This window comes from Tenrec ecaudatus, chromosome 12 (assembly GCF_050624435.1).
Source record: "Tenrec ecaudatus isolate mTenEca1 chromosome 12, mTenEca1.hap1, whole genome shotgun sequence".
Lineage (NCBI taxonomy): Eukaryota > Metazoa > Chordata > Mammalia > Afrosoricida > Tenrecidae > Tenrec > Tenrec ecaudatus.
The window spans coordinates 23,781,233-24,286,548 of NC_134541.1; the positions used below are offsets into that span (position 1 = coordinate 23,781,233).

Sequence of the window (505,316 nt, forward strand, 5' to 3'; positions counted from 1 at the left end):
GGCCCTGGGGCCTGGAGTGCCCATAGGCCCCCACATTTCCTGGGAGCTGTGGGGTCAGTGGCCAATGGCTGAGCAGGCAGTCACGCTTGGCTCCAGCCCCTAACTGCCAGGTGAGATACGAGCCCAGTACTGCCAGACGCTCAGGTTTTCACCGTGGGTCAGAACCTTCGGATTTGTTTGGCGTTCTCCAGCTTTTTGATGGTCCAAACATCGGTGGCTCACAGGGTTTCAGGCTGTGACCTGGGCTGTTTGGAGCATCCCTGGGCCTGTTTGGAGCACGGGCTCAGGTTAGTGGGGGAGCTGAGCCATCTGCACCATCTGGGGTGTGACTGTCGGGTCAGTGGTGACCCGTGCTGACCCCACGTCTGGCCACGTAGCAGCGTGATGCTCCCCAGGGTTCTCCGAAGGTGTTTTTCAAAGACACCAGTCCTCCCGTAACTACAAAACCGGGGTGAAGACTGGCCCCAGGAAAGAGCACCCACTTGGGAGTCCAGCCCAGTCCAACCAAAAGCACACACGAGATTGTTAGATAAGAATCTCCTTAAAATTTAATTGACTAAATGTATTACATTCAATATTCCATGGGTTTCTTCTGGACAAAGAATCGGCATAAATACAAACAAGCCTCTGGGCCTTCTCCCCTTACATAAAGGTCGAACACAGGAGGCGAGGGGACACGGGGACACCTTCATATCTTCATATTTACAGTTCACCTTAACTTTACAGTTCAGTGCCAGAAATATTTACAGAAAATACAATAAGAAAAAGATTATGTCTTGGCAACATACTGAAATTCATACAAATTGTATATATGATTTCAAGCAAATAACGATACTGCCTTTTTTTTTAAAGCCACACTGCCAAGCCCTTCAGAGGAAAGATGTTCTTGGTCACCATGAGACGAGGACTTGGGAAACCTGGGTTTGATTCAACAACTACTTACTGGGCGCCTATTATATACAAGGCACTGTGGGATCCCAAATGACACCTTTTCCCTCACCGTTACAAAAAGAGGAGCCTCTGAACAGGCGTTGATGTTCTGAGAAAAACACTACAGAGTACGTGGCTTCTTAGCCACGGAGAAACCCAGTTAGACTCCACACTGGACAGAGGGGTGACTGCCTGCCAGACTCCCCGTGGCAGGACAGCAGGCCGTGACGGAAAGCTTTGAAAAAGATGACTGAAGTGGCCATTTCATGTAAATCAACGAGTGAACTCTCATTTTAAGGAAACTAGACCACCTGGGCTTTAATATGCTGAATGGAGAACTACCGCCAGGGGGAGTGCCAGACATTCCCCACCAGTCACACACGAGCGCCTCCGGGAGGGGAAGGGGAGGGGAGGGGAGACTCCCAGTGCCAGCGAGGTTTCCTCGAAGCCTGAGCCTCTAACCTTCATGCTGCCTGGTGTATAGGAAGCAACCACACACACACCGCCTGAAGGCAACTGACATTACAAGCCAAACATGGATAGATCTTGTTATTTATAAATGAGTCCAAGGAAAATGGGCTTGCCCTGATAGGAGGAGTTCCAAATGGAGGACAGGATGTGTATGTATGTATATATGTATGTATGTATGTGTGTGAGAGAGAGCGCGCAGTACTAGTAGGGGGTGGGGGGGAGCAGGAATGGGATTGGTCAAGCCATGTGTGTGTGTGTGTGTGTGTGTGTGTTAGCAGTACTAGTAGGGGGTGGGGGGGGAGCAGGAATGGGATTGGTCAAGCCGTCACACAACAGTTCCTTTGAAAGGGCTGAAGGAGAAAGGGTTCTTTGGAGGAAGCAATGGCTGAAAAGGAAAGGGTGAAAGAGGAAAGAGCCCCCCTCGCTGTCCTCAGCACTCTGAACCAGAGAGGAAGACTCCATCCACTGTCCCCTGGGTTGGCCTTCCTCCTTCCTGCATGCCCCCACTTCACGCAGGAACAGTTGTGCAACCCTCGCCCCAAGGTGTGATGAACACAGGCTATTACATTTGTCAGGCAGACTACTCAAGATAACAAACGACTAAGAACGAAGCATCTTCCTCTGGCATCATTCTACTCAAAGTGGTTCTTCACAAAGTCAGCTGGGTGAACTTTGTGACCATAAACTCAAATCCACTAGGGAAGATCCAAGAGCCAGCCCTTTTTAGTAGGTGCCATTGTGAGAGGAGACCAACCCTCGACTAGGGAAGGACACCCCACTTTCTGCTGCTGCTGCCCACATTGGGGGCTCTCAGGCTATTGAGAGCTGCCTATGACAGAACCTACCCCTCCTCTGGGAGACCACAGTCTTCCCGGTCACACATCCCACTACACATGGCTGTCCACTTAACAAAGCAATTAGAATTACACAAGGTTGCCAGACTGGGGCTAATTACAGGATCAGCAAACCAACCTCCAACACCCTCCCCCACCCCACCCCATTACATTTTCTGACCTTAAAACGATGCCAAAGGTAAAGGTTTCATCAGAAGAATCATACCGAGGACGGACATCTACATCAGTTCTTTGTAACCTCTGGAATGTTCTAAGTTGCACATCAGCTTACAGCCTTTTGTTCACTTCAATAGAACAAGGGCACACTTTCACTTGAAACGCTCACTCTGGAACTATGCTTTTTAATTATGGAAACATATTTTAGGGTGGGACTGGCCAATCTTATTCTGGACCCTCCCCCATGTTACCATCTGGGAGCATCGCTTTATTTCTCAGCTTAAAAAGGAAGCTAACTGTTGAATGACAGGATACCCTGAATGGAAAGTGGAGTCATAAGAGGAGGAAGTTTTCTTTACCTGAGCTTAAAACAAGCAGGAAAACAAGGGTATGGCAAACAGAAAACCAAGAGCTGCTCTGCCCATAGTTCTGGAATAGAACTGCACAGGGAACTAGGTCCTACCCTACCCCCCTCTCCCCCAGTGAAACCACTAAAACACCAGAGCAAAAGCAGTAACTTAACCGCACCATAGGAGGTCTGATGTACACAACCCTCTGACACCAGTTTCGGGGGGACAGGGACACACACGACACCCCTTATACACCTGTGATCACGCCTCTTTGGAATTCAAATATCACTTGTGTTCATAATACAAAATCACCCTAACTCAGAAAGCAGAAAGCAACAGGACGGGAGAGAGGGGCAGTGCCTCCTCTAGTGCTGTAGCAAGCATCGCCCAAGGATGTGCCATCAGGCCCCTCACCATGTCCATCCCTGGCAGAAGAGTAGCAGCAAGGTAACACAGTAGTTCCAAACCCTGACAGGGACTGGTGGTGCCATCAGCTGGCAAAGTTCAGAAAACAACAGTCACCGTTTCTTAGACCAGCCACCCGGGGGGTGGCCACCCATGCTTGTCGATGATGATGGAATCCAGTAGCTTTCTGAGAGAGACTGGAATCACTAATTCCAGGAAGCTAGTTCCTAAGCCTCAAATTAGAATCCTTCATGAACCAGTGCAGTTTCCTGCTTGGTCCTGAAGTAAGAAACGACGCAGGAAACCAAGTCATCGTCAGTACTTGTTGTGAATGTACACCTCTTGATCTTTAACCAAGGGACACAAGTGTGTCACCTGTCGTCCTGCCACTGTGCCGGCCCACTGTGGAGCGTGCAGGATCACTGCTGCCATCCAGCTCCTAGCGCTACAGATCTCCTGCGTCCCCATGTGAGTACAGGGCACTGTACTCCGTGAGGGAGCGGGTCCTGGCTGCCCAGGAACTGGGACCTTCACACAGAGCCTCTGTGCGGTGACGAGACTGGCAACTTTGGGAAGGGTAGAGAGAAAATAGGACATTTTAAATGTCAGATTTCTGATCTGAGCAAAAACCATCTTCTTTTCGTCAGTCTGTCAGCGGGACAGAAAATGGGCCTACGAGAGAGCAGAAGGTTGAGCTCTTCTCCTCCAGGCGATCAGCATCTGTTGAGTTCCTAATGTTCTGGAAGATTCTGGGCAGATTTTAATCACAACCTCCTAAAGTGAGGTATAAAACCATCTTCAACTTCTAATTTGCAAACTTGTTGATACTACCAATGCACACACTTAACTGAGATGCATACAAGCCTTTCTCCCGCAAAGGCTTACATTTAACTAAAATTGTCACTTTTAAAAGAAAGTTTATGGCTAAAATGTATAATGTCATTACCAGCAGGAATCTGATTGTGTCTGGGAGCCCATTTCACTAAGAAGCCGGAAGTCTTCTAATCAAATGGGTTCACAATGCGCTTCTTCTAGTCTGGTGATTAAACAGTAAGCTCTTAAGGAGTGATTTGCTTTTATTTGTACAGTGATCACCTGTCAAGTAGTTGGCTTTGATATCACAGCCCAGTAATTGGAGTTAGACCACTGCAGACACACAGTGGTCTAAGAACTGCAGCTCTTGAGTCCAACCTCCTGGAACAGTGACGTATAAAACTCTGGCTCCAACTGCTTATTGCGGTACTTGTTGACAATGTCGGCGATCTTCTGTTTCCGGCGCACATGGGGTGGACTGTAGGAGTCACTCTCCAGTCTCTTTCTTCTACAAATATTAATGACAGTCTGCCTCACCAGGAACCCTGTTACAGAAATGTCAGCAGCCAGTTAGCGAGGTGACAGCCACTGCATCACCAAGGAAAAACATCCAAAGAGAACAAATTAATATGTGATCTGCCAACCACTTCCTGACTGCCATTAGCCCGTCGTCTTCATTCTCCGGTACTGGAAGCTTATAAAGTATAGCTCTACTCACACTTGCTCTACTCTGACATTTTAAACAGAAAAAGCATGTGCCCTTAATGACAAGAGCCATAACAGTCCATACATGCCGCCGACGGAGTTCCACGGCACTTCCTCACTCTTCCTGCTATGGCTTCTAAAACCGTGAAAGAACAAGCGCCCACGACCCTTCAGCCCCACCGCAGCCCTTACCAAGTGCTCGCCTGCTGACTATCATCCCGTCCACGAGAGGGATGACCATGTTGAACTTTCCAGTGGCTCCTTGAATTTTTATCCGGAATAATCCAGTGTTTAAAGGGTGGATGAAGATGACAGGAACTTCTTTTTCAAGAGTGGTTGATCTTAAGAAAAGACAAGATTCTTTTTACCCCTGACATGTAAAAGTCTCCATTTCCAGGAACAACACAGAAAGACCAGGGGGACCTCTTAAAGGCAGTACTTTGGAAAGAGGCAAGGGATCAGTGTGCTCAGACTCCTCTTCCTGGGAGACTGGGGTGCTGACCCCTATTGTCTAGTGACACCTGGCCCTAGGTTTCCAAGACCAGGTCAGGCTTCTTAAGCTGACAAAAGAGGTCTAGGAAATGTGCTTAGAAACGGATGGGGGCATGGGATGGATGGAAAAGCAAGAAACATCTAGACTGAGGAGGAATGAACCTAGGGACCAGACATGGGACTTTTATTGTTCTTCCCTCCTGGAGGAAAGAGAGGTGGGAATACAGCTTCGTTTCACTCTGGGAATTCCTGATAAGATTAATTGTCCTTGTCCTCCTGGAGGAGGGTGGTAACTGCCATGTATGGGCAGGGGCAAAAGCACTCAAACCCGCACAATGGTAGCAAGTGCTAAGGTTAGCAAAGGTGCCGGTGGAAAAGAGTGAGTTAACACAGTCCATGCCAGGAATCTGTCCAAAGGCACTCACAATGCTGTGACAATGCCCATTAGCTTTGTTTCCAACACAGTGACCTTTACTGGCATAGGCAAAGCAAACTGACCAAAGCAACAACGATCCAGTCTTTCAAGGTGTAAATAAACCACACATAAAAAGCAAATTCTATAGTATTGCAGAACCCAAGACAAATGCTAATAAACTTTGCTAGTCTCCTCTAATATTTTATAATCTAACTGCATTATACCTTTTCACCTAAGTACAATGCAGTTAGCTTTCTTCTAAACTAGTTTAGGGAAAAATCTACCTCATGACAGCTCTTTTACTCTAGCAAGTCAGTGTCATGAATGGGAAAAAAAAAAAAAGAGAGAGAAAAGGCCCTAGATTAAGAGACACAAGTCAGTCAATACCTCACGCACTGTCCTGACGTAGGTTCTGATTTGAACTGGCTGTGAGTATTCTAGGGCAAAGTATAGAAATTTAACTCTGTTGCCTATCAAAAAACTCAAGCTTACTGCCACTGAGTTGATTCAGACTCAGAGGAAGGTAGAATTGCTCCTTTAGATTCCAAGACGGTAACACTGTTTCTGAAGTAGAAAACCTCACTCTTCTCTTGTAGAGTAGCTGGTGGTTTCGAACTGCTGACTTTGTGGTTTACAATCCACTGTGTAACCCACTATGCCACTAGGGTTTTCTCAACTAGCTATTAGATGATATTAAAGAATTATTACTTTAGCTATTTGAAAAGCATTCTTTTAAAAGATGAATACTTTAGTTATTTAGAAGAAGACTGTCAGGGTATCTGTAAACTACTTAAAAGGACTTTAGCATAAAAACCAGATAATTAAAATAAATTATTTCCTAGAAGTTAAACAAAAGTATTAAAAACAAACCACTTTTACTGACATTATTTCATCAATAATAAGTAGCATGGGACGACATCTGTTTCCAAGGTAACTGGGAGCAGATCATGCAAAGAGCAGGAGCTCTAGCCGTTCACTGGCAGTGAGAAGCGCTGCACCGTGTGAGGGGTCAGCACTTTGGCTCACAGCCTGGGTTCCGCTCACTCTCCCCTCATTGACTGAGGAATATGAGCTTATTTCAGCCCACCTCTGGGAATGACTTAAAAATATTTGTTTTAACAAAACATAAATGAACAAAAAGTCTTGAAAACTGTAAAACCGATGTAAATGTTATAACACCCCTTCTACTCACTTATCAATGACCTCATTACTCAATATTTTGCATTTATAACTGGCTTAAAAATCTACTTTCTGACTTTTTTATACATTAACAATGCATCCCTGGAAGTACACAAATACCGAGGTACACACTAGGAGGAACATGGGCTGTAATTTTTTAAGGTTCTGCGTCAACTTTAGTGGGTCATGAATCTCAGTGGTTTGGCAGTTATGCAACGATGTAACCATCCTCCTTTTGTGATCTGATCATCTCCACTTTTGCACAATGATGACTTTTTCATTACATGCCTATCTTTGGAACCTAAACCATGACAGGAGTGAGTGTACAGATTTTCTCCTTTTCATATACAGAGATTTAACATTATAGAAAGTATGAACTACAGGTTCTTCTTATAATATATATTATATATATGCATACATACACACACACGCACACACACACAAAGAACCTGTAGCTCACACTTTCTATAATGTTAAAATTATATTCTATAATGTTAAATTACATTATATATTATATCTTATAAAGGACAAAGATGACACAAAGACAGACATTTTCTGGATGAGGAAGGCCAGTAGCACAAGGTCAAAATGGCATCTAGAACTACAGGTTCTTTAGAAATATTTTTTCCATGAAAAAGTTCATATGATTAAAATATTTTAATTCTATCTTGAATGTTTTTACCAATTTAATTATATTATTTTGATCTAATACTGTAAACCTATTACTATAAGCCCCACTAATAATAGCTACAACTTTTCCATTTTCTTTTTGCTGTAGCTAGATAAAGAAGAGCAATTCATCACACACTATTTAAAAGTTTTTGATAACATCATTACCTTCTCTACTTATCTGTAAACTTTCTGGGATTTCCCCCCTCTAATTAGGTTGTTTTTATTGCTTCCCTACTCATTACAATAATTTAAAAAACTAAGCTTTATTGAGATAGTTTCTAGACCACACCTTTACTCTTTGAAAGTACATAATTCAGTAATTTTTTGAATATTTACAGAGGTGTGCAACTATCTATTGTGCTAATTTTAGCAGATTTCCAGCCACTCCGTAAGAAACCCTTTGTGAATGCGCAGTCATCCCCGGGTCTGTTTCTGTAAGTGGAATCACTCAGCACCACGCTGTAGCGCCCGTCAGACTTGTACTCGTCACAGCTGAAGAGCACCCACTGCAGGGTCCAGCACATGTGCTTATTCACCATCAGCTAGTTCCCAGCTGCAATGCTCACAAACACTTGAAAGTAAGTCTTTGAGTGGAGCCATGTCTCATTTATCTTGGGTAGTACCTTGGAGTGGAACTGCTGAGTTATATAATATATCTGTGTTTTACTTTTTGAAACAAACAAACAAACAAACAAACAAACAAAAAAACCCAAAAAACTTCTAAGTTGCTTTGTTGTTGTCCATTTTACATTCCACCAGGGAGGGATTACATCTTCAACACTTTTTTGTCCTTTTTCCCCTTAAGTCATTGAATGGTTGTGAAATGGTTTTGATTTGCATTTCCCTAAAATAATTAATGTCATTGACCATCCATTGATCTTTCTTCTTTGGAGGAATGTCTATTTAAATCTTTTGTCTATTTTAAAATTGGGTGGTTTGTGCTTTTCCCGTACGGTTCATGATCAGATATATGATCTGTAAATACATCTGAGTCAGTGGCTTACTTTTTTGATTTCTTAAAAAGGAAAAAAGTAATTTTTATTCCTTCATTCAACTGAGCTGAACATCTTATATAAATAAACAGGTGTGCTGGTGTTTACAAAGAGTCACGTGCTGATACATCACTTCAAACCAAGACAAACATAGTACCTGAGAGAAGTGCTACTATTTGCAGTAGTTTCCACACCCGTACTGATCTCTGTCATCAGGTCTGAAAGGGGAAAATTTTCTGGAAGAAAGTGATAATGTTACAATTAACAGCTCCTTCATATATATATCTGCAGGCAGAGTTGAATACCAGATGTATGGTGGCAAAAGTTCCTTTTCGCGTGGGAAAGGGGAGGAAACGGAAACATCACCTTCAGAAGTGGACAGACCTAGATGGAGGATATGATGGCGACAATAGCTTTGCATCTAGAAGCCTTGCTTAATAAAAGCTCCTATGGTAGCAGCAATAGTTTCTGACTCATTTTTGCATATAAGTATTTCCCCCCCACACCAAACAATTTTTCCTCAAGAAATATTTTGGCTAAGTTCATCTAAAGCAGAGGGTTTTAGAAAACATGACGAGCAGTCAGTGGGAGTCTAGAAGACATATTACCATGTGCTCCCAGGAACTCTGAGTTACGTGAGCCACAGTCTAAGTATGCATCTTTTAAATGATGACGGGGAGATATGTAAAGCCAGGGGGTGGGAATCCCCCATTCAGAGATTTTTCACTATTTTTTAATATTAACAAACACACACAACATTGGTTTCTCTTGTTAGTATTTTACAATTTTTAAAAAGATAATCAGTTACTGTTTTGTTGCGGTTTTTATATTTTCTGTTTGTGTTTTTAGTTTGTTTTTATTTTTTACCTCTTTTGTATAAGTAGGGAATTTATAGGGAAATATGTACTTTATGGAATAAAACAAACCCATGAGAAACTCAGCCATAGCAGAGTTGTTCTTTTTATTTATATATATCATTTTATTGGGGCTCATACAACTCTTATCACAATCCATACACACATCCATCGTGTCAAGCACATTCATACATTTGTTGCCATCATCATTTTCAAAACACTTGTTTTCTACTTGAGCCCTTGGTATCAGCTCATTTCCCCTCCTTCCTTCTCCCATGATAATTTATAAATTATTATTATTTTGTCATTTCACCCACTTTTCTGTGGTCCGTCTCCCAGGGAGGGGGGTTATATGTAGATCCTTGTGATTGGTTCCCCTTTCCCTCTACCCTCCCGGTATCACTCTCATCACTGGTTCTGAGGGGTTCATCTGTCCTGGATTCCCTGTGTTTCCAGTTCCTAGCTGCACCAGTGTACATCCTCTGGTCTAGCTGGATTTGTGAGGGATCATGATAGTGGAGGGGTGCCGGGGCGGAAGCATTTAAGAACCAGAGGAAAGTTTTGTTTCATCGTTGCATAGCAGAATTCTTAAAGACAAATTAGTCCTTACTTTGAAAGTAGACAGTGAGTGGACTGGACTCATCAAGAGATCTGCCGTGGAAGACAGGTGTATGAAACACTCCCCTTCCCTTTTCCAAAAGCCTTCTGGGGGCTGGGAGAACATGCAGTAAACCATATACTGTGACACCAAATATTTCATTCACCAATTTCTAAAATCTTCACAACCATGCACTACGTTTCATGGCTGGCCCCATGTAACAGAGGAGTATTCTAAAGCTAAGAGCCCCAGCTAAGTACTGAGCAGCTAACAAAGGGGGACCGTTCCAACGCGGCAATGGCTCTGTGGGAGCTTGCCGCTGAGAAAACCCTCCGTGGACGTTCTCTGCCCTTTAGTGTAGGGGTCCCTCTAAAGCTCAACCAACGTGACAGTCCACAACCACAACAGTCTAAGGTTGAAACACTGAGTGGTGTAGTTAGGATGCAAGCCCCTTTGCTAGCCTCCAGGTCCCAGCCCTTGGCCACCACACCACTCCTCTCATTGGACATTTAGCAAGTCATGCTCATTCTATTAAAATGTTAGCTATGAAACAAGTCCTTATACAGTACCGATATCGTCATAGCGTTCCACCCAGACTACGGACACTCTGGTCTCAGGTCCTAGGGGAGGCACAGGGCGACCCTGAGGCAGCTTCTTCGTTCTGGAACTGGGACTGAGCTGCATGAGGAAGAGATAAGCAGAAGGGCGGGGAGAAGGAAACGAGTAAAAAGCTCGGCCGTAACAGAACTACTCAGTCATGCAGCTATCAAGATACCCGGTGACGGGGAGTCACTTCAGGAACACAGGCGGTACATCTTTAAAGAAGCTCTTCTGGCTGTTATTCATCTAAGCTAAACCAAGGAGATGGACGGCTGTTCGAGGAAACAACGTGAGAAACAGGCTATACCAATGCTCTGGCACACAATGCAATGTGGCCTCTTTAGAATCCATGTCTATTTCTATGGCTAGAAAGCAGAATGCTTTCCCAATTGTGGCAACATCACTGTTTGCTCTGAGTCGTTTTTAAAATGTCCTCAGTTATTCCTAGAATGGACACCAACAGCTTCTAACTGTCGCCTATGTCCAATCCCTCTTTCCTGTCAGTGGGAAGACAAAGAATTGCTTGGAGTCTCCCTATCATGGTTGGCGGGGCTTCCCTGCCCACCGTCAGCTGTAACATTTCTTCCCCAGGCCGACAGGGCAATGCGGCACTTTAGCACGCTGAAGCGACTTCAGTGGATACAGAATTGGGTATGCAGGGCAGCCCTAACAAAGCTGCTGTCTACAGTGCAGAGAATCTCAACTTATTGAATTTAAAAAATAAAAACTGATTAGCATAGAAATAAATGTCTTGTAACCAATCAGCAATCATGGCAAGGCCTCTAGATTCTTTCTCTATTCTAGTGTGTTCACAGAAAATTACTTTGTCCAAGAAACTCCCCGTGTACTGAAAGAGCTATAATGAGAAAGTCCAACAATACTAGCAGTTGGCGAGAATATGAACAACCAGAACTTTCAAACGCTGCTGTCATGAGATCCACTTGGCAAGCTCTTTAAGAGGCATACATACTTCTAGCCTAGGACCCAACCATGCCACTCCTGGGGAGCTACCCCGGAAGAAGGAAAACCTATTTCCATATAAAACCTTGCCCATGAATATTCCTATCAGCAGGCTCTTGTATAAACATTGGCAAGGTGAGTTGTATGGGGATGTAGAAGAGCCTAACAAGCTTAAAAGAGAAAAAGCTGTTGGATTTAAATATCATGTTTGTAAGAGTCCTTTAAGGTTACAATAATCAAGGCAATATGGGATTGGCATAAGGATCAGCATGCATTATCAGTGAACACAAGAGTTCAGGGAAAAAACCAAAAAACACGTATGTAGAGCCACGTGAGGCTTTTGACAAAGGTGCCAGGGTTGCCTGATGGGGAAAACAGAATTTTCAACAAATTCATGGCTGGCCAGAGAGCCACATTTAGAGACAATTTTTTTAGTAGCATGGCTCCTGACTGGTTTTTAAGATACTTACCATATCCCCAAAGACCCATTTCTGATTCATGCATTTTCTTATCCAAGTAACAATTGCAAATATAAAAGCGGCTATGATTCAGATAGTCTGCTCTGTGCCACACACTGTGCTGAACATTTTGACGACAGTTTTTCACTTAAACTTACAGTTACCTGGGGGCTTAGGTTTTCATTTGGATTTCTGTGCTACTGAAGTGGTGCATTTTTTTAATGCACTTACTGGCCATTAGCATATATTCTTTTTTAACATACCTGTTCAAATCTTTTGCACATGTTCGAAATTGGAGTGCTGACCTTGTCATTCTGAGTTGCAGGACATAATTTAGATGTAAGTCTTTTGTCAAGTATATGTAATATAAATATTTTCTCCATGCTATCACTTGACTTTTCATTTTCTTTTTTTTAAACTTGTGATCTTTTTCTCTTTCTCTCTCTTTTTTTTGAAATTGTTTTATTGGGGGGGGATCATACAATCTTATCACAATCCATGCATACATCAATTGTATAAAGCACATTTGTACATTCGTTACCCTCATCATTCTCAAAATATCTGCTCTCCATGTAAGCCCCTGGCATCATCTCATTTTTTTTTTATTCCACTGCTTTTCTTTTTTAAAAAATAATTTTATTGGGGGCTCATACAACTCTTATCACAATCCATCCATACATCAATCGTGTAAAGCACATTTGTACCTTTCATTTTCATTTCTTCAGGGCAAAATTTTGGTAAAGCTCAACTTTTCTATTTTCCCTCTAGTGGCTCATGCTTGGTGCATTCTCTCTACGAAACCTTTGCCTACATCACTGTCCCTACGACTTTTCCCTCCAATGTTTTCTACGGGAAGTTTTGCTAAGTTTTATATTTGGGTCTATACTTTGAGTTAATTTTTGTGTATGTAAAAGAGATGAGGTTATTTCCTCAAATGAAAATCCAGTTATTCCAGCACCATCTGTCAACAAAAGTCCTTTCTCCATTAAAGTGCCTTGGCACATTTGTCAAAACTCCTTTGTGCAGTGTCTCCATTCAAGTCTATCTAACTGTAGTCGATCTTACACCAACACCACACACTCTACATTATTAGGGCTCTGTAACAAACCTTGCAATCATACAAATTCTCTACCTTTGTTTTCTAAATCAAAACTAATTTGGTTATTCTAAGGTGTTTTCTTTTCCATATAGAGGATCACCTTGTAATTTCTTTTAAAAATGCATCAAGAATTTGACTGGCATTGCATTAACTCTGCAGATTAACTCAAGAACTGACATCATAATAATACTGAACCCTTCATTCCACAAATATGGCACAGCTGAATACTGGAGATTTGCCTAAGACCCTCCATTACAACTACCAGCGACTTGTTGAACTCCAAACTATGAAAACTTTTAGAACAATTCCTGATTTTCAAAGTCAACCTTATGTCAGAAAGTGTTACACAACTTGATTTTGTTCCCTCTAAATCAATTTAAGGTGAAAAATTTCTCCTATCATCTCTTTTAAGCCAATATCGAGTACAAATAATTTCCACTATAGAAGAAATCAAATTAAGTTCCTGTACAGTAGAATATCTCCAGTCAAGTTCAGATTTTATTTTTGTTCTAAACAGTCTTTTTTTTTTTTTTTAACTCAGTCTCCTTACACTTTGAATTATCCTATATTCTTGCCATTTAGTTTCTTGGTCACTTCCCAGGAAGGATTAAGAAGAGGAAGAATGCAGAAACAGTATCTGCTGACAAGGTAAGAGAAAATATAAATAAAAGCGAAAGCCTTCTTCCCTCAAGGCACTCGTTCACACACTAGACTACTCTCTGAGACCCCACTACCTGTATCAGTCCCCACTTGTTCAAGCGGAGCACGCATGCATAAACGATGGTGTGGGGTCCCTGGGCAATGCTGCAACTTCACTGCATACCTCAAGGTTCTAATAAGAACCCTGGTCTGGACAGGAAAGGGACGGGTAGAGAATAAGCTGGTACCAATGGCTAAGTCAAAGGAAACAGTAAAGGCTGTCTTATTATGAAGCTATTTATTGTAGACTGAAAAAAGAAAACATTGACAATTTGTTTTTAAAAATTAAATTACTAATGAACGAGTACTCTATTACAATTATTCTCTAGGTTAAAGTTGTAAGCTCTTCAGCATACTCAACTTCTGGACCTATGGCAAAATAGTGACTTACCCTCTGTGAGGAATTAAGATTGTCTGTATGATTGGGGAAAAGCTCAAGTGTCAGGGATGGCTGTTTTAGAATTCCTGGCATAAGATCCATATTTGAATCACTATCTTGGTCCGAGATGTTGCTTTCTAATGAATCAGCTATGGGATAAAGAAAAAAAACTCAATTATAATACTTACTACTTCCTTGCAGTAAAGATGTTTAAACCAACTACATGTGAACTAGTCTAACCTAAGCCATTTAAACAAAGCACCGTCACCCAAACAAGGGCTGGTAAACTTGTTCTGTAAAGGATCAGGTAATAAATACATTTTAGGGATTTTTGTCATACAAGTCTTTGGTGTGTGCACACACACAGTATTTTACAATCCTTTGAAAGTTGTAAATAGTCATTCTTAGGGGATTGAATTTGGTCTGTGGTTTCTTAGCTCTTGTGCTATAGCAGCGATTCTCAACCTGGGGGTCACGACCCCTTTGACTATCTGAAAACACAGATTTCCGATGGTCTTAGGAATTGAGGCACCGCTCCTCTATCCATCTCCATGCGGGTCCACCCACATGCAGATACGCCCACATACAAGTACCCGGTGTGAAGACTGTTACCCATGCTACACCATGCTTCAAGACAAAATTTCATTTATTTGTCATTAGAAATAAATATTTCACAATGTATAATTACATTGTTTTTGTGATTCATCACTATGTTTTAATGATGTTCAATTTATAACAATGAAATATACCCTGCATATCAGATATTTACATTATGATTCATAACAGTAGAAAAATGACAATTATGAAGTAGCAACGAAAATAATTGTATGGTTGGGGGGTCACCACAACATAAGGAGCTATATTAAAGGGTCTAGGCATTAGGAAGGTTGAGAACCACTGCTCTATAGGATAATTCAAATAAGACTGGAAACTAACTTCTTAGAGGTAGAATATGGTAAGAGCCATCTGTTTTTCTGAGGTTTTTTTCCCCTCTGAGGTTTTTGATGATAAAGTCAATAAGGCAGCCCTGTAGCAAGCAAGCACGGGAGCACTCAAAAGGTACAGAGGACCACGTCTCTGTGATTAAGCAGCAATCAGGTTTGAGACAAGCAAAGAGAAAAAAATAAAACAAAAACACATTCAGAAACAGGAAGAAGTTGAGCTGCAATAGGGGTGTCTTAAGGGGTAAGGTTTAATTTTCCAACAGCAAGGGTTCTCAGCAAAGCAAGGCCGTAAGCTCAGACTGAGAAGAACATTCTTGACTGCTGTCTTTCTAGGACTGATAAGGTTTCTCCTGCTCAGATCCTTACCAGTTAGATTCTATGGGGTATCATATAATGCTTCCACGTAGACGTCCATGTGAACTCACTCATAATCAAACAAAGAAATGAGCTAATCGAAACATGGAACTTTAACTTACCAGGCAAGCTTAGGAGCCCTGTGATGCAGTAAGTTAAACACTGGGCTGATAGCCTATCTATCAGCTCTGCAGAATAAAGATGGGGCTGTCTGCATCTCTAAAGATTGACAGTCTTGGAGCTCCTCAGGACAGTGCCACCTTGTTCTACAGGATTGCTATGAGTCATACTCAACCTGATGGCAGTGGGTTTGATTTAGTGTTCTGTATTTGTTTAATTAAGTTAAAGAAATGCCAAACTTGCGTTAAAGGAGGACTGTTTCATTACTTAAAAAATAGTTATAACTTAATTCTCATAAGAAAGTTAAAAGGAACTAACATCTCATACCTTTGCATAATCTATTAGCAAGCCTTAAAAGCGGAAGAATGACTTTTTCAAAAACTCTTCCAATGCAATGATATTGTAGAAACCAGTAAACACAAAAATAGATCTTAAAATAATACCATACAAAAATGCTCTTACTTAAAGATTCCACAGGAGAAGGAACCACAAAAGCTATTTCTGTCAGGGCATCAGCATAATACAGCACCTTCTTCTGTCCATTGAAAATGCTAGCCCCAACATCTTCAGAGGAAATTACTTCATCTAGGAACAAGAAGCATGATATTATTTCTTTAAAAAATGTGAAAACCCAGTATTTCCCAAACATTCTGCTTCATGAAATCTTAATTGGTTAATAAAATAATAAAAAGTAAAAGGTATGCTTCCAATTAGAACCAATTAGTGTGTGTGACGAGCTTTAAATCATAAAGTCTAACTTCAGGTTCTGAAATTAAATCAAACTACACTGTTGAATTTGCAAGGCCTTTGGCTCCCTTGCGAGGCAGGTGAAGAGAAAAGGACTTTCAGACTGGGTACAGCCCCACGGAAGAAGACATGTGAAGGCGTTGGGTGGGTGTCTGTGCACCCTTTACTTTCAAGGCATTTCTGTCTCTCTCTCTCCAGCTTCTCGCTGCTCCTGCCCCGCCCCGCCTTTCCCAGTGGTCAGGACATGCACACAGGCACAGGCACTGTTGTAACAGTCTCTCTTCTAAGCCAGCCTGACAAAAACGAAATTAATAAAACTCCTAAAAGCTATGACAGTGTCTAGTTAAAATGAACAAATTGTTATACCAATAAGGTATAAAACACCAACAACCTGACAAAAGATTGGGTGGAAAATATCAACAAGCTGTCTCAGGAGAGAGACAACAATCTTTTAAAATGCTCAAACTCATAGTTAAAAATAAAAAATTTCTGTAGTAAACAGAAACATTGAGATGAACGATCAGCAAACTTTTTGTAGAGGGACCAGATAGTACATATTTAGGATTTATGTAAACATAAAAAAATACTGATCCATTGTCCTTGTGCCAACTTACCTCTGTTGTAGTGAGAAAACAGCCAAAGACAACATGCCGGTCAGAGTCTGGCTAAGTTCCAACAAAACTTTCTTGACAAATACAGGCCTGGGCTGCAGTTTGCTAGCTCTGGGCAGGTACTTGGTATCCACTGTAACACACTGCGATTATTGCCCAGTACCCACTCCACCCTGCCCCACTCTACACAGCAGCCATGGAGTTGACAGGCCCGACTCTTCATAACTGCTATACCTTCTCCATTTCTAACAGGGTCATTTCACCATTCTTGTTCTGAGACAGGTTTGCGTAGTTCAGGTCTTTGGGGTGGAGGAGGTTACTACCTGGCTCATCAGTCCCCTTCAGGACAGAGTGGCTGGGGACAAAGCCGGAATATAGAGGACAGAGCTAGAGGAAAACTGCAGAGAAGCAGAAGAACTGACCACTCGACAGACATCTCAATGGAATTTTCAGTGACATGACGCAATAAATGACCTTCACAATTAAATGGGCCAGGTTTTCTGTTATTTGTAACCATGGGGGCTTCTAATAATTAGTGGGAAAATGCCATTTTTCCACGAAACTTTTAAAGTCCCTTCATGTTGGCATAATTAAATAATGTCTGTACTGCTTGCTATATGAACTTTTTCTTTTCTTTTTTGGTGAACTTTTTCTTTATGATGAGAATTTATGAGAATTAAGCTACAGATACAGTCAAACATATACGCAAAAACATGGAAATACAAATTACAGTAGTATATTCCCAAACGTTTGGTTCTGCCTTGGTTGAAATAAATGAACTACAGGTCACAAATCACAATGGTATTTAATAGGCAATGTTGAAATACATCAGCACTCTGAACATTTAAAGCAAAGGTGTGATAGGTAGGTTGATCGTGCCAACCTGGCCAATAAATCCATGTGGGATTAATAAGGTTGCAGTTTGATTGAAAGGCAAAGAAATAAATGGCTCGGTGAGCTTCACCTTTCTGTCTCTTGCTCTCTGATGATCGGACCAATGGGCAGCTGCCTTAGTTCTCTGCCTCAACTTGTGAGCTATACTACCTGTGGGAACACCCAACCCGTGGTCCGTGTGGCTATAGTTTGAGGTTCCTTTGAGACCTGTTTTGGAACACTGCTGGTGTATACCTCACTTGAGCTGGGGACTGTCAGACCCTGTCATCTGACTGACTGTTGGTGACCTGCCCTGCTGTTTGCTGCCTGTGGCCAGACTGTCTGTATTGCTCTACAGAAGACTCAGCTTCCTTGCCTTGCACACAGCAGCCCTCGTGAGTTGAAGGTCTGCCAGTACATTAGCTGGCTCACGGAAGTGAGTTGAACTGAGCCCTCTGTACTGCTCTGTGGACTAATTAGCTGTTTACTTCGTCGTGTTGTATATATCTATACACACACACTCACTCTATATACTTGAGTATAAGCTGAGTTTTTCCAGCACATTTTTAATGCAGTTTTTGTGATAAAATTAGGTGCCTGATACTCGGGTCGGCTTATACTCGAGTAAATACAGTATATATAAAGTCACAAGTGTCCTGGTTTTGTTTCTCTAGGGAACCCTGTCTAACACAGGTGGAGGCAAGCACTACCCTCCTTATAGCGAGAGTATGAACTTTTCCGTGACCCCAGGAGTAAGACCATGGGCACAGGTTTACACGGACATCGGTTCTGATACTTGTTATCCTGATAAGAGTTCCTCAGGAGGACTCAGCGGAACGGGCAAGACTCTCTCAGAGACGGTCAGATAGTTACTGCAGCGGTTTTAAATGCAATCCCAAGAACAAAGCCTCTTAACTGTGAATCATTGATGGCTGCAAAGTCGGTAAAACATACCTGTTATAGAAAGCTATCCTTGCTAAGACAAATTGTGCTTCTAGGGAAACTGTATTGCTTGTTCTAAATTACCGATATTAGAATATTTTTATAGGAAAGTGAATTTTTTCACTCTTAATATAAAAAGGAACTTTTCAAAGTTATGATAATTAAGCCATTATTTTTTATTAATTAACCTCATCATTTCCTATATATTATCTACAAAGAAAATGTCTGGATGAACGTAAAGCTATCTATTAGTAGCTTCCTCGACGATAACAAGGAGGAGGAGAGGGAAAGTTCTCATTTACATACCTCGGTTTGGTTTCACTTTTTAATAAGACTAACGTTGACAGTGCAGTGAAGGGGGAAAAGAATCAAGAGAAACACAAACACAAATGAACAACTAATCATGATGATATTTACCTTGTTCAGAGCCTTCACCATCATCACAAATATTGATAGACCAACTGGTGGAGACATGTCCTGTCCAACCAGGATGTTTTCCCACATCTACTGACCAGCCAAGGGAGAGCAAAAACTCTAGGAAATGTGGCTGAACACTTCTGGAAGACTCCACATTCTTTAAAATCTGAAATGAATATTAAACATCAGTGACAATAAAGGAAACAAGAGTACATCCAAATAAATGTTCACTGGTTATCTCCGAAGCTTTGACGAAACAAGTCCAACCAAGTTTATAACACACATGAGAACAAAGCACCGAAGATTTAAGAATTCTAACTTTGAAGTTGGACAAATTTGGGTTCTATTCCGTAAGCCTTGACTCAAGTTTCTGAACCTTACTTAGTTTCTTCATATATTAAAATGGGGACAATAATGGTTGTGAAGATTAATTAAGATCGTACAAGCAAAATCTTTTCCTTGCAAAACAATTGTTGAACCAGAGACAATTAAAAACAAAAGCAACCCCCACCCCCCAAACTAGTTGCTGTTGAGTTGACTTCCATCCATAACACTTCATTTGTGTCAGAGTTGAACTGAACTTCATAGGATTTTCAAAGGCGGAATTCTGGAAGCATATCGGCAGGTCTTTTTTCGGAGGCACCTCTGGGTGAACTGGGGCACAAATGTTTGAACTATTCAGGGACTCTAGACACCATACTCAGCAGCAACTAAAAGGCGCCAAGGCCTGTCTTCACAGTTCACTAACTGCTTAATGAGAATCACTGCGTAGACATGGGATTCATTACAAATCTTGACAGATGCCATCAAAGTACACGCCTATTAAAATTCAATAAGGGTTAGTTATCATTATAAATGAATCTTAAAATAGTCCACCCTTGGTCTAAAGAGGAAAACAGATGAGTGTTGATTCTGTACTTCCAACAGAACTGAAAGGACCACAGGCTCTCCTTTCCTTACTGGGAGCAGCACCGACCTCGCTGGCCTTCAGTGAGAGCAGCCCTCCATTCTGCAACAGCTCTGGAGCCTTGTGCCTTCTGAAAACTTTGGTTGTCACATCTGGTGGGGTGCTAGTGGCATCTAGTGGGCAGAAGCCAGCACTACTGCCAATATTCTACGACACACTCTGCACCTCTCCTGACAAATACCTAGTCCACGCTGCCAACAGGGATGCTATTTAAAAAAAAAAAAAATTCTAAAGGAAGACAAAATAAAAGGGTTTTGTCCTTAATAGAATTCTCTACATTCATTCGCATCTGTCTACATAAGAATGACCTGAGCCTGGAATCATCCTTTGGAAAAGCTCCTCCAAATGACCATGATGCAGGTAGTCCACAGAGCACTCTTTGGAGCGCTGGCGTAGTTGAGGCAATGCTCGTCGAGGGTGTCAGGCTGCAGACTGGGGGTGGGGGCGGGAGCCAACCCCAGCATGCTGCTCTCACTGCACCAGGCATCCTCACTGACTCTCACAGAGCCAGTCTCTCTAGACTATGCCTAGCTCGTGCCCTTGGATCCTGTCTTACTCTTCTAAGTGCCAGCAAACTGATTAGTAAGCTGGTTCTAATCTTTCCAATCGTAACATTCATTTAGAAGTGAAACTTAAAAATAATCCAAAAGTTTAGTCAAGAATAAATAGGTCAAATTCAACTCACATGCTATTTGCTTACAGCCAGAAATGCATCTAAATCTACTTTGTATAGAAAAAGGGGCATTTGAGAGCATACCCCGTGTTCTTGTGGAGTCTATACACAAGGCAAGAGACAATCACTTGAACAGAACATGGGGGTTCTGTGTGCTTTCAAGATCAACAAAGGGTGTGTCGGGGTTCGATCCATTTACCATACTACTGTAATCTACATGTAAAGCAAATAGTCCGAGAAACAGAACTACAGGGAGGAGGAGGCGGTATCAGGATTGGGGAAAGACTCACTGACAACCTGCCGAGTATACAGATGACACAACTTTGTTTGCTGAAAGTAAAGAGGGCAGAGAATATCTGTCACTGGCTCCAGGATGGATTATACCTTAGTATAAAGAAAGAAAACTCCTTCTCAGTGGATCAATAAGCAACGTCATGATGAATGGAGAAAACACTGAAGTTGCCAAGGACTTCAGTTTCCTTGGATCCATAATCAGGACTCCTAGAAACAGGAGTCAAGAAACCAAATGGAAAATGTGCTGCGTAAGACCTTTTTTAAGTGTTAAAGGGGAAAGATGTCACTTTGAGGACTAAGGTGCACCTGCCAAAGCCAAGGTATTTTCAATCCTCTCATATATGCGTGAAAGCTGGACAAAAAATAAGACTGAAGAATTATTTATACATTGGAATTCTGGTTTGGGGGGGGGGGGGAGAATATACAGCCAGAAGAAGAAACACAGCTATCTTAAAGGAAGTGCTCTTAAAAAGAAAACATAATGAGACTTCACCTCCCTTACTTTGGCTGTATCATCAAAAAAGCAAGAGACCCACGATGAAATGGACGGGCTCAAGCACAGCAATGACTGTAAGGATCGTGCAGGGCCAGGCAGTGTTCTGCCCTGTTTGCACAGGGTGGCCCTGAATCAGAACCTGTGACACCTCCTAACAAATGCCTCCAAGGGAATAATGTTCACGTTGTCTCAAAGGTTAGTGCCTTCTCCTTTTACAGGGAGAACGTGGCTCCTTCTCTTAATTTGAACCCAGGTACTAGACTTGCCCCAACCTCCTCACCTGACCCAAATGTTCTGAGGTTCCTTTAAAAAAAAATGTTAGGAATCCATCAGTCTCATTCCTGGATGCCCAGAGAACCATCTTCCTCCAAGCTCCAAGCACACTGGTCTCCATAAGAAATGCCTCTCAAAAAGTCCACAGGAAAGCAGCACACCAGCCTGTGTGATCACGAGGTGTCGATGGGATCAGGTACCAGGCATCAAAGACCCAGAAGAAAAAGTCATTATCAGTGTGACTGATAGGGAGTGTGGAATGGAGACCCAAAGCCCATCTGCAGGTGACTGGACATCCCCTTCCAGCAGGATCACAAGGCAGGGACGGACCAGTCAGGGTGCGGTATAGCACTGATGAAACACACAACTTTCCTCTAGCTCTTTAATGTTTCTCCTCCCCTCCCCTCCCCTCCCACTATCAGGCCACCAATTCTACCTTACAAATCCGGCTAGACCAGAGAATGCACACGGACACAGAAAAGAGCTGAAATCACAGGAAATCTAGGACAGATAAACCCCTCAAGACCAATAATGAGAGTAGAGATACCAGGAGGGTGGGGGGAAGGTGGGGAGGAGAAAGGATAATAACTGATCACAAGGATCTACATATAATCTCCTCTTTGGGGGATAGACAACAGAGAAGTGGGTGAAGGGAGACATTGGTCAGTGTAAGGCATGAAAAAATAATAATAATTTATAAATTATCAAGGGTTCATGAGGGAGGGAAAGTAGGGGAGGGAGAGGGAAAAATGAAAAGCTAATACCAAGGGCTCTAGTAGAAAGAAAATGTTTTGAAAAGGATGATGGAAACAAATGTTCAAATATGCTTGACACAATGGATATATGTATGTATTGTGATTAAGAGCTGTATGGGCCCCCAAGGAAATGACTTAAAAATAAATAAATGCCCCTCAATTTCATGAAGTTGCAATTCCTGTTACTTCTGAGACCTTTGCACACATTGATAACTTCGTCAGTAACCATCTTCAATGCACACTTTAAACATCAACTTAAATGTTCCTATTATGGCTTCTATAACATGTAGTAAACCTATTTTATCACAATACTCCATGGTTACTTATTTAATCATGTCTTCCCCTCTAGCTAGATCTAAAAGACAAGAAACTATGTATCTTGTTTACCACTGTAGCGCGGGTGCCTAACAGAGAGCAGATACTTATTATTTATGGAATTAGTAATATGAAACGAGAGAAGCTTCCTCATCCATCAACCCCTTTTCTTAGTACCTCATGAATAATTTATAGTGCATTTATATAATCAAACATTTTCTAATTTTGGTAAACTTAAGGAGCGTTCAATAATGTTCTTAGAATGCTTACTGTACAATTTCAAGATCATACAGGGTGCTAGTCCTGGTGCCTAAACATCTGAATGCTATGTTATTTTTATAAATTTTCCTTTTGTTCTTTTTTTTTAACCATTCAATAATGTCTTTTATTACATATGGCTCCCCCCCCCAGTATTCCCTTAATCTCTCCATACACAGGCAAATTTAAGGGTACTGTTGAATACATTTTAACTTGCTGACCTGATCATTGCCTAGAGAAGGGATACGTTTCCCTGAAAGCATGCTTAACCTGGAGGCCAACTCATCTGCCGACCACCAAGAACATGCAGATGGACGTGATAGACAGACTGTCCCCCATCCGAACCTTCTTTCACCACCATTCGATATCCCTTGTTCAGGCCCAGGTCAGCTGCACATTTCTTGCCAACAATCATTAAATGTCCAAGGAGACTTTCATCATCATCTTCTGCGACAGAAATCTGGGAAATGTATTTCTTCGGTATCACCAGAAAATGTGTTGGTGCTTGTGGGGAAATGGCATGAAAAGCAAGGCACCGGTCGTCCTCAAAAATGATCTTGGCTGGGATTTCTTTGCGGATGATCTTCCCGAAGATTGTGTCGCCGCCAGGCCGGGCCACCTGAGCCTTGGCGATCTCCTCGGCCATCTCGACCTCCGGGCGCGGCTGGGGAGGGAGGAGGCCCCTTTTGTTCTTTCATAGATATAATTGGTAACTGCTTCCCCATTCCATATTATATTAGAAACTTCAATATCCCTGCTATTTCCTCACAGTTTTCTACTCTTGTATCTTACATTTTTCTTCTTCTTTCGCCGGTCTCTTTATTACATCTGTTTAATTGTGTTTTCCTTGGTCTTTTGCTTTAATTCTTTATCACAGTTGTTAGTTCCTCCACTGCACACTGTACACACCCCAGATGGAACTACCTCCTTGTGAAGGTACCTAAAAGGTGAGCTCCAGAGTAAAGACTTGCAACTTACTCCTATATTCAGGCACACTGAGGCACAGGGGAGAGGCTCAGTAAGTTAGTAGCTGGTGGTGGTATTAATACTCTTCTTGGGCAATCAGGCCTAACTTTAGTTTTTTGGTTACTAACTTTGGACATTTGAGTTTCTTTTGTTGGAGGTGCTTGAATTCCTTCAGGGGAAGAGAATCATGCTGAGCCTACTCTCTAAAACACATCTTTGAGGGTAAAAAGAACCACGACTCTCGGCACCACAGTTCATGAACTGTTCTTAGACTGGCTCATAAGAAGCAATTAAGCACCAAAATAAAAAATACGTAGACCATACAGGAGGCAAACACAAACCATGTAAACCTTTTTATAGTGTATAAAAAAATTACCAAAAAGGTCTAAGGATTCTTACCTCTTGGTTTGTCTTCTGGCCTGGCTTCATGTAGAAAACAAAAACTGTGTCAAAGGGACGACATGGCAAGAGGTCCAGATACCCAAGGTCATCAAAAAATCCAGGTATCGTGGGGTCAAGTGCAATAAGGTGAGGAGGTAGACGACTATTCGCAGGTTCCTGCCGTCAGAAGAAAGGATTACGTAATTATTATATCTTCATTATTCTAATGATAATAAACTTGCATTTATAGTTTATAAGAATTAAGTAAAAAAAATTATAAAACTGCAGGAAGAAGCACAACCATATCCCCGAACTAAAGAAACTAACATTCCTGTGTATTTCGGTGACTTCACTTGCCTTTTTTGTTGCTAAAAAAAGTGGGGCATAGTGTGTGTGTGTGTGTGTGTGTGTGGGCTCCTTTTCCCTCTATCATGCTTCCTTGAACTCTTACAAGCCGCCTGGGTTTTAGCTCACTTTTTGTGCTGTTTTGTTTTGTTTTCCCCCAGCCCTTTATCTTCCTTGAGATCTTGACCTTGTCAAACAAGGTTCTGCGGATGGTATTATTTTTCTGGGACGCAGCCCGTGGAGATGGCAAGAATCACTCTTTTCTATGTTGGCAACGATTGTGGGCCTGGTTGTCTAGTGTATTACATAATGTTCCTAGCAGGAGCTGGGGCAACAGCCACGTATCTGCGGTTAAACAAAGGAGTATTCACACGGAGTGAAGAAAGACTACAAACAGCCTCATGTCCGTTCATATCAGATTTTACTGATAAACCAATCTGCCACAAACTAATAATAATTAAAAAATCTAGTTGTAAATGTTTTCCCTGGATAGTATGGTTAAGGAATGGTTAAGGTCTGCAGCATCTTATAAAATACCTTGAAGGGCAAGGCTTCCTCATCCTTCTTATTTTTAGAACAAAGTTTCTTCCATTGGATCTTGCACAGTTTCTTAAGGTAACTTTTGTCAAGACTATGCTGTACGGTGCAATTTTAAACTGAATCTTGCAAATATTGTCTATTAATTTGTGTTTGTGCAAAGAACTTCAATTCTCTACTTTCAATATTTTACTGAGCTCATTGTTTTTAACTAGTAGTATTACCTAACTTCCTTCCCAGTAGTTCTTCTATTTATTTCTTCTAATATTTTATTGACTTTTCAATGTATTAGTCATATAAGCCATTACCTTTGGGAAAAGCTGGGTGAAATGTACATAAAATCTCCCTGCTCTTGACTTGGACAGCTTCCTATGATTATTTCAAAACAGAAAGTTTTGAAAGTTTCACTGACCAAAAATGTGTGTCAAACAGTGGTCAATGTAAACATCCTTTGATTCGGGTTTTCATCAGAGGTGCCTCTGGTTTGCCCACAAGCTGCCATTTAGAGCCGTAATCTTTAAAGTGAGGGTCTACATACAAGGGGCCTTCATAAAGTTCATGGAAAAAGAGAATTAAAGGATAATGGGATTTTTCCACAAAATTTTTGAAGTCCTCTTGCAGAAATCGCTAGTCTTGGCTGAGTACTTCTTTAATTTTAAAATCAGAATTAGTATCATTTGATTGTACTGTTATATTATTAAATAATAATACAATTGTATTATTAAATTGTTTGCTTTAGCCATCTACTAAATTATTTCTCTAATAGCTTTCCTAATACTTTCCAGTAATGAACTTCCCTTAGATCCCTTAAATTTTATTTGTTTGTGAACAATAATTTGTCTAATATGCTAATGAAGAGTTTTCTTAACATTCTCTTTAATACTCTATAGATGTATTCATAAGTAAGATTCGTTTTTTTTATATGCATGCTGTCAGGTATGAGTTTATTAGTTATGCTAAGATTCATAAAATAAATCAGCTAACTTTTTGATATTTCTATTTCCTGAAACAGATGAGAAGGTGCTCATTTTTCATGAGAATTTAAAAATCTCAACAACAATAGATTATGAGAGGAAAATTACAGTCTTAAAGATAGGCTCCCGTCTCCCTATAGTGACGGGATGTAATAATTTTCTTCTAGTGTATTTTTATTTACTACTTTCATTGTTTTAATTTTTTCACTAGAATACTATTGACCATTTGTAGATTACATCTGTTTCTTATCTCCCACATCTGTTACATTTCTTATTATTTTCCTCTTTGATCTTTTGCATTTAAAGAGAGTTATGTTCACACCTCCTATCACCAGCTCATTTTCTACAATGTAAAAATACATTTCCCTCTGCATGGTAGAATCCAAATCAAACAGCAATGCTCTCCTCACTCTTAGATATTCTATGATCAGGTAGATGCTGGGGAGTTAGGGCAGATAACAACTCATACAATAAGCAACATTTGCCTGGCAATCTTCAGCTGTGCTTTTCAAAACCAATAGGACTTAGTCTAAAACCCAAATCCAGCTTCAGGCAAGTCATTACACATTTGTGAGCCTCTGTGGTTCCACATATGTAAAACAAGGATAGTATCACGCTCCTTGTGAACGTGTTTTAAAGATAATGGAATTAAGAATAATGGCAATGTTTGTCTTAAGACTAGTTTACTCTGTATTAGTACTATATAAAGTTCCTTCCATTTATTAACTCAATCCTCACATGACCTACGAGATGATATTTTGATCATCTCCATTTCATTGATGAGGAACTATGACTCACAAAAGTCAAGTAACTTGCCCAAGACCACACACCTGGCCAGGAGGCCAGGACATAAACTTAGACAATTTGACTTTAGAAACAGCACAATATAGGTGATGCCTGGCTCAAAACTACTATTGTAGTACTGTATTAACTCTGCCGCTTTAAAAAAGTGGTATGAAAAGGCAAAGTCAGTTGCAGCCCACACTTTCAATAATAAAGTCTACTAGGGATAGCTATTTTTAACAATCTTTTTCTTCTTGTGTACTAAAGGAAATGAGTAGGTTTCATTTGTGTGTGTGACACGGGTCCTGCATTACCAAGGAAAATTCAGAGTTGGCTGTATTATTTCAACACTTCCCTTAGCAAGAGCTCTGAATGCATTAATGGGATGAAGCTAGTACCCCCTGGAGCTAGTACTGTAACCTAAAAAACCAAACGCACTGCCATCAAGTCAATGCTGACTCATAGCGACCTCATGTGGGTTTCTAAGACTGTAACTGTTTACCGGCATAGAGAGGCCAGTCAGTCTTTCTCCTTCAGAGCTACTGGTGGTTTTAAACTGCTGACCATGAGGATCGCAGCCCAACACTAACCACTAGACCACCAGAGCTCTTACACTGCAATCTCGCAGTCCCAACTTTCAGATCACTGGCAAGCAGCCCAAGATTGTTAACACATTTAAGTTCCTATCACATAAAAATGCTTTGTCATCATCAGTTGAATATTAATCTATAAATATACTTACTCATGAAAGTTTATGAAAATTACCTTCAATGCTTCTAATGATAAAAATCCAAAGTGTGAAAGGAAAAGGCGTGCTGTCTGGAATTCCTGTGCAGGAGGTGGTGGCTTACAATCCGTAACTGGATCAGGAAAGCTTTTCTTCCGTAATTCCTCCTCACTTTGTTGTTCAAGGTGCATCTCATATGCAATCTGCTGAGCCATGCCAGTCCTTAATTTTTCATGTCTCTCTTCTAACTAAAAGAAACCACCCGTTTTAATTTCTGGAGTGATTATAAAATAGTGTCCATCTTAAACATCTACATGAGAACAATGTTACAAGTAGCAGCATAAGTATAATTCTCAGTGATCAAAACTAGATTTCAGCTCATTATAGAGAATGCAACTAAAATACATTCACGCTAAAACATACTCCGTGCATTACATGACACGGGAGTTGTCTCTTGCTCCCTACCACACTTCCAGACTACTGTACATCTTCATTAGGCAGTGACTTCCTCAGGGTTTTGAATCCATGTGGACTACTGGACCAGGTTCTTGGTCAATTCTCCCTCTGTCCTCTTGTTCCCATATCATCAGTTTTAATTTTAAAGTACGAGCCTCTTTGTTGAATATTTCCAACAACCTGGCTTACATTTCTACAACCCCCACAATCTCCCAACTTTGTCCATTCACGAGCACCCCGATGGGCTCTCCTTTCAAGAGCTACAATTCTGTAGCCCCTCCTACAGCTCTCCCACGTCTCCAGTCCGAGCCCATGCTTTGCCACCACTGCACCTGGAGCCACTCAAGTGCTCCCTCTTGATTTCTCCAGGTAGCACTTTTCAGGCTTGTCTCCACCCCAACCAAGCCTAAACCCCAAGTCTTCCATCTGAGTACCCTCATCTCAGAACATTAGATAACTGTGCTGCCTGTCCTTCCTCCTTCCCTAACTTCACCCCGTCAATTTCCAGACCATTCAAACTTTGTTATGCTTCCAGGTTTTCAACAAAGTCAGATTATGCACCTCAGTGCCGTATGGCAGTTTTAAGAAACATCTTTAACTGAGTGCCCAGGAGCACTAGGCACGGTTCTAAGGCACCCAACGGCTAGCCAACGTGTCTGCGGCTGGAATCTACCAGCTGCTCGATGGGAGAAAGATATGGCCATCTGCTTCCGTAAGACTTCAGCCTTGGAAAATCTAGGAGTTCTACTCTGTCCCGTAGGTTGCTATGAGTTAGATCAACAGTAAAAGATTCATTACACTACTAAGATTAATGTTTCCATAAACTCCCTTAATTTTCCTTCTGAGCCTTCACCTACTCTCACACTTCCCCAACTCACTTGGGATATACTGGTTCCTAATCACTTGAGCTCTTGACCGCACTGCCACTTGGGCCTTCTCTATCACTTATAATTTCCCCAAACCCTCTGTTAGCAGAAGCTCTCTACTGCTTCCCGCCTCTCAACTATGAATGTGTTTATATTCCTCCCATCAAGAGAAGCAGCCTTGTCTTTTCTTAACTAGGCGACCGCCCTATGCTACCGACCACCCTTTACTGCTCACAGTAGTTTGTATTCACTGCCTCTCCTTTATTAACCATTCACTCCCCAGCTTTTTAAACTCTGCCTTCAAAGGTTATTACTTACAACTCATCCTACAGTCCAGGGGGATTACTTTGGTCCTCATCCTCCCCAAGTTCTTCAGCATTTGACAGTGTAAGCCTTCTCTGCATCGATCATGGCGGGACACGGCTCTATCCCCGCGTCTTAAAACTGTACTCAAATGCCAACTCTCAAGTTCTCTGGCTCTTTTTCTTCCCTCTTCAAGCCAAGACTACTAAGTCCATCCTCAATAAATTCCCTGTTCTTCAGCTCCCCTCAAGATGAAGCAGTCCTCTCTCTTTTCCATCTAGATTGCCAGAGTAAGTCCCTGAATTGATCCCGCTTCTTCTTCGCATCTCCTTCACAAGAGAGTTTGGCCATGTCAACACACTATTTAAAACCCTCTAGGAACCAGACCAGGCAGCCAAGTGACACCTCTCAGAGACATGTGTTTCCAGTTACTCTCAATCTATAGGGATTTAACAACATGATAACCTTGTGGATGACAAGAGACTCAGGTCATCTTGTGAATCACCTCCAGTGACAACATTAAAAACAGTGTTTTGATCATAGAAGTCAGTTAAAACCTGCTGTAGTGAAGTCACTCTGAACTCACAGCAACCCTACAGGACAGATCAGAGCTGCCCAGGACTTCCTACACTGTAATCTTCATGGGAGCAGAAGTCACCGCTTTCTCTCAGAGCTGCTGGTGGGTTCCAGCCACCGAACTTTCCGTTGGCAGCCAAGTGCTTCACCACTGCATCACAATGGCTCCATGTGAAGTCATTACAGAAGGTTCATCTCCATCTCATTAATGGCTACAAAAACAACTCATCTTACTTCTTCAGTGACGATTTCGTGCAAATCTGGAATGCTCAGATCTGCTTTCACGAAAGGAATCTTGTCTACCTCTTCAGGAAATGGTCGGTGCTTCACAGTGTATTTAAACCCAACATCATTTTTAGGAACAGGACGAGGTTCAGGAACAAAAAGCTGTTACAACAAAACAAACATCTTTATTATATATGGCCCCAACACCTATCTGCCTTAGCTTGCATATCCCTGGTCTCAAAGGTGCCCATTTCCCTAGGGCAGAGGTCATGAGACCCGAGAACGCAGTAAAAACCTGCATGTGTCTCTCTCCCAGGCAAGGTAGCAACCTGTGAACCTGGAAGGCAGGCTGCGCTGAAATCAAACTGTACGATGGGCCATGTTTGTTTCTGATCCTCTTCTTTCTTAATCAGCGCTCTCCCTACTCAGCATTCTCCCACTTCCCAAAGGTTCAAATTCTAAGATACTTCTGTGACATGTTCTGCAACATTTCAGTTTACTGAATATGCTGACACATTAAAACAAGGTCTACGGAATACATATCAAACACTCTTTAAGACGGTGGTTTTCAAATTTTCTCTTATCAGAGTGCTCCACTTTGATGTTTACTGTTTTCTTTTTTTTAAAAAGTCATTTTATTGAGGGCTCTTACAGCCTTTTTTTAAAAATCATTCTATTGGGGGCTTGTACATCTCTTACCACAATCCATCTATCCATCCATTGTGTGTCAAGCACATATGTTGCCCTCATCATTCTCAAAACATTTGCTTTCTACTTGAACCCTTAGTATTAGCTCCTCATTTTTTCCCCTCCCTCCCCGCTCCGCACTGTTTTGTTTTAAAGTTCACTCAATCGTATCTTATTTTTAGGAAAATGTTCACCCACTTATTATAGATTACATGACAGCTAAGCAGGCTAGGGATCTCTACTGTCCCGAGCCTGAATCTCCCAGTGCTCAGTGGAAGCCACGAAGGTATCTTGAGGCTTAGGGTCAAACTTCTTTCTCAAGGGCTCTCAAATCATTCTATAAGTCACACAAGGGTAGGCCACTGAGCAGCTCTGGAAAGTGAGTTCAAGCAGGAGGTTAACCGGGCACAACCGAAAGCATAGGCCCTGGAGTCAGGTCTGCACTGCCCCGAATCCCTGCTTTACTCTCTATGTGCTGTACGGTTTAAGTCTCACATCTGAAAAGTAGAAACAACTCACCACAAGGTTGCTATGAGGATTTTTAAAAATGCACACAGCACATATGAAACTATCAACACATTTCAGGTCCGTTCCACATTCCCTACTGTCTCAGTTTCTAAGGCTAATTTAGAAGCTTAGGAATAATGCTGGCAGAATGCGATCTACACAATGTCAGCAAAGAAAAATGGGCATGCCTCTCCTAGGTTAAAACACATCAGTTCTAACAAGCACATGCTCAAATTTTGTAAATTTTGCTTTATCTTTTGTTAAGTTTAAAATAATTCATGACTAAAAGTATTTTGGGTAACAACTTAAAGTTTACAATGTACTAAGTAAAAAGAGCAGTACACACGTGGCTCATATGCTATTCAAGTGTTACTGTATGTATGTATATATATATATATATATATATATATATATATATATATGAAAAAGATGGAAAGGAAATATACCGCTATATTAACAGTATTTACCTTCCTCTGGAAAGTGAATGTACAAGTGATTCAAAACTTGGTTCGCTACCTACATCTTTCAACTTTTCTTTCAATAATTATAACTTAAATGAGTTATGTGGCATCTCAAGATTCCCTGGTGAAAAAAGAGGAGCTGATACCGAGGGCTAAAATAGGAAGTAAATGTTAGAACATAACGATGGCAACATATGTATGTACAGATATGCTTGATACAATTGATGTATGGATTGTTATAACAGCTGTAAGAGTCCCCAATAAAATGATCTTAGAAAATAATTCCCTTGTATCTTACCTATACAAAAATAAATTATGAAAAAATAAACTTCAAACTGTTGCCACAGGCATCACAAGCCTGGCTGAAGCTCTGTCAGACAGTGTGTCCTTGCCTCTTACTGGTCACAGAAATGAGAGAAACTAGGCCACTGCTCATAACACTAGCCCCTAGTTATACATGGTCCTAAGAGTCACCTTGAACACTCTGTGGACATGCATCTGCCTCAAAGATGTCTTTCTTTTTTTTATTACTAAATCATTTTATTGGGGGCACTTACAACTCTTATCACAATCTATCGTGTCAAGCACATTTATACTTAGGTTGCAATCATCATTTTCAAAGATGTCTTTCAAGGGTCACTGAGAAGGCCTGGAATGCTGGCCTCCTAGTTTTGACATAAACCCATTGCCTTAGAACCTGACTAGGTATCTAAAGTATTTTGTTTATCTGTCTGCCTTTTGTTGGAATGTCATTTATCCTGTAATGACACACACACACACACACACACACACACACACACCCTCCCCCCCCTCCAGCCCCCAGTTCCTTCCCTGCAACCTCTGATGGATACCTTCTGGTTTGCTTTTGCTCCTCTGGGTAAAAGGCAGAGCTGTTGTGCCCAAGCAAGTCTTCCAGACGTTCCCCGGATCAGCACAGTGACAGAAGGGAAAAAATCATCTAGAATAAAATGTCACGAAAGAGTATTTATTTAAGACCCCTGTGTAAAGCCATTATTAAGTGCAGTCTTGAAATAATCAGAGTCCTAGCAAAGTATTTCCCTAACTTTGTTTAACCTTTGCAAAGGTAAGATAAAAAAATAAACAAATAATCCAAACCACCAAACTCAGTGCCATCAAGTGGATATTGACTCATAATGACTCTATAGGACAAGGTGAAATTGCCCCTGTGAATTTCTGTAGTTGTAACTCGTTCTGGGAATAGAAAGCTCCCTCTCTCCCGAGGAACAGCTGGTTTTGAAGTGCTGAACTTGCAGTAAGCAGCCCACTCTGTGCCACTATGCCACCAGGGCTCCTAAAGGTAAGATGGCAAGTATTCAGTCACTGAGCAAATCCCATCACCGGGTGGCAATCATACCATCCTCCAACCACACGGAGTCCTAACCATACCCCGTATCATAAACTTCACAAGTAAGCCTAGCCAAGCCACAAGTCCTGAGCACATGTAGTTTCTACCCGGCAAGGCTATGGGACCCAGACCAGGCAGGAGGCAACTGTTAACTATCTAGACAAGAAATAACAAAGTCCTGATTTTGGGTCTGCTGGCAGACATGCAGGGGAATCAGATTAAAAAGGCCATTGGGAAATCAATTACATAGGGAAGCTACCAGAAGGAGCAGGTAAAAATTCCCATATTTGCAGTCTGTTTGGGCGGCACCCTAACTGAAACAGACACTTGAGGATGAGTAGAGTAGGGGCCAACATTTAAAGGGAAAGAGTGCCAATTTTTTTTTTTTTTGTTAAACACGTTACATTAAGACTTTTTCGAAAACTATAGGGACCCTTTTTTTCTGATATTTTCAGATGTGTATCAATGACCTTTGAAAGATTCTATTTAATACATTTATTCTCTTTTTCGATCCTCTATTTTTCACATGCTACTGTACTATAGTTAGGAAGTCTTTTTGCTCAGTGCAAAATTACTTAGAACCTGCCATCTCTCTTTGCCAGTGTCTGGGAACAGATTGTCAGTACTGACTGATGAATACGATGATTTAGCAGTGGCGAAGGCGCAAAGGGCGAAAACTTACTCTGTTCATTTCCAAGAGGCTGCTCCAGCATTGCCAGGATGACACTGTTATCCAAGACAAAGTATCGGAAACTATGCTTGTTTATGGTTGGCAGTCTGGAGTATTTAATCAACGTGGTCTCATTCACCAGACTACAAGGAGAGGCAGGACCACTGGGTGAAGGAAATGCACCAAGCAATTGCATGATACTATGGATAATGGAAAAGGTAACAGTTAATTCCCAAAGCACAGCCTTAAGTTTACCTCAAGCATCAAGGTGTCTTTCTGTTCTTTTGAATTTAAATTAAGCAAAGTCCTGCTGCTTCTTTACAGGTACGTTTTGCTCCTTGCGGAGCATTTCTGATGCAAGGCATGGCCAAGCACTTTACACACATTATTTCATTCAGTTATAGCTAACAACCCTCTGAGGAGGGTAATGTTTTTATTTGCATTTTATGATGAGAAAACGCGCACAAAAAGTATCTTGAATTAAAGCAAAAAGATTTTGCCTGGTGGTCCTAATATCATCTAACCCTTCATAAACATTTCATTTGGAAAATAAAATATTTCCTAGACGCCACTTCTATCATCTCAATCCTCCCCTTCCCCTTCCATTTCTACACTTACACCCAAATGTCTCTGATTATGGCGGGCAGCGCTTCTCAATAAATACTTCCCTTCCATTTTCCCCATTCCTGCAGGCCAGTAAAACTAAGGGTCTGTGGAAAATAGGACTTCAGCAGACCAAGACGATGTGGCTCTGCTTTTCTCAAGGTGGACAGCGAGGGATGCAAGAAGGCAAACAGACTAAGTGATCTTGTCCATGAAGGTTTCTAAACAATGCTGATGGGTCCCCGGAAAGGGAACAAGTCACTGAAATAAAATCATACCAACCTATCACATGTCCTCTTTTTGATAGTAACTAGACTGGAAAGGCAGACACATACGTTTCAGATCACAACATACAAACATTTCACAGCGTTTTATGAGAAACTTTAGAAATCACTGTGACTGAAAAGGTGGGCTCCCTGAACCTATCTGTCCTGGGGCTCTCCTCTCAGTACCTTTTCTCAGCGTCTGTGATTAGAACTCAGAAGGTAGCACAGCAAATCTGAAAATGACCAACAGTTGAGCTGCATGCAAATAACATGCCAGAGTAACAGTTGGGGTCCAAAGGACTATTAGGTGACTAAAAATAATGTGAGTTAAATCGAAGACACTGCCCCATTTAAGAAGTACAAGTTAAGAAAGACATGAAAGGTAAAAATGAGGACCTGATGCTGGGGCTTAAGTGGAGAGCAAATGTTTTGAGAATGATGAAGGCAGTGAATGTACAGATGTGCTTTACACAATTGATGTATGTATGGATTGTGAAAAGAGTTGTATGAGCCCCTAATAAAACATTTTAAAAAAAGAAAGGTAAACATGAAAAAGATTTAAGGATTTTTATTGACTTAGGCCAAACCATCAGGTTCTCAAAAATCCACTGCAGTCTCCGAGAACATCCTAGTGAAAGTATAATGTTCTACAGAGTTTCCAGGTTACCAGACACTATCTAGACTAGTGCACTTAGCAAGCCCTTGAAGAGAGACAGAGTAAACTCCACACCAAAGGGAAAATGATCAGGATGATAAAGAGGTTTGGATCATGAAAGATGAAAATTAGCTGAAGGTATTGACAGTGGAAAGGTATAAATCAGCGAGAACAAGATGCCAATCAAAATCAAACTCACTGCCACCAAGTTAATTCTGACTCACAGAAACCCTATAGGACAGGGCAGAACTGCTCCGGGGAGCTTTTGAGACTGCAACGCTTTACAGAAGTAGAAGCTCCCCTAGAGCAGCTGGTGGCTTCCAATTGCTGACCACCGTGCCACCACGGCTGCTTTCAGGTGTCTCTCCAAAACGTACCACCATTCAGTCGATTCTCAGGAGGACCCTATAAGACAGGGAAGCACTACCCCTGCTGATTTCTGAGGGGAGTAGAAAAACCTCATTTTTTTTTTCCTGTGGAGCCTCTGGTGGTTTTGAATTCCTCACTTGGTTAGAAGCCCAACACGTAACCACTATACCACCGGGCTCTTTCTAGATGGCACTACTGCCTGGAAAAAAAGGATTCTACTACCAAAAACCTGGAGTAGAGGTAGTGAGTAAACATTACAGTGGGAGAGGGGCTTTAGTTTAATGTAAACACTTAGCTATGAGCAATTCAAATGAAATGGGCTACCTTGCAGGTTTAAATGCCTCCAAATTAATGGCTACATAACTTTGTACATGTCTTATTTATCCAGTGCTGCTGTGATTGAAATACCGCAAGTAGGTGACAAAATAAACCTCTGATGTGCAGATGGCAGAGAATGTAGACCACTGAACTGGAAAGGAGGAGAGCCAACAGAGTGAGATGACAGCCATCACGGTGAGGAGGTGAAGTTAGGTGCTGCAAGACTGTCTCCTGCTCTAATCTGGCATGACTTGAGTTAATGCATTAAGCACCAGATTCTAAGTGCCAGATCCTCCCTACTCCTTACGCCCAAACAAACAGACATGTGTTTCCTTTGCATTTTATATCTGAGAAGAAAGTATTCTAAAGAAGTTGAGTCACTAACACTGAAAATCAGAAAGGAGCTGGATCACAGCGAATCCGCTCTAATTCCTGGTCACAATCCTTGTGTGGTAACTTTCATACCATGTGAGGGTGGCTTCAGCAGCATCCTTTACCCTCATAGATGCAGGGTTTGGCTCCTTGTCTCCTTTGTACTTGACCTCTTGCTCACTATTCTTAGACTTACTTCCTGAGATACCCAGTTCCACAATCTCAAGCACTTCCTTAAGGCAGTCCTAAAAGCAAGAGCAGTAGATGAATTTTTGTAATGCTCTATGAGAAGACACAGAATACATCAACATGCTAATAGTGGTTATGTTTTAGTGGTGGTAGTGTTTGTCTCTTTCTAGCTTTCTTTAATAAAAATGCTATTTTCAGAACAATACAATAAATCTATCCACACACATACATTCCTCCTTAAAAAAACTGAATTGGATTGCTTGAAGAGTTAGACAATAACTGATAATTAATTCAATTTGATTTTATCAGTCACAGTTCTTTTTAAATTACCTGAATTAAAAAAATTTAGGACTGAAAAATCATCAGAGCTCAGGCTCATAACTTTAGAAAGAATAAGAAAAATAACTAATGTTTAATCAACAGTACTATTTTTAAAACCACGTAACGTTTCCTATAGATTTTCAATGAGCCAGTATCTTTTATTTATACTGTGAATTTGTGATCCCACTCTGATTTCCTTGCAGGCAGGCATTCCATGGACCAACAGCAGAGAACAGATTAGATAGCTGTGTCCACCTGAAAGCGGACACCCGCATATGAAATGGCATGAAGCAAAACTTTCAAAAACAAGTATCTTTGCAGCCTGGACACCAACTGCTTTTGTTGGTTTGGTGATAGGAGACCAAAGTACCTACTAACCACCTCAGGGCTACTGTCCTTTCTAAAGAGAAAATTCTTGATAGGTCACATAAGTTAACCAAGTCCCATCTTCCAAAGAATTTCTCTATGGGTTACCTTGCAATCAAAATAACAACAACAAAACAAAACCCAGATTCCCTGCCACTGAATTGATTCTGACTCACGACAACCTTATAGGACAGCGTAGAACTGGTTCTGTGGGGTTCGGAGACCTTAGCATCTTCGTGGGGGCATATGGCCTTCTCTTTCTTCAGGCAAAGCACCTGGGAGGTTCACGCCGCTGAACTTGAAGTTAGCAGTTTGGTGAACAACCCACTACGCCACCAAGACTCCCGACTCAAAGACGAGGGTCCTTCAAAAAGCTCATGGAAAAGTGGATGCAAAAGATGAAAGCATTTGTCCACACACTTTCTGAAGCCTCCTCGTATGAATAGGTTTAGTTTGGGCAAGTTGTAATCCAAAGGACAAGTGCCCACTGGAATCTCTCTAGTATGTTCAATTCAAAATGTGCAATGTTGTATTTGAATTTAGATAATCTCTTCTCAAAAGCACGTCCCCCACCTACAGTTTGGTTCTACTTCATCTTTTCAGATGTAGTATAAACATACCTTCTCATCAAGCATATCAGGGTGCTCCGTCAGCCAGACACAGAGACACTGAAAAGCTGCCACAATCATGGAGTGCAGATCCCGGGAGTGCAGAGGAGCCGGCCGACTACACTGGTACACGATATAGCTGCACACGGAACTGATGGCTCGCTTCCGGTCTCCGGAGTCAACCAGCACCTTCACCTGAGCATATTTATTTAGGGAACAAATGTCAGCCAGCAGCCATATTGCCAATTCCACAGCATCTGCACCAGGGCCTGGCCTATTTGAGAATGTGATATTATCACAGGAAGCCTTACTTCATTTCTGCTTTATTCATAGACATGTAGAGTATTTAGGTGAGCTATTAAATATTATTTTATAAAAACAATGGACTTTTAAGGTGCACGTTTTTATGCCCCCTAATCCAACCCTGCAGTGACATCTGATGGCGAGAAAGTTCTGTGCTCAAAGGTATAAAAAAACTGCACACATTTCATGTGGCCAATTTGAGAAGTTTTCACTTCTACATAGACATCTGTGATGCCATCCTCACACTTGGAAAGACCTCCAGGTACATTTGGTAATTTCCCTCCACTTCTCTTCACTCACCTCCTCAAACAACCACCGATCAGTTTTCTGACTAAGCTTGAATCTACTAGAATGTTATGCAGATGAAATATAGTATGTACTCTTTTCTGCTCTGGCTCCTTCTTCTCGACATCATTATTTTGAGATTCATTCTACATTAGTACGTATTTTTCAGAGGCAATAGCACTTCACTGTATGTACATACCACAATTCATTTATCCACTCATCTGTTAGTGAACATTTAGATTGCTTCTAGCTTCCGGATGTTACAAAGTTGCTATGAACATTCACATACAAGTTTTTGGGTGGCCTTGTACTCTCTTAGCTCTCTAGCTAGACAATATGATAGGCATGCGCTTAACTTTTCAAGGAACTGCCAAGCTACTGTAACATCTTACACTGTCACCCAGCGGTGCATGGTATCTGTCCTTCCTCCAACCGTTGAGATGGTCTTTTAAATATTATCCACTTTAATAAGTATGTATGTAAACAAGGCCCAAGTGGCTGAGGAAGTTAAGTATTGGGTTACTAACTACAAGGCCAGTGGTTCAAATCCCCAGCCAAATTCAAGGGAGACTGATAAGGCAAGTCTGCTTCCCCTAAAGATTTATAGCCTCAGAAACTCTATGGAGTAGTTGTGTTCCGTCCTTTAAGGTGAGTCAGAATTGACTTGATGGCAGTGATTTTGGGTTTTTTTTGAATGGGTATGTAGTGATATCTGATTATAGTTTTAATTGCATTTCCCTAATGAATAATGAAGAGCCTTGGTGGCATAATGGCTTATGCCTTGGGCTGCCAATCACAAGGTCAGCAGGTTCAAACTACGAGTGGCTCTGAGGGTGAAGGCGTAAGCTTCCTAGTCCCACAAAGATTCAGTCTAAGAAATTGACAGAGGCAGTTTTTTTCTGTCCTATAGGGTGACTGTGAGTCAGAATCACTGAAAAAAGAATGGGTATAAAATGCCCAGGAAACAGCACCCTGCTTTTGAAAGCAGTATTTACAAGTGTCTGCTCTCACTTTCTGTGATCAGAAACTGCTCCTCACATCATGCGAGCCCACTCCTATCCTTGGGGTTGCTGAGGGAAGCTCTCCACAGTGGTGGGACCAGCCTGGGTTTGCTTGCCTTTTATTCTGTGACTTAGTAAGTCATGGCCGTGGATCACTTGTTACCATGTTTGTAAAATACGGGCTTGAACACTGAACTCTTTAGAACAGTGGTTCTCAATCTGGAGGTCGCTACCCCTTTGGGGTCAAGTGACCCTTTCACAGGGGTCGTCTAATACATCCTGCATATCAGATATTTACATGACGATTCATAACAGTAGCAAAATGACAGTGATGAAGTAGCTACGAAAATAATGTTATGGTTGGGGGGTCACCACAACATGAGGAACTTTGTTAAAGGGTCGCGGCATCAGGAAGGTTGAGAACCAACCACTGCTCTACACAGTACCACCACCTTATGTGTTTCACCTTCCAGTTCACAGTGTTTAAGAACGTTTATCTCACTTGATCCTCATAAAAACCAGGTGTCAGAAGCAAAGTAATCTACACCTTTTACAGATAGGAAAACACTTGTGAGAGGAACAAATGGCTAACTAGCTCTAAACTCCACAAAACTGATAGAATAACTACAGAAGAAATCTGAAAGTCTAACCAATTTTCACTCATCCCTGATAATGGAAGGGGCACAGATAATCCCAGATGATATGTTCTAGGAACCATTCTTTTCAAAACAAGCTCCCTGAATTAAATCTGTAGTTATTTGCAGTATTTTCACATTTATAATAATTTTTAATATTGCACATTAAAATTAAATAACCCTGCAATGGCAGAAAAGGCCACACTGAAAATGCTAATGTACTATAAGCAAATTCAAGATCAATTATGTACAAAGAGCAAACAGCAAAAAATATCTTACTACTCTGAATCTATTTTCAAAAATAAAGTTCATATAACAAAATTTCATTTGGATGCTCAATTTGGCAGACTTTGGACGATAAACCTGTGTTAAAGTATGACTCAACGAAGGGGTTAGGAAGTATGGGAAGAAAGAGTCAAGGCCCCAGGCTGCTGGGCTGTAGTGAAGGACTGACTGCCCTCCTCACCTTTGCCAGACCAGAGAGGAGCTCGAGAGCTGCCAGTGAGATGCTCATGTCCTGCCGCCACTGGGAGTTGAGTCTCTGAGTGACCAGGTGAATGCTGCGAATCAGGAGCCCAGCAGCTGAATCTGTATTAAGAGCTAGGATATAACCCCAATGCCACATCCCACAGGGAGGGAAAACAACTAAGCATTAGTAACAAGAAGCACAGCATTCCACCAGGCACAGACCACAGCAGCCACAGTGAGCACGACAAGCACCCACACAGTGCTGTTTCCCGCCCCACTGGCCTGAGCGCCCCGCCTGACTGAACAGTGCACAGGGCACACAGGCAAGACCGGGTAGTACCTAGCACCCAGGTTAGGTGCTCTTAAGACAGCCAGCTACTGGGATTTGGCAGTTTTAGCACCATTTTTAGACCAATGTAAATCTTAAATGTCAAAGTTAACAACTCAGAGAGTGTTACATTTTCAAAATAGAATGAAAATGCTGTCAATTCCTTTCTTGGAATTTTAAAAGAAGAGAATATTAAAAACCGAGAGCCTCTGTAGATGCTTGAAATTATCCTTAAGCATCTGTTGAATTGTTTTCAGGGTTTTAAGTATCAAAAATTGCATGCAAGGCCTTTTCAAATATATTTTAACATTTAACTTTAAATTTAAGACTACATTACCACTACTTAAATTAAACCAAGCCATTGTGTTTTATTTGGCTTTTGATTCTACATTTAAAAGAAATTTCTACTTAGCTAGTAATAAATTAGGACAAATTAAATTGAATTTACAAAGGAAGCTTTATAGGGACATTATACCTGTCGATCCTATCAGAAAGAGGGCAGTGACAACAGAAAAAGGAATGATCATTAAAGAGAGACATTCATGCGACACTAACACAAATCTGGACTTCTTAGTAAAACAGTGTTTACGACATTACAAGCAGAACTCTTTAAGACTAGATCAAAATGCTGCAACAAACAATAATCACTCCAAACATTTATATTAGAACACATGCAGCAATGCAAACATATTCACATGTTTTAGAAAACATGAAAACTAAACAGCATTTTTTTTTTTTACCTGAGAAGGTACTTAAACCCACATAGAATAAAGTGACGGTTTAGATACCTTCTTTAGGGAGGCCAGACTTAGGTGTACTCACTAGCCACATGGCGGCTTTATGCCTGGCATACTCGGGGGTAATTAGTATACACTTCAACCACAGACACATGTCTGGGACTCTCGGCACAGGAAGCTTCCCGATGATTAAAACATTAAACTCACATCCAAGGAGCAAGAGATTCCATGCCATTTCACTGGGCTAACACACAGATTCACTATACCAGTGCTTGTGTGTGCAAAAGTAAACGGGCACACATAAACTCACAGAACTCATAAAGTAATTGTGCAGGGAAAAGAACACCATTGAATTGGATGGTTGGCTGTTGAATTTATTTGACAGGGTGGAAAATCAAAATGTCTCCTTACTCTTGCTGAAGATTTACAATGACAGAACCCAGCAACATATGGTTGAAAATTTGGTTTTAAAAGTACAGAGACTCTCCTCTGGGTTCTCATGTATTGTGTGTCCACCCAGCAATAACTGACTGCAATCTTTGCCTTTGGACGGGGCTCTGAAGAAGAGACTACGTCTGATCTGACCCCGTGTCACTAGTTCCTGGCACAGAATGCAAAATGCTTCCTGACCACCTACTACAATCCTTTAAAAACCCCAATAAACGACTCAAAATCGAACTCCTAAAAGCTATGCAGCCACACTGAAAAGATCAGTGGTGGGGGATGTCCAGTCTGCAAAATCATAAATACCAGCTAGCATCACACACTAGAGAGAAGTAGTTGAAGTCATCTCGTTAGGGGCAAGTTAATTCAATGCCTGACCAGTAGGGCCCTCAAACGAAGTTATAAATATCCAAGTGGCCCTTGGTAGAAAAAGGTTCCCCATCCCTGGAAAAGATACTCCCTTCTACCACACCCCCAATTCTAGCCTTTTGACCTAACATACTCTGGATGATACCAAAAAAACCACAAACACTACAATTTTGTTTATTTTTGCTGTTTGGCAAGTCTGCGCATTACATTTGTTCTATCAGACTTTGGACTCAAAGACAAACTTGGCTTACCATAATCCCTCAGGAGCGCCTGAGCAGGTCTTTCACTGTCGGGAGTTGTGGGCTCTGTGCTTCCACCACTTGCTGAACTAATACCACTATTAGTTCGACTGTGACTCTTCAAGTTGTTTTCTCCAGCACCCTAGTGCAAAGATAAGGAATCCCATGATTGAGACTACATGCACATTTTCCAAGTATAGACGAAGGCCAATCATTGAAGGTTACATGACATAATGGAGTATGCTGACAGGCCTAAACTGGCACAGAGAAAGACTGACTAGAGATTTTGAAATGCTGTGGTATTTGGAGGCGCCCTGGTGGTGCTGTTGGGTAAATATTGGACGGCTAACCACAAGGTTGGCGGTTCAAATCTACCAGCCGCTCCAAAGGAGAAAGCTCTGACTCTCTGGTCCTGTGAAGGTTTACAGCCTCAGAAACCCGCTACAGGACCACTGTGAGTCGGAACGGACTAGATGGTTGGGTGTGGTTCAGGTGCTATCTGGGTAGTGATATCGTCTCGCGAAGGATGCGGAAGATTTCATGACTACAATTGTCCTGGACTTGTCCATCTTTACTAGAGAATGAATCTGGAACCTTAAAGAAAAGACCCTAGTGCCTTCCAAGCAAAACTTCACAACAGGGGTATGGTCTTAAGAAATATTAACAACAAAAAATAAATTTCAAATGTAGTTATATCATAAAATAAAAATAACGACGTACCAACCATGGTCATTATAAGGAACCTTGGTGGAGTAGCACAATGAATAAGCATGTGGTGCTAATTAAAAGGTTGGCAGTTCAAACTCGCCCAGTAGCTTTGTGGCAGAAGACCCAGTAATCTGTTCTCTGAAAGATTACAGCCTAGACAACTACATGAGGCCCTTCTATCCTGTTGCATGGTTTGCCGCTGGCCAAGGTTTTGTCTCGCTCGTTTCCACCTCTCCTCTGAATGTAATTCATTACATTCAGAAAAGTTCATTACTCTTAGCTTGCGCATCCATCGTCTATCTACACAGCATACCCAGTACACTCTCTTAATTCCCTTGCTCCCAGCCTCTATTCCAGCGACAGGGATCACATATCTCGAAGACAAAAGCAAGGGACACCGAGAGTCTCAGGAAAGCTTTTTAAAGAGCTTTGAGGCACCTTTGCATTTTGATCTAAAGGAGCTATAAAAGGATATTGAGATGAGAACAGATAACATTGCTTCTTCCTCACAGCTAGCTCTAGACCAACCTGGGAGGGAGGAATTCTTGAGTAGGGGTTGTTCTGTGGCTACTCAGGCCAGTTAACCCACATTACAAAATAGGACTTTTGAGAAGATGCTGTCCAGGAAAAAGACTTGCATTCAGCTATACAATCCTCAGGAATCTGATATACAGCTGATGAATAAAGAAACTTCAATTATATTTTAAAGTAGAATTCGTTTAAGTCAACGAGTTGAATTTACAATGAAAATGTCTTTTAGAAATCAGACGGACAATCTTTTTGGATCTAATTTACATAAAACCAGAAGTTGAAATTCTCTTGACAATTACAGCTGGAACTGAGATATTAATGGCATGCTTACCATCTCCATTTGGCAACCAATGGCTTCTAAAAGTGCTGAGTCTTGAACAATATTTAACATTGCCCCTGCAACAGCAAAATCAAATAATTTTCAGTATTTGTTTGGTTCGGAGCGGTGGGGCACTGGGGGCACAGTGGGTTACATGCGAGGCTGCTCACTGAGAGCCGGGAAGGCTTTCCACCACTGTAGTCTTAAGAACCCCATGGGGGCAGTTCTACTCGGTCCTATAGGGTAGGAGTCGGAATCGAGTGGATGGCAGTGAGGCTTTTTTTGGAGGAGTGGGAAAGAAGGAGAAAGCGTCTTAGTTCTGTTACTGGTGGTGGTTTATGCTTGTGTAACATGATGAGTTTAACCAATGTTACGGAATTGTACACATAAAAAAAAACCAAATTGGTAAATATATTTTTAAAACAAATGATTGGAGAAAAAAAGACCAACAAAGACCATTCTGGTGAGATGTATCTACATATAAACCTCTCCCCTGGGGGACAGACAACAGAAAAGTGGGTGAAGGGAGACGTCGGACAGTGTAAGATATGACAAAATAGTAATTCATTTATCAAGTGTTCATGAGGGAGGAGGGAGCAAAAATGAGGAGCTGATGCCAGGGGCTTAAGTGGAGAGCAAATGTTTAGAGAATGATGAGGGCAATGAATGCTTTATATAATCGATGTATGTATGGATTGTGCGAAGAGTTGTATGAGCCCCTAACAAAATGATTTTTTTTTAAAAAAGACCTATCTCATAAGAAAAACAAAACAACTATTCTGGTATTCTGAAGATTAAGAGAGTGGAAAATGGAGGAGAATGCCAAGTCACATGAAAGAGTTCCCTGCTTCCCTTCCTTTGCAGGAGGCTCTTGTGATACAGCAGTTAAGCGCTCAGCTATTATCCAAAAAGGCTGGCGGTTTGAACCCACCAACTGCTCCATGAGACAAACTGTGGCAGTGTTTCAATACAGCTTGATCGCCTGGGGAACTCTATGGGGCAGTTCTTCTCTGGCTTCTAAGGTTGCTAGGGGTTAGAGTTGGCCCAACAGCAGCAGGGTTTAAGCTTTTCCTTCCTTCATCTCTTCACACTTTTTTCTCCTTATAAAAAGCAAACTCTGCCCCTGATTCAGAAAAGTAGAGCTTGCATTGAGCAGAGGCCCATATGATTGAGTCTCCTCAGCTTGCCTCAAGGTGAACATTATTTGGATTTCCATTTACAAATACACAGGTGAACACGAACCTAGTATCATTTGAGTGTTGTTGGGGTCTGTTTCTGTTTGCAAGGCACCTATTAGTATATTCACAAGTCTCAACTTCAGGGACAGAAAAGTTATCGGTTTATCATATGAAGAGTTGTCATCGTTACTAAACTTTCCTTCCAGGACCACCTAAGGAAGAAAACAAAAACGTGCAGCGTCAATTACTGTAGACCACTGTGCCTCTGCAGGCACTGTCTGAGTGACCAGGAGAAGGGCAGTCTGTGCGTAAGCACTCACTCTACACACAGTGCGAGCCACTGGCTACGTCTGACACTCACTCACTCACACCTTCTAAGGGTTCCAGCATTAACAGGCCTCGGCAGGCTGGCAGACTGACAGAATACCACAACAATCAAGCAACGAAAGAACTTTGTTTTCAAGTAAATAAACAACATTTGAAAAAAAACCAAAACCAGAGTGTAGACAACAAAGGCATCAATAAAACATTACCTCTGATTTGACTGTGCCAAAATGATGAGGAAGGGGCAACAAAGAAAGGAGGATATTAATGGAAGATCTTCTCAGTTCTGTCGGGTTTACATAGCTTTTAAATTTTGAGAGTTCTCTGCCAAAAACAAAACCAAAAAAATAGCTATTAGTATCTCTGAACTAAAGTGTTTTTCTGTTACTGCTGAATATATATTATTGCTAATTTTTCACAACACAAGCATCAGTTTCTGAAAGATGCAATAACTATTTTCTACTGAGTTTATAGTCTGCATTTGTATTATGTGAAGTTCTATGTTAACCTGTTATTGAATCAAACTGGAACTTTATTTATTTTAAGCTTGTCTTATTTAAGCTTAAGCCCCATTTATTTTAAACTTAAGAAGCGCTGGGCTAGTTGATCTTATCCTTCTATATAAGTCTAAAAATGATTCAACAAAGATTCGAAACTAATATGGAGGTGCTCAGGAACGAGGTGGGCTAAACTAATATGGAGGTGCTCAGGAACGAGGTGGGCTAAACTAATATGGAGGTGCTCAGGAACGAGGTGGGCCTGGGTGTTCTATGCACATCTAATGTCCCCCAGGTCCCCTGAGGTTATGGCGAGCGCTGAGCAGGATGAATGAGGACATTGGGGAGAAAGCGCAAAAACAGATCAAGTCAAAGCAGACCACTGATGAAACTGAACAGAAATGACAGCTTACCTGTCAGGCAAAATGGTTTCAAGAGCTGAAATAAAGTAAGGAACCACAACATCAATCCCTTTCAAGTCACAGCAGAACAAAGGGGGAGAGTTGAGAATAACGCTGGCCAAGACAGGATGGCACATGAAATCATTTATCTGCAAACCTTGAATTAAAAGCATGTAAAATCTAGGAAAGCAAGAAAAACATTTTAAACAAACTGATTGATTGCTTATACAATTAATAATTTTCTACACAGTCATCTAATAGTCTCTTTGTACTTTTCATTCTTTCTATCCTTTAAAATATACTTTAATCGCTCTCACTCACCCACTCACCACTCTCACTCACTAATTCACTCTCACTTACTCCCTCACTAATTCACTCACTCACTCTCTCACTCACCCACTCACTCTCTCACTCACTAATTCACTCACTCTCTCACTAATTCACTCACTCTCACTCACTAACTCACTATCTCACTCACTCTCTCACTAATTCACTCACTCACTCACTCACCCTCTCACTTACTCATTCTCACAAAAAAATAAAACATACTTTAATCATATTAAAACTGCAAATCAGCATCATAAACAGTAAAAATCCATTTTTTCTAAAAATAAAAAAGATTCACACCTAGGTCACTTTCTTGAAGTTTTAGGTAGGCCTTGAAGTTCAAATTTTAAGACATCCAAAACACAAAATACTTGCAGTGATCAATAAAATGGAGCAATAACCAAGTAAAAAATTAGCATCCCCTAATGCTTGAAAAAAGTGAAAATGTCTTGTGTCTTTTTTCCTCTCCCCCATTATTTGGGGTGGGCTAGGATGGGGAGAGACAAAGAAAGAAAGAAAGAAAAATCATGGAACCCTGCAGTTCTCCTTGTCTGAAAGCTAGTCAGAATAAGAATGCCTTTCAGATATAGCTAAATATACCTTATTCTTAACCCCTACTTCCAACTCTCACTCAACTCACTAAGTAGTCAGTTTTTTATCACTTAGGAGCAACTGCACCAGCACATCCACCTACTTCTGCAAGGCATTTTTTCCCTTTCCACAAGGCTCTGCAGAAACTACTTCCTCACCACCGGTCACTCCTCAAAACTCCTTAAGTCAATCTTCTCTTCCTAGATTTTGTTCTCAATCAAAATCATAGCAGCAAATACCAATGACCTTTTAATCGTCAAATCCAGGAATCATGTGCAAATCGCAGCTTACTCTGCCACTTTAACGACACATTCACCTCTCTGACTCCTCTGGCTAGTTCCTTTAACAGATCCCTTACCCTATCTGCCCCCTAAAGAATGCTCTGCAGCTTGCACCCCTAGTTCTCTAATCCCTCTCCCTCTCCTACCCTGGATCTGCAAACGGCACACACCACTGTTCCACTCCTGTTTCATCACAGAGAATACAGAAGGTTCTGAATGTAATCAAATCCAACTCCAGATCACATCTAACAACGAAGTTTGATTCTTTAGCCAATTTAATGAGTAGAACATAGCTACCCATTACTGCAGTACATCCAATGCACAGGATCTGGCACAAAGGAGGCACTTTATAAATATCTGTTGGCAAGCATCCAATAAGCACCTCAAAGACAATAGTCTCAAAGCTAAGTTCATTTGCCCACTCTCAATTTCGCTCGTTTGATTGGTTGCTGCACCCTTCTCTGCAGATCATCTTTTTCAAAGTTCCTTGTTTCCACATCCTTGGTCTGGATGACTAATAGGGCCAATTAGTCTAATTTCAGATTCTTGGAAAAGAGGATCTGATTGGTCAGCTCTACTCTACCTGTGGTCTATTCAGCTACACTTGTGAAAGCAGGGAACTAAATAAATAAATGTTTATTTAGCCCTATTGGTCACCTAGGCCACTGAGGTTCCAAAGGTCACAGAAACTGGGAACTTAAGAGCTAGATGAGGATGTGCAGAGAAGAGAATGAACCAGGGGGAGGCTGTGCATACAAAGAAAGAGGAAGAGGAAAGTGCTCTGAATCTGGAACATTTGCGTCTGTGGCTCCTGTTCCTCAGCAGCTCCTACACTTCCAGACCTTAAAGTGTCTTAAACAGCACTGACTTCTCAGACGCATTCCTTCTGCTTATATCACACTGAGAGTTCCTGTTACCGAAAGCCAGAAGTCTACAGGTTAAAATGCTCCTGGATTAACTCACTGCATAGACCATTCTGTTTCACATCTACCTGCTTTTGTACTTGACTCCTCTAACAAATGCCAGTTTAATCCTTAGTCCTGCTAACTTAGCAAAAACACAGATCCCAGGTGTCTTTTCCGGTATTAGCATTATTTGAACAGTTATGCGCATGATCAACCGGGAGGGCTTTACAGAATCATGGAAAATAAGAGGCTACTACAGCTAATTTAGGAGAAAAAAATGACAAGGTATAATGGGGAAAGAATGATAAAGACAGATTAGGAGAATCTGAATGGTGAAATCGAAGAGAAATGAATGGTGGAAAGGTCAGAATTGATTGACTTACTGAAAATAAAGAGTTTAAAATGACTCCTAGTCTCTGTTCTTGACAACTGAGTGGATGGCAGAGCCATTCATAAAGATGTCTGAAGTCATAGATTTGAAATAAAATGACACTACCCAGATTCCTAGGAACCCTGGTGGCACAGTGGTTACAGGCTGGGCTGCTAACCAGAGGGTCAGCAGTTCGAAAACACCAGCTGAACTATGGAAGAAAGAGAAGGCTTTCTACTTCTGTAAAAAGTTAGTCTCAGAAATCTACAAAGGCAGTTAGTTCTACACTGTCCTGTAGGGTCACTATGAGTTGGCATCACGTCAATGGCAGGGAGTTTGGTTTTTGGTTTGAGACCCACTTCCTAACATAAACTAAATATTATTCGTCTTTCACAAATTTTGCACAGTCATTCAAATCTCTGGAACCCTTTCCGAACCAAGCTCTGGGGTAAGTGCTAGCTGCTGCTTCATCGTCATTCCCATAGCGCATGATTTGTGCATCTCTCCTGAACCTCGGGTTTGCTCATATCCAGAAAATGAACTTCTTGGAAGCAGGATTTACAGTTGACTTATTTCTAGACCTCTTACCCTACCAAATATTGTCCTAAAAGAAAAAAGTTAACAAATTAGTGTGATCCCTCCAAATCTCTATAATTCATATAAGTAAAATTTCACTTCTACAAGAAGAAGCCTTTACCAAATCTGAAGAAGCATATGACATGGAAGAATTCAAACAAAGATGTCACTCACTCACAGACATTTGTAGGTATCGCAGAGCATCAGTTACTATCAATTCAGCCTACCAAGCCGTGACAATAGTTTCACCACAAAACGATTTAAACAGAAACATAGGCAACAACAGAAAATTTTCTAAGACCTGGATAAATAAGCTGGCAGAATCTCTTCTCCAGTCTTCTTGCTACAAAAAATCCTACACAGTGTCCCACAAGCCTCAGCTCGTCCTGCTTCATAGTTCTCAGGAAAGTCACTTGCGTCAAACATCGGATTGGAAACCATGGTGTCTGTGGACATTTGAGACCCTTTCCGTCGAAACTCCATGCTAGCTTGTGTCGGAATGGCTGGGGAGAGAAAAGGAAGGTTTTATTATATTTGGCACTATGTCAAACAGGCTCATGGGACCCTGGACACAAAGATCAAATATTGGTGTCATTAAATAACTACTTGAATAGAATCCAATAATGCTTTTGTGTAGCAACTGTGTTAATTTTTTTAAGGGCTCTCTGAAACCTTTGAAAATAGGTAACAATTCACAGTGGTACTGTCAGTTTAGCAGATTATACAAGAAAATTTTTCAACTGAATTTTTGGTCATCAGAGTACATCTGTATGTATCTGTCTTGACATACAGATAAATATACTACAGAATGTGGCTTTTATATTATTTATTTTATTATAAAATGATGCTTAAACATTAAGAAAAATAGCTATTGCAATTTACATGTTACTCTAGACAAACGTAAGTGAATGGGCAATCTCATGCCAGTTTGTATACTTTAAGGCGAAGGCAAGGTAAGGATAAGGAATGGGTTGGGAGGAAGAGAGAGCATTCCCACCACCCCACCGAACTCCACACACATATCAAAGAATTACCCAACCAAGCAAAATGAGAATGGATTTTAACAATCACAGACAGCAGCTAACTTGAGGTTGTTAAATAAGAAAATTGGATTGGTAAAAAAAGATTACCAAAGTCATTTGTTGTCATTGAAAACAGAAGCCCTTCGAAAGTTGCTTTTACTTTTAATAAAAGATTTCAGTGTACTGAAAATCACTCTGAAATCTTTCATCACTCTACATGAAAATGCTTACATTATTTTGTATAAGAGGTTTAATAGAATGCAGCCAGGTATAAATCTTTATGCAACTTCCCATGAGCCATTTTTATCCTGAATAAACTATCCAGCAATAATACATTTGAAAAACACTACATGCAGAATGCATACAAATCAAACACTAAATCTGTATAAAAATAAGCTTAAAGCTTAAAGGAAAAAAAGCCAAAACAAAGTTAGTGCAAAGTCCTGGGATTCATGACATGACCAGACTAGTGTACAGAAATAATGGGACTGATTCAGGCAGATTAATTTGCTTTGCCAACAATCTTCCCCATTCAAAACACAGAAAATTATTTTCCTTCCCATGTGCAAAAACTACAAGAAGACAATGACAATCAAATTTTTAATGAAATTATGAAAAAAATAAAACATGACTGCAATTAAGGAGAAGCTCTGGTTCCTACTTACAAGATTTATAAGAAAGAAGAATTTGGATAAAAGATGCTGCAAGATAATAGAAATAAATGGAAACAAATCAAAGGACAGCAGTAATTATAAAATACTTTAAAGATGGTGAAATTTTACAATAAGTTAAGCAGCTTTTTAGTTTTTTTTAAGTTAAATTTAAAAACTTTATATTGCAAGCTAGTTCAAAAACACAGGAAATTCTGGTCCAAAATTATTATTTTTGTACCATGCAAAACAATGAACAAAGAAAATTATACAACTACAAAGAATTGAGGTTTTGAACTGCCATATCGTGCATTAAATTTTTAGTTCATTAACCCTTCCCAGCTCAATGTTATTTTTACAAAGCACAGGTTAGTGTCATATAAAACTAGAGCTAACCAGTTCAAAAGAAGCACGCATTTTAAGCTAGAGGTGAACTATATGGCAGAATTCCTTGATGACAGCCAGTGCTTAGAAAACAGACCGAGAGTGTTAATATTCCCAGACCTCCCGCCCACCCAAGACTTCCCAATTGGCATCCAACAATACTCTAATAACCTCTTTTCACCTATTGTGACCCTAGCTCCTCCTGGGTATTGTAACAGCTTCATCATCTCTAAACATAATGGGGAAAAGGGAACCTTCTATCCTTTTCCCACCAAGAAATAACTATCTTTAAAAAGTAAGAGCCTGTGGCCCACATGTCATCTGAGTTCTGGTTTCGTGACCAAAGCTGTTACAACTCCCAAGGGGGTAGAAAGACCCATAAGTTCCCAACAAGCGAGCTTACTAACAAAGCAGCAGGTTGGATCATTCTGGATTCAGGGATTTTAGTGTTAACAGCGAGAAGTTACAAGGTAAGAATGACATCTTAATAAAAGTATGATGAACTCACGCTAAAAAAATGCAATATAAATTAATAAACATAAACATGGTTCTGAAAACTCAAAATACAAAGGACATGAACATAAAGAAAATATAATTCAAAAAGTTTTTGAAAGTTTTCATTTAATCATCATGAGTAATCACAATTACTTATCCATAGCAAGTATTACTTTCACAATTGAAAATAAAATTAATGTTAAAATGATATAATAAAAAGTATCTGAATTTGGACAAAATAAAGTAAACAAAAGACTTTAAACTCAACCATTCAACCTCAAATTATAATTAAAAATGCCTATAGCTGTAACTTTTCTTTATTATTTTAAGTGCTATAAAATCACCCAAATAACTCTATGTTTCTTACATTTAAATAGATATACCCTAGTTCTGAGGTGATATTAACACTAGACCCAAGAGAAAGAAGAGATCCTTAGGGCCAGCAAATCAGTGATGATTTGCTCTTGGAATTATTAGTCTCCCTGGAGATGCAAAAACTAATGAATCCCTTTATTTTAATCCATTTCCAAGCCAGTGGGGAAAAGCTTTCTTACAAAAACAAGCAGTACACTCATTAATGCATGTAAAGTGTGGCATATAGTGCCAGGCACACATTAACTGCAGTTCAACAAATGCCAACCACTACCATGAGGATCCAGCTCTGTAAGGCATACAGGGTCGCTAGGAGAGGAGGCATGGCCGCGATGGCAGTGACTTTGTGGCTTGGTTTAAGACATGTAAGAAATTTTCAATAAATTCTGCACTACCCTCACCCTTACAATCTGCACCCTATGTTACTACCTCTAAGTCTAATGGTTAGAGGGCAAAACTAAATTGGGTCTATTTACAGAGTTGTATTTCTGCAATAAAATCTAAATGAAGGCATGAAGGTTGAAGTATTACTTAAACTTTTTATTGATTTAAGTTACAGAGCAAACTATATTTTAACAATATATCCTTGAAATAAACTCAATTTGTGAGAACAGGTTTTAGACAAAAACCTGAGGTTAAAATCTTTTTGTGAAGCAGAACTTTACTTATATTTACACATATTAATGAGTGGATAACTGTCAAAATCTATGGAAAATATTTGTTGTAAATAAACATCCGATCAAAATCTTTTAATTCTGCCTATTACTATAGTTACCCTGGCTGACATGAAGGGAACTTCCAGGTCACCTGCTGAAAGGAATTTGATTCAACAAAAAGTGGCTAACCTGAAGTGTGTCTAATAAAACCAGACCAATTTGGTCAAACCTCATAAAAAAACACACATAAAAAGACAGGGAAGTCCAAAGTTCTGTGACTTCAGCTGGAAGGGGTTAAGCAGACACTGCTTGGTCAGAGACAGAGAACTTTTAAAGAAACATATTAATCTTGCAGGTAGGAAATATTAAAAAGGAAAAGGAAAAGGAAAAAAAATGGTAACATTATTTTTTGAGCAATATTTACCAGTCATGCTGCTGTCTCTGTTTATCCCATTATGAAGTTTACAGTGTACAAATGCTGCATCGAATAACCACGATCCGAAGAGATTCAAGATGCTGTTAACCTTTGGTCTCCGAGGTGCAGGTAATGGCCGGGGTTCTGAACTGGTCTGGTTTGGACTTGACAGAGGAGAGGTGGAGGATGTCTGGTGCTGAACTTTTGAGGCATGAGCTGTACTCACCTATCAGAAGAACACAAGAATCCCCACACATCCATGAAGAGCTTGAGAAAGTGGCAGGGCCTTATCAAAAGGATGGCAGATGTACAAGCCAACCTTAAGCAGCATTAACAATGGTGATGAAAACTCTTACTGTGCTCGTCTTCATGGTGGCCTTATTCACAGTCACAGCCCGGTGCCTCCGGTTATGGGGCGGGGTGGTACTGACAGCAGTGCTTTGAGGCATACTTAATCTATTCACGGGTGTTGGGGGAGCACTGTCTGATCGGGGTCTAGAAATGCCTTTAAAAAAAGACAAACCAAGTTATTCTTCACAGTTCAAAATATGTGGTCAGAAAATCTTCCCCAAGCAACACCAGTGAAGACTCAATACAAATAACTTTAAACAGAGACTGCTAGCTGCCTCCCAATATCCATTAGCCCTTCCTTCCTGAGCAACACAACAGAAATTTTAGCTGGTCATGGCTGTCTAGAGTAAGTCACTACAGCTCAAACTTCCTCTGCAGTTCAGATACTTCAGCCGGAGGAAGTACAGACTGCAGGGTGGGTCTTTCAAGAAATCTGCTTACAGGAATCAGACTCGAAGCAGACTCTCCCTCCTTCCTAGTCTCTGGAAAGGATAGTTGAGACTCATTCAGTCATCTTGGCCCATGAGGCAATACATAAAAGATGGGGTGCTGTATGAAGCAAATGGACTATGAATCTTTAATGAGGGTGAAACTGCTCAACCGAACTCTACTACCTAGCCCTGGGTCCAGTATGTGTGAAAATAAATGCATATACTCGTGTATAAGCCAACTTTTCCAGCACATTTTTAATGCAGTTTTTGTGGTAAAATTAGGAGCCTCGGCGGATATTCGGGTTGGCTTATACTCAAGTATATACGGCATCTTGTTTAAGCCACTAGTATTTAGGTTTTTCTGTTTATGTGCCAGCCATACTTAATTCTAACAAGTATATTAACTGTGTAATGTATTAATGAATTCATGTAAAAATGGTTTGGAAAAGAGCAGATACTCAATAATTCCACTTTATAATGGGTTAAAAATTCTGATTTCTCATATTTCTAAAATGTGATAAACTGTTTAAGAGTGGTCTAACAAGTGTTATAATTTGCTTTCTGATACAGTGATATAGATGAGAAAGTTACTTAAAGCATTTAATCAGTGCGAATGAACACTCTTCTCTCTCTTGTATATCATTTATTCATATCCCTTATGTCTTAGGTTTTAATGTTTTTCGCAAGTCTGTTGGATTTACTTCTATAAAGGTAACAAAACTCTATAGCTATCGTACTTGCTGCAAGTACTTTTCCTACTTTATTGTTATATCAAATCAAAACCTTTCATGGTATCTATAAACATTTCTATGATTGGGCTCTAGAGCTACCTAAACATAACTCTTGAAACATACACAAAATTCACCTAAGAATGCATCTACTAGACAGCTGATTCCACGCATGGCACGAAAAAAGATTTGCGGCAGATGTTGAAGGCAGGGATACTGATTCAATTCCTGTGGCATTCCGCTCACATTCAAGAACTGTTCCTGAAATTTGGGAGTAGAGCTTATAATGGCTGGGTGACTCAAATCCACAGGATTACTATCAAAAGAAAGAAAAGAATGCATTATATATTTTGAAATTTCCTTAGCAATTAAATACATGCAATTTCATTTAAAAACAAAGCTATCTGTACCTATTTCTCTCCGAAGACCTAGTTATGAGGGATTCAAACCTTGATAACTCTTTACATAAGCTCTGTAGTATGCTTAAATCTACTTAGATAATAAGAAATGAAAACTAAACATTTTTAATTTTTAAGAGCACCCATGTGTTTTTTCTAATATATTTGCAACTGAGGAATGAGATGATAAAGATATAAGTAAATCAATGTAAAAACCGAAGAAGCTTTTACATTTACACACACACACTCTGTTTGAAAGTCATCATTTACTGCTAGTTTACTTTGTGTTTATGTGTATGTATTAGAGCACATATTCCTAAACAATGTCTTTGAGCTTTAGTATTATTTTATGTACAGATACTTTTAATTATTTCCATTAAAACCACTTAGATTTCCACTCAAAATGGAATCTGCTTAGTTGTCCACTAATCAGCCTCTGCAACCCCAAGTAGCACTGATATTGAACCTATAGCCAATATGTGAAAGGAACATACATGTGCTACAAGCCAACAGCACTGCCCTAAGGAATATGCATCAGTTCTTTATACATTGCCCAGCACCTGAAACCTCTTTTTTCTGTCTATTCAAAGACTCATCTTTTCAAATAATTGTAAGCGGGGGAAAGGAAAACATAAAAAATGGACTTGTACTACTGAGATAGTATCCAGAGACTCGTAGAACATGGTGTCCACAATTGGTCGGGTGGGGAAAAGGATATAAAAAGGTTAGTAGTAGTGCATCTTTCCAGAAAAGAGAAAGCCAGGCAAAAAGTTAGAAACAGACTACACATCAATCCATCAGGGCTTAGGTACTACAAACTATACCTAGTAGTCTATACCCCTGCTCCTCCAGAAATAAACCTGACATGATTTTACTGCAATTCAAGTACTCAGCAAATAAATAAAACTTGAAATGAGAATAGGTAACAAGCGATGACACAGGTAACAGACAACAAAACTGCATTTCTGCAACTTTCAAAGTTCTTTGCATCAGACACACTCGAGGAGCCTTTTAAAAATTGAAGGTCCACCTGCATGTACTGAAATATAATATATGGGTGGGGCTTCAAGGGAAGATATCACCAATCTTTCTAGCAATCCTTATGCAGTTGGCCATGAGCAAACAAGTTCACTGGCAAGCATTTGAGAACAGTAGTGTTAAAATCAACAAAAAGGTTTTGTTTTTTCCTGGAAAAGATGAAGCATTACCTTACTAGACAAAATTTTGGTTCCCGTCTCCCCATCATATTCAGCCCTCTTCCCAAGAAACCTGCCAGTGGCTGTAGGATGGACGCACTGCTCTGTAACACTCGTGGACCAGGATTCAACCCACTTAGAACTTATTTGGGTTGTAAAACTGCCCAAAAGGAGACTATTCATCCAGATGTCTGCTGGTGACCTATAATTAATATGACTTCAAACAGCAATTTGACCCATCTTGAGAATCTGAGCAAAGAGAAAGTCCCAGCTCACTGGAATGGCCTGACTGATTCTGTTCCACTGCCCCACAGCTATTTGCATCACTGGGCAATCGTCATAGGGCTGCATGCACACCAAAGGCTGGCGGAAACATGGACCCAATGAGCATAAGAAAGAGCTCAGCATGAGTGCCTGACAAAAGCCCCAGAGACAGAAGACAGACTGCATGCCGTAAGGTTGCGTTAATCCCTCCACATCAAGAGGTCTGGTTGTTCAACGCTTCTTGAAGTATACTGAGACTAGTGCTATAAGAACCTCTCTCTCTCTCTCTCTCTGTGTGTGTGTGTGTGTGAGAGAGAGAGAGAGTAGTTACATAGGTTTCTCTTCCTTACATCCAAAGGAAACCTGAGTAAAATACCTTGACCAATCTCAGCTCAAGAAGAAAGATAACGTCTGAAAAAACTCAATTAATATTGAAAAAATTAGGCAAGGTTGTCCAAGAACTACCTCCCAAAGTAATTTCTTCTAAATTTTTAAGAAACACAACTTTAATGCTATAAAAACTGCAATACAGCATAGAAAAGTACTCCTGTTTGACAGTGGTTTGGTTTTTTAAAAAGTTCTCAAAGCATAAACTAGCCAAAAAACGGAGTTAGTTCAGAAACATATTAGAAGACGAATATTCCATAACCCAGGAGTACTGGTGACATAATGGTCATTATATGCATGGCAGCTAACGCCAAGGTTAGCAGTCATGCTGTGGGAGAGATGAGGCTGTCTGCTCATAATAAATTTCAGGCTGGGGAACCCTACACACACAGCGTCTCTGTGAGTCAGAATCAACTTGATGGCAGAGGGCTGGAATGTTTCATAAAGAGCCCTGCTGGTGCTGTAGGGGTAAGCACTGGGCTGCTAACCACAAAGGGAGTGGTTCAAACTGACCAGCCATTCCACAGAAATTTGAGGCTCGCCACGTCCATAAAGATTTGTAGCCTCAGAAACCCTATATAAGGTCCCTACGAATCAGAAACGACCTCATGATAGTAGTTTTGGTGTTTTTCTGGTTTATAACTAACTGGCAAAACATTTTTGCCAAAATAGTTATGTAAAATAATGTTTTTTAAAAAAACCCAAAGTATTCTTAAATGAAAAGAAGTAAATTATGCTCAGAATAAGATTTTCAAAACAATGGAAGAAAAGAAGGCTTACTTAACAAATGGTAATGCAGAGCAGAGCAAGCAACAGAAGACAAGTGTCTCTGGGTATCTGAAGCAGAGGGGAAAGCTTTCAGTAAGGGCTACAAATAGCCGAGGTCCAAGTATTAGAATAGTCTGTCAAGTGCAGGCTAGAGGCCCCAGGACGGGCCCAAAAGAACGCAAGCCAGGGGCTAGGCTCCTCAAAGGGAGCTAGTGTCACTAGAAAAGACAGCAGCAGTAAGAGGGTGAAAGGTCATCCTGAGACTGACGAGTGGTCATTACAGGAATTGTGAACTGAAAGTTTCCTAGCTCTAGAAAAGGCAAAATGGCCTTGAACCAGTAGAAGACAACAAGAATTCCAATCCCAGGAGTCAAGAGGAATGAATGCTCATTGAAAAGGTAGCAAGGAAAGCGGTATTCTTAGGGGTGAGAAGATCAAGCTAAGATTGTCTAAGGAGTTTAAGAATCAAAGCTTATTTCACAACAAAACAAAAAGATCCACAGAGCACATGGGTGGGCCAGTAAGAGTCAGGAAGTGATGGAACTGAACTGTACAGAATCATTATAAGGAGCAACACAGCAGGAAGGAAGGAGGTGTGTACTACTTTGTGAAATTTAAATAGCAAGGCTACTGAAGAAAAGACCCAAGACACTGATGATCAACCACCTAACCATCCTCTAATTCTTTAAGATTTCCTCCCCTTATTTGGTCGTTATATAATCGTGTGTCAATGTGATAATTAGGAGTGAAGGGATAGAGTCTGGCCTGTCAATCAGGTCGTAGTCAATGAGGCCTCTGTGTGGGTATGGCCTTCTCCTGAGGATTCTGGGAACTCCAGTTTTCCTCCTAGGAGGCGGGAGATATTCATTCTCTCTCTCTGTTCACTCACTGGGAGACGTTGCAGTTGACAAGACACATGTAACTATGCTAGTGCCGTGAGCTGGAGAAACCATGTGGCGATCCCTGCCTGTGCTGAGATGCTTACAAAGCCACTGGATCCACAAGACTTTCCTCCCACTGGCCTGTAATGTTCCTGCATTCAGTGTCATTGAATGTGTTTTGTGAGTCTGAAGAGGATTTTATAGATTGATATTGGACACATGGGCTAATACTGGAAATATGGACCTGATTTGGACTGGGCTAGGATATTTTCTCAATATTCAATTGTTCTTTCTTATACACACGAGTGTCTATGGATTGTTTCTCTAGTCTATCCAGACTAACACACTTTACTATTAAAGTCTTCATGTGTTATACCTATTAATCATGTTATATTTGCGTATGCTCATTTGTATATTTAAGATGGCTCGGTATATGGCAGTCAAGATAGATGATGGTTCCTTGAAGGCATGGGAAGTGCGGGGTGAGGTGGGGTGGGGAAGGGAAGTTGATAGCATTGATGATTGTATAACACACCCGATAGGATTGAACAACATTATTGTATGTGAATGGATCTATTGGAATATATAAGAAATGTCAATAAAACTACTTTAAAAATTTTATTTTAAAAAGAAAAGACCCAAGAGGCAGGCTGCCAAGTCAGTGTTAGCCACACAGAGATGCAGGGCAGTCTGCAATCTCCAAAGGACGGCAGCGTTTGGGAGACAGACCCAGGCTGCAGCAACGGGCAAGAGGACAAGCACTGCATTCACTCAGTGAGAAAGCTCCTCGGGTACCAGCTGAGAGCAGCTGAGGGTCCGTAAGCTGCTGGGTGAGGACAACAGAAGGCACAAAATACACATGTGCCTGCTACCGATGTGGCTCCATTTGACAGATCATCTCCGTAGATACATGTTCAACTCTAGATGGCAGGTTCAACAGGACATTCACTGAGTAAGCAACACCTGAAACCCTACAGTTACAGTACCTTAACATATGCAAAAATCGAAACCAAGTCTGTGCAACACATTCATTATCCATTTCAGGAGGAATCAGACTGGCATCCTCATCGGGAACTTTAAATGGAGGGAATGAAGGACCATATGTAAAGCGTAGCAATCTAGAAAATAAAGTAATGCACACCATTAAGTTATGAATGACACACTCAAGCACCAAAATTTGATGAGAAAATACGATGAGAAATGTGTACCTCATTGAAGTGAATAAGATATATGCAGGGGTTTTCACAAAATTTGTGGGGAAATTCCATTACCTTTCACTTCTATTTTTCCATTGATTTTTTGAGAACTGCCCCCCCCCATATATAAAAACCTAGCCTATGAACTTGACAAACCGAAAAACAGTACTTCTTTACTTATTCTTGTATTTATACTGATGTACCATGGTGCAATTTAATATTATTAACTTATCTTCAAATAAGATATGCTTTCTATTTTGATTATAAAAGCAATATATGCTTACACAGGGAAACTTGTGAGAGCTAGAACTCAATGGGATGGTCTTGTATTTCTGGGTCTCTTTAACAGGGTACAGCCACCACATTTCCATCACTCTCTATCCTAGCTTTCCAAAGGATCTTTGGTTAACAAAGGTCAGCTGTTTGAACTCACCAGCCACTCACGAGGAGAGAGAGGAAGACAGATCTTAGAAACAAATGCTCAGGGGCAGTTCTACTCTGTGCTACAGGTCACCACGCGTCAGAATGGACTCCACAGCAGAGGAGTACATAAATGCACAGGCTTATTCTACACAAAATGTGTTTGAACACGTCTCTGTGTCAGGGGATGACATTTTGATATTCTTGTTTAATAAAATTTTGTTTTGTAGCAATACTTTTGACTTACTCTCATATAATATTCCAAAGCATCATTCTTCAGTTTAAATAATGACAAAGACAAATATTTAATTTTAATTGACTGAAATATAAAAACAATCTACCTTGAGACACAATACCACCTAAAACAAAAGATATAAAATATTCATGCCCTCCCAGTCACACACCCCACCACCACTACCGACTCAAACCTGTGTCACAGCAAGAAGCCTTGGTGGCATAATGGGTTATGCATTAGGCTGGTAACTATAAGGTCAGCAGTTTGAAATCACCAGCCACTCTGAAGAGAAAGGTGAGGCTCTCTGCTCCTGTAAAGATTCACTGACTCAGAAACCCAAAGGGGAAGTTCTACTCTGCCCATAGGATCATCTAATAGATTTCACTATCGGTTGACAAAGAACAGAGGAACATGAAAGAACATAATCAGAAAAATACAGGATACAGAAGACTTACTCCTGGGACAAATATCCCTGCTTCTTCAACACAAAAATGCAAACAGATTTGAGAATGGGAGCTTATTGATTAAAATAGACTTAAGTGTAATTAAATATAATGTATGAATTTTTCTGCATTCTGATTCAGTGGTATCAACTGTAATTTTTTTCTTTTAGCTTTTAATCATTTTATTGGGGAGTCATACAACTCGTATCACAATCCATACATACATCAATTGTATAAAGCACATTTGTACATTTGTTATCCTCATCATTCTCAAAACATTTGCTCTTCATGTAAGCCCCTGGCATCAGCTCCTCATTTCCCCCCCTCCCTCCCCGCTCTCCCTGTAATTTTTTCTTTTAATCTGAGATATTTGGGAAAAGCTGAGCATGGTGAGATAATTAATACTAAGGAACTGTCACCTTTGTTTTAGATTTGGTAATAATATTGCAATTATATTTAAGAGAAAATCCTCTCACTGACCCATAGCCCTACAGGAGACAACACCAGAGACACAGTGTGGGACTTGCACCCGATCTGATCCCGCCACACCTAGGCAAAACACTAATGGGGTGCAACAGAACAGCAAGGGAACAGAGCGGCGAGGTCTCCAGGGAATGCTGAAGGTGGACTTTGGGGCCAGGGTGCGGTGCCCCAATAGACTGGACTGGAAAACACTCCTAAAGGCCAACAACCAATCCTTGAACTAACTAACTACAAGCTTTTCTTTCTTGTTGTGTTTTGTTTTTTTGTCATTGGTTTGTTGTTGTTGGTTTGTTATATATTGTTATTTGGTTTTGCACTGTCTTATTTTTGTGCATGTTATTTTTTCCACAGGTCTGTCTAAATAAGATAGGCTGGATGAACAATCTGGAGGAGAAAACAACGGACTGACAGTTCTGGGGTAACATGGGAGACGGAGAGGTGGGGGAAAGGTAGAGGTGTTAACAAACCCAGGGACAAGGGAACAAGTGATCCAAATTGGTGGTGAGGGTGTGGGAGGCCTGGTAGGGCATGATCAAGGGTAATGTAACCAAGAGGAATTGCTGAAACCTGGTGGGGACTGAGCATGATAGTGGGACAGGAGGGAAGTCAAAGGAAATAGAGGAAAGAGCTGGGAGGCAAAGGGCATTTATAGGTCTAGATAAAGACATGTATATATGCATATACATTTATATATGTGGCTCGGGAAATAGATTTATGTGCACATATTGATAGGTTTATTATTAAGGTAGCAGAAGGACATTGGGCCTCAATTCAAGCACTCCTTCAACGCAAGAATACGTTCTTCTTTTACACTGGCATTCTATGATACTCACCTTCCTGACACAACCGCTGAACACCAAACTGGTGAATAAACAAATGTGGTGAAGAAAGCTGATGGTGGCCGGCTATCAAAAGATATAGCATCTGGGGTCTTAAAGACTTGAAGGTAAACAAGCGGCCATCTAGCTCAGAAGCAACAAAGCCCACATGGAAGAAGCACAGCAGCTGTGTGATCACAAGATGCCAAAGGGATCAGTTATCAGGCATCAAAGAACAAAAAATCATATTACTGTGTGCTCACCTCCATGATACTATCGCTGAAGACAAATGGGTGCTTAAGCAAATGTGGCGAAGAAAGCTGATGGAGTCCGGCTATCAAAAGATATAGATAGCGTCTGGGGTCTTAAAGGCTTGAAGGTAAACAAGTGGCCATCTAGCTGGGCAGCAACAAAGCCCACATAGAAGCAGCACACCAGCCTGTGCGATCACGAGGTGTCGAAGGGATCAGGTATCAGGCCTCATCAGAACAAATAAATCTTACCATAGTTAATGAGGGGAGGGGGAGTGTGGAGTGGAGACCCAAAGCCCATTTGTAGGCCATTGGACATCCCCTTACAGAAGGGCCTTGGGGAGATGAGCCAGTCGGGGTACGATGTAGCAATGATGAAAAATACAACTTTCCTCTAGTTACTAAATGCTCTCCCCCACCCCCACCTCCACCAACTATCATGATCCCAATTCTAACTTGCAAGTCTGGCTAGACCAGAGGATGTACACTGGTACAGATAGGAAATGGAAATACAGGGAATCCAGGGCGGATGATCCCTTCAGGACCAGTGGTGGGAGTGGTGATATCAGGAGGGTGGGATGGAAAGGGGGAACCGAGTACAAGGATCTACATGTGACCTCCTCTCTGGGGGATGGACAACAGAAAAGAGGGTGAAGGGAGATGTTGGACAGGGCAAGATATGACAAAATAATAATTTATAAATTATCAAGGGTTCATGAGGGAGTGCGGAACGGGGAGGGAGGGGAAAAAATGAGAACCTGATGCCAGGGGCTTAGGTGGAGAGCAAATGTTTTGAGAGTGATGAGGGCAATGAATGTATAGATGTGCTTTACATAATTGATGTATGTGTGGATTGTGATAAGAGTTTTATGTGCCCCTAATAAAATGATTAAAAAAGCAATAGTAAAAACCTACACTGAAAAATAAAAACAAAAGGTGAATAAACAGTTATATTTCCAGAAAAAAGAAAAGCTTCATGTTTTATTGCTATATATATATACATATTGAAATATTTAGTATCAAAGTGGAATAAAAATAAAAACTAACAGTTTATTTGCAATGTGTATTGGTGATATTACATATAAATGGTTTTAAAAAGTACAATTACTATAAAAACTGCCTAATTTGATTATAAAGTAGCATATACAGTTTGGTTCCACTTTTTAAAAAATTTATCTGAAAATATGTTGGAATTTCTGTATATATCTTTCTGTGCTGCTAGTTGGTTTTGATTTGCTTTTAAATAATAAACATGTGTATTTTAATAATCAGAGTAAGAGGAGGATTTGGGGTGGGAAGGATACAGGATATAGAATTTACCTGCTTCTCAAAAGACATTCTGAGCAGTTTTGGATTAGACAGGCACTGGCCAAACTGCTGTAAAACAGTGTTCCAACTCTGATCTTTAACTACGAAACCAAACTCACTATCACCATCGAGTCAATGGTGACTCCTAGTGATACTCTGTGGGTTTCCGAGAAAATAACTGTTTATGGGAGTAGAAAGTCCAGGCTTTTCCCCTCAGAGTTGCTAGTGGTTTTGAACTGCTGACCACATGGATCACAGCCCAACGCATACCCATTACACCACCAGGGTTCCGTATCTGATATCTAAAGTACAGCAGTAACAGACCCTAGCTTTTTCAATGTATTCCACGAATCCTAGCAAGGCACAGAACAAGGGGAAACCTACCACAGTGAGAAAGTCAAGGATGATAACTGACCTTGAAGTGAGCGCACAGATGACCTTGCTCCACTGCTCCACCACCGCCGGATGATGCCTCCAGTTAGCCACCATTTCCTTGGCTGTTTTCCAGTAAGGCGGTGTTGGGAAGCACCGAGTACAAGCTAGTAACCAAACCTCAAAGAGAACCCCAATCAACTTCTCTGCTAGATTCTCAGCAATGCCACCTTACCAAATGAAGAGAAAACATATCTTTGGCATACTTATATTAAAAACTGAACCTTAATTAACTTGAGAGAATTGGTCAAAACAGGAAAACAACTCTTAAAAATTTTGTTTTAAGAAAACAACTTTAACTTAAGTTTTAATTTTCAAATAACCATTTAATTGTAAAAATGAGTGGAAGGAATTATGGTATAATATGATACCTGGTCAGATGACCTCCCTCTTGACCCATCCTGAATTTGTCCTAGGTTTAGAGATTTCTCATTTGTTCCATGACAGAAATTCTCTCTCTGGTTTATTTTAATAATGCTGGTGGTCTCTCTTTACTTTTTTTCTCTTTCTGCGCTGTATTGTTTCTTTTATGTTTTCCAGTTTAGAAGGAGTAGATGCACAGACAAAAACTGATGCAACCGCTTATTCAGAAAGGGGTTGGGGTTGAGGGCAATTAGGGGACAAATAATGAATACGGGAGAGGGGAGAGTACACTAGCATTGATTGCGATGATGTATATAATTATGATGTATATATAATTCTTTTTAAAAGTGACTTAACTATGGAAATGTGAATTTTATATTAATAAAATGATTGGAAAAACTGTAAAAATGAAAAACTGTGCTAACAGCTCTTATAAAGAAAACTATGGATACATAATCAAATTATTACTACTTTTAAGTGTTAAGTTAGGCTGTTTCACTGTGAAAATGTTAACACCTTCCAGAGCGAGGGTGGAGAATGGAAGAATGAGTGACTCCAATTAGTGCCAACTAGGAGTCCGTGTTTAGGCTGATAGTTCATACCCAGGATCTCACATCATCCTCACACTGATCTGCAAGGAGCGATACTGATAATACTACCAAGTATCTATTATGCCCATTCTGAAGAGGATAAAACCGAATCAACATGCTTGAGTAAGGTGTCCAAGTTCATGCAGCCAGTAAGTGAAAGAATCAGAATAGTAGAACCTAGGTCTTTCTACCTCTAAAATTTGCTACAAAAATGTTTCAGGTGTTTGAAAGCCGCTCCTTCCGGGGGAGAAGTAAAGAGGGGAGCAAAAGGACATGCTAGGCAAGAACCTCAACCATGAAAATGGGCTGTTGAGGTTTTGAGCCCCGGAACTAGGGAGAACAGCAGTCATCTTACTCCACCTCTCCCCAAGGCAGAGCTAGGACTGGTAGGTAGCAATCAGGATGCATCTTTCAGAGGAGTGAAAACAAAGTTTCAACAAAAGCCCAATACAAGGAAGAAGTGCCTGCCTAGGAAGTATGCAGGAGAGAGCTGATGCATCAATACTGACAGCTCTTCGCAATACCAGACAGGGTGTTTCTATTCTGGGGGCTCTTCCGACACTAGAATGCCAAGGAATCTTTTAAGTATTTCCCTGGACACTACATCAGTCTGAAACAATAAGCACATTCACCTACATTTGTGCAGAGGAGACATAAATGAATCAGCAACAAGGGAACCTGGAACCAGAACATCGAGCTGCATCTTGTGCACACTTGCTAAAATAATCCAAACCAGGACTTGTGAAATCCCTCTACAGGTTCATAAAGCTGGAGGCTTCTACAGCGAGCTAATACATGGCACTTCGTCACACTTTTCAAGAAGACATTTTAAGGCTTTGGAGGGTTCATTTGCTGAGTAAAACAAGTCTGTTGCTATCAAGTTTTTAGATTCTACTTTGATAACTATTCTGTAATCAGGTACATTATCTACAGGTTCTAATTTAATTGTTGCACAGGCTCCAACCTAACACACAAAATATTGTACTGCTTCTGTAATTATCATATGTGCACTGATTTACTGAGTCTCTCCCTATGTTAAAAAAAATCACCACAGAAGGTACAGTAATTTCATCAGTGCTAAAGGCATATTGTACCTCTGAGGATTTCCATTCTAGAACAGCTAATCTTGGTTTGTCAACTGTCACATCAAAATTTAAATCCTCAATAAGTCTACCAGTCACTGAGTTGAAAAGTGCACTGTGTTGAGCTCAGAAGTAAATGAGAACAAAAGTAAACAAACCTTGAATAGTGGGTGGGGCCAGAAGAATGTCATTAATCTGCAGAAGAAACAAGAGTAAGACTTCCCAGGTCTCTCGGGCCATCAGGGATGACTCACGGGCTAGTTTCTGGATGGCTCGCAGGACTTGTAAGCATAGACGGATTTGATTGGAGCCCTGTTCCTGCCTGAAGCAGACAGACACACATCACTGACAAGGCTGGAGCAAAGATGGCAACAGCTTAAAAACAAGCAACCTAGGGATGCAGTGAGCAGTGGTCCCAGTGAAACTCCCTAAGAGTGTCAGGAGACAGCACCAGGGACATTGTCTTCAGTTTAAAGCTACTTCTTCCCACTGTACAGTCAGAACTCTGGGACCTCAATCTACCACTCTTAAGAGAGGCCAACAAGAGACTGGGAAAGCAGGAATGCTGGACTGCAGGCTTCACCTCTAGGTTTTGTCTAGGAGGTGAAAGCAATGGCTTTCTGCTGATGGGATGAGCTCTCCTGCTGCTCACATGGAAGCAGAATGGCCCTTTTATTCATCGATCATGTTTAAAAGCACACTTTGAGAAGATTCTGCATGTTGATTTCATGGTGCTCACAAGACCCTGTCATGTCTGCTGAAGACATGAGCCCATCGGGCTAGACTATCTACAAGCCCCATGGATACACTGTCAGCATTTCTTCCCAGAAGACTGCCCAGGCATCAGCTCTTGCTGCTGCTGCTGCTCTAATGAGAAAGGCAACTGACCCCAAAACAGCAGATCCTAAGTTCCCAAAATGTCCCAGACCATCAGTTTTCAAACCCTCTCTAGTCTATAAGACCATTTCTCCCACCCCTAGGAAAGCTTATCAACAAAATCCATTTTCAAATTATATATCTATTGTGTTGAGTGTGAACAGCAGCTTGCAATTATCAGGTGGTCCACGTGGAAAGTGGGAATAAGGGCTAGGAGCATCACAAGCTGCTGCATTTAATTCGTAACTAAGCTACTACCAGATGGAACCTTAAGGTACTACAGCACTGCAGGTACTGGGGAAACCCAAATTCCACGCTCTAAGAGCCCCCAATAAAATGATATAAATGGAAAAAAGAAGTATTAGAGGCAAAAGTATGTTTCTGTTTCTTTGAGCTTCCTAAGTGGAAAGGGGAAAGGTCATGGCTATCAGATCTTAAAAGCAAAGCCAAAAACTATTAAAATGAATACACAATTTAACTATCAGTTTTATCCATTAACACCCACAGCCAACCCCACCCCCTGCTAATAAAGTGTAAAATAAGCATATACCTGATACAAATTCCTTGTCAGGGAAATATTATATAAACCCATCTCTCTTATCTCTTACTAATATACTGCTTCATTGGATGAGTAAAGAAAAGTCACTGTTTCAAAAACTGAAAATGAAATGAGCTCCAAACCTACACAAAAGGTCCATAACTACTGTGTGATGATCCTAACAACAGGCCAGGTATTCTGGTGTAGCTCACCTTGGTACAAAAAGATTTTGCAGGTGTTTCAGTATACTTTGGACATAAAGATTAGGCTCTTTAACAACCGGCAACGGAATTGACTCTTTCGGCAACACTAAAGCCATAATCCATTCTGTATACACATCAACACAATATTTTACAGTTTCTCCATCCAATGGAAGGGTCAGTCCATAACAAATTACTTCCATGGTCCATTTTACCTAAATAAAAGAAAACATACAGAATTATCATATATCTCTTTCTATATTCTAGATTGCCTTAAAATACTAACCTCTTATTCCTAAAAATCTCAAATTGACATTTTGATCTCCACATATAAGACATCATTAATTTTAGTGAATGCACTTTCCATGTTATCAGAGATGTTCAAATAAGATTTTTCAAGTACAAGGTTTAAGGGAAAAAATCATCTATTCTAAAATATCAAGCCCATATTGACTTTTATGCTTTACAGATTGTTTATTCTGTGAAACAAGAAGTAAATACAAGGCAACGTGATCTTTTAGGTTAGCAGTTCAAAATCACCAGCCATTCCTCAGGAGAAAGATGAGGCTTTCTAAGACTCTAGGAAACCCACAGGGGCAGTTCTACCCTGTCCTATGGGGTTGGAAAGAGTCAGAATTGATTCAGGGCAGTGAAGTGAAAGTTTTTTAGGACAGAAACAGAAAATCTTATAATGTAAAAATGTTCAGAGCTCCTCCCCACTTAATTTGCATATTGATGTGTCAATAAGAAATCATATACACAAATTCAATCCAATCCCATCACCAGATTATATGGAATTGACAAATAATAAAGAGAAAATTGAACCACTCAACTCTCAGTCTTTGCCAAGGGAAATAATATTCAGAGTGGAAAGAAGGGAAGAGTACAGCGGAGAAGGGACTAAAGCTGGACATGATCTTAAACAAGGTGCTTAGTTGCACAACATGAGTGCCAGCCTTTTGATCCGTCTGAATCACATCCTAACGGCTGAGAGAAGTTGTCTGAGAGAAGCTGTCTGAAGAGTCTGCTGAGCCACAGCCTATCGTCAATGAAAGATGGGTAAGAGGCTATGAGAGAGGAGAAATACTCCAAATTTGCAGTAAAGTATGAAAATATATTCCCAGACACTGTAGAGTGGAAAGGCGTCCTGGTGGTGTAGTGGTTAGGCATTGGGCTAACCTTGAGGTCAGCAGTTCGAAACCACCACCCACTCCTGAAGAGAAAGACAAGGCTTTCTGCTCACGTAAAGAGTTACAGTCTCAGAAACTTGCAGGGCCAATTCTACCCTGGCCCTATAGGGTCACTCTGAGACAAATCAACTTGATGGCAATGAGTTTGGTTTTTGAATATAGATTCCTAGTTATCTGATATTTTAAAAACAAGAGAGATGTTTAGTGGTGCCTGCATAGGGTAACTGAAGTGTATAATTACTTAGGATACCGAATTCATGGACTGTTTTGGTAAATCCTTTTGAGAGAGAAAGGAGAACAAACCAAGGGTGCACTAGAGCACCTCTCTCTTCAAGTGCCATCTCTTCCCACTCGGATAGAGAAACATGTGCCCGGTCCTGGTGGGCCCCAGAGAAAGCACTCAGCTCAAGTACTCTGAAGAGAGGAGACCACTCCTCAGAACGAGAAGCTTCGCCCTTCGGCAGCCCAGAGCCTAGGGAATGTAAACAAACTGCCTCGCCAGCAACCAACCTGTTTTACAAGAAGGTAAGTAAAAAAATATTGCTACTTTTAAGTATTTGCATGATTTACTCCAAACAAAATGTATTTAAAATGAATTTAAACATGACTCTGTGGTCAGTGGATGGCTGCAGACAAGTTCTTTCAGTAATGCATTTACCATAGTCTCATTAGGGTTCCTTAAAAAAAAAAAAGAACAATCCAAACAGTGGCCGCTGACTGAGGGACTGCGCTGGGCCAATTAAATTGCAGGCTGGAGGTGGCTCAGAGGTCACAGTGACTGCTCTGGCATTGCAAAGGGAGCTCGGCACATCTCCTCAAAGAACCCAGGGTGACAGCAGGGCTCATTTGGAAGACGTTTTAGGAAAAGTGAAAACTGCATTACTTACAAAAAGGCCATGGAAGTTATGGCAAGGCCTTTTTTTTTTCCCCAGCAAAAAATGCACCTGTTCATTCCTTGAGGGTAGCATGGGCTGTCCTACAGGAATTTCATGGACAATCTTAATCTATCCATCCTGTAAGTCCCGATCTTGCCCCTTCAGACTTCTTTTTCCCCTCCAAACTCAAATACACAATTTGAGTGCCTCGAGGATGCCAAAATACTATTCTGATGAGATTGAATCAAAGGGTGCAGAGTTCTTCAGAAAAAGGCTAGACATAGGAACACTGCCTACAGAGATAAGAACAAGAGGAGAGTAAGGTATGAACTGAGTAAGAATGAAGACCTTCCAAACATATGTCTGAATGGAAATCATAACAATGAATATAGTAGAGCCCCACCTTAGGGGAAAGTGCTTGACACCTAAGCTCCTGGTAACAGAGTTCAAGTTAGAGAAATGAATCTGATTAGACGTCCCAGGAACAAAATGGTACAACCTAGCCACCATTATCTCCACATCCTCTGAGCCCCAACCTTTGAGTTTACAGAGGATAAAAAAAAAGGGATCATCTTGTATTGAGGGAAAAAAAATATTCCTACCAAAAAGTAATCATTAAATAAATTCTTCAGCGACAAATTTATATTTTTGTGTAATAGAATTAAGTGAAGAAACACTTACTTCTTTGTCGGTCTTTAGCAAACACTCACTGCCAGCCACTGAAGGGGTCCCTAGGGCCTGCCCAAGGGGACGGACCACTGCGTTTGCCACCTCTCGCCCAACACTCTCAGGATAGCTGTGCAGCACACTGGTGTGGCCCTGGTCATTCTGAATCACCAAATGGAGCGACCTCCACTCAGAGTACATTGTGCCACTAAAGTACAACCCAAATGGCACCTGAGAAGACAAAACATTAACACAGTCACATGTCGAATGATTCTGTTAACAAAAGTATAATGTATTTCCACTTCACGTGGCAAGTTAAGACATCTTAGCTAGTATTGCCTTCAAATATATATTCGTTTTGTCTTCAAAATAACCCTATGAGCAGTTTACATTATCCCTATTCCATATTTTTATCTGAAGTTCAGCACTCTAATGGAGTATCTGTGTTTTGAACCCTGGACTGTTTTTTTTCCTTAAATACTTTTATTGGGGGCTCTTACATCTCTCATCATAATCCATACATTCATCCAGCATGTCAAGCACATTTGTACATATGCTGCCATCATCATTTTCAAAGCATTCTCTTCCCTCTTGAGCTCCTGATATCAGCTCCCCATTTCCTCCCCCTTCCTCCCCTGCCCGCCCTTCCTCACGAACCCTTGATAAGCCACAGACTACTACTTTCATATCTTACATCATCCTCCATCGCCCATCACCCACTTTTCTGTTGTTCGTCCCCAGGAAAAGTTGTTCTAGGTTAATCCTTGTGATCAATTCCCCCTTTCTCCTCCCACCCTCTTCTAATCCTCCTGGTTTCTCTCCTCTCATTGTTGGCCCTGGGGTAGGGAGGGGGGTGGTAATCTGTCCTGGATTCCCTGTGCTTCAGGCTCTTATCTGTAGCAGTGTGCACGTTCTGATCTAATCTGATTTGTCAGGTAGAATTGAGTTGATAGTGGGGGTAAGAAAGCACCAAAGAACTATAGAAAAGTTGTGTGTTTCATCGGTGCTATACTGCACCCTGACTGGCTCATTTCTTCCCTGTGATCCCTATGTAGAGGGATGTCCAATTGTCCACAGAAGGGCATTGGTTCTCTACTCCTCTACTCCATGACCCTTCCCTGCCATTCACCTTGGGTATGATTTTATTCTGGGTCTTTGATGCCTGTTACCTGATCCCATCAACACCTCATGATCACACAGGCTGGTGTGCTTCTTCCATGTGGGCTTTGTTGCTTCTCAGCTATTTGGCCACTTGTTTATCTTCATGCTTTTAAGACTCCAGGCACTATATCTTTTGATAGCCGGGCACCATCAGCTTTCTTCACCACATTTGCTTATGCCCCCATTTTGTCTTCAGCGATCTTGTCGGGAAGGTGAGCATCACAGAGTGCCAAATTATTAGAACAAGTGTTCTTATGTTGAGGGAGTACCTGAGTCAAGACCCATTGTCAATCTGCAACCTAATTCTTAACATATAGACATGAACACATAGTTCCATTCCCTTCTTGTTATATATTTATTTACATTCATACATGCCTATATTTAGACCTCCATAAATATCCTTTGCCTCCTGGTTCTTTCCTCTTAGGGACTGTGCTCTCAACCATGGCATGTACTACCCCCTAACCTCTTCCTAAGCTATACATTCTCCAGGAAAATCTAAATCTGCCATACCAATAAAGAGTTTTAGCTGCATAAAACTTATCTCTAGGACTGTAAAACAAATATGTACAGTTACAAAAATACAAATATCCTTAGATTCAAGAACGATTATTTCCTTCCAATTCTGCTAACTTCCATTTTCTAGTTGTTCTTTGGTACTGAAATCTGTTTGCCCAGTAAGCAAAGTTTCAGTAGAATACAAATGTATAATTCATCTTACTAGTAAGAAAGTTCTATCAAGTTAATTTTCCCTCACACTGGAAAGAGATTACATCTGTTTAACATTATCCTGGCACACCTTTCTGTACTCACCAAACACCACTATAGTTTAAACAGATGGTGTTTGAGAATAACAGGCCTGGAGAATGAGAATACAACTTCTTAATATGAAAAGTCAAGACGTGCTCTTGCGTTGGCAGCACATATACTGAAAAGTCAAGTCATTAACTGCCTGGTCTCAGAGTGCCTGTTTTTCTCCCCCTCCTCTTTCCATCGTGTCCTGACTGCATTCAATTTTCACAGTACTCTGGACTCTGAAATGGAATTTCCTGTTCTCTTTTCCCTCTGCTCAAGAAGGAAATGGGAACTTAGGGGGTATGGATCAGCAGTAAGCCAAAGGGCAGAACCTAATAAGACAGCTAAAATTCAAAGGGCAAGTGCATAAGAACAACAAAGTTCCCTCAGCATTTATAAGGAATTACCCTAAATATGTACTGGTGCTCCTCTGAAATAAGCACTTTCAAACATGGAAGGGGCGAAAAAATAAAACTCTGACAGAGCCATCTTCATCTGAAGACAACTTTTCACACTATGATTTTCCGTTGGTCTTTGTATTAGACATCATCATATATAGTACAGAAACAATACGTGTACACACGACATATAGGCACACCAAGAAGATATTACAGGTTCAGCTCCAGACCACCTCAATAAAGTGATTATCACGCTAAGTCACACAAAGCTTTTGGTTTCCTAGTACAGATTAAAGTTATGTTTATATTTTACTATAGTCTATTAACTTTGTAATAAAACTGTGAAAAAGTCTGCAATATTAGAATGATCAAAATTTGACAGAGACACAAAGCAAGCGTATGTTGCTGGAGAAAAATGATTCCAAAAGACTTGTTTAACACAGGGTTGCCACCACTTTCCATCTGTACAGCAGCACAGTATCATGAATCAAATGAGGTATGTCTACACAATCTTCTAGAAATGCATAAGAACACCAGATTACACGGTGTTTTCTTCTTTAATGTAGTTTTTCACCCGTTTTCTTATGTGCTTTTATACTTTACCCACATTTACTCACTTCCCTGTACAGATGGTCCATGTTAACAACCTAATGATTCCTCCTATATTTTGCTCCGTCCTAATTCAATTATACTAATATACATGCATAACAAAGAATGCTCTTTTTAAAGCAATGAGATACTGTGCATACTTTCTTCTATCTTGCTTTCCCCATTCAACAATACCTCATGCATACCCTTCTAAGATGTGCATTATTTATTTAACCATCTCCTAATGATGGCATTTACCGTATATACTCGAGTATAAGACGACCCAACTATCAGTCAAGACACCTAATTTTACCACAAAAACTGCATTAAAAATGTGCTGCAAAACTCGACTTATAAACGAATGCGAACGGTACTTTATTCCCCATTTTTTGTCACGCAAAATATAAAATCGAAAAAAATGAAATCAGTATTTTTGTTCATCTATCCTTCAACGGAGGCCCTTTCCTTTCTATGGATAAGTTCACAAGAGTGAAACGACTGGATCAAAGGATATGTTTGTTTTTCATCAGTCTAGTGATTAGAATGCAAACTTTGGCAAACAAAGAAGGATCAGTCGTGGGACATTTTGGCCTCCGTAGTATAAAGGATGCTGGAGATCTACACAAGAATTCTGCGAGAATGATAATTTCAGGGCAGTGGTTCTCAACTTTCCTCATGCCTCGACCCTGTCATACAGCAGTTCCTCAAGTTGTGGTGACCTCCCAATCATAAAATGATTTTTGTTGCTACTTCCTGTCATTTAGCTACTGTTAGGAATCAGGCAACTCCTGTGAAAGGGTTGTTCAACGTCCAAAGGGGTGGCGAGCCACAGGCTGAGGGTTGCTGCCATTAGGGGAAGGGGGTTATGGGAGAAAGGGGGAGTTGCTCACAAGGTTGGATACATAACCCTCATTCCCACCCCGAGAGGGACAGAAAATAACAATGTGGGTGAATGGAGACAATGGACGGTCTAAGATATGAAATAATGATAATAATATGTAATTAATCAAGGATTCACGAGGGTGGCAGGGTTGGGGGGGGGGAATAAGCTGATACCAAGGGCTCAAGTAGAAAGAAAATGTTTTGGAAATGGACATTTGCACAAGTGTGCTTGATACAGCTGAATTATGATTGTTGTTAAGATCTGTAAGAGCCCCCAATAAATGATTAAAAAAAAAAAAGAATGATGACTTATTTGAGGTAAACAGTTTCAACACAAAATAACCCCTCTAGTCTTCTGTGGTCAGTCTCTGAGCTTCACAGATCCTCCAACAGTGCTATGTTGGGACAGAGCATCTGAAGGTTTACCACCTGTGGTCCAAAGGAGCTTTGAAGAAGGTCCAGGGAAGAATTTGCCGTTTTCTGAGGAAACCAGTGCCAGTTACTGATTATAATGACTGCACTCTCGGGGTCTGGATTTGCTTCCCTTTCTTTTATACTAAGACACAAACTGCTTAAGAAACAAGGATGTCTAAGTTTATCCATGAAACAGATGCTAGGAGCATTTTAAGAAGCTCAATCTCTGAAAAATGGATCTTACTCTGTTGAACTAATAGAGCATATAGGTTATCTTGGAAAAAAAAACAATACATGAAGAAAAAAATACATTCTTTTCCAACGGAACTGAAATACTAACTCTGTCACATAGCCTCAAATCTCCTCTGCAAAACTTTTCTTGACTTTACAAACTACTCTTTCTTCCTAGCTCTGAGCACCTATTGTAAACTTTGTATATCAAACTGGGGTAGTTAGATAATTTCGTGTCAACTTGAAGATACATAAATGCGCATGGGTGGTATTCAACCTGCCCATCAGATCAGACTGATGGTGCCTCCTTAGTGGTGTGGTCTTCTCATAGGAGTGCCCTGGGAACCTCTCCTTCACCTTCCTGCTGGCTTGCCAGAACTCTGGAGATTTGTCTACCACCATTGGATCCACAAGGCTTGCACTCACCGGCCTGTGATTTTCATGCATTCTGCATCATTGCAGGTGGCTGCATGAGCCTGAAGAGGTACTTACAGACTAGTGTCGGACTCATGGACTTGAGTAGAACGGGGCTGGAATGGTTTATTGATATATAAGTACTTCTTCAAATAAAGCTCTTTCTTACACATATATGAGTATCACTGGATTTATTTCTCCAGTCAACCCGGCCTAACACACCAGCCTAATATTCAATTTGTTAGTTGTATAGATACCTGCCCTTCAAGAGTCAGTCTTTTTTGAGTGGGAACTTCCTGTCCTGAATCTCTAGTCACTAACCCATGGTGTATGTTAAATAAATGTTTCAAAATTCAAGGGTTAAACTTCTAGAGGTTAGAATGTGGTTGTTGGCAGGAGTTCCCTTTAATCCGTTGAAGTATATTCAAAATGTTCTTTTTTAAAAAAACAAACACTGACTATTGTTTTAGGCTAGTTATTAGAGAAGGCACTTTTTTGGTTGTCTGGTGCAGTCATGAAGCACTTGGCTGTGAACCAAAGGCTAGCAGTTGGAGCCCACCAGCAGCTCCATGGAAGGAGCGATCTGGCAATGTGCTCCTGTAGAGATCGCAGTCTAGGAAACGCTACCAGGCAGCTCTCCTTCGTCAGGCTGCTATGATGAGTTGGAACAGACACAATAGCACACACCATTAGCAAATGCAGTTGGATGGTTTCCAAATATATAAGAAAAAAAAGCATCTGTATTTCTGGGCAACATATTGGAGTGGGGGGAGGTGCTTTCAGAAGGCAAAAACACCATACTAAGCTAGCTCTCAAACACCATTATATACTAAGAATCAGGTAGGGGCTCTGGCAGAAAATGCAAATTCCTAAGTCTCATCCCCAGAAATCTTAATTCTGTAGGTCCGGGAACTTACATTTAAAAAAAAAAAAAAGCAGATGCCACCCTTCCCAATTCCGAAGACTGGAATATGATTCCTTAAAAACATACTATGCAGCAATGATGAAAGATATAACTTTCCTCTAGTTCTTGAATGCTTCCTCCCCCCCACTATCATGATCCCAATTCTACCTTACAAATCTGGCTGGACCGGAGGATGTACATAGGCACAGATAGCAACTGGAAACACAGGGAATCCAGATGACTCCTCCAGGACCAGTGGTGAGAGTGGCGATGTCTGGAGGGTGGAGAGAATGTGGGGTATAAAGGGGTAACTGATTACAAGAATCTACATATAGCCTCCTCCCTGGTAGAGGGACAGCAGAGAGGAGGGTGGGGGGAGACGGCGGACAGTGTAATATATGACAAAATAATGATTTATGAATGATGAAGGGTTCATGAGGTTGGGGGGAGTGGGGAGGGAGGGGGAAGATGAGCGGCGGATGTTAGGGGCTCAAGTGGAGGGCAGGTGTTTTGAGAATGATGATGGCAACAAATGTACATATGTTCTTGACACAATGGATGTATGTATGGATTGTGATAAGAATTGTACGAGCCCCCAATAAAATGATTAAAAAAATACTATGAAAGGCTAATCAAAACAGGTTAAACAACTCTCAAACCCTACTTTACAACTTTTCTAAATGAAAAGGAAAAAGGTGTAGTAAGGGTACAACTAAAAGCTGAACTAAAATATTAAAACATATATAATAGAAAAACAGAAATGCATTACAAATTTTAGGCATAATAAACAAAACAAAAAAGACAAGTGAAAAATGCTGGACACACAAAAACTCAAACACAAAACAAGGTAAATGAGGCACTAACTTGAACCTATTGAACTAGCAAAACAATTCCTGCAAGTCAACTCTGATCAGGATGGAAGACCAAGGTGACACAATCATGAGCCTCTGATAATGATTTTTAGTAGGAAAGGACTGCCTCCTAGGGGACATTTTGGAAACAGTGTGTGCTGCTAACACAATGATTTGGATGGGCTACCTGTCAGGAATTTCAGGCGTACTGCAATGCAAAAGACAGTCCTGCACAATGAACAATTTAGCTACATTTCACATGGCTTTCATGTATCTACCACCACACACACACAAAAACCATTCTGTTGTAAGCCTAGAAACAGAACTCTAACTTACAGGAAAATACATAACATTTTGTGCTGTTTTAATATATAGGATTTTCCAGTAATGCAATTACATGTAAATTCTAATTATCATTAAAACTGGGGACGACAATGCACTGTATTTTTTTCATGCACTGTATTTTGTTGAGACCTTCAAGTGAAAAAGTGTTATTTTGAAAAAACATCGCCAATGGGCATGCCACTGTGGTATCGGAGCTGCTAATACAGTAGTTTCAAGAGCATAATTACAGGGACTTTACTTAAGCTCATTTCACAATGCCAAATACAAGTACACAAAGTGTGGTATACTATCGCACCTTACTTCTCAACTTGAAAGTAGACGCAACATCTGACTATCATATCCTCGAATACAGTTGTGGCTGAGGACTTTTTACTGGAAGAATAATTTGTTTTTTTTATTTGATATGGTTAGTGTTTCGTTAACTTTCAATTCTGAGGACTATTTGGTTATATAACTTATTAATTAAGTTCATTCAAGAATAATGGGGTTGTTACTAAGTATTTGTTATTTAAAAATGGGAAGAATCACTGTGGGAATCAAATTGGAAACAAGGAGTGAAGGAGGTAGGGCGGACCTTGTGGCACCCTACACAGGGCAGTTCACTCAACTCTAGCTAGCACCTTGAGGAAATGCAGGTCTAGTGTGGCCAGGTAATTTTTTTTTTATTATTATGATTATTTTTTTCAAGAAAAGGCTATTTCAGGGACATCTCTTAGTCTTTAATTGTTGCTAATTAATTCAAGCTGATGCTTATAAAACAAAGAAAAAACCCTCAACAGATAGAAACTACAAAAACTCCATCTGTGGGCCAATTTATGCCTGTGGTGAAAGATAGAGCATTTGCTGGGTTTGCTCCAACCCTCTGGAAAGGAGCCCTGTGGCATAGTAGATAAGTGCTGGGCTTCTGTTTTGCAAGGTTAGCAGTTCAAAACTCCAAACTGCTCCAAGGATGAGGCTTTCTACCCTAGAAAAGGCTTATAGTCTCGGGGACCCACAGGGGCAGCTCCACCCTGATATACATCATGGAGATGGAGGGAGTGTGGTGTGACAGGAGGTAGGATGGGTCCTTTAACTCCAGTTTTGCCAGAGACCAGACTACTCTTAAGCATACAAATTAGAGCCTCTTGGCATGGTAATTCAGGCTGTCTAATACAACAAATGTGGAGATCTCAGAAAACATCACTGTTTTCAGAAGCCAGAACTGCTGCCTAGGGCCGCCTGGGCCAGGATGTCTGTATTTGCAGCAACGTCTCAGTACAGCCCTTTCCATGGCTGGGCCTCGACTGTCTAGCATCCCATTTGCCTTGGAGCAGTTTGCAGCTCCATTCTATCAATAAACTGGCACACTTGAAAAGTACTTTAGGATGACACGCCATTTCTCTAACTACTCACTCAAGAACAGACTGGATATTGTCGCAACACACTGTAGGAAACACAGTAAATATAGGGCAACTTGACCCAGAAATACAAATTAAACCTTATAATTCAATAGAAAATGGCAGTAAATGTACTGTAGTACTGTACATAAGATATGGAGGTGGGAATGAATTGGAATTGTCAATCAATTAATGGAGTAACTTCAATAATTAAGAGTTATTAACTCTGTGTACAATAGTGCACATGCCACTGAACACTGAGATTATATAAAAGCATAAAAACAGGTATGAGTGTCCAGGCGTCTCAAACTAGAGTTTCAGCATTCAAATCCTAGCTTCACCATCTGCAAGCTATGTGACCTTGTAAGCATTAGCATTTGTAAAATGGGGATACTTTAGTGTTGTTGCGATAAAGAATCAATATATGTAAGATGAATGGAGCATACCCTAGTTCATAGTATAGTAAGCAATTAATAAATGAGAGCTACTCAACTTTTAATCACCTCACATGCATGTGAAAGTAGGACAATGAATTACAGAAAGTGGAAAAGAATTGGTGCATTTTAATTATGAGGTTAGTAAGGAATATTGAAAGTACCACGGATTGCCTAATGATTGAACAAAGTTGTGTTGGCGCAAATACAGCCAGAATGCTCCTTAGAAGCGAAGATGGCAAGCCTTTGTCTCATGTACTTCTGACATTGCTGTGTGGACCAGCCTCTAGAAAAGGACATTATGCTCGGCAGAGGATGATCAAATAAGAGACGCTCAAGGAGACGGACTGGCAGAGACTGCAACGAGGAGGTCAAACATAACCACAATCGTGAGGACAGTGCACGACCCAGTAGTACTTTATTGTTATAGTCATTGGTGAGTCAGAACCAGTTTGAGAACGCCAAACCACCACCTATTAAATAGACGTTGAAAACATACTTCATTACAACTAGATAAACACCTACCGGTGGCTAAAGATTTGTCAGCATTCTGACCACCAGGAACTACCAAGTTGATTTACTCGCTAGTTAATAAGCACATACCGTCTGCCATGCACTCAGGAGTCACAATTGACCTGATGGCAGGGAGCGCGAGATGTACTATGCATGGATGGCCAACTGCAAGGTTCCACCCGTCCCTCTGTGGGAGAAAGGTGAGGCTAGCTGCTCCCTGAAGGCTTAGTCTCAGAAACCCTGTTGAGGATCACTGAGTCAGAGTGGACTCGAAGACAGTGAGTTTGGTTTGGTTTATGCACTGTGCATGGGATTAAGCCCACAAAGGAGAAAGATTAATAGGGTACTGCTTTCCATGAGTTTACAGTTTAATTTGGGATGTGACACTTGTGCATAAATAGCTGTAACCTAATATAGAACATTACATTGCTAAACACTACAAAAGAGTTACAGGCAAGATGTCATGGACGTTCAGAGAGGGTTACTTTTTTTGAAAGATGGTTTAAGGAATAAACAATACAGTAAGATCGGGGAAGATTTTAAGCCATGGAGCATATGATTTGGGCATAGAAGGTGAGAATCTTAGCAGGCACGATACAACTGAAGAGTTAAGCACAACAGGAAGACAATAACAACAGAAAAAAGGGGGCGCTAGAAATCCAGAGTGGCAGGCGGGAGGCTCTATGTAGAAGGTAATAAGCCTTCAAAGTTAAGCAGTGAAGGTCTTTGAATGCTAAGATAGGAGATTGGTAACTAACTCAGTGAAAACTGAGGGCAAGGAATGAGACAAAGCTCAAGTACTGCAAGAAGGATACAAGTGGAACTGAATTTCTGCTGGAAGTGTCTCAGGCAGGCTGAAAGGACAGAACAGCAAACTCCAGTGGGTTGTGTGTGGTAGGTGGTACTGCAGGGAACTATGAAGACATAAGGGGGCTTCAGGTTTGTTGGAAAATTCCATTCTCTTTTCATTCTATTTTTCCATGAACCTTTTGCAACACTGACAGATAACTGAGGTCAAATGACTAACACAGCAGGCATGCTATGTCAAGGATCCTGTGTATCTCCAACCCGATCTTCAGCCACTGCCACCACCCTCTGTAACAGCGTAGGACTGCCTCACAGTAACTCTGGGGCTCTCAATCTTCACCAAAACTGATAGCTTCATCTTTCTCTTGAGGAGCAGTTGGTGGTAGCCAAAGCCACCTGTAACTACTAAAGTAGTTCCATTCCTCAGTTATACTAGTCATATTTAAAGTGCTCAAGAGCCACATGTGGCTCCCACACTGGAAAGCTGAAGCCCCACTTCAGCACTTCAGAAGTATGATGGGAGACAAAAAGAGGGCAGTGCTCCTTTGCAAGTACCTGACTTTCTTTCCCAAAATTCCTCATTTTCTAGGTATCTCTTTCAGAGGTTCCGACTACCATTTGATGGTGTGATGACCGACAGTTTGGACCTTGAAAGGCACTATTGCAAAGTAACATGCAGGCTGGGCATAACTGACTACCCAAATGACTAGTACAGTGGTGGATGCTACAGCCTTCAGACTGCAACTTGACACTATTTACATCTATTGGTTCTATCAGTATTTATTACATGCCTTCTATGCACCAAACACAGGGAACAGAGAATAAAACATCATCCTTGTTCCAAAGAAGCTGAAAATCTAATACAATTTTGATAAACATCATAGAGTACAACCAGACATTAGTTATTTTCTTCCACAAACATTTATTAAACACTTACTATGTGTCAGGCATTGTCATAAAATGTAGCTATGCAGCTAGAAGCGGGATACAGTGGCTTCCCAAGAGAAGGTTACACCATGAGGAAGACAAGAGGAACCAATTATGGCCCCACGGCACAGGAGGATCCAACATGCTAATGAACAAGATGCGTTAGGAAGGCAGCAAAATCCAACACAAATTCACTGGGGATTTAATTTAGTAACAATATGCCTTTACCTAACTGACTAGCTTTCAAAGTGCTCTCACTTATGAACTCACTTTGCTCCATTAACAAGCCTGGAAAGTTGACGGATGTCACTAAGCACATATTCCATGAGGGCAAACAAAGAAAGGCTATGACTTGCTCAGGGTCACATCAGGCTAACAGGAAAGCTGGGACAAGATACTCCTCTTCTTGCCTCGAAGTTCAATGTTCCTTCCTTTTCTCCTGATTCAATAACTCACCAGTGACCCTGGACAGGTCGCCTGGCATTTCTTTGTTAGCGTTTCCTCGTCTGGAAGGAGGATACCTGTAGCGCTTCATCTAAAGCGATCTGGGAAGAGGATCAAATACAGCAACGTAAGTCAACATACTTTGAGCCCTACAACTGTAAAGTACCCATTATAAAACTCAGGACCTTTCTATTTGACAATCACGTACACGGTGCCAAAACACTGAGTAAATGACCCGTGCTGAATTCTAAGGCACACAAGTGTACTCAAGGTCAGCCATAAAACTTTATACTAATAAAGGCAAAAGGATTACAGTTGATATTTCTCTTGTAATCAGTATGCTGACCTAAAAGGCAAATACCAACCAAGTTCGGAAAAAAATCCCAAAAAATGAATGTATTTGTATCCTAGCTATTTGGGATCCAATCTTCCTGGATTACTGTAAAGACAGACAGGTTCAGCCTGCAGGCTCCCCCTAAAAGTGGGAATATGTGGTTTTTGTTAGCCAACCCCAAACCAAGCCTAATGCCTCAGAGTCAACTATGACTTACACGACACTACAGAACAGAGCAGAACTGCCCGCAGAGCCATCTCCAGCACCAAAACGCTTCACAGAAACAGGCTGCCATGTCCTGCTCACATGGAGTGCCGAGTGGGTTCGAACTGCTGACCTTTTGGTTTGTGGTTGGTGCTTTAACAACTGTGAGACTAGGGCCCTTTAATCTACCCAAAGATATTTAAATACTCTGCTTCCTACCAGAACTACCACAGTTCTCAGTTTTTACACCTTGGGATTTTCAGCCACTGCCACCAAGTCATTCTGACTCAGAGCAACCCTCTGCAACAGCAGAACTGCCCCACAGGAATTCTGAGGCTCTCAATCTTCAACAACTGATGGCTTCATCTTCCTCTCGAGGAGTAGTTGGTGGTAGCCAGAGCCACTTGCAACTACTAAAGTTCCATTCCCCAGTTAAACTAGTCATATTTCAAGGGCTCAAGAGCCACATATGGCTCCCACATTGCAGAAATTCTATTGGACAGAGCTACTTGACTCTGTATTTTTATTATAACCCTGACTTGAATTTGAACCCCTGGAGGGTAGAGGTTATATCTATTTATGGTCATATCCCCAGTTTATATAATAAAATGCATGTCACTTTCCAAGCACTCACTACATTTCTGACTCTCTTAAACATAGCTGACTACCATGTGTGTCCACTTCCTCCCCAACTCCAACACACGTACACAAAATAAACATGACACCCTCTGACCTGAAGGGGGTGTAGAGGATTGGGACACTGCATCCAATGGACCAATAAGGATGCCTACTTTCTAGTCCTGGATATGCTAGAAGCTGGCCTTTCAGCCTTAGGCAAATCACCCATGTTCTCCACTTCTACTGTAGCTTTTACTCCAAAAGAAATCATGTACTGTCTGAAGTCTTTTGTGAGCGCGCACACACACACGCACACACAGAACACATCTGTTAACACTGACCGGTACCTCAAATTGAACTGATTCCATTTCTAGGTGTTAGGTTATCATGATCAGAGGCATTCTGGGTCTTTAAGCATGTATCATTTTCACCTTTACTTTGGGAGTTCTCTGCAGACTTAAACCTCTAGTTTACAGATTGAGTTTCTTCCATGTACCCAGGCCAGAACCAGAGACTCTGTCCATATCTGATCAGAGAAACAAAAGCAAGTTTCTTGAGTACCTAAATTTAACATGCTCCTTCAGTTTCTATATTAGCCTCAACCTAAAAATCGACCAAACGGTACAAAACTGAACTAAGAAATCATTTGTATAACAATCCTTACACTGTAAAAAATTTCATTATATGAAGTTCTTCAAAAAGTTCATGGAAACCTTTCGATATCTTTTCATTCTATTTGTCCATGAACTTTTTGAAGCCCCTCAGTTATATTTTATACAGTGCACACCCTCCTATTTAACTACTATATAAAAACCATTATCTACAAACTATTTCATAATGACCTTCACATACATACATACATACATACACCTCACATAATTTTCAGCCTACTCAAAAACATTTACCAATTTACCATCAGAATTATTAGTATGTATTCCTTTAAAACTTGTATCGGCTATGCCAATTGAGATATTCTGCAATTAAGTCCATAATGTTTATCAATTCTTTTGACATCAAGATCTTAATCTCCATTAAGTACTATTTTGGTGAATAGAGATTAACTTTGCCAAAGCAATTGCCATCTGCTAGAATTTATAAGTGCAACAAGGCCATAGCACGGAATGGATGACAACTAAGTGCTTGTTTGACAAGGCGGTAGAGAACACAAGCAGAGCCATGAGGGCAGAAGTCTAAACACAAGTCTCTCACAGAGCACACTAGCCACAATAGGGATCCCATGGGCACTCATTCGTAAGTCAGTGCCAGCAGTCTCTTATATTGATTCTATCATTAAATAATAATCAAACAGCAGTGCTAGCAAACAACACAGGAAAAAGCACTAAAAGAATGCAAACTGTGATGATAAGATTGCACGCGAAAAATCAAGCAGCATCGACTGCACTTGGTTAGACTTATACAGGGCCAAAAAAACGCGGTGTCTGTTCAGCTGCCGGATGGATAAATTAATGGGTCTAACTAGAGTATTCCTGAGCAAAAAAAAGCAAAACTCTACAAGAACTACCAGAAAGCTTTCCCAAAAATGGAAAGAGAGAGAGGTCTGTTAGCAATATACAGTCTACCTACTCCAAAGACTCAACATAGTAATCCTTGGGTCTGTATGGCAGAGCCCTGTGAGGAATACAGAGATGAGTGAGACGTGGTCCCTGCCCTCATAGAGCTCACAATCTAGTGGAATGGATAGAAAGACAACACACAAAAATCACATAAGCCCCACTATGATGGTACTACAGAGCAGCTAGGCAAGACCCAAGATGGGTGAGGTCAGAGGAACCTTGAAGGGCATTTTGGTAAAGCTGTAGAAGAACCTGTATTTGCATAGGCCAGAGAAGGGAGAAAGTGTGGCAGATGGTGCAAGTAGTGAAACAGCAAGGCAAAGAAACTCCCAAGGTCAGCAACGCTCTATCCACTGATTGTACACTCAGGGAAACTGCACCCCGATGGTTCTGCAAAGAAGGCCCAGTGGTCTCAGATATCCTGCAGAGAAAGCTGGTCCATCCTGGGCCTAATGTAAAGATCTCTTCCGGTGGAACCAGTATTTTTCACAAGCGCACTGCTCCGGAGAGGTGTTGAAAAGGTTTTCTGCGATGGAGAATTACCTACTGTGGTGGTCCTTCAACATGGCTGCATACTGTGGGCTGAGTGGACTGCTAACCTTAAGGTCCGTGGTTCAAAACCACTAGCAGCTCCTTTGAAGATGCAGCTGTCAGCTCCTGTCATGATGTACAGCCTAGGAGACCCTCAGGAGCAGTTCTACTCTAACCCCTGGGAGGCTATGAGTCACAGGAAGTAGATTTGGGATTTTGTCTGTTTGGTTTTGGTGAGAACCACGTGAGGTTTATACTGCTGTCTAGCCTCCACTCAAGAGACCCGGTTGAAATGGTACGGTGTCTGACCTGGGCAATTAATCTGTTTAACTCTCCACCCCACAAGCCCGTGGCGTGGTGGGGTGGTAGTGCTGATTCCAATGGTTAGAAGTTTGGACCATGGAGGTTGGACTCAAATCCCCTGCTCTGTGACCTTAGGCAGGTAAACCACCTACCCATTCAAGGCCTCAACTGTCTTTTCCGTAGACTGGAGGGAAGAATCCGAGCTCGCCTGGCATTTAGAGTAGCAAGCGCTGTACTGAGGGCTAGCTGTTTACTCTCTCATCGTTAACTCCTCCCCGTCCGAGTGTCGCCGTGCAATGGGCAGCAGCGTCCCCGCCCGGCGGCAACAACCCGCCCACCCCTCCGGGACCACAATTCGCCGGGAGTTTCTCGCGGCGCCCCAGGCCCGCCCCCCTCCCCCAGGTGGTCGGGCCGCGGCAACTCCCGGGGGTGGGTCCCGCTTTGCCCGAGACCCGACCGAAGCGGCCAAGTCCATGGCCAAGTCCTCCGCCCCCTGCGGATCCTGAAGGGGAAGGGGGGGCTAGCGCTTCCGAAGGCCGGGCCCCGGGAGCCCCCAGGGCGGGGCAACGGACGTCGGCAGTCCCAGTGCCGCCGGGAGGAGCCCAGAGGGAAGGGTCCGGCCGCGGCGGGGCTGGCCCCCAGCACCCCGCCCCGGTTACCTGAGGCCACGAGCGGGGCCCGCATCGCTGGGGCGGGAGCCGCCGCCGCCGGCCGCACTCGGCCTGAGAGCCTCACGCGACCCGCGCCATGGGGCGGGCGCTCTCGCCTCCCCTGCCGTGCGTCCGCGGGCGGTCGGTCAGTCCACCAGTCGGCAAGTCTCGGCGGTCGCCGAGGGACGACGAAGGCCGGTCAGGCCGGCAGGCTGGGCTCTCCGCTCCGGCAACTTCCGACTGCCAGAGGCGGCGGCGGCGTCAAATAACTCCCCGAGCCGAGTCGGCCTCTGCGCGTGCGCGGCGCGCCGGCTTCACGGATCTAAGTGGCGGCGTCAAATAGTTCCCGAGACCCGAGCCGGAAGCTATCCCAGCGCGCCGCGCGGGGCTCCTTCCCTCCTTCCTTTCCGGATCCAGGGGACCGGGAGCAGTGCGGTGACGGAGGCTCCTACCTCATCGCAATACGTCCAGCCGGGGAGGTGCTTCCACCTGCGTCCTCGTGACTTTTAAGCCAACCCTGATGCCACCCGCTTTCAGCGCGGGCGGGGTAAAGGGCTTCGCTCGCAAGACTTGCAGTTGCCACCCGATGAAGGGCACGTCGTACAGCGATGTTACGCTGTGCTCGCCGCCCCCTTATTACACGGAGACGGCATTAATTATGAGCAATGTCCTAGGCCAAACCGGTTGTGAGCTACGAAGATGAATCACGGATCCTCTCGTTAAAGCCCTCGGTTTGATACTGGAGATAAGACATTGAAAATAATAACAGCAAGAGATACTGGTTTGAGCACCCGCGAGGTGCTAGACATTGTGCAAACTGTACCACTTTCAAGAGTTTGGTTTCGACTTCAAGAGAGAACATAGTAACATTTGAGAGGTCAGCACAAATGTCTTGCGAGGGTAAAGGAAGAAACAAGGTGGGAGGAGAGCATGGCTAGTGGAAGTCTTGGATGACCTGGTCTTGAAACTGACCTTGGACGTTTGGCTATGAAGGATATAGAGCAGTGGTTCTCAACCTCCCTAATACATACAGTCCCTTATGTTGTGGTGACCCTCAACTATACAATGATTTTCGTTGCTACTTTATAACTGTCATTTTGCTACAGTTATGAATCGGTGACCCCTGTGAAAGGGTCATTCGGCCTCCAAAGGGCTCGTGACCCACAGGTTGAGAACCGCTGATATAGAGGGTTGAGTAGGGCTGAGAACACTGTTGCATTGGGCGGGGAGGAAATGGGGAGCAGTAGCGAAGAGGATACTAGCTACTCTTCACCCCTAGAAGTGATCAGGGAAAATGATGCTAGTATGAAGGATCAAGCCGACATCTTTCCTCAAGACCACCCCTTCATCCCCTAGGAAAGTAGCTAGAAAAGAGAGAAAAGGTGTTGAAGTTGAGTGCATCCCTCTGGAGATCTACGCAATACACTTCAATTCAACTCAGCATGACAAATACTGTACTGTAGGAAGCTCACTAAAAACGTGACCAACCAACTCTCCCTGGTCTTTCTGAGCTGCAGCAACTGGAGAGCACAGCACACACTCGCCAGTCTCTCTCGAAGCTAGGGGTAGCAACGAGGCAACACTCTGGACAATGTTGTGTAGGCCAAAGTTCCCAGGGAGAACTTACCCTTCCAGAATAACAAGGAAATCTCTGGAGAAGTTTCTGCACACTACCTTTCCTATATTTCATGCCTAGAACTGAGACATAGCCAAGCTGAGACTATGAGGAGGGATATGCTAAGGAAGGAAGGTGGAGTGAAAAGGCAAAAGGAGACTGGTTCTTTTGTGTGGGGGTGCTTATTTTTTATCATTTTATTGAGGGCTTGTACAACTCATCACCATACATACATCCATTGTATAAAGCACATTTGTACATTAGTTGCCCTCATCATTCCCAAAACATTTGCTCTCCACTTAGGCCCCTGGCATCAGTTCCTCATTTTTCCCCTCCCTCCCCACGCCCCCTCCCTCATGAACCCTTGATAGTTTATAAATTATTTTTCATATCTTACACTACCCCACGTACCCCAGGGAGGAGGTTATATATAGATCCTTATAATTGGTTCTCCCTTTCTATCCCACCCTCCAGGTATCGCCCCTCTCACCACTGGTCCTGAAGGGATCATTCGTCCTGGATTCCCTGTGTTTCCAGTTCCTATCTGTACCAATGTGCATCCTCTGGTCTAGCCAGATTTGTAAGGTAGAATTGGGATCATGATATTGGGTAGGGAGGAAGCTTTTAGGAACTAGAGGAAAGTTGTATGTTTCATCCTTGCTACACTGCACCCTGACTGGCTCGTCTCCTCCCTATGACCCCTCTGTGAGGGGTTGTCCAATTGCCTACAGATGGGCTTTGAGTCTCCACTCCACATTCCCCCTCATTCACAAGGATATGATTTTTTGTTCTTTGATGTCTGATACCTCATCCCTTCAACACCTCGTGATCACACAGGCTGGTGTGCTACTTCCATGTGGGCTTTGTTGCTTCTGCGCTAGATGGCTGTTTGTTTGTCTTCAAGCCTTCAAGACCCTAGATACTATCTTTTGGTAGCCGGGCACCATCAGCTTTCTTCACCACATTTGCTTATGCACCCTTTGAGGAGACTGGTTCTTTAGGATGCCCTAAAGCAGCTACACAAACCCTGTGCTACCTTGATGTTTGGGTTTTTGGGTGTTTTTAGGTGTAGGGTCTTATATAGAAGATATTTTACTGAGTTTTCTGTTACCCATAATCTGACGCTTTCCAAACAGTACTATCAAGCAGGTGTAAGATAGGAGGCACATAAGGGGCTGATAAAGGTGGGTGGTGGTGGTGGTGACAAATTGGAATAATGCTGATGGCATTAGATGAGTGATAGATGCAAAGGACTGAGAAACTAGCTTAAAGTCCTTGGGGAAATGATGAGAATATATCTCTCCCCATCTGGTGATTTTAATTAATTCCTAAAAACTCTGCCTGTAATGGAAAAGCTGTTAAATAAAACAAATATATATATATTTCCATTAAGATGTCAAAGTCTCGTGGTGCATTTTTAAAAATTGCCATTTGTAACCTCTTCCAGGGTATAGGTCAGTGATGTTGATTACAGCCACCATGTTCTGTAACCATCACTGACAACCATGGGCATTTCCAGACGTTTTTCATCACCCCCAACAGGAACTCAACCACGAACAGTCAGGCTCCAGTCGTTGCTGTTAGCTGCCATCAAGTTGAGCCCCATTTCACAGCTCACAGTGACGCCCTGCGTCCTAAGATTAGACCGTGTGATCTGTAAAGCAGTCATTGGATGTTTTTCAGAAGTTTTCCAGCTGGTTTTTTTTCTTTTTCCTATCAGTCTTAATCTGGATGCTTCACAGAAACCTGTTCAGCAGTTGGACAACACTTGATCCTCCACCTACAGATGAGGGTGTGTGTGGACAAAGGGCATTGATCAGGAATCACCCCTGGGCCTCCCTTTGGGAAGGCGACCTTCAGACCATTGGCCCACCATATTCCCAGCCTTGTTATTATTGTTGTTCATTGTCACATAACGCCTAATAAATGTGTTGAATAGGCGCACGAGCCGTCATCTGGTCCAGCTCTCTAGTCTCTTGGCTCTTGGTCCTGCTTGGCAATCTCCCGTCAGTTGCTCACCTCTGGTTCCAGGATGTTTTTCGCTGGGATCAATAGCTCTTCTTGAACTTAATCCTGGCTCTTGTGCCACCTATGTTTATACCTGTCTCAGGTTTCCTCAAGCTCTGAAGGACTGGGCCACCTTCTCCTTCAGGCACAACAGTAAGGCGAGAGACACTTGATATTTTTGTTTGGCTGTAGCACACCTGGATGTGCCTGGATGTGTCAAGTTCACAAGTTCAGTCCTCGAGATGGTGGATGGGAAATATGTTAGGAAGGCTGGATAACAGGCGACTATTTGTAGCAGATGGAGAGAATAGTAAAACATCCCAATTTCCAGTTTCCCAACACAAACAGGCATAGGACAGCTTGACGTGCAGGCTTGTGCTATTTATGAAACCAGCCTGCAACATATTTCACCACGTGGGACACCAGGAAGAGGAAAAGCAGCTGAGCCGTTTGTTAGGTGTGAGACAGGTCTCTTCCTTTCCTCATTTGTAAACTGGGGACAATGAAATCTCCTGCAGTGAGTTGTTGTGAAGATTAAATGAGGTAATTACACACACGGCCTTCTTCACCGTGCCTGGCATTTAGGAGAAGTTCAATCAATGGAGTGATGATTAATACCAGCCCCATTGGGGTGTCCTCACCAAAGCAAATTCGCAAAGAAACAAGCATTCATGGTGTCATGTTAACAGACGAGTCTGTCAGAATGGCATTTTTGTTCTTCATTGTAACGATCAACAAGCTATACATGCTCATCAGACAAAAATAGCTTGCCTTTGTCGAGCACTCTGGATGAGGCAGGGACTGTCATGCATTGAACATGCTTCATCTTGACTAGTGGAGGGTTGCTATGAGTCAGAGTCAACTTAATGGCAGTGAGGTTGGGTTTTATTCGAGGTAGGAAGGAACCCTACCTGGGTGGGTAGCTGCTTCCCTAAGGATTTACGGCCCTGGCAACCCTATAGGTAGGGTCACGGCGAGTCAGACTGGACTTGATGGCAGAGAGTGTGGCAGTGAGTAGGAAGGTTCCCTGGTGGAGTAGTGGATTAAGCCTTGGTTGCTAACTACAAGGTTAGTGGTTGAAACCCAGCAGCTTCTCTGAGGGGGAACACTGAGGCTGTCTGTTCCTATAATGATGAAGTTCTCAGAAATCCTAAGGAACAATTCTGCTTTGTCCTCCTGGGCCACTATGGATTGGAATCATTTCAAGAGCGATGAGTTTGGGGTTTGGAGTAGAAGCTTTCCTGTCTAAGCCCCCTTTCGTTTGTGGGCTGTACAACAGATAAAGAACCTCATAGTCAAACCAGGGACAGCATCTCAGTCAACTCTGGCCCCATGGCCCTGTATGATTCTTTCTTCCGATTCCTTTTCCTACACTCTCTTCTTACCTTCCTGCCCCTTCCCTGCCCTGCAGCCCTCTCTGCTTCTACCCTGGCCTTGTCTTAGTCTTCAGTCTTTTTCTTTGACGTGGAAATGTTTTCCCTTGTCCTAATGGTGTCATGAAATATTTGAGAATAACAAACTTTGATAAGCATCAAACCAAACCCACTGCCATCGGGTTGATCCTGGCTCTTAAGGACCCTGTATGACAGAGAATTGTCCTTGAGCATTTCCCAGAGGGTATCTCTTCACAGGATTAGAAAACCTCATCTTTCCCCCAAGGAGCGGCTGGTGAATTCAAACAGCTGACCTCTGGTTAGCAGCCCAATGCGTAATCCACACTACTCAAGGCTCCTCTTACTAAGCACGATGTCCTCCAATTTTGTCCATGTAGTGAGGTGATTTGACAGACTGGTAATTGTTTTAAGAATGTAGAACACGTGCATGTACCAGAGTTGGCTTTTCCATTCCTCTTCAGACGGGGGTTTTTGTTCGTGCCCATCTTTTTGCTATTATAGAAATGACTGTGATAAATATGGGTGTGCATGTTTCGTTCTTTGTTTCTACGGGGTATATAACGAGACTGCAGGATCTTCAGCTAGTTGCCTTTACTTAAGTAGACGCCATAGTGATGTCCGTAGTTTGTACAATTCTGCAATTCCACTGGCAGTGTATGAGGATTCCAATCACCCCACATCCTCTCAGTATTTCTTTTCTGTTTTCTTGAATATTGCTGAGAGTGTGAGTGTGAGGTGGTATCTCATTGTTTTAATGTGAATTTCTTTTATGGCTAATGGACGTGATCACTTCTTCATGATTGTTGGCTGCCGGGGTATCCTCTTTAGTCACTTGTCTATTCATGTCTAGTGCCCATTTTCTGATTGGGTTATTTGTATTTTTCTTATGAAGGTGCTGTAGTTGCCTATAGATTATTGGAATAACCTCTTTATCTGATATATCATTGCCAAATAACCATTATAGGAGTAGACAGGTTCCTCTTTCTCCGTCGGAGCCACTGGTGGACTTGAACCACTGATCTTGTAATCAGCAGCCCAACACCCAACCCACAGCGCCACTACAGCTCCTTCTTATAAAAGTGGAGACAGAAATCTTGGTCTCATGGCCACACCTTTTAAACATCTAGAAACCCCCGCCCAGCTGCATGTCACCTCCATGGTCAGTTGCAGGTGGAATCGTTGTGATCCACAAGGTGTTCACTGGCCTTGAAAAATTTTTTCTTGTGAATTGGGTGAAAGTTTACACCATGGATCATCAATTTTATATTTAACACATTTTGTTTCATCTCATCCATTGCAAATACCTCCATGTAGCACCATTTATCCCACTGCCTCCCAGTTCCTTCCTTCCTCCCAACCCCTCTGAACCCAGAATGACTACAGGACCCAGCCATTTCACTTCTAGGTACATACACAAAAGAACTCAAAGCAGGAGCTCAAACCAATACTTGAAAAGCCATGTTCTGAGCAGCATTATTCAAAACAACTGGTGGCCTCAATGGATCAAAACGTGGTCTATCTATCCAATGAAATACCATTCTGCCATAAAAAGGAATGAGCTTCTTATCGCTCGCTACATGAAGCGATCTTGAAAATGCTATGCCAAATAAGTCAGACACAAACGGTGAAACTGGTAACGTTTATATTACATTTTATCACAAACCAAACAAAACTTGATGCAGCTCTAAATAGAGAGATAAGGTTGGCCACTGGAAGGACTCCCAGGCCTACACTTCCCAGGGCAGGGGCCCGTGGCCCTGCTTCGAAAGGGCAGCTGAAGAAGCACCAATTCTGGGCTCCCAGGCCTTCCTCTCTGCCCTTCTCCTGCAGAGCGAACAGGTGTTCCATGTTGGGCTGAGGTGACGGGGTAAGGGCCTTGTGATGCTGCACGGTGGCAACAATCCCACTTTCCACGCTTGCTTGTCCCAGTGCCCAGGATCAACTCCAAATAACCTGGAAGAGAAATTCAAAGGCTTGGGATTACGTCTGCAGAAACACTGACCAGCTTAGCTTCTTGACGCTGACGATGAGGAGGCCCCTCCAGGGGGACAGGACACCACAGGGCATCACCCTGAGAGCATCCATTGTCCATGCTTCTATCTCGGGGAGTCTGCTTCAGAGATCCACTGCTCAGGAGGAGGTGCTGCAGCAGAGACTACAGCGCAGGTCAGATAGGTGTCTGCCCCCCACCTGTGGCCCTGTTCTTCCCAGGCTGACATTCGTGAGAGGGGCCCCAAGTCATCGGGTATGAGCAGACGGCTCATTCACACCAAACTTGTCTTGAAAAGGAAACTGTGTCTCTAGGAGAATCAAAATGCAAACACTCATAAAGAGCTAAAACAGCCCGTTTCAGAGCAACCAAGCAGATGCAAAAATGGACAGAGGGACAGCTCAGGAGCTCCCTCCCAGGGGCACCTCACACTGAGGCACCATCACACCTGGCTGGACGTCAAGGGCCACCTTCTCAGCAGGCCCACTGGTAGCGCTTGTCTGCACATCTGTTTTTCCAGAGACGATACACTCCCCGAGCAGGTGCCTGCCTCACGCCAGCCCCCAAGTGCCCTGTGTCACTCCCTGTTCCTGGAATATTTTCCTGTCTCCCCACCACTCTGCCAAGCCCGCCCGGGTTCTCTCCCTCCAAAAAGTTTCCTCTCTTGGAAAGGCTTCCGCCCGTCGCCATCCGCCACCCAAGAGGGCACTTATTTGTTACACAGAATTTTCTCGGCTCCTGAAATAGATATTACATCTGATCAGTAGGACAAATGCTCTATAGTCCTCAGCACCCGCCTCCTGGCCCCCAAGTACCTAAACCTGATACACACAAAGCTGACTAAGCTGTAAAGCACCCACCGCTGCCTCTCACCCAGGGCCCGAGGCCCCCAGAGAGAAGCAGCACTGTGTGAAAGCACCAGCATTTTCAGGGAGAGTTACGGTCCTCCAAACACGGGAAATGGCTTTCCGCACTCGCTCTCCCTGCCTGGGTGATGACCAGGAAGGGCAGTCTGAGGTCACTTTTGAATGCAGGTCCCCACTGGGCAGAGAGACCCAGGAGGGAAGCAGACGCCAGGGGCTGTATGTAGAACAGGGTGACTAGGAAGAACACAGCTACGCCCCATTCTTTCCCCAGGGAGCCTGTAGGACCTCCACACCCAGGGGACTATTCCAAGGAGTTACTTTGGGCAAAAAGTACTGGGAAGCACAGGAATCCAGGGGATCTAAGGACACCAGGAGTCACCTCCACGGGTGCTGCCTCCTGGAGACGTTGGAGGGCAGTGGGCTGAGTGCTGTCAGCCAGGCCGCCACGCAAGGACAAGTTCACTTCTATACAAACCGAAAACATAGTGAACAGAGACGGCCAAACACTACTGGCAGTTACCAGGGCCAGGGGGATGGATGATAACGGAGAAAATCACACAGTACGTTGTACACCTGAAAAAAGGTTAACTGGCAAAAGTTGTGTGATAGCTACAAGGGGGTAACAACAAACAAACAAACAAACAACAAAAACCACTCAATGCTCATTTGTTTTTTTGATGGAGGGGGGGGTAGTGCATTTGGAGTTCCTTCCACCAGGTCAGACTGCTAATCAAGCTTTCTATTGAGAAGCTCTGAAAAGATTGCGTGACAGTGTGCAATAGAAAAACACCTGGTTTGTGGCAGACAGGGGACTGGTTTTGCCACCAGACAATGCACCTGCTCACACAGCCATCTCAGTGCACCGGTTTTTGGTAAAAAACATCATGTCTCTCTTGCCCCATGCATCAGACTCACCAGACCTCACTCCGTGTGACTTCTTTTTGTTTCCGCAAATGAAGATATGAAAGGACAGCAATTTGACAATGTAGAAGAGGTGAAGAAAAAATGAGGAAGGTGCTGTCAGCCATCCAAACAGATGAGTTTGAAAAAGCGTTTCCAAGAATGGAATCGCAGATTTGACAAATGTATGGAGGGTAATGGAGAGGCTGTGTATAAAAAATTGTAAATACATAGCTTTGGGGAAAAATAATTCTGTTTTGGGGGGTACCCTCAGATATATTTTAAAGCACCATCATCAAGAGCAGCTGCCGATGCACATCTGAAATCTTCTGGGATTGGGAGGTTCAGGGCCACGGTTTCATGGGACACCCAGTTTATTGGCCTCATAACCTGTTTAGGGCTAGTTTTACCTCCTGGGTGGGTGCATGGTGCCTGGGGGCTTGCAAGCTTACAAGCTGCCATCCAGGACACCATCACTGGTCTCTGTTTGCCTAGAACAACAAAGGAAGAGGGAGAGTCAGGCAGAGGGAGAGGCCATAGGACGTGTGGCTAATTGCCTCCACGAATAACTGCCTCCTGTGCCATGAGACCAGGAGAATTGGCTGAGGTCTGGCACCATTACTGAACATTCCGACCAAAGATTCTATAGAAAATTCTGGTCAAAGTGTGGGAAATGTAGAACAGAATTTCAAATCGTCATGGACGTCGAGGTTTTTGGAGCCAAGGGGATTGAATGAATCCTTGAGATAATCTTTAAACCAAAAATAGCGCCGAAGTCTTCTTAAAACCAAACAATAGCTTAGCTTTGAGAAGACGGCAGGTGTTTTGCTAGTAACATGTCTGCTTTAAGCATTATGCTCTTTTAAAGACTAACTATAGGGGATCACAGGAGTCCTGGTGGCACTATTGGGTAAGCACTGGACTGCTAACCGCAAGGCTGGCAGTTCCAACCCAGCAACTGCTCTCCGGGAGAAAGATGAAGCTCCGTGTCCCTGTAAAGATCAACAGTCTCAGAAACCCTGGACAGTATCCCCCTGGGTAGGAAGTGATTTGATGGCAGTGGGTTTGGGTTATATAGGAGCAAAGGGACAAGAGCAATTTGAAAGATCAAACTGGAGCTTCAGGGAGCAGGCAGTGAACTTATGCTAATAGGGAGGAACACCTCAAAGGTGTTGAAAATGAAGCAGAAAATGTCTACACCCTCAAAGAATGTAAACCGCGCCAGTGAATTATAACACATGGAGCAATGGGCGACTTGGTGAGTGTTGTGCTGTGTGCATTCTCAACAGCAAGAACATAGAGCCAGCTCCGTCATAGCTCTGTTCCTCACATGGAGTCAACAAAGTCCTCTACAGCTCACTGGCAGAGGGAAAGTTCAGACCCAGGGGTGCCCAGGTCCACCTATTTCCTATGAGACCTCCAGCACAAGGAAGGGAAATCAGCGGCCCCAGGTTCTCTCATGAGGATCCAGATGTAATTGAGGCCGCCTAGGGGTGGGATGGGGGCAGATCTGGGGGCTCCATGGATGCCAACTTCATCTTCTCAGTTTCCTAACATCGCCACCCAAAGCCCAGGGCACATGCACATGACCATCAGATGCAAGGGCCCAACCGCCCCGAAAGCAAACCCGAGCTCTGACCTCAGGACACCCTGGTGGAGAATGCCCTTGACCTCCTGACACCTCCCGAGGAGCCTCTGCACCCCACAGGCTCACCTGCAACAGACAAGAAGCTGTGAGTGAGCAGCCAACCTGTTCCTGCTCAGGACAGAGCATGATCGGCACAGGGAAGAGTTTAGCATAGGATCCACTGGATCCAAATGCTGGCTGTCATGATGACTTACACTACTTTCTTATGCAAAAATAAGTAAAGGGAGAGGTGGCAGATGGCCTGAAGAGGAGGCCCAGGCTGCAGCTTTTGTGGGTGCATCATGACTGACCCGCAGAGACCAGCACAGGCCAGGGGGATGTCGGGGACTGGAGAGTCTCAGGTCGGCTACCGTGATAATGACCTGCCTGGCTCACCTCTTTGCTGCCCAGGTCTCTGCCATCCTAAATGAAGGCCAGAGAGGGCAACCCTCCCGCCTCCACTGGAACCCGAGAAAGGCTTCAGGCAAGATGCAGAGAAACCTCTATGCACCAGTGGTGCTCTGTATCACCTGGGCTCGCCAGGAGCTGGGGCTGACTAAATGGCCATGGGTAGGGGACTTTTGGGGCGCATACATCTTTAAAGGGCCTCCTTGTGGTTGTTATTGGGTGCTGTTGAGGTGGTTCAACTCACAGTGATCCTACGTACAACACGACTGGCCTAGCACGGCCTGATCCTGCACCATCCTCACCATTGTCGGGGCAACCATGTGTCAGTCTGTGCCATCGAAGGCCCTCCTGTTTGTCTCTGCCCCTCAGCTTTACCAAGCACGATGTCCTTCTCCAGGGACTGGTCTCTCCTGACCACATATCCAAAGTACGCAAGGCGAAGTCTCGCCATCCTCACTTCTAAGGAGCATGCTGGCTGTACTTCTTCTAAGATTTGTCTGTTCTCCTAGCAGTCCGCAGTCCCTTCAGCACGACTTCTTTACGGAAGCACATTTAGCTTGTTTCTGGACGACTGCTGTTACGAACATGGAGACCACCAAGTAGCAGAGTTAAAGCTGAAGATCTGAAACATGTGACTGACTAGTTGCAATACCGCCCCCCCTGCACCCCCGGGGTGGCGAGACCAGCTTCCTCCCCCCTTGGGAGGGAACAGAGATACACAATGTTTCCAACATCTCATTTTCAAGAGAAAAATGAAAAAAATAATTTTTTTCACTTTTGCCAAAAGGATGGACAAAATGCTATTTTAGTTGGGGGTGAGCTTTAGCTCATTTGGACCTTGACCCCTTTTGGTTTATTTTTCTGTAAATTGCCTATATTTGAATCATGTTATTCTTGCATCAGCTTGAATGAGCTCTTTGGATATTACTGACCTTGATCTTCCATCTTCTATATATGTATCAAATATCTCACTGCCACTGAGTCAACTCCAGCTTGGAGTGACCCTATAGGACTACTATTTCCCCTGTGGGGTTCTCAGACTGTCGCTCTTTACATGAGTAGAAAGCCTCATCTTTCTTTCTTGGAGCGGCTGGTGGTTTCAAACTGCTGACCTTGCAGTCAACCGCCCAACATGGAACCTATTATGCCACCAGGGTGCCTCAAACTCACTGCATCGAGTTGATTCTGATGCACAGTATCCAATACAGTAAGTACGTTTTCTCCCCAAGGGGAAAAAAGGGGAAACCAAGGATCTGCTGGAATAATCTGTCCCACGAAGCCCAGGACCCAGCAGCTGCTGTTCATGCTGTGTTACTCCCTCAGCTTAGCCCAGCCCAGGCCAGAGAGGCCAGGGAAGACCTCTCCGACAGAGAACTCAGGGTCCTAGGTAGTGGAAGTTAGGGGTATGTGCTCCCAAGAAAAACAGACTCCCCACATTCTGGATTTCTAGCTGATGAAAAAGGACCCGAAGCTGAAAGGCTGCAGAAGAGTGATTGAGACTTGGGTGCAGTTGGATTTGATGCTAAACTTTATCTGTTCTCAACTCGCTCCTTCCCTTTCCAACATACCCATTTGAGGACAGGTTCCCTGAGGGCGTCTGGAACCAAGAGGCACACAGAGGGTCAGATGCTCTGTCAGGACCCCCAAGAGGGTGAAGCCAGAGACAGAGGAAGCTGGCTCTGCTAGCCAGACTCCATCACACCCAGGAGCCTGTGTACGCTCTCTGGATGCAAAGCCCCAGGGCCCCAGTCAAGAGGCATTACCATGGAGACACCCTGTCCATGCCACTTCCTAACCAGTGTGGACACTTCTCTTGGGCTTCCCTGTGCCCAGCTGCCTCCTCTGGAATGAACAATAGACCCTGGATGAGCGACCTCGGTGCCACCTGGTCACCATGCATCCTGGTTGTGGAGAGAATCTGGCACAGAAGTAACTCACTAAACTCACAGACATCAGGTCGATGCCAGCTCATGGCCACCCTACAAGAGGGGGTAGAACTGTTCCATGAGGTTCTGAGACTGCAACTGTTTACAGGAGTCAAGAGCCTGATCTTTCTCCTATGGAGTAGCTGGTGGTTCCGAACTGCTGACCATCTGGATTGCAGCCTGACTTGTAACCACTACGCTATTAACCCTCAATAATAAATGCTCGACAAAAGTGGGCTCTTGGTATTAACCCATGAGCGACACGAGTTTCTCCCGAACCGAACAAGGGACGATTTTGACAACTCCAGAGGGGTCGCAGAGGGGGCTTGTGTCTTTCATGCAAACGCTGATTAAACTGTAGAAGCTCTAGAAGTTGTATCCTGAGCGGGCTGTGGAACTCAGGGCCAGTCAGGGAATGTGCACACCTGCCTGGAGCAGACCAGGATCTGGGATAGACTAGGATGGTAGATGGGCAGGAGGGCTGCGGGCCTGTCCTGGAAAGACAAGGCTCAGTCTCTGTGTAGGCCTACGTTGTCCAATATCCTTACAACTCTGGCTCCTGCCACCATAACCACAGGCCTTAAGCAAACCCTCCCCGTGTGGACCAGGCAGGTTCTCTGATGGAAAAACAGGCAAGGGGTGAAGAGCAATTCCTAGAGTAGGGAACTCAGATAAAGGCGTGCCCTTACCTCTCACCAGCTGGCCTGCCCACAGCAGCCTGCAAAACGAGGGACTCAGCTTCTCCTGTTCTCCATTCACTCTGCAGCTGCTGGACAAGGAACAGTTGTCAGGCGTTGAACCAAGGGGCAGCTGAGGCCCAGATGCTGTCCAAGACCAGTGTAGAGAGAAGCCAAGACACAAGACAACCATCAATTTCACAAGGTCCAACTGACATCCTTATCTTCAGTCACTCCACCCCCAGGACCCTGCATTACTAAGGTCCAGGAAGGGAGGTGGAGCCGACTTCCTGCGGAGGAATAACTGACACAGCGGCTGCACAGACAACCCCTAAGGCCCCTGAGACGGAGCCCAGGCTTTTCTTTTCCTAAAGTCACACTGAAAGCAGCCTGGCACCACACACGAAGTCTCCAGGACCCAGCTGCCCCTGGCACCAGGAAGCTCGTAAAGGGGGTGGGGGATGAGAAAATTCTAGGGCCTAGAAGGAGTTGCGGTGGACTCTCCAGGTACAAGAAACACTTTAGCAATTCCTGTTCCTGTACCCTTCTGGACCAGGATCAGTCAGTCAGGAAGGGAGGCAGATGGGCAAACAGGCAGAGGGGAGACTGGCAGAGAGGGCCAAGACGGCAGCCCTGAGAGCTCTCACTGTTCAGTTTCCAACACCTACTGCCCGAGAGTCCACAACCAGGGTTAACTTCTGAGAAGAGTGCTTAATCGTTCGTTCGTTCCCACAAATACTTGTGTACCGACTGTGTGCCAGGAGCACTGGTGGCCAAATGCTCAAGCACATGGCTGCTAACAGAGAGCTGGGCAGTTTGAACCCACCAGTGGCTCCAGGAAGGCTTGTTGACCTGCTCCCGGGAAGATTTACAGCCTTGGAAACCTATGGGGCCGTTCGACCCTGCCCCATCAGGCAACTGTGAGCCAGAACCAACTTGGCAGTAGCCAACGGCAAACACTACGTGTCAGCCCTGTGGATCCAGAAACCAGAACACACACACACACACACACACACACACACACACACACACACGATCTATGCCCACACCGAGCCCTTGCAGAAGCCAATGCTGCAGAGGAAGAAGCCACTTGCCCAGGGGACATGGCTAAGGAGTAGCTGAACCAGGACAGGAATGTAGGTCTTTCCAACCCCCAAATCCAGGGCCCATTTACAGGTTCCTGTCTATGAAGTTACATAGGGGCTTTGTCAGGCACTACTACCCCGCACCCCACCCCCCACCTTAATCTGCCTGTGCCTGACAGGAGATAGAGAGCACTTACCCAGAGAGCACCCTGTGGTCTGGGCAAAGGAATGGCTTTAGTACAAAACCCGGGGCAGAAATCCAGACTCTTGTGCTGCTGAGACCCTGGGGGGCCCTGGACTTAAATTTCGGCCAACTGGTCTGGAAAATGGCAGTTTTAACAACTCGCAGTAAGGAAGCGGTTCTCAAACTGTGGGTCGAGATCCCTTTGGGGGTTGAATGACCTTTTCACAGGGGCCGCCTAAGACCATCAGAAAACACATATTTCCCAGGGTCTTAGGAACCGAGACACAGCTCCTCTATCCGTCTCCAGGGGTCCGCCCACATGCAGACATGCCCACATAGGAGTACCTAGCGTCAAGACCTTTACCCATGCTACACCATGCTTCAAGATAAAATTTAATTTATTTGTCATTAGAAATAAATATTTCACAATACATAATTACCAATTATTTTGTTGTTAATTATTATGCTTTAATGATGTTCAATTTGTTTTTTTTAAACGTTTTATTAGGGGCTCCTACAACTCTTATCACAGTCCATACATACATCAATCGTGTAAAGCACATGTGAACATACATCAATTTCAAAGCATTTGGTCTCCACTTAAGCCCTTGGCATCAGGTCCTCCTTTTTTTCCCCTCCCTCCCTGTTACCCCCTCACTCATGAGCCCTTGATAATTTATAAACTATTATTTTGTCATATCTTGCCCTGTCCGACATCTCCCCTCATCTTCTCTGTTGTCCTTCCCCCAGGGAGGAGGGCACATGTAGATCCTTGTAATTGGTTCCCTCTTTCCAACCCACTCTTCTTCTACCCTCCCTGGTCCTGAAGGTATCATTTGCCCTGGATTCCCTGTGCCTCCAGCTCCTATATCTGTACTAGTGTACATCCTCTGGTCTAGTCAGACTTGCAAGGTAGAATTCAGATCATGATAGTGGGGTTGGGGGTGGGGGAGGAAGCATTTAGGAACTAGAGGAAAGGTGTATTCTTCATCAGTGCCACATCGCACCCTGACTGACTCATCTCCTCCCCTAGGCCCCTCTGCAAGGGGAACTCCAGTGGCCGACAAATGGGCTTGGGGTCTCCATTCTACACTACCACCCTCATTCACTATGATAAGATTTTTTTTGTTCTGCTGATGCCTTATACCTGATCCCTTCGGCACCTTGGGATCACACAGGCAGGTGTGCTTCGTCCATGTGGGCTTTGTTGCTTCTGAGCTAGATGGCCTCTTGTTTACCTTTAAGCCTTTAAGACCCCATATGCTATACCTTTTGATAGCCGGGCACCCTCAGCTTCCTTCACCACATTTGCTTATGCACCCGTTTGTCCTCAGCAATCGTATCATGGAGGTGTGTACCCAATGATATAATTTTTTGTTCTTTGATGATGTTCAATTAGTAACAATGAAAATACATCCTGCCTATCAGATATTTACAGGACGATTCATAACAGTAGCAATATTACAGTTATGAGGTAGCAATGGAAATAATTTTATGGACACGGAACTGTATGAAAGGGTCACGCAGCATTAGGAAGGTTAAGAACCACTGACTTAGGGGAAATGAGTTTGGGGGATAGAATGCCAAACCGCTGGGTTCCACGGTAGTATTTCCCCTTTTCATCAGATCTGGGTTCCACGCTCCATGAGGTCAAAGCACTATCCTGTTCGTTGCCATCATGCCGAACAGAATTTCTGGAAGCTTTCCAGAGACTGCGTGAGCCCGACCAGCTGACCTACGTTCCCAAATCAGAAAACCCGCAGGATTGGCAGCTTTGGGTTCAGCCGGGCAGCAAGGGACTCCACAGCACATCAACGGTGTCCCCGAAGGCTGGGTTCAAACTTGGGGCCCCGCCACTAGCTGTGCGTCCCCGTTTTGCATCATTAATGGAAAGCTACGCCAACAATGTGCTCACAGCACCGACTTGGGGCAACGTTTGGACGTTTCGTTCTGCTATACATACGTACAGTATTGTGCACGGGGTGCTTATGAAGCCGACTCAACGGCAGCGAACAAGAGGGGCTGGCGCTGCGCATCCAAGGAGCCCCTACTCAAGGCACCCCGAGTACTGCGGGTAGCGGGGGTCTGAGCACTGGGCAGGGAGCAGGGCCCGGGCTCCGGCCGGCCCTCCCCTCCTCCACGCTCTCGCCCTCAGTTTCCCCCACGCAGGAGGTGCAGATGGGCCACCTCGCAGCGCACTCACCAGAGCAGCCCAGGCCCCAGCGCCCGGGCGGGAAGATACTAGAAAGGGCGGCATGTCAGAAGGCGGGGGTGGGGGGTGGGGGGGGGGTGCACAAGGACGTGCAGACGGCGGCCGGCCCGCGCTCAGACCGCTCCCCGCCCCTGCGTAGGGGGAACGGCAGCCGCGAGCGGCGGCCAGGGCCTAGAGCGGCTGCTCGGCGGGGAGCCGTCCTGCAGCGCCCCCTGATGGAGAGGAGCGGGCATCCTGACGACTTTCTCACTGCCGTCCAGTCAATTGGGACTCACAGCGACCCTACTGAGGGATTGAGCCTGTAACTCTTTACCGGCGTATAAAGCCTCCTCTTTTTCCAGCGGAGCGGCTGCTTTCGAACTGCTGACTCTGCAGTTAGCAGCCCAACAAGCAACCCACTACCTCATATTCCCTCCTCTTAGAAGGAGCCTGCGGGTGCTTTGGGGTAAGCGTTGGCCCGTCAACGGCAACGTGGGCGGTTCAAACCCACCAGCAGCTCCGCTGGAGAACGATCAAGCTTATCTGGCTGCTCCTGTCAAGACTGACAGCATCAAAACGCTATCAACTCAGTGGCAGTGGGTCTTGGAATACATATAGCCAGAGTGCTCCTTAGGAGCTAGGATAGCAACGCTCTCTTACCTACCTGGGACAGCCCTTAGAGAAGGACATCATGCACGCAAAAGTAGAGTCTCATTGAAAATGAGGACAACCCTCAAAGGGATAAAGCCGAGGCTACACGTCCAGACAGTGTTTCCTTCTATTGTGCATGGAGTAGCGACGAGGTGGGCTGCCTTGAAGGCGCTTACGTCCTGGAAACCCTGGTGGTGTGGTGGTTAAGTGTTCGGCTGCTGACCCATAGGTGGACTGCTGGAAAAGAGTCCTCCATTCTGCAGGACGGCGATGCGGCCATCAACTTCAATAAAGATTATGTTCTTGGAAGTCATATGAGGTAGCTCTACTCTGTTAGATAGGGTCACTGTGAGTCACCATTAACCCCATAGCACACAACAAGCATCCATCCATTCATTCATCCATCCATCCATCTGTCCTTGTTCTCATCATTTCATCAACTTGAAGAGACAACATTTATAAAGCATCAGCTTCGTCATCCACCTGATCATCCATCCATCCTTCCATCAGGTCACCTGTTCTCTCATCCACTTAGATAACCAGCCTTTTCACAAGTACATTTTCATCCATCTATCCAGAAAATGTTCATTGGCCTTACAAATGAAGCAAAATGAATAACCAGCAGAAACTAAAATGCAGAAAATGAGCACAGTCTCATTGAGATACGTGTAGCCAGAGAATTACAGGAGTGAGCAAGAATAGGGAGTAAGAAGGTAAGACAACAATATGCTTGGCTTTTTGTCCTTAAAATGTAATACTTGGGCAAAACAAATACATCCCTGTAAAATATTTGGGAAAATTGTCTTAAGGAAAGAGAGAAAATATGGGTAAACCCATAACATTAGAAAGCCATGCAATCAATAGTTAGCAATCTTTCCACAAAGAAAATACCACACTCGGGTGGGTTTAGAGATGAATTCTACTCAGCCTTTAAAGAACAGGTTGGTTCTGTCTCAGAGAGTCTCCCAAATCCTAGAAAAAGAGGGAGCACTCACCAGTTCGCATAATAACCCTGATCCTTAAAGTAGACAAGGTCAATAAAAGTCAATTGCAGGCTAGCTCATCTCTGAATGTAGACCTAAACCAAGCCAGGTGGAAATCTCCTTGGGCCAGGGGCCCTAGAGGATAAGGACTCGCTTGCTCTCCTGCCCTGAGAATGCCTTCTGTGCCCACGGTGGACTGACTTGAACGTTGGGCAGATGGAAATCAAACACATCTTTGGGCAACAACTAGATAGAGGACTCATTGCACTTTGGCCCCCTGGGGCTCCCTGAGACTGGCTTCCTTTGCCCTTCTTCACTGGTGCAGGCAAGTCCATTGGGTGAGTTCGCAAGGAGTGGGCCTGGAGCTTGAGAGTGAAGCTTGGAACCAGACATTGCCCCAAACTCCCCACTTGACCCGTTTGGGGCCTAAAGTGCTTGCTTTTTTTTTAATTGAAGGGGAGATGTTGGGAACCAATTTCTTCCCATTGAGACCTGGGCAGGAGTGGGTTGGTGATTAGGTCTGCCAGGACCATGGCTCTATCAGGGCTTGAGGAGGCTCTAGGAACAGTGGTTCTCAATCTTCCTAATACCTTGACCCTTCTATACAGTTCCTCATGTTGTGGTGACCCCCCATGACCATAACATTATTGTCATTGCTACTTCATCACTGTAAGTTTGCTACTGTTATGAATCAGGCAACCCCTGTGAAAGCATCGTTCCACCCCCAAAGGGGTCGTGACCCACAGGTTGAGAACCGCTGCATCTAGAGGAAGAAACCGGCCACCAGCCACCTTGGTCATTGGTCACCAAGACAGAAAAGTTGTAGCAAAAATAGGGGGGGGGGGATCCACTGCTGAGTCAGTGAACCTTCTGTTCATTCCTGTAGTCACTCACTTAGTACTTGATAATGGAGCACTTCCCTCCACTTGACCTTGTCCTAGCGAGGGCCTTAGAAGCAGAAGTGAGTCTGTCCAACAGGGGTCTATCCTGACTGATCTTACAGGAAATCAAGAAAGGAATGGGGGTGGGGTGGGGGACTCAAATAGCTCCTCAAACAAGTGTTCAGCTAATGAATTCCCCTATGTAGATCATTGAAACGTTACACCGCTTTTCTAACAACTGTTCGTTTTATTTCATTTTAAATTATTGCTGCAAAATAAAGAGATGAAGGAGAGAAACCCATCCAAACTGATAGTCTAATATCAAAGAAGGTTTGCCCCATAAAGGCACGCTTGGTTTTATATCAGGAATCCTAGCTGCCTATCAAAGAGCCCTGGTGGTGTAGTGGGCTACACACTGAGCTGCCAACTACCAGGTCTGAGGTTTGACCCCACCGGCTGCTCCAGGAAAGAAAGATGAGCCTTTCTACTCCTGTAAAGATTTAAAGTCTCAGATACCCACAGGGGAAGTTCTACCCTGTACGACAGGGTTGCTTTGAGTTGGAATTGACTCAGGGCAGTGAGTCTAGCTCGACTGCTCCCTGAAAGGGCTTGAACCCAGAGTTGCTCCTCTGGAGTGGGGATATTTCATGTCCACATTTCACATACATATGAGGCAACTGAAAATGCCATGGTCTGTGTTGGGTGCACCTTAGCCCTGAAAGTAACGTCCTTGCTCTTCAATATGTTTGAGAGGTCTTGGCAGCAGATTTCCTCAGTGCCAGGTCTCATTTGATCTCTTGACTGCTGCTCCCATAGCATTGATTGTGAATTCAAGCAAGACCAAATCCTTGACAACTTCAATCTTCTCTCCATTTACCAAGATCTAACCTTTTGGTCCAGTTGTGAGAACTTTTCTTCTTCTTTATGCTGAATTATACTGAAATCTGCAATCCTTGATCTTCATCAGAAAGTGCCTCAAGTCCTCCTCATTTTCAGCAAGTAAGGTTGTGTCATCTGCGTATCGCAGAATGTTAATAAGCCTTCCTCCAATATTGATACCACATTCTTCTTCATATAATCCAAACTTCCCTGATTAATTTCTAAGCCTCCAGACCGGCCAACTTGGCATTGTTGTTTGCAGGTACCGTTGAGTGGGTTCCTGCTCACAGCGACCCCCCCCCATGTACAGCAGAAAGAAACATTGCTCTGCCCTCTAGAACTCCCACAGCTGTTCTGTCTGAGCCCATTGCCGCAGCCGCTGTGCTAATCCATTCCATTGAGGGCCTTCCTCTTTCTCATTGCCTCTCTTTATTGAATGCGATATTATTCTCCATGACTGGTCTCTCCTGACAACATGGCCAAAGGACGGGAGACCAAGTCTTGCCATCCTTGCCTCTAAAGGAGCTGTACTTCTTCCAAGACAACTCCAAACAAAAAACCAAAAACACTGTCATAGATCCTATAGAACAGGGTAGAACTGCCCCTTCTGGGTTTTCGAGACTGTAACTCTGTCCGGGAGTAGAAAGCCTCGTCTAGTATCCCGTGGAGTGGCAGGTGTTTTTGAACTACTAACCTTATAGCTAGCATTTTGACAAGACAACTTAGGTTAAAGTTGAGTCAGCATTTCTGCTATGGCCACCAGGGGGCGCGGCAGGACCGCAGACGGGTTTCCGGGTTGCCGTCCCGCTTCCGGCATTTCCGTCGACGCCGGCGGGCGGAGGGTTTCCTGAGCGCTCGGTCCTCGCTGTCCAGCGTCATCCCTCTCCATCTCCCTAACTCTTCCGACAGCGGTACCTTCGTGCCCTTCGGCCTTTCCGCCAGACGCTCCAAGGTGAGTGCCTGGCGGGGTACGCCCTGCATGGACTCTGGGCCTCTCCCACAGGGGAAACTGAGGCGCCGCGAGGGTTCAGGAAGGACGGCCAGCGAGAAGTCCGCGTCCGAGCCCAGACTTGGCTTCCGATGGGTGTAGCCTGTTTATTGGGGATTCCCTGTCTCCGCAGCCACTCTTTAGGGAAGGGCTTGTTGCCATTGCGTAGGGACCACTTGAGGCGACCGTGTTTCCAGAGGCATCCCAAGGCCTTTGGGAACTGATCACCAGGCCTGTTTTCCCAGGCGCCTCCAGGGCCATCGTCCCACCTGCCAACTTTTCCATTCGCAGGCATGCACTTAACCCTGTGCGCCATCTTAAGACTCTTCCCCCCAATACAAAATTCACTGCTGTCAAGTCAATTGGGACCCAGAGCGAGCCTGTGTAGGGTTTTCGGTTTTCACAGGAACGCTTTCTCCTGAGGAGTGACTGGTGGGTTTGAACCGAAGGCCTTGCGGTGTATCGCCCAGCGCTTACGGGACAGTGCCCCTAGTGCTCGCACGGACTTTATAAATGATGAGAAACTGAGGCCTAGCCTGTGGCCCTGTTGTGAGCCCTGTAGAGCCGGACCAAACCCACTGCCCTCTATGGAGTCTGAGTCATAGTGACCCCATATAGGGTGTCGTTCAGGGAGCAAGGACCTCCTCTTCAGGGAGACCAAAACCTCGCTAAACTCGTCAAGTCGATTCTGACTCATAGTGACTCTATAGGGCAGGGTAGAACTGCCCCTGTGGTTTTCCAAGACTGCTACTTTTTTTTAAAAAAAATCATTTTATTGGGTGCACGTACAACTCTTATCACCATCCATCTATCCATGGTGTCAAGCACATTTGTACATTTGTTGCCATCATCATTCTTAAGACATTTTCTTTCTACTTGAGCCCTTGTTATCAGCTCCTCTTTTTTTAAAGACTACTACTCTTTACAGGAATAGAAAGCCTCTTCTTTCTCCTGCAGAGAAGCTGGTGGTTTTGAACTGCTGACCTTGTGGTTAGCAGCCCAACTCATTACTCACTACACTACCAGGGTGCCTGAGGGAGTCCAAAGGCCCCATGGGTTTTACACCAGCTGTGGATTCTCTGGCTCCTGGCATTTTAAGTCTCCAAAGCCATGTGTCCACTGGTGGGAGAGTGTGTGGCATTGAGCTATGGGATTTTCAAGCTCCGTTTCCCTTCGAGAGTCTGTAGGTGAATGTGAAGACTGGTTTAAATTCAGGGCATTCCTGGGCCCCCGAGAGACCACCTGTATCCACCTCCTCATGCTTTCTTTTCCCGAGCTCATGCTGGGCTGGGGGAGGCACTTGGAGAACAATGAGGATACCCATGGGTGACTTTGCTGGTTCGCCATCAGCCAGCACACCTTCTCTCCTGGTGCACCGGATCTGCACTGCCTGATGTGCCTCCCACATTCTCCTAGGTGGGGCCTGGGAACTTGAAAAAATAAGAAATGCACATCCCTTCCATCGCAGACCTACTGGCTCAGACGTTCTGGGGCTGGGCCTGGCATTCTGGCTGAACTCGCCCCTCGGGGGTCCTCTGCATCCTGCAGCTGCTGGCATCTTAGGTGGTCAGTTTGGCCCCTGTAGGTGGGTCTCCTGGCTCTCTTGCAAGCCCTCACCAGTTCCCAGGTGGCCGGCGCGGCTCCTCTCCCTGGTTCCCCCTCTGCCTGTCTTGGCCCCTGCATCCGAAAGTGACCGTGGGCTGCAGTGTCCTGGTCATTGATAGTGTAGGGACAGGAATTGTGGAAAGCCTTTCCCCGTGTTTGGAGGGCCTGCTCCTGTCCCTCCCAGATCCTGGAGCTTTCACACATGTCATTCTTTGTCCCAGCACCTGTTGGGGGTGGCGCCTGGGCTGGTTGTTGGGCTATGAGCTCATGGGGCTTTCCTCCTCGCTGGTCCCCCTGTCCCCATTGCCCCCTTAAACTGCCCCTTAAGGCGTACCTAACAGAACGCCGTGGGAAATGGCTGGGCTGCTCTGTGCTAGATGATCTTAGGGACAGTGCCTCTCACTTGTCTTGCATTGTGCCTTGTCTGGCAGGTAACACCTGGACAAAGAGAAAATGAGTGACATGTAGCTGTAAGGTAATGGGATTCTCAGACTGTAGTGCTGGGAAAGGAGCCAGCCCAGGCTTGAGAGGTCTGCCTTGGGCTCCTCCCCCATTGGCATGGTGATTCGCTAGTGACCCTTGTACTTCACCCAGGCTTGCCTGTGATCCAGACATGGGAGAGGACCTGTGGACCACCAGGGGGCGACATCTCCTGTTTTCAGTTTTTGGATCCTTGCCATCCCAGTAGGGGTGAGGTGGCAACTCATTGTAGCTTTGAGTGGGTTGTGATGGGGAGTATCCTTTAATGTACTTACTGACCTTGAGTATCCTCTGAAAGATCTCTTCACCTCCATTGTCTGTTTTTCTGGCATGGGTTGTATGTTTGTTTTCTAAGTCATCTGCATCCTTTTTTTAAAAATCATTTTATTGGGGGCTTGTACAATTCTTATCACAATCCATACATACATCAATTGTGTCAAGAATATATGTACATTTGTTGCCATCATCATTCTCAAAACATTTGCCTTCCACTCGAGCCCTTAATATCTGCTGCTCATTTTCTCCCTTCCTCCCCACTCCCCCACCTCATGAACCCTTCACCATTCATAAATTATTATTATTTTGTCATGTATTACACTGTCCGATGTCTCCCCCCGCCTTCTTCTCTGCTGTCCACCCCCCAGGGAGGAGGCAATACGTAGATTCTTGTCATCAGTTCCCCCTTTCTACCCCATATTCTCTCCACCCTCCAGGCATCGCCCCTCTCACCACTGGTCCTGAAGGCGTCATCTCTCCTGGATTCCCTGTGTTTCCAGTTGCCATCTGCACTTATGTACATCCTCTGGTCTAGCCAGCTTTGTAAGGTAGAATTGGGATCATGATAGTTGGGGGGAGTGCGGGGCAGGAAGCATTAAAGAACTAGAGGAAAGTTGTATGTTTAATCGGTGCTACACTGCACCCTGACTGGCTCATCTCCTCCTTGCAATCCTTCTGTAAGGGGATGTCCAGTTGCCTACAGATGGGCTTTGGGTCTTCACGTAACCCATTGATCACAGGTAGTAATTAAAGAACAAACAAGCCTTTCTTCCCTGAGCAGCTCGTGGGCTTGAACTGCTGACTTTTCAGTTAACAGCTGGGCGTGTAACCACAGTGCCACCAGGCCTCGCATACTATATATGAGGTAGTTTCAAAAACTGTGTGGGAGATTCCACTGTCTTTTAATTCTATTTTTTCCACAAGCTCTTTGAAGCCCTGCTCAGGTGGCATAGTGGGGGGCACATGGAGCTGCTTACCACAGGTCACCATTTCGAATCGTCAGCTGCTGCACCTCCCAGGCACCCAGGGTGGGTGCTCAGCCTGGGCTTTTCTTTCAGGAGGGTGTGCCCAGGGCAGAAACCTGGGCTCCGCAATGGCTGCCCCCTTCCCTCGGCAGGAAGCCAGGCTGCGGTGCCCAGGCTAAAACTTTTTGGACCCTTCTCGGGAATTGTGGCTGTCTGTAACCTTAAAGTCGTCTGCGCTTTATTAAAGGTTGGAAGGGGAAGTGGGTGCCAAATGGTATCTATGTGGCCCTCTGCTTTGTCCCTGCTGTGGGGCAGCCCTCATATGCCTTCTGAGACTACCTTTTCCTCCCCGGTACATGAGCCTCAGCAGCAATGCCCATCCCTCCCCAGACTCGAGTCCTGAGACCTGTTTGACCATCCTGGCCTTGCGGAAAAGCAGAGCAACGGGAGCAGGGAGGGTTGTTTGTTTGTTTTTGTGAGTGTGAGGACTGCATGGCCCTGATCTTTTCCAACCCAAACATCTCCAGTGTGTGATGCTCCAAGTGTTCTGGACTCTGGCTGGCAGGGAGGTTTAAGGGGGTCTGTGTGGGGCACGGAGGGGCCACCAGCTGTGCTCGGGGGCAGAAAGGTGAGGCTGTCTACTCCTACAGAGAGTTATAGGATTGGGAAGCCCCAGGGGCAGTTCTCCTCCTACTATAGAGCAGCAATGCTCAACCTGTGGGTCTGTACCCCTTTGTGGGTCAGCAACCCTTTCACAGGGGTCGCCTAAGACCATCAGAAAACACATATTTCTGATGGTCTAAGGAACTGAGACACTGCTCCTCTATCCGTCTCCAGGCGGTCCACCCACATGCAGAATGCCCACCTACAAGTGCCCGGTGTGAAAACTGTTACCCATACCACACCATGCTTCAAGACAAAATTTCATTGATTTCTAATTAGAAATAAATATTTTACAATATAGAATTACATATTGTTTTTGTGATTCATCATTATGCTTTAATTATGTTCAATTTGTGACCATGAAAATGCGTCCTGCAGATCAGATATTTACATAATGATTCATAACAGTAGCAAAATGAAAGTTATGAAGTAGCACTGAAAATAACTGTATGGTTGGGGGTCACCACAACTTGAGGGACTGTGTTAAAGGATCGCAGCATTAGGAAGGTAGAGAATCACTGCCATAGAGGATCACCATGAGTCAGAATTGACATAACAATAGTGAATTTACATATATTGGGTTGATGGGACACAATGGCAGCTGGGATCTTGTACCCTTCTTGACAATGCCCATTTCCCGGCTCCAGACCTCGGTCCCTTACTTTCCTGGCTGGCTCTGTGCGCCCTAGCCTCTGCCCCTACATTCGAAAGGGACCCCGGGCTGCCTGTGTTCCAAGGACTCACTGAGAGACAGCGCCATGTGGCTCCTGTTTCTGAAGGCTCTGTGTCATCCCTGCCAAACCCTGGAGAGTTCACATGCTCAGCCCTTCCTGCCATGCCTCAACCCTTCCTGACAGTCTGCACTTATATGCTCGCTTGTGTGCTGTGTTTGGACCTGTACTCTGGTTCTTGAGTGCACAAGCTCTCTTTCTTTGCAGTAGCTCTCTGCCAGTGACACTGGTACCTGGAGAGAGAAAGAAAGATGGAGGTCCGATGTTGGTGCCAAGAGAAATTCTGTCAGCTCTGCATCGTGCTGCTTGTTGGTTTTCATTTCGTCTGTCATAAACTCGGTGAGGTGGTGCGGAGGTGGGCTCTCCCTGGTGACTGGTGGGCACACCCCTGGCTGTTCATTGCCTACCTCTCCCTGGCTTTCCATCTGACCCTTTGTGGGCCCTTTGGACGGGGTCACCCCTCTAGAGTAGACATTCTTGGGTCTGTGGGGTTTGAAATCTTCATCTGTAGATCCCAGGTCCCTGTCCCTCACAGACTTCTGGTTCCTGTGAGTGAGCAGGTTGCGCTGCTAACTGGCCACCCTGCCATGTTGCCTGTCCATGTGTGTGGTCAACCTTCTGTGTGCCACGCACCTAACATCTTGCCAGGACCCCATTTTCCAGCTGCTGGACGTTGTGAGGGCTGAGCAGGGAGATGATGAGTGTGGGAGGATGCTGCTGGGCGGGTGTCCACTCCTCCTGTGTCAGCCCTGACAGGGCTCTGTGCTGCCTCTCTGTCAGGCATTATTCTGATCTAGTGGGTTGTACTGCCCTGTGAGTGGCTTGAAGAACATCACATGCTGTAGAAATGGCCCTTTTAACATGGATTTCCTCTTTGAACTTATACTGGAATCTTAAGGGGATTTTATGAGACTGACATGGTACATATACTTACAGGAGTAGGAATAACTCATGTGAATTGGATTTGGTTGATCAGGACCATCTCTCCGGGATGTCCGCTCGAGAAGATGGTGCTGGAGGAGAAATATTTGTGTGCTGACTCACCCTGCTAGGTCGTACGTAGCCTTACATCAGGGACTGTTGAAGGGAGCAGGCCAGGGAGCCATGACCCTGGGGCTGATGAGAGTGGCTTTGTCTGATATTTCTCAGCATGGAGAGTTAATGGCCATGAGTGGGTACTCACAGCCAGAGGCTAAGGTGGCTTCTGTAAGGTGGATGCCTCCCCAAACCACTGGTCTAACCTGTCCTCTCTTTTAGATTCTTTTGGCGGTGTCCATGGACACACATGACAGGAAGTGGAGAAGGGAGGCTGACAGCGGGAGCAGTGCCTTTGCTCATTCCACCTGCCTGCTCAGAGCATCCTGGAACAGCTGCCCCCTCTGTGCAAGAGCGTGGAGCCCTGGGGGCTTGCGGGCCAGACCTGGAGACTCGTTAGCTGACTTTGGGTCCCAAGAGCAGAGCCACAGAGGCAACGGAGTAGGAAGATAAGCTCCGCTGCCCCTTCCTGGAGCGACTGGTTAATAAGCTGAAGTAATTGTTTGTGCCCCTGTTCATCCCTGTCCTCTCCTCCCAAGAAACAAATTGATTCAACACATTTTATAAATTGCTCCACTCACCAGCAGAGCTGGGCATGGAGAAAGTGGATCATGCGCAGGTCTTCCTGGGCCTCGCCTAGGGTTGGGTGCCTGGGTGGCCATTAGAGTGTGTTGGTTCAGCTGTAGGACCAGTGGAGACGCAGTTGGGCATTGCTTTGGAGGGCTGGTCGATGATGGGGGGTCGACTTTAGATCAGGAAGAGGCTGGAGTTGTGGGAGCAGGGGGCCAACTATTCTGGTTTGCTGGTGACGGAAGGGGTTCCAGGATGCGGGACGTTCAGTGTTCAACCCAGGAAGTCCTGGGCAAACTGGGCCAGGCTGGTCCTCTAGTGGGGAGGTAAAACGAGGAGGGCGGGCTGTTGCATAAAGGTGGCAGTAAGGTGACCGTGAGCCGCGGTCATGGCATTGCTGGAGCTTGAAGGGTATCATCTGAAAGCTACAGCTCAGAGTTTCTGTGAAGAAGGATGTAGGCTCTGGGGATGGAAACAACTAGGCATGTAGTGATGTCAAAACAACCGGCATCTCACGCCAGCATTAAGAGTGAAGTTGCAAACCACAACAAGTGCTGGTGCGGGTGGAACAGCTGGACGACTGGAAGGAAGTCTCGAAACAGTGCTGGTGGGACTGCGAAATGGTGTAATCCCCGTGCAAGGGGCGTGGACACTTCCTTCAGAAATTAGCAATAACATGCAGCAACGCTAGTAATGGGTGTGTAACCTCGAGAAACAGCCATGGCACGGACAGGTTATGATCGCACCATTGGTCACACTGGCAAAGAGATAGAAGCGAGTGCCCACCGATGGATGATTGGGCACACTGTGGTTCATTCACACAATGGCATATTCGGCATACCCACTGCCACAGAGGGAATTCTGACTATGGGACTGGGTCGAACTGCCCCATTGGGTTTCAAGACTCAGTCTTTATGAGAGCAGTCTTTGACCGTTAGAGAGATGCAAATCAAGGCAGCAGTGAGATATTTCACCCCAACATTAATGACAAGCTTCAGAAAATCAGAATACAAGTGCTGGGGAGGGTGTGGAGACGGGAACCCCTCTCCCATTCGGACTGAATGGTGCAACTGCTGTAGAAAACAACATGGTGCTTGCTTAAAAAGTTGAATAGAGAAATTCCCAATAAAAAAGGTGACCTTATATTGAAATGCCATGTGAGATAGACATTGCCATGTGACACAGAAATTGCTTTACTTGGTATCATAGAAAAATAGGAGCTGAGACGGTGTATATATATGCAGACAGATTGGATACAACCTAAATGCCCATCAACAGAAGAAAGGAAAACCAGTGTTACATTTAATGAGATACTATGCAACACTCAAGAATAACGATGTATCAGGAACCTGAAGTGTCATTGATTTTTGTTGGTTGGCTCTGTAAACTGCAACTTTGCCAAGTTCCACCAGCTCTTTTTTTTTATCGTTTTATTAGGGGCTCATACAACTCTTATCACAATCCATACATGCATCAATTATGTAAAGCACATCTGTACATTCATTGCCCTCATCATTCTCAACATTTACTCTCCAATTAATCCCCTGGCATCGGGTCCTCATTTTTCTCCTCCCTCCCTTCTCCCCCCTCCCTCGATAATTTATAAATTATGATTTTGTCATATCTTGCCCTGTCCGACGTCTCCCTTCACCCACTTTTCTGTTGTATATCTCCCAGGGAGGAGGTCACATGTAGATCCTTGTAATCGGTTCCCTCTTTCCAACCCACTCTCCCTCTACCCTCCCAGTATCGCCACTCACACCCTAGTCCTGAAGGTGTCATCTGCCGTGGATTCCCTGTGCCTCCAGTTCCTATCTGTACCAGTATATCCTCTTGTCTAGCCAGACTTGCAAGGTAGAATGTGGATCATTGATAGTGGGGGGGAGGGGAAGCATTTAGGAACTAGAGGAAAGTTGTTTTCATCAGTGCTACATCCACCTTGACTGGCTTGTGTCCTCCTCTAGACCCCTTTGCAAGAGGATTTCCAGTGTCCAACAAATGGGCTTTGGGTCTCCACTCTGCACTTTCCCCTTCATTCACTATGGTAAGATTTTTTTTTGTTCTGATGATGCATTATATCTAATCCTTTCAACACCTCGTGATCACACAGGCTGGTGTGCTTCATCCATGTGGGCTTTGTTGCCTCTGAGCTTAATGGCCGCTTGTTTACCTTCAAGCCTTTAAGACCCCAGACGCTATACTTTTGATAGCCAGGCACCATCCGATTTCTTCACCACATTTGGTTATGCACCCATTTGTCCTCAGCGATCGTATCATGGAGGTGTGCACCCAATGATATGATTTTTTGTTCCTTGATGCCTGATAACTGATCCCTTTGGCACCTCATCATTATACAGGCTGGTGTGTTCTTCCATGTGGGCTTTGTTGCTTCTGAGCTAGATGGCCACTTGTTTACCCTCAAGCTTTTAAGACCCCAGATGATATATCTTTTGATAGCTGGGCACCATCAGTCTACCAGCTCTTTCAATTATCTTGGAGACATACTTTATCATGGTATCAGCAAATGGAGGTGATTTTGCTACCTTTCCAATCTAGAGACCTCTTAGTTCTTTTTAGTATTAATGCTCTGGCTAAAACGTTTAATAGTGAATATAAGTGGTGAGAGCAGGCACTCTAGTCTTGTTCCCAACTTCAGTCTTTCCCCGTTAAGTGTAACGCTGACAACTGGCTGGCTGTTCACATCAGCTCCTCATCAGATGGAGGAATGTTCCTTTTAGTCCTAGTTCTGTGAGGGTTTTCATCAGAAAGGTTGTTGGATTTTATCAAATGTTTTTTTGTGTCCTCGGAGATGGTCATGTGGTTCTTTTCCTTTGTTTTATTGCTGTGGTATTTTATGCTGATTCCTTTTCTAATGTTGAGTACCCTGCATTCTGGTAGTTAATCTCACATGGTCGTAGTGTATGACTTGTACTATGCCATCGGATTCGGCTTGTTAGCGTTTTGTTGAGGATTTTTCCACCTGCCCTCATAAGGGACGTTGATCTGCAGTTTTGTTTTCTTGTGGTGTCTTTGGCTTTCTTTTAATTTCATTTTTATATGTAGTTTATTTAAATGTGAATCTTAAACTCCCTTTACATATATGTGTTAACATGTGCAAATAATATATAAATAGATGACCAAATTAAAGTGCTTAACTTTAATTAAAAATTAATGAACCTTATCAACATATTAAATAAAAGACATTGAATTTGCCGCTTTAATTAACTGTTCTCTTAAGCTTTGTTATCTTATGTAAATATTAATATACCTCTAATTATTATATCTAATATAGTCCTAATCATTTTTGGCGAGTACCACCTTTAACAAGGTAAACAACTTGTTTTCTCTAGACACAGAGAAAGTTAAAAGAAAAGAAACTAGGCACTCTTCACCCTCTTTAGTGGTCAGGCTCTTTGTTTCAGTGTTCATGATTTCACAGCTTTCACTACATTAGGCAATTTAATGACATTTTTTTCTTCAAAAATGTTAATAATGTCAACTTAGTCATGGTTATGATATTTTATGCAAATGAAGGGCAAAATGAAAAACAAAAAGTTCAGTGATGAATGTTTTAACACACTAACCCAAGCACTGTGAAGCGGCACTTAGGCTGTGGTGTCATGCTTTGTGTATGTGGTGAGATGTGGCCTGAGACCCTTGGCCTGGACATGTCTCCTCAAGTCAGATTTTCAGTTCGATTATAGACCAGATTTTTTTTGACCTTTGCTGTTGGCATAGTGGAATGTGAGGCAGAATGACAGGCAGACTTTGTGGCCTGTGGAGACAGAGGTCAAGGGACCCCATGACTAAGAGGCTAAAGGACCAGAGAGAGAGACTTGGCTGTTGTGTTCCATAAACTGTATCCTTAATGTTTCATGATCCTGAATCGTGGTAACTTGCTAACTTCCCCAGTAAACTTCCATAATCATGAGCACTGCCTGTGAGTTCTGTGTGCCCGTGACATCAGGTTAAGAAGCAGCCATGGAGGAATGGTGGTGTCAAGTAGGGGAGAGAGCAGTGGAGGGTGGAGGCATGTCTGACCTCCGCCTTGTGTCCATCCGCTTACACTAGTGTGGGGTTGGAGTCTCCTCCCTCCTTACTGAACAAAGAGGAAGGCAGATGTGGCCCCAGGCCATTTTCTCACGTAGAGACACCCACAGGGAGAGGGATGGCTGACAAGGGAGATAGCTGGAGACCACAGGGGCTGAGCAGCCTGAAGTAGACCCTGCCTGTCTCTCTATAGAAGAAGAGTGTGGCCTGGGCCTTTGACTCTCAGCTTAGTGGAAGCAGACACTCTGCTTCTCATTTACCCTGCCCCCAGCTCCAAGCCCAGAGGCAGAAGCCCCTGGAGGACAATCATGAAAAAGCTGAAATCAAGCTTCATTATAACCCTTATAGATGCAGGACAGTCCTGTCTCATGTTCCTATCCCACTAAGCTTTCTCACCAGGTGAGTGGGCAAACAAGACCTTGCACCCACACCCGACTCTTGTTCCCTTTCCCATGTCAGATGACACGTGCAATGACATTGTTCTACATGGTCAGTGTTGAGCGGGGATCTTTGGACGGCACAGGAACTGGCCGCTGCATATGCTCTTTTCCTTTATTCAGCGTTGTCCTAGTGGCAGCCCAGTGTGGGCTTGGAGCTGAACTTCCTCGCATGAGGACAAGGAGAGCTAGTAGGAAGTCATAGGGGCTGGGGAAGAAGCAGGGTAGCAGAGGTGCTCTGTGGTCAGGTGTGTCTTCAGGTGTCTTTGGTTTGCTGGGATTTGAGTCCATAGAGACAGTGGAGGGTCCTGCGGGAGGAGCCAGAGCGGCTGAACCTCGGGATGTCCACCAGGCAGGGACTGGTTCAGCAGTCTTCAGCCTAATCAATGTTGGCTCCCAAGAGCAAAAAGTTCTGGAGAGAAGGCAAATGGGCAGATAAGGAAGAGGGTTTTCTGCACCTCATAGGCACCTTTTCTGTTTCTTTTTGTTTTTACCTTAAAGCCAGAAAGTGTCCTTTTTTGGGGGGTGATAGTAATGAACACAGATGAACTTCAGAAACATCAACACATGACAGCAATGATTCCTAATCTAGAACCATCCCCCCCCCCCCAATGCGCTTCTGAAGGAAAACTGTGCAGCTTTGTGCCCATGAGAAAGGGAGGCCACCTTACTGAGTGCCTCCAGTTGGTGCTTTGGGATAGAAGAACGGACAGTTCTGTGTGATCCCTTGATCAACCTGTCACGACAACTGAGATTAACACACCGTTCAGCTTCCTCTGCTGGCGAGTAGCCATTCGGGGACAGCCATCTGTGTTTCTCTTGCTCCGTGTTCCCGATGCAGGAGTCATTCGGAGCATTCTCACTATAACATTAGGAGCCCGGGTAGCGCAGTGGTTAAACTTTGGGCTGCTAATGGAAAGATCAGCAATCCAAAACCCACCAGCTGCTTCGTGGGAATAAGATGGGGCTTTCTACTCCTGTAATGAATTACTGTCTCAGAAACTCACAGGGCCGTTCTACCCTATTCTATGGAGTTGCTTGCCATTTATACCTGACATAGAGAACAATACTTTCCATAAAAAGTGGGTCCAGGAAGCAAGTGGGAGTTAGGAGCCCCCCCCCCCCCCCGGATTGACCCACCCTGGAAGCAGCCCTCCCAGTGGGGTTTGGAGCTCCCCACCCAGACCGGCTTTTCACTGACCTTGTGGATTTGGAGCACCAAACTGTTGAGGAAGGTGTCCCTTGGCAGAGGGAGAGGGAACCCCTTCTGAAGCTTTGCTGGAAGAGAAAGGGCAAGGAGATTTGGTAGGCTGCTCTGAGGCTGGGTGGGTGCACAGGCACAAAGCCCTGCAGTCACAGCCAGCTCCCGAATGAGCAACCTGCTGGAAAGAGTGGTCTATTGGATTGAGGCGTGGGGTGGTCCAAGAAATGTAGCTATTTCAGGAGTAGACTGAGGGGCCAATTTCTAAGGCTCTTCCCCTACTGGGGCCAGCCCTTGTCCATTTCTTAAGCAGCCAGGACTTGGCACACAGCCCCTTTCTCCAGGGATAGCCCTGAGGATCATTACCTCGCCTTCTTCTTTCCAGGGCCTGGGCTGTCATTTTATCTTGATCACAATAGGGACAGTGGTGGTTTATTGATAGAATGTTGGCCTAGGGAGCCAGGTTTGATTCTGGGCCAAAGCATCACTTGTCCCCCCAGCTGAAACTTGTATGCCCTTAGGATGCTGAACAGGTTTCGGTCATCAAAGCTAGCAGAGTTACACAGACTAGGATGTAAAAAGGCCTGGCAATACATATCAACCCAACACAATCAACCTATAAACCCCCATAGATCACCATGGTTTGAGCCACAGTCCACCACAGGGACAGTGCAGGACAGGGCAACATTTTATTCTGTGTCCATGGGGTCACCATGATGGAGGGCCAATCTTATAGCACTCAACAACCACAATAGCGTCTCTTGGTCATAAAAGACAGGGATGTAGGCCATCGGGAGAGCGTCACAGGATGGGAGGAAGCCTGGTGGACTCCATGGCAGTTGCAGTCCTAAGCACTACCTACATTAAAGCCAGCAAGCAAGTCAGGTATAAAGCCTGGTCCAGCACCTGAGCTTCATGGACCACCACCTGGCAGTTTCCTTTTCCCTTCGTTTAACTCAGAATCCCACCGGACTCTGCCCAGACTTCACCTCTTTCTGGAAGCTTTCCCTGTCTCTGTGCTCTGTGTCTGCTAGCTCCCACAGCTCCCTGGGCTTCCTTCTAAATAGCAGTTCTCACACTATGTGGCCGCTTGCTGTAATTCAGCTACTTCCCAAAGTTGCAGACTCCATGAGAGCAAGGACCACAGACCAACCGAGTTCCAGTTAGCACAGAGGAGAGTTTCAACTTGCTGAGAATCAGTGCCCCTGAACCCCACGCAAAGGGGAGAACACACTCTCTGCCTGGAGAAACCAGTAGCAGCTCTTTCTTACCATTGAGAATGGGGTAGATGGTGTGGGTTGCATAGTAATTGAAGAAGGCTTCCATCAGCTGCACCTGGATCAGAGGAGGGGCCAGAGCAGAGGGATCAAATAAAACATGACTAAAGGTGAAGGGGGCCCACTCTGGAGACACTACAGGCCGTCTTGCTTGACTAGAGAGGTTAAGGCTACAAAACCCAAACCAAGCCCCTGGCTGTGGAGTTGGTGCTGACTCATAGCAACCCTGGAGGGCAGACCAGAACTGTCCATTTAGGTTCCCAAGGCCGTGAGTCCTTGGGGAAACAGATGGCCACATCTTCTTCCTGTCACGCGGATGGTGGGTTTGAACTGACAACCTTTTAGTTAGCAGTCCAGTGCCATCAGAGTCCCTTCATCACAGACAAACAGTCCCTTATCCCACAGCCTTGGAACCTGTGAGACTTCATTGTCCACGAGGCTGTGCAAGTCCATTTTATGGCAACATCTGAGCTCAACTGTGCTGAGGATCCCTTTATGTGCATATTCATAGACTTTATTGGGGAAATACTTACGTGTGTGATTCTAGAGTGCTTCTCCCCCCGATCCTACTGGGAGTGTTATGTAGCATGCACTCTGTACCCTATCATGCCTGAACAATTGTCCACCCTGAAACCCATCCGTCTTGAGGGTTTGATACGGGATTGTACACCTGGGTCACCACTGAGAAGGCAGTGGTCCATGATGGAGAGTTGCTATGGGTGAGGCCTTGTGTCTTTCTTGATTTATTGCCTCACCTCCTCTTACAGACCATATGTGAGGTCTGAAAATGGAGCCCATAGAGGTTAGGTGACCTGAGCAGGGTCACAGAGCTAACATACATCAGGGTTTGTGTAAGAACCTGGATCAGTCGTAATCCAAAGCCCATGCCCACTTCCTTTAGCCTCAGATAGTGGCTTCCGTGGATGGGATCTTTGAGACATGGGGTCCCATTTCCAGTGAGTGGGGAACGCGCCCAGGAAATGTCGAGTGGACATGACTCACGTTGAAGTAACCGACGTCGGAGTGCTTCAGTTCCAGTTTCAGCTGACTGTGTAAAGAAAGAGAGAAACCTGCATCACCCAGGCCTTGCCTGGTACTTCCTCTCTGTCACCCCAGTGTGAGGCTTGGAGAAGAGGCTTGTTGGGGCTGGGATCCCAGAGGACCCTCTGAAATGTGTTGTCAGTGAGTGTAAGACTACAAACCAGGTGTTGTGATTTAAGAAGTGGCATTGTGGCAAAGAAATTTTCCAGCCACTTTATTCCCTTGACGAACTAATGATCACATCAGCATTAGGGGGCAAAGGGGAATTCCAAACACATGAGCTGCCAGACTCCAGATAGGTAAGCAAACCACACTGGTGCCATAGAGCCAGTGCTGACCCTAGGGGACAGAGCAGGAAGAACCACAGGGACTCCAAGACTGTAAGTCTTGATTGAGCAGCCTGCTGGGTCCTTCTGAGAGAAATGGGTGGGTTGAATGGCCTAAAGTTTGGTTAGGAGCCACTCCTTAGCTGCTGGGCTCTGGGGTTCCTTTGAAATGTGTAAACACTTGTCAAAAAGACTGGAGGACAGATGGGAAACTGAGCCCTGGTCACCTGCAGGTGGCATAGCCATGGGGGACCTTTTTGCTTTTGGACACTTCACTTTGTCCCTTTAAAAATGTATCCTAAGGAAATTGTCCATATAAATGGAAAGAAGCCTGACACCCACCCTGGCCGAAGCCAGCACCCCCTTGGGTGGAAGAAGGCAGAGGGGCTCAGAGCACCTGCAGCAGAGTTTCTGGAGAAGCCCAACCCCTCCTTCCCCAGGCCCCACCCCAGTCATCTTCCTGGCAGACTGTCCTCTTGACTGAGGACCAGGAACTTCTAACCCCCCAGGGAGACCCTTTTCTTTCTGCTCACGGGCAGGGTAGTGTTGGTGTTTCCCTGGTGAGGTCATGGAATCCAGCCCTCTCATCCTCACCTGAGGCCACGTCCCTTTGCTGTTCTCTGCAGTCTAAGCTCTTGGGCTACCCTCCCCAGTACTGCATGGAGCCCAAATTTCCAACTCCACTGGCCTCCAAGAGTCCATCTGCCCCCACTTAACTCCTCAGCAGGCTGTCACACTGCTTCAGGTTAGCACCCTTATCCTCCCTGTTGAAAGACCTTATTAAGACAAAGCTCATTTGACTTAGAGCTGGGGATTCTATCAGCCAGCAGGCCTCTAACTGACTCTAAAGCCAAGCACTGGTCACCCGTGAACCCATTGTCTCTGAGCTACTGAAAAGAGTAGGAGTCTGAATTGAAGAGCCCTGGCGTGGTCAATGAGGACTTGGCATCAAGATACTGGGAGGCCAAGTGAGAGCCACTAGGAGGGAGCATCAGTCCCTGCTCCCCAACTTGTTTCTTTACTACGCTCTTCTTTGCATTCTGTGGCTTTCCACATGCACATGCTTTCCCCCTTGCAGTGCTTTGCATACAGTATGATCACAATAATAACAGTATTTATGGAGCATTTCTATGTGTCACCAGCTGTGCCACTTTGGGACATCGCATTGCATAATTCATCTCAGACAACTATCATTAAAGATGCACTGCCATCTGTCTCTGCTGACTCACCTCAACCGTATAAGGACAGGGAAGGACTGCCCGGTAGAACTGCCCCTGTGAGTTTCCAGGAGTATAACTCTTTTGGAGGGTAGGAAGCCTCATCTTTCTTCTGAAGGGTGGCTGGTAGTTTGGAACTGCTGACCTGGCTGACCACAGTTCATCTCAAACCCACTACGCCACCAGGCTCCCTGTGGAAATAGCCCTCCGTGAATGAGGCATCATCATCTGACACAGAGGGTCCGAGAACTAAGGCTCAGAGAGAGCGAATAACTTGCACACGGTCCACAGCCAGTGAGGACAGAGCGAGGATTCAAAAAGGAGGACAGGGCAATCTGATTCCCATCAAGTGACCCATTACATCCTCGTCTACTGAATGGGAAGTGGGGTGGGAAGGAGTGACCTGGGGTCACCTTTGACTCTCCATTCTGAATTTCTCCCATTTGTTGATTTGAACAATTGACACTGACTCTAACCATCCCCTCCCCACCTGCCCAATCTTACATGCAAAGTCCCTGCAAACAGAACTTCAAGCAGAACTCTCCAAACTAGACTCTCCTCCCCTAGTGGAAAATCTCCACTGATGTCAGGGCCAGGGGAGTGAGGTGGTCAAGTCACTAGGAGATCTAAAAGTGACCTCTGCTCCCTGGAGGCTTTTCTCCAGAGGGAGTGTACATGTGCCTTTCCCAGATGGGTGCACAAGGGTAAGTAACCCATGAGGGTCTCTTTTCCAAGATCAACCCCAGCCCTAACAGTGAGCCCGACTAGGGCTTCTGGGTACAGTTAGGAAGTCGCCATCCCACTGTCATTTCTCCCCCCTTACCTTCCTGGTTTCACCGAGCCACTGATCCTGCTGGGGGTGACATTGATGGTGGCAGAGACGTTGGTGCTCTAGAAAAGCAGAGGAGGAAAACTGAGACACCTCAGCCCCCTCTGGCACATGGCGGCTGCTGGCCACAGTCAGATGTAGGATGCCTGAGTCTGAGGCAGCTGTCCCAGGATCAGGGACTGAGGGGACAAGTGGGTGGCGCCAGAGCTGCTTTGAGGAACATGGGGTGGAGGCTTTGGAGCGCTCCATCTCCGTGGCACTACCAAGAAGGAGAACACACTCACTCTGAAGACACAGAAAGTTCCTTAGGGATGTCTTCTGCCTGCTCCTCTGACTAAGTTTTCGAGAAGGATAGCAAGGGAACTTCAGTGAGAACCCGGGTCCCTGGGGAAGGTTAAAAGTGCCCACCAGTTGACATTTGTCCTTGAGGGCGGGGAATGGTCTGCTGAGAGGTGGGTCAGGCACCTGAAAGGCCCGCCCCATCTGTGCTGGCCAGCTCTTCCAGCTGAGCCCACTTCCTCTTAGCAGCAAGTGAGTGCTTCCCTGCAACAAATACCTGGGCGAGTGCTTGTGAAGGTGGCACTGGACAGCTCCACCTAGAAACCTAAGGGAAACCCAGAGGCTTTTGCAGGAGAAAGAAACACTGTGTGGGCCATCCAGAGCTGGGAAGGCTGCCTTCTGATCTGCCCTGAGCAAGGTTGGATTGCCTTAACCTTGCCAGCAGTCAAAAGACAGCCAAGAAGGTGCCCCAGCAGGCACTGCTGTGTGTTTCCCATGACCCATTTCTTTGTAGCCTGTGAGCTCAGCTGAACTACATTTCCCAGCTTACCTGCAGTCATGCGCCACATTCCATCACTACAAGCATCCCTTCATCTTGCCCTTTATTCCTGCTGTACATGCCTGAATCTGTGGCAATCAGGCGGCTGTACTATATGTCTGTAATTTTGTCACTTCAAGATTATTCTATATATGGAACCATTAACCATTCAATCTTTTATATTGATGTCCACCCCACCCCCCACTTAGCTTTGACCCTGATTGCTGCTTGTCCCAGGAGTCCACTATTGTTGAGGAACAGTCCCTGGAGCTAGTGCAATGGGCTTGAACCCTGCACCTGGTGAAGGACGTCTGTGTGGGAAAGTCCCCGTGTTTGACTACTGTTAACAAAGTTGATATTTGTGTTCAAGTTTGGTGTGAACAGGCGGCTCCATTTCCCTAAGGTTAATGCCCCAGAGTATAAGTGCTCGGTTTTTACATTTATGATTTTTGTCATGGGTCCTTTGAAGCCAAATTAACTCACTTACCAAAGTTTTTATTAAACTCAATCTATCCATTTTCCTTTTGTTATTTTTCCCGGTGTCATAGCTAAATGTTACCTAATTTAAAGTGATAAAGATCTTCTATGTTTTCTTCTAAATGTTGTATTGCTCTCTCCCAATTGAATTGTCCTCGTCCTCTTGCCAGAATTTGTAAATGTATCAGATGACTGGGCTTATTTCTAGTCCCTCAATTCTATTGCATTAATCCCTGTCCTTCTTCTAATGCATACTCTCTCGATCACTAAGCTTGATAGAAAGTTTTGAATTTGAGAATCGTGAGTTCTCTAACTTGATTCTTTTTTGTTTTGTTTCATTCCTTTCTTGCAGTCTCATTATTTTTATTTTTCTATTGTTTTCATAATTTTCTTATATCACACATGTAAAAATATGATCATTTCCATCCCACTAAATGCAGAGTGTGTATTGGAAAAATACAGCCAGGGATTTTCAAATCAAAAGCATTTACAAAGAGAGACCTCTCTTCAAACCCATCCAGCAAGGAAACACCCACCCAATTCATGGATGGAACTCTGCCTGGATTCTTAAAGGATGGAGTATGTTTCGCATGCCTCCTTTTGAGCTCACTGACACTGACGGCCATGCTGCTTTGGCTTGGACCCTACTCCTGTTGCACCCCCGATTCCCTCCTTTGTCATCATTTTCCCCATTCTCAGGGTCGCTTCCATTTGATATACATTTTAGGATCAGCTTTTCAAAATATTTTTTTGAAAAGAAAGCCAGCAAGGATTTTGATAAGGATTGTGGTGAGTCTGTAAATTAAATGGGGGAGTTGGAATCAATTTGGTGGCAATAAGTTTGGTGTTTTGCTTTCTTTTCCATCTTAGGTATTCTTTAATTATCATAATTTCTTGAAGAAGGCAATTTGATGTTTTTTTTTGTAAGGCTTTAAACAGGCACATGTTTTAAATCTAGAAAGAGTTCATAGGCAACATAACAGAGGAAAGCTGACATCTTCAATTTCATTGGAGTGGATGACCTTTTAATTCTTATAAAAACATATAATACAACACTTGCCAATATTTTCCAGGCGATATCAATTATAATTCTAGTGCTATGCAACTTTTACCCATGATTGGTGCCAAATTTTCTGTCACCACAGGTATCCACTATAGCCTGCAGTGACATTCTAAGGTTTTTAAAATTCTGAAGGTGCATGATTTAGTGAACTATACCCTTGGGAACTTAGTTACTTACACCAGTAATCCAGAGCCTACTGATGCCAATAGAGACAAAAATAGCTTCCAGGTCCTCTCAGCTGAGGACTCCATCACACTTGTTGAGGGTGCACTCACGCATGCATGACCTGGCTCAGGCCAGACTTACCGCCCTGAGCTGGAAGAGTGGCTTGCGTTCAAGGGAGTTGGGCAGAACGACGAAGGCTTGGATGTTCACCACTGGCATGAAGGTCACATTCCCAGGGGAAAACATCAGGACAGGAGCTGATTCAGGTGATCCCTCAAGTTCCATCTTCATGTTAGGGTATAACCTGGCCAGCTAGAGAGAGCGGGCAGAGCCTCAGAGGGGCGCATTAGACAGAGAACATTATTGAGGGAGAGCAGGTTGATAAGTCTCCAGGATCAAATCTCCAATGGCCCTAACTCAGTCCTGGAACAGGAGGAAGAGGTATTTTCCAGATTTCCTTTCCAAGAGAGGGCCACTGTGGCTCGAGGGAAACTTTGAGATGTTTAGGATGGAGAGAGGACACTCACAAAGGGCATGCTTGACTAGCAGTGTACGGTTGACCTCCCACCTTCCGTTTTATGTTTCCTGTGCACTCTATGGGTTGACTGGCATGTAATTTTTTAATCTGTCATGGATTGAGTTCTTGTGCCCCTGGACCCAAGTTTGTGTGAACTTGCCTAAGCCGTGATTCTTAGTGTCATGTGGCTGTCTTCCATTTGTAATCTGATGTAATTACCCTCCATTTTGTTAATAAGGCAGAGTTGGTTTGGGGTGTATCCTGAGTCCCAGCCTCATGAAAGTGGATGATTCAAGTTACATATTGACCCAGGTTCCAACTTTATTTGTTCCAACACATGCTTATTGGATTCACACCTTTTATCTTAAAAGAGATAAAAGGGAAAGTAAAAGGAAACAGAGGAAAGAAGTAGGAAACAAAGGGCAATTATAGAGGTCTAAATACAGGCATGTACATATGTAAATATATTTATTTATTGGAAAATTGATTTATGTGCATGTATTTATAGGTGTAGTATTAAGGTAGCAGAAGTACATTGGGCATCCACTCAAGTACTCTCCCTCAATGTAAGAACACTTTGTTCTATTAAGCTGCTATTCCATGGTGCTCAACTTCCCAACACGATCACTGAAGACAAATCAGGTACATAAGCAAATGTGGTGAAGGAAGCTGATGGTGTCCAGCTATAGAAACATATAGTGTCTGGGGTTTTCAAGGCTTGAAAATAAACAAGTGGCCATCTAGCTGAGAAGTCACAAGGCCCACATGGAAGAAACACACCAGCCTGTGTAACCATGATGTGTTGAAGGGATCAGGTATCAGGCATCAAAGAACAAAAAATCATATTGTGAATGTGGAGGAGTGCGGAGTGGAAACCCAAAGCCCATCTGTAGGCTACTTGACTTCCCCTTACAGAAGTCTCACAAGCAGGAGACAAGCCAGTCAGGGTGCAGTATAGCACTGATGAAAGACTACTTTCCTATAGTTCTTTAATACTTCTGCCCCCGACTATCATGAACCCAAACCTACCTTACAAATCTGGCTAGACCAGAGGATGTACACTGGTACAGATAAAAACTGGAAACACAGGGAATCCAGGACAGATAAACCCCTCAGGACCATTAAGGATAGTAGTGATACCAGGAGGGTAAGGGTATGGTAAGGTAGAAAGGGGGAACTGATCACAAGGATCTACATATAACCCCCTCCCTGGAGGATGGACAACAAAAAAGTGGGTGAAGGGAGATATTAGACAGTGTAAGACACATCAAAATAATAATAATTTATAAATTATCAAGGGTGAAGGAGGGAGGGGAAAAATGAGTAGCTGATCCCAAAGGCTCAAGTAGAAAAGTAAATGTTTTGAAAATGATGATGGCAACAAATGTACAAATGTGCTTGACACAATGGATGGATGTATGGATTGTGATAAGAATTGTATGAGCTCCCAATAAAATGATTTTAAAAAGAAAAAGAAGAGAGAGAAAAGGAGACAGGTGCACAGAGAGGAGAGAGACATCACCACTACCCAGAAAGAAGAGTCATGTGTGGAGCATGTCTTTTATTCCTAGGATTCCTGTGCTGAGAACCTCCTAGACCCCAGGGGAGGTTCATGTCAAGACACACAGAGATTGCCAAGGAATGCCAGGCTCATAGGGGCTGGGGGAGAGAGAGGTCCTTTTCCAGAGATGCCAGAGCCTTCCCCTAGAGCTGATGCCTTCATTGGAAGGTTTAGCTTCCTAAATTGTGAAACTCTCAGTTTCTGTTTTTAAAGTCATCCTCCTGAGGTACTGCTCTAATAACAGTACTAGTTTGCTAAGACCGGGGTGAAGCGGAATCATCTGGGTCTGGGCGGGGCAGGGAGGGGTTCCATGTTCTCCACTCCCTCTCCCACTTTCCAGTTGTGCCACTACAGAAACACAAAGAAACCCTCAACCCCACAAATATTTGATGACCATCCATTTGGTTCCCAATCACTTGTGCTGGAGGGACTTTTGTACATTTGCATCAAGTTAACGGCACTTGGCCTGGTTACACGATTAAGTGCTGTAGATATTACTGTCGCCCTCACTCAACAAATGGGCAAACTGAGGTCCAGCAAGATTGAGTTTCAAAGCTTGCAAGTAGCCAACCCAGGATTCCAGACCTGATGGTCTGAACTCAGATTCTGTGTCTCTGTGTCTCAAGGAGCTAGAAAATGATGGGAATTTTGTACAAACACATTCATTCAAGGATTTTTCATTTGTTCCCACTGTGCTAATAGGTAAGTTTTGTGGCTGTACATAGTTCACACATTGCTTATTGGTGCCCAAATACAATGTCCAGGTCTGGGCAAAGGTGAGGGGTTTGCATTGTGCCTTGTGATGAGTGGCACGGTCTTACCCGAGGAACCACGGCCCGGAATGAGTTGGTGTGAAGATGCAGCATGGAGTCCAAGGGCGTCTGCAGCAGAATAAGCAGGGAGCTACTTGACAAGCAGGACAGGACACTTAGTAGGGATGTGGACTTTGACATCTGACAGCTTGGGTTCGAAAGCTGCCCCCGTAATCTGCTGATGGATTGATTTCTTAGTTTCTCAATCTGTAAAATGGGACAGCAACAGCACTTAAATTATTGAGTGCATTAGACCGGACAGACTAGAGAAACAAATTCATTGACACTCACATATGTATAAGAGAGAGCTTTTATAAAAAAGCAATTGTACATTGAGAAAACATCCCAGCCCAGTCCAGATTAAGTCCATAAGTCTGATATTACCCCATATGTCCTACACTAGTCTATAAATTCCTCTTCAGACTCACGACACACATGCAATGATGCTGAATGCAGGAAGATCACAGGCCAGTGGGTGGAATGTCATGTGGATCCAGTGGCAGTGTAAGCATCTGAGCACTAGCAGGGGTCGCCACATGGCTTTTCGTGCTCCAGAGCTCTGGCTGCATCAGCATAGCACCATCAGGTTCCTTGTCAGTAATGTCTCTGAGGGAGTGAGGTGTGTCCCACCTCCAGTGAGCTATTTATCTCCTTAGCGCCTCCAAATGAAGTCATCAAGCTGCAGCATGATTGGCAGGCTAAACTCCACCCCTTCACTCTTAAGTGTCATATTGACAACAGATGATGTAACTACCACAACCCCATCTCCCTGGACCTGTCCTTCCTCAAGAACCCCTCTTTCTCTGTGCTGCTCAATGGCACTAACCACAGTTTGGCCGTCAGGAAGTTGTGCTGCTCAGATCTCCCTTCAAAGGAGGCATACATCACACTGTGCACCCTGACCTTTCACACCAAGGCCGCACCCCCTGTAGACTGCTCCCAGACCCTGACTGAGCAGGGCAGGGCTGGGCAGTTGGATTCTTTCTCCTTGACATGGCACTCCTTTGATGAGCAAACTTTGCTCCGTGGCTCACCAACTTGCTGGTCAAGATCTTCTCAAAGCTGGCCAGCAGTCCTCACATGGCTCCTCCTCTCCCTCCTCCTTCTCTTCTCCCTTCACAGGGGACAGACCCACATGTTGGGTCTGAGGGCCCTTCATGCCTACCCCTGCCCCTCTGTTTTGTCCTTCAAATCTTTTTTTTGTCCTTCAAATCTTTTGTAAGTCTCAAAGCATCTGAATATCTGCTTCTCCAGGCTCCAGGAGCAAAGGGGAAGAGACCAGAAGACCCTTCTCCTGAGGGGTCTCTGGGACATGCGCATTACCTCGTTTTCCCTTAGCTGAGCACATCATTATTTCTGCCATCCTGGGACTTCTATGATACACCAAGCCTTCTTAGTTTCTAAAATACTTGCTACCAGAGCTCATAAGAATCGTGCGCCATTGACCACAATGTCTCATCTAACCCCTGGGCAGTACACACTCAGGATTCACTGTACCTGTAAGGTAACTAAAACACAGCTTGGATTTGAATCCTCCTTTGGAATGCTCCCAAGTTCAGATTCTTCCCCTGGTTCTCTGCAGCAGCCCCTGCAGGTCTATGGTCCCAGTGGAAGCTCTCACAAGGGGCTCCATCTCTTCCCTTCCCCTACTCACATGCTCCTCTTTGAGGGTGAAGTTCATACGCCCTGCCTGGTGGTACACGAGGCTGGCCAAATTGAAGACATATTCGGAGACAGCAAAGTAGACCATGTGATCATGTTCTTGGGGGATCTCCATGGCTGAGGCATCAAAGGGAACTGAGGACCGCCGGCTTCGGCTAAAGAACTCACCCTGGAGACAGAAGGGTACCTCAGTCATGCAAGGTGCCTATCAGAGAGGGTGTCAGACAGAAGGGTGCAAAACCTCTCTGAGGAGGAAGCCTCTGAGTTCTTAGGTGGTGGCTGGGAAGCAGCTCCTTTTTTGAATGAGGGTGCTGAGGTACTGAAGGATTTCCTCTGAACCTTCCACATCCAGGTTGTGACAGCTTCAGGGAATCCTCCTATTAGAGCAGCATCTCTATGCTAGGGGAGTGGAGTGGGGCGTGTAGAAATACAGCCTGGTGGTAAAGAGCAAGGATTTGGGAGCTATTGGGTGGATAGACTGGCTGAGGGAGAGGAGGAGGTACGTGATTGAGCTGGAGCTGATGTTCTGCCTGCCCTCAGTTCTCAGGTCCTTTACCCAGAGTCCTTCACCTTGAAGGGTGCGTCCAAGCCTTGGGCGGTCACCTGGGGAGCATCTATCAAACTGTAGTCAATGCCAGCAACTTGGTCAATCATCAAAGTGACTGTAGAAGAGGAAAGAAGCAGGATTAGGAACAAGGTATCGAAAGTTAGTTGTGCAGGTTGTAGAGTAGACAACTGTAGGGAGCTCTGTTCTCTTGCACAACACCATTTAGAGAATGGTGGTATTGGGAGGCTGGAGGGAAGGTGGGTTGGAAAGGAGGAACCTATTATAAGGATCTACATATAACCTCCTCCCTTGGGGGACAGACAACAGAAAAGTGGGTGAAGGGAGTTGTCGGACAGTGCAAGATATGACAAAATAATAACATAAATTATCAAGGGTCCATGAGGGAGTGGGGAGGGAGGGGAAAAATGAGGAGTTGATGTCAGGGGCTTAAGTGGAGAGCAAATGTTTTGAGAATGATGAGGGCAATGAATGTACAAATGTGCTGTACACAATTGATGTATATATGGATTGTGATAAGGGTTGAATGAGTCCTTAATAAAATGATTTTAAAAATAAACAAACAAATAAATAAATAAAATAATGGATGAGATGCAAACCTGGGAGCGTCTGGAGATATGGATTCAGGTGTGAAGTTATTGACTCCTCCACATATTTGCAGATCTGCCAGAGTTAGGTGAAAAAGCCAGGTTAGTCCCTCCTTCTAATCCCTACTTCACAGTGCCCTTGCCCTCCCACCCAGTACTTCCCTGATGGTCTGCCTCGTAGGGATGTGGGATGGGAGTGGGGGTCCCATGATGAGAAAGGGGAATTGATCACTGCCACCCTCAACAAACACCACCTGGATACTCTCATATGGGCAGCCTCTAGGTGGTGGGTGCAGCTTAAAGTCTTGGCCTTTTCTGGAAAGCACATTAAACCCGGAGGTTGGTCAAGTCTCTGCTGCCCTAGGGTTGTCTATTGTCATCACACTCAGCTCCACGTCTCTGTAGAGTGTATGCATGTCCACCAGTACAGTGATTCTAACGTGGAGGCTCAACCAACCCGTTTCTCAGCCTATTTGCCACCTCTTCCGAATCAGAGATGCCAGAAATCTCACTGTTACGCAACCATCTTGGGAGAAGAAGGTCCTGCAAAGACCTAAGGAGTCCTTGCCTTGTGCAAATGGCCCCCCGTCCTTGCCTAATGACAGACTGGCTAGAGTCCATCCAGAGGCATCTTCCAGAAGTCTGGAGATGAACTTCTGAAAAATCAGCCATTGAAAAGCCCTGACTTATGTGGAGTCACGATGAGTCTGAGTTGATGCAACAGGAGCTATGGGTTTTGTCTGTGGTTTTTTTTCGAGACTTGTCCCTAGAAAACTGCAAAAACTTAGCAAAGTAGACCAAAAAACCAAAGCCAAGAGAAAAAAACAAACCAAACTCAATGCCACCGAGCCAATTCCAACTCATAGCAACCCTGTAGGACACCATTGAATGGTGCTTGTGGGTTTCCAATCTTCTCTGAGACAGAGCTCCAGTGGTGCTCCTGGTGGGTTTTAACTGCTGACCTTGAGGTTAGCAGCCTAAGGTGTAACCCCCTACACCAGCTGTAGAGGGTCATTTAAAAAGAGGAAGACCCTCAGTGAGATGGATTGACATGGTAATCGCAACAGTAGGCTCAACACAACAACAATCATGAGGATGGTATAGGACCGGGCAGTGTCATAGGGTTGCTATGAGTCAAAACCCACTTTGGTGGGATACCTTAAAACGTAGCACCAGGGGTGTAGATAGTTCTGACTGGGGCCACGTGAGGGCTCCAGAGCAAGGCCAGAAGGAGGGGCCAAGTGACGAATTCCATTTTTCAGTCTGCCCTGACTTTGTTAGGTACCACGATCGGGTGCACAACAGAACAGAACGCTGCCCAGTCCTTTGCCATCCTTGCAATTGTTGTGATGGTTGGAGCCTATTGTTGCAGCCACAGTGTCAATGCAGCTCCCTGAGGGCCTTCCTCTTTTCCCTTGACCTTCTACTTTAGTAAGCATGATGGCCTTCTCCAGAACTGGTTGCTCCTGACAACATGTCCAAAGTGTGTGAGACAAAGCCTTGCCATCCTTGCCTCTAAGGAGTAAGATGTAGAACATTGTCTATGTGGACTAAGTTATGCCAACTGATGTTCATGTCTCCTGAGACTATAGTCATAAGGTCTGAGGCCGAGCAGCCCATCCCACTAAGGTTTTCAGTTGTGGCCATGAACGATTCAGAATATGAGGAGCATTTTTGTGGGTCTGTGTTATATAAGAATTATTTCCCTATCCTCAAGGAGAGAAAGATATTCTAAATCTCCTAAAAGTTTAAAGACTATCTTTAAGCATTTAAATCCTGTGACTCAGTGTTGGTTTGTGAGTGGTGCGAGGAAAGGATTCAGTCATTTTTGTGCCCATTCTCTCTTCAGTGTTACCTATCATTAGATCGTCAAATTACACCGTGTTGACTCAAAAGCCAGTTTAGCATATGTGATCTAAAAAAGTGGAGAAAGCTTTAAATTGCACCTTTTACCATGAAGGACGATTTGCTAAGCAAAATACCCAACACCTACTTGCCAATGTTCCACATGCTAATATCGAATCTACTTATCCTTTTGTTTACTTTTTGTTGCATGATCGCTTTGAACTTGTTTGCAATTTTTTCATTGAAGAGGTTCAGGATCCAGCTGGAGAAAAAAGCAAAGAGGGTCAGGGCACCCTTCATGATTACCTGAGCCTTGGTGAAGAGGGATTCACATGGATCTGAACTTCTCCCTTCTCGTCCCCAAAGGGAACCCAGTTGGATGAATGGAATCCCAGAGCTGGAGACTCACAGTGTTCTCCCCAGTCAGAAATGTAAGTCAAAGTAGACCCATTAGGGACGGAAAGACAACAAACTATCTGTGGTTTGAATTTCAGCATGTGTTTCCTTCCTTATTTGAAATCACACTTCTTCCCCATTCTCAGTCCTTGTGGTTCCATGGTTCTGACTCCACACTCTCCCTAGATCTAAAAGAGAGAACTATATCCTGGCTCAGCCAATCAGGAGCCATGATGGTTTGTCCAGGGGTGGTCACCTGATCTAATGGCCAAGGAGAACTGGTGCTCCCAGGGACCATGCTTGCCACACTAGGGGTGGGGAGTCCAGCCAGGGAATGAAACCAAGAGGGAAAAACAAGTGTTACCCTGACAGAGAGAGATCCCTGGTAACACTGGCTAAATACATCCAGTCCTAGCGTTGGATGTAGCCCTGTCCAAAGGCTCAGTTTATTGCATCAGCATTTTCTTCTTAAAGCCTGCCATCACATCTTCAAAGTAATTAACTATATACTAAAATATTGAGTATCTCTCTTTCCCATCAGAACCTAAATTATATTGACATGGCTCCTTTGGATCCTATTTTGTACAATCTTGTATTGCTAGCATTGAGCTCAAGATCTGGCCCCAAATAAACTTCCATCAGCTAATGCTAACTCATAGCCACAGGGTGGAACTGCCACTGTTTCCCAGACTGTAACTCTTCACAGGAGTAGAAAGCCTGTCTTTCTCTCTTTATCCAGTGGAGTGGGCCAGTGGTTTTCAACTGCTGATCTTTGGGATCTCATCCCTATTCATAATAATACACCACCAGGGCAAATAAAAGGGGCTCAATAAATCCTGGCTGAATGAATGAATATAGAAAGTTTTACTCCATTTTGGTCAAGATTAAGTGTCCTGGTGTCTGTATTCATAGCAGCCACCCAAGCATCAATTGACATCATAAGCAAAGAGCTTAACTCATTTGATGGTCCCACCGTGTCTAGTTCCAATATTTCTTTGCTTTTGAAGCCATGTAGGACATGATGGCTTTGTTCCTGAGAAATGGGGATTGGTGGCTGCTCAATTAAAATGTCACCAGGCTTGGGAACTTCACCAACCCCACAGGCTAAAGATTCCCTTTCCTAAAGGGCAGCCTGCAGCTCAGGGCAGGAAACCGTTGCCCACTGTGTAAGGGAATGACTAACCACCTCTAGACTCTCCCACATTTGAATTTCACGGGAACCAGCAGGATGAAAAGCCCCCTTTGTCATTTCATTCCACAGCATAGTCTCCTAACAAGTCAACTTCAAGCCAGGAGGTACTTGGAGGGTTCTTCTGTTGGCCAGCCCCACCCCTCAAGTCCAGTTCCTTTTGCTTCTCTTGTTAGCAGCATTGAGGCTGACATGTGGATCAGTCTCTAGCTTTCTGACTTCTGGTTGTTTGGCTAATGGGACTGAGGCAGGACTGAGAGTCGGGACATTGACACCCTGCTTCCCTCCCTCCTTGCTCACCATGGTTCTGGCAGGGGCTGCAGCTAAACCTCCTGCCTGTCCAGTGGCTCCTTATCCAAGGTTCCAGCTCTTTCCAGGCTCTGATTACACTCTCCCTTCCCTTCTCTTCTTAACCCTCTGGGTTGGAATGGCTCTCTGCTGTCAGGAGTCTCTGTGCTTCAATAGCCCTTGTCGCTTTCCTTGTTGTTGTTGGTTGCCATTGAGTCAGCTCCCTGGCAAGACTACTCCTCTGTTACAGAGTCAAACTGCCCCATAGGGCCCCCTTGGGTGTAATGTTAGAACTGACTCAACCTCAACCAATCACCACATCACATTTTAACAGAAGCAGGTGGCCAAGCCTTTTCTTCTCAGGGCCAATAGGTGGGTTTGAACCTCCTACCGTTAAGCACTACTAGAAATCTTAACCTTCCTCATACTTTATCAAATCTTCCTCTTCTTTCAGTTCTTATCAGATTAACCTTTTGAGCATGCCATCTGTTTTATATGGGGACCCAAAGGATGCAGTGCCTACAAAAACAGCAGGTGTAATCTCTCACCCGAGAGGGGGCCCTAGTTCATTCCATTTTCACTGAACATCCCCTGTGGGCAAGTTTCCTCTGTTAAGATGGACTTGACCAGGAGTCTGGAACTTTTTCTCATGGGTCACATGGTAAAGTCTTTTAGGTTTTGCTCATCAACGTCTCAGCTGCAGCTGTTCACTGTGGCTGTCATTAAAGAAGCCAGAGACGACAGGTCAATGAAGGAGGCAATGGGCTGCATTTGGCCCACAGGTTGTGCTTTGATGACCCCTGGTGTTTCCTAGTCTTAAAATCTGGTTCTTGTTATTTAAAAAAAAAAGAGAAGAAATCTTGCTTTGTATGTCCCATCAGGGGCATCTGGGTGAGCTGGATACTGATGTGCCTCTGACTCTTTTCAGAGGTTATTTACCTGGAAAATGAAAACAAAACTCTCTTAACCAAACCCACTGCCTCTTTAAGGCTTCCAAGACTGGAAAACTGAGCAGGCAGCCTCATCTTTCTCTGGAGGAGGGGATGGTGGGTTTGATCTACTAACCTTGAGGCTAGCAGCCCAGGGTCTCACTTGTAGCACCATCACAGTTCCTTTCACTTACCTCAGGTTTCCAGAAATGTCAATGTCCACATGGTGAATGGAGCTGTTACAGTGGGTCATGGAGGCAGTGGGTCGTCCAGAGGGGTTCTTGCCCAAATTCAGAGACACTGAGATGAAAATACCATCGACTCTCAAATCAAAGGTGCCCTCCAGTTTGCTGGTTGGGAGACATGAGAAGCGAAAGATTGTAAACTCAGGGTCATCTGGTGGGCAGAGGAGCTAAAGGTCACAGACTCATGGGTTCACTCCATGTTCCCACGAGCCAGCTGGTGTCTTCTCGGAGCCTCCAACTGCATCCATGCAAAGAGGCAACATTTACTTAGTGTTTGCTGTGTGTCAGGCACAGGACCCAATGCCTTACATCTGTTGTGTATTTTTATATCCAAAACCCTGTCTATGAGCTAGGCTGTTGCTAACTTCATTATACAGATGATAAAACTGAAGCCTAGAATAGTCAGATGTAGGATCCTCATACTATGGACTTCTAAGGAATGGGAGCCCAGAGGGCTTGGACACCCATGCCCCAAGCTGACCGGTGTTCCACTACTTACACAATACCCTTTTTCACCTTCCATTTCCCACTGACAGACAAGTTATTGGCGAGGGTGGCTCTCAAACCCTGTCCTGGAAGAAGACTCAAATCCAAGTTCTGGATCTCGAAGTTCTCCAGCCTTAGTCTAGGGAAGGAAGGAAGATAATCAGTCCTAGAAGAACCACGGACACTGTTCAAAGGTATTGACCCAAACCTCACAAGACAATCAAATCATCTTATCCATATCCTTCCTGGTTTGCTGAGGACCCTGCATTGTACCCTGGCTTGGTAGTTGTATAATAGTTTGTCAATTTGAGAGTGAAGGGGTGGAGTCTAGCCTGTCAATCAGGTCATAGCCAATGAGGCCTCTCTGTGGGCATGGCCTTCTCCTGAGGATTCCGGAAACGCCTGTATTCCTCTCTTGGACCTGGGAGACACATTTTCTCTCAGCTCTCTCCCAGAGAGACATTCTTGTTGACACGCCATATGGAGATAGTCTGATGGCAGCCAGAGCCTCAAAGCTGAAAACCACGTGGAGACTCCAGCTAGTGCTGAGATGCTTACAACTCCACTGGATCCACAACACTCCCCACCCACGGGCCTGTGATTTTCCTGCATTCAGTATTATTGCATGTGTTTCGTGAGTCAGAAGAGGACTTTCTAGATTTATATCGGACATGTGGGCAAATATTGAACTTAGGGACTTGATCTGGACTGGGGGCTGACATGTTTTCTCAATATTCAATTGCTCTTGTATAGAAGGCTCTTATACACGTATGAGTGTTTATGAATTTGTTTCTCTAGTCTACCTGGACTGACACACCGGGAAGCCTTCTTTGATGTAGGAACCCAGACTTTCCTGTCCCATCTGAAATCCTTCTTTCCCAGTACCTCTTCCTGTCCATCAGACTCTCACAGTCACCAGGCATTGTAGGCGCTGGCTCGGGAACCTGGCCCTGGCCTCCCCAGTGATGTAGCCTTCCTCCCCTCTGCCCACCTTCACACACGTCAAGCAGATGAGAGGGTTCACAGGTTCACAAGCTGATCAAGTTCAGCTCAGAGAGCACCCTCTGGTCATCGGTGGACTGTAAATGGCTTGGTGCTGTTAGGTGCCCTCAAGTCCACTCTGGCTCACAGTGAGTACCCTTGTTACAACAGAACCAAACCTGCCCGGTCCTGTGCCGTCCTCACAATCTTTCCTGTGCTGGAGCCCGTTGCTGCAGTCACGGTGCCAATCCATCTTACTGAGAGCCTTCCTCTTTCTCACTGCCCCTCACTTTACCACACATGAAGCCCTTCTCCAGGGACTGGTCTCTCTTGAAAACATGTTCAAAGTATGTAAGACCAAGTCCCACCATCATGTCTCTGGGTCTTAATAGTGTTTTTGAAAAGTTGAATCAGTTGTGAGTTATTTTAAAATTAATAAATTTTACACTAAATTGGATGTCTGATTTCTGTTTAACCCTATAAACGCCTGAAATTTTAATTTCAGGAAAAATTTTTTGCTTTTATTCTTTACTTTTATAGCTATTAATATATTTATAAATATATACATTACATAAATGTTATGAAAACATCACGCTCGGTGTTATAGGGTTAAACATAACGAGAGAAGGCGCCTTATAGCATTTATCATCTGACAAGTGTTCTCTAGGTAAACATCATGGTAGCTATCTGTTGTCAGCACCCTGCCCTTCCTTTGCTCCAGTCGATATTGAACAGGACGGCCCTGGGAAAATGATATTCTCCAGGTTCCCTGCAGGTTGCTTTTGGAGGGGTGATGAGTGACTGGGAGGAGGAAGAAGGCAGGGTATTCACTCTCTTCTCTCTGTACCTGAAGTGGAATCCTGGGCAGTGGTGACTCCTATAAAGGGGACAGTCTCAGAAACCCACGGGGCCAGTGCTCCTCTGTCCTATGGGGTTGCTGTGATGCACAGTCGACTTGATGGCAGTGAATTTGTTGGCCATTTCCATAGTGGTTCCAGTCTCCTGCTGGATTCCACTTCTTTTGTGGTCCTGGCTCCTACCTGGAGCCCTTGGCTCCTGTGTTCTGCTGACACGATCTCCTTCCTTTGTTCCTCCAGCTCTGCTGATGTCAGTGACTTCTTGTTGACGCTGATTTCTGTCTTCTCATTCCTTTTGGCTTTTTAGTCCTTCTAACACAGTGGTTCTCAATCTGTGGGTTGTGACCCATATGAGGGTCAAACATCCTTTTCACAGGGGTCACCTGATTCATAACAGTAGCAATATTACAGTTATGAAGTAGCAATGAAAGTAATTTTATGGTGGGGGGTGGGTTACCACACATGAGGAAATGTATGAAAGGGTTTGGGCATTACGAAAGTTGAGAATCACTGTTCCAACACCTTTGCTGTAATCCCCTGTATTAAATTCCTTCCACTGAAGTCCCTGGTTGGGTTCTGCTTTCCTGGCTGATTCCTGATAGATGGAGTCCCCTTGCACGATACACTCATGTATATTACCGGTTGGCCTTTGTGGCCACTCAAGTTTATGTCCCTTGTCCATTCAACACTCATTGGTCCATCTAACAAACAATCATAGAGATCCTGTTCTGTCAGACCTAGATCCAGGCATAAAGGACACAGAGATTCAAAATGTAGTCCTTGCCCTGGAGGAGCTCACAGCTGGTGGCTGATCTAGATGCATTTCCAGGCCCCAGTAACCCACCCTGCAGACCAGGTGCAACAGGTACCCCAGGGCTTCAGAGGGAGCACCTCCCTCCTTGCAGTGGGTTCTGAATATTGAGGGTGCGTCCGTGAAAAATAGCTCCTCTTTGCCCACTGCCTTCAGGAAACTGTCTCAGGAGACTTGAGAAGGATTCGGTTAATCAACCTTTTCCACAAGTGATTGCTAAAAGATGTCTCGATGCTTATTCTGAGCACTGAGGGGTTGAAGGACAGTCTATGCCACCAAGGCAGGATGCGGAAAAGTAAAAGGCGGAGACTTTGGAGGCTGAATGAATGCAAATGGAATATGAGGTCATCATTTTCTGAGGCGAAGGAAATGCAGAACCAAGGGGACTCCTGCTCCTTCCTAACTGGGAATATGGATGTTCTACTCAAGGGGAGGATCCACAAGCGGTGGAACAGGACCTGTAAACCTGAAAGTCTCTCAGGACACAGCCTTAATAGGCTGGGGTTGGGGTGTGTGTGTGTGTGGGGTGTGTGTGTGTGTGTGTGTGTGTGTGTGTGTGTGTGTGTGTGTAAGTAATGCCTCCGGGAGACCTTTAGTTTGCATGAATGAGAGGAACAGGCATCTTGGCAGGGCCAAATTCCAGAGCAAGTTTGACAAAGGACTGGTGAATGGTTTACTTTGCCGCTCACCTCCACCATGAGTTCTTAAGATGTATGTCACTCACTCACTCACTCACTCACTCACTCACTCACTCACTCACTCACTCACTCACTCACTCACTGCTGTTGAGTCCATGCTGACTCCCAGTGACCCTAAAGTGACCCTGTTAGTTCTGGAGACTGTAATTCTATGGGAGTAGAAATCCCCATCTTCCTCACAGGAAATATATAACACCTTCCAAAAGCCCCACCAGAGCATCACTCAGCCTTTAGTCCAAGAAATAATGCCCCACCTGCTGACCCCTCCATTAGCTGTGGCTCCTCCTCCACTAGGAAGGGCCGGGCCCCATCCTCCTCCTTCACTGCTCCTCTGCTGGAGAATGAAGACCTTACCTGTCTTACCTGTAAAAGTCATAGTGCACCTTCCCAAGCCAGCTAGTTTGGAATTTCCCGGAGAAATCTGGCAAACTGATGGTGGAAAGCTCCCTCGTCAAGGTGTCCACTCCATATCGACGGGCTGGGGCAAACGGAAGTGGCTTTGAGTCCATTTCATCAGTTTCACAGGGGTGGCAGGCCTTAACAATTATGTGGATGATGGTTTTTGCCACTTCTCAGGAGCCCTGGTGGCATCATGGGTGTGCTCTGGACCGTTAACTTCAACGTCAGCAGCTCTGTTGCTATAATTTCAAGCAAGTCCCTGACCTTTCCCAAGCCTCCATTTCCCAATCTATAAAATGAGCTACGAATACGAGCCTGAGCCTAAGAATTACATTAGGCCACGACATCAATGTGCTGGCTAATAGTAGTCCCCGTTATCTAGCCATTGCACCAGGTTTTGGAAGCAGTGGTACAATACTGTGGGGCTTTTGAGGAAACCAGTAGCGTGCTTAGCCTTCTGGTAAACATGTTAAGCACACAGCTTGCAGTCAGTTTGATGGGTGTCCAGAGGTCCACATTTTAACGTATGTTCTGGAAACTCTAACAGGTGTGGTCCCTAGGTGAAGCTGGGAAAATGCTAGTCTAATTCTCTCCTTACCTTCTTAATTTCAGGATGGGGACACTGAACCTGGAGAGTCCCATCTCCAAAATTCCTGTGCCCCCTGTGGCCGAACCTCACCCCGCTGGCTCCATGTCCTGTTACCCTGCCCCTTTAGAGGGCAATGACAATAAGCACCAGAAGGAACCGCCCAGCCCTCTTACCATAATCCAGGCCTTTTCTAGTAATCCTGGCCACAATCCCAGGAGTAGAGGCTCCGTTTCCAAACCTGGAGACCTCTACCAGCAGCAGCAGCAGCAGCAGGGCCAGCACCACACAGGAGGGTCTGGCCACCATCCTGTCCTCAGGTGTGTCTCAGGCAGAGGATGGTCAGGGCCTCTCTGCAGGTGCTTGTCTTACGGAGGGTGACAGCAGAGGATGGCTGCATATAAAGCCAGGTGTCACGTGAGGAGCAGAATCAGCTAGGTCTTGGGGGAGGGGAAGATGAAAGAATTTGGAGCTGCCCAGTTCCCAGACACTCAAGAGGGGGAGAGGATTGCTGGTGAAATTGTTTGAGGTTTACTTCTGGTGTGAAAGTAGAGGACGTGGTGTCACAACATCAGTAGCTTCCTCTTCAACGCTCTCTAGCATGGGACCTCTCTTGCTTTCTCTCTCTCAAATCCTTTTATCGGGTCCATCTGTCTGTAGTTGAGCACGCTGCTTTCATTCTCCTGAATCTACCATGGAAACTCGAAGAGTCAGCGTGGGTAAGTCAAGTGCACACAACTCATCCCCACTGCCCTTCTCCAGCAGGACCTTCCAGGGTTTCAGCCCCAGCCTCAGCCCACCCCACCAGAACTTCTGGTTTCCACTTTCATTGTTGAGAGAACGGACAACTCCCCCTCTCCCTGACAAAAAAAAAAGAAGAAGTAAAAAACCCCAGACCAAATTGCTGTCTAATCAATTTATATTCATGTCAGCCCTGTGTGTGACAGGGTAGCAGCACTACTCTATAAGATTTGGGAGGGTGTGTGTGTCTTAATTGCAGGGCTGGCCATTCCACCCCACTTAGCTGCGCTGCGGGAGGGAGGAGGCTGTCTAGGGGGCAGTGGTATTCTCTTGTTCCAGGTGGTCTGTGTTGACCTTGGCCTTGGGTTTAATCTGAATGGAAGCAGATAATCAGGCTCTTCTTTCATTGCACCACTGGGTGGGGAGTCCTTGAGTGGTGCAAACAGGTAAGTGCTTGGCTATGAGTCGATGGCTGAAAGTCTGAATTCACTGAGTAGAATTTCAGAAGATAGGCCTGGCAAGGGCCTTTGAAAAGTCACCTTTCAAATCCTTAGGGAGCAGTGCCACTCTGCACCCACGGGATGTCCAGGAATTTGGGGAATTGACTCTCGGACAACCAAGAACAGTCATGGGTATGTGGGCTGGAACCGCTAACCTTTAGGTTAGTGGTTGAACACAAACCTAAATTTGCACCACCTGGTGGTGCTGTAGGTTCTGCATTAGGTTGTCAAACACAAGGTTGTTGATTCAAATCCCCCAGCTACTCCCTGGGAGGGAGATGAGGCTGTCTGCTCTCATCATGATTTACCATCTTGGAACCTTTCTACGCGGTCTCTATGAGTTAAATCCACCTGACAGCAGTGGTTGGGCTGAGGGATGCCCCACCTCATTTCTACTTCCATGTCCACATTTGCAAACTCCTTTGCTCCTGACTGGAGTGTTTCTCTTTTCTCTGGGGGCCCGGCAAGATTGGGTCACAGATTCAATCAAGGGATTCCAGAGTTTTTTTGGGGGGACGTTTTCTCATTTATTTTGAAACCAACTTTACTGATGTATAATTTGTGTGCAATAACAAACTATTTTAAGCATAAAGCTCTGAATTTTGACACGTGGATGTGCCTGTGATCAAGATATAAAGCATTTCCATCTCTCCCTGAACATTCTCTCGTGCTTTTCCTGGGTCTTCCTGACCAATGTCCTCACTGCCTGTCCCAGACAACTGTGGATATGCTTTCTGTTACAAGATTAATTTAGCCTATTCTAGGACTTAATATTAATAGGATCATATCCTAAGTATTATTTAATGACTGAATTATTTCTGGTGGCATGATGATTCAGAGCTTTATTCATGTTGTTGTGTGTATCAGTACTTTGGTTGATTTCACGAGCCCCTTTTATTTGCCCTCGTGGTGTATTGTTATAAATAGGGCTAAGATCCCAAAGGTCAGCAGTTCAAAATCACCAGCCCACTCTTCTCAGAACGACCAGCTTTCTACTCCTGTGAAGAGTTACAGCCTCTGAAACAGTGGCAGCTCCACCCTATCACTATGATTCGGCATTGGCTCAATGGCAGTGAAGTTTGGGACCAGAACCTGAGCTCAGTGCTAAGGATACAAAATGGTACGAAATAGCCATGTTGATGCAATTTAGGTTCTGATGGGAAAGAGAGATATTCAATACGTTAATATATAGTTAATTGCCTTTAAGATGTGATGGCAGGCTTTAAGAAGAAAATGTCGATGCGATAAACTGAGCCTTTGGACGGGGCTACATCCAACGCTAGGACTGGATGTGTTTGACCAGTGTCACCAGAGAGCTCTCTCTGTCAGGGTAACACTTGTTTTTCCCTCTTGGTTTCATTCCCTGGCTGGACTCCCCACCCCTAGTGTGGCAAGCATGGTCACTGGGACCACCAGTTCTCCATGGCCATTAGATCATGTGCTCAACCCTAGACAAACCATTATGGCCCTTGATTGGCTGAGTCAGGATATAGTTCTCTCCTTTAGATCTAGGGAGAGAGTGGATTCAGAACCATGGAACCACAAGATCTGAGAATGAGTAAGAAGTTTGATTTCAAATAAGGAAGGGAAAGCATGCTGAAATTAAAACCACAGATTTAGATCATTGACATTCTGTCCCTAATGGGTCTTCTTTGACTTACATTTCTGACTGAGGAGAACACTGTGAGTCTCTAGCTCTGGGATTCCATTCATCCAACTGGGTTCCTTCTTGGGATGAGAAGGGAGAAGTTCAGATCCATGAGTAGCCCTCTTTGCCATGGCTCAGGTAATCATGAAGGGTGCCCTGACCCTCTTTGCTGCTTTCTGCAGCTGGTTCCTGAACCTCCGCAATGAAAAAAATAGTAAACAAATTCTAGGAATCATGCAGCAAAAGGTAATAAAAAAGATAAGTAGATTTGATATTAGTATATGGAACATTGGCAAGGAGGTGATGGATATTTTGACATTTAAATTTGCTTCACAAATCTTCCTCCTTCGTGGTAAAAGGTGCATTTTAAGGCTTTCTCTCCTTTGTAAGATCTCATATGCTAATATGGTATTTTGAGTCACCTTGGTGTAATTTGATAATCTAGTTATAGGTAACACTGTACGAAATGACCGAATCCTTTCCTCACACCATCCACAAACCAGCAACAAGAGTCACAAGGATTTAAATATATAAAGATATTTTAAAATCTTTTAGGCAAAGATTTAGAATATCTTTCTCTTCTTGAGAATAGGGAGAAAGTTCTTCAATAACACCGACATGCAGATGCTCATCATATTCTGAATCGCTCAAAGCCAGAACCAATCACCTGGATGGGGTGAGCTGCGGGCCTGGGACCTAGGACCTTAGGACCATAGTCTCAGGGAGCATTAACATCAATTGTTGTAAAATACCCCACATAGGAAATGTTCTACATCCTACTTCAGTTGTGCCAACTGGGGCCTTAAGAGCTTACGCAGGACCAAGTATGGTGCAATTATTGGTTGCTCTTTATTTGCTGCACACACAAAAAAGGTGAGGAAAATCAAAGATACATGAAAACAATCTCCAAGCAAGACAGAATATGTGACCTTCAGCCTCCATGAGTCTGACATCAGAATAAAATGGAGCCGGGTCCCACGACTGACCATTCCGCAAGAGAGCACACAGAAGGCCCTGGGTAGAGTGAGTTGGCTGGTGCCAGAGGGGCTAAGCCTGAGGAATGGACAGTTTCAGCGAATGGGTTCAATGAGTTTAGTCTCAGGGGACTGAGGGTAGAGAGCTCTGAGTGTGTGTAGAAAGAATACCTCTGGCCAGGGGACTTGTGGGTGCTCAAACACCAGCCAAAGAAGGGTGCACATGCTCGCCCTGGGCTGGCATGGCTCTCTGGTTTGCGCTGCCCTGAAGGAGTTTCCCTGGGGCATAGGGGTCAGGCTCATCTGATGGTGGTTCCTCTAGCTGGCAAGTAGTTTGCATTAACATAATGGCTCCCCAAGGGGCAGAAAGGAAAGTTGGCTTTAAGTTTTATGAAACTTAATGATGCAGAATGGGAAAATGAACAAGCGATGATCTTTGTTGTCCTCAAAGGGCACTCTCAGTTTGTCAAAGGAGCACTCTCAGTGTGGAGCCTGCAAGGTCTTTCAGAGACAAGAGACAGAGCTGAGACCTTTACTTAATAGAGTTATTGGGCGAGGTGAGGTTTGTAGGGAACAGGAAATCAAAGGAAATGAGGTAAAAGGGGTTTAGGATAGTCAGATAAAGAAAGGTGAGAACTGGCCCTTTATCTAGAAGTCAGAGAATTAGTTAAGTTAAAAGGCATAAAGAACACAATAGCTGCAATTACAGAAAGAAAGAGAAAGTTAGCTTTAATACAAACCCATTAACAAACTCCAACAGTCTGGCCAGGAAAGAGTTCAATGGCTCTGGTGCCACAGCCACAACTTCTGCTGCTGGAGCAGCAGGGACAGGGACAGCTGAGAGACCCAGCCTGGAAGGGGTCCTGGAGAGAGAGCCACAGGCCTTCCAGGTAGAGAGCAGGTGAGAAGCAAAAGGGAGAGACAGAAGACAAAGGACATTCCAGAGTATGTATGTTTGGGGGCCATCTATAAATTTTATAGACACGAAGAATCCCGGACATGTTTCTGGTTGGTGAGAATAATTCCAATGGGCCCGGTCTGAGTGTCCAAGGTTACTTCACTTAATCAGGTGCGAAGATGGGCAGGGAAGCTTTGTAAACAGAAGCTCTGTCTGCTCTGTTTTCAGTAACACTGCCACTGGACCCCAGAGACCAACACAGCCTGAGCACTTAGTTCTCTTTTGAACAATAAGTGGGCAGACCCAACCCAGGCAACCGTTTTCCATCAAACCGCAGGTTCTTATCCCAAAGTGTTTCTTTCAATTCCTTTGCACTCCTATTTCCAGTTATCTCCTTTTTATGCCAAAGAATACTGGCTTCCTATTGAGAGTGATATAAAATGTGTTATGTTCTTTTTAAAGCTTATCTACTTTTTAAAAGGCTATTCATGTGAAAAAAGTGTTACATACACATGTGTATAGGTAGAAGGTACGAAAGACAAAATTGTAAAGAAGGCGTAGGGATTCCCCAAATCTCAAGATTAGGTGCTTCTGAGATATCCCCAATTTGGCCTTCCATGACTTACCCTGAAGTAAATGAGTGGCTTTGAACATGAAGGCGCACCTGACCCAAGCCATGGTGTTGTCACTCACCCCTTATGCATGGCCAATCTAGACATGAATAAAGCACACCAAAGAATGGATGACTTTGAACCATGGTGTTGGTGACTAATATTCAAAATACCATGAACTGCTAAAAAGAACGGTGGCAGGCAGGTTTAATGTGCTAATCTGACCAATAAGAACATGTGGAATTAATAAGGTCACAGTTTGATTTTAGGACAAAGATATAAATGCCTCATCAAACCTTGCCACTCTCTCTTGCTCTCTGGTGATAGGACCAGTGGGTGACTGCTTTAGCCAGTTCTCTGTCTCAACTTGTGAGCTACACTACCTGTGGAACAGCCATCCCATGGATTGTGTCATTAGAGCCTGAAGTTCCTTCAGGAACTGCTTCGCCACACTGCTGCTGTATACGCTGCTTGAGCTTGAGGCTGTTGGATCCTGTCGTCTTGCATTGCTTGAGTTTGATATCTCATCTGGGCTTGCTTTGCTAAGCTCCTGAGCTGCTGACTGTTGTTGACCTGACCTGCTGTTTGCTTCCTGTGTCTGGACTGCCTGCATTTCCTTAGGGAAGACTCACGTGTCTGCTTCCTTAACCTTATAGCCAGCAGCTCTCATGAGCTGAAGGACTTCCAGTATATTAACTGTTCCACAGAGGCAAGTTTATCTGAGCCTTCTGTACTGCTGTGTGAACTAATTAGCTGTTATATTCCTTTGTGCTGTATATATCTGTCATATATTTATATATGTAAAATCATAAGTGTCCTGGTTTTGTTTTTCTCTTAGAACCCTGACTAACACAATTGGCATCGGGAGTGGTTTTAGAGAAACAAGATCATAAATGTGGGCTTCTCAAATAGGCTCTCCAGCCTGATTAGGCTTAACAGCACTGATGATGCTATCTGTACCCCTAAAGGCATGAATTAGTCTGCCATGCTTACTAGAGTGGGTGGTGTTCATCCAGGGGGTGCAGAAGCTAAGCGAATATCCACAGTATCACCACCAATAGATGAAGTACCAGTGAGAGGAGAGGCTCTGGGTGATCGTGTGATTGATATTTTTCAGAAGCTAAATATAGGGAAGTTGGTTGGCTGGTCCTCCTTACAATAGAAAATGTGATCAAGTAAAGGGATTGTCTTAGAACCTCAGAAGCACATCTCGAGTGCTGAATAACAGACCTAAGAGCTTCTGCATGTGCTACAAAGGAGAGTCTTCTCTCCTCTAGTAATAGAGCTGACTTTGCCGAAAACCAAATCCAGAGTCTCATCATACGAGTGACTGACTTACAGCATCAGCTGAATTACAGGTCTGCAGTATCAGCAGAAAAGTGTCTGATATTAATGTAAGGGCATTAATCAGAAAGAATTGGAACCCATGGGAAATATGGGATGGGAACATATGGGCTGATGATCCAGAAAAGGAGGCTATAGATCTCTTAGAGTCGATTGAGCCACCCTGTCAGTACATCTACCCCTCACACAAGAGGGGATTAATCCACTACCAGTAAAATAACTCATATATATGCAGATTAACTAAAGGGTTCAAGCTGAAAAGCCAGGTGGGGCTGCAACTGTAGTATTGCCTGGGGGAGATGCTTACAAGATATTGCTGAGGCCTCCAGCAAACACCCCCACCACCCATTATTTCCTCTAGACTTGTACTAGAATTAAGTCTCAGAAAATTCCTAAAGGTGAGGTTCAGATGATGACTCAGGAAGAAGTGTGCTATACTCATAATGATCTGCTTGTGTTTTCTAATACATACAAGCAGAAGCCTGGGAAATATCCCTGGGAATGGTTACTAAGGGTATGGGCTATGGGTGCAAGGAATGTGACATTAGACGAGTCTGAGTTTCTTGGTATGGGGACCCTAAGCACAGATTCTTCCTTCACTGTCTCAGCAAGAGAGGTTAAGGGAGGATCTAATTGCTTATTTTGTTGGTTCACTGAAGCATGGGCAGCCAGATGGCCTAAATTAGACCAACTTGAGCTACCTGACTTACCTTGGTATACTGTAGAATAAGGCATACAAAAGTTTAGGGAAATTAGTATGTTAGAATGGATCTATCAGAATAATCTCATAAACCCAAAAAGGGAATGCCTTTAGGACATACATTTCACACCAACCATAAGGAACAAGTTTGTGAAGTGGCCCCAGCATCTCTGAAGACTCCTGTGATTGCTATTTGATGTGCCCCAGGATTAACAGTGGGCACTGCCCTAAGCGAACGCCGACATTTGCCCACAATGGGGCTGATTGGGCCCCGTGGTGGTAGAAGGCAGGTATCAACACTGAATCAATAGAGACAGGGTGGACATGGTTATTATAATGGATAGCAAGGTGTCCACAGTAATCAATGCAACCTGTCTCATGTGGACTAATGGCAATGGCTACTTAGCTATGGTGTCCCTAAGAGTGAAATACTTGGGCACCTACTAAATATTTATGTGATCTGTGCAGGTGAAAGAATGCTACATCAGATGAACAGCAGAATGGAGAGGCATGGCCGCTCAATCAATTCCCAGACCCGAGCCCGATTACAGACCTACAACCCATAAATGAGGGGAAGGCCAGGACCTTCTGAAGAAGGACCGTGCTACATCACCGAAGGATCATGCTGTTGGTCTTTCTTCTAGCCTTCCCTAAAGGGACCTGCGGCCTTTCACAAGAATGACTGTTCATTGGGGGAAAGGACATAATCAAATTTTGCTGGGATTACTGGACACTGGCTCAGAACTGACACTAATTCCAGGAGACCCAAAATATTTCCAGGGCTTGCTAGTCAGAGTGGGGGCATATGGAGGTCAAGTTATCAATGGAGTTTTAGCTCAGGTATGCCTCACCATGGGTCCTGTGGGTCCCCTAACCCATCCTGTGGTTATTCCCCCCGTTCCAGAATGCATCATTGGAATAGACATACTTAGTAACTGGCGGACCTCCATATTGGATCCCTGAAATGTGGAATAAGGACTATTACAGTAGGAAAGTCCAAGTGGACACCAATAGAACTGCCATTGCCTAGGAAAACAGTAAACCCAAAGCAATACTTTATTCCTGGAGGGATGCAGAGATTAGTGCCACCATCAAGGCCTTGAAGGTTGCAGGGGTGGTGATTTCTACCTCATCCCCATTTAACTCATGTATTTGGCTTGTAAAGAAACCAAAAAAAGAAACAAACAAACAAAAATACCCAACCAGATGGATTCTGGAGAATTACAGTGTATTATTACAAACTTAACCAGGTGGTAATTTCTATTGCAGCTGCTGTTCCAGATGTGAGTTCATTGCTTAAGCAAATTAATACTTCTCCTTGTACTTTGTATGCATCTTTTGATCTGGCCAATGCCATCTTCTCAATACCAGTCTCAAAGGACCACCAGAAGAAGTTTGCCTTTAGCTGGCAAGGGCAACAATACACTTCACAACTCTCCCCCAGGGGTACATCAACTCTTCCTCCCTGTGCCATGATTTAGACTGAAGGGACCTTGATTGCCTGTCTCTCCTGCAAAATGTTACACTACTGTATTATACTGATGATATTATGCTGATTGGACCCACTAAGGAGAATGTATCAAAGACTCTGGATTCACTGGTAGAACATCTTCATTCAAGGGGTAGGGAAATCAACCCAATGATGTTTCAGGCACCTTCTTCCTCAGTAAAATTTGTAGGGGTACAGTGGTATGGGGCATGTCGAAACATTCCTACTAAAGTGAAGAATAAGCTATTGCATCTGCCCACCCCCACCGCCTGCCACCAACAACTAAACAGGAAGCAAACCACCTAGTGGGCCTCTTCAGATTTTGGAAGCAAAATATCCTTCATTTGGGTGTTCTACTTTGACCTATTTATCAAGTGACACGAAAGGCCTCCAATTTTGAGTGGGGCCCAGAACAAGAAAAGGCTCTATAACAGGCTCAGGCTGCTGTGCAAGCTGCTTTGCTACTGGGACCATATGATCCAGACAACCCAATGGTGCTAGAACTGTCAGTTGTAGGTAAAGATGCAGTGTGGAGCCTTTGGCAGGCTCCCATTGGTGAATTGGCAGGCCCCTATTGGTGAATCACAGTGTAGACCCTTGGGATTTTGGAGTAAAGTCCTGCCATCCTCAGCAGACAACTCCTCCTCTTTTGAGAAAGAGCTGTTGGCCTGTTACTGGGTCTTAGTGGAGACTGAACGCCTCACCATGGGTCAACAAGTTGCCTTGAGGCCTGAGATGCCCATCATGAACTGGGTATTGTCTGACCCAGAGCGTCATAACATTGGACGTGCACAGCAACATGCCATTGTTAAATGGAAGTGATATATATGAGATCCGGCTAGAGCAGGACCTGAAGGTACAAGTACGTGGCATGAAGAAGTGGCCCAAATGCCCAGTCTCCAATCCTGTTACAGTACCTTCCTTCTCCCAGTCTGGACTTATAGCCTCCTGGGGAGTTCTTTACTATAAGTTGACTGAGGAACAGAAAATTCATGCTTGGTTGACTGATGGCTCTGCATGATGCAGGCGCCACTCACTCTTTCTGGGATCTCCCTAAAGGACAGTGGTGAAGGGAAATCATCCCAATGAGCAGAACTTTGAGCAGTGCATCTGGCTGTTCAGTTTGCCTGTAAGGAAAAATGGCCAAATGTGAGATTCAATACTGATTTATGGGCTGTGGCTAATGGCTTGGCTGAATTGTCAGGGAATCGGAAGGAACATGATTTGAAAATTGGTGACAGAGAGGTGTGGGGAAGAGGTATGTGGACAGACTTCTCTGGGCCAAGAAAGTAAAGATAATAGTGTCTCATGTGAATGCTCACCAAAGGATACCTCTGAAGAGAAGGACTTTATCAAGCAAGTGGATAAGATGACATGCACTGTGTTAGTCTGGGTAGATTAGAGAACCAACTTCATAGACACTCATATGTATATAGGAAAGAACTTTATATATAAGAGCAATTGAATATTGAGCAACCATCTAGTCTAGACCAGATCACGTGCATAAGTCTGATATTAGCCCATGTGCCTGATACCAATCTATAAATTTCTCTTCAGACTCACAATGCAATGATGCCAAAACTAGGAATATCAGAGGCCAGTGGGTGGGAAGTCTTGTGGATCCAGTGGTGGTGGAAGCATCTCAGCATGGGCAGGGATCTCCACAGGGCTCCTTCAGCTCAGGGCACTGGTATAATTCCATGTGGCTTCTCGTCAGGGCTGTCTTGCAAGGAGTGAGCATGTGTCCTGCCTCCAGCAAGCTATTTATCTCCTTAGTGCCTCCAAATGAGGTCATCAAGCTACAACCTGATTAAGAAGCTAGACTCCACCCCCTTCTCTATGTATCCTCAAATTGACACCAGATTATGTAACTACCACACACACGGTGGAGACTAGTCCTCCTCTTTCCTCTGCCACTCCTGTCATTGCCCTAGGGGCATATGAACAAAGTGGACATAGTGGCAGGGATGGAGGTTATGCATGGGCGGAGCAACATGGACTTCTACTCACCAAGACTGACTTGGCCACTGAGACTGCTGAGTGCCCACAGCAGAAGCCACCATTGAGTCAAAGATACGGGTCCACCCCTTAGGGAGCTCAATCAGCAACCTGGTGACAGTTTGATTGCATGGGACCACTTCCGTCATGGAGGGGGCAGTGTTTTGTCTTACCGGAATAGATACCTACTCTGGCTATGGATTTGGATATGAATTTGCCTTCCCTGCATGCAATGCTTAAGATAAAACTACCATTCGTGGACTTACAGAATGCCTCATCCACCTGCATGGCATCCCACATAGCATAGCTTCAGATCAAGGAAGTCACTTCACAGCAAATGAAGTGTGGCAATGGGCCCATGCCCATGGAATCCACTGGTCACATAATGTTCCTTAGCATCTTGAAGCAGCTGGCTTGATAGAACAATGGGATGTCCTCCTAAAGACACAATGACAGTGCCAGCTAGATGGCAACAACGTGGGGTTGGGCACCGTTCTCCACGAAGCTGTATATGCTCTAAACCAGAGCCCAATATATGGTGCTGTGTCTCCAATAGCCAGGATTCATGGGTACAGGAACCAAGAGGTGGAAACTGGAGTGGCACACTCATTATTACTCCTAGTGATCCACTTGAAGCATTTTTGCTTCCTGTCCCATAAACCCTATGCTCTTCAGGCCTGGAGGTCCTAGTCCGGAAGGAAGGGACTCTTCCACCAGGAAACACAGCACTGATTCCACTGAACTGGCAGCTGAGAATGCCCCCTGACCACTTTGGGTTTCTCATGTCTTTGGATCAACAGGTCAGGAAGGGTGTCACTGTACTGAGTGCCGTGATTGATCCTGATTACCTAGGAGAAATTGGACTGGTTTTTCATAATGGAGTTAAAGAAGAATATGACTGGAATCCAGGAGATCCTGTAGGCCCTCTCTTAGTACTAGCATGCCGTGTGATTAATGTAAGTGGTAATCTACAGTAACAATCCTGACAGGACATCTAATGACCCCGACGTCTCAGGAATGAAAGTATGGTCCCCCCACCAGGCAAATGACCATGGCCAGCTGAGGCGCTGGCCAAGGGCAAAGGTGATACAGAATGTGCAGCAGAAAAAGGTAGTTCTACCTGTCAGTTATGACCATGTGATTAATTGCAAAAGTGAGGTTGTGATTGTCAGTTTATCTTCTTTATATGTGATTATTGAATATCTTTCCTTTGTTCATGTATGATGTTAGGTGTGTGATTTCATTAATGTGTTGTAATTATATATGGCTAAATAATTGTGTGTAGGTGCTAAATTGGGAAGGGGTGGACTGTGATAGGTAGGTTTATTGTGCCAACCTTGCCAGTAGGATCTTGGGGGCAAGGATATAAATGGCTCAGAAAGCTCCTCTCTCTCTCTCTCTCTCTCTCTCTTGTGATTGGACCAGCATGTGGCTGCTTTAGTTAGTTCTCTGCCTTAACTTGTGATCTACACTACTGTGGGACAGGCAACTCATGGAACTTGTCATTAGAGCTTGAGGTTCTTTTGAGACCTGCTTTGCCATGCTGCTGCTTTATACATTGCTTGAGCTTGAGACTCTTGGATCCTGTCATCTTGCACTGCTGGAGTTTGATATCCCATCTGGGCCTGCTTTGCTAAACTCCTGAGCTGCTCACTGTTGGTGACCCGACCTGCCTGTGGCTGCCTGTGGCTGGACTGCATTTTCCTACGGAAGACTCAGGTGTCTGCTTCCTTGACCTTGGAGGCAGTAGCCCTCATGAAGGACTTCCAGTATATTAACTGTTCCATGGAGCTGAGTTAAACTGATCCTTCTGTACTGCTGTGTGGACTAATTAGCTGTTATATTTCTTCATGCTGTAAATATCTCTTCGTAGATATATATATATTCTGATTTTGTCTCTCTCGAGAACCCTGTCTAAAACAGGAGGCAAAAGCTTTTTATAGAGGTATAACTATAGGTTTAGGTATATATATGTATACATATTAATTTATAATGAAAGGGATAGAGGCCAATGTGCATATATGTTAAGTATGATAGCAGGCAGGCTTTAGGCCTCTACTCTAGACTGCCCTTAACAGAAGAACACTTAGTTCTAATAACTGGGAACTCTTCCTGACATGATCACTGAAGACAATATGGGTTCATAATCAAATGTGGTAAAGAAAGCGGGTGGTGCTTGGATATCAAAAGATCAAGCATCTGGGTCTTTAGGCTTGAAGTTAAACAAGCAGCCATCTAGCAGCAAAGCAAATAAGCACACAGGAAAGAATCACATGAGCCCATATGATCATGCAATGTTGATGGGATCAGGCATCAGGTATCAAAAGGACCAAAACAAACAATTATATCTATGTGGAAGGGGTGGGCTGGAGTGGAGACCTAAAGCCCATCTGTAGACAATTGGACATCCCAACAGAAGGGTTCTAAGGAAGGAGCGATTCATCCACAGTGCCGTATAACACTGGCGAGACCCACGTCATTCCTCTAGTTCTTGAATACCTCCTCCCACCCACTACCACGACCCAATTCTATCTTACAACTCTGGCTCTTCCAGAGTATGCACATTGGTACAGATAAGAGCTCTCAACACATGGAATTCAGGACAGATAAAACCCTCAGGAACACTAGTGGAAGAAGCAATATCGTGAGTGTAGGGGAATGGTTGGGGAGGGGGCAGGGGGATAAAGAGGGAACCCATCACAAGGTTGGATATATAGCAACCCCCCACACCCATTAAAGAGGATGAATAACAGACATGTAGGTGAAGGGAGACATGGGACAGTGTAAGATAGAAAATAATAATGTAATTGTTAAGGATTCATGAGTGTGGGAGGGTGGGGAAGGGAGGAGAAAAAAGAGGAGCCAATACCAAGGGCTCAAGTAGAAAGAAAATGTTTTGGAAATGATGATGGCAACATATGTACAAATGTGCTTGATACCCTAGATGTATGGAATGTTATAAGAGCTATAAGAGCCCCCAATGAAATGATTTTAAAAAATGAATTTTATAAAATGGAAACCCTTTACAAAGATGTCGTTATATTTTATATAATAAAAATGCAATTTTATTATTTTATAGTAGTGAACAATTTGTGAAAACAGTCATGACATAAAACCAATGTAGGAAATTCTGAAAATTTAAATCAGAAGGAATTTAACCTTGTGTGCTATCTAGCTGGTTCTAGCGCTTATGAGCATGAGTTTAGCTTTAGAATCACACAAAGTAGATGTTGCTGATTTTATTCCATAAAGCAAGACATAAGACAGAATTTGTATAAATTAATATATTTAACTTTAATTTTCTAAAGATTCACCTATTTCTTAGGCCCAAGATTCAAATGTTTCTTAAATAATTTTTTAAAATTTAAATCAATTTTTTAATAAATCATTTTATTGGGGCTCATACAACTACTCTTATCACAATCCATACATACATCAATTGTGTAAAGCATACTTATACATTCATTGTCCTCATCATTCTCAAAATTTGCCTTCCGCTTGGGTTCCTGGAATCAGCTCATTTTCCTTATTTCCCTCCCCCTCCCTCGCCGCTCCCTCCTCCCTTATGAACCCTTAATAATTTATAAATTATTATTTTATCTTATCTTACACTGCCTGGCATCTCCTGTCACCCACTTTCCTGTTGCCCATCCCCCAGAGAGGAGGTTATATGTAGATTCCAGAGATCGGTTCCCCCTTTCTACCCCCACTTCCCTCCCGGTATCGCCACTCTCACCCTTGGTCCTGAGGGGTTCATCTGTCCTAGATTCTCTGTGTTTCCAGACCCCATCTGTACCACTGTGCATCCTCTGGTCTAACCGGGTTTGCAAGGTAGAATTGGGATCATGATAGTGAGGAGGGGGAAGCATTTAAGAACTAGAGGAAAGTTGTGAGTTTCATTGTTGCTACATTGAACCTTGAGTGACTCATCTCCTCCCCACTACCCCTCTTCAAGGGATGTCCAGTTGTCTATAGATGGACATTGGGTCCCCATCACATGCTCCCCGCATTCACAGTGATACGATTCCCCCCACCCCCACCTTTGTTGCTTGAAACCTGGTCCCCTTGGCCCTTCATGATCACACAGGTTGGTGAGCTGCTTCCACGTGGGCTTTGTTGCTTCTGGGCTAGATGGTCGCTTGTTTACTTTGAATCGTTTAAGTCCCCAGATGCTATATCTCTCAATAGCCGGGTACCATCAGCCTTCTTCACCACACTACTTATGAACACATTCGTCTTCAGCGTTTATGTGGTGAAGGTGATCACACAATGATGGTTTTTGTTCTTTGGTGTCTGCTACCTGATCCCTTCAACACCTCGTGTTCACTTAGGCTTGTGTGCTCCTTCTCTGTGGGCTTTGTTGCTTCTGAGCTACATGGCCGCTTGTTTGTCTTCAAACCTTTAAGACCCCAGACACTATATCTTTTGATAGCTGGGCACTATCAGCTTTCTTCACCACGTTTGCTTATGTGCATGTCTGTCTTCAGCGATCATGTTGGGAAGGTGGATATCATGAAATGACCGTTTAGCTGAGCAAGGTGCTTTTGTATTGAGGGAATGCGTGCAAGGAGGCCCAATGTCGACCTGCTACCCTACTACTAAACATATAAATATATGCACATAGGTCTATTTCTCCCATAATCATAAATATGTTTACATATGTACCTATTTGTATTTAGGCTTCTATGTATGCCGTTTGCCTCCTACTCCTTTCCTCTATTTCCTTATGATTTCCTCCCATCCCACTACCATGTACAGCCTCCATTCTGGTTTTAGTAATTCCTCTCAGTTACCTTGCCCTTGGTCACTCCCTACCAATCCTCCCATTACCTCCAGCCACTGGTTTTGAACCACTCATTGTTCCCTTGTCCCTGGGTTGGCCATCACCTGCTCCCTTCCCCTACTTCCCCACTCTCATGTTCCTCCAGGACCGTTGGTCCCGTTATTTTCTTCTCACATTGTTTGTCCAGCCTATCTTATCTAGGTGGACCTGCAGATATAGTAATATGTGCATAAAATGTGATGGCTTTGACAGCACCAACATGGCACATAAGAACATGGCGTCGACGGCAGCAACACTGACAAGCTAACAAACAAAAAAGTCACTGACATACAAAATTTAAAAGAAGAGACAAAAAAGAAAGAAAAAACCAAAAAGACACCAAAAAAACAAACAAACAAACACAAGCCTGTTAGTAGTTTGAGGTCTGTTTGTTGACCTTTAGGAGTGTTTTCCGGACAAGTTTGATGGAGTGCCACGTCCTGGCCCCGAAGTCCATCCTTTATACTCCCCCAGGACCTCCTTGCTCTGCTTCCCCCACCACTCCATTGCACGCTCCCAGTATTTGCCTCAGTGTGGTGGGGTCAGCTCAGTCACACATTCCCCACTGTGTCTCAGGTGCTGTCCCGTGTAGGACCATGGGTCAGTGCAGGATGTCGCATCTCTCCGTGGGGTCAGCTATATGGTCCTCTGTGTACATTGGGCCCTTTGAGCCGGGCTATCATCCTCTGAGCTTGGTGGGCCCAGGTGTGCTCCGCTCCGTTCTTCCTCCTTTCTTTGCTTCAGCTTCCTTCTGGGTGTGGTGTGGTAGGTTAGGGCACTAACCCACCTGGGGGAGAGTATTGGTTGTGTCCCCACAGAACTGGAACATGCATACGGACCCCACTATGACATTGCCTAACCAGGAGGGCAATGTAAAGCACGGAGGAATACACAAAGAGTCTGGACCATACACCGGTCCCAACCAGAATTAGCCAGACCCCCACAATCGAACGGAGTACCAGAGAAAATGAAAATAGATTGTCTGGTGTGGGAAAGGAACATTGACCTTAAATAATTTTTAAAAGTTCTTTTATCCAGTGAATGGCACAAATGCCAAAATGCCCGACTTAACCTACCTTCTGGCACCAGCAAAGAAAGGCCTGGCACTCTGCTTCCAGAAGGTCAGAGTCTAACCCTGTGTACACGGTCCCATTCGGCACACGTGGGCTCATAGGGAGTCGGAATGGGCTCAGGGATGATTGACTCAGGAACCCAGGCCCTGCCTTCCTGTGCAGGAGCGAAGACTGCTCAAAGATAGTGGTGCCCAGTTGTTGAACTCCATGCATCCCAAATCCATGTGGAGAACTGAACATATTTCCCATCAGACATCATGGAATACCAAGTAATTGGTTCAGCGGCCCCAAAGCTGCTCTTACAAATTCATTTTCCCAGGACTTTAGCTCCCCGGGGAGGTGGTCAGCCTTCTTGCACATCACTGTCTGGGATGTGCCATTGCCGGCGAGTTCTTTCTCACTTATCCCAATTGACTAACATTTCACCCTCTTCAGTGGTCAGGTTCTTTGTTTCAGTGTTCATGGCTTTCGCTCCATTAGGCACTTCAATTATATGTTTTTTCTTCAAAAATGTTGATATGTCAACTTAGCCAAGGTTATATTTTATGCAAATTAAGAGCACAATTTTTAAAAAGCACATATTTCAGTGATGTACATTTTAGTGCACTAACACAAGCACTGTGAAGTGGCACTTAGACTGTGGTGTCACGCTTTGTGTATGTGGTGAGATGGGACCTGAGACTCTCGGCCCAGACATGTCTCTTCAAGTCCGATTTTCAGTTTAATTATAGAGCAGATTTTTGGTTTTTTTTTTTTTTTACCATTGCTGTTGGCATAGTGGAAAGTGAGGCAGAATGGCAGGTGGGTTTCATGGTCCATGGATGCAGAGGACAAGGGAACCCCATGACTGAGAGACTGAAGGAGCAGAGAGTGAGACTTGGCTGTTGTATTCCACAGACTGAACCCTTAATGTTTCACGATCCTGAATCATGGTAATTTGCTAACTTCCCCAGTAAACTTCCATAATCATGAGCACTGCCTGTGAGTTCTGTGCGCCAGTGACATCAGGTTAAAGAAGCAGCCATGGAGAAATGGTGGTGTCAAGTAGGGGAGAGAGGGTGGAGGGTGGAGGCATGTCTGACCTCTCCCTTGGGTCCATCGGCTTACACTAGTGTGGGGTTGGAGTCTCCTCCCCCCTTACTGAATACAGAGGAGGCACCAGATGTGGCCCCAGGTAATTTTTTCACGCAGAGACACCCACAGTCAGAGGGATGGCCGACAAGGGAGACTGCTGGAGACCACAGGGGCTGAACAGCCTGAGATAGACCCTGCCTGTCTCTCTACAAAAGAAGAGTGTGGCCTTGGCCTTTGACTCTCAGCTTAGTGGAAGCAGACGCTCTGCTTCTCATTCACCCTTCCCCCAGCTCCAAGCCCAGAGGCAGAAGCCCCTGGAGGACAATCATGAGAAAGCTGAAATCAATCTTCATTATAACCCTTATAGATGCAGGACACTCCTGTCTCATGTTCCAATCCCACTAAGCTTTCTCACCAGGTGAGTGTGCAAACAAGACCTTGCACCCACACCTGGCTTGTCCCCTTTCCCATGACATCATATGACACGTGCAATGATGCGTTGTTCTATACAGTCAGTGCTGAGCAGTGTGCTTTGGATGGTGTGGTAGTTACATAATCTTTTATCAATTTGAGAGGATTACAAGTGAAGGGATAGAGCCTGGCCTGTCAATCAAGATATAACCAAAGAGACCTCTGTGTGGGCATGGCTTTCTCCTGAGAATTTTGGGAACTCTTGTATTTCCGCTTGGAGGCAGGAGACACCTATCTGCCTGCTCACTCCCTGAGGGATGCTCTACTGGGAACTGGAGGAGGCAAGTGGAGGCCCCAGCACTGAGATGCTTATAATGCCACTGGATCCACAAGACTTCCAACCCACTGACCTGAGATCTTCCTGCATTTTGTGTCACTGCATGTGTTTCATGAGTCTGAAGAGGACCTTACAGATTGGTATTGGACACATGGTCTAATATGGGACTTATGGACTTGATCTGGGCTGGGCTGAGATGTTTCTCAACACTCAATTGCTCTTGTATGTGAACCTCTTTCTTATACACCTATGTGTGTTTATGAATATTTTTCTAGTCCACCCGGAAGAACAGACATGGACTGAAAGCTGGCCGCTGCTTATGCTCATTTCCTTTATTCAGCGTTGATGTGGTGGCAGCCCGGGGAGGACTTGGGGCTGAGCTTCCTCGGATGAGGACGAACAGCCACAGAGAACACGTAGGGGCTGGGGAAGAAGCAGGGTGGCAGAGGAGCTCTTTGGTCAGGTGTGTCTTCAGGTGTCTTTGGTTTGCTGGGATCAGTGTCCATGGAGACAGTGGAGGGTCCTGTGGGAGGAGGCAGAGCTTCTGAACCTCTGGATGTCCACCAGGCAGGGGCGGATTCAGCAGTCTTCAGCCTAATCAATGTTGGCTCCAAAGAACAAGAAGTTCTGGAGAGAAGGCAAAATGGACAGACAAGTAAGATGGCTTTCTGCACCTCATAGGCACCTTCTCATTTTTTTGTTCTTAAAGAGAGAAGTGTCCTTTATGGGGTGACACTTAGTAATGAACACCCAAGAGCTTCAGTAACATCAACACATGACAGCAACGATCCCTAATCTAGAACCACACGTCACCCGGTTTTCTTCTAAAAGAATACTGTGCAGCTTTGTGCCCATGAGAAAGGGAGGCCACCTTCCTGAGTGCCTCCTGTTGGTGTGTTGGGATAGAAGAATGGACAGTTCTGTGTGATCCCTTGATCCACCTGTCATGACTGCCTGATCCCAGATGACAGCTGAGGTGAACACCACCATTCAGCTCTCTCTGCTGGCGAGTAGCCATTCGGGGACAGCCAGCTGTGTTTCTCTTGCTCCGTGTTCCCGATGCAGGAGTCATTTGGATTGTTCTCTCTATAATATTAGGGGCCTTGGTGTGGGGGTTAAACTTGGGGCTGGGAAGTGAAAGGTCAGCAGTCCAGAACCCCCCAGGTGCTCCGTGGGAGAAAGATGGGGCTTTCTACTCCTGTAAAGAATTACTGTCTCAGGAACTCACAGGACAGTTTTGTCCTACAGAGTTGCTGTGAGTCATCATCGACTCGATGGCAGCAGGTCTATAACATTGAATAGTTTAATACCAAGTTTGTGCTTGAGAAATACATCTCAGTGATTTATTTCACTTCGTGAAATGCAGCTTCCCCCCTTTAAAAAGTCAAGTGCTTTTGTAAACACAATAAATGCAGAACATGTGGAAAGTCTAATCTGACTCCTGGTGTCTATGATAAAAGGGAGAACTGCTCCTGTGGGTTTCTGAGACTATAGCTTTTTATGGACGTAGAAAGCTTCATCTTGTGCCCTCATTGGGGCTGCTGGCTTCAAAGTGCTGACCTGTGGTTAGCAGCCCAACATGTAACCTGCTATGCCACCAGGGCTCCACAGAACACATGTAAGGAAATGATAAGCGAACCATCAACTCACAAGGGCTACCTGAAAGGAAGTGTGTTTACATGGGAGACACAAGCTCTCACCCCAACCAAAAACCAAGTCAGCGTCCTAGAGACCTCATAAAACACTGTGCTAACAGCTGCCCAGCCCCTGGAGTTCATCTGCATTTCCTGAGCAGCTGCTCTGGCGAAGGCATCCCTGAGGGTTACATTGCTCCTCCTAGAATCTTTCTCTCCCAGGAAAGGGCTGTCCTCCAACTACCTAAAGGCCTGGTCAGTGTTTCTACTGGAACAGCCTTTGCTGCTGTGGGTGGGGCTGGCTGGCTGGTGCCTTTGTAGATTCTAAGGGAATCTAGGAGATTCTTGCTCAGTGGGTCCCTCCTCAGCCCAGAAGTGGTGTGTCTAGTCTGACTCTTCTCTGCTCTCTCCTCTCATCAGGGATGGCTCAAATGCCTTGTACATTGTGTATGTTCAATAAATGATTTTGAACTCAGCTATGGGAAGTGAGCGAAGATTCTATCTAAAGGCAAGATCCAACATCATTGAAACTTGTCATTTACACCTAACATACAGAACAATATTTTACATAAAAAGAGGATCCAGGGGGAGGGGAAAAGTGGGTCCAGGAAGCAGGTGGGAGTCAGGATCTACCCACTCTGGAAGCAGCCCTCTAGTGGGTTTTAGAGCTCCTCACCCAGACCCACTTCTCACTGACCTTGTGAATTTGGAGCACCAAGTTGTTGAGGAAGTTCGTCCTTGGCACAGGAAGAAGGAACCCCTTCTCAAACTTTGCTGGAAGAGAAAGGGCAGGGAGGTTCAGTGGGCTGCTCACAGGCTGGGTGCACAGGCACAAAGCCCTGAATTGGGAGACAGTTCGCAAGAGAGTGAGCGGCTGTAACGTGTGGGCTATTGGTTTCAGGGGTGGCTTTGTCCAGGCAAAGGTCCAGGAAATATAGCTACTTCAGGAGTAGACTGAGGGGCTAGTTTCTAAGTCTGTTTTCCCTCTACTGGTCCAGCCCTTGTCCATCTCCTAAGCAGTGAGGACTTGGCACAAGCCCTTTTCTCCAGGGAAAACCCTGAGGATCACTACTTCACCTTCTGTTTCCAGGGCCCAGGCTGTCATTTTCCAATGGTCACAATAGGGGTAGTGGTGGTTCTGTGATTGAATGTTGGCCTAGGGAGCCAGCATTGATTGCCGGCCAAGGCATCTCTATGCAGCCCTCATTTGTCCCCCAGCTGAAACTTGTGTGTTATTATGATGCTGAACAGGTTTCAGTCAGAAGAGCTTCCAGAGTAAGATAGACAAGGCCAAAAAAAGGCCTGGCAATATATATCAACCCAACACAATCAACCTATGAATCCCCATATCACTGAGGTTTGAGCCTCAGTCCACCACAGGGACAGTGCAGGACAGGGCAACATTTTATTCTGTGTCCATGGGGTCACCATGATGGAGGACCAATCTTATAGCACTCAACAACCACAATAGCGTCTCTTGGTCATAAAAGACAGGGATGTAGGCCATCGGGAGAGCGTCACAGGATGGGAGGAAGCCTGGTGGACTCCATGGCAGTTGCAGTTCTCAGCACTACCTACATTAAAGCCAGCAAGCAAGTCAGGTATAAAGCCTGGTCCAGCACCTGAGCTTCATGGACCACCACCTGGCAGTTTCCTTTTCCCTTCGTTTAACTCAGAATCCCACCGGACTCTGCCCAGACTTCACCTCTTTCTGGAAGCTTTCCCTGTCTCTGTGCTCTGTGTCTGCTAGCTCCCACAGCTCCCTGGGCTTCCTTCTAAATAGCAGTTCTCACACTGTGTGGCTGCTTGCTGTAATCCAGCTACTTCCCAAAGATGCAGACTCCACGAGGGAAAGGACCACAGACCAACCGAGTTCCAGTTAGCACAGAGGAGAGTTTCAACTTGCTGAGAATCAGTGCCCATGAACCCCATCCAAAGGGGAGAACACACTCTCTGCCTAGAGCAACTAGGCGATCTTTCTTACCATTGAGAATGGGGTAGATGGTGTGGGTTGCATAGTAATTGAAGAAGTCTTCTAGCAGCTGCACCTGGATCAGAGGAGGGGCCAGAGCACATGGATCAAATAAAACATGACTAAAGGTGAAGGGGGCCCACTCTGGAGACACTGACAGGCCGTCTTGCTTGACTAGAGCGGTTAAGGCTACAAAACCCAAACCAAGCCCCTGGCTGTGGAGTTGGTACTGACTCATAGCAACCCTGGAGGGCACACCAGAACTGCCTCTTTAGGTTCCCAAGGCTGTGAGTCCTTGGGGAAACAGATGGCCACATCTTTCTGTCGCGTGGATGGTGGGTTTGAACTGACAACCTTTTAGTTAGCAGTCCAGTGCCATCAGAGTCCCTTCATCACAGACAAATAGTCCCTTCTCCCACAGCCTGGGAACCTGTGAGACTTCATTGTCCACGAGGCTGTGCAAGTCCATTTTATGGCAACATCTGAGCTCAACTGTGCTGAGGATCCCTTTATGTGCATATTCATAGACTTTATTGGGGAAATACTTACGTGTGTGATTCTAGAGTGCTTCTCCCCCTGATCCTACTGGGAGTGTTATGTAACATGTAGTCTATGTACCCTATCATGCCTGAACAATTGTCCACCCTGAAACCCATCCTTCTGAGGGTTGGATACGGAATTGTGCACTGGGTCACCACTGAGAAGGCAGTGATCCATGATGGAGAGTTGCTATGGGTGAGGCCTTGTGTCTTTCTTGATTTATTGCCTCACCTCCTGTTACAGACTGTATGTGAGGTCCGAAAACGGAGCCCGTAGAGGTTAGGTGACCCGAGCAGGGTGACAGGGCTAACAAGCACCAGGGTTGGTGTAAGAACCCGGATCAATCATAATCCAAAGCCCATACCCACTTCCTTTAGCCTCAGATAGTGGCTTCCGTGGATGGGATCTTTGAGACATGGGGTCCCATTTCCAGCGAGTGGGGAACGCGCCTAGGAAATGTCGAGTGGACATGACTCACGTTGAAGTAACCGACGTTGGAGTTCTTCAGTTCCAGTTTCAGCTGACTGTGTAGAGAAAGAAAGAAGCCCACGTCACCCAGGCCTTGCCTGGTACTTCTTCTCTGTCACCCCAGTGTGAGGCTTGGAGAAGAGGCTTGTTGGGGCTGGGATCCCAGAGGATCCTCTGAAATGTGTTGGCGGTGAGTGTAAGACTACAAACCAGGTGTTGTGATTTAAGAAGCAGCATTGTGGAAAAGAAATTTTCCAGCCAGTTCATTCCCTCGACGAACTAATGATCACATCAGCATTAAGTGGGCAAAGGGGAATTCCAAACACATGAGCTGCCATACTCCAGCAAGGTAAGCAAACCACACTGGTGCCATAGAGCCAGTGCTGACCCTAGGGGACAGAGCAGGAAGACCCACAGAGACACCAAGGCTGTAAGTCTTCACAGAGAAGCCTGCTGGGTCCTTCTGAGAGAAGTGGGTGGGTTGAATGGTTTGGGTTTGGTTAGTAGCCACTCCTTAGCTGCTGGGCCCTGGGGTTCCTTTGAAATGTGTAAACACTTGTCAAAAAGACTGGAGGACAGATGGGAAACTGTGAGCCCTGGTCACCTGCAGGTGGCATAGCCATGGGGGACCTTTTTGCTTTTGGACACTTCACTTTGTCCCTTTAAAAAATGTATACTAAGGAAATTGTCCATACAAATGGAAAGAAGCCTGACACCCACCCTGGTCCAGGCCAGCACACCCTGGGGTGTAAGGAGGCAGAGGGGCTCAGGGCACCTGCAGCAGAGTTTCTGGAGAAGCCCAACCCCTCCTTCCCCAGGCCCCACCCCAGTCATCTTCCTGGCAGACTGTCCTCTTGACTGAGGACCAAGAACTTCTAACCCCCCAGGGAGACCCTTTTCTTTCTGCTCACGGGCAGGGTAGTGTTGGTGTTTCCCTGGTGAGGTCATGGAATCCATCCCTCTCATCCTCACCTGAGGCCACATCCCTTTGCTGTTCTCTGCAGTCTAAGCTCTTGGGCTACCCTCCCCAGTACTGCATGGAGCCCAAAGTTCCAACTCCACTGGCCTCCAAGAGTCCATCTGTCCCCACTTAACTCCTCAGCAGGCTGTCACACTGCTTCAGGTTCGCACCCTTATCCTCTTGTTGAAAGACCTTATTAAGACAAAGCTCATTTGACTTAGAGCTTGGGATTCTATCAGCCAGCAGGCCTCTAACTGACTGTAAAGCCAAGCACTGGTCACCATTTGAACCCATTATCTCTGAACTACTGCCAAGAGTAGGAGTCTGAATTGAAAAGCTGCGAGCCCAAGGGCCAACTCCTGGGAGGGAGCATCAGTCCCTGGTCCCAAACTTGTTTCTTTAAGATGCTGTGCCTCTAACTTCTTTGAATCATGTCACCTGTCACATGCACAGACTGTGCTCTGTGCAGTGGCTCACACAGCTGTAGCGCAATAATAACTGTTAGTATTCAGGTGGCACTTTAAGGGCCACGTGCTGTGCCAACCACATTGTGGCATCACATAACTCACTTCAGACAACTATGATGAAAGATGCACTGCCATCTGTCTCTGCTGATTCAACTCAATGCTATAAGGACAGGGAAGGACTGCCCGGTAGAACTGCCCCTGTGAGTTTCCAGGAGTATAACTCTTTTGGGGGTAGGAAGCCTCATCTTTCTTCTGAAGAGTGGCTGGTAGCTTGGAACTGCTGACCTGGCTGATCGCAGTCCATCTCAAACCCACTACGCCACCAGGGCTCCCTGTGGAAATAGCCCTCCGTGAATGAGGCATCATCATCTGACACAGAGGGGCAGAGAACTAAGGCTCAGAGAGAGCGAATAACTTGCACACGGTCCACAGCCAGTGAGGACAGAGCGAGGATTCAAAAAGGAGGACAGGGCAATCTGATTCCCATCAAGTGACCCATTACATCCTCGTCTACTGAATGGGAAGTGGGGTGGAAAGGAGTGACCTGGGGTCACCTTTGACTCTCCATTCTGAATTTCTCCCATTTGTTGATTTGAACAATTGACACTGACTCTAACCATCCCCTCCCCACCTGCCCAATCTTACATGCAAAGTCCCTGCAAACAGAACTTCAAGCAGAACTCTCCAAACTAGACTCTCCTCCCCTAGTGGACATTCGAGCATCTGCACTGATGTCAGGGCCAGGGAAGTGAGGTGGCCAAGCACCAGGAGATCTAAAAGTGACCTCTGCTCCCTGGGGGCTTTTCTCCAGAGGGGGTGCACATGTGCCTTTCCCAGATGGGTGCACGAGGGTAAGCAACCCATGAGGGTCTCTTTTCCAAGATCAACCCCAGCCCTAACAGTGAGCCCAACCTGGGGTTCTGGTACGGATAGAAAGTCGCCATCCCACTGTCACTTCTCCCCTCTTACCTTCCTGGTTTCACCGAGCCACTCATCTTACTGGGGGTGACATTGATGGTGGCAGAGACGTTGGTGCTCTAGAAAAGCAGAGGAGGAAAACTGAGTCACCTCAGCCCCCTCTGGCACATGGCTGGCTGCTGGCCACAGTCAGATGTAGGATGTCTGAGTCTGAGGCACCTGTCCCAGGATCAGGGACTGGGGGGAGCAAGTGGGTGGCTCCAGAGCTGCTTTGAGGAACATGGAGTGGAGGCTTCAGAGCGCTCCATCTCAGTGGCACTACCAAGAAGCAGAACACACTCACTCTGAAGACACAGAAAGTTCCTTAGGGATGTCTTCTGCCTGCTCCTGTGACTAAGCTTTCGAGCAGGATAGCAAAGGAACTTCAGCAGAACCCGAATCCCTGGGGAAGGTTAAGAGTGCCCACCAAATGTTTTGAGAATGATGAGTGCAACCAATGTACAAATGCGCTTTTTGCAATTGATGTATGTATGGATTGTGATAGGAGGTGTATGAGCCCCTAATAAAATGATTTAAAGAAAAAGAAAAGAATGCTCACCAGTTGACATTTGTCCTTGAGGGCGGGGAACGGTCTGCTGAGAGGTGGGTCAGGCACCTGAAAGGCCCGCCCCATCTGTGCTGGCCAGCTCTTCCAGCTGATCCCACTTCCTCTTAGCAGCAAGTGAGCGCTTCCCTGCAACAAATACCTGGGCGAGTGCTTGTGGAGGTGGCACTGGACAGCTCCACCTAGAAACCTAAGGGAAACCCAGAGGCTTTTGCAGGAGAAAGAAACTCTGTGTGGACCATCCAGAGCTGGGAAGGCTGCCTTCTGGTCTGCCCTGAGCAAGGTTGGATTGCCTTAACCTTGCCAGCAGTCAAAAGACAGCCAGGAAGGTGCCCCAGCAGGCACTGCTGTGTGTTTCCAAGACCCATTCCCAGCCTACCTGCAGGTACATGTCCTGTGACTAAGTTCCGTTACTACAAGAATCCCTTCTTGTCCTGTTAGAACCAGCGTCACTTTCTTCCTGCTGTACAGGCCTGAATCTGTGGCAATCAGGTGGCTGTACTATATGTCTGTAATTTTGTCACTTCAAGGATATTCTATAAAGGAACCATTCACCATTCAATCTTTTATATTGATGTCCACCCCACCCCCCACTTAGCTTTGTTCTCAGGGGATTGACCCAGATTGCTGCTTGTCCCAGGAGTCCACTATTGCTGAGGAGCAGTCCCTGGAGCTAGTGCAGTGGGCTCGAACCCGGCGCCTGATGAACGGCGTCTGTGTGGGAAGGTCCCCATGTTTGACTACTGTTAACAAAGTTCGTATTTGTGTTCAAGTTTGGCGTGAACAGGCAGCTCCATTTCCCTGAGGTTAATGCCCCAGAGTTAAGTGCTCGGTTTGTACAGTTATGATTTTTGTGATGGGTCCTTTGAAGCCAAACTAACTCACTAACTAAAGTTTTTATTAAACTCAATCTATCCATTTTCCTTTTGTTATTTTTCTGGGTGTTATAGCTAAGTGTTACCTAATTTAAAGTGATAAAGGTCTTCTATGTTTTGTTCTAAGAGTTGTATCATTTCGTCTTTACATTTAGGTGTTGGAATTTGGTCAATTAATTATGCATGTGTTGTGAGGCAGGGGTCCTAACTTTCTTCTTCTGTACATGGCTACCCATTTGTCTGAGCATTATTTATTGGAAAGCTTGCTGTCTCCCCAACTGAATTGTCCTGGCCCTCTTGCCAGAAATGTGTAAATAGATCATAAATGTCTGGGGTTATTTCTGGTCCCTGAATTCTATTGCATTATTCCATGTCTATCTTGTTCTACTACCACATTCTCTTGATCACTTAGCTTGACAGAAAGTTTTGAAATTGAGCAGTGTGAGTTCTCTGATTTGGCTCATGTTTCCCAAAATTTGTATGGTTATCCTGGGTCACTTCCATTTATATATTTTATGATCAGTTTGTCAATTAAGAAAAAGCCAGCAAGGATTTTGATAAGGATTATGTAGAGTCTGCAAATTAAATGTGAAGTTGCAATCAATTTGGTGGCAATGAATTTGGTGTTTTTCTTTCTTTTCCATCTTAGGTATTCTTTAATTATCACACTTTCTTGAAGAAGGCAATTTGATGTTTTTCTTTGAAAGGATTTAAACAGGCACATGTTTTAAATCTAGAAAGTGTCTATAGGCAACATAACAGAGGGAAAGCTGACATCTTCAATTTCATTGGAGTGGATGACCTTTTAATTCTTGTAGAAACATATAATAAAACACTTGCCAATTTAATATTTTTCAGGCATTATCAATTATAGTTCTAGTGATATGCAACTATTACCCATGATTGGTGCCAAATTTTCTGTCACCACAGGTATCCACTATAGCCTGCAGTGTATGACTTTTAAGGTTTTAAAATTCTGAAGGTGCATGATTTAGTGAACTATACCCTTGGGAACTTAGTTACTTAAACCAGTAATCCAGAGCCTACTGATGCCAATAGAGGCAAAAATAGCTTCCAGGTCCTCTCAGCTGAGGACTCCATCATGCTTGTTGAGGGTGCACTCACGCATGTATGACCTGGCTCAGGCCAGACTTACCGCCCTGAGCTGGAAGAGTGGCTTGCGTTCAAGGGAGTTGGGCAGAACGACGAAGGCTTGGATGTTCACCACTGGCATGATGGTCATATTTCCGGGGGAAAACATCAGGACAGGAGCTGATTCAGGTGATCCCTCAAGTTCCATCTTCATGTTGGGGTATAACCTGGCCAGCTAGAGAGAGCGGGCAGAGCCTCAGAGGAGCGCATTAGACAGAACGTTATTGAGGGAGAGCAGATTGATAAGTCTCCAGGATCAAATCTCCAACGGTCCTAACTCAGTCCTGGAACAGGAGGAAGAGGTATTTTCCAGATTTCCTTTCCTAGAGAGGGCCACTGTGGCTCGAGGGACACTTTGCGATGTTTAGGATGGAGAGAGGACACTCACAAAGGGCATGCTTGACTAGCAGTGTATGGCTGACCTCCTGCCTTCTGTTTTTATGTTTCCTGTGTACTCTATGGGTTGACTGGTATGTACCTTTGCGGTCTGTCATGGATTGAACTATTGTGCCTCCCCACCTGTTCACGTGCATGTGCCTAAGCCGTGATTCTTAGTGTCATGTGGCTGTCTTCCATTTGTAATCTGACGTAATTACCCTCTATTTTGTTAATGAGGTGGGGTTATCCTGAGTCCCAGCCTCATGAGATTGGACGATTCAAGTCACTCAAGTTACAAATTTATTTGTTCCAACACACAATTATTGGAGGCACACCTTTTATCTTCAAAGAGATAAAAGGAGACAGGTGCACAGAGAGAGACATGACTACTACCCAGAAAGAAGGGTCATGTGTGGATCATGTCTTTTAGATCTATAATTCCTGTGGCAAGAAACTCCTAGACCCCAGGGAAGATTGATGCCAAGATACATGGAGATCTCCAAGGAATGCTATTCTGATAGGGGCTGAAGGAGAGAAAGGTCCTTTTCCAGAGATGCCTGAACCTTCCCTTAGAGCTGGTGCCCTAATTAGGTTTAGCTTCCTAAATTGGGAAACTATCAATTTCTGTTTTTAAAGTCATTCTCCTGAGGTACTGCTCTAATAACAGTACTAGTTTCCTAAGACAGAGGTGAAGCTGAATCACGTGGTTCTAGAGAAGTAGAGCCACCTGTTCTCCACCACCTCCCCACACCAAAGAAATATAAACAAATCCTCAACTCCAAAAATATTTGATAACTATTCTTTCGGTTCCCAATCACTTGTGCCCTGGAGGGACTTTTGTACATTTGCATCAAATTACATGGTCTTGACCTGGGTAAACAATTAAGTGCCATAGCGATTACTGTCACCTTCAGTCAACAACTGGGCAAACTGATGTCCAGCAAGATTGAGTTCAAAGCTTGCAAGTAGCCAACGCAGGATTCCAGACCTGATGGTTTGATCTCAGATTCTGTGTCCCTGTGCCTCAGGAAGCTAGAAAATGATGGGAATTTTGTACAAGCACATTCGTTCAAGGATTTTTCATTTGTCGCCACTGTGCTAATAGGTAAATTGCGTGGCTGGACATAGTTCATACAGTGTTTATTGGTGCCAAATTACAATGTCGAGATCTGGGTAAGACTGAGGAGTTTGACTCTTTCCCTGTGATGAGTGGGCAGGGTCTTACCTTGGGAATCACGGACCGGAACGAGTTGGTGTGAAGATGTATCATGGAGTCCTGGGGTGTCTGCAGAAGAATAAGCAGGGAGCTATTTGACAAGCAGGACAGGAGAGTGAGTGGGGATGTGGACTTTGAGGTCTGGCAGCTGGAGTTCAAATGCTGCTCCTGAAATCTGCTGATGGCGGATTGATTTGTTAGCTACTTAATCTGTAAAATGGGATCATAACAGCACTAATTATAGGGAGTGCTAGAATGGGTTGACTAGACAAACAAATTAATTGACTTTCAAATATGTATAAGCAAGAGCTTTATATTAATGAGCAATCATATATTGAGAAGACAACTGAGCCCAATCTAGATCAGGTCCATATTAGACCATATGTCTAATCCATAAATTCCTCCATAGACTCATGCAGCACGTGCAGTGATGCCGAATGCAGGAAGATCACCAGTGGGTGGAAGGTTTTGTGGATCCAGGGGTGATGGAAGCATCTCAATGGTGGTGTGGGTCTCCACATGGCTCCTGTAGCTCTTTGAGTGTCTCCTCCACAGGAAGGTAAAGGAGAGAGAGAGAGAGAGAGAGAGAGAGAGAGAGAGAGAGAGAGAGAGAGAGAGAGAGAGAGAGAGAGAAAGTAGCCTGCCTCTTCTGATGGCACAGTCAGGAGACAGTGTGTCCGGCCTATGGGGAGGAAGAGATGAAGTTCCCACAATCCTCATGAGAAGGTCACACCCACCAGGAGGCTCAATCAGACTGATGCCTGATTGACAAGCTAAACTCCATCCCTCACTCTATTTATGAAATGGACATGAAATGAGGCTTCAATAGCATACAGGTAAAGTTCGAAGGACAATGTCCATGTGATGTCGAGCCAGTTCTTACTCAGAGGGCCCCCTCTTGCAGCAGAAGGAAAGGTGGCCAGTCCTGCTCCGTCTTCCCCGTCACCACCATGTTTGAACCCCCACGTGGCTGCACTGGGTCAGTTCATCTCCTTGAAGGTCTTCTTTTCCGCCCCTCTCCTTACCAAGCATGGTGTCCTTCTCCGGGACTGCTCCCTCCTGATAAGATGTCCACAGGAAGCAAGATGAAGGCTCGCTACATTTGTCTCTAAGCAGCTCTCTGACTGTACATCTTCCAAGACAGATTCTGGGTGGTCTAAGACCTGCACCATATTCTTCACCGACGCCATGATGAAAACGCCTCCATTCTTCTTTGGTCTTCCTTTTTCGCTGCTCAGTGCTCCCACGCATGTGAGGCAACAGGAGGCATCTGAGTCACGTGCACCTCAGTCGCTAAGTCACATCTTTGTTGGCTAAGGTATCTGAACATAGTACATGTTTATTAATTTCTGCTTTTTGTTATTTTGTGCTTCTTAAGAAGTTCCCTCAGCTGATACTATGGGCTCAAGTAGAAAGCAAATGTTTTGAGAATGATGAGGGAAACAAATATACAACAGCGCTTGACACAATGGATGTATGTGTGGATCTTGATAAGAGTTGTACAAGCCCCCAATAAAACGATTTAATTATTAAAAAATGAAACAAAAAAGAAAAAAGATGAATAACAATATTTAAATTATAGAATTTTGTGAAGATTACGTGGGTTAATAATTAATTAATCAGTTAATAAAATAGTCATAATATGTTTGCCAAAGTGCCCACTAGAGTTTTTCAACACCACACCCTGACATCTAATGCTGTTTGGTCCTCATACGGGTATGTCCACTCTGCTTTTCCAGCCCAGCAAACTTGTCTTTATCTGTCCACCCCTGTATTAATCTGAGTTGACTAGAGAAACAAATCCAGAGGTATTCATATATGTGTAAGAGAAGGTTTTATATCAAAGAGTAATTGTATATTAAGAAAACATCTCAGCCTAATCCAGATCAAGTCCCTAAGTCCAATATTTGCCCATACATCTGATACTAATCTAAACATTGCTCTTCAGACTTACAAAACACATGCAATGACTATGAATGCAGAAAGATCACAGGCCAGTGGGTGAAAAGTCTTGTGGATCCAGTGGTGGTAGAGGCAGCTCAGTGCTGGCATGGGTCTCCACTTGGCTCCTCCAGCTCCATAGCTCCATCAGGCTTGTTGTCAGTAATGTCTCTGAGGGAGTGAGGTGTGTCCCACCTCCAGTGAGTTATTTATCTCCTTTGCATCTCCAAATGAGGTCATCAAGCTGCGACCTGATTGGTAGGCTAAATATCACTCCTTCACTCTTAAGTGTCATATTGATAACAGATGATGTAACTACCACAACCCCCATCTCCCTGGACCTGTCCTTCCTCAAGAACCCCTCTTTCTCTGTGCTGCTCAATGGCACTAACCACAGTTTGGCCGTCAGGAAGTTGTGCTGCTCAGATCTCCCTTCAAAGGAGGCATCCATCACACTGTGCACCCTGACCTTTCACACCAAGGCCACACCCCCTGTAGACTGCTCCCAGACCCTGACTGAGCAGGGCAGGGCTGGGCAGTTGAATTCTTTCTCCTTGCCATGACACTCCTTTGATAAGTGAACTTTGCTCCATGGCTCACCATCTTCCTGGCCAAGACCTTCTCAGAGCTGGGCAGCAGTCCTCACACTGCTCCCCCTCGCCCTCCTCCCTTTCTTCCCCCTTCACAGGTGACAGACCCGCATGTTGATCTGAGGGCTCTTCCTACCTACCTCTGCCGCTCTGTTTTGTCCTAATCTCTGTAAGTCTAATCACATCTGAGCATCTGCTTTTCCAAGGCTCTAGGAGCAAAGGGGAAGAGACAAGCACACCTTTCTCCTGAGGGGCCTCTGGGGCATGCGCATTAACACGTTTTCACTTAGTCACAGTACACTAACATTTCTGCCATCCCGGGACTGCTATGACACACCAAGCCTTCGTAGTTTCTAAAACACTTGCTACCAGAGCTCATAAGAACGTGTCTCACTGACCACATCTCCTTTAACCTCTAGGCAGTACACACTCTGAGGATCCACTGTACCTGTAAGGTAACTGAAACACAGCTTGGAGTTGAATCCAAGTTCAAATTCTTCCCCTGGTTCTCTGCAGTACTCCCTGCAGGTCAATGGTCCTACTGGAAGCTCTAACAAGGGTCTCCAGCCTCCTCCCTTCCCCTACTCACCTGCTCCGCTCTGAGGGTGAAGTTCATATGCCCTGCCTTGTGGTACGCAAGGCTGGCCGTGTTGAAGACATATTCCGAGACAGCAAAGTAGACCATGTGATCATATTCTTGGGGGATCTCCATGGATGGGGCATCAAAGGGAATTGGGGACCGCCGGCTTCGGCTAAAGAACTCACCCTGGAGACAGGAGGATACCTCAGTCATGCAAGGTGCCTATCAGAGAGGGTGTCAGACAGAAGGGTCCAAAACCTCTCTGAGATGGAAGCCTCCTAGTTCATAGGTGGTGTCTGGGGCAGCAGCTCCTTTTTTGAATGAGGGTGCTGGGGTACTAAAGGATTTCCTCTGGACCTACCACATCCAGGCTGTGACAGCTTAATGGAATCCTCCTATTAGAGTGGCATCTCTGTGAAATGGAAGTGGGGGTGTGTGGCAGGTAGAAATACAGCCTGGTGGTAAAGAGCAAGGACTTGGGAGCTATTGGGTGGATGGACTGGCGAGGGAGAAGAGGAGCTAGATGATTGAGCTGGAACTGATGTTCTGCCTGCCCTCAGTTCTCAGATAGTTTACCCACAGTTCTTCACCTTGAGGGGTGTGTCCAAGCCTTGGGCGGTCAACTGGGGAGCATCTATCAAACTGTAGTCAAAGCCAGCAACTTGGTCAATCATCAAAGTGACTGTAGAAGAGGAAAGAGGCCGGATTAGGAACAAGGTAGTGAAAGTGAGCTCTGTAGATTGCAGACTAGGCAACTGTAGGGAGCTCTGTTCTCCTGACTGACATCATTCAGAGGGTGGATCTGGAGCAAGGGTATACCCATGGTCTTTTGACTATGGAAGAGATCGCTTCAATTTAGTGAGCGCCTATTATGTGCAAAGCATCATGTTGGAATGGAGGAAACAACTACGAGTAAAATTGCCCCAGGCCTTACTCTCAAGGGTTTGACAGTCCAGAGGAGGAACAGATAATCAAATAATTGAGCAAATACATGCACAGGGCAACTCTGTTAGGTAAGAGGGGCCCATAGGACCATGGCAGTCCTATAACAGAAGGTAAGGTAGGTAGGAACCTGATCTAGATAGGCAATCATTGAGGATTTGTTGGACGTGTTGCTTGGACAGAGAATGGGAGGAGGAATAGGCATTGGTTGGGTGAAGGGTGCTGGGTATGAGGGAAGGGCATTTCTGGCAGAGGAAATGGCTCTATGTTCTGACAGCAATGTGGATTGTGGTAGAGTAGAAGAACTAACTTGTGGGTGCCAGTGTGGTAGGAACCCAGGCTGAGACAAGTTGGGGAGGGGCGCAAGATGAAGGTGGATGTGACAGGCAGTGCCTGAACCTATTAGTCTTTGGTTGCCACGTCCAGTCTGAGTAGCCATGGATGGCCTCTGAGAGGAGGGAGGTGATTTGCATGTGATTGTAAAATGTCTCTAGGGCATAAAGAGTGGGCTGAAGGGCAGAGTAAGGTAAGAAATAATTTTTAAACTATTAAGGGCTCATGGGGGAGGGGGGAGGGGGAAACGGGAAGGGAGGGGGAGGGAAATAAAAGGAAACTGAGCTGATTCCAGGAACCTAAGTGGAAGGTGAATTTTGAGAATGACGAGGGCAATGAATGCATAAGGGTGCTTTACTCAATTGATATGAGTATGTATAGATTGTGACAAGAGTTGTATTAGCCCCAATAAAATGATTTATTAAAAAAAAAGAGTGGGCTGAGAAGGCCCCCGTGCAGGGCCCTGAGAGCACCCCTGTTCTGTTAAAGCGTTCAGTGTCTGTCCAACACCAGATTCTACCGTGTATTTGTATTCTCTGTCAACTTCCTCATGTTCCTGGAAGTCTCCTGAGACCCACCCCTGCCCCTCTGCCACCACTGCTCTCGCAGAAGAGACTTCCAAGAGGTGGGTTCCCCATATCCAACTCTGCAGAATGGAGAAACATTCAGTGCAGAAATTTTTCTTGGGGCCCTAGAGGAGGTGATGGTCCCAGGTAACTTCACGTATGGTAGACCCAGTCATTGAATGAGATGCAAACCTGGTAGATTCTGGAGATTCGGCTTCAGGTGTGAATCTACTGAATTCTCCAACATCTTGCAGATCTGCCCGAGGTGGGTGAGAAAGTCAGGTTAGTCCCTCCTTCATCTCTCTTTCGCAATGCCCTCTCCTCCCACCCAGTTCTTCCTGGCACTCTGCCTTGTAGGTATGTGGGGTGGGGGACACATGATGAGAAGGGGGAGAGATCCCTAGCACCCTGAGCGCACAGCACCTGGACACTGTCCTGTGTGGGCTGGCATCTGGCAGGTGCGTGCGGCTTAAGTCCTTGGCCGTTTCTGGAAACTGCATTAAAGGCAGCGGTTGCTCAAGTCTCTGCTGCTCTGTTTGTCTATTGTCTTCACCCTCAGCTCCATGTCTGTGCAGTGAGCATGTTGAGCAGTACCATCTAGACAGTGCTTATTGGGATGCAGAGAGGATGTAGGGGAAGAAGTACTTAGTGCAGGAGGCAGCTTCTCACTCAGACTCAACCAACCCCTTTCTCAGCCCCTTTGCCCCCTCTTCCTACTCAGAAATGCCAGACATCTCACTGATGTCCAACCATCCTGGGATAAGAAGGTCCTGCAAAAGCCCGAGGAGTCCCTGGGTGGTGCAAATGACCCCCGCCCTTGGTTAACTGGAAGACTGGCTACAGTCCATCCAGGGGCACCTCCAGAAATAGTATGGAGACTTCTGAAAAATCAGCCATTGAGAAACCTGACATGATGAGTCCCACTGACTCAATAGGAACTATGGGTTTTGTTTGTGCTTTTATCTTAAAAAAATTTTTTGAGCACTTGTCCCTAGAAACCTAGAGTAGAACTGTGCTTGCCAGTCTCCAAGGCTGTACACCTTTCCTGAGGAAGAGCTACAGTGGTCCTGCTGGTGGGTTTGAACTCCTGACCTTGAGGTTAGCAGCTCAGCGTGTAATGCACTTCACCACCAGTAGAGGGTCATTTGAAGAGGAAGACCCTCAATGAGATGGATTGACACAATGTCTCCACCAATAGGCTCAAGATATAACAACAAATGTGAGGATGGTAAAGGACTGGGCAGTGTTTTGTGTTATTATGCATCGTGTCACTGGGAGTGAAAACCCACGTCAGTGATACCTGAAAACATAGAACCCGGTCTGTAGGTAGTTCCAACTAGGGCCATGAGAGGGCACAAGAGCAAGGCCAGAAGGAGGGGCCAACTGATGAATCCCATTCTTCAGCTCACCAAGTCCACCACTACTTTGTTAGATGCCCTGATCTCGTGTAAACAGAACAAACTAGCAGGGAGCAGAGGTACTGCAGGTAGCAGACAGACATTGGGCCTCTACTCAAGTACTCGGTCCACGCAAGGACACTTTGTTTTAATAATTTGACATTCCGTGATGCTCACCTAACCTACAATATCACTCATGACAAAATGTGTGCATAAGCAAATGTAGTGAAGAAAGCTGATGGTGTCCGGCTGTCCAAAGATATAGCAACTGGGGTCTCAAAGGCTTGAAGATAAAGAAGCTGCCATCTAGCTGAGAAGCAACATAGGTCAAAGGGAAGAAGCACATCAACCTGTGTGATCATGAGGTGTCGATGGATCAAGTATTAGGCATCAGAGACACAGAAAGAAAAAAAATCTTATCACTGTGAATGAGGGGAAGTGCAGTTTCAAGACCGAAAGTCCATCTGTAGACAATTAGACATTCCTTTACAGAAGGGTCAAAGGAAGAGACAAGCCAGTCAGGGTGCAGTATTGCACCAAGAAAAGCACAACTTTCCTCTCATTCTTTAATGCTTTCCAACCACCCCCAATATCATGACCCAATTCTACCTCATGAATCTGACTACACCAGAACATGTACACTGGTCTAGGGAACACAGGGAATCCAGAACACATAAACCTGTCAGGGCCAAATAATGAGGGTAGCAATACCATGAGGGTAAGGGGAAGGTTGGGAGTAAAAGAGGTCCCGATAACAATAATCTACATATAACCCCCTCCCAGGAGAACGGACAACAGAAAAGTGGGGGAAGGAGACATCGGTTGGTGTAAGACATGAAAAGAAAATGATAAATTATCAAGGGTTCAGGAGGAAAGGAGGGTGAGGGAGGGGAAAAATAAGCTGACACCAAGGGCTCAAGTACAAAGAAAATGTTTTGAAAATAATGAGTGCAATATATGTACAAATGTGCATGACACATGGATGAATGTGTGGATTGTGATAAGAGTGGTAAGAGCCCCAAATAAAATGATTAGAAAATTAGTTAAGCTTAATAAAGAACATAAAAAAATTTCTATCCCTCTCATCAATAAAAAAACTGGTATTCTTTGGCATAAAGTGGAGATAACGGAAGTAGCAATACAAGGGAATTGAAAGAAACATTTTGGGAGTCTGATAAGAACCTGGAGTTTGATGGGAAACTGTTGCCTGGGTTGGGTCTGCCCACTTATTGTCCAAAAGAGAACTAAGTACTCAGGCTGTGTTGGTTTCTGGGGTCCAGTGGCAGTGTTACTGAAGACAAAGCAGACAGAGCTTCTGTTTACAAAGTTTCCCTGCCCATCTTCCCACCTGATTAAGTAACCTTGGACACTCAGACCGGGACTATTGGAGTTATTGGCACCAACCAGAAAGATGTGGGGGATTCATCATGTCTATAAAATGTATAGATGGCCCCCTAACACAAATACTCTGGAATTTCCTTTGTCTTCTTTCTCTCCCTTTTGCTTCTCACCCTGCTCTCTACCTGGAAGGCCTGTGGCTCTCTCTCCAGGACCCCTTCCAGGCTGGGACTCTCAGCTGTCCCTGTCCCTGCTGCTCCAGCAGCAGAAGCTGTGGCTGTGGCACCAGAGCCATTGAACTCTTTCCTGACCAGACTGTTGCAGTTTGTTAGTGGGTCTGTATTAAAGCTAACTTTCTCTTCCTTTCTATAATAGAGACTCTCGTGGTCTCTATATCATTTAAGTTAGCTAATTCTGTGACTTTAGATAAAGGGCAGGTTCTAACCTTTTTTTAACTGACTTTCCTAAACCCCTTTCACCCATTTTCTTTGACTTCTTGTTCCCTACAAACCTCACCTCCCTCAATAAATATATTAATTAAAGGTCTTGCTCTGAAAGACCTTCCAGGCCCCATACTGATGGTGCTCCTCTGACAAACTGAGAGTGTCCTTTGAGGGCATTGCTTGTTCATTTCTCATTCTGCAGCATCTCACACTGAGGCTTCCTACCGCTTCAAACCAGCTCTCCTTTAGGGAAGGCCACCCCCGTCCCTGGGAAGCCATTATGTCAATGCCAACTCCTTGCCAGCTGAGAGCACCTCTGTCAGGTGCCCTGACCTCTATTCTTCAGGGAAACTCCTTCAGGGCAGCACAAACCAGAGAGCCATGCCAGCCCAGGGTGTGGTGCTTGTCCACCACCTTCTTTTGCTGGTATTTGTATTTCAATACATCCCCTGGCCAGAGGTTTTCTCTCCTCTCTTAGAGCTCTCTACCCTCAGTCCACTGGAGACTAAACTGTTGACCACATTCCCTGAAACTGTCCATTCCTCAGGCTTAGCTGCTCTGGCACCAGCCTGCTGACTCTACCCAGGGCCTTCTGATGCATTCCCTCTCAGAATGGTCAGCTGTGGGACCAGGAAAAATTTGGTTCTAGTCTCAGGCTCTTGGAGGCTGAAGGCCACATATTCAGTTTGGCTTTGGGATTATTTTCATGTATCTTTGATTTTCCTCACCTTTTTTGTGTGTGCAGCAAATAAAGAGCAACCAATAATTGCACCGTACTTGGTCCTGCATCAGCTCTTAAGATTCCAGTTGGTACAACTGAAGTAGGATGTAGAACATTCTCTATGTGGAATATTTATGCCAAGTGATGTTAAAGTTCCCCAAGACTACGGCCCTAAGGTCCCAGGCCCAGCAGCTCAACTCATCCAGGTGGTTGGTCTGGCTTTGAGCGATTCAGAATATGATGAGCATCTGCATGTCTATGTTATTGAAGAATTTTTTCCCAGATCCCGAAGGACAGAAAGCTATTTCAAATCTTCTCCTAAAAGTTAAAAAAATATCTTTAAGCATTTAAATCCTTGGACCACTTAGTGTTGGTTTGTGTGTGGTATGAGGAAAGGATTCAGTCATTTCATTCAGTGTTACCTATAACTGCATCATCAAATTATACTGTGTTGACTCAAAATGCAGTTGAGCATATGAGATCTTACAAAGGACAGAAATCCTTAAAATGCACCTTTTACCATGAAGGAGGAGGATTTTCAAGCAGATTTAAATGTCAAAACACCCATCATCGTCGTGCCAATGTTCCATGTGCTAATGTTCCATGTGCCAGTGTTCCATGTGCTAATGCCAAATCGACTTATCCTTTTTCATTACCTGTGGTTCCATCATCTTTTTGACTATGTTTGCAATTTTGCCTTTGAGGAAGTTCAGGATCCAGCTGGAGAAGAAAGCAAAGAGGGTCAGGGCACCCTTCATGATTACCTGAGCCATGGTGAAGAGGGTTACACATGGATCTGAACTTCTCCCTTCTCATCCCAAGAAGGAACCCAGTTGGATGAATTGAATCCCAGAGCTAAAGACTCACAGTGTTCTCCCCAGTCAGAAATGTAAGTCAAAGTAGGGTCAGAATGTCAACGATCTCCATTAGGGATGGAATGTCAACGATCTACATCTGTGTTTTTAAATTCAGCATGCTTTCCCTTCCTTATTTGAAATCACACTTCTTGCTCATTCCCAGTCCCTGTGGTTCCATGGTTCTGAATCCGCTCTCTCCCTAGATCTAAAGGAGAGAACTATATCCTGTCTCAGCCAATCAGGGGCCATAATGGTTTGTCCAGGGGTGGGCACATGATCTAATGGCCAAGGAGAACTGGTGCTCCCAGGGACCATGCTTGCCACACTAGGGGTGGGGAGTCCAGCCAGGGAATGAAACCAAGAGGGAAAAACAAGTGTTACCCTGACAGAGAGCTCTCTGGTGACACTGGTCAAACACATCCAGTCCTAGCGTTGGATGTAGCCCTGTCTAAAGGCTCAGCTTATCGCACCGACATTTTCTTCTTAAAGCCTGCCATCACATCTTAAAGGCAATTGACTATATATTAACGTATTGAATATCTCTCTTTCCCATTAGTACCTAAATTACATCAACATGGCTGTTTTGTTCCGTTGTGTATCCCTAGCACTCAGCTAAGATCTGTCCAAGAACTCCACTGCCATCGAGCACATGCCGACTCATCGTGACAGGGTCGAGTTGCCACTGTTTCCCAGACTGTAACTCTTCACAGGAGCAGAAAGCTGGTCTTTCTGCAGGGGATTGGCCCAGTGGTTTTGAACTGCTTACCTTTGGGATCACAGCTCTATTTATAATAAATACGCCACCAGGACAAATAAAAGGGGTTCAATAAATCCTGGCTGAATGAATGAATACAGAGAGTTTTACCCATTTTGGTCAAGATTAAGTGTCCTGGTATCTGTATCCATAGCAGCCACCCAAGCATCAATTGACATCACAACCAAAGAGCTTAACTCATTTGATGGGCCCACTGTGTCTAGTTTCAATATTTCTTTGCATTTGAAACCATGTAGAACATGATGGCTTTGTTCCAGAGAAACGGGGATTGGTGGCTGCTCAATTAATATGCCACCAGGTTTGGGAACTTCACCAGCCCCACAGGCTAAAGATTTCCTTTCCTAAATGGCAGCCTGCAGCTCAGAGCAGGAAACAGTTGTCCACTGTGTAAGGGAGAGCCTAGCGCATCCAGATACTCCTGGTGGAACATACAAAGCAAGATTAAAAAAAATTTTAATAACAAGAACCAGATTTTAAGACAAGGAAATATCAGGGGTCAGCAAAGCACAACCTATGGGCCAAATACAGCCCATTGTCTCCTTCAAAAAAGTCTCACAGATCCATGTACCTGTCTTATCTGGCTTCTTTAATCACAGGTAAAGTGAACAGCTGCATGGAGACCTAGACTCTCCCACATTTGAATTTCACGGGAACCGGCAGGACGAAAGGCCCCCTTTGTCGTTTCATTCCACAGCATAGTCTCCTAACAAGTCAACTTCAAGCCAGGAGGTACTCGGAGGGTTCTTCTGTTGGCCAGCCCCCACACCTCAAGTCCAGTTCCTTTTGCTTCTCTTGTTAGCAGCATTGAGGCTGACATGTGGCTCAGTCTCTAGCTTTCTGACTTCTGGTTGTTTGGCTAATGGGACTGAGGCAGGACTGAGAGTCGGGACATTGACACCCTGCTTCCCTCCCTCCTTGCTCACCATGGTTCTGGCAGGGGCTGCAGCTAAACCTCCTGCCTGTCCAGTGGCTCCTTATCCAAGGTTCCAGCTCTTTCTAGGCTGTGATTACACTCTCCCTTCCCTTCTCTTCTTAACCCTCTGGGTTGGAATGGCTCTCTGCTCTCAGGAGTCTCTGTGCTTCAATAGCCCTTGTCGCTTTCCTTGTTGTTGTTGTTTGCCATTGAGTCAACTCCCTGTCAAGACAACCCCTCTGTTACAGAGTCAAACTGCCTCCTAAGGTCCCCTCGGGTGTAATCTTAGAACTGACTCAAACGCAACCAACCACCACATCACATTTTAACAGAAGCACGTGGCCAACCCTTTTCTTCTCAGGGCCAATGGTTGGGTTTGAACCTCCAAGCTTTAAGCACCATCAGAAATCTTAACCCTGCCCCTAGTTCATCGAATCTTCCCCTTCTTTCAGCTCTTGTCAGTCCAACCTTCTGAGTGTGGCCTCCTTATTGTTCAGGGACCTGATGGATGCAGTAGCCACAGAAACATCAGGTTAAGCCTCTCCCTCTGGACGGGGCCCTAGTTCATTCCACTCTCGTGGAATAGCCTCTGTGGGCATGTTTCCTCTGACAGAGATGAACTTGACCAGGAGTCTGGAGCTTTTTCTCATGGGCCACATAGTAAGACTTTTAGGTTTTGCTGACCAAGGTCGGCATGCAGCTGTTCACTGTACCTGTGATTAAAGAAGCCAGAGAAGACAGGTTCATGGATCTGTGAGACTTTTTTGAAGGGGGCAATGGGCTGCATTTGGCCTACAGGTTGTGCTTTGCTGACCCCTGATATTTCCTTGTCTTAAAATCTGGTCCTCGTTATTAAATTTTTTTAAAAAATCTTGCTTTGTATGTTCCACCAGAAGCATCTGGGTGCACTGGATTCTGATGGGGCTCTGACAATCTCCAGGGCTCTGTGGGGTAACTCACCTGAAATACGAAACAAAAGAAAAAAGACCACATAACCCAGTGGTTCTCAACCTTCCTAATGCTGCGATGCTTGAATACAATTCCTCATGTAGTGGTGACCCCCAATCATAAAATTATTTTTTTGTAACTATCATTTTGCTACTCTGATGAATCCGGAGATCCCTGTGAAAGGGTCATTCGACCCCCAAGGGGTCGCCACCCACAGGTTAAAAACCGCAGCTCTAAACCATACCCATTGCCTCTGTAAGGCTGCCAAGACTGGAAAACTGAGCAGGAAGCCTCATCTTTCTCTGGAGGAGGGGATGGTGGGTTTGATCTACTAACCTTGAGCCCAGTGTCTAACTTAAAGGACCCTCATGACTCCTTTCATTTACCTCATTTGTCCAGAAATGTGAATTCCAACATTTTGAATGGAGCTGCTACAGTGGGTTATGGAGGCAGTGGGTTGTCCAGAGGGGCTCCTGCCCAAATTCAGAGACGCTGAGACGTAAATACCATCGACTCTCAAATCAAAGGTGCCCTCCAGTGTGCTGGTCGGGAGACATGAGAAGCGAAAGATTGTCAACTCAGGGTCAGCTGGTGGGAAGAGGAGCGAAAGATCACAGACTCGGGTTCACTCCATGTTCCCACGAGCCAGCTGCTGTCTTCTTGGAGCCTCCATCGGCATCCATGCAAAGAGCCAACGTTTACTTAGTGTTTGCTGTGGTCAGCCACAGGGCTCAATGTCTTTCATCTGTTATGTGTTTTTAAATCCACAACAATATTTTGAGATAGATTATTACTAACTTCATTATACAGATGATGCAAGTGAAGCCTAGGAATAGTCAGATGTAGGATTCTCATGTTCTGGCCGTCCAAGGAATGGGAACCTAGTGAGACTGAACACACTTTCCCCAAGCTGACAGGTGTTCCACTACTCACAGGAAAGCCTTTTTCATCTTCCATTTCCCACTGACAGACACGTGGCTATTGGGGAGGGTAGCTCTCACACCCAGCCCTGGAAGAAGACTTAAATCTGAGTTCCGGATCTGGACGCGCTGTACCTTCAGGCTGTGGAAGGAAGGAAGATAATCAGTTCTAGAAGAACCAGGGACCCTGTTGGTTCAAAGGCATTGACCCCAACCTCACAAGACAAATCATCTCATTAACATCCTTCCCAGTCTGCTAGGGAACCTGCCTTGAACCTTGAGCACCATTCTTTGACCTAGGAACATAGACTTGCCTCTCTCCTTTGAAGCCCCTCTTTCCTACTCCGCCTTCCTGCTCACTGGACTCTAACAATCACCATGCATTGTAGGCCCTGGCTCGGGAACTTGGCCCTGGCCTCCCCAGTGATGCAGCCTTCCTCCCCTCTGCCCACTTTCACATACTCCAAGCAGATGAGAGGGTTCACAAGTTCACAAGCTGATCAAGTTCAGATCGGAGAGCACCCGCTGGTCATCGGTGGACTATAAATGGCTTGTTGCTGTTAGGTGCCCTCAAGTCCACTCTGGCTAACATCGAGTGCCCTTGTTACGACAGAACCAAACCTGCCCGGTCCTGTGCCGTCCTCACAATCTTTCCTGTGCTGGAGCCCGTTGCTGCAGTCACGGTGCCAATCCACCTTACTGAGAGCCTTCCTCTTTCTCACTGCCCCTCACTTTACCACACATGATGTCCTTCTCCAGGGACTGGTCTCTACTGAAAGCACATCCGAAGTAGGTAAGACCAGGTCTCACCATCATTTCTTTGGGTCGTACATAGTATTTTTCAAAATTTGAATCTGTTATCAGTTATTTTAATATAAATACTAGGAGCCTCGTTAGCGCAGTAGGTTGCGCGTCAGTGTCATAATATGAATACATTTTACACTTAATATTAATATATTTAATATTAATACATTTTACATTTACACTTGGATGTCTGACTTCTGTGCTAAAAAAATAAATAAGAAGAGAAGGCATCCATTTCCTTATCACAACGTCAACTGGCAGGTGTTCTCTAGGTAAACACCATGGTGGCCATCTGTTTTAATTTGTGCTCAGCCCCTGCCCTTCCTTTGCACCAGTCGATATTGAATAGGATGGCCCTGGGAAAATGATATTCTCCAGGTTCCCTGCAGGTTGCTTTTGGAGGGGTGATGAGTGACTGGGAGGAGGAAGAAGGCAGGGTATTCACTCTCTTCTCTGTACCTGAAGTGGAATCCTGGGCAGTGGTGACTCCTATAAAGGGGACAGTCTCAGAAACCCACGGGGCCAGTGCTCCTCTGTCCTATGGGGTTGCTGTGATGCACAGTCGACTTGATGGCAGTGAGTTTGTGGCCATTTCCATAGTGGTTCCAGTCTCCTGCTGGATTCCACTTCTTTTGTGGTCCTGGCTCCTACCTGGAGCCCTTGGCTCCTGTGTTCTGCTGACACGATCTCCTTCCTTTGTTCCTCCAGCTCTGCGGATGTCAGTGACTTTTTGTTGATGCTGATTTCTGTCTTGTCTTCTCCTTCCTTTTGGCTCTTTAGTCCTTCTAGCATCTTTGACATAAACCTGTGTATTAAATTCCTTCCACTGAAGTCCCTGGTTGGGTTCTGCTTTCCTGGCTGATCCCTGATAGATGGAGTCCCCTTGCACGATACACTCATGTCTATTACCTGTTGGCCTTTGTGGCCACTCAAGTTTGTGTCCTTTGTCCATTCAACACTCATTGGTCCATCTAACAAACAATCATAGAGATCCTGTTCTGCCAGATCTAGATCCATGGACTTGGGACAAGGAGATTCAAAACGTAGTCCTTGCCCTGGAGGAGCTCATAGCTGGTGGCCAATCTAGATGCGTTTCCAGACCCCAGTAACCAACCCTGCAGACCAGGTGCAACAGGTGCTCCAGGGCTGCAGAGGGAGCACCTCCCTCCATGCAGTGGGTTCTGAATATTGAGGGTGAGTCCGTGAAAAATAGCTCCTCTTGTCCACTGCCTTCAGGAAACTGTCTCAGGAGACTTGAGAAGGATTCCGTTAATCAACCTTTTCCACAAGTGATTGCTAAAAGATGTTTCGATGCTTATTCTGAGCACTGAGGGGTTGAAGGACAGTCTATGCAACCAAGGCAGGATGCGGAAAAGTAAAAGGCAGAAATTTTGGAGGCTGAATTAATGCAAATGGTATATGAGGTCATCATTTTCTGAGGCGAAGGAGATGCAGAACCAGGAGGACTCCTGCTCCTTCCTAACTGGGGATACGGATGTTCTACTCAAGGGGAGGATCCACATGCGGTGGAATAGGACCTGTAAAGCTGAAAGTCTCTCAGGACACAGCCCTAACTGGCTGGTGTGTGCGTGCGTGTGTGTGTGTGTGTGTGTGTGTGATGCCTCCAGCAGACCTTTAGTTTGCATGAATGAGAGGAGCAGGCATCTTGGCAAGGCCAAATTTCAGAGCAAGTTTGACATAGGACTGGTGAATGGTTACTCTGCCTCTCCCATCCACTTTGATTTCTTAAGATGTATGTCACTCACTCACTCACTCAGTCACTCACTCTCTCACTCACTCTCACTCAGTCACTGAGTCACTCACTCTCTCACTCACTCACTCTCTCACTCAGTTACTCTCTTACTCAGTCACTCACTCATTCACTCTCTCACTCAGTCACTCAGTCTCTCATTCACTTACTCACTCACTCACTCACTCTCTCACTCACTCTCTCACTCAGTCTCTCACTCAGTCAATTAGTCACTCAGTCAGTCACTCACTCTCACTCACTCTCTCACTCAGTCACTCACTCAGTCACTCACTCTCTCACTCAGTCTCTCACTCAGTCACTCAGTCACTCACTCACCCTCACTCACTCACTGCTGTTGAGTCCATGCTGGCTCCCAGTGACCCTAAAGAACAGGGTAGGACTGCCCCTGTGAGTTCCGGAGTCTGTAAATCTATGGGAGTAGAAAATCCCATCTCTCGTACAGGAAATATATAGCACCTTCCAAAAGCCCCACCAGAGCATTCCTCAGTCTTTAGTCCAAGAAATCATGTCCCTCCCCTGCCCCCACCCCACTAGCTCTTGCTCCTCCTCTGCTAGGAAGGGCTGACTCCCTCCTCCTTCATGCCCCTGTGCTGGGAAACTGAGACCTGACCTGTCTTACCTGTAAAGGTTATAGGGCACCACCCCAAGCCAGCCAGCTTCATATTTCCCGGAGAAATCAGGCAATTCGAAGGTGAGAAGCTCCCTTGTCAAGGTGGCCACTCCATGTTGGCTGGCTGCAGAGAAAGGGAAGGGACTTTAAGTCCGTTTTGTCTGTGGAGTCTGTTTCATAGGTGTGCCAGGCCTTAACAATTACGCGGATGATGGATCTCACCACTTTAAGGAATCCTGGTGGCATCATGGTTGTGTATTGGACTGGTAACCTCAGGGTCAGCAGCTCCATTGCTATAATTTCAAGCAAGTCCCTGACCTTTCCAAGCCTCTATAAAATGGGCTAAGAATTCCAGTCTGAGCCTAAGAATTACATTAGGCCACGACATCAAAGTGCTAGCTAATAGTAGTCCCCGTTATCTAGCCATTGCACCAGGTTTTGGAAGCAGTGGTACAATACTGTGGGGCTTTTGAGGAAACCAGTAGCATGCTTAGCCATCTGGTGAACATGTTAAGCACACAGCTTGCAGTCAGTTTAGTGGGTGTCCAAGGGTCCACATTTTAACATATGTTCCAGAAACTCTAACAGGAGTGGTCCCTAGGTGAAGCTGGGAACGTGCTAGTCTAATTCTCTCCTTACCTTCTTAATTTCAAGATGGGGACACTGAACCTGGAGAGTCCCATCTCCAACGTTTCTGTTGCCCCAGGGGCCGAATTTCAGCCCTGTGACTCCATGTCCTGCTACCCTGCCCCTGCAAGGGGCAATGACAATAAGCACCAGAAGGAACCGCCCAGCCCTCTTACCATAATCCAGGCCTTTTCTGGTGATCTTGGCCACAATCCCCGGAGTAGAGGCTCCGTCTCCAAACCTGGAGACCTCTACCAGCAGCAGCAGCAGCACACAGGAGGGTCTGGCCATCATCCTGTCCTCAACTGTGTCTCAGGCAGAGGATGGTCAGGGCCTCTCTGCAGGCACTTGTCTTACGGAGGGTGACAGCAGAGGATGGCTGCATATAAAGCCAGGTGTCACGTGAGGAGCAGAATCAGCTAGGTTTGGGGGAGGGGAAGATGAAAGAATTTGGAGCTGCCCAGTTCTCAGAAACTCAAGAGGGGGAGAAGATTGCTGTTGGAATTTTTTAGGATTACTGTGGTGTAAAAGTAGAGGATGTGGTGACACATCAATCGCTTCTTCTTCAGAGCTCTCCAGCATGGGAATTCCTTCAATCCCCATCTGTCTCTCTATCTCTTTAAAAATTCTTTTATCGGTCCATCTGTCTCTAGTTGAGCACGCTCCTTTCATTCTCCAGAATCTACCGTGGACACCCAAACAGTCAGCGTGGGCAAGTCAAGTGCACACAACTCGTCCCCACTGGCCTTCTCCAGCAGGACCTTCCTGGGCCTCAGCCCCCAGCCGCAGCCCGCCCCACCAGAACTTCTGGTTTCCACTTTCATTGTTGAGAGAATGGACAGCTCCCTGCAGAAAAACCCCAGCTCCAGATTGCTGTCTAATCAATTTATATACATGTCAACCCTGTGTGTGACAGAGTAGCAGCACTACTCTATAAGATTTGATGGTGTGTGTGTCTTAATTGCAGGGCTGGCCATTCCACCCCACTTAGCTGCTCTGCGGGAGGGAGGAGGCTGTCTAGGGGGCAGTGGTATTCTCTTGTTCCAGGCGGTCTGTGTTGACCTTGGCCTTGGGTTTAATCTGAATGGAAGCAGATTATTGGGCTCTTCTTTCTTTCTTTTTTAATATTGCTTTATGAGGAGCTCATACAACTCTTATCACAATCCATACATACATCAATTGTGTAAAGCATATCTGTACATTCATTGCCCTCATCATTGTCAAAACATTTGCTCTCCACCTAAACCCCTAGCATCAGCTCCTTATTTTCCCCCTCCCTCCCTGATCCTCCTTCCCTCACGAACCCTTGATAATTTATAAATTATTATTTTGTCATATCTCACCCTGTCCAACATCTCCCTTTACCCACTTTTCTGTTGTCCATCCCCCAGGGAGGAGGTTATATGTAGATCCTTGTAATAGGTTCTCCCTTTCCAACCCACCCTCCCTCTACCCTCCCAGTATCAATCACCACTCTGACCACTAGTCCTGAAGGGATCATCTGTCCTGGATTCTCTGTTTCCATTTCCTATCTGTACCAGTGTACATCCTCTGGTCCAGCAATAATTGGGATCATGATAGTGGGGGAGGAAGCATTTCGGAACTAGAAGAAAGTTATATGTTTCATCATTGCTACCCTGAACTCTAACTGGCTCATCTCCTCCCTGCGACCCTTCTGTAAGGGGATGTTCAGCTGCCTACAAATGAGTGTTGGGTCTCCACTCCGCACTCCCCACCTCATTCACAATGATATGACTTTTTGTTCTGATGATGCCTGATACCTGATCCCTTCGACACCTCGTCACCACACAGTGCTTCTTCCATGTGGGTTTTGTTGCTTCTGAGCTAGCTGGCTGCGTGTTTGCCTTCAAGTCTTTAAGACACTAGACACTATATCTTTTCATAACTGGGCCCTGCTTGAAGTTTCCATATGACCCCATATCTTTTATTTTTATTTATTTATCTATTTGGTTAATCATTTTATTTGGGGCTCTTACAGCTCTTATTGCAATCCATCCATCCATCCATCCATTGGTCAAACACATTTGTAAATATGTTGCCATCATCCTTTTCAAAACATTTTCTTTCTACTTGAGCCCTTGGTATCAGCTCATTTCCCCCTTCCCCACCTTTGCTTCCTCATAAATTCTTCATAATTTATAAATTATTATTATCTTCATGTCGTACAACAACCGCTGTCCCCCTTCCCCCACTTTTCTGTTGTCCATCCCCCTGGGAGGGGGTTACATGTCGATCATTGTGACATTTCTCCCCCTACCTTCCCCTTACCCTCCTGGTATCACTACTCTCATTATTGGTCCTGAGGGGTATATCTGTACTCTATTCCCTGTGTTTTGAGATCCTCTGTGTACCCGTGTACATGCTCTGGTCTAGCTGGATTTACAGGATAGAATTGAGGTCATGATAGGGGGAGGGGGGCATCAAGCGTTAACGAACTAGAGGAAAGTTGTCTGTTTCGTCGGTGCCATACTGCACCCTGACTGACTCATCTCTTCCTTGTGATTCTTCTGTGGGGGATGGCCACATCTTTTATGTTCATGTAAGCAAGGCTCCCCCATGAGTTCTAGTTTTGTTTTTAAGAATTTAATGAGCAACAGGGGGCAGGTAGAAGGTGTTTCGAAGCTGAAGTAGAAACATTTTCACGTAGCTGGAACACCGAGGTCACAGCCCTACCCTATCTCATTACAATTACTGGATGTTCTGCACTGGGCCTGGGAGACATGACCCACCTTTCCCAGCTTCTCCTATACTTCAGCACGTCTTTCCAGCTCTATGGTGATACATCATTTTTTCTGAGATGCAATAGATGACGAAGCCACAGACATTGCATATAAACACAGTTCAGAGTGGAAAGAAAATGTCTTTTGATGAAGATGATTGCATAAAAATATCTACAGAAGCAAAGAAAAATTGTTCAGATTAACAGAACGCTTATAAAATGGCAAGAAATGATTCATCTGCAAGTAGAGTGAGGCCTTTTCAAGATCCCCAAACCTGTGCTCCCCCCCCCCCCCCACTGTCTTTCTCGCTCTTGTTTCCTCTGTGGCTCTTCCCTGCTCTGGAGAGGAGCATTTGTAAGTTTTCTCATAAGCTCCCACTGCTCATGTCCTCACTGAGGGAGGTATTTTCCTTAGATAGTCCCCAAGGCTGCAGCTTTCCTAGCTGAAAGGAAGAGGCAAACTTGCTTTGGGATCCCACATTGGTCTCTGTGGCAATTACATGATCTATCAACTTGCGAAGGGGCAGAGTCTAGCCTGTCAATCAGGTCACAGCTTGGTGACCTCATTTGGGGGCTCAAAGGATATAAATAACTCACTGGAGGACAGACCCATTCTCTCTGTGCTTCTATTCTTGTGAGACATTCCTGTTGACAAGCCACATGGAGCTACCATTGATGGATCCAGAGCCCTGGAGTTGGAGAAGCCATATGGAGATCCACACTCATGCTGAGATGCTTCCACTGCCACTGGATCCATAAGACTTTCCACCCACCGGCCTGTGATCTTCCTGTATTCAGCACCATTGCATGTGCTGCATGAGTCTGAAGTGGAATTTACAAATTGGTATTGGATGTATGGACTAATACAAGGCTTATGGACATGGGCTGGGATGTTTTCTTAATGTACAATTACTCTTTCTATATAGCTATTTCTTATTCACACATGAATGTCTATGAATTTTGTTTCTCTGGTCCACCCAGACTAACACAGCCTCCTATCGGAGGTGGGAATCTGCATGGCCTCTGCTGTCAAGTTAAAGGGGAGTGGGCCAGCGATAATAACAGGGGTTTCTGCCTGTCTGCTAAGAGAATGAACAGAGGATCCTGTGAAACAAGATATGAACAAAAGAGTCTGTGGGAACTGGCTTGGCAAACTCCTGAACCGTGAAGTCCAGCGCTAGTGAAAATCCTGTGGCAGGGCTGTACTTGAAGGTAGTTCCGAATCATTGAGACAGGCCGACCCTGAGCAGCAGCACAGGGAAAACGGAAAGAAGCGACGTAGGACACCCAAGGAGGAACTGAGGCACTGATTCGAAAGGTGCTTGACCATGTGCAGTGCGGCAACCCCCTCCCCTTTGAAAGCACCCTAGCAAAGCTGGAAGCGTTCCCCTAGACAGCATCCCTCTCACCAGTCGAGGGGGGTAAGGGGTTGGACCTGCTGCATTTCTCTTGAAGTTTCTCCTTGCTTCAATAAAACTGTGTGGTTGAACTCTTCGCTGCTGCGCGCATGTGCACGCGTGCGCCCAGGTTATCTCGGGACACTACCACAGGGTTTGGAGCTTGCTAGTTCCCCCGTGGGTGACAGCCCGGGCACCGAACTTCACAGGGGCGAACCACAGCATCAGGTTCAGCCGTGGCGATCTTCAATGTGACTGTCCCGAGTACAGCCAGGCCTTCTGGGTACTCCAGGAGAGGGTCACGAGTGGAGACCTGCTGGCTGCGTCCTGGTCAGTGAGGGTTGCGCTCATTAGCCTCAGTGGTACCTGAGGGCCTTACTGTCCAGAGTGAGACTGGCTGGCAGGAGGGGAAGCCACAGGGGGCCACTACTTCAGAGCAGCACTGGAGTCTCCAGGGGAGGCGTGGCGACTCCCTGGGTAGCTCAGCGGAGTGCTTCTTTCAGTCACCAAGTGAATTGGCCCTTGGGAAGGTTTCCTTTTTCCCCAAACGTCTTGATCAGGGACTCCCTTTCCTTAAAATCAGCCTCATGGAGCTTCTGAAAGGTGGAGAGTCGTGCTTCCTGTTTTTTAAAAAAATATTTTCCAGCTCTTAAGACAGGTTTTGGGTAGAGACTTTCTAAGGGATCTTTGAACCTTCGCTACCGTAGTCTCTGCCCCTTTCCATGGAAACGCAGGCGCTGGTGCTTGGCTCTCACGGGGTGGAGAGGTTCGAACACCTGTCACAGATTTGAGATTCTGGTCTTTCTGGTCCTGATTCTGGGATTCGGTGGGATCTCTTTTTTTACCAATTCTGAAGGGGTTCCCAGCAGGAGACTGTAACAAACAAACAAAACTCACTCCCTCAAGTCGACTGTGAATGATAGTGACCTTATAGGACAGGGTACTTCTGCCCCTGTAGATAGATTATCCTCTTTATAGGAGTAACCACTACCAAGTCTACACTTTCAGGTAAAGAGAGAAGAGAGTGAATACCCTGCCTTCTTCCTCCTCCCAGTCACTCATCACCCCTCCAAAAGCAACCTGCAGGGAACCTGGAGAATATCATTTGCTCAAGGCCATCCTGTTCAGTATTGACTGGAGCAAAGGAAGGACAGGGGGCTGAGAACAAATTAAAATAGATTGCTACCCATACTATGATGCTCACCTTCCTGCCACAACCACTAAAGACAAAGAGCGTGAACAATCAAATGTGGTGAAGGAAACTGATGATGCTCTGCTATCAAAAGAGATATCACCTGGAGTCTTAAAGGCTTGAAGGTATACAAGCGGTCATCTAGCTCAGAAACAACAAAACCCACACGGAAGAAGCACACTAGCCTGTGTGACCACGAGGTGCCAAAGGGACCAGTTATCAGGTATCAGTGAACATAAAAATCATAACATTGTGTGCTCATCTCCCTGATATGACCGATGAAGACAATTGGGTGCATAAGCAAACGTGGCAAAGAAAGCTGATGGTGCCTGGCTATCAAAAAATATAGCGTCTGGCGTCTTAAAAACTTGAAGGTAAATATGTGGCCTTCTAGCTCAGAAACAACAAAGCCCACATGGAAGAAGCACACCAGCCTGTGCAATCACAAGGTGTCGAAGGGATCAGATATCAGGCATCATCAGAACAAAAAAATTTACCATAGTGAATGAGAGGGGGGGTGAGGAGTGGAGACTCCAAGCCCATTTGTTGATCACTGGACATCCTCTTACAGAAGGGTCTTGGGGAGGAGATGAATCAGTAAAGGTGCCATGTAGCAACAATGAAAAAATACAGCTATCCTCTAGTTCCTAAATGCTTTCCCCACTCCCCTATCATGATCCGGATCCTACCTTGAAAGTTTGGCTAGACCAGAGGATGTACACTGGTACAGATGGGAACTGGAAATACAGGGAAGCCAGGACAGATGATCATCCCTCAGGACCAGTGGTGTAGGGCGATTCTGGGAGGGCAAAGGGAGGGTGGGTTGTAAAGGGGGAACTGATTTCAAGGATCTACATGTGACCTCCTCCCTGGGGAACAGACAACAGAAAAGTGGGTGAAGGGAGACATCGGACAGGGCAAGATATGACAAAATAATAATTTATAAATTATCAAGGGTTCATGAGTGAGAGGGGAGTGGAGAGGGAAAAATGAGGACCTGATGCCAAGGGCTTAAGTGGAGAGCAAATGTTTTGAGAATGACGAGGGCAATGAAATACAAATGTGCTTTACACAATTGATGTATGTATGGATTGTGATAGAGTTGTATGAGCCCTTAATAAAATGATTTTTAAAAGAAGAGAAAAGAAAGGTATGGTGGCAACATATGTACAAATGTGCTTGATACAATGGATGGATGGATTGTTATAAGATATGTAAGATCCCCCGATAAAATGATTTATTAAAAAAAAAAAACAGATGGCCACCATGGTGTTTATCTAAAGAACACCTTCCAGTTGATAGGTGTTATAAGGAAATGGGCACCATCTCTTGTTATTTATATTTTTTAACACTGAAGTCAGACATCCAGGCAATTTATTATAAAATTTATTAGTTTTCAAATAACTGACAACTGATTAAATGTTTCAAAAACACTATGAAAGACCCAAAGAAATGATAGTGAGACTTGGTCTTACATACTTTGGACGTGTTGTCAAGAGAGACCAGTCCCTGGAGAAGGGCATCATGTGTGGTAAAGTTAGGGGCAGCGAGAAAGAGGAAGGCTCTCAGCAAGGTAGATTGGCATCGTGACTGCAGCAAATGTCCCTGGTTCTTCTAGAACGGATCATGCATATTTCTTCCTTCCCCAGACAGGCTGCAGTGCTTCAATATATGAAACTCAGATTTGAGTCTTCTTCCAGGGCAGGGTGTGAGAACTATCCTCTCCAATAACCACATGTGTATCAGTAGGAAATGGAAAGTGGAAAAGTCTTTCCTGTGAGTAGTGGAACACCTGTCAGCTTGGGGCAAGGGTGTCCAAACCCTTTAGGCTCCCATTTTGAGGTCCTTCTTAGAAGTCCAACATAGGATCCTACATCGGACTATTCGTAGGGTTCAGTTTCATCATCTGCATGATGAAGTTAGTAATAACCTATCTCTTAGAGTTGTGGATTTTAAAATGTGAATATATTTATAGGTTTAGTATTAAGGTAGCAGATGGACATTGGACCTCTACTCAAGTACTCCCTCAATGCAAGAATACTTTGTTCTATTAAACTGGCATTCCATGATGTTCACCTTCCAGACACAATTGTTGAAGACAAAGGAGGTGCATAAGCAAATGCGGTGAAGAAAGCTGATGGAGCCTGGCTATCAAAAGATATAGGGTCTTAAAAACTTGAAGGTAAACAAGTGGCCATCTATCTCAGAAGCAACAAAGCTCACATGGAAGAAGCACACCAGCCTGTGTGATCACACGGTGTCAAAGGGATCAGGGATCAGGCATCAAAGAACAAAACAAATCAAATGATTGTGAATGAGGGGGAGTGTGGAGTGGGACCCAAGACCCATCTGTAAGCAACTGGACATCCCCTTACAGAAGGGTTTCAGGGAGGAGACGAGCCAGTCAGGGTCCAGTGTAGCAACAATGAAACATACAACTTTCCTCTAGTTTCAAAGTGCTTCCTCCCCGCTCTTCCCACCACCTGCCACTATCATGATCCCACTTCTACCTTTCAAATCTGGCTAGACCAGAGGATGTGCACTGGTACAGATAGCAACTGGAAACACAGGGAATCCAGGACAGATGATCTCTTCAGGACCAGTGGTAAGAGTGGACATACTGGGAGGGTGGGTAGAAAGGGGGAACTGATTACAAGGTTCTACATATAAGCTCCTCCCTGGGTGATGGACAACAGAAAAGTGGGTGAAGGGAGATGTTGGACAGTGTAAGATATGCCAAAATAATACTAATGATTTATAAATTATCAAGAGTTCATGAGGGAGGGGCAATGAGGAAGGAGGGGGGAAATGAGCTGATATTGGGGGCTCAAGTAGAAAGCAAATGTTTTGAGAATGATGATGGCAATATATGTACAAATATGCTTGACAAATGGATTTATGTATGGATTGTGATAAGAGTTGTATGAGCTGCCAATAAAATGATTAAAGAAATAAAAGAATATAAAAAAAGAAATTACAGAATAATAAACGCAGTTTATATATATATATATATATGACAGATGTAAGGCATTGGGGCCTGTGCCTGACACACAGGAAACACTAAGTAAACGTTGGCTCTTTGCATGGATGCCGATGGAGGCTCCGAGAAGACACCAGCTGGCTCGTGGGAACATGAAGTAAACCAGAGTCTGTGATCTTTCACGCCTCTTCCCACCAGCTGACCCTGAGTTTACAATCTTTTGCTTTTCATGTCTCCCGACCACCAAACAGAAGGGCACCTTTAATTAAAGAGCAGATGGTATTTTCATCTCATCATCTCTGAATTTGGGCAAGAAACCCTCTGGATGACCCACTGCCTCCAAGACCCACTGCAGCAGCTCCATTCACCATGTGGACATTGACCTTTCTGGAAACCTGAGGTAAGTGAAAGGAACTGTGATGGTGCTATATGAGACCCTGGGCTGCTAGCCTCGAGGTTAGTGGATCAAACCCACCATCCCCTCCTCCAGAGAAAGATGAGGCTGCCTGCTCAGTGTTCCAGTCTCGGAAGCCTTACAGAGGCAGTGGGTTTGGTTTAGAGAGTTTTGTTTTCTTTGGTTTCATTTTTCAGGTAAGTAACCTCTGAAAAGTGTCAGAGGCACATCAGTATCCAGCTCCAAATTTTAAGACTAGGCAAGATCTGGGGTCAGCAAAGTATAACCTGTGCCCAAATGCAGCCCATTGCCTACATCAAAAAAGTATTAATGTTTCATTGACCTGTCATCTTTGACTTCTGAAACCACAGCCATTGAACAGCTGCAGTTGAAACCTTGGTCAGCCAAGACTAAAAGGCGAACTGTGTTGCTCCCATGAGACAAAGTTGCAGTCTTCTGGTCAAGTTTATCTCTCTTAGAGAAAAGTTGCCCACAGGGGATGTTCCGTGAAAATGGAATGAATTGGGCCCCCTCCAGGGTTAGCAGTTTCACCTGCTTTTTTAAAAAAAATCTTTTTATTGGGTGTTCATACAACTCTCTTTTAAAAAAAATCATTTTATTGGGGCTCGTACAACTCTTATCACAGTTCATACCTACATCCATTGTGTCATGCATGTTTGTACATGTGTTGCCATCATTATTCTCAAAATATTTGCTTTCTACTTGAGCCCCTGGTATCAGCTCCTCATTTTCCCCCTCCTTCCTCAATCCCCCCTCTTGCATGAACCCCTGATAATTTATAAATTATTATTTTGTCATATCTTACACTGTCCGACATCTCCCTTCACCCACTTTTCTGTTGTCCATCACCCACAGAGGAGCTTATATGTAGATCCTTATAATCGGTTCCCCCTCTCTACCCCACCTTTCGTCCACCCTCCCGGTATCGTCACTCTCAGCACTAGTTCTGAAGGGATCATCTGTCCTGGATTCCCTGTGTTTCCAGTTCCTATCTGTACTAGTGTACATCCTCTGGTCTAGCCGGATTTGTAAGCTAGATTGAGAGCATGATAGTTTGGGGTGGGGTAGGGCGGATGGGCAGGAAGCACTTTGGAATTAGAGGAATGTTGTATGTTTCATTATTGCTACACTATTTCCTGGCTGGCTCATCGCCTCCCTGTGAGAGGGGATATCCAATTGCTTACTATTGGGCCTTAGGTCTTCAATCTGCACTCCCCCTCATTCACAATGATTTCATATTTAGTTCTTTGTTGCCTGATACCTGATCCCTTCGAGACCTCGTGATAACACAGGCTGGTGTGCTTCTTCCATGTGGGCTTTGTGGCTTCTCAGCTAGATGGCCTTTTGTTTACCTTGAAGCCTATAACACCCCAGGCACTATATCTTTTGATAGCCTGTCACCCTCAACTTTCTTCAGCACATTTATTTATGCACCCATTTGTCTTTAGTGATAGAATCAAGAAGCTGAGCACACAGTGATATAATTTTTTGTTCTTTCAGGCCTGGTACCTTATCCCTTCGACACCTTGTGATCACACAGTCTTCACCTTCTGTTTTTGTGTATCCTTCATGACCCCGTAGAAAACAGAGGGCCCACTCAAAAGGTTGAACTGACAAGAGCTGAAAGAAGGGGAAGATTCGATAAAGTAGGGGCAGAGTTAAGATTTCTAGTAGTGCTTAAAGGTAGGAGGTTCAAACACACCCATTGGCCCTGAGAAGAAAAGGCTTGGCCACCTGCTTCTGTTAAAATTGTCATGTGGTGATTAGTTGCGGTTGAGTCAGTTCTAAGAGTACACACGAGGGGACCAACCCTATGGGGCAGTTTGACTCTGTAACAGAGGAGTAGTCTTGCCAGGGAGCTGACTCAATGGCAACCAACAACAACAAGGAAAGCGACAAGGGCTATTGAAGCACAGAGACTCCTGACAGCAGAGAGCCATTCCAACCTAGAGGGTTAAAGAAGAGAAGGGAAGGGAGAGTGTAATCAGAGCCTGGAAAGAGCTGGAACCTTGGATAAGGAGCCACTGGACAGGCAGGAGGTTTAGCTGCAGCCCCTGCCAGAACCATGATGAGCAAGGAGGGAGGGAAGCAGGGTGTCAATATCCCGACTCTCAGTCCTGCCTCAGTTCCATTAGCCAAACAACCAGAAGTCAGAAAGCTAGAGACTGAGCCACATGTCAGCCTCAATGCTGCTAACAAGAGAAGCAAAAGGAACTGGACTTGAGGGGTGGGGCTGGCCAACAGAAGAACCCTCCAAGTACCTCCTGGCTTGAAGTTGACTTGTTAGGAGACTATGCTGAGGAATGAAATGACAAAGGGGGCCTTTCATCCTGCCGGTTCCCGTGAAATTCAAATGTGGGAGAGCCTAGAGGCGGTTAGTCATGCCTTACCCAGTGGACAACAGTTTCCTGCCCTGAGCTGCAGGCTGCCCTTTAGGAAAGGAAATCTTTAGCCTGTGGGGCTGCTGAAGTTCCCAAGCCTGGTGACATTTTAATTGAGCAGCCACCAATCCCCATTTCTCAGGAACACAGCCATATGTTCTACATGGTTTCCAAAGCAAAGACATCGTGGAACTAGACACACCGGGCCTGCTTTATTAAGCTCTTGAGCTGCAGACTGTTGGTGACCTGTGCTGCTGTTTGCTGCCTGTGTTTGGACTGCCTGAATTGCCTTAGGGAAGACTCAGCTGTCTGCTTCTTTGACCTTGGAGCCAGTAGCCCTCATGAGTTCAAGAACTTCCGTTATGTTAACTGTTGCACAGAAGTGAGTTTATCTGAGCCTTCTGTACTGATGTATGGTCTAATTAGCTGTTTTATGCCTTCGTGCTGTGTGTGTGTGTGTGTATACTATTATATATCTATTGATGTAATATCATAAGTGTTGAGAAGTTAAGGTTTATTTAAACACTGTTGGGTTAAATGAAAGACAGTTTAATTGAAGAGCAGAGAGATAAATGTCTCAGTGAATCTCGCCTCTCTGTTTCTCAGTTCTCTTGCTCTCTGAAGGTCGGACCAGGGTGCAGCTGCCTTAGCCAGTTCCCTGCTTTAGCTGGCAAGGCTCACTTCCTGTGAAATATCCCTGAGGAGATGCCACTTGGACCTACCCTCATGCAGCCCTGGGTGCTTGAGCAGACACGAGGAGACCCCTGCCAGCACTGAAATGCTTACACACTCACTGATTCAGCTTTCCTCCTTCAGTCAGTATCATTGTGTGTGTTTTGTGAGATTGAGGAGGACTTGTAGATTGGTGTCGGGCATATGGGGTAATTTTGGACTTTATAGAAAACTCTTTTATATATATATGAGTTTCTGTGGGTTTTTTTCCTCTAGTCTACCCAGACTAACACGTGTCTTGGTTTTGCTTTTCTAGAGAAACCTGGCCAACATAATTGGCATCTGGAGTGGTTCTTTAGAAACCAGATAATAAATGTGGGCCTTTCCAATTGGCTTTCCTGCCTGATTAGGCTTAACAGCACTGATGATGCCATCTCTTCCCCTAAAGGCGTGGATTAGTCTGCCACACTTACAAGAGTGGGTGTTGTTCATCCAGGGGGTGCAGTGGCAGAGCGAATATCCACAGTATCACCACCAATAGATGAAGTGCTGGTGAGTGGAGAGGCTCTGGGTGACCATGTGTTTGAATAGTTCCAGAAGTTAAATATAGTTAAGCTTGCTGGCTGGTCCTCCTTACAATAGAAAATGTGATCAAGTAAAGATATAATCTCAACATTTCAGAAGCACATCCCGAGTGCTGAGTAAGACACCTAAAGGCTTCTGCATGTGCTCCAAAGGTGAGTCTTTTCTGCACTGGGAATAGAGCTGACATTGCCGAGAACCAAATCCAGAGTCTCACACACGAGCAGCTGAGTTATAGTATGTAGAGTTGCAGGTCCAGAACCGTGTATGACATTATGACCCAGAAGAGGACAATATTGAGCCCTAGACTTGATTGAGTCACCCTGTCAATACGTCAGTTCCTCCCACCTCAGGGGATTAATCCACTAACAGTAAAATTATTCATACCTGCGCAGATTAACCAAACTGTTCAAACTGAAATGCCAGGTGGGGCTGCATCGTATAAGATACCTTATAATATATTGCTGAGAGTTCCCAGGAAACACCCCCCCCCCCACACACACACACACACTCATTATTTCCTCTAGACTTATAAGTAGAATTAAGTGTCAGAAAGTTCCTAAGGGTGAGGTTCAGATGATGACTCAGGAAGAATGTTGCTATACTCATAAGGATCTCAAATTTTCTAATACATACAAGCAGAAGGCTGGTGAATATCCCTGGGAATGGTTGCTAAGGGTGTGGAATACTGGTGCGAGGAATGTACCATTAGACTAGTCTGAGTTGCTTGGTATGGGGACCCTAAGCACAGAGTCTTCCTTCACTGTCTCAGCAAGAGAGGTTAAGGGAGGATCTAATTGCTTATTTTGTTGGTTCACTGAAGCATGGGCAGCCAGGTGGCCTAGATTAGACCAACTTGAGTTATCTGTCCTACCTAGGTACTCTGTAGAGGAAGGCATCAAACACTTAGGGAATCTGGTATGTTGCAATGGATCTATCAGAAGAATCCCATAGACCCAAAAAGCAAGTGCCCTGAGGACATACCTTTCACCACAACCACAGGGAACAAATTTTTTAAATGGGCCCCAGCATCTTTGAAGACTCCTGTGATTGCAGAATTATGTACACCAGGATTAACTGTGGGGAGTGCCCTAAGTGAACTCTAGCATTTGCCTACAGTGGGGCTGATTGGGCCCCGTGGTGGTAGAGGGCAGGTGTCAGCGCTGAATCAACAGAGACAGAGGGGACGTGGTTATCATAACGGACAGCAAGTGTTCCATAGTAATCAATGCAACCTGTCTCGTGTGGACTTATGTCATTGGCTACTTAGCCATGGTGTCCCTAGGAGTGCAATACATGGGAAACCTACTAAATATTTACATGTCTATACAGGCGGAGGGATGCTAGATCCAGTGAACAGTGGAATAGACAGTCACGATCACTCAATCAATTCCCAGACCTGAGTCAGTTTATAGACCCACAACCCCTCAAATGAGGGGAAGGCTGGGTCCCTTTGAAGGAGGACCCTGGTACATCACTGAAGGTTTATACTGTTAGTCTTTCTTCTAGCCTTCCCCAAAGGGGCCTGTGGCCTTTCATAAGAGTGACAGTTCATTGGGGAAAAGGAAATAATCAAACTTTTCAGGGATTACTGGACACTGGCTCTGAAGTGACATGAGTTCCAGGAGACCCCAAAGTGTTTCAGAGGCCCGCCAGTCACAGTGGGGGCTTCTGGAGGACAAGTTATCTCTTGTCCTTACCGTGGGTCTAGTGGGCCTACGAACCCATCCTGTGATGCATGTTCCAGTATGCATCATTGGAATACACATACTTAGTAACGGGCAGAACCCCCACATTGGATCCCTGAAATGTGGAATAAGGACTATTATGGTATGAAAGGCCAAGTAGACACCAATAGAACTGCCATTGCCTAGGAAAACAGTAAACCCAAAGCAATACCGCATTCCTGGAGGGAATGCAGAGATTAGTGCCACTATCCAGGACTTGAAAGATGCAGGGGTAGTAATTTCTACCTCATCCCCATTTCACTCACCTATTTGGCCTGTAAAAAACAAAAAAGCAAACAAAGCAACCAGATGGATCCTGGAGCATGACAGTGCATTATTGTAAACTTAACCAGGTGGTGACTCCAATCGCAGCTCCAGTTCCAGATGTGATTTCATTGCTTGAGCAAATTAATACTTCTCCTGGTACTTTGTATGCAGCTAGTGATCTGGCTAATGCCTTCTTCTCAATACCAGTCTCAAAGGACCAACAGAAGCTTGCTTTCAGCTGGCAGGGGCCACAACACAATTTTACAACTGTCGCCCAGCAGTACACCAACTGTTCCTCCCTGTGCCATAATTTAGTCCGCAGAGACCTTGATCACCTGTCTCTTCTGCAAAATGTCACACTACTCCATGATATTGATGACTTTATGCTGATTGGACCCACTAAGGATGTTTTATCAAAGACTCTAGATTAATTGGTACAACATCTCCATGCAAGAGGTTGGTGTATTAGTCTGGGTACTTTAGAGAAACAAATCCACAGAAACTCATGTATAAGAGAGAGATTTATGTAAAGGTTAAGTGCACATCAAGAAAATATCCCAACCCAGTGCTGCCTACCCCCCACAAGTCCAACATTAACCCATTAACCCATATGTCCAACACCAATCCACAAATTCGTCCACCATCTCACAAAACAGACACAAGATGCCCACTGCAGGAGGAAAGCCGAGTCAGTGAGTGTGTAAACATCTCAGTGCTGGCAGGAGTCTCCACATGGGTGCTCTAGCACTCAGGCTGCATCTGGGTAGGTCCATGTGGCTCCTTGAGGATGTCTTTCAGGAAGTCAGCCTTTCAAGCTGAAGCAGGGAACTGCTACAGCAGCTGCACCCTGGTGCAACCATCACAAAACAAGAGACCCAAGAACTAGAAAGGCGAGGCTCACCAAGCCTTTTATCCCTCTGCCCTTCAAGTAATCCCACATGTGTTTTTCGGCCAGGTTGGCACAATAAACTAACTAACTCAGTTGGAAAATCAACCCCATGAAGATTCAGGCACCCTCCACCTCACTAAAATTTCTATGGGGTCCTGTGGAATCTGGCCCTCCCAACAACTAACCAGAGGCTCTATACCTAGTGGGCCTCTCCGGATTTTGGAGACAACATATCCCTCGTTTGGGTGTTCTACTTTGACCTATTTATCAAGTGACATGAAAGGCCCCCAATTTTGAGGGGGGCCAGAACAAGAAAAGGCTCTGTAACAGGTTTAGGTTGCCGTGCTAGCTGCTTTGCCTCTGGGACCATATGATCCAGATGACCCAGGGGTGCTAGAGGTGTCAGTTGTAGACAGAGATGCAGTGTGGAGTCTTTGGCGGGCCCTTTATTGGTGAATCACAGTGTAGATCCTAGGGATTTTGGAGTAAAGTCATGCCATCCTGGACAAACAATTACTCCCCTTTTGAGAAAGGGCTGTTGGCCTGTTACTGGGACGTAGTGGAGACAGAACGCCTCACCACAGGTCACCAAGTCGCTATGAGGCCTAAACTTCCATCATGAACTGGGTATTATCTGACCCAGAGTGTCATAATGTTGGACGTGCACAGCAACATGCCATTGTTAAATGGAAGTGATATATACAAGATCAGGGTAGAGCAGGACCTGAAGGTCAGAGCAAGCTACATGAAGAAGTGACCTAAATGCCCATAGTCTCAGCGACTGTCACAGTACCTTCCTTCTCCCAGTCTGCACCTCTGGTCTCCTGGGGAGTTCTTTATGAGAAGTAAACCACTGAACAGAAAATTCATGCTTGACTGATGACTCTGCATGATATGTGGGTGCCACTCATAAGTGGACAGCGGCAGCACAATCCCTTTTTGTGATCTCCCTAATGGACAAAGGTGAAGGGAAAACCTCCCAATGGGCAGGACTTTGAGCAGAGCATCTGGCTGTTCAGTTTCCTTCAACGAAAAATGGCCAAAACTGAGATTGTATACCAATTCATGGGCAGTGGCTAATGGCTTGGCTGGATTGTCAGGGAACATGATTTGAAAATTGATGACAAGGAGGTGTGGGGAAGAGGTATGTGGACAGACCTCTCTGAATGGGCCCAGAAAGTAAAGATAATAGTGTCGCATGTGAATGCTCACCAAAGGGCAACCTCTGAAGAGAAGGACTTTTTGACAATCAAGTGGATAAGATGACACGTACTGTGTTAGTCTGGGTAGACTAGAGAAAAATGTTCATAGACACTTCTATGTGTATAGGAAAGAACTTTACATACAAGAGCTATTGAATATAGAGAAATGATCTTAGCCTTGACCAGTTGAAGTCCATAAGTCCGATATTAGTCCATATACCTGATACCAATTAATAAAGTTCTCTTCAGACTCAAAACGCATGCAATGACACCAAAAGCAGGAGGATCACAGGCCATTGTCGGAAGTCTTGTGGATCCAGTGGAGGTGGAAACATGTCAGCGCTTGAAGGGGTCTCCACAGGGCTCCTCCAGCTCAGGGCATTGCCATAGTTCCACGTGACTTCTCATCAGGGATATCTCGCAGGGAATGAGCAAGCTATTTATCTATTTAGTGCCTCCAAATGAGGATATCAAGCTACAACCTGATTAACAGGCCACCCCATCACCCTGAACCCTCAAGTTGACCCTGGATTATGTAACTGCCACACACACTGTGGAGACTTGTCCTCTTCTTTTCTCTGCCACTTCTGCCATTGCCCAATGGGCACCTGAACAAAGTGGACATGTTGGCATAGATGGAGGTTATACATGGGCATAGCAGCATGGACTTCCACTCACTAAGGCTGACTTGGGCACTCCCACTGCTGAGTGCCCCATCTGCCCACAGCAGAAGTCATCATTCAGTCGAAGGTATGGGTCCATCCCTTGGGGAGATCAACCGGCAACCTGGTTTGATTTCATAGGACCACTTCTGTCATGGAGGGGGCAGCGTTTTGTCTCACTGGAATAGACACCTACTCTGGATATGGATTTGCCTTCTGTGTACCCAGTGCTTATGATAGAACTAACATTTGTGGCCTTACAGAATGCCTCATCCACCGGCATGGCATGCCACGTAGCATTGCTTCAGATCAAAAAACTGGCTTCATAGCAAATGAAGCATGGCAATGGGCCCATGCCAATGGAATCCACTAGGTGTATCATGTTCCTCATCATCCTGAGGCAGCTAGACTGATAGATTGATGGAATAGTCTCCTAAAGACACAATGATGGCACCAGCTAGGTGGCAATAACTTGTGGTGCTGGGGCAATGTTCTCCAGGAAGTTGTATGTGCTCTAAACCAGCTTCCAATATATGGTGCTGTGTCTCCAATAGCCAGGATTCATGGGTCCAGGACCAAGGGGTGGAAGCTGGAGTGGCACCACTCATTATTACTCCTAGTGATCCACTTGCAGCATTTTTGCTTCCCGTCCCAGCAACCCTGTGATTCAGGCCTAGAGGTGCTAGTCCCGAAGGAAGGAACTCTCCCACCTGGAAACACAGCACTGATTCCACTGAACTGGCAGCTGAGAATGCCCCCTGGCCACTTTGGGTTTCTCATGCCTTTGGATCGACAGGTCAGGAAGGGTGTCACTGTACTGAATGGCATGATTTATCCTGATTCCCAAGGAGAAATTGGACTGGTTTCTCATAATGGAGTTAAAGAAGAACATGTCTGGGATCCAGGAGATCCCATAGGCTGTCTCTTAGTACTAGCATGCCCTGTGCTTAAAGTAAATGGTAAACTACAGGAACCAAAATCTGAGAGGACATTGAAGGACCCAGACCCCTTAGGAATGAAGGTCTGGGTCACCCCACCAGGCAAAAACCCACGGCCAGCTGACGTGCTGGCAAGGGCAAAGGTAATACAGAATGGGCAGCAGAAGAAGGTACTTCTACCTATCAGGTATAACCATGTAATTAATTGCAAAAGCAAGGTTTGTGATTGTCCGTTTATCTTCTTTATATGTGATTATTGAATATCTTTCCTTTGTTCATGTATGATGTTAGGTGTGTGATTTCATGAATGTACGGAAATTATATATGGCTAAAGAATTGTGTGCAGGTACTTAGTTGGCACAGTGGACTGTAATAAGTAGGCTTATTTTGCTAACATTTCCAATAGGAACATGTGAGATTAAAAGGCCACAGTTGAGAAAAATGGCTCCACAAGAGCCTTTCTTCCTTGTTCTCTGGTGATCAGATCAGCATGTGACTGTTTTAACTAGTTCTCTGCCTCAAGTTGTGAGCTACACTATCTGGGGGACAGCCAACCCATGGATCATGTCACTAGAGCTTGAGGTTCATTCGAGACCTGCTTTGACACGCTGCTGGTGTATTCATTGCTTAAGCTTGGGACTGTTGGATCCTGTAATCTTGCACTACTTGAGTTCGACAACCCTTCTGGGCCTGTTTGCTAAGCTCCTGAGCTGCTGACTGTTGGTGACCTGCCCTGGTGTTTGCTGGCTGTGGTTGGACAGCCTGCATTGCCCTAAGGAAAACTCAGCTGTCTGCTTTCTTGACCTTGGAGCCAGCAGCCCTTGAAAATTAAAAGACTTCCAGTATATTAACTGTTGCACGGAAGTGAGTTGATGTCAGCCTGTTGTACTGATGTGTGGACAAATTAGCTGTTATATTCCTTCATGTTTTATATACCTATTTATATCTATGGATATATTTTTAATATATATTGTATACATGTAGTCCTGGTTGGGTTTCTCTAGAGACCCCTATCTAACACAGGGGTAAAGCAATTTATAGCCAAAGGCATACATATGTACATATATTAATTTATAATGAAAGGGATAGAGGCCAAGGTATATATATGTTAAGTATTATGATTGTAGGTGGGCTTTGGGCCTCTACTTAAGGCTGCCCTTAACAAAAGAACACTTTGTTCTAATAATCTGGCACTCTTTGATACTCACCTTCCCCACACAATTGCTGAAGACAAACCAGGTGCATAAGCAAATGTGGTGAAGAAAGCACGTGGTGACTGGCTGTCCACAGATATAGCCTTTGGGGTTTGTGGGAAACAGAAAGATTTCCCCAACTTGTCTCCCCCAACTATATGCCAAACCTTGCTGTTTGTTACCCACGGCAAATGAGTACACGCTTGGAGGTCAACAAAAGTAGGTCAGAGGTTATTCTCCCTAAAAGTAAGTCAGAGGTTATTCTCTCTAAGGTTATCAGCCATCTAGAGCAATCAGACTATATAGTCTGTCCCACCCTAAGTAGGACCCACTCCCTTCTGATAAGGATAGTAGTAAATTGTTTCCCTGAAGGAGAGCCCAGGGGGTTCGAACCCACTCAAAGGTGACCAAGGTAGGCCACCATCATGAATCTATGGTCCGCCTTCTTGTTACATGCATACCTCTAGTTGCACCCCTTCCTATCATGTGTACACTCCTAGATCATCCCCTTCCTGTTACACCTATGCCCATAGTGCCCCTCCTATTGCTTGTATTACTTATTGTACAACCCCTTTCTGTGATGTATGTCTTTACCTGTAATTAGAAGGCATGCACACTCCCAAAGATATATAAACCTTGGTTAGCAATAAATCTCTTTCTCTGTCTTTGTCTCTTGTGCTCTCTCCTGCACTGTATCACCACGAGGAGCTGAGGTGAGCATGCTACCATGAAATGTGTCTGATTCCATTATTTAAATTTCTCTTCTATCGCTCATATTCTCTATGACTTTAATATAATCTTTAGTAATTATCACTGTAAAATTGTGCCTACCAGGTCTGTGATCATTTGTTAGGGACCGGATACCCTCACATATGGTGCCCAACATGAGGCCCAGTAGCAAAAGAACTCTTTTGAGTTAAATCCCATGTAACAATTGCATGGTATCATCAGACAGAGAGGGTGAATCGGGAAAATATTTTTTTAAATCATTTTATTAGGGGCTCACACAATCCATACATACATCAATTGTGTAAAGCACATTTGTACATTCATTGCCCTCCTCATTCTTAAAGCATTTGTCTCCACTTAAGCCCCTGGCATCAGCTCCTCCCTTTCCCCCTCCCTCTCGCTCCCCTCTCCCTGATGAACCCTTGATAATTTATAAATTATTATTTTGTCATATCTTTCACTGTCCAACATCTCCCTTTACCCACTTTTCTGTTGTCCATCCCTCAGGGAGGAGGTTATATGTAGATCCTTGTAATCAGTTCCCCCTTTCCAACCCACCCTCACTCCACCCTCCCAATATCGTCACTTGCACCACTGGTCCTGAAGGGAAAATTTGTCCTGGATTCCCTGTGTTTCCAGTTCCTTCTGTACCAGTGTACATTCTCTGGTCTAGCCAGATTTGTAAGGTAGAATTGGGATCATGATACTCGGGGGAGAGGGGAGAGAGGAACCATTTAGGAACAAGAGGAAAGTTGTAGGTTTCATCGTTGCTGTATTGAGCCCTGACTGGCTAGTCTCCTGTCCAAGACCCTTCTGTAAGGGGATATCTCCAATTGCCTACAGATAGGCTTTGGGTCCCCACTCCGCACAGCCCCTCATTCACAATGATATGATTTTTTTTTGTTCTGATAATTGATCCCTTTGGCATCTCATGATCACACAGGCTGATGTGCTTCTTCCATGTGGGCTTGGTTGCTTCTGAACTAGATGGCCACTTGTTTACCTTCAAGCCTTTAAGACCCCAGATGCTGTATCTTTTGATAGCTGGGCACCATCAGCTTTCTTTACCACATTTGATTATTTACCTGCTTTGTTTTCAGTGATTGTGTTGGGAAGGTGAGCATCATAGAATGCCAGTTTACTGGAACAAAGTATTCTTGCATTGAGGGAGTGCTTGAGTGGAGGCCCAAAGTTGATCTGCTACCTTAATACTAAACCTATAACTATATGTACATAGATCTATTTCCCCATCCTCATATATGAATATATTTACATATGTACATGCCTTTATTTAGACCTCTATAAGTGCCCTTTGCCTCCTAGCTCTTTCCTCTATTTCCTTTGAACTTCCTCTTGTCCCACTATCATGCTCAGTCTTCATTTGGGTTTTAGTTATTCCTCTTGATTACATTACCCTTGATCACACCCTACCAGGACTCCTACACCCTCCTCACCACTGATTTGGATCACTTGTTTCTTTGTCCCTGGAGTTGTTAACAGCACTACTTTTGCCCCCACCTCCCCCTCTCCCATGCCCCCCCCCCTCCGGAACTGTTGATCCAGTTGTTTTTCCCTCCAGGTTGTTCATCCAGCCTATCTTATTTAGACAGACCTGTGGAGATAATAACATACACAAAAACAAGACAGAGCAAAACCATGTAACAAAATAAAACAAAACAACAACAAACCAATTGCAAAAACAAAACACAAGAAAGAAAAACTTGTAGTTAGTCCAAGGACTGTTGGCCTGTAGGGGTGTTTTCTACTCGAGTCTGTTGGGGCACCCAGCCCTGGCCCCAAAGTCTATTTTTGGTATTCCCTGGGGAGTTCATTGCTCTGTTCCCCTTGCTGTTCTGTTCCATGTCCTTAATCTTTTGCCTAGGTGTGGTGCTATCAGATCGGGTGGAATTCCCACACTGTGTCTCCAGTGTTCCCCCTTAAAGGCTATGGGTCACTGAAGGAAGTCGTGTCTCCTAATGGGGCTAGCCACGTGGTCTTCTTCTCTGTGGATTGGGTGCTTTGAGCGGGAATATTGTTATCAAGGCTTGGTGGGCCAGGATGTGCTCCACTCTTTCTTCCTACCCCTTTATTTGCTCTCATGTGCTCTGATCAGATATGTCCCTCTCCCAGAGCTGCAGATTCAGTGCTGTCCTATGAAATAAATTCTTCTGGGGGGAGGGGCAGGTATCTACGTAGTTGGGATTGGGGCCGGCCCCTCAGACCTCGCCACTGAATTCCTACTCCATGCTGGCATGTTGCATTCACATCACTGGGTTGAAGTCTGGTCCCTCTTTCCCTGTGGAGATATAAACAATACCCTCCCCTTGGGTGGATGAGTGCTCTGTGCCCCTGCTACCTATTTCTTTTTTATTATTTTTATTTTTTTGCTTTCCCCACCTCCTTTTCAGTTGACTACCATATGGATCCCTGTATTTGGTTTGGCCCCTGCCATACTACCTGGTCCTCACCTCAGGAATGTTTGTGTGCAGTAGCTTGTTTCCTAGACCCCTTTGGCATTTTTTTTAAAGCTCAGCGGACTCATGTTGTACTTGTCCTTTTGTGCTAAGCTTACTTCACTTAGAATGATTTCCTCCAGTTCTTCCCATGCAGCAATGTGCTTCATAGGTTCATCACTGCTTTTTAGAGTTGGGTAGTACTGCATTGTATGATGTATGACAGTTTTTTAACCCACTCATTAGTTGATGCAAATTTAGGTTATTTCCAACTCCTTGCAGTTGTGAACTATGCCGCAGTGAACATTGGAGCACAGATGTCTGGCCTTGGTTTGTTTCTTGCCTCTTCTGGGTATATGCCCAGTAGGGGGATTGCTGGGTCATATGGTAACTCCATTTCCATCTGTTTTAGATATCGCCAGATATATTTCTATAGTGGCTGTACATACTTCCAGGTCCACCAGCAGTGGAAGAGAGTTACTGTCTCCCCACAGCCCCTCCAACACTTGTTGCCTTCTGATTTTTTGAATTGGGCTACCTTTGAGGTTATTAGGTGGTACCTCACTGTTGTTTTAATTTGCATTTCTCTATGGCTAAAGATCGGGAACATTTTCTCATATGTATCTTGGCCATTCAGAATTCTGCCCCTTTGAAACTTCTGTTCAGGTCCTTTGCCCACCTCCTCAGTGGGCAATTAGGTTTGTTTTTTATTTTTATTTTTTTCAGTTTGGAAATTAGCAGAGTATTTTAGATTTTAGTAGTAAGGCCTGTGTCTGATGTGTCATTGCTAAAGATGTTTCCCCAGTCTGTGGACTCTCTTATTACTCTCTTGGTGAATTCTTTGGATGTACATAGGTGTTTTATCTTCAGTATATCCCATTTGTCAATTTGTGCCTTCTCTGTGTTTGTGTCCTTCCCTGTTTCTGATAGCCTATGTATACCCTGTGCCAAGTTCTCAAAATGGTGCCAATTCCCTCATTGGTGGCCCTAATAGTTTGGGGTTTAACTTCAAGGTCTGTGATCCACCTTCAGTTTATTCTTGTGCATGGAGTGAGATAAGGGTCTTGCTTCATTTTTCTGCAGGTAGATATCCATTTTTTTCCAGCACCACTTGTTAAAGAGGGCATCTGCTTCCCATTGGATATTTTTTGGCCCTTATCAAAGACAGTTGTCTGTATGCTGATGATTTTATTTCTAGGTTTTCAGTTCTTTCCCACTGGTCTGAGTATCTGTCATTGTATGTTCTAAAGAGGTAAAACAAGCCCGTCCACTGTGTCCTTCTTGAGGGGTACTCTGCTAATTCTGGGCTTCTTCCCTCTCCCTATGAAGTTGGTAATCAGTTTTTCCATTTCTTTGAAGAAAGATGAGAGTAATTTTATCGGGATTGCATTAAACTTATATAGTGCTTTAGGCAGAACTGCCATTTCTACTATATTGAGTCTTCCAATCCACGAGCATGGGATATTCTTCCATTTGTTGAGGTCACTCTTGGTTTCTTGTAATAGTGTTCTGTAGTTTTCCTCATATAGATCTTTTGTTTTAGTCAGGTATATCCCTAGATATATCAGTTTGTGCTTGGCTACTGTGAAGGGTACCACCTTTTTTGTTTCCTTTTCTGTGGTCTTATCTGATGTGTATAGCAGTCCGATGGACTTCTGTTTGTTGATCTTATATCCTACCGCTCTGCTAAACTCCTCTATTGCTTCCAGTACTCTGCTTGGGGAGTTTTTGGGATTTTCCATATATAAAATCATATAATCTACAAATAATGATATTTTCACCTCTTCCTTCACCAGACAAATACTTTTGATGTCTTTTCTTTGCCTTATGCTGTTAGCTAAAACCTCCAGTACATTGTTAAATAACAGTGGGGACAAGAAGCATCCTTGTCTGGTCCCGTTTTTCAGTGGGATTGTTAGTCTTTTCTCCATTGACTACCACATTGGCTGTTGGTTTTTCATATATAGCTTGTATTATCTTGAGGAATTTTGCTTCCATCCCCATCTTCTCAAGTGTCTTAAACAGGTATTGGTGTTGGATGCTGTCGAATGCTTTTTCTGCATCTATCGATATTATTATGTGGATCTTATAGTTTTTCATGTCAATGTAATAAATGATACCAATGGTCTTTCATATGTTGAACCATTCCTGCATCCCTGGTATGAATCCCACTTGGTCATGGTGAATGATTTGTTTTATATACTTTTATATTCTATTGGCCAGTATTTTGTTAAGAATTTTTGCATCAATGTTCATGAGCGTTATTAGTTTGTAGTTCTCGATTCTTGTGGGATCCTTCCCCTGTGTTGGTGTCAGAGTTATACTAGTTTCATAGAAGGAGTTTGGGAATTTGCCGTCTCTATGTTCTGGAAGAGTTTGTGTAGGATTGGTGTTAGTGCTTCCCTAAATGCTTGGTAGCATTCTCCAGTGAAGCCATCTGGTCCAAGGGATTTTTTTGTGGGTAATCCCTTGATAACCTTGTCTATCTTTTCTATTGCTATGGGTCTGTTGAGATTCTTGATGTCCATCAAGGATAGTCTAGGGAGGGATTGTTTTTCCAAGAATTTGTCCATTTTTTCCAAGTTGTTGAATTCATTGGAGTACAATCCTTCATAGCACTTTGTAATTATTCTTTTGATTTCATTAAGATCTGTTGTCATGTCCCCTCTTTCGTCCCACATTCTTGCTATTGAAATCTGTTCCCTCCTTTCTTTGGTTAGATTTGCCCGCAATCTGTCAATTCTGTTTATCCTTTCAAAGAACCAACTTTTAGCAGCATTAATTTTTCCCATAGTTTTCTTATTTTCAATGTCCTGAATCTCACCCCTGATTTTTATTATTTATTTTCTTTTGCTATTTGTTGGATTGTCATGCGGACTCTGCTCTAGTTGTTGTAAAATTTCTGCCAGCATATCAAATATGAGTCTCTCTTCCTTTTTCAGGTGTGTATGTATTGCTATGAAACTTCCTCTGATAACTGCCTTTGCTGTGCTTTATAAGTTCTGGTACACTGTGTTCTCATTCTCATTGGTTTCTAGAAATTTCCTAATTTCATCTCTTATCTGTGCCAGTACACACTCCTTTTGCAATAGAGAGTTATTCATCGTCCAATTGTTTGCTCCTTTTTCCTTCGTCTTCCATTTGTTGATGTCCAGCCTTATGGCACAGTGGTCAGAGTGTGAGGTCTGTATGATATCAATGTGCTTAAACTTATGCAGATTTGCCTTATGCCCCAACATGTGGTCTATCTTCGCATATGTGCCATGTGGGCTTGAAAACAATGTGATTTGATTTTGCATTCGAATGAAAAGTTCTGTAAATATCTATCAGGTCAAATTGTCGTGTTTAGAGTTCTAGCCTCCTTGTTGAGTTTATTTCCCTGTGATCTATCTCTCTCAGAGAGTGGTGTATTGAAGTCATCCACTATAATTGTTGAGGCTGTGATTTATTTTTTCATCTTTTGGAGTGTTTGGTTGACATATTCAGCCGGTCTTTCATTCAGGGTGTATATGTTAACAATGCTTAGTGGTTCATTGTCTGTCATTCCCTTGAGCCTTATATTGTGTCTCTCCTTATCTCTTTTCATGGTTTTCATTTTGAGGTCAATTTTATCTGCGATTAGGATTGCAACCCCTGCTCTTTTTTTAAATTACTGCTTGCCTTTCTCCAGTCTTTATTCTCAGCTTATTTTTGTCTGTAGCATTGAGATGTGTCTCGTGTAGGCAGCAGATTGATGGATTGTGTTTTCTAAGCCAGTCTTCTAGCCTGAGTCTTTTAATACCTGTGTTCAGGCCATAAATATTCAGGGTTATTATCTCCATCTGTGGACTCTGTGATGTCATTTTATACCTTTTGTTTTGGGTGTTTTCCTACCTTCTTTTCTTATTAGTGTGTTGTGCATGAGTGTGTGTGTATCATTCCTGACTTCTTTGCATCTTTAAGCCAATGGTATCTTGGGGTCTGTTTTGTCTTTGTTGCCCTCTGGGTGAGTTTTTTTCTATGTGGTGTTCTCTTATTTAGCTTGGTAATTATTGTTCTTCTACCAATACTGGGTCAGCAAGGATCTTTTGTAGGGCTGGGTTTCTTCTAACATATTCTTTGAGCTTTTCCTTCTCTGGGCAAACTCTTTCCTCTCCATCTATTTTTTGATAATTTGACTGGGAAGAGTATTCTTGGGTGTGTGTTGTTTTCCTTCAATTTTTGGAATATGTTACTCCATTCTCCTCTTCTTCTTAGTTTCTGCTGATAGGTCTGAGCATATTCTTATTTGGGAACCTTTATATGTGATTGCTTGTTTTTCCCTAGCTGCTCTTATGACTTTTTCCTTTTCCTCAAAGTTGTATAGTTTAACTATTATGTGCCTTGGTGACTTCTTGGGATTCAATCTTGCTGGTGTTATTTCAGCCTCCTCTATGGTCACCTGATTTTAATTCATTAGCCTGGGGAAGTTTTTCTCCAAGAATTCACTTACTATTGTTGCAGATGACTTCTTTGTTGTGTCTTCCTCCAGTAATCCAATACTTATAATGTTGTTCTGCTTCATAGCATCAGAGATAGCTCTTAGGCTTTCTTCAGGTTCTCTGATGATCTTATTGGATTTTTGTTAATGCTTGTAAAAGTCTGCTTGGCTGTCCTCCAAGTCACTGGTGGGGTGCTCTGCTTCCTCCAGTCGATTCTTGAAGTCCATGTGTCTGCTACTGGTTTTTGTTATCTCCTCCCTAAGTGCCTGTACTTCCTTTTGGTGTGTGGGCTTTATCTCCTCTATTATTTCATCCTTTTTATGTATTGCTTCCCTCATATCCTGTATGACTCCAAGCAGCATTCTGAAAATTTCTTTCTGTGGCAGCTCAATGTATGCTTTCTCTATGCATGTCGTTATATTCAGGACATCTTCTGCCATTGCCTTTTGTTTCTCCTGGTTTTTTTGGTTAAGGTCATTGGGGCTCATGGCTATTTGCATTGCGTTGTTTTAGAGGAGCCAGGTGCCATTTTCCAGGGAGTCGAAGAGCACTGGCTCTCTCTAGGAAACTTGTGGGAATGCTTCTTCGAACGCCTACAGCTAATTTCACTATGGAATTAACCTACCACTTTATCCTCCTGTGGCTTTCCTCTCAGGGGAGTGTCCCAGAAGGCTGGTGGGTTGCCTAGTTTGGTGTAGAACACCGCGAATGCTGGGTGGAATTGCCCTGGCCAGGTAGATCACTGTAGAACTTGGGCACAGGTTCCTGTAGCAGTTTGGAATGTGGGTAAGTGTTAGCTGAGCTGCGTTAGGCCATGTGAGGCACTATGGCAAGTGGGAGGAAGTTCCCTCAGTCACATGGGACAACAGAGGAAAAATAGGAGCTCCCCCAGCCACACATGCAGGAATTCCCCGGTAAGAAGTTGGGCAGAGTATCCCCTGGTGGAGGTTGGCAGAGGTTTCCCCTTCCCCTGCCTCAGCTACACTGCACAGGGTGGAGCTCACCTAACTGGGTGGGGGGCAGGCCTAAATGCCCTAGGCTAAGGGGAGTGGTCTACAGGTCTGCAGTAGAGTGTGAGAGAACATGGAAGAAACAAAGAGGAGAAAATGATTTAAAAAGTAAGCCCTCTGAGACTGTGCATAAATAGAGAGAAGAGAAGAAACAAAAGTAACAATGTAGCTGAGTCCCAATCTCTACTCCTGGGGCTTTCAAGGTTTAATCCCTGCCCCAAGGCAAGGCTGCTGGCAAACTGTGGCTGTGTTGAGATTAAGCCCCTGCACTGGCTCCAAATGGCCCCGGCTCTGGCAGAGACAGTGGTGGGGCTAAGGTCAAATCCTAGCTGGCTTCCATTGTAGTAAGCCAAAAGCCCCCAGCCCCTCAAAACCGTGTGTATCTGTGCCTCCTTATCTTTATGATGCTCCTCCTGCAATCCAGCAGTATTGAAGTTCCCTCTTAGTAACTCTCCTGGGCTGATTTCTGCAGAGTCCCTGTGGTATGTGTTCCTCAATAGCTATCTTCCCGGAAATTGGAAAATATTTTTTGAGTTTGTTTATTTATTTTTTGAGTGAGTTTTTTAGTCTGTGTGAGATATGGGTCAGTTGAAGAGTAAGGATACAGAATACGGTATAACTCTTTGACACCTCTTGAAGAAATAAAATGTAGTAATAACAAATAAGAAAATGGAAGAGTTTATTAAAGTGGTAAAGAAATTCAACTCTTGTTTTCCAGAGTCAGGAACTTTTGATATGGAGATCTGGGATATGGTCGCCATTAACTTAAGAAAGGTCCAGAGGGAAGGACAGATCATACCCATGGAGACCTTGGCACTGTGGATACAGATTAAGACAGTTTGAGAGACTCTCCAGGTAGAGAAATCAGAGAAACAAAACCAGCAGAATAATGAGAAGCCTCTAAGTTACCCAAACTTAAATCAGATGAAGAGCAGGCAGAATGAGTATCAGGCAGATGAGAATATTTTAGACATAGCTGAGAAAATGAAGTCTGAATCAGATGGAAATATCAGACTAGAAGCATCTTTTGCAATGCCAGAATATAGTGTAGGGAATCACAATACAATCAAGCAAATCAGTGCTGGAGTGAGAGATGGGATTAAATCCAAAGAAATTCAAATGGAGATATTTAGCATAGAAGGTGAAGTTCGGTGAGAGGCAAAGAAACAGGGAGTACTAAGGCACCTTTGCTTTCACAGGTGGAGAAAAGTATAGCTCATGAAGCAGATTTAGAATTTAGAATGGCTTGCCCTGGTATTGACACACATCCTGATGAGCAGCACCCACAAGGGATTCAAGAATGGCACCATAGTGCCTTCCCTTTACTCTACTGAAAGATCTCAAGCAAGCTGTATCTAACTATGGTCCAGACTCCCCCTTTGTAGTTAGTATGACAAGATATTCTACAGAGTCAGAATACTGGATTCCTGCTGACTGGAGAGCATTGAAAAATCCATGTCTTTCTCCTTCAGAATCTTTGCAATATTGAATGGTGTGGAAAGAAGCAGCCCTTTTATGAGCACGCAAAAACGCAGAAGAGGGTATAGATACAGAGGTTCATCAGCTACTAGGAGATGAGAATTACATCACAGTTGAGTCACAACCACAGTTTACTGAGCAGGCATTCACACAAGTACTCAAGGTTTGTCTAAAGGCCTGGGAGGAAATACCACTGGGGAGCAGGTGGCCAAGTTATACAGCAGAGAAGCAAAGAAATGATAAGCCTTTTATAGATTTTTATATCCAGGTTCCAGGATGTGGTCCAGAAGAATGTGGCCGACAAGGAGCTGCAGATAACCTTATTCTCACATTAGCATTTGAGAACTCGAATATATCATGTCAATATGTGATATACCCTCTCAGGGAACAGAGCATGCTATTAGATTATGCAAGAATGTAGGGACAGAAGAGCACAGGACCAACCCCATGGTTGCTGCTTTGGCAAATTACACCAGACCTAATGGGAGATGCTTTACATGTGAAGAAGAGGGACATTTTCAGAGAGAATTCAAGCAGATGTTGCAAAAGAACAGGACCATTCACAGCAGAAAAGACCGAGGGAAAAAGCCCGAGATGGGCTCCAAGGAACCTGGACTTTGCCCCTGCTGCAATAGAGGTAGACACTGAGCAAAACATTGTCATTCAAGGTTTAGCAATAGGGGACATTTGCCAGGAACTAATGCCCAGCTAAAAAACGCATAGTGGGGCATGCTCTGAGCCCCTTTGAACAGAGCGCTCCTATGCAGAGTTCTATAGGAAATGCTACCGGTCCTCAGTCTGTTGTCCACTCCTCCCAACACCTATCAGGCATATGGCTCTCCTCCACTAATAGGGGAAACTCCTAACCAGATTTAACTAGCCAGGAGGACATCCAGCTTTTACCAAAGGGACTTTCGTTAGCAAAAGCTTCCCAGAAGGAAGACAGAGAAAGGAGCTGGTTCCAAGCCCCGCCCAACAAAGCGTGGAAGGCAAAGCCTAGCCTAGCAAAGCGAATCTTAGAGAGAAATCTCAGGTATCCCCCAGCCTCACAGCGGGAGACCAGACCTAAGGAAACTTGGAAAAGCCCAGCCTCTGTTCTTGCTGCATTAAGTTTGACTAACAAAGTAAAGGCTCAGAAACCCTCACAACAGTTTGTTGATTCTAGAAATCAGGAGCCTTATTGAAAGAATAGTACAGTTTTTATCAGGAAGATTTAACATAAGTACTCAAGGAATTCAAATTGATACTGGAATTATTCAGAGGTGTGAAGAAAAGCCATAAATTGTAATTAAGTCAGAAATTATCAAGAGCTGTAATTGGGGTCTGCTACCTAAAAGAACTGTAGGACGTTTATTAGGAAAGTCCAACCTAAATCTGCAAAGTGTTGTGATAGTCGCTGGAATTATTGATCAGGACTATGAGGAAGAAATTAAGGTAGTAATTAAATCTGATATAACATGGCTTATAAAGGAAGAACACTTAAGCTAATTTTTGTTTCCTTGCATTTCTAGAATAAAAATGTATACCTATCAGGAAAGAGTACTTGAGAAGTCTGACCACCCTATAAATCAAGGAGTCTTTTGAAATGATGTTGTGGGGAAACACCAGTGCCCCTACATGGAATTAGAAATTGGAGAGAAAAGGTTTTCAAATCTGGATATTGAGTCATTTCCTTAGGGCCTCCACGAGGGCTTAAGACCCGCCCAATAACTTCCTCTAAATCCAGAATGGACGTAATAAGAGAAGTTAACCAATATTGCAAGATTATAAAATCCTACAGTGTGAGAAGCCTGAAGGGCAAGACAGCTTAATTGATCCTATAACCGTATTGGAGAAAAAAATATCTGTTTGGAAGTTAGTTCCAAAACAGCTGGACACGTTTATTAAGAATTTTTATTCTTGGAGAGCTGGGAGTCAACATTTACATAACAGTGAACTCTATCTAGTTTTATTGGTTCAAAACCAAGCAAGTAAACTGAAATTGCTAGCTATGCATTAAAGTCTCCATTGTTAAGACAGAAGGGGGAGAAGAGGAATCTTATTGCTACAAGCTTCATTTGGTCATTTTAACCGAAACACTTGTCTCCTTACTGAAAGCTTGTAACAAATTTAGGGCAGATAAACACATTTTCACTTCTACAGGAAAAGTTGGTCCTAAGAAGTCCCAAGAAGACGGGAATCATTTTTGGGATCCAGGTCCATTTATCACCAGAAGAAAGGGCTAAACATTTACATCTTTGCAGAATAAAGTTGAAGGATTCCCCCATAGAAGGACACAGCTACGTCTGGAGAAAGATGAAGGACACAGACGAGATGGAGAAACCATCCAATCTTAACCAAGATTGAGTCTATTTCCAGGTTGCCGAGTCCCCGAAGGGAGGGGCTATTTGTTTATGTTTTCACAGGCAAAGGAGATAGGTGGGGTTCTCTTCAGCAGCAAGGCCCAGAAGAAAGAAGGGAAGCTAAAGCTGTGACCTGACCCTGTCCTGTTGCTAAAGTTATTCAAAACATCAAGAAGACCTCGCAGATTCCTGAGAATGGCAATCGCTGCCTGCTGAGCTATTTCTTCTATTGCCAATGCTGTCTAAGGGGAACTCTGGGACTCTATTATAACTGAATATTTTACACAATAGTGACTGGACTATTACAACAGATTTTTCTTTTGCTAAAAGATCAAGATTTTGGACATATCAATTAATGTTACAATGTGATTGGAATGTAACTTATTTTTGTATAATCCCTTAGCCATATAATAAGACATTGCATAATTGGATTTGATTAGAAAACACTTGCAAGGGTTTAAGGGAAACATTTCTTCAGATGTTAAGCAGTTAAAAAAGGATATTTTCTATACATTCAAAGAGAGACTTGAGGCATCTCCTGGCTCTGATATGATTAAACAATTGGTGAATGGCATGGAAGAGTTGGACCCTCGAGCTTGGGCTCAAAGCATTTCATATAGCTTAAGTTCCAGTCTGACTGTGTGGTTTATCATCATAATTGTGATGCTTGCAGTCTCATGCTGCTTCTATAGGAAGCTGAGAGATATGAGGAGAAACCATGCTGCCTCCGTGACGCTATTAAATCTTAAACATAACGCAGAATGGGGAAATGTGGGAAACTAGCACTGAGGGAAATAAGACTGGGACTTATTTCCTGACTGGTATGGAGGAAATCTGGAGGCCTAGTATTTCATAGCAGGAAGACCACCACTCTGGTGGTTGGAGATACAGTTTAAGTACATTTTCGTGCGGTAGTCTATCATTTTCCACAGTTTCTCCCCTTAAAGCTGTGCTGCCTTAAAGTGAGCACATGTTTGATTCTATCTCCCTACAGAAGCAAACATTCCTATTTGCTCTATTTCTTCCCGCTGCAGCACCCAACTCCTCTCATTCCTTCCCCAAATAGTAGTTAGGCATGGGAAGACTGTATCCCCCATTGCCTGCATTCAAAATATTTGTCATGAGCCTGAGTTATTAATTTGACCATTAAGTGTGCCTTGACAGCTTTCAATGTATAGAAAATAACCACTTTGCCCCAGTGGCGCTTTTGAATTTTATATATAAAACAAAAGGGGGAATTGTGGGAAACAGAAAGATTTCTCCCAAGTTGTTTCCCCCAAATATATGCTAAATCTAGCTGCTTACTACACATGGCAAATGACTATACACTTGGAGGTCAACAAAAGTAGGGCAGAGGTTATTCTCCCTAAGGGTTATCAACGATCTAGAGCTGTATAGTTTGTCCCACCCTAAGTAGGACCCATCCCTTCTGATAGGGATAGTAGTAAATTATTTCCCTGAAAGAGAGCACAGGAAGGACAAGCCTATTCAAAGGTCACCAAGGTTAGCCACCATCATGAATCTAGAGTCTGCCCTTCTTGTCACACGTATACCTCTAGTTGCACCCCTTCCTATCATTTGTACACCCCTAGCTCATCTCCTTCCTGTTATGCCTATGCCTATGCGCCTCCTATTGCTTGTATTGCCTATTGTACAACCCCTTCCTGTGATGTATGTCTTTACCTATCATTAGGATGAATGCAAACCCCCAAAGATGTATAAGCCTTGGTTAGCAATAAATCTCCGTATTTCTCTCCCGTGCTCTCTCCTGTATCCCCATGAGGAGCTGAGGTGGTTACATTACCATGAAATGTGTCAGATTCCATTATTTCAATCTCTCGTCTGTTTCTCATATTCTCTATGACTTTACTATAATTGTAAGGTTTATTTGGGAGCGAAACAGAACCAGAGATCCAATTAAGAAAGTTTTAGAAGCAGGCTTTATTGAGAAGCTTGCGGGCGGGATCAGCAACTCAGGGCATTGAGTTATTGAAGCCTCCCAGAGGGAAGTGTGAGTGGTGTTTTTATACCCCTTTCTGACAGGCACAGGGGAAAAAAAGGGGATAACTATGCTTACACAAGGGATTGTAAGAAAAGGAAGTAATTGTTAAAATTTTCTGGGAGTTGGGTGGGCGTTGGGCAAACTAGCTGAGCAAGCGTCTAGAAGTTGGGCAAGCTGACTGAGCAAGCGTCCTGTTAGTAAAAATATGCTGGTTTTATACAAGGGAGGGGGGGTAGGTACAGGGTAAGTTTCAAGAACTTAACATAGTTCCCAAATCAAAATGGAGTTACTTGTGCTAGCATCCTTCAATAATCTTTACTTATTATCGGTGTACAATTGCACCTACTGGGTCTGTGATGATTTGTTAGGGGCCAGATACCTTGACAGGGGTCTTCAAGGCTAGAAGTTAAATAAGCAGCCATGTAGCAGCAAAGCAAATAAACACACATGGAAGGATCACACGAGCCCATAATGATCATGAGGTATTGATGGGATTAGGCATCAGGTATCAAAAGAGCCAAAACAAACAATTATATCTATGTGGAAGGGGGGCTGGAGTGGAGGCCCAAAGTCCATCTGTGGACAATTGGACATCCCCCCCACAGAAGGGTTCTAAAGAAGGAACAATTCATCCAGGGTACAGTATAGCACCGACGAGACACACAGCATTCCTCTAGTTCCTGAATGCTTCCTCCCCCCCAATACTAATGTTAGGTAGTTAGCATTAGGGACTGGGAAGTCCATTAACGCATGCCCAGGAGAGCCAGCATAGGACAAAGGTGGGTTTTCCCGCCGGTAGGCGCAGATGGGCGTTACACTTGGAGCAGCCCACCTGGACCAGGTGATTGCAATTCAGCCAATGGGAGCGACCTGGGGTCGTTCACCACACCTCCCCCCGGGAACCCTTGAAAAGGCAGGGACTGCGAGGGAGAGGGGTCTTGTCTGGTCGTCTTCGTGGGAGGAAACTTGGGAGAGAGATCCTTGCGTGATCCTGAGCAGTCTCTGCCACGCCGTATGGTCAAAGGAATCCTATGGGTGCCGCGTAAAACCTGATGCTTCTTTTAACTCTCATTAAATTCACTTGGATCACGAGCCCGGCTTCCGCGTGAAATCTTTCTTGTGCGGAGCCAAGGACCGAGGCTGAAATCTAGCCAGGAGAGAGAGAGACCTTACACTATGACCCAGTTCTATCTTACAAATCTGGCTAGACCAGAGTACACACATTGGTACAGAAAAGAGCTCTGGACACATAGAGTTCAGGACAGATAAAAACCTCAGGAACAATAGTGGGAGAAGCAATATCATAAGAGTTTGGCGATGGTTGGGGAGGGGGAAAGGGGAGAGAGTGGGAACCCATCAAAAGGTTGGATATATAGCACCCCCACACACACACATCCTGAAGAGGGTGAATTACAGACACGTAGGTAAAGGGAGACATTGGTCAGTGTAAGACAGAAAATAATAATATAATTGATCATGGATTCATGAGGGCGGGAGCACGAGGGAGGGAGGGGAAAAAGGAGGAGCTGATACCAAAGGCTCAAGTAGAAAGAAAATGTTTTGGAAATGATAATGATATGTACAAATGTGCTTAATACATTAGATGTATGAAATGTTATAAGAGTTAAAAGTGCCCCCAATAAAATTTTTCAAAATTGAATTTCATAAGATGGAAACCCTTCAAAAAGATGTCATCATTGCAATTTATGTAATAAAAATGCAATTTTATAGTAGTGAATGATTTGTAGAAACAGTAATGACATAAAACCAATGTAGGAAATTCTGAAACTTTAAATCAGAAGGAATTTAACCTTGTGTGCTGCCCAGGTGATTCCAGCCCTTATGAGCACATGTTTAACTTTAGAATCACACAAACTAGATGTTGCGTTTGTATTGATTTCATTACATGAAACCAGACAGAAGACAGAATTTGTATAAAATGATATATTCAACTTTAATTTCCTAATGAGTCGTCTATTTCCTAGGCCTGAGATTCAAATGTTTCTTAAACAACCTTTTAAAGTTCTTTTATCCAATGAATGTCACAAATGCCTAAATGCCCGACTTAACCTACTTGCTGGCACCAGCGAAGAAAGGCCGGGCACTCTGCTTCTGGAAGGTCAGAGTCTAACCCTGTGTACACGGTCCCACTCGGCACACGTGGGCTCACAGGGAGTCGGAATGGGCTCAGGGATGATTGACTCAGGAACCCTGGCCCTGCCTTCCTGTGCAGGAGCGAAGACTGCTCAAAGACAGTGGTGCCCAGTTGTTGAACTCCATGCATCCCAAATCCATGTGGAGAGCTGAACATATTTCCCATCAGACATCATGGGAAACCAAGTAATTGTTTCTGCGGCCCCCAAACTGGACTTACAAATTCATTTTCCCAGGACTTTAACTCCCCGGGGAGGCGGTCAGCCTTCTCGCACATCACTGTCTGGGATGTGCCATCACCGGTGAGTTCTTTCTGACTTATCCCAATTGACTAACTTTTCACCCTCTTCAGTCTTTGTTTCAGTGTTCATGATTTCACAGCTTTCGCTCCATTAGGCACTTCAATTAAATGTTTTTTCTTCAAAAATGTTGATAATGTCAACTTAGCCAAGGTTATGATGTTTTATGCAAATGAAGGGCAAAATTTTTAAAAATCCCAAAATTCAGTGACGTACTTTTCAGCGCACTAACACAAGCACTGTGAAGCAGCACTTAGACTGTGGTGTCACGCTTTGTGTATGTGGTGAGTTGGGACCTGAGACTCTTCGGCCCAGACATGTCTCTTCAAGTCAGATTTTCAGTTCAATTATAGAGCAGTTTTTTTTTTTTACTTTTGCTGTTGGCATAGTGGAAAGTGAGGCAGATGGCAGGTGGGTTTCATGGTCCATGGATGCAGAGGTCAAGGGAACCCCATGATTAAGAGGCTGAAGGACCAGAGAGAAAGACTTGGCTGTTGTATTCCACACACTGAATCCTTAATGTTTCATGATCCTGAATCGTGGTACCTTGCTAACTTCCCCAGTAAATTTCCATAATCATGAGCACTGCCTGTGAGTTCTGTGCGCCAGTGACATCAGGTTAAAAAAGCAGCCATGGAGGAATGGTGGTGTCAAGTAGGGGAGAGAGGGTGGAGGGTGGAGGCATGTCTGACCTCTCCCTTTTGTCCATCGGCTTACACGAGTGTGGGGTTGGAGTCTCCTCCATCCTTACTGAACTCAGAGGAGGGCAGATGTGGCCCCAGGTAATTTTCTCACCAAGCGACATCCACAGGCAGAGGGATGGCCAACAAGGGTGACTGCTGGAGACCACAGGGGCTGAGTAGCCTGAAGTAGACCCTGCTTGTCTCTCTACAGAAGAAGAGTGTGGCCTTGGCCTTTGACTCTCAGCTTAGTGGAAGCAGACGCTCTGCTTCTCATTCACCCTGCCCCCAGCTCCAAGCCCAGAGGCAGAAGCCCCTGGAGGATAATCATTAAAAACTGAAATCAAGCTTCATTATAACCCTTATAGATGCAGGACAGTCCTGTCTCATGTTCCCATCCCACTAAGCTTTCTCACCAGTTGAGTGGGCAAACAAGACCTTGCACCCACACCCGACTCTTGTTCCCTTTCCCATGATATCATATGACATGTGCAATGATGTAGTTCTACATAGTCAGTGCTGAGCCGGGTGCTTTGGATATTGTGGCACTTAAAAAATCTGGTGTCAATTTGAGAGGATTATGAGTAAAGGGATGGAGTCTGGCCTTTCAATCAATGTATAACCAATGAGGTCTCTGTGTAGGCATGGCCTTCTCATAAGAATTCTGGGAAATCCTCCTTGGAGGCAAGAGACACTTCACTCTCTCTGCTCACTCCTTTAGAGATGCTCTACTGGGAACTGGAGGAGCCAAGTAGAGACCCCAGCACTGAGATGCTTACAATCCCACTGGATCCACAAGACTTCCAACCCACTGACCTGTGATCTTCCTGCATTTTGCATCATTGCATGTGTTTTGTTAGTCTGAAGATGACCTTGCAGATTGGAATGTGACACATGGGCTAATATCGGACTTATGAACTTGATCTGGGCTGGGCTGAGATGTTTTCTCAATACTCAATTGCTCTTGTATGTGAACCTCTTTCTTATACACCTATGTGTGTTTATGAATTTGTTTTTGTAGTCCACCCGGAAGAACAGACATGGACTGAAACCTGGCCACTGCTTATGCTCATTTCCTTTATTCAGCGTTGATGTGGTGGCAGCCGGGGAGGACTTGGGGCTGAGCTTCCTCGGATGAGGACGAACAGTCACAGAGAACACGTAGGGGCTGGGGAAGAAGCAGGGTGGCAGAGGCGCTCTGTGGTCAGGTGTGTCTTCAGGTGTCTTTGGTTTGCTGGGATCAGTGTCCATGGAGACAGTGGAGGGTACTGAGGGAGGAGGCAGAGCAGCTGAACCTCGGGATGTCCACCAGGCAGGGGCGGGTTTAGCAATCTTCACCCCAATCAATGTTGGCTCCGAAGAACAAGAAGTTCTGGAGAGAAGGCAAAATGGACAGACAAGTAAGATGGCTTTCTATACCTCATAGGCACCTTCTCATTTTTTTTGTTGTTCTTAAAGAGAGAAAGTATCCTTTTTTGGGGTGACACATACTAATGAACACCCAAGAGCTTCAGAAACATCAACACGTGACAGCAACGATCCCTAATCTAGAACCACACGTCACCCGATTTTCTTCTAAAAGAATACTGTGCAGCTTTGTGCCCATGAGAAAGGGAGGCCACCTTCCTGAGTGCCTCCTGTTGGTGCGTTGGGATAGAAGAACGGACAGTTCTGTGCGATCCCTTGATCCACCTGTCATGACAGCTTGGTCCTTTGATGACAGCTGAGGTGAACACCACCATTCAGCTCTCTCTGCTGGCGAGTAGCCATTCGGGGACAGCCAGCTGTGTTTCTCTTGCTCCGTGTTCCCGATGCAGGAGTCATTTGGATTGTTCTCTCTATAATATTAGGGGCCTTGGTGTGGGGGTTAAACTTGGGGCTGGGAAGTGAAAGGTCAGCAGTCCAGAACCCCCCAGGTGCTCCGTGGGAGAAAGATGGGGCTTTCTACTCCTGTAAAGAATTACTGTCTCAGAAACTCAGAGGGAAGTTTTGTCCTTCAGAGTTGCGGTGAGTCAGCATCGACACGATGGCAGCAAGTCTATAACGTTGAATAGTTTAATATAAAGTTTGTGCATGAGAAATTCATGCCAATGACTTCTTTTACTTACTGAAAGCAGTTTCCAGCTTTAAAAAATTCAAGTTCTTTCATAAACACAGTAAGGTTTAGCTTCCTAAATTGTGAAACTCTCAATTTCTGTTGTTAAAGCTATTCTCCTAAGATATTGCTCTAATAACAGTACTAGTTTGCTAAGACAGGGGTGAAGCTGAATCACCTGGGGCGGGGAGGGGTTCCATGTTTTCCACTCACTCCCCCACTTTCCAGTTGTGGCACTAAAGAAACACAAAGAAACCCTCAACCCCACAAATGTTTGATGACTCTCAATTTGGTTCCCCATCGCTTGCACCCTGGAGGGACTTTCATACATTTGCATCAAGTTAAGTGCTCCTGACCTGGTTACACAATTAAGTGCTGTAGATATTACTGTCGCCCTCACTCAACAAATGGGCAAACTGAGGTCCAGAAAGATTGAGTTCCAAAGCTCTCAAGTAGCCAACCCAGCATTCCACACCTGATGGTTTGATCTCACATTCTGTGTCTCTGTGCCTCAGGAAGCTAGAAAATGATGGGAATTTTGTACAAGCACATTCATTCAAGGATTTTTCATTTATCTCCACTGATCTAATAGATAAGGTGTGTGGTTGGACATAGTTCACACATTGCTTATCAGTGCACAACTACAATGTCCAGATCTGGGCAAGGCTGAGGGGTTTGCCTCTGTCCCTATGATGAGTGGTCAGGGTCTTACATGAGGAATCACGGACAGGAATGGGTCAGTGTCAAGATGCATCATGGAGTCCTGGAGAGTCTGCATAAGAATAAGCAGAGCGCTACTTGCGAAGCAGGACAGGACAGTGAGTTGGGATGTGGACTTTGAGGCCTGACAGCTTGAGTTCCAATGCTGCTGTGTAATCTGCTGACAGTGGATTGATTTGTTAGTTACTCAATCTGTAAAATGGGATCATAACAGCACTTTAGTTATAGGTTGTGTTAGACCAGATTGACTAGACATGCAAATTCATTGACCCTCATATATACACGAGAGCTTTATATCAATGAGCAATCATATATTGAGAAGACAACCCAGCCCAACCAGATCAGGTCCATATTAAAGCATATGACCAGATGTGATCCATAAGTTTCTCCTTAGACTCATGCAGCACATGAGTGGAAAGTCTTGTGGATCTAAGGGTGATGGAAGCATCTCAATATTGATGTGGGTGCTCCAGCTCTATGCGTGTCTCCTCCACAGGAAGGTAAAGCAGAGAGAGAGAGATTGAGTAGCCTGCCTCTTCTGATTGCACAGTCAGGAGACAGATTGTGTCGGCCTACGGGGAGGAAGAGATGAAGTTCCCACAATCCTCATGAGAAGGTCACACCCACCAGGAGGCTCAATCAGGCTGATGCCTGATTGACAAGCTAAACTCCATCTCTCACTGTATTTATGAAGTCGACATGAAATGATGTAAGTTCCACATTGGGTGAGGCTTCAATAACATACAGGTAAAGTTCGAAGGACAATGTCCATGTGATGTCGAGCCAGTTCTTACTCAGAGGGCCCCCTCGTGCAGCAGAAGGAAAGGTGGCCGGTCCTGCTCTGTCTTCCCTGTCACCGCCGTGTTTGAACCCCCACGTGGCCGCTCTGAGTCAGTTCATCTCCTTGAAGGTCTTCTTTTCCGCCCCTCTCCTTACCAAGCATGGTGTCCTCCGGACTGCTCCCTCCTGACAACATGTCCACAGGAAGCAAGATGAAGGCTCGCTGCGTTTGTCCCTAAGCAGCGCTCTGACTGTACATCTTCCAAGACAGATTCTGGGTGGTCTAAGACCTGCACCATATTCTTCACCGACGCCATGATGAAAATGCCTCCATTCTTCTTTGGTCTTCCTTTTTCTCTGCTCAGTGTTCCCACGCATGTGAGGCAACAGGAGGCATCTGAGTCACGTGCACCTCAGTCGCTAAGTCACATCTTTGTTGGCTAAGGTATCTGAACATAGCATGTGTTGATTAGTTTTCGGTTTTTGTTATTTAGTGCTTCTTAAGAAGCTCCCTTAAAGGGCCCACTACAGTTCATCAGTACAAAGCCCTGACATTTAATGCTGTTTGTTCCTCAGACAGGTATGTCCACTGTGTTTTTCCAGTGACCGTCTCAGTTGCTGGCCTTCCAGCCCAGAAAACCCTGTCTATACCTGTCCACCCCTGTGTTAGCCTGGATTGACTGGTGAAACAAATTCAGAGACACATACATGTGTAAGAGAGAGTTCTATATCAAAGAGTAATTGTGTATAGAAAACATCCCAGCCCAATCCAAATCAAGTCCATAAGTCCAATATTAGCTCAAACATCTGATACTAGTCTATAAATTCCTCTTCAACTTATGAAACACATGCAATGACTATGAATGCAGAAAGATCACAGGCCTGTGGGTGGAAAGTCTTGTGGATCCAGTGGTTGTAGAGGCAGCTCAGTGCTGGCAGGGGTCTCCACTTGCTCCTCCAGCTCCAGGGCTCTGGCTGCATCAGCGTAGCTCCATCAGGCTTGTTGTCAGTAATGTCCCTGACGGAGTGAGTGTGTGTCCCAACTCCATTGAGTTATTTATCTCCTTAGCATCTCCAAATGAGGTCATCAAGCTGAGACCTGATTGACAGGCTATACATCACCCCTTCACTCTTAAGTGTCATATTGACAACAGATGATGTAACTACCACAACCCCAGCTCCTGGACATGTCCTTCCTCAAGAACCCCTCTTTCTCAGTGCTGCTCAATGGCACTAACCACAGTTTGGCCATCAGGAAGTTGTGCTGCTCAGATCTCCCTTCAAAGGAGGCATCCATCACACTGTGCACCCTGACCTTTCACACCAAGGCCGCCCTCCCTGTGGACTGCTCCCAGACCCTGACTGAGCAGGGCAGAGCTGGGCAGTTGGATTCTTTCTCCTTGCCATGACACTCCTTTGATGAGCAAACTTTGCTCCGTGGCTCACCATCTTGCTGGTCAAGATCTTCTCAGAGCTGGGCAGCAGTCCTCACATGGCTCCTCCCTTCCCTCCTCCTTCTCTTCTCCCTTTACAGGGGTTAGACCTGCATTTGATATGAGGGCCCTTCATGCCTATTTCTGGCCCTCTCTTTTGTCCTTCTAATCTCTGTAAATCCAATGACATCTGGGCATCTGCTTCTCTAGGCTCCAGGAGCAATGGGCAAGGGACCAAACCTTTCTCCTGAGGGGTCTCTGTGGCATGCGCATTATCCTGGTTTCCCTTAGTGGCTGAGCAAATCATCATTTCTGCCATCCCGGGACTCCTGTGACACACCAACTCTTCTTAGTTTCTAAAATACTTGCTACCAGAGCTCATAAGAATGGTGTGCCATTGTCCACAATGTGTCTTCTAACTCCTGGGCAATACACACTCTGAGGATCCACCTGTACCTGTAAGGTAACTAAAACTCATCTTGGATTTGAATCCACCTTTGGAAGGCTCCCAAGTTCAGATTCTTCCCCTGGTTCTCTGCAGCAGCCCCTGCAGGTCTATGGCCCTACTGGAAGCTCTCACAAGGGGCTCCAGCCTCTTTCTTCTCCCACTCACCTGTTCCTCTCTGGGGGTGAAGTTCATACGCCCTGCCTGGTGGTACACGAGGATGGCCAAGTTGAAGACAAATTCGGAGACAGCAAGGTAGCTTATGTGATCATGTTCTTTGGGAATCTCCATGGATGGGGCATCAAAAGGAACTGGGAACCGTCAGCTTTGGCTAAAGAATTCTCCCTGGAGACAGAAGGATACCTCAGTCATGCAAGGTGCCTATCAGAAAGGGTGTCAGACAGAAGAATCCAAAACCTCTCTGAGGAGGAAGCCTCCTAGTTCATAGGTGGTGGCTGGGGAGGCAGCTCTTTTTCAAATGAGGGTGCTGAGGTACTGAAGGATTTCCTCTGAACCAACCACATCCAGGCTGTGACCGCTTCATGGAATCCTCCTATTAGAGCAGCATTTATGTCCAAGGGAACTGGAGGGTGGGGAGGGTGGAGGTAGAAATACAGCCTAGTGGTAGAGAACAAGGACTTGGGAGCTGTTGGGTGGATGGACTGGCGAGGGAGAGGAGGAGGTAAGTGATTGAGCTGGAACTGATGTTCTGCCTGCCCTCAGTTCTCAGGCCCATTACCCACAGTTCATCACCTCATTGGGTATGTCCGAGCCTTGGGAGGTCACCTGGGGAGCATCTATCAAACTCTTGTCAATGCCAGCAACTTGGGCAATCATCGAAGTGACTGTCGAACAGGAAAAAGGCAGGATTAGGAACAAGGTAGTCAAAGTCACCTGTGTAGATTGTAGACTAAGCAACTGTTGAGTGCTCTGTCCTCTTGAACAACATCATTTGGAGAATGAGTATGAGGCTAGGACAGACCCATCCAGTGTCCTTCGCCTACAGAAGAGATCGCTTCCATTCATCAGCATTTATCGAGCCACTTTAGGTACCAGGCATCATGCTGAGATGGAAGAAGCAACTACAAGTAAGATTAACCAAAACCCTCTCCTCACTGAGCTGATAGTCCAGCGTGGGAACAGATAATCAAACAATGGAGCAAATACTTGCAAGATGCAACTCTGTTAGGTAAGAGATGCCCACAGGACAATGACAGTCCTATAACAGAAGATAAGGTAGGTAGAAACCTGATCTAGATAGGCAATCATTGAGGACTTTTTCGAGGTGTTGCTTGGACAGAGATCAGGAGGAGTAGGCATTGGTTGGGTGAAGGGTGTTGGGTATGAGGGAAGGGCATTTCTGGCAGAGGAAATGGCTCTAAGTTCTGACAGCAATGTGGAGCATTGGAGAGTAGAACTAACTCGTGGGTGTCGGTGTGGTAGGAACCCAGGCTGAGACAAATTGAGGAGCAAGATGAAGCTGGAAGTAGCAGGCGGTACCAGAATCTGTTAGTTTTCTGCTGCCCACCTCCAGGCTGAGTTGTCTTGGATGGGGTTTCAGAGGAGAGAGGCGATTTGTGTATGATTCTAAAAGGTCTCTAGGGCATAAAGAGTGGGCTGAGAAGGCCCCCGTGCAGGGCCCTGAGAGCACCCCTGTTCTGTTAAAGCGTTCAGTGTCTGTCCAACACCAGATTCTACCGTGTATTTGTATTCTTTGCCAACTTCCTCATTTTCCTGGAATTCTCCTGAGACCCACCCCTGCCCCTCTGCCTCCACTGCTCTCGCAGAAGAGACTTCCAAGAGATGGTTTCCCCATATCCAATTCTGCAGAATGCAGATACATTCAGTGCAGAAATTTTTCTTGGGGCCGCAGAGGAGCTGATGGCCCCAGGTACCTTCACATATGGTGGCCCCAGTCATTGAATGAGATGCAAACCTGGTAGAGTTTGGAGATTCCGCTTCAAGTGTGAATTTACTGACTTCTCCAATATCTTGCAGATCTGCCAGAGGTGGGTAAGAAAGCCAGGTTAGTCCCTCCTTCATCTCTCTCTTTTGCAATGTCCTCTCCTCCCACCCAGTTCTTCCTGGCACTCTGCCTTGTAGGTATGTGGGGTGGGGGTGGGGGTGCATGATGAGAATGGGGAGAGATCAGTAGCACCCTGAGCACACAGCACCTGGATACTGTCCCGTGTGGGCTGGCTTCTAGCAGGTGCGTGCGGCTTAAGTCCTTGGCCATTTCTGGAAACTTCATTAAAGGCAGAGGTTGGTCAAGTCTCTGCTGCCCTACGTTTGTCTATTGTCTTCACCCTCAGCTCCATGTCTGTGCAGTGAGCATGTCGAGCAGTACCATCTGTCTAAGTGCTTATTGGAATGCAGAGGATGTAGGAGAAGAAGTGCTTAGTACAGGAGGCAGCTTCGCACTCAGAGATTCAACTAACCCGTTTCTCAGCCCCTTTGCCCCCTCTTCCTATTCAGAAATGCCAGACATCTCACTGATGTCCAACCATCCTGGGATAAGAAGGTCCTGCAAAAGCCTGAGGAGTCCCTGGGTGGTGCAAATGACCCTCCGCCCTTGGTTAACTGGAAGACTGGCTACAGTCCATCCAGAGGCACCTCCAGAACTAGTATGGAGACTTCTGAAAAATCAGCCATTGAGAAACCCTGACATGATGAGTCCCAGTTCATTCAAAAGGAACTATGGGTTTTGTTTTTCCTTTTTTCTTAAAAATAATTTTTTTGAGACTTGTCCCTAGAAGACTGCAAAAATTTTGCAAGGTAGACCATAAAACTCAAGCCCAAACGAAAAAGAGAAAACAATTCAAGCTCAATGCCATCAAGTTGATTCCAACTCATAGTGCCCCTATAGAATAGAGTAGAACTGTGCTTGTGAGTTTCCAAGGTTGTGCATCTTTCCTGAGGAAGAGCTACAGTGGTGCTGCTGGTGGGTTTGAACTCCTGACCTTGAGGTTAGCAGCTCACCGTTTAAAGCACTTTACCACCAATAGAGGGTCATTTGAAGAGGAAGACCCTCAATCAGATAGATTGATACAGGGACTCCACCAATAGGCTCAAGATATAAAAACAAATGTGAGTATGCTAAAGGATTGAGCAGTGTTTTTGTGTTGTTATGCATAGGGTCACTGGGAGACAAAACCCATGTCAGTGATACCTGAAAACAGAACCCGGTCTGTAGGTAGTTCTGACTAGAGCCATGAGAGGGCACAAAAGCAAGGCCAGAAGGAGGAGCCAAGTGATGAATCCCATTCCTCAGTCCACCACTACTTTGTTAGATGCCCTGATCTCCTGTAAACAGAACAAAGCAGCAGGGAGCAGAGGTACTGCAGGTAGCAGACAGACATTGGGCCTCTACTCAAGTACTCGGTCCATGCCTTTGTTCTAATTACTTGGCATTTCGTGATGTTCACCTAACCTACAAGATCACTGAAGACAAAAGGAGTGCATAAACAAATATGGTGAAGAAAGCTGGTGGTGCCTGGCTATAAAAAAGATACAGCATCTGGGGTCTCAAAGGCTTGAAGATAAACAAGCTGCCATTTAGCTGAGAAGCAACAAAGCCCACAGGGATGAAGCACATCAGTCTGTTTGATTATGAGGTATCGATGGGCTCAAGTATCAGGCATCAAAGACACAGAACAAAAAAAAATCATCAATGTGTATGAGGGGGAGTGCTGAGTAAAGAATCAAAGCTCATTTGTAGACAATTGGACATCTCCTTACAGAAGTGTACAAGGAAGAGATGAGCCAGCCAGGGTGCAGTTTAGCACCAATGAAACACGTAAATTTTGTCTAGTTCTTTAATACTTTCCCCTCCGCCCACTATCATGCCCCAATTCTGCCTTACAAAAACCCGGCTAGATCAGAGCATGCACCCTGGTCTATGGAACACATGGAATCCAGGACTGTTAAAGTCCTCAGGGCCAATAATGAGAGTAACAATACCAGGCGGTCAAGTGTAAGGGTCGGGGGTGGGGGTGGAAGGGGCACCGATCACAATGATCTACATATAACTCCCTCTCACGGGGACAGGCAACAGAAAAAATGGGTGAAGGAGACATTGGTCAGTGTAAGACATGAAAAAAATATATAAATTATCAAGGGTTCAGGAGGAAAGGAGGGTGAGGGAAGGGGGTGGGTGAGCTGATACCAAGGGCTCAAGTACAAAGAAAATGTTTTGAAAATGATGAGGGCAATATATGTACAAATGTGCATGACACAATGTATATATATGTATATGGATTGTGATAAGAGCTGTCCAAGCCCCCAAGAAAATGATTTTTAGAAAGTAGATAAACTTAATAAAGAACATTGAAAACTTTATATCCCTCTCATCAATGAAAAACTGTTATTCTTTGGCATAAAGTGGAGATAAAGGAAGTAGCAATACAAGGGAATTGAAAGAAACACTTTGGGAGTCTGATAAGAACCTGGAGTTTGAAGGGAAACTGTTGCCTGGGTTGGGTCTGCCCACTTATTGTTCAAAAGAGGACTAAGTGCTCAGGCTATGTTGGTCTCTGGGGTCCAGTGGCAGTGTTACTGAAGACAGAGCAGACAGAGCTTCTGTTTACAAAGCTTCCTCAGACCATCTTCCCACCTGATTAAGTGAAGTAACCTTGGACACTCAGACCGGGCCCATTGGAATTATTCACACCAACCAGAAACATGTCCGGGATTCTTCGTGTCTATAAAATTTATAGATGGCCCCCAAACATACATACTCTGGAATGTCCTTTGTCTTCTGTCTCTCCCTTTTGCTTCTCACCTGCTCTCTCTCCAGGACCCCTTCCAGGTTGGGAGTCTCAGCTGTCCCTGTCCCTGCTGCTCCAGCAGCAGAAGCTGTGGCTGTGGCACCAGAGCCATTGAACTCTTTCCTGGCCAGACTGTTGGAGTTTGTTAGTGGGTTTGTATTAAAGCTAACTTTCTCTTTCTTTCTGTAATTGCAACTATTGTGTTCTTTATGCCTTTCAACTTAACTAATTCTCTGACTTCTAGATAAAGGGCCAGTTCTAACCTTTCTTTATCTGACTATCCTAAACTCCTTTTACCTCATTTCCTTTGATTTCGTGTTCCCTACAAATCTCACCTCCCTCAATAAATCTATTAATTAAAGGTATTGCTCTGAAAGATCTTCCAGGCCCCACACTGAGGGTGCTCCTCTGACAAACTGAGTGTCCTTTGAGAACAACAAAGGTCATGACTTGTTCATTTCTCATTCTGCAGCATCTCACACTGAGGCTACCTACCACTTCAAATCAGCTCTCCTTTATGGAAGGCCACCCCTGCCCCTTGGGAAGCCAGGACACCTCTGTCACGTGACCCTGACGTCTATTCTTCAGGGCAACGAAAACCAGAGAGCCATGCCAGCCCAGGGTGTGGTGTGTGCACCCTTCTTTGGCTGGTGTTTGTTCACTAACAAATCCCCTGGCTAGAGGTTTTCTCTCCACACTCAGAGCTCTCTACCCTCAGTCCACTGGAGACTAAACCGTTGACCACATTCCCTGAAACTGTCCATTCCTCAGCCTTAGCTGCTCTGGCACCAGCCTGCTGACTCTACCCAGGGCCTTCTGATGCGTTCCCTCTCAGAATGGTCAGCCGTGGAACCAGGCAAAATTTGGTTCTAGTCTCAGACTCTTGGAGGCTGAAGGCCACATATTCTGTTTGACTTTGCGATTGTTTTCATGTATCTTTGATTTTCCTCACTTTTTTTTTATAGCAAATATAGAGTAACCAATAATTGCACCGTACTTGGTCCTGCATAAGCTCTGAAGACCCCATTTACTACAACTGAAGTAGGATGTAGAACATTTTTGATGTGGGCTATGCTATGTCAATTGAGGTTAATGTACCCTGAGACTATGGTTAAGGTCCCAGGCCCAGCAGCTCAACCCAATCCAGGTATTTGGTTCTGGCTGTGAACAATTCAGCATATGATGAGCATCTGCATGTCTGTGTTATTTAATAATTTTATCTCTATTCTCATGAAGAGAAAGCTATTTCAAATCTTCTCCTAAAAGTTTAAAAAATATCTTTAATAAGCACTTCCCGTAAATCCTTGGGCTACTTAGTGTTGCTCTGTATGTGGTGTGAGGAAAGGATTCAGTCATTGTGTTCAGTGTTACCTACAACTAGATCATCGAATTACACTGTGTTGACTTAAATACCAGTTTAGTATATGAGGTCTTACAAAGAACAGAAAGCCTTAAAATGGACCTTTTGCCATGAAGGAAGAAGGATTTGCTAAATTTAAATATGAAAACACCCATTACCTCCTTGCCAATGTTCCATGTGCTAATACCAAATCTACTTATCCTTTTGTTTACCTTTGTTTCTATGGTGCTTTTCACCTTGTTTAAAATTTTTCGTTTGAAGAGTTTCAGGATCCAGCTGGAGAAAAAAGCAAAGAGGGTCAGGGAACCCTTCATGATTAACAGCCATGGTGAAGAGGGTTACACATGGATCTGAACTTCTCCCTTCTCATACCAATAAGGAGCCCAGTGGGATGAATGGAATCCCAGAGCTAGAGACTCACAGTGTTCTCCTCAGTCAGAAATGTAAGTCAAAGTAGACCCATTAGGGACAGAATGTCAACGTCCACACTAGGGATGGAATGTCAACGATCTCCATTGGGGACAGAACATCAAGGATCTACATCTGTGGTTTGAATTTCAGCATGCCTCTCCTTCCTTATTTGAAATCATACTTCTTGCTCATTCCCAGTCCTTGTGGTTCCATAGTTCTGACTCCACTCTGTCTCTAGATCTAAAGAAAAGTACTATATCCTGGGTCAGCCAATAAGGGGCCATAATAATTTGTCCAGGGGAGTGGTCCCTGTGACCATGCTTGCCACACTACGGGTGGGGAATCCAGCCAGGGAATGAAACCAAGAGGGAAAAGCAAGTGTTATCGGGACAGAGAGAGGTCCTTGGTGAAATTGGTCAAATACATGCAGTCCTAGCTTTGGATGGAGCCTGTCCAAAGGCGCAGTTTATCGCATCAACACTTTCTACTGAAGAGCCTGCTGTCACGTCTGAAAAGCAATTAATTAACTGTGCATTAAAATATTGACTAGCTAGCTCTCTTTCCCATTAGAACCTAAATGATAACAACATGGCAGTTTCGTCCATCTTGTATCCCTAGCACTGAGCTCAGGTTCAGGCCCAAAACTCCACTGCCAGCGAGCCAATGCCGACTCATAGTGACAGGGTTGAGTTGCCACTGTTTCAGAGGCTGTAACTCTTCTCAGGCGTGGAAAGCTGGTCTTTGATTTTGGTTTCTACTGCTGACCTTTGGGATCACAGCCCTATTCATAACAATATTCCACTGGGGCAAATAAAGGGGGTTCAATAAATCGTGGAGTCTGTATTCATAGCACCCCATGCTGGTCCCACTGTGTGTAGTTCCACAGTGTCTTTGCTTTTGAAGCCATGTAGAACATGATGGCTTTGTTCCTGAGAAATGGGGATGGGTGGCTGCTCCATTAATATGCCACCAGGCTTGGGAACTTCACCAGCCCCACACGCTGTAGATTTCCTTTCCTAAAGGGCAGCCTGCCCCTCAGGGCAGGAAACAGTTGTCCACCCTGTAAGGGAATGACTAACCGCCTCTAGACTCTCCCACATTTGAATTTCCCCGGAACCTAGCAGCGCCCACAAAAACGGCAGGTCACCCTGGAGTTGGCCATAATTAATCAAATTTTCACTCAATATGCCCTTTTGGCATCTTTCCTCTGATAGAGATGGACTTGAACAGGAGTCTGGAACTTTTTCTCATGGGGCCACATAGTAAGTCTTTTAGGTTTTGCGGACCAAGGTCTCACCTGCAGCTGTTCACTGTGGCTGTCATTAAAGAAGCCAGAGACGATGGGTCAATGAAGTAGTCAATGGGCTGCATTTCGCCCACAGGTTGTGCTTTGGTGACCCCTGCTCTGGTCTAGTCTGAAAATCTGGTTTTCTTAGTTAAAAGAAAAAGGAAATCTTGCTTCGTATGTTCCACCAGGGGCATCTGGGTGAGCTTGATACTGATGTGACTCTCACACTCTCAAGGGCTGGGTCGGCTTACTTACCAGAAAAAGGAAACAAAACAAAGCTCTCTAAACCAAACCCATTGCCTCTGTAAGGCTGCTGAGACTGGAAAACTAAGCATGCAGCCTCATCTTTCTCTGGAGGAGGGGCTGGTGGGTTTGAACTACTAACCTTGAGGCTAGCAGCCCAGGGTCTCACTTATAGCACCATCACGGCACCTGTCACTTACCTCACGTTTCTAGAAATGCCAATTTTGACACGGTGAATGGAGCTGCTGCATTGGGTCTTGGAGCCAGTGGGTTGTCCAGAGGGGTTCTTGCCCAAATTCAGAGACACTGAGATGAAAATGCCCTCTACTTTTAATGTAAAGCTGCCCTTCAGTTTGCTGGTCGGGAGACATGAGAAGCGAAAGATTGTCAACTCAGGGTCATCTGGTGGGCAGAGGAGCTAAAGGTCACAGACTTGGGTTCACTCCATGTTCCCACGAGCCAACTGGTCTTCTCAGAGCCTCCATCGGCATCCATGCAAAGAGCCAATGTGCATTTAATATTCGCTGTGTGTCAGGGGAGGACCCAATGCCTTACATCGGTTACGTATTTTTAAATCTGCAACACTATCTATGAGTAGGCTATTACCAACTTCATCATACAGATGATGCAACTGAAGCCTAGGAATAGTCAGATGTAGGATCCTCATATGCTGGACTTCTAAGGACCTCAAAATGGGAGCCCGGAGAAGTTGCACACCCGTGCGCCAAGCTGACCGGTGTTCCACTACTTACATGATACCCTTTTTCACCTTCCATTTCCCACTGACAGACACGTGGCCATTGGAAAGGGTAGCTTTCACAACCGGCCCTGGAAGAAGACTCAAATCCAAGTTCGGGATCTCGACGTCCTGCAGCCTCAGGCTGGGGAAGGAAGTAAGATGATCAGTACTAGAAGAACCAGGGACACTGTTTGCTCAAAGGTATTGACCCCAACCACACTACACAATCAAAGCATCTCCTTAACATACTTCCCAATATGCTGGGACCCTACCTTGAATCCCAGGAAGCCTCCTTTGATCTGGGAACAAAGACATTCCTTTCTCCTTTGCAGCCCCTACTTCCCACTCCCCCTTCCTGCTCACTGGACCCTCACAATCACCATGCATTGTAGGACTTGGCTCAGGAGACTGGCCCTGGCCTCCCCAGTGATGGAGCCTTCCTCCCATCTACCCTCTTCACATACTCCAAGCAGATGAGAGGGTTCCCAAGATCACCAGCTGATCAAGTTCAGCTCAGAGAGCACCCTCTGGTCATCGGGGGACTGTAAATGGCTTGTTGCTGTGCGGTGTCCTCAAGTCCACTCTGGCTCACAGCGAGTGCCCTTGTTACCACAGAACCAAACCTGCCCGGTCCTGTGCCGTCCTCACAATCTTTCCAGTGCTGGAGCCCGTTGCAGCAGTCACGGTGCCAATCCACCTTCCTAAGGGCCTTCCTCTTTCTCACTGCCCCTCACTTTACCACACACGATGTCCTTCTCCAGGGACTGGTCTCTCCTGATAACACGTCCAATGTATGTAACACCAAGTCTCGCCATCATGTCTTTGGGTCTTACATAGTGTTTTTGAACATTTGAATCAGTTGTCACTTATTTTAAAATTAATAAATTTTACACTAAATTGATTGGATGTCTGACCTCTGTGCTAAAAATATAACTAAGAAGAGAAGGCGCCCATTTCCTTATCACAACAGTAAACTGACAGGTGTTCTGTTTGTAAACACCATGGAGCCATCTGTCTTAATTTGTGCTCAGCCCCTGCCCTTCCTTTGCTCCAGTCGATGTTGAATAGATCGGCCTTGGGAAAATGATATTCTCCAGGTTCCCTGCAGGTTGCTTTTGGAGGGGTGATGAGTGACTGGGAGGAGGAAGAAGGCAGGCTATCACTCTCTTCTCTCTGTACCTGAAGTGGAATCCTGGGCAGTGGTGACTCCTATAAAGGGGACAGTCTCAGAAACCCACGGGGCCAGTGCTCCTCTGTCCTATGGGGTTGCTGTGATGCACAGTCGACTTGATGGCAGTGAGTTTGTGGCCATTTCCATAGTGGTTCCAGTCTCCTGCTGCATTCCACTTCTTTTGTGGTCCTGGCTCCTACCTGGAGCCCTTGGCTCCTGTGTTCTGCTGACACGATCTCCTTCCTTTGTTCCTCCAGCTCTGCGGATGTCAGTGACTTCTTGTTGACGCTGATTTCTGGCTTGTCTTCTCCTTCCTTTTGGGCTCCTTAGTCCTTCTAACACCTTTGACATAAACCCCTGTATTAAATTCCTTCCACTGAAGTCCCTGGTTGGGTTCTGCTTTCCTGGCTGATCCCTGATAGATGGAGTCCCCTTGCACGATACACTCATGTCTATTACCGGTTGGCCTTTGTGGCCACTCAAGTTTGTGTCCCTTGTCCATTCAGCACTCATTGATCCATCTAACAATCATAGAGATCCTGTTCTGTCAGACCTAGATCCATGCAGATAGTACACAGATATTCAAAACGTAGTCCTTGCCCTGGAGGAGCTCACAGCTGGTGGCTGATCTGGATGCATTTCCAGACCCCAGTAACCAACCCTGCAGACCAGGTGCAACAGGTGCTCCAGGCCTGCAGAAGGAGCACCTCCCTCCATGCAGTGGGTTCTGAATATTGAGGGTGCGTCCATGAAAAATAGCTCCTCTTTGCCCACTGCCTTCAGGAAACTGTCTCAGGAGACTTGAGAAGGATTCCACTAATCAACCTTTTCCATCAGTGATTGCTAAAAGATATCTCAATGCTTATTCTGAGCACTGAGGGGTTGAAGGACAGTCTATGCCACCAAGGCAGGATGCTGAAAAGTAAAAGGCAGAAACTTTGGAGGCTGAATGAATGCAAATGGTATATGAGGTCATCATTTTCTGAGGCGAAGGAGATGCAGAACCAGGAGGACTCCTGCTCCTTCCTAACTGGGGATACGGATGTTCTACTCAAGGGGAGGATCCACATGTGGAGGAATAGGACCTGTAAAGCTGAAAGTCTCTCAGGACACAGCCCTAACTGGCTGGTGTGTGTGTGTGTGTGTGTGTGTGTGTGTGTGTGATGCCTCCAGGAGACCTCTAGTTTGCATGAATGAGAGGAGCAGGCTTCTTGGCAGGGCCAAATTCCAGAGCAAGTTTGACATAGGACTGGTGAATGGTTACACTGCCTCTCCCCTCCACCATGATTTCTTTAGATTAATGTCACTCACTCACTCACTCACTCACTCACTCACTCACTCACTCACTCACTCACTCCCACCCACTCTCTCTCCCTCCCTCACTTCCTCCCTCTAACACTCACTGACTCACTTACTGACTGACTTACTCACTCACTCTCTCACTCACTCTCTCACTCACTCTCTTACTCACTGTCTCTCTCCCACCCTCCCTCACTCTCTCACTCACTCACTCACTCACTCACTCACTCACTCACTCACTCACTCACTCACTCACTGCTGTTGAGTCCATGGTGGCTCCCAGTGACCCTAAAGGACAGGGTAGGACTGCCCCTGTGAGTTCCGGAGACTGAAAATCTATGGGAGTAGAAAATCCCATCTTTCTTACATGAAGTATATAGCACCTTCCAAAAGCCCCACCAGAGCATCCCTCAGCCTTTAGTCCAAGAAATCATCTCCCTCCCTCACCCCCACTCCATTAGCTGTTGCTCCTCCTCCACTAGGAAGGGCTGACTCCCTCCTCCCTCATGCCCCTGTGCTGGGAAACTGAGACCTGGCCTGTCTTACCTGTAAAAGTTATAGCGCACCTTCCCAAATTTGCCTATTTTTGATTTCCCCGAAATATCAGGCAAACTGATGCTGGGAATTTCCTTCTTCAAGGTGGCCAGTCCATACAGGCGGGCTGTGGGGAACAGAAGGGGCTTTGAGTCCTTTTCTCAGCTCTTTCTCAGTCAGTGGAGTCCGTTTCGCAAGGGGGTCTGCCTTGCAAATTAAAGGAAATATGACCTTTGCCACTTCTCAGGAGCCCTGGTGGCATCATGGGTGTGCTCTGGACCGTTAACTTCAACGTCAGCAGCTCCGTTGCTATAATTTCAAGCAAGTCCCTGACCTTTCCCAAGCCTCTATTTCCCAATCTATAAAATGGGCTAAGAATACGAGCCTGAGCCTAAGAATTACATTCGGCCACGACATCAAAGTGCTAGCTAATAGTAGTCCCTGTTATCTAGACATTGCACTAGGTTTTGGAAGCAGCGGTACAATACTGTGGGGCTTTTGAGGAAACCATTAGCGTGCTTAGCCTTCTGGTAAACATGTTAAGCACACAGCTTGCAGTCAGTTTGATGGGTGTCCAGGGGTCCACATTTTAACGTATATTCTGGAAACTCTAACAGGTGTGGTCCCTAGGTGAAGCTGGGAACATGCTAGTCTAATTCTCTCCTTACCTTCTTAATTTCAGGATGGGGACACTGAACCTGGAGAGTCCCATCTCCAAAATTCCTGTGCCCCCTGTGGCCGAACCTCACCCCGCTGGCTCCATGTCCTGTTACCCTGCCCCTTTAGGGGGCAATGACAATAAGCACCAGAAGGAACCACCAAGCCCTCTTACCATAATCCAGGCCTTTTTTAGTAATCATGGTCTCCATCCCAGAAGTAGAGGCTCCGTCTCCAAACCTGGAGACCTCTACCAGCAGCAGCAGCAGCAGGGCCAGCACCACACAGGAGGGTCTGGCCATCATCCTGTCCTCAGGTGTGTCTCAGGCAGAGGATGGTCAGGGCCTCTCTGCAGGCGCTTGTCTTACGGAGGGTGACAGCAGAGGATGGCTGCATATAAAGCCAGGTGTCACGTGAGGAGCAGAATCAGCTAGGTTTTGGGGGAGGGGAAGATGAAAGAATTTGGAGCTGCCCAGTTCCCAGACACTCAAGAGGGGGAGAGGATTGCTGGTGAAATTGTTTGAGGTTTATTTCTGGTGTGAAAGTAGAGGACATGGTGCCACAACATCAATCGCTTCTTCTTCAAAGCTCTCCAGCATGGGGCCTCCTTCACTCCCCATCTGTTTCTCTGTCTCTTTGAAAATTCTTTTATCGGTCCATCTGTCTGTAGTTGAGCACTCTCCTTTCATTCTCCAGAATCTACCATGGACACTCAAACAGTCAGTGTGGGCAAGTCAAGTGCACAAACTTGACCCCACTGCCCTTCTCCAGCAGGATCTTTTAGGGCCTCAGCCCCAGCCCCACCCCACCCCACCAGAACTTTTGGTTTCCACTCACATTGTTTAGAGAACAGACAGCCCCCTGCACAAAAACCCTAGATCCAGATTGCTGTCTAATCAATTTATATTCATGTCAACCCTGTGTGTGACAGGGTAGCATCACTACTCTGTAAGATTTGATGGTGTGTGTGTCTTAATTGCAGGGCTGGCCATTCCACCCCACTTAGCTGCTCTGTGGGAGGAAGGAGGCTGTCTAGGGGGCAGTGGTATTCTCTTGTTCCAGGCTGTCTGTATTGACCTTGGCCTTGGGTTTAATCTGAATGGAAGCAGATAATCAGGCTCTTCTTTCATTGCACCACTGGGTGGGGAGTCCTTGAGTGGTGCAAACAGGTTAGTGCTTGGGTATGAGCTGATGGCTGAAAGTCAGCACTTACTGAGTGGAACTTCAGAAGATAGGCCTGGCAAGGGCATTTCAATTGTCATATTTCAAATCCTTAGGGAGAAGTTCTACTCTGCACCCACAAGATATCCAGGAACCAGGTGAATTGACTCTGGGAGAACCAAGAACAGTCATGGTTATGTGGGTTGGAATTGCTAACCTTTAGGTTAGTGGTTGAACACAAACCTAAATGTATACTACCTGGTGGTGCTGTAGGTTCTGAACTGGGCTGCCAAACAGAAGGTTATTGGTTCAAATACAGCTACTCCCTGGGAGGGAGATGAGGCTGTCTGCTCTCATGATTTACCATCTTGGAACCTTTCTACGTGGTCTCTATGAGTGGAATCCACCTGACAGCAGTAGTTGAACTGAGGGATGCCTGGCCTCGTTTCTAGTTCCATGTCCACATTGCCTGCTCCTTTGCTCTTTACTGGAGTGTTTCTCTTTTCTCTCGGGGCCCGGCAAAATTAGGTCACAGATATAATACAATCAAGGGATTCCAGAGTTTTTAGGGGGGAGGTTTTTTCATTTATTTTGAAACCAACTTTACTGATGTATAATTTGTGTGCAATAACTGAACTTATTTTAAGTATAATGCTCAATAAATATTGACACATGGATGTACCTGTGCAACCACACTGTGACCAAGATACAGAGCATTTCCGTCTCTCCCTAAACGTTTTCTCGTGCTTTTCCTGGCTCTTCCTGGCCAACGTCCTCCCCACCGCCTGTCCCAGACAACTGTGGATCTGCTTTCTGTTATGAGGTTAATTTAGCTTATTCTAGGACTTCACATAAATAGGATCATCTTATAATTATGATTTTCTCACCAGATTATTTCAGGTGGCATTATGATTCAGTGCTTTATCCTAGTGAGTGTATTATTTTGTGGCTGAGTTGTAGCCCATCAAGTAGGGTGATCCTTTTATCTGACTGTCTTTTACAAGTTCTTAAAGGAGGAAAATCATTGATATGGTTCCAAAACCAAGGAATATAAAAAATGGACCAGGATCTTGCTGGCATCCTTTCTTTCCCATCTTCTCTTTAATTCCTTCTCCAACAAATCAATGTGAAGCCCTGCTGTGCTGAGTGCAGGGAGATGGAGGTGTTTTAGGACCTTACAGCTGAAGGAGCACTGCGAGGGAGGGATGAGACAGGAGGGTGGTATCGGGAGCATGTGTGCTTAGACACATAGATGGCTAGGGTGAGTCACTGAGAAGTTTCTTTGTATTTAGGAAATCCATTGTATTTAAGAAAGCCATTTCTGTGTTTGTATCATTCTTACACTTATAGATGAAAAAATAATCTACTTAAAATAAAACATATTTTCATCATATACATATATCTCTGTGAGCATTCATAAATATTAAGGGACATAAATCATTTCAAGTGTGGAACTAACTAGAGTTGGGGCATGTCACTACAAACTAATACTTTTCTGAAGACATGCCATTGAATTAATTAGCCATGAGTTAATCAGGTCAAAAAATGATTTCTATGGTTTGAAATGTCCACCAATGGGGATAAAATGACCCATAACTAACTGAATAGCAAACTTTCTGCCAGGTATTTTACAATATTCTATTTCTAACTCTTCCAAATAACACCAAGTCATTACTATTATCATTTTTCAGGTAAGGAAACTGAGGCAAGAGGGTGCTGGGTGACTTGCCCAAGAAAGATTTCTAGAAGTCTTTCATGTGGGCCTTGGAATCTCTTTCTGGGAATAAGCCTGGCTCTCAGGTCCTATCAGATGTAATGTCAGACATTCATGGATAGCAAAAAAGATGTCTTCATCACCAATCCTGAGGACGGGAACACATATTCTCCTGGTCAAAGACAAGATGGCACCAGACAGTCCTTGCTGGCTCCATCGCCATTCCAGGGTCACATTCTTTAGCACGAATCGGCTCAAAACCTGCTCAGTGTCCTGGCGTCCACTCTTCATAGTGCTTGGGCATTCTCACGATTTCTGTTTTTGTTGTTCCATTTCCAGTCATCGAATCTCCCTGCCCGTTACCGTCTCATCTTTGTTTGAAAATGATCATTGACCATTTGCTTCTGATTCATAGTGACCTTGTGTTCAACAGAAGGAACACTGCCCAGGCCGGCACCACCCTCACAACTGCTGCACGATGTGAGCCCATTGTTGCAGCTGCTGTGCCACTCCATCCACTGAGGGGGCTCTTTCCCTGTCCGTCTACTTCACCAAGCATGGCGTCCTTCTCCTGGGGTTGGCCTCATGCAGATGACTTTTAAAAGGAGTGAGAGACTCGCTGGGGACATTCTTTATTTGTGAGACACTAATATGTTATGTCTCTAAAAGGTGACCTCAGGGGGCAGTTTCATGTCACGTTTTAAAGGTTATCTCAAGGCAACAGTCTTGGAGAGTTCTCTAGTCTTAGTGGGTCCAGCAAGTCTAGACTCTTGGGGAACTTGTGCTGTTCCAAAGTTTCCTCCTTTACTATCAGAGTCAGTCTATTGTGAGCCTGATCAGAACATAAGAATCTGTCCATTTGTGCCCCAGCTGAGAGAGCCATAGCTTGTAAGTGATCGGTAGTTTGATTTAGATAAGCAGAAAATTCCCCAACGCTTCTAGAAATGAGACAAGTTATAGAGGCCAGAAGAGAGAAGAAAGCAGAAGCTTGGCGAGAGAAGAGGAACCTACCCAAAGAGGTGTAACTCTGACACAAGAGACCGGGGAGCAGGCCTGTGGCAGAGTCCGTGGTGATGGCGGAATCGTGCCGGCTAGGGAGGCAGCTGAGAGAGGGAGATGAGTGAAGGTCTACATGAACAATGAGCTGGGTCAACCCACACCAGAGAGACTGACAGCAAGGAGGGTGGTGGCAGAGAGGTCTGCCTGCCAAGCTAGAGAGGAGATCTGGCTTGAAATTTTGGGGGTTTTTTTACATTTTAATTAAAATTTTTAAATCATTTTATTAGGGCTCATACACCTCTCACCACAATCCATACATACATCCATGTGTCAAGCACATTTGTTCATTTGTTGCCATTATCATTCTCCAAATATTAGCTTTCTGCTTGAGCCCCTGGTACCAGATCCTCATTTTCCCCTCCCTCCCCAACCCCCCTCTTTTATGAACCCTTGAAAATGTACAAATTATTATTTTGTCATATCTTATGTCTCCCTTCACCCACTTGTCGGTTGTCCATCCCCCAGGGAGAAGACTATTTGTAGATCTTTTAACGAGTTCTTTCTTTCCACCCCACCTTCCCTTCACCCTCCCAGTATCACCACTCTCACCACTGGTCCTAAAGGGATCATCTGTCCTGGATTCCCTGTGTTTCCAGTTCCTATCTGTACCAGTGTACATCCTGTGGTCTAGCCAGATTTGTAAGGTAGAACTGGAGTAATGATAGTGGGGGAGGAAAAAGCATTTCGGAGTTCGAGGAAAGTTATATGTTTCATCGTTGCTACCTTGCAACCTAACTGGTTCATCTCCTCCCTGAGACCCTCTGTAAGAGGATTCCTGTTGCCTACAGATAGGTCTTGGGTCCCTATTCTGCACTCCCCCTCATTAACAATGATTTGATATTTTGTTCTTTGATGCCTGATACCTGATCCGTTTGACACCTCGTGATCACACAGGCTGGTATCCTCTTTCCATGTGGGCTTTGTTGCTTCTGAGCTAGATGGCCACTTGTTTACCTTCAAGCCTTTAAGACCCCAGACACTATATCTTTTGATAGCCTGGCAGCATCAACTTTCTTCACCACTTTTGCTTATGCACCCATTTATCTTCAGCAATCTTAACAGGGAGGTGTGCACCCAATGATATGATTTTTTGCTCTTTGATGCCTGATAATTGATCCCTTCGGCACCTCTTGATCACAGAGGCTGGTGGGCTTCTTCATGTGGGCTTTGTTGCTTCTGAGCTAGATGACTGTTGTTTGCCTTCAAGTCTTTATGACCCTAGACACTATATCTTTTAATTGCTGGGCCTGCCTTGAAGTTTCCACATTACCTATATCTTTATTTATTTGTCTATTTGGTTAATCATTTTATTTGGGGCTCTTACAGCTCTTATCGCAATCCATCCATCCATCCATCGGGTCACGCACATTTGTACATATGTTGCCATCACCCTTTTCAAAACATTTTCTTTCTACTTGAGTCCTTGGTATCAGCTCATTTCCCCCTTCCCCACCTTTGCTTCCTCATAAATTCTTCATAATTTATAAATTATTATTATCTTCATATCGTACAACAACCGCTGTCCCCCTTCCCCCACTATTCTGTTGTCCATCCCCCTGGGAGGGGGTTACATGTCGATCATTGTGACATTTATCCCCCTACCTTCCCTTTACCCTCCTGGTATCACTACTCTCATTATTGGTCCTGAGGGGTTTATCTGTACTCTATTCCCTGTGTTTTGAGATCCTCTGTGTACCCGTGTACATGCTCTGGTCTAGCTGGATTTACAGGATAAAATTGAGGTCATGATAGGGGGAGGGGGCATCAAGCATTAACGAACTAGAGGAAAGTTGTCTGTTTCATCGGTGCCATACTGCACCCTGACTGACTCATCTCTTCCTTGTGACCCTTCTGTGGGGGATGGCCACATCTTTTATGTTCAAGTAAGCAAGGCTCCCCCATGAGTTCTAGTTTTGTTTTTAAGAATTTAATGAGCAACAGGGGGCAGGTAGAAGGTGCTTCAAAACTGAAGTAGAAACATTTTCACGTAGCTGGAACACCGAGGTCACAGCCCTACCCTACCTCATTACAATCACTGGATGTTCTGCACTGGGCCTGGGAGACATGACCCACCTTTCCCAGCTTCTCCTATACTTCAGCACGTCTTTTCAGCTCTATGGTGATACATTATTTTTTTGAGATGCAATAGATGACGAAGTCACAGACATTACATGAAAACAAAGTTAAGAGTAGAATGAAAATGTCTTTTGATGAAGATGACTGCATAAAAATATCTACAAAGCAAAGAAAAATGGTTCAGATTAACAGAACGCTTACAAAATGGCAAGAAATGATTCATCTGCAAGTAGAGTGAGGCCTTTTCAAGATCCCCAAACCTGTGCTTCCCCCCCCCCCCCCACTGTCTTTCTCGCTCTTGTTTCCTCTGTGGCTCTTCCCTGCTCTGGAGAGGAGCGTTTGTAAGTTTTCTCATAAGCTCCCACTGCTCATGTCCTCACTGAGGGAGGTATTTTCCTTAGATAGTCCCCAAGGCTGCAGCTCTCCTAGCTGAAAGGAAGAGGCAAACTGCTTTGGGATCCCACACTGGTCTCTGTGGCAATTACATGATCTATCAACTTGCGAAGGGGCAGAGTCTAGCCTGTCAATCAGGTCACAGCTTGGTGACCTCATTTGGTGGCTCAAAGGATATAAATAGCTCACTGGAGGCCAGACCCACTCTCTCTCTGCTTCTACTCCTTGTGAGACATTTCTGTTGACAAGCCACATGGAGCTACCATGATGGATCCAGAGCCCTGGAGCTGAAGCAGCCATGTGGAGATCCACACTCATGCTGAGATGCTTCCACTGCCACTGGATCCATCAGACTTCCCACCGACCGGCCTGTGATCTTCCTGTATTCACCATCATTGCATGTGTCTGAAGAGGAATTTACAGACTGGTATTGGACATATCGGCTAATACCGAACTTATCGACTTGGGCTGTGGTGTTTTCTTAATATACAATTACTCTTTGTTATACACATATGAATGTCTGTGAATTTTGTTTCTCTGGTCCACTCAGACTAACACAGCCTCCTACTGGATGCCGGAGTCTGCATGGCCTCTGCTGTCAACTTAAAAGGGGGGGTGGACCAGGGACAGAACAAGAGCTTCTGCCCTGTCTGCCAAGGGAATGAACAGAGGATCCTGTGAAACAAGATATGAACAAAAGAGTCTGTGGGAACTGGCTTGGCAAACTCCTGAACCGTGAAGTTCAGCGCTAGTGAAAATCCTGTGGCAGGGCTCTACTTGAAGGTAATCCTGAAACACTGTGCGACAGGCCGACCCGGAGCAGCAGCACAGAGAAAACGGAAAGAAGCGACGTAGGACACCCAAGGACGAACTGAGGCACTGATTGGAAAGGTGCTTGACCATGTGCAGAGCTGCAGCCCCCTCCCATTTGAAAGCACCCTAGCAAAGCTGGAAGCGTTCCCCTAGACAGCATCCCTCTCACCAGTCGAGGTGGGGAAGGGGCTGGACCCGCTTCATTTCTCTTGACGTTCCTCCGTGCTTTAATAGAACTCTGTGTGAGTGTGGTTGAACTCTTTGCTGCTGCGCGCATGTGCACACGTGCGCTCAGGTTATCTCGGGACACTACCACACGGGTTTGGAGCATGCTGGTCCTGCCCCCACCCCCACCCCTGTCCCTCAGGTCACCGAGCTTCACAGGGGCGAACCACAGCATCAGGTTCAGCCTTGGCGATCTTCAATGTGACTGTCCGGAGTACAGCCGGACCTTCTGGGTCCTCCGGGAGAGGGTCACGAGTGGAGACCTGCTGGCTGCGTCCTGGTCAGTGAGGGTTGCGCTCATTAGCCTCAGTGGCACCCGAGGGCCTTACTGTCCAGAGTGAGACTGGCTGGCAGGAGGGGAAGCCACAGGGGGCCACTACTTCAGAGCAGCACTGGAGTCTCCAGGGGAGGCGTGGCGACTCCCTGGGTAGCTCAGCGGAGTGCTTCTTTCAGTCATCAAGTGAATTGACCCTTGGGAAGGTTTCCTTTTTCCCCAAACGTCTTGATCAGGGACTCCCTTTCCTTAAAATCAGCCTCATGAAGCTTCTGAAAGGTGGAGAGTCGTGCTTTCCTGGTTTTTAAAAATGTTTTCCAGCTCTTGAGACACCTTTTGGGTAGAGACTTTCTTCCTTCTGAAGGGATCTTTGAATCTTAACTACCGTAGTCTCTGCTTCTTTCCATGGAAACGGCAGGCGCTGGTCCTTGGCTCTCACGGGGTGGAGAGGTTCGAACACCTGTCACAGTTTTGAGATTCTGGTCTTCCTGGTCCTGATTCTGGGATTCGGTGGGATCTCCTTTTTACCAATTCTGATGGGGTTCCCCGCAGGAGACTGTAAGCACTATGGAAATGGCCACAAACTCACTGCCATCAAGTCGACTGTGCATCACAGCAACCCCATAGGACAGAGGAGCACTGGCCCCGTGGGTTTCTGAGACTGTCCCCTTTATAGGAGTCACCACTGCCCAGGATTCCACTTCAGGTACAGAGAAGAGAGTGAATACCCTGCCTTCTTCCTCCTCCCAGTCACTCATCACCCCTCCAAAAGCAACCTGCAGGGAACCTGGAGAATATCATTTGCTCAAGGCAGTCCTGTTCAATATCGACTGGAGCAAAGGAAGGACAGGGGCTGAGCACAAATTAAAACAGATGGCTCCATGGTGTTTACCTAGAGAACACCTGCCAGTTGATAGATGCTATAAGGAAATTAGCGTCTTATCTTGTTATTTATATTTTTTAGCACAGAGGTCAGACATCCAAGCCATTTAGTGTAAAATGCATTAATTTTAAAATAACTGACAACTGATTCAAATTTTCAGAAGCACTATGTAAGACCCAAAGAAGCGATGGTGAGTCTTGGTCTTACCCACTTTGAATGTGCTTTCAGGAGAGACCGGTCCCTGGAGAAGGACATCATGTGTGGTAAAGTCAGGGGCAGTGAGAAAGAGGAAGGCTCTCAGGAAGGTGGATTGGCACCGTGGCTGCAGCAACGGGCTCCAGCACTGGAAAGATTGTGAGGACGGCACAGGACCGGGCAGATTTGGTTCTGTCGTACACAAGGCTGCTTGATGTGAGCCATAATGGACTTGAGAGCACCGGACAGCAACAGCCATTTATAGTCCCCCGATGACCAGAGGGTGCTCTCTGAGATGAACTTGATCAGCTTGTGAACTTGTGAACCCTCTCATCTGCTTGACGTGTGTGAAGGTCGGCAGAGGGAAGTAAGGCTCCATCACTGGGGAGGCCAGGGCCAGTCTCCTGAGCCAGGTCCTATAATGCATGGTGATTGTGAGGGTCCAGTGATCAGGAAGGGGAAATGGGAAAGATGGGTTTCTAAGGAGAAAGGAACCTCTGTGTTCCCAGGTCAAAGGAGGCTTCCTAGGATTCAAGGTAGGGTCCCAGCAGACTGGGAAGCATGTTAAGGAGATGCTTTGATTGTGTAGTGTGGTTGGGGTCAATACCTTTGAGCAAACAGTGCCCCTGGTTCTTCTAGTACTGATCGTCTTGCTTCCTTCCCCAGCCTGAGGCTGCAAATGCTTCAAGATTTGAAACTTATATTTGAGTCTTCTTCCTGTGCAGGGGGTGAGAAGTATCCTCTCCTATAATCACATGTCTGCCTGTGGGAAATGGAACGTGAAAAGGTCTTTCCTGTGAATAGTGGAACACCTGTCAGCATGGAGCAAGTGTGTCCAATCCTCTGGGCTCCCATTTTGAGGTCCTTAAAAGTCCATAGTATGAGGATCCTACATCTGACTAGTCCTAGGCTTCAGTTTCATCATCTGTATAATGAAGTTAATAATGCCTACTCTCTCGAAGACAGGGCTGTGGGCTTTAAAATGGGCATATATGTATAGGTTTAGTATTAAAGTAGCAGATGGACATTGGGCCTCTACTCAAGTACTCCCTCAATGTAAGAATACTTTGTTCTATTAAACTGGCATTTCATGATGCTCATCTTCCCGAAAAGATCTCTGACAAATGGGTGCATAAGCAAAAGTGGTGAAGAAAGCTGATGGTGCCTGGCTATCAAAAGAAATAAGGTCTGCAGTCTTAACCCTACAACGCCTCAATTTTTAATTTCAGGAAAATTTTTTTGTTTTTATTCTTTACTTTCATAGGTATCAATATATATAACAACCAAAATATATAATTAAAATGTAAAATTTTCAATGTTATTAAATGTAACCAAATCGTGACATCGGTCCATGAATTTATAATACAAGAATAAAAAATGCACCTTCATTTTTATATTATTTTTCATCTTATTTTATTATTAAATAAGAAAACAAACTGAAAACTTATTTTATTTATAAAATATAGCACAACATTTACTTGTTTATAATTTTAGTTAGTTTGAAATTGAACAAAACAGTTTTTTTCTTTTGTGATACAAAGATGAACTTTGCGTTTGCTGCACTCTTGCAATTTCCATTTTCACATCATCCTCTCTTTGTGACCTCAGTGTAATGGTGAAGGCCATCCAAACAGGTGGCCTCTTCCAGGGACACTTCTTATGGCAGGACCTCTGCTCTTTTTGTTAGCAGACTCAACATCAATAAAGCTAGTAGACGGTCTGCCTCTTTTTGTTGGTCTATTACTTTTTCTTTCAAGAAGAGCTTCAGCGATGCTCATTTTGAACTCTTGCAGACTTTGGGAATTTGTGAATTATCTCTGAAGTGAATCTTGGACTTTATATCTTCCCATCTATCTCTACTTATCACTTCTGATACAATAGGGCAGTTTAGCTTGCTCTTCCAATATAAACGTGAATTTGAGAGCTTCACCATCAACATAGCAGGCAGTGTACCCCAAAATTGCTCAAGTTCCTGGCCACTCAGTGCAACAGGTGTATTGGGATTTTGCTGGATTGCATAAAGATTTGATTGGTCGGCAACATGACTAATGATATTCTTCGAGAAAATATGTCTAAAATATTCGACAGGACATTTTACTACCCCAGAAGAATCTGTTTATCCTAACCATTCAGGCATAGGTCTAACTGTACCATCTCCAGAAATGTGTCGCCAAAGAGGATTTCTTGATGTAGATGGCTTTGAACTTGTAGTTATTGGAATTGATTCTTCAAGTTCAACAACTGAAGTTTCTAACTCATCTTCACTAGTATTACTAAGTATTATTACTAAGTATAAGGTCTTCTAATTCATCCAAATCAGAATAATCGGGTATATATTCACTTCCTATCATCGGAAAAATAAATACTGTTATAAAAATTGTTTGAATAGCATTATAATTAAAATTTTCTATTGCAAAATCAAAATTTTAAAATATAATACACATTTTGGTTACCAATTTCATCCACATTAGCATCTGTTTCGTTGTCTGAGTCTATACCACTTCCATCTAGGTCATACATTTGCTGTTTTCCATAAAACATATCAGAATCCATACTGTGGTAATTTTTGTCACCGTCAATTCCAAAGACAAGCGTAACGAATTTGTTACGTTTTGAAAAAGCAGAAATATATAATAAATACAATGTTTTTATGAGTACTACACCTTTGACATAAAACTACAGTTTTATGAACATATACAAACTATATCAACACTAAAACTTCACTAGATTGAAAATTATCGAAAAATGCACTGAAGGCCAATGACCACTTAACCTCAAACACACAATCAATCAAAACACGTGCCACTCTTCAAGCATCTTGCCTCTAAAGCATTTGTACTAGTAAAGTGCGACGATTTCGTCCACATCTGTGTTGGCTCCAAAAGCTTTATAATTTCAGTACCAGATATGTTTTCATTAAATGTTACGAAAACATCGTGCTTGGTATTATAGGGTTAAAGGACTGTAGGTAAACAAGTGGCCATCTAGCTCAGAAGCAACAAAGCCCACATGGAAGAAGCACATCAGCCTGGGTGATCATGAGGTGTCTAAGGGATCAGGTAACAAGTATCAAAGAACAAAAATCAAATCATTGTGAATGAGGGGGAGTACAGATTGGGGACCCAAGACCCATCTGTGGACAACTGGACATCCCCTTACAGACAGGTCTCAGGGAGGAGATGAACCAGTCAGGGTGCCTTGTAGCAATGATGAAACCTACAACTTTCTTCTAGTTTCAAAATGCTCCCTCCTCTCCCCGCTCCCTCCCTCATTATCATGATCCCAATTTTATCTTACAAATCTGCCCCTGCCCTCCACTATCATGATCCCAATTCTACCTTAAAACTCTGGCTAGACCAGAGGATGTACACTGGTACAGACAGGAACTGGAAACACAGGGAATCCAGGGCAGATGATCCCTTTAGGACCAGTGCTGACAGTGGCAATACTGGGAGGGTGGGTTGGAAAGAGGGAACCAATTAAAAGGATCTACATATAACCTCCTCCCTGGGGGACGGACAACAGAAAAGTGGGTGAAGGGAGATGTTGGACAGTGTAAAATATGACAAAATAATAATAATTTGTAAATTATCAAGCGTTCATGAGGGCGAGGGGAGCAGGGAGGGAGGGAAAAAATGAGGAGCTGGTACCAAGGGCTGAAGTAGAAAGCTAATATTTTGAGAATGATGAGGGCAACAATGTACAAATACGCTTGACACAATGGTTATATTTATGGATTGTGATTAGACTTTTATGAGCCCTCAATAAAATGATTAAATAAATAAAAATAGAATATACAAAAAAGAAATTACAGAATAAAACAGATGTAAGGCAATGGGTCCTGTGCCTGACACACAGCAAACACTAAGTAAACGTTGGCTCTTTGCATGGATGCCGATGGAGGCTCCGAGAAGACAGCAGCTGGCTCATGGGAACATGGAGTGAAACCGCGTCTGTGATCTTTCGCTCCTCTGCCCACCAGCTGACCCTGAGTTGACAATCTTTTGCTTCTCATGTCTCCCGACCTGCAAACTGGAGGGCACCTTTGATTAGAGAGCAGATGGTATTTTCATCTCAGCGTCTCTGAATTTGGGCAGGAGCCCCTCTGGACAACCCACTGCCTCCATGACCTACTGTAACAGCTCCATTCACCATGTGGACATTGACCTTTCTGGAAACCTGGGGTAAGTGAAAGGAACCATGATGGTGCTATAAGTGAGACCCTGGGCTGCTAGCCTCGAGGTTAGTAGATCAAACCCACCATCCCCTCCTCCAGAGAAAGATGAGGCTGTCTGCTCAGTGTTCCAGTCTTGGCAGCCTTACAGAGGCAATGGGTTTGGTTTAGAGAGTTTTGTGTTCTTTGGTTTCATTTTTCAGATAAGTAACCTCTGAAAAGTGTCAGAGGCACATCAGTATCCAGCTCACCCAGCTGCTCCTTATGGAACAAAGGAAGCAAGACTTCTTTTGTTGTTTTTTTTAAATAACAAGAACCAGATTTTAAGACGAGGAAAGTCCACCAAAGCACAACCTGTGGCCGAATGCAGCCCATTGCCTACATGAAAACCGTGTTAGCATTTCATTGACCTGTCATCTCTGGCTTCTGAAACCACAGCCCCATTAAACAGCTGGGGTTGAGACCTTGGTCAGCCAAAACTAAAAGCGGAACTGTGTTGCTCCCATGAGACAAAGTTGCAGACTTCTGGTCAAGTTTATCTCTCTTAGAGGAAAGTTGCCCACAGGGGATGTTCCGTGAAAATGGAATGAATTGGGGCCCCTCCAGGGTTAGCGGTTTCACCTGCTGTTTGTTTGTTTTTAATAATTTTATTGGGGGTTCATACAACTCTCTCTTTAAAAAAATCATTTTAATAGGGGGTCGTATAACTCATCACAATCCATACTACATCCATTGTGTGAAGCACCTTTGTACGTGTGTTGCCATCATCATTCTCAAAACATTTGCTCTCTACTTGAGCCCTCAATATCACCTCCTCATTTTCCCTCCCTCCCCACTTCCCTCTCCCTCATGAACCCTTAATAATTTATAAATTATTATTATTTTGTCATATACTGACCGATATCTCCTTTCACCCACTTTTCAGTTGCCTGTCCCCCAGTGTGATAGTTTATTGTGCCAGCCTGGCACAATAACACAAGTAGGATTAACTGAAGAGCAGAGGGATAAATGGCTCGGTGAGCCTCGCCTTGCTTGTTCTGTGCCTCAATTTAAAGGGGTACACTACCTGTGGGATGCCTAGCCTGTGGACTGTGTCGCTGTAAGTTGAGGTCCCTTTAAGCCCACATGATTGGAATGTTCATCTCTGGAACTGGGGACCAACAGTTGATGACAGTTGGGGACCTGCCTTGCTGTTTGCTGCATGGATATATATAGCCCAGCTCTCTCTACAGAAGGGGACTGGCAACTGGCGGCTCTCAAGCCTTAAAGGACTGCTAGTGTCTCACTGCTTTATAATTTAACTGTTAATTTCTTGTATTATCGATCTGTATATAATTTAACAGTTCATTTCTTGTATTATATATCCATCTTTATAAATATATTTATATATAATTAGTAGCAATCTGGTTTATCTCTCTAGAGAACCCTGTCCAACACATTTTGGTACCAGGAGTGGGGTGGGGACCCTCTTGGGGTCTAGTCAAGGGCCTGACTTGGTTTGTTACCTTTTTCTCTTTCTTTCTGTTTGGAAGAGGTTGGTGGGGGTTGGGTGGAGCAGGGGAGGTTGCTCATCAGGGGCCCTCTGTGGGGAGGGGACTTCAGGGCAGCCCTGAGGTTACACCTGCCTTCTCCTGCCTCGAATCTACTCTCTCCACCCGGGTGAGGGCCACCCCGGCCCCTGGGGAGGTGAGGAGGAAAGCAGCTCTCACACCTTAGCCTTCCCCCCCCACCCCCCATAGAATTTTCCTCTCTAAGTCCCTGCAATTGCTCATGGATTTAAAAGCACAGGCTGGTGTGTGCTGGGAAACCCTGGCAAAGGGGAAAGGGGTGTGTGTGTGTGTGTGTGTGTGTGTTGGGGGGGATTGGGGTTAGGGGGAGCTGTTGACCGAAGAGCAAGAGGTTTTTCGGCCATGTAAGACTCGGGGGTGGGGGTCCCCATGCGAAAGATTCACCTTGCCCCCACCACCAGGGCATTCCTCTACCCCCTCCTGCTGCTCCCCTCCCTCCTGTTTCTGCCTCAGGACAGCACTTCCTGAGAGCTCACTGTGCTCGAGCCTGCCTGACAGAGGCCTGGCCGAGGTACCCGCAAGCTATTCAACACCTTGGAAGCACCCACAGGCAGGCAGATGTCCCAAAGACCCTGGGGGTTGGGGGTGGGAGGAGATGGATGGCATGGCATCCCACATAGCATTGCTTCAGATCAAGGAACTCACTTTAAAGCAAATACAGTGAGGCAATGGGCCCATTCCCATGGAATCCACTGGTCGTATCATGTTCCTCATCATCCTTAAGCTGCCCGCTTGATAGAACGATGGAATGGGCTCCTAAAGACACAATTACGGCGCCAACTAGGTGGCAACAACTTGCGGGACTGGGGCAATGTTCTCCAGGAAGCTGTATATGCTTTTGTATATATCTATCTTTATAAATATATTTATATATAATTACTAGCAATCTGGTTTGTCTCTCTAGAGAACCCTGTCCAACACACCCAGGGAGGAGATTATTGGTTCCCCCTTACTACTCCACCTTCCCTCCACCCTCCCGGTTTCACCACTCTCAGCACTGATCCTGAAGGGATCATCTGTCCTGGATTCCTTGTGTTTCCAGTTCCTATCTATACCAGTGTACTTGGTCTGGTCTAGCTGGATTTGTAAGGTAGAATTGGGATCATGATAGTGGAGAGGGGAGGAAGCATTTAAGAACTAGAGGAAAGTTTTAGGTTTCATTGTTGCTACATTGCACCCTGACTAGCTCATCTCCTCTCTGAAACCCTTCTGTAAGGGGATGTCCAGTTGTCTACAGATGGACTTTGGGTCTCCAATCTGCACTCCCTCTCATTCACAATGATTTGATTTTTTGTTCTTTGATGCCTGATACCAGATCCCTTCGACACACTATGATCACACAAGCTGGTGTTTTCGTCCATGTTGGATTTGTTGCTTCTGAGCTAGATAGCTGCTTGTTTAGTCAAGTTTTTAAGACCCCAGACGTTATATCTTTTGATAGCCTGTAACCATCAACTTTCTTCAGCACATTTGCTTATGCACCCACTTTGTCTTCAGTGATCATATCAGGAAGGTGAGCACACAATGATAAGATTTTTTTTTCCTTTGAGGCCGGTACCTGATCCCTTCAATGCCTCCTGATTACATATCCTTCCCTTGCTCTTTGCCTTCATCCTCTGGGTCCCCGTAGGAAACAAAGGGCACACTCAAAAGGTTGAACTGACAAGAACTGAAAGAAGGGGAAGATTCAATAAATTATGGACAGGGTTAATATTTCCAGTGGTGTTTAAAGTTTGGAGGTTCAAAGCCAACCATTGGCCCTCAGAAGAAAAGGGTTGGCCACCTGCTTCTGTTAAAATGTGATGTGGTAGTTGGTTGAGGTTGAGTCAGTTCTAACATTACACCCAAGGGGACCCTATGGGGCAGTTTGACTCTAACAGAGGGGTTGTCTTGTCGGGGAGCTGGCTTAATAGCAACCAACAACACCAAGGAAAGCGACAAGGGCTATTGAAGCACAGAGACTCCTGACAGCAGAGAGCCATTCCAACCTAGAGGGTTAAAGAAGAGAAGGGAAGGGAGAGTGTAATCACAGCCTAGAAAGAGCTGGAACCTTGGATAAGGAACCACTGGACAGGCAGGAGGTTTAGCTGCAGCCCCTGCCAGAACCATGGTGAGCAAGGAGGGAAGGAAGCAGGGTGTCAATATCCCGACTCTCAGTCCTGCCTCAGTCCCATTAGCCAAACAACCAGAAGTCAGAAAGCTAGAGACTGATCCACATGTCAGCCTCAATGCTGCTAACAAGAGAAGCAAAAGGAACTGGACTTGAGGGGTGGGGCTGGCCAACAGAAGAACCCTCCAAGTACCTCCTGGCTTGAAGTTGACTTGTTAGGAGACTATGCCTTGGGGGGGGTGGGGGGGCGGGGATGAAATGACAATAGGAACTTTTCATCCTGCCAGTTCTTGGAAAATTCAAATGTGGGATTGCCTAGAGGTAGTTAGTCATCCCTTACAGGGTGGACAACTGTTTCCTGCCCTGAGCTGCAGGCTGCCCTTTAGGAAAGGAAATCTTTAGCCTGTGGGGCTGCTGAAGTTCCCAAGCCTGGTGACATTTTAATTGAGCAGCCACCAATCCCCATTTCTCAAGAACAAAGCCATATGTTCTACATGGTTTCCAAAGCAAAGACATCGTGAAACTAGACACAGTGGGACCAGCAATTTGGTTATGCTCTTTAATTGTGGTGTCAATTGATGATTGGATAATGTGCTATGAATACAGACACCAGGACACTTAATCTAGATGAAAGTGGAGTATGGATTTCTATGTTCATTCATTCATTCAACGAGGATTTATTGAGCCCCTTTTATTTGCCCTGGTGGCATATTGTTATTAACAGGTTTTCAAACCCAAAGGTCAACAGTTCAAAACCACCAGCTCACTCCTCTGCAGAAAGAATAGCTTTCTACTCCTGTGAAGAGTTGCAGTCTCAGAAACAGTGACAGGTTGACCCTGTAACTATGAGTCGGCATTGGCTCGATGGCAGTCGAGATTTGGGCCAGATCTTGAGCTCAGTGCTAGGGATACAAGATGGAACAAAACACTTGTGTTGTAATTTAGGTTCTAATGAGAAAGAGGGATGGTTGATATTTTAATATATAGTTAATTGCCTTTAAGATGTGATGGCAGGCTTTAAGAAGAAAATGTCGATGCGATAAACTGAGCCTTTGGACAGGGCTACATCCAATGCTAGGACTGGATGTGCTTGACCAGTGTCACCAGAGAGCTCTCTGTCAGGGTAACACTTGTTTTCCCTCTTGGTTTCATTCCCTGGCTGGACTCCCCACCCCTAGTGTGGCAAGCATGGTCACTGGGAGCACCAGTTCTCCTTGGCCATTAGATCATGTGCCCACCACCCCTAGACAAACCATTATGGCCCCTGATTGGCTGAGGCAGGATATAGTTCTCTCCTTTAGATCTAGAGAGAGTGTGGATTCAGAACCATGGAACCACAAGGACTGGGAATGAGCAAGAAGTGTGATTTCAAATAAGGAAGGAGAGGCATGCTGAAATTCAAACCACAGATGGAGATCCTTGATGTTCTGTCCTCAATGGAGATCATTGACATTCCATCCCTAATGTGGACGTTGACATTCCGTCCCTAATGGGTCTACTTTGACTTACATTTCTGACTGGGGAGAACTCTGTGAGTCACTAGCTCTGGAATTCCATTTATCCAACCTGGTTCCATTTGGGGATGAGAAGGGAGAAGTTCAGATCCATGGGTAACCCTCTTCACCATGGCTCATGTAATCATGAAGGGTGCCTTGACGCTCTTTGCTTGTTTCTCCAGCTGGATCCTGAACCTCCTCAATGAAAAAAAATCACAAATAGTTTGAAAGGATCATGCATCAAAAGGTAATCAAAAGGATAAGCAGATTTGATATCAGCACATGGAACTGGCAAGTAGCTGTTGGGTGTTTTGCCATTTACATTTGTTTAGCAAAATTCCTTCTCTATAGTGGTAAAAAGTGCATTTTAAGGCTTTCTCTGTTTTGTAAGATCACATATGCTCAACTGGCATTTTGAGTCAACACAGTATAATTTGATGATCTCGTTATAGGTAACACTGAATGAAATGGCTGAATCCTTTTCTCACACCACACACAAACCAACACTAAGTGGCCCAAGAATTTAAACGCTTAAAGATATTTTTTTAAATTTTATTAGATTTAGAATAGCTTTCTCTACTTCAGGATAGTGAAAAAGTTCTAGAAAATCCTGATCTTGTTGTGAATATTTCATAGCCATCACCAAATATCAGGATGGGTTGAGCTGCTGGGCCTGGAACGTGAAGACCATAGTCTCAGGGAATATTAACCTCAATTGGCATAACAAAGCCCACATAGAAAAATGTTCTACATCCTACTTCCGTTGTGGCAACTGGAGTCTTAAGAACTTATGCAGGACCATGTATGTTCAATTTTTGGTTGTTCTTTATTTGGTGCAAAAAAAAAATACAGTGAGGAAAATCAAAGATACAAGAAAAAAAAATCCCAAAGCATAACAGAATGTTACCCTCAGCCTCCATGAGTCTGAGACTAGAATAAAACGGTGCTTGGCTCCCACGACTGACCCTTCTCAAAGGGATCGCATCAGAGGTCCTGGGTAGAGTGAGCAGGCTGCCGCCACAGAGGCTAAGCCTGAGGAACGGACAGTTTCAGTGAATGGGGCCAATGGGTTTAGTCTCCAGGGGACTGAGGGTAGAGAGCTCTGAGTGTGTGTAGAAAGAAAACCTCGGGCCAGGGGACTTGTGGGTGCCCGAACACCAGGCAAAGAAGGGTGCACACACCTCGCCCTGGCCTGACGTGGTGTCTGGCCCACCTGAAGGAGGTGCCTTTAGGTGGCAAGGAATTTGCATTAACTTCACAGCTCCCCAAGAGGGGAAGTGCCTGAAAGGAGAGCTGGTTTTAAGTGGTATGAAATCACAGTGTTAAATGATGCAGAATGACAAAATGAACAAGCAATGACCTTTGCTGTCCCCAAAGGGTACTCTCAGTTTGTCAAAGGAGCACCCTCAGTTTGGGGCCTGCAAGGTCTTTCTGAGACAAAAGACAGAGCAAGACCTTTAATTAATACATTTATTAAGGGAGGTGAGGTTTGTAGGGAATAGGAAGTCAAAGAAAATCGGTGAAAGGGGTTTAGGATAGTCAGTTAAAGAAAGGTTAGAACTGGCCCTTTATCTAAAGTCAGAGAATTGGCTAACTTAAATGATATAGAGACCATGAGAGTCTCTATTATGGAGAGGAAGAGAAAATTAGCTGTAACCTCCCTGTAGGTAATGGTGAGTGCGGCTCAGGGTAAATGTTAACTGTCAGAAGTGGTAACCCCAAGCCACACTCTGGATTACACTGCGCAGAGGTCCCTTATCTGCTCCCCAGTCCAGCGGTGTCCTCCGCTGTGATCGCAGAGCCATCTGACATCCTCATTCCATTCCATGCTCAGTGTGCAGTGTCCGCATGGGGCGGAACTAGGCGGGAAATTCAAAACTGCAAGTCTAAAAGAGACATACACACGCAAACAGTGATACAGTGTAACCTGTGAGGATTACATTGTATCAAAGCAAATCACCTCAGATTTGTCCCTAGATCAGTCTCCAGTACACTGCCTGCACTTTTACTATCATTTCGAAAAATTTTGCCTGGAAATTTTTTGTCCATTTCATCAAAAAAGTGTCACTTTAGCACAAAAGGAGTTTTAGACCAGATAAATTACTCGCAGTATTGTGTATTAAAGATTATCATACCTGGAATGTTAAAATGAGTAATTTCTTAAGAATTACAGGCCTACAATATAAAACATCAAATTTTATGCACAATGATGTACTGCTTTGGGTACAAAATTACTGACATAATTAGACCACCAGGGAGGTTAATACAGACCCACAAACAAACTCCAACAGTCTGAGGAGGAAAGAGTTCAATGGCTCTGGTGCCACAGCCACAGCTTCTGCTGCTGGAGAAGCAGGGATAGGGACAGCTGAGAGTCCCAGCCTGGAAGGGGTCCTGGAGAGAGAGCCACAGGCCTTCCAGGTAGAGAGCAGGTGAGAAGCAAAAGGGAGAGACAGAAGACAAAGGAAATTCCAGAGTATTTATGTTTTGGAGCCATCTATACATTTTATAAACATGATGAATCCCGGGCAGCTTTCTGGTTGGTGCCAATAGCTCCAATGGACCCAGTCTGCGTTTATGAGGCTACACCACTTAATCAGGTGGTAAGATGGTCTGAGGAAGCTTTGTAAACGGAAGCTCTGTCTGCTCTGTCTTCAGTAACACTGCCACTGGACCCCAGAGACCAACATAGCCTGAGCACTTAGTTCTCTTTTGAAGCAATAAGTGGGCAGACTCAACCCAGGCAACAGTTTCCCATCAAGCTCCAGGTTCTTATCAGACTCTCAAAGTGTTTCTTTCAATTCCCTTGTATTGCTATTTCCTTTATCTCCACTTTATGCCAAAGAATACTGGCTTCCTATTGAGAGTGATATAAATTGTTTTATGTTCTTTTTAAAGCTTTTCTACTTTTTAAAAGGCTATTCATGTACAGAAAGTGTTGCATACACATGTGTATAGGTAGAAGGTAAGAAAGACAAAATGTAAAGAAGGCGTAGGGATTCCCCAAATCTTAAGATTAGGTGCTTCTGAGATGTCCCCAATTTGGCCTTCCATGACTTACCCTGAAGTAAATGAGTGGCTTTGAACATGAAGGCGCACCTGACCCAAGTCATGGTGTTGTCACTCACCCCTTATGCATGGCCAATCTAGACATGAATAAAGCACACCAAAGAATGGATGACTTTGAATCATAGTGTTGGTGATTAATATTCAAAATACCATGAACTGCCAAAAGAACTGTGGTAGGCAGGTTTAATGTGCTAACCTGACCAATAGGAACATGTGGAATTAATAAGGTCACAGTTTGATTTTAGGACAAAGATATAAATGCCTCATCAAACCTTGCCACTCTCTCTTGCTCTCTGGTGATAGGACCAGTGGGTGGCTGCTTTAGCTAGTTCTCTGTCTCAACTTGTGAGCTACACTACCTGTGGAACAGCCATCCCATGGATTCTGTCGCTAGTGCTTGAGGTTCCTTCAAGAACTGCTTCGCCACACTGCTGCTGTATAAGTTGCTTGAGCTTGAGGCTGTTGGGTCCTGTTGTCTTGCATTGCTTGAGTTCAATAGCCCATCCAGGCCTGCTTTGCTAAGCTCCTGAGCTGCTGACTGTTGTTGACCTGACCTGCTGTTTGCTGCCTGTGTTTGGACTGCCTGAATTGCCTTAGGGAAGACTCAGCTGTCTGCTTCCTTGACCTTGGAGTCAGCAGCTATTGAGAGTTGACAAACCTCCAGTAAATTAACTGTTGCACAGAAGTGAGTTGAATTTAGCCTTCTGTACTGCTGTGTGGACTAATTAGGTGTTATATTCCTTCGTGCTGTATATCCTATTTGTGTAAAATGATAAGAGTTGAGATACTTAAGGTTTATTGTCATGATCTGGCCTATAAACACTTATGGGGTTAATTGAAGGACAGTTAATTGAAGGGTGGAGGGACAAATGGCCCAGTAAGCCTCTCCTTTCTGTTTCCCAGGTCTCTTACTCTCTGATGGTCAGACCAGGGTGCGGCTGTCTTAGCCAGTTCCTTGCTTTAGTTGGCAAGGCTCACTTCCTGTGAAACATCCCTGAGGAGAAGCCACATGGACCTACCCTCATGCAGCCCTGGGTGCTGGAGCAGCTGCGTTTAGACCCCTGCCAGTCCTGAGATGCTTACACACTCACTGATTTGGCTTTCCTACTTTAGTTAGTCTCATTACTTGTGTTTTGGGAGATTTAGAAGGACTTTGTAGATTGATGTCAGGCATATGCTCTAATTTTGGACTTATGCATTTGGACAGCACGGGATTGGGATGTTTTCTTAATGTACACTTACTCTTTATAAAAAAAAACTCCCTTTTATGTAGATATGAGTTTCTGTGGACTTGTTTCTCTAGTCTACCCAGACTAACACGTGTCCTGGTTTTGTTTTTCTAGAGAACCCTGCCTAACATAATTGTCATCTGGAGTGGTTCTTGAGAAACAAGTTCATAAATGTGGGCCTTTCCAATTGGCACTCCAGCCTGATTAGGCTTAACAGCACTGATGATGCCATCTCTACCCCTAAAGGCGTGGATTAGTCTGCCACGCTTACTAGAGTGGGTGGTGTTCATCCAGGGGGTGCAGTAGCAGAGCGAATATCCACAGCATCACCACCAATAGATGAAGTGCTGGTGAGCGGAGAGGCTCTGGGTGACCATGTGGTTGATATTTTTCAGAAATTAAATGTAAGGAAGCTGGTTGGCTGGTCCTCCTTACATTAGAAAATGTGATCAAGTAAAGGCATAATTGCAGAATCTCAGAAGCACATCTCAAGTGCTAAGTAAGAGACCGAAAGGCTTCTGCATGTGCTACAAAGGAGAGTCTTCTCTCCTCTAGTAATAGAGCTGACTTTGCCGAAAACCAAATCCAGAGTCTCATCATACGAGTGACTGAATTACAGCATCAGCTGAATTGCAGGCCTAGAACAGTGTCAGATATTAATGTAAGGGCATTAATCAGAAAGAATTGGGACCCTGAAACATGGGATGGGATCATATGGACTGATGATCCAGAAGAGGGGGATATTGAGCCCCTAGAGTTGACTGAGCCACCCTTTCAGTACATCCATTCCTCCCACCTCAGGGGATTAATCCACTATCAGTAAAATTACTCATACCTGCGCAGATTAACCTAGATGCTCAAGCTGAAATGCCAGGTGGGGCTGCAGCTGTAGCATTGCCTGTGGGAGATAGCTTATAAGATATTGCTGAGAGTCCCCCAGAAAACATCCCCCACACCCATTATTTCCTCTAGACCTATAAGTAGAATTAAGTGTCAGAAAGTTCCTAAAGGTGAGGTTAGATGATGACTCGTGAAGAAGTGCGCTATACTCATAAAGATCTCAAATTTTCTAATACATACAAGCAGAAGGCTGGTCAATATCCCTGGGAATGTTTGCTAAGGGTGTGGAATACTGGTGCAAGGAAAGTGACATTAGACCAGTCTGATATTTTTTATATGGGGTTCCTAAGCACAGAGTCTTCCTTCACTGTCTCAACAAGAGAGGTTAAGGGAGGATCTAATTGCTTATTTTGTTGGTTCACTGAAGCATGAGCAACCAGGTGGCCTAGATTAGACCAACTTGAGATACTGACCTACCGTGGCACACTGTAGAAGGCATCCAAAAGTATAGGGAAATTGGTATGTTGGAATGGATCTATCAGAATAATCCCACAGACCCAAAAACCAAGTGCCCTGAGGACATACTTTTCACCACAACCTTAAGGAACAAGTTTTTAAAGTGGGCCCCAGCATCTTTGAAGACTCCTGGTATTGCAGAATTATGTACACCAGGATTAACTGTGCAGAGTGCCCTAAGTGAACTCTAACATTTACCGACAGTAGGGCTGATTGGGCCCCGTGGTGGTAGAGGGCAGGTGTCAGCGCTGAATCAACAGAGACAGAGTGGACGTGGTTATCATAACGGACAGCAAGTGTTCCATAGTAATCAATGCAACCTGTCTCATGTGGACTTATGGCATTGGCTACTTAGCCATGGTGTCCCTAGGAGTGCAATACATGGGAAACCTACTAAATATTTACATGTCTATACAGGCGGAGGGATGCTAGATCCAGTGAACAGTGGAATAGGCAGTCACGATCACTGAATCAATTCCCAGACCTGAGTCAGTTTATAGACCCACAACCCCTCGAATGAGGGGAAGGCTGGGTCTCTTTGAAGGAGGACCCTGGTACATCACTGAAGGTTTATACTGTTAGTCTTTCTTCTAGCCTTCCCCAAAGGGGCCTGTGGCCTTTCATAAGAGTGACAGTTCATTGGGGAAAAGGAAATAATCAAACTTTCGGGGATTACTGGACACTGGCTCTGAAGTGACACGAGTTCCAGGAGACCCAAAGTGTTTCAGAGGCCCGCCAGTCACAGTGGGGGCTTATGGACGACAAGTTATTACTGGAGTTTTAGCCTCATCGTGGGTCTTGTGGGCCTCTGAACCCATCCTGTGGTTATTTCCCCATTTTCAGTATGCATCATTGGAATAGACATACTTAGTAACTGGCAGAACCCCATATAGGATCCCTGAAATTTGCAATAGGACTATTATGGTACAAAAGGCCAAGTGGACACCAACAGAGCTGCCATTGCCTAGGAAAACAGTAAACAGTAAACCCAAAGCAACATTGCATTCCTGGAATGCAGGGATTAGTGCCACCATCAAGGCCTTGAAGGATGCAGGGGTGGTGATTTCTACCTCATCCCCATTTCACTCACCTGTTTGGCCTGTAAAAAAACAAAAAAAAAGAACGAGTCAACCAGATGGATCCTGGAGCATGACAGTGGATTATCGTAAATTTAACCAGGTGATGACTCCAATTGCAGCTGCTCTTCCAGATGTGATTTCATTGCTTGAGTAAATTAATACTTCTCCTGGTACTTAGTATGCAGCTGGTGATCTGGCCAATGCCTTCTTCTCAATACCAGTCTCAAAGGTGACCAGTTGGCCTTCAGCTGGCAGGGGCCAACAATACACTTTCACAACTCTCCCCAAGGGGTACATCAACTCTTCCTCCTTGTGCCATAATTTAGTCTGGAGAGACTTTGATCGCCTGTCTCTTCTGCAAAATGTCACACTACTCCATGATATTGATGACTTTATGCTGATTGGACCCACTAAGGATGTTGTATCAAAGACTCAAGATTCATTGGTACAACATCTGCATGCAAGCGGTTAGGAAATCAACCCAATGAAGTTTCAGGCACCTTTCACTTCAGTAAAATTTCTATGGGGTCCAGAGGTGTGGGGCATATCCAGATATTCCTACTAAAGTGAAGAATAAGCCATAGCTTTTGTGCCCCCCAACAACTAACAGGAGGCACACCACCTAGTAGGCCTCTCCAGATTTTGGAGACAACATATCCCTCATTTGGGTGTTCTACTTTGACATATTTATCAAGTAACATGAAAGGTTGCTAATTTTGAGTGGGGCCCAGAACAAGAAAAGGCTCTGTAACAGGCTCAGGCTGCTGTGCAAGCTGCTTTGCCACTGGGACCATATAATCCAGATGACCTAATGGTGCTAGAGGTGTTAGTTGTAGATAGAGATACAGTGTGGAGCCTTTGGCAGGTCCCTATTGGTGAATCACAGTGTAGACCCTTGGGATTTTGGGGTAAAGTCCTGCCATCCTCAGTAGACAACTACTCCTCCTTTGAGAAAGAGCTGTTGGCCTGTTACTGGGTCTTAGTGGAGACTGAACGCCTCATCATGGGTCACCTAGTCGCCTTGAGGCTTGAGCTGCCCATCATGAACTGGGTATTGTCTGACCCAGAGCGTCATGACATTGGACGTGCACAGCAACACGCCACTGTTAAATGGAAGTGATATATATGAGATCCGGCTAGAGCAGGACCTGAAGGGACAAGTAAGCTGCGTGAAGAAGTGACCCAAATGCCCACAGTTTCCACTCCTGTCACAGTACCTTCCTTCTCCCAGTCTGCACCTCTGGTCTCCTGGGGAGTTCTTTATGATAAGTTGACTGAGGAAATGAACATTTATGTTTGGTTGACTGATGGCTCCACATGATATGCATGTGCCACTCATAAGTGGACAGCGGCAGCACTACAATCCCTTTTTGGGATCTCCTTAAAGGACAGTGGTGCAGGGAAAACCTCCCAATGGTCAGAACTTTGAGCAGAGCATCTGGCTGTTCAGTTTACCTGCAACGAAAAATGGCCAAATCTGAGATTGTATACCGATTCATAGCTAATGGCTTGGTTGGATTGTCAGGGAACATGATTTGAAAACTGGTGACAAGGAGGTGTGGGGAAGAGGTATGTGGACAGACCTCTCTGAATGGGCCCAGAAAGTAAAGATAATAGTGTCGCATGTGAATGCTCACCAAAGGGCAACCTCTGAAGAGAAGGACTTTTTGACAATCAAGTGGATAAGATGACACGCACGGTATTAGTCTGGGTAGACTAGAGAAAAACGTTCATAGACACTTCTATGTGTATAGGAAAGAACTTTACATACAAGAGCTATTGAATATAGAGAAATGATCTTAGCCTTGACCAGTTGAAGTCCATAAGTTCGATATTAGTCCATATACCTGATACCAATCAATAAAGTTCTCTTCAGACTCAAAACGCATGCAATGACACCGAAAGCAGGAGGGTGACAGGCCAGTGGGAGGCAAGTCTTGTGGATACAGTGGTGGTAGAAGCATGTCAGTGCTCACAGGGGTCTCCACGGGGCTCCTCCAGCTCAGGGCATTGCCATAGTTCCATGTGGCTTCTCGTCAGGGATGTCTCGCAGGGAGCGAGCATGCGTCCTGCCTCCAGCAAGCTATGTGTCTCCTTAGCGTATCCAAATGAGGCCATCAAGCTACAACCTGATTGACAAGCTAGACTCCACGCCTTCACTCTGAACCCTCAAGTTGACACCGGATTATGTAACTTCCACACGCACTGTGGAGACTTGTCCTCTTCTTTCCTCTGCCACTTCTGCCATTGCCCAATGGGCACCTGAACAAAGTGGACATGTTGGCATGGATGGAGGTTACGCATGGGCATAGCAGCATGGACTTCCATTCACCAAGGCTGACTTGGGCACTCCCACTGCTGAGTGCCCCATCTGCCCACAGCAGAAGCCACCTTTGTGTCAAATATGTGGGTCCATCCCTTGGGGAGATCAACCGGCAACCTGGTGGCAATTTGATTACATAGGACCACTTCCGACATGTAGGAGGCAGCATTTTATCTTACTGTAATAGACACCTACTCTGGATATGGATTTGCCTTCCCTGCATGCAATGCTTCTGATAAAATTAACATTCGTGGACTTACAGAACGCCTCATCCAACAGCATGGCATCCCACATAATATAACTTCAGATAAAGGAATTCACTTCACAGCAAATGAAGTGCAGCAATGGGCCCATGCCCATGGAATCCACTGGTCATATCATGTTCCTCATCTTCCTGAACTAGCTGGCTTGATAGAATGATGGAATTTCCTCCTAAAGACACAATGACGCTGCCAACTAGGTGGCAACAACTTGCGGGGCTGAGACAATGTTCTCCAGAAAGCTGTATATGCTCTAAACCAGCGGCCAATATATGATGCTGTGTCTCCAATAGCCAGGATTCATGGGTCCATGAACCAATGGTTGGAAGCTGGAGTGGCTCCACTCACTATTACTCCTAGTGATCCATTTGCAGCATTTTTGCTTCCTGTCCTAGCAACCCTGTGTGCTTCAGGCCTAGAGGTGATAGTCCCAAAGGAAGGAACTCCCCCACCTGGAAACACAGCATGGATTCCACTGAACTGGCAGCTGAAAATGCCCCCTGGTCACTTTGGGTTTCTCATGCCTTTGGATCGACAGGTCAGGAAGAGTGTCACTGTACTGAGGGGCATGATTGGTTCTGATTACCAAGGAGAAATTGATCTGGTGCTACATAATGGAGTTAAAGAAGAACATGTCTGGGATCCAGGAGATCCCATAGGCTGTCTCTTAGTACTAGCATGGCCTGTGATTAAAGTAAATGGTAAACTACAGCAACCCAAATCTAAGAGGACAGCTAATGACCCTGACCCCTCAGGAATGAAGGTCTGGGTCCCCCCACCAGGAAAATGACCATGGCCAACTGAGGTGCTGGCCAAGGGCAAAGGTGATATAGAATGTGCAGCAGAAGAAGGTACTTCTACCTATCAGTTATGACCATGTGATTAATTGAAAATTGAGGTTTGTGATTTTCAGTTTATCTTCTTTATATGTGATGATTGAATATCTTTCCTTTGTTCATGTATGATGTTAGGTGTGTGGTTTCATTAATATGTGGGAATTATATATGGCCAAAGAATTATGTGCAGGTGCTTCGTTTCAAGGGGTGGATGATAATAGGTGCGTTTATTGTGCCAACCTGGGCAATAAGAACATGTGAGATTAATAAGGTCACAGTTGAGAAAAATGGCTCCACACACCCCACCCCTTTCTTCCTTGCTCTCTGGTGATCAGACCAGCATGTGGCTGTTTTAACTAGGTCTCTGCCTCAAGTGGTGAGCTACACTATCTGGGGGACAGCCAACCGTGGATCATATCAGTAGAGCTTGAGGTTCATTCGAGACCTGCTTTGACACGCTGCTGGTGTATTCATTGCTTAAGCTTGAGACTGTCAGATCCTGTCATCTTGCACTGCTTGAGTTTGACAACCTATTGGGCCTGCTTTGCTAAGCTCCTGAGCTGCTGACTGTTGTTGACCCACGCTGGTGTTTTCTGCCTGTGGCTGAACTGCCTTTATTGCCCTAGGGAAGACTCCGCCGTCTGCTTTCTTGACCTTGGAGCCATAAGCCCTTGAAAATTGAAAGACTTCCAGTATTTTAACTGTTGCACAGATGTGATTTGAAGTGAGCTTTCTGTGCTGCTGTGTGGATGAATTAGCTTTTATATTCCGTTGTGCTGTGTGTGTGTGTGTGTGTGTATAAAATCATTAGTGTCCTGGTTTGTTTTCTCTACAGACTACTGTCTAACACTGGGGTAGAAGCAATTTATAGGCAAAGGCATACATATGTACATATATTAATTTATAAATAAGGGATAGAGGCCAATGTACAAATATTTTAAGTATTATGATAGCTGGCGGGCTTTGGGTCTCTACTCAAGGCTGCCCTTAACAAAAGAACACTTTGTTCTAATAACCTGTCACTCTTTGATGCTCACCTTCTTGACACTATCACTGAAGACAATGTGGGAGCATAAGGAAATGTGTTGAAGAAAGCACATGGTTTCTGGCTATCAAAAGATATAGCATCTGGGGTCTGTGGGAAACAGAAAGATTTCCCCAAGTTGTCTCCCCCATATATATGCCAAACCTAGCTGCTTGATACACATCGCAAATTACTATAAACTTGGAGGTCAACAAAGGTAGGTCAGAGGTTATTCTCCCTAAAAGTAGGTCTTCTCCTTAAGGTTTATCAGCGATCTGGAGCAATCAGACTGTATAGTCTGTCCCACCCTAAGTAGGACCCACTCCCTTCTGATAACAGGAAATTGTTTCCCTGGAGGAGAGCCTATGGTGGTTAGCCACCATCATGAATCTAGGGTCCGCCCTTCTTGTCGCATAGATACCTCTAGTTCCACCCCTTCCTACCATGTGTACACCCCTAGCTCATCTCCTTCCTGTTACGCCTATGCCCATGGTATATGCCCCTCCTATTGCTTGTATTGCCTATTGTACAACCCCTTCCTGTGATGTATGTCTTTACCTATCATTAGGAGGCATGCACACCCCCAAAGATGTATAAACCTGGGTTAGCAATAAATCTCTCTGTCTGGCCCTCTCTTCTGCTCTGTACCACCAAAAGGAGCTGAGGTGAGCACGCAACCATGAAATGTGTCTGACTCCATTATTTCAATCTCTCTTCTATCTCCCATATTCTCTATGACTTTACTATAATCTTTACTTATTATCACTGTAAAGTTGTGCCTACTGGGTCTGTGATGATTTGTTAGGGGCTGGCTACCCTGACAGGGGTCTTCAAGGCTTGAAGTTAAACAAGTAGCCATCTAACAGCAAAGCAAATAAGCACACACGGAAGGATCACATGAGCCCTTATGATCATGGGATCAGGCATCAGGTATCAAATGATCCAAGACAAACAATTATATCTATGTGGAAGGGGGGCTGGAGTGGAGGCCCAAAGCCCATCTGTGGACAATTGGACACCCCCCACAGAAGGGTTCTAAGGAAGGAACGATTCATCCAGGTTGCAGTATAGCACCGACGAGACACACATCATTCCTCTAGTTCCTGAATGCTTCCTCCCCCCACTACCATGACCCAGTTCTATGTTACACATCCAGCTAGACCATAGTCCACACATTGGTACAAATAAGAGCTCTGGAAACATGCACTTTAGGACAGATTAAAACCTCAGGAACAGTAGTGGGAGAAGCAATATCATGAGGGTAGGGCGATGGTTGGGGAGAGGGGAAGGGGAGAAAGAGGGAACCCATCACAGGATGCATATATAGCACCCTACACCACCCACTAAAGAGGGTGAATAACAGATATTTAGGTGAAGGGAGACATTGGACAGTGTAGGATAGCAAATGATAATGTAATTGATCTTAACCAATTATAAGGATCTACATATAACCTCCTCCCTGGGAGACGGACAACAGAAAAGTGGGAGAAGGGAGACATCAGACAGTGTAAGATATGAATTATCAAGGGTTCATGAGGGAGGGTGGTTCAGGGAGGGAAGGGAAAATGAGGAGCTGATTTCAGGGGTTATGTGGAGAGAAAATGTTTTGAGAATGATGAGGGTAATGAATGTACAGATGTGCTTTATATAACTGATGTATGTATAGATTGTGATAAGAGTTTAATGAGCCCCAAATAAAATGATTAAAAATATGTATAATTGATCAAGGATTCATGAGGGTGGGAGGGTGAACAAGGGAGGGGAAAAGGGGAGAGCTGATACCAAGGGCTCAAGTAGAAAGAAAATTTATTGGAAATGATGATGATATGTATAAATGTGCTTAATAAACTGTATTCATGGAATGTTATAAGAGCTCTAAGAGCCCCCAATAAAATTATTTTAAAAATTGAATTTTATAAGATGGAAACCCTTTAAAAACATATCATCATTACAATTTATATAATAAAAATGCAATTTTATAACTTTATAGTAGTGAACAATTTGTGGAAACAGTAATGACATAAAACGAATGTAGGAAATTCTGAAAGTTCAAATCAGAAGGAATTTAACCTTGTGTGCGATTCCTTATGAGCACGTTTAACTTTAGAATCATGCAAACTAGATGTTGCATTTGGATTGATTTCAATACATGAAACCAGACAGAAGACAGAATTTGTATAAAACAATATATATTCAACTTTAATTTCCTAAAGATCCATCTGTTTCTTAGGCCCTAAATTCAAATGTTCCTTAAATAATTTTTTAAAGTTATACAGTGAATGGCACAAATGCCTAAATGCCTGACTTAACCTACCTGCTGGCACCAGCGAAGAAAGGCCGGGCACTCTGCTTCCGGAAGGTCAGAGTCTAACCCTGTGTACACGGTCCCACTCAGCACACGTGGGCTCACAGGGAGTTGGAATGGGCTCAGGGATGATTGACTCAGGAACCCAGGCCCTGCCTTCCTGTGCAGGAGCGAAGACTGCTCAAAGACAGTGGTGCCCAGTTGTTGAACTCCATGCATCCCAAATCCATGTGGAGAACTGAACATATTTCCCATCAGACATCATGGAAAACCAAGTAATTGGTTCAGCGGCCCCAAAGCTGCGCTTACAAATTCATTTTCCCAGGACTTTACCTCCCCGGGGAGGCGGTCACCCTTCTCGCACATCACTGTCTGGGATGTGCCATCGCCGGTGAGTTCTTTCTGACTTATCTCAATTGACTAACTTTTCACCCTCTTCAGTGGTCAGGTTCTTTGTTTCAGTGTTCATGATTTCACAGCTTTCGCTCCATTAGGCACTTCAATTAAATTTTTTTCTTCAAAAATGTTGATAATGTCAATTTAGCCAAGGTTATGATGTTTTATGTAAATGAAGAGCACAATTTTTAAAAAGCACATAATTCAGTGATAAACATTTCAGCGCACTAACACAAGCACTGTGAAGCGGCACTTAGACTGTGGTGCATGTGTATGTGGTGAGATGGGACCTGAGACTCTCGGCCCAGACATGTCTCTTCAAGTCAGATTTTCAGTTCGATTATAGAGAAAGTTGTTTTTTTTTTACCCTTTGCTGTTGGCGTAGTGGAAAGTGAGGCAAATAGCAGGTGGGTTTCATGGTCCATGGATGCAGAGGTCAAGGGAACCCCTTGACTAAGAGCCTGAAGGACCAGAGAGAGAGACTTGACTGTTGTATTCCACAAACTGTATCCTTAATGTTTCACGATCCTGAATCATGGTAATTTGCTAACTTCCCCAGTAAACTTCCATAATCATGAGCACTGCCTGTGAGTTCTGTGCGCCCGTGACATCAGGTTAAAGAAGCAGCCATGGAGGAAAAGTGGTGTCAAGTAGGGGAGAGAGGGTGGAGGGTGGAGGTGTGTCTGACCTCTGCCTTGTGTCCATCAGCTTACACTTGTGTGGGGTTGGACTGACAGAACACAGAGGGGGGCAGATGTGGCCCCAGGCCATTTTCTCACGCAGAGACACCCACAGGCAGAGGGATGGCTGACAAGGGAGACAGCTGGAGACCACAGGGGCTGAGCAGCCTGAAGTAGACCCTGCGTGTCTCTCTACAGAAGAACTGTGTGGCCTGGGCCTTTGACTCTCAGCTTAGTGGAAGCAGATGCTCTGCTTCTCATTCATTCTGCCCCCAGCTCCAAGCCCAGAGGCAGAAGCCCCTGGAGGACAATCATGAGAAAGCTGAAATCAAGCTTCATTATAACCCTTATAGATGCAGGACAGTCCTGTCTCATGTTCCCATCCCACTAAGTTTTCTCACCAGGTGAGTGGGCACACAAGACCTTGCACCCATACCTGGCTTTTGTTCCCTTTCCCATGACATCAGATGACACATGCATGATGTTGTTCTACACAGTCAGTGCTGAGCGGGGAGCTTTGGATGGTGCGCTGGTTACATAATCTATTGTTAATTTGAGAGGATTACAAGCGAAGGGATGGCGTCTGGCCTGTCAATCAAGATATAACCAATGAGGCCTCTGTGTGGGCATGGTCTTATCCTGAGAATTCTGGAAACTACTGAATTTTCTCTTGGAGGCAGGAGACACTTCACTCTCTCTCTCTGCTCACTCCCTGAGGGATGCTGTACTGGGAACTGGGTATGCCGACTGGAGACTCCTTTCAGTGCTGCGATGCTTACAATGCCACAGGATCCACAAGACTTCCAGCCTAATGACCTGTGATCTTCCTGCATTGGGCATCATTGCATGTGTTTCATGAGTCTGAAGAGGACCTTGCAGATTGGAATGTGACACATGGGCTAATATGGGACTTATGGACTTGATCTGGGCTGGGCTGAGATGTTTCTCAATACTCAATTGCTCTTGTATGTGAACCTCTTTCTTATACACCTATGCGTGTTTATGAATATTTTTCTAGTCCACCCGGAAGAACAGACATGGACTGAAAGCTGGCCGCTGCTTATGCTCGTTTCCTTTATTCAGCGTTGATGTGGTGGCAGCCCGGGGAGGACTTGGGGCTGAGCTTCCTCGGATGAGGACGAACAGCCACAGAGAACACGTAGGGGCTGGGGAAGAAGCAGGGTGGCAGAGGCGCTCTGTGGTCAGGTGTGTCTTCAGGTGTCTTTGGTTTGCTGGGATCAGTGTCCATGGAGACAGTGGAGGGTCCTGTGGGAGGAGGCAGAGCTTCTGAACCTCTGGATGTCCACCAGACAGGGGCGGATTCAGCAGTCTTCAGCCTAATCAATGTTGGCTCCGAAGAACAAGAAGTTCTGGAGAGAAGGCAAAATGGACAGACAAATAAGATGGGGTTCTGCACCTCATAGGCACCTTCTCATTTTTTTGTTCTTAAAGAGAGAAGTGTCCTTTTTGGGGTGACACATATTAATGAACACCCAAGAGCTTCAGAAACATCAACACATGGCAGCAACGATCCCTAATCTAGAACCACACGTCACCCGATTTTCTTCTAAAAGAATACTGTGCAGCTTTGTGCCCATGAGAAAGGGAGGCCACCTTCCTGAGTGCCTCCTGTTGGTGTGTTGGGATAGAAGAACGGACAGTTCTGTGTGATCCCTTGATCCACCTGTCATGACTGCCTGATCCCAGATGACAGCTGAGGTGAACACCACCATTCAGCTCTCTCTGCTGGCGAGTAGCCATTCGGGGACAGCCAGCTGTGTTTCTCTTGCTCCGTGTTCCCGATGCAGGAGTCATTTGGATCGTTCTCTCTATAATATTAGGGGCCTTGGTGTGGGGGTTAAACTTGGGGCTGGGAAGTGAAAGGTCAGCAGTCCAGAACCCCCCAGGTGCTCCGTGGGAGAAAGATGGGGCTTTCTACTCCTGTAAAGAATTACTGTCTCAGAAACTCAGAGGGAAGTTTTGTCCTTCAGAGTTGCGGTGAGTCATCATCGACTCGATGGCAGCAGGTCTATAAAGTTGAATAGTTTAATACCAAGTTTGTGGTTGAGAAATACATCTCAATGACTTATTTCACTTCCTGAAATGCAGCTTCCCCCTTTTAAAAAGTCAAGTGCTTTTGTAAACACAATAAATGCAGAACATGTGGAAAGTCTAATCTGACTCCTGGTGTCTATGATACAAGGGAGAACTTCCCCTGTGGGTTTCTGAGACTATAGCTTTTTATGGACGTAAAAAGCTTCATCTTGTGCCCTCATTGGGGCGGGTGGCTTCAAAGTGATGACCTGTGGTTAGCAGCCCAACGTCTAACCTGCTAAGCCACCAGGGCTCCACAGAACACATGTAAGGAAATGATAAGTGAACCATCAACTCACAAGGGCTACCTGAAAGGAAGTGTGTTTACATGGGAGACACAAGCTCTCACCCCAACCAAAAACCAAGTCAGCGCCCTAGAGACCTCATAAAACACTGTGCTAACAGCTGCCCAGCCCCTGGAGTTCATCTGCATTTCCTGAGCAGCTGCTCTGGCGAAGGCATCCCTGAGGGTTACATTGCTCCTCCTAGAAACTTTCTCTCCCAGGAAAGGGCTGTCCTCCCACTACCTAAAGACCTGGTCAGTGTTTCTACTGGAATAGCCTTTGCTGCTGTGGGTGGGCTGGCTGGCTGGTGCCTTGGTAGATTCTAAGGGAATCTAGGAGATTCTTGCTCAGTGGGTCCCTCCTCAGCCCAGAAGTGGTATATCTAGTCTGACTCTTCTCTGCTCTCTCCTCTCATCAGGGATGGCTCAAATGCCTTGTACATTGTGGATGTTCAATAAATGATTTTGAACTCAGCTATGGGAAGTGAGTGAAGATTCTATCTAAAGGCAAGATCCAACATCATTGAAACTTGTCATTTACACCTAACATACAGAACATATTTTCCATAAAAAGTGGGTCCAGGAAGCAGGTGGGAGGTAGGAGCCACCCCCAGGATTGACCCACCCTGGAAGCAGCCCTCCCAGTAGGTTTTGGAGCTCCCTGCCCAGACCCGCTTTTTACTGACCTTGTGAATTTTGAACACCAAGCTGTTGAGGGAGGTGTCCTTGGGCAGAGGGAGAGGGAACCCCTTCTCAAGCTTTGCTGGAAGAAAAAGGGCAGGGAGGTTCAGTGGCCTGCTCACAGGCTGGGTGGGTGCACCGGCACAAGGCCCTGCAGTCACAACCAGCTCCCAAGTGAGTGAGCCGCTATAAGAAGTGGTCTATTGGAATCACGGGTGGCTTGGTCCAGGCAAAGGTCCAGGAAATATAGCTACTTCAGGAGTAGACTGAGAGGCCCGTTTCTAAGGCTGTTTTCCCTCTACTGGGCCAGCCCGTGTCCATCTCCTAAGCAGCCAGGACTTGGCACACAGCCCCTTTCTCCAGGGAAAGCTCTGAGGATCACTATCTCACCTTCTTATTTCCATGGCCTGGGCTGTCATTTTCTCTTGTCACAATGGGGCCAGTGGTTATTTACTGATAGAGTGTTGGCCTAGGGAGCCAGGTTTGATTCCCGGCCAAAGCATCTCCATGCAGCCCCTACTTGTCCCCCAGCTGAAACTTGCGTGTCATTATGATGCTGAACAGCAGAGTTTCCAGAGTAAGACAGACTAGGAAGCAAAAAGGCCTGGCAATACACATCAACCCAATACAATCAAACTCTGAAACCCCATAGATCACTGTGGTTTGAGCCACAGTCCACCACAGGGACAGTGCAGGACAGGGCAGCATTTGTTTTGTGTCCATGGGGTCACCATGATGGAGGGCCAATTTGATAGCAGCCAGTAACCACAATAGCGTCTCTTGGTCATAAAAGACAACGTGTAGGCCATCGGGAGAGCATCACAGGATGGGAGGAAGCCTGCTGGACTCCATGGCAGTTGCAGTTCTCAGCACTACCTACATTAAAGCCAGCAAGCAAGTCAGGTATAAAGCCTGGTCCAGCACCTGAGCTTCATGGACCACCACCTGGCAGTTTCCTTTTCCCTTCGTTTAACTCAGAATCCCACCGGACTCTGCCCAGACTTCACCTCTTTCTGGAAGCTTTCCCTGTCTCTGTGCTCTGTGTCTGCTAGCTCCCACAGCTCCCTGGGCTTCCTTCTAAATAGCAGTTCTCACACTGTGTGGCCGCTTGCTGTAATCCAGCTACTTCCCAAAGTTGCAGACGCCACGAGGACAAGGACCACAGACCAACCGAGTTCCAGTTAGCACAGAAGAGAGTTTCAACTTACTGAGAATCAGTGCCCATGAACCCCATCCAAAGGGGAGAACACACTCTCTGCCTAGAGCAACTAGCCGATCTTTCTTACCATTGAGAAGGGGGTAGATGGCGTGGGTTGCATAGTAATTGAAGAAGTCTTCTAGCAGCTGCACCTGGATCAGAGGAGGGGCCAGAGCAGAGGGATCAAATAAGACATGACTAAAGGGGAAGGGGGCCCACTCTGGAGACACTGACAGGTCGTCTAGCTTGTTTAGTAGGGGTTCACTATGACTAGAGCAGTTAAGGCTACAAAACCCAAACCAAGCCCCTGGCTGTGGAGTTGGTACTGACTCATAGCAACCCTGGAGGGCACACCAGAACTGCCTCTTTAGGTTCCCAAGGCTGTGAGTCCTTGGGGAAACAGATGGCCATATCTTCTTCCTGTGGAGCGGATGGTGGGTTTGAACTGACAACCTTTTAGTTAGCAGTCCAGTGCCATCAGAGTCCCTTCATCACAGACAAATAGTCCCTTCTCCCACAGCCTGGGAACCTGGGAGACTTCATTGTCCACGAAGCTGTGCAAGTCCTTTTTATGGCAACATCTGAGCTCAACTTTGCTGAGGATCCCTTTATGTGCATATTCATAGACTTGATTAGGGAAATATCTACGTGTGTGATTCTAGACTGCTTCTCCCCCTGATCCTACTGGGAGTGTTATGTAGCATGTAGTCTATGTACCCTATCATGCCTGAACAATTGTCCACCCTGAAACCCATCCTTCTGAGGGTTTGATACGGGATTGTGCACCTGGGTCACCACTGAGAAGGCAGTGATCCATGATGGAGAGTTGCTATGGGTGAGGCCTTGTGTCTTTCTTGATTTATTGCCTCACCTCCTCTTACAGACCGTATGTGAGGTCCAAAAAGGGAGCCCGTAGAGGTTAGGTGACCCGAGCAGTTTCACAGAGCTAACAAGCACCAGGGTTGGTGTAAGAACCCAGATCAATCATAATCCAAACCCATGCCCATTTCCTTTAGACTCAGATAGTGGCTTCTGTGGATAGGGATCTTTGAGACATGGGGTCCCATTTCCAGCGAGTGGGGAACGTGTCCAGGAAATGTCGAGTGGACATGACTCACGTTGAAGTAACCGACGTCGGAGTGCTTCAGTTCCAGTTTCAGCTGACTGTGTAGAGAAAGAGAGAAGCCGGCGTCACCCAAGCCTTGCCTGGTACTTCCTCTCTGTCACCCCAGTGTGAGGCTTGGAGAAGGGTCTTGTTGGGGCTGGGATCCCAGAGGACCCTCTGAAATGTGTTGTCGGTGAGTGTAAGACTACAAACAGGTGTTGTGATTTAAGAAGCGGCATTGTGGCAAAGAAATTTTCCAGCCAGTTCATTCCCTCGACAAACTAATGATCACATCAGCATTAAGTGGGCAAAGGGGAATTCCAAACACATGAGCTGCCAGACTCCAGAGAGATAAGCAAACCACACCGGTGCCATAGAGCCAGTGCTGACCCTAGAGGACAGAGCAGGGAGACCCACGGGGAAGCCAAGGCTGTAAGTCTTGATTGAGCAGCCTGCTGGGTCCTTCTGAGAGAAGTGGGTGGGTGGAAAGGCCTAATGTTTGGTTAGGAGCCACTCCTTAGCTGCTGGGCCCTATGGTTCCTTTGAAATGTGTAAACACTTGTCAAAAAGACTGGAGGACCAATGGTAAACTGAGCCCTGGTCACCTGCAGGTGGCATAGCCATGGGGGACCTTTTTGCTTTTGGACACTTTACGTTGTCCCTTCAAAAAATGTATCCTAAGGAAATTGTCCACATAAATGGAAAGAAGCCTGACACCCACCCTGGCCGAGGCCAGCACACCCTGGGGTGTAAGGAGGCAGAGGGGCTCAGGGCACCTGCAGCAGAGTTTCTGGAGAAGCCCAACCCCTCCTTCCCCAGGCCCCACCCCAGTCATCTTCCTGGCAGACTGTCCTCTTGACTGAGGACCAGGAACTTCTAACCCCCCTGGGAAAATCCTTTTCTTTCTGCTCACGGGCAGGGTAGTGTTGGTGTTTCCCTGGTGAGGTCATGGAATCCAGCCCTCTCATCCTCACCTGAGGCCACGTCCCTTTGCTGTTCTCTGCAGTCTAAGCTCTTGGGCTACCCTCCCCAGTACTGCATGGAGCCCAAAGTTCCAATGCCATCTGTCCCCACTTAGCTCCTCAGCAGGCTGCCACACTGCTTCTGGTTCGCACCCTTATCCTCTTGTTGAAAGACCTTATTAAGACAAAGCTCATTTGACTTAGAGCTGGGGATTCTATCAGCCAGCAGGCCTCTGACTGTAAAGCCAAGCACTGGTCACTGTATGAGCCCATTATCTCTGAGCCGCTGCAAAGAGTAGGAGTCTGAATTGAAGAGCTGGGAGCCCAAGGGCCAGCCCCTGGGAGGGAGCATCATTTCCTGGTTCCCAACTTGCTTCTTTAGGATGCTGAGCCTCTAACTTCTTTGAATCGTGTCACCTGTCACATGCACACGCTGTGCTCTGTGCAGTGGCTCACGCATTTTGAGCGCAATAATAACTGTTAGTATTTAGGTGGCACTTTAAGGGCCACGTGCTGTGCCAACCACATTGTGGCATCACATAACTCAATTCAGACAACTATGATTAAAGATACACAGCCATCTGTCTCTGCTGACTCATCGCAACCCTATAAGGACAGGGAAGGACTGCCCGGTAGAACTGCCCCTGTGAGTTTCCAGGAGTATAAATCTTTTGGGGGTAGGAAGCCTCATCTTTCTTCTGAAGAGTGGCTGGTAGTTTGGAACTGCTGACCTGGCTGATCGCAGTCCATCTCAAACCCACTACGCCACCAGGGCTCCCTGTGGAAATAGCCCTCCGTGAATGAGGCATCATCATCTGACACAGAGGGGCAGAGAACTAAGGCTCAGAGAGAGCGAATAACTTGCACACGGTCCACAGCCAGTGAGGACAGAGCGAGGATTCAAAAAGGAGGACAGGGCAATCTGATTCCCATCAAGTGACCCATTACATCCTCGTCTACTGAATGGGAAGTGGGGTAGGAAGGAGTGACCTGGGGTCACCTTTGACTCTCCATTCTGAATTTCTTCCATTTATTGATTTGAACAATTGACACTGACTCTAACCATCCCCTCCCCACCTGCCCAATCTTACATGCAAAGTCCCTGCAAACAGAACTTCAAGCAGAACTCTCCAAACTAGACTCTCCTCCCCTAGTGGAAATTTGAGCATCTCCACTGACACAGGGCTGGGGGAGTGAGGTGGTCAAGCACCAGAAAACCTAAAAGTGACCTCTGCTCCCTAGGGGTTTTTGTCCAGAGGGGGTGCACATGTGCCTTTCCCAGATGGGTGCACGAGGGTAAGCAACCCATGAGGGTCTCTTTTCCAAGATCAACCCCAGCCCTAACAGTGAGCTTGACTAGAGGTTCTGGGTACGATTAGGAAGTTGCCATCCCACTGTCATTTCTCCCCTCTTACCTTCCTGGGTTCACCGAGCCACTGATCCTGCTGGGGGTGACATTGATGGTGGCAGAGACGTTGGTGCTCTAGAAAAGCAGAGGAGGAAAACTGAGTCACCTCAGCCACCTCTGGCACATGGCTGGCTGCTGGCCACAGTCAGATGTAGGATGCCTGAGTCTGAGGCAGCTGTCCCAGGATCAGGGACTGGGGGGACAAGTGGGTGGCTCCAGAGCTGCTTTGAGGAACATGGGCAGGAGGCTTTGGAGCGCTCCATCTCCGTGGCACTACCAAGAAGAAGAACACACTCACTCTGAAGACACAGAAAGTTCCTTAGGGATGTCTTCTGCCTGCTCCTGTGACTAAGCTTTCGAGCAGGATAGCAAAGGAACTTCAGCAGAACCCGAATCCCTGGGGAAGGTTGAGTGCCCACCAAATGCTTTGAGAATGATGAGGGCAACCAATGTACAAATGCGCTTTTTGCAATTGATGTATGTATGGTTTGTGATAGGAGGTGTATGAGCCCCTAATAAAATGATTTAAAGAATGCCCACCAGTTGACATTTGTCCTTGAGGGCGGGGAATGGTCTGCTGAGAGGTGGGTCAGGCACCTGAAAGGCCCGCCCCATCTGTGCTGGCCAGCTCTTCCAGCTGAGCCCACTTCCTCTTAGCAGCAAGTGAGCGCTTCCCTGCAACAAATACCTGGGCGAGTGCTTGTGGAGGTGGCACTGGACAGCTCCACCTAGAAACCTAAGGGAAACCCAGAGGCTTTTGCAGGAGAAAGAAACTCTGTGTGGGCCATCCAGAGCTGGGAAGGCTGCCTTCTGGTCTGCCCTGAGCAAGGTTGGATTGCCTTAACCTTGCCAGCAGTCAAAAGACAGCCAAGAAGGTGCCCCAGCAGGCACTGCTGTGTGTTTCCCATGACCCATTTCTTTGTAGCCTGTGTGCTCAGCTGAACTACATTTCCCAGCTTACCTGCAGTCATGTGCCACATTCCATCACTACAAGCATCCCTTCATCTTGCCCTTTCTTCCTGCTGTACATGCCTGAATCTGTGGCAATCAGGCGGCTGTACTATATTTCTGTAATTTTGTCACTTCAAGATTATTCTATATATGGAACCATTAACCATTCAATCTTTTATATTGATGTCCACCCCACCCCCCACTTAGCTTTGTTCTCAGGGGATTGACCCAGATTGCTGCTTGTCCCGGGAGTCCACTATTGCTGACGAGCAGTCCCTGGAGCTAGTGCAGTGGGCTCGAACCCTGCACCTGGTGAAGGACGTCTGTGTGGGAAGGTCCCCGTGTTTGACTACTGTTAACAAAGTTCGTATTTGTGTTCAAGTTTGGTGTGAACAGGCGGCTTCATTTCCCTGAGGTTAATGCCCCAGAGTGTAAGTGCTCGGTTTGTACAGTTATGATTTTTGTGATGGGTCCTTTGAAGCCAAACTAACTCACTAACTCACTCACTCACTCACTCACTCACTAAGTAAAGCTTTGATTAAATCCAATTTATCCATTTTTTTATTTTCTTATATTTCCTGGTGTCATAGCTAAATGTTATCTAAATTAAAGTTATAAAGATCTTCTATGTTTTCTTCTAAATGTTTTATTGTTTAACTTTTACATTTAGGTGTTGGAATTTGGTCAATTAATTATGCATGTGGTGTGAGGCAGGGGTCCTAACTTTCTTCTTTTGTACATGACTACCCATTTGTCTGAGCATTATTTATTGGAAAACTTGCTCTCTCTCTCCCACTGAATTTTCCTGGCCCTCGTGCCAGAAATGTGTGTTGGATCATAGATGTCTGAGTTTATTTCTCGTCCCTCAATTCTATTGCATTATATCCTGTCTGTCCTTGTTCTAGTGCCACACTCTCTCGATCACTTAGTTTGATAGAAAGTTTTGAAGTTGAGAATAGTGAGTTCTCTAACTTGGTTTTGTTGTTTTGTTTTATCCCTTCTTTTATGCAGTCTCATAATTTTTATTTTTTGCTATTTGTCATACTTTTTTTACATCACACATGTAAAAATATCATTTCTCTCCCACTAAATGCAGAGTGCGTGGTAGAAAAATAAAGACAGGGATTTTCAAATCAAAGCATTTACAAAGAGAGACCTTCCTTAAAACCCATCCAGCAAGCAAACACCCACCCAACTCATGGGTGGAACTCCGCCTGGATTCTTACAGGATGGGCTGTTTCGCATGCGTCCTTTCGAGCTCACTGACACAGACGGCCACGCTGCTTTGGCCTGGACCCTCTGCCTGTTCCACCCCTGATTCCCTCCTTTGTCTTCATTTGCCCCGTTCTAACTTGGTTCTTCTAGCCCAAAATTTCTATGGTTATTCTGGGTCACTTCCATTTATATATTTTATGATCAGTTTGTCAATTAAGAAAAAGCCAGCAAGGATTTTGATAAGGATTATGTAGAGTCTGCAAATTTAATGTGAAGTTGCAATCGATTTGGTGGCAATAAATTTGGTGTTTTTCTTTCTTTTCCATCATAGGTATCCTTTAATTATCATATTTTCTTGAAACAAGCACATGTTTTAAATCTAAAAAGAGTTTACAGGCAACAAAACAGAGGGAAAGCTGACATCTTCAATTTCGTTGGTGTGATGACCTTTTAATTCTTGTAGAAACATATAATACAACACTTGCCAATACTTTCCAGGCGATATCAATTATAGTTCTAGTGATATGCAACTATTACCCATGATTGGTGCCAAATTTTCTATCACCACAAGTATACACTACAACCTGCAGTGAATGACTTCTAAGGTTTTTAAAATTCTGAAGGTTCATGATTTAATGAGCTATACCCTTGGGAAACTTAGTTAGTTACACCAGTAATGCAGAGCCTACTGATACCAATAGTGGCAAAAATAGCTTCCAGGTCCTCTCAGCTGAGGACTCCATCACACTTGTTGAGAGTGCACTCACGCATGCATGACCTGGCTCAGGCCAGACTTACCGCCCTGAGCTGGAAGAGTGGCTTGCGTTCAAGGGAGTTGGGCAGAATGACGAAGGCTTGGATGTTCACCACTGGCGTGATGGTCACATTCCCGGGGGAAAACATCAGGGATGGAGATGATTCAGGTGATCCCTCAAGTTCCATCTTCATGTTGGGGTATAAGCTGGCCAGCTAGAGAGAGCGGGCAGAGCCTCAGAGGAACGCATTAGTTATTGAGGGAGAGCGAGTTGATAATTCTCTAGGATCAAATCTCCAATGGCCCTAACTCAGTCCTGGAACAGGAGGAAGATGTATTTTCCAGATTTCCTTTCCAAGAGAGGGCCACTGTGGCTCGAGGGACACTTAGAAATGTTTAGGATGGAGGGAGAAGACACTCACAAAGGGCATGCTTGACTAGCAGTGTACGGTTGACCTCCTGCCTTCCGTTTTATGTTTTCTGTGCACTCTATTGGTTCACCAGGATTTAATTTGCGGTCTGTCATCAATTGAGTTATTGGACACTCCAGCTCAAGTTTGTGAGAACTTGCCTAAGGAATCATTCTTAGTGTCATGTGGCTGTCTTGCAGTTTGTAATCAGATGTAATTACCCTCCATTGTATTAATGAGGCAGGGTTGGCTTGTGGTGTATCCTGAATCCCAGCCTCATGAGAGTAGATGATCCTAGCCACTCCTTCACTCAGGCTCCAACTTTATTTGTTCCAACACAGGCTTATTGGCTTCACACCTTTTATCTTCAAAGAGAGAAAAGGAGACAGGTGCACAGAGAGGAGCACGACATCACCACTACCCAGAAAGAAGAGTCATGTGTGGAGCATGTCTTTTATTCCTAGGATTCCTGTGCTGAGAACCTCCTAGACCCCAGGGGAGGTTCATGTCAAGACACACAGAGATCTCCAAGGAATGCCAGGCTCATAGGGGCTGGGGGAGAGAGAGGTCCTTTTCCAGAGATGCCAGAGCCTTCCCCTAGAGCTGATGCCTCCATTGGAAGGTTTAGCTTCCTACATTGGGAAACTCTTAATTTCTGTTTTTAAAGTCATCCTCCTGAGGTACTGCTCTAATAACAGTACTAGTTTGCTAAGACAGAGGTGAAGCTGAATCATCTGGGTCTGGGGCGGGGCAGGGAGGGGTTCCATGTTCTCCACTCCCTCTCCCACTTTCCAGTTGTGCCACTACAGAATCACAAAGAAACCCTCAACCCCACAAATATCTTATGACTATCTATTTGGTTCCCAATCATTTGCGCCCTGGAGGGACTTTCATACATTTGCATCAAGTTAAGTGCTCCTGACCTGGTTACACGATTAAGTGCTGTAGATATTACTGTCACCCTCACTCAACAAGTGGGCAAACTGAGGTCCAGCAAGATTGAGTTCAAAACTTGCAAATAGCCAACCCAGGATTCCAGACCTGATGGTTTGATCTCAGATTCTGTGTCTCTGTGCCTCAAGGCGCTAGAAAATCATGGGAATTTTGTACAAACACATTCGTTCAAGGATTTTTCATTTGTCTCCACTGAGATAATAGGTAAGTTTTGTGGCTGGACATAGTCCACACATTGTTTATCGGTGCCGAAATACAATGTCCAGTTATGGGCAAGACTGAGGGGTTTGCCTCTGTCCCTGTGATGAGTGGCCGGGATCTTACCTGAGGAATCACGGACAGGAATGAGTTGGTGTCAAGATGCATCATGGAGTCCTGGGGAGTCTGCAGAAGAATAAGCAGAGAGCTACTTGAGAAGCAGGTTAGGACAGTGGGTTGGGATGTGGACTTTGAGGTCTGACAGCTTAAGTTCCAATGCTGCTCCTTTAATCTGCTGATGGCAGATTGAGTTGTTAATTACTCAGTCTATAAAATGGGATCATAACACCATGTAAATTGTAGGTTGTGCTAGAGTGGGTTGACTAGACAAACAAATTCATTTACCCTCATATATGTATAAGCAAGAGCTTTATATTAATGAGCAATCATATATTGAGAAGACAACTCAGCTCAGTCTAGATCAGGTCCATATTGCACCACATGTCCAGACCTAATCCATAAATTCCTCCATAGACTCATGCAGCACGTGCAGTGATGCCGAATACAGGAAGATCACCAGTGGGTGGAAGGTCTTGTGGATCCAGGGGTGATGGAAGCATCTCAATGGTGGTGTGGGTCTCCACATGGCTCCTGCAGCTCTTTGAGTGTCTCCTCCACAGGAAGGTAAAGGAGAGAGAGAGAGAGAGAGAGAGAGAGAGAGAGAGAGAGAGAGAGAGAGAGAGAGAGAGAGAGAAAGTAGCCTGCCTCTTCTGATGGCACAGTCAGGAGACAGTGTGTCCGGCCTATGGGGAGGAAGAGATGAAGTTCCCACAATCCTCATGAGAAGGTCACACCCACCAGGAGGCTCAATCAGACTGATGCCTGACTGACAAGCTAAACTCCATCCCTCACTCTATTTATGAAATGAGGCTTCAATAGCATACAGGTAAAGTTCGAAGGACAATGTCCATGTGATGTCGAGCCAGTTCTTACTCAGAGGGCCCCCTCGTGCAGCAGAAGGAAAGGTGGCCAGTCCTGCTCCGTCTTCCCCGTCACCGCCATGTTTGAACCCCTGCGTGGCCGCACTGGGTCAGTTCATCTCCTTGAAGGTCTTCCTTTCCGCCCCTCTCCTTACCAAGCATGGTGTCCTTCTCCGGGACTGCTCCCTCCTGATAAGATGTCCACAGGAAGCAAGATGAAGGCTCGCTACATTTGTCTCTAAGCAGCTCTCTGACTGTACATCTTCCAAGACAGATTCTGGGTGGTCTAAGACCTGCACCCTATTCTTCACCGACGCCATGATGAAAACGCCTCCATTCTTCTTTGGTCTTCCTTTTTCGCTGCTCAGTGTTCCCACGCATGTGAGGCAACAGGAGGCATCTGAGTCACGTGCACCTCAGTCGCTAAGTCACATCTTTGCTCTCTAAGTTATCTGAATATGGTACATATTTATTAATTTGGGGTTTTTGTTATTCAGTGCTTCTTAAGAAGCTCCCTCAAAGGGCCCACTACAGTTCATCAGCACCACCCCTGATAATTAAAGCTGTTTGTTCCTAATATCGGTATTTCCACTCTGTTTTTCCAGCTACCATTTCACTTGCTGGCTTTCCAGCCCAGAAAACCCTTTCCACACCTGTCCACCCCTTTGTTAGTCTAACTAGAGAAATCCAGAGAAGCTCATATATGTGTAAAAGAGAGTGTAATATCAAAGAGCAACTGTATATTAATAAAATGTCCCAGCCTAACCCAGATCAAATCCCTAAGTCCAATATTAGCCCAAACATCTGATGCTAGTTATAAATTCGTCTTCAGACTTATGAACCACATGCAATGACTGCAACTGCAGAAAGATCACAGGCCAGTGGGTGGAAAGTCTTGTGGATCCAGTGGTGGTAGAGGCAGCTCAGTGCTGGCATGGGTCTCCACTTGCTCCTACAGCTCCAGGGCTCTGGCTGCATCAGCATGGTTCCATCAGGCTGTTGTCAGTAATGTCTCCAAGGAAGTGAGCATGTGTACCCAGCTTCAGTAGCAAGCTATATATCTTTTTAGTCGTTCCAAATGAGGTCCTCAAGCTGCGACTTGACTGACAGGCTAAACATCACCCCTTCACTCTTATGTCTCAAACTGACAACAGATAATATAACTCCCACAACCCCCAGCTCCCTGGACCTGTCCTTCCTCAAGAACCCCTCTTTCTCTGTGCTACTCAATGGCACTAACCACAGTTTGGCCGTCAGGAAGTTGTGCTCCTCAGATCTCCCTTCAAGGAGGCATCCATCACACTGTGCACCCTGACCTTTCACAACAAGTCCGCACCCCCTGTAGACTTCTCCCAGACCCCGACTGAGCAGAGCAGGGCTGGACAGTTGGATTCTTTCTTATGGACATGACACTCCTTTGATAAGCAAACTTTGCTCCATGGCTCACCATCTTCCTGGCCAAGACCTTCTCAAAGCTGGGCAGTAGTTCTCACATTGCTCCTCTTCCCCCTCCTCCCTCTCTTCTCCCTTCACAGGTGTCAGACCTGCTTTTCATCTGCATGCCCTTCCTGCATATCCCTCCCCTTCTCTTTTGTCCTTCAAATCTCTGTAAGTCTAATCACATCTGGGCATCTGCTTCTCCAGAATCCAGGAGCAATGGGGAAGAGACCAGGAGACCTTTGTCCTGAGGGACCTCTGGGGTATGCGCATTACCACGTTTTCACTTAGTTGTTGAGTACAACATCATTTCTTCCATCCCGGGAGTTCCATGACTCCCGGCCTTCTTAATTTCTAAAATACTGCTACCAGAGCTCAGAAGAATTGTGTGTCACTAAACACAGCGTCTCATCTAATGTCTGGGCAATACACACTCTGAAGATCCACCTGCACCTGTAAGGTAACTGAAACACAGCTTGGATTTGAATTCACCTTTGAAAGGCTCCCAAGTTCAGATTCTTCCCCTGGTTCTCTGCAGCAGCCCCTGCAGGTCTATGGTCCTACTGGAAGCTCTCACAAGGGGCTCCAGCCTCCTCCCTTCCCTACTCACCTGCTCTGCTTTCAGGGAGAAGTTCATATGCCCTGCCTGGTAGTACACGAGGCTGGCCGTGTTGAAGACATATTCCGAGACAGCAAAGTAGACCATGTGATCGTGTTCTTGGGGGATCTCCATGGCTGGGGCATCAAAGGGAACTGGGGACCGCTGGTTTCGGCTAAAGAACTCACCCTGGAGACAGAAGAGTACCTCAGTCATGCAAGGTGCCTATCAGAGAGGGTGTCAGACAGAAGAGGAGGAAGCCTCTCAGTTCCTAGGTGATGGCTGTGGAGGCAGCTCCTTTTTTGCATGAGGGGTACTGAAGGATTTCCTCTGAAACAACCACATCCAGGTTGTGACAGCTTCATGGAATCCCCCTCTGTGCAAGGGCAGTGGAGGGGGGGTTATAGAAATACAGCCGGTGGTAAAGAGCAACGATTTGGGAGCTATTGGGTGGATGGACTCGCCGAAGGAGAGGAGGAGCTTAGTTATTGAGCTGGAGCTGATGTTCTGCCTGCCCTCAGTTCTCAGGTCCTTTACCCAGAGTCCTTCACCTTGAAAGGTGCGTCCAAGCCTTGGGCGGTCACCTGGGGAGCATCTATCAAACTGTAGTCAAAGCCAGCAACTTGGTCAATCATCAAAGTGACTGTAGAAGAGGAAAGAAGCAGGATTAGTAACAAAATAGTCAAAGTCAGCTGTGAAGGGCGTGGAGTAGGCAATTGTAGGGAGCTCTGTTCTCCTACATGACATCATTAGAGGGTGGATATGGAATGAAGGCAAACCCATGGTCCTTTGACTATGGAAGAGGTCTCTTCAATTCATCAATGTTTATTGAGCACCTATTATGTTCCAGGCATCAAGATGGGATGGAAGAAGCAACTAAAAGTATGATTAATCAAATCCCTACCCCCCAGTGAGCTGACAGTCCAGAGGAGAAACAGATAATCACACAATGGAGCAAATACATGCAGAGGGCAACTCTGGAAGGGTAAGAGGGGCCCATAGGACAACAGCAGTCCTATAACAGAAGGGAAGGTAGCTAGGAACCTCATCTAGATAGGCAGTCATTGAAGACTTCTTTGAGGTGTTGCTTGGACTGGTATTGGGAGGAAGAGTAGGCATTGGTTGGGTGAAGGGCGTTGGGTATGAGGGAAGGACATTTGTGGCAGAGGAAATGGCTCTATGTTCTGACAGCAACGCAGAACATGATAGAGTAGAAGAACTAACTCATGAGTGCCAGTGTGTTAGGAACCCAGGCTGAGACATGTTGGGGAGGAGAGCAAGATGGATCAGCAAGTGGCAGGCGGTGCCAGAACCTATTAGCCTTCTGCTGCCCACCTCCAGTCTGAGTAGCCTTCGGCGGGCTTCGAGAGGAGGGAGGTGATCTGTGTGTGATGGTAAATGGTCTCTAGGGAAGCAAGAGTGGGCTAAGAGGGGCCCTGTGCAGGGCGCTGAGAGCACCCTGTTCTGTTAAAGCTTTCAGTGTCTGTCCAACACCAGATTCTCCCATGTATTTGTATTCTCTGCCAACTTTCTCATGTTCCTGACAGCTACTGAGACCCACCCCTGATCCTTTGACTACACCACCCTCAGAGAGATGTTCAAGAGGTCGTTTTCCATTATCCAACTCTGCAGAATGGAGAAACATTCAGTGCATAAATTTTTTCTTGGGGCCCCAGAGGAGCTGATGGCCCCAGGTACCTTCACATACGGTGACGTCAGCCATTGAATGAGATGCAAACCTGGTAGAGTCTGGAGATACGGCTTCAGGTCTGAATTTACTGACTTCTCCACCATCTTGCAGATCTGCCGGAGGTGGGTGAGAAAGTCAGCTTAGTCCCTCCTTCATCTCTCTCTTTCGCAATGTCCTCTCCTCCCACCCAGTTCTTCCTGGCACTCTGTCTTGTAGGTATGTGGGGTGGGGGGCACATGATGAGAAGGGGGAGCGATCAGTAGCGCCCTGAACGCACAGCACCTGGACACTGTCCCATGTGGGCTGGCTTCTAGCAGGTGCGTGCGGCTTAAGTCCTTGGCCGTTTCTGGAAACTGCATTAAAGACAGCAGTTGGTCAAGTCTCTGCTGCCCTATGTTTGTCTGTTGTCTTCACCCTCAGCTCCATGTCTGTGCAGTCAGCATGTCTAGCAGTACCATCTGTCTAAGTGCTTATTGGGATGCAGAGAGGATGTAGGGGAAGAAGTGCTTAGTGCAGGAGGCAGCTTCACACTCAGAGTCAACCAAGCCGTTTCTCAGCCCCTTTGCCCCCTCTTCCTATTCAGATGCCAGACATCTCACTGATGCCCAACCATCCTGGGATAAGAAGGTCCTGCAAAAGCCTGAGGAGTCCCTGGGTGGTGCAAATGACCCCCTGCCCTTGGGTAACTGAAAGACTGGCTACAGTTCATCCAGAGGCACCTTCCAGGAGTAGTATGGAGACTTACTTCTGAAAATATCAGCCATCGAAAAACCTGACATGATGAGTCCCAGTTGACTCAACAGGAACTATGAATTTTGTTTGTGTTTTCTTCTTGAAAAAAAATTTTTTTGAGAGACTTTTCCCTGAAAAACTCCAAAAATGTGGCAAGGTAGAACAAAAAAACCAAACCCAAACAAAATAGAGAAAACAAACCAAACTGAATGCCATCAATGTGATTCCAACTCATAGCAACTCTATAGGATAGAATAGAACTGTGCTTGCTGGTCTCCAAGGCTGTACACCTTTCCTGAGGAAGAGCTACAGTGGTGCTGCTGGTGGGTTTGAACTCCTGACCTTGAGGTTAGCAGCTCAGCGTGTAATGCACTTCACCACCAGTAGAGGGTCATTTGAAGAGGAAGACCCTCAATGAGATGGATTGACACAGTGACTCCACCAATAGGCTCAAGATATAACAACAAATGTGAGGATGGTAAAGGACTGGGCAGTGTTTTGTGTTATTATGCATAGGGTCACTGGGAGTGAAAACCCACGTCAGTGATACCTGAAAACGTAGCAGCTGGTCTGTAGGTAGCACCAACTAGGGCCATGAGAGGGCACAAGAGCAAGGCCAGAAGGAGGGGCCCATTCTTCAGTCCACCACTACAGAACAACCAGCAGGGAGCAGAGGTACTGCAGGTAGCAGACGGACATTGGGCCTCTACTGCAGTACTCGGTCCATGCAAGGACACTTTGTTCTAAATACTTGGCATTCCGTGATGCTCACCTAACCTACAAGATCACTCATGACAAAATGGGTGCATAAGCAAATGTAGTGAAGAAAGCTGATGGTGCCCGGCTATCAAAAGATATAACAACTGGGGTCTCAAAGGCTTCAAGATAAATAAGTGGCCACTTAGCTGAGAAGCAACAAAGACCACAGGGAACAAGCACACCAGCCTATGGGATCATGAGGTGTTGATGGATCAAGTGTCAGGCATCAAAGACACAGAAAGAAAACATCTTATCAATGTGAATGAGGGGAATTGAGGAGTCAAGACCCAAACCCATCTCTAGACAGTTGGACATCCCCTTACAGAAGGGTCACAAGAAAGAGATGAGCCAGCCAGGATGCAGTATAGCACCAATGAAACATACAAATCTCTTCTTATTCTTTAATATTTCCCACTATCCTGCCCCAATTCTACTTACAAATCTGGCTAGACCAAAGCATATACATTGGTCCTGGGAAGAGAAGGAATCCAGGGCAGAAAAACCCATCAGGGCCAATAATGAGAGTAGCAATACCAGGGGGGTAAGGGTAAGGTAGAGGGGGTAAAAAGGGGCACCAATCACAAATGATCTACCTATAACTCCCTCACAGGGGGACAGACAACAGAAAAGTGGGTGAAGGAAGAGAAATTGATCCGTGAAGACATGAAAAATATATACAAATTATCAAGGGTTCAGGAGGAAAGGAAGGGGCGGAGGGGGAAAGTTAGCTGAAACCAAGGGCTCAAGTACAAAGAAAATGTTTTGAAAATGATGATGGCAATATATGTACAAATGTGCATGGCATAATGGATGTATGTATGGATTGTGATAAGAGTGGTAAGATCCCCCCAAAAAACTATCAAAAAACTAGATAAGCTTAATAGAGAGCATAAAAAGCTTTATATCCCTCTCATCAATGAGAAACTGGCATTATTTGGCCTAAAATGGGGAGACCTGGAAATAACAATACAAGGGAATTGAAAGAAACACTTTGGGAGTCTGATAAAAACCTGCGATTTGATGGGAAACGGTTGCCTGGGTTGGGTCTGCCCACTTATTGTTCAAAAGAGAACTAAGTGCTCAGGCTGTGTTGGTCTCTGGGGTCCAGTGGCAGTGTTGCTGAAGACCGAGCAGACAGAGCTTCCGTTTACAAAGTTTCCCTGCCCATCTTCCCACCTGATTATGTGACGTAGCCTTAGAGACTCAGACCGGGACTATTGGAACTATTGGCACCAACCAGAATGTGGGGGATTCTTCGTGTCTATAAAATTTATAGATGGCCCCCAAACATACATACTCTGGAATGTCCTTTGTCTTCTGTCTCTCCCCCTTGCTTCTCACCCTGCTCTCTACCTGGAAGGCCTATGGCTCTCTCTCCAGGACCCCTTCCAGGCTGGGACTCTCAGCTGTCCCTGTCCCTGCTGCTCCAGCAACAGAAGCTGTGGCTGTGGCACCAGAGCCATTGAACTCTTTCCTGGCCAGACTGTTGGAGTTTGTTAGTGGGTCTGTATTAAACTCAATTTTCTCTTACTTTCTGTAATAGCAGCTACCGTGTTATCTATACCTTTTAAGTTAGCTAATTCTCTGGCTTTAGATAAAGGGCCAGTTCTAACCTTTCTTTAACTGACTATCCTAAACCCCTTTCACCCATTTTCTTGGACTTCCTGTTTCCTACAAGCCTCACCTCCCTCAATAAATGTATTAATTAAAGGTATTGCTCTGAAAGACCTGCAGCATTTTACACTGAGGCGTCCTACCGCTTCAAACCAGCTTTCCTTTGGGGAAGGCCACCCCCGCCCCTGAGAAGCCATTATGTCAGTGCCAACTCCTTGCCAGCTGAGAGTACCTCTGTCAGGTGACCCTGACCTCTATTCTCCAGGGAAACTCCTTCAGGGCAGCACAAACCAGAGAGCCGTGCCAGCCCAGGGTGTGGTGTGTGCACCCTTCTTTGGCTGGTGTTTGTCCACCAACAAATCCCCTGGGCAGAGGTTTTCTTTCTACACTCAGAGCTCTCTACTCTGAAATTGTCCGTTCCTCAGGCTTAGCCTGTCTACCACCTGCCTGCTCACTCTACCCAGGGCCTTCTGATTTGCTCCCTTTCAGAACGGTCAGTCATGGGACCAGGCACCATTTTCTTCTGATCTCCGACTCATGGAGGCTGAAGGTCACCGATTCTGTTTGGCTTTGGGATTGTTTTCTTATATCTTTGATTTTCCTCACTTTTTTTTTTGCATCAAATAAAGAGCAGCCAATAACTGCACCTACATGGTCCTGTATACGCTCTTAAGACCCCAGTTGCTACAACCCAAGTCGGATGTAGAACACTTTCTATGTGGCCTTTGTTATGCCAGTCGATGTTAATGTGCCCTGTGACTTTGGGCTTCAGGTCCCAGGCCCAGCAGCTCAATCCATCCAGGTGTTTGGTTTTGGCTAGGAACAATTCAGCATATGATGAGCATCTGCATGTCTGTGGTACTTAAGAACTTTCTCCCTATCCTGAAGGAGAGAAAGCTTTTTCAAATCTTCTCCTAAAAGTTTAAAAAATATCCGTAAGCGTTTAAATCCTTGGGCCACTTAATGTTGGTTTCTGTGTGGTGTGCGGAAAGGATTCAGTGTTTTCATTCAATGTTACCTACAACTACATCATCAAACTATACTGTGTTGACTCGAAAGGCAGTTTAGCACATGAGGTCTTACAAAGGACAGAAAGCCTTAAAATGCACCTTTTACCATGAAGGAGGAAGGATTTCCGAAGGCAGATTTAAAGGTCAGCCACCCATCACCTCCGTGCCAATGTTCCATGTCCTAATGCCAAATCTACTTATTTTGATTACCTGTGGTTCTATCATCCTTTTGACACTGTTTAAAATTTTTCGTTTGAAGAGTTTCAGGATCCATCTGGAGAAACAAGGAAAGAGAGTCAGGAAACCCTTCATGATTACCTGAGCCATGGTGAAGAGGGTTACACGTGGATCCGTACTTCTCCCTTCTCATCCAAAGAAGGAACCCCATTGGATGAATTGAATCCCAGAGCTAGAGACTCACAGTGTTCTCCTCAGTCAGAAATGTAAGTCAAAGTAGGGACGGAATGTCAACGATCTCCATTAGGGACAGTGTGTCAAAGTCCCCATTAGAATGGAATGTCAACGATCTCCATCTGTGGTTTTAAATTCAGCATGCTTTCCCTTCCTTATTTGAAATCACACTTCTTCCCCATTCTCAGACCTTGTGGTTGCATGGTTCTGACTCCATACTCTCCCTAGATCTAAAGGAGAGAACTATATCCTGGCTCAGCCAATCAGGGGTCATAATGGTTTGTCTAGGGATGAGCACATGATCTAATGGCCAAGGAGAACTGGTGCTCCCAGTGACCATGCTTGCCACACTAGGGGTGGGGAGTCCAGCCAGGGAATGAAACCAAGAGGAAAAAACAAGTGTTACCCTGACAGAGAGAGATCTCTGGTGACACTGCTCAAACACATCCAGTCCTAGCGTTGGATGTAGCCCTGTCCAAAGGCTCAGTTTATCGCATCGACATTTTCTTCTTAAAGCCTGCCATCACATCTTAAAGGCAATTAACTATATATTAACGTATTGAATATCTCTCTTTCCCATCAGAACCTAAATTGCATCAACATGGCTGTTTTGTTCCATTGTGTATCCCTAGCACTCAGCTAACATCTGTGCAAGAACTCCACTGCCATCGAGCGCATGCCGACTCATTGTGACAGGGTCGAGTTGCCACTGTTTCCCAGACTGTAACTCTTCACAGGAGCAGAAAGCTGGTCTTTCTGCAGGGGATTGGCCCAGTGGTTTTGAACTGCTTACCTTTGGGATCACAGCTCTATTTATAATAAATATGCCACCAGGACAAATAAAAGGGGTTCAATAAATTCTGGTCGAATGAATGAATATAGAAAGTTTTACTCCATTTTGGTCAAGATTAAGTGTCCTGGTGTCTGTATTCATAGCACCCACCCAAACATCAATTGACATCACAACCAAAGAGCTTAACTCATTTGATGGGCCCACCATGTCTAGTTCCAATATTTCTTTGCATTTGAAACCATGTAGAACATGATGGCTTTGTTCCTGAGAAACGGGGATTGGTGGCTGCTCTATTAATATGCCACCAGGTTTGGGAACTTCACCAGTGCCACAGGCTAAAGATTTCCTTTCCTAAAAGGCAGCCTGCAGCTCAGGGCAGGAAACAGTTTTCCACCGTGTAAGGGATGACTAACCACCTCTAGGCTCTCCCACATTTGAATTTCCCCGGAACCTAGCAGCGCCCACAAAAATGGCAGGTCACCCTGGAGTTGGCCATAATTAATCAAATTTTCACTCAATATGCCCTATTGGCAACTTTCCTCTGTTAGAGATGGACTTGACCAGGAGTCTGGAACTTTTTCTCATGGGGCCACATAGTAAGTCTTTTAGGTTTTGCGGACCAAGGTCTCAGCTGCAGCTGTTCACTGTGGCTGTCATTAAAGAAGCCAGAGCCCACAGGTCAATGAAGGAGGCAATGGGCTGCATTTTGCCCACAGGTTGTGCTTTGCTCACAGCTGGTCTGGTCTAGGCTGAAAATCTGGTTTTCTTAGTTAAAAGAAAAAGGAAATCTTGCTTTCTATGTTCCATCAGGGGCATCTGGGTGAGCTTGATACTGATGTGACTCTCACACTCTCAAGGGCTGGGTCGGCTTTCTTACCAGAAAAAGGAAACAAAACAAAGCTCTCTAAACCAAACCCACTGCCTCTGTAAGGCTGCTGACACTGGAAAACTGAGCAGGCAGCCTCATCTTTCTCTGGAGGAGGGGATGGTGGGTTTGAACTACTAACCTTGAGGCTAGCAGCCCAGGGTCTCACTTGTAGCACCATCACGGCTCCTGTCACTTACCTCAGGTTTCCAGAAATGTCCATGTCCACATGGCGAATGGAGCTGCTACAGTGGGTCATGGAGGCAGTGGGTCGTCCAGAGGGGTTCTTGCCCAAATTCAGAGACGCTGAGATGAAAATGTCCTTTACTTTGAATGTAAAGCTGCCCTTCAGTTTGCTGGTCGGGAGACATGAGAAGCGAAAGATTGTAAACTCAGGGTCAGCTGGTGGGAAGAGGAGCGAAAGTTCATAGACGCGGTTTCACTCTATGTTCCTACGAGCCAGCTGCTGTCTTCTCGGAGCCTCCATCGGCATCCATGCAAAGAGCTAACATGCATTTAGTATTCGCTGTGTCAGGCACAGGGCCTAAGGCCTTACATTAGTTATGTATTTTTAAATCCGCAACCCTGTCTATGACATAGGTTATTACGAACTTCATTATACAGATGATGGAACTGAAGCCTAGGAATAATCCGATGTAGGATCCTCATACTATGGACTTCATAATGGCAGCCCCGACGGCTTCGACACCCCTGCCCCAAGCTGACCGGTGTTCCACTACTTACATGAAACCCTTTTTCACCTTCCATTTCCCACGGACAGACAGGTGGCTATTGGAAAGGGTAGCTCTCACACCCTGTCCTGGAATAAGACTCAAATCCAAGTTCTGGATCTTGACGTCCTGCAGCCTCAGGCTGGGGAAGAAAGCAAGACGATCAGTTGTAAAAGAACCAGGGACACTGTTTGCTCAAAGGTATTGACCCCAACCACACAACACAATCAAAGCATCTCCTTAACATCCTTCCCGGTCTGCTGGGAACCTACCTTGAATCCTAGGAAGCCTCCTTTGACCTGGGAACACAGAGGTTCCTCTCTCCTTTGAAGCCCCTGTTTCCCACTCCCCCTTCCTGCTCACTAGACCCTCACAATCACCATGCATTATAGGACCTGGCTCAGGAAACTGGCCCTGGTCTCCCCAGTGATGGAGCCTTACTCCCCTCTACCCACCTTCACACACGTCAAGCAGATGTGAGGGTTCCCAAGTTCACCAGTTGATCAAGTTCAGCTCAGAGAGCACCCTCTGGTCATCGGGGGACTGTAAATGGCTTGTTGCTGTGCGGTGTCCTCAAGTCCACTCTGGCTCACAGAGAGCGCCCTTGTGTACAACAGAACCAAACCTGCCCGGTCCTGTGCCGTCCTCACAATCTTTCCTGTGCTGGAGCCCGTTGCTGCAGTCACGGTGCCAATCCACCTTCCTAAGGGCCTTCCTCTTTCTCACTGCCCCTGATTTTACCACACATGATGTCCTTCTCCAGGGACTGGTCTCTTGAAAACATGTTCAAAGTATGTAAGACCAAGTCCCACCATCATGTCTCTGGGTCTTACAGAGTGTTTTTGAAAATTTGAATCAGTTGTTAGTTATTTTAAAATTAATAAACTTTATGCTACATTGATTGGATGTCTGACATCTGGGCTAAAAAAATAAATAACAAGAGAAGGTGCCCATTATAGGATCTAACAAATGATAACTGTTTTCTAGGTAAACACCATGGAGCCATCTGTCTTAATTTGTGCTCAGCCCCTGTCCTTCCTTTGCTCCAGTCGATATTGAACAGGACTGCCTTGGGAAAATGATATTCTCCAGGTTCCCTGCAGGTTGCTTTTGGAGGGGTGATGAGTGACTGGGAGGAGAAAGAAGGCAGGCTATTCACTCTCTTCTCTGTACCTGAAGTGGAATCCTGGGCAGTGGTGACTCCTATAAAGGGGACAGTCTCAGAAACCCACGGGGCCAGTGCTCCTCTGTCCTATGGGGTTGCTGTGATGCACAGTCGACTTGATGGCAGTGAGTTTGTGGCCATTTCCATAGTGGTTCCAGTCTCCTGCAGGATTCCACTTCTTTTGTGGTCCTGGCTCCTACCTGGAGCCCTTGGCTCCTGTGTTCTGCTGACACGATCTCCTTCCTTTGTTCCTCCAGCTCTGCGGATGTCAGTGACTTCTTGTTGACGCTGATTTCTGGCTTGTCTTCTCCTTCCTTTTGGGCTCCTTAGTCCTTCTAGCATCTTTGACATAATCCCCTGTATTAAATTCCTTCCACTGAAGTCCCTGGTTGGGTTCTGCTTTCCTGGCTGATCCCTGATAGATGGAGTCCCCTTGCACGATACACTCATGTCTATTACCGGTTGGCCTTTGTCGCCACTCAAGTTTGTGGCCCTTGTCCATTCAACACTCATTGGTCCATCTAACAAACAATCATAGAGATCCTGTTCTGTCAGACCTAGATCCAGGCATAAAGGACACAGAGGTTCAAAATGTAGTCTTGTCCTGGAGGAGCTCACAGCTGGTGGCCTATCTAGATGCATTTCCAGACCCCAGTAACCCACCCTGCAGACCAGGTGCAACAGGTACTCCAGGGCTGCAGAAGGGGAACCTCCCTCCATGCAGTGGGTTCTGAATATTGAGGGTGAGTCTGTGAAAAATAGCTCCTCTTGTCCACTGCCTTCAGGAAACTGTCTCAGGAGACTTGAGAAGGATTCCGCTAATCAACCTTTTCCATCAGTGATTGCTAAAAGATGTCTCGATGCTTATTCTGAGCACTGAGGGGTTGAAGGACAGTCTATGCCACCAAGGCAGGATGCGGAAAAGTAAAAGGCAGAAACTTTGGAGGCTGAATGAATGCAAATGGTATATGAGGTCATCATTTTCTGAGGCGAAGGAGATGCAGAACCAAGGGGACTCCTGCTCCTTCCTAACTGGGGATACGGATGTTCTACTCAAGGGGAGGATCCACAAGCGGTGGAATAGGACCTGTAAAGCTGAAAGTCTCTCAGGACACAGCCCTAACTGGCTGGTGTGTGTGTGTGTGTGTGTGTGTGTGTGTGTGTGTGTGTGTGTGTGTGTGTGAGTGTGTATGTGTGATGCCTCCGGGAGACCTCTAGTTTGCATGAATGAGAGGAGCAGGCATCTTGGCAAGGCCAAATTCCAGAGCAAGTTTGACATAGGACTGGTGAATGGTTTACTCTGCCTCTCCCCTCCACCATGAGTTCCTAAGATTTATGTCACTCACTCACTCACTCACTCACTCACTCACTCACTCACTCACTCACTCACTCACTCTCTCATTCTCTCATTCTCTCACTCTTTCAGTTACTCACTGCTGTTGAGTCCTTACTAGGTCACAGTGACCCTAAAGGATAGGGTGGAACTGCCCCTGTGTGTTCCGGAGACTAAATCTATGGGAGTTGAAAATCCCATCTTTCATATAGGAAATATATAGCACCTTCCAAAAGCCCCACCAGAGCATCCCTCAGCCTTTAGTCCAAGAAATCATGTCCCTCTCCCGCTCCCACTGCACTAGCTCTTGCTCCTCCTCTGCTAGGAAGGGCTGACTCCCTCCTCCCTCATGCCCCTGTGCTGGGAAACTGAGACCTGGCCTGTCTTACCTGTAAAGGTTATAGTGCACCTTCCCAAATTTGCCTATTTTGGATCTCCCTGAAACATCAGGCAAATTGATGCTGGCAAGTTCCTTCTTCAAGGTGGCCAGTCCATACCGGCGGGCTGTGGGGAACAGAAGGGACTTTGAGTCCTTCTCTCAGCTCTTTCTCAGTCAGTGGAGTCCATTTCGCAGGGGGTCTGCCTTGCAGATTAAGCGAATTATGACCGTGGCCACTTCTCAGGAGCCCTGGTGGCATCATGGGTGTGCTCTGGACCATTAACTTCCACGTCAGCAGCTCCATTGCTATAATTTCAAGCAAGTCCCTGACCTTTCCCAAGCCTCCATTTCCCAATCTATAAAATGGGCTAAGAATACCAGCCTGAGCCTAAGAATTACATTAGGCCACGACATCAAAGTGCTAGCTAATAGTAGTCCCTGTTATCTAGCCATTGCACCAGGTTTTGGAATCAGTGGTAAAATACTGTGGGGCTTTTGAGGAAACAATTAGCATATTTAGCTATCTGGTGAACATGTTAAGCACACAGCTTGCAGTCAGTTTAGTGGTTGTCCAGGGGGTCCACATTTTAACATATGTTCCAGAAACTCTAACAGGTGTGGTCTCTAGGTGAAGCTGGGAACGTGCTAGTCTAATTCTATCCTTACCTTCTTAATTTCAAGATGGGTACACTGAACCTGGAGAGTCCCATCTCCAACGTTTCTGTGCCCCAGTGGCCAAACCTCATCCGTCTGACTCCATGTCCTGCTACCCTGCCCCTGTAGGGGCAATGACAATAAGCACCAGAAGGAACCGCCAAGCCCTCTTACCATAATCCAGGCCTTTTTTGGTGATCCTGGCCACAAACCCAGGAGTAGAGGCTCCGTCTCCAAACCTGGAGACCTCTACCAGCAGCAGCAGCAGGGCCAGCACCACACAGGAGGGTCTGACCATCATCCTTGTCCTCAGCTGTGTCTCAGGCAGAGGATGGTCAGGGCCTCTCTGCAGGCGCTTGTCTTACGGAGGGTGACAGCAGAGGATGGCTGCATATAAAGCCAGGTATCACGTGAGGAGCAGAATCAGCTAGGTCTTGGGGGAGGGGAAGATGAAAGAATTTGGAGCTGCCCAGTTCCCAGACACTCAAGAGGGGGAGAGGATTGCTGGTGAAATTGTTTGAGGTTTACTTCTGGTGTGAAAGTAGAGGACATGGTGCCACAACATCAATCGCTTCTTCTTCAAAGCTCTCCAGCATGGGGCCTCCTTCACTCCCCATCTGTCTCTCTGTCTCTTTGAAAATTCTTTTATCGGTCCATCTGTCTGTAGTTGAGCACGCTCCTTTCATTCTCCAGAATCTACCATGGACACTCAAACAGTCAGTGTGGGCAAGTCAAGTGCACAAACTTGGCCCCACTGCCCTTCTCCAGCAGGATCTTTTAGGGCCTCAGCCCCAGCCCTAGCCCACCAGAACTTTTGGTTTCTACTCACATTGTTTAGAGAACAGACAGCTCCCTGCACAAAAACCCTAGATCCAAATTGCTGTCTAATCAATTTATATTCATGTCAACCCTGTGTGTGACAGGGTAGCAGCACTACTCCATAAGCTTTTTGGGGGGTTTTGGAATCACAGTGCTGGCCATTCCATCCCACTTAGCTGCTCTGTGGGAGAGAGGAGGCTGTCTAGGGGGCAATGGTATTCTCTTGTACCAGGCTGTCTGTGTTGACCTTGGCCTTGGGTTTCATCTGAATGGAAGCAGATAATCGGGTTCTTCTTTCATTGCACCACTGGGTGGGGAGTCCCTGAGTGGTGCAAACAGGTTAGTGCTTGGCCTTGAGCTGATGACTGACAGTTTGAATCCACAGAGTGGAATTTCAGAAGATAGGCCTGGCAAGGGCCTTTGAAAGGGCATCTTTCAAATCCTTAGTGAGAAGTTCTACTCTGCACCCACAAGATATCCAGGAATCACTTGAATTGACTCTGGGAGAACCAAGAACAGTTATGGTTATGTGGGTTGGAACTGCTCACCTTTAGGTTAGTGGTTGAACACAAACCTAAATTTACACTACCTGGTGGTGTTGTAGGTTCTGAATTGGGCTGCCAAACAGAAGGTTGTTGGGTCAAATTCCCCAGCTACTCCCTCGGAGGGAGATGAGGCTATCTGCTCCCGTCATGATTCACCGTCTTGGAACCTCTCCACAGGGTCTCTATGAGTGGAATCCACCTGACAGCAGTGGTTAAACTGAGGGATTCCTGGCCTCATTTCTAGTCCAATGTCCACATTGCCTGCTCCTTTGCTCCTGACTGGAGTGTTTGCTCCTGACTGGAGTGTCACTGATACAATACAATCAAGGTATTCCAGAGTTTTTTGGGGGGAGGTTTTTCATTTATTTTGAACCCAATTCTACTGAGGTATAATTTGCATGGAATAACTAAAACTACTTTAAGCATAAAGCTCAATGGATCTTGACACATGGATGTACCTGTGCAACCATACTGTGACCAAGATACAGAGCATTTCCGTCTCTCCCTTAATGTTCTCTCCTGCTTGTCCTGGTTCTTCCTGGCCAATGTCCTCCCCCACTGCCTGTCCCAGACAACTGTGGATCTGCTTTCTGTTACAAGATTAATTTAGCCTCTTTCTGTGCTTCATATTAATAGGATCATATCCTAATTATTATTGGATGACTGGATTATTTCAGGCGGCATTATGATTCAGAGTTTTATCTGTAGTCCATCAAGTAGAGTGATCATTTTATCTGTCCTTTACAAGTTCTTAAAGGAGGAAAATCATTGATCTGGTTTAAAAATAAAGGGATATAAAAGATGGATCAGGATCTTGCTGGCATCCTTTCTTTCCCATCTTCTCTTTAATTCCTTCTCCATCAAATCAATGTGAAGCCCTGCTGTGCTGAGTGCAGGGAGATGGAGGTGTTTTAGGACCTTACAGCTGAAGGAGCACTGCGAGGGAGGGATGAGACAGGAGGGTGGTATCGGGAGCATGTGTGCTTAGACACATAGATGGCTAGGGTGAGTCACTGAGAAGCTTCTTTGTATTTAGGAAATCCATTGTATTTAAGAAAGCCATTTCTGTGTTTGTATCATTCTTACACTTATAGATGAAAAAATAATCTAAAAATAAAACATATTTTCATCATATACATATATCTCTGTGAGCATTCATAAATATTAAGGGACATAAATCATTTCAAGTGTGAAACTAACCAGCATTGGGGCATGTCACTCTAAAAAAGATACTTTTCTGAAGACATGCCATTGAATTAGCCAAGAGCTAATCAGGTCATAAAATTATTTCTATGCTTTGAAATGTCCAAAAATGGGGATGAAATGACCCATAACTAACTGAACAGCGAACTTTCTTCCAGGTATTTTACAACATGCTATTTCTTTCTTTAAAAATAAATCTTTAGAGTTTATTATTTCATTTTCTTTCTTTTTATCGCTCAGCTTTATGCTATTTATTTATTTAAAAATATTTTATTGGGAGCTCTTACATATATCATTACAGTCCACCATCACATAAAACAATGTTGCACAACTGCTACTACAGTCAGTTTCAAAACATTTTCTTTCTTTTCTCTTTTACATAGATGGAACATAATATTTTAAAAATACCATTAAACAATGTGTTATGTAAAGTTAAGTATAATATGAGGGGATGTTTTTAAAGTGTAGGAAAAAATGAATTAAAATATAATGGCATCTTCCCACTTCCCCCCACTTCTTTTTATTTTTAATCATTTTATAGGGACTCATACACCACCCATCTTGATCCATACATACATCAATTGTGTAAAGCACATTTGTACATTCGTTGCCTTCATCATTCTCAAAACTTTTGCTCTCCACCCAAGCCCCTGGAATCAGGTCCTCATTTTTTCCACTCCCCCCTCCCTCATGAGCCCCTGATAATTTATAAATTGTTATTTTGTCATATCTGGCTCTGTCCCACGTCTCCCTTCCCCCACTTTTCTGTTGTATGTCCCCCAGGGAGGAGGTCAAATGCAGGTCCTTGTAGATTCCCCCTTTCCAGCCCACCCTCCCAGTATCGCCACTCACACCACTGGTCCTGAGGGAATCATCTGCCCTGGCTTCCCTCTGTTTCCAGTTCTCATCTGTACCAGTGTACCTCCTCTGGTCTAGTCAGGCTTGCAGGGTAGGATTCTGGTCATGACAGTGGGAGGGGGACGGGAAGGAAGCATTTAGGAACTAGAGGAAAGCTGTATTTTTGATCGTTGCTATGTTGTACCCTTTCTTGTCTCCTCCCCAAGACCCTTCTGTAAGGGGATGTCCAGTGGCCTACAAATGGGTTTTGGGTCTCCACTCTGCACTCCCCCACTCATTCACTATGTTATGATTTTTGTTCTGATGATGCCTGGTACCTGATCCCTTGACACCTGTGATCGCACAGGCTTGTGTGCTTCTTCCATGTGGGCTTTGTTTCTTCTGAGCTAGATGGCCGCTTGTTTACCTTCAAGCCTTTAAGACCCCAGATGCTATATCTTTTGATAGCCGGGTACCATCAACTTTCTTCTCCACATTTGCTTATGCACCCATTTGTCTTCAGCGATCATATCAGGGAGGTGAGCACAAAATGATACAATTTTTTGTTCTTTGATGCCTGATAACTGATCGCTTCAGCACGTCTTGGCCACACAGGTTGGTGTGCTTCTTCCATGTGGGCTTTATTGCTTCTGTGTTAGATGGCCACTTGTTTACCTTCAAGCCTTTAAGACCCCAGATGCTATCTTTTTTGATAGCCAGGCACCATCAGCTTTCTTCACCACATTTAGTTGTTCACCCACTTTGTCTTCAGTGGTTCTATTGGGAAGGTGAGCATCATAGAATGCCAATTTAATAGAAGAAAGTATTCTTGCATTGAGGGAGTACTTGAGTGGAGGTCCAGTGTCCCTCTGCTGCCTTAATACTAACCTTCTAAATATATGCACATAGATATATTTCCCCATCCTCATGTATAAATATATTTGCATCTGTATATATCTTTATCTAGACCTCTATAAATGCCCTCTGCCTCCCCTCTCTTTCCTCTATTTCCTTTGACTTCCCTCCTGTCCCACTATCATGCTCAGTCCCCACCAGGGTTTCAGCAAATCCTCTTAGTTACGTTGCCCTTGATCATGCCCAACCAGGCCTCCTACACCCTTCTCATGCCCAATTTGGATCGCTTATTGTTCCCTTGTCCCTGGGTTTATTAACACCACTACCTTTTCTCCTACCTCCCCGTCTCCCATGTCCCCACAGAACTGTCGGTCCCATTGTTTTCTCCTCCAGTTATTCATCCAGCCTATCTTATTTAGACAGACCTGCACAAAAACAAGACAGAGCACAACCAAGCAACAATATACAACAAACCAATGACAAAAACAAAACAAAACACAAGAAAGAAAAGCTTGTAGTTAGTTCAAGGATTGATTGTTTAGAGGTGTTTTCCAGTCCAGTCTGTTGGGGCACCATGCCATGGCCCCAAAGTCCATCTTCAACTTTCCCTAGGGACCTGCCCACTCCATTTTCTTGTTGTTCTGTTACACCCCCTTAATGTTTTACCTTGGTGTGGCAGATTGGGCGCAATTCCCTCACTGTGTCTCTGGTGTTGTCACCTGTAGGGCTATGGGTCGGTCTGTGAGGGACATCGTGTCTCATAGTGGGGCCAGCCATGTGGTCCTCTCTGTCGACTGGCTGTTCTAATTGGGAACATCAACCTCCTGGCCTGGTGGGCCATGATGTGCTCCACTCTCTCCTCCTCCCCCTTTCTCTACTCCCATGTGCTCTGATCAGATATGTCCCTCTTCCAAAGCTGTAGATTCTGTCCCATCCTTTGATATAAATTCTTCTGAGGGGACGGGCAGATGCCCCCTTAGTAGTTGGGGTTGGGGACAGCCCCCAGACCTCTCCACTGGTTCCCTATCCACGCTAACATGTTGCATTCACATCTTGGAGCATCGGGATGAAGTCTGGTCCCTCTTTCCCTGTGGAGATACAAACAATACCCACGCTGTGGGTGGGTTAGTACCCTGTGCCCCCTCTACCCTTTTCTTTTTTATTATCATTATTTTTTTTCCTTTCCCCACCTCCTTTTTTAGTTGTCTACCATGTGTGTCCCTGTATTTGATCTCGTCCCTGCCATATTACCTGGTCCTCACCCCAGGAATATTTGTATACCGTAGCTTTTTCCCTATGCCCCTTTGGCCTTTTTTTTTTTTTAAGCTTACTTCAGCAGCCTTTCAAGTATTTCTATATTTAAGTTAATGCTGTCTTTAAGGCTCATTTATCTTTTTTGCCCTCTGGGTGAGGTTGTTCTATGTGGTGGTCTCTTATTTATGCTTGGTGAGTGTTGTTCTTCTGCCCATACTGGTTGGGAAGGATTGTAAGGTCTCTCTCTCCGGGTTAGATTTACACCTCGGTCCTTGGCCCCGCATGAGAAAGAATTCACACCGAAGCCTGGCTCGTGATCCAAGTGAATTTAATGAGAGTTACAAGAAGCTTCAGATTTTACGCGGCACCCATAGGATTCCTTTCGACCATGCAGCCTGGCAGAGACTGCTCGGGGTTATGCAAAGATCTCTGCCCCAAGTTTCCTCCGAAAAAGCCCCCTCTACCTCTCGGTTCCTGCCTTTTCAAGGATTCCCAGGGGAGGTGTGGTGAATGACCCCAGGTCAGTCCCATTGGCTGAATTGCAATCACCTGGCCCAGGTGGGTTGATCCAGGTTTAATTTCCATCCATGCCCACCGGTGGGAAAATCCAGGCCTTTGTCCTATGCTGGCTCTCCTGGGCATGCATCAATGGACATCCCATTCCTGCCTATCTGCCTAACAGGATCTTTTGTAAGGCTGGGTTTCTTCTAATATATTCTTAGAGTTTTTCCTTGTCTGGGAAGACTCTTACTTCTTCATCTATCTTGATTGATAGTTTGGCTGGGTGGAGTATTCTTGGGTTTGCATTGTTTTCCTTCAATTTTTTTAATATGTTACTCCACTTTCTCCTCTTCTTCACAGTTTCTCCTGATAGGTCTGAGCATATTCTTATTTGGGAACCTTTATATGTGATTGCTTGTTTTTCCCTAGCTGCTCTCATTAGTTTCTCCTTTTCCTCAAAGTTGGATAATTTAACTATTATGTGCCTTGGTGACTTCTTCTTGGGGTCCCGTCTTGCTGGGGTTCTTTCAGCCTCCTGAATGGTTGCCTGGTTTTCATTCACTAAGCTGGGGAAGCTTTCCTCCAAGAATTCTCTCACTATTGTTGCAGATGACTTCTTTGTTGTGTCTTCCTCCGGTAAGCCTATAATTCTAATGTTGTTCCACTTCATAGCATCAGACCTAGCTCTTAAGTTTTCTTCAGCTTCTCTGATGATCTCATTAGATTTTTGTTCGCGTTTGTTAAAGTCTGCTTGACTGCCCTCCAAGTCACTGATGCGGTTCTCTGATTCCTCCAGTCACTTCTTGAGGTCCAGGAGTGTGCTACTGGTTTTTGTTATCTCTTCCCTAAGCCCCTGTATTTCTCTTTGATTTATGGCTTTTACATCAATCATTTCATCCTTTTTCTCTATTGTTTCCCTCATATCCTGTATGACTCCAAGTAGCATTCTGAAAATTTCTTTCTGTGGCAGCTCAATGTCTGCTTCCTCTATGACTGTCATTATGTTTAGTCATCTTCTGGCATTGCCTTCTGTTCCTCCCATTTTTTCATTGAGGTCGTTGGGGCTGATGGCTGTTTGCGTTGCGTTGTTTTAGATGAGCCAGGTGCCATTTTCCTGGGACTCGAAGATCACTGGCTCTCTCTGGGAGACTTGTAGGAATGCTTCTTCAAACTGCCTATAGCTTATTTCACTATGAAATTAACCTACCACTTTATCCTCCTGTGGCTTCCCTCTCAGGGGAGTGACCCAGAAGGGTTGCCTGCTTTGGTGTTGTGTGGAGGTTGGGCAGAGGTTCCTGCGGCAGCTTGGAGAGTTATGGAGCTCACCTTGGAGCATGGTGGGCGTGGCACAGGTGTAAATGCCCTAGGCTGAGGGGAGTGGTCTGGAGGTTAGCAGTAGAATGTGAGAGACCAAGAGAGAGGCAAAGATGAGATCAAAAGGTTAAAAATCAAGCCTGATGAGCCTGAGGATTTTATTTATTTGTTTGTTTGTTTATCTATTTATTTAATATCTCCCTGGCCAGCTAGAGTATACTCAGATGTAATTGTCTCTCACAGTCACTGGGCTGCAGCTCCTTGCTGTTTAAAGTGGACTCTTGTTGCAGCAGGTTTTTGTTATGCTAAAAGCTGCCAGGCCCTGTAGCTGAGTTCGGACATTCCTTAGCTAGGATACTTCTTATGCTGATTTATGTTAAGGGATTCCATGGAGTTGAGCAACCAGACTTGGATTTGAGTTTTAAACCAATAATATATATTTCACCCCTTTTAAAAATTTTTGCTCGTGATGTGCTCCAATTTGGGGGCTGTCAGGCTGGCCCCCAGAGGGGAAGATCCAGCTAATTAGGGGGGTTGCTTCCTTCTCGGCCAATTGGAACTAAATTTGCTCCCTGGATTCCCAACTTTCCGCTATATTCTCCCACACCATGATCTTCCTAAGGTAATGCTATATTTTTTCTTTTACTCTAAATTATGGCTACCCGCCACCACTCCCCTGGCCGTGGGCTCAAGGCAGCCAACCATGCGGAGAGCTCCGGAGAGAGGTTCCCCTCGTGTCTGAGATTCTGTCCCCTCTCCGCCATTTGTCTGCAGAGATCACTGCTCCTGGCAAGGGCACAGCCTGCGCCTGCAGCCTCACCAAAGCTAGAGCACTTTAAAGCGTTCTTGGCTTGCTTTGTGAGTGGAAATCCCACACAAAAAGGGGTTCAGGAGTAACCCTGGTACCCTAGTTCTAATTTCAGGACTCCACCTCCCCGTTTCCTTCGCCTTACCTACCAATTTTCTGGTCTGGCAGCAGGAGCTCCAGAGGGATGAGTCCTATCTGGTCACCATTTTCTTCCCCCCTCCTGAATTTATTATTTCTAAGCAACTGTTAAATATAAAACTTTCTGTTTGATATTTTCCTTTTATGATGATACATTTTAGGGGTCTCTATAATGTTCAAGTAAACCTCTTTTTTAAAAGTTTTTGTATGGACAAGCACTTTCCTATCTTTTTTTAAATCATTGTATTGGGGGCTCATACAACTCTTATCACAATGTATACATCAATCCATTGTGTCAAGTGTATTTGTTTGTTGCCATCATCCTTCTCAAAACTTTCTTTCTATCTACTTGAGCCCTTGGTATCAGCTCCTCATTTTTCCGTCCCTTCCCCACCCTCCCTCCCTCATTAACCCTTGATAATTTATAAATTATTTTTCATGTCTTACACTGTCCGATGTCTCTCTTCACCCACGTTTCTGTTGTCCATCCCCCAGGGAGGGGGTTATATGTAGATCATTGTGGGATACAGAAGAATTTCTCCCTATACTTGGAGGTCATCAGAAGTAGGTCAGGGGTTATTCCCCCTGAGAGGTATCAGCCATCTAGAGCAAGCAGTCACCACTGTTTATCCCACAACAAATAGGGCCCACTCCCTTCTGATAAGGAGAGGTCAAACTCGCCCAAGGATGACCAAGGTTAGTCCGCCATATTGAATCTAGGGTCTGCCCATCTTGTCACATGTATATCCCCAATCCTTCTTCCTATTGCGTGTATGTCCCTAGACCACCCCTTCTGATTACTGTATTACCTATAGGACAGTCCCTTCCTGTGACGTATGTCCTCATCTATAATTAGGGGGCTTGCATGTCCCCAGAGAATACAAAAAGCCTGGGCCAGCATTAAAGATCTCTCTGTCTCCCTCCACGTGGACCATCAGGAGGAGCTGAGGTGAGCATGCTACCATGAAATGTGTCTGACTCCATTTATTTCAATACCTCACTTCTATCTCTCATGCTCTCTATGACTTTACTATGATCTTTACTTATTATTGCTGTACAATTGCACCTACTGGACCTGTAATGATGTGTTAGGGACTGACTTCCCCTGACAGATCATTATGATCTGTTCCCCCTTTCTCCCCCACCTTCCCCTTCCCCTCCTAGCATCATTATTCTCATTAGGGATTTATCTGTCCTAGATTCCTTGTGTTTCCAACTCTTATCTGTACCAGTGTGCATCCTCTAGTCTAGCCAGATTTGTAAGGTATAAATGCATCATGATAGTGGTGTGTGTGTGTGTGTGTGTGTGTGTGTGTGTGTGAGGAAGCCTTAGAGAACTTGAAGAAAGTTGTATGTTTCATCATTGCTATACTGCACCCTGACTGGCTCATCTCCTCCCCGAGACCCTTCTGCAACGGAATGTCCAGTTGCCCACAGATGGGCTTTGGGTCTCCACTCTGCATTCCTGCTCATTCACAATGATTTGATTTTTTGTTCTTTGATGCCTGATACCTGATCCTATCAATACCTGATGATTACACAGGCTGGTGTGCTTCTTCCATGTGGGCTTTGTTGCTTCTCACCTAGATGGCCACTTGTTTACCTTCAAGCCTTTAAGACCCCAGATGCTCTATCTTTTGATAGCCGGGCACCATCAGCTTTCTTTATCACATTTGCTCATGCACCTGCTTTGTCTTCAGTGATTGTGGCAGGAAGGTGAACACCATGGAAAGCCAGTTTAATAGAACACGGTGTTCTTGAATTGAGGGAGTACTTGAGTAGAGGCCCAATTTCCATCTGCTACCTTAATACTAAGCATATAAATATATGCACATAGATCTATTTCCCCATCGTCATACATAAATCTATTTACACATGCCTGTATTTAGACCTCTATGAATGCCCTTTGCCTCCTGGTTCTTTCCTCTGTTTCTTTTTACTTTCCTCTTGTCTGACTATCACGTTCAGCCTTCATTTAGATTTCAGTAATTCCTCTCAGTTACACTGCCCTTGATCAAGCCCTACCAGGCCTCCTATACCCTCCTCACCATTGATTTTGGATCACTTGTTGTTTCCTTGTCCCTGGGTTTGTTAACACCCACTTCCTTTCCCACCACCTCCCTCTCTCCCTTGTCCTCCCGGACCCATGGATCCTTTTGTTTTCTCCTCCAGATTGTTTATCCCACCTATCTTTTCTAGATAGACCCGCAGAGATAATAATATGCACAAGACCAAGACAGAACAAAACAAAGCAACAATAGAAAAAGCAACAATAACAACAAAATCAAGAACAAAAAGAGAGAAAAGCCTGTAAATAGTTCAAGGTCTGTTTGTTGACCATTAGGAGTGTTTTCAGGTCTGATGGGGAGACTCACCCAGGCCCCCAAAGTTTATTTTTGGTATTCCCTGGGGAGTTTGTTGCTCTACTCCCCTTGCTGTTCTGTTGAACATCCTTAGTGTTTCACCTCGGGGTGTTGGGTCAGTTCGGGTGCAATTCCTGCACTGTGTCTCCAGTGTTGTATCCCTTAGTGTTATGGGTCAGCGAGGGACATTGTGTCTCATAGTGGGGCCTGCCCTATGGTCCTCTCTATGCTTTGGCTGCTCTGAATGGGAATATCGTCCTCAAGACTTGGTGGGCTAGGATGTGCTCCACTCTCTCTCCCTCCCCCCTTCATTTGCTCCTGTGTGCTCTGATCAGACATGCCCCTCTCCCTGAGCTATAGCTTCAGTGCTGTCCTCTGAAGTGAATTCTTCTGCGGGGACGGGGAGGGTTGTCCACTTAGTTGGGATTGGGGCCGGCCCTTCAGACCTCTCTACTGGTTCCCTGCTTCATGCTGGTATGTTGCTTTTACATCTTGGAGCAACAGGTTGAAGTCTGGTCCGGTTTCCCTGTGGAAATATGAAGAATACCCTCTACTTGGGTGAGTTAGTGCCCTGTTCCCTCACAACCCATGTCTTTTTGTTTCTTTTTTAGCCCCAAATAACAGGTGAGTCATTGCTATTCTCATTTTGCAGGTAAGGAAACTGAGGGCAGAGGGGTGCTGGGTGACTTGTCCAAGAAAGATTTCTAGATGTCTTTCATGTGGGCCTTGGAATCTCTTTCTGGGAATAAGCCTGGCTCTCAGGTCATATCAGATGTAATGTCAGACATTCATGGATAGCAAAAAAAGGCGCCTTCATCACCAATCCTGAGAACGGGAACACATATTCTCCTGGTCAAAGACAAGATGGCACCAGACAGTCCTTGCTGGCTCCATCGCCATTCCAGGGTAACATTCTTTAGCACGAATCAGCTCAAAACCTGCTCAGTGTCCTGGCGTCCACTCTTCATAGTGCTTGGGCATTCTCACGATTTCTGTTTTGGTTGTTCCATTTCCAGTCATCGAATCTCCCTGCCCGTTACCATCTCATCTTGTTTGAAAATGATCATTGACCATTTGCTTCTGATTCATAGTGACCTTGTGTTCAACAGAAGGAACACTGCCCAGGCCGGCACCACCCTCACAACTGCTGCTCGATGTGAGCCCATTGTTGCAGCTGCTGTGCCACTCCATCCACTGAGGGGCCTCTTTCCCTGTCCGTCTACTTCACCGAGCATGGCGTCCTTCTCCTGGGGTGGGCCTCATGCAGATGACTTTAAAAAGGAGTGAGAGACTCGCTGGGGACATTCTTTATTTGTGAGACACTAATATGTTATGTCTCTAAAAGGTGACCTCAGAGGGCAGTTTCATGTCACGTTTTAAAGGTTATCTCAAGGCAACAGTCTTGGAGAGTTCTCTAGTCTTAGTGGGTCCAGCAAGTCTAGACTCCTGGGGAACTTGTGCTGTTCCAAAGTTTCCTCCTTTTAGAACATAAGTATCGGTCCATTTGTGGCCCTGCTGAGAGAGCTTGTAATTGACCAGTAGTTTTATTTAGATAAGCAGGAAATTCCACAACACTTCTAGAAATGAGACAAGTTAAGAGAGAAGAAAGCAGAAGCTTGAAGAGAGAGGTCTAACTCTGAACACCAGAGACCTGGGAGCAGGCCTGTGGCAGAGTCCATGGTGATGGCGGAAACGTACCAGCTAGGGATGCAGCTGAGTAAGAGAGAGAGAGAGAAAGAGAGATGAATGAAGCTCTACACGAGGAATGAGCTGGGTCAACCCACACCAGAGGCTGACAGCAAGGAGAGTGGAGGCAGAGAGACCTGCCTGCCATGCTTGAGAGGAGATCTGGCTTTGATCAAGTCTCCACATGTCCCCATATCTTATATTTGTATTTATTTATCTGTCTATTTATTTGATCATTTTATTTGGGGCTCTTATAGCTCTTATCTCATTCCATCCATCCATCCTTTGGTTCAAGCACATTTGTACATATGTTGCCATCATCCTTTTCAAAGCATTTTCTTTCTACTTAAGCCCTTGGTATCAGCTCATTTCCCCCCTTCCCCCTTCATGAACCCTTGATAAATTATAATTTATAATTTTCATGTCTTACAACAACCGCTGTCTCCCTTCACCCACTATTCTGTTGTCCATCCCCCTGGGAGGGGGTTACATGTCAATCATTGTGACATTTCTCCCCCTACTTTCCCCTTACCCTCCTGGTATCACTACTCTCATTATTGGTCCTGAGGGGTTTATCTGTACTGTATTCCCTGTGTTTTGAGATCCTCTGTGTACCCATGTACATGCTCTGGTCTAGCTGGATTTACAGGATAGAATTGAGGTCATGATAGGGGGAGGGGGGTGTCAAGCATTAAAGAACTAGAGGAAAGTTGTCTGTTTCGTCGGTGCCATACTACATCCTGACTGACTCATCTCTTCCTTGTGACCCTTCTGTGGGGGATGGCCACATCTTTTATGTTCAAGTAAGCAAGGCTCCCCCATGAGTTCTAGTTTTGTTATTAAGAATTTAATGAGCAACAGGGGGCAGGTAGAAGGTGCTTCGAAGCTGAAATAGAAACATTTTCGCATAGCTGGAACACTGAGGTCACAGCCCAACCCTATCTCATTACAATCACTGGATGTTCTGCACTGGGCCTGGGAGACGTGACCCACCTTTCCCAGCTTCCCCTATTCTTCAGCACGTCTTTTCAGCTCTATGGGGATACATTATTTTTTTGAGATGCCTTAGATGAAGAAGCCGCAGACATTACATGAAAACACAGTTAAGAGTAGAATGAAAGGGTCTTCCCCCGCCCCCCCGAAACCTGTCATGTTTTAATTTTATTGCACAGTCAGTGGAAGTCTTTCCTACAGATCCTCAACGACATGTTTTCAAGTCTTCCTCACTTTCAGCAAACAAGATAGTGTCACCGGCACATCACAGGTTGTTCCTCAGACTTCCTCCAATCCTGATGCCACATTCTTCTTCATGTTAGCCATCTTCTCTGATGATTTGATTGGCATACAGTTTAAATAATATGCTGAGAGACTACAACCCTGATGCACACCTTTCCTGATTTTAAAATACCGTATATACTCGAATATAAGCCGACCCGAGTATAAGCCGAGGTACCTAATTATTACCTGGGAAACCAGAAAAACTGATCGACTCCACTATAAGCCTAGGGTGCAAAATGCAGAAGCTATTGGTGAGCTTCCATAATCAAAACAAATGAAAATAAAATTACTAAATATTGAGACATCAGTGGGGTAATATATTTAAATATTTATTTTAAATAAAAACATAAATAAAAGGACAAGTCATTTAACATTAGTAAACCAGCACAGTAAGTGGAAAATAGGTTCAACAAAAACAATGAGATCAACAATGATACCTTAAGAGTTCTATTCCCTGAGCTCAATCAGCATCCAAGCTAAAATATAAAAAGTTAAAATCCTTCAAAACTGGATTCCTCCTCATCATCTGTATCCCAATGCAGAGCTTCAGCTGGTGTGAGGTCATCATAGACGCTGTCCTCACTGAGATCGCCGTCATCACCATCACTGCTGTCATTTTCATACAAAGCGCAGTCTTCACTGCCATCCATAGCATTACTAATGTTACATTTCTGGATGGCACGTCGCACCATGTCTTCTGGAATGTCTTCCCATTCATCTCGAAGCCACTTTGCTATTAACTCTATGTCAGGCTTCATGAGATTTCCTCCTTTTGTTAGTCTGGCTTGACCAGATGACATCCATTCATGCCACATCCTTCGCATAAGGTCTTTAAAAGACTCATTCAAAGATACATCCAGAGGCTGCAGTACAGATGTAAGCCCACCTGGAATAACGGCTAAAGTAACTTTACCCGATTTTGCCAATTTTTTTATGTCATCTGATTGGTGGGCTCTGAACTTATCCCAAACAAGTAACGATGGCTTTTTCTTTAAGGCTGCTCCTGGTTGTCGGTTCCAAATTCCTTCCAGCCATTTTTTTGTTCTGTCTTCATCCATCTAGCCTTTAACATGTGCACGCACAGTAATTCTTGGTGGGAAATTAATTTTTTTAGGCAAGGTCTTTCTTTTAAAAATAATGACAGGATACAGCTTAGTTCCATTAGCCAAACATGATAGAACAACTGAAAAGTGTTTTTGTTCATTTCGTGTGGTTTTGAGAAAAATGTTTTTTTCTCCTAAACTTGCCACAGTTCTGTTGCTTGGAAGATCAAAAGTCATGGCAGTTTCATCCATATTCCAAATATCTACCAAGTCATTATAAATCCTTTGTTTTATAATATGACTGGAATGACATAATTTTTTCTTCGAGGTCTTATGGCAATTTCTGGGAAATCTTTGTTCTTTGTCTCAAACATAGTAGGCCAATCTATTCATGAAGTGGGTACACCATCCTGCTGATGCAGCAAATTTTTCAATGCCTAGTGCATCCTTAGCCATTTGTAGAGCACATATGTGGATTCCCATGCATGTTACGCAGTAACCATTTTGACGACACTCCATAACCCATTTATGCAATTCACTCTCTAGAGCCCCATACAAAGACGTTAAACCATGAAGAGCTTTTTTAGTTTTTGGAATCCATTCCAAGTCAGTCTTCATTTTCCCCCACTCCCTCACTTGCTTTTCATCAACACAGAATTCCCTATTTGAAATACTGTTATTGCTCTCTTCTGCTCTTGACACAACCTGCATTTTGAAACCAGCCTCATATGACCGGCATTTTTGTTTTGGTTCAAGAGTATCCATTTCTAATTGGATAAAAAAACAAGACTTTGAAAAAGAACTTTCATGGTAATTCTCATCCTCCTCCCTCCCCCCACCCACCCCCCCCCCCCCCCGCAATGTGTTAGCCCAGAGGAGGGGGCTAGTCCGAGCGGGCGGGGGATGCAGGATGTGAATTAACACAGACCAGAGGGGAGAGACAGAGCCCAGCCATAGACACATCCTTACAGCAGGGCTTTGAATGAACAGCGGAGAAACGGCAATTACCCGTGAGATAATGGACACTCATCCTGTTACGGGGGGGTGGGGGGGTGGGGTGGGGGGGACAGCGAGATGTTGCACCTTGCTGGGATACCACTGACCCGCATATAAGCCAAACCCCAGTTTTTCCACACATTTTTCGTGCTGAAAAACTCGACTTATACACGAGTATATACGGTATGCGGTGTTATCTTGTTCTGTTCTTATAACTGCCTATTGATTCATATGCAAGTTCCACATAGCACTACTTAAGTGTTCTGGAATGCCCATTCTTCTCAAGGCTGGCCGTAGTTTCTTATGCCACACACAGTTGAATGCTTTTTTTTTTTATCATCAATAAAACCCTGGGAAATTTCTTTCTGGTCATGATTCTTCTGATATCAGCAGTGACATCCTTTGCTCTACTTTCTCTTATGAATCCGGCCTGGAACACTGAGAGCCAATTATTGGAGAACTAATAAGGAAAAAGTCTTTTGGTAAAGGTGACTGCATAAAAATGTCTATATAAAAATATTTTTAAAAAGGTTCAGATGAACAGAACGCTTACAAAATGACAGGAAATTATTCATCTGCAGCTAGCAGGAAGCCTCTTCAAGCTCCTCAAGCCTGTGCCTAACTCCTCCCTCCTCCCCCCAATCCTTCTTGCTCCTGTTTCCTCCATGGCTCCTCCCTGGTCTGGAGAGGAGGATGTTTGTAAGTTTTCTGATAGACTTACACCCTGCTCACATCTTCGCTCAGGAAGTTCTTTTCTTTAGATCAGTGGTCCTCAACCTTCCTAATGCTGCAATGCTTTAATACAGTTCCTCAGGTTGTGGTGACCCCCAACCGTACTTTTGTTGCTACTTCATAACTGTAATTTTGGATGAATCTTAATACAAATATAAGTATTTGATATGCAGGATGTATTCTCGTTACAATTTGAACATAATTAAAGCATAGTGATAAATCACAAAAAATGTGTAATTCTATATTGTGTATTGACAAATAAATGAGATTTTGTCTTGAAGCATGGGTAACAGTCGTCACACTGGGTACTTGTATGTGGGTGTGTCTGCATGTGGGCAGACAGGCCTGAAGATGGACAGAGGAGTGGTGTCTGTCAGTTCCTAAGAACACTGGAAATATGTGTATTCTGATGGTCTTAGCCGACCCCTGTGAAAGGGTCGTTTGACCCCCAAAGGGGTTGTGACCTACAGGTTGAGAACCACTGTTTTATATGGTCCCCATGGCTGCAGCTTTCCTAGCTGAGAAGACGAGGCAAACTTGCTTTGAGATCCAACATTGGTCTCTGTGGCAATTACATAATCGCCTGTCAACTTGTTAAGGGGTGGAGTCTAGCCTGTCAATCAAGTTGCAGCTTGATGACCTCATATGGTGCCTTGAATGATATAAATAGCTCACTGGAGGCCAGACCTACTCTCTTTATGCTTCTACTCCTTGTGAGACATTTCTGTTGACAAGCCACATGGAGCTACCATGATGGATCCAGAGCCCTCGAGTTGGAGAAATCATGTGGAGATCCACACTCATGCTGAGATGCTTCCACTGCCACTGGATCCATAATACTTTCCACCCACCGGCCTGTGATCTTCCTGTATTCAGCATCATTGCATGTGCTGCATGAGTCTGAAGCGGAATTTACAAACTGGTATTGGATGTATGGACTAATATCAGACTAATGGACTTGGGCTGGGATGTTTTCTTTTTTTTTTTTTAACAATTTATTAGGGGCTCATACAACTCTTATCACAGTCCATACATATACATACAGCAATTGTATAAAGCACATCTGTACATTCTTTGCCCTAATCATTTCCTTTTTTTTCTCTTTTCTTTTTTTACATTTTATTAGGGACTCATACAACTCTTATCACAATCCATACATATACATACATCAATTGTATTAAGCACATCCATACATTCTCTGCCCCAATCATTCTCAAAGCATTTGCTCTCCACTTAAGCCCTTTGCATCAGGTCCTCTTTTTTTCCACCTCCCTCCCCGCTCCCCCCTCCCTCATGTGCCCTTGGTAATTTATACATCGTTATTTTGTCCTATCTTGCACTATCCGGAGTCTCCCTTCCCCCCCCTTCTCTGCCGTCTCTCTCCCAGGGAGGAGGTCACATGTGGATCCTTGTAATCAGTTCCCCCTTTCCAACCCACTCACCCTCCACTCTCCCAGCATCGCCTCTCACACCTTTGGTCCTGAAGGTATCATCCACCCTGGATTCCCTGTACCTCCAGCCCTCATATGCACCAGTGTACAGCCTCTGTCCTATCCAGCCCTGCAAGGTAGAATTCAGATCATGGCAGTTGTGGGGAGGAAGCATCCAGGATCTGGGGGAAAGCTGTGTTCTTCATCGGTACTACCTCGCACCCTGATTGACCCATCTCCTCTCCTAAACCCCTCTATGAGGGGATCTCCATTGGCCGACACTTGGGCCTTGGGTTTCCACTCTGCACTTCCCCCTTCATTCAATATGGTATATATATACACATATATACATACACACACATATATACATATACACACATATATCTTTTTTCTTCTTTTTTTTCATGATGCCTTATACCTGGTCCCTTTGGCACCTCGTGATGGGATGTTTTCTTAATGAACAATTACTCTTTCTATACAGCTCTTTCTTATTCACACATGAATGTCTATGAATTTTGTTTCTCTGGTCCACCCAGACTAACACAGCCTCCTATCGGAGGTGGGAATCTGCATGGCCTCTGCTGTCAAGTTAAAGGGGAGTGGGCCAGCGATAATAACAGGGGTTTCTGCCTGTCTGCTAAGAGAATGAACAGAGGATCCTGTGAAACAAGATATGAACAAAAGAGTCTGTGGGAACTGGCTTGGCAAACTCCTGAACCGTGAAGTCCAGCGCTAGTGAAAATCCTGTGGCAGGGCTGTACTTGAAGGTAGTTCCGAATCACTGAGACAGGCCGACCCGGAGCAGCAGCACAGGGAAAACGGAAAGAAGCGACGTAGGACACCCAAGGAGGAACTGAGGCACTGATTGGAAAGGTGCTTGACCATGTGCAGAGCTGCAGCCCCCTCCCATTTGAAAGCACCCTAGCAAAGCTGGAAGCGTTCACCTAGACAGCATCCCTCTCACCAGTCGAGGGGAGGAAGGGGCTGGACCTGATGCATTTCTCTTGAACTTCCTCGGTGCTTTAATAGAACTCTTGAGTCCGTGTGGTTGAACTCTTCGCTGCTGCGCGCATGTGCACGCGTGCGCCCAGGTTATCTCGGGACACTACCACACGGGTTCGTCACACGGGGTGACAGCCCGGGCACCGAGCTTCACAGGGGCGAACCACAGCATCAGGTTCAGCCGTGGCGATCTTCAATGTGACTGTCCCGAGTACAGCCGGACCTTCTGGGTCCTCCGGGAGAGGGTCACGAGTGGAGACCTGCTGGCTGCGTCCTGGTCAGTGAGGGTTGCGCTCATTAGCCTCAGTGGTACCCGAGGGCCTTACTGTCCAGAGTGAGACTGGCTGGCAGGAGGGGAAGCCACAGGGGGCCACTACTTCAGAGCAGCACTGGAGCCTCCAGAGGAGGCGTGGCCACTACCTGGGAAGCTCAGTGGAGTGCTTCTTTCAGTCACCAAGTGAATTGACCCTTGGGAAGGTTTCCTTTTTCCCCCCAAACGTCTTGATCAGGGACTCCCTTTCCTTAAAATCAGCCTCATGAAGCTTCTGAAAGGTGGAGAGTCGTGCTTTCCTGGCTTTTAAAAATGTTTTCCAGCTCTCGAGACACCTTTTGGGTAGAGACTTTCTTCCTTCTGAAGGGATCTTTGAACCTTCACTACCGTAGTCTCTGCTACTTTCCATGGAAACGCAGGCGCTGGTCCTTGGCTCTCACGGGGTGGAGAGGTTCAAGCACCTGTCACAGTTTTGAGATTCTGGTCTTCCTGGTCCTGATTCTGGGATTCGGTGGGATCTCCTTTTTACCAATTCCGAAGGGGTTCCCAGCAGGAGACTGTAAGCACTATGGAAATGGCCACAAACTCACTGCCATCAAGTCGACTGTGCATCACAGCAACCCCATAGGACAGAGGAGCACTGGCCCCGTGGGTTTCTGAGACTGTCCCCTTTATAGGAGTCACCACTGCCCAGGATTCCACTTCAGGTACAGAGAAGAGAGTGAATACCCTGCCTTCTTCCTCCTCCCAGTCACTCATCACCCCTCCAAAAGCAACCTGCAGGGAACCTGGAGAATATCATTTGCTCAAGGCAGTCCTGTTCAATATCGACTGGAGCAAAGGAAGGACAGGGGCTGAGCACAAATTAAAACAGATGGCCACCATGGTGTTTACCTAGAAAACACCTGCCAGTTGATAGATGTTATAAGGAAATGGCACCTTCTCTTATTATTTAATTATGTTTGACACAGAAGTCAGACATCCAAGCCATTTAGTGTAAAATTTATTAATTTTAAAATAAGTGACAACTGATTCAAATGTTCAAAATCACTATGTAAGACCCAAGAAATGATGGTAACACTTGGTATTACAGAATTTGGACGTGTTATCAGGAGAGACCAGTCCCTGGAGAAGGACATCGTGTTTGGTAAAGTCAGGGGCAGCGAGAAAGAGGAAGGCTCTCAGGAAGGTGGATTGGCACCGTGGCTGCAGCAACGGGCTCCAGCACAGGAAAGATTGTGAGGACGGCACAGGACCGGGCAGGTTTGGTTCTGTCGTACACAAGGGCGCTCGCTTGAGCCACAATGGACTTGAGGGTACCTAACAGCAAGAAGCCATTTACAGTCCACCGATGACCAGCAGGTGCTCTCTGATCTGAACTTGATCAGCTTGTGAACTTGTGAACCCTCTCATCTGCTTGAAGGATGTGAAAGTGGGCAGAGGGGCATCAATGGGGAGGCCAGGGACAGTCTCCCAAGCCAGGTCCCACACTGCATGGGGACTGTGAGGGTTCAGTGAGCAGGAAGGGAGAGTGGGAAACAAGGGCTTCAAAGGAGAGAGGAAATCCTCTGTTACTAGGTCAAAGAAGGCTTCCTGGGTTTCCAGGCAGGGTCTCCAGCAGACCAGGAAGGATGTTAAGGAGATGATTGGATTGTCTTGTGTGGTTGGGGTCAATAGCTCTGAACAAACAATGCCCCTGGCCTTTCTAGAATTGGTCATCTTTCTTCCTTCCCCAGCCTGAGGCTGCAGTGACTGCAGGCACAGAATTCATATTTGAGCCTTCCTCTGAGGCACGGTGTGAGAACTATCCTCTCCAATAACCACCTCTCTCTCAGTGGGAATTGGAGGGTGAAAAATCTCTCCTGTGGGTAGTGGAACTGTGGTCAGCTTGGGGCAAGGGTCTCCAAGCCCTCTGGGCTCCCGTTTTGAGTTCCTTAGAGGTCCAGCGTATGAAGATCCTACATCTGACTATTCCTAGGCTTCTGTTTCATCATCTGTATAATGATGTTATTAATAACCTACTATCTCGTGGACAGGGTTGTGGATTTAAAAGTACATAACAGATGAAAGGCATTGAGCCCTGTGCCTGACACACAGCAAACACTAAGTAAACGTTGGCTCTTTGCATGGATGCCGGTGGAGGCTCCGAGAAGACAGCAGCTGGCTCGTGGGAACATGGAGTGAAACCACGTCTATGATCTTTCGCTCCTCTTCCCACCAGCTGACCCTGAGTTGACAATCTTTCGCTTCTCATGTCTCCCGACCAGCACACTGGAGGGCAGCTTTGATTAGAGAGCAGATGGTATTGTCATCTCAGCGTCTCTGAATTTGGGCAAGAAATCCTCTGGACGATCCACTGCCTCCATGACCCACTGTAACAGTTCCATTCACCATGTGGACATGGACCTTTCTGGAAACCTGGGGTAAGTGAAAGGAACCATTATGGTGCTGTAAGATAGACTCTAGGCTGCTAGCCTCAAGGTTAGTAGTTCAAACCCACCATCCCCTCCTCCAGAGAAAGGTGAGGCTGCCAGCTCATCTTTACTGTCTTGAAAGCCTTACATAGGCAATGGGTATGCTTCAGACTAGACAGTTTTGTTTTGTTTTGTTTTTCCAGTAAGTATCAGAATCACATCAGTGTCCAGCCACCCAAATGCCCCTGATGGAACATATGAAGCAAGATTTGTGTGTGTGTGTGTGTGTGTGTGTGTGTGTGTGTGTGTGTGTGTTTAAGATTAAGAACAAGATTTTAAGACTAGGTAAAATCAGGAGTCAGCAAAGCACAACCTCTGGGCCAAATGTAGCCCATTGCCTACTTCAAAAAAGTATTACAGATTCATTTACCTGTCGTCTCTGGCTTCTTGAACGAGGCCACAGTGGATAGCTGCAGCTGGGACCTTGGTCAGCAAACCTAAAAGACTAGCTATGTTGCCCCATGAAAAAACATTCCAGACTCTTGGTCAAGTTCATCTCTAACAGAGGACACTTGCCCACAGGGGATGTTCAGTAAAAATTGAATGAACCAGGGCCCTCTCCAGGGTGAGCGGTTTCACCTGCTGTTTTTGTGGGCACTGCATCCTTTGGGTCCCCGTAGAAAACAGAGGGCACACTCAAAAGATTGGACTGACAAGAGCTGAAAGAAGGGGAAAATTCAACGAAGTAGGGGCAGAGTTAAGATTTCTAGTAGTGCTTAAAGGTAGGAGGTTCAAACCCACATGGCCCTGAGAAGAAAAGGCTTGGCCACCTGCTTCTGTTAAAATTGTGATGTGGTGGTTGGTTGCGGTTGAGTCAGTTCTAAGAGTACACACTAGGGGACCAACCCTATGGGGGCAGTTTGACTCTGTAACAGAGGGGTTGTTTTGTCAGGGAGCTGACTCAATGGCAACCAACAACAACAAGGAAAGCGACAAGGGCTATTGAAGCACAGAGACTCCTGACAGCAGAGAGCCATTCCAACCTAGAGGGTTAAAGAAGAGAAGGGAAGGGAGAGTGTAATCACAGCCTGGAAAGAGCTGGAACCTTGGATAAGGAGCCACTGGACAGGCAGGAGGTTTAGCTGCAGCCCCTGCCAGAACCATGATGAGCAAGGAGGGAGGGAAGCAGGGTGTCAATGTCCCGACTCTCAGTCCTGCCTCAGTCCCATTAGCCAAACAACCAGAAGTCAGAAAGCTAGAGACTGATCCACATGTCAGCCTCAATGCTGCTAACAAGAGAAGCAAAAGGAACTGGACTTGAGGGGTGGGGCTGGCCAACAGAAGAACCCTCCGTGTACCTCCTGGCTTGAAGTTGACTTGTTAGGAGACTATGCTGTGGAATGAAATGACAAAGGGGGCCTTTCATCCTGCCAGTTTCCATGAAATTCAAATGTGGGAGAGCCTATGGGCGGTTAGTCATCCCTTACAAGGTGGACAACTGTTTCCTGCCCTGAGCTGCAGGCTGCCCTTTAGGAAAGGAAATCTTTAGCCTGTGGCGCTGGTGAAGTTCCCAAACCTGGTGGCATATTAATTGAGCAGCCACCAATCCCCATTTCTCAGGAACCCAGCCATATGTTCTACATGGTTTCCAAAGCAAAGACATCGTGGAACTAGACACAGTGAGACCAGCAAATCGGCTAAGCTCTTTGCTTGTGATGTCAATTGATGCTTGGGTGGGTGCTATGAATACAGACACCAGGACACTTAATCTTGACCCAAATGGAGTAAATCTTTCTATATTAATTCATTCACCCAGGATTTATTGAGCTCCTTTTATTTGTCCTGGTGGTGTATTTATTATAAATAGAGCTGTGATCCCAAAGGTCAGCAGTTCAAAACCACCAGCCCACTCCTCTTCAGAAAGACCAGCTTTCTACTCCTGTAAAGAGTTACAGCCTCAGAAACAGTGGCAGCTTGGGCCTGTCACTATGCGTCAGCATTGGCTCGATGGCAGTGGAGTTATAGGGCAGACCTTAGCTCAGTGCTAGGGATACAAGATGGAACAAAACAGTCATGTTGATGCAATTTAGGTTCTGATGGGAAAGAGAGATATTCAATATGTTAATATATAGTTAATTGCCTTTAAGATGTGATGGCAGGCTTTAAGAAGAAAATGTCGATGCGATAAACTGAGCCTTTGGACAGGGCTACATCCAACGCTAGGACTGGATGTGTTTGACCAGTGTCACCAGAGAGCTCTCTGTCAGGGTAACACTTGTTTTTCCCTCTTGGTTTCATTCCCTGGCTGGACTCCCCACCCCTAGTGTGGCAAGCATGGTCACTGGGAGCACCAGTTCTCCTTGGCCATTAGATCATGTGCTCACCCCTACACAGACCATTATGGCCCCTGATTGGCTGAGGCAGGATATAGTTCTCTCCTTTAGATCTAGAGAGAGAGTGGATTCAGAACCATGGAACCACAAGGACTGGGAATGAGTAACAAGTGCGATTTCAAATAAGGAAGGAGAGGCATGCTGAATTTAAAAACACAGATGGAGATCATTGACATTCCGTCCCTAATGGGTCTACTTTGACTTACATTTCTGACTGGGGAGAACACTGTGAGTCTCTAGCTCTGGGATTCCATTCATCCAACTGGGTTCCTTCTTGGGATGAGAAGGGAGAAATTCAGATCCATGAGTAACCCTCTTCACCATGGCTCAGGTAATCCTGAAGGGTGCCCTGACCCTCTTTGGTTATTTCTCCAGATGGATCCTGAACTTCCTCAATGAAAAAATTGCAAACAAATTGAAAGGATTATGCAGCAAAATGTAATCAATAGGATAAGTAGACTTGACATTGACACATAGGTGTTGGGTGTGTTGACATTTAAATTTGCTTAGCAAATTATTCCTCCTTCATTGTGAAAGGTGCATTTTAAGGCTTTCTCTCCTTTGTAAGATCACATATGTAAACTGATTTTGAGTCAACACTCTATAATTTGATGATTACTTTTAGGTAACACTGAGAAGTATAGCTGAATCCTTTCCTCACACCACACACAAACCAACACTAAAGGGCCCACGGATTTAAATGCTTAAAGATATTTTTTAAACTTTTAGGAGATTTGAAATAGCTTTCTGTCCTTCAGGGTGGGGCAAAAAGGTCTTCAATAACATAGACATGCAGATGCTCATCATATTCTGAATCGCTCAAAGCCAGAACCAACCACCTGGATGGGTGAGCTGCTGGGCCTGGGACCTGAGGACCATTGTCTCAGGGAACATTAACCTCAATTGGCATAACAAAGCCCACATAGAAAATGTTCTACATCCTACTTTGGTTGTAGCAACTGGGGTCTTAAGAGCATATGCAAGACCATGTAGATGCACTTATTGATTGCTCTTTTTTTGCTGCAAAAACAAAAAAAATACATTGAGGAAAAGCAAAGATACAAGAAAACAATCCCAAAGCCTAGCAGAAGATGTGACCTTCAGCCTCCATGAGTCTGAGACCAGGAGAAAATGGCCTGGTCTCACAACTGACCATTCTGCAAGGGAGCACCCAGAAGGCCCCGTGTAGAGTGAGACGGCTGGTGCCAGACAGGCTTAGCCTGAGGAACGGACAATTTCAGCGAATGTGTTCAACAGTTTTAGTCTCCAGAAGACTGAGAGTAGAGAGCTCTGAGAGTGTGTAAAAAACTCAGTATCTGTCATTATATCTGTGGCAGTATAATATGTGCTAAAGTCAGGTAAAGCAATCCCTCCCACTCTGTCCTTCTTGAGGAGTTTTCTGAAAATTCTGGGCTTCTTCCCTTTCCATATGAAGTTGGTAATTAGTTTTTCCACTGATTTGAAGAAGGATGAAGGTAATTGCATTGAACTTATATAGTGCCTTGGGGAGAACTGACATCTTTACTATATTGAGTCTTCAAATCCACGAGCATGGGATATTCTTCCATTTGTTGAGGTCACTCTTGGTTTCTTGTAATAGTGTTCTGTGGTTTTCCCCATATTGATCTTTTCTTCTTTTAGTCAGGCATATCCCTGGATATTTCAATTTGTGCTTGACTGTTGTGAAGGGTACCACCTTTTTTATCTCCTGTGGTCTTATCCGATGTGTATATCAGTCTGATGGGCTTCTGGTTGTTGATCTTGTAACTTGCCACTGCCATATTCCTCTATTGCTTCCAGTACTCCCTTTGTGGCGCTTTTTGGATTTTCCATATATAAAATCATATCATCTGCAAATAATATAGTTTCACCTCTTCCTTCCCCAGGGAAATACCTTTGACGTCTTTTCTTTGTCTTATGCTGGTAGCTAAAACTTCCAGTACAATGTTAAATAAGAGTAGGTACAAGAGGCATCCTTGTCTGGTCCCCCTTTTCAGTGGGATTTTGTTAGTCTTTTCTCCATTGACTACCACGTTGATTTTTCATATATAGCTTGTATTATCTTGAGGAATTTTCCTTCCATTCCTATCTTCTTGAGTGTCTTAAACAGTAATTGGTGTTGGATGTTATCAAATGCTCTTTCTGGATCTATTGATATTATGTGGTTTTTAAAGTTTTTCATGTTAATGTGGCGAATGATACTAATGGTCTTTCATATGTTGAACCATCCCTGCATCTCTGGTATGAATTCCACTTGGTCATGGTGAATTATTTGCTTTATATACTTTTATATTCTGTTGGCCTGTATTTTGTTAAGAATTTTTGCATCGATGCTCATTAGGGAAATTGGTCTGTAGTTTTTGATTCTTGTGGGATTGTTGTCCTGGTTATGTTTCAGAGTTATACTAGCTTCATAGAAGGAGTTCAGGAGTTTGCAGTCTTTTTCTATGTTCTGGAAGAGTTTGTGTAGGATTGGTGTCAATTCTTCCCTGAATGCTCAGGGAAGGGGACATGTCTGATCAGAGCACACAGGAGCAAAGGAAGGGGGAGGAAGAGAGAGTGGAGCACAGCCTGGCCCACCAAGCCCTGAGAATGATATCCCTGCTCAGAGCAGCAAATCCACAGAGAGGACCATATGGCCGGCCCCACTATGAGACATAGCATCCCACACTGACCCCCACAGGGGACAACACAGGGGACAGCACTGGAGACAAAGTGTGGGAGTTGTATGCAATCTGACCCAACCATATCGAGGCAAAACACTAAGGGTATGCAACAGAATGGCAAGGGGAGCATAACAAGGAAGTCCTGAGGCAATACCAAAAATAGACTTTGGGGCCAGGGCATGGCACCCCATCAGACTTAATCGGAAAACAATCCTAAAGGTCAACAGACCTTGAACTATTTACAGGCTTTTCTTTCTTTCTTTTTTGTCATTGGTTTGTTGTTGTTGTTATTATTGTTTTGTTTAGTTGCCTTCTTTTGTTCTTTCTTGTTTTTGTGCATATTATTATCTCTGCAAGTCTATCTAGAAAGGATAGACGGGATAAGCAATCTGGAGGAGAAAACAACAGGACTGACAGTCCTAGGGGGACATAGGTGAGGGGGAGGGTGGAAAAAGGAAGCATGTGTTAATAAACCCAGGACAAGGGAACATCAAGTGATCCAAAATCGGTGGTGAGGAATGTGTAGGTCTGGCAGGGTTTGATCAAGGGCAGTGTAACTGAGAGGAATTACTGAAACCTAGATGAAGGCTGAGCATGATAGTGGGACAAGAAAAAAGTAAGAGGAAATAGAGGAAAGAACTAGGAAACAAAGGTTATTTATAGAGGTCTAAATGCAGGCATGTACATATGTAAATATATTTATATATGAACATGAGGAAATAAATATATGTGTATACATTTCTAGGTTTAGTATTAAGGTATCAGATGGATATTGGACCTCCACTGAAGTACTATGTCAATGCAAGAACACTTTGTTCTATTAAACTTGCCTTCCATTATGCTCACCTTCCTGACATGACAGCTAAAGACAAAGTGGATGCATAAGCAAATGTGACAAAGAAAGCTGATGGAGCCTGGCTATCAAAAGATATAGCATCTAGGGTCTAAAAGGCTTGAAGATAAACAAGTGGCCATCTAGCTGAGAAGCAACAAAAGTCCACATGGAAGAAGCACACTAGCCTGTGTGATCATGAGGTGTCTAAGAGATCAGGTACCAGACATCAAAGAACAAAAAATCATATCATTGTGAATGAGGGAGAGTGTGGAGTGGAGACCCAAAGCCCATCTGTAGGCAACTGGACATTCCCTTACAGAAGGGTCTTAGGGAGGAGATGAGTCAGTCAGTGTGCAGTGTAGTAACAATGAAACATACAACTTTCCTCTAGTTCTTAAATGTTTCCTCTCTTCCACCTCCCCACTATCATGATCCCAATTCTACCTTACAAATCTGGCTAGACCAGAGGCTGTACACTGGTACAGATAGGAACTGGAAACACAGGGAATCCAGGACATATAAACCCCCCAGGACCAGTGGTGAGAGTGGCGATACCGGAAGGGTGGAGGGAAGGTGGGGGAGAATGGGGGAACCAATCACAAGGATCTATATATAACCCCCTCCCTGGGGGATGGACAACAGAAAAGTGGATGAAGGGAGACATGGGCAGTGAAAGACATGACAAAAGAATAATAATTTATAAATTATCAAGGGTTTGTGGGGGTGCAGCCCAGAGGGCAGGGGAAAAATGAGGAGCTGATATCAAGGGCTCAAGTAGAAGGCAAATGTTTTGAGAATGATGATGACAACAAATGTACAAATGTGCTTGACACAATGATGTATATATGAATTGTGATAAGAGTTGTACGAGCCCCCAATAAAATGATTTTTAAAGGAAAAAGAAAGCCTTTGGCCGGGAACTTTCGCATGGACAAATACCAGCCAAAGAAGCATGCACACGTAACACCCTAGGATGGGATAGCTGCCCAGCTTGCGCTGCCCTGAAGGAGTTTCCCTGGAGAATAGAGGTCAGGGCCATCGGACAGAGGTGCCTTTAGGTGGCAGGGAATTTGCATTAACATCACAGCTCCCCAAGAGGGGAAGTGCCTGAAAGGAAAGCTGGTTTTAAGTGGTATGAAATCTCAGTATGAAGTGATGCAGAATGACAAAATGAACAAACGATGACCTTTGTTGTCCTCAAAGGACACTCTCAGTTTGTCAAAGGAGCACCCTCAGTGTGGGGCCTGCAAGGTCTTTCAGAAACAAGAGACAGAGTGAGACCTTTACTTAATAGAGCTATTGGGGAAAGTGAGTGTATTCGTCTGGCTAATTTAGAGGAAAAAATCCACAGAAATTCATGTATAAGAGAGAGTTTGATATAAAGGTTAAGTGCGCATCAAGAAAACATCCCAACCCAATGCTGCCCAAACCCACAAGTCCAACCTTAACCCAGTAACCTATTTGTCCAACACCAATCCACAAAGTCCTCCTCCATCTCACAAAACAGACTCAATGACGCTGACTGCAGGAGAAAAGATGAGTCAGTGAATGTGTAAGCATCTCGGTGCTGGCAGTGTCTCCACACAAGTGCTCCAGCACTCAGGGCTGTATTGGGGTAGGTACATGTGGCTAATCCTCAGGGATGGCTTGCTGGAAGTGAGCCTTGCCAGCAGAAGCAGGGAACTGGCTAAGGCAGCTGCACCCTGGTCCGACCATCAGAAAGCAAGAGACCCTAGAACTCTCAAGGTGAGGCTCACTGAGCCATTTATCCCTCTGCCCGTCAATTAACCCCACTATGTTTATCAGCCAGGTTGGCAAAATAAACGAACTAATTCAGTGAGGTTTTAGCGAACAGTAAATCAAAAGAAAAGAGATGAAAGGGGTTTAGGTCAGAATAGTCAAATAAAGAAAGGTTAGAACCTGCCCTTTCTCTAAAGTCAGAGAATTAGCTAACTTAAAAGATATAGAGACCACGAGAGTCTCTATTACAGAAAGGAAGAGAAAGTTAGTTTTAATACAGACCCACTAACAAACTCCAACAGTCTGGCCAGGAAAGAGTTCAATGGCTCTGGTGCCACAGCCACAGCTTCTGCTGCTGGAGCAGCAGGGACAGGGACAGATGACAGACCCAGCCTGGAAGGGGTCCTGGAGAGAGAGCCACAGGCCTTCCAGGTAGAGAGCAGGGTGAGAAGCAAAAGGGAGAGACAGAAGACAAAGGAAATTCCAGAGTATGTATTTTTGGGGCCATCTGTAAATTTTATAGACATGAATCCCCCACATCTTTCTGGTTGATGCCAATAACTCCAATGGGCCCTGTCTGCAATTACCAGGCTACATCACTTAATCAGGTGGGAAGATGGGCAGGGAAGCTTTGTAAACAGAAGCTGTCTGCTCGGTCTTCAGTAACACTGCCACTGGACCCCAGAGACCAACACAGCCTGAGCACTTAGTTCTCTTTTAAACAATAAGTGGGCAGACCCAACCCAGGCAACCGTTTCCCATCAAACCGCAGGTTCTTACCAGATTCCCAAAGTGCTTCATTCAATTCCCTTATTTCCAGGTATCCCCATTTTAGGCCAAAGAATGCCAGTTTCTCATTGATGAGAGGGATATAAAGGTTTTTATGTTCTTTATTAAGCTTATTTAATTTTAAAAAATCATTTTATGGGAGGCTTGTACCGCTCTTATCACAATCCATACATTCATCCATATGTCATGCACATTTGTACATATATTGCCATCATCGTTTTCAAAATATTTTCTTTCTATTTAAGCCCTTGGTATCAGTTCATTTCCCCCATCCCCCACCCTCCCTCCCTCATGAACCCTTGAAAATGTGTAATTTCCATTTTCATGTCTTAGACTGACCGAGGTCTCCCTTCACCCACTTTTCTGTTCTCCATTCTCCTGGGAGGGGGGTTTATGTTGATTATTGTGATTAGTTGTCCCTTCTCCCTCCACCTTCCTCTTACTCTCCTGGTATCACCACTATTGGTCCTGAGGGGTTTATCTGTCCTGGATTCCCTGTTTCCAGCTCTTATCTCTACCAGTGTACCTGCTCTAGTCGAGCCGTATTTGTAAGGTAGAATTGGGGCATGATAGTGGGATAGAGGAGGCATTAAAGTAGTAGAGGAAAGTTGTGTGTTTCATTGGTGCTATACTGCACCCTGGCTGGCTCCTCTCTTCCTTGAGACCCTTTTGTAAGGGTATGTCCAGCTGTCTACAGATGGGTTATGGGACTCAACTCAGCGCCCTGCACAGGGGCCCTCTCAGCCCACTCTTCCTGTCCTAGAGACCTTTTACCATCACACACAAATCACCTTTCTCCTCTTGAAGCCCATCAAAGACAACTCAGCCTGGAGGTGGGCAGAAGACTAATAGATCCTGGCACTGCCTGCTACTTCCAGCTTCATCTTGCTCTCCTCCCCAACTTGTCTCAGCCTGGGTTCCTACCACACCGACACCACGAGGTAGTTCTACTCTCCAATGCTCCACATTGCTGTCAGAACTTAGAGCCATTTCCTCTGCCAGAAATGCCCTTCCCTCATACCCAGCACCCTTCACCCAACCAATGCCTACTCTCCTGATCTTTGTCCAAGCAACACCTCAAAAAGTCCTCAATGATTGCCTATCTAGATGAAGTTTCTACCTACCTTATCTTCTGGTACAGGACTTCCATTGTCCTATGGGCCTCTCTTACCTAACAGATTTGCCCTGTGCATGTATTTGCTCCATTGTTTGATTATCTGTTTCTCCTCTGGAGTGTCAGCTCTATGAGGGGAGAGACTTGGTGAAACTTATGCACAGCTCCTTTTTCCATCTCATCATGATGCCTGGCACACAATAGGTGCTCAATAAATACTGATGAATGGAAGCGATCTCTTTCATCGTCAAAGGACTACAGATCTATCCTAGCACCATAGCCATTCTCTAAATGATGTCATTCAAGAGAACAGAGCTCCCTACAGTTGTCTAGTCTATAACCTGCACAGCTGACTTTGACTGCCTTGTTCTTAATCCTGCTTCTTTCCTGTTCTGTAGTCGCTTCAATGATTGACCAAGTTGCTGGCATTGACAACAATTTGATAGATGCTCCCCGGGTGACCGCCCAAGGCTTGGACACACCTTTCAAGGTGAAAGACTCTGGGTAAAGGACCTGAGAACTGAGGGCAGGCAGAACATCAGCTCCAGCTCAATCACGTACCTCCTCCTCTCCCTCGGCCAGTCTATCCACCCAATAGCTCCCAAATCCTTGCTCTCTACCACCAGGCTGTATTTCTACACGCCCCACTCCACTCCCCTAGCATAGAGATGCTGCTCTAATAGGAGGATTCCCTGAAGCTGTCACAGCCTGGATGTGGTAGGTCCAGAGGAAATCCTTCAGTACCTCAGCACCCTCATTCAAAAAAGGAGCTGCTTCCCAGACACCACCTAAGAACTCAGAGGCTTCCTCCTCAGAGAGATTTTGGACCTTTCTGTCTGACACCCTCTCTGATAGGCACCTTGCATGACTGAGGTACCCTTCTGTCTCCAGGGTGAGTTCTTTAGCCGAAGCCGGCGGTCCTCAGTTCCCTTTGTTGCCTCAGCCATGGAGATCCCCCAAGAACATGATCACATCGTCTACTTTGCTGTCTCTGAATATGTCTTCAACACTGCTAGCCTCGTGTACCACCAGGCAGGGCGTATGAACTTCACCCTCAGAGCAGAACAGGTGAGTAGGGGAAGGGAGGAGGCTGGAGCCCCTTGTGAGAGCTTCCAGTAGGACCATAGACCTGCAGGGGCTGCTGCAGAGAACCAGAGGAAGAATCTGAACTTGGGAGCCTTCCATAGGTGGATGCAAACCCAAGCTGTGTTTCAGTTACCTTACAGGTACAGGTGGATTCTCAGAGTTTGTACTGCCCAGAGGTTTGATGAGACGTTATGGTCAGTGACACACAATTCTTATGAGCTCTGGTAGCAAGTAGTTTAGAAACTAAGAAGACCTGGTGTGTCATAGGAGTCCCGGGATGGCAGAAATGATGATGTACCCAGCTAAGTGAAAACGTGGTAATGCGCATGCCGCAGAGGCCCCTGAGGAGAAAGGTGTTCTGGTCTCTTCCCCATTGCTCCTGGAGCCTGAAAGAGCAGATGCCCAGATGTCATTAGATTTCCAGAGATTTGAAGGACAAAAGAGAGGGACAGGGGTAGGCCGGAAGAGCCATCAAATCAGCATGCAGGTCTGTCACCTGTGAAGGGAGAAGAGAGGGAGGAGGGGGAAGAGGAGCAGTGTGAGGACTGCTGCCCAGCTCTGAGAAGGTCTTGACCAGGAAGATGGTGAGCCACAGAACAGTTCACCTATCAAAGGAGTGTCATGTCAAGGAGAAAGAATCCAACTGCCCAGCCCTGCCCTGGTCATTCAGGGTCTGGGAGCAGTCTACAGGGGGTGCAGCCTTGGCATGAAAGGTCAGGGTGCACAGTGTGATAGATGCCTCCTTTGAAGGGAGATCTGAGCAGCACAACTTCCTGACGGCCAAACTGTGGTTAGTGCCATTGAGCAGCACAGAGAAAGAGGGGTTCTTGAGGAAGGACAGGTCCAGGGAGATGGGGTTGTGGGAGTTACAGTATCTGTTGTCAATTTGAGATGTAAGAGTGAAGGGGTGGAGTTTAACTTGTCAATCAGGTTGCAGCTTGATGACCTCATTGGAGGTGCTAAGGAGATACATAGCTTGCTGGAGGCAGGGCACATGCTCACTCCTTGCCAGACATTACTGACGAGGAACCTGATGGAGCTAAGTAGGAGGTGCTACAAAGTTTTAGTGACTGTGACCTTCGGGAAGCAGATTGCCAGGCCTTTCTTCGGCAGTGCCAGTAGATAGATTAGAAGCATCCATCTTTCAGATGCTAGTCGAGCAATTAGCCATTTGTTCCATTCAAGGATGAAAGAACTTAAAAAAATTATTTAAGGAAAATTTGAAAGTTGAACCTAAGAAATAGATGAATCTTTAGGAAATTAAAGTTGAATATATTAATTTATACCAATTCTGTCTTTTGTCTGGTTTTACGGGATGAAATAAATACCAACACAATATCCATTTTGTGTGATTCTAAAGTTAAACTCATGCTCATAAGTGCTGGAACCAACTGGAGAGCACACAAGGTTACATTCCTTCTGATTTCAACTTTTGGAATTTCCTACATTGGTTTTTATGTCACTACTGTACGCAAATTGTTCACTATGATAAAATTATAAAATTGCATTTTTATTATTAAAAATCATGATGACATATTTTAAGGTGTTTCCATCTTGTGCAATTCTTATAGTACTTTCAATCATTAACAATTATGATTTAACTAAATGATAACTTCTACATTCTTTATTAAAGTTGTAAAATGCTAGACAAATGTTAACTTGAGTCAGTTTAGCTAACTTTTTTATAATGACCATTTATGCATGCAAAAAACTTTAGCTAATAAGCCTAATTTTAATTTATATTAATTCTTATATATTAAAAATGGCTGTCAATTAACATGATGACTAAATCCCATAGGATATTACCCCCGTGTTTCTTTTTGGAAACTTGTAATGTAGAGGTGATTAAAAATGTATGCTCATGGGAAAAAATAGATAGTGCCTGGTTTCTTATCTTTTAACTTTCTCTGTGTCTAGGAAAAAAGTTTGTTTACCTTGTTAAAGGTAGTAATTAATAAAAATGATTTGGACTACATTAGATGTAATAATTACAGACTTATTATATTTATACAAGATAATGGACCAAGCTTAGGAGGAGAGTTTATTAAAATGGCAAATTTAATGTCTTTTATTTAATATGCTGATAAGATTCATTAAATTTTTAATTTAAGCTGAGCACTTTAATTTGGTCATTGTTTATACAGTTATTTGCTCATGTTAACACACATCCATCTAAAGATAGTTTAAGATTCATTTTTAAATAATCTCCAAATAAAAAAGGAAATTAAAAGAACTGAAACCAAAGACACCACAAAAATACAAAACTGTAGATCAATGTCCCTTATGAGGAGAGATGCAAAAATCCTCAAGAAAACACTAGCAAGCAGTATCCAATGGCATATTCCAAGTCAAACACAATGACCAAGTGAGACTGACTACGGGAATGCAGAGGGCTCAACCTTAGAACAGCAGTCAGCATAATACACCACAGCAATAAAAAAAGGGAAAGGACCACATGACCATCTCCGAGGACACAGACAAAGCATTTGATAAAATCCTTTTATGAAAACCCTCACAGAACTAGGACTAAAAGGGGCATTCCTCCATCTGATGAGGAGCTGATGAGAAAAGCCAGTTGTCGGCGTTACACTTAACGGGGAAAGACTGAAGTTGAGAACAAGACTAGCGTGCCTGCTCTCACCACTTATATTCAATATTAGATGTTTTTGCCCGAGAATTAAGACTAAAAAGAAATAAGCGGTCTCTAGATTGGAAAGGTAGCAAAATCACCTCCATTTACAGATACCATGATCCAGTATGTGTAGATCTTAAGGTGTCTCCAAGAAAATGGAAAGAGCTGGTAGAATAGGGCAAAGTTGCAGTTTACAGGGCCAACCAACAAAAATCAATGACACTTCAGGTTCATGATACTTTGTTATTCTTGAGTGTTACATTGTATCTCATTAAATGCACCAGAGGTTTTCCTTTCTTATGTTGATGGGCATTTTAGGTTGTATCCAATCTGTCTGCATATATATACATGTATCTCAGCTCCTATTTCTCTATGATACAGACAAAGTAGAGCAATTTCTGGATGACATGGCAGTTCAATTTCCAACTTAAAAAAATCTTTAGTGGGAATTTCTCTATTCAACTTTTTAAGCAAGCGCCATGTTGTTTTCTACAGCGGTTGCACCATTCAGTCCGAATGGGAGAGGGGTTCCCGTCTCCACACCCTCCCCAGCACTTGTATTCTGATTTTCTGAAGCTTGTCATTAATGTTGGGGTGAAATATCTCACTGCTGCCTTGATTTGCATCTCTCTAACGGTCAAAGACTGCTCTCATAAAGACTGAGTCTTGAAACCCAATGGGGCAGTTCGACCCAGTCCCATAGTCAGAATTCCCTCTGTAGCAGTGGGTATGCCGAATATACCATTGTGTGAATGAACCACAGTGTGCCAAATCATCCATCGGTGGGCACTCGCTTCTATCTCTTTGCCAGTGTGACCAAAGGTGCGATCATAACCTGTCCGTGCCATGGCTGTTTCTCGAGGTTACACACCCATTACTAGCATTGTTGCATGTTATTGCTAATTTCTAAAGGAAGTGCCCACACCCCTTGCATGGGGATTACACCATTTCGCAGTCCCACCAGCACTGTTTCGAGACTTCCTTCCAGTCGTCCAGCCGTTCCACCCGCACCAGCACTTGTTGTGGTTTGCAACTTCACTCTCAATGCTGGCGTGAGATGCCGGTTGTTTTGACATCACTACATGCCTAGTTGTTTCCATCCCCAGAGCCTACATCCTTCTTCACAGAAACTCTGAGCTGTAGCTTTCGGAGGACACCCTTCAAGCTCCAGCAATGCCATGACCGCGGCTCACGGTCACCTTACTGCCACCTTTATGCAACAGCCCGCCCTCCTCGTTTTACCTCCCCGCTAGAGGACCAGCCTGGCCCAGTTTGCCCAGGACTTCCTGGGTTGAACACTGAACGTCCCGCATCCTGGAACCCCTTCCGTCACCAGCAAACCAGAATAGTTGCCCCCCCCCTGCTCCCACAACTCCAGCCTCTTCCTGATCTAAAGTCAACCCCCCATCATTGACCAGCCCTCCAAAGCAATGCCCAACTGTGTCTCCACTGGTCCTACAGCTGAACCAATGCACAGCACCATTACACGCTAATGGCCGCCCATGCACCCAACCCTAGGAGAGGCCCAGGAAGACCTGCACATAACCCACTTTCTCCATGCCCAGCTCTGCTGGCGAGTGGAGCAATTTATAAAATGTTTTGAACCAATTTGTTTCTTGACTGCGTCGAAGGAGAGGACAGTGATGAACAGGGGCACAAACAATAACTCCGGCTTATTAATCAGCCTGAGTGACCCAGGGATTACAAATAATAAAACCCAAATCTTGTTCAGAGTTTAACTTCTCAACACCCAGTTTGCGAAAGGTTGTGGATGACCACTGAAGCCCCAAATCTATTTGCAGTTCCTCTTGGATTAAGGCATTTCCTCTGACCATAGTTCAGGGATGTGAACAACCTTGCTGTCAGACTGAGAACACTGGACAGCCGAATATGGCACATGAACTTAGGTTAAAATGTAACCACCACCTTTTCTTTTGATCTCCCTTTTGACCCATTGGAACGTGGTTTCAGTTAATATTTCCTGCTTTCTGTTTGATTGAGGTTTTTCTCTGTTTCGCTTTGTCATTGTTGTAGGGGTTTGGTTTGTTTGTTTCGCGTCATTTTCTGCATATGAAATCCAGGATAGATAAATATACCGAAACAGGAACCCGATTAATAATTAGCTATTGGTATGGCAGGGGAGGTTGGGAGGGAATGGAGAGCTAACAGCAACGGGCGCGCGAGAGAAGAAAGAGTTCTACAATTGACTGTGATGATGGTACAACTCTGTTGAATGCTTTTGAACTGTTCACTTGTGTGATCAAGGAACTGTAGGGCGAGCACGCTATTAAAGGAAATGAAAGGCACTCAAAGAAATCCCACTGGAGCTTGGGAGTTACCTAGTCAAATTCCTGTACTACGACCCCTGTTTGCTTGGCCAGGGTTGTTTTGTCATCAAGAAAATCATCCGGGAAAGAGAAGCATTTTAAAGCATTAGACCAGTGGTTCTCAACCTGTGGGTCGTGACCCCGTTGGGGGTTGAACGACCCTTTCACAGGGGTCGCCTGGTTCATAACAGTAGCAAAATTACAGTTATGAAGTAGCCACGAAAATAATGTCATGGTTGGGGGGTCACTACAACATGAGGAACCGTATTAAAGGGTCGCTGCGTTAGGAAGGTTGAGAACCACTGCAGGAGACTGTTAATACATTGTCCCAGAAAGATGGAATTATTCAAATTATTAAAGAGATGTGCTATTTGTTAACAGATTTATTCTTCTGCCGACTCAAGGTAAATTTAAGAAGAGACTCAAGACCCTTTTCTGCAACCAGGGCGAGGGGTCACTCTGGTGCTACTCCTGGGGCTCAACAGGTTATGGAGTCACCAATGAAGGCCTCGACCGAGAGTCTTTAGCACTGGCCCCCCACATCATCCTTTCCGTGGGGGGTTTGCTTCTGACCGTATCAGACAACAGCCCCACACACTCTTCCAGAACGTCCTCCTGGCCAGCTGCAAAGGGTGCTCCTTCACCAGTTACCCCTGCAGTCCACAGCATTCAGACAAAGCTGAAAGGCTGGAGGAAGAAACAGGACTCTCCAGGTCTTGATGGCAGATGAGATTCTCTGCTCCCAAATTGGCAGGGCGTGTTATGCCTACAAAGTCTGTGTCGTAAGAAGCCCAACTCCCCAGCCCCACCCCCCACCCTTGTCCCCCACGCCACAGCCCTCGCAGGTCCCTGTGCACAGTGCAAGGTGTAGAATGGAAGCTCCTAAGCCCACCTGACTCACCTGCTGCTCTGACGATGGTTAGGTCACTTGCCTTCATGTTCAAGCCCACCCCTGGTCCCATGGAATAAGGAACAGGGGCTCTTTGGATCTGAGGGCCTTAGCCACAGTTACAGCATATGCCAGTTTACCCTCTCTGTTCTTTTCGTCACCTGCAGAATGGAGCCACCCACACCTGTGAGAGGGGCCTCTCCATCTCCCAGAGCCCCGCTCCAAGCAGAGACTCTGGTGCGCTCCCCGCCTGCCACCAGTCTGGCACTCACAGTGGCAGCACTCCCTTCCAGCCCCTCCACCACCATGCCTGCAGGCTTGGCTTCCTAGCCTGATTGGGACTTAGGTGTCGCCCCTGTGGACACACCACATTCCGTCCTTCTCCTCTTGGGGTTCATGCTGGCCTGAGTGCCAGCTTCTTCCCAGGTGGCCATGCCTTCTGACATCCCCCACGGGCAGTGCTTCTGAGCTGTTGATGGTGGTCCTACAAAGAGCTAGGAAAGGATCCCTGGATGGTACAACCTCCTCTTACTTGTGCTCTTCTGTTTTGATGCACTCGCCGCTCCATATTGAAGGTTCGGTACTGTGGAGCCACAGTTCAGGAGGAGGAGGAGGCTGTTTACTCCCACAGAGGTTTCCAGTCTTGGAAACCCACAGGGGCAGTTGGTCTCTGTCCTCCAGGTCCCCTCGGAGCTGAACGGACTTGATGGCAATGAGTTCGGTTCAGAAACAAAGGTCACCCAGGGTCTAGACTCCTGTCACATAACCATCAATAAAACCAAGCTCTGTCATCTGACTCACAGCGACACTATTGCACAGGGTAGAACTGCACCCATGGGTTCCGGAGACAGTAACTCTCTGTGGGAGTAGAAAGCCTCATCTAAACCATGGGAATCCAGTCGGGTTGGAGGAACTGAGAGAAGTGTTCCCTATAGACCTGTCTCATAAAAGCTTAATATTTACCTCTCATGTTTGGAGTGGGAAGATCAGATTCCAGTCTTGCAGTGTACTGAGAACATTTGTTTTGCTTATGAGATATTGATGTACTTACTAGAATATTTATACAGCCTTTGTTCCAAGGTGAGGTAGTTAGTTTATTGTGCCAGCCTGGCCGATAAACACACGTGGGGTTAATCGAAGGGTGAAGGGATAAATGGCTTGGTGAGCCTCGCCTTGCTAGTTCTCAGGTCTCTTACTTTCTGATGATCGGACCAGGGTGCAGCTGCCTTCAGCTGGGTTCCCTGCTTCAGCTGGCAAGGCTCACTTCCTGCAATGCATCCCGGAGGAGAAGCCGCATGGACCTACCCCGATGCAGCCCTGGGTGCTGGAGCAGCCATGTAGAGACACCTGCCAGCGCTGAGATGCTTACACATTCACTAATTCGGCTTTCCTCCTGCAGTCGGCATCATTGTGTGTGTTTTGTGAGATGGAGGAGGACTTTGTGGATTGCTGTCGGACACATGGGTTAATGTTGGACTTGTGGGCTTGGGCGGCACTGGGTTGGGATGTTTTCTTGATGGGCACTTAACCTTTATATAAAACTCTCTTTTATACACGAGTTTCTGTAGATTTGTTTCTCTAAAGTGCCCAGACTGACACACAAGGTGGCGAACTACTGTGACTGAAAGCAGGAATGGATTGGTTGGGTGGCATCTAAAAGCAGCAACATCAGGGAATGACGGGGCATTGAAAAAGGAAAGGAAAACCGAAAACCAATGATGATGAATTGATTAGCCCACAGTCAATAGGAAGTTAAAGACAACGTCTTTCTCATGGGACCCTTCCTGTCTTTCGTGGTCCTTCTCCACCATTTAGGGTTCTCTTCCTCTATCCTGCTTCCAGTCGTCTGCAGAAAGGGGAGGTAGTTCTTTTACATGGGAACTGAGCTCCAGACCCAGGCTCTAGGGCCCTGTCCTCACCGCCTGGCAGTCACACGCAGGTAGCCTCAACCGTCATGCCTGCATGATGGCTCCCTGGCCAGATGCTGACTCGGGAGTCACCCCTGTGGACACAATTCTACATTCCCTGCCTCTCCTCTTGGGTCTCCTGCTGGATCTGGCGGGAGCTCCTGTCCAGGTGGCCTTGTCTTTCCGACATCCCTCCGTGACAGTTTGCCGTGGTCATACAGCACTTGGGAAAGCAGCTCTTCCCGCTCTCCGTGCTCTTGGAACAGGAGCAAGGTGAACCTCTCTCTCCAAACGGAAGACCTTACCAACTTCAAAATGACCACGTGTCCCACAGGCTGTGGCATCCCGTCAGCATCCCCACGTGTTGGTGAAATATGAAAAGCCAGGAGCGTGAGGCAGAACTGAGGGGGATGTCTCCTACAGACCTTTTGTGTAAAAGCTTACTACTTCTCTTTCCTGTTCGGGATGGGCAGGCGAGACTCCATAGGCGGTGTACGGAGGCCAGCTGTTTGATTCAGGGAAATGAATATATTTGAACACAGCCTCAGTCCAACGTCACAAACCACTGGGTCTTGAAGAGTGAGTCGAGGGGCCGCCATGTAACAGCAGGACCAATGCGAAATGATTATTCCATTAAAATGGAAAGCCGAGAACCATGATGAGAATGGTGCACTGGGGAGCCCAGAGCAAAGAGGAAATGAGAGACACCTTCTTTCTCCTGCTCCCCTCCGACTTCCTCTGCTCTCTGGGGTCCTTCTCTTCCTCTTGCACATCTTCCGCCCTTCCTGCTCCCCTGGACTGCAGGATGGGGGGGTATCCTTTGCGCGGGAGTGGTTCCCCATCTCATGAGTGGTTTCATGTGCAAAAAAAAAAGATGAAGCCACAAAGTCTTCAACGTGTCATGAAGAACCGTCGGAGGATTCGATTTTCATTCTCCTGGTACAGTTTTGCGTCCACCTCAGAGCCCAGCCCCGCTTCTATCTCTGAGAGTCCCTTCTTATCCACTCAGCCCATAGCTAAGGAGGCAGTCATGATAATGACTGAGAAATTCATCATCGCGAGGCTTTGTGTCAAACAGTGTCTAGGAAGGCAACTAGATGGAGACCAGCCACAGCAAGCCGTGTGCGTTACATTGGTGAATGCCCATCCCCATGGGAGGCAAACGCAAGTGACAGACACTTTCTAGTTCTCTGATCTCAACGGGAGGAAAAGCAGCCCTTGCTGTGCTGGCCAGCAAATCTGCTGTCATGTTGTAGAGGCCGCTTGAAAAAGAAAAAGGGGGGTGGGGGCGGGGATTGACTTCTTTGGAAGTCGAATCTCTTGTGGCAAATGGATGGCTGCTTTGCTGAGCCTTTCACACGTCCTGTCATCCTGCAGGCTCAGGTGCTCACTGCAGACGCGCAGCAGAGAATGACGGCCCATCTCTACCGTTGACACTTTTCCTGCCGGCGCTGCAGAGGCCTCTGCTCCATCACAGCAGACCCCAGACTTAGGACCCCCTCTTCTCATCCAAATGGAAACTCTTGTTCATGCCCAAACTATTGTTCCCACAACAGGTGGACAACTGGTTCACAAAGACACCGACAGAACTTCCACTGGACTGCCGGAGAGGCTAGAAAGGCAATATCTGGACCACAATCCCCATATTCCCGGTTAGTGTTATCAATTAGAGAGACATTTCAAAGCTCTAGACTCCTACCCCACCTCAAGGAAAGATGAAAGTATTCTAAGCCTACTAAAAAGATGTCCTGTTTGTTCATAGAATTCTTTTCGGCTCATTCTCAAGGTCAATTCAGGAAGAGTTTCCTGACCAATTCACAAGGGAGCAGGCTGCAGCAGGGCTTCAGAAGGAAGTCTGAAGGAAGGTAAGAGATTCCTGTCTAGTTACAATGTGTTGGAGATCTGCAGTCCCTTGGGCTTTTCTGATTTTCGAAGTGATGCTCAGGCAATGGTAAAGTGTTTCTTACCACACCCAATTACCACAGTTGCCCCTGCAGCCCCCAACATTCAACCCACCCTCCGATCCCCATGCCCAGCCTTCAAACAAAGTAAACATGAGGAAGGACTGACGAAGTCCTGACGGACTTTGGGGTTCGCCATGCCCCAGCTGCTGGGGTGGCTCTCCCTGTGGAAGGTGTGTGTAGTGAGAAGCCCAGCTCCCTCAACTCCTGTTCCTCACCCTCACCGTCCTTCCAGGTCACAATGCACACACTAGGGACAGACTGGAAGAGGAGACCAACCGACTCACTGGCTCAGTCCTTTCCCTTCAGTTTTAAGCTCAGGTTCCCTCTGAAGAGGGAAGAAGTTGCTCTTTGGAAACCAGGGCCTTAGTCAGGGCAAGCCACACATGCCACTTCATTCCTGCCTGCTGCTCCTAAGGACTGCAGCAGGGAGCCAGTCAGATCCATGAGTTGGAATTCTCTATCTCACAGAGCCCAGGTCCAAGCAGAGACTCTAGAGACCTTCCCTTACCCACCCGGCAGTGACAAGGTCAACAGTCACTCCTAGCCCATCATCTACCGTGCCTGCAGGCTTGGCACCCTAGTCTGATTCTGAGGTAGGAGGCACCGCTATGGTGACACCCCACAGTCCCTGCCTCTACTCTTAGGGTGTCAACCTGGATTGAGTGAGAGCTTCTTCCCAGGTGGGCAGACCTCTTCAGACACCCCGCCACGGCAGCCTTTTCTAAGCTGACAACTGTGTTCATATAACAAATAGCAAAGCAACCCTCCGTTCTGAAAAGCCTCCCTACTTGATCGCTGCTCTTTTGAAACTCTGCTGTGATGAGCCACCCTCTCCCTGTGGAGGGTATTGTGACTCTATAGTCGCAGTTCAGGAGAAAAATTAGGTTTCCTACCGACGACTTCAATTACAGTCTCAGAAAGCCAGATGGGCGGCTCTCTGTCCCAGAGGGTCACTAAGAGCTTGAATCAACCCGCCGGCAGTGAGTGTCCATACATACATCCATTGTGTCAAGCGCATTTGGACATTTGTTGTCATCATCATTTTCAAAACATTTGTTTTCTGCTTAAGCCCTTGATATAAGCTCATTTTTTCCACTCCTTCCCCATTCCCTTCTCCCTCATGAACCCTTGATAAATTATTTTGTCATATCTTACACTGTCTGACATCTCCCTTCACCCACATTTGTGTTGTCCATCCCCCAGGAAGGAGGGCACATGGAGATCCTTGTAATTGGTTCCCCGCCTCCACCCCACCCTCCCGGTATCATCACTCTCAGCACTGGTCCTGAAGGGATCATCTGTCCTGGATTCCCTGTGTTTCAAGTTCCTATCTGTACCAGTGTACATCCTCTAGTCTAGTCATATTTGTAAGGTAGAATTGGCATCATGATGGAGGGGGAGGGGAGGAAGTATTTAGGAACTAGAGGAAAGTTGTATGTTTCATCACTGTACCCTGACTGGCTCGTCTCCTCCCCATGACCCTTCTTTAAGGGGATGTCCAGTTGCCTACAGATGGGTGTTGGGTCCCTAGTCTGCACTCCCCCTCATTCACAATGATATGATTTTTTGGTCTTTGATGCCTGATACCTGATCCCTTCAGCACCTCATGATCACACAGGCTGATGTGTGTCAAGGGAAGCCAGCCCCTAACACATCATTACGGGTCCGGTAGGCACAATTGTACAGCGATAATAAGTAAAGATCATAGTAAAGTTATAGAGAGCATGAGAGATATGAGAAGTATTGAAATAAATGGAGTCAGACACGATTCATGGTAGTATGCTCACCTCAGCCCCGCTTGGTGGTCCACGTGAAGGGAGAGAGCTCTCTTTAATGCTAGCCCAGGCTTTTTATATTCTCTGGGGACATGCAAGCCCCCTAATTACAGGTGAGGACATACGCCACAGGAAGGGGTTGTGCTACAGGTAATACAGTAATGAGAGGGGGTGGTCTAGGGACATACATGCAATAGGGAGAGGAGGGATTGGGGGCATACGTGTGACAAGATGGGTGGATCCTAGATTTAGGATGATAACTTAACTTTGGATGTCACAGAGCCAGTTTGGCCTGTTCCCTGACTCAACTGATAGAGGCCATTATTGGTAGGGTGTGCACGCTTGGTCACAGGCCTCAAGGAGAAATAGTTTATTGTCCCCAGTAGCAGGGAGAGAGGCCTACCCTGTAGTCTGGTGACTAACTGCCCTCGGGGAGGATGTCTGTAAGCGTCTGACCTCCCCCAACAGATGTGCTTCTTCCATGTGGGCTTTATTGCTTTCTAGCTAGATGGCCGCTTGTTTACCTTCAAGTCTTTAAGATCCCAGACACTATATCTTTTGATAGCCGGACACTATCAGCTTCCTTCACCACATTTGCTTATGCACGCATTTGTCTTCAGCAATCATGTTGGGAAGATGAGCATCATGGAAGGCCATTTTAGTAGAACAAAGTGTTCTTGCATTGAGGGAGTACTTGAGTGGAGGTCCAAAGTCCATCTGCTACCTTAATCCTAACTTTATAAATATATGCACATAGATTTATTTCCTCATCATAATATATATATATTTACATGTGTACATGCCTTTATTTAGATCTCTATAAATGCCCTTTGCCTCCCAGTTATTTCCTCTATTTCCTTTTACTTGCCTCTTGTCCCACTATCACACTCAACCTTCATTTGAGTTTCAGTAATTCCTCTCAGTTACATTGCCCTTGATCAATCCCTAACAATCTCTTACACCCTCCTTGCCACCAATTTGGATCACTTGTTGTTCCCTTGTCCCTGGGTTTGTTAACATCACTTCCTTTCCCCTACCTCTTCCTCTCCCATGTCCCCCTGGAACCATTGGTCCCGTTGTTTCTCCTCCAGCTTGTTTATCCCACCAATCTTATCTAGATAGACCTACAGATATAATTTGGAATGAGTAGGTGAGTATCCAGTCTTGCAGCGTACTAAGGACAGCTGTTTGAATTATGGCAAATTAATGTAGTTGCTGGAATTTTTTATACAGCCTTTGTCCCAAGGTAATGAACTACTGGCATGTAAAGGAAGAATGGATTGAGTTGATGGTCAAAACCAGCAGCAGCTACATGGAATGATCTTCCATTAAAAAAAAAAGGAAATTAACAAATTGGTGGTGGGGGGGAAGGATATTGAGGAATGAAGGAGGAAGCATGGGTTGGGGCGAAGAAGAGAACCTCATTTCTGGAAGGTTTAATGGGTTACTGGTATGGACTTCATTTCTTGAGATGGGCTGTGTAAATATATACAGTATCCTTCCTTAAAAAAACCAAGGGAGGGGGGGAATCCCTCCATATCTTTCCTCTTCCAGCAGAACAGGATCCTCCTTCCCCTGGAGATGGAGAATCATTACTGGCTAAGCTTGCCCTGCCTCCGAGCGGCTGAGCAGGTCAGCCCCGCTGCAGGGAGAAAAGGAAAAGGTGAGAGGACCGGAATGGAAATCAGAAATGTAGGGATTTGAGAAACGATCTTCTTGGTATCCGCACACACTTGCATTGATCATCCTTTTTAGTTATTTAAAATTTAAATCCTCCCCAACAGTAAAACTTGGTCACCAAGGACCAAGAACCATTCAGACCACTATGCCAAGAAACATCCAGACCACTATGCCAAGAACCATCCAGACCACTATGTTCTGGCAATAACTCACAGAAATCTTCCAGACGCTGTTCGCTATGAACTGTAGTTCTTTTGTAGTTTGTGGGTGAAAGCAAATCAACAGAAGAGAATGCTCCTTGTGAAACTGGCTGTGACTCAAGTGATCTTTCACATTAAAAAAAATCATTTTATTAGGGGCTCATACAACTCTTATCACAATCCACACGTACATCAATTGTGTAAAGCACATTTGTGCATTCATTGTCCGCATCATTCTCAAAACATTTTTTCTCCACCTAAGCCCCTGGCATCAGCTCCTCATTTTTCACATTAATTTTTCTTCACCATATCTTCTTATAAAAAACATAGCAATTACATATTCTGAAGGGAAAATAGTAATAGGTTCTAATATTCACAGCCAACTCTAGTGCTGATATAAGAAGCCATAAACTATTAGAATGTATTGATTATATTGATTATAACAGGATTCCTAAAAGTTATCAAGAGGTAGCAAAGCTGGAGCCGTTGTCTGAGCCGTTGTCTGTGTGGGGTGTGTGGTATGTGTGTGTGTGTGTGTGTGTGTGTGAATCTTACCACCCAAACTTTGACAATGTTAAGAGGCTATAAAGGAATGTTAAGGGGATGTAAAGGAACGCTGAATTATTAACAATAATTCAAAATAGGAATGAAAAATAAGGAAATCATGCAGGAAATGATACAATGGATTTATAATCTGCAAAGCAAGTATTTTACAGAGTTGAAGCTCAGCATTTTCTTGTCATAAACACTTTTGGCTATCATTAGGTGCTGGAACTTTTCAGCGAGTGCAGACTGCTGCCACCTACTGACCCCAGTGTGCACAGGGCTACAAGTCTCTCTGACCTTCGTCCCTGTCAGCGGTGATGCACACCAAATGTGAACCTTTGCCAAAGGGACCTGTTAGGCCAACTACACAAGACTTCCACAGGGGATGATTGCATATCTAAAGGCATTAAAGAGCTCTCGGCTCTCTTCTCCCCATCCTCTTTCCCGGTCCTGGTCCTCCGTGCCACCCCCCTTCCCACCCCAATCCTCACTCCCCTTGTCCTCCTGTCTGTCCTGTTGTTTTCTCCTCCAGATTGTTTATCCCACCTATCTTATCTAGGTTGACCTGCAGAGATAATATGCACCCAAAAAGAGCAAAACAAAGCAACAACAACAACAAAACAATGACGAAAAAAGAAAAGCCTGTAAATAGTTCAAGGTCTGTTTGTTGAGCTTTAGGAGTGTTTTCCGGTGGAGTCTGCTGGGGTGCCCTGCCCTGGTCCCAAAGTCTATATTTAGTATTCCCTGGGGACTTCGTTGCTCTGTTCCCCTTGCTGTTCTGTTACACGCCCTTAGTGCTTCGCCTCAGTGTGGTGGGGTCAGATTGGGCGGATACCCGCACTATGTCTCTGGTGCTGTCCCCGTACTGCTATAGGTTGAGGCTGTCAATCTTTATGGGAGCAGATAGCCTCATCTTTCTCATGAAGAGCTAGTGGTGGGTTTGAACCACCAGCCTTTGGGTTAACTGTCCAAAGGTTACCTGATTGAACCCAAAAGGCTCCTACCTATTACCCTAACGCTCTCCTGGTGGTAATTTTCTAAAACCATTATTCCTTCTGGAGTGCCCTGCTATAAAGAAGAGACTTTCTTATTTATTTGAATCAATATATATTTATAATGTTTATTGCATTCAATAGGTTATAATTCATTGTTAACATTTATTCAGCTGCTTACATTTTTCTAGATTGTCCAGTGGGAGTTCACTTGAGCCCATTCTCATACTTTTTTGTTATATCTCCATCATCCCCTGAGCACTTCCATACTTAAAAACAAACAAACCATAACAGTTTTATTGACATACAATTCACATATCATACAATTATTTGGCTTAATCATACGGAAAGGAGTTGAGCCTCCATGGCCGTGATCCACCACAGAGCATCCTCTTCATTCTGTGCTCATGGTAGAGTTTACCAACTCCTACTTTAGATGTGTCACAATGCACAGTTTGCGCTTTGATTATTATAGACTCTTTTACTGTTTTAGAAAGAAACGTACTACAAGGATGTACACACTGTGCAAGAGCCAGGAGTGGAAATGTGGCCTCTGGACCCAGATTCCCTGCCCGGAACACCTTCTGGACCCAAGGCATGCTTCGTTTGAAGACACAGGAAGACCTCCAGGGAATGCTGGGTCCATAGATGCTGAAAGGACCTTCCTCCTGAAAAGTCAGCTGATTTAGAGGTGGTACCCTGAATGTGGATGTTTAGCCTCTTTAACTGTGAGAGAGTACATTTCTGTCTGTGAAAGACCTCCACTTACATTTCTGTTAGAGAAGCATGAAATAGTTAAACCATGATATGAACACCATCATCCCAGGCCACCCTGCGTCCAAACAATAAGCTGGCTTACAAAGTGAGCAATAGCCCCTGTGACTCATGTGTTCCCTCAAACAATGGACTCTTTGACCCTAAATGGGCCAACATTGTCTCGAAACCAGGTGAGAAGACAAGGTGGGAAGGTGGGAAAGAAGAAGCAAAATGGAAACAATGACAGTGCTGACAATTTGTCACAATTGTAACCAACAACCGGGGACAATCGGAATAAAACTCGTTAAAGGGCAATGAAATGTGCTGTGTACACTTGCACCTAGAACACAGTGTCATGAAGTATTTTTTTAAATCCTGCCCTGGGAAGGAAAGATAAATACTTATTCAATTGAATCAAGGGGGAGGGATATTCATAAGTAGGATGACCTCTTTAAAATTTAAAAAGAGTGCTAATTCAAAGTGGGGTTACAGAAATTTATTGTGTCCTTGGAGTCCCTGGGTGGTACAGCCAATGACTGTCCCAAAGGTGGGCTGTGTGCACCCACCCAGAGGGGTTGTGGAAGCAGACCTGGAGATGAGTGAAATCCAAGCCCTGAAATCTTAGGAGCAGCCCCACCCTGCACACAAGGCACTGCTGTGATTCAGAATCAACTAGACAACTCACAGCAACGACCGTCCTCCTGTCTGACCAAACTGACGGGGGTGAGGCCCATTGCACCGTCCAGGTGCTTGGCGACAGCAAGTGGATGCTGAGCCCCAGAGCATGATGAAAGGGTTCCAGGGGAGTCCCTCTGCCTTCGTTGGTGCCCACTGCCAATTTGAGATAAGAATAACAACAAGGAATTGTTTTGCCTGGTGCTTTTCATTTCTGAAAGCACTTTCACATCAGTTCGCTCAAATGGATTCCATGATTTCTACCAACAAAAATTTAGGGTACATCTATCATGCTCTAGACCCAATTTTTGGAGCTGGGAATGCAACCATGAGTGAAACCGTGTACCTGCCCGCATGGACCATATTTTCTAGTGGGAGTGGGCATCAGGATTTTGGCAGCGTGTACCCACATTCTATGTTGCACCCTCATTTAGACAGTGAGGACATTTCTGATCTGTCATCACAGGAAGTTTGGGAGTGAGGGATGCAGGCTTGGTGTGATCATGGCTCTGCTCTGTTTGACTGAGCGTCTTGACCCTGCTCACCTCCATGGGTGGGCATCATGCCCATGCTGGTAGCAAGGGGGCTCTGGTGTCACCAGATGAGTAAGCTCCCAGGAAGATGACAAACACTGTCTGTTCTCCTGCCTCAGTCAGAGCGAGGAGGAAAGCGTTCTCTGAGTCCTCCAGCAGACTTCCCTTTAATCCTCACCGGCCTTTGGACTGTAAGGATGAGCTGAGGCTGCAGACTGGTACGTGTGCTCAATGGAACTCTATGCAACGTTCAAGAACCTGCAGAACACCTCCTAACGTGGATGAACCTGGAGGATCAGCCAATCACAAAAGGACAACTGTTGTACGAGGTCACTATTATAAAACAGTCAAGCGAAGGTTTTCACATTCAAAGGAGCATTCTTGTTTGGTTACCAGGGGGTAGAGCAGGAGGGGGAAGCATGGGCTAGAGGGTAGATGAGCAGGAACTTAGGTGGAGAAGGCGGTATACATTGTGTGAGGAAAGGAAAACGTGATAGCAGTAGGGGAAGACCCTGGGAAGTTTGCAAGAGTTAAAAGGCACCAGAGGCAACTGTTGCTCTCTCTTCGAGCTCACTTCCATCAGGTCCATTCTGACTCTTAGTGACCCTATAGGACAGGGTAGAACTGTGTCTATGAGTTTCTGAGACTGTAATGGGAGTAGCGAGCCCTGTTTTTCTCCTGTGGAGCAGCTGGTGGTTTTGAACTACTGACTTTGCAGTTAGCAGCCCAACACAGAATCACTATGCTACCAGGGCCTCTGCATGTACACAATCCTGCAGTAATGGTGGTCTGCGAGTCTATGCTTGGGTAGATCCTCAAGCTTAACAGATGTGGAGGGGAAGTGGGAGTATATTCCCGAAGATACATAGGTGTGTTAGGCTGGGTCGTGTAGAGAAACAGATCCAGTGGCACTCACATGTGTGTAAGAAATAGCTTTGTATCAAGTACTTTCATTTCAAGAAGGAATTCCAACCCAGTACAACTCAAGCGCACAAGTCCAGTGCTAGCTCTCTTCAGACTCACATAGCTGGGTAGACTGATGATACAGCAAGGTGAAGCAGAGTGCAGGAAGATCACAGGCCAGTGGGCGCAGAGTCGCCTGGATCCAAGGTTGATGGAAACATGGCAGAACGCCAACAGCTCTCAATCAAAAAATGGGTACAAGACATGAAGAGATAATTTACCAAAGATGACTTCCAGGTGGCCAACTGCCACATGAATAAATGTTCATGTTCATTAACAATAAGAGGAACAAATTTCAACAACAATGAGATAGCACCACATAAGACAAAAAATAGCAAATGCTGAGGAGGATGTGGAAAGATGGGAATGCTTTTACATTGCCAGTGGGGCTGTCAAATTGTCCAACCACTGTGGAAAGCAGAATGGCAAATACAAGTACCTTCCAATGCAGCGATCTCTCTGCTGGGCATATACCCCAAAGAAATAGGGGTACAGCAGGAACAGACATATGCACACCGATGCTTATTGCAGCAGTGTCCCTAAGAGCAGAAAACATGGAAACATCTAAAAATTCTGATTATAGAGGAGTGGATAAACCCACGCTGGTACATTCATGCAATGACGCGTTATGCATCCCTGTAAACAATCACAAATCTGCTAAGCTCTGCAACACGTGGAACAACCAGAGAACACTATGCGAAGCAAACAGCCAACCTTACAAAGATATTTAATAATGCTTTTATAAAGAAAAAGAAAGAAGGGGAAACATGGTTTTATCCCAAAAAATAAGATTTTTTTGGCAGTTTAGTAATCCAAGTTTATTATGCATCACTCATGGTTCTAAGGGTTTTTCATACATTTGATTCTTTTGACAATAGACTAACGACTCCAAGAAGGCCAGAGGTGGGGGTGGGGGTGAGGGAGGGACAGGGATGGGAGTGGGGGTGGGGGTGGGGGAGGGGCAGGGATGGGGGTGGGGGAGGGACAGGGATGGGGGTGGGGTTGAGGAGGGAGGGAGAATGGGTGGTGGTGAAGAGGACCACACTTATTAAATGGTTTGCAAGATATTGTTGATTTTATTGGTTGAGATAGGTTAGGTAACTATGTACAGAGTGCTTCTTAAAAAAAACAACAACAAAACCGTGAGTGAAGGCTTCCAAATTAAAAAAAAAAAAATCCCTTCAGATTCCTTACCCTCAGACCTAAATTGATCTGAGTGTCTTAAAAAGGAGGGGAAATAACTCTGGGATGGTCTTGTGATCTTTAGTTGCATACAAGTTCATTTCAAACATATGAAAGAAAAAGAAAATACCAGTCCTTGCCAAGGTCCTGGGCCGGTCCCACCTGTCTTCTCCCATCCCTTCCTCAGCGGGACCGCTGCCTTGGACAGCGCTGGGAGTCCCTCTGCCCCCCTTCCCCCCCCCCCCCAGTGGGAGAAGGAGCCAGCAGCACTGGGACACAAGGCCCTTTGAAGAGCCCTCTGTTTGGGAGAGCACGACTGAGCAGGATTCAAACCCAACCCCAGCCATTGACAAACGGGGCAGGGGCTCAGGCGGGCTGTGCAGCTGGTTCCAGGTTCTCCTCGCTCTTGGACCAGTGGTTCCCAAAGTGGATGAGACCGCCTGCTGGGGGCTGGAGTGATGCAGGTGGGGTGGGGGAGAGTCCCCCCACCCCACCCCCGACACAGGTCTCTCACCGCCTCCTCCTTGTGCCCTCCTTTTCCTGATCACCCACAGGAGCTCAGCTTGCCCAGCTCAGCTCGGGCCACCGGTCCCTCAGAACCCAACTGCCAACAATGGCCACTACCAGCTCCTGCTCTGGACCCGGGGACCCCGGACTCTTCCTCTGTGTGCCGACCTCTCTGTGTGCCGACGTGTCGGTGACCAAGCCCCAGGTCCTTCCCCAGGTGCAGGTCTCTGCTGACCACACCGCCAATGTCCAGGAGACGAGTCTCGACATTCTCCTTTCTCAGAAACCTTCTGGCCAGGCATCTTTCAGTACTGATTGGTTCTTTCTCTAGCAGCTCATGGTATATTTCATACTCTTTTTCAACTCCATAGTTCAAAGGCATGAATTCTTCCACCTTCTTCATTCACTGATCAGCTTTCAAATGTGTATGAAGCAATGGGGTCAAGTGCATCTTAGCCCTCAAGTGACACCTTTGCTTTTTAACATTTAGAGAGAGATTTCACAGTAGCTTTGCTCGGTGCAATGTGTCATTTTACCTCTAGGCTGCTGCTGCCATTGAGTTGCATCAATCCGTTGCTGGTCCACTTGTTGGGGACTGGGTCGTCTTCACGTCTCCACGGCGAGCACCACCATCCTTGCTCATCACCATTCTTCAAGGCTGTGTCATCTGCATATCACTGAGAGTCACGAATCTTCCTCCAATCCTGATGCTTCCTTCTTCTTCGTCTAGTGCAGTGTCTCTGGTCACTTGCTCCGCATACAGATGTAGTCAGTATGGGCAAGGCTACAACCCTGACACACTTCTCACGCCATGCTGTTGGTCTGTGTGTAGGTTCTTCATGAGCAACAATTCTTCTGGAATTTTCATTCGTCCCAATGTGATCCATAATTCATTATGCTCCCCACAGTCAGATGCCTTTGTGTAGCCAGTAAAACACCATGAAATACCTTTCTCAGCTTTCAGCAAAGATCCATCTGACATCACCCATGACATCCCTTGTTTACCTTCGCTTCTGAACTCAGGACAGAACTCAGCTTGAATTTCTGGCAGTTCCCTACTGATGTACTGTTGCAACCGTTTTAAAAGTATCTTTAGCAAGACTTTACTTGTGTGGGAGGGTGCGATGTTGATAAAAGTCGATCATTCATGCATTGCTTTGCACCACTTTTCTTAAGCATGGGCACAGATACGATTGCTTCCAGTTGGTTGGCCAGGTAGCTGCCTTTCAACGTTCTTAATGAGTGCGTCCAGCATCGCATCCATCTATTGAAACATCCCAATTGATATTCTGTCAGTTCCTGGAGTCTTGCTTTTCCAATGCCTTCATTGAAGGTTGGACTCTTGGTTCTTGCTCATATATTACCTCCTGAAATGGTTGAATGTTGATCAGTTCTTTTTCGTATCCTGACTCGGCGTTTTCCTTCCATCTCCTTTTGCTGTGCAATATTTTGCCCAGAGAATCCTCCAGTGTTTCGACTCGAGTCTTGACGTTTTCTTCAGTTCATTCAGCTTGAGAAATGCCAAGCGTGTCTCTTCCCCTTGGTTTTTTAAACTGCATGTCAGGATAGTACTTTCATTTGTCTTCTTGAGTTGCCCTGTGACATTTCTGTGTGATGTGTTCATCATTGCTTCCATTCATTTTCGCTGTTCTACTTTTAAGAATGAGTCTCAGCATCTCTTCTGACACCCATTTTGGTCTTTTTAAAATTTACTTCTATTTTTAATTGAGTGACAATTTAGAGTAGATAATCAGTTTTGCATTCAATCGTGTAATACATTTTATTCATTGTAACCCTGTCAAGGCAATGTCACCTACTTCCTCCTTACGTTTTCTATCTCCATTCCTCCTTCCCTAACCTTTCTCAACTTCATTCTGGGCTAAGTGGTGCCCTTTTGATATCAAGCGGTTGATTATCCTACGATGTTCAGTCCTCTTTAGTGTGACTGTTCCCCTTATCAACCGACCTAACATTTGGTGGCATATTGAGCCACGGGGTGAATTCCATTCCAGATCTCAAGGGTGACTGAGGGCCAGAGTCTTGGAAGCTCCACCAGTGTCTATCTGACCAATACACCTGATCTCTTTTATGATGCTGAGTTTTGTTTCACCTTTTTCGTCTCCTCTCTCCAAGATCTTCCAATGTGACCCCTTTTGTTTCTTTAAGGACTATTTGCTTTTTCCCTCTAGGTTGTTTGCACAACTTGTCTGGTCTCTGGTCATTAGTGTTCAATGCATCAAATCCTGTTCTTGGGACAGTTTCTAAATTCAGGTGGGATATATTTTACTCTCTCACTCTGGCTCTCCTGGGCTTGTTTTCATTTTCTAAAGCTTCAACTTGAACTTGCTTAGGTGCACTTGATTTGTTCAGCAATTAGCCACTCACTTTGTTCTAATTGACAATATTGAGCTTCTTCATTCTTTCTGTCTTAGGCTTCATTCTCTAGAAGAAGCAAAACCAGTGAAGCTTATTTATATAAATTTATGGCAAGAAAATGACTCACACCATTGTAGAAGAAGTTGATTACAAGTCCTGGCAGATTCCAAGATTGTGGGTCAGATATTAGATTGGAGACTTCTGACTCATGTACCTGTGAGGTCTGATTAATCTAAGAATGGTAGAAAGGTGGCAGGCTAGTGAATGCAGAAGGGAATGAATCCAAAAGACAGATAGCTGGTTGCTGAAGATTTCAGGATTGGCGGGCAATAGGGCAGGCTAGTGATTCACTTTCAAAGAATCAGAGGTCAATGAGCCAGATGCAGGATCTAAATCCTGCAAAAAGCAAGCAAAGTTCCCCCACAGCACCCACTTATATTGAAAGCTGGCCACACTCTGAAAGCCTTTAATTGCATCATGGCTGTGGCCTGAGTGAGGGTTCTCCCTCCCACCCTAATCTTATCCCATTATGGAAGCTTCCAGTTGATGCGCTGGGGCTACATTGCATTGGTCAGATCAAGGGGGATTACTACCAAACCACTGTGACTCCTGGTTAAATCAAACGTTAACTATCACAGTCTCTTTCTCCAGATACTGTTGATTTGATTCCTGTGTATTCCATCTGGCATTATATTTATATTTATATTATATTTAAATATATCGTTATATTTATGGTTGAAAAGGGTATTTACGATGAGTTAGTCATTGGTCTTGACAAATTCTATCATGTAATCTACAGTTGGTTCTATCACCAAGGCCATATTTTTTCCAAATATTGATCTTTCCTAATTTCCAACTTTCCTATTCAGTCACTAATAATCATCAATCCATCTCGATTTCATGTTTAATCAATTTCAGACAGCAGAAGTTGGAAATAATCTTCAGTTTCTTCACCTTTGGCATTACTGGTTGGTACATAAGTTTGAATAATAGTCTACATGGTAGTTACATTATCTGTTGTCAATTTAAGATTTATGAGTGAAGGGATGGCGTTTAGCCTGTCAATCAGGCTGCAGCTTGATGACCTCATTTGGAGTTGCTAAAGAGATAAATAGCTCACTGGAGGCAGCAGATGGCTCACTCCCTGGGAGACATTGCAGCTCACAAGACACATGGAACTATGGTAGAGCCCTGGAGTTGAAGGAGCCACATGGAGACCCCTGCCAATGCTGAGATGGGTACAATGCCACTGGATCCACAAGACTTCCCACCCACTGACTTGCGATCTTCCTGCATTTGGCCTCATTGCATGTATTTTGTGAGTCTGAAGAGGACTTCTTAGATTAGTATCAGATATATGGGCTAATATTGGATTCATGGACTTGATCTGGACTTGGCTGGGATGTTTTCTCAATATTCATTTGCTCTTGTATATAAAGCTCTTTCTTATACACATATAAGTGTCTATGAATTTGTTTCTCTAGTCTATCCGGACAAACACAGTCTTATTAATTATCCCCCCTTGTAGGTGTCTGGATGTTATCCTATCACGGACAACATCACATCATTTCAGGAGCAAATGCAGAAGACTCATTACAGCACAGTTGACAGGTCCAGCACCAGTTTCTGACTCAATCGTTTGGAGGGTGAGGGCTGAGAATTCTCATTTTTAACAAATTCGTGGGTTACACTGATGCCGCTGGTTAAAGGACTGTCCTTTGAGAACAGACTTCACCCCAAACGCATTTGCAGGGAGCGCAGCCCAGCGGGCAGTGTGTGGCTCCCCAGATCCTGGGTGTGTGGATCTGCTCTGTCCACAGCATCCTTGCAGCCCGCTGCCAAGTCCACTTGTTGGTTCACACTGCATCAAGATGTCCAACAAATCCCCAAGGAAGCAAATGAGCAGCCCAATGCTTCACTGTCCATCAGAAGAAGGTGCCTGCGCTCAGTAATGAGCCTCGGGCTCCGTGGCCAGGAGGAAGCACTTTATCATTTAGCTGGTGAGAGCGTTCCTTCCTGGCACGGGACCAGCAAACCTCACCCAGCCACAGTCTCTCAACCAGATGCTGTCAGGTAGATCCAAACTCATTGCAACTCTGTGAGTGTCAGAGGAGAGTTGTGGACTGTGGTGTTTTCAACGGCTGGGTTTTAAAGACAGAGATTGCCCGGCCTTTCTCCTCAGGCACCTGTGGGTGGACTTGAACCTCCAACTTTGGGATTGGCAGCCGAGTGCTGTTTGCATTGCCCAGCGGCTCTAAGCACATATTTCCACAAAAATCAAACCAGCTGCTATCAAGTTCATCCAAACTCAAGATGACCTTGCGAGTGTCATCGTGGAACTGTGCTCCTGTTGAATTCCAGGTGGGTTTGGGCAAGTTGGTCGCCAGGCCTTTCTTCTGAGAAGCCTCTGGGTGGACTGGAACTCCCAACCTTTCAGGCAGCAGTCAAGCATTTTAACTCTTGGTACCACTGAAGGACTCTGTGTATTGAGACTGCACTACATCGGGAAAACCACTAGGGGGTGATCTATTCCCGGGAACCTGTTCATTGTCACCTGGGGTGAAAGACAGAAGTGGAGGGGTCTCATTTTTAGCAAAGGTTGGGGACCAGATGGTTCCTACTCGCCTTCAACCACCCCATCAGCCCGTCGCAGTTAGCCACCAGCGTGGATAGGCCGAGCCGGACACGGACATGCTAGGTGGTCGGCCAGGCACTGATGAAAGCACCCAGGAGCTGCCGTACGGCTAGACCTGGGCGCTGCCGAGGGTTCCAGAAATGTTCGCAGTACGTGCCCTCGTCGTGGTCAGGAGTAGAAGTCCCTGGCGTGATGTAATTTACAACCGCCTTCTGGGAGGAAATTAGCATTCCTGATAAACGCCTAAGCAATTTTCTGATAAACTTTAACAAGACGAAGCCCTCCTCGGGGAAATCAGCTACCCAAACACTGATTACCAGACTTCCCTTGTCTGGTGTTCGGGTTTTCTAAGGATTATCCCACCGTTCTCTGTCCCAGCGAAACAGCCTGAGCTGCGGGAACTGTTGGCTCGGCTTTGAAATGACACCTTGATACACGCCTTCCACCAACTGATCAGAAAGGACATGTAACACAGTCATCACGCAGAGAAGCCACTTATAAAGCTGAAGTCTATGATGTACTATCGGAGGGGTTTCAAGACGTCGTGGGGGAAAATCTTTTATCTTTTAATTCCATGTTTCCCGGAACAATTTGAAGGCATTTCCCCGCCCACCATTTTACCTTTATTCAAAGAGATGGGGGGGGGGGCGCTAACCACAAGGTCAGAGGTTCAAAACCACCAGAAAGACCAAGAAAGATGAGACTTTCTACTGCCGTCCAGAGCGACAGACTCAGAAACTCACAGGCAGGTGTACCCTGTGGGTTTCCAAGAAGGTAGCTCTTTACAGGAGGAGAAGATGATGCTTCTGAAAGTCAGATCTGGTGACTCGCACCCCACTGCATAACCACTATGTCACCCGGGCGCCTTTCCATAAAGATTACACCTTGGAAACCTTACCAGGCCTTACCTAACGCTGTTAGGTAGCCAGAAGAGAGCAGGTGTCTCCTGATCATGCTCCAAATGCAGGCTCTGAGCCAGGAAGGGGCAGGACACTTAGGTGGGCGGCACACCTGGATTGGCCCCATCTAAAACAGGTGGTCTTTATTCAGCCAATGGGGTCAACCAGCACTGTCAACAATGCCTCCCAGCAGAGGGTTCTGAAAAGCCAGAAACTTTGAGACCACACCCTCTTTCCCAGCTGCTCCCCTGCCCCAGTGCTGCAGTTTCTCTGGCCTCAGGTTTCCACTTGTGGGTGTGACGTGGCCTGAGGGTGCCTGTGTAAAACCTGAAACTGCTTCTTGCCATTATAAAAGGATCACAGACCAGGCTTAGGTGTGAAGCCAAGGACACAGGTATTTCTCACCTGAGAAACCTAACAGCACTACTGTGGTTTATAGGGTCAAGGTGACTGGCAATCAGCGGGAGGGCCAGGGGGATATTTATTAAGCAGCAGATTCAGGATGGATCCCTGGTGCTTGTGGGGGAAAGAAAGGTTGTTCTACTCCCCGGGGCAGTTCTGCCCTGTCCTCTAAGGTTGCCTTGAGTCCACATCGACTCAGTGACAGTGAGTGAATTGGGTTTGGTTTCTATTTGAGGCTTTGTACAATTCTGCTCCCTTATAGCCGGCTCGCTTAGCTTATAAGATAGATGCTCAGCGAGGTGACATGAATTGCCCAAGGCCACACAGCCAGTTAGGTCTGCCTGGGTCCAGAGCCGGAGCTAGCAGGCGTTGTACTCTTTCCCCTCTGCTCAAGGGATTGTGGTGGAAGACAGGGCAGTTCTACCTTGTCCTATAGGGTTGCTATGAGTCACCATCGACTCAATGGCAGTGGGTGAGAACAGCCCATCTGCACGCACACGTATATGCAAGCCCGATTGCCTCGCTCCCCTCGGTGTGCCAGCGCGTGCTCCCTGCGAGCAGACATTCTTTCCCACAGTTGGAGTACGGTGATCGGCATCATGAAATGAACGTGACAACACACTATGATCTGATCAACCGGCCATTTGGACGACTGTCCATCGTGTCCTAGCCAAGGCATCTCCGTCATGTTCCTGACCTGTCACACTAGTCTCCAGGGGTCAGTAACATCTCCCCAGCGTTCCTTGGCCTTTTGTGACCTTGACCTTTCTGAGGCATCCAGGCCAGTCTCCTTGTGTCTAGGTTTGTCTGATGTTTCCTCTCAATTAGCTTCAGGCTGGACACCCCGGGAAAGATTCCCACAGCCATTGCAGCCCGGCACATCGCTGTGAGCCTCCCTTCACCTTAAAACAGAGACACGCCCTGTGGGAGGAGCGGGAGGGAGTCAGTCCATAAGCACAGGGTACCCACGCCCTTGCACTCTCTCTGAGAGGGTGCCTGGGAGCAGGCAGGATCCCAGAAGACCCTTTCTCTCCATTCCTTCCTAACCTCTGCCCAGTAGATGGCACTGCAGCCTGCACTTCCCATAGCAGCATCTATGTCTTTGGAAGGAAAAGGACGGGAGCTTCTACCAGGAAAGCATGGACCAACCAGCCACTCTGGGAGGAAAAGATGAGTGACAGTCTTGGAAACCCCCAGGGGCAGTTTGACCCTCCTAGAGGGTCACTGTGAGTCGGGACCAACTCACTGGCAGTGAGTTTGGTCTGGTGGCTGGTCTAGAAGCCTCGCAGAGGCGGAAGGAGCGGGGACTTTGTGAGGGGAGATGCTGTAGGTTACCTGGTCTTTGTGATGTCTACTATAGAACACATCACATACATCGATTGTTGATTGTTCCCCCTTACTTCATGCTTTCAGCCCGTCCAAGGAGCGAGTTCTCGGGGGTGTCTAGGAGGATGGTGTGCCCTGAGCCTGAGGAAGTGTGCAGGCAGGAATTAGCCCCCAAAGGAAGAAGCTTAGGTAGCATTCTGACAAGCATCCATGTGGACAAGCATCCATGTGGACATATTCTGACAAGCATCCATGTGGACATATCAGGTGTTTCCAGCGGATGCTGGCAACCACCTGTGCAAGACCTAGTCCCCTTTCTTCCTTGGTAACAGGGGTCGGGTTTCGTTAGCTCAGCCTCATGAACAGAGACTACATTTCCCAGTAGCATTTGCAGCCAGCCCTGCCCATGAGATGTGAGCCAACAACACGGGTGGGTGATGAGAGCATTATAGAACTTCCTTGCGAGATAGTTCAACCTCTTGCAAGGCAAGGAAGTTCTATAATGCTCTCATCAGTGATGTATCAGTCAGGGGAGAGGAGCAACACGGTCATTTTAGCACAGACGGTTGAAGGCAAAGCATTGTTGACTAGAACAGGAGACTAGAGGAGTGAGCGGCTGGCCAGAAAGAAGCAGACCAAACTCTGAGGAGCACAACAGTAGCCGGTATAGGGAACAATGGCTACCATTAGGGCTGCGTTCCCAAGAAGACCTCAAGAGACCCTCCTCCCCCTCCCAGATTGCAAGTAGACGCAGATTCTTTAGAATAAGCGCGAGTGTCTTACAGGGTCCCAGTAGACTACCTTCACTTAGAAGAACCGAACTCCCTGCATCGAGTCAATGCCGACTCACAGCCACGCTATAGGACAGGGTGGAAGTGCCCTTGTGAGTTTCTGAGACTGTAACTCTTCAAGAGACTAGAAAGCCCTGTCGTTCTGGGCTTTCTCCTGAGGAGCAGCTGGTGGTTTTGAACTGCTGATCTGGGTAATCTCAGCTCAACTCCTAACTACTACGCCACCAGTAGAAAAGTGGACTCACGCCTGAAGTCTTCTTTAACCCCCCTTTGAAACTATTATTGAGTAGATTCTGACTCAGAGAGACCCAATAGAATAGAGTAGAACTCTGTGGGTTTCTGATCATGTACATTTTTACAGGAATAAAAAGCCCCATCTTTCTCCTGTGGAGAGACTGGTGGTTTTGAATGGTCGATCTTGCAGTTAGTGGCTGAAGGTAGCCCATGACACCACCGGGGTTGAGCTCAATTCAAGAAATTGTCTGCCTAAGACATGGTTCTCTTTTCAGATACACCTTCCTCACTGCCATCGAGTCGATGCCGACTTACAGCGACTCTCTAGGACAGGGTAGAACTTACCCCCATGAGTCTCTGAGGCTGCAACTCTTTATGGAAGCAGACAGCCCAGCCTTTCTCCCGTCAGATATATCTAGATGGCATCCAGCCGACACTAAGGAGATAAGAAGCTAAGGGGCCGTGTGTTACGTCAATGGGGAGGGACAATTTGGGAAAGGCAGGTGAAAATGGTTGTACAACATGCAGGATGCTCTCAGGTCTCTGAGTGATACCTGCAGGAACGGTCAGACTGGTGCATGTCCTGCTATGTAGATTCTCATCGCCAGCAAGGATCAAAATGTAATCTATTGCTAGCTCCGAGAAGAAGAAGGGGGGGGGTAAGGGAGTCATGAGAAGAAGGAGAAGAAAGAGGAAAGGTAACGGAGAAGAAATGAGGAAGGACAGGAGATGAGGACTCAGGTGGATCCAATAGAATTCAGGAAGGTCACACCTGGAGCCTGTCATGCAGCCAGAGGGTGATGTGAACCTGGGCACTAGGGAGCACCGGTGAGCTTGCCACCCTTATCTTCTCTGAGCTAGACCAGCAACCTGAGGGTGAGGAGAGGAGGGAGCAGATGGGGTCGCCACCTTGCTGTCCCCATTGCACGGCGCCCGCTGAGCAGAGATTAAACAAACTGAACTACACTGAAGAAAGAGCAGCCAAGGTCTTAGCACGAACCACAGATCACGAAAGCAACACAGAGACCCTGAATTAAATACACAATGGAGTTGCTGTAAGAGATTGGATTCTGTATCCTGCAACCAAAGGACTTATCTGCTATGGAAGCTCTCGCGCAAAACACGTGTTTCCTGAGGTGAGTTCATGCCCCGTGCAGAGCAAAGCCAAGGCAGGAGGAGGGAGGAAGCAGAAAGACTCTAAGGGGGAACTCAGCAGTTGCTGCCCCCCTGCATGGCCGCTCTCACAGTCTTGCATGTGATCGCCTTGCACTCCGTGTCATTGAATGCATTTCGTGAGTCTGAAGAGGACTTTATAGATTGGTATCAGACATATGGGTTAATATCAGACTTATGGGCTTGGACTGGACTGGGCTGGAATGCTATTTTAAGTACAGTTTCTCTTGTATATAAACCTCTTTCTTTTTTAATCGTTTTATTAGGGGCTCACACAATTCTTATACAATCCACACATACATCAAATTGTGTAAAGCACATTTGTACATTCACAGCCCTCATCAGTCTCAAAATATTTGCTCTCCACTTAAGCCCCTGGCATCAGCTCCTCATTTTTCCCCTCCCTCCCCGCTCCCCCCTCCATCATGAACTCTTGATAATTTATAAATTATTATTTTGTCATGTCTTGCTCTGTCCAACGCCTCCCTTCACCCACTTTCCTGTTGTCCGTCCCCCAGGGAGGAGGTCACATGTAGATCCTTGTAATGGGTTCCCCTTTCTAACCTACTCACCCTCTACTCTCCCAGTATCACCACTCACACCCCTGGTCCTGAGGGATCGTCCTCCCTGAATTCCCTGTGTTTCTGGTTCCTATCTGTACCAGTGTACATCCTCTGATCTAGCCTGACTTTCAAGATAGAATTGGGATCATGATAGTGGGGGGTGGGGGAGGAAGCATTTAAGAACTATGGGAAAGTTGTATTTTTCATCGTTGCTACATCACACTCTGTCTGGCTCGTCTCCTCCTCGAGACCCCTCTCCAAGGGGATCTCCAGTGGCCTACAAAAGGGCTTTGGGTCTCCACTCCACACACACCCCCTCATTCACTATTGTAAGATTTATTTGTTCTGATGATGCCTGATACCTGATCCCTTCAACACCTCGTGACCGCACAGGCTGGTGTGCTTCTTCCATGTGGGCTTTGTTGCTTCTGAGCTAGATCGCCAAACCTCTTTCTTATTCACATGAGTCTCTATGAATTGATTTCTCTAGTCTACCTGGACTAACACAGTTAGTGATTTATCTTATCTCACAAGGGGGAACCTCAGGTAGCCGTTTTTGAAGAACCTTAGTGTATTAGACAGGGTTCTCTAAAGAGATAAAACCAAATTGCTGATAATTTTATATATATTTATAAAGATAGTTAGATATATAACACAAGAAGTGAACTATTATATACAGATAGATAGATAACACAAGAAATGAACAGTTAAATTATAAAGCAGTACAAATGGCTCAGTGAACTCACTCCCATGAGAGAGTTTCGAGACATTAGCAGTCCTTCAAGTCTTGAGAGCCACCAGGTAGTCCTCTGTAGAGAGAGCTAGGCTATCCCAGCACAGGCAGCAAACAGCAAGGCAGGTCACCAACCATCAGCCAGGTCACCAACTGTCAGTCCCCAGCTCCAGAGATGTAAATTCCAATCATGTGGTCTTAAAGGGACCTCAACTTACAGCGACATAGTCCATAGGCTAGATGTCCCACAGGTAGTGTACCCTTTAAATTGAGGCACAGAACAAGCAAGGTCTGATGATTAAAGAGCGAGAAACAAGAAAGGCGAGGCTTACCGAGCCATTTATCTCCCCACCCTTCCACTAATCCCACTTGTGTTTATCGGCCAGGCTGGCACAATAAACTGTCTCACTTAGGCATCTCCGTACAGAATTGCCCTGGTGGTGTGGCATCATGGTATGCCTTGGACTGCTTATGGCAAGGTCAGCAGTTCAAAGCCACTAGCTGCTGCTTGAGAGAAATATAGGTTTTTCTACTCCTGTGAAGAGTTACCATGTTGGAAACTCACTGGGGGAGGTTCTACCATCCAGAAGCTTGGATGGTATAATAGTTAAACACTTAGCTGCTAACCAAAAGGTTGGTGGTTTGAACCCACCAGCTGCTCTGCAGGAGAAAGATGTGGCTGTCTGCTTCCATCAAGATTCACAGCCTTGAAGCCCCGTGAGTGGGTCTATCCTGCCCTCCAAGGTACCAGGACGAATTGGAATCAACTTGAGGCCAATTGTCCTGAGATTTCTTCTTTGATAACTGAATAATAACAGCAGATATTAATTTGTAAGAACAAGAGATGGGACTAAAACCCAACCATGTGGGAAACAGAAAGATTTCTCCCAGTGTCTCCCCCAAATATATTAGATTTAGGACACTGCTTGCAGCTAATGGTAAATGATTATCAAGTTACCTCCCTGAAGGCAGTCAGTTGCCAGACTACAGTCTGGTCCCACTAGAAGAGGAGCCCACTCCCTGCTGTTAAGGACAATGGGCTACTTCTGTCTAAAGGCTTGCAGTCATTGGTTTGGTTCCTGTAGGTGGGTTTTATAGTGAGCCAGAGAACAGGTCAAACTAGCTCAGTGACATCCAAAATTAAGTTACCTGAATCTAGGATCTGCCCTTGTCACATGTATATCCCCAATCCCTCCTCTTCCTACTGGGTGTATATCCCTAGATTGTCCCCCTCTCATTGCTGTATAACCTATAGTGCAACCCCTTCCTGTGACATATGCCTTTACCTGTAATTAGGGGTCTTGCACATCCCCAAAGAATATAAAAGCCTTGGTTATCAATAAATCTCTCTCTCCACGTGGACCACCAAGTGAGGCTGAGGTGAGCACGCTACCATGAAACGTGTCTGACTCCATTATTTCAATCTCTCTTCTATTATGACAATCTCTATGGCTTTACTGTAATCTTTACTTATTATCGCTGTACAATTGTGCCTCCCAGACCCGTGATGATTTGTTGGGGAACCCTCCCCACCCCAACCACATGAAAATGTAAAACTCTTTACTAAAATCCTTTTAAGAACAAAACGAAGTCTAAATTGCAAGTTAAAACCAGATTTGAAAAGAAAAGAAAGCACTATGTGCTTGGATCACTGAAGATATGGGCACTATAGCAAAGTGTGGTGAAGAAACTAGATGGTGCCCAGCTACCAGACAGAATAGTGCCTGGGGTCTTAAAGGCTTGTTTTCAAACAAGCAGTCATCTAAGTGAGGCATCAACTAAATGCACATGGAAGAAGCACACCAGCCAGTGTGATCCAAGGATTATAAATACTATAATCCAAATCTAAAGGAGGGGATGGTATCAGCATTTAAACTGTGAACACCTGGTTTGAAGAAGGGCGTGGATGACAGTGGAAGTCCCAAATCCATTTGCAGGGTCCACACCTGGATTAAACCTCCATTGAACCCCCTCCGGATTTCAGGGAGGTGAGTCAGACCTAGAGCATTATAAAATTGATTATGACAGATGTAGTTAGGTGAAAATTAATATTTTATAATTTGATCTCCCTCTAGACCCATTTTTAGGCTGTTTCAGTTGTTGTTGTTGTTTTTAAGTGAAGGGGAAATGCACGTGAATTAGCCCCCGGTGAACCCCCTCTGACATGGATCCGGGGTGCGAGTAGCTTGCTCACATGCAGACTGCATTAGAAAGTGGATTGGTGTAGATGCAGTTAGGTTGAATTTTTGCACCCTATCATTTGATCTCACTTACGACCCTCATGATCCACAAATTTGTTGTAGTTTTTAAATATTGCCTGCTTTCTTTTTGATTGAGGCCTTTATCTGCTTTACTTTGTTATTCTTGTTAGTTCTCTCATTTGCTTTTAAATGTCTTTCTGTGTATGAAATCCAGGAGAGGTGAATCTATAGAGACAGTCACTGGATTCCTGGTTCTTTGGGGGTGTGGCGGGAGAGGTCGTGGAGAAATGGGGAGCTAATAACAATAAGTACGAAGAAAATGCTCTAAAGCTGGCTGTGGTGATGCCTATACAACTCTTCTCGATGTGACTGAACCATTGAATTGTGTGCTATGGGAATTACATGCCAACAAAGCTTTTGGAGAATAAAAATCACCAAATATCTTCTGGACACACACACACACACACAGAGAGAGAGAGAGAGAGAGAACCTATGTGTTAAATCAACGAGATAAAATGAAAATGACACTGAAAGGAGACATACCGTAGATGCTATGTTTCTTAAAAAGAGAAACGAAGATAAATATGTTACACATCAACCTAGAGAGATAGGAAATGAACAACAAAGTCGACCTACGGAAAGAATAGAATGATGATAAGCAGACATGAATGAATCTGAGGCGGGGGGGGGGGCGGCGAGCAGAATTTATAAACATAAGAACTGATTCACCGTGAAAAACAAAACCATGCATAGGAAACAGATAAGCCACCAGCTGGCCTCATCAAGGGAAAAGAACACGCAATTAAGGATGAGAAAGGAAAGATAAGCACAGGAACTTTTGAATATGTATTTTTTAATTGCATAAATAATGCATGGAAACGGGGTTCCTTACAAGCAAAAGTCAAATAAGAAGGAAAAATTAAGGCAAAAAGTGAAAACCGGCTCTGACCTTCCCCAGCCCCCATCCTGCTCTCCAGCAGCAAAACCGCCTTTGTGGAACCAGGACAAGAGTTTACCTGAATCCCAGTAGCCCTGTCTCTCTGGGTCTTGTCTTTGCGGACGTACATGTTTCATTGGGGCAGGGGAGATGTTCCATTGTGGTGTAAGTGATAGCTTATGAAACAAATTTGTTCCCCATCCAACAATGAATAGATGATCCAGCGCTATACCCCACACAGCAAACTCACCTGGGGTGGTTTTCAACGCACAGGGACCCTGTAGGACAGGGTGGCACTGCCCCCCGGAGGGTTTCTCAGACTGTAACTCTCTCCCGGAGTGGAAGCTGCCTCTTTCTCCAGTGGAGCGGCTGGTGGTTTTGAACTGCTGACCTTGCAGTTAGCAGCCCAGTGTGTCATCAGGGTGCCCTTCCTGCACTCTATTGGACACTATTCTGTTGTGCTCTACAGGCGGCTAAGTTTTGGAAGGGAGTCCCTGAGTGGTGCAGATGCTCTAACACACTTGCTGCCCAGCAAAACGTTAGAAGTTCGAGGCTACCCAGAGCACCTGCCAATCCCCTTCTGAAAAATCAGCCATTGAAAACTGTAGAGCCCCGCGCTACTTGGGGCATACGCGGGGTGACCATGCGTCCAAATAAACTCAGGGGTCACTGTGTTTTGGAAACAGATCCTATAGTCTCTCTTAGTCTGGAGTCACCACTGAAACCTGATGACCGGCGGTGACCTGGCTGTTTTTTGAAATACCGGTCATGGTTTCTGGCACCATAGCAACACACTCGTCAGCGCAGTATGACAGACTGATGAAAGGGTGGAGGACAGACCGCTTAGAACCATCCCAAAGAGGGCTGAGAGATGAGAATTCCTTCTTGTGGGGAAGGCCTTGTGAGCTGAACAGGAGTGATCTGAGAGTAAGCTGCAGGCCATCTGAGCACATGTGACATGCAGAGGTGGGATCTGGGGATAATTAACAGGCGACGGATGATAAATCGGGAGGGCTGGGCGATAAGACCTGGGGCAGCCCATAACTGGAGAATAGATGGGAACATTAGATTAAATGACAAGGGACTTCAGATCAAATCACCGGGTACATGCGCATTAAGTGCCCGCTTCAGTACTACTGTCAGCAAAGGCGTATAATGTCTGTTTCCTGCCCTCAAGGAAACTATAATCTACTCAGGAAGGCTAGCTAGAACACGCAGAAGAAGTTAGCTAAGAAAATATTTAAATAGCATGTCACCATGGCCGCAGGACCGGTGTAGTACAGATAAAGCAGGAATTGGTAGGAACTTGGAACAAGGAGATCCCGCCTGGTTATTTCTGGTGTGGACAGGTGCGTTTGAGGAGGAAAGGAAGGATTAACTGAGCAGAGGGCAACACGAAGGTGCTGGGTGGGGAAGCAGGAGCGAAGCCCAGTGCTCAGGTGTGTTAACAATAGAATACCCAAACCAAATCAACACCACTGACGTCCAGTCAATTCCTACTCACGGGGAGCCTCTAGGACCAAGTAGAACTGCCCCATAGTGTTTCCAAGGTGGTCAGTCTTCGGGCTGCAGAGTGCCTGCCGCAGCTTCCCTCCCCTATCCGGGCTCCCCTCCCCGGGCTCCCTGCAGAGAGGCTGGCTGGTAGGTAGGAACTGCCAACCTTTCATTTAACAACTGGGTGCTTTAACCATGGGGCCACCAGACCCTTTAAAATAATGGCGACTCCCATTTATTGTCCACTGAGGACCGTTCCAGCTACTTACATACGTTATCTCATTCGACTCTTTCTGTGGTCTCCTGGGGGTGCCCTGGGTGCCTTCTGTACCAGTGAAAACCAGTACTCAAAAAAAAAAAATTCAATTCCAACTCACAGTGACCCCATAAGGCAGACTGGACCTGTGCCGTTGGGTTTCTGAGACTCCAGGTCTCTATGGGAGTAGAAAGCCTCCTCTTTCTTCCACAGAGCGACTGGTGGTTTTGAACTGCAGCCCTTGTGGTTAGCAGCCCAATGCATAATCAGCACCACCACCGGAGCTTCTCTACCAATAGGAGCTGCTTTCGTAGAGGAAATCTCCCAAATCTCAGTAGCTAAATATTTCTCCCCAAATCCCACCGCCATCAAGTCCCACATCCGACTCAGGTTGTTGTTGGTAGGTGCCATCGAGTTGGCTCCAACCCATGGTGACCCTGTGCACACCAGAACAAAACACTGCCCCGTCTTGTGCCATCCCATGATTGTTCTTATGCCTGAGCCCATTGAGGAAGCCACTGTCAATCCAGCTCAGTGAGGGCCTTCCTCTTCTTTAGGCCCCTCCACTTTATTGAGCATGATGCCCTTCTCCAGGGACTGGTCTCTCCTGATGATATGTCAAAAGTATGTAAGACGAAGTCTTGCCATCCTTGCCTCGAAGGAGTACTCTGGACTTGCTTCTTCCAATACAGATCTGTTTGCCCTTTTAGCAATCCATGGGTACTTTCAATTTCTTCTCTAGTGCCACAATTCAAATGCATCCATCGATTCTTCTCCGGTCTTCCTTATTCCGTGTCCAACTTTCACATGCATGGCTTGAGTTAGGCATACCTTAGTCCTCAAAGTAACGTCCTTGCTCTTCGATACTCTAAAGAGGTCTTGTGCCGCAGATTTATCGAATGACCCAAAGAGATCTTTTGATCTCTTGACTGCTGCTTTCATAAGCATTGTTTGTGGATTCAAGTAAGACAAAATCCTTGACAACTTCAATCTTTTCTCCACTTATCATGATGTTACCTGTTGGTCCAGTTGTGAGGATTTTGGTCTTTACATTGATTATAATCCACACCGAAGGCTGCAATCCTTGATCTTCATCAGTAAGTGTTTCGCGTCCTCCTCACTTTCAGCAAGCAAGGTGTCTAATTTGCATATTGCAACTTATTAAATGAGCCTCCCTCCAATCCTGCTGCCACACTTTTCTTCATGTAATCCAGCTTCTCTGATGATTTGCTTGGCATATAGATTGAATAACTATGGTGAGAGGATACAACCGTGGTGCACACCTGTCCTGATTTTAAACCATGTGGTTGTCTCTTGTTCTGTTTGCACAGCTGCCTCTTGATTCATGTGTAAGTTCTGACTGAGCAAAATACAGTGTTCCAGAATTCCCATTCTTCTCAAGGTCATCCACCGTTGATGATGGCCCACACAGTTGAAAGCCTAGGCACAGCCAAGAAAACAGAAGTAAACAACTTTCTGGTATTTTCTGCTGTCAGCCAAGATCCATATCTAACACCAGAAATGATATCCGTTGTTCCACGTCCTCTTCTGGATCTGGCCTGAACTTCTGGCAGTTCACTGTCAGTGTACCGCTGCAACCATTGTTGAATGATCTTCAGCAAAATTTTACTTGTGCGCGATACCAATGATATTGTTCTGCAGTTTGAACATTCCATTGCTATCTTTGGAAGGGGTGCAAATGTGGCTCTCTTCCGGTCAGGTGTCCAGGTAGCTGCCTTCCAATTTTCCTGGCATAGATGAGTGAGTACTTTCAGTGCTTCTTCAGCTTGCTGAAAATTTTCGGTGGGTACTCCAGTAATTCCTGGAGCCCTGTTTTTGGCTAATGCTCTCAGTGCAGTTTGAACTTCTTCCTTCGGCACCATTGGTTCTTGCTCATATGCTGCCTCCTATCCTGATGGAATGTCGACCAGTTCTTTGTGGTCCAGTGACTCTGTGGATTCCTCTCATCTTCTCTTGGTGATCCTGCATCATTCAATATTTTGTCCATAGAATCTTTCAAAATCTGATTCAGAGTGACTCTGTATATCATTTCCCGGGCTGTATATCTTAACAGGTGCAGGTAACCTCATTTTCTCCCGCAGAGTGGCTCGTGGGTTTGAACCATTGACTTTGTGGGTTAGCCTGAGTAGACTAGAGAAACAAATCCATGGACACACATATGTGTATAAGAAAGAGCTTTACACACAAGAGCAATTGAACATTGAGAAAACATCCCAGTCCAGTCCAGATCAAGTCCAAAAGTCCGATAGCAACCTATAAAGTCCTCTTTAGACTCACAAAACACATGCAATGATGCGGAACGTAGAAGATCACAGGCCAGTGGGTGGAAAGTCTTTGAATCCAGTGGTATTGGAAACATCTCAGCGCTGGCAGGGGTCTCTGCATGGCTTCTCCAGCACCCAGGGCTGCATCAAGGTGGGTCCATGTGTCTTGTCAGCTGCTGTGTCTCTCAGGGAGTGAGCAGAGAGAGCAGTGTCTCCGCTTCCAAGGAGGAAACATTGGATTTCCCAAAATTCTCCGGAGAATATATATACACCACACTTTGCAAGGACAGTCTCATGCGCACCCAATGGTGCCATCAGTGTTGCTGTAAAGAAATTCAGATGGTACAAGATCGTACAAGAATGAAAATTAAAATTTCCGAACATTACCAATCCATCATTTCCAGAGGGAGCCTCTGTTTCCAAGGTGGGAGTTTCCCAGACACACGTGAACTTGCATGTACGAGTGTGCACGTGTTCTGCAGCTTATCTTCCCACCTGACATCTCTCCGTGGCTGTATGTATGGATGCGTTTCATTCCTCGGAACGGCTGCAGAGTATCCCTTTGCAGGAGGCCATTGTTGAGAGTCACACTGGTTGTTTCCTTTCCCCTTTTGTAAATTCCAAACGACGCCACAATCAACGGCTTACCCAGGGTGCACGCCTTGGTATATTCAGATGAGTGAATCTGGAATAGGAAACTTGGCTCACTGTGAGCGTAAGGCACCGTAAGATTAGTCTTGCAAACACAGATGTTTTTCAGGTGCGCTTTAAAGAACATTCACCAGGTGAACTCAACAGAGATCCAGAACAGGACATTATCAAAGCCCCAGGAGCACCCTCCTGTCCTTAGACCGTTTCTACCCAGGTCACTCTGAGTTGGAGTCCACTTGATGGCTGCGGGTTTCTCTCTTCTTCCCAGCACCGTCGCTCTCTTGCCTCTTCTCTCTGAGAGTTGGGTTTGTCAGCTTTCTGAACTTCATAGTGTGAACCTCGCAGAGCAGGTGCCGTCTTGTGTCCGACTTCTTTCACTCAGCATCATTTGGGGAATCCTTCCGGGCTCCTGCTGCGTAAAGCTGTAGTTCATGGCTGTTTTGTGTCCCTTCATTTCTCGCTCTCCCGGTGGTGACACTTGGGTTGTTCCCAGTTTAGGACTGTTATGACAAGTGCTTTATAAACACGAATGTGCCTTTGAACATATGGCAGTCAGCCTTTCTGTTGCATACAGTACATACTGTTAAGCATATGTAGAGCCTTCTGCTGGGTTCGTACTGGAGTGAAATTGCTGGGCATGAGATATGTGCACTTTCATCTTTAGAAGAGATATTGCCAAGTCATCTTCTGGGATGGTGGTACCAAGCTGTGGCCTCACTAGTAGTGCATCAGGGGTGTGCCAGTTCCTCCACATTCTTGCCACCATGTTGATTTTATATGTCATTTTCATTTTAGCCATTCCCTGTGGACTCTTAAAAGGGGTCTGTCTTTCTTCCCCTTTCTCCGCCACCCTGAGGGCTGTTGTCTTCCATCTTCACAACGTCTTCTCCTAAGACTTTCAGGATCAACAGATTGCTGGCCAAGACACAAAAGCATATCAGCCCATTCCCCAATGGATGTGAATGAGGGCCGGTAATAAGATCAGGTACAACTAACTCCAAGAGACGACATTGGAGAAGAACCAGGCTGGGTCTGTAGGGAGCCGCCCAAGGGAGGGCTCGCCTGCAGTACTGACACCAGGCTCACCAGCCTTCTGTCCACTTTGCCACCATCTGATCAGTTGAATTTATATTGGCAAATATCTGGCTTCTTCCTTGCTTTGTTATGCTGCTGTATTGTGAGATTAATAATTAATAACGGATGTAAGGTCATTAGGGAGAGACCCACTCCTGATTGAGCTGCGAGCCTAGAAAACTCGCTGGGGGAAGGATGGATGGGAAGGAAGCGGTGCTTGTTGGGGCCTGGAGGATGCAGGTAGATGCTCTGGGTACTTGTCAGCACCACCGTATCAAGGCTCAAACTCTCACTCCAAGAGGCGATGGCCGTAGATCAGAACATGCTTTTAAAACAACCCACATGTGCCTGGGATTTCTGCCTACATATATGCTCTAGGGATCCCCTGAGCTCACTCAAGACAGGGTGGAAGACTTCTCCAAGGAAAAGGAGAGGATCTCGTCCTACATGGTTTAGTGGTCCCAGGTGAGAAATCGTTTTCTTCCAGCCCATAAAGCAGCCGTCTTCTATGGCCTGTTTTACCACCTGCATTCCTTACGGAGAGGGGAAGAGTAGGTGAATGTGCTGGGAGGAATAGATGCCCAGACTCCAGGAAAAGTCCTTGGGGGCAGGTGTGGGGTGGGTCTTTTCAGAGTCCTCTAGCCTACAGGCCAGGGGCATCTCCCCTGCTCCAAATCCAGGAAGCCCAAGGCAGTTGGGATTGGGCCTATGGGTCAGTCTCTCAGAAGAGAGGTCTAGCTAGAAAGAGGACATTGCAGGGAACATTGCAACCATGGCTGGATTTCAGTGTCTAGGAGACTGAAGCTCTAGGGAGAGGGTGTGGCACTGAGCCAGGGACACAGACTTCAGGGGTTAGAGAGGGCCAGTCAGAGAGCCTTGCAGTTGGGAGCAGTGAGAAACCTGGGAGAAGCCCGAAAGCAGCTCTTGGGAGCACTGTCAGAGCAGTCCTGGGAGCGGCTCTGTTGTTATCTTTACTGTGCATTTCTCAGATGAGACCCTTCATTCCCCAGTCACGGGTTTCTAATGCTTCCCTTTAACTTCTACCCACTGTCGTGTTACAAGCAACGAGAACTCCATTCCTAACGAGGAAACAGCAGGAAAGAAAACAGTTTTAGTGCAGGTTGATTCGAGAAACAAATCCAGAGACACTCATATGTATGTAAGAGAGAGCTTATGTCGAAGAGCGATTGTATATTGAGAAAACATCCCAGCCCAGTCCAGATCAAGTCCCTAAGTCCAATATTAGCCTATATGGCCAATACTGGTCTACAAATTCCTCTTCAGACTAGCTCAGCATGTGCAATGATGCCGAATACAAGAAGACCACAGGCTGGTGGGCGGGAAGTCTTGTTGATCCAGTGGTGGTGGAAGCAACTCAGCATTGGCGACGGTCTGCACGTGGCTCCTCCAGCTTTCCAAGTGTAGCTCTTCAACAGGAAGGTGAATCAGAGAGAGAGCGAGAGCGGAGAGCGGAGAGCGGAGAGCGAGAGCGAGAGTGAGAGCGAGAGAGAGAGAGACTCACCTTCAGGAAGAAAGAGAGGAAGTTCCCAGAGTTCTCATGAGAAGTCCATGCCCACAAGGAGGCATGACCAGGCTGTGACTCGATCAGCAGGCTAGACTCCACCCTTTCACTCTGAAACTCGAGTTACCATGAGATTCTATACCTACCACAGATACCTAAATCCTCTGCCTGCACCTGTGATGTAAAATCGACTTTGAAAAGTGGTGCTAAACCCTTGTACATAGATTCTGTTGTTGTTGAGGGCTGTCAGGTCCATTTTCAACCTACAGTGACCCCATATGGCAGAGCAGAATGGACTCACGGGGTTTTCTGGGTGGTTAATGTCACAGGACAAGACTCCCAGGTCCTTATCCTGCTGGTTGCTGGGGGAGGTTTGAGCTGCCGGCCTTTTGGTTAGCAGCCTCCAGGGCTCCTTCAAGTGGACACGTGTAGTTCTCAAGTCCAAAGTAACTTCAACAAATCAAGTAGGTGTTGGAATGAGTTTTCAATGGTTTGCTTGGGGCTACAGTTTCCTTGGTTGAGAGTTGGTAGCTTCTGATTCTCGAAAAATTGCCACTTGGTGGAAAGTAATCTTTCCAGTTTTGAAAAACTTAGAAAATATTTTTTAATTTTAGGGTAGTTTGAGACTTACAAAAAAGTTGCAAAGAGCAGAGTTCTTGTATATCTCATCCCCTCGATGGAGAAGTAGCTACATGATTGATCTAGAATTCTTCTGTATGGAATATTTATCTTTCACCCTTAAGAAGGCTTCTCATTGAGACCCTAATCCAGCAACACATTAAATAAACACTGGCTCCCTAAGTCTCCGTGGCTCTGTGAGTTGCCAATTGGGCTGCTAATTTCAAGGTCAGCAGATTGAGCCCATCAGCTGCTCTGAGGCAGAAGACGAGGCTGAGAATGAAGCCTACGGCCTCTGGAGTCTTACATTGGATTGCTATGTGTCAGCATCCACCCATTGGCAGTGGGTTGGGTAATCCTTAGAAGGAGTCCGTTCAGAACATAAAAGGTTAAGCACCCCACGACTAACCAAAATGTTGGTGGTTCAGAAGCCCTTGAAGCTCCCTCAGAAGAAAGGACTGATGTTCTGCCCCTAAAAGGTCACAACCATGAACTCCCCCCCCCCCACACACACACAGAAACAGAGAAGGAGGAAACCCAGGAATCAGAGAAGGAACTGGGCGACAGATCTAATGGCCTCCACTGCTTCCATGAACATGAGACCGGAAGAACTGGATGGTGCCCAGCAGGGACACAGGAGATGGATCTTGATGAACAGGGGACATAGCTGGGGAGCAGAACTTCAAATTCCCAAAGAATGCAGACTCCCTGGATCCAGTGAGGCTGGAAGAACCCACAAGACGATTGCTCTGGGATACCCATCAAGCCTTGAACCTGAGAAAATAATTTAGTTCAAAAAGAATGTCTCTGAGAGTATTGTGCTTCTCTGAAAGACCCCTATTCTAGAGCATTGGTGAGAAGCTTAGGGTGATGAGTCTAAAATTAATGGGAGCGGAGATACAGAGAAAGCGGACACAACGTGAACACTGTGACCGATGTCTCTCACCCAGATATGTAGAAATGGGAGCTTTTTGTTTTGTTTTGGGGGAAAAGAAAGGCTGAATGTAGACAGACTGAGATAATAGGCATTTCAGCATGCCTCTGGACATCAACCAAGAGTTGGTTCTGGTTAAAGGCAGCTTGTTCCTTCCCTCTTCTCCCAGAGCCTGGGAGTCAGAACTTGCCTTTCCTCTGACCTCTGATCCCAAGACTGGGCCGAGCAGTCACTTCCAGTGTTTCCAGAAGCTTCCCCTCTCAGGGCTAGGGCTCCAGGGAAATGCTGCACCTTCTAGCCTTCAGCAGCTGGCAGCGAACACAACCTCTTGAGGCTGGAGATATGTCACCTGTAGCCAGACGCTGAGATGCTGCTCAGACCCTGACGGTAGTGTCAGCAGGCCCACCTGCAGTCACCCTGAAGCCATCGGCTTCATCAGGATTGGGAGTGGGATGCTGAGGCTGGGTTTGGGGAGCAGCCTCGGGGGTGCTTGTTGGAGACGGAGAGCGTGTGTCTGAAATTGGGAGCATGTTTTAAAGTCTATCTTTTCACCAAAACTCAAAATCTAAACAAAAGCCCATGGATCGCTATTGTAGTCTGAAATGCATGGGGCTGCCATGAGTCAGAAGGGACGGGGTAGCATTTCTTCCCCTCAAGGTTACTTTCTGTTTCCACATGGCATCGGGGCGATTTTCGGTCCGTTTTTGCCCCTGGGACCCAGACCCAGACCTCTGTGGTGGGGAAAGGAGGACCTAGTCTGACCGACGAGCTAAATCCATTTATGTGACAATATTGACTTTTGACAGCGAATGGGCACTGTTCTAAGGAATTACTTCAGATTATATAGTCCTGGGAAGCTTCTTAGCGCCCATGGCGGTTACTTTAGTTTGCAACTCAAAGTGTGTCCCCAGAACCAGCAGCATGGGCATCACCAGGAACTGTTTATAAATGCAGCCTGTGAACCCCACCCTATCCTTCCTGCATCAGAATCTGCTTTTTAAATAAGACACTTAGGAGTTTCATACCAAAAAGCATACCAACCCCATTGCCATTGAGTTGATTCTGACTCATGTAGACCCCCTATAGAGAGATTTTTCTGAAGCTGTCCATCATTATGGGAGTAGACAGCCTGATCTTTCTCTCCAAGAGCAGCTGGTGGGTTTGAACTGCCGACCTCTGGCGGTTCCTTCTCCAGCACTTACTCCACAGTACCACCAGGGCTCCCTCAGGAACTTCATCCAGGGCTCCCTCAGGAACTTCATCCAATTCAAAGCTCAAGTTCACTGCCAGCGATTTGATTCCAATTCATAGCAACACTGTAGGCCAGGGTAAGATTGCCCATGTGGGTTTCTGAGGCTTTTCATCTTTACAGGAATAGAAAGGCTCGTCTTTCTTACTCAGAGCAGATGGTGGTTTTGAACTGCTAACGTTGTAGGTAGCAGCCTGACAAGTTACCATTATGCCACCACGTCCCTTAGGGGTTTCATAGGCACATTGAAGCTTAAGAAACAATGGGCTAATATTTTGCAAACCAATAGTCGGACATATAATACGTGTTGCCATCCTAAATGGCTAAGATAAAGGAAGTTTATAAGCACATGCTAATCCTGATGTGTTCATTGGAAACCAAGCCCTGTGTCCCCTGCAGTCGCTATCTGGTCAGTCTGTGGCTACTTTAGAAGCTCAGCCTCAAGTTTGTTTCTCTGTCCTCCTAACCATTGTCCTTTAACTTCTGGGATAGGGTTATTGTGACAACCTGGCCAATAGGAATGTGCGGGATTCATCAGGTCACGGTTTGATTGGAGGGCAAAGAGATAAATGGCTCTGCAAGGCCCGCCCCGTCTCTCTTGCTCCCTGGTGATTGGATTAGCGTGCTGCTGCTGTAGGTGGTTCTCTGCCTCAACCTAGGTTCTGTACCATCTGTGGGACCAGCCTACCCTTGGATCATGAATCCTGTCGCTAGAGCTTGAGGCTCTTTCAAGACCTGCTTCGCCAAGCTGCTTGTGCGTACATCACTTGAGCTTGAGGCTGGGGGATCCTGTCGCCTTACATTGCTTGAGTCAGATATCCCATCGGGCCTGATTTGCTAAGTTCCCAAACTACTGACTGTTGCTGACCACCACCCTACCCCTGCGGTTTGCTTCCTGCAGGCAGACTCTGCCTGCTTTGACCAGGAAGGACTCTGCTGTCTGCTTCCTTGACCTTGGACCCATCAGCCAACGTGAGTTGAGGACTTCTAGTAACTTAACTGTTCCATGAAAGTGAATTGAACTGAGTCCTCTTTACTGCTGTGTAGACTAAATAGCTGTTACATTCCTTCTCGCTGTATAAACCTATCTATCTATCTATCTATCTATCTATCTATCTATCTATCTATCTATCTATCTATATCAACCTAAAGTGTCCTGGTTGTGTTTCTTTGGAGAACCCTGCCTAACATAACTTCCCAACAGAATCTCTTTTAAGAAATCCTCTTTCTTCTTCCACAATCAGATTGTAGAATTCAAAAGTGTAGCTTGTGGATTCTAAACTGTGCTAAGAAGGCTGAACAATACAAGGTTTGTGGCTGAGCTGAGGATGACTCAGCAGGAGGCAGGAGGTTGAGGACACAACCCAGACAAGATCGGGTCCATATATACTGATCCCCTACTATGGCTTCATAAGCACTGCACACTCCTATTGCAGTGGTTATGCAATGGACTGTGACCCTTAAGGTCAGCAGTTCAAAACCACCAGCAGCTCCCCGGGAGAAAGACAGGGGTTTCTACTCCCTTAAAGAGTTAATAGTCTCAGAAACTCACGATCAGCCCTGTCCTATAGGGCCACTATGAGTTGGCATCAACTCGATGGCAGTGAGTTGAGATGGAGTTTGGTATTGTTATTAGGTGTTCACAGGTGGATTCCAATGCATAGCAACGGACTGAAGCACTGCCGGTCTGCACCACCTTCACACTCCGTCTTCCTGGATGTGAGCCCACTGTCGCAGCCGCTGAGTCCAGCTGTCTCTTGAGGGCCTTCCGTAGTTTGCTGGCCACCTACTTTACCATGCATGAGGTCCTTTTCCGGGAATCGATCCTTCCTCCTAACATGCCCAAAGTTCTTGAGATGAAGTCTCACCTCCTCACATCTGAGGGGCATCTGAACTGTTTTTTTGTGGGAAACGGAATGATTTCTCCCAAGTAGTCTCCCCCAAATATATGTTAGACTTAGGACACTGCTCACAACTAATGGTAAATGATTGTAAGTTACCTCCCTGAAGGCATTCAGTTGCCAGACTACTGTCTGGTCCCACCACAGGTAGAGACTGCTCCCTGCTAAGGACAATGGGCTACTTCTCCCTAAAGGCTTGAGGCCATCTATTTGGTCCCTGTGGGTGGGGTTTACACCCTGCTGGTAATGGTTTCTATGGAGATCCAGATAACAGGTCAAACCTGCTCAGTGACATCCAAAGTTAGACTGCCATCCTGAATCTAGGATCCGGCCCACTTGTCACATGTGTGCCCCCAATCCCTCCCCTTCCTATTATGTGTGTTTATCCCTAGATTGTCCCCCTCTCATTTCTGTATAACCTATAGCACAACCCTTTCCTGTGACGTATGTCTTTACCTGTAATTAGTGGTCTTGCACGCCCCCCAAAGATATATAAGCCTTGGTTAGCAATACAGATCTTCCTTGGTCTCTTATGGGCTCCCCCTTCCTCTCCCATCCTCACTCCCCTGATCCCTTTCCCCTTGTCCTCCTTCTCCTCCCCCTCTCTCCTGCCCTCACGTGGACCACCAAGCGGGGCTCAGGTGAGCATGCTACCATGAAAGGTGTCTGCCTCCATTATTTCAATCTCTCCATCTCTCATGCTCTTTACTGTAATCTTTATATGTATCTTAACCATACAATTGCGCCTGTCGAACCCGCGATTAGTTGTGTGGGAAGATGAGGTTGTCTCCTCCTGTAGAGACTGACAGTCTCAGGAACCCTAGGGAGCAATTGTATTCTGTCCAATAGGGTTGCTCGGTGACAGTTATCTTTTTCCCCCCTCGGTCCATTATGTCGTTTGATATCTTGATGGCTGCTTCCCTGGGCATTGACGTAGATCCAAATACAATGAACTGCCTGACAACTTCATTCTTTTCCCTGTTTATCCCGGTGTTGTTGATTGATCCAGCTGTTGGGATTTTTTGCTCCGTGTTACACTTAGCTGACTTGCTAAAGGACTTGGTTCGTGGAAGGCTGCCGTCTACAGTGGGAACCTTAACTCTGTTTCGAGTCTTGACATAATTTCAGGTGCCATCTGAGTTCTTTATGTTACTCCCCCAGAAGAAACACATCTGTCTTGGAAGAAGTAAAGCCAGAATGCTCCTTAGTAGCCAGGATGGCGAGCCTTCTTCTTGCTTCTATGGACATGTTATCAGCAGGGACCAGTCCCTGAAAAAGCAACTGTTATGCTTGGTCAAGAGTCAGCAAAACTGAAGACACAGCTTGTCACAGTGACTGCATCAGTGGGCACAAACAACAAGTAGGCACCATCCTGGTGCAGGACTGGGTAGTGTTTCATTTTGTTGAATAGACAGATGGGGGCTCTAAGCTGAAGCCAACTTAAGGGCACCGGACCACAACCGAGACTGTGTTTGTGTCTGGAGACTCTCTCCCTTGGCACAATGTGGAGGTGTGATCCATACTAAAGTCTGGGGTCTTCTTCAGGAAATGCCTCATTTGCTTCCACAAGCCAAGTCGTGGCATCTACAGGTGAGGGTGACTCGGGGGCTTTTCTCCAATTCCGATGCCTCGCCCTTCTTTGAGCAGCCCAGCTTCTTGGATTCTTTGCTTAACGCACAGCTGGATACGGAGAGAGGAAAGTTACAACCCTAACCCACCCCTTTCCTGGTTTTAACCCCTCATGAATCCTTTGTCCTGTCTGAGCGCTGGCCCCCTGGTCTGTGTCTGTGTACAGGTTCTGCATGAGCACAGTGAGGTCTTTTGGAATCGCTAGTCCTCATACATCCTCCATCGTTTGTTATGACCCACACAGTTGGGTGTCTTTGCACAGTCAATAACACAGATGAGCATGTCTTGCTTTCTTTTTGTGATCTCTTTTTGACCAAGATCCATCTGACACCCTTGGCTTCATGTCCTCTTCTGGATCTTGCTGGGGTTTCTGGCAGCCCCATCAGGTGGCACAGGCGTTAAAGGCTTGTTTGCTTGGCGGTGCAAACCCACCAGCTGCTCTGCAGGAGTCAAAGGTGGTCAGCTGTTTCCATGAAGGTTGCATAGAATCCCCTGGGGCAGTTCTACTCGGTCCTATAGGGTCTCCCTGCGAGTCAAGACAGCACTGGTTGTTATTGTTGTCTAAATATTACTATAATCTGCATCCCCCACCCCCAAGAAATTCTAAGTTTATTTCTGCAAGTGCTTGATGGAAGGAAACAGTGGGACTTGCTGTTTGTCCAAGAACTGTCCTTGGTGATAGCAGACCACGAACACACGGGAAGAGGAGGGAGGAGGCTAAAGCCATGGCTTCCCATCGCCAGCTGCGTAACAATGCATCTCGGAAGGCATTTCTGTCATGCCCAGGGTAAATGGGTCTGCTTCCTGTGAATTATCTACTAGCCGGCAGCTCCATCCATCTGCTCATTAACTCAATGAACAACAACAACAACAAAAACCAAATGAGTCTTCTGGTGTCTAGGCCCTGGGGGGCACAACTACATAACTTGCCAATGACTCTTGATTAAGACTGATCAAAGGGCTCATTGTTCAATAATTAGAAATCATGGCTCCTTCCTCTAGGCTCGGGGCTCATAAACAACAGTTGGATGAGTTTTTTCATTTGGGTCCAACTAAAGACCTAGACGGATCCATTTCCTCCTAATTGACACCCACCTCAGCGGGGGAAAGCAGAAGGAGGCTGAGTGTTTTGGTTCTGGGAGATTGATTGGCTCCCATGTTTTCAGCAGGAGAGAAGCAAGGGAACAGAAGTTAACTGGAAGCAAACCCATGGCTGGAGATATGACAGAGGTCTGAGAGGTGGAGCCATCAGCACCAGGTCCAGCATGGAAGCCCTTGTTTGCGCCTTGAAGCTCCTGCTGCAGTGACTGATGAGAAAGGGCCACGTGGACAGGGGCCAGCCTTGGAGACCATGTTGGGGCTGACCACCCAGGAGAGGGTGGAAGCTAATATCCCGTTACTATCTTCCTATCCAGTACTGCCATAACAGAAATAGCACAAGGGTGTGGCATTCAAGGACAGACATGTATGTGCACACAACCCAGTGCCATCACGTCCACTCTGAGTTCGAGCAACCCTGGGGCCAGAACAGAACGGCTTCATAGGGCTTCTGAGACTGTAAATCTTCCCAGGAGCAGACAGCCTCCTCTTTCTCCCATGGAGTGGCCGGTGGGCTTGAATCTCCAACGTTGTGATTAGCAGCCTAACTCATTAGCCACCTGCCACCAGGGCTCCTTTCACAGGTTGGAAGGCCAGAAATCTGCGCTCAGGTCGCAGGCTCCAGAGGATGGAAGGTCCTGTCAGCCCTGGGGGCAGGTCTCTGTCTCTTTCAGTTTCCCTCCCGAGGGCCCTAGGCAGTCTCCATCTGGCCCATTTGCACTTCTTTGCTTCTGTGCTCAATCTCCTTTTATATCACAAAAGTGATGGGTTTAAGCACAGAGCTAAGCCACAAAGACCATGTCTACATCCTACTTGGGTGGCTAACAAATGGGGTCTGAGAAAGCTTCTGAGTGGCCATCTGAGGTTCGTCTATTGGTCTCTCCCCGTGTGGAGAGAAGAAGAGTGAAGGAGACCAGAGACTCGGGGCAATAACTAGTCCAGAGGATGAAAGGAACCCGGAAACCTCAGCCTCCACAACGCTGAGACCAGAGGAACTAGATGGTGCCCAGCTCCACCACTGACTGCTCTAGAAGGAATCGCAATAGAAGATCGTGGCGGGATTAGGAGAAAGATGTAGAACAAGAAGCATTTTAAACACCAGGCTCACTGGTTGGATAGAAACAGGCGGAACTTTGGGGACTACGGCACTTAGTCACCTTCAAATATGGAACCGGATTCACCCCCATGGCTCAACTTTCAGCCAACACTCGACAGATGTATCCAGCAAACAATAAAGCCAGGGAAGAGTGTACTCCTTAGAACCATTAGAGATCAAAAGGGCAGGATTTGCCAAAGGGGAAAGCTCTGAAGGCAGGGAAGGCTGGGGTGGGGTGGGGTGGAGGTGGGGCACTGGAACAGGAAACGCAGGGAGGAAATGGAGAGGTTGTTACTTGAGGGAATGGCAACCAATGACCTGAAACAAAACAGATGGGAACCGTCAACTGGAAAACGGATTCACTCAAATCACAATCAAAATTCAAACAGAGAATGATGGTTTTAAGACTTACCTTCACTTAATATGACCTCATTAACCTAACACACAAAACCTTCCCAAATGGATTGTTTCCACGGGTGTAAGGGGTAGGATTTTCAACATGTATTTTTTGGAGGGAACCCAACTCAAGCCACAAAAGCAATCAAGAAGTTCATCCAGAGTCCCAGGTGATTCCTTCATTGAACTGTTCAATAAATATTTATTGAGAACCTACTAAGGGTTGGCCCTCTACTAGGCACCGGAATCAGCCCTCTAGCAGATTACGGGCCAGTTGGGGTAGGGGGTGGGGAAGCTGGTTCATTCTGGTAGACAGTCCCAAGTCCAGAGAAGGCATGGGTACCCAGGCGGGAGAGCAGGATCCAGGCAGACCCTTGCCCTGAGAGCTGAGAGCAGAAGGAGTTCTCATCCTGAGTCTCTGGAAGTGTGCTGCACATCTGAAGACGCAGCATCCCACACGCAGCTGGGGCCTCCACTCCACACTGGCAGCTCTTTCTCTTGGTGCTCAGTCTGCCGTGTACTGGACGTTAGCCCCCAAGAGCAGGAAGTCCTAAGAAAGATAAAACAGGACAGGATGGCAAAGAGCATTCTCTACAAAGATGCATTGGAAACTTAAAAGGGAGCCCCATTCTTGGGGGGGAAACGCGCTGCCAGCAAGCAGGTCAGTGCATAAATCCAGAGCGTGCCTCAGTCCCCAAGGTCCCCATAAAGCACAGCTTTTGCCAGCTACCTTGGCCAAGGCAGCGATTTATCTGTCATTTCCCAAGCTGCTGCTTCCTGGAAGGCCTCATAAATGTCCTTGTGTCACCTAAATTTTCTCTCCTTGGTGAATAACATAAAACCGTGAGCTTCTGGAGTTTATGCTCCTGCCTCCTGCTAAGTTTCCATCACCCCGAAGGGCTGGAATTCTGAATTCAGGCCAAGCCTAAGTCATTCCCGTGGGCGGTCAGGCACAGGGACAGAATTGACCTCAAAATCCTAATGAATGTGAGAGCAGAGAATACATCTCCCAGGCTCTTCCCAGGTCCCACGGTGCTTCGAGCTTTCAACTTGTTCTCCACGAGAGCCCAGAGAGGTTGAACCACAACCCATTTTATAGAGGAGAAAACTAAGGTCAACAGAGTAAATTTTTGCTCAACTTTTACTTTGATCTCTGGCCTGTCTGATCCTACTTGTAGCAGTCAATGGTTGTTGGGTTTTATCATGGATTGAACTGTCTCCCCAAGAAATAAGTTGTGGTCCTAACCCCTGATACTGGTGACAGGTGACTTTGTTTGGAAATAGTCTTTGAAGAGGTCATCAGTTAACCTAAGGCCATGCTGGAGGAAGGTAGGTCCTAATCCAGTACAAAGTGGTGTCCTTTTATAAAAGAGGAGAAGAGACACGGAGAGATATAAAGAGGGAAGGCCGTGACAGAGAGTGGAGTGATGTATCTACAAGCCAAGGAGTGCCAAGGGTAGCCAGCCATCACCAGAAGCAAGAAGAAGACCGATTCTCTCTCTCTCTCTCCCTCTGAGTCCCCAGAAGAAATCAACATGGCCAGCATCCTGGCTTCAAACTTTTAGCCTTCAGAGCTGTGAGACAATCCAGTTCCTTTAAACCACCTCCGACATGGCACTCTGTGATAGCAGCCCCAGGAGACTAGGACAGGATTGATTATCTCTGGGCTCCAACAGGTTCTGGTCACTGTTTCAATGTCCCACCCACTGCCCGGCACTCAATCCTCTTTCATCGTTATTGTTTATTATGGATGCGGACCATGTACCAGCAAAATGCATCATCTCTTTCCGGGCTCACAGCCCTCCAACAATCACCCACCTCAAAAGATAACCTGAACCGGGGCACAGATGGGCTACAAAGGAGAGAAGACTCAGGCATCATCCTTGGTAATGAAACCGTGACATGAATTGTGGTTCATTCTCTGGAAGGGGCCGTGCCCAGCTGCTCAGCACTGTTGGGGAGGAGAGTAAGTTGCAGCAAGGGAACAAGTCTGAGGAATGATGCTAAGTGTGAGTTTTGTTTTGTTGAAGGAAAGAAAGAAAACAGGTCTCAGCAACTACACAAACAAAACAACCATGCAAAAATATTTCCTTTACAATGCTAGACAAAGAAAGAAAGAAAGAGATAAAGGAAGAAAAGGAGCTGTAGCAGGAAGCATACCAATGCATAGACCATGGTCGTGGTGAGGTCTAGGCTTATGAATAATTTCGAAAATATCAGTCATGAGGCTTTGCCACCTGTGTAGGCCGGGAGTGCATGCCAGGAATACACTTATAACAAAGCCCTCCCACCTAACGTTTGAAACGAAATATTCAAAATCTTACACGTGGCTTTTAGACTCTGACTGATTGTCAAGTCCAGGACTTACAGGATTTTGAAAATGAGTAGGTCATGAAGCATCTTCAGGCCACCTATCGTGGGGGGTGGCAGGCAGTGTTGTGTCACGTACTTCCTGCCTCAGTAGAGGTGCCTGCTGTGCTGAAGGACACCAGACGGCTTGGTGACAGGTAGCAGTGCCTGGGAGCATCTCTGTCCCAGCCTAGGTTTCTCCAACTGCAGCGTTGGCGGAGTGTCCCCCTCCCCCAAATAATGACCTTCAAACATGGCATGCTAACCCCCACCCCAATTCTCAGAGCACTCCCCCCAGCCCACTGACCTTGTGGGTCTCCAGAACAAGGTCATAGAGTTTAGTTCGCTTTAGCAGAGGGAGGGGGAACCCTTCCCCCAGCTTTTCTGGAAGTTGAGAGAGATGTGTTAATTAGCAACAAATACAGACTTTTTTCTTTTTTTAACAGAGTTTGCTCTTTGCCAGAAGCTCACATTCCTCATCCCTTCTCACAGAAAGCTGTGAAGTCAGTCGGGCTGTTCTGGGCTGTTCTTCCCACGTTATAGAAAGGACATTGAGGCAGCGTGGCCAGGGGAGTTGTCCTAGGTCACACAGTTAGAAAATAGCAGAGCTGGGATTTGAACCTAGGAACACTGGGCCTGAGTACTCAGACATAAACTCTACGGAGGAAGGAACAGGTAGTGCACATGTGATAAGGAGGTCGGAGCATGCCCTTTCTGACCCCCAACCCTGTTTCCTGTATAGTCTAATGAAAAGAGGACTTGTGGAAACTGGGCTTATGTTTTATTTTTTTTTAACAAGGGGGTTGGACGGGGAAATATGAATTAAGAGGTGGGCTGTCTTGTGACCTCATTGCTTATTTGTCCCTAGTTGTTCACTTGTCTTTCAAGGAGGTAGTGGTGGGGCACTCCCGAAGCCTACCTTCTCCTGCATCAGGAGGTACCTTGTTCTTCAAGAGCCTCCCTAACCCTCAATGGAACCCAAGGGGATATGAAGCTGACTTCAGTGCTCCCACCTCACGGAAGCTCAGAGATGACCCCGGATGGTCCCCTGGCTGGTACAAAACCCCTGCTTTTATTCAGGCCCAATTCTCTTTCCTCCAAAGGACAGTGTCCGCTCTTACCGTTGACCTTGGGGTAGAGGTTGTTGAGAATGTAGTAGTTAATGAGCGCCTCCAACAGCTCCACCTAATGGAGAACAGGAGGGGCACACGGTGACCAAAGGCGGCTTCTGGTCTCCACTCCACCCCACCACATGCACACGGGGACAGGGTGGTTCATTTTCATTCCCGGCCCATTTCCCCCATGACTTTTTGGGAGCATCCTTCAGAGGTCATAACGTGGCTAAAGACTTGAAAAGTGCAAACTTCAGCTCAATACCTACAACCAAACTCTTTGCCCATTCCATTTTCTATCGGGAGTCCATCGCAATTGCTTGGTAAAGACCTCAAATTAACGAATACCTCCCCAAACTGAACTCACTGCCACCGAGTGGATGCGGACTCACAGCATCACTGTAAGGCAGGAGAGACTGTCCCCTGTAAGTTTCCAACATGGTCACTGTTACAGGAGAAGAAAGCCCCGTCTTTCTCCCTCAGAGCCGGCTGGTGGTTTTGAACTGCTGACCTTGTGGGTCACAGCCGAACGCATGACCACTATGCCCCCCAGGGCTCTAATTAATACCTAGGCACTTGATAAATAAAAACAAAACTCACATTGAATACTCCAAATTTGGATTCCTTCAGTTCCAGTTTTACCCTACAATGAAACAGAGAAGATTCAGAGGTTCAATCATTACCCTGGCCATAAGCCTCAGCGATCCAGAGTCCCCAGAAAGGAGGAGGGACATAGGGCCAAGAGTAGTGTGGGGTGGGGGTGAGAAAGATGACCAAGTGAATTAAAACGATGATCCAATCATAGGGGGCAGTCTGCTGGGAGTGAGGGGTGGAAGCGGGGGTGGGTGTAAAAGGGCTCACTCAATCTTCATCTATCATTTCCAGAAGGCAATAACTGAGATCTAAAATTTATAGTTTTTTGTAAGTGATTTTACATAAATATATTATCAAACATTAATGGAAAACATACAAATAGCAGAAGACGAGCTAGATAACTGGAACCTCCTAAAAACTAGACACTTCATGTACATCCACAGATTTCACCCAAAAAGAAAAAAGAGAACTCCCTGGATCAGGGAAAACAAAGCAATGACCCATTGGACAAAGGACTAGTATCTAAAACATACAGAAAACCTCAAGACAAAAACAATCCCATTTAAAAATGGGCAGAGGCCACGAACAGACACTTCACGAAAGAAGATGGCCAGTAAGCACATGAGACGACACACACACCCCATCATTAGCCATTCGAGAGATGCAAATCAAAACAATAATGAGTATCAAGTTACCCCAGCGTGAACAGCAAAGTTACAGCCAAAAAGAAACGAGCAGGGTTAGGAGACACATGGAAGAAGTGGTATAAGTGATGTTAGTTACACTGTGGGGATTGTAATCAGAGAGACAAATTATATATATATATATATATATATATAATTATATATATTTCACCCAACTGGGGTGAAATTTAAGTTTACTTCCCATTCCCAAATGGTGGGTCTCCAACATTGTCAGCAAGATCCCCTCCCACAAACCTCCCCCACCCCAAACTGCCGAAAATGGGAGTCCAGGTGCGACCCCTCTGCTGGGAGCAGGATGACTCACTTTCCTGGCATCAGGAACCCAGTGATCTTGCTGGTGTTGAAGCTTAGCACGGCAGACACATTGGTGACCTGGAAAGATCGGGAGAGGGAACCAGGTCTGAGTACTGGACGAATCATGGGCGGGAAGGATATCTATGAGGACCAGCTGTCTCTTCTCAACCATCAGCTCAGTGAGTGGAAACAGAAAACGTGGTCCCTAAACCGTAGACGACCAGGAGGCTTAGTGCAGGTACTCAATAAATGCTTGAACTTAGATTCAAACACTTCACTTAAAATTGCTGAGTAGATTAGCAGTTGAACTTTGAACAGACGACCCATCTCCCATCCTCAGCGATCGCCAAAGATCCTTTCTTAGCTATCTTAGAGTCAACCTTAGTAGTTGTAATAATAATACTAGTTTGTTATCATTAAAGTACACTAACAGCAACTGTCAGTAATGATAACAACATATCAAACTGCAGACATCGCATAGGAGCAGTGACCCTGCCAGAGATTTGATTTATTCAGTATCCAATCTGAAACAAGCAAGCGAAGTTCTCCACCCAGTGAGCAGGACGGCAAGGACTAGGAATTCCTTCCCTGTTAGACAGGGCGTGTGAGGAACTAAGGCAGCACTCAATATTACACGCAGGGGGAATTTGCTACAAAGAATGTGTGCTCCATGAGCTGGAAGAGCTGAGCAGCCAAGAGCGAGGCAGAGGGACATTCAGAAATGAGCAGAGGTGAGAGGCTGCTTCCACACCAGGACTGGAGGGACACAGAGAAGATTCGGGGTTATGGGACCCCAGTGAATGGATTTATCTGGTGGAAGCTGGAGCTCAGGAGGAACCCACCATGGACAGAGATTCTGCCCAAGGGAAAGCTCTCTTCTTCCCCACCTGCTGGCAGCCGGGTCCATTAGCTGACCTAGTTGAAAGCAGAGCGTAAGGAGGCCTGGGAAATGTAGTTTTGGGAGTGAGGTGGGGTTCAGATTTAGATAGCAAGCCCTCCTTCCTCCCCCTCCACCATGCTTACAAAGTGACTCCAGTAACTGCTGACCCAAAGATGGGCGGAGGCAGGTGTGGTAATCTGCTTGAAGGCCCGAGGGAGCGGTTCTGCTGTGGGCACGTGGGGCTGCCATGAGGCAGCATTTGCTCAATGGCAACTGACAGCAACACACGTCAGTACAATAAATAAATGAAGGGCTGATCCTACACTAAGAGAGACCCACAGCTATTGGGTTGGCTCTGACCCATGTGTGTCAGAGTATGACTCAATTCCGGAAGGTCTTCAATGGCCGTGAGCTCAAGGAGGAGCCCCTGGGCGTGACTTCTAGCTGACAGGTTGGTGCTTGAGACCCATGCAGAAGTATATCAGGCCTGGGGGCCTATTTCTGCAAGGTCACGGCCTTGAACACCCTATGGTGTAGGTCTCCTCTGCACCGATGGATGGGCCACCACGAGTCAGAACGGATTCAATGGCAACTAACAATGACAATCTTGGGGAGATGGATTGCTAGGGCTTTCTTCCGTGTGCCACTAGGTGGGTTTGAGCTGCCAACCTTTGAGTTAGTAGTTGAGTACAAACTGTTTGTGCCAGCCGGCAGAGCAAGCATGCCAAGGATCCACATACCATCTTCTCTAGAATGGCCCAGACTCAACCCTAAGGTAGAAATGACAAGGGGCTCACAGATGAAAGGAGATGGGGACATTGAGGGTCCTGTCTGAGGAAGTGATGAGGCATTCGCTAGAATTCCAGCTGCTAGACAGGCAGTGAAGTAAAAGCATGCCGGGAGGGGAGCAGTGTTTGCAAAGGCCTGAACCTTACCGCACCAAGCCGGAAGACAGACTCCCTGCGGGCGTCGGGCAGAAGCACAAAGGCCTCAATCTCCATCAGGGGCGTCAAGGACAGGTTCCCAGGGCTGATGGTCAGCAATGGCGGGGAGACCACTGTTCCCTGGAGCTCCAAGTTCATGTTGGGGTACAGCCTGGCTATCTGGGGGGCAGAAATGAGAGATGCTGTCAAGAGGAGGAAATCCACGGGTCTGCGAGGAAAGCCTCCACAGGGGCAGATGGAACCCGGGATGATTTGATGATGCTCCGTGCTCCTGTCGTGTAATATCCGCGACGTCTTTCCATGACACCGTGGGCATCATCTCCTTCGTGGCTGCATCGTATTCCGTGGGTGGCTACTATGATCAGTCTATCTGGGATAGTGGGTTCTGGCGTGTTGGCTGCTACCCACAAGGTCAGTAGTTCAAACCCACCAGCTTCTCTGTAGGAGAAAAATGGGGTTTATTGCTCCCAAAAAGAGTTACAGGAAAACCTAGGAGCAGTTCCACTTTGTCCCACAGGGTCACTATGAGTCAAACTTGACTTGATGGCAGTAGGGCTTGGGGGTTATGGGAATTTAGCTGTCTGTAAGGCTTTGCCAGGACAGTGACCACTGCTTGGGTATCCTATGGCCATTCTGTCTGGGGGGGGGGGGCTATTCTTCTTAAAACTTACTACCATCCAGTCAATTCTGACCCACAGTGACCCTATAGAACAGGGTAGAACTTCCCTATGGCTTTCTGAGTCCATAACTCTTTACAGGAGCAGAACACCTCATCTTTCTTCCAAAGAGCGGCTGGTGGTTTCAAACTACTGACCTTGGGTTTGCAACCCAAGGCCACCAGGGCTCAGGAGAACTATTCCTAGAGGTGGACTTTCTGAGTCAGAGGGTGAGGATGTGTTTAAGCCTTCTGCCAATGATGGCCAAGCTGCCTTTCAGAAAGTCTTTTCACCCTCCCCTTCCCAGCACAGTGAATGAGGGCGAATGTGTCCCCACACCCTCGCCACACTCAACCCACTGTGCCAGCTAGGCCAGGAGCAGTGTTTCTGAGAGAGGAAACAACTAGATCCCACCATCCCCAAAGTGCTAGCCAGTTGGCTTGGTTAACTCGAGGTGAGCCCAGCACTTACTATGGGGGAGCACTGTTCCTTTTTTGGGGTGGAATAGGGGAGACTAGATGAAGGAATAATATTCCTACAGGCCATTTGGTTATGCCTATGTAGAATCCACATCTAGAAGGGAGGTGCTTTGGTGGTATAGGGGTTAGACATTGGGCTACTAGGTGGCAAGTCAGAGGTTCAAAACCCCCAGATGCTCCTTGGCGGGGGGGGGGGCAGTTCTACTCTGACTTACAGGGTTGCTGTGAGTTAGTACTGACTCGGTGGCAGCAAGCTTGGGCTGGCATACTATGATGCAGGCAGGAAAGGGGAGAAAGAATGCCCTTTGATCTCTGGGTAAAAGCGATGCCAAAGCCAGGATGTGGCCAAGGGGACTCTTGGGCTATCGTTGATACTATGATGACAGTTGGGGCTGTGAATGGGATGCTAGGGAAAGCAAGGGCCTGAGGGGCTCCTTGTAGAAGGACGGGACCCAGACATTGCAAGGACTGAAGTTCAAATCCCACCGCATAATTCCCGTCATTCATTCCTGAGCCCGCTGAAGGCTCAGGGAAGACTCCGACCTCCTGAGGGACTTGGAAGGTGGGTAAGGGGGCGGTGGCTGGCAGTGAGGATTCAGTGAGATGATGGATCTGGAGCACTTAGCCCAGCAATGCCAGAGCTGCAGAGTTTTGTTCTTGTTTCACCTTGACAAGGGTGATGTGACCCAAGAGTGGGGACCAACTAGTCATGGTAAATCTGTGTGATGACTTAGTGGCTGTTTTGAAGAGCAAGAATGTTACTGTGAGGACGATGGCATACCCATCCAAGCCAGGGTGGTTTCAGTTGCCTGATAAGCACGTGAAAGTTGGATACCGACAAAGGAAGCCTGCAGGGGAATCCATACTTTTGAACGACGGTGCTGGTAAAGAATCTTGAACCTACCCTGGTCTGCCCAAAGAACGACCAGCTCAGTCTTGGAAGAAGTACAGCCAGAAGGTTCTTTGGAGGAATGGAGGGCAAGACTCTGTCTCATGTCCTTGGGACCTGCTTATCAGGAGAGACCAGTCCCTGGGGACAGACATCATGTTTGGCCAAGTGGAGGGGCGTGGAGATGAGGAAGGCCTTGGGGGTGGATTGACACGGTGACTGTAACCATGGTCTCAGACAGAACAGTTGTGAGGCTGATTGTCTAGAGGGTTACTGGGAGTCAGGACCTAGCAACAGTAACAACATGGAGATCAAAAGAGTGAGGAAGCACTTAGCTATACACGTGGATTGAACCCCCACGTATCGCCCACACCTCCCAAAATCTACTGCCATCGAGTGGGTTGCGACTCATAGTGACTCTGTAGGGCAGAGAAGAATTTCCCCCAGCGTTCCTTAGGCTGTCCATCTTAACCGGAGCAGAACCCCTCATCTTTATCCAGTTGAGCAGCTGGCAGGTTCGAACTGCTGACCTCGTGGCACCGAACAAACTGTGCCACCAAGGCCTCATCTGTCAGATCTTACGAGGTAAAATGGCTGGTGCAAAACGGCCTGCACTTCCTGCCTCATCAGTGTGCCAGACGGGAGGAAGCGCGGGCAACAGTTGCTGTGTGCACCACACAGCCTCACCAGCAGGGTGCACAAGATCTTTGGGATCCGGATGGTTAGGGCGCTGGAGTGGGAGGGAGGGAGACTTTTCCCTTCATAACCTTTTGTATCTTGTACCAGGAGGCTTTACTGCCCGTGTAAAAAATGACCATGTTTAAAGAGCCAAGGACAGTGCCTGGCCTCCAGTCAGCCAGGTATACGTGTTATTGATTGGGCTACATTCTGTGGAACACGTTGGCAGCCCTTGAGCTTGGCAGATGCCACCTGTGCCCCCACAAGATGCCTATGGTGCTCGGGTGCCTACTGTTGGAGCTTTGAAGACACGGGCCTCCAAGCTGATAGCACAGTATCTTCCCTGGAGTCTCTCGGGCAGCTAAGAGGGGCATGGAGGTTTTAAGGAGGCTCGGTGAGGTTCATCAGGCTCAGCCTGCACCCATCAAGGGCAGAGGGAAGGCTTACCCGGGGGATGAAGGGTCGGAAGGACTTGGTGGTCAGTCGGATTCGAGAGTCCGGCGGGACCTGCAGCAGAGGCACAAAGGTGTTTTAGGGGGTGGAAGGTCGAAGGCAGGAAGTGGAGAATACTGGAGACCAGCTTCCTAACTGCCTGGGGTCCCCATGAGTGAAGAGAGGCGCACTTGCATTTTCCAGGAACACACGAGTCCCCGGGGACCTGGCAGCTCTGCTAGGGGGTGTTAGGTGACATCTGGGCCTCACCCTGCAGTCGCACAGACCAGGTTTGGTCTATGTGTGATCACAGGTCGGTTCGTTCACCAATCGGAACTGGCAATGTGTCCTTGAGGATCATAAAAACCCCACCTACTGTGAGGGCTCAATGAGCTGGTCTGTTCAAGGCATGTAGCCCAAGGCCTCGCGCACAGCACCTGCTAATATAGGACATTAGTTCTCATCTCACCCCTACAAGAGGGGAGCGGACCTGTGGCGCAAGTGTGATGGGTGTGTCAACGTCATCATAGAAGTGGAAGGCTTGTGGATGCGGGGAGACAATAGGAAGGACATGAAGTCATTCCATTCGCCCACCCGATGGTCCCCAACAGATCACTGGGGTGGAACTAGACCAGCCATGTAGGAACACACCATTTCCCCCACCAGCCTGGATCATCCACTAGGCCTCCACTGTCCCAGTGAGCGACAGAAACCATTTCCTGAAACCCAGAAACACAGAGGATTAGCCAAGATTCAATCCCCTACCAAATTCAGTCTCTCTCATACCAAGTGCCTTGAGAGACAGTTGTTAGAGAGCAGAGTGCCAGGAAGCGCCCCTGTCTCTTGTTCCAAGATGGCATTCCCAAGTCATGTACCTTTTCACTTTGGCTACAAGGAAACCCCCAAACAAGATCAATGTATGGACCTTCAGAATTATGTTTTACTTGCCACTTGGTCTTTAATTCCTGTTTTATGTAACTGTGCATTTGTGAGGACATCTATGATCCTGCCTCATTCATAAAAATCTTCCCTACCTCCTGACTCCTAGCTTCCTTGGTTATTATGAGGGAGATAGAAGTTTGTTTTTGAGCTTCCTAGTAGCCAAAGTGAAGGGGGAAATCAAGCTAACTTTATTTTTCCTGAATCTACCTCCCCCCGATCCCTCGGTCATCCGTTACTATTTGTACTGATGCCAGTGGGGTGAGAAGGAAAGGGCAGGGTGCATTGTCGCCCCAGTGCAATCTGCTGCCACCATCCTCACCATGTCATCGGTGATGGAGAAGTTGAGATGCCCTGTCTCGTGATAGACCAGGCTGGCTGTGTTGAAGACATAATCTGAGACAGCAAAGTAGACCATTCGGTTGTGTTCCTCAGGAAGGGTCATGACAGGAGCCAGGAGGGCAATGGGGGAGCGTTGAATCCGGTTAAAGATTTCACCCTGGGGAAGGAGACAGGGTCCACTGGGACTTGACTTGGTGAAGTTTATTCTAGTGTTGGAATCTGCGCTGGGTGGCCACCTGCCCAACCTGATGAAGGGGCACTGGCTGCAGCTCCCTCCCTGGAAGGCTACCTTCGAAGGCACTCCTGTGAGTCGAATCATTAGGGTGCCAGCCCCTTTATTGAAAAGCTACCACAATCTTCGATCTATCAGCCTGCATGACCTGCTGGTCAGCTCCTTCCCACCACCTGCACGGTGAGCAAGGCTGGGAGGGTAAGAAGGGACGGGAGCTTCCAAGGACATCCCCCCGTCAATCCACCACCCGGTAGCACCCTGAGCTCAACACAACTGAAACCACCAGGGAGGTGAGAACAGATCTGGAGCCCTGGGGACAGGAGATCCCAGAAAAGGGTGACCCCATGGAAATGCCAAGCTGGGGCTGGACCCACCCACCACAGCTCCCGGGCCCCTCACCTTAACCATCACGTCCAGCATTTGGGCCGTTGCCCGAGGAGCCCCTGTTAAGCTGTAGTCAATGCCTGCGAAGCTGTCGATCTCTGCTGTGACTGTGAGGCAGGAGAGGGCCAGCTCAGCCTTTGGCTGATAGAGAAGTGGGAAGGGTGGTGCTTAACCCTACTCCACCCCCCACCCGACTTTCTGCAGAACTCCCGGCTCTCTCTACTGCAAGACCCTCACCCAGCCCAGTGCTGACACAGAGCTGCTTCTCCATGAATGGGCTACCTGAGTTCTCGGGCCCCATTGGGGGTGGGGGTGGAAGGTGCTCAGCCCGGGGCCTGAGCAGGTTCCTGGGTCTGTCTGTCTGTCTGTCTGGTCTCTCTCTCACACACTGGGTGGGAGCAGCCCAAGGCTGGCAGTCCTTCCACATCCAAAGCATCATGCCAGGGTAGCCACTCAATGGGAGGACCTCTCCTGGGCATTCCTGACCACTGGGGAAACCGGCCTTCTATCCACATGAGCCAAAGAGTGGGAAAGCCAAGCCATGTCCCAAGGTCCTCTAGCGTCCAACATCAGGCCTAAGTGGGTGGGAGGTCCATGGTTGCTGGGCACACCTGGGTCCCTAGCTGATAGGGGTGTAAAAAAAAATGACGATGAGGGAACCTGAGAGCCAAGGCATAAGAACGTCCCAGGTGGTGGGCAGATTTAATATATTAAACGTGTGCCCTGGATACTGGGTTCCACTTGTGCACAGTGACTCTAGAGCAGCGGTTCTCCACCTGTAGGTCGCGATGGTCGAATGACCCTTTCACAGGTCATAACAGTAGCAAAATGACAGTGCTGAAGTAGCAACAAAAATCATTTTATGGCTGGGGGATCACCGCAACATGAGGCACTGTATTAAGGGGTCGCAGCATTAGGAAGATTGAGAATCGCCACTCTAGAGGTTCACCTACATGTGGGCAAAGAGGCATGAGCCAGCGCCCCCCCTCGCCCCCCTGTAGCCCTGACTACAAGAGCAAAAGGTAGGTGATGGATTGCATCGCCCTCTCTTTTCCACCCCCAAAAGATAGGCTGAGCTCTCACCCCAAAGCTGTGGATGGAACTCTATTTAGCAAGAGGGAATCAGTCAGGTTAGCACGAGGTCATACTTTCAGTAGGATGGGTCCTAATCCCAACGACTGGGAAGAGACATAGACAGGGAGGCAGAGGAAGGATGTTATGCGCAGCTACAAGTGCAGGATAAGGATTGCCGGCGCTACCAGAAGCCGGAGAGAGGCAGGGGGCATGTTCTCTGAGTCCTCCACAGAATCAGCCTGGTCTACATCCTGAAAGGGACTTCCAGCCCACAGGACTGTGAGGCAACAGATTTCTGTTCTTATGGAAGCCGCCGGATTTGTGGTGTTTTGTGTTGTGTTGCGGCAACCCCAGGAAACAGGTCAAGATGGCCAAACCCTACACAGCCATCCATTGGAAACTTATTAAAGACCCGGAGGCACATCCAAATGCTAGAATACTACACAGCTATTAAAATAAAGAGGGCTGGAATCCTATCCATCGTTATCGGCAATGATGCCAATGCTTACTGAACGTTTCTCCTCTTGCCCCCACCCCCAAATAAAAGAGCGAATACTCCCCAATTCATTCTCGGAGGCTGGCATTGCCCTATTACCAAAGCCAGACAAAGACGCAGCAAGAAATGAAACCTGCAGACCAACAATTCTCAACAAAAGACCAGCACACGGAACCCCAAGACAGCAAAGGTAAAATCGTCAGGGTTGAGTGCAAAGTGTCCTTCCCAGCAGTGGAAGGGCGGAGCCACACGAGAAGACCAATCAGTGAAGCGCATCATCTTAACAGAACTTAGGAAAAGAACCACAATGTGGTTATCTCAGCTGATGCCGGAAAAGGCGTTAGACAAAATCCAACCCCTTTTCAGAATGAAAGCCCTCAATCAGCGAGGGATTGAAGGGGCATTTCTGGGCGCCATAAAGGGCAGAAGCCCCACAGCTAGCATCATACTCAATGGTGACACGCCAAGAGCTTTCCCCTCAAGGGCAGGAACAAGTCAAGGCTGTCCTCTGTCACCATGGCTGCCCATCACCATACCGGAAGTCCTAACCAGAGCCACCAGACAAGAAACAGAAACAAAAGGCACCCAAATCAAGAAGGAATGAGTAATACTGTCCTCTTTTGCAGGTGTAGATCCATAATTAAGCACAGTCATAAATGAAAGGGATATGTATATGAATACAGATTCATCCACTTGTATATACTCATCATTTATATTTGTACATGGAAAAAGAAATATTTGAGTGAATAACTCAAAACAGAAAGCCAAGTTAGGAGGAAAGAGCACTTTTGCTTTTTACTTTTGTATTTCTGTCCCACTTACTGTTTATGACAAAGGATGTCTATGCTCTTATGAAAATGAACAGAAACTGTGTCCCATGGGGGAGCGGGGCTCCTTACCTGGCAGAGTTTGAAGATAAGGTTGTAGGTCAGAGGCCACTGCTTTCTGGACCATTTCACAAAGCTGGGGGAAAAAAGGGGGGAGTGGAAGCCGGCGTGAGCAGCTCAGCTTGGTCCAGTGGCGTGCTCACCGCAGCTGCCAATTCAGCTCACCTCTCCACCCATTGGCCAGATACCTATAGGAGCTTTTGAATGTGCCGGGTACCAAAGACACAGGAACAATCCAAAACACACGGGCCTTATAAGAAGTTAGCGCTTCATAGCAGAACTAGACATTCCATCGAAATCATCACGCAAAGCAATGTAGAGTGAGTGCAGAAGCTTCTTCCCGATCCTCTCTTAATAGGTTGGTTGGGTTACTCTTGATCCCATTTGCCTGGGGGTGGGGGTGGGGCTTGCATCTTGGCGGGCACTCCCACGCCACAGGTACACACACAGTGCCACCCCGGGGAGAGCTGAGCGCTTCGAGGAGAAGGTGATAGGTGTTCTCTCACCTGGGTGCTGCGCCTCTGCAAGTCATCACGTGGATCACTCGTTAGGGGACATAATATATAAATTATGTAGTTGGACATACTATGACTGAGAGCAGAGTTGTTTTGGAAAGTCTGAGATAAATGCAGTGGAAAGGGGATACCCCCACACCCCTGTAAAATTGGGTGTGGAGCAGACTCAGAAAAGCTCAGGAGAAACAAAAAACAAACAAAACATCATAATGTCCTAAAAGGATTCCGTCTGCCCTTTCTTTGGAAATGTCTGAACATCCGTGGTTGAAGAAACCCCTAAAGCAGCGGTTCTCAACCTTCCTCACGCCGCAACCCTTTCAGACAGTCCTCATGTGGTGGTGACCCCGCCCCCCAACCATAACATTATTTTCGTTGCTACTTCATCACTGTAATTTTGCTACTGTTATGAATCAGGCAACCCCTGTGAAAGAAGGGTCGTTCAACCCCCAAAGGGGTCTCGACCCACAGGTTGAGAACCGCTGCCCTAATGCCAACACCAGGACAATCAGCAAACTATTTCCAAAGACAAGCTCTGGGCCCTACATCAAAACGTGGCGAATTAACTTATACACCGCTACTGTTGTCGGCTGTCTGTGGAGATGGCATCTTAAAATGTGCGAAATTTCTATGTAAATATTCATTTTGCCTTTGTGCAGAGGGGATTTTGAGTGTCTGCTGTTTTACTCTTTCACCGACACAGCATCCACACATGTGTGCATTCCCGTGGCTTACACATGTGCAACCATCGGCACAATCAGTCTTAAAACATCTTATTAATAGCTCCCCGTTTCCCCTAACCTCCCCTGCCATAACCCTAAGAAACTATTAATCTGGAGACTGTCTCGTGGTTACGTATTGGGCTGCCAACTGCAAGGTCAGAAGTTCGAAACCAGTCCTCGGGAGAAAGACGGGCTTTCTACTCCCGTAAAGAGTTACAGTCTTGGAAACTCAGAGAGGCGGGTTGACCCTGCCTTACTAGATCGCTGTGAGTTGGCACCAACTCTACAACAGTGAGTTTGGTTTTCCGTTTGATCTCTATCATTTAAGCATCATTTTTGACGAACCCACTACTCCCGCTTGAGTCAATGGGCCCATTTATACAGTGGACAGGGATCTGGGGGGCTCCTAGGGCATGCAATGGGGTCCTGGCCTAGCTGGGGGGTGTGGTAGTCACAGATGGTTTCTCAGAAGAAGTAACTTTTGAGGGCAAGCCTCAAGGGTCATCAAGGGGCCCTGGTGGTACTATGGTTAAGCACTCTGCCACAGACCAAGGACTGGCTCTGGAGAAGGGAGACAGACGAGGAACCCAATGAGGGCAACTCTACTCTCTCACAGGGGGTTGCTATGCATCCGAATGGATCAGGACTGGGAGTGGTGAGGAAGGGGGCCAGGAACTGGCAGACAAAGGGTTAAATCCTAACCTCCCTTTGCAGCCTCCCCAGTTTCCTGGCTAGTGAGGAAATTTATGGTTGGCTTCCAGGACGGAAGGAAATGGACTGAAGGAGATGCAACAGTGACTAGATCATCCAGAGAGCAAGCACTCAGTAATTGCACGGGATCCTCCTGTTTACAGCATCTGCCCCTGTCTCCAGGACCATATCCGCTCTCTGTAGGGAATTAATTAGAAAGGTCCCATTCTAGCTTCTCGGGAGAGGAGGGCTTCTGCAACACCCAGATGCACAGTCCTGATAAAGCCTGGATACAAGGAAGTTCAAATCCCCACTCTGCCTCTCTCCAGGGAAATGACACTGGGTCAGTTCTGTCCCCTCTCTGAGCTCTCCCTGTCCAAAGTGGAACGTGGTACCTGCTCCCTGAGGGTGTGGCTAAGGTCCAATCAAGCCAAGTTCACTGCCATCAAGTCAGTTTGGACTCACAGCAACCCTGTAGGACAGTGTAGATAGAACTGTCCCTGTGGGTTTCGGAGACTGTAACTCTAAGGGAGTAGAAAACTTCATCTTTCTCTCATGGAGCAGCTGGTGGTTTCGAACTGCTGACCTAGTGGTTAGTAGCCCAACTTGTAACCCACTAGTCCACCTGGGCTCCATGGTTCAACAGACTGCATATAAAAAGTGCAAGCACTTTATTCAAAACATAGCAGCCGTTATTCCTGTAAATAAAATTTGTTTACAAGAATACATTCTGTAGAACATTATCGATAGTAACGTACCAAAACAATAGCTGCCAGGGTAACTTATTTCCATGGTGATTTTAATGAATGATAATGCACTCCTATTGTTCTGCAGTATTATTGCTAAGCATAATTTCACCATCATCAACTGAGGGAGCTGACATTCACACTGCAGAAAAGCTCTGTCCCGTTTGGAATGGCATGGAAGTGTATCAAGTGGATGCCTGGAAAAGGAGGCTGGCATATTTTCTGAACTCATCTGAACCCCGGGACCCCAGGAGTAGAAAAGGAACAAAGAGCAATTGGCAACCTCTTTGCCTGAGATTTGTTGTAATTCCCCATTTACAGCCAGGGGGCACTCAAGGCCAAAACCGATGGGATACGGGAAGCAAGGGAGCAACAGAGGGAAGGTGGAGCCTGAGAGAGAGGGCGTGACCAGAAACAGAGAGAGTCTTCCCGTTTTTTCTTACTTTTTCCCTTCCACAAAGAGTCATTGCTACTGTCACAGCTGTGGGTGTACAGTGCCTTAGAAAAGAGATTTTGCAGGGAAATGAGTAGGGGGCGGGGACTGGTGTTGCGTGGAATCCGTGTTAGCCAGAGATGATAAGATGTGGAGATCTCATACTATATATCTACAGCTATGAGGCAAATCAAGAAGTATTGCTACGCGGGCCCCAGTTCAACATGCACGGCTTTATTCCACACAAAATGTGTTTAAACGTGTCTGTGATCAGTGGCTGGCAGTGGACAAGTGTTCTCAATGACACCCGTCTTAGTCTCCTTAGGGAGCCTTCACAAAGAAGGTCCAATCAACACCGTGGCCCGGAGATCTGCTAAGCCCATTAACTTCAGGGCAGAGAGGCCAGCTCCAAGGTTATGGCGACTGTTTGGGTATGCCAAAGGGTCATGTGGATAGACTTTCTTGCAGGACCCAGGCTTATAAAGAGTCTGAAGAGATTAAAAAACCCCATTGGTGAGGGGTGGGGGGAGCAAGGAAAGTTGCTCAGAGGGATTGTTTTTCCCATGATGACAATTGACCTGTTCATTCTTTGAGGCTGGCCTATGGGAAGTTCATCAGGAAACCTCCCACATCTGCCCTGCAGCCTGATCATACCCCTTCAGATTTCTTCTTTTGCCCCAGACTCAGAGAACATGATGTTTGGGTCTCTGAGAGGTGCCACAATTGCCTTCTCGTGAGGTCTGATCAGAAGAGCAGGAGGTTCTTTGAGGAAGGGTTAGAAATATGGAAAAGCTGCTGCCAGGTGTATATAGACTTAGATGGAGATGTTCAGAAACGGGTTACCTGGGACGTTTTTTGTGTAATAAAGATTTTGATTTTGTAGCAATGTCTTTGGACTTACCCTTGTGTGGGGGACCTGGGGGTACATGTACATATAAGAAGACCAGTTCTCACCTAGTCCCCAGCACACCCCAAAGTTACCTGCCTGGCCTCTGCAGGGACCTGAGCAGCACTTTCCCGGCAGGCCTTCATGGAATGCAGGGCGGTGTCAGAGAGTGGACGAGGACATGCAGTCTCTGCCTAGTTGGACTGACTTGGCGTCTGTGTGAGCCCCAGCTTTGATGCGCACCTTCTGTAAACTTGGGCAAATGACTTGTCCTTTCTGGACCGTGGACTCAAGTATATGGAAATAGCCATCATACTTTATCCAGGGGCAGAGGTCAATGAAGGCTTCTGCGCGAGCCTGAGTGGCTCAGGAGACACCCAGAGACTTGGACCGACTGACCTTTCTCTCCAGCAAGCTCCGGAACTTGGACTCGATCTGGTGGTGGAAGAGATTCAGCAGCCACCTGGCAAGAGGACAGCAGTAGACAGTCAGCTGTCTGGCTCTGAGCCCCAAGGCCTCAAGGCAAGGCGAGTCCTCTGGCTAAACCAAAGGGGGCCCTCCCCTCCACCTCCTGGTGTCCCTCTGTGTCCCTAGATCCCTGGAGTTGGGGGTCGGGGTTGAAATAGCAGAATTCCCTCCCTCTGAACACTCATCCAATTGAGTGCATCCGGATTCCCAGCCCCAGGGCTCATCCTAGTAGATCTGGGGAAGAAGCTTGGGAATCTGCATTTTATAATCAAGGACACTGAAACTGAAAACGATGACATGACCTGCCCCACCCCCAACAAACAAACCCGCTGCCATGGCAGGCCCATTCTGACTCATAGTGACCCTAGACAGGGTTTCTGAGTTTATAAGTCAGCACAGGAGCAGACACCCTCATCTTTTTCCCTAGGAGCAGATGGTGGATTCGAACCACTGACCATGTGCTTAGCAGCCCAATGCCTCACCCACAGCCCCACCTAACCTTATATAGTTTTTCACAAATCCTCCTTTGATAAAAAGGTCTTTGTGTGGCCCTAACAACTAAGTCTCACCTGCCTGATGAAGGGCCCTGAAGCTTGTTTTTTGTTTTTTTTTTAAATAGAAACAACTGATTAATATCCTTGGTTTGAATCGGGCCCTGTCCCTCAGAGAAGTACCTCAGTGCCAAGGTTATTCGGGGTCTTATGCTCCTACTTTTATCAGCGGCCAGGCCTCGGGGTGGGCTGTGGGTGGCAAACTGAGATCAAACTGGCCAGTGTCCTGTGACCTACCCCAAATCTCCTGAGATGTCCACATCCACATCATAGACTTGGGTGTTGCAGCTGGAGGCAGTGACCGTGGGCCTCCCAGAAGGCTCACTGCCCAAGAGGAGGTTGACTGAAATGGTGATGCCTTTAACACTCAGGTCAAAGGAACCTCGGAGTCTCCTAGATAAGATCAGAGAAGCAGTGGTTGATTCCAAGACTGGGGTCTGTCACTATGTGGGGGTCGGGATAAAGCTCAATTCTTACCCCCAAATAAATACTAGATGGAGCAAAGGTTTAAGAACAGATGAGCTCCCGTGAGAGCGACAAGAAAGTCTGGGTCCAGGTCCTTATGGTCAGGGATGGGCACAGGGTTTTCTAGGCAGGATCCCAATCTCAGAAGCCATATAAAGGAAGTGGTTGCTGAACTTGCCACAACCCCCAACCCATTGCGTGGAGTTGATGCTGACACATAGCGACCTTACAGGACAGAGTAGAACTTCTCCATAAATCTTTACAGAAGTACACTGCCCCAATGTTCCCTGCACCTGGTGGATTTGAACCCCTGATCTTTCAGTGAACAGCACATAACCCCCAGCACCACTGGGACTCCTGATAGACTTGGCAGCAGGAACATTTAGAACATTGGGGGACAAAAGAATGCCACATGCAAAGTGAACAAGGAACGTTACATTGCAAGTCAGCCAAAGAGGTAATTTCCTTAGTCTGTGGGCTGATGTCCTTACTAAACAGGAGAAAGTCCTTACACAAGAGCAGGACAAACATTCCTTGAAGGGGAAAGAAAGAGAGCGAGAGAGAGAGAGAGAGAGAGAGAGAGAGAGAGAGAGAGAGAGAGAGAGAGAGAGAGAGCGCCCAAAGACGGGGCAGTTGGATTTTATGTCAACTTGCACCTATGTGCAAGTGTCGGGGTGGAGTCCAACCTGACAATCAGGTGGTAGTCTGATGACGCCTCTTTGGGGGTGTGGCCTTTTTATAAGAGAGACACTGGAAGACTAGAGTCTCCTTCTCTAGTCCTTCACCTTCCTCCTCAAGGCGGACTCTGTGTCTGCCTCCAGGGGTGGCCCCGGTGGCTGTCCCACCCTGGGAGCTGCCGCCCTGCTGTCTTCCCATTGACCTTGGATCCAGAAGACTGTATCCACTGGCCTGTGCTCTCCCCGCTCCCTGCTTCACCTTTCTGCATCATCAGCCTGCAGCTCCATGAGTCTGAAGAGGACCATGCCTAGCACTGGGCCCATGGACTTGAGTTGACTGGGCTGGGCTACCTTCTTGAAAGAAAATTACTTTTTGATATAAAGTTCTTTTACATATATGTATGTGCATATGTATACTCACACACGTCACTGGTTTTATTTCTATAGACAGCTCAGCCTAACACTAAGGATATGAACAGGAAGTTCAAGAACAAACATAAGAAAAGCTATTAAAGATGAAATTCTTATTCATAGAAACCCTGTACAAATCTTGACGAGAGCAGACTGCCTCATCTTTCTCCTGAAGAGCATCTGGTGGGCTTGAACCACTGGCCTTGAGGTTAGTGGCCCAAGATCTAACTCACTGTGCCACCAGTGCCGGTAAAGGTATGAGTAACAGAGTCTGCTATAGGGAAGTGGTACTGTAGGGAAATAACATCAGCACAACTTTTCTGCATCATGACTTGGTGGGACCTATTGTAATTTTGCAGTCCTTGGGTGGCACAATCAGTTAAGCACTTGACTACTGACAAAAGGGTTGGCAGTTCAAACCCACCCAGCGGCAGCCCGGAAGACAGTCCTGGTGATCTGCTTCCAGAAGGTCACGGCCTTGAAGACACCACAGACCTTTATGGGAGTAGAAAGCCTTATCTTTCTCCCCAGGAGAGGCTGGTGGGTTTGACCTGACCTTGAGGTTCACAGCCCAACATGTAACCATGACGCTTACAGAGCGTCAGGATCGATCCCAGGGGAACTCGCAGAGCAGCAGGGCTCCCTGATGGCTTGTCTTCCATGCAGGAGCCTTGGGTTGGGCTCCCCGGTGCACCTCACCCACAGCTCCGCCCAGTTGTCCGAGGAGGCGGGCCTGTTGCTACATGGCTGACCGGTTTCAGTGGAGCTTCCCGACTAAGCTGGACCAGACCGAAAGGCCTGGAGACATACTTGGGAGAATCAGAGAGTTCAAGTCCCGTGGCAGCCAGCGGTCTGAACCCCCACTGGTCATGGGTGTGGTGTGAGGCCAGCACCACTCACTCCTTCTGTGTGCATGCCGATTCCACAGCGGCTGGCAATGGACAGCAGCACCAACGGGCACACATGGAAGCCAAGGCTGGTGAAGCCCACTGTCCCAGGACCGGAGAGCCAGGGAGTTCAGTTCACTTACAGGAACCGCTTGCGCACCTTCCAATCGCTCCGGGCCCAGATGGAGGCGTCGGAGATGGTGAGGCTCAGGCCCTGGTCGGGGAGCGGTTTGAGGGCCGAGCTGCGTAGCTCACAGCCTCGGATCTCCATACTGCAGAGAGAGGGGACAGGGGGAGGGAGGAAGGGAGGCAGCTCCCTCGGGTCTGGCTCCAACAGTTCCAGAAACAAACATTGCTTCCGCCTTTGCACCTCACCCTCCCAAATCCCCACCCCCAAAGAGGCCAGCGGACCCCCACTTTCAGACAGGCATCTGGCCACGCCCATGCCCACGCTCGACCTGGACCACGTCACGCCCTTCCTTCATGCCTGTGTCAGGGGGGCTCACTCAGTCCAGGGATAGGGGTCAGCACAGGTCCCATTCCCCATCCCAGCGCAGGCGGGCGTGGAGCCTCACAGGAGGCCTGCACGGTGCCTATGACCACAGGGGCAGGATGAGAACCCACAGGCATCAGGCTCTGCATAGGATGCTGAGGAGGGCCAGTGATATTCCCCCTTGGGGTCTGTGGCTCCTGTCCCCAGCCCCTCCACTCTCACTCACCCAGGGGAGGGGAAGGAACAAACGCGTGGGAGGGGAGGGGAGGGCAGTTGGGGTAGGAAGAATGAATCCGGTTTACCCCCTTTGCCTGGGATACAATCCCACTCGCAGTCACGGAGCTGACAGAGTCTAATTGCCCCTTAATATCCACTTTCACTCTTCCAAGACTGTAACTCTTTATGAGAGTAGAAAGCCTCATCTTTCTCCCCAGGAGCGGCTGGTGGTTTTGAACTCCTGGCCTTGAGGTTCGCAGCCCAACATATAAGCACTATCCCACCAGGGCTCCTTGGAATGCAGGTACTTAGTGGTTGCTAATGGACTGCATGAGCAAAGGATGAAGTGCACAATACAGCTCATGGCACTGAGCAGGGAGGGGTGTGATGGGCAGTGGGGCCAGGTTGCCCTACATTTCTCATCTCTCAACAAATGTCTGGGGTCTTTTCTTAGTATCTGCTGTTCACTAGTGACCCTTTGAAGGCTTGGCTCAAATGCCACCCCGTCTAGGAAGTTTTCCCAGACTCCCCTGGCACTAACAGATGGGACACTGTACTTCCCCAGAGTGTGTGCAGTGGCCAGACTGGATCCTGTATTGTCATGCTTAAGAAAGTACCAGTCAGCAACTGTGGGGGTATCAGCAGCAGCCCTATATTACAGAGAAGAAAACTGAAGGCCAGGAAGCCCAGCAGGTAGGACTCCATTAATATTTGTTGCATGCATAAATAGAGATGCTAAATTTCCACCCAGAACATCCTTCTAACTCCTCCTGGGAAGAACTGGCCCCTCTCTCTTCCCCAGAGAAGTCCCTGGACCCATTCCAGGGGCCCCAGTAGAAAGGAGAGCCCCACCTGTGGAAATCATAGTCCACACGGCCTATGTGTTTGACCTTGGCGTCCCCACTGATGTCCGGCAGGGTGATCTTGTATAGCTCCTTCTGCAGAGCCAACAGCCCCTCCTTGGCAGCTGTGAACAGGAAAGAACTGGGAGTTAATCTACAGGTACTTGCCTTCTTCTCTTGTGCTGAACCAACCCTTCAGTGGCTCCCGCGTGCCCTCTGCGGAGGGCTTGTGATGCTTAGGTTTTGTGCTGGCTGGGCCGGGATCCTCGAGTTCAGACCTAGCATAAGGCAAACCATTCCAGGCTGCCCTGTGTAGCAAGGTGACCTCGCACTCAAGCAATGACCCGAGGATGTTTCCTTGGGGGAGTTGGGGTGGGGTGTGTGTGGCCTCTTTGATACCCACAAAAGAGACCAGTGAAGAACTCTCCTCTTTCTCCTTTGATTCCTGCTGGCCTGGAGCTGGTGCCTGGTTTCTTGGGGGTGTGCGCTGGCTGCTCATGAGATGGCCTGCCCATCCTGGGAGCTCTTCCTAGCCTGCCGTAACGTCTGCTCTGCCCATCTATCTGTGATACACTGGCCACGATTTTCCGGCTTTGCACTCCTGCCTCTGGGCTGATTCCTGGCAGCCACGAGAATGAAGAAAAGCCTTCGGTCTAACTGCCCCCTGTGAGTCTGGAAGGGCCTCCAGCTTAGCTTCTTAAATTAGACTGGATTTGCTTGATATAAATTTATTTCTTGATATAAACTTCTCTCTCATATATATATATATACACACATATACATATATGTGTACATACACACAACATATTATCTTTATATGTGTGTACATATATATATATGCATAAATATATGATGCATATGTGTATATGAGGGGGTGCTTAAAAAAACAAGACACAAAAACAGAATAAAGCTCCCCTGGGGGTTGCAGTTATAGTACACATTGCCCGCTGGGCAAGCATTGAGCAACTCACTCTGAGTTAGTGCACCCCGTGGATCACCTGGGAAGGTTCTCTCTGGTCACAGTGAATTTTTTCATCAAAGCAGTGTCATTCGAACTTCGTCTTTGTGATACCCAATTTGAGAGAACAGCATGAAGCTGTGAAATTTTGTTTCCTGCTCAGGAAAAATGCTGCAGAAACTGTTGTGATGTTGAACACAGCTCACAAAGACAGTGCTATGGGAAAATTCAAGTGTACAAGTGGTTTTCTTGTTTCAAAAAAGGTGAAATGTTGATTGATGACACACTTGTTCTGGACGTCTGTCAATCTCCCAAACAGAGGGAAGTGTCAACTTGTAGTGCATTTGGAGTTTGTGCCACCAGGTCAGACTGTTAATCAAGCTTTCTATTTAGAGGTTCTGAAAAGATTGTTTAACAGTGTGCAACAAAAAAGGCCTGGTTTGTGGCAGACGGGGGACTGGGTTAGCCATCACGACAATGCACCTGCTCATGCATCCATCTCAGTGTGTCAGTTTGGGCATGAACGGACAGCAACTTGATGACAAAGAAGAGGTGAAGGAAAAACGAGGAAGGTGCTGTCAGCCTCCAAAGAGATGAGTTTTTTAAATGTTTCCAAGAATGGAATCGCAGATTTGGCAAATATATTAAGTGTTGTGGGGAGCACTTTGAAGATGATAACGCTGTTTTGTAAAAATTAGATAAATAGCTTTGAAAAAATTGCCATTTTTCTGGGTAACCCCTCATACACACACATACATATATATGTGACTGAAGAGAGGAAGAGAGAGAGGAAGGGCCTCCAGGAGGTGGAGTGACACAGTGGCTGCATCAGTGGGCTCAGGCACAGGACCAATGGGGACCAATGGTGAGGCTGGTGCAGTGTTTCCTTCTGCTGTGCACAGGGTCGCTGTGGGTCAGAGCTGACTTGATGACATCTAACAACAACACATATATACACATAGGTACCTATACATATGTATGTCACTGGTATAAATATATACATATGTATATGTTTGTATATATATTCTCTTTCTCCCTATGGACCAGTGACACATATATGCAAAGAAATACACATCTATCCTTATATTTGTATGTACACATATATATATCACTACTCAAAAGCAATAATATATGCATACAAATATAGATAGGTAAGTATGTAAACATACACACACACACATACATCAAGGGTTTGGCTTCTCTAGGAGCCCCGTCTAATACAGAGCTCAAATTCTTTTGCATTTTGTTGTCATATGTCATTGGGTTTCGTTTTGCTGTGGACAATGTTTACGTCAGACCCTCCCACCAGACCATTTCCCAGGACTGTCGCCAGTCGGTGACACCGATGACATTCTTGGAGTTTGTGTGTGACCCTTCTCACCCTCCTTTTCCAGATTGCCCTCCCCCACTAGAGTAAGCACCCTGACCCCAACCTTCCTGTCTCACCTTCTCAGTTGTTGGTGTCAACTTGACTTCTTATACGACTCACAGTCCCTGGCATCAAGTCAACCCCACCTCGTAGCGGCCATACATAGAGACTTCTTTAAAAGAGTGCGAGGTTCCACCCAGACACTTCTTTGCTAAGTAAGCGAAACAGTTGTTTGGTTTAAGGAAGACTTCAGGGGGTACTGTTGCTTAAGGCAGAAAGAAGACTTCTGGGCAGTTGTTTCAGGGGTTCACCAGCTCCAAGGCTCCAGCCAGTGTGGGTTCCACGACAGGGGGAGGTCTTTGTGAACATTCCTCTCCGTTGTCTAGTGCTGCCATCTTGGAAGTTGGGTGACATGGACCAACAGAAGACTTTTATTTTCTCACAGTTTAGAGAGCTAGAAGTTCAAGTTCAGGGAACCAGGTTTAGGGGAAGTCTCTCTCTCTCTGTCTCTGTCTGTAGACTCTGGAGGAAGGTTCTTGCCTTTTCCTGGTTTCTTAGAGACTCCCATGTATCTTAGCATCTGTCTGTCCCCATCTCTCCTGGTTAGTTTTTGTTTAATCTCTTCTATATCTCAAAAGACACCCACCACCCCCAACAACAACAAAAGGCACCCTGCACTACTCCTGCCCTGGTACCATCACATAACAAAGACAACCCATTCCCAAATGTGGGGTGGGAGGAGCTGCAGTTCCATCCACAACAACACAAATCAGTTATAGACCATGAATCCCCTCCTGGGTGTCAGAGAGCAGGGAACGCATCCTGGATCAACGTGACATCCCATGCCCAGGCTGACAGGGCGGTGTGGTTGCTGAGAAGATACATAGCAGAATATATATCAATTCAGCGCTTTCTACAAGCACAATCCAGGCCATTGCTTACATTCGAATTGTAAGCAGTTCTCATCTGGTTTTTCTTAGTAGTTCCCCCCTCATTGCCTCCCTGCCTCCTAAGCTTCTTGGGAGGTTGTCAGTTTGATCCCAGAGAGAGGAGGTGCTCAAGGCAGACTTTTCACTCATTAAACTAAACTATGGTTTGGTTTTAAAGGCTATTTTTGATTTAAGGATTATTTCAGAGCAATGGCTTCAGGAGCATCACCAGCCTTCCTGGCGAAGAAAGTCTGTTGCGATCATTAGTTTTTTTTGTGCCCATGGCCCTGGTAAGAAGATATGATGGAGTTTATCCTGTCAATCAAATCACAGCCTGGTGACCTTCCTTGGAGGTGCGACTGAGATACACAGCTCTCTGGAAGCCAGCCTCACTCACTCGCTCTCTTTGCCCACCTTCCAGCTTGCTGGCCACCACCCTGAGGGAACTGCTGGAGCCAGGCGATGCTTCTACTGATGTTAGATCCACATAACTGCACACACTGGCCTGTGAGCTTCCTGCGTGCCACATCATTGCATGTAGCTCTGTGAGTCTTAAGAGCAGCGATTCTCAACCTGTGGGTCACGACCCCTTTGGGGGTTGAATGACCCTTTCACAGGGGTTGCCCAATTCATAACAGTAGCAAAATTACAATGATGATGTAACAAGGAAAATAATTTTATGGTAGAGGGGTCACCACAAACTGAGGAACTGTATTAAAGGGTCACGGCATTAGGAAGGTTGAGAAGCCACTGCCTAGAAGGACTTATGGACTAGGAGCAGACTTAGGGATTTGAGTTGTTCTGGGCTGGGATGTTTTGTTGATATATAATTACTTCTTGATATAAAGCTCTCTCTTATATGCATGTGAGTGTTACTGTACTTGTCAACCCGGCCTACCACATCTGGGGTCAATGATAATTTGACATTCTGTTCTGTATTTCCTCCCCCTTTTGATCAAGATTCTTCTTTAGAATTGTAGGAACTGCAGTTAATGCTCTGAGATGGTTTCTCTCCAGCTAAGCAGGCATGCCCCAGGTCTTTTGGCCTACTGGAAGACATGCGCCCCCACCCACCACCCCAGTCCCCACCCCCAGTTAGTCAGCTCTCAATGTAGCCAGAGCATTGCGATTGCTTCTTGCTTTCCCTCCTTATAAGAGAGATAGCGTTAGGCAGTTTAGCCTAGGGAATTGGGAAGTTCATTTACGCATGCCCGGGAGAGCCAAATAGGACAAAGCTGTCGGATGGGTGTTACACCTGGTGCAGCCCACCTGAGCCAGGTGATTGCAATTCAGCCAATGGGATCGACCTGGAGTCGTTCACCACGCCTCTCCCGGGAACCCTTGAAAAGGCAGGGACCGGAAAGGAGAGGGGCTTGTCTTGTCTTGCTTGGGCGGTCTGGTAGTCTCTGTGGGAGGAGAGAGATCCTTGCGGGTCCCGGAGCAGTCTCTGCCAGGCCGCATGGTCAAAGGAATCCTATGGGTGCCGTGTAAAACCTGATACTTCTTTGAACTTTCATTAATTTCACTTGGATCACGAGCCTGGCATCGGCCTGAAATCTTTCTCGCGTGGAGCCAAGGACTGAGGTTGGAATCTAGTCTGGAGAGAGAGACCTAACAATAGCAGTTTCAGGTGGACCTATGTCCGGGCGTTAATGGTTTCAATAGCCCAACTCACTCAATGTTTTACCTGGTGCTAAAAGCACCCCCACAGTCATAGCAAATCCTTTCCCAGGCAGCCGGCCACCATTGGAAGTCATACTGGTCATCCCACTCCATGAGGCTCCCCCAAAGCAAAAACCCGATCTTGGTCAGGTGTTGTTTTTTTGTCTCTCTGCATCTATGTATTGGGAGCTCTTTGGGGCTTGAGGCCAAACAATCAGCTCAATTTTCAGGAATGTGCTTTAAAGCTTTATCAAGCATTTCCCCCAAGGGGTTGATCTAGCCACCTGCAGTGGTAGATGGTTTAATAGCTTCCTTCTCTTGCTTTCCCTGCCCCATCCCAGGCTCCTGCTCCCCTTAGGAGTTTACTGGAATCCCTCCCTACCCAGTGTTTCCTGGAATCCATACCCTCAAGGCCTTGTGCTCAGGTCGCCTTACTGGAATTCACACTAAGTCAAGGACTTTACTCAATTGCACAATTGGCATTTGTGGAGACTGGGCCTGAGGGCAGTGCTCAGTTGGCTGCCAACCACGCCCCCAGCTCCCTCCCCGCCCCACTCCCTGCCCCACCTCCCATGGGCCCTGGGCAGCCTGGGGCCAGGTGGTCAGCCAAGTCTAGCCCCACGCTGCAGCTGCTCACCATACTCCAGGCCCTTGTCAGTGATCCTGCCCACAAGGCCAGGCTGGGCGCTGTGGGCCCGTCGGGTGGCTGCCAGAAGCAATCCCAGCAGTAGAGAGGACAGGGCTCCAGCCCGGGACGCCATCCTGGATTCCCTGTGGGTCCCAGAGGGCAGGGTTGTCTGTCACAGCGGCTAGCTAGGCCCTTAAGTAACCAGAGCCTGAGGGCTGGGGGGCGGTGCCCAGGTGGAGGGCAAGTTGTAGGAGCAGGAAGGGGAGGTGCAGGGACATGACATCATTGGGGCCACAGGTCTTAGCTGCAAGCCTGTTGTTGCCATTCTGAATACCTCAGAGCCCAAACCACACCCGAGTCAGCCCTCTTAAGAGCTGAGCTAGGCAGGGCTATTTTTATAGATGAGGGAACTGAGGCTCAAAGAGGCTAAATGCTATTTGTTTAGGATCACGCACAGGCAGACCTGGGGGTGAAAACCAAGCTTGGCACTATTCAAATTCTCTCTTCTTTGTACTCAGCTTTCTGTTTGCTTGAAAAATATCACACACACACACATACACGTGGGAACATAGGCTGTCTCAAAATTTGCTGGTAGTAAAATTTTCTGGAAGGCAGTTTAGCAAATCTTTAAACACCCAATGGCCGAGCAATTCCACTTCTGGACACGCGTCCCCAGACCATCCTAGGGGAGAAAAACAACCCTCCCCCAAAGCAAGCACATCGCTGCTGAGTTCATGTCCACTCACCATGGGTCTCCCCTAAAGAGACTCCAGATTCTAATATAACTTGTCGAGACACATTGATTCAGTTCAAGGCAAAGATAAATCGTTTCAGAGGCAATAATGGTGCCCGAGGATTCAGAGAAATGAGACCAACTAAACAGGATATGGAGGAAACAAAGGCTTGTTTGTGATCAATAGCAAGACTCTGCCGGGCTGCAGAGGCTGTCGATCTTTATGGGAACAAATCCTCCCCCAAACAGCTCGTAAGTTTGAACTGCCAACTTGAGGTTAACATCCCCAGACTTACGGGACAGCCTCACCAGGGCCCTTTCACCCCAGTACTCCCTCCATTTGTGAGATGTATTCTGCCCCTGCCTCCAGGAAGCCTCCCCTGACTACCATCCTCACATACGTGTCTCCTGGGTTAGAGGATGGTCCTTCTCTGAGGCTCTAGGATCCTCTGCACTTTCTCAACCTCTCTCTGCTTTTTGATAACTGTGGTCTTTCAAGAATATGTCCACAAAGTCATTGACATTCCTCCCACCAAAAGGTGAAATCTGCCCCCCTCCCCTGGAAACTAGGCGACCTCAGCTGTGTAGAACGTGGCCGGCGTAATTGTGACTTCCAAGGCCGAGTCATGAAAGGTGCTGGGACGGAGTTGGAGAGCAGAGCTTTGCATGTTGAGCCCGGGGAAGCCTGCAGTCTGGGTCTCTCTCTCTACTCGTTCTCTCCGGCTTTGGCCCCCTGCCAGCCAGCGCACCCAGGCAGGACCGGGCCTTCCTTATTTTGCGATCCTTCTGGCCCCTGGAGAGAAGTGACAGGAAACTGCTCTCTTCGCAGCACACAGGATGAGCCAGGCTCCGTGAGGGTTACACTCCGCATCCTTTCTCATCCTTTCTGCAACCGCCCTTTCATGAAACCACAGGATTTCAGCCACACTTTGAGACGGAGACCCTGTGGCCTAGAAGGGTGATGACACTGGCTACAGTCTCCCAGCAGAGAGTAAAATCCAGCTCTGTGGGATTCCATTCAGAGGTGTTGGTCCGGGCAGACCCCTCTGAGGCAGTGACATGCTCAACTGAGACCCTAAGGATGAGAAGGAGCTAGCCCTTGGAAGAGCCACGTCCAGGTCAAGTGAGGTAGTTAGTTTATTGTGCCAACCTGGCCGATAAACACATGTGGGGTTAATTGAAGGGCAGAGGGAGAAATGGCTCGGAGAGTCTTGGGTCTCTTGCTTTCTGATGGTTGGACCAGGGTGCAGCTGCCTTAGCCAGTTCCCTGCTTCAGCTGGCAAGGCTCACTTCCTGCAAGACATCCCTGAGGAGAAGCCGCATGGACCTACCCCAATGCAGCCCTGGGAGCTGGAGCACCCGTGTGGAGACCCCTGCCAGCGCTGAGATGCTTACACATTCACTGACTCAGCTTTCCTCCTGCAGTTGGCATCATTGTGTCTGTTTTGTGAGATGGAGGAGGACTTTGTGGATTGGTGTTGGACATATGGGCTAATGTTGGACTTGTGGGCTTGGGCAGCACTGGGTTGGGATGTTTTCTTGATGTGCACTTAACTTTTATATAAAAGCCTCTCTTAAACAAGAGTTTCTGTGGATTTGGTTCTCTAAAGTACCCAGACTAACACACCAAGAGAACAGCAAGTACAAAGGCCCGGAGGCAGGAAACAGTGCCTGCAGAACAGAAGGACAGTGGGCTCAGGGTTAAGGCACATCTCTGTTTTAGCAATAAAGGCCCATGGCTCAGGGAGGTGGCACATGTGACTTGCCCAAGATCACACAGTCCTTTGATTCCAGGAGGTCAAGGAAGGACGCACTCTCTGCTTCCCAGATCCCACCACTGCCCCTGATGCATGGAAAGGATCATGTGCTAGTCATTTACATCCTAGTAAAAATTTGTTTATGACCTCTTTGCCTCCTGAGCAGGGAAATATGAGCAAAATGCTAGCCAAAAAAAAAAGAAAGGAAATCCAGGTGGAAACAGATGTTCCCTAGACACTTATCATAGTCAAGGTATGGTCAAACTTGATCTTAAAACAATTCCCAGGTACAGTAATAGCAACAGGTAATGCTGATGGGCTGTGCTCTGGGGACTAGGTGTTCCAGGAGGCACCGAGCACATCATCTCTTGGAAGCCTCTCAGGAACACGGGGGTAAGTTCTCATCAGGATGAGAGTAGCCCAGAGATGCTCATTCACTTTGCTCCTTGATTTTGGCATCTTGAAAACTCGACTCGACTCTCTCTCTCTCATAATACATCACGCTTTCTCACATCGGCTGAGAAACCAAGTAATATTTTTATTATACATTTTATGGGGGGGGGGTCTTACAGATCTTTTAACAATCTGTAAATCAATTATATCAAGCAAACTTGTACATATGTTGCCATCATCATTTCCAAAACATTTTCATGCTACTTAGCCCTTGGTATCAGCTCCTCCTTTTTCCCCTTCCCACCTCCCACCCTCGTGAATCCTTGATTAATTATATATTATTACTGTTATTTTCATATCTTACACCGTCTGCTGTCTCCCTTCACCCACATTTCTGTTATTTGTCATACTTGTGGTGAGGGGTGGGGGAAATAATATTTTTCAAAGCAGTGTTTCCCCAAATGGATGATTCTGCCCCTGGGTGTGTGTGCTGGAATGATAGGGATAGGGGTGGGCTACAAAAACAGATGCCTACACTTTATCATGCATTACAGGCTATTTGACAAACACTTTCACGTTTCTGGGGGAGCTGCATAGTTTATTTTCTGAAAAGGGGGCAGAAGGGCCAAGTCAGCTTGGAAAGCTGTGATTCATGCCTTCTTTTCAGAATGAAAGGGCTGGGATTTCCCCTCCTATTATCCACTGATGATCGGCAAACATCCACAACAGTGGTTGGCAGACAGCACTCAGTCAATATTTGTTGAGCTGATGCCTTGGGTCAGGGCCACACAGTTTCCCACATGTTGTAATCCTGTACTGGCCCTCCTCCCCCCAACAACCCTCTCGGAATCTTTAGCAACTTTCACACCCATGGAAACTTTCCAGGAAGGATAAGTACATCGATCTAGTCACAGGTCAGTCCCCGAACAGTGCAGAGAGGAGGCTAGACCCACTGGACAGCAAGGGGGCGTCCCCAGTAGGCCCAGGGCCATCTGCTTCCTGGGCCCCAACCTGCAGAGGTCTGAAGGATTCCTAAGCTGGGTGTCAGGAAACCAGGGTTCTGACGGGCTTAACTCCTCTAGCTGGCGATGGGACCTTGGCAGAGCTTCGTCTGCTTCCTGGGCCTCTGTTTCCTCCTCTTAAAACAAGGAAGACAGAGAGTGACTTGGAGACCACAAGAGGACAGTTGGAGAGCACGGGTATCGCTCTTCCTCTGGTAGCATTGGGAAGATGTCGCTGTCGGAGGGTCATTTGCCGGGCAGGAATTTCCCACACCAGGAAACAGGTCCTTAGCGTTGGCCTGGCCAGTGTGCCCTGTGGCCCCAAGCCAGGTCAGGCCCCCACCCCCACAGACACCGCCTCCTGCTCGAGGCCTTTAGTGGTGACCCAGGATTTAGAGGCCCCTGGGAGCAGGGCTGCCTCCAAGGTTAGTAGGAGCCCTGAGCCTTTCTCCTCCCTGGCTGCCCCTCCACTTCCAGGAAAGTGACCGCTATGTCCGTTCAACAAGAACGGCTCTGAGCGTATTCTGATTGCAGAAGCGCCGGCTGAAGAGATTTTGGAAAATCCAGAATTTGGAAACCACGATGCCTGGAGTATTGCCCAGCACAAAGTACTCAGTGACTATTTGTTGGCTGGATGAACTTGCCCATGGAAACGGATGGAAGAATAAGCACACAACAAAGACAGCTTAACCAGGTGTATGCTTGAGAGCCCATGCTTCTGGCGCCAGGTGGTCTGGCTTTGGCTCTTGACGCATGCAGTGGGGGCTTTGGCTCTTGATGCATGCAGTGGGGGCTTTGGTTCTTGACACACACACACATTGGGAGCTTTGGCTCTTGACACATGCAGTGGGGGCTTTGAGCACTCTGTCATGCAGCGTCCTCGTTGTTAGAAGTGGAGTGGTGATAATAGCTACTTCCCCTGGCTGTTGGGGCTTACACCTTGGGTTTCTAACCACAAGGTCAGCCGGGTGAACTCGTCAGTTTTGCTTCTGGGAGAAAGATGGGGCTGCCTGCTCTCATGAAGACACACCACCTTGCAAAAACCCACTGGGGGCAATTCTACACTGCCTGTATGAGTTGGTATCGATTTGATGGCAGTGAATTTGTTTTTTTGTTTTCTTTTTCATGGCTGTCATCCAAGGCTGGTAGTGAAAAAGGGAGTGGTTCGAGCCCACCAGTGGGTCCACAAGAGAAAGATGTGGCAGTCTGCTTCTGAAGAGAGTGCAGCCGAGGAACCCATGGGGGCAGTTCTACCCCTTCCTGTAGGGTCACTGGGAGTTGAACGCACACCCCACTGCACAAAACAACAGTCATCACGTGGCTGTTAAGAGTACTGTGTTATTGTGTTCATATCTGTCAAGGGGTTGATCCCGTGTCTGGTACATATGGACACACTTTCAGAAATATTTTCTCTCCATCTATTTGTGGTTGTAATACCCTGCCTTTTGTACTTTTGATTGCAGGTGGCTGGGAACCCCAAGCAGCAAGAGTGGTTATCCACTGGGCGGCGATTTGAAAGGTCAGCAGTTTGAAGCCACCAGCAGCTCTGAGGCAGAGAAAGGGCTTTCTACTCCCGTAAACAGTCATGACCTTGAAAACTCACCGGGGCAGTTTCTCCCTGTCCTAGAGGGTCGTTATGAGCCGGAATCAACTCGATGGCAGGGAGTTTGGTTTTGGCTTGGTTGTAAGTTGGGTTCCCTGGGGAGCAGACTCTGATGACCAGGTTAGCATTCTCTTGGGACCCATCAAGCGGGACCAGGGGAGTGGACTTGGGCTTCAGTGCAGTGTCCACAGGGCCTCTGAGAGCGAGTCAGGGACATCACCAGGGATGGCGCCATCCAGTGTAGTAACTCACGGTGTCGCTCTTCTCTAAAAGGACCTCCTCCCTGATCAGACCGTACAAAACCCTCAGTAATGCTTACTATCAATTTTTACCATAGAACAAGATCTGATTAGGGGTAGTTGGGAATTGCCTCGACGTAACAGTTCTCAGATCATTTGAATACAAACAACAAAACTCTTTGGTAAAATCTGACTGCCACGAAATGTCAACCTTCATTGACAACATTATTAGTAACTGAACAGATGCTTTTACAACATTTTTTCTCGTTTCCCGTAGTGACTGGCGCCTTCTCAAAAGTTATTGACGCAGCATCGGAAATACTCATTACAGTGAGCTGTAGCTACACCGCTTGTGAAACAACACAGCGTTGACTACAGCATGTGTCTGCGGTGTGTGCAGACAACTGACTGATCATGCCCACTCTGACGGGGGCCCATGAGAAGGTTCAACCAGTAAGTTCACGTAGAGGGACCCTCGTGACCTGTTGGGTAAGTGTGCCTCACAGGATCAATTTTAAGGCTAAACAATACCGTGTGGTTTTAACTCGATATCTTTAAAGTGTCTCCTTACATTGGGATTTTCAGTTATGCGCTCCCACTTATGTGCTTAAGGAGACCAGTGCTATGGATTCAATGGTCCCCCAAACATATGTGTCAATTTGACTAAGTGAGGATTCTCAGGGTTGTGTAACCATCCTTCTCTTTGTGTGTGCGTGTGTTCCAATGTAGTCATCCTATGTTGTCAACTCCAACTCCTAGATTTCAATGAAGCAGGATTAGAGGTAGTGGTGTGGATGAGCCAGGCTACACCCTGCAGGGCTGGACTTTATCTTGAGCCAATCTCTTTTGAGATACAAAAGAGATAACACAAGTGAGCAGAAATCAGAGGGGTCTACTACCACCAAGAAAGAAGAACCAGGAGTGTAGCATGTCTTTCAGATACCAGGTCCCTGTGCTGAGAACCTTTTAGACTCAGAGGAAGATGGATGCCAAGTCATAGGTAGCTCTTCAAGGAATACCTGTGGTCAACGGAGGAACTGGATGAGAATGTAATGCAGCTAAATCCTCTAAGCTCATAATTACGGTCCTGGAAAGCCGACTCTGGTGGGGGAAGACCCTCATGGTTATGAGATCTAAGTCAATCTTGATACACATTCTTATGACTGGACACAGTCCTTCCAATAGCCCCCATAAAGGAACTGTCATAAAGGAGCTACCATCTAAGATGAATCATTCATGCGTCTGGCTATTCCCTGTGCCTGGAGGTTGTCTGTAGATAAGAGCAAGCAGGTTCTATAGCCAACCCACTGTAAAATGTAGCAAACCTTTGGGGAGACTCAGGAGTGTCCGAGGGCAACTAGCACTAGATCGAGATGATGGCTCACCTCTTTGCTGGTTTATTATGTTGCCTGCTTATGATATTACCCATTGGCTATGTAGTATGTTCACCTATGATGTGTTTAGTTCTTGAAAGGTCTGTAACCCCCATTATATATCCCCATTGGAATATACAGTCACTCTCTTGGTCCTGACTTAGGGACAAGGAGTCCCTGTGTCCCACTGTCTTAATTTCCACAGCCAAAAAGTTGCTCCTGAGGAACCATTTGAGTGTTGGGGATTGTGCTAGTCTGGCTAGAATAGAGACACAAATTCATAGAGACACTCATATGTGTATAAAAAAGCTTTATATAAAGAGTAATTGTATATTAAGAAACTATCCCAGCCCAGTTCATATCACATCTGTAAGTCCAATATTAGCCCATATGTCCCATGCCAATCTATAAAGTCCTCTTCAGACTCACAAAACACAAGCAATGATGCTGAATGCAGGAAGATCACAGGCCAGTGGGTGGGAAGTCTTGTGGATCCAGTGGGGTTGTAAGTGCCTCAGGGCTAACAGGGATCTCCACGTGGCTCATTCAGCTCAGGGCACTATTGGAGTTCCATGTGTCTTGTCAGCTGCAATGTCTCCCAGGGAGTGAGCAGAGAGAGAATGTGTCTCCTGCCTCCAGGGAGGAAGACAGAAATTCCCAGAATCCTCAGGAGAAGGCCATGCACACACAGAGGCCTCATTGGCTATGACTTGATTGACAGAATAGACTCCACTCCTTTACTCTTAAGCCTCTCAAATTGACAAACGACTATAGAACTACCACAAGGTCACCCCTACCTGACAAACATCAAACCCACAGATGTTGAAAAGAGACAAGGACCTTCCTCTAGAGTCAGTACAGACAGAGCGGAAAGCCTTCTCCTAACTGGTGCCCTGGACTCCAACTTCTAGCCTCCTGAGAGATCCATTTCTGTTTAATGAAAACCATCCACTTGTGGTATTCTTGTCAAAACAGTACTAGATAACTAAGATAGGTGCTCATTCACAAACTCACTTATTCATTAATTCAATAACTTTTTATTGAGCTTCTGCAGACAAACATTTGCTAGATTGTTTGCCTTTTTATTACATCCATTTCTCAGTTATTGACTATCTTGTCTCACATTTTACATTTACAGCAGCAATAAAAAATTTACTATCCGACCATTTCATTCATTAATGTTGTAAGTCTGACAGTAACGAATGCCGAGTGGGAGGAGAGGATCACTGGCCATGACATGTGGTTAAGGTCATGGGTCATCTTTGCTGGGCCATGATCCTCAGTGGCTTGGCAGATTGTATAATTTTTTTAGCATATATGCAATGATGTAGTTGTCTTCCATTTTGTGATCTTACGTGGTCATCCTCCATTGGTTTCTGGAACCTAACTAACTAACCAGGTCAGTAAATGAGGGCAGTATAAATAATATTTCTGTAAATATCATTGTACTTAAAACTATAGTTTCATTACTAGGTATTTTCATGGAATGAATTGCTAGGTGGATGAATTCCTGGAAATGAAGGTTGCAGGAGAATGCCACAGACAAATTTACTTCCAGAAAGACTATACAATTGATGGTGACACTCACCACGTGTGTGTCTATTTCCACACACCTTCGCCAGCAGTGAGATTTCTAAATGAAATGTTTGTCATGTCGAAAGGTGAAAAAATATATCTGTATTAGTTTTCTCTGGTTGCAGAACCAAAAATTACACATTCAGCAGCTTAAAAATATACACATTTATTTTTTTAATCATTTGATTGGGGGCTCATACAGTTCTTATCACAATCCACCCATCCATCCATTGTGTCAAGAACATATGTGCATTTGTTGCCATCATCATTCTCAAAACATTTGCCTTCTACTTGAACCCTTAATATCTGCTGCTCATTTTCCCCCTCCCTCCCCACTCCCCCACCCTGTGAACCCTTCATCATTCATAAATTATGATTATTTTTTCATATTATCTGACAGTTCCTATGGACCAAGAACCCTGTGTGATCTAACAGGGTCCTCTCTTATCAAGATGTCAATTATGCTATATGTCTTTATCTGAGAGGAATGTCTGATGTATCTGATGTCTCTGATGTCTTTACCAGGGAGGAATCTGCTTTTAAGCACCATCACATTGCTAGAAGAATTCATGTCCTGTGTTTGTGTGACTGAGTTTTCCCTTTTTTCTTGTTAACTGTGGACTGATAGACCTCTCAGTCATCATAGGGTGCTGTGGCAGTTACATATTCTCCTGTCAACTTGCCAAGGGGTAGAGTCTAGCCTGTCAACCAGGTCACAGATTGATGACCTCATTTGGAGGCATGAAGGAGATAAATAGCTCACTGGAGGCCAGACACACTGTCTCTCTCCCTGGGAAACATTCCTGTTGACAAGCCACATGGAGACACACTGATGGAGCCAGAGCCCTGGAGCTGGAGGAGCTACGTGGAAGCCCCCACCATTGCTGAGATGCTTCCATCGCCACTGGATCCACAAGTCTTTCTACCCACTGGCCTGTGATCTTCCAGCATTCAGTGCCTTTGCATATGTAGCGTGAGTCTGAAGAGGACTTTATAGAATGGCATTGAACATATGGGCTAATATCGGACTTATGGGCTTGATCTGGAATGGGCAGGAATGTTTTCATAATATACAGTTACTCTTAGGTAAAGCCCTTTCGGATGCACATATGAATGTCTATGAACTTGTTTCTCTGGTCTACCCAGATAACACAGTTTTCCTTTGTCCTTGCCATGCGGGCCCCTCCTCTGAAAACACGGAAGCTCACCCTGCAAGCCCTTCAGGAGACTCTCGCAACTTAGATTCTCTGAGCTCTGGGGGGTGATCAGATTAGCCCCACCCAAGGTACTAGCTCTTTTGATGCCTAATTAAGGACTTTAATTATATCTGCAACATTTCGTCACCTTTGCCATGTAATGTTAACAATCACAGGAGTGAGATCCCCATCATATGCACAGGTCCTGCGCACCCTACAGGGTGGAGGCCCTCTGAGAAGTCTGTCTACCATAATATCCATTTCAAAAACTTTCACTCTGAGGCAACTATCGATCGAATGAAAAGCTGTGATGATCATACAGAGTTCCCATAAGCCCATCACCTACCGGTCATTATAAGCCAAACCAGCTGCTACAGAGTGGATCCCAACCCCCGAGTGCAGAGTAGAACAAGGCTCCATAGGGTTGTCAGCCTGGGACCCTTCAGAAGTACACGGTCACGTCTTTCTGCCAAGTGTGTCTGCAAACCCTTAAAACCAAACTCCCTGCCATGAAGTCAATTCTGCTACAGGGTCAGCAGTTAGAGGTCACTAGCTGCTCCACAGGAGAAAGATGAGGCTTTCTACTCTTGTCAAGAATGAAAACCTACCCTGTCCTATAGGGTCACTATGAGACAGCACTGCCTCTGAGTGGGCTCAAGCCTCCAACTTTTCTGTTAATCGTTGTGATGGTTTAGGGGCATGTGCCAACATGGCTTATAGGAACATGTGGGCAGAGTTTAGCCTGTCAATCAGGTTGCAGCTTGATGGGAGGGCTACCAAGATCATGGCTCTTCAAGGCTAGCCTCTTCCTATTTCTTGCTAGTGATCAGACCAGGGTGCTGCTGCTTGAGTTAGCTGCTCTGCCTCAACTGTGTGCTGTGCTACCTGTGGGCCAAGCCAACCCATGGACCATGTCACAGTGCCAGGCAGCAGGATACCCTGGGACTCCATCGTGACCTGCTTCACTACACTGCTGGAAGCATGACATCTCATCTTCCTGCCATTGCCACCCCACCTTGCCCTGTCTGCTGCCTGCAGGTTGGCCCTGCTCATCTTGCCTAGCACTTCACTGTCTGCTTCCTTGGCCTTGGGCCAGCGGCAGGCTTCATTTGGAAGGACCTTCAGTCTATTAACTGTCCCATGAAAGTGAGTTGAACTGAGCACGTTGTACTGCTGTGTGGACTAATTAGCTGTTGTATTCCTTCTTGCCATATAAACCTACACACACACGCACACACACACACACACACGTCCTGGTGTTTCTCTAGAGAACCCTACCAGTCACCAGGGACTGCACCCTTGGCAGCACCCAGGGACACCTGCCTTTACCTAGTCTCCTGTAATGCTAACTTTTTAAGTAAACGGAGTACAATCAACAAACCTAAGCAATGAACTTGGTATAATACTGTGTCTTAAGCCACAAACCACATTCTTTTTTTTTTTAACCAGTTTTCCCCTTAATGTCCTTTTTCTGTCCAGCACCCCCAGGATCCCAAGGTGCGCTTCGCCATGGCATCTCTCTCCTTTGTCTCCTTCCATCGGAGAGTTTCTCTGTTTCTTGGGCTGTCATGGTGTGGACACTCGACATGTTTGTATCGGTTATTTATAGACACGCTGCTTCTGAGGCGTGTCCCTCCATATGGAATTGCCTGGCTCTTCCCTTGGAGTGAGATCGGGGGCAATGCATTTTTGGCAAGGCGGTCACAGAAATGTGATGTATCTTCTCACTCTGGCACTGTGTGGTCTTGCTGCTGATAGTGACCTTGAGGTGATGTCTGCTGGGCTTCTCCACTGTCAGTTTACCATCCCCCCTCTGTAATTAATAAGGATCAGGAGACTATACAAATGCCCTCTTTCTCCTCACTTGTGCCCCTAGATTTTATTATCCACTGGTGGAACTTTACACGCAACAACTATTTTCTAATGGTGATTTGATACCCCTTTCTTTCCTTCCATGTTAATTGGAATTCTTTTATTAGGAACGGTCCTTTTGACCCTGTCTATTTTCCTCTTCAATTGCTTGTAGACATCAGCATGGACTCATGGTTTGTTTGTTTTTTTTTACATATATCCATTGTATTCATTACCAATACTGGATTGTTCTCTGAAGGTCCTACCTACCATTTGTTAGTGGCGCAAACAGATGGTGCCGGGCTACTAACCTAAAGGTTGGCAGTTCTAATCCATCCAGTGTGGCTGAGAAACCTGGCCGCCTGCTGCTTCTGTGGCGATTAGAGCCAAGCCAACCCCATGGAGCAGACCTGCGCTCACATTTGGGGTGCCAGGATCCCGGATCAGCTGGGCAGCAGTGGGTTTGGTGTGGCTTGGGGCTCATCGTCTCCCTCTGTAGCTCCTTGGTCTGGGAGCGGAGGCACGCATAGGGAAGGGTAGGTATGGCCCTTGTAGGGGCGTCACCGGGCAGTTTCTGTGCACCACTGCTGCTGCCACGGCTAGCTGTGAGAGATTGCCCAGCATGTGCAAAGGAACATTTTCCAAGGGTCAAGGCAGAAGATACGACCTTGCTTTGCTGAGTGCAGAAAGGAGAAGAACCTGGGATGGGGTTGGGGGTGGGGGTGACTGAGTACGCCACAGGCCAGCTTTTTATGGGGAAGCCCAGGGGGGCTCCGTGGTCATTTCCAGGCAGTGTATAAAGTGTTCAGCCGAAGACTATTGTGCTTGGCTTGGGTTTTTGAATTACTATTAAGGTAAGGAGGAGTGGCACCGTTAACTCTGTATTGCAAGTAATGGCAATTCAGCAGTTTGAATCCACCAACTGCTCTGAGAGAAAAAGATGAGGTTTCCTCCTCCTGATGAGAAATACCCTCTTGGAAACCCCCAGGGGCGTTCTACTCTGGCTTATAGGTGGCTCTGCGTGGGCATCCACTGGATGGCAGTAGGCGGGGATTACTGTAAGGTTGTCGAAAGGGTGAGAGTCAGATGTCCGTGCTTGCCATGGGACCTGGTTTGTGTAGCATCACCTCTGCCTGGGAGGTGGATCCCTAGGGACGGCTTGGCCTGACTCCCGCCCTCCATGCTGGGCCAGTTCAGCTGAAGAGCACATGCCGTAAGTCAGAGGTCAAGGGGGCAGAGGGGTCAGCACCTCCCTGCTCTGCTCCCTCCTTGCTCTGAGTATGGCAGTTCCGGCCATAGTTCCACTGCCCCCAACACCTCTTAGCTGCAGCTCTCCGTCGGCTCAGAGATCCTCTGACTCCCACTTTGCACATGGAAACATTGAGGCCAGAGAGTTAAGCGGATGACCCAAGGCCACATAGCTGGTAAAGAACAGACCTGGCATGTAAACTTCACTGTCTTGGGCCATGGCCCATGCTCTGAACCATTATGCTATGAACTTGTCAATGGGACCACGGGTTCCTCCCAAAGACCTCACCCCAGTGCTCTGGGCACAGTTTCATCCCTACTTTGCAGAGAAAGGAGTAGAAGACCAGAGAGGTTGATTAACATTCGGGAAGCCATGCACCCCAGGCCTAGTTTGACATATGAACAAACCTCCATGGACTCACTCCAGTGGGTTGAGCAATTTCGGGCAGACCAGGCAACACCTCTAAGCCCCAGGCTTCTCATCTGGACCATGAGACCACACTGCCTACCTTTGAAAGCCATCACACAGATGAAGTGGGATGACACCTGTGTAGAGGTAGGCCCAGGGCAGGGCAGCGATTCCACTCATAATCACTGGTACCCACCCACTGCCATCAATTGCAACTTATAGTGACCCTACACAGGATTCCTGAGACTGTAACTCTATGCAGGAGTAGACAGCCTCCTTTCTCTCCCACAGAGTGGCTGGTGGTGGTTTCCAACTACTGAACTTGAGGTTAAAACACAATGTGCATCTCACAATGCCACCAGAGTCGACCAAATGGTGAACAAGACTCTGCCGTATACTTCCCCTCCCCACACACACACGGGCACCACTCCCTCATATGGAGCCAGGCCTTCCATGAAGCTGAGGGGCTTGAAAACACTGAGCATTTCTAAAAAGGGAGCCCCAAGAGGGCAATGCTTACCCCAGAAAAGAAGCATCTCCAATGGTGAGCTCTGAGGCAGCCCAGCGAAAGCAATTGTTTTTTTAATTCACTCATTTAAAGACTGCAGTTCAGTGGTCTTTAGTGCCCTCAGTGGGCTGTGCAATGGCCACCGCAATCTAATTTTAGGTCGCGGTCAGCACACCAGAAAAGAGCCCTGTGCACATGAGCAGTCGCTTGGAGCTGGCAACGCTTGGCCTGAAGGGAGAAACTGTCCTCGCTGTGGTGTTGTGGGCAATTCGCAGAGCATGCGGAGTGTCCTGGGGAGTGCTTCCGGAGCCACAGCTCTGGAACCGCTGCCTCTGCCCGCAGCGGGAGCTCCCCCAGGCAAGGAGTGCTTGAGGGCCAAATAATCCTCCTCGTTTTCATTGTCCATGTTTCTCCATCGAGAGTGGGGCAGGGTTGCCTCAATCTATGGGGTGGGTGGGTGAGGGACTGTAGGTGTAGGAGGGGGCCAACTATCCCCAAAGAGGATGATGGAGAGGAAGTGAGAGTGGGCGACGGCAGGACTGTGTCGGTATGTACCGGCACTTCTCAGGGGCTGAGAGTGGGGGGCTGGCGCAGAACCTGTGTATGGCATGGTGTCATTCTGCCCTTCAAAGCTCTCCAGTGGCTTCCCACGGCCTTTGGAACAAAACCCAGAGTCCCTCATCGCCTACAGGGCCACTCAGCCGCAACACGGACTGTGCTCCATCGCGCCACCATCCCTCCCGTTTCCCCGCGCTCTTTTTTTCTTCCTATTCAGGACTTTTGCTAACTTTTGCACAAATTAAGAACAGGCTCGCCTTGTTGGTGAACAAGCAAGAAAGAGTTTTATTCGCCCTAGTTGGTACTTCTTTTAGCGTAACTGCACACAGCAGTTCTGTCTTGAATACGTTCTTGGGTGCTGTTGAGGTAGCGCTGACTCTGCTGGCGCCTGATACATAACAGAACAAAACGTTGGCTGATCTGATGCCATCTTAGTGATCTTTGATATGTTTAAGCCCACCGTTGTGGCTATCTGTTGGGTCAATCCATCTCGTTGAGGGCTTTCCTTGTCTTACCTGGCTCTCATTTACCAAACAACAAGGTCTTTTCTAGGGACTGGGCTTTCAACAAGCTGGCGAAGCACTGGAAGCATTCGTTTATCTTTGCTAGGAAATGTGGAAGACAGCTACTTGGCCAACTGACTGGAAAAGGTCCATATTTGTGCCCATTCCAAAGATAGGTGACCCCTCTGGATGCTCAAATGATAGAACAATATCATTGATATCACATTCAAATAAAATGTTGCAGAAGGTCATCCAATACTTGTTGCAGCAGTACATTGACAGGGAGCTTCCAGAGGTCCGGGTCTGCTTCAGAACAGGACAGGGAATAAGGGATATCATTGCTGGTGTTAGATGGATCTTGGGTGAATGCAGAGAATACCAGAAAGATGCTTACTTGTATTTTATTGACTGTGCCAGGGCATTCGACAGCGTGCATCATAACAAACTGTGCATAACCTTGAGAAACCTGGGGATTCCAGAACACTTCATTGTATCTATATGAAACTTGCACATGAATCAAGAGGCAGTTGTGAAAACAGAACAAAGGAACACTGCATGGTTTAAAATCAGGAAAGATGGGCATCAGGGTCGTATCCTCACGCCATACTTATTCAATCTGTATGCCGAGCACATCATCAGAGAAGCTGGATTACATGAAGAGAGTATGGCATCAGGATCGGAGGAAGGTTTACTGGCAACCTGTGATATGCAGATGACCCAACCAAGCTTGCTGAAAGTGATGAGAACTGGAAGCATTTGCTGACGAAGGTCAATGAGTGTGGATTTCGGTATGGATTATAATTTAATGTAAAGAAGACCCAAATCCTCACTAATAAACCAATAGGCAACATCATGATAAACTGAGAAAAGATTGAAGTTGTCAAGGATTTCTTCTCGCTTGGATAAACTATCACTGCTCATGGAAGCAGCAGTCAAGAGATCCCAAAATGTATCTTATTAGGTAAATCTGTTCCATAAGACCTCTTTAGAATATTGGAATGCACGGGTGTTAACTTTGAGGATTAAGGTGCGCCTGATCCAAGCCATGCATCCCCCGCAAAAAATCCATCTACAGCTCCAGTTATTCAATCATATTAAGGGGAATTGGACAATCATTACCACAGCAATTTTAGATCATTTCCTCCCTCTGCCCGCATGGTCAAATAGCTTTTAAAATGAGGTGTGTATTTACAGTCAGTTCAGTGTCCCCTCTCCCCTCTCACCTCCATTATCTATTCTTGAAATTCCCTTTCTCTCCCGATTACCGGCCCCTGCACCCCCTGCCAACCCTTGCATCAGTTATCATCACCATGCATCCACTCCTCCTGCGCTTCATAAACTGGGAAACCCAACAGAAACAATAAGAAACAACATTGAACTAAGGCGGTAAGGATAAAATAAGGATAATATAAAGACAACAATACAAATAATGAGTAAGAAAGGAAAAACACCCCTCCACCCCCACCCCATCAACATTCAAAGAGCGGGGAAGAAATTTCTGTCATGGAACAAGTAAGAGAGACTTGCACCAGAACAAATTGAGGTCAGATCTATAGGGAGGTCAATTGGCCAAGTACTGAGTTTGGTCCAAGTCATGTTATTTTCAATTGCCTTATATGCATGTGAAAAGTGAGCATTGAATAAAGCCGGTAGAAGAATCGGTGCTTTTGAATTGCGGTGCTTGAGAAGAGTATTCAAAATACCATGGCTTGCTAAAAGGACAACCAACCTGTCTGAAGAAATCCAGGCAGAGTGTTTCTTCGAGGCTAAGATGGTGAGACTGTCTCACATAATGCAGACAATTGTCAGGAGACCAGTCCCCAGAGAAGGATGTCATGGTTGGTAAAAGAGAAGGGACGCAATACAGAAGAAGTCTCTCAAGGAGACGGATGGACACAGTGGCTGCAAGAATAGGCTCAAGCATAGGAACAGTTGTGAGACGGCAACGGTTCATTTTGTTATGCATCAGGTGGCTACGAATCTCAACTGACTTGATGCCACCTAACAACAACAACAGCCTGTCCAAGTAGGAGCCTGTCCTCATGTCTAAAGAGAATTCCAGTTAAGAAATCAAATGATGCATTACATTGGGCTTACCATGACTTTGTAGGACAGATCTGAGCTGCCCCTGTGGGTTTCTGAGGCTGTAAATCTTACAGGAGTAGAAAGCCTCATCCTTCTCCCTCGGAGTAGCTGGTGGTTTCAAACAAATGACCTTGTGGTTTGCGGCCATGAGTCAGAGTTGATGCAATGGTCGTGAGTTTGGTTGTTTTCAGCGATTACATTGGGCACCTCTCCTGCGCAAGACTTTCTTTAAAAAGGTCAAGGGCACAGAGGTCACACCGAGGACTCAGAGGCTTGCCTTGCCCCGGGCAGGATACTTTCCATGGACTCAGATGCCTGGGAAAGCTGAACATCGAGTAAGGAAGCCCAGAGCAGAACCGATGCCTTGGAACAATGGTGTTGGCAAAGAATCTCCAAAGGACCACGAGCTGCCGGAAGAACAAACAAATCTGTCTGGGAGGCAGGTCAACCAGAATGCTTCTGGAAGCAAGGAGGCAGAGGCTTGGTCTCACCAATCTGGCATTTTATCAGGGGGGACGACCTTCAAGGAGATGGATCGACACAATGGCTTCAACCTCAGGCTAAAGCACAACATTGTGAAGGTGACTCGGGACTGGGCAGTGTTTCCTTCTGCAGTCCACAGGGGGCTATCAGTGAGAGACGACTTGACCGCACTTGACAACAACAAAGACGGTGTGTTATTTCTTCTGGCTGCCCCTGCATGGTATATGTAATATTCTCTGCCTGCACCACAATTCAAATATATCAGTTCTGCCCTCTTTATTTTCCATTGTGCAGTTTGCAACTTCCGTCGGATGCTGTGCCTTGAATCAGCCAAACAGACAAGATTTCTACCTCTCCGAGAATGGAAAGGGCATGGGCTCGGGTGACGGGTGTGAATCCCAGCTCAGCCAGAGCCTGCTGTGCTGGGATCTGGGAAAGTGACTCATTAAGCGGGTTAACAATCCATCTTTTGGGGAATGAGGGGTGCCGTTCAGATTCGGTGAGGACGAAATGGGAGTGTTGGGTTGACTCGGTGCCCTTCCCTTCCCGTGTAGCTCCAGGGCCTCTACCTCCATTGAGCAGAAAATCAATCACGGTGACAGAGCTGTGGACATTTCCCCTTAAAACAAAAACCAATCAGCAAAGCCTTTCATCTGTCTTTACTTATTACCAATGCTTTGTTCCCACCCACCCCCTTTTTGTTAGCCATCACCACCGGGCTGACCTCTGAAGGTCAGCACCCACAGATTTCTAATTTGTTCTTGTCCCCTTCCACCTGGCTTTCTCCAGTTCTCTCACAAGTCACCCACTGCACATTCTTTTCAAAGCGAGATCTGGTCATGTCACCCCGCTCCACGGCCCCTCCTTCCCGCCCTCTGGACTGGTGGCTCATTCTGCTTGGCCTCAGTCCCAAATGCCAACCTCCACGACCGACCACAGCGCCCACGTGAATCCAATGCTGCCCGTTGTCCCCGAGTCGGCCCTGACACACGGTGGGCTTATAACAAAGCAGCAGGTGGCCAGGCCCTGTGACATCTGGGTGGCATTGATACGTGCGAGCCCCTTGTGAACCCCTCACTGCTGAGGGGTGCCCCCTTTGGTGTCAACCGTCTACGTTACCACATACGGCGTCCTTTTCTAGCGAGTGTGATTGTTTTTCCTGGCGACGTGGCCAAAGTCAAGTGAGCTGAAGACTTTCCATAGTCACTTCAAGGAGCGTGGTCTGCACGAGCCCCATCTGAGGCTCCATGGCGGGATACGGCTCCACTGTCCCCCCAACTCCCACTCCCAGGAGACACACCAAAAGCCCAAGGCGAGTCTGGGCCTGTAGAGCCACGGAGAAGGGCCAAGGGTGTCATAAAAGCTGAAAGCGCAGTGTCATCTGTCCCCTGGCCCAGAGATCTGCTTTGGGCACGATGGCTGTGTCCCGAGAACGTGGAGTCCACGTGTGGAGCAGGGGAGCCCGGGGCTGTGCGGCAGAGCTGTGCAGCAGCAACATTGGGGGTGGGGTGGGGGTGGGAGGGGGCCCCCCCGACAAGGGCCAAGAGTCTCTCGGTCGAAAGCGTCACCGTGTGGCAGCAGCAGGAACAGCCACCCAGTGAACTGGCCCTCTGGACAAGGCCACTCTCCTGAGATTTGGCAGGGGAGGGGATGCCCACTGTGGCCTGTGGTCTAGCTTTGCGCTGCAGGCCACCCTGGGACGAGCCCGTGCTTGAAGGAATGGACGCAAACGCAAGGAACGGCAGCTAGCACTCCGAATGCTGCAGGAAGACAAAAACAAACGGACACACGGACGTGTTTGGGTGTGTGTAGTTATTCTGTAAGACGGTGGTTACAACTGACGTGCCGTCCCTTGCTGGCGGCAAGGACTGTGTGGAGCTCAACCCCTTGAAGAGTGTCTCGAAGCCCCCCGGGCCTCCGGCGGCCGGACAGGCTCTGCGGGTTCCCAGCGTGGAGGCTGGCAGCCCCTTCCTCTCGGAGCGGCTGATGGCCCCAGCTCTCCCGACCAGGTTAGTTAGCCAGAGTGAAGGTTTGTCCCCAACAGCAGGAATCCCTGGGGAGAGAAGAGCATGCCGTCACCAGTGGGAAGTGCACCCCTTTCTGTGAGTGGGGAGGGGATGCTGGGCTCCAAACACAGAGACCCTGTGGGGTCTGCCTTTGGGGAAGGCAAGGACAGAGGAGGTCTGAGTGCCAACAGAGAAGCTGGGGTGGGCAGGAGCATGGGGAGAGGGAGCGAGACCCCTGGGCTGGGGTAGAGCCTTCATTTGTCGTCCTTGGCTCGTGGCAGCGCCAGGGAGCCCTGATGCTCTTCAAAGTCACTCCCCTTAACTCCAGAACGCAAATGGTGTCAGAGGGTGGAAAGTGGTGGTGGCTGTGGTTTTTTAAAGGGATGAACTTGGTAAAATTTGGGGGCCCTGGAAGATGTGCTTCCTCTGCTTCCCCTGTGATCTATAACTTCTCAGTTCCATTGACTCCCTGGTCTAGATTGCTGGTTTGGGAGGGTCTGGGCTTGGGGGGTGGCACCAGAGTGTGGGTGAACAAGACAGAAGTCCAAGTCAGGAACCAATGGCAGGTGATGGTTTTCCTAGGACATGCTGGGTCCAGAGGTCCCATAGGAGGGGCACCGAGGCAGGTGGCAGATGTTGTGAGAAAGCAGAGGCCGGAAGCATCAGCGGACAGTGGGGGGCATAAAGAAAACACTGACGTCCAAGGTGAGTTGATGGTCCCCTGGAGAACCCCAGCTGGTCGGTGGTCAGGTGAAGCCCCGGGGGGAGACAGCCAAGGCCCAAAGAATCCCTTTAGAAGGTGGACAAACATCTATGGTGCCCCTCCTGTGGTTCCAGGTGCGGTGGGTATCAAGTGCCAGTCTCAGTGGGATTCTCTGGCCACCAAGGGAACAAGGCCACCAATGGAAAGCAGCAGGGAGCCTGAGTTGAGGTGACCTTCATTTAGCAGCTGTGTGTCTTTGGTCAAGCGAACAAACCTTTCTAGGCCTTCATCTCTCTTCTTGGGGTACTAACCACACTCCAGAGAGGTTGTAAAGGCGCTGGAGACAGGGATTGGCCTGGAGGAAGCGTGTTGGTTAAGAGGTCGCTGCCGTTGGGGGTGGTTCAGTGGAGAGGGACTCTGGGGACTCACCCGGTGAGGCTGGAGCACTGGGTTGGAGAGCGAGATCTGAGCGGGCAGTGGGAGGGGGACGCCATGCCGCAGCTTCTCTGCAATGGAGACTAACAGTGAGGACCAGGGAGAGGCGGGCACAGGCTCATGAGGGAGCCAGGCCCTGTTTCATGTAAGTCCTGGCATGGGCTGACCTCCGCGTACTACCCACACTCCATGCACCCGGGGGCTTTCCTGCCCTGGTGGTCTTCCAGCCCACGCCAGGGCTACATGCGCCTCCTCTCCACCACCACCCTCTGGAGGATGGCGGTGCTGCTGCTGCTGCCTGTGTGCTGAGTGGCAGCCAAGGAGAGAGGGGGAGTGGACAGAGCAATTAGAGGGGTCCACCTGGGTGCACACCAAGCCCTTGGAGATTAGGACAAAGCCAGAGGTGGGTGTGGACCAAGGGCCAGGCCCCCTCATACTGCTACATCTGGTATGGGACTCCAGTGAGCCCAAATTCACTGCATCCAGTCCATTCCCATTCATCGCCACCTATGGACAGAGCAGAGCTGGCCCGTGGGTTCCCGAGGCTGTCAATCTGTATGGAAGCAGACAGCCTCGTCTTTATCCTGTGGAACAGCTGTGGGCTCAAACTGCTGACCTCGTGGTTAGTAGCCCAACATAAGCCATCAAATCAAAACCAAAACTCACAGCCATCTAGTTAATTCCAACCCACAGGGACCTTATGAGACAGGGTAGAACACCTCTCCCCTGTGGGTTTCTGAGGATGTAGAAAGCCTCACCTATCTCCCGGGGAACTTCTGGTAGTTTCAAACTGCTGACCTTGCAGGTAGCAGCTTGGCACATACCCACCATGGCACCAAGGCTCTCTAACTTGAACCTGGTAACTAGGATGCTATATTTTCCAGGTGTGTGGGTGGGGTGGGGGTGGGGGAGCTTTATTCCGCATTTCCAAACAGCCCAGTCATGCCAGTAGATCTCTCCTTGCACGTGGTCCCTGGCTCTGCAAAGGCTAGGGCAGGCCTGCCTCAAGCTCATACCAGCTGAAGAGGTTAGCAGGAGGCTCCCTGGCTTCAGAGCTGGGATCCAACCCAAGCTCCCCCTGTGCCCTGCTCTGTGGCCTGGAGTAAGTCCCTTCACTCTGAGCTTCCGTTGCCTACCATGACGATCAGGCATGGTTGTCAATTCTGCTTGGGCGGCCATGGTAAGCAGTGCGGGAGTTAATGGATGGGCACATGTGGCGTTCCTTTTCCTGTCCCCTTTCTGAGTCGGATGCCATTTGAGTTTCCAGACTCCCAACCTGGGGACCAGCTATGAGTGTCCCCCCCGCTAGGATGGAAGAACAAAGCATCTTGCAGAGCTTACCGTTCACCCTGGGAAGCACAGCGGTGGCCACATAATAGTTCATGGTAGCCTGCAGCAACCGGGCCTGAAATCAGGGGGAGAGGCCAGAGCACTGTGGGGTCAGCCATCCTCCACCCACCCTAACCCCCTTCATGTCACTGGGCAGCATCTCCCCAAACCTGGGGAGACCTGGGAAATGGAGGCAAGGGGTGCCGGGGGAATGGTATTCTGATCAAGGTCACAGGAAGGATGTAAATTGTTCAAAGAGATGCCCACACACGCTTTTGAATGGTCGGGTGCAGGGTGCAAGGTAGAGGCGGTGGGTGGTGGTGCATGGTGGAGTCAGGCAGCCTGAAAACCTGTGGGGATGGGGGTGGGGATAAGTGCATCCTGCCAGGTACGGGGGGTGGGGGCGCGGCTAGAGGGCGAAGGGACTCCAATACAACCGCCCCTTGCGTTTCCAAGGCTTGCATTTTGCCTGAAGCAATGGCCACAGCTTTCTCCTGGGGAGTGGCTGGTGCCCTCGGAGTGTCGACATTTTGGCTAGCAGCCAAGCGCTTAACCACGGTGCCACCAGTGGCAGCCCCACACCCCTCCACTGTCATCGAGTTGGTGTCAACTCACGGTGACCCTCTGGGCAGAGCAGAACCGCTCCTTGGGGTTTCTGACGCTGTAACTCTTTACCACAGTCGACAACATCCTCCCTCTCCCGGCGAGCAGCTGGTGGGTTTGAACTGCCTGCCTTGTAGTTAGCAGCCCAAGGCTTACTTAACCCACTGAGCCACCAGAGCTCTTTGGTAGCCCTTCACCAGACACCTTTAAAACATTGTGCCTTCCACTCCTAGGCATCTACCCCTAATGCTTGGAATCAAACCCAAACCAAACTCACTGAGCTTGAGTCCCTTGTGACTCGTGGCAACCTTATAGGGCAGGGTAGAACTGCCCCTGTGTGTTTCCAAGGCTGCAGCTCTTTGTAGGAGTAGAAAGCCTTATCTTTTGCTCTTGGAGAAGCTGGTGGTTTTGAACTGCTGACCTTGAGGTTAGCAGTTCAGTATGTACCACTACATCACCGGGTCTCCTAAAAGACTTGGGAGGAGAGGCTCCAAGACAATCAATGTTCACTGTAGTCCCATTCACAACAGCCTGAAGGCCAAGCCCAGGTTCAGGCCACAGCCCCGCTTCCATCGACAGAAGATCAGAGGGACAAAAGGAGGCCCATCCGTGCCAGAGAACGCTATTTACCACGCTGGGAAGTGGAACTTGCTCTCATCCATGGGGCTGCATGACTGGGTCATGATGCCAGAGAAATAAGTCAGAGACAGCAGGGCAGGCATCATGTGTGTGATCTCACTTACATGCAAGGTCGAGACCAGGCAAGTGTCCCGACACAGAACAGAGACTGGGGAAGGAACCCAATGGAGCAGTGGTCACAGCGCTTGGCTGCTAATAAAGAGGTCATCGGTTTGAGCCCAGCAGTTACTTGTAGGACAAAAATGCAGCCGGTGGCCTATGTCAAGATGACAGCCTTGGAAAGGCTGCAGGGCAGGTTTACTTGGCCTGTTGGGTGACTGTGAGTCGGAATCCACCCCCAGCAATGGGCTGGGGCTGAGGGGAGGAGGGAGGAGGGGGTGGTGAATTCCTGCTAAAACGGTACCCGATTTCTGTCGGGAGTGAGGGGAGGTTTTGGAAATTGACAACGGTGCTGGCTGTACAATGTAGATACTCTAATGCCTGTCACTGCATTGGACACTGAAAATGGTCCATGTCACCCCGATAACACTGAGAGGATAGCGTTCAAAACATGCGCTTGCCTTGAGGGCCAACAAGCTAAGAGAAAAGCCCGAGGGAAACGAAGACTCCCACACCTTTCTCCTGAGGAGCAGCTGCTGGGCTCGGACTGGGCACTCCGGTTAGCCACCAAGCGCTTTACCTTTGTGCCACTAGGGTTCCTGGTGAGGACTCCTCCAAAACCCACCGGCTGTCAGAGTCCATTTCAACTCAGTGACCCTCTAGGACAGAGTCGAACTCTGGCTCCCAAACTTCTTGGGCTTATTGCCTCCTTATCAGAAAAACAAAGTACACAATGCTTGCTGTCGTCAGCTCACGGTGACCCACACACAACAGAATGAAACACAACCACTGTGTCAATCCATCTCCTCGAGAGTCTTCCTCTTCCCTCTGCTTTACCAAGCATCACGTCCTTCTCCAGGGACTGGTCTCTCCTGATGACGTGTCCAAAGGACACGAGATGAGGTCTCGCCATCCTTGCTTCCAAAGAGCGCTGTGGCCGTACTTCTTCCAAGATAGAACTGTTTGTTCTCAGGGTAGCCCACGGTATGATCAATATTCTTTGCGAGCACCATAATTTGAATGTATCAACTGTTCTTTGGTCTTTCTTATTCAGTGTCCAACTATAGCTCATAATCTAAAATAAAGTGTAGGTATCTGCTTTTGCACCCTCTGCCCCCCCCCCCTTGGAATGTACTAGTACCCCCAGGGAGGTGATTCCCACTTTGGGGAGCAGTACTCTAGGCTGTGGGTAAGCATTTAGATGCAAAGAAATTCATCAGAGCAAAACATTTAATCAAGACAATAAATAGAGAGGGGAAAGTTTGCTATTAAGAAAGAAAGACTCTCCTAAAGGTCAACAAACAGACCTTAAACTATTTACATGCTTTTCTTTTCTTTGTTGTTGTTCTTTTGTTGCTTTGCTTTATTGGGGGGGGGGTTGCATATGATTCTCTCTGCAGGTGTATCTACATAAGATAGGTGGGATACACTATCTGGAGGAGAAAACAATGGGACAATGGATGGTTCCAGGGTAGGGGGAAGTGGGCATCAGAGAGGGGAGGGGGAAGGAAGTGGGTGTTAACAAATCCAGGGACAAGGGAACAACAAGTGATCCAGAATCGACAGCAAGGAGGGTGTAAGAGGCCTGGTAGGGCTTGATCATGGGCAATGTAACTGAGAGGAATTACTGAAACCCAAATGAACATGATAGTGGGACAAGAGAAAAGTAAAAGGAAATAGAGGAAAGAACTAGGAGGCAAAGAGCATTATAGAGGTCTAAATACAGGCATGTACATATGTAAATATATTATATATGACAATGGGGAAATAGACATATGTGCATATATTTATAGGTTTAGTACTAAAGTAGCAGATGGACATTGGGCCTCTACTCAAGTACTCCCTCAATGCAAGAACACTTTGTCCTATTAAACTGGCATTCCATAATGCTCACCTTTTGATACGATTGCTGAAGACAAAGCAGGTACATAAGCAAATGTGGTGAAGAAAGCTAATGGTGCCCAGCTATCAGAAGATATAGCATCTGGGGTCTTAAAGGCTTGCAGACAAACAAGCGACCATCTAGCTCAGAAGCAACAAAGCCCACATGGAAGAAGCACACCAGCCTGTGTGAACACGAGGTGTCGATAAGATCAGATATCAGGAATCAAAGAACAAAAAAATCATATCATTGTGAATGAGGGGGAGTGTGGAGTGGAGACCCGATGCCCATCTGTAGACAACTGGACATCCCCTTACAGAAGGGCCTCTGGGAGGAGACGAGCCAGTCAGGGTGCACTTTAGCAATGATGAAACATACAACTTTCCTTGAGTTCTCTAAAGCTTCCTCACCCCACCCCCCACTATCATGATCTCAGTTCTACCTTACAAATCTGGCTAGACCAGAGGATGTACACTGGTACAGACACGAGCTGGAAACACAGGGAATCCAGGACAGAGAAACCCCTCACAACCAATAATGAGAGTAGCGATACCAGGAGGGGAATGGGAAGGTGTGGGAGAAAGGGGGAGTGGATCACAAGGATCTACATATAACCCCTTCCCTGGGGGTCAGACAACAGAAAATTGGGTGAAGGGAAACTTTGGACAGTGTAAGACATGACACAATAATAATTTATCAAAATAATAATAATTTATAAATTATCAAGGGTTTGTATGGGAAGGACGGTGGAGGAAAGAAGTGTGTGTGTGTGTGGGGGGGGGGTTAATGAGGTGTTGATACCAAGGGCTCAAGTAGAAAGAAAATGTTTTTGAAAATGATGGCAACAAATGTACAAATGTGCTTGACACAATGGATGGATGTATGGATTGTGATAAGAGTTGTACGAACCTCCAATAAAATTATTTTTTAAAAAAGAAAGACTATTATATTAGGTGATGCTATTGTCTAAATATCAATACAGTGATTTATCCATGGTCTATTTTTGAGTAAGGAAATCAGGCCACTGAAGTCACATCATTTCATCTTTTTCATTAGATGTGCGCAGCAAAGGGCCAGAAAGGCCTACTCCAAACTAGGAAGGAAATCGCCAAAGGATGGGCCATGTTCTGTTTTACACGGACAATCATAAAATAAACATAGAACCCTCAAGGTAATTTCCTGTGAGAGTGACATTTACAACTTGTAAATCTGCTAGTTTTCATTGCCGACACAACCGTGTTCCCTTCCCAGGGCTCTTCTTCCCTGGAATCCTGGGAATGGAATTGTTTTACATTTTACTTTCTGCAGAAGTTCATTAAGGACTCTTAGTCCAGCCTGCCCCCAAGAGCCTTGGCAGCAATCAATTCATGGAAATAAAATGAGCTCGTTTGGGGTCCTTTTGTTGCTTTGCAATTTTAACAAGTGGAATGGCTGCCTGGATTGTCAGCGGACTGAGAGGGGGCCTTGGGATGGGGGACCGACTTGGGGCGCTTCCTGGAGACAAAAGGAAATGGTCTCCCAGAGCAGTGGTGGGTTCAAAAGGAGTCCCGTTGGTAGAACAGGGCCCCGCAGTTAAGATGGCCAGGGCAGAATTGGGCAGTGGCTCCTCACCTAGGACACAAGGGCAGGTGGCGACGGGCATTTGGACTGCTGGCTATCAGCGCCCCAGGTGAGGGAAGCAGTGAGCCTATGTATCGGAGGCCAGAGATTCCCATCCACAGAGACTGGGTGGTACCCTACTCCCCTCCTCCACTCACCACCTCTATCATTGATTCCATTCTTCATTCAGCTCGGGGGAGACCCCATGGGTGTGAAGAGTCCAGCCGTGCTCCGCAGGGCTTTCAACAACTGGGATTTGTTTTGGAAGTAGATCATCAGGGCCATTTGCCCAGGCGCTTCTGGGTGGGCTAGAATCTGCAACCTCGTGGTTAGCAGCCAAGTGTTCAACTATTTGAACGACCCAGGATCTTCCACTCCACTGCTCAGGTCAAAAACTGGGGAGTCCTTCCTGAGTGCCTGTCCCCTGACCCCGCACAGCAAACTTCCCATTTAGTTTTGCATGTGTCAAACCATGACCCCATTGCCTTCTTCTTTCTCGCTCTTTCTAGCTGTCCATCATCTCTCACCTGGAAAACTACATCACCCTCCCCACTGGGTTCCCTGTTCTGTCTCTTATTTCCTGTAATTCACTCAGTTCAGTGGGATCTTTACCAAAGATGCCCATCACACCATGTCACCTTTTTCTCCTTTCAATAAGCAGAGCCAAGATTTAATAAGCAAAGTACGCTTGAGTCACAAAGTGGGTCACCTCATGATTCAAGGAAGCTAAAGACGTCTAAGGGTATGGCATTGGATTTTTATAGGGATCAGGTAACAGTACCCCATTGGCTCACCTCATCCCCTTCCTGCTTTCCCATTGGCCCTTATTCTTGTCTCTCAATTGGTCCATATTCCAGCATAATGGCTGGTCTCATAATCTCTGGCTTGTGCACCATATTATCATGTGGAAGGGTTTTAGTTAAGAGGATATATGAACATGACTTCAGAAATGGATTATGGGTGGCAATTCAGAATAGGTCATTCAGACTGCATGTCCTTCCTGTGTGAAACCATCCCCCACACTTCCAACACAATCACACAACCTGTCTTCCTCTCCCAAGGTCCAAGAGGCCTCAGGGAGCCAGCACCTGCCTGCTCTCCGGCCTCGTCTCTTATCTTCACTTGCTCTGCTCTTGCTGTACTCGCCGGCCGGGTGCTTCTCCCCACCCTGGCATCACTGCTCCTGCTGTTTTCCTCCTCTGCCTGTCAGTAATGTCCGTCTGCTGATGCCTTCTCATCCTCAGGACTTGGCTAAATATCACCTTCACAGAGAGGCCTTGATTCACTGCACCATCTAACCCTCAACGCTCTCCATCACTTGCTACCTCACCCCAGAGTGCTGATGATGACTGAAAGGATCTTCGTTTCTCTAGTGCCTGTCTCCCTCCACAGGGGGAGGCTCAACAGCACCAGCACCGTATTCCCTAGGCAGTGCATGGCACACAGTGGGTGCTCATTCAAGTCATTTGCTTATTAACACTCAAACCTTTGTTACACACGTTTTCTGTTGTGGACTGAGCATGTTTAATCTTATTTAAACCTCACTGTGCCAGCTCACGCCGAAGAGCGACAGACTGGGGACTTATGGGGAGTCTGAACTGCAGAGAGGGCAAGTGACTTGTCCACTGTCACACAGGAATCCTGGAGTAGGGGTTCTGGCTCAGGGCTCTCTGCACCTCAAAGCTCCCCCGAAGCAGCAAGTCCGCAGGGCAGGGTAGAACTGCCCCTGTGGGGTTCCCAGACGGTCCATCTTCCTAGGAGCAGAAAGCTTCATCTTTCTCCCTCGGGGCTGCCCCCCACGGAACCCACTACAGCACCAGGTTCCTGGTCTGCAGAAATGATGCCAGGAGCTGGGAGCGGCCCTCAAGACCGCTTAAGGGAAGGAAGGAGCCACCGAGGGCGGGTCTCAGACTCACCTCAAAGGGGCCAACCTCGGAGTGCTTCAGTTCCAGGTTCAGCCTGTGAGGAAGGGAGAGGGAGGATGAGCCGGCCATTGCCCTGACAAGATGGCGGGCACAAGTGCTGGCTGTGGGACCAGGACAGAGAAGGGCCCCACTCCAGGAGGCATTAGCTGTGCATGACCTTCCTCTCTTTTCTCACAGCTTCCTGGCTATCCCTTGGAGGTGACACCTCATCTCCAGTCTCGAGTACTTTGCCTGTGTGCTGCTGGGCCACACTGAGCAGAGCCCCGCTCCCTTGCCACCGGGATGGCCCAGGGCCCACGCTGGCTCAGTAAGAGCTGACCCCTGCACTTGAGCAGCAAACTTTGGGAATGAGGACCTTGCTGGGGGCCCTTTCACTGCCACTCGGTGACAGCTTGCCAGGCAAGGAAGCCAGTGCAGGGGAAGCAGAGCCGAGAGAGGAAGAGGCCAGAGGCCTGGGGACATCATTTGGACACCTGGATCCACCCGTGCCTAAAATCCTTGAGCTTTTCAGATGCCTGAGCCTATGAATGCTCATCCTTTTACAACCTTGGTGGCATATTAAAGAGATTCACGGGCACGGGGGAGGAGAGATGGGACTATTGACTGAACCCCTAGCGGTTACGTGTTGCACTGCTAACCCTAGTAGGGGCAGCAGCTTGAAACCACGGCCGCTCTGCGGGAGGAAGACAGGCCTTCTGCTCCTGTAAGCAGTCCCAGTCTCAGAAACCCACAGGGGCAGTTCTACCCTGTCCTATAGGATCCCTGCGAGTTGGATATGGTTCAATGGCAGTGCGTTTTATTGATGCGTGGTTTATCGTTCATCATGCTGGGTGCTTTATCTCGTTGCCTTTCTGCAACACCCCAAAGCCAAGTATCATCACAGTTCCATTTTACAGATGAGGCAAAAGACACTCAGAGAGGTCAGCCAACCTACCCTCGGTCACTCAGCGAACCGCGAGGAAAGCAGGATTTCCCTGTTGCCAAAGCCCTTGCCCTCAAAGCTGGAAGATTTGCTCTTGCCCACCAAGAGCTGGCAGCTACAGGATCCCTGGCTTCTGGGTTCTCAACCCCTACCCACCCGCCCCTGCACATCTCAGCATGCCTGCAAGGTTCAGCCAACACCCAGCCGTATCCCTTCCGGCTCCTCCACTTGAGAAGCCCACGGGTGTTTCAAGGAAAATTAAATCCATATGTCTCGGAAGCAAGACACATTGTCAAAACAATGTGAGGAGAAACGCACAGCGTGCAAACCTCAGGAGCCGATCTCAAGGTGAAGGAGGACAGCGTGGAGCGGAAACGGGAGGAATGTAGGTCACGGCGCATTCTAAACACCGTGACTGTGGCCAGGAGGCAGGCGCCCAGGTCCAGATGCTGGGCCACCACGTCTGCTCTCCGAGTGCCCAACCTTTCTGAATCGTTGGGAGTCTCCTCCCTGCCTCCCTCCTTCCCCCTCCCTCCCTTTTAAATTAAATGAAGTGGGTATGTGTGAGAACCTAGCCACCCAAACACATGCCACGCCATTGCTTCCATTCTTCAGGTTGGACCATCCTTCTCCACCACCTTTCCCCGGCGATGTAATCCTTCCGAACACGACCTCATTGCCCACCCACCCCCACCCCGGCAGCTCAGCTGTCCTTTGCAGTTGGTGCCATCAATTGGACCACACTATATAGACCATCTTTTAAAAAATAGAATGCTCAGTGCAGACGACCTTTCCTAAGGAGAGACCATGATTTGGCTCAAAGATGACTTCAGGGGCAGCTTCAGTCAAGGTTAAAACATTTCCTCGGGATCATTGTTTTTTGGGGGTCATTCCTCCCTTTATGTCTGTCTTTTGCTGTCTTTCCCTGTCACTGGGTCCTCTTATCTCTGCCTCTCCCCTCGCAACCTCCCCTCTCTTTCTTCCTCTTTTTGTCTCCCTTTCTGTCTCTTCGCTTGTCTGTCTCTTTCTCTATATATTCCCTCCTCCAGTTCTGTTGTTTCTGCCCTTTCCTCTGTCTTATTCCATCTTGTTTATTGAACACACAATACACTCCCTAACAACAAAACAAAACCCTAAACTTGGCTGCCATCGAGTCAATGCTGACTCGTATGACCCACTGTAATTGTACAGAAGTAGAAAGGCCAGGCTTTCTCCCTTGGAGCTGCAGGTAGTTTCGAACTGCCCACCATGCAGATCCCAGGTCACCGAGTACTCAGGACACCACCAACACCACTTTATCCACCGTGAATGATACCGGCCCTCGGGCACTGGATGGATCTAGGGAAGCAGCAAATGCAGAAACCTGCTTTATCATGGAAGGTGAGCTCCGTCCGGTACAAAGGTTTTTAATTGCTACGAGGGCTCTGGGTTTTTCTTGTTTTGTTTTGTTTTTCCTTAAAAGGAGGCAGTAGGCCAAATCCACGTGGGGCCCTGTGGTCTGCACCCTTCACACACGTGACTCCGTCACCTGATCCTCATGGCGATGCTGTGGACAAGCAATCAGCCTGGGGCAGGGAGGGACAGCGGACTTGAACAACTCCAGGCCGCCCAGACGAGCTGAGCTCAGAAGCAGAGCCTCCCACCCGAGTTCACACACCCCTCCAAAGCTCCGCTGCTGGGATGGGATGCTCCCCGCAGGCTCAGCCTGCGTCCCAGGGGCGCTTGTGAAGAAGTTGAAGAAGGGCTTCCAAGGGGCCTGAAAGCCAGGGGCTCTGGGTGGCGCGGAGCTATGGTGGTGGTCAGGGTGGAGTGGGATGGCCTCCCTAGCCCCTTCCAGCCAGGCAAGTGAGCCTGAGGCTGAAGGGTTCCCCAGGCAGCGGGACTAACACTGCGAAGCCCCAGAGCAGCTGGCCAGGCTGGCCACGAGCGCACTGCATTTCTGCATCGGTGCCACTCTGTGACAGAAGGCTCCTGGTGCCCACCTCCCAGAGTTCCAGGCTCAGCTGTGATGACGCCGGGAAGTGGTGCGTGGCGCACTGTGCAGGGGCGGGGTGGGGTGGGGGATGGCTTCACGGTCACAGTGGGCACCAAGAGCACAGGGGCGGCCCCTCCCCCACAGGCCCACTTACTCCTTTTTCATCAGCAACTCTCCAACCAGCCTGTTGGACTTGGCACCAACCGCCACAGAAATGGTGGTGTTCTGCAAAGCAATGGCACAGGTGGGGAAGGCCTTGCCCAGGAGCTGCGCATACGCTCAGGACTGCCTCGCCCGTGCACCCTTTCCCTGCCCCTCCCCCCCCCCCCCATCAGGCAGGCTTAGCCCAACTGCGGAACCCAAGCACGCAAGAAGTCCTCCTGCTTAGCTGCTGTTGGCAAGTCCTAACTGTGAGCTGGTTATACTCTCCTCTGTGCTGCTTTTGGGGTGATTTCAGAGTTCCCCGATCATTTCCGGGAGGGGTCTCCTCATTCTTGTCTTCATCCAACAAGAGCTTAGCGAGTCAGAAAACCTAAGGCACCCTCTTCAGCTGTCTTACTCACTCACTGTCTGCATGAACTTGGGCCAGCAACCCCTCAGGGCCCATTTTACCTGCAATGTGGGGGACCACGGGTCTCAGCCCCAGACTGGGTAGACCTGCCTGCGGCTTACAAGGACCACGCAGACCCCTTGTGAGTGGACAGACGGGCTGTATTGCACTCTTAGTGCTGGTGGTGAGTGTTACCAAGTGCCTGTGGAGTTGCTGACTCGCCCAAACCAACAATGGAATGAAAACTTGAATAAACGAAACACTAGACAAATAACACACAAATGAAGGAATGAAGGAAGGAAGGAATGAGCAAAGGTCTCCCTGGATGACCAGCTGGAGAAACTACTACATGTACAAATGAATGAATGAATGAATGAATGAACAAGGGCAGAAGTAAATGGATAGTGAATCACTAAATCAGTAAATGCAGTTTGGACCAGAAGCAGGATAGCCTAAGTCAGCAATAGAATGAACATTTGAGTAAATTAAGAAATGATTAGGTAAATGAATGAATGCATGGGCAGATACACAAATAGAATGAATGATCCAAGAGAAACATGCATGAATAACTGAATGAATGAGCTAATGAATGAATGAATGATCAAAGACATGAGTGTCTAAATAAATGCGTCTATTAATTGAAAACAGTACAAAAAATTTCAAATCAATGATGGATTGAATCATTGAACGATTTAAAAATTGAGTGAATAAATAGAAAATTGAGTGGATGAATCACTGAGTGAGTAAGTAAACGAGTACATGAAGGAAGAGGAGAGGAAGAGATGCCTCAGGAGCCGGAAGCAGTTGAACAGTGAGTCGGATTCACACCCGGGTCCCCCCAGTCTTCACAGCATTGCCCACAGCTTCCCGGTTGTTAGGGACTGGGCTTGGGACCAGGCCCACCCAATCTGCCCACACCTGGGGACAGCTTACCAAGCCAAGCTGGAACAGGTAGGCCAGGGAGGAGTTGGCGAGGATGGCGTAGGCCAAGGCCTCTAATTGAGGGGAGATGGTGAGGCTGTTGGGGTCCATGGCGAGGCGTGGTGGGACGGAGGCGGAGATAAGGAGCTGCATTGTCATGTTGGGGAAACTCCGGGCCACCTGCAGAGCCCGGTGGTGAGGATGACCAACGATAGGGAGAGATTTTAGTAAATGTTTCCAAATCCTATCCGATCTTGCCCCTGCGTACCTAACCAAACCGAACCTCACTGCCATTGAGTTCACGTTGACTCACAAAGACCCCTCCTGCGGGTTTCCAACACTGGAACTGTTTACGGGAGAAGAAATCCCAGTCTTTCTCCCTCGGAGCTGGTGGTGGTTTCGAACCGCCGACCATGTGGATTGCAGCCTCACATGTTACCACGACCCCACTGAGCTCCCCCAGGGTCTCACTCAATCCAAATGTCTGTCGATCTGGCACCTACACCCAGCCAACCTCACCCTACCCCGCTCTATTCACCAGCCAAGTGGAACTCCTTTCTGTCCCTCAAACCAGACGAGCTTTCTGCCAGGTTAAGACCCTCTGCGCTCTCTGTTTCCTCTCTCGGGATGTTTGTCCCCACATTCCTCCTAAGTCTGGCTCTTTGGGTCTCAGCTCATCCATCACCTCCTCAGAGAGGAGCAGAGGTTTAAGGGGAATGGGGGAGGGTCTTGGGATCCTCCATAGCTGCTAGTTCCACTCTCCCCCAGCAGAGTGAAAGAAAGTATGCATAGAGACAGAGTATGTGAGCGTATGTTCAGATGGGTTTGCAAGTCTCCAATGCTTTATGGGAAAAGAAAGCCCCGTCTTTCTCCCTTGCAGCAGCTGATGGTTTCAAACAGCGTACCTTACGGAGCGTAGCCCAACACGCATAGACATTTAGGGAGGTGCTACAACTAGAAGGCTAAGAGACCCCATCAACCTATGGGCTTCACTCACTGGCCCAGCCTGCCATTCATTTTCATTGTTTTGTGTATCTTTTGCGCTCTCTGGGGCTGTGAGCGCCTCAGGGGGGTGCTCTGTTGGGTCTCTTCTGTTGGGTGCCCAACACAGGTCCCCAGGCACACAGCAGACACTCAACAAGTATTTTTGGGTGGATGAACCATGCCCAGGGTAACATGCCCACCTGGACAGGGAGGCACCTGGACAGGGAGGAGGAGGAGGTGGTGGTGGTGGTGGATATGCAGGAAAAGGTTGTGGCCACTCTCCTTGGTGGGCTGGCTGCCTTTAGACGTGGGGTGGGAGAATCATGAGGCCCCTTGTCGGAGCCCAGTCCTCCCCAGCACCTTCAGGTCACCTCAGGAGCTGACCACAGGAGAAAAAGAAACACACTTTCTTACCTGAGGGATGAGGGAACCAAAGAAGGTGGTTGTCAATCGGAATCTGGACTCCTCCGGAATCTGTAGCAAGTGGAGAGCAAAGGATCTTGGGAGACTGCTCTGGGAAGGCTAGTGTGTGTGTATGTGTGTGTGTGTGTGTGTGTGTGTGTGTGTGTGTGTGTGTGTGTGTGTGTAAGAGTGAGTACTAAAATGGACAATGGCCAGACCAGGATGACAAGAGAACTCTGACCCACCACTTATGCTACAGCCAGCCAGGGAGGCCAAACTACAACCAGCCCTGCCCAGCCCTGCCCAGCCCAGCCCAACCCTGCCCAGCCCAGCCCTGCCCAGCCCAGCCCTGCCCAGCCCTGCCCAGCCCTGCCCAGCCCTGCCCAGCCCAGCCCAGCCCTGCCCAGCACTGCCCAGCCCTGCCCAGCCCAGCCCTGCCCAGCCCTGCCCAGCCCAGCCCAGCCATGCCCAGCCCAGCCCAGCCCTGCCCAGCTCTGCCCAGCCCTGCCCAGCCCAGCCCTACTCTAACTGCCAGATGCTCGGCTTATGTCCCTGGGAGAGTCGGATATGCTCCCCAACCAACCCCACAAGCTGCCCGTTTCTCCTTCACCTGCCCCCAGCTCCCCCAGGCCAGCAGCCTCCAGCCAGAGGGTCCCCTAGTCTTCTCTCTTTTCCGTATGAAGCTCCCTGACACCCTCTATCTGCCCTGGACCAGTCTGCCAAGAGCGATGGTGGCCGACTCCCTTGCTTGGCATAGACCGCCCTGTTTGTTTCTCGTTTGGATGGACGGGAGAGAAGAAGGACTCAAATCCTGGAGGTCTGTGGCCTCTGGGTCCACTGTCCCTCCCCCCACTGCCACCAGTCTGGCCTTACCATGTCATCTGTGAGGGTCAGGCGCATGGTTCCAGCCTTTTGGTACACAAACCCAGCAGAGTTGAAGAAGTAGTCCGAGATGCCCAGGTAGACCATGTACTTGTGGTCGGTGGGAAATACCAGTGCTGGTGGGGCAAAGGGGACTGGGGGGCAGACAAGCAGACAGAAGAACTCCCCCTGCAGGTGGAAGCAACAGAGGGAGCCTGAGAGTCCTTCAAGGATCAAAGTTCTGTGCCCCCATTGAGGGGGGTGGGTAATAAATGGGTTGAGAACACCAGAGATCTATTTGCAGAGGAAAAAAACCATGGCCAGGAATGAGCATGTTCTAGTCTCTAAGTGGCATCCACCAGCCCTGTGAGGGAGGCATGGACGTGCTGCTTTTACAGGGACAGAGAAGCTGGACCACCTTTCTAAGGTCACACAGCTGGACAGTGGCAGAGACAGGAGTTGAATTCAGGTACCCCGATCCAGAGACCACCCTTTTACCCATTCTACTGGCTCAGCCCCAACACAGGCGGCCTATTAAAAGGACAATAGATGACTGCTTTGCTTTTGCGTCGATCAAATGAGAATATCCTAAAAGGGAAAGGAATTCTTTTTGAGCATGGTGTGTTTAAGATCAGATCTGGCTTTTTGGACGCTGCTGGGGGGATGCAGTGTGTATGTTTCTGAGTGGCAGGTTAGCAACCTGCTGCAAGAGCAGGCCCCTTGTTGAGTTCAAAAATGCAGCGTCCAGGAAAATCAGGCAGTAGATAGATCCTATGGCAGATACAATTTATGGGAAATTTTAAAACTCACAAAACAATACAATGTAAGAATTGTTGACATACACAGTGTGTAATACAAGATAGACAAAGGGACTGACGCCATGCCCATCTCCATGGTAATCTGGAGTGGAGATCTGTATTAGAGAGGGTGTTCGATGGGACTCAGGCTACTTCCATAGTGCTTTCTTTTTTTTTTTTCCCCTCCCCAGTGCTTTCTTTTTAAAAAGTAATCCGAAGCAACTAGGACAAGCGAGTCAGGCTCATTAAAGCTGGTGGTGGCTCTACGGTAGTGTGGCATGTCCTCTGCATCTCTGAACCATCTCTTCATTTAAAAAGATCAGTGAGGATGACCTCCCATACTCTGGAGTTACAGACAACCCTTACAAAGCACCACGACAGACCTCTGGGTTGATGTGATTGGCTGGGCAACTGGCTGGTATGAACCAATCAAGTCCTAGCCATCTCCGGCCAATATCATTAGATGCGAAAAGCGAGCCCGAGAGCACGCATCATTCTCAGCAGTGTCTAGGTGGTTTCTCAGGTGTGTGTGCGGAAGTGCAGGGGTCCCGGAGGGGAGGGCGAGCTAACAGGGGTGCTCCTATTTCACTGAGATGATTAGGAAACTACTGTTGTTGTAGTCCATTACTCCATGGGCTCACTCAGATACCCTGGCCAGTGGTTAGGGAAGTCTGAAGAAGACTGGGCCTCTTTGAATGAGGGTGTTGGTGAAGAGCAGGGCACATGTCATGGCCTTCCAGAAGGATGAGCCAATCTGCTGTGGAAGAGGTGCAGATCGGATGTTACTTAGGACCTAGGATGGGGAGACCTCATCTTACCTACTTTGGACCTCGCCTCAGAAGGACCAGCCCCTGGTAAAGTGCAGGGTCAGAGAAGAAGGGGATGCCCTGCAGTGAGACAGAACAATGGCCTTGCAGGTGATGGCGGGTGGAGGATGGGGATGGTACAGAGGGTCACTCTGGGTCAGAACCAACTGGGCAGCCCCCAACAGCAACACCTCTTAGGTTGTTCTGTTTTATTTCTTTCAAATACACTGGCCCAGCAATTCCACTTCTAGGAAACACTGGGGGATGGGCAGCAATACAGCTACAAGGATATTCCTGTAGCTCTATCTCCCTTTGGGAAAGTCCCAGGAGGGGCCCCTGGTCACTGTCCCCTTTCAGCACAAGTGGCCTCCGTAGAAGGGCTGTTAGAGGACATCTCACAGAGCACCTGGCTCGCAGGGCATTTTTTAAAATTGTAAAATGGCCCATGTTCCATTGGATGTATGCATGTGTGCCTGCGTTTCCACATATCCACGTGTGTGTGTGTGTGTGTGTGTGTGAATATTGCTCTAGGTTTCACATGAGGGGTGGAGCATGTCTTCGTTGGGTGCTGACAGTACATATCTCTGAGATGTAAGGTTTGGGAAATATTTCCTTACTTTTTTCTATTTATGTGATATTTCCTTGCTTTTTTTCTATTTCTTTTCCTATTTATGTATGTCTTTTCTCCTCCTCTCTAGTTTCTACATTTTCTTTCACTCTCTCTTTTTAAAAACATTCACACGCTCAGTTTTGAATTCGTGTATCTGGTCAGCGGGGTGAGAACCCACAGCCCTGCACAAAGCCCGCGTGGTCCCTGCTTCCTGGAAGTTCTCGCTCCAGTGGGGAGACCGTGAACAGAGCAGATCGGAAACACGCTAGCAAACCTCCAGGCATGGAAGGGGGTGAGGGTGACTCTGCTGGGGGTAGCAGGGAGGGCTGTTTTGGGAGTGTCATCTGAGCAGAGACTCCCCTCCCCAAGTATAAGAAGAAGACAGTGGGGGGTAAGGCCGGCTTTGGGAGGGTAGAGAGTTCCAGGTAGAGGAAACAGCTAGGGCTGAGGAAGGAACAGGTTCAGTGTGCTGGAGGGTCAGTGTGTCTGGCAGAGAGCAAGAGGGAGAGAGGCACCAGGTGAAACACTGCCCCTTCTTCCATCATTGCAGCTTTCAGCCACCCACCAAGCCTCCGGCCAACCCCCCTCTTTCCTTCTCTATCTCCCTCCCCTCTTTATTTCCATCCACCCATCCATCCATCCACCCATCCACCCACCCACCTCCCGTCTTTCTGCTCATTCACCCATCCACCATGGCTCCTTTCCTTCCTCCCCTCACCCACTTCCTTCTTTCTCTTTCCCCCTTGCCCTCCCACCCTCTCTGCCTCCATCTAGTCACCCACTGGCCATCCATCCATCTACCTGAGAACAATCAAGCAGGGCGCAGGGAGAGGGGAGGGGGCTACTCTGGTGAAAGGGGTCAGATTGAGCCTCTCTGGGAGGTGACATTTGAGCACAGTTGCAGGAATGGGGCACAGGCGGTACAGGATATGTGGGGAGAGCATCTTGGCAGAGAGAAGGCAAATGTAAATGGCCCAGGGAGAACTCTGGCATCCTGTGCTGAGGACCAGCAAGGAGTCTAGTGCGGCCAGAGTGGGGAGAGGAGAGGCGTTGGGGTGCGCGGGTCAGATAGGTGGGAAGCATTGTCAAATGTGATCCCAAGCACACTGGGGAGCCCACAGAGGCCGAGGGCGGGGTGTGAGTGTACAGAATAGCATCAGCAGCCTCACCTTCAGCTGCAAGTCCACGCTGTCAGGTGTGGTTGTTGGAGGTGCCACCACCGTGTAATCAATCCCAGCCACACTGTCAATGAAGGCTGTTGCCAAAGGAGAGGAGAGGACACATGAGCCGGCTATACAGGCTCTGTCCCTGGGGGCGGGAGTACAGGGCCAGTGTCCAGTGCCAACTCCAGGCCCACCTCCTCCAGGGAGCCCTCCCTGAGTTTGCCTTAAAGGAAAAGGAATCCAGGCCCCACAGTCAAAGACATCGCCACCCTCTTTTCTTCCAACAGCCCAGAGATGGGTGCAGGGTGGAGGAGACAGACAGACCAGGGCTTGGTTGAGCACAGCCCCCCATCAGCTGCCTGTGACCTTGAGCAAGCCCCCGCTTCTCTGAGTCTCTGCCATCTGTAGGATGAGGCAGCTCTAGGGACCTCACAGACCTGGGAGGATTAACTGAGACGGTGCACGCAAACATCGTGTGAACGGTAGGTGCTTAAACGTCAGGGGGGGTTGTGGTCAGCGGCGGCAGCATCCCAGGCTGATATCCATTGGGTTTGGGTCTTGGCAGTGTCCTGATTTCCCAGGAGCAACCGATGGAAGTCCAGTAAATACCAGGTACTCCCAGTCTACGTCCTCCCCGAGATAAGTTAAAACACCCAGCCGGCTGCAACCCCGGGCATCCCACATGTGCTGGAGCAGGACAGCGCTCCATTGGGAGTGGGCCAACTGTGACCTCTGGAAGGGGAGTGCCAGGCCTTTCTTCTGAGGCACCCTGGGTGGGTTCAGCTCACCAGCCTATCAGTTTGCAGCTGAAGCTTTAACAGTTTGCTTCACTGAGGGCATTCCTCCTTCCCCGTGATAGAAACAGAGGCTCAGAAATGACACATGGTTCAAGGTGGCCCTGCGGAGTGACGAGGCTGGGGCTCAAATGGAAACCATTCCCTGCTCAGCGAGGCCAAACCTGAGCCTCTACATTGCACTGAGCATGAACTGAGGGCCCGTCCCCCGGAGGGCCTGGGGCAGAGCCTGCACAGAGAAGCTGTTTCTCAAATGGGCATAGAGCATGATGCCAGGCTCTGGGGAGGCAGCCCAGGGCACAGTTGGGGGCACAGGTTCTGGAGAAAGAAAACCTGGATCTGATATCTGCCCCCTCTGGCTTTGTGGACTCTGGGTGTCAGTTTCTTCGTGTGTGAAATGGGCAGACCCGCCCTGACCTCAGTGGAATGCTGGGGCCAATGGGTGAGAATTCCTATCCTGGGCCCCCAGCACATGGTGAGCCCTTGCCAGAGGGAGCTCTCCCCAAGTGCTTTGCCGCTGGAGGCAGGGAGACTGTGCCCATTTGAAGGATACAGAAACTGAGGCCAAGAGAGAAGTGACCGGCCTCAGATCTCAGGTCTGTCATGAGACTTTGGCTTCAGAGAGCTGGGAGCATTTGACGCTTTGGCCTCTGTGGGGGCGGGGGGAGCGGGGTGAGGGCTGCCTTTCTACTTCAATTCTGGACCCACCCCAGGGCCTAGCCCAATGGGAATTCAATACCAGCTTCCACCTGGAAGCACCTGCTCTCCCCAAGCTACAGCGGCCCAGACCTGTCTGGGAAAATACCTTCCTCCATGCTGTCCATCACGCCCACCCTGTCTCCGCCATCCCCTCCTTGTTCTGTCCCACCCCCTTGGGCCCTCCCCCCCTCCTCACCTGACATAGTCTGGAAGTAAGGTTGCAGCTTAGAGGACACAGCGTTGGTCACTATCTCGCAGATCTGGGGAGAAGATGTGGGTCAGTGAGGGCCCCCATCTCTGGCCAGTGTCCTTCACGAAAAATGACAGGACATGTTTGGCATTGCTTAAATGTCTCCTAGAAAATCACAGAGTTAATCAAGTTTCCCTTTTCTCCTCAGCCACCAGGAAGCTCAGAACCAAGCATGCCATTGGACAATAGGAACTGGACCTGACTTGGGTCTCTGCATTGTATTTCCTACCCTGGTCCAGAACCTCCTGGTAGGGATTCCGGTTTCCCTCACTTTGATGTGGGCTTCTTTTGTTTGTTTTGTTGTCTCTGATTCTTTGTAGGATGAGTTGGTAAAAAAAACAATAAGCTCGACATGGTCAGCGGTCAGGTCCCTCCTTTCTGCGCTGCCGCTGGAACTGGGGGACAGGTCCTCGGCTCAGTCTGGGTGGGCATCTCCACTTCTTCAGTATACCTACAGAGAGAAGCCCCTGATTGCTCCCCAGGAACCATCTGCGAAAACACCAGTCTCGTGACTGCTGCTGAGGCCCGCCCTCTGTTTCCCTACCCCTCCTTGTCTTTGGCCACCAAGTAGACTGTGGCAGGTGGCACTTCCCATTCTGCTTGCTCCTCTGCAGGACCCCGCCATGCCCCTAGCCAGAGGTAAGGTCTTCGGATCTGGGTGCACTGGCGACTTGCTTGTAACCAGCAGATGTAGCATCCAGATGATATTGTGTAACTTCACAGGGAAGGCCACCAGAAGCTGTGTGTTTTCCACCTTGGTCTCTCTGGCTGCTCCTCTCAGAACCCAGCCCGGAGGCTGTGAGAAGCCAAGGCTCTCAGAGAGGCCGTGGTGTTTGCTCAGGTCATGAGCCCCAGCTGAGCCCAGCGTTCAGGTCAGCCAGCCCAGGCACGAGACCTGCGAGGCAGCAACCTGCCAGACAATCCTAGCCCCCAGCTGGTGAGTCTTCCCAGATGAAGCCCCAGGCACCGCGAGGCTGAGTCACCCCTGATGTGCCTGCCTGGTTTCTAGACCCACTGAAGCCACGAGTGTGATACACCGCCTGTTGTTTCGTGACACCCAATTTGGGGCTGCTTTGAAGCAACCAGGAGTTGCAACAGAGAGTGTGAGAGATAGCCGTCCTAACAAGGGGAGGTTGGGATTGGTGAGGAGGGCGGGGGCAAAGAAGCCCTCTCTTCACCCTCCCAACATGCACTGCAGCCTTTGCCTCACTGACCCAACTGGATCTCCTGAGCCCTGGCCGTTGGGCAGTTGCTGCCACAGCTGCCCACACTCTCTCTAGAGATGCCCCTTCCAGAGTCCAATGGGTGCCCCTCCCACCTCGCAGGGCACGTCCCCTCAGACTTGCTTTGTGAGCCACTCTGTCTTCACTGCATGGGATTTCCTGGGCTCCTCCCAGGCCATGCCCTCTTCCTGAGTCATTCCATGGACACTCACCCCGCCCGGAGCAGATGCCCTGGCTGCCTCAGCCTAAGTCCACACGGCCCACCTGCACCAGGTAGGAGCAGCTCTCCCTCACGCCCCATTGGCTTCTTGTCCCCGGCTCCCATGGCTCCCTGCCCGCAGGTGTTCTGCAGGTGCTACCTCTGCAGAACCGCTCAGAAGAGCCAAGGAGTCTGACAGCTGAGGAGTGGTCCTCAGCCAAAGTATAATGAGTTGGTATCGAAAGTAGGAACAGCTGAATTCGGGGACCTCTTTGGGAACAATTTGGATGTGTGCACCACGCAATTTCCCTGAGACTCCCCGGCAGGGCTGAATCCCAGCAGTAATCCACTCCTGAATGCGTTGTCTCCTGTCCCCACACCCTTACAGGATGGCCCGAATCCTTTTCTAAACACACCACTTGTATCTGAGTCTCTGTCTCTGCATCTGCCTTGGGGGAACCCAAGCAAAAATGCTCCTACTAAGCAGGCAACACCCAGACCTCCCCTTTGTGCTCCAGCCTGGGTCGCCAGTGCCCCTTAGACAGGGTCCCTGGGTGTCCTGAAGGCCTCCCTAGATCAGCAGGTCCCCAAACTGAACTCCTCATGACGGGAAGAGGCCTGGAGGTCAGCCTCACACTCCCCTCCTCCTCCTTCTCCATCATTCACTATTTTATCTAAGGAAGGAGGGAGGGCATGGAAGAGGCAGGAATGGAGGGGGAAAGCAGGAGGGAGAAAGGAGAGAGGGATGATGGAGGGAAGGAGGGAAAGAGGAGAGAGGAGAGAGGGATGGAGGGAGAGAGAAAGGAGAGAGGGATGGTGGAGGAAGAGAGGGAGAGAGGAGAGAGGGATCAAGGGAGAGAGAGAGAAAGGAGAGAGGGATGATGGAGGGAGAGAGGGAGAAAGGAGAGAGGGATGATGGAGGGAGAGAGGGAGAGAGGAGAGAGGGATGATGGGGAGAGGGAGGGAGGGGACATTGGCTTCCCTGCAGTGTTTCTTTCACACCATCTGGGTCACAAGAGGACCCAGAGAGCCAGTCCCCCAGAGCCCATGCTACTTCTCCCAGCAGCCCAGGGGTCAGAAGAGCAATTCCAGGTAGCCTGGCACAGCTGTTCGTTCACCTGGGCTGCCCACGGGCGACCACTGGCCAGTGCCACTCACCCATCAAGGCCACCAGATGGCTCCAAACCACAGCAAATCACAGCTATGAGGCCAGCTGGCCCCTCTCCCCCACCACCTCCCTTGAGACACCTTCAATGGACCCAAGCACTTCCTTCCCGGAGAGACCACCCCTTGCAATTTCACTCTGTGGGGGTGGGCTCCCCACTTTCAGCCCTCCCTGGACATCCTGACACCTCATTCAGGGGTTCTGGCTGGCTTTTAAACGGTGTCCCATGATGAGTAAGAGCTTTACTTCTTTACAGTAGGGGGGCCTGAGTTTGAATTCCAGCATCACGACTGCTTCCCTGTGCCTCAGTGTCCTCATCTGTAAAATGGGGATAACCGGGGTACCCCACCCTTTAAGGGGGTGGTGAGGATTAAGGGCTGGAATCTGAGGAGAGTTTGTAGCGTCGTGCCATGTGCAGTCTAGCAGAAGTCATCTCATCCTCATTGCGCTCGCCATCCACAGCCTCACCACGATCACCCTCCTCCTCTTCAATGGCATCGCCATCATCACCTTGCCTGCATCATCCCCTTCAGGGCCACAATTCACTGGTGAGGTGGGCATTGCTGCTGGACACTGCTGAGTCGCTTCTGATTCAGAGAACAACAGCCGAGACCCGTCTGGTCCTGCCCCATCCTTACAACGAACTCTTGCTACATTTGGGGCATCGTTCCAGCCACTATGTCAATCGGTCTCCTCGGGAGTCTTCCTTTTCATTCACTGACCCTGGTTCATCACGTGAGATGTCCTGCTCCCGAGACTGGCCCCTTTTGATACGTCCAAAGTATGTGAGATGAAGTCTCACCAACCTCTCTTCTAAGGAGCTGTACTTCTTCCAGGAGATATCTGTTCATTCTTCTGGCAGATCATGGTATATTCCATATCCTTCACCATAATTCAAATGCAGCAAGGTACTAATGTCCCTGCGTTACAGATGGTAAAACCGAGGCTCAGAATGGTCCAATGACTCGCCCAGGACACACAGCTAGTTAAGGCAGCCATGAAGTCAGAACTAAAGAACATGAAGTCTGACCCCAAACCCATCTGCTGGCCTATGTAACTTGACAACAGTGCATTATTCTTTTTTACTTTTTTACTTTAGACTGAGTGCGTTCAGGTTATTTGATTGGACTGACATCTCTCTTCCCCATCTGCACCGTCAACTAGATAAGTCAGTGTCTTCTGCCCTGAAGACTACGTGAGCCTCCTCTGGTCTTCTTGCCGAATCGCATCCAAGAAAATTGGTCTAAGGTCTCCCATTGATCTCTGGAGAAAATCCACATTACTATCTTTGGGGGCTTTCCCTAAAAGATACGCTCGGGGGACTTTCTGGACCCTACTGGTTCATTAATGGAAAGCCAAGCCTACGAATGGTCCTTTTTCTCGGCTGGAGAACCTGCCTGTGGGGTTCACAGTTCAAGGAGTGAGCAGGATTAGGGAGCACGGGTTAGCACCCCTCGCATACCAGTTCAAGGATGGGTGACAAACAGCTGGGTTGGACCTGGCCTTATCACCTGCATGTTCTCAGTGTGGTGAGCAGCGAGGTGGGTGGGGGTGGTGGCCAGCGGCCCACAGAGGCTGTGGGGAAAGAGGGGCTGGCAGGCAGAACTTTCAAGGAGCATTGAAGGGACACTCCAGGGGGCTTACACAGGCATACGGCGCACAGTTTGCTGCGTGACGGGACCCTCTTCTTGGTCTCTCAGTGAGGTCATCAGCAAAGTCGCCACTTTCAGGGTGGAGGGACTTTTAGAGCCGGACAGATGATTGCTAAGCGTGAGGGCAGTGGACACCGAGGCCTCTCCTGTTCTGACCCTTGAGAGACTCAGCCTCACTTACCTGGCTCTGGATGGCCCTTTTCAGCGAAGACTCAATTTTTTTGTGGAAGAGTTGGACCAGCCACCTGGAGATAGACACAGGAGGGCACGCGTGAGGTTTCCCGGGTGCCCCCTGGGTTCATTCAAGGCCATCTCCTCTGCCTTTCTCTCTCCTCCAAAGAGAGCTAGGCCCACTCGTCCTGGGGGCCCCACAGTGCACAGCCCACTAGGCATCTGTCTCTCGTGCCAGGTGATTGTTGATGGAATGATCCCCTCAATAGCTGTAGGGCTTCATTCCTTATCCCCCCTTCTCTGCACTCCAACAACACGAGCCTGCCCCGCCCTCTTGGGTCTGCGTTTCCTCCCACCACAGGGCCTTTGCACATGCTCTTCCTTCTGCTCAAAACGCACCTCACCCCCACACCCCCCCACCCAACTCCTACTTCTTCTCATTTCCACTCAAAGGTAATTTCTTCCGGGAGGACTGACCAGCCCCCAGCTTGGGTCAGACCTCCCTGCTTTGTGTTTTGTACAGCACCTTGTACCTCTTGTGGAGCCCTGGTGGCATCGTGGTTTGTTAGGCATTGGGCTGTGGTCCCCAAGGTCCAAAGTTCAAAACCACCAGCATGCTCGGTGGAAGAAAGACAGGGCTTTCTACTCCTGGAATCAGTTACAGTCTCGGTATCTCACAGGGTCAGTTCTACCCTGTTCTACAGGACCGTGATGAGTCAGTATTGACTTGATGGCAGTGAGTTTGGTGTTCTTTTACCTTTTAGCTTTTACCTTCTTTTGTGATGACCTGTGAGCCATGCATTAATGCACTGATTGGTGAATGTCTATCTCCCCAGGGGCTGGAACGTTCAAGAGAACGAGGACTCAATGGCTAAGGGTCTGGCACCACCTGGTTGACTCCCTTCTGAATACTCACCAGCTATGGAAACTTGAGCTATTTCCTCCTCTCTCTGTGCCTTGGTCCTCCCCCTGGAAATGGGGGAGGAGTAACCCAGCCCCATCGAATCCTTGTGTGAATTGAACGAGATAATGTGTGTGCTTAAAAGTGGTGGTGGGGTCAAAGGGAGGCGATCTCAGGGAGTCCATGTAGAAAAAGAATGTTTGGAAACAGATTGTGGTAGCAATGGTACATTCTACTGACACGATGGAAATATGGAATGATACGACATATGTATTAAATCCCAACTTAAAAAAAGTGTTCAGCATGGCATAAGTCAACCATAGCTATGTGGAAACTGGTACAGGTCACTGCTGTGTCCTGAGCCTGCTGCCCGAGCCAGGGGCTTAGCTTGCCGTTTCTGACTCGTGGCCACTGCGCGAGACAGAGCAGGGCTGCCCCAGAGGGGTTCCTAGGCTGTACTCTTTAGGGGAGCTGCCCGCCAGGTCTTTCTCCCACGTAGCCCCTGGGTGGGTTTGAACCACAGCCTTTGGGTCAGCAGCCAGGACCTTAATCACCACTACACCAGGGTGTTGTTGGTGCCTCGCGGATCTCTGTTGAATGCATGCCTGGGCCCAGTTAGCGCTCAGTAAAGATCTGCTGGACGAATGGGAATGAAGATGTGATACCCGGAGGCAGGGACAGTGTGGCTTACGTGCCTCTCCCGGCACCCTCTGCCCCGCACCGAACCTCTGAACAAGCCCTGCCACGGATCTGGATCGCCCAAGAGCCCTCCTCTCATCCCAGCCCCAGAAGCTCGTACCCTAAGCTGCTTCTCGAGATGTCCACGTGCACGTGCTTGATGCTGCTGCTGCAGCTGGAGCAGGTCAGGGTGGCGCGCCCGGAAAGGTACTCATGACCCAGCGTCAGGTCCGCCGACATGGAGATGCCCTCCATTCTCAGGCCAAAGTTGCCACGGGCTTTGCTGAAGGGAAATCAAGGGAAATGACGGGAAGCCAGCGCCGTAGTATTCACCGCCCCCCACCACCACCCCCCCCACACCCCCGCTGCCATTCAAAGTTCACACCAAGCCTGGAAGGGGTGGTTACCCCAGACTCCAGGAGAGGAGGGACGCAAGGTTCAGAGGCAACGTGCCCAAGTCACATAACAGCTGAGTGGTAGAGCTAGGGTTCCACCTTAGGTTTGAACCCACGTTTGCCTGGGAGAGCGCTGCTTTAAACCACAACTTCTAATGTCCTACTGCGGTGTGACTTTGGGGGTGTTTCTTAGCCTCTCTGAGCTGCAGCTTCTTCAGTCAGTCCTGGAACTCGCATCGAGACACCTGAATGGCAGTCCGAGCTTTGCCATTCAAGAGCTGGGTTATTTGGGGCCAGTTATTTTAATTAATCGAAAGTCTTAATTAAATGGCACTAAATAACCTTAAGGATAAAGTGAGCTTTGGGTAAGACAGTGAACATAAATCTTCTGTCATGCAATGAGTGTAAATTTGTGAGTGTGTGTGAGAGAGAGAGAGAGAGAGAGAGAGAGAGAGAGAGAGAGAAAGTGAAAATGATAGACGCAAAGGGGCCCAAGTGAAGCATTAGGCAATGCTTATTGTGGGGAGGAGCCTTAGTAGTGTAGTGGGCTATACACCAAGCTGCTAACCACAAGGTCAGTGGTTTGAACCCACCAGTGGCTCCTCGGATAAAAGATGAGGCTTTCTACTTTCGTAGAGTTATGGCCTCAGAAACTCAAAGGCACAGTTCTACTCTGTTCTCCAGGGTCCCGATGAGTTGGAATCTCCTTGATGGCCAGGAGTTTGGGTTTGTTTTATTTTCTAGTGTTGTGGGGAGGGAGTCAATCCTTGTAAAGGACGGCAGATGTATTCAGAGTTGTGGGAGATCGAGCGGAAACCCCTCTTTTCAGTCCCACACAAATGCTGTGGCCCAGCATAGGTGGTGTGCCTGTCCTTACCCCTTGAGGCTAGGTTTGGCTACATGACTTGCTTTGATCAATGGCATATGGGCGGTGTGACCAGGGGCCAGTGCTAAGCCTGTCTTTAGAGGACCCACAGTGTCTGTAATCCTGTGTCACACCTTTGCTGTCATGGAAGATCATGCCCTGGAGCACTCGCTGGGCAAAGGAGAAGGGTGAAATACACAAGGAGTGGAGTCGCCCAGCTGAGCCCCACCTAGATCAGCGGAACTCTGGCTGGTCCATGGATGAGGGAAGTGTCACACGGGATTCTTGCTTTTAGGCACTGTATTTAGGATTTTCCAAAGCACCGACAAACTGATATTGTTCCTGGGAGCCACTGAGTTGATTCCGATTCATAGCAACCCCATGTGACAGAGTATGATTGCCGCCCAGTCCTAGGCTGTGATCTTGATGAGCATTATGAGTGGTGAGGTAGTGGTTATGCATTGGGCAGCTAACTTTAAGGTCAGCAGTTCAAAACTACCAGCAGCTCCCCAGGAGAAAGATGAGGCTGTCTACTCCCATAAAGAGTAACAGTCTTGGAAATCCATAGGGGCAGTCCTACCCTGTCCTATAGGGTGTCTGTGAGTCTGAATTGATTTGATGGCAGTGAGTTTGGTTTGGTTAATCTTTATAGGAGCAGGTGGTCAGTTCCTTTCTCCCTTGGAGCCCCTATTGAGTTTGATTTGCCAAATTTTTAGTTAACCATCGAGTACATAAACTTTGTAGCATCAGACTCCTCACTGCCATCGAGTCGATGTGGACTCCTAGAAACCCTAAGGACAGGGTAGAACTAACTGCCCTTGAGTTTCCAAGATGGTAGAGAAAGCCCGTCTTTTTCCCATGAAGCAGCTGGTGGTTTCAAACTGCTGACCTTGCAATCAGCAGACCAAATGTGTTATTACTACGGTACCAGGGTCCCTTAGCCAACTAATAAAAGTGATTAATTAATGGTACCTCTCTGTCTTCCATGCTAGGCCAGATGCTCCAATTAAGTCTTACCAAAATCCTACACTGAAGTATCAGACCAATGTTAGCTATTAATCAAGGATTATGCTGACTCTGCTGATGTGAGACATTCCCCCACACATCCTAGAGAGGACAAACGGATTTAGCTCCTTCCACATATTCCCAAGAGCCCGCCCATGCACCCAACAACTCTGAGCAGGACACGCACATGAAGTTCTTCTGGGCCTTCCACTTTCCAAAGATCCTGACATTGGCATTGCTGATGGAGAGTTTCAGGTTCACCTTGGGCACCAGTCTTATCTGGGGACTGGGCAGCTGGAACTTTTGGATAACCATGCTGCAAAGGAGAAATGGTCCGTTAGCTCCTGGGTGACCCCACAAGGAAGACTTGGCTAACACCAACATCCCCCCTAGTCCACACCCTTGACCCTCCATCTAACCCATTCAGGAAGACCCAGGGTGGTCTGGGGGACTCTGTGGGCAGCAAGTTGAGTGAGTCAGGCTTTGAAGTCAGACATCTGTATTTGAATTCTACTCTTCCTCACATCTTTGTGTAGCCCAACCAGGTCCGTGAATCAGGCCAAGCCTCAGTTAATCTCTATCTTGCAGGGTATGTGGCAGGCAATGAAACTAGCAGGTGTGATCCCACTGACTACAAGTTCCATAAAGGAGCAGAACGTGGCCATCATTTTGTAGCATCGTAGCTCCAAAACTCATGGTACCAGACCCACCCATCCACTGCTATTGAGTCGATTCCGACTCAGCGGCCCGCCACAAGAGAGCAGAACTGGGTGGTTGGGTTCTCAAGGCTATAATATAACTCTTTGTGGAGCAGCAAGTCTCATCTAGCTCCCAAGGAGCTGTTGGGTGAGTGTCAACGTGAGTGGTGCCCCAAGGCTCCTGGGGCAGATACTAGATGCTAAAGGAGATGCTGAAAAGCACTTGTTGAGCGAATGACTGTACACCTCTGCCATCTGTGACTTTTCTGCTGGGCAATCACCCCCCCACCCCCTTCCTGTGGGAAGGGCACCACTATTTCATTTAAGGGCAGCCCCTCCCATGGCTGCTTCATGTCACTTTAGAGAAAACTGACTTGACTTCCATCTTCAGGAGGTAGAACTTTGAACCTAGTTTGAAGCTCATTCCTCTCCTCACTGACACCGAGTCAACTCCTATTTACCTGTACGACAGAGCAGGAGTGCCCCTGTGCATTTCCCACACTGCAAGTGTTCACAAAAATAGGAAGGCTTATCTTTCTTCCACAGAGTGGCCAGTGGTTTTGAACTGCAGCTCTTGGGCTAGCAGCCCAGCCCATTTGAATTCCCTGGCCATGGCGATTGGCTCAAGAATCCATACATAATTTAAGAATGGTCAATAGAGTAAACCCTTAGACTTTTGCTTAAGTGGTCAGAAAGGGCTCTCTCCTTCCCTGGGACTGGGAGTCTGAAGAAATAAAGCAGGAGATGGGGGTGGACATCTTGACTCTTGCGAGGACAGCCTGTCTGGGAAGTGTGCCTACCCGGGTAAAAAGGGGGGTCATGACATCATTTGTGTCTGTCTCAAGTTGAACCTAAAGCCAGAGGCTTTTCATATGAGCCAATGAATTCTGGCTTAAGTCACTTTTTCAAAAAAATAAATCATTTTATTGTGGGCACTTACAGCTCTTTGAACAATTCAGACATCCATTGTATAAAGCACCTTTGTACATATGTTGCCATCATCCTTTCCAAAACATTTTCTTTCTACTTAGGCTACTTTTGATTGTGTTTTCAATCACCTCAACTCCTAATTAATACATGAACTAACACAGACCTTCCCTTGAAATCCCCACTGTGTGCCTGAAAGAGCGTTGGTGGCTTCCCCCGAGTTACTTGTGTTTGCTTGGGGTGTTCGAAGCTTTTGGCTTGGGACCATACACTCCTTGAGTTTGGGGGTCTGAGACTCTGCAATGGTCGGTCTTACTGACCCCCAAACCAAACAAGCTAATCACTGTCAAGTCAGCTCCTACTCACGTTCCCCCTGTGCGTCAGAGGAAAGCTGACCTTCACAGAGTGGTTAATGACTGGCTTTTTAGAAACAGATCGCCAGTCTCCCCCCACCTCCCGCAGCGCCTCCACATGGATTCAAACCACTGACCTGCCTTGCTTTCTTTAAATAATGTTGTTGAAAGTTTACGCAGCACGTTAGGTTCCCCTGTGACAATGTCACACAGCCTGTTCAGTGACATTGGCAACCCTTTACCACAATGTGTCCATGTTTTCTTTCTTGTGTTCTATTTGTTCCATTTCCAGGATTCTAGTGTCCCTTCCACCACCCCCACGGGTCGTTTTTAAGCAGAGCACCGAGCTTATGGGTAATGGCCATCCTTTGGGTGCCATTCTGCTATGTCACTAGAAGATGTCTTCAGCGGAAAGCTGGGCTCTGGATTTAAAGCGTGTCATAGGGTCATACTCTCAGGGAGTCCTCTCTTTTCTATTGTTCCAGTTTGGCTTCAACAAATGATTAAGACTTTGAGTTCTGCTCCATCTTTGTATCCCTTTCAATCCAGGGCTGGAGTCCTGGTGACAGAGTGGTTTTGTGTTGGTCTGCAATCCATAGGGTCGGCAGGTAGAAACCACCAGCCACTCCTTGGGAGGAAGACCAGGCCTTCGCCTCCCATCAAGAGTTAGTCTTGGAAATCCACAGGGCAGTTCTACACTGTCCTGTGAATCACCAAGAGTTGGCCTTGGCTTGATGGCAGTGAGTTTGTTTATTTATTTGATTTTAATCCAGGACTACCAACTGTGACCGCAGCCAGAATAGTTGGTGGTAGCCGGGTACCATCTGTTTCTTCTGGTCTCAGAGCAGATGGGGTGGTGGCTCATAGAGACTTATTTTTCTCCGAGGTTTCAGTAACTTTCTTAATGTTTTCCTCTTGGTGACTAGAGACCGCTAGTTGTGTCTCAGATGGCCACTTCAAACTTTAAGACCCCAGCTGCTTCTCACTCACCAGGATGCAGACATGATTTTGGTGAACACTGTTATGCCAATTGACAGAGTTGCCCCATGAGACTATAGTCTGAGGTTTTCAAGCACAAAAAAATCAATCTTGGAAACTGTTTGTTGATACCTATGGATCATCCATATTTGTGTCTTCAATGAATACATGTGCCTTTACTCATGCATTTGTACTTATACCGATAAACAAACAAACAAACAAAAACTCCCTGCCATTGAGTCAATACTTACTCACAGTGATACCCTGTGGGTTTCTGAGACAGTAACTGTTTATGGGAGTAGAAAGCCCAGTCTTTCTCTCTTGGAGCTGCTGGTGGTCTTGAACTGCTGACCATGTGGATCACAGCCCCACGCATAACCACTACACCGCCAAAGCTCCTAACCTCTAGATACTTCTGTCTGCTCTCACCTATGGGTACATGTATGCCTACCCATAAACCAATATGCTTATACTCAGATGTGCTCAAACATCCATCTTTACTTTGATTTTGCTGTGCTTATTACATACACATTTGATGCCACTTTTCCTGTCACCAATAAGTCAATCAATAAATAAAAAGTCTCTATGAACTAAAGCAGCGGTTCTCAGCCTGTAGGTCGCGACCCTTTGGGGAGTCGAACATAACAGTAGCAGAATGACAGTGATGAAGTAGCAACAAACCACAAGCCAACCACTTCTCTCCCTGCACTCTCTACTTCTCTTACTTACAATGAGGAGGTTTATGAAGGAACTTACCAGGTTACAATTCAGGATCAGGAATGTTCTAGATACAGTTCTTCAGTCAAGAGTGGCTCTTTTTGGTCATGCTCACAAGCACGTTTCTATCTCTGGTCCTCGGACTCTCAGCCTTGTGGTCCCTGGACCTCTTCCCTTCTCAGGCAATGCTACAAAACTCTTCTAGCATGGCCAACAAAGGACCAAAGGCCCTCACCTCTGCCTTAAGTAAACCTCAGCCAAAGGCGCACACCTCCAGCTCTGTGGGTTAGCAAACCTAGTTCCCCCAAGTACGTGGCTGGAGGTACCACACACTAGAAGCAAAACTCCTGCTCAAAGGCACCCAGCTTATTTTTTATTCGGGGACCTGGAGGCCCACAGCTCTGCCTTGTGCCCTTGGTCTGCTGTCACACCTCCTCTGTGCTCATCTGGTGTAAGGCCTCTCTAGCTCTGGAATCAAGCAGGTTCAATGTGGAGAGATCTTGAAGTTCAAGGGTTGTTCTCTACTCTTGATTCTGCTTATTTGATAACAGCGAGACCCCCATTCTTGCTATTGAAATGGTTCATTTTATACCCAATAGGAAGACATGATTGAACGATCCCCGTGTTGCAGTTCCACACCCCCTAGTCTGCGTGGTGCCGCCCAGTCATTTGGTAGGAGTTACTAAGATTATGGCTAGAAAAGGCATATCAAGTATTAACTGCATCACATTGAGTCTCTCATCTTCTTCCTCCATTTGTTTTAAGATCACCTCCAGCTCTTGCCCTCTGCTGTGCTTTTTGCTTTCTTTAAATATATTTAGAACTAGTCTGAAAATCATCCATTGTTTGTGTTAGTCTCGCCTGCATAGGAGAAATTTCCTTTTTCATATTTTGCTTTTGATTGGTCATTCATCTCTTGTGGTTTTGTGATTTAAACTATTTTGTTGTCATTGTTGAGCTTGGGTTATTATTTATTTTTACTTTAAATTTTGCATTGTTGCTTTGTGGTAAATTTTTATGATCGGACATCTTGGTGGCACAGCAGCCATGCACTTGGCTGCCAACCAAAAGACTGGGACTCATAGCCCCAACTGTTTCATGAGAGGAAGATGTGGCACCCATCTCTGCAAAGACTCACGGCCTGAGAAACCACCGATCTTTTGGCTGGCAGTAGGGTATGTTCAGCATTGGCACCACCTAAGCACTTGTTAATGGCCCTGAGGCCCCAAGAGTCCTACAAATTGAGGACTGAACACTGGCAGGTCTCACCTGTGGAAGCTGTAATGTCCTTTTCCCAAATGCTTGATCCTAAAGGTTTCTGAGATATCTGGAATCTTGATCTTCTCCAAGTCCTCTTGCAGGTTGCCTATCCCCTCCCGGGAGGCTGAGGGAGGAGAGTGCAGGAGAGGCAGTCAGAGCCTAGCAGGGAGCCTGAAGTGACAAGCCAAGGTAGACTCCGGGTCCTTGTCACTTGTCCAAAGCAAAGGCACCGAGTCTTGCCTTTGAGGTAAGATTGAAAACCTCACCAACGTCGAGCCAATTCTGACTCCTAGTGACTGCAGTACCGAGTAGAACTATGCCATAGGGTTTCTTTATGGAAGCAAACAGTCTCATCTTTGTCCAGTGAAGCAGCTGATGGGGGCGAACTGCTGACCTTTGGGTTAGTGGCCCAATGCTTAACACACTGCACCACCATTGTGCCTTCTGAGATGGAACTACCAAAAACACACCAAACTCACTGCCCTTGATTCCATGCCGACTCCCATTGACCCCAAAGGACTGGGGTAGAGCTGCTCCTGTGGGTTTCTGAGACAGGAACCCTTTACAGGAGTAGAGAGCCCCATCTAGAGGGCTCTAAAACAGGGGTCATTGTCGGTTTTCTGGAAAGTGCAAGGAGAGTCAATATTTTCAGTTTCTCAGGTCATCTTAACTCTGCTGCAACTACTCAGCTCCATCTAGAACCCAACCCACTGGGGCAAGTCCATTCTGACTCCAGGGCAGGGCACCAGGGACCTAGAAGGATTTCAGGGCTGCACAGCTTCCTTTTTGGAAGCAGATGGCCACATCTTGCTCCCGCAAAGCCTGGGGTAGTTTCAAACAGCTGACTTTGGGGGTGCGCGGCTGAGTGCTTAACCACTGCGCCACCAGACCCCTAAGCGCTGTCATAGACATGAAGTCAATAAGCATGGCTGTGTTTCCATATAGCTTTATTAGTGGACACTGAAATGCTCATTTCGTGTCATTTTTACCTTTTGTGAAAGACGATTTTTCTTTAGATTTTTTCCCCCTGACCATTTTAAAATGGAAAAATTGTAAGTATTTTTTTCTTTTAGCTCACAGGTCAGACAAAAATATGTGAGAGGCCAGATTTGGCGCATGGGCTGTTGCCTGCTAGGCTCTCGCCTAAAATCTCACATCTCAGACATCTCATCAGACATCTTATAAGTGTTTACTGCAGGTACTTCCGTACTGGGCACTGAGTCATGCCTTCGGAGATCTGCCGTGCCCTCTGGCTTTTGTTCCTCTCTCCACAGGAATCTTGCACATGCTGTGCCCACTGCCAAGGACACCTTCCCTCTCAGCTTCACTGGGTCAGCTTCCAGTCTCCTTGATCCCCACTTCCCGGGGAGACATCCTGACCCAAAACATGAGAGTAAACCCCGCGCTTATCCTTCTCAGGACACTGGGGATCTCTCCTTTAAAACAACTGAAAACGAGACTCCCTCCTGATCCCTACTCATCGGGACCCTCTTGGACAGTGTAGAACGGGCTCTGTGGGTATCCGAGGATGTAACTCTTTCCAGGAGTAGAAAGCCTCATCCCCCCCACCCCTCACCATGGAGCAGACTGGTGGTTTTGAACCGCTGACCTTGCAATTAGCAGCCCAAGAGAGGGCTCCTCTCTTTTAGGGTCCCTGCTGCAGCTGTCATCATACATTTATGTGTGTGACTCTTTCCCTGGTGTCTCTTTCTTTTACTAGGGGACAGGTTCCCTGCTTTATCCGGGCCTTGAGAAGAGGCCTTACCCAGAGGGAAGAGCGGGCCTTGGAGAGACTTCTGTCCACTCGGACTCGGCTCTCCTCCACTCCTGGTCTTTCACCCCTCCCCTTTGCCCTGGGTTCATACAACTCCAGGAACTTTTTTGGGGGGGTGTGGGGGGTGGTCCCTCAGCTGTAAGGCAGCTGCTCGGATTATCCTGACCTTGCTGGGGCCCTTCAGGTGCTGTTTCTGGGAAGATGCAGGAAGCAGGGAGCTTTTACCTCCTCTGGCTTATACTAGTGCAGCCGGTGGGTTAAGACTTGGCCATGACTTTACTTTAGCTCTTGGCTTAATTGACCATTGGGACACCTGGCAGCTGAGCTCAGCTCAGCTCCCTGACAAGTAGATGCGCCCCAGGGCTGTAGTGAGGACTAAATGAGAATGAGCGAGTGAGCAAGGGAGAGAGAGAGACAGAGACAGAGACACAGAGAGAAAGTTCCAACCCAGCACCGACTCAGGTCAGTACAGGGCTTCGGGGGCTATCTCATGCCACTCTCCTCAGTCTGGCCTTGGGGGAGTGGTCTGGGGAGCCTCTCTGGGCCACACACTAGATAATGGGCGCAGGCTGGCCTGGTCACTGTACTGGGAGGACCCCCTCCAACATTCTCCCTACGTGCACCACCTCTTCCTGGGTCCTGGCCTCTGCCCACACTAGGGGCAGAGGGCACAACTGTGGACTGGTTTTGAAAAGAAGAGAGGGTCAAGGAGCCAAAAAATGGGGGTGCTGGGTAAGGGCGGGAGGAGGCACAGGACAATGCTCCCCTCCCAGCTCGGTGGGTTCTTCCCAGCAGTGACCTTGTGACCTTGCTTCAGTTTCTTCTTATGTAAGGTGGGGTAAGAGGGCCTGCTTTGTGGGGCTGTGAGCAGGCCCTGCACTGAATTTAAAGGACCAGGACATAGTAATTTCCAATACGTGCATCTCAGGGGTGGGAGAGGAAGGGCGGCAGGAGTCTGATTACCGTAGTCAAGGCCCTTCTGGGTGATCCTGGCCATGAAACCGGGGTTGGTGGTCGCTGCCCAGGTTGCACGCATCGCGACCAGCACCACCAGGGCTGCCCATCTGCCCGTGGCCTCCTTCTCCAGAGCCATCAATGTTTTGGGGCCTTGGAAGCGACCCAGGACTTATAAAGGAACCAGAAGGCGAAACACAGGTCAGCCAAATACAGAAGGAAGGTAGGAAGTGGGGCGGGGATTTGAGGCTTTGATTTCCCCATACGGCTGCAGCAGGGGGGTGGGGTAGCGTTGGGAACCAAGGGCCTCATTCCATTCTCTAAGCCCCTCCCTCCAAACACCTACCCATTGAGAATGATGATGGCAACAAATGTGCAAATGTGCTTGACACAATGGATAGATGTATGGATTGTGATAAGCATTGTACAAGCCCCCAATAAAATGATAAATAAATAAATAAATAAACACCTACCAAAACCCCATCTCGGGATTTCGTTGAATTGGATGGTGGATACATCAGGGCTCATTATATTTTTGCTCCTGAGAAACTGGATAGTCAAAAAGATAATGATCAGACCCCATTACAAAACTCATAAAAATAGCAACCAGCCCCGGCAGTCAAACCACCCGCTGCAGCTGCCAGTTCAGAATGGCAGGCCCCGGGACAATGGGCTGCAAATCGCCAGGACAGGATTAATAATTGACAGCTTCTTTAATTTGTCCCCTGCTTCCAGTTTAGGACAAAGGAGAGAGAGCCAAATATGCCTGCTTTCCTAACCAGTCATGGAGAACTGACTGGAACCCACTTCTTGTTAGCCTGCCTCCAGCTTCCCCATACCAAAGCCCACCCACCTTTGTCAAAGTTGCTATAAAGTGTTTTCAGTCTCCTGCCTGCCTTCCAGTCTGCCAGACATTAGTGACAGTGGCTAACTCCCATGCTCCAACCAGCTCGGAATAAGTAGCCTCTGTTTACATCTGGGTGTTGCTTCCACACGGCTTGTGGTTTCTTAAAGGATCCCTGTTGGCACAGTGGCTAAGCACCTGACTGCTCACTGAAAGGTCAGTGGTCGCAATCCACCCCTTGGGAGGGAGATGTGGCCCTCTGGTTCGGCCGAGATCAGGGAAACTCTAGTCTCTTGCTAGGAGCCTGCACCCACTCCACAGCAAAGGGCTTGGACTTCTTTGATCTTTACCACAGTAAACGTTTGAGACAATGGAACTGATAACATGTCCTTGGCCAGAGAGGTTGTAGGGGCAGAGATGAACGCTCAGATTTTAGACCCTAACGTCTTAGCTGTCGTTTCGCATCTTGGTTCTGTCACTTGCTTGCGGCTGGACCATGAATAAGCCCTTTGGCCTCTCTGGTCCTCAGTTTTCTCTTCTGTAAAGTGGAGACAATAATAGTGCCAACTCTCCCTGGATTTCCGTGAAGAGCATTTCGCAGAGTGTCCCTGCATAGTAAACACCCAAATGGAAGCGATTAGTGTCTCTCTGCTTTTAAAAACTGGTCCATGTTCATTAGGGAAAAGGTTTTTTTTTTCCCGACAGTTTAATTGGCATGTGATTTGCATATCGTACAATTCAGTGGTTCCATCACATCGAGAAGAGTTGTACAATCATCACCACAGCCAGCTTTAGATTATTTTCTTCATTCTTGTACTCAACGTTATTAGCTCCCCATTTCTCCCCAACTCCCCTGCAGCCCCCCACAAAGAACCATGAATCCAGTGACTGTCTCTATAGATTCTCTTCTCCAGGATTTCACACACGGAAAAACATTTAAAAGCAAACAAACAGCAACAACAGAAAAAAAATTCATAACAAGGACAGCAAAGTAAAACATATAAAACCTCACTCAAAAATAAAGCAGAAAATATTAAAAACGAGAACAAATTTAAATGGCTCCTAAGGAAGATCACATGATGGGGTGCTACATTTTAACCTAACTCCATCTACAACTATCCACTTCCCAGTGTAGTCTGCACGTTACCAAGGCTGTCCATATCCCTGGTCCTCATGGGGGGCAATTTGAGAAAGCAGGAGGAGAATAAAATTTACACGCAGCCATACATACAAAATCTACATGCATACTTACACACAAAACTATAGTTTATACTTATATATTTCTGCTGCCTTTTAAAAGCATAGTGAAAACTTTAAAAACATATATGTACGTACACACGTGTGTATACACACACGTGTATAAGTCCTGGTGGCCTAGTTGGTTACACATCGGGAGTGTGGTAGTTACATTCTGTGTCAACTGGGCCAGGATTCCCAGTGGCTTGGCAGCTGAGACCTCCTCCGAGATGTGATCTAACATAATGGAATCAACTCCATGGCGGGATCTTGCTGTGAGCACCCAAGTAGTTGTGGGAAGGTTAGGGTGGAGTACAAAACCTGACTCAAGTCACAGCCCTGATGCAATTAGAAGTGCGTCTCATGTAAGTTGATACCGTGGGGAAATTAGCTCACTTCTCGCTGGTCCAGATTCTGCATCTGGCTCCTCAGTGCATCAATTTTGGGAGCTATCAGTGGCACGCCATTTTGCCTGCCGACCTTGGATTCATTTGACTCTGCGGCCATAGTCTGACTTGTTGACCTTGGATTCAGCCACCTCTGCTTCTACCAACCAGCAGCATGACATGTGACCCCTGGACTTCACTGGCCCTACAACTATGTGTGAGATGCTTTCTTGATAAATATACATCACTGTTTTTGCTCCACGAGCCCCGATGTCGCGGTGGTTATGTGTTGGGCCGCTAACCACAGGGTCAGCAGTACAAAGCCACCAGGCACTCTTTGAAAGAAATATGAGGCTTTCTATGCCTGTAAAGAATTATAGTTTCAGAAACCTGCAAGGGCACTTCTAACCTTTCCTACAGGATTGTTATGAGTCAGCTTTGCCTCGATGGCAGTGAGTTTGGTTTGGGTTTTGTTCCTCGTTGTTTTCTCAAGATTTAGTGATATATCATTGTTTTTTCTTCTCTAGAGAACCCAGACTAACACAAGTGGCTCATCACAAGATAAGTAGTTCAAAGCTAGCAGTGGCGCTGTGGGGGGAAGATGAGGCTTTCTGCTTCTGTAAGATTACAGTCTTACAACCCCGCAGCGGCAGTTCTGCTCTGTCCTATAGAGAGAGTTGCTATAGATGGAATCAACTTGGTGGCAAGAGCTTTGAATATCTATATATCCCATTTTTGTTTGTATATATGCATATATACACACATATACAATATATACACAATATATATTATAAATGTATATATATCGTATGTTTACATATATGCACACAAACAAAACCAGGATCACCCTGGTCAGTTTGTTGCGCGCCTCTTTTCAATAAACTGTGACTGTCGACCCTTGCCCCAGCTGTACGCGCTTACACCCTCATTGTGTGTGTTTCATTCCTACATCCACCCATAGGGGTCTTCCTCGCATTTTGTTTCACAGGCTTTGACTCCTTCCTGTGGCAGATGTGGAACCGAGGCTCAGGGAGGGCGAGGAAGTGTCCGCCCAGTCACGCAGCCGCCTGCTGATAATGCTGCTAGTCCAGCTGAATCCCGAAAGTGCTCGTGGGCTCCTCCCACACCCGGCGGGGTCCTTCAGAGCCTTGGCGAGCCGGGGCACGAGGCACGTGGGCACTCCCCACCCTTAGCCCAGCTCTCTGCTCAGTGCCTGTGCCAACCCCCCTCTGCAACAGCCTCAGGCCCTAGGTGGGCGGGTGGGCGGACACCCGCAGGGCATCAAGCTTGGTCTCCCTGGTGATGAGAGAAGGGGTGGAGGCGGAGGAGGGGCAGCTGGCTTCTCTCCTGCTGGGTCCTCATCAGCCTCCTGGTGCCCTGTCTCTCTGGTTCTGATTTTATGAATGTTTAATGAAGAGGGCGTGAGACCTCCTGAAGGGGTTCTTCTTTTTTTTTTCCCCCTTCTTCTAGTTTAGTTCCAAAAAAAGGTCTCCTTCCTAGCCCATTTGCAAAGACTGGAATCCTGGCTTGCAACCAAAGCAGGAGCTATGCACAGGATGTCTGCTGTGGGCCAGATCCTGTGCCTTGATCATCTCCAGGCCCAGAAGGATCCGGGAAGGGGGCACACTCAGCCTCCATTTGGGAGATGGGGAAACTGAGTCACAAAGGGATTTATGTCCCTGTCAAGGTTACACTCGCTTGTCAGTGGTGAGAACACTTCCTTCCTCTGCCTGGGGCAGTTCCAGAGCGGATCACCCTGCATCCTCCCCCCAGCTCCACCTGACTTCAAATGACTCCAGCCCCCAGAAGGCCAGATGCTGTATCTGTACCAGGAAGGGAGCTCTAAGGAGCAACCACAGACACTGAGGCCGTCTCATAAAACCAGAGCTTTGAGAAAGTCCCGTGCGTACTTGTGAGCACCTCCAGCTAGGTCTGCCCAGTTTCTGAGTCCTCCTCAGGACCCAACCAGATGGCACGTCGAGAGGATGGTCGTCCGGGAAGGAGCATCGAGCAGAAACTCACATGATGGCCCTTACCTTGCCCTAAAACCAGAACCTTAAAATCTACTGACAAGCTCCTGAGCAAGCCACCCCCACTGGCTGCCCAACCTCACCACTTGCTATGCTCTGGCCCTGGCCAACCCTCCCTCCATGTTCCCAAACTCCACCCTCAAGCCGGGGTTCTTCATTAGACCCAAATGTGCAGGTGTGTCCCCAAGGCCAGCCTTCTGGTAGCTGAGACCCCTTTATACCCTCCTAGTCCACTTATCTTTTTTTTTTCTCAAATCATTTTATTGGGGGCTCTTACAGCTCTTATCACAATCCATCCATCCATTGTGTCAAGCACATTTGTACATAGGTTGCCATCATCATTTTCAAAACATTTTCTTTCTACTTAAACCCTTGGTATCAACTCCTCATTTTTCTCCCTTCCCCCACCCTCCCTCCCTCATGAGCCCTTGATAATTTATTTAAAAATTTTTTTCATATTTTACACGGACCACTGTCTATTCACTCACTTTTCTGTTGTCCATCCCCCTGGGAGCGGGCCATTGTGATCAGTTCCCCTTTTCCCCCAGCCTTCCCCTTCCCCTCCTGGGATCACTACTCTCATTATTGGCCCCGAGAGGTTTATCTGCCCTAGATTCCCTATCTTTCCAGCTCTGATCTGTACCCGTGTACATGCTCTGGTCTAGCCAGATGTGTAGGGTAGAATTGGGGTCATGATAGTGGGGGGGGAGGGGAGGAAGCATTAAAGAACTAGAGGAAAGTTGTATGTTTCCTTGGTGCTACATTGCACCCTCACTGGCTCGTCTCTTCCTCGTGACCCTTCTGTGAGGGGGTGTCCAATTGTCTACAGAGAGGTTTTGGGTCTCCACTCCACACTCCCTCTTTCACAGTGATATGATTTTTTGTTCTGGGATTTTGATGCCTGATACCTGAATCCATCGACACCTCGTGATCACACAGGCTGCTGTGCTTCTTTCATGTGGGCTTTATTGCTTCTCACCGAGATGGCTCCTTATTTATCTTCAAGCCTTTAAGACCCCAGACACTATATCTTTTGATTGTCAGGCACCATCAGCTTTCTTCACCACATTTCTTTATGCACCCATTGTCTTCAGCGATCATGTCAGGAAGGTGAGTATGACAGTGTAATAGGTAGGTTTATTGTGCCAACATGGCCGATGAACACATGTGGGATTAATTGAAGGGCGGAGAGATAAATGGCTCTGCAAATCTCGCCTTTCTTATCTCTTGCTCTTTGATGATTGGAGTAGTGTATAGCTGCCTTAGCTTGTTCTCTGCCTCGATTTGTAAGCTACACTACCTGTGGGACACCCAACCCGTGGACTGTGTCACTGTAGTTTGAGGTTCCTTCAAGATCTGCTTCGCCATAATACTGGAGTATACATTGCTTGAACTGGGGACTGTTGGACCCTGTCATCTGGGTGACTGTTGGTGACCTGTCTTGCTGTTGGCTGCCTGTGGCCGGATCGGCTGCATTGCACTACGGAGGACTACCCGCGGCCCTCAAGACGTGGAGGACTGCCAGTGTATTGGCTGTCTCATGGAAGTGAGTTGCACTGAGCCATTTGTACTGCTTTATAGCTTAATTGTTTATTTCTTAATCTATATTAGTGTCCTGGTTTTGTTTCTCTAGAGAACCCTGCCTAACATACATGGAATGCCAGGTTATTAGAACAAAGTGTTCTTGCGTTGAAGGAGTACTTGAGTAGAGGTCCAATGTCCATCTGCTACCTTAATACTTAACATATAAATATATGCACATAGATCTATTTCCCTATCATTCTATATAAATATATTTACATAGGTACATCATCCTCCACTTCTTGAGTCTCAACCCCTTCCCTTCTTCATATATATCAGGGCCACCTCCTGCATGCATCTAGCCTGTGGGTGATTTATCAATCATGCTGTGCCCTGGGGTTAGAGATGCAATGTATCAGGGGGGCTCCAGGTGGGCCTGAGAGCGCAGGGAAGGAGGAGAGAGGTTTTCATGTACATCAGGCCTCACCAGTTAGCATCTAAAAGACAACATTTCAAACCATAACTAGAACCTCTTCATAGTCTCTCATCTTGTTATGCTAAAACAGCGCCTTTCTTTCCTACCCTTGAGTTTCAAATAAACGCCCCTTTGAATATGCAGGGAGTCCTCGGGGTGTAGTGCCTCAAGCACCAAGCTGTTAACCAAAAGGTTGGCAGTTTGGACCCACCAGCTGCTCCTCAAGAGAAAGATGAGGCTGCCTGCTCCCATAAAAATGTACAGCCTTGCCCGATTTCCAACCCTCTTTTTGTAAACAGTGTCCAGTCACCTAAATTATTAATCTGTGCAAATCAATACTCCATGTATTTTGATCTTAAAATACTGTCCCATACATGTAAACTTTCTTTTTCTTGACAGTGTTTTAAATTCTATACCATTGGCTACATGAATGGTAATATCAATACCATCTACCACAGGCCCCAGGGAAATAATTTATAATGTTCTCCAAAAAAAATAATAATGATGTTTCTAAGTGAACCAGGGAGATATGTAAACCATAGGCAGATGTATGGCTTTTGAGCTTGCACTAAAGCTCAGCCCGGATCTAAGTAAAATTAGTTCTTACAACATGACCCTGCTCAATACTTGCTCTCAGGACGTGATCAATGAAGATATGGGTGCGATAGCAAAGGGTGGTGAAGAAAGCAGATGGTGCTTGACTATCAGAAAGAATGGTGTCTGCAGTCTTACAGGCTTATCTTTAAGCAAGCAGCCTTTTAAGAGGTACAGTTAGGTCCACATAGAAGAGCCTCACCAGCCTATATGCTCCAAGGATTGTAAATGATAAAATCCAGATCTGGAGGAGGGAACGGTATTAGAGTTTAAATTCTGGACACTCGATTTGCAAAAGGCTGGAGAGGATAGTAAGAGCCCCAACCCCATTTTCAGGCCCCAGCAAGTGGATTAACCCCTGGCGAATGCCCTGTCACTGTGGATCAGGGCCAGGAAGGGCCTTGTTACCAGAGTATATTGTAGGGTGGATTACTGCAAGTGGTAAAACGTGACATCTTGTCATCTGGCCTCTCTTTTGAGCCAATGTATATTGGTTCCGGTTTTTAATATTTTCTGCTTGTATGGTTACTAAGGTTTTTATGTGTTTTATTCTGTCATTTTCGTGGGGCTGGTTGTTTTGACTGTGCGTTTTTCTGTATATGAAACCTAGGGTATGTGATTCTATAGAGGCAGCAAGTACATTCATAGTTTCATAGGGGCATGGCAGGGGAGTTTGGCAGGAAATAGGGGGCAGACAACAAAGAGGACAAGGGAGAAGGAAGATCCTAGAATTGATTGTAGTGATGATTGCACAAGTCTTCGGAATGTTATTGAACTATTGAAATGTATGATAACATGTGAATTATATGCTAAGAAGTGAATTATTTGTCAATAAAGCTGTTTTTATAAATCACATGGTTTATTTGCTAAATATAACACTAGGAATCAAGTTCTTCTATAATACATGACCCCCTTTTTTTCACATGTGTTGGAGCCTGGAGCGCATCTCTTTCTTTTGGCCTTTTATTAACAGGTTCAACTTAATAACTTCTGTAATTTATGCAGCTCGGGAAACTCAGAGAGATTCAGATATTCAACTGCAAAGGATGCTTTGCTTGCAAATATTGTAACAGTGATTTTTCAAAACTGTCCACAACGATGCAAAGATTCTTACTGAATTCTAGCTAGTAACTTTCCATATTCACTGATGTCAATCACTCATTCATGCCAAGTAGTTTTATAACAATAAATCATGCTTAGGATAATATATGCTTAGAGCATTTTAAATAAAATTGTTCAAAACTTGTGGAAACTCATTGGGAGACGTTTAAATATAGTATGACCCTCAATTATATAAGGATTTTAATTGCACCCAAAACAAAATACAATACAAAAAAAAAAAAGATTTACAGCCTTGGAAGCCCTGGGGACAGTTCTACTCAGTCATGTATAGTGCTATGGTGTTATGAGTCATGTATGGTGCTCTGTCTGGTGCTACTAAGTCATGTAGGTGCTCTGCTATAATTGACCGTCCTAGGTTTAGAGTACTCGAACCTGGAGATAGCAGGCCTCACAAGGAGCAGGCTGGGGCAGCTCGTCCTCTGCTTATTGCTGTTGGTGCTGCGGTCCCACGGTAGAATCCAAGACATATTCAATAAAGAATAAATGAAAGCAGAGTCAGAGCTTAAATTCCAGACACTGCGTGTTAAGAGACCAAGTAGAGCAAACTCCGCCTGGCAATCCCAGTAGGAGGTGAGAAGAGCCAGGTCTTTGCTGGGCTGATGCAAGGAGGTGGCTTCTAAAGCCCAAGGCACTGGCTCTGCCCCAAGTGCAGTTCCTGGGAAGGGCTGCAGGCAGAGAGACAGGAAATGAGAAAGCCTGGAGTGAGGGGTAGGGGGCAGTGGGGAAGGAGAGGGTCACTCTCCTGTCTCTTTTCGTTCTGGAAATTAAAGTGCTTCAAATATTTCACAGGGTTTGTTTTTTGTGGGTTCTGCTTCCTCCAGCGAGCCTCCTGGGAAGAAAAGCAACATTGCAGTTGCCAAACGTCTGAGGGCTCTGACGCCCAGAGAATTTCCCCTGAGCCACAGGAGGAAGTCAGCGGGTATGTTTCACCAAGCCCCAAAGAATAACGGCTAGGAAAGAGTGCTCCCTGCCTGGCCAGGTGGCTGAAGGGGCCACGGGCAGGTGGGGGCTAGAGGTCCGAGTCCTGGCTTGGCCTTTCTTATGTTGTGGGACCCTGGGCCAGTCTTTGCTCTTCTGTGGGCTCTGGAGTCCTCCTCTATCATCTATAATACATTATACTACATTAATTATATATAATATATTTTATCATATATATTTTACACGATGCATTTATATTATATATCATATTGTATATAATTATATAATAGATAATATAATAACATAATTATATAATAGATAGTACAAATACCATCTTGGTGAGGGCTTAGTCCACATCAAGATCCAAGCCAAGCCCTTGGCTGACCTTCTCTTTAATCCTCACTCAATCCTGCAAGGGAGTATCATTTAGCTCTGTTTCACAGATGAGAAAGTAGAGGCTCAGAGAAGTTAAGTAGCTTGCTAAAAGCCACACAGCTAAGAGGTGACACAGGATGCTGGTGTGCCTCACACTGAGCGTGTTACACATACTGTGCTTCCCCCGGTGGAAAAGTAGAGACAACAAGGGGCATTGATTCTGGACACACAGTCCTAGACTTCAGTCTTGGCTCTGTTGGACATCCCCAAGAGACCAGGACCCACATCCTAACAGGTTCCTAGAGTCCTCCGTGTTCCACCCAGGGGTTCTCAAACTGCAGCTTATGGGGGAGCACCCAGGAGCTGGTTACCATACCCAAGCCCACCCCAACCCTCTTCCCGCATCCCACTACATCAGATTCTGATGTCACCACCGCTACCACCAGCCCCCCTCTTGGGCTCTGTCTCTTGGCAGGGTGTGTCTTGGCAGAGTCTGCCTAGGGGTTCTCAGTGGGTACTTTTTCCTAAGTCTATTGCCAGGCCTGTCTTTCAAGGTGCTTCTGCACGGACTTGGGCGGCCATACTTTCAGTTAGCAACTGAAGCATAAATGGTTTGCCCCACCCAAGATTCAGAGTCCAACATAGATGATAGGTAATCGGGCCTGTGAATGCCCCTGCTGATTCTCACAAAAGTGGCCTCTGTTCCATGTCTCCAGAAATAATAACTTAGAGGAATGGCTTGGAGCGTGGGAAGCATCGCCTCACCCCAACAGCCCGCAATGTCCTCGCCAGTTCAGCTGGGGAAGCATGCCTTGCAGGAGGTCTCTTCTGCGCCATCCCTGCTGTGCTTCTTACCTTTACCTCCAGCAAAACACACCTGGCCTGGACCACTGAGGCAGTTCATAGCCTTTGTTAGAGGGAGAAATTCTGACAGCAAGTCCAGTTGCAACCCGCTCCTGCTGCAAAAGAGTAACGTCTACAATGAAAAGGGAAGATGGAAAATTGATGCTCGTGAATTCTGGTGTTAGCAAGGAATGCTGCCATGGACTTCCAGAAGAACAAATGTTTTGAAAGGATGCTCTTTAGAAGTGAGAATGCTGAGACTGTGTCTCTTGTCCTTTGCACGTGTGATCGGGAGGGACCAGTCTCCAAAGAGGGGACATCATCAAGTCAGTGAAAAAGAGGGCGAGCCTCAATCAGATGGGTAGACAACAATGGGCTTAAGAGCAGGCACACTGCGATAGCTCAGAACCAGGTAACATTTCACCTGGGTTGCTTAGAGTTGAACCAACAGCCCTTAACAACAAGCTGCCCCTTGGGAAGGGCTATTACCTTGCCTGGCGTCGGTGTCCTCATCTGTAATGTGTGCTAGTGATACCAGCTTATGGGTGTCAGTGCAGTAATGTGTCCCTAGCACTCGGCACATAGTGGGTGCTTGCGACAGCTTGGCTACTTTCTCCTTCCCTCCTGGGAACTCTAGCTTCTCCTAAGGATTGGAGGCCAGGTGAGGTGGTGAAGCAAGGACCAGGTGGACTGGATGTCTTCAGGCTGGGGCAACTGGGTGTGTGCATGGAGCAGTGTTGGTGCAGTGTGTGTGTGTGTCTGGAATTCTGATTCTTCTCAAGGCTATCCGTAGTTTGTCATGATCCACAAAGTCAAATATGTTGGCACAGTCAATAAAACACAAGTAAACATCTTTCTGGTATTCTTAGTCTTAAGCCAAGATCCATCTGACATCAAGAGTAATGATATTCTTTATTCCCGGTCCTCTTCGGAATCCGGCCAGAACCCCTGGCAGCTCCCTGTCAATGTACTCTTACAAATATTGTTGAGCGATGTCAGCAAAAATTTACTTGTGGGTGCTATCAATAATATTGTTCTATAATTTGCACATTCTGTTGGATCATCTTTCTTTGGAATGGGCACAAATAGGAATCTCTTCCAATCTATTGACAAGCAGTTGTCTTCCAAATTTCCTGGGCAAGGCAAGAGTGTATGTTTCCCGGGCTTCATAGGCTCCATGGAACATTTCGATTGGTATTCCACCCATCTCTGGGCCTTGCTCTGTGCTGATGCATTCACCGCAGCTTACATTTCTTCCTTCGGAGTTTGGTTCTTGCTCATACACGTCCTGAGATGGTGGGATGCCGACTGGTTCTTTTGGGTACAGTGCCTCTGGGTATGCCTTGCATCTTCTTTTGACGGTTCCTGCATCATCCAATGTTTTCCGGAGTTCTTTCCCTTTAAGATATGCTGAGCCAGCAGATGCTTCCTTTCGGTTTTCTAGCACTTCGCACATTTCATTATAATATTTGACTTTGTCTTCTCAAGCTGCCCCTGAAACTTTCTCTTCAGCTCTTTGGCGTCATCCTTTCTTCCATTTACCTCGGCGACTCCACAAATAAAAGCACGTTTCAGAATCTCTTGACATCAACTCTGAGCTTTTCTTTCCTTCCTGTCTTTTTAATGACCTTTTGCTTTCTTCTTGAATGATGTTCTTGATGTCCTCCCAGAGCTCATCAGGTCTCCTGTCACTCATATTCAGTGTGTCAAATTTGTTCCCGAGATGTTCTCAAAATTCAGGTGGAATAGGCCCAAGATCATATTTTTTGGCTTTTGTGGATTTGTTTTCATTTTCGTCTGCTTTCTTTAATCTGAACATATATGTGAGTAACTGGAAGTGTGCTCCACAGTCAGCCCCTGGCCTGGTTTTAGCTGCTGATATTGAGCTCCTCCATCGTGTCTCCCACAGATGTGGTCAAATTGATTTCTGTGAATTGCACGAGGAAGTCCATGCGTAGGGTTGCAGTTGTACTGCTGAAACAAACGTCTTTGCTATGAAGAAGTCGTTGGTTTGTGCAAGATTCTATCATTGGATCTCCAGCTTCGCTTCTTTCACTGTGACCGTATGTTCCAATGACTGTTTCCTTCCTTGTTTCCCACTTTTGCATTTGAATCCCCAATAATTACTAAACCCCCAATAATTGATCAAACCCACAGGCTACATGTTTGAGCAATTTCAGATTGAAGATGTTGGTAGAATCCTGCAGTTTTTTCCTCACTAGTTTTCATAGTTGGTGCATTAATTTGAATAATAGTTGTATTGATTGGATTTCCTTAAGGTTGGATAGATACAACCCTATCTTTGTACTTCAAGATACATCTTGAAACATCCTTTTGGATGAAGCATGCAATGCCATTCCTCTTGATTGTGCCATCCGCAGCATAGGAAACCATGATTTTTTTTAAAATTCAAAATGACAACTACTAGCCCATTTCAGCTCACTAACGCCTAGGAAATCAATCTTGATATGTTCCATTTCATTTTTGAAGACTTCCAATCTTCCTGGATTCATATTTCATACATCCCAAGTCCCAGTTGTTAGATATTGTCATATTGTCAGCTGCTTCTTCTCATGTTGAGTTGTGCCCCATCAGCCAGTGAGGGTCCTGAAGGCTTGCCTCCTGCAGGCTTTACTCCATCCACGTCATTAGGGTCAACTCTACTCTAAGAAGGCAGCTCCCCCTCATAGTGGTTTGGGTGCCTGCCCACCTGAGGGAGGGGCTCCTCTTGGCACTCTCTCTGACAATATTCTGGTTTTATTCATTAGGCCGTTAGTCTCTGACAATGTTTCAATGTTATCCACAAGGTTTTCAGTGACTAATTCCTCCGCAGTGGACAGCCGATTTCTTCTTTGTCATCTGTTCTCAGTCTAGAAGCTTGGCTGAAACCTGTTCACTGTAGGTGACCCTGCTGGTATTTGAATACCAGTGACATCATGTCCAGCATGACAGCAACACACAGCTGCCACAGTGTGACAAGCTGACAGACATAGCACTTGGATGTGCGTGCGTTGATTTAAAAAAAAAAAAAAACCCTGACCAACTTCACGACTTCTCAAAATGAATTTGCATTTGCCTAGTCCCCAGTTTACAGGTATGAAAATAAGAAGCAGATTTGATGGCATTTGATAGTGTTTGCCAAAGGGACCTTGGCATGGCTAAAACTTGCCCTGCCAGTTTCCTGGCCCCTGCCCCCATGACATACCTGGGGAGCTGAGCCCCAGACACACAGCAACAAAGCACTGGTTTATGATCAGCTGGACCAGCTGCTGGAATAAAGACTGGGCTCCAGCCCAAGACCAAAGCGGAGCCAGGCAGGCCTCCCACTGCTAGCTCCTCTCCCCAGCCTTTGGCTGGCCTCAGGAGAGAGAAATCCCAGCAATGACTGGTGGCTGGAGGGAGGCAGAAAGAGGGAGGGTCGGGGGCGGGGAGAGAGCCAGGGCAACAGCAGGCTTGTTTTTAGCTTAGGGCTCAATGGCACAGAGTGGAAGAGCAGAGAGGAAGAGCACTCAGCCTTTCCGCCACCAGGGTCTCTGTCCACCAAGAGCAAACTCCATGGGGTCCCAGCTGATCAGAGTAGCAATTCCAAATTGCTAAGGGAGGTGCGGGTGGCTGACAGTGCTGGGCGGCTGCTGTCAGAGATTTGGCAGAAAAGTCAACCCAGAGGTAGCTTGGAGACAAGGCCTGGCGACCCACTTCTGAGAAATCAGCCCTTGCGGGTGCTACACAGAGCACCCTTGTCTCTCTGACCCCCGTGGGGTCCCTGGGAGTTGAGGTCTGCTCCTCTGACTGAGAGGGAGGAGGAGGGGCAGAGCAGAGAATCAGGCAGTGCGCAGCGCTGGGAGCTTCTGATCTCCTTCAGGGTTGTGTGCTGGCTGCAGTCAAAGCTTCATGGGGACAGCGGTCTGCAGACCCTCTGAGAGAATTCCCCCAACCCCTACCATCCACAGCCCACAGCCAGGGTGACTGTGGGGGTCCGGGGGCACTATGGATCTGCTAAGGGATTTTGAGCAGAGGAGGCAGACTATGAGACGTGCTTTTGCCGCGAACTGCGTCATCGGCAGTTTGAAACCCAGCTGCTCCGCAGAAGGAGGCAGCTCTCTGCAGCTGGAAAGTCCGCATCGGAAACCCACGGGGCCAGTTCTACCCTGCCCTCCAAGGTCGGAATTGATGCGATGGCAGTGAATTTGGCTTTGCAGTGCTATCTGGAGGCCCAGTACGATGCGGGCACCTCAATGTCTTTAAGAAAGTTTCACTCTGACAGCAGGGCGCAGGTCTGGAGCATTTCCTGTCAAAGGATATCCCCTCCCTGTGGGTTTCAGAGATGAACTTAGCGTAATAGAGAGACTCTTCTTTCCCTCCAGGAGGGGCAAGCTGGAGGTTTCAAACTGCTGACCTGGCAGTTAGCAAACCAACACATAACCACTCTGCCTCCTGGTTCTTCATGGCAGAATCAAGGGTAGAGAGAAAAGGCCCAGAGTCCAGGGCTGGCTTTCAGTCACAGCTCTGTCATCGCCTTGTGGGCGGTGTTCTTCACCCTGCTCTTTCCCAAGCGCCACCACAGCGATGGACACAAAGCCAACACGTGTCGACTGAAAGAAGGGAGTTTGGAGAAAGGAGGTCAGGTCCAAAGTGATGATGATGATGAGGAGGACGGCATTTTGGGGAGTGGTGGGCTGATGAAAGGGAACTTCAGGAAGAGTAGCCGTAGACTGTTCACCCTCCCTTCAGGATGCTCGCCAACACAAGTGCAAATCTTGCTTCGTTTAGTAATTATTTGGTGCGGGGTGGGACCGTCGTTTGTGAAGATGGGACAACCTATTGGCTAGATTTTCACAATCCTCTTATACCTCTACTGAGTGCTTACATGACACATAGTTATAAGGTCTTAGGTGACCGTGTGCCCACTTGTGTACACACACACACACACACACACACACACACACACAGGCATTCTAACGAGGAAGTAGACACTCTTCCATCCCCGTGTTGTAGACTGGGCCACTGAGGCCGAGAGGTTGGGAACTGGCAAAGAGCCACGCTGTTGCTAAGTGGTGGATTGAGCATGGTATATCCAGTGCCCTTGCTCTGGACTTTGCACGTATCTATGAGACTCCCGGCACCGGTGGGTGGGGGGTGAGGCAAGCCATCGGGGGTCCCTGACTCCGAGAAGGCTGGACGCTCAGTGGTGTCTGAAGGGGATTTGTGTGTCTGGCTTCCTGCCCCTCGTCCTTGTCTGCCCAGGGAAGTAAAATAAACAGTGACAGGAGGAGGCCCAGGGTTCATCTGGGGGCTGCTGTTTTCCCAGCTGTGGCGTGTCTGCCCCTCCCTGAGCCAGCTCTGGACTCCAGTGGTTCCGAAGAGCCAGGACAAAGCGCAATCATCATGGGAAACTTTCAAAACACAGAGAGTGAAGGATGGAAAAGTCAACTTTAGATGTCCCCACACAGAGATGCGTGGACGTAGATTTTGTTGGTTCCCTAGCATGTTTCCCCTCTACCCCCCACACACATACACACACACACACACACACACACACACATACACACACAGAGATACGTGACCAATTATGAAGTTGGGTAACATGGATACTCATCTCTGTTAGTCTGGGTAGACGAGAGAAACAAAATTCATAAACACTCATATTTTATGAGACTTTTCTATAAAGGGTAATTGTACATTAAGCATCTCAACCCAGTCCAGTCCAAGCCCATAAGTCTGGCGTTAGCCCATCTGTCCTACATCTATCTACAAAGTCCTTCTCAAACTTACAAAACACACGCAATGGTGCCGACTGCAGGAAGAAAGCCGAATCAGTGAGTGTGTAAGCATCTCAGCGCTGGCAGGGGTCTCCACGCAACTTCTTGAGCACCCAGGGCTGCATCAGGGTAGGCCCATGTGGCTTCTGCTCAGGGATGTCTCACAGACAGTGAGCTTTGTCAGCTGAGGCAGAGAGCTAGCTAAGGCAGCTGCACCCTGGTCTGACCATCAGAGAGCAAGAGACAAGAAAGGCGAGGCTCACTGAGTCATTTATCTCTCTGCCCTTCAATGAATCCCACAGGTGTTCATCAGCCAGATTGGCACAATAAACCTTACCTATCATATCATCTGAAAATATTTTGCATGTTTATCATTAAATATTCTTAAACAGAATAGCTTTCATTAGCTTTCATTTGAATGGTCTGTTTTAATCCACAAAGGTATTATGTGCAACATCTTTTAATAGCTTGCATTATCAACTAAGGGTTAAAGAATACGCAGCAAAGTCACTCTACTGTACACTTCTAGGAGTTGTGATGCAATCACCATAACGGCATAAAACAGTCCCATCACCCCTCAAGTTCGCTTGCGACCCGTAGACATCAAGCCCTGTCGCCCGCCCAGCCTCCTGGCCACTGCTGCTCTGTGTCTTCTCCTGCTGTCCGCCCTGGACTGTCATGTAAGTGGGATCAATCATAGAGCTAGCTGGGCTTTCACTTAAGACAGCGCATTGCGTTTCTTCCATGTTGTCATGTGTATGAGCAGCAAGTCTTTCTGTGTCCTCTTCTGGTGCCAAACACGATTTTATGAAGTCTTTGGGAGAGAGTGTATGCAGCAAGTTGGGCTTCCCTTTGACCACTTCGTCACAAGTTACTCAGGGACACTGCTTACACGTTTCATAATTCTCTTTCATCGCGTTCTCCCGTTCCTTTGCCGGTGCTCTGATTTTCTTGTCCTCTGTGCTTTTGAGCAAATGTGGGCCTTCGGTCGCATACAGTGGTTTGTTTGTTTGTTTGCAGTAACGCACCCATTGTCTAGGTGATTTCTTTTATGCTGTGTGCCACGCTGCTAGTATGCTCACAGGTGCTCTCAGAGACAGTTTCAGTGCAAGGTTTGGAGAGTGTGCCAGAGAGTCTGCTAGTCTTAATGGATCCAGTTAATCTTTTCAAAAGACGGCCCAATGTTTTTTCTCCGATTTTCCCCAGGGCCCCCTATGGGACCTGGTAGCCTGGCATCAGCTAGCTCTTCTGGTCCTGGCTTGTGGAGGCGATCAGTCTTCTAGACTGGTTTCTTCTCTAAGGTTTTGGTCACCCCCTTACTCATTGGCTCCTGATGAGCTGTCCACTCACAAACTTTTAAAACCCTGAAAGTGGCATTTCCTTTTATTCCTGAGTAATCCCCTCATGTATGAACAAACCACAATGGTATATTCATGAGTTAAAGGGAATTTGGGTTGGGTGGGTTCCAATTTGGGTTAATGATGAATGCAGTTTTTTTTTATTTATTTAAAGGTTCTATCTAAGAGTTACCCCGATTAGAGCCCCATCATTTATCTCTCAGAATATCCAATCATGGTACCTGGAATACTACTGTGATGCTGACAGCTATCCCCCTGGTATTTTAAATCCCAGTAGCATCATCCGTGGTGGGCAGGTTTAATAAACGTCTAGACAAAGAGCGGTGTGGGGATAAAGAAGAGGCGGTCCACTCTGAAAGAGTTGGCCGCGACGAATAGGCTCGCTGACCGCGCGGAGCGCACTGGGAAGCGGACCATCGCAGACGCACTGAGGGCAAGACTTAGCTCCTTCTTTTTGATCTCTCCTTTGACCCATTTTTCATTTGTTCTAGTTTTTAATATTCTCTGTTTTCTTTTCCCTTGAGGTTTCTCTCTATTTTATTTTGTTAGGGCTTTGGGGGTATATTTTGCTGAATATGAAATCCAGGATAGGTAAATCCACAGAGACAGTCAGTGGACTGGTTGGTGGGGTCCTGGGGGTATGGTAGGGGAGATTGGGGAAATGGGAAGCGAATAATAATAAGTACAAGAAAAGAAAATGTTCTAGCATCCTTGTGGAGCTCTTCTAAGCATTCTGGAACTACTTCCGTGTATGATGTGTGAATTATATGTCAATAAACTTTATGAGCAGCAGGGGAACATTGGGTGGGCAGAACTGGAAGAGGAGCACTTCAGGTTGGAAGGCATTCAACGTGCAACTAGAGAGGAGCGACCTCTTCAAATGATGTCACTGGAGCAACGCTTTGGGACCTTCATTTGCCAATGTGGCATGGCGCAAAATCAGAAGAAACAATGTCAAATAGCCACTAATAATCAGGAGATGGAATCGATGGCATATGGAGCTAGGAAAATTGGAACTCACCAAAAACAAAACGAAGTGCATATCCTAGACAGTTGTGAACAGAAATGGACTGGTATTGGCCATCCTGAAGCAGACAGTCACATGATCTACTAGAGGGGGTGGTAGATTACAGAGGAATGGCCTAGCAGCCGATGCTAAAAAGAACATTTCACGATCTTTCCTCCAATACGACAGCTGCCAGTGATAGGATAATATCCACGCCCTACAAGGAAGACCGGTTATCCCAGCTACTATTTAAATTTGCACACCAACCACTAAAGGCAAAACATAAAGGAATTAAAGATTTTTTTTATCAAAGTCTATAGTCTGAAATTGATCAAACACGCCGTGGAGATGCATTGATAATTATTCACCAAACACCATGATAGGGATATGAAAGTTGGAAACAATGATGAAGGATGGGCAGTTGGCAAACATGGCCTCGGTGAGAGAAAGACTGCTTGGGTCACATTAATGCTGCAAGACCTAAAACTTATTCATTGTAAATACCTCCCTCCCCAACATAAACAGTCATTGTACATGTGAATGTTGCTGGACGGAGTACATAGAAATCAAATCAACTACATTTGTGGGAAAGAGGATGGAGAAACTCAACACCATCAATCACAACAAAGCTAGGGCTGACTGTCCAATGCGCCATCAGTTGCTCTTATGCGAATTCAAGTTGAAACTGAAAAAAATTAAAACAAGTCTATGAGAGCCATCCTGACTTAACTACATCTTGCCTGCCTTATCTATATATGTAGATAGATACCATCTCAAGGACAGATTTGACATATCAAACACTAATGACCGAGGAACAGACAAGTTGTGGGATAACAACAGAACTCCATACATGAAGAATGCAAAAAAAAAAATCGTTATAAGATAGGAAAGAAAGAAAAAAGAATGTCAAATGAGACCTGAAAACTAGTTTTTGTAGAACAGCTAAAATGAATGGAAGAAATAATGAAGTAAAAGACCTGAACTCAGTGTGAGAAGACAAAGTAAGGCACGATAGCAAAACATGAAAACATTTGGCCTTCGAAAAGCAGAGGAGCAGAATACACCCAGCACAGCTCCATGTGAAAGAACTGAAGTCAAGTTCAAGGCCAGAGTTGCAAGGATTCTATGGGCAAAATACTGAATGATGCAGAAAACATCAAAAGAAGAGGAAAGAAACACACAGACACCAAAAATACTTGGTCTGGCAAAGAATGTCAGGGGGTAGCGTGTGCTCAATTGAACGAAGACGTCTGCTGCATTCAGGGCATTGGTCGGAAACAAGGCTTCAGGGATTCACAGAATATCAATAGAAATGTCCCAACAAAAGAAGACAGTGTTAAAAATGCTCATTTGTCTGTGGCAAATTTGGAAGACAGCTATCTGGCCAATCCACTGGAAGAGATCCATACTCATGCCCATGTTAAAAAAAAAGATTAACAGAATGTAGAAATTATCTAGCAATGTCATGAATATCCCATGCAAATAAAATTTTGCTGAAGATAATTCAAATATGTTGCAGCAGCTCGTGGACAGGAAACTGCTGGCAAGTAAAACTGGGTTCAGAAAATGACGTAGGAAAAGTACGTCTTTGCTAGCATCGTCTAGATCTTGGCTGAAAGCAGAGGATATCAGAACAATCTTTGCCTATGTTTTATTGATTGTGCAAATTAATACATGTGAATCAGAACAAATTAAGACTAAAAGTGAAGGAATGGCGTTCCAGAAGACATGATTGTACTCAAGGAGAACCTGTACGTAGACATTATGCAGTCATTAGCAGAGAGCAAGGGGACACTCGTTTACAGGTGTGTGTCAGGGCTTAATCAGAGATTTGAGCCTTCACTACAGATTACATCTCAACGTAAAGAAAACAAAGTCTTCACCCACGAGCCAATCCGCAACGTCACGAGACATGGGGCTAAATGGCTACAATGTCTTTGTTACTTGCAACCACAGCCAGCATCAGTACACGCAGCAGTCAAGTAAGTGGATGGTGCGGTACAGCGGCCAAGCCTGCGTCCAAAAGATCTCCTCAAAATTAGCTAGGTTGAGAAAACGCTGATGGCGACATATGTACAAATACTCTTCATACAACTGATATATGGAATGTGATAAGAGCTGTCAGAGTCCCCAGTAAAATGATTTTTAAAATTAAGAAACAGAAAATAAATAAGCTATGATGTCACTCTGAGGGCTAAGGCGCCCTTAACCCAAGTCATGGTATTTTCAATTGTATTATATGCATGGGAAAGGTGGCCAAGGAATAAAGAAGACTGAAGAATGGGTGGCTTTGAATTATGGTGCCGGGGGAGCACATTAGATATGCCATGGATTTGCAGAAGAAGGGACACATCGGCTTCAGAAGATGTTCAGCCAGAATGCTCCTCATGCTCAAGGACGCTTGATCAGTCTTGGCCTCGTGTATTTTGGACGTGCTGTGAGGCACGACCAGCCCTTGGAGAAGGGCATCATGCTTGGTAAAGTAGCAGGTCCAGTGAGAGAGAACGAGCCCTCTCGAAACGGATTGTCACAGTGGCTGTAACGACAGGCTCAGACATAGGAGCGATGATGGGGACGGCAGAGCCTCGGGCGACGTCTCGTTCTGTGGGTTGCATTGAGTGAGAACCAACCTGAAGACACCTAACAACGAGAGCGGAGCTGTGATAAAAACCACCTCGAGGCTTCCCCCCCTTAAAAGTGGAAAGTGTGCTTTTATTAATCAGAAAGATGTTCATACCAATTGTTACCCAACAAGATAGAAACAAAATGGACAAAACAGTTGACTAAGGACATGGCTGCGAGAACAAGGGAAGAAACCCTGGGAAGTTGACGTATAACTCCAAAAGAGGAGGTTAATGACCTATGATAGCCAATGGACGAGCTTCTTCGTTGCCCTTGATGCCTTGATGGCCAGGAGCGGATTGCCACTGAATCTCCATGCCTTGGGAAGTTTGATCAATCTTCTCAAATCCCTTCTGTTGACAACATCTCTTCCAGAGGCTGTTGTCCATCCAATTTGTTTCCAATTACAACCCATTCAGTCACACCTTTGATGACAACGTTGCTATTCGTTTTAATGATGAGTTTATTCATATTTGGACTTTTACTTTTTCAGTGGCTTTCTGAGCTGCCCTCAGGTCTACTGTGTGATTTGTCTGTCGTCCAAAAACCCTATCACTTACAGTCCCCAGTAAATTCCACACCCAGCTTGTACACCACCTCTTCCATTATTGCTGCAGAATATGTTAGAACATGTTCTGCACCCTGGCCGAAGTCTTGGCCCTGTCTGCCCCTGGAGCTTGTGTCGGATTTCCCACTCAGGTCAATGACTTCCATAGTGCCTGTGGTCTTCAATCTCACATGTGGGGTTTATGAGAAGATGAATTTTTACTTATCTCGTGTAAATTGCTGGAGTTGCAGGGGTGTTGTGATATGGTCTCTCAGGTATATGCAATATCATGTTTAACATGCAAAAAATTCATGTGTTTTGTGTATGGTTGCCTAAAATCATTGCAAGAAATTTAAATGATGCACATAAACTGCTAATACTTGATAATAACTCTTTTCTTCTGTGTAAGGCATGGGCAAACATATATATATATATTAAGATAGACTAGAGAAGCAAATTCATAGACCCACTCATATGTGTATAAGAAAGAGCTTTATATACAAGAGCAATTGTACATTAAGAAAACATGCCAGCCCCAGTCCAGATCAACTCCGTAAGTCTGATATTAGCCCATAAGTCCGATACCAACATGTAAAGTCCTCTTCAGACTCACGAAACACATGCAATGACGCCGAATGCAGGAAGATCACAGGCCAGTGGGGGGATCGTTTTGTGGCTCCAGTGACAATGGAAGCATCTCAACACTGGCAAGGGTCTTCCTGAGGCTCCTCCATGTCCAGGGCTCTCGCTGCCATCAACACAGATCCACGTGTCTTGTCAGAAGAGTCTCTCAGGCAGTGAGCAGAGAGAGAGAGAGAGTCTCCCACTTCCAAGGAAGAATTACAGGAGTTCCCAGAATCCTCAGGAGAAGGCCATGCCCACCCAGAGACCTCATTGGCTATATCCTGATTGACAAACTAGACTTCACCCCTACCCTCTTAATCATCAAATTGACACCAGATTATGTAACTACCACAATATATTACACGATGCAGGTTGTTACTATGTGCCCAGAGGGATGGCTAACTTGCTGCTGCGCTCTAGGACAGAGAATTGCCCCATAGGGTCTCCTCGGCTGTAAGCTTCATGGGATCAGATCACCAGGTGTTTTTCACCTGTGAAACTGCTCATGGGGTGGAACCAATGAACTCTCAGTTGGAAGCTGAGCAATTGACCATACCACTACCAGGCCTCCTAAATAAAGAGTATTAAATTATATATTTGCTTCTACAGTTGATTTCATTCAGTATTTCCTTCTATTCCACCAAATTAAAATCTACCCACAGTTTTAAAGATCCCTGCACCATGTTCTGTTGTAGGATTGTACAAAATTTTGTGGGGTGGTCCCCTTTGGAGGAACGGCGTGGAGATGCATGACTCCAATCTCTGCCTCCATCTTCACGTGACCATCTTCCCTGTGTCTTCGACTTCTCTGCTTGTAAAGACACCCATGGGTCTGGACTAATGATCTACCGTAGCATCTGTAAAGACTCTATCCCCCCACCCCAAAAAAAAGACCACATTCACAGGCAAGTACCAGAGGTTAGGACTTGAACACATGACTCATGTCTTTTGGGGAGATATAAAGCAATCCCTAACAGCAAATATCTACAAAAGTTGAAGATCTCTTTTCAGTGGTGTAAGCATATATATTCATATATGCTGGACCACTCCTAGGTTCACCTCAAAGAAGCCCTTGTTCTGTAAGTCAGCAACATAGACAGAGAGACTCAGAGCAGTATTGTTTGTAAAAGAAAACACGTGCACACACAAAACTGGAAGCAACTCAAATATGCGCTCACGAGAGAAAATGGATATATTGTGCATTATGCAGATGTTGGAATGCTATCTAGCAATAAAAGTGAATGAATACCTTTTGCTTGTCTCAACATGGATATAAAAGCAGAATGTAGAGCCGGGAGAAGAAGCCACAGAAGACCCCACTTACACAAAGCTGAAGAAGAGACAAGGCTAAGCCATATTTTGTTTAGGGCTCTTTATGGATGGGGTAGAATCGGTCTGCCGGCTCATTGGTTAAAGCGGCTCAACTGCTCACTGAATGGTCAGAGATTCACATCCACCAGCTGCTCCGTGGGAGAGAAATGTGGCAGTTGGCTGGAGGAAAGAATTCAACCTTGGAAAACCAGTGCGGAAGATCTGCTCTGCTTTGTGGGGTCATTCACTATGATAGACCAGATGGTGATGGTTTAGAGAGGAGGTAAAACAGTACCTAAAAGTAATGGGAGGAGTTAGCCAGGGTGTGAAGTAGGGGCATGCAGGGGGCGATTTAACCAGGGAGGAACAACTCAGAGGATTTCAAGACAAATGCTACTTTTTCATTCTTAAAAGGATTAGTGGTTCAAGGGTGTTTGCAATTTTTCTTCACACCATCACCTATATGCCCATGCATCTATGGTATATCGGAGGGTAAATAAAGAAAGGATTGTGACTGGGGTTCCAGTTTATATAGGCATGGATTTATTCCGGACCAAGACACGTTTAAACACCATGTCTGCCATCACCGGATGGCTGCAGACAATTCCCCCAATGAGACACGTGCCTGAGTCTCGTGGTGGTGGCTGTTGTCAGGGGTCGTGGGGTTAGCTACGATGCAATGAGACCCCGATGTACAAGAAAACAAAGCAACACCGGTCCTGCGCCGTGCTCAAAATGGTTCCTGGGTTCGAGCCCTTCCTTGCAGCCACTGTGCCAATCTATGCTGTTAAGGATTTTCCCCCTTTTCGGCTGCGCCTCTACTTTAAGAAGCACGTAGCCTGCTCTGAAGTGTCACCATCCTTGCCTCTAAGGAACATCCCAGCCATACTTCTCCCAAGGGAGAGCTGTTTGCCCTTCTGGCAGTCCGTGGCCACACTTTCAATATGCTTCGCCAGCACTGCCATTCAGATGCCTCCATTCCCCTTCAGGCTTCCTTAGTCAATATCCAATTTCCACCTGCATCCGATGACTTGAGATGCCATGACTCGGGTCAGGAGCACCGTAGTCCTCAAAGGAACACGCTTGCTTTTCAACACGTGAGAAAGGTCTTGTGCCGCGGATTCACACAATGCGATGTGTTGTTTGCTCTCTGGAGTGCTGCTCCCACGAGCACTGATTGTGGATCCCAGCAAGATGAAATCCTGGACAATGTCAAGGTTTTCTCTGTTTACCATGACGTTACCTAGGGGATGAGCTCTGTGGATTTGGGGTTTCTTTACATTGAGTTGTAATTCACGTTAAAGATGGCCATCCTTGATCTAAGCCATCTTAAAAATAATAATAATAATTTTTTAAAACCTCCAATAGAAACAGTGGCTTCCCAAGGGGTCTGCTGGATCGGTTAAAATCAAGGCCGAGTGATCAGATCAGCCGATCCTGGCAACTGTTTACTGATAGGTTTTCTCCAAGGCCATAGGACGATTGAGAGAGCTTATTCTAACGCTTTCTATTTGTTTGTTTGTTAAAATAGTTTTATTAGCCTAAACTTGACATATCATACGATTTAATTGTTCAGTCATATGAAGATGTGTGTAATCCTCACCACAATCAATTTCTGAACATTTTCTGCTCGTCCTCATTGTCCTTAGCGCCCCATTTCCCCCCATCCTCCCCTGCCATCCAGTTACTGTCTCTATAGATTGATCCGTCCTGGGTTTCACATACAGAAAACCATACAAAACACAATACAAAATCGTACAAAGCAAACCAACAAAGAAAGCCCAACAGAACTGACTAGACAAAAGGTAGGGAAAACGTCAATACAGAAAAAGCAGAAAGTATTAAAAGCTGAAACAACATGAAAATGGGTCAAAGGGGAGCTCAAAGGGTAGAGTATTTCATTTTCATCTAAATCCCTCTGCCAAAATCGACTTTACAAAGCTCTCTGCATGACTTCAATGCTGTCTGTGTCCCCTGACGGCGGACACAGGGAATTCAGCGGAGACTTAGTCCGTGGGATTTGGGCTTCCACCGTCATCCATAGCCTTCTGCAAACTGGGTGTTCACAATGTAAGATCTGATACCGTTCCCTCCTTTGGATTTGGATTTGATTATAATCCTTGATTCTCACAGACTGAGGGTGGGGCTTCCAGCCCTTTCTCTGTTCCCAGCCCGCCTCCCATTCCGGACTCTGTCCTTCCTCTGTCCCCCCAGAGCCCCTTTGAGGGCTTAGTTCCATGTGGGCTTAGTTGAAGTCTCACTTAGATGACTACTTGGAGCCCCTAATAAAATTATATATATATATATATATATATATATATTTTTTTTTTTTTTTAAAAAGATGGCTACTTGGTTGGAGACCGCCTTTAAGACCCAGATGCTATTCTTTCTGATAGCTGGGCACCAACTGGTTTCTTCACCACAGGTTGCTAGGGCTCCCGTCTCTTCAGTGATCTCTTCATGAGGGCACGCATTGAGCCGGACCATGGCATAAGAGTTAGTTATGCCTGTATTGGGGCTAGAATTCAGGGTGAGCCCCAAATCCATTTTTCTATTGTGACAATGTCCTCACCCACTCTCAGAGGGTAGCAAGGGCTGCCCTGCAAGACTTTCTGTGGGAAATCAGACTGCATACACGCTAAAGCCCTGGTCTTATCCTTCAGGCTTCTTTTTGTTCCACAAACTCAAAGAACATTCCAGAAGAAGATGGTTTGAGTCCCTCAGCGACGCCACGGCTGCCATGCGACGTGGTGTCAACTCAAGAGGGCAGCGCTCTTCAGGGGAGTTTTGAGAAGCGGAAGCGCTGCTTTGGGAGATGGAGGCGATGTGGGAAACAAGGGCTTCACATTCGCAATTGTGTTGATTCCAGCTCATGGCGACCTGGGCATGGCAACACGCTACAGAGTAGAGCTGCTCCAGGAGTTTTCCTTAGCTGGAATCTTTTCACCAACAGACGACCAGGACTTTCTTCAGTGGTGCCACTGAGTGGGTTCAAACCACCAGCCTCTAGTTTAGTAGATGGGTGCAAATGGCTTGCCCTACCTGGGGCCTTATATAGAGCATGTGATAGGTAGGTTTATTGTGCCAACCTGGCCAATGGGAACATGTGGAATTAATCAGGTCGCAGTTTGATTGGAGGGCAGAGAAATAGTGGCTCTGCAAGGCCCGCCCCCTCTCGCTTGCTCTCTGGTGATCAGAGTGTGTTGGAGCATGTGTGCTGCTAGTTATCTGTCTCCACCTGTGAGCTACACTACCTGGAGGCCAGGGCAATCTGTGGATCGTGTCGCTAGAGCTTAAGGTTCCTTTGAGACCTGCTTCCCCACGCTGCTGGTGAGTAGATTGCTTGAGCTTGAGGCTGGTGGATTCCGTTTCCTTGCATTGTTTGCGTTCGATATCTCATCTGGGCCTGCTTCCCTAAGCTCCGGAGCTACTCACTGTTGGTGACCCACCTTGTTGTCTGTGGGCAGACTCTGCCTGCCTTGCCCCAGGGAGGACTCTGCTGTCTGCTTCCTTGTCCTTGGACCCGTCAGCCCATGTGAGTTGAAGGACTTCCAGTAGATTAACTGTTCCATGGAAGTGAGTTGAACTGAACCCTGTGTACTGCTGTGTGGATTAATTAACTGCTATATTCCTTCTTGCTGTATAAACCTATCCTCTTACATTTATATATAAAATCATAAGTGTCCTAGTTTCATTTCTCTAGAGAACTCTGCCTACCACAGAGCATCTATGGGTGTGTATTTGCATACGTATGTAGATATACACTGTACAGTATGTATGAATTGGAATCAACCCCATGGCAGTGAGGATTTACATACATACATACATAAAAAACAAAGAACAAAACCTCCCTGCCAGGCTGACTCTTAGTGACCCTATAAGTCAGGGTAGAACTAACTTTCCTGTGGGTTTGAAAGACAGCGATTCTTTCCTGGAGGAGAGAGCCTCGTATTTCTTTCACAGAACACCTGGGGATTTTGAACTGCTGACCTTGTGGTTAGCAGCCCAACGTGTAGCAACTATGCCACTAGAGCTCTTGCATATACATATATAGTATCTATAATATATGGGTCAAAATCAAATCAAGGGCAACAGTTTTCAGATATGTATAATATATAGACATACGTATATAACATGTATAATATGTAGTATATACTATATAATATATGTAATATAAATCAAAGCTATATACCTCAGTTGTGTGTGCGTCTCTGTGCATAGTTTGTATAATATATAAAACTGTTACTTTTGACTCACGGTGACCCCATAGGACAGAGTACAACTGCCCCATAGGGTTTCCAAGGCTGTCTCTTTACAGAAGCAGACTGCTACTTCTTTCTCCCATGGAGTGGCTGGCGGGTTCGAACCATCAGCCTTTTGGTTAGCAGCTGAGCTTAACTACTGCATCGCTAGGATACATGTCTCAATAGACAAAATTTAAATCGATAATGTTTTTATTTGCTGTAGAAGTGAGACACACATCACTGTAGCTGGGTAAATTTCACGGTTCTGAGAGCTGTGCCCTGGCTATGGCGATGTCAATGTTAGGGAGGCTGGATAACGGGGATGCTGAAATTCTCCATGCTGTCTTTGAAACTCTTCATGAAAATCTAAAATGGTTCCCATTAAAACAACTTCATATTTTTAAAGAAGTACAGCAGCCAAGTCATGCAGGGCCCTGGAAACCACTCAGGAGAGTTTGGAGCTTGTTCCAGGAGCAACGGGGAGTCGCTGGAAGGTTTTCAGAAGGCCAGGCGGGGCCTGAGCACTGTGATCGGCTACAAACTGAGACTCTGGGACTTTCAAGTAGTCTCATCGAGATGGATGCAGAATCCCTCTGCGTCCAGATGATGCTGGCCTTGACCCTGGTCTGAGTCTGGGCGTCTGTGGAACCTGGGGTGGAGCTGGGGAGAACACAGCTCCCATTGATTTGAGCAGACAGCTGTGGAGAGGAAGCATCCTGCAGAGACGTCCTCAGAGGGGCTCTCGGGGAGGACAGAGGAAGGACAGAGTCCGGAATGGGAGGCGGGCTGGGAACAGAGAAAGGGCTGGAAGCCCCACCCTCATTCTCCTTCCCTCTTCTGGCTCAGCCCTCAGTGCCTGCCTCTGCTGCCCCCCCCCCTCAGCAGGGCAGTCCATGGAGGAGGACAGCTCCCCTGCTTCTTTCTGTCACATCAGTGTCTTCTCACCTGCTCTCTCTCCCTCCCTGTCTCTCAAGGAGCTGGGCGCACCATGGGTGGAGCATGGGGCTGCTAACTGTGAGGCGAAGACCTGGAACCCACCAGCGGCTCTGGGAAAGACCCATGAGACAGGCTGCTCCCCTAAAGATGCACCTCTTCCTACGGGGTCTGCAGGGTTGGGACTGCACTGTAGGGCAGTGGGTCCCCTCCTCAGCTCTGAGAAGAGACCCAGTCTTCTCCCTCACCCTTGCCCCTCCCCTTTTCTACATCTCAGCCTCCTTTCCTCTGGCATCCGCCTTCGTGCATCCGTCTCCCCCATCATAAAATCAAATAAAACTCTGCGATGCCAGGCCTCCCTCCAGCCACCTCTTTCCCTCTCCCCCTTCCTCAGCCCAACCTCCTCAAAGCCCCATTTGTCTCCCTGGCCCCAACACTCCCTCCTTCTGCTTCCACTTCCTGCCCACAGACTCCCCTCCTGACTCAGCTCCCCAGCTTCTCACCCCCCAATATAATGCAGCCCCTTCCCGAAGCCCACTTGGCCCCTGGCTAGGCTTTCTCTCCCATCTCCGAGGATTCAGGATTCGAATAGCACTGAAGGCTCGCCTGGCGCCTCCCTCTACCAGGTGGCAAGGCTGAGGAGGGCAGCCGCTCCGCTGGGCTCCCTGCACCTTCTTCTAGTGCCAAGAACACTGTCAGGCACACGGTGGAAAGAAGAAAACCATAACAACCCCCCACCCCCCCAAACCTCGCTGCCATGAAGTGATCCCGACTCCCGGTGGTCCTGTGGACCAGAGGCAAACCGCCCCCGGCCTTGCCAAGGCCGTGCATCTTCACAGGAGCAGAACTCACTGCCATGGAGTCAGCGCCGGCTCATAGTGCCACCCGCCCCCAGCCCGTGGGTTTCAGAGACTGTCATTGAGAGAGCCTCATCTTTCTTCCGTGGACCAGCTGGTAGTTTCGAACTGATAACCTTTTGATCAGCAGTTCAATGCACAACCCACGATGCCACCAAGGCTCCTTCTGGCATACAGTAGACACCCGATAAATACTTGTTGGAAAGAAAGGACTCGTTTCCAGACTCAGTGGACACTCCTGTTGGTCACTAAATAATTAGTCTAAATGTAATATGTCCTCTGGATGGAAGACTTTAATTACGTTCAGTATTTTTTTCAAATGTGCTGATTAGAGCCCTGGGGGTGGAGTGGTTCCACGCTGGGCAGCTAATCACTAGACTAGCAGGCCAAAGTCACCAGCTGCTACGCGGGAGAAAGACGGGGCTTTCCACTGCGGTAAAGGGTCAGCCTCAGAACTCCATGGGCACTTCCACCCTGTCCTCTAGGGTCGCTCTGAGTCAGCACTGACTTGTTGGCAGTGTGTTTGGTTTTGAGTTTTTATCGGGGTAGGAAAAATGTAAAAGATCCAAAGCCTTAAGCAGTGAAAAGCACATTCTTCCCCCGCCCCCAGAAATGTTCTACGAATGTGCCAGTACATTCGTATCATATGTTTATGTAGCTGGGTGGTCTTTTAAAGACATGTGGGGGCCAAACCCACTTCTGGACAGATTTTGTTCCCATTTCCTTCGCTGAGCAAAATCAGCCCCCAGATTACCTCCGGCGACCCGTGCTTCCTTGTGTGCGTCCTAAGGCTGGGTGTGATGGGCTAGTATGAACATGGCTCCGTCTCTTTTTGAGCCCTTGTTTTGGGAGATGTCATCCTCTGTATTGTGAGGATACTCAGGCCCCCTCTGGGACAGGAGCACAGGGTCAACGGCCAGCACCCTGCTGTGAACCCCTGTGGAAGCAACTGTCAGCCGCAGTCAAGCTTTCGGATGGGTGCAGCCCCGGACACCTTGACTGCAACCACAGGAATTCCCAATCCACAGAAATGGCGTGAGATAGTCAGTGCCCATTGCTACCATCAGTCTCTGTTCACCAAAACATTTGGTCACCAAAAACAGATAACTCATACAGCCTGGAAGATGGCTCTCTGTCGGTCCTTGGAAAGCAATGCCATTCAATTTGAAGACTTTCAGTCTGAAAACTTCTGTAGCTATATTTCAGTCCTTGGTGTGTTAGTCTGGGTAGTCTAGAGAAACAAATTCATGGACACACATATGTGTATAAGAGAGAGTTTTCTATAAAGGGTAATTGTACATTAAGAAAGCATTCTGGGAAACCGAGCTGATTCCAGGAACCCAAGTGGAAGGTGAATTATGAGAATGACAAGTGCAACGAATGTATAAGGGTGCTTTGCTCAATTGATGTATGTACAGACTGTGATAAGAGCCTTATGAGCCCCAATAAAAAGATTTTTTAAAAAACAAAAAAAAAAAGAAAGAAAGCATTCTAACCCAGTCCAGTCTAAGCTTATAAGTCCAGTATTAGCCCATATGTCCGATACCAATCTATAAAGTCCTCTTCGGACTCATGAAACACATGCAATGACACCGAATGCAGGATGATCGCAGGTCAGTGGGTAGAAGTTTTTGGATCCAGTGGCATTGTAAGCATCTCAGCACTGGCAGGGGTCTTCATGTGGCTCCTCCAGTCCGGGCTGCATCAGGGTAGGTCCATGTGGCTTCTCCTCAGGGATGTCTCACAGGAAATAGGCAAAGAGAGAAAGTGTCTCCTGCCTCCAAGGAGGAAAATCAGGATTTCCCAAAATTCTCAGGAGAAGGCCATGCCCACACAGTGGCCTCATTGGCATGACCCGATTGACAGACTAGACTCCATCCCTTCACTCTTAATCCTCTCAAGTCCCAAATTGACACCAGACTATGAAACTACCACACTTGATTGAGTGGGTCTATGGGCATATTTAGTCCTCGGGTGTCTGAGCAACCTTCACACCTCCTGTACCTTGCCCACTTGCTTCTTTACAAGAAAGGAAATTCTCAACATGCCATAGAACAGTCCCCTTCCATTGACCCCTATGAACGTGGCCGCAGCCTTGTCTCCCTTCTATCTCAGGACCTTGGCCCTTGCCACCTCTTTATGTAGACCATATCCTATCCAGATTCCCCACAACTTACCTCATTTCCTTCAGGTCTCTGCTGTAGGAGTGCCCCACAGATGGGGTTCTATCCCTGGCCCAGTAGGAATAATGAGACAGGGAGCCAAGCCTGTCTCAAGCAAAAGGATTTATTCGAGAGAGACATGCCTTGAAGGGGAGACGTGCCTGGGGCCATGCTGCTTCTCATTGCCATGCCTTTGCTCCGGTCAATCCTCCTTCTGCCTGGGAACCCCTCCCTCTTTTCTATAGCTGCTTCCTGGGATTCTTGCAGGTTGCCTCCTCCAGGCAGTCTTCCCTGTCCACTACCCGCTAGCTGGGTCAAGCACCCTTCCTTGAACTCCTGCCCATAAACACACCAGAAAGTCCACGGGCATCGAGTCGATTCTGACTCCGAGCAACGCCAGTAGGGTGTCTGAGAGTGTCCATCTTCACGGGAGCAGACAACCTCATCTTTCTGCAGCAGTACCTTGGAAGTCGTGTGATTTCAGTGTGTACCTCCGTGCACTTGAAGGACCTGTTTGTTGTTTGGTTGCTTTTTGGTTATTCTGAGCATCTTCTGGGCACCGTCCTGCCCCCACCCCAACCCCGCCCTATCTCTGGTATATCCTCAGCCTGGGGCCTGGCCTAGTCAAGAATGGTTCTGTGGATGAGTGAATGAATGAAGGAACACCAGAGTTGGCTTTGGTCCAGCCATGGAGCTTGCTCTGTGACCCCAAGCAATTGTCTGCCTCTCTCTAGGCCCCAGTTTTTGCCAATCTGGGCAACTGGGAGTCTCACGAGCCAGCTGTGCTTATTACAAATGGGGGTTCCAAGCCTAGCTTTGCAGTTCTGATCCTCCTGGGTGGGGAGGCATCTGGGAGCCATACAGCCTCAGCCATCCCGATGTGGCCACATCTGGACACCAGCGCTTCTACAGCCCTTTCCTGCTCTGCAGACCTGAGATTTTGCTTTGAAGTGAAACCAGACGGGGCAGGGTGGGGGCTGGTGAGTGGCCCTCAAGACCCTGCTGGAGAGCTCCTTGGGGAGCTGAGAGAACAGGGAAGGGAGTTGCAGTTGAAGTTGAGAGAAAAACAAGGCCAGATGCTCAGGGCGATGGGACCTTTTCACCCTGAGCGATGTTCCCCGCTGGCTGCTGGATGGGAGGGCTGGCTGCAGAGGCACCTACCCCTCCAGTGAGGAAGGAGGCGGAGGAAGTCAGCCATTGGGAAAGAAGACGGATGTGAACTGAGAATTCCAGGGACAGGGGTGGGCATGGGAGACCAGCTAAGCTCAATTTGGGAGCAGTGGGGCTTATTGTACGTAGATACCAACGCAAGACAACCTTGTACGCCACAGAAGGAAATGCTGCCCACTCCTGCACCGTCCGTCCATCCGTCCTCCCAACAGTTGCTGTGTTCGAGGCCACTGTTGGCAGCCGCCGTGTTACGAAGTTTTCAGTGGTCTCGTCTGTCTGTTCTTTCTTAAGAGTCTATCTAAGTCTGGAAGCTCTGCTGTGACCTGGCCACTGTGGGTGACCCAGCTTCCAGCCTCACAGCCACGCACAAGCCACCATGGCACACAGACAGACGGCTGAGTGATGGGAAGGCTGCCGAGGCCTAAGGAGAGACTGTGACTTGAGTGCCCGATTTGGC

General features: G+C 46.3%; 3 protein-coding genes, 2 long non-coding RNA genes, 2 other non-coding genes and 1 pseudogene across 11 annotated transcripts; 2 read left to right on the forward strand and 6 right to left on the reverse strand.

The window, feature by feature from the left end:
* Positions 1 to 536: 536 nt before the first annotated feature.
* RALGAPB (Ral GTPase activating protein non-catalytic subunit beta) lies at positions 537 to 87,181 on the reverse strand. 2 transcript variants are annotated; one of them, XM_075528757.1, is made up of 30 exons: positions 86,906 to 87,181; positions 71,214 to 71,429; positions 68,480 to 68,682; positions 67,012 to 67,175; positions 64,802 to 64,988; positions 60,219 to 60,350; positions 55,476 to 55,654; positions 54,185 to 54,333; positions 53,838 to 54,054; positions 50,136 to 50,337; positions 46,797 to 46,964; positions 46,096 to 46,210; positions 45,627 to 45,774; positions 44,397 to 44,461; positions 42,839 to 42,968; positions 40,708 to 40,829; positions 38,030 to 38,212; positions 36,627 to 36,778; positions 33,963 to 34,150; positions 32,766 to 32,872; positions 30,269 to 30,421; positions 27,872 to 28,081; positions 24,486 to 24,644; positions 19,090 to 19,255; positions 15,962 to 16,084; positions 14,094 to 14,230; positions 10,456 to 10,564; positions 8,592 to 8,670; positions 4,877 to 5,025; positions 537 to 4,524 (listed from the first exon to the last, which is right to left on the reverse strand). In XM_075528757.1, the coding sequence occupies exons 2-30, from the start codon at positions 71,397 to 71,399 to the stop codon at positions 4,331 to 4,333; spliced, it is 4,476 nt and encodes a 1,491-aa protein (XP_075384872.1). In that variant the 5' UTR covers positions 71,400 to 71,429; positions 86,906 to 87,181; the 3' UTR covers positions 537 to 4,330. The 2 variants fall into 2 exon arrangements, with proteins under 2 accessions (XP_075384872.1, XP_075384871.1); XM_075528756.1 differs by having other exon boundaries at positions 40,708 to 40,841.
* On the reverse strand, positions 23,271 to 23,821 carry LOC142422374 (adenosine 5'-monophosphoramidase HINT1 pseudogene; annotated as a pseudogene).
* Positions 87,182 to 93,540: 6,359 nt separating the features above from the next.
* On the reverse strand, positions 93,541 to 103,856 carry LOC142422375 (uncharacterized). Of its 2 annotated transcripts, none has more exons than XR_012779080.1 (3): positions 103,778 to 103,856; positions 100,318 to 100,452; positions 93,541 to 93,865 (listed from the first exon to the last, which is right to left on the reverse strand). It is a non-coding gene; the product is annotated as an uncharacterized LOC142422375 (long non-coding RNA). The 2 variants fall into 2 exon arrangements; XR_012779079.1 differs by having other exon boundaries at positions 100,318 to 100,397; positions 103,778 to 103,855.
* On the reverse strand, positions 94,809 to 94,938 carry LOC142423578 (small nucleolar RNA SNORA71). The gene has a single exon (XR_012779200.1). It is a non-coding gene; the product is annotated as a small nucleolar RNA SNORA71 (small nucleolar RNA).
* A 4,141-nt stretch (positions 103,857 to 107,997) lies between the features above and the next one.
* LOC142422377 (uncharacterized) lies at positions 107,998 to 352,929 on the forward strand. 3 transcript variants are annotated; one of them, XR_012779081.1, is made up of 4 exons: positions 108,002 to 108,111; positions 345,939 to 346,034; positions 346,169 to 346,247; positions 352,033 to 352,929. It is a non-coding gene; the product is annotated as an uncharacterized LOC142422377 (long non-coding RNA). The 3 variants fall into 3 exon arrangements; XR_012779083.1 differs by lacking the exon at positions 352,033 to 352,929 and adding an exon at positions 349,679 to 349,784; XR_012779082.1 differs by lacking the exons at positions 345,939 to 346,034; positions 346,169 to 346,247; positions 352,033 to 352,929 and adding exons at positions 135,288 to 135,352; positions 138,505 to 139,736 and having other exon boundaries at positions 107,998 to 108,111.
* Positions 109,823 to 109,955, forward strand: LOC142423577 (small nucleolar RNA SNORA71). The gene has a single exon (XR_012779199.1). It is a non-coding gene; the product is annotated as a small nucleolar RNA SNORA71 (small nucleolar RNA).
* Positions 352,930 to 386,851: 33,922 nt separating the features above from the next.
* On the reverse strand, positions 386,852 to 415,689 carry LOC142422378 (lipopolysaccharide-binding protein-like). The gene is made up of 15 exons (XM_075527772.1): positions 415,548 to 415,689; positions 410,003 to 410,117; positions 408,585 to 408,713; positions 406,239 to 406,394; positions 405,382 to 405,445; positions 401,006 to 401,069; positions 398,552 to 398,643; positions 397,901 to 398,077; positions 396,655 to 396,714; positions 393,497 to 393,664; positions 391,692 to 391,759; positions 390,690 to 390,732; positions 390,099 to 390,162; positions 389,285 to 389,361; positions 386,852 to 387,178 (listed from the first exon to the last, which is right to left on the reverse strand). The coding sequence occupies exons 1-15, from the start codon at positions 415,669 to 415,671 to the stop codon at positions 387,134 to 387,136; spliced, it is 1,446 nt and encodes a 481-aa protein (XP_075383887.1). The 5' UTR covers positions 415,672 to 415,689; the 3' UTR covers positions 386,852 to 387,133.
* Positions 415,690 to 434,798: 19,109 nt separating this feature from the next.
* Positions 434,799 to 472,061, reverse strand: LOC142422583 (bactericidal permeability-increasing protein-like). The gene is made up of 15 exons (XM_075527934.1): positions 471,932 to 472,061; positions 469,204 to 469,318; positions 464,449 to 464,577; positions 462,118 to 462,279; positions 460,428 to 460,491; positions 455,954 to 456,017; positions 454,271 to 454,356; positions 450,901 to 451,077; positions 450,040 to 450,099; positions 448,654 to 448,821; positions 447,325 to 447,395; positions 444,265 to 444,307; positions 437,539 to 437,602; positions 436,179 to 436,280; positions 434,799 to 435,106 (listed from the first exon to the last, which is right to left on the reverse strand). The coding sequence occupies exons 1-15, from the start codon at positions 472,059 to 472,061 to the stop codon at positions 434,799 to 434,801; spliced, it is 1,743 nt and encodes a 580-aa protein (XP_075384049.1).
* Positions 472,062 to 505,316: the final 33,255 nt, after the last annotated feature.

What these genes read in the sequence shown, in the direction of transcription:
- LOC142422583 (XM_075527934.1), bottom strand. Translation starts at nt 472,061, where the DNA reads ATGGCTCTGGAGAAGGAGGCCACGGGCAGATGGGCAGCCCTGGTGGTG. An exon ending in ACCTGTTCCAGCTTGGCTTG is followed by an intron (nt 447,396 to 448,653) that starts GTAAGCTGTCCC and finishes ATTGCTTTGCAG; the next exon opens with AACACCACCATTTCTGTGGC. An exon ending in TGTGCTTCCCAGGGTGAACG is followed by an intron (nt 436,281 to 437,538) that starts GTAAGCTCTGCA and finishes CCTCACTGTTAG; the next exon opens with TCTCCATTGCAGAGAAGCTG.
- RALGAPB (XM_075528756.1), bottom strand. Translation starts at nt 71,399, where the DNA reads ATGTACTCTGAGTGGAGGTCGCTCCATTTGGTGATTCAGAATGACCAG. An exon ending in ATCTGTGCGCTCACTTCAAG is followed by an intron (nt 60,351 to 64,801) that starts GTCAGTTATCAT and finishes TTTATTTTCTAG; the next exon opens with ATTGCTACGCTTTACATATG. An exon ending in GGAACGCTATGACGATATCG is followed by an intron (nt 8,671 to 10,455) that starts GTACTGTATAAG and finishes ACTTTCTTCCAG; the next exon opens with AAAATTTTCCCCTTTCAGAC.
- LOC142422378 (XM_075527772.1), bottom strand. Translation starts at nt 415,671, where the DNA reads ATGGCGTCCCGGGCTGGAGCCCTGTCCTCTCTACTGCTGGGATTGCTT. An exon ending in GGAGCTTGCTGGAGAGAAAG is followed by an intron (nt 401,070 to 405,381) that starts GTCAGTCGGTCC and finishes TTTTTCCCCCAG; the next exon opens with CTTTGTGAAATGGTCCAGAA. An exon ending in TTATCTTCAAACTCTGCCAG is followed by an intron (nt 398,644 to 401,005) that starts GTAAGGAGCCCC and finishes CCTGCCTCACAG; the next exon opens with TCACAGCAGAGATCGACAGC.